Source organism: Pholcus phalangioides, unplaced genomic scaffold (assembly GCF_987345545.1).
Source record: "Pholcus phalangioides strain wild (caught in Gottingen) unplaced genomic scaffold, Ppha-v1.0 ptg000004l_1, whole genome shotgun sequence".
NCBI lineage: Eukaryota > Metazoa > Arthropoda > Arachnida > Araneae > Pholcidae > Pholcus > Pholcus phalangioides.
This window is the reverse complement of record NW_028301597.1, coordinates 33,434,938-33,877,652: the sequence shown is the minus strand read 5'-3', so window position 1 is coordinate 33,877,652 and position 442,715 is coordinate 33,434,938. Positions and strand designations below refer to the sequence as shown.

Here is a 442,715-nt window from a genome sequence, read left to right as displayed (position 1 = left end):
TCATGGTATTCATGCCACACTTCCCGCTTTCTGGCGGGATTTCCATTTCTCGCAGCGAGGGGCGTTGGGCGAACACACCAAGATGATAAATTACGATAAAATAAATTTTCAAAATTAAATTTTCACCGTATAAGCCGCACTCCCGCTTTCTGGCGGGATCTCCATTTCTTGCAGCGAGGGGTGTTGCGGGAACACACCAAGATGATAAATTAGGATCAATGCCCACCCCAAAGCACAATTTGCCTAAGGGGTCATTCAAGTATTACGTCAGGATCGGGGAGGGAGTTTCGGATTTGTTGACTTTTGATGGCGGGGGGGGGGGGGGGTTGAAGGTCGCTTACGTCATCAACCACCCCTTTTTGAAGATATGAAATATTCTAAGCTGCTGGTGAAATTTTGCTGACGGGGGAGGGGATGGGGGTCAGTGTTTTGCTGATTTTTGCTGACAAGGGGGAGGGGGTCAAAAATGGCTGAAAATCTGCTTACGTAATACTTGAATGGCCCTAATTCACTATTGAATATGTATCTGCCATGTAGGGAATACATCTTTGAGGAATTTTTTACCGACAATATATCTAAGGCTAGCATTACACTATGAAAGTGTTCTAAAAGTCCTTTTATAAAACTTGAAAAATTCAACCAATAAGATTATTGGTTGCATTTGCTCGAATGTAACCTATGAACTTTATTGGTTGGATTTTTTGAGTTTTTAACTTGAGCAACTTATCCGGTGCAAATTAAATTTTGGAAATGTATGTGATCGCAATTTATCATCTCGGTGTGCGCCCCAACTCCCCTCGCTACGAGTAATGGAAATCTCGAGAGAAAGCGACAAGTGTGGCTTATCCGGTGGAAATGAAATATTAATCAAATTAAATTATTAATTATTTCAGGTTCTTGTGGAGATACTGTAGTGGTTAATGTTGGTGGGAGTCTCGATTCCACATGGGACAGATACAAGTTTACACTTAAAGAGAGCCTCCGCTGTACTGTAATTTGGGGAATATCATAAACACCGACATTTTTTTACAGAATTTTAAAATTTTATCATAGAAAAAATGATTTTTTTAACATTTACAATAATTGAATAATAAAACATTCATATCAATTGTAATTTTAATTTCGATGATTTTTTTCGAAATGACAAAAAAAAGAAAAATTTAGTAAACTGTGTGCATTTCTTGATGGAAAAAAACTTTTCTTCATGTTTATTTTTTCACGTATGAGACAAAAAACCTACATACAGATCGCGTGACGAGTTGACTCTGCGATAAATTGACGTCCCGACGAATTGGTTACACGACAAATTGTCACTGCGACGAATTTGTACCGCGACGAATTGGCTCTGCGACGAATTTGTACCGCGACGAATTGGCACTGCGACAAATTGATGCGCGACGAGTTGAGCGCGACAAGTTGAGTGCGACAAATTGACCGGCTACGCATTTTCAGTGTGAAAATTTCATTTAAGATATTTGCTCAGAACATGAAGATAATTTAAAAATTTCGTTATCTAGGCTGGTCTGAACGATAGGCGATATGCCAACTGATAACAATTGGTTTAAACTGAAGCCGGAAGAGGCTCTGGGCATTCCTCTGCTGGAAGTGGATCCAAATACCACTGAGAAGGTAAGACTTGCTTCAGTTCCTTTAAATAAAAATGATGTTTTTATACATCATGATCTATAATGTGTGGATGTGTAATTTATTTTGCTTTCGTATGATGTATGCCTCGTACAATGATTGTTGAATTATGAAGCCATGTTAGAGTTGGATTACGATGTGACCATATTTTTATCGTTGGACTAGGGAATATTAACTTGAGGGGACATCCATCCCAAAAAAAACTAAGGACCTTGTATTTCCACTAGCATAAAGACATTTTTCCAGGCCATGGCCGTAGTTGGTGACCCCAGGGCCGCAACTAGGGGGAACCAGGCGGGTCTCGTGCCCCGGGTGCTGGAACCGAGGGGGCGCAAATTTCATTCTGAAACCTGTCTTTCAACATTACAAGGGCATGTCGAAATGCGGAGTTGCGGCCCTGGGTGACCCTCCCACGTGGGATCAATTGGGTACGCATATGCGTTGTTATTCTTGATATCCTTATGAGTATCCTCATACGTTTTATACATTTTTTCTCCATTTTCAGGGTTCTCGATTTTTTTTCTTTTTAGCCACGGTCCTAATATGAGAAGAGACAGGCAGTGTTTTTTAACATCATCATGCCCCCCCCCCCTCTCGTCTCGGGCAAAGTGATATTCCGAGGATCCTGCTACCTGACTGGAAGTGACGACCTAAAAATATGTATACTTTTCAAAATCGTAGCAATAGATCTCATTATCATAGATTTCCCCCTTATGCTTTGGGAGGAGGGTGTTCTTTGACTATTCTGGGAGAGTAGCGGATGAACGTTAAGAAGCCGCAGTTGACAGAAGCTTGAGAAGCACTGCCTTATACAGTACACCTGAATTTATGCTCGAGTGGGTGCAACTCTGTTTACGTTTAGCATCATTTTTTGTGACATTTCCCGGTTTCACATGTTTGGGACTCCAATTTCCCGTATTTTTCTTCGGGGAAATATGCCGCAACCCCGCAGCTACATGGTTGGTCATGCGTGCTTGCAGGGGAAGCACACTTTTTGACGTGACCCTTTCAATGTTGAAGGTGAGCTTAAAGGGTGGAATTTGCACCTTCCACCCTGGTCCAGATCCAACTACCCCTCCCCTATCTCTAGTCAAGTGTGTTTTGCACCGATAGATGCAATAAATAATTAAAATCCACAAAACTGTGCAACGAATGAATTTCCACTAGCCCCCCCCCCCACTCCCCTGCAGTTTTGTACTGAGTAATTTGCTTACATGAGGGATGCTCAACACATTTTGGGGATTGCGGCCCACTTCATTGGTTTCCCGAGTCACTCAGGTGATCTGAAAACGTACCACGGGCTGCTTGACTAGTCTGGAAATTTACTGCAGGCAATTTAAGTGATCTGGATATGTGTCAAGAGCCACTTGAGTGATCTATAAAAATGCCTCTTAAGGGAGCTGTAAATGTGCTACGAGCCACTCCAGTGATCTTGAAGCGCGCCGCTGGCCACTTGAGTGATTCGGAAATGTCCCGGCCAGCCACTTGGTTCTCTGCAAATAAACCACCTACTACACAAATGAACTGGAGAAGTGTTACGCGTCGCTCAAGTGAGTCGAAAATGTGCTTGTAGTCGCTCAAGTGATTTGGAAATGTGTGCTTGTAAGTCGCTCAAGTGATCTGGATAAGCACTGTTGGCAGCTTAAATGATATGGAAATGCAGCGTGAGCCACGTAAGTGATTCGATAATCTTCCGTGGGCCATTTGAGTGGTTTGGTTTATTTATCGTGATCACGGATGACTTCAAGGGCACAGTTGGTCCGCGAGCCATGAGTAGAGCATGTATATGTTGTACATATATTTCATTTTTTCCTTAAAAAAAAAAAAGAATAAAAAACACAAATATATACGAACGGAATGTAAATGAGATTTTTTTTTTCTTTCGACGTTTTCAATCTATTAATAAAGAGTGAAAAGTTTTTCTTTATCAAAATTGAATGCAAACATCAGGAAAAGGTTTATCGGGACACTTGGACACTCATAAAAAATATGGGATGAGCCCGTACATAGTCAATATGGCAACCACATCAATCACAAGCACCTCCACACTTGTCCGACTCTTTTCTAGTGTCGGATTTGATTGGATAGTTAGTATCAAGTGATCAATGACGTCTGATTAAGGATTTCCTCTCTAGTTTTGGCTGTTCTTCGTAGTTATGACGATTTTATTTATATTTTTGACATTATCAGCCAATCAGAATAAGGCTACTGTGACGTTATAGAAACATCACCGTATGTGTAAAGTGTACCTCCTGCTGTTACGTTTGGCAACTTATCGCCAAACACCAGCGTCTATTAACGATTTCGCTTTTATTTTGTCATTACGTCTCGTTTGCTCACACGATAATAAATTACAATGATATAATTTAACTATAATACTATAACGATCATAATAATAATGATATATATTATATAATAATAATTATATTGACATGCAATAAATACAGTGGCTTGCCGAAACACAATTTCTATGTTTCGTTTTCTAATGAATCTATTAGCATTATGAATCAATAAATGATAGCAGGGCCCAGCTTCGCTGGGCGCTCGCTTCGCGAGGCGTTACTATTGTCAACTTGATGCAACTGAACCACATTTTGATTAAATCAGAAAAAAAAAAAAAACATTTTTTAGTGATTCAATAAACGATAACTTCTTATTATACAGGGGTGGCCCCCCCATTCCCCCTGTATCGCCAAGTTCGCTGTTTGGGAGACCCCCCCCCCTCCCCCATTCCCGTGCATCTGACAACTTGTGGTGAATTATAATATAATAAATCATGTTTATCCCGTGCAACGGTTAAAAGAAAAAAATTAAATGTGATAAGAAAGTAAACTTTTCAAACGAAGATGCTAGAAAAAAAAGAAATTGGATTTTTACGAAAGGACTCGAACTCATAACCTTCGTTTTAAGCGTCCCGTAAACTTCCCACTGCATCAATTCTGGTTGCCGAACTGAAGTTAAATTTAGAATATCCATTATTAAATGTCGCTAGGAAATATGGTGGCGCCAAATGGATCAAAAGTTACGGTAGCCTCGCGGTCTACTGTGACGTTTCTATGACGTCACAGTTGCTTGAAAAAAAAAAATAGCGCCAAAGCCACATGCAAAAGGTTACAAGGAAGAAAATCCTGATTTTACGTCTATGATCACGCACGTCCAATCAAATTCGACACTAGAACAGAGTCGGACAAGGATTGAGGCGCTTTTCATCAATCTGCATTTTTTGTTTTTAAGTTTTGTATAGCTGTTTGGCAACATCATCTGCATTGCAGACGAGATTGTCTCCAATTGGTGCTTCTTTTCAAATCAAATAAATTGGAGTTTCAAATCCGATTTCTGAACTCGAGAAACGCATGCGAATGAAAACAAGGCGTGAACCACGGAATTGGACATCATAGCCGGGTTTTCCTAGGAATAGGTTTTTTGCGCAGCGTGAACCGAATTAGACCATTTCGCGCGGGCAGACACATGTTACATGATCACGCTACGCGTTTGTGTTTTCCTAGCGTGGCGCATCAGATCAGGGCGGCTATACTATAGTATGTAGCCTTGGCATCAGCTACTCTGTCGTCTGCATGCTCTGTTTGGAAGAGAAGGGAAAGAGAAAACACACAAGAGTGAAGAGAACATGGGCAAAACGCGCGGCGCACGACGTATTTGACTCCTCCCGAAGCAGTCGGCCAATCACGCCCGACGTAAAGCGCTGTCGTGAGGCGTATTGTGCTCTGTAGGAAAACAGTCATGCTGCTTTTCTTATTGGTAAGTGGACGGCGTGTCGCGCTGGGCGAATCACGTTGCGCGCGGCACAGGAAACCTGCTCCTAGGAAAACCCGGCAGGTCCTGCGAAGGAAAAAAGATATGTGAATGGTGGGAAATAATGCAGCACCGATGAGCTTACTGTACGCAGCGTCTAGTATGCGTGCATGCTACAGGTGCGTAGTAGGAAAACAGTCACGCGTAGTAGTAGATGTGAAAGGAATAGAATCAATCGCGTTGATTCAGGGAAACGGGGGGGGGGGGAAGAGTGATCGCCTATCCCAAGAACTTTTTTTTTAACCGAGCACAACTCAGGTCTATCGCCATAGGCAGTTTACTACCCAGTGAGTTGTGCCGGAATTGTCAGTGTGTGTACCTAACAGTCTGAGTGCGTATCTAGTGTTGTGTATGATTTTTCAGTGCTGCCATCTATATCTCAGAAGTGAAGTGAGTGATGTGTAGTGACTGAATATTTGTACTGCTTGTAGGCCTGTTGCTCTCTGTGGCGAGACTTTTTAACGGGGAAGATCGGCTCGCATTTGCACTTCAAAGTTGGGAACCACAGAAAACCAACTTCAGCCGACCACCACTGTGGTGACGGTGGGGCTCGAACCCGGGTCCCCGCGATGCGAGTCCATCACTGTGACCACTCGACCACCACAGCGGCCTTTTGGCTAAGATCAAAGTGTAGAATCCCAAGAGCTGAACAATACGTGGAAAATTTGTCTATCCCGTAAAGTACGCAATGATCTGATACATCTACGCAACAATTTGCTTCTCAAACACATGGCCCTGCCTACCTCCACTCCATTTGCAGCAAAAGATGCCTGTCTCCACTCCACAGGAAGCTGAAGATATCTCTCAGAACAGCTTTGGTATAAGGGACACGCCAAATTTCTATCTCCCTCGCCTTCGTTCACAACAGAAGATATCTGCCTCGTTCACAGCTGAATGTGTCTACCTTTGCTTCATTTGAATCTGAAAATGTGTCTTCACTCCATTTGCAGCTGAAGATGTCTCCCTCTGCTTCATTCACAGCCAAAGCCGCTTGAAAGATAACTCTTAATGCAGCTTTGTTCACAGCTGAAGATCTCTGCTTCAAGGCTCGTCTACACGCGTTAAGTGATTAAGTAAATTAAATTTTAAGTTACCGATTGCTCAGAAAAAAGTGTCCACACGATAAGTGATTAAGTAGATGCTCGTTGGATCATTTTTATGGAGGCAAGCGCAACTGGCGCACTATATTCTACTCAAATCAACAGAGGAAGAGAGATGCACGGAAAATATATAATTTTTAATACTTGGCATTCAGAGATGTTTCTTTATAACAGCTCGTAGCTTTGACCGCAATGTATGAAAATAATCTGGTAGAACTTGTGGAAATTGTGATCAGATACATATTGTATGACATTAACCAAAGTTAAATTATGAATTATGCAAGATTATGGGAAAGGACATGGTTGTCTAGCAGAGAAATTTCACACATTCGCGGGAAAAATTGGTCTACGCTGGGAAATTTTTTGGCATTTATAGGAAATTCTCTAGGTTCATTAAAAATTATTTGCAATTTTATTTCTTTTCATTTAATGCAGATGTTTTTCTTGATGTTAAATACTTGATTATATATTTTTACCAATAGGTGGCAGCAGATTCTTTTTGGAGAAGGGAAATATTCCAAACCCGTCTACTCAGTTTTTAATATATAATAAATCTCCCACCAGCACCTGATATTTTTGAATCTTTAATTTTTTTTAACTCCTAGGAGCATGTTGACCAAATACTTCATAGCTTCCACCATTTCCAACATAGATTGATTTTCAGCTCGTTTTTTAAGGTAGTTTTCATTTCTATCAGTCAACAAACACTCATGGCATAGAGATATTCTTCAACAAACTTAAAGGTTGTGTCCTCTAGCCATTTTGCCATCTCATATTTTCGAGGAATTCTAGCTAAACAGAAAGAGACAATTGAGCATAAACAGGTTGACGCCTAAGATCAAAATAAACCCTCAGAGAAAGAGTAAATAGACCCTCCAAAGAGTGCATACTTAATGGCAAAAAAATAAGACCGTCTTTATTTTAAACTTAATTATTTAATCACTTACTACTTAAAAACTAAACCCATGTAAATGGCCCTTATCATCCACATGTATTTTAAAGCACTTCATAACTTAAAATTTAGTTAACTACTTATAATCACTTAACGCCTGTGAACAGGCCTTCATTCGCAGCTGAAGTTGGTCTGGCCTGCCTCATTCGCATATCATTTTTTATGGAATTTACCCTGAATATTGGTACTGTGTGTAGGCCTGTTGCTCTCGGTGGGGAGACATTTTAACTGGGAGATCGTCTCGCACTTGCTCCTCAAAGTTTGGAACCACAGAAAACCAACTTCAGCAGACCACCACTCTGGTGACGGTGAGGCTCAAACCCGGCTCCCTGCGATGCAAGTCTGTCACTATGACCACTCGACTGCCACAGTGGCCCTCCTAACAGTTGAATAATGTGGGAAAATTTGTCCAGTAAATTACGACACAATCAAATGAGCTCGCACAATTCCCATCACATCATCCTGGATCCTCGCCTGAACAGAATCTATGCCAAGATTAGATAATCTCAGTAGTTTTCCTGTAGAAAAACATTCAAGAGCAATGCTTGTGGAATGAAGCTGTCAGAATTTCAAGCAGTTATCAGAATTTGAAAAGTAGTCAACTGATGTCTGATTTTTTTTGCGTTGCAGTTGGTTGTTGGATCAAGGAGGAATCTTAGTTAGTGATGGTAATTGCTGCCAAAATTTTTTTTGAAATAGCTATAGTATGTAATCCCTTTTGGCGATTTGTTGGTAATTTTTCAATTGTTGGCGAGAAAAGTCCAAAAGCATGATGGGAAGTTGCAGAGAGTAAAACAGAATCATGTTTTCGGATGTCTTTCTTGCCAAGTAAAAAAATTGTTTAAAAAGGGATAACGCTATGGCTGTTAGAAACAATAAAATAACATTCCTAGTTAAGGGATTGAGATTTAAAATAAAATATTCTTGTCCAGATACAGATTATAAAATAGTAAATGGTATTGCTCTCTTTTAAATAATACAACCGTCAGGGTGAAAAAAAAAGCTCTCTGTGTTTGGTCATAAACAATCTCTTGGTTCAATCAAGACATGATTGTAGGATTAAAATTATAATGGCTAGCCCAAAGCCGAATGTGTCAAAATCTGATATATGTTGCAGAACAATCAGTGCACCAATTGCAGACAATTTGTAAGAATTTTAAAAGTACTGAAAACACTGTTATGGGAATTTTTACCGCAGAACATTTCCAGTCAGCCAAGGGCTCATTGCAGAACAATGTAAAACATTCTACTTCGGAGATGGTTAGTACGTAAAAAATGAATTAAGATATATGAAACATGGTCAACCTGAAAGAATTCATATGTAACCCTGAGAAAAATTCAAAATGACATATTGTGAAAACGATGTGTACGATACAGTGTGTAATGAACCAAAAAATGCTGTGTTTATTATAATTGCTGGTGAACTTCTAGGGGTGATGTCACCTCAGAAGATAACCAATAGCAAAAAAAGAGATAGCAACATAGAAGCCAAAGGAATAATAATAGCCAGCAGAAAAAAAAAATGCCAACGGAAGAAAATGGCCGACCATCACTGACCAGGAAGAAAAGTGCCAAAGAAATAAGGGATTATGCTACAGCTATGCCAAATTTCCCACAAAATTTTATCTTTTAACCCCTAGAATGTTTATTTTATTTTTTCAGTGAAATACATTTTTTCTTCCTTATAAAAGACCTACCAAAAGTGAAAAATTCATGATCGTATCGAGAAATCAAGGGAAAAGAGATTATTGTAGTTATATAGATTTTTTTTCAAGTATATTCTTGGCTTCAGAACAGGTTTTTGAGACAGTTCACTAAATGAATATGATGGGGAGATGTGTGTTTATGAGTGTATATTCGTCATTACAGTAGGTAGTGATTTTCAACCGAAGAATGAGTGGATTTGTTCTCATTCATTCTAAAATATGTTTCGTGTTTTTTTGCATCAGTATAATTAAATATTCATTATTTCTTATGTGTAATAAAGACTATATTTCTTTGTAGGTATAACTGGGGCATTGGTGTTCGGGGTGCTAGCAACCATAGTATTTTGCAGCACCATACCAAGCATAACTAGAAAGTGCACGCTGTTTGCACATTTCCTTGATTTTTATAATTTGATAACACACTAGTTAGTTTTAGATCTGCTCTCTATGACATCATTCTAATGTACGAACCCTCAAGCAAAGACATAAAAAAAAAAGGGAAAAGAAGATTTCGAGTGTAAAACTTATTTTTATCTACTCAAACAAAAAATTCTCAAGGTTACCTTCTTGTCTCAAATTGACGCACACACCTTGCCAAGCGAAAGAATGGTGTTTGTGTTTCTTCCATAGAACTTCTGATGTAATAATACATCAGAGACATTGAATAAGTTAATTAAAAAATTTATTTAGATAATTTATCATCCACAATGGAAACAATAAGTATACCTACCAAAACAAACCTTTATCAAGACTGTAGCATGTAACCAATAAGCTCTGTAAGCAAAGTTCTTTAATGGTTTCGTGAAACCTTAAAATACAGGTTATGATAAAAGTAGGCAGGGGGAAAAGCCTGGACAATCATGATAGATTTGTATATAATTTTTAACCAAAACAACTTCAATTTTCAAGCAGCAATGTCAAGATATCTTGTCTCCATAACAGCCTGTTATTCTAGCCTTGACGTGCCCAAATATTTTGTAAGGTTGATTTCTAAATGAAAAACTTTCCCCCATACTCCCTTAGTTTGCACCCCTGCTGAAAATCTGAAGCCAAGTTCATTTAAAAAGATTTGATTGGCAATTTGAAGAGAGATTTGGTGATTTCTAATTCTTCCACTTTAAGGTTAAGTTATATTGATTTTATACAAATGTATTTTTTGCATTCAAAAAATTTCTTTGATGGTATTTTTTTCTCCACAGACATTCTGCTATGCAACTAAAAAATGTGGTCAAACTCACATTTACCGATATGATAGTAGGGACACACTTTTCCTGTTTGGTCCTTATCATCCTCTTCGGAGGTTTGTAATTGCTGTAACGACTCATCCGTATCCTTTAAAATTGTTTTTATTTATTGTATTTACTTTTTGCGGAGTATCATATTCTAGCGTGGTCCCCAGTGACCTGAAAAGTCAAAGGAAAATTTTAGTTATTTGGCAAAAGTAAAAAAAAATATGCCAATACAGTACACGCCACTTCATGTGATCACATCAGGAGTTTCTGATAGTGATAAATGATTGATAACTATATCTGAAACAAATCTTGAAGCAAATACAATAACTATATATATATATATAGGTGATTTTCTGTGATTCCCAACTTCGAGGCGCAAATGCGAGCCGATCTCCCCGTTAAAAAGTCTCGCCACAGAGAGCAACAGACCTACAAACAGTACAAATATTCTGTCACTACACATCACTCACTTCTGAGATATAGATGGCAGCACTGAAAAATCATACCATACACAACACTAGATACGCACTCAGACTGTTAGGTACACACACTTACAATTCCGGCACAACTCACTAGGTAGTAAATTGCCTATGGCGATAGACCTGAGTTGTGCTCGGTTTAAAAAAAAAGCTATATATATATCCTGTTAGGTTGAAATAGGATGTATGGAAAAATAGGAAGCTCTGTTTCCTTTCTCACAACTGGTTTCAAAATGTTCAATCTGGTTGTTTTTGTTTTTCTTTTTTCACATATTGTACCAAAATGTGATATTTTTCTCTATCTAAAATCTTTTTTCTCCTATTTTAAGAGTTAGAATAGTCTAATGCAGGGATTCTCAAACTGTGCGCTGCTGCGAATATTTTAAAAAATATTCTTCGTTAAAGAATGCTCTGGGTAGCCGGCGGAGCTCATGGATAAGCACTAAATAGGTAAAAGGGGCCACCGCGGGTGGAAAAGGTTTGAGAGCCCCTGGTCTAATGTGTGATAACAGTACCTGAATAGTATTAACCATGATTCTAATAAGTGGCATCTACTGTATTTAATAAAAGTTGGGGCAAAAACAAGATTTTTAATTATATTTCTTCGAGAGTTTGGTTCAGGGAAATGATCAAGCAGGTTTTGCTGGAAACCTGTCTAGAATTGAACCCTCATATTTTTGATAGTCATTGCTATTTAATATGCAGTAGTACCTTACGTTAAGAGTGTCTACTTGGGAATAATTCAAGTTACTTGGCAAAATAATATTTAGTGAAAATGCTTACATTTATCACAAATATTCAACTTATGAGCTTTATACATGGAGGTTTCTCATGAAATTGACCTAAATTGTGTCCCCAGAAATTTTTTGAAATATAAATTTGGCACAAATTTTTTTTTTGTCACATTTTATTTATATTGTTTCTGACAAGTTGCCACTATAATTTTTTTGTCAGATTTTTTAAAATTTACTTGAACAAATTTTCATTTCTTAAGGATATGTCTTTCTCCTGGCTTATACTCCAGCCCATTTTTCAGTTTTTAAAATAACTTTCTATCTTAAAAAAAATATACTAATAACCCCCTTATATATCAATAATATATAGTAACCATTTCATTACATCGACCGGTAGGATAAGTCTCAAATATTTTCATAGTATGAATATCATATATGTTTCACTTTCAATATAACAACCCTCCCAATATAACTGTTTTCAATAGAACAAAGTAGGGTTGTTATATCGAGCGTTAACTGAATACATTTTTAGGATCGTATAATTTTTCATATTTCATCTTTTTTATAATTTTAAATACTTTTTGCTAATAGTTTATAGCCAAATGAAAAATTTCCAAAGCTTTTTCCCCCCATTGTAGCATTTTGAAAACATTGTTTCGAATCCTATGGCATCGATTGCCACCTATCAAATTTTGTGTTGAGAGTGAGAGTGTGTGTGTGAATGAATGAATGAATGAAGTCATCAATTAAACTTTTAAATCTATTTGCATTGTAAATTACTCAAATTAGATTTATTCAGGAAAAAAAGTGGCAGGTGTCTTTATTATAGGTCCTCCTCCTGGCTACTTTTTTTATGAGAAATATGTAATTTAAATATTTTTACAATTTTCCTCATGTTTAAATTTAAAGACACCTATTATTTCTGATAATAGAAGATAATAAATCTTCTTTATAAGTGGGGTTGGTGGTAAAAAAATCCAGATTTCTTAATTGCAACATCAAGCTGCAGTAATGTTTCATGTAAAGGCTTTGCTGTGAGAAAGCAACTCGTGCTCTAGTGAAATAAAGACAAATTATAAATCTGTTGTCCCCCGTAAAATTTATGAAAAAAGGAACAAGAAACAAATAAAAAAAAGAATAGAAATGCAATTGACAAAAAATTATGCAGAATAACACTGCTTGTCCAAGTTGAAAATAAACTACCAAAATATATAGAACATGCTGTGAGTGTCCAGTATAAATATCAAGTTAAGTGCCGAAATAGACAAATCCAACGTGGCAGTTTGCTTAATATCTCATCTTCATTTCGTGAGAATGAACAAATCAAAGTTAATCCTCATACTGTCATTAATTGTACTTTATTGCTTTAATTTCTTGCAAATGAGCCATGCCTAGATGATGAAAGTAACATTTTTGTAGAAATGTTATACTTTCTGTATATTGCACGTTTTGTGATGAAAGAGTTTGGTGGTTGATGTAACTATAAATTAAGCTTCACCTCCCCCCACTTCAATTTCTGTGTTATAATCATATAAGGTCGTTTATCTCTGTATAACTGTATGTTGTACTGCAGATTTGGTAAAAGAATTGCTTTCATTTTTTTTTAATTCAAACTACACTGCTAAAAAAATTCAAGTTGCCAAGGAAGTTTTAATGGTTTTTTGGGGCTGCTGATTCTAAAGCTGGTGTTGGTTTTGCCAAATTGTAACTTTGTAACGCTCCAGAGGATATGAATAAAAGTTTCCCGTCGAGACGATGGAAATATAAAATTCTTGGTTTAGCGCTTTAGTAGGAGTCTCGCATATAGTGCTTGTAACTGCTTTTTAGGAATTGCCACTCTGACTTTTGAGCGTTTTGCAAGTTAGCTTCAATAAATTTTTGCCGTACTTTAGTGTGAGCTGCCCTAGTGGTCTGTTTGGTGCAAGTTGCACTTTGATGTGGTAAAGTTCTTGATTAAAAGAAATATAGATCTGCTAAATATTAGTTTCACACTTTCTTTGAACATAAGAGCAGGATTACCTTTGTACGTCAAGATCTACATAGATACTGTGTATCCCCAACTGCAGGATGAGGTAAAACAATCATGTACATGCTAATTGAGTACAGTCAATATGTGCTTCAAGATATAAATTAGTTTCAGTAACGAAAGCTAAACTCAGAACCTGAGGTATCACCATGTAATATCCATTAGCAAAGTGTGCTATCACATCAAGACATATTAGTCTATACCCGTTAAAAAGCTTTGTTACACTATGCCATATTGATATATTTAAAAACTAAAAACATTCACTGCAATAAATGATGTATGTAATGAAGAACAGAGAATCTTACGCTATGTGTGGGCATTACGCTGGACTCTCATCATGAGGATCCAGATTTGAACCAATTTTCCAAATTTGAGGCACAAATACGAGCAGTTCTTTCATTTCAAAAAGTCTCTCTGAAGAGAACGGGTGAACTTCAACATGATACTTAGGGGCCATTCAAGTATTACGTAAGCAAATTTTCAGCCATTTTTGACACCCCCCCCCCTGTCAGCAAAACACTGAACCCCCCCCCCCCATCAGCAGAATTTCGTCAGCAGCTTAGAATATCTCATATTTTCAAAAAGGGGTGGTTGATGACTGACGTAAGCAACCTTCAAACCCCCTTCCCCCCTTGTCATCAAAAGTCAGCAAATCCAAAACCCCCTCCCCTCTCTCAATGCTGACGTAATACTTAAATGACCCCTTAATATGACCAGGGTATGAAAACATCATGATTTCTTTTTTTTTAATTAAAAAAAATTAATTTAAATTAGAATATCTTCATTTGAATTAACTGACTGCTTATTAATTTAAACAAATTTTGTTGATCATTAAGAATGCATATTTTTTCACCTTATTTCTCAAATTTAATTTAGCATTAATGAATAAACTAACAAACACAAACAAATGAACTACAAGCAAGAAAAACAAAAATCTGTGTTTATGTAGTGTTGAACCAGAATTAACTTCATGAATTCAGAAGCGTATTAGTGTCGGTTGAGACGCAGAAGAAAATATTGGGCTGCCTTAAATTAGAAAGTGAAATTTTTTGGAGCCCTTTCAGACATCGGGTGCATGCACTGCACACCCGCTGTTAAATCTGCCTCTGCGTGGATTAGCATTTTTCTTGTAGTGGGCTTTTGTTCATATATGAGGGCTTTCCTCCCCTAAAGTAAATGCTCCATGGTGACTCAGTATCAAATATGGTACCAGTTTCTTGATTCATTCTATGTACAACCAAAGGGTTATTCAGCTTCAACCAAATGAAAAACATTCTATTGACCGGATTGTTTCCTTCCCATCCCAATTGCTAAGTGCATTTATTATGATGTGTTTCAGGCTTGATAATGCTGCTTAATAACTTACATATTCTTATTCTTCCACAGATTTAGTAAAAAAAACTCAACCTCTAGACTTCTACTTTTCGTATAAAAATTGCAAGTCTAACTTTATGATAAACATATGACATCTATTATTATTTTAAATAATTAATTATGGCAAAGAATTTAAAGCTTTATACAAAAACTAAATTTCTGTTTTTTCATCAGGGGAACTCTAGTGCCCCATTGTAATGCATTGCAAAAACTTAGTAAAGTTATTTATATATAAGTTTAGTTCCATGCACAAAATCTGTAAATAGAAAAGCCACCTTTCTGCAGTGCACCTAGGGATTAGTTTCAAGTCAATATGTATCAGATCATCTATATTTCTTTTAATCAAGAAAGTTACCACATTTCAATAACACGCATACTAGGTTACTTTTACTTCATTATCATTGAAGTTAATACAAAGGAAAAATGAAATATAAAATTTTTGATTAAAATCAGTGATTATTTAAAAAAAAAATCAAGTGAAATGGGTGTACCCTGAACATGGCAGTTCAAGCATTTACCATCTTCACTTCAAACTATGGAAGACAAATGGTGGCATCAAATAAGGAACACAATTATTAGGAAAAATGTGTTTATGTTCAAACATTATTTGAATTTTATTGTGTAAAATAATGAATAATCGTTGAAGTCATGCTAAATTCGTCAAGACATGTTACTCCAGAGAAACTTTGTGTGGTATTTATTTAACATTTTTTATAGGGGAGGGAAAGTGAAATAATATCACTTACAATTATAAGAGCGAAGCTTGATAAATCCCAGGTGCCAGATTGCTATGACAACTATAAAATCAGTGTTTTTGCTTAAAATTTTCTGTAGATGATTGCTAAATCAGTCTTCCACCATGAAAAGGGGTCATTAAATCTTAAAAGCTGAGGAAAAAACATTATTGAGGACTTTTTCCAGGGAAAAGTCACTCGTGGCTCCGAAAAAATGTCTGGCACCTAGTTTTTTTCCATTTGCCAAGCCTTGTATAAAAGTATTATAGATTGTAAAAGATAGATGTGAGCTAACTTGAAAAGACAGAGCTTCATTTCTTTTGGAAAAAAAACCCATGAATATTTTGACATTTTGCCTAACACTTCTGAGAGATTTCCATCTATAGGCCTGTGTATAATTCCTTATAGTTAATCAGATTTTTTGATGCCTGTTTACTCTTCATTGTTTTTATGAATGCTGCGGCTATAATTTTGATGCACCAATATCAAGACATATTTGGGTAAGATAAAATGTTCTCAATAAAACTATGAATTTCACCTTTGTTTACATACGTGTGATTTACAAGCTTCCGATTTTTGACTAATAATTAACGAATTATCCTTTTAAATTAGGTATCAAAGCTAAAGGTAGGAAAAATAATGAGTATATTGTCATAAAATGTGTTAAAACAGCTAATTATGGTATTTCTAAAATAGAAAAATAAGCATTGAAAATACATAAACAAAGCAACGTGATTGCAAGCATCTATGTGGTGCATGTGCTGCCATCTATAAACTGCATATCAAACTAAGAACTCTACCTTTATTTCGGTGATTTTTCTATTTTGAATTTTCTCTACCAGGAAAATTATTATTTATTTTTATCTTCTCCGTTCTTTAAAATGGGAGATTTGAAGTGTAGTACCTGCGGGGACGAAGTGATTGACAAAAACGAATTTTTCTGCTGCAAACAATGTGAATTATATATACATCCAGTTTGCGCAGGTTTTAAGGAAGCTACATTCAGAAAAATGTCAAAAGCAAAAAAAACAGATTATACTTGCCCCAAATGTGTCGCAGCAAATCAAGGACTAGAGAAAAAAACCAGCAAAGACAGTTAATTGGATGGCAATTTCAAAAATTTTGACAATATGATAAGAGAGCTGAAACAAGAAATGAGAATTGCCATCAAGCAAGCAACACAGGAAATTATCGAGAGACAAAAACATCTGGAGAACGAGATAAAAAATGTGATAAAGGCAATCGAATTCAATTCAGGGCGTATGGATGACATTGGTAAAAAATTAGAGAACATGAAAGAAATAGTGGCACATCTAACAGAGGAAAACGAGGAAATGAAATTAGAGAACAAAAATTTGAAGACTGAACTTAAAGAACTGAAACAACGAATGAATGATATTGAAACGAGAAGCAGAAAAAACAACATGGAGATCAATGGAATTCCTGAAATTGAGAATGAAAATGTTGATGAAATACTTCAAAAACTGAAAATAAACTTGGATATTCAACAAGAAACTGTAATAGAAAGTGCACACAGAGTTCCAACGCAGAACAACAAGAAACCTAGGCCGATTATTGTAAGATTTCAAAGTGAAAGATCAAAAACCATCTGGATCCAGCAAGCGAGAGGACAGAACACGCTAACAGCTGACCAAATCAATACTAATTCTAAAGACAACAGAATTTATGTAAATGAACATTTAACAATAGAAAACAAGAAGCTTTTTTTATGGTAAGACAATTTTAAAATGCAAACGACTACAAATTTGCATGTGTTAAAGAAGGTAAAATTTTCCTCCGAAAAGATGAAAAGTCAAAAATATTGCGAATAACAGAACAAGAGCAATTACACAAACTAGACACAAACATAAATGGAAACTGATATTGATCAAATATCTACACTAAACCAAAAACCATTGGAGGATATTGAAGAGGTTCAAAATTTTTTCAAAAGACCCGCTAACACAAATAAAACACTAACATTTTTAATACTTAATATACAAAGCTTAAGAGCAAATTTTGACAACTTTACAGCATTTTTAAAGTCTTTGAATGTATCAATAGATATTATTTGTCTAAATGAAATATGGATAGAAACAGATGAATTGTTTAATTATTATATTTCAGATAATATAAATGACTATTATAGTTACGCAAACTGTAGAACCTATAATAGGTCAGGAGGAGTTATTATGTATATAAACAAGTCAATTAGATCAATACAAAAAAAAAGCTATAAATTCCGAACAGCAGAAGAACTTTGCATATTTCTCCCTGATTATGAACTAAAAATATTACAAATCTACAGATCACATTGTTATACCATATCACAATTTAATGATGAATTGGAGTTTTACATGTTAAATTCGAAAGTACTACATTAATAGTGGGAGACATAAATATTAATCTTTATGGAGAAGACATAGAAACATCAAAATATCTTGATATAATGGCGTTATATGGATTTCATCCATTACATGAAAACGTAACTAGAGAAGGAAATGGAACTAAAACATGTATTGACCATGCTTTCCATAGAACCAAACAAACAACCACACAAGAATTCACTGTTTACAAAACACAAGTCACTGACCATTACCCAATTATAGGTTACATCAATTTTTTGGAAAGGAATATAAAAATCAATAGAACAAATGAGCAAATAACGATAATAAACTACGAAAATTTTGAAAAATTCATTTTGAATTTGAATTTAACGACTATTATTGAAGAGAGTAATACTCAAGATAAATACAAACGGTTCATGGATGTGATAACATTAAACTCGAACTTATGGTCTAAAACAATTAAAAAAAATCCAAAAAAACCCAAGAAAATATGGATCACCAAGGAAATTATAGATAGAATAAACTACAAAGAAAAGTTGTACAAAAAATACCAAAAATATCCAAATATAGTATCCTTTGAAATAGAATACAAGAACTACGACAAAGAATTAAAAAAACTCATAAAAACCACAAAACTGAAATACATTAAGAACAATTTCAACACTTGTGAAAATAATAAAAGGCTGCAATGGAAATGTATAAATGAAACCATTTTGAACAAAAATATAAAGAACAACATATTACCAGAATTCCAATGTGCTTCAGATATGGCTGAAAGATTCAATGTCGATTTCATAAACGGAAATTTGGAGGGTGTAGAAGAAAATGAACATCATTTTTGCACAGCACAAACAAATAATAACTCAAGTAATTCTATGTTTTATTTTGAAACCACTGATGCAATAATAAAGGATGTAATTAAAGAAATAAAAGAAAACAAATCAAGTGGATACGATAAAATTACCCCTAAAATGATTAAAATTATTTCAACATAACATTTAGACGTAGTAAGAAATCTCATAAATTCATCAATATCAAATGGACTTTTTTATCCGGAACTCAAATATTCCCTGGTGCACCCAATTTACAAAAAAGGAGATGCAACCGACTTAATAAATTACAGACCAATCTCTATTCTACCTGTTTTTTTCAAAGGTTATGGAAAAATGTATAAAAAAACAACTTCTAAATTTCTTAAATCATCAAAAATTTTTTGCCACCAACCAATACGGATTCCAAAAGAAAAAAAATACAGAAATGGCTATAATTGATTTATGTAATCGTTTAAACAATGGATATAACTTAAACAAATACTCAATAACCGTAGATCTTAAACAAGCCTTTGATTACGTTGACCTTAATATCCTAACTAAGAAACTTTACTCAGCTGGCATACGTGGCAATATATTGAAATGGTTTGAAACATATTATTACAATAGACAACAAGCAGTTAAAATAAATGAAAAAATTAGTACATTCTTGGAAGTAAAAAAAAGGTGTACCTCAGGGATCAGTTCTGGGACCTGTACTTTTCCTCATATATATATAAACGAATTTTGTAAACTAGAACTAAATGGAAACTTAATATCTTTTGCCGATGATACAGTACTGTATGTAGAAGAGATGGAAATGGAAAATTTATTAAAAAAAGTGGAAGACCACCTTTTCAAAATAAATAGTTGGCTAAGTAAAAACAAACTGCAGATAAATATTCAAAAAACTAAATATTTTTGCTTAAAGACAAAAAACATAAATAATTTTAATAATATACATATAAAAATTCATAACCATTCCCCTAGTCATAGTATATCATACTGTAACTGCCAAGAAATAAACAGAGTTTTCGACTACAATTATCTGGGCATAATAATACAGGACGACCTAAAATGGAATTTGCATTGTGGAAAAATAACTAAAAGAATTCGAACTTTTGCAGCGGTATTATATAGACTAAAAATTTTTTCATCTATTGCATTTTTAAAAGATATATTTTACGCATGGATATATTGAATTGTAACGTATGGAATCTGTGCCTGGGGAGGTGCATATTATACTAACATAAATAAACTAGATAATATATATAATAAAATCAGATTCACAATAAAAACTAATCCCACTAACCAAAACAAAACTGAGTGCCATGCATTATCCATAAGACAAAACTATATATACAGAATAATAAAATTTGTTTTAGCAAATGAAGAATGGTTAATAAGGAATCTAAACAGATCTTCAAGTAGATTAAGTATGGAATATCAAGTGCCAAAAACAAATAAAACTCTATTCAAAAAAAGTTTTAGTTACACTGCTCCAAAGGTATTAAATAAATACCAAACTGCTAATCATACTAATAAAAGATTGAATTATAATATTTTTGATTTTGCAAAGAGCATTGTGTTTGAAACGCTAATACAATAGAAATATTTACTAATACAAAAAAATATATATTTTTCTAACTTTTACAATACGGGTGTTTAATTTTTGTGCATAGAGATATCTATCATAAATATCTATATTTTCAACAATTTTCATGAACACTAATAAAAATTTGAAGAGATAATACTATGAACAAGATGTATTTTTTGTTTTAATTTTAAATATTTTCAACATGCTTTTGTGATGTTATAAAAATCAAATCATTGTGCGTGCACACGATCATAAATTATTAATGTTTTTTTTTTGTTTATGATAATAGAGCAATAATGAAGGTTGCTTGAAAAATAGAAATATAGTATTACAAATTATTTGACCTTCTGGAAGAACATGTAGTCCCTTGAGGGTCACAGAGTGGGTGTATATGTATGTCCATTTTTGTTTATTTATTATGTATTTTGTTTTGTCATCTGTATTTCTTATGTATTTTGTTTTGTCATCTGTATTTCTTATGTATTTTGTAACGTGTTCTGTTTTAATAAAAAAAAAAAAAAATTACTGCTACTTTATTGAAATACTAGCTGTAATATCCGGCACTGCCCAGGTTTTCTTCAATTACTGGGAGAAAAGAAAAATTGAAATTAAAATTGAACCAATAAACCATTATAAAGAAATAGATTATTATACATAATACTAGCAGCATTGAAGAACTGAAAAACCATTGTAAAGGCATGCATGCCTGAAACATATTTTTGGGAGCCACAGTTACCTAAGTAAACATTCCGTAAATGATTGTTGAGGCCCAATAACCATTGCTGCCCAAAAGTTTTTCACCTATTTCGGGTATTTGCCTAGCTCTGATAAACTTTTGAAGTACCCTGTCATTCACAAGTCGGGTCCTGCTTAGTATATGTGCAAAATTTGGCGATGATCAATTTAAAATGATGATTGATTTGTGTAGAGAACACAGACAGAAAAGCAATTTTTACATACATAGACTAACAAAAAATCTTAGTGCTACTCATGTTTACTCTATATCATAGTTTTTCAAACTTTTTGTGCCATTGCCACCTTCCTCAAAAGAGTTTCTCATCGCCCCCTCTTCCCCCCCCCCCCCAAATCAAGTTAACTATAGGATCCTATATTAAATTCATCGCTGCTACCCCCCAAAACCATTCCATCGTCCCACAGGGGGCGATATTTCCCACTTTGGGAAGCACTGCTCTATATAATGGTAGCATTATAAAGAAATGACAATGAACTGTTTTAAAGGGATAAACATGTCTGAAAGGCATAGTTTATAAACCCAGATAACCAAAGTAAATAATCCAAAATTTAATATATGTACAGAACAACTTGAAGTGACAAAAAACTCAGGGGTGACATTAGGTACCAAGAGGAACAAAGATTTGCCATGGAACATGATATTGTAAACCATGTTTAGGCAGTGAAAATCACAAAAATACTTATGAAGGATGTGATATCGAGTAGGACAAAAGGCCAACAATAAGTGGAAAAACTTTTATTATTATGTTAACAATGACCTTCATGGCCGCAACTTCAAACAACAACTGTAATAATTTCTCTTCGTCTACTTTCTGACATTGAACTATGCTGCACAGGCTGTATTGTAATCATGCTATGAAGTAAATGGTTTTTGGTACTTATTTATTTTTTTGTACTTATTATTGTACTTTATTTTGTACACCACAGACTGTGTATTAATCATTCAAAAAATGTTTTTCTACTTATTATTGGCCTTGTTGCCCCACTCAACGTCATATCCTTCATAAGTATTTTGGCAATTTTCACAGACCAAACGTGGTTTACAATACCATGTTCTATGGCAAATTTTGTTTCTTTTGATGCCTAATATAACTCCTCTGAGTTTGTTGTCACTTCAAGGAAACACCCTGTATATATAAATAATTGATTTCCTGTGTGTGTCTGTTCTCTCTATAAATTTACAATTTCAGACCCATTGTCACCAAATTTTGCATATACACCAAACAGGACCCAACTTAAACAAAAAGCCACTTTAAAAGTTTGTCAGAGCCAGTCAAATGCTTGAAATTTGCAAAAACCTGTCTAGCAACAAAAGTTCATAAGCTTCAACAATGACTTTCGGAATTTCGAGTTTGGTTACCTTGGTTTCCCAGCAATGCATCTTAGACATGTTTATTCCTTTACAATGGTTTGTCCTTTTTTTGATGCTCCCAATATATGGGAAGAACCCTGGCAGTGTCGGAAGTATTATAGCTAATTATTTATAATCATAAATAATTGATCTTAGCTACTACAACATTATTTCACTGTTCTGGAATGATCATCGCTACAGAATTTCTTGACCATGCTGAAAGCCTGATTTACAGAAACAGATATTCCACTGATTCTGAAAAATTTCTGTAAACCAGGGGCATCAGAAGTATTTCAGACCTGTGGGTGCTGCGCTTTAGCTCTAAAAAAGGAAATTTAGATTTTTGAATTAATTCTTGGGGTGGGGGAGTTGCTCAGCCCACGCTATACACTAATTTTATAATTCCAATGCTTTGTGCACTGGAGCACTATTAGAATTTTTGGCTATAACCCCCATTATTAATGATCAGCAGGGCTGAACGAATCCCAGGTACCAAGTAACCATGGCGACTAAAAAAATTTTTATTGGCGCTCAAAATTTTCTTTGTTACTAAATTGCAGGGTGAGAGCAGCAAGAAATTTTGGAATTTATTGCAGCATATTTTCCAACATGAAAGAGGATCATGAAAAGTTTGAAGAGAAGCATTATTTTGGACCCTTTTCTTTGAGTAATACTTTTTCTGTGCCTAAAAAATTGTTTTTTCACCTAGATTTTTTTGTGATTTGTCCAGCCCTCAAGGTTGGTGTTTGCTGAGAATGTCTACTGTTTAAGGAATTATAGAAGAAATTATTTGTTTGGTGAAAGTGCCCTGGGTCTAGTAAGGGTGATTCTGCGTTATTTATCTGTGCAGATAACAAAAATTTTTTGAATTTTTTTTTAGAAATATTTTTTCCAGTTTTGTCATATTTCTTAAGAATGTATTTTTGTGGCTTTTCTTAAATTTTCCAGGAAGATTGTGATGAGCTTTTATTGCATTGAGTCTCTTTTACAAATTATCGGCAAAGGTTTAATGTTCAGCAAGTATTCATACTTGGCAAGTCCGTGGGAAGCACTAGACTTCACTGTTACATTTATCAAGTATGTAATTGCATTGTTTCAAAATTTATGTGCAGTATCATATCTGTGCTTTGTTTTTAACACTTGGTTTTTGATCTATTTCTCAATATGAGGTGAGTCTTTACTTATGAACATTAAATTTACATTGTTCTCAAGAGAATAATTGAATTTTCATTGGCATTTAAGTTACTGCCACAAAAGTGTAAAAGAGCAGTTCAAATATTGTGGATTACAGTATATTATATGGAACCGGTCACACATGGTGTGAAGTCTTTCCCCTCTTCTCTGCTATGGTGAATGTGCATCCTTGTGAATGGATTGGGGTTCATTTGTTTGTACTGCTAGTTCGTGTGTGGTCACACAGGAGATAAAACATGTCACGATTATCTCTTTGTTTTGCCCATTTAGAAATAGAACATCTAGATATTGGAATGATAATTTTGGATGTTCAAAAATACCTGCGCGCATGTGATATGAAAAGTTTTTTCTTTTTACAAATAATTAAATGAAAATAATTATTCTAGCATAAACATTGTTGAAATTTTGTAGGACTGTTCGTTTGACTTGAAATTAAACTGCTTTGATCCTTGATTGTGTGAATGCCTGACTTTTTTTAAAGATTTTATAAATTTAGGAATTTAAAAAAAGGCTAAAATTCTAAAGTTTAAATTTAAAATTTTTTTGATGAAATCTTCTCATTTGGCAATTGCTGCATTATAGGTTCATTTGAGCAAAGCACACCGTTTTCTAAATTTAATTTATTTATGTTGTAAAGTTAATTTTGCTTGCTTTTATGATTATTTGCTTGCAGAAGATGCAAAAACAAGTCATAATATTTAATTTTTTCTCAAAAAATCATGTAAACAAAAATTTTAAGAATTTAACTATGAGGGAATATATATATTTATTTATTTATATCTATCAATAAGATGTGTAGTTTTTAATTGGAGTAGATTTACTTTGTAAACGAAAATTTCAAAATATGAGTATTTTACTTTTATTAACTGCTGCCTTCAGAGCAATGAGACCATTTAATTCTTTATATCCAACCTGTGAAAAGTGGAATAAGAAGGAAATTATGATAAATTAAGATAAAATATAAGTAATGATAATAATTAGTTATCGTATCATTTGGTAGGTCGTTTTAGTTCTAATCAAATACAGAGAAAAAAAAATGTTTTTGAAATAGTTAGTTCGAAATAAATTATCTAACCTGGTACTTTAAAGTACTCTCAGGATATAGAGTTAAAACAGAATAACTAAAGTTATTATAACCAGTGCTGTCTCAATGCATGGATCTACCCGGGCACCTCAAGTGCTGAAGGGACCTCGGGAAAATGAGATCTTGTTAAGATTTTCGAGATTAAGCACTTGAATTGGCAAGCAACTATTTCTAGTCAGGTATGGGGACTTTGAAAAATCAATTTTCCTAGGCAGACATGATGTTCTTAATATGACCCTGACTATAACCTAATGATGCTCAACCTCTTCATAAGTGTGAGTCCCTTGGATGGCTTTGTAACTGGTCGGCAGACACAATGGAAGTTAATGTATCAAAATCACATTGACCAAATCCAATTAATCCCTGGTTGCTCAGTGGAAAAACACATCTGTATAAGTCGGGTGTCATGCTCAGAATGAAGCCAAGTGCCTGTATTTAATTTGAAAGCGATGTTCTGATTGGTTGCTTGTTTTGGTCTGTTCAAATTTTCTTAAAATTCCTGCTCATAATGAATCTAAGTTAGGGCACTGCGATCGTACATGTCTGTTTATTTTCATTGCCAACATGTTTTTGACAACCTGAATGTACAGGATGATTACTTTATTCATGCCTTACATATTACAGGCAAATCATTGATTCTAGATAAATCGGGTATAGAAGCATTGTCTGCTAATTTATGCTGTTTTTCCCCCAACTTTTCTCAGACTTTTGAATTCAAATATCTGTGTGAATATTGCACTTATAAATGCAGATTTCTTTTTTTGTTCACCTCAGGAGAGACTGGGCAACAATCTTCTAATTAGGTTTTTGAGGACAGGGTGCCCGTATAAAGCTTTTTTTTTTTTTTTTTTATTACTATACAACCCCTTATAACATGAGTAAAATATCTGAGTTGTATGTTATGTGAATACTTTTTCTAATTGGAATTATACCTCTAGAATCAAGTTTGCTAGTAAAATGTGGCATGAGGAAATTAAGTAATCACCCCTGTATGTGCCTTCGAAGAAATCTAAATATGCTGTGCACTTAAATTTTATGAAAAACTCTTGCCTCTTGAAATTTGGATGTTTTTTTAAAAAGGGTTGCAAAACTCTTCAGGTTTGGAACCCCCTGAACTTAAGGTACTCCTAATTATCACAATTTTTTCATTGGAAGTTTCACCACCCGCAATAGATTTTGACTAACAGAGAATCCATAATTGTTTATCCTTCACCAGTTTGAATAATCATATTTTTCATCAACAAATTCATGAAAATCTTATATTCGTTTGGACATTGCTGTCCATGTCAGATGTGAGGTTTCAAGGGCCCCATTTTTTCCACTGACTATAATTCAATTCGCCGACGATAGCCCCAGCAAATCATCTAAAGATAATTTACTGCAGAATCTGTTTCGAGGGGGGAGGGTTGATCCGGGTTTTTTTTGTTGTATATAAAGAATATTTATAGAAAAATACAAAAAATATATACGTGACACATACAAAAAGATACGATTCAGCTATGTAAACAAACAGTATCTATACATATCATTCAAAGTCAGTGTCACTGTTTGTCCCGAGGGTCTCTTGGACCGACTACAGGTGCATGCATGCTGTAATTTAAAGTTTGCCTAAAGTTGAAAACTTGACATATTCTATAATTGTGTTTTTCTTTGAGATAACATTTCAAATGACCTTACATATATTTGATGACATTTAAAAATATTTTCGGAATACTCTTATACTATACTCTTAGTATTATCTATGCTGTCGACCTTGTTACCAATGAACAAGTATTGTGGTACATACAATAACTGAATTACTATTGATGTAAATTGTGTTGATCATTATATGTTGTATACAAGACATTTAACTAAAGTTAAATACAGAGTTCAGTAGAAAATAAGTCAAGTAAGTTAAGTATTCAAGCTCTGCATACATCCCAAGTTACTATTGTAATAGCACAGCCAATAGAATGACATCAATGTAAGGTTTGCGCCACCGAGAAGAGGCATTTTGTGATTAGAGAGAAAGGCTCTTGAGACGGAGAAGAGGAAAGCATCCTTATGTTTTTCTTTTAGTTAGAGAGTGGCTGAGGAAGTGATTTAAAAGGTTCGCTGTAAACAAGAAGGATATGTTAACATTTACTTTTAAAAGTTATCATTTTGTAGTTGAAGGCAATCATCGAAAACAAACCTGACAATCAACGAGGCTTGTTCGAACATGGAATACCGCCTTAATACAAACATTTAGCGAGGAGTTATAAGCTGCATGAAAACAGGCTTGATGTCTAGCTTGAAACATCACTCATATAGCTAGACCACAGTTTCCCTAACTTTTTGTTACATTGTCCCTCAACTGAGTCCAACCCATAGGATCCTATATTGAATCCATGGCTTCTACAGCCCCACCATTCCATTACCCCCTAACGGGCGATATTGCCCATTTTGTGAACAGTACTATAGACTTACAATGTTGTGCTAATTACTCATAGAAAATTGAGTAGTTTTAGGGTTTCCTCACACGGGGATACTGATATCAAACTCAAGTAGCCTCAACTGGAGAGTTGAGCTGACTTGGACGAATCGAGTTGCCCTTTCTTCCTCACATGGCGCTACTAAAAAGAAAAAATGTTCAGGAAAATTAGTAAAAAGTGATGCAGTGTTTGGTTCAACTCCTTATCTCTGTGCATAAAGAACCGGGGTAGGGAAAAAATCAAATTTTTACTGATTCTAGCAGCAATGAAGTTGATATTTTATAATTATAAATAATTATCATCCTACTAAATATAACTGTTTATCTTGGATGGAGAATGGAGTTTTCTATATATCCTCCCACATGCACTTGTGACCTATATTTATGTTACAGACATTCCAGTCAAGGAAGATTATTGGGGGGAGCTGCACATCTGAGCATTTTTTTAAAATACAAGCTAAATCCAACGTGTGGTCACCTCATCCTACAAACTAGACGCAAACACAAAGAAATACTAACTAGAAAGTCACTCTATAAATATTTCTTTTGACTAGCACGCCAAGTCACCAGTGACTCCATCGTATCTTACATTTCACTGTTAATACGCTGATATCCTTGTGTGAGGATCTCCATAAAGATATATGTGTTTGATTCTCTGAATATGGAGTCTCCTATCGATCACCAGACTTTAGTATCCCCATGTGAGGAGGCCCTAAAGGTTAAATGTGATTTTTATTTTATAAAAAGGTCTCTTCTGAATGTAAATTTCAACTGTAGACTACTTTTTATTTGCATTATCTTATTTATAATACTCTTTGATTTGCAGTCTTGTATTGAGCGTAATCAGACATTTTGACAAAAACTTTCCAAACCCTCACGAGTTGAATGTTTTGTACGCCTTCCGTGTTCTTAAAGTAATCGCAAGGTTTCCAGGTAATTCTTTAATTTAAAATTTTGTTGGCAGTTTTACTATTGTTTACTTAGTTAGTTTCTTATCTCTCTGAAATTTAATAATTGTGAAAACTAGCTAACAAAGAAATTAATTGACAAAATGACTAGTTAACTAGTCATTTTGTCAATTAATTTCTTCTTTTCTCTTTATTAGAAGTTTAAAAGCTAATAAAATTCTTATACTTTATGAACCATTTATGATCATGTTCTTTGTTGATTTTTCTTTGATTTTGAAAAACAGCAAAGAAAAAATTTAATAATTGAAGTAATTAATTATTAGTTTTCTAAATTGAACTAGACTGAAAATCAGCATGATGTGGTGTTCTGCATTAAAAATATGACCGTGGTTAAAACTGCTCCCATCATCTATAAATGATGAGCATAGTATCCTGCTCAATCATCCTCTCATGATTTAAATTGGTTTTTTTTTCTTTTTTTGGGATGAAATTCTTAAAATGACATATAAGATGATGTACAGTTTCATTACAATTATTTCCCTACTCTCTAACAAGTCTCCTTGTATTGTTTAAGATCATAGGCGTACGCAGAATTTTCTCAAGGGGATTTTCAGATTTTTTTTTCTTTCTGAGAGAGTTTTTTTAAAGTTTTTTCCTGCAAAAATAACACTATAATCTTGTTTGAAAACCATTTTCCAGTCACCTTGCTGGGGAAATTGCCTATTGTGGTTTCAAATTTTGTGTTTATATCCACATTTTTTTTATTGCATTGAATTGCAAAGTCTGAGTCTGATTGCCATCTGTCTTCCATGAAAATAAAATTATGAAAGGATTTTTTTCGCTTGTGCAGAGAGAAAAGCAAATCTCTGACTATTTGTGCAGCCAAAGGGTTGGCTGCACAAATAGTCAAAAGGTTAGAAAGTTGGCCCCTAACCTTAGGGTTCTATCATTTCATAGAATTGCTTGTTGCAGTTGTATTGGTTGTGAAACAATAAACATAAAAACAGTAAATAATAAATCATATTTATGTTCTGCAGTAATTAACTGAAACTGAAATTTTAAAAGCAAGTTTTAAGAAATTTTTGGTTTTCAATTTAAAATTTTTACATTTCATCTGCATGTTTCAAATAACTCATGATTTAGAATGTTTTAAATCATTATTTCCATGGAATTCAGCCACTTAAAACTGAACCCCACAGTCACCATAGTGGTGGTTGGCTGAAGTTGATTTTCTGTGGTTCCCAACTTTGAGGTGCGAACGTGAGCTGATCTCACCGTTAAAAAATCTTGCCACAAAGAGCAACAGACCTGAAACAATACAATTATTCAATCATTACACTTCACCCATAGTTAGAAAAAAATTGATGGCGGATAGCAACACTGCACATAACAAGCATTACACGAACAAACTTCATGCCAGTTTCACTGTACATACACACATTCCAACATGTACCAATTCGTTAGAAGTTCCACAGAGGAATATGGATGAAGTGCGTGTCTGGTTCATTGCTAGTAGCCACTTAAAACTGTTGCTGAATATTTTCTACAATGAAAGCCAAAATGTCTGTGCAGTCTGCAAGGAAAAGTATATACAGTGGAACTTCGGTCAACAAGCTTAATTCCTTCCACCAACATACTCGTTATCTGAATCGCTTGTATATTGAATCAAACTTCCCCATAGGAAATAATGGAAACTCTGATAATTTGTTCTACAATTATTCATGCACATAAAGATGACTAACAAAAACGACATCCAATCAATAATGCAACACAATAATAATATAGTAAATAATACAATAAAATATATACAGTAATACCTGTCAACGGAATTGCAAGGGACCCAGATATTTTCCGTTTAACACAGGTTTCCACTTAATAGAAGTTCAATTGACATAATGTGTAAAATTATGTAACAATCTCCTATGTAATTGAAGTACAGTATAATAAAAAATAAATCACTTGAAAATAAACTAATTAATTTAAATGTACATAAAATAATGTACGTTATTCACTCTTTAAGTACTGAATATATTTAGGTTTTCACAGCATTTGTATGAAACCTCACCCCACATTGTTCTTCATCTGAAATAACTACATTTACATTCTTTTTGTTTTTCTCGGAAATTGTCAATGAGGGTGTCAATATCTGTCATGTCAGGTTCAGTTTGTACATTGTTGTCTATGTTTATGTAATCTTCAGCACTAGGACCGTAACTAGGATTTTTATTTGGAGGGGAAGGGCAACATGATTTTGCTGTCCCAACCGCTGTGAAAAATTTGATTTTCCCACATAAAATCATACAGATCGTAATGATCTCTTGGGAGTACGTGAAAAAAAAATAGAAAATGTAAAAAAATTTTGCCACCTCATAAATTTGGCTGCCTGAGCAATTTTCCCCCTCTAATTTCGCCGGCTCATCATTTGCAATCAGGGAAAGCAGCTTGCATACAATTTTTTTAGGTTTAGTATATAATTTGCAAATCTAACCATTACACTGATTTCTTCCACAGAAAAGCCTGCTTTACTGAAAAAATAATTTTGTTACAATTTCAGAAAGTAACTGCTTCACTACATGTGGTTTTTCAAAAAACCACAACATCAAGTACAGTAATAGTTTTTACAAATGTAAGGATGGATGAAGTAGAACTTGCATTGTGGCAAGCAGTCATTGCATTAAAAATTTCGACAGAAGCACTAATATTTTGTATGATCCTTTGGTCAATTGGTAGTGAAACAATTGAAGTGTTTGTGTGAAATTTCCCCTTAAAGGATAAAATTTACCTTTCCATTTCAGACAGGTTCCATTTAATACAGGTTTTTCGTTGAGTGTTTTGGCATTGAAATCACAGGACCACAATTTTTTTCTGTTAAAGACAGGTTTCTGCTTAATACAAGTTCTGTTGAAAACAGGTTTTACTGTATAATATAAATAACACTATGAATATACATATAATACAAATAGACTGCTTTTTTTTCTCATCCCACTATATCAAGGGAACACATGTTTTCTGGATATTATGCTGAGGTGAACTCCTAAAGAAGAATAAGAATAAGGAAGGCAGGGTCGTGTCTCCAGTGGTATAGATGGTAGCATATTTTCCCAGTTTTGCAAAAGGGCCTGGGCTCAAGTCCTGGCAAAGACCAGATAACTTTTCTTTCCAAGTTCACTTGAGCATAATATCTAGAAAATGTTTCCTTGATACAATATGAATGTTTACAAATTGACTTTAAACTAGGGCTGGACAAATAGCAAAATAATCTAGGTGCAAGAGAAAAAATTTTGACGCCAACAAATTTTTTACCTAAAGAAAAAGGTTAACATAATGCTTCTTTTCAGGGCATAGTGAACCTCTTTCATGTCGGCAGTTATGCTGCTATAAATTCCAAACATTTTGTGCTGCTCTCAGCCTGCAATTGAGTAACTACACAAAGAAAATTTTTTTAGGTGTCAATACCAATTTTTTAGTTCCCGGGGACTAAATAAAAGCCAGTCCAGCCCTACTATAAAAGACGAGAGAGAGGAGGACTACCATTTCAGACTGTTGTTGCAGCAGCTTGCTCTTTCTCTTTTTGTGTGACCTTGAAGAAAAAAAACCTATCCAATGGCACGGTTGCCACCTTTTTAGAATTTCTCAGAAATGGGAAATTGTATTGGCATTGGACAGTTTTATTGCTCACTTTGTTACAGCTTTATTTGATTAATTCTTTCCTAAAATTTTTTGCATAGATTCCCACATTTTATACATCTCTCTAATCTCATTTGAGGTGAGGGACTTCTCACTTCTGTTTTCCTCAGACGAGATACCATTCATAGCTCTTGCAAAGGAGATACATCAACAATTTAAATGTCATCCTTATGCACCTTCAGTCCCATGGTCTTCCCTAAGGACACAATCTCGTCGAGAACTGGTGGCTCCTGTTCATGAGCTAGCTCCTCGGTCAAGTTCAATAATGCAATCAGCCCAGTTTTCTCCAAGTAGAATTTAAAAAAAACCATCAAGCACACATACTGTCTGATTACAATGCTGCATCTAGTTTCTTATCGTGAACAGTGTGATAGTTTTTTGATTTAGGCACGCTGATTGAAGTATGAAGGGGAGAATATTACCACAATTCCACAGTACATGTGTAGATGAAAGCGAAAAACTCAAAAAAAGGTCAATTGTGATAACGTGGAAATAAACAAAGCGCAACATTTTTGCTCCTAATGCAAACACCAGGACACTGCTAATCCACTTATTTCACCACTGAGATCTCTTCTGATCGTAGGGCTGTTACACTGCTCCCTAACTAATGGGAAAAAAAATTTACTTACTTACAGGTAAAGTATAATACCGGTCCTCTTCATCTTCCTTCTCCTCCAAATAGAATGCTCAATTTAATTCTTTAAAATGTATCTTTATATTCTCCTAGAGTCACCCTTCTGCTTTTCGAAGGTTTAGTTTGTCCTTAGTATGCATTTAGTTTTGGAGACCATATCTTCAGAGAGATATATAGACTTGATTAAAGGAATGCAGAGTCACTAGAAAATTGGTGGGTGTGCAGGGCTGGAGCTATGAAGAGAGACTTGAGTCACTGTGAATGTTTTTCTTGAAGAAATGTAAGCGTCATGAGATATGGTTGAAGCATTTAATATTTTCTGTAGAATTGATGTGATGGATCATGAAATACAGTTACACATAATTGAAATACTTTGATTCAGGGACACCAGTTTCAGTTGGTCATGAACAATTGCAAGCTGTTTTGTCAAAGGGTGTTTTTTTCCCTACAGGGTTGTAAATTCATTTAATAGCATACCTTCTGTTGTGAATTCCCCCATGATAGACACCTTTAAAAGGAAATTTGATAAGCTTGGTGAGAGTAACCAAGAAACTTTCCAAGATACTTGAATGGCAACCATATTTTTATCAGTATTGGGGGGGGGGGGGTTGTTATTTTGATTCATTTTTCTGAATTAGGTTAATAACTTTGGGACTGCTGGGGTAGCCCATATTTTTATGGGCTTTTCTCCTACATCATTCCTTTATTTTATTATCTATGTATATATCTTTTCCTAATATTTTTACTTTTTTTCCAGCCTTCTTGTTGGGCAATTTGCATGTCGTGGCTTCAGATTTTGTATTTGTATTTCTCCTCATAGGGCCTAGGGTAGGCCTGTGTACAGAAAATCAATTTTATCAAGGACAGAACCAATGGAACACAAAACACACAATCCTTAAAACACACAATAAATGGCTTAGAGCCCCACATACAACTCAGAACACATATTCCAACTTGTACCAATTCATTAGAAATTCTGCAGAGGAATGTGTACAAGGTGCATATAAGGTTTACTAATAGCAGTTTATCAAGAAAGATTAAAACCAGTGGAGAATTATTTCTTTTTATTTTTTATTTAATCTGTTGGGTGCAAGGTATCATTATGTATCATCATCATGTATTACCTTAATATTATTAAAAAATTAGACTTCAGTTTATCTTTGAAAATACAAAATCTCTTATTATTTATCAAAACATATAGGTGTTCAAGTCGTGGCTCAAGGAATGTTGCATGCCATACAGAAAACAATAAGTACAGTTTTCTTGATGACTATTGTAGTTCTGGTTAGTTCTCTTGTGGCAAAAGAGGTATGTATTATTATAATTTTTTCATTGTTAGTTTAACCGTTTGAAGGCCAATGTTCCATAAATGGAACATAGTTTTTATTTACAAAAATATCAGATAAAAATTTATTTAAACATTCCTGGTTTTTTAACGTCTATAGAGAGTTCAAAGTATTTTTTGAAATAAATTCTGAAACATTTTAAACTGATGTCTTCATGTCTTATTTCGTTTAACAATATTGCATACAGCACCATTTCCTTCTGGTGGTGAGTTGTTGAACTTTTTTTGTGAAAATTTGAATCCTATGACCTCCTGTAAACTATTACCAAGAAATTACAGTATGGTTGCAGGATTTTTGTGAGAAAATTACAGGACTTTAGAGTTTTCATGGTTGGCAGGTCTGCATTTGACGTATTTCAAAAAATAAAGAATAGGGAAAGGGCGCAGAGAAAGTAATGGAGGAGTTGGAGATGGGATTTTGGTGGTGAAAGATGAAGAAATGCGAATAGCTTTCAACTTCTTTTCCAATGATTTTTTCTACTATTATGAAGGAAACAATCGAACCTGCTCTTTTTCTCAGCAACCCCTCCAAAAGTTAAATGGTCTATGTTCATTCAAGGGAGTCTAATATTTTAATACATCAGTTACTCATTATAGGGCTGAGAGCTGCCTAGTCCCTTTCAAACTGAAATTGCTGTACAATGCTTGCATATTATGTATTATTCCTAGAAAGAAAAAAAAGTTGGGTTCTTGGAGGGGAAAAAAAGTCTCAAAAAGAAAATTCGAAAACCCTCAATGCCTCAGATTATTTGAAAACTCGAACTTTCGGGGCTTAAATTTTTAAGACTACTGTATTATGTATAAGTACATGTACATGGCATAAATGATGTTTAAAAATTGAGAGGGAGAGATCCAATCAAACCTCGCCAATTTGACAAACGCGTAAGTTAACATGCTCATATATACTTTTGGAGTGATGCGTTAGAGTTTCTACTGCATAGCTTACAAGTAGAATCAGTTTCTGTTTCCACCTCTCTTCAAGTGTCAAAGAAAAAACTCTTTCTTTTTTTTTTTCTTAAAATTATGAATCAGATATATGAATAGACATGTATATAGAAAGTCCCAGAATCCCAAATTTCAGAACAAAAAGTAACTATTGATAGTTCAGCATTTAAATAGTTAATAGGGAATTTTTATTGAAGCAAAAATTAATGAAAAAGTAATCTGTCAATAAGAAAATTTACTTATAATAAATTACCACCATGTGTATTTTTGAATGTCTGACCAAAAACGTGGATCTAAGACCGAGCTCTTTCAGTCACTCATTCACTCTGTCATTTACTCAATTGCTCATTCTTTTGGTCACTTACTCAAAAATATGTGGGGTGAAACAAACTGGTGTTGGTTAATTTTTCTGTCGTATAAGTTGTCGCTAAATTTTCCCCTATGAATTTCCTATCTGTAAATTGTTTGACTGGGTTTTTCAAGCATAATTCAAGCAGAAATGCTAAAAAGTTCATTTGCAATTGATTTCTTATATCTTCGAGTTGTATCTGACAAGGAGACAAAAGAAAGAGTGAATGCTATAGCATTCTGTTTGGCAAATCTTAAAAAGCTTGGTTTATGATTTAGACCAGTGCTACTTAATATTTTTTTCCTGTGGCCCCTTCCAAAAAATTTTTTCTTTTCATGTCCCTCATCTTATTCAGGGCCCCAGGACCTCATCTAGAAGCAAGATCATTTCAAGTTGCTGCATTTGGTTTATTTATAGTGAAAATTTCATAAATATGGCCAGTCTTTCTCTGGACCCCAGCCCTTACAACTGAGGGCTCTCTTGTGGGGTGTTCTATTCTAATCATGCAGTCTTAATATCATGGAGCCTGCCTCACGCAGAGTGTTCTGGGGCCCAGAATTTTCTGGAAACCAATTAGCTAGTAGCAACAGCTTAAACTCAAAAATCATAGCCCTAGATGCTATTATATACCTCCTCTATAGTCATGAGGGCACTCCCATCTATGAGAGACTGTCTTAACTGCAACGTGGACCTCTGGGCAAAATGATAGTCAGGAGCCTCTCCTGTGCTGGAAATATCAGTCCATCAATTTAGATTCATTAAAAAATAATAGTATCAGTTAAAGATGAGACTAATGTTCTGCTGCTATTCGGTATTCAGCCTAATTCTTAGGTATTCTGAGGAGTATCTGTGTAAATCTAACAAACTAATTTTGAAATTTTTTTATTTTAATTGTATTTTTTTTTGCATAAATTAAAAATTTGCTGATTATATTTTATTGTGTGTATCCCTTTCTGTGCAAGAGGATGTATTAGACAAGAAATGTATTAAACTACTGAAAGGGGCAAAGCATATCTAGAGTGGAAAAATAAATTGTAAATTTTATGATGCATTCTCTTAATTAGATGGAAAGTTTTTATAAGTTTTTTAAGAAAAATTGATTCTGTAAATGCAGTGATACCTACCGAACGCCTCGGCTTATGAATATTTTGTTTTTCTGCCTCTGTGAATGCGAATACAGATGCAGCTAACAAGCATTTCCTATGATGTGAATGCACGCACTATCATAAAATAATTGCATTATGAGCTGAATTTTCGCACCGATCAGAATTACTGTCGCAAGCCCGATTAACTCATGTCCACCTGAGAATCTTTCTTCAGATGTACCTACACTTCTCTTTTTGAAATTTTTTGAACCATTGCATGTAAAATAAAAGATTCAGGTAATAAAAAATTTATTTTTAAAAGAAAGTAACCTATGTTTTTTCAGAGCACACATTCTTTCAGTGCGAAACTCTTAGTATCAAGCTAAACAGAGTCTGAACATTCTAGGAGATTATCTTGTCCATCTGCGTGTATAAGCCGTCGGAAATGAGCTGACCAAATCACAAATGGATGAGGACACTAATAAACTCGATTGGGTTGTGTCAACATGACCTTTATTAGATTAAAGCTGGTGTTGGTTGTGTGTACATACTGGAAAATGCGAAGATCTTCTACATATACTCATTTATCAAGTTTTGAAGCTGTTTATTGTAGTCTTCAATAAGGTTTTGTCTTTTTTATAACATTCCTTGGTGTTTAAAAAAAAGTCTTCAAATTTTGTGTATAAGCTGGAACAAATCAAATGATTTTCCATAGATGCTATGCGAAATTATGTTTCAGCTAACGAACATGATTCCAAACAAATCTTCATTAGGCAAGGTATCACCGAGATATTGAAATGCAGGGTGGGCAAAAAGTCTGTAGAAACTTTAAAAATGCATAAAATCCTAAAAATAAATGAAATAAAAAAAGGTTTGCAGGGTTAGCATCGCTAGGTCATGGGAATTTTTTTAAGACGGGGAAAAAAACTTAAAAAAACAGCCAATAGATGGCGCTGGTACAAACAACTTCGGTGGAAATATGCAAATGAGACTGTTATAAGAACTTTCGCTCCTAATCCGCATGCTTTGGGGGCACATGGTCCCAATTTGAGAGACTAATTTTTACTGTGTGGAAAAAGTGTAAAGAGGGGAAAAAAATTTAATAACAGCTCTTGCAAAATTTTTGGAAGGAAAAATTTCTATCACACATCACTTCATTTCTTTTATTTATTTATATATTCACTAAAGTTTTCTTCTTTTTTTTTTACATGTTTAGTCTTTTAGGGGAAAACTAAATAGCAGATGTGTTCGGATTTACACTTCTTCTGTGATACCATATTTAAATTGGACAAATGATATTAATAACCAGTTAGATTCTCCCTCTCTCTGTGGTAATGCATCTGGATCTGCGTAAGTTCAAAGTTATTTTCTTTATTTATTTATTTTTTTTTATTTATATACTTTATTTTAAACAATTATTTTTTCTAATAAAATAGTTTTGATGAATGTCATGTCATTTCAGAAAAAATTGTTTAAATTATAGTGAATGTCGAAGGTATGAGGACATAGCCATATAACTTGCTATTGAACATTTTTCCAAATGTGCTTGATGGCTCTCACAATATCATGTTTGTTTTTTATACTGAGTATTATATACGCCATGTATCACACTACCCCCCCCACCCCCCAATAAGTTCCCTGCAGGATTTAGAAAGATGTAATATTTAAAATCAACTGGTCTCACTAAATTAATTTTTTTTCTGATCAAAGAAAACATCATTCCACTTGGCACCGAAAATTACATGTTGTGCAACGAATTCAACTTGCTTTTGTTCTGTGCTGTTTTGTAAGGGAAAGTTTGTAAAAGTTTGTAAGGGAAAGTCAGTTAGACATTTGAATTGCTCTAAACACATTATGTACTGTTCAGTGATTCCAGTTGTATTTCTTCTAAATTACACCAGGCAGTTTTTGTTTTTTTTCAAGCATTAATTGTAAATAATTGTTTTTTTTCTGAAGAAATACAGGATAGTAAGAGGAGGAACTGAAACCCCTACCTGTGCAAGCTTACAATCCATAATTCTCAGGATTCTTAATGAAATTCTGAACAACAGTTTTTCATCTTTTATGTATTTTTGCAACTTCATGTGTTGACCAAGGATTCCATTTTCTCTGAAAGTATTTTTCTTTTTTTCAGTTTCCAATGTATGTGCTGTATGATACATCATGTTGTCTTTGGCATCTTCTCAACTATTAAAGAAAACCTAATTTCATAGTGCAGGACTCGTTTAAAAAATCTTGTCTGTCACTCCCACATGTTAAAAGTGCAAATTTCTTTCCCAAATGTCAGAAAGCATGTGTGCCTGCATACCCTTTCCCAAATCTGACATTCACAATAGTTTAATTTTTTTTTTCTGAAACAATGAAGCATTCACACCAAAGTTATTTTCCCTGAAAAATGTTGAGACGCACTTGTAATTATCACTCTGATGTATGCATATATTTGCATCCATAAGTTTTCAAGATAAGACAGTTTTTCACCTGTTTTTAAGCTTGTTCTATCACCGTACACAAGATGAACTTTTATTGAAACATATACATGATTTGTATTATGATAGCCAAATTTACAATTCAAATATAAGATTTTCTTTCTGAAAAAGTAAGAAATATATATGCATACATACATACCCTGTATATATACAGGGTGCATGACATTTTACTGGCAAACTGTTTATCCTAGAGGCATACTTCCAGTTGAAAAAAATTCCAGTTAGTAATTAAAATAAAAATGCTAACTTTTTTTCTATATGGACACCTTGTTCCCAAAAAACCCAATCTGAAAGTGGTTGCCCCGTCTTTCCTGATGCCAAAAAACAATTCCATTTTTCTAAGTGCAATATTCACGCAAATATTTGAATTCGAAATATGAAGGAAAGTTGGGAAAAAGCATCAACAGTGAGTAAAATGGCTTACCCGCCCTGTTACCCATGCCCCTATATATACATATTGACAACAAAGCAGCATGACTTAGTTTTGTTACCTTTGGTAAATTTTATTCTTACCTTTTGGTAAATTTTATTCTTACCTTTTGGTAAATTTTATTCTTACCTTTTGGTAAATTTTATTCTTACCTTTTGGTAAATTTTATTCTTACCTTTTGGTAAATTTTATTCTTACCTTTTGGTAAATTACCTTCATATATTTATGTATATATACTACGCTACATATATTTTAGCTGCCTATGGTGCTGGTATTAGTGTGTTGTTCTCCCCAGCGCGACCCAACCCGCATGGGTAAAAGGCTTATATCCCGGGAGGGTCAGAGCCTGGGTCATGTCTGGTCTGTCGGTATTAGTGTGTTTTGAATGCATTACTTAATTTTGCAACTACAAACTTTTGGTGCATTTCACTTGCATATGTTTGTGTGTTACCTACCTCTACCTTACCTACCTCTACTTCTCGCTACCTCTTCATTTTTTATCTTCATTTCTCTTGTATTTTTATCCTACTATATGTATATACATATATTTTTATTATTATTTAATAACAATAAAAATTAAAAATAGGTCTGTTACTATTTTTTTAATGCCTTTCATACAAGACTTGCCTTCAATGTAAGAACAAATTTCTGATCAAAAATAAATCTGCTTATGCTTGAGTATATACTGTAGTTTAACAAATTTATTTACTCATATGCTATAACAAAACTTAAATGATAACATTATCCGTGATTCCAAAAGTGTCATTTACTGTATTATATAAGCAAAAAATATATACACAGTGTTTTTTTCCTTGAAGCAAAAAACGTTTTGAAACATTTAAATGCCAAATAATATTTTAAGACCATACATACCCAGCATTAATGTCAATATAATTATCTAGAGCATTAATGGGTAAACTTTTTTAGCAGCGGGCCAAAAAGAAAAAAAAATAATTTTTTTTTTGATGGGCTGGACATGTTTAGACATTGACTCATAATTGGAATTTTTATACTTAGAAATGAAGTGAAAGAATGTGTTGTGTATTTTGAAGACTGCCACGGTGTCATTGCAAATGAGAGATAATAGTTCATCTTTTATAGCTGTTCTATTTTTTTGCATATACAAAAATTTTTGAATCTGTTTCTATTTTTTTCTTACTACTACATTCTGCATATGCAAAAAAAAACTCTCTTTAATAATTTTTTTAATACTGAAATTGAAAATTTCTATACTATCATTTCGATATCTGCAGCAGGCCAGATAGAGCAAACTACCGCCCACTTAGAGGTTTTAACTAATCTAGATCATTCAAATGTTTAACAGCAGTTTTTCTTTGAAGAGAAAAAAAGTATGTATTTTTTTTTACAGATAATTACAGTAGGGCCTCAATTAACCAAGTTCTGGGATGTCTTAGGTACTTTTCCAAAAACTGAATTAAAAATTAGGTGCAATAAAACAATGACACAAACATCATGCATTGAAACAAACTGGTTTGCAGAATGCTGTAACATATAACATGTGATCTATGATTTGTAAAGGTAAACTACACCAGTGCTGCTTTAAGTGGGTAATATATCTTAAGAGGGATGATTGAACTAATAAGAGAAGAGACATGTACAACATAAAAATTCTTTGGTTGGCTTAGCTTGGGGGGAAAGGAACTTACTTTTTCTGGAGGGAGAGGATGAGAAAGGTTTAAAAGACTCTGGACTGAATAAATATCATAAACCTGTTGCTTTCGAGCACCATTGTACCCCCGTTCCCAAAGCATAAGGAGAGTTCGTGACACAGATGACATTGAACAACTATTTTCAAAGTATGCAATAGATCTTATCACACTGTCTGGTTCATTTTATTTTCAAGCTCCGGACAATTGAAGACAACATTGATTTGATATACACAAAAGAGACAGTACAATACAGACAACTTTTTTTCATCCCAAGATATCAAGGAAACATATTTTCTGGATATTATGCTGAGGTGAACTTGGAAGGAAAAGTCATCTTGTCTCCACTAGGACTTGACCCCAGGCCCTCTTGCATACTGGGCAAGCATGCTACCATCTACAACACTGGAGACACGACCCTGCTTTCCCCTTATTTCACGCACTGTGGCATGAGGCGCTGAAGTAGAGGCATTAGTAGCCTCTCTTAACTTCAGGAAATGGCCCCCAGGTGAGACGGTAGAGAGAGTTATAGATGGCTTTTTCTCAACCCAAGATATCAAGGAAACTGATATTTTCTGGATATTATACAGAGTTGTAGATGGTAGCATGTTTGCCCGATGTGCAAGAAGGCGAGTTACAGTGGAGACAAGATAACTTTTCTTTCTGAGTTCACCTCAGCATAATGTCCAGGAAATATGTTTCCTTGATACACAAAAGAGTTTCATGAGGAAATTTATGTTTAATTTTATACATATATATAATATATAACAAGCATTATACAAGAGCAACTGACAGAAACCAGATTTATTTGAAGAACTTCAAAAGCTAGAGTATAACTCTAAAAAGGCAGCTTTATACACATAACTCGAAATTATAAAATTAGAGTTAAAATGAGAAGTCGAAAATAAAAATAAATGAGAAGAAATTGAGAGAAAAAATTGGAAAAATATGGATCAGTGAGGGGAGGTCGTTCTCAAGGGGGGACCCCACATTACTCCAAACTGCAAAAATGTTTCTAATGATGGTAGGCCTAATAGGCAAATTTACCATCAGTAATATATACATAATTTCAAATTAAAATTTAGTTAATAACTATAATCTACAAGACATTGCCAATTACCTGTATAATTATGATTCAATTAATTTTGACTATAAAACATCACACTTGCTTCTCAAGCAATTTGCCAAAAAAATTAAAGTGACTTTGACAGGTTCACCTGACTTACAGTCCACAACAGTTCACGAATGAACTGTTAAGGACAAGTCAGGAATGTGCACCATATAATAAATGAGTGTACAAGTCTTTCTGATTTTTATTTTAGAAATGCAGACCTGTTTCTAATGTGCACAGAATGGTAAACTGTCATATCTATCTGGTGTTATTTCGTGATTTTGTGTGCAAGGAAGGAAGTTTACCATTTGCAGCCGTGCACCCATTCAACATAGAGCAAAAAAGTTGTAAATTTATTTAGGCTAATCTTTTTATTGCATTGTAGAGGAATTAACATAGTTTTTGTGAAAATGTAATTGCCATCTCTAGCTACATTTCATTTAACCTTGAAATTATGTAAGGTCCATATTTTTTATGTGTGGGCATTATTATATTTTATCATGTATATATATATATATAGCCTTTAGTTTTTATAATTGCATTTGCTGTATTTTAGAAATATATGACATCCATTTGTTGTTGGTATCTTTTTCTTGGCCACCTTGTTGAGTGTTTTGCCTGTTTTGGCCTTGTATTTGTATATACAATAATCTGGATAGATAATCCTATTTTATTTCATTTTGATAAAATAATAAAAATTGCTAATAGTATTTAAATGTTTCAGTTTAAAAAATGTATAGCAATGACATTTTTTGATAGGTAGTCTTTAATAGCTTGGTAATATCCAGTTTTTGTTGTTTTTTTAACTGCGGTTGTATTAAAGTATACCTATGTAATTCATAGGAGATGTCCTGGTGGTTACGTTTGTGTACGTGTTTCAAGACTTCATCAGTTCTATCAAACTTTTGACAGTTTCCATTGGTCATTTTTTAACACATTCGTGGTTATGACCCTTGACGAATGGGAAGGAGTTTTCTTTGCGGTAAGTTCTTTTCCATATTTCTCTATGGTTTAATTCAAAAATTGCAGTTATTTTTTTTATGAGTGTTGACGTAAAGATGGGTGCAGCGTAGTGTGCACCCATCAGGACTTTGCTTAGGACTTTAACTTGCTGGGGTACAGGTATAGCTTTTGCTTTTTTTTTTCTTGTTCACTGTAATATGATCTAGTCATAACGCAATACTACAGCTCTGCATCACACACATGTAAGAGGTGTGACACAACCCTCTTTGATGTTCGTGCATCAGGTGGATCCTCATGATTCAATGACTTTTTGGCTTTTAACGTGTCACCCTGTCCACTTGATGTGCAAGTTCTGCAAATCATACAAAGACAAGCTTGAGCACATGTACTGGGGGACTTGGAATATACATTCCATCTCAAAAGTTTTGACACTATAGATTTTTGACTACATTGATACCATTTCAATTTTTTTTTTTTTTAATCAAAATGCAAAAACCTACTTTAAACTTTGGTCATTGTTAAAGAAAATAAGTTTTGGATTTTTTACTCAAAATTATTCGAAATAACTGGTTCAAAAGTTTAGAAAAATTTCAGATTATATGCAAATTATGAAGATCACGTTTATATGGTGTATCAGAGACATGATAGTATAAAAATGGAGAGCTATTGGATTGGTTTTCATTAAAAAAAAAATAGCTGAAGTTCCATATTTTGTATGATGAAATCTTTTGAGTACTTAATTTAAAAGCAAAAAGAAAAGCTGTAAAAGCCATTGCTATAGCTTCAAGTAGGTCGAAATTAAGTGTCTGTCATGTATTGACCCAATGTGTGTGTGTGTCTCAAAAGCCAAAACCTGGTTGTGGTAGACAGCGCAGTACAAGTTTGCACGAAAACAAAACTGTTAGAAGATTTGCTTCAACGCAAAAAAAAATGGCCTTACATTAAATTATGAAAAATTCTAGAGTGAAAATTTTCACAGATACAGTTCATAGACAGATCAGAGAAGCTTGTATTCAATCGCCTGTCTCAAGGAGAGGTGTGGGAAAGAGACTGAAATGGGCATGAAATTACATGTTTTATGCAGACAAATAGCTTATTTATCATAATTAGTGGTTATCATATTGGTAGGTACAATGCCATAATTAGGCAGGTGAAACAGTTCACCCGCACAGGGCCCATTTGGAAGGGGGCCCAGAATGGCCCATTTAGGTCCACGAATGGGGCCTAAATGCAGATTCTTGCACGGGGCACAGGAATGGCTAGTTACGGCACTGGGTAGGCATCACATTTAGTGATACCAGAAAAATGAAACTCGCGTATTGCAGGTGAATGTTTTCAGCAGACGGTAAGGTAGAGCATTGATAATGTACAAACAGCATTTGCTTCTAATGGTCAAGTTCTTTAACTTTTGAAATTTGGTCGTCAAAATTCTGATGCTTAAAGGAGATGCTCGAGCACAATTTGCTACTTATTGGGGAAGATTTAGGAGGACCAAACTTGACATTTCAACATTATAATGTATCTATTCAAAGATCTGTTTGCTACCACAACAGAGATCTTTAATTGCAAAAATGTATCTGTTTTAGACTGGCCGTCGATGAGTCCTGATTTGAATCCTATTAGTGGGGATACATACAATAAATATGTTTGCAAATCAAATGCAGCATTCAATGATTTATGACTTGTAGAGCTCTATCATGGAAGCATGATACAGTTTTGATGTTCAAACCCTACAAAATTTAATTTGATCCATGTAGGATAGTGTGTTTGAAGTTTTTAGGAAAAAAGGAAAAGTCAATTAGCCATTAAAAGCCTGTAATTTTTGTAAATCTGAACTTTCTCTTTAGAGAGAACCATTTTTCATATTTTCAGCACTATAAATATTTTAAATGTTCTTATGTAGAAATTTTTTTTCTATAAATATAAGAATGCTTCAGGGATTATCCATTAAAACGTGATAATTTTACTTCTTTTTTTTTTTTTTTTTTTTTGAAATTGAAATTTAATTAAGACAAAAACAGAACACAAATACACAAACACATATTGCATTCCAATATTAACCCAATGGATTGTAGGATCCGTCCAGGGTTCATTAATAATGAACTGATAATGAACTGTCACGGGTGAGATAACAACAATTTGACTGAACTAAATCTTGAATGGAGATCTCAGTGAAATATTTTGTCTTGAATGAAAATTAACTAAAAGTTTAAGTTGTGAAAGTAATGTGATAACATATAAATACTCTCTGTATTTTTCTTGTTATTTAAGAAAAGTGCATTATCTAAACTTTTGAGACTGGCCATATATAGGGCCTACATTCTACCGAAAGAAAATATATTGACACCCCCCCCCCCTACATACTGGTCATAGACTGTTATGATTGCTTTTTCTCCACAACTACTTCTACTACTATTACTCACTCTGCCACTTAGGTAGTTTTACCATTCTCTGCTTAGGTTGCTAAGCTAATACCTAAAAAATGTTGTGAATTAGATTATTGATTAGATTGTAATAGATCTTATTGTTCCTTGGCATTTCCGGTTGAAATGCTTTTAACCAAGTCTCAATTTTTCCAAGAAAAATCAAAGTTTTGCAGATCAGCTATGACAAGCAGTTACCGCTCTTGATCGATTTTTGAAGGGTGAAAACCCCAAGTGGTTTCAGGATTTATACTGACTGCTGATGGTGATGCCAAGTTCTTCTCCACCTTCCAAAATTTGTGTGATGAGATCATCATACTGTTCATCCAACTTTTGGAGACCTCTGGTGGATGCTGACTGCCGTTGACCTGAACTACAAGGCTTTGTTTCTTGCTTCGTTCCTTCATCTTGGTTGGACTTGTGCCATGCCTACTACCTGAACTTAGAGTTCCTGGGTTCTCAAGAAGAGCTTGGATTCTCAGCTGATAATGAACTGTCACGGGTGAGATAACAACAATTTGACTGAACTAAATCTTGAATGGAGATCTCAGTGAAATATTTTGTCTTGAATGAAAATTAACTAAAAGTTTAAGTTGTGAAAGTAATGTGATAACATATTTAACAAAATAAAGTAATTGAAGTGAAAAAAAATTAGTTTGTATTCAAATTTTATTGCTCTGGTCTTAAAACCAATTGCAAAGGTGACAGCAACATGAAAGGTACAACTAACAATAATACAATTAAATATAAAGTGAAAATACACTTGAAGGCCTGGGTGACAAACAGTAAGACCATTATATGCATCCTATACAACAAAATGTACACGTCTATTCGCAATACTACATAGAGGAAGCAAACCATTAAATTCTAAATTAGTTTGTATTTCCTTCTTGTTGTCTGCTTTAACTAAGGATATTTCTAACCGGGCATGTAACCCATTAAGGGAAGTTACTCTACCAATGACACCCATTCACTGTCGCCTCTGTTTAGAGTGGTATCAAGCTCGACCAGATTGGACTGCAATCGAATGGAACCAGGTCATCTTCAACTACGAATCAAGTTTCAATTCAGGCAGTGATGACAATTGTGTACATGGGTGGAGGCCCTGTGGTGAACACCTCAATCCTGCCTTCACTATACAGGGCACACACCGCTCGCACATTTGGTATGGTATGAGATGCCATTGCATATGATACCTGGTCACCTCTAATATTCATCCATGACAGCCCAGTGTACGTTTGAGACATCCTTCAGCTACATGTGTTGCCACTCATGGCAGGGTTCCCAGGAAGCATTTTTAAACAAGACAATGCTCAACCACTTAGAGCAAGGGTGTCGTAGGAACGCCTCCGCCCTGTTAACACCCTTCCTTGGTTGGTTTGATCCCCAGATTTGTCACCAATCAAGCACATTTGGGATGGCAAGCTGGGCAGTCTAGGAATTTAATTGAACTAGAGACGCGCTTACAGCAACTGAGGAATGATATGACACAGGACACCATATGGGACCTGTATGCCTCAATGCCCACCCATATCACATCGTGTATTCGAACTAGAGGTGGCCCAACAGGGTACTAGAACCTCCACTCATTTGTGGTTTTTCCTGTAACAAATGATTATTGTGCTTTAATTACACAATCACTTATAATATCAACATTGTACTCACATACATATAATTTTGTTCCATTCGGTCAACTCTTTCTTGGTGCATAAATTTTTATGGCGATGAGTGTATTTTGATTATGAAGGAGGAGGAGTGGAGGATACATGCAAGAGGGGGGAGAAAAGGAAAAAAACAAACAAATAGAACAAGAACCAAAGTTATATCAGAAATTTACATAAATTGTTTATATTAACTCATATAATATTAAAACATTAGATCATGGTGTCAGGCAGGCATATTTTGATACAAACATATAAAAACAGGTAAAAATGCATAATACGTATAATGTTACCCCAAGGGACTTGAGTGTCCTTCCAGTCAGTCTAAAGGGGGTTGAATCGGTTATCTTGGTGACCTTGTTGTTAGATGGTTGGTTACGTGTCTGAAACGCACTGTTTGGAAATTACTATATAACTGCAGTAAACGTCCAGAATTGATTAAGGACGTCAAACCATTATTGCCCAACAGTTTTTTCTTTTGCCCATTTCGGGATTCTGAACTAGTGTATATTGAAAATATAAAGATACTAGCTATATAAAAAATACCCGGTGCTGCCTGGGTTTTCTTCAATTACTGGGAGGATTGAAAAAGTGGCAAAAACCATTATAAAGGCATATAAACTATTATACATAAACTGACAGGCGTTTTTTTAATGGTTTTTTTTTTTTTTTTTTTTTTTTTTTTTTTGGTTTTCCGTATTTTATATACCCCACCATCACCACAGTAGTGGTTGGCTGAAGTTGGTTTTCTGTGGTTTTTCAGTTTCGAGGCATTAATGTGAGCCTTTCTACCATTTGAAAAAGTCTCTCCACAAAGAGCCTACAACATGCTACTGACTTAACATGAAGTAACAAACCATTGTAAAGGCATATACATGTCTGGAGCGCATTGGTAGGGAACCACAGAAACCAAAGTAAACATTCCGAAAGTGATTGTTAAGGCCGAGAAACCATTGTTGCCTTACAGTTTTTTACCCAGCTCTGACGAACTTTTAAAGTATCCTATCATTCAAGTTGGGTCCCATTTGGTATATGTTCAGAATTTGACAATGATCGATCTAAAATTTTAGATTTCTATGGAGAACATACACAGAAAATCAATTATATATATATATATATAGATTGTGATTTGTGTGTAACTTGTGTTATCATTTGTGTGATTGATCACATATATTTTTGGAGCAGTATATCTATACTCTTTTGGAATGATGGTTTTTTTTTTTTTTTTTTTTTTGGTTTTCCGTATTTTATATACCCCACCATCACCACAGTAGTGGTTGGCTGAAGTTGGTTTTCTGTGGTTTTTCAGTTTCGAGGCATTAATGCGAGCCTTTCTACCATTTGAAAAAGTCTCTCCACAAAGAGCCAGTAGACTTACAACATGCTACTGACTTAACATGAAAATTCAAGCATTTCCATCTTTACTTCAGAAAGTGGAAAACAGATGGCAGCATGTATACAAAACTAGTGCAACTACACAACCTGCCACATATTCACTCAAACACATATTCTGTCATGTGCCAATTCGTTAGAAATTCCGTAGAGGAATGTGTACAAGGTGCATGTAATGTTAAGTTGTGTGTGTAGTAGTACTTCATATAAATTATTTAATCTAGTTGAATTTTTTGTTTCTTTTCTAACCATTTATTGTTTAAAAATGAATATTTTATTATTCTGTAAACATAGTTTTGCCTAGTTAGTTGATGAGATGTTGGTTAAATGTTTGTTAGTTGAGGTATCTTGTTACTGTATATATGTTACCTAGTTTTTGTATATTTATTTGATACTAGGGGGACTCTGCCCTCCTACTGCCTTTGGCGACCAACCCCCCTTCCCCCCCCCTACTTCTCTTCACAACATATCTTGTTTATTTCGTCCCACTTCATCAGCGTGCTATGGAAAGGGACGTGTGAAAGCACCAGATTACTGAAGAAGCAAATTTTAATAAAAATAATAATAAAGCAACAAAAAACAAATGAGATTCATCAAGTACCCCCAGAAAACTTCCCCCTGGGGGTCCCCAAATTCAATTCGCTGAATTTTAGTGCTGCCCCACACTGGATATATCTTGGGCTACCGATGTGTTGCAAATTTTACAATGTCAAACAACAAAAATCAGTGAGATACATCCAGGAGCAACGAATTAGAACTGTCAACATTTTCATGGAGCCCTGACCTGGAAGCTTGCCGGACCCCCCCCCCCCCACCTGTGAGTGGCCACAAAAATTTTTCATTTTTATCAATTTTGCAACTAATAAAATCCAGGGCCCTACATTCAGTAGCGAGGACACAATATGCAGATTTTTAGTGAGGAATCCAGACTGGATTTATCTCGGTCTTCCGCTGTTACAAATTCTACAATGTTAAACAACAAAAAAGAATCAGATTCATCCGTGACCCCATAATGAAACCTGTAAACATGGGGGCCCCCGACTTGGAAGCTTGTCTGTCATCCCTTGGTGCGAGTTCCATGAAAAATTTTCATTTGTATTCGTTTTACCAACGAATAAAATCCAGGGCCCTCAACCAATTACCCGGGACACCAATTCGCATACTTTTAGTGGGGCCCCAGACTGGCTTTATCTCGGGCTTCTGCTGTTGCAAATTCTACAACAGAAAAGAATGAGATTCATCCAGGGCCCCCAAAATGAAACCTGTAAACATGGGGCCCCCATCTGACTTGGAAGCTCGTTGGTCATCCTCCGGTGCGAGTGCCATGAAAAATTTTCATTTGTATTCGTTTCACCAACGAATAAAATCCAGGCCCACCCACGCAACTACCCGTGACCGAATTCACAAATTTTATGGGACTGGATATATCTTTTGCTTCCGCTATCACAAATTTTTCAATGCTAAAGCAGCAAGAAAACAATGAGATCCATCAAGGGCCCCTGGAAATGGAAACTTTTAACTTATACGTGCAATCCCGCCCCCCTGGGTACCCCGACCCTGTCTCGGCATGACCCCCCCCCCCCACACACACACAAAGGCAGGGCTGACAGGGGCCGCAACGATTCTTATCACTTTTTGATTTTTCACACTATATATTAACCACAGAGGGGGCCCCTGAAAAGCTGGTTTGGGGGCTCGCCATCTAAATTCCAACCTGAGGGCTCTGCTGTAGGATGTAGGAGCCTCTCGGTACATGCACATAACATGGTCCCGATGGGTCAAATGGGTCCTGATATGTGCTACAGTTAAATGAATATTTGACCCAAAATCGTAACCGACTTCCGTAACACAAAAACGTAACAGATTTCCGTCACCCATTTCCGTAACATAAAATCGTCACTAATTTTGGTTGCTTAGAAACAGGCCCTTTTCGAGTTTGTGATTTTATATTATAGAGTAGATTCATTTTCCCTAAGCAGTGATTCCATAAGTTACTATTGAGTGCATACATAAAATATGCTTGCACCCTGTGCATAAACATTTTGCACCATGTTTTCTGTTTTCTAAAACTGTTTTTGATATTTGATAAGTTGGTATATAAGTTGTGTACATGCAATTAAATATTACAATTTTTTCATTGTAATGCACTTTCACTGTAACTGATCACATTATAACAAAATGAGAAAAAAAAAATTCCTGTGCAAATATGAATTTTCTTATAAGAAAAAAAAAATTTTCAACTTTTGTTATACAATCTCCCAATGTTACATCTGTTTTCTATGGAACAATGGGGATCACTATAATGAATTCAACTGTATTCTTTGTATTACCCAAATATTTTTCTTCTTTTATTCAGGTTAAACAAGCATGTGGACCATTATCAATGCTATTCTTTGGCCCTGCCGTTATTTTTGGTTCTTTCTATTTGATGAATCTTATTTTGGCTGTTGTGGCAACATCCTTTCAAGAAGTTCTGAGTAAAAAAGTATTTTTTATTTTGTGATTTTCATTTCCATTATTCACATAGATGCTTCAATTTTGCTGAATTTCCAAAAAATTTCCACCCAGTATTTCCAAGTGAATAGTCGTGTCTGTGATGTCATATCTTTATTATTTTAATAGCTTTGCATCAAGATCGGCAGATGTTTGGTGCATAACAGTTTTCATGCAGTCTTATCTGCCATTCAAATTGTCACATCAGAAACCTTGAATACTGAATTTCAATATGAAAATTCTGATTGGAAATAACATTTGTTGATTGCATGTAATGTTTAAAATTCCAGTATTATGCCAGTAACCTTAGAATGCTAACTCTACTTCTCTAAGACATAGGCAGTTAACATGCAGTTTTATCAGCTTTTTTTTTAGTTGATATTGTAGGGTTGAGAAGAGCTTTATGCAAGGATGGAAAATCTGCTACAAGCTGTTATATACAATTTCCGACATCGGTTACATTTTGCTACAATTTCGGGCCATTTGCTACGTTTTGCTACAAAAATGCCAAAATTCTTCAATTCTGTGTCATCTTACGGCAAAAAAAAATTTTCCGTGAAGAAACTTTGAAGTGGCATCACAATAGAAGCTGACTTTTCAATAACATCATTTGTCCTTCCCGCAATTTGATTTCTTGGGGGCCACAAATGGAATTTACTTGAGGCCCCCTCCCCAGGATTCAGCACCTTAGCTTCTGATAATGTATAAAATAAGGTCAAATTGCGGGAATTGCCACTCATCCGCAGAACAATGAAAAACCCTTCAATCGCTGTTTCCAGCTATTTTTTTTTTATGAAAAAAAAGTTGACTTCTCTGATTTATGTGTTCTTTGGGACCGTTCAAGTATTACGTAAGCAAATTTTTAGCCATTTTAGACCCCTCCCCCCTTTGTCAACAAAAGTAAGCGAAACGCTGACCCTGTCCCCCCCCCCCACCCTTGTCAGCAAAATTTCGTCATCAGCTCTGCCCCCTCTGAAACCTAACGCATACTGGTGGGATCAGAGATGTACACAAGGCGGGGGGGGGGGGGCACAGGGGGGGTTCTCTTGTTGCCCCCTTTCCATGATCAAAAATTTATTTTTTTAATGCATAAAAAGTATTTTTTTTAATTGAAATTTCTGAAGAAAATACCTTTATATGTTATTATAATCAATTTCTGTTAATTTCAATGTTATTTGAAGACTATGAACTCAAAAAAAATTTATCTTTAATAAATTCATTGCGACCCACCCTCTTAGCCATATAATGATAAATCACATAAAGTGCCTTGGCCCACGGACCAAACATGGCCCGGAGGGGGGGGGGGTAACTTGATGCGGCCTGCCTCTTCAAACCTAATTTTGTAAAAATGAACTAAACTGCACATTTACAGATTGCTTAAGTGTCCCATGATACAATTCCAGAACATTTAGTGGCCCGTGGAATATTTTCAGATCACTTTAATGACCCGATACACAGTTCCAGAACACTTAAGCGATCCGTGACACATTTAGAGATCCCTTGAGTGACATGTGACGTAGTTTTAGAGCACGTAAGTGGCCCCCAGTGCGGTTCTACATCACTCAAATTACTCGCGGCACATTCTCAGATTATGTAAGTGATGCATGGCACATTTCCAGAGCACTTGGATCCGTGGTACATTTCCAGAGCACTTGGATCCGCGAAACATTTAGAGATCACTAAAGTGGCTCTGTAGGGCACTTATCAATAGAAGGGATGTTACTTCAATTGCTCACAACTATCGAAAGGTTTTTCTCGTTTTTGGTGCACAGAGTAAGGTGCCATTAAAAATATTTCATTTTTCATAAAAAGTGGTTGATGACATAAGCATTATCCCCCCCCCCTTCCCCCCCCCCCCATCGATGATGACATAATACTTGAACGGCTCCTTTACATTAATTATTTTTTAAATTGCACAGATTTTCCCAGACTGGCTGTATTTGAGGAAACATTTGTGTATCCTTTAACAGACTGGAAAAGTTCACAAAGGAACATATCGCACTGGAAAAACAGCAATGACTAATCTGTCTTCACGTCAGTTGTGATGCAAAAGCTGTGGTAAATTCAGGATGTCTCTGATCATGGAAAAGTGACAGAATCCCTAAGTAACAAAATGGGAGAAGGGTCACTAAATAAGTAAAAAATAGAGAGTGAAAACAGATGTACTCGGATTGAATTTTTTGTGAAAATAGAATCATTCTATTATAAATTTCTAATAGTTTAATCATTATTCTATAGTTTTAATTTTAATAGTTTAAGTCAAAAATAATTTAAGTCTATAGCTTTTAATCACTATTAAATTTCTTATAATTTCTAATAAATATTCTAAGAATGACCCACCAAAAGAAGTTAACTCATAGTATGTTGAATCAAACTAAGGGGCTGTTCAAGTATTATGTCATCATCGATGGGGGGCGGGGGGAAGGGGGTTTCCGATTTGCTGACTTTTGATGACAGGGGGGGGGGGGTTTGGATAATGCTTACGTCAGCAACCACCCTTTATGAAAATATGACTTAGGATTCAGAGGGGCAGAGCTGATGACAAAATTTTGCTGACAAGGGGGGGGGGAGGGGGGGGCCAAAAACGGCTAAAAATTTGCTTACATAATACTTGAACGGCCCCTAAGATAATGTTCAAGAGTGAAATAAAAAAAAACTCATCATTTTAAATATGAAATGGATAAAAGAAGCAAGATAAAACTTTCAAAAATGCTTGAAACTGGAGAACAAAAGCACAACTTAGACTTATATCAGTGGCAAAAACAATAAAAATAATTGCTTTCCTAATGATTGTTTCAAGTCTCTCCTGTAGTGATTTTATTTTTTAAATTAGTGATTACTAAAGTGTTTACTCACAGGGTGAATCTAAATACACTTATTTTCAAATTATTTTTTAAATCTAAAATACCTATATACATATATTAAAAGCCTCTCATTTGTTGATATCATAGAGAATGCAAAAAGATAAATATCAAGAAGTCTCTCAAAATTTTTTTGATTTAAAAAAATTTAAAAAAAAATTTCTTTCAGAGGAAATCTCTGTATTTTGTGCCTTAGGGGGGTAACCCTCTCTTCCAAGCTGAGATAACTGTTTTTTAAAGTAAAAAAGTAATCCTGTGTATGCTATTGCATATATGTATATAAAAACTTTATTTTATTTGCTTCCAAAATTTTAAAGTGCTACAGAACGGATAAACCCTGCTACAAAAATTTTTCCTGCTGCAGAAATCAAATTTCCATTTGCCACTCCTGCTTTATATGAAATACTTAAATAACTTTCTTCTTTCTACTGATTATTTCAAGTAATATAATCTAAACTGAAGCGCCAAAAAAACTGGTACAGACATGCGTATGCAAATAAAGAGATGTGGAACCAATCAGAGTACGGCGCTGCGGTCGGCAACACCTATATAACACAACACGTGTCTGCCATAGTTGTTAGATCGGTTACTGCTGCTACAATGGCAGGTTATCGAGATTTAAGTGAGTTTGAACGTGGTGTTATAGTCGGCGCACGAGAGATGGGACATAGCATCTCCGAGGTAGCGATGAAATTTGGATTTTCACGTGTGTACCGTGAATATCGGGAATCCGGTAAAAAATTAAATCTACAACATCGCTGTGGCCGGAAAAAGATTATGCAAGAATGACGACTGACAAGAATCATTAAACGTGACAGACGTGCAACCCTTCCGCAAATTGCTGCAGATTTCAATGCTGCTCCATCAACAAGTGTCAGCGTACGAACCATTCAACGAAACATTACGATATGGGCTTTCGAAGCCGAAGGCCCACTCGTGTACCCTTGATGACTGCACGACACAAAGCTTTACGCCTCGCCTGGGCCCGACAACACAGACATTGGACTGTTGAGGACTGGAAACACGTTGCCTGGTCTGACTCTTACTCCTACGGATTTATGGACAGCCCTGCAGGATTCATGGTGTCAATTAGCTCCAGCACTACTTCAGACATCAGTCGAGTCCATGCCACGTCGTGTTGCGGCACTTCTGCGGGCTCGCGGGGGCCCTACATGATATTAGGCAGGTGTACCAGTTCTTTTGGCTCTTCAGTGTATATACACACTCTTGAAAAAAATTATACTTGAAAAATTTTACATAAACATCTGTTGTCTCTTTTTGTAAAAATTATGTGTTTAAAAAATTTTATGTTAGGCAATTTCAGTTTTCCTTGTTATTAAACTACAGCCCACCCTCTGCATTCACGGGTTTGATAATCACGTTTTTTTTATTCATGGTCTGGTCACTGCCATGAATTCAAACACACACTATTTTTAAACTAAACATTTAATTCTGTAAGAAAGGGGATTCAATAATGCATCAGTGAAAACGCGGGAGAAATAAACATGCTCTAACATTGAGCATTGTCAACATACACTCACACATATTTCTCCAAAGAGATAGAGACAATAATAATGAGAAATGCACAAGAAAAGCAAAAGTTGGCATCAACTCCATCTAGAGCAAGAGATAAAAAGTTAATCATTTCCATGGTCTCTTTCTCAGTTTTTTCTTGGAAAATAAACAAGATACAAGAGATTGTTCCTCATAGTCATTGCCATCATATCGCTGGAGGGCAAAATCTAGCAGACTGTGTTATGAGAGGTATGACAGCATCTGAATTAGCAGAGTGAATTATAGTGGAAAGGGCATAGTTGGCTAAAGCCTTAGTAAGATAGTTAAAGTTAATAAAAGTCTAAAGATAATAAAAGTCTTTGTTGGACATAAACCGCAAAACCACAGCCGGCATGAAGTAATCCGTACTTGTTCGGTCATTCACAAAGGAACACTCTCGTTCTGCTGCCTTTGTGTTGAAAGCCATAAAAATTATTGCTTCCCTGAGGCCAGAGACAACCGCGAATCCTGACAAAGACTTTTATTATCTTTAACTTTAATTATCTTACCAAGGGTCCGCTAGCCCACTCTCGTGGGACTGATCCTTAAGTGACTCTGCTTTTGTTATTCCTAAAAAAGATTTGTGCTTTGAGTGAGAGAGACCTGAGAAGAGGCAAACCATAGTTTCAAAAACATACTATGTTAATGCCAAGGAATCATCATATCACATATCTGCTTTCAGATCATTATCATAAGACTTATCTCTATGCAGGCCCATAACTTCTATCTGTGGTTTGAGAAAGATTTTAGATTATTTCCATAGAGATGCAATAAGATTTGTCCTCAGGTTTGTTATTTGCTATAGGCTTAGAGCAAACACAGCAACTGAGCTTATGGGTGATCTTCCTGTTTCAAGAGTGCAACAAACCAGTCCATTCGCACAAGTTGGAGTTGACAGCAGTCTTTTTATTATTACACTTTGAAGAGGACAGAGAACAGTCAAATCATATGTTTCTCTCTTTATGTTTTGCAACACGAGCAATTCACTTAGAAAAGGCTGGTCTTCGCAGTCATCCATTGTTGCATTCAAGAGATTCGTAGTGAGACGTGGAAAGCTTAATGAGATGTTCAGTGACTGTGCCACAAACTTCACTTGGGACATACTAATAGTTGAAGGAACTAATGAATCAAGCGTTGAAACTGCATTGCAGTGATCAAATCGTAGATTAGTTACCTAGTAAAGGTATGAAGTGGATTTTGAATCCACTGCCTGCTCCACATTTTTCTGGATTGTGGGATCCATGAAAGATCATTGAAAAGAGTGATGGGAAACATCATTTTCACTCTAGAGGAATTTTCGACCTTGGTCACACAAGTTGAAGCATGTCTCAATTCAAGGCCACTATGTCTACTATCCAGTAAATATCAGACTTGACGGCATTAATATTTAATTATTTCATCTGCACTAACTCTGTTCCAGACCCAGAATTACTGGAGGTGAATATTCGTCTAGATCAGGGGTTCTCAAACCGTGCTCTGCAGTACCACGGTGCTTCTCCAACCTTTGTCAGAGCCACTGTGGAGCTGCGGCCTTGACCTGCAGCCCGGGGGACAATGCCCCCCCCCCCCTAAATAAATGACGGGCCTGGTGGAAGAGATAATAACGGCATAAGTTGAATTCACACAAGTTTGGTGTAATTTCTCAAAATGTACAGCCACAGAATATGTACAAATATTACCTAATCACAAACGAAATTCAGGAGAAACACCCTTTTCCTTCTTTATATGGATGTACAACTATGGTACTTTCCTATGATTTCACTAAACTTTACTTGCCTTGTCACTACAGTACGTTAGTTGCCATCTAATCCCAGTAGTAAGTTTCTAATCCCAAAAATCTTTACAAATGAAAGATAGGTGCTGAACACTGAATGTTTTGGTTTTTTTTTTTTTTTTTTTGGTGTGTCAAAAGAGATAAGAACTAGAGCTACTTTAGTTTGGAGACAAGAAAACAACTTTCACCCATAATTAAGGGCAAAACTAATTGAGAGTTTTTTAGAAGACACCAACGAATAAGGCAAATACACAAAAAATAATAAAAGTCCTAATGCATTTCAACACCAATGGGTGCCGTCTTCAGAGGAAAAATTTAACCACTAGTTTCGCTGACTGAGTTTCCCATTTGGGTTGAATACCAAATCTTCACGCTCGGTTGCTCAGCGGAAGAAGTACGTCTGTTCACTTCAAACGTCGTGGTCAGGCTGTACGACGTCGTCGTGGCTGACCAAATGGGAAACTCGGTCAGCGAAACTAGTGGTTAAATTTTTCCTCTGAAGACGCCACCCATTGGTGTTGAAATGCATTAGGACTTTTATTATTTTTTGTGTATTTGCCTTATTCGTTGGTGTCTTCTAAATATTCTTGGGCAAAGTGGATCAACTCTTCTATAATTGAGAGTTGCAGACCTAGTAGATTGTCATCAAAGAGCATCAAATTTAAAATAATTTTATTTTTAGGCCGGGCAGTAACATTGTAATTTAGTTATGAAATTGTGACCTCTGCTAAAATGGGAGATGCCATTCAAACCTTGGAATTACATTCCTAAATAAATGACAAAGTTTCATAACATAAGGTGTTCTGATAGAATAAAACAATTTTTCCTTTATTATCACTGTATAATCTCTATTATCTCAGCAATCATCTTTTGAATGTACTTGAATTTCAGAAATGAAATTTTTCACAGAAAATCACTCAAGTCTGAATATTACTGTATGTGCAAATTTTAAAGAAGATTGATAAAAACAGGTTAATTTGTATTCAGAACATGCCGACACTCTTCTTTTTTTTCAGAGGTTCTGTGAAAACTCTGAATAAACAAATCCTTCGGGGCAAATTCAATTCAGTTTGAATCATTCATTTGTTCCCGAATGAATGATTCAAATTGATTCAAAATAATATGTGAAATCAGTAAGATCCAACATGTTTTCTTCCCTTTTTGCTGCTGGTATCATTGAGACATTTCATTTCTTTCCTCCTAGACAGTAACTTTGTCAGAATGCCGGGGGAAAAGTATGTTTCCATTCGACCTCAACTGCCTTGATTTGTATCCTTTTCCAACAAACAGTGAGCTTTATAATATGGTATTGGAGCATAGATTTCTTGCTGCAAGCATGAGAAGCCATAAAATTTTGCCTTCTGGGAAAGCATACCGCTCCAGCTCACTTAAAGGATGGAATGCAGTAGTAGAAGACATAGGCAGAATTGCTTTTGCCATTAAACGAATGTCTATGGCTACATTTCCACAATTGCTTGAAACACAGGTAAGTTAAACTATAGTTAGAAATTTTTTTTCCCCTTTTATGTTTTTTAGTATGAAAATGTATGTCATCAAGTCTTGTTATCGCAAAACCAAATAAAATTCCTTTATGATGTAAAAGGATTTCTTGGTAGTCAGCAGAATTGCAGTACAATGTTAATCAAGTTAAATTTTTAAATGAATGATTGTTTAATGTAAAAGGATTTTTTAATTGCAAAGAGGTCATGGTTAAAGAAAGCATTCATCAGTGATAAAAATTCTCCAATGTTTATTTGATCAAAAAATCACCTTTACGTAACAGATTATCAGACTACTTTCAGCATCACATCATCCCGTCTTCGAGATAAACAAGATATGTAGAAACAGAAAGAAAAGTTATGATGTCATCTGATGAGTTCAATTTATTTGCATACGCTTGGGTATGCTCTCAATACCAGCATGAACATTTCATTGAAAAATTGATATAAAAGCAGAAAATAGATGGAAGGAAAGGTATGGAAAAATTGATATAAAAACAGATTCTGCTGGGAACCCTGAAGCATTATATAATTGGCATTTAAAAATTTTGTGTAATCCATGGATTATATGCAAAAAAATATAGCTACAACCCTGACTTGTTATCTCTCTCTCTCTCTCTGACAATGTCCATCTATATATATATATATATATAAAATAACATGTCCTTACTGATTTCAACATTGCCAAGCCGAAATTGCTGAAGCTATAAATATGAAATTAAGTCAGTAGTCAAGTTTTATTTTATGGTGTAGAAACTCACTATCTCACTATAAGAAGGGATTTTTCAAAATTAAAAAGGGGTCATAAGGGGCCGTTCAAGTATTACGTCATCATTGATGGGGGGGGGGGTTCCGATTTGCTGACTTTTGATGACGGGGGGGGGGGGGTTTGGATAATGCTTACGTCATCAACCACCTTTTATGAAAATATGAAATATTTTTAATGGCATCTTACTCGGTGCGCCAAAAACGAGAAAAACCTTTCGATTGTTTGTGGGCACACAATTAAAGTAACATCCCCCTATTGATAAGTGCCCTACAGAGCCACTTTAGTGATCTCAATGTTTCTCGGCTCCAAGTGATCTGGAAATGTGTCGGGTCGCTTAAGTGCTGTGGAACTGTGCCATGGATGGCTTAAGTGTTCTGGAACTGTGTATCGGGTCATTAAAGTGATCTGAAAATATTCCACGGGACACTTAAGCAATCTGTAAATGTGCAGTTTAGTTCATTTTTACAAAATTAGGTTTGAAGAGGGCAGGCCGCATCAAGTAACCCCCCCCCCCGGGCCAAGGAACTTTATGTGATTTATCATTATATGGTTAAGATAATTTGAGTGATGTAGAACCGCACTAGGGGCCAGTTAAGTGCTCTAAAATTATGTCACATAAGAGGGTGGGTTGCAATGAATTTATTAAATATAAATTTTTTTTGAGTTCATAGCCTTCAAATAACATTCAAATTAACAGAAATTGATTATAATAACATACAAAGGTATTTTCTTCCGAAATTTCAATTTAAAAAAAAATTAATTTTTATGCATTGAAGAAATAATTTTTGATCGTGTAAAGGGGGCACGAGAGAGCACCCCTATGCTAGCCTCAAGGAGTTCATATCCATCCAATTCAACGAATATACCAATAATTTGGACTATCATAACAAGATTGTTAGTGACCTAACTGAATCAATCACGCAACTAAAAACGATCATGCAACTGAAATTTTACTTGACCATAAAATCCGAAAACGAGATGCTTAAATCAGAGATCATGGACCTGAAATCTGAGGTATTAGAGATGCAGCAATATTCTAGATGCACAAACTTGGAAATTACTGGAATTCCAAAGTTGAAAATGAGAATAAAATTGAAACAGTGAATATCTTTTTTATATATATCTTAAAGTAAAAAAATATATATCTTTGATGAAAACTTTTTCCCATATTTTTAGCCCAAAAAATCAGGGGATTCCTTATAAATGTTGAAATATGGTAATTATAATAGTCATGAAATTTTTTTTACTAATCATTTTTAATTGCAGAATCTTACTGTATTGGTAATAATATCACATAACATTCAAGAAAAGAAAGAAAAAGGTTCTGGTTTATGTATATATAATTTAAATCCTTGATGGAAAAATTTTAAGCTGTTTGGTTTTCATCACTGAGTACATATAATGATCAAGCTCTTCAAAATACCCATCATTCACGCAGGTGAAATGTTGAGTTTCTGTATTCATTCATGACAGCCAAACATTTAAAAACTATGTGAACTTAAACAATACTTGTGCATAGCTTAATTTCCATTCAATTTTTCTTGCAGTTTTTCTTGTCAATACCTCTTCAAAAAAAATCCTCTTTTGTTAAGTTTGTTAACAAAATTTTTAAAATGTTTTTTTTTCTTCATTTGTAATACATTTTGTAATATAGAGAGAAGAAACAAAAGAAGGGGATGAAAGCACTCTGAAGAAATATTTCAGATTGGGTCTGTATTTGTGATATACTATGTATTACAATCAATTCTATATCTTACTAGCTATAATACCCGGTGCTGCCCGGGTTTTCTCCAATTACTGAGAGGATTTGGAAAGTGACAAACTATTATACATATACTGACAAGATTAAAGAAGTGACAAACCATTGTAAACGCATATAGCATGTCTGAAGCGCATTGCTAGGGAACCACTGTAACTAAAATAAACATTCAGAAAGTGATTGTTGAGGTCCAAAAACCATTGTTACCAAACAGTTTTTTGCCCATTTCAGGCATTTGCCCAAGTCTGATGAACTTCTAAAGTAGTCTATTCAAATTGGGTCCCATTTGGCATTTATGCAAAATTTGTCAATGATAGATGTAAACTTTCAGATTTGTATAGAGAAAATACACACACAGAAAATCAATTTCATATGTAGATTAAATCATTCACTTTCATTCCTTGATATATTTTACTGTAAAGTCATTGATGCATAATAACGAGAAAATGCAGCAATGGAGCTAACCTTTGTCAATATTTAGAATTTTCCTTGCAAGTTCTTCACTTTTAGAAATATTTTAACCGCAGCTTTTTTTTTGCAAAAACATTTTCAGAAGCACCAGAAAAACCTTTAGGAGGAATTTTTTTTCTAATGTTTATTTAATGTAACTTATATTTTTGTATTTTATATTGTTTCAATACACCACAACAGTGTTTTCCAGAAAACTGGGAAAAAGGGCATAAATATAAAAACCTATGAGTGTAATTCACAAATATGTATATGAAAACTCTTCCATTACCTATTTTCAGAAAATAGGAATGTTTATAAACGAAAAAGGTGACAAATGCAATTCAACTTTCTCTCCTACTATTCATTCAAAAATTTCTCTAGTTTAGTAGGATTTTTACATTTAAAGTAAATTGAATATAAGTTTGTGTTAAGCAAATGTTCTTATAATACAGTCGAATCTCATTATAACAAACTCCAAGAGACCGGAGAAATCTCTTCGTTACAACAAAATTTTATTATAAAGAAATTCCTTGTTTTCTGCATTGTTCTTATGTAAACTTACCTTGCAGGGATTAGAAAAGTGTTTGTTAAAACGAGATTTTCGCTACAACTGGATTCGCCTTCACAAAGACCACAACTCATATATTGTTATGGGCATGGCTGCCCATAACAATATGGTCATCGAATATATATCTAAACTATATCAATAATACAGCAAACTGATAATAGCAATAAAAACCAATAATTATGATAAAATATAAATATACATACAGCCCATAAAAAAATTATGGTTGTCTGTGTGGATAGCTTCTCGATTTATCCCAACATGTTTATCATATTTCTTTTTAAATGTATCAATCATGTTAGAATTTGCAACCCCCGGAAATAAGTTATTCCATTTATTCACAACCCTATTGGAGGAAAAATTCCCTATGATACCATTTCCAGAAGGTAAAGTTTTCAAAAGCTAAAAAATTTAAAAAAAAAATCATGCATTAATCAAATCTAGTAACAATTTTTTTTCTCATTGAAATCTTATTTTTTTTAGTCCGGCAAAATGTGAAGAAATTTACTGTGAATCCATGGTTCATCTTATTGATCTTCTTGAGTGTTTTAACAAATGAGGTGGCTCTTTCATCAGTGCATTACGGCATGTCACCCAAATTTAAAGAGATCTTGAAAATAACTTATTTGGTAAGAGAAAGTTTTGCACTTATTTAAAAAAATAATTTTTTAAGTTTTCTTTTCCAGATGTAATGCATAGATTATTTTTCCTACATTATAAGAGCAGAGATAAGACCACTTATTAAGTGTTACAACATTTTCAGAATTTCTTTATCATTTCATATTCTGAAAGTATTGAATTTTGATACTAGAAAATTGAGGGTAATCTGGTGGTAATGGCAAGGGGCATAACTTTCTGCCTGATTCTGAAACTAGCTAGCTTTGAAGAAGTGTTGACTAACCCTTTCCTCTCATCCCTTTCTCAAAATCAGAGGTTTTTATGAATCCAAATTAAGGAGAAAGTTCGTGAAAGATTTTGACCATGATTTAAGGGCATTTTATCTAATTGGTATTCATAAAAAATTACTTTTGTGTGTATATATATATACACACACACACACACACACACATATTCAGATAGAGGAAGATACATAAACAAGTGAACACTTTTCTTTTCATGCTAGAAATCAGCACTTTCTGGTTTATTTTAAAAAAATTCAACATAATTTCTTTAGAGCAGTGGTTCTCAACCTTTTCAATCCTGCTGCCTAGTTGCATTTATTTTTGAAAGTGGAAGGCGGTCGAACACATAACTAACAAAGTGAATGCGGAAGAAAAAAACCGGCAATCACTCACGGCCCGGTATGAATGATGTCCTGGCCCAGGGGTTAAGAAACACTGCTTTAGAGGACTAAATTGTAAACTGGCCAAAGTTGCAAGAAGTAGCCTATGCACATACATTTTGCAGTGTTAAATTTTTGCTAGAGCAGTGGCAAAAAGTGGTAAAAATGAGAAAATACAGCAAAAAATATAAAAAATAACTAAAGACATATGTCTGTGGTAGTTTTTTTTACCTTGCTTCTGGCCAAATTTCTTTCATTTGGCAAAGAACGAGAAAGATTTTTTTGCCATAAATTTCAAGCTTATTCATTGATATTGATCAGTACTTTAGAATGCAACAAGCACCAACTTCACTGACCCTTATCAAAACTAATGGAACGAGCAGAAATTTTCTATACTCTGACTTCTGGGATACAACTTCAAAAACTAGTTCTCCTTCCTACACCTCCTATATTAGTGGTTTTTGAAAGGTTGTTAGCGGAATGGGTTTTAGAATAAAGCATAAATTGCGAAGAAAAATATCAGCAGCTATGGCATAGAATCTGGGTTCTTGTTTCTCCCTCTGTATTTGACCAATGGGTACCTGGGTAAATATTTAAGTATTAGATAGAGAAAACATTGCTCTATATTCATTGCATGTTATTATCATGATGTTGAGCGTCATTGAGAAAATATGTGTTTCATTAAGAACTTGTTTACAAGCAACCTCGTTGGCAGAAATGGTTTTTATTGATATTCATCTCCAACCCTTTGTCTCATTGAAAGAAAAACAGCTGATTCCAGCAGTAAGAAAGTTTTAAATGTTTCACCTTTGTGTAAAGTTAAGATTCTCAGAACCCTTTTCATAGAAGTAAAATTTCAAATTCTAAATTTTTTTTAAATTTATACCACTGGTGAAAAATGACAAAAGCAATTTTTGCCTTAACAATTTTATTTTCAATTTTTGAACTGAGGTTTTCCAACATACATACCTAGGGAGGAAGAATCTGGGCCCTCGATTCTCAGTATAAGATATTTAAGTTTTCCTATTGCTTTCATTCCTTCTCTACAGGGGAAACTGTTTTAACTTCCTTGAATTCATTATTGTCGCAATTTCTTTCTTGGTCATTCATCCGATCTGTCATGGAAATTTTTGCTTATTTGGGTAGTAAAGAAAAATAGAAAATTTTTGTGGTCTAAATTCAATTTCGTTAATTTTCAACTTTTCCGCTTCTATTAAATTATGAAAATAAAACAAGTTTGAAACCAAATTGTTCAATAAAGTATAAATTAAAAAAAAAAAAAAATTTTTTTTTCCTTTTTCGTTGAGAAATTTTCTAAAAAATTTTTAAATCATGACATCAATTGACATGCAAGAATAAGAAAAATAAAAGAATATAGCTATGCACTAAAGTCTTACAGAGTTAGTAAAAAATGTTGCTTTCCCGATCTCCATCAAATTTGTCATGGCAATAAATATCATTTTCTGGCGGGGTGCGGTAGGCAGGACCATCATTTCGACTTTTTCCGGGGGGGGGGGGAAGCACATGTACTCATTGTATGTATATACAATATATACCATTTTTAGTGTATTTTCAAAAGCCAGGGGGAAGGCAACGCCCCCTAAATGACGGGCCTGGTGGTAGCCCAGGTCGATAAGATGCTCGTCTAAAGTACCAAAGGATGTTTAGAGGTATTGCGAGTTCGATACCCGATTCGTCCTTGTCAGAAAAGTTTAATGACGCAGGGGTGCAACAAAAAAAATGACATGACTTAGCCCTCGTGTGCAGAAAATGACAGTGGTGCGACAAAAATTATCAAATGATCAGAATCTCTGGCATCGATTTCCAAGTTCAATATTTCACCAAGTCTCTTGATGTCATCTCAAATCGCCCGATCTTCTACATCTAAAATATTTTCTGAGCATCCGGATACTGCATTATATAAGTTGATGGTTTGACCAGTTCAGAAATGTTTGATGTTTCTTCCATTCTAACTACAAGTTGTTGAAGGATGCGTTGTCTATATAACAATTTAAAAATGTGTATAACACCCTTGTCTAAAGGTTGTACCACTGATGGTGTGTTAGGAGATAGGAACTTCAGGGTTACATTAAAAAGCATAAAATTTCCATCCATCACAAAATTGAAACGTGCATTGTCAAGCACCAAGAAAACTTTTCTTTTCTTCAAAGCCGTCTTTTATTGAACTTTTCTAACCAAGCTTCAAAGATCCCAAGTCATCCAAGCCTTTTTGTTGAATCTATATAAGGCGTCTTTTCCCCAACTGCTTTTGCAAAAAACATTACAGTTATTCTTTCTTTCAAAAGTTTACCTCCTTTTTACAGTCTTCGACTTTAAAGAACAAAGACTTAGTTGGCAGAAATCTGAAAAAAGTCTGCTCTCATCTGAATTATATATGTCCTTAGGGTAGTAATTCTGGATTGCAGTTGAAACCTCACTTTTCAATCATTCACAACTCAAGTCCACATCTTCACTTTCACCATGTAGAGCACAAAATATGATGTTATTCCTTGCACAGAATTTATCTAACCATCAATTGCTGGCTAAAAAGTATTGAATGTCCTGCTTCTCTGCAATTTCAATCACTTTTTCTTACAACAATGTGCTACTAATAGGTAGCTGTTCTATTTGTGCAATCTTGGACCACTCTTATGCACAAGAATTAAGTTCTGGGAAGTTTTCTTCTCTTCCTTTTCATTCCATTCTTTTTTTCCCCCATGATTTCAGGAGCTCACTTTAGTTTTTCAATATGCAAATGATTTGTGTACATAAATATTTTTCTGCAAATTTTTGAGAAGAATATCCTTTCTTGTTATCAGAAATAATGTTCCCGTGATCCTCTAACTATAGCACTTTGACAGAAGTTTTTAACTTTTTATTCTTTGGATGCACTTGCTCTCGGACCGAGCAGCTAATTTAACAACTTCACATGTGCAACTGTCAAGTAGAGTAGTTATGCTTCAGAAAGATAAAGAAAGAAAAAACAGATATATTGAGCTAGTTTTATTTCTGTGGATCAATTGAATTACAATACTATATGTAGATCAGTTAATATTTTTAATCTGTGTCATCAGAGATTTTCACCTTATAGTAAGCATTGTACATCATGTTCTTTTACCTCACATTCTTTTACTCTCTCACTGTTGTTCTGCTGTATCTCTGCATTCTAAAAGTGGGAAAGCTCCCACAAAATTAAAATTTTGACTCCCTTTTTCTATTCAGCAAAGATCATAGGTCATTTGTCTGGTTTACCCTGTCCTCTCGGGGCAAATTTCTCTCTACACTCTCTCATTAGCTAGGATCAACTGTACAGTATTAGTTTTTGTCATCCTATTTACAAATGCTTCCAACCTGTATGCCACACGTGAACAAAAGATCTAATTGATCAGAAAAAATGTGTGTTTATGCTGTAGTTTAAAGATTATAAGGCTATACCAAAAGAACTATCAGGTCTTAATGCATTTTCAGGGGGGGGGGGAGATGCACAAAAACTTTTTTCCCCATATCTTATCTATATACAGATTGGCCGCTGACCAGGTTGTTTTTTATATTATGTCTATGGAGCCTATTGTCTGTTCCAAGGAAAATTTTCCATGAAAGGAAGTTAACCAGGGAATAGGGATGGTCGCCTATGGAAGTTTCAGTGTATTTTCAAACCCAATACATTTTCTTAAGCTGAATATTTCTTTTTTTTTAAACTTTAGATATAGTGACCACTCAATATAACATCTGTTTTTGTAGAACACAAGAGTCATCATGACAGTTGTCTGCTGTACGTGTATAGCACAATTAATTCACTTTCCAGATGAGTTACAATGTATGCCTTTTCATTTGTAAAAAAAGTTTGTTTATTTATAATTTATTAAATAGAAAATGTGGCCTAAATAAATAAATGTATGCTTAATATTGAATTGTTTACTTTGTAGGTTGTCACAATTATATTTTGTTTGGAAGAATGCTTATACATGATTGGATGTGGCAGAGATTACTTCAAAGACTGGTGGAATATTTTTGACTTCTTTGTAACTCTGCCATGTTTTATACTTCTTTTTATTGAAATAGATGCTCTGCGCATAATAACATCAGTAAGCTTTCCTATTTTCTTTCTGTTTAAGTGCTTGCCTTTAATTGAAAATTTAATTTTGTTTCACTGAAGGGAATGTTTTTTTAAAACATCATAAATTAGGATAAAGAATTTTATTTTTTTCATTATGAAGTTTTTCAGCAGTAGTGAGGTGAAACACCAGAGCTCATGGTGTAGTGAATTTTGTTTTCTGAGAAGGGAGGAACACCTAACTTTTTCTTATCTAGTTTACTAGCAGTGAAATTACAAACGAAAATGATCGCTGTCACTTGAAAAAAAATTGTTCACCACTGACATGTAATGTATAAGATTGTCAGTATTAGTGAGAAACAAATCTGGAAAACAAACTACTCTAGTAGTGGATTGCAATATCAGCTGCTTCAGAAACCATAAAATCCCTCTTATTATAGTCCCTAATGGATAAATTCTTCTAAGCAATGCCTGCATAGTTCATATTGCCTAACATTACAATCTGTTTATACTTACAGACAAGTAGGAAATTTTGTGATGTAATTCAAGAACAGTTTTGGTCTGTTTGTGGAAAGGTGTAATATTCTTATGATTTTCCTTAGTTCACATGAGATGGTATTAACAATTTTTGTAGTATATGGGAAAAACATGTGATCAAAGCCGGAAAAATGTGTGTATTTTGTAGTATATGTGAGAAATGTGGTCGAAGACAGAATAATGTGATTATGTTATTAATACTGCTGTGAGGGAAGCTGAGAAATGTCTCAGTGGGAGTATGTTCCCATGAGTAATATTGAGTTACGTTATCTGTATTGAAATTAATTGTTTTTTATCCAATCGCTTTGTTCTTGGTGCATGTAAGTCAATAATTAGTTGTTCATGCAGGTCTGGGAAAAATTTTTTTACTGAAAAAAGTTGGAAAATTATCCATTTTTGTCCTTCGGGAAGTTTCTGATTACTGAGTTGGAAAATCGCCACGATTATCGTCTAATCAAAAAAGGGAAATTGAGAATTTAAATTACGGTCCAAATCTGTATATACGAGCCGCGGTTCGAAATTAAAGGCGATCACATATAAAAAACTATTGGCAATACCGATTGGTTTGCTTATACGTAATAGCATTACTTGGTCTGTTGAGAATGTAACCACCATATTTATTGCCGTCATTTGATTGTCGCCTGCCTTTGCAAGAGAGTGTTAAAATGGGTGCAGTAGTAACAAATCTCACCAGTTGTGAAATTCGATCAGTGATTAGATTTCTGAAAGTAAAAGAACACTAATACTGCTCAAATTCACTGTCAATTGGGTGAAACATATGGGCCTATCGCAGTGAATGAAGAAAAAGTGAGGCAATGGTGGTGTGAGTTAAAGGAAGGTCATTCAAATGTTCATGATGAGCAGAGGAGTGGCAGACCTAGTATCCAGACTGATGATCTCGTTGAGTGTGTGAATGCATAAGTGAAAGAAAATTGTTGCTTTACTATAAACAATTTTTCTCTAGAATTTCCAGAAGTTTCTAGGACAACATTGTTGAGAATCGTGACTGAAACTCTTATGTTATCCGAAACTGTGTGCACGATGGGTACCGAAAATGCTCACAGATGCTTACAAAGATCACAAAATGGCATCTGTGCATGTGCTTTGCTCGACCGCTTTAACCACGATGAACACTAATTTCTTTCCCATAAGACAGGGGGACCTATATGAAAAATTAAATTTTTCATCTCAGTACATATATGGTCTTTTTCAAAATAAATGACATCTGAGATATACAGGTTATTTGAATAATTTTTCTCATTAAAATATGTCTCTATGGCCAACAGTTTACAAGTTATTTGAAACTGACTTAAGTTTTCACCCTGTATATTTAAAGAATGTTTTTATATTTTTCAGCTTCGTATCTTCAAGCTACTACATGCATGGCAAAGTCTTCGTAAAGTAATGAAAATTATATTGACATCACTAACTAATTTACTTACTCTTTGTGCCATCATAGCCATTATCATTTCAGTCTTAGCTTTGGTGTCTTTATGCTTTTTCATGGATGACAAACATTCTGATAGTCACCACCACCTATCAATGCATGCTCTCAATGATGATGATGGTGTATATTCTGTAGACATTTATTCTTCAAGGTATTCATGGCTATTCTGTAATTTTTTGTAGTAATTAATTTCACAATTTTTATTGGTGTTTAGTGAATCTTGAATTCAAGTACATTTGAGCACTTTATGTTAAAAAATTTTATCTCTCTGGGTCATTCCCTAAAAAAAGTGTACAAAACATGCCTGGCACTTCATGATTTTTGTTTATCAAATTTCAGAACATTCTAGTAGTGAAGTAACTGTAAGGTTTTTTTTTTTACTTCATTCAGTTCTCTGCTGTTTGATATTTCTTAATTTACGTCCGATGGCACTTGATAATTTAAAAAAAAAGAATTTTTAACTTCAAAATCGTGCCGCTCCAGCGGGAAGAACAACGTTACATAAAGATATTTTCAAAAAGTATTTCAGATTTACACCAAAAGATTCAGCCAGATTGAATATGTGCCACAGATGAATGACACTGACTATAGAATTTTCCAAGAAAAAAAATTTCTTATGAAAAACTATTTTCTTTTTATTCATGTCCCAATATTTTTCCTGTCTTAAAATGTCCACTCGCTTAGTCATTTGGGAAACATTTTTATCCCAGTCTAAATCTGACAACACTTCTGAGCTCATCAAATGGTTTGCTTTTCACTCTTGATCAACAATTTTTGATTTGAATTTCAAAAAATGAGCTAAGATTCATCTAGACCTATGTCTGTAGTACCCAATTTTTTTTTTCATTTTTGAATGTCCACTCTGTCGCATCATTATCATAGGTAATTGTTGTTGTATTTTTTTAAATCTATATCAAGATAAAGTTATAAACATTTGCTTTAAAATATAATTAAAAATTTTTGAAAATTTTCTTTAATAATAATAATTTGTCTACTCAGTTACATGTTTTAAAAACATGAGCAACATTACAGAATAGACAATTACTTCATGATTTTAAGTAAAATTTAATTAACTAAGAGATTTGAAGTTTTAAGTTAAATTTATATATAATCAGTTATCTGTTCGATTTAAGCTCCTTACGCCATTCTCTATCACATTATTTTTTCGGTTGAATTGTACAGATTGGCAAAATTACTGCCAAACACAGATCTAGGGAGTTGTGTCATGGGGAGGGACATTTTATTATGAGTAAAGGTCATTCTGGAACAATACATCCTGTATTTTATGTGACAACCATTATTTTCCTGGGCTTTTTTTTTGTTTGAAGGCTCTACTCTTCACCCCCATATCTCACCAATCCATTCTCGATCACTATTATAAGATCACAAGAAGAGATATACCAACATCAAATTACTATTCAAAAGCCAAAAAAAAATTTTGAAGTAAAAGAAAAATCCTAAAATGATATACAGGGTCATAGGCGTATGCATAATTTTCTCAAAGGGATGGGGGGGGGGGGGTTAAGCTTTTTCCCTTTTCCCGCAAAATAACACTATAATCTTGGCTTAAGTGGGGGATTAGAACCCCAAACACCCCCCTCCCTTTTGCATACGGCAATGTACAGGGTGCATAGGTAGCAGGACATATGGTACTTTACTGGCGAACCGTTGATCCTAGACGCATACTTCTAATTAGAAAAGGATCGAAATAACGTGTAATACTCAGACATATCATTCATATAGCATATGTGTTAAAATAAAAATGTTTATATATATATACAAACACCCTGTGCTCAAGAACCCAATTAAAAAGTTGTTGCCCTGTTTTTTCTGATGTCAACAACAAAAAAAAAAATTCCCCGCTTCTAAGTGCAATATTAACTGATACATTCAAATTTGAAAAACAGCCTTAAATGTGTTACGCCACACTGTGTGAATCGAGGTACCACAGTATGACTTGTTGGCCATTGGCGGCTTTCATGATATTTTCTTCCTTTTTTTTTTCCGGCCAGCATTGTCTCCAAGGTTGAAACTCCTGCTTTTGATCAAATTGATGGTCTTTTGAGCTTCCTCCAAGTGGATGAGTTCAGTTTCCAAAATAATAGGTACTATATGTCATGGAAAGGTGACAGGGATGTAAGGAGGATCTACTTTTTTTTGGGGGGAGCATAGGCTGATTTGTGGTTTGAAGGAGATACACAGAGAATATCTCTTACAAAATTTTGAGTTTTTCACCTTCAAAAAGCGTTTTAAAAATCACATTGAAGTAAAACTATTTTTTCAATATTTTAACTTTTTCACAATTTTTTCACAATGTTTAGAAATAATTGGCAAAAAAAAGCTCCAAATTAACAAAAAATCAAATCTTAATATTATAAAACTGAATTTTTTCTTCGTATGTATTTGCATATAAAAGGACCTTATTTTATTTGATTTTCAAGGGGGAAAAAGGTTGGAATTTTTATTTTAGCTTTTTATATGACAGTACTTCATTTCATAACAGAGTAAACATGAAAATCCTTATCTTTCAGTCATAAAACCAAAAAATAAAATATCGCAAAATGAAAGTGAATATTCATTGAATATTTAACTTCAAGTCATTGGCTATAGTTAGAGATCATTTTTTCCTCTTAAAATTGACTTTCGAAATTTTTCTCAAAAAACTTAAGCCATTCCTAAAAAGATGCATGTTTTATCTCCAAAAAAATCCTATATTTACTACAAAACAGTACATGCGCCTCAAAAACTGTTGTATGCAAAAAAGTGCGGTGCATGCATGTTAGCACAGATATACCAGTGATTATTATGGAGGGAGGCCAGCTTCAAGTTTTTTTTAATTGACTCACTTTCACTCAAAAGGACCCAGATTTTGCCGATAACCTGGGCTGGGTACAGATAGATATTGTTCGTTCAGCGTTTCCTTCGAAGTTAATACCCTGTGCTGTTATGCATTTAGATATTTTTCATACAAAGATGTAAATGTGGATTGCAAGCCTCCTTTTGTCACATCCTCCAGTGCTTTCGTTTCTACTTGCTGCACGTCTTAGAAACCTGAAAATAGTTGATCCCTAAGCAAATTTTTATGGGCAATGCAGTGCCCTTTCATGGGAGGAGATCAAGGGAATAAGCTGGTTGTGGAAGTATCGGAATATGATGTTTTGACAGATAACCTGACACTAGGAGGGGCTTGCGAGTCCTTAAATGTCTGCAGACACAAGCAACTTTTCTTTAAAACCGAGCAAAAGTTAGGTCTATCACCATCCATGGTGATAGACTGTGTGTGTCTGTACCTAACTGTGTGTGTACCTAAGAGTCGGAGTGCGTATGTAGTGTTGTTTGATTTTTCAGTGCTGTCATCTATGTTTCAGAAATGAAGTGAGTGATGTTATGATGAATTACATTTGTACTGTTTGTAGACCTGTTGCTCTCAGTGGCGAGACTTTTTTAAAGGGGAGATGGGCTCGCATTCGCATCTTGAATGTGTAAACCACAGAAAACCAACTTCAGCCGAGGAGCTCATGACACGAGTCCATCACTATGACCACTCGATTACCACAGTGGCAGACACAAGCAACTGGATCTTTGGAAGACCCAAGTCATGGGTGCTCCATCACAATAATGCACTATCTCACAGATTTCTCTTGGTGTCAAATTACCTGTCAAAACATCACATTCCAATATTTTTACCACCAGCTTATTCCCCTGATCTTGCCCCATGCGACTTTTTTCTTTCCTTTTTCCTTGGATAAAGAATCTTTATTAGTGGTAATTGATTGATTAGAAAATTTAGAAGAACAACTTGATTCAGGTTCTGAAGAAGTGTGGCAAGCAGCGACAAAGGCATTGGATGATGTGGCAAAAAAAAAGACTTGTAATCACAATCTGCATTTACATGTCTGTATGAACAATGGCAAAAATGTATAATAGCACAGCATAGTTACATTGAAGGAAACACTGAATAAACAGGTTATATTTATACTCATTGTTCCATAATAAAATAAGTTCTGGAACTTTCAAACATAGTAGCATAATGTTAAGAAATTTTGGAAGAAGATTTCTCTTGAAAAATATCAAATCATTCCAAAAGTTTTTCTCTTCAGCTTTTATGCTATGCTCTGTTCAAATTGTATGTATTACAAGTAGAAGTACACCTACCGAGAAACCTCGATACAATGACACTCTGTGGACAGGGAAAAAATATTGTTGTGGGCGGGGGGGTTATCATTATATTGAGAGGTAGCATTATCATCGGGTGTCACCAAATTCATGCTGTTATTTTCTTTGAGCTAGCACTGTATGTACCGTATGAAATGTATTTATGAGTATTTATTTGCAGCAAAAAGTTCTAAAAAACTAGTTGATGATTAAAATTTAGGTGTTTCATCCTAGCTTCATATTCATAGCAACAAATTTACCATTAGACTAGAGGCAATTCTAAACAAGATTTTAATAAATATCAGTTTAGAGGGATTTACAGTTATATCTAGTATTATCGTAGCAAGGTTTAATTGTACATATATATATTGTCCAAAATAATTCTATATCGAGTGGAAAATTATATTTTACCAACATATGAAATATTTATTCATTGAAGTCATATTATTCATAGTCACTTTGAACATTGCACGTATAATCAATGTATATTTTCTATGGGATTGTATATCTTCCAATGGGAATTATTATATTGAAAAGTAATATGTAAGGTTTTTTGCATTGCATTTTAAATGCAAATACAAATTTAACAACAGGCAAATTGCCCAATCACTGTTTAAATTGTCATGAATCAAAAACCTACCAACTATGCCCGTAGGTACTTGAAACAAATAAAATAGAGGGTATGCTAATCATATTGAAGTTGAGGAGGAGATATTTTGATGGAAAAATTTTTAGATTTAAGTCTTTTGATTTAACAGATACTCTTTTGCTCCTTATTAGCCTTTGAAAGACACCAGTAAGTTAACATTTTCAAATTATTTTGAATCAGAAGAATGTCATCTTGAACATACTAAATTGATCAAATTTGGATAATTAAACCTTATTCTGAGTAATTGTAAACTTGACATTAGTTAATGAAGTAAAAGGCACAACAAATTGCTTAGTTTAAAACAAATTTTACTCATTACTGTGACACTGCACTGACAGAAGCACAAGTGACTAGGTACAGAAAAAATTTGAGATAGGGCAAAAGGCAATCAAGTGATTACAGCTCAAGTATTTATACGCATTTGCAAAAACATTGATGTTCCCGCTAAAACTAAATATCTGTACAAATAATATAAAATCTGTTAAGCATATATGAATAGCAAATTGAGGTTGTCTGTATTGTTTTTCTCCACTTTCCCACCCTTACTATAGAAATAGTTTTGTTTCGGAATTTATCATTAATATAGCTTCTTGCTTTATTTGTTGTTGATATTTATTATATTTATTAAATTATTTATTTACATTATTATTTGCTTTTCCTTTCCAAGGTGGAACTTCCATACTATTGCTGGTGCGTTTTTTACAGTTTTCCGGATTTTCACTGGTGAATGGGTTGAACCGATGCAAGATTGTTTTGAAGATCAAATTAAAAGATCTCCTGGAAAGTGCTTTCTTATATTGAGCTTTTTTATTATTATGCACTTTATTGTGTATCAGCTTTTCATAGCTTTGCTTTTGAGTACTTTCCAGTCTGATGATTCTCAATTCACCGGTATAAGATATAAGGTATGTTGAGTGAGATAATGTTTTTTGGATTTCATTTTGTCGTTTTTTAAAATTAATATTTCATTTTGTCGTTTTTTTTAAATTAATATTTCATTTTGTCGTTTTTTAAAATTAATATTTCATTTTGTCGTTTTTTAAAATTAATATTTCATTTTGTCGTTTTTTAAAATTAATATTTCATTTTGTTTTTTAATTCCTATCCCCTTTTAAGATATAGCTAAAATTAATAATTATTTATATAAGGAGCTGTTCAAGTATTATGTGAGCACAAATGGGAGGAGTGGGGTTCACTTTTGATGACAAGGAGGGGGGGGGGGAGATGTTGAATGATGATTACTTAAACAATTTGGTGTGAAAATGGTAAATAATTTTTACAATCAAAATTGAAAAAAATTAAATTTAATCTCGGTGGTTAGGGAGTGCAGTAGAACCTCACTATAACTGATCCCACTATGATGGACTTCATTTATAACGGACTAAAAAAATGTTTAAATTGAAGCTCAAAAATTGCAAAATTTTTATCTGGCAAGTTCAAAACTCGTTTTAAGTACTTAAAAAAAGTATTAACTTGTTTAAAAATCATTTCCAAGCAAGTGATTAAACATTTTCGTTTTGTTGTACACCAACCTTGATGTGCGGTATGACTCATACTGTGTGCCAGCCACAGAAAAATTGTTAATGCAATATATACATACACATCTTTTTCAGTTTGACCTATGTTGAAGACTGCTTTTTATTTTTTGTAATCATGGTTGGGTTTTTGACATGACGAGCATCAAAAACTGGTCTAAACTGACAAAAACAGATTTAAAACCATCAAAAACTGGTCTAAACTGACAAAAACAGATTTAAAACCATCAAAAACCTAAATTAACGCTTTTTGATAATGCTTTGAACACAATAGATATACAACATGATTTTAAAACTTATTTTTTTGCATATTACAATGTTTTACTTTCAAACATTAATTTATTACAATAATTAAAACAGAAATATTATAATTTACAGTTGTGAAATTTTAAACATGAGTCTAGAACATATAAAATGCAGGGATCGACATGGGTCACTTTTCCCACTAAAAGTCACTTTTTTAGAAACTGATCACTTCTAACAACACTCTTCTGACTTTAGACACTTACGTTGGCCACCAAAATCCCCAGACATGAACATTATTGAACATATCTGGGATGCTTTGCAACGTGCTGTTCACGGTACAATTGGTACTACGGATTTATGGACAGCCCTGCAGTATTCATGGTGTCAATTAGCTCCAGCACTACTTCAGACATCAGTCGAGTCCATGCCACATTGTTTTGTGGCACTTCTGCGGGCTCGCGGGGGCCCTACACGATATTAGGCAGGTGTACCAGTTTTTTTTTGGCTCTTCAAGTGTATATATGTATATACAAGTTGCCGTGTGAAATTATTTTCATGTAAAGCTTTGCAATATTCAAATTAAATGACTGGAAATTAGTATGCCTAGACTTTTGTGCTACAGTGTATTGTCCCACTATGCTAACCATGTTGTAGCAACACTTTTTACTGGTACCGAAAGTTTCATGATTTGCATTTAAAATATGAGTTACCATAATTTTCTTCATATTATCTGCAGATCTGAATTTTACAACTTTGAGAATAAAATGCCATGGTACAATCCCTAAAACAGAATTTTTGGCATTATTCTGCAATTAGCCCTCAGCTGACTGGAAATGTTCTGCAATGAAAATTCCCAGGATAGTGTACACTACACATGATTTCTACACTTTTTTTTTTTATTCTTCTAGATTGTTCTGCAACATATGTTCAGTTTTTGGTATATTCTTCTTTGAGGGTACAATCTGCATATGCGATTTTAATTCACCAGTAATAAAATTTAAAGGAGTAGAATGGTTTGTTGGTCACACACACACACATTTTTTTGTTAAATAAAGGTAATTTTTTTAACAAAAAATAATTTAATTGCACCTAAACTTTTTTATAATTTTTTTTTTTTCAAATAGTTTGCCAAGATAGAACTTGAAAGTTCACGTTTCTGCTGGGAATCAAACCCCAGTCTTCTTGCTATCTGGGCAAGTGGCTAACCATGAACACCATGAGAAACACAACTTTGATTTTCTTATTTCATGCACAGTATTGTGATATGCTGAAGTAGATACTTTTCAGCTTTCCTATAACTTCAGCAAATGGGCCCTACGCTGCTACAGTACAGAGAGAAATATTTTTCTTGTCCCATGTTACATCAAGAAAAGATACTTTTCTGGACATTGCAATAATACCAACAATATTATTATTGTTGTAATAATAAGCTTGTTGATATTATTGTAATATCCAGAAAAGTCTTTTTCCTTGATGTAACTTCACTCTGTTAGGTTTTTTTTCCTTTTTGCTTGAAAATTATATTTGTTTCCATGTTTACCTTTGATATTAATATTGTTGTATTATATTATAAATTTTATTTTCTTTCAGCAAATACTTCGCTTCTTGCAAAAGCTTTTCAAGCCATGCATTGGAAGACAGGAAACACCAGAGGTTGAAATACTATGTTATATATTAGATTTTGATATGTAATTATTTGTTTTAAAAAGTTATTTCAAAATTCAGAAATAACTACATACACTAACAAAAAAAGTTATTGGAACAGTTTACTCATATGGTGAGAAAAAAAAATTAAAGTAAAAAGAAAGAAAACCTTTTTGGTTTTTTCCCCCAATTTAGAAGTTATATGGCAGCACCTGAACCACATAACATTCACAGCACTTACATTGTAATGTGCAGTTGGGTTGTATATAAACATGATTTGAACAAGTCCCTCATTTGGACTAAAATGGTAGTAAATTTCTCCTATAGCCATACATCAGATTTGATGACAGTAAGTACACAGTCATGGGTTGGAACCCAAGGGAGGTTATAAATAAAGATATTTTTCCTAAAGAACTTGAGGGGACCTCCAATAGACAGCTCCTTCATTTAACCCATCTCTCATTAATGGCAGTAAATTGCAATATAGTGATATGGCCAGAGTTTGTGTTTGGTGAAGTAGTAGTAGTCAGTAAGTACAAAGGCCACAACAAGCAAGCTGTCCAATAAGGTGGGTGAAAAAAAAATGCCCATAAAATATATGAATGCTAAATATAACTTAAATACTAGCAACCAAAAATAAATGCATTTGATATCCAACCTTTCGCTACTCATAAGTTATTTTCTAAGTTATTTTATAAGTACATTGGTACTTCTGATATTTTACTTGAACTTCATGTTTCTAACTTAATCTCCAAAACTTATATTTGCTTATTATTATGATCAAATCAAGGTAGCAAAACAGCAGCACATGTGCCATTAGTGACATGCCATGGTATAATAGTCCCATCAAAGGATTTCTTCAAAAGTTAAAGAAATTCTATTTAAATTCTGAGCAATTTTTCCTTTTATGAATAGGTGTGTTTGTAGATTACTAAACCTAAAATTGGTATAGTAGGTCTTCTTAACGCAATAATTAAGAAATAACTTCTAATTCTATGTAATTTTTGTATCATTTTTCGTCTTGAAAATGATGCAAAGTAAACATTTAAAGGGTTAACTAGATCTCTGTATGTACAACATTCAAGGATGTGTGCATTGCGGGGGGGGGGAGACTAAGCATCTGAAGCCTATTACCTCCAGGTTACGATAATAAAATTTGCAACTTGAAAATTAAAAAAAATCTTCAAAAAGTGACAAAATAAGCACTTTTATAAAAGTAAGAGGATGGCTGAATTATATTTGGGTGAGTCTATTTAAACTCACTCGTACTGACACCTGTTTGCCATGGTGCTCTCCGAGACCATCCATCCCTTTCGGAAAGAGCACGCCCATCCCAAGATGGGCGGCCCCTCTCTGGGCGGTCAGCAGTTATGTCTGTCTGTCTGTTTGCCATGGTTTTGCTTTGCAAATTTGGCGTACTCTTCCTTCTCTCATTTTCCTCAGACACAATTCAGTTCTAACTGCATTCTTTGCTATACAAAATAAAAGAGATGAAATGCATGCTCCTTTGTTAAATCCATTGTCAGTAAATCCTCCCAAGTTTGACATTCGTCTAGCGCACGCTGCTTGACTCGCAATGAAATATTTCATGACGCTATACACATCAATGGGAAATCCCAGCAAACCACTCAAGGACAATGTAAGCATGTAGACGCACCTTAAAGTGGAGGGAACAAATGAGCGTGTTCCATAAAAGTGGTATGGGACATATGGTCAACATGCAAAAATTTGTAGAGTATCTCGCACATAAAAAAATGATCTTATATTAACTGTGGCCTGGCTTTGAAAAAAGTTGGCCACACAGGTTTAAATGTTATGTATATACTCATGTATAAGCCGAGTTTTTTTTTGTGGAAAAATTTGTTCCCCAAGTGGGGGGGTCGGCTTATACTCGGGTCAGTTTTTGATGAGAAAATATCGACCCCGCAATCAGTAGTAATTTTTGTAGCAGTGTTCGAGAAACCGGCATTATTGGTACGTGATATGTTCAAACCCCACAGAACTGATAATGTCAAAGCCGAGGCAAAGAAATCGAAAACATCATTGGCTGATGGTGGCTACCATTGGTTGTACAGCCTTTAGATTGAGCATCAACAAGCCTCTCAAAGACTATTTGAGAAATTTGTAGACTGAATGAAAGAGTTCTGATGATAAAGAAACTACAAAAAGTGGTGCCTTGAAGAAACTTGACATTGACCTAGTATGCCAATGAAGTCCCAGTCTTAATATTCAATAGTTTTTTTTTATACTTTCACTGTTAAACCCAGTTAATCAAGGTTCTACTGTATAGTAGTAACAGATTTATGAAAAATAATCAGCTATATACAGGGTGATTATAATTTAAGTTTCGATGCCAAAACTATACAATAAGTTCTGGTCAGAATGATGAAAATTTTCATGGATATTCCTGAAGTTTCTTTCGCAAAAGGAAAAAAAGTGCAAAATGTGCAAGTAGGTGATGCTGTACTTGGCCAGCAGTATAATCTATTTTGTGCAACCACATCACTTTGGCACTTCCACATCATCAGTGTGTAGATAGAACATCTATCAAGATGCAAATTGGAATACCAGCAAAGCAGCTTCTGAAGACCCATTTTGACAGGATGCACCTTAACCCTTGCAACTTCTGGCTGTGGGGCATACCTCAAAATGTTATAAACAATGGTCACATTGCAAACTTTAGTGAATTGCAATCTCCAGCACATCCCCCTATATGTAGAAGTTCCTCAGGAATATTAACGTGGGGGCACGTTTGGTTTAATAAAGCTGAATTGCAAGCACATCCACATCGTGACCATGGCATACTCTGATCTGTTGTTGAACAAGAATTTTTGTGCTTTCAACCTCATAGCCATAACACGGTGGACAACATATTTAACATTTCTTAATTAAGTTGTAGTTATTTGTTCAATTACTTCATTTTTTGTGATGTTTCCATGAATTATGAAATCGTGCAATGCTATAATTAAGTTATCATTTTGCCATGACTGGCTATCGTTTCCATTCTGCGAACAAATTTCCCACATGTTGGATGATGTCATTAATTTTACATTTTTAAGTATTTTTTCCCCTTTACCAAATAAAATTCCATTTTTTCAGGAATATTCATGTCAATTTTCAAGTCATTCTGACAATCATTCTTTTTTTACAGTGTTCTGAAATCAGAACCTTAGTTATAATCACCCTGTATATCATAAATCATTGCTAATTAATCTGCATCATTTATGCTTCATTAAATATGCATTATATTCACCTAATTTTTATTAGTTTTTGCAAAATAGCTTCCTAATTAAGTATACTGAAAGTAACTGGAGAAAAAACCTTTATATATATTACTAGGGGGCAAAGCCCCCCTGACGCCTACGGCGTCCGACCCCCCTCCCCCAACTCCTCGTCACATCTTCTTTAATTATAAAGCAAAATATTCCTGAGGCACTGCAAATGCCTGCGAAATAGTTATTCATTGCCAGTTTTTCATTCTGATTTCGATAAACAATGCACTGCCATCATAAATACAACAGAATACTCGATGCACCGCAATACATACATGATAGGCCACGATAGGCAATACAGCACAATAAGTAATGCACCACTATATGCAATGCACCACCATATCAGCAATACAGCAATAGTGATTCACTACATACGGTGAATCACAACACGCAAAGCACCACTATCGGCAATGAAGCACAATACTCAATCCACCACTATATGCAGTGCACCACAATACAACACAAAAGGCAATGTACTACCATTGGCAATGCAGCAATATGCAATGCACCAACATCAGCAATACTGCAAAATAAGTAGTGTACCACGATAAGGAATGTACCACAATATGCAATACGCGATGCATCGCAATAGGCAAAGTACCATAATATGTACCACAATACACCGTAAGCACTGCATTACAATAAGCAATACAGCACAATATGCAATGCACCACAGTATGCAATGTATCGCATTGAACAACACACAATAATACGCAATGCACCCCAATACGCAATAAGCACTGTGTTGGAATAAGCAATACAGCACGCGATGCACTACAATATGGATTGCACCACTATTTGCAATATGCCGCAATAAGCAATACACCCCAATATGCACTCATGAAAATAAGCAATACAGCAGGCAACAAGCACGTGATGCACTACAATACACAATGCATTACAATCAGTAATGCACCCACCATTTGCAGTGCACCACAATAAGCAATCCACCACAATACGCAAACGCGATGTATTGCATCAAGCAAAGCAGAATAATACACAATAAGAACTGCATTACAATAAACAATGCAGCATGTTATGCACTACAGTACTACGTAATGCATAACAGTACAAATCAACAACCATCAGAATCAGCAATGCACTGCAATCAGCGAAACATCGCAATAAGCAATTTACCACAATACGCAATACAGACTGCATCGGATTGCATTATAATAAGCAATACAGCATGTGATGCACTAAAATCAGCATTGTATTGGCAGTGCACCACAGTAAGTAATACAGCACAATAGCAATACCCACTGCATTACAATAAGCAATACAGTGCACCACAATAAGCAATACAGCACAATAGCAATAACCACTGCATTAAATGAAGCAATACAGCACAATAGCAATAACCACTGCATTAGATTAATCAATACAGCACAATAGCAATAACCACTGCATTAGATTAATCAATACATCACAATAGCAATAACCACTGCATTAGATTAAGCAATACAGCACAATAGCAATAGCCACTGCATTAGATTAAGCAATACACAATGTATTACAATAAGCAATACAGCACAATACACAATGTACCACAATACGGAGTAGGCACTGCATTATAATAAGCAATACAGCACGTGATAATACGTGATGTAATAATAGTATAAGCACTACAATACTTGATGCACCACAATCAGCAATGCGCCATATTGCAGTGCACCACAATACGCAATGCAACACAATCAGCGATGCACCACAATACGTAATGTACCATACGATGCGCATACTGCTTTGATGCATAAGAATACACAATACACACCATAATAAGTAATACAGCTCAATATGCAATAAAGCACTATACATCGCAATAAGCCATAACCACTGAAACACAATAAGCAAGCGATACACTATAATCAGCAATACACTATAATCAACAATCTGGATTGGGATATAATCAGCGATGCACGACTGTTTGTAGTACACCGCAATAAGCAATGCAGCCCAATACGCAATAAGCACTGCATTGCAATGAGAAATCCAGTACACGATACACTATAATGCATAACAATTAGCAACGCACCACAGTACATATAACTATATGCAATACAGTACAATATGCGATGCATTAAAATACGCAATGTACCACTATTTACAGTGCGCCGCAATACAGCATAAAACATAATGTGTAACATGACGACCTGGGATCTCTTACAATCCTGTTGTTCAATTAATCTTGTTTAGGCCCCAGGGTTCGGAAACCACCCGAGGCTTCCGCTGACAATCCGGTTCGGGTCAGTTAGTTCGCTTAGTCTGACGGTCTGGAGGTGGGGTCTCCTAGCCGTTGGGCGAGAACGGGGCCAGAGGTCGGGCTACCAACGTTCCATATAAATTCCGCTTTACATCCATGTCAGAGATCCCAATAGCTCGTCTGGTTACCTTCTCTTTCCCTCTGGGGGTTCCCGTGGTTCGTCGGTGGAGGCCACGTCGAGTCGTCATCGTCAAACTCTATTTTAATTGTGTAATATATTAGGGCAATATAATATAAATGTTCAGCAAAGTGTTATATAAATGTGTAATATATTTTACCTCCATGCCGTCGGTGGTTCCTAGTTCCGAGTTTTTACAATGTGCAATAGGCCTAAAAGTTGTGGATCCTGGCCAGATCTCCAATTTGTTATGTTTGGATGCCAGATTTAATATTATAATGTTTACAGTATTTCCTTTTCTCATGAAGTTATGTAAATCAGATACAAGCTAATACCGCACCTTCTATGTTGTGATTGGTTCTTCAGTAAGGCATTGTGGGAATGCTGCTATATAAAAGCCAGCTAGAGATGTGCTGACGCACTACTTACTTACTTCCTACCTACTTCCTCACCTACGACTTACGACCGACTTAATCAGTAAGGCGTCACGCCCTGTCATGGTGTGAGCTAGATCGTCTCATAAATAACGATGAAGTTACAATAGTAGAAGTGTGCCTTGGCACTTATCCCGTCTCATCGCACGTAAGGTTTCAACGGCGTCGTGATCCAGTGATCGGTTAGTGGCCAGACCGGCCACCCGTGGACTTTCATCTCCAGTTCCATGTGCAGTGGCTGAGCTTTCATCTCAACGTGTGTGTTTACACCAAAGTCGTCTGAAGCTGGTGACGACGAGTCTTTGGCTGTGTGGCAGACACCTGGGAGTATCTACCGGACGATGTGATCAGACGTGAAAACCTGGATAACGGCGGTGAGATCGATTCATATTTTTGTTCCATTGTGACAATGAGAGAAAAGCCTGTGATAATTGTGATAAAACGTTAATTAATAGTTTAACATATAAAGGGCCTGTGATAATTGTGATTACGCTGATTAATGGCTTAACAATATAATTGAATAAATGTTATAGTTCTATCTAAACTTTGTCTATTCCATTGTTGTCATCCACTCAATGTTTACTGGGGGTAAAAATATTAAAGAACCGGGAGGTAACGATCAAGAACGTTACAAATGCGCCACAATACGCGATGTATCGCAATAAGCGAAGCACCATAATATACACAAAAAGTATTGTATTACGGTAAGCAATATATTATGCAATGCACACAATAAGCAATATGGGATAATACGCAATGCTACACCATCGGCGATTCAGTGCAATAAGCAATGCACCATTTTAAGTAATGCAGCACAATATTAAGGGCACCACAAAAAACAATGCACCTAGTGGTGCATTGTTTTTTGTGGTGCCCTTAATATTGTATTATATATATCAGGGAACCACAGCACAATACTTAATGCACCTTCATCGGCAATACAGCACAGTGCTTATTGCACCACCACAGGCAATACAGCACAATAACAAATACACCACCACCACCGTAGGCAATACAGCACAATAAGCAATGCACCACAATACACCATAAGCACTGCATTAGAATTAACAATACGTGATATACTAAAATACGTAATGCATAACAATGCACAATTGGTCAATATTTACAGTGCACCACAATAAGCAATGCAGCACAATACCCCATGCACCATAATACTGCATAATATGTGATGCATCGCACTAAACAAAGCACCATAATCCGCAATGAGTCACAAGCAATGCAGCACTCAGGGCACAACAACTCCTAAAGCATCACAATCAGTAATGTATTAATGTGTGTAGTAATATAAATCAGTAATATTATGCACCACAAATAAGCCATGCAGCATAGTATGCGATGCATCGCAATAAGCAAAGCACTATAAAAAGCACTATAGTACGCAATACGCCACAATACACATTAAACGCAGCATTACAATGCGATGCACCGCAATCAGTAATGCACCATTATTTTTGCAGTGCCATAATAAGCAATGCAGCACGATGATGCGCAATGAGAAGCAGTGGCGGATTACCGCACAGGCGCATGAGGCGCGCGCCTGGGGCCTCGGCAGAGCGGGGGACCTCCAAATAGTTGTATGCTTCATCCTACATATGAATTTACATGCGCATCAACAAATCTCTTGAACTAAGTACAGTATCTGCTCTCCCTTTTTTTTTTAACCGCAATTTTTTTTTTTTTATGTATACTGTACGTAAGAATTATGGAAGAAAAACGGGAACTGAAAGAAAAGAACAATTTACAAGACGCAGCTCTCATGGGCCAGTTCTTCCCCGACAAAGAAAGAAGAGAAAGCGATCATTCAGGGAGGGTCATTTTCAAACAGTATTTCCCTAAGGGCACAAGCAGGAGGAGGGGTGAGAACAGCAGGTCCTAAGGCAGCCTTCTGTCTGTCCGAAATGAAAATTGGAGTGAAGGCATAAACAGATGTCTCATTCCACAGTATTAAATGCTTTTATGGGCGCCGATAATACGACAGCTTTGGTGTAAGCTTTTGTATACAGTATAATGGATGACAAGATGGCTATCGGCAAGCGGCGACATCGACAGGAAGAGACAGTCGTACTAATTAAAATGAATGTAGTAGAGCTCTTATTGTGATTTTGTCCCCCACTTGTTTGAATGAAATACTATAAGCTGGTTCAAACAACATATACATTTGCGATCTATGACTGGAACCATACGACCATATGACAAAAAAAGTGGGGTTTGAAATGAATGCTGAATGACATGCATTCTGAATCACGTGATTTTTCTGTTTCTCTTTTAACACTCCCTCCCCGGCTGAAAAAAATCAAGGGGGTTTCTTTTCCTTCTTTCTAAAAAAAAGAGCTACATTTTTGGATTGGTCAAGGAGGCTTGGGTAGACAACATCTTTGTGTCAGACCGAAAAGTGTTTATTGTTAATGTAATTGTAATGTGTGTTATTGTAATGGAAAAAATTTTCATGCCGATCCTCAAGATTTCCTTTAGGATTTAGATTGCAAAATCTCCAAAAATAACGGTAAGCAAAACTAAAAATATATAAATTATCTGATAAATTTTTATTTGAGCATTTCAATTCAACTACAGTAGTCTCTCGAGAATTCGGTCGTGCTCTAATCCAGCACGTCCAGTAGTCCAGGATATTTAGGTGGTGTGGTGTCACTTTTCTCCTGATGCCCTAACCCCTTAACACGTTCTAATATTTCTTAATTGCTGATCGAGTCCTGACTATGTCTTTGCACGAAATTTCATATATTATTTCAATGGGTTTCTTCAAAGTTAATCCAGCAATTTCGGTAAAATCTGGCACACCGTGGTCTAGTATGTACCGGATTAGCGAGAGTCTACTGCAGGGGTCTTCAACCTTTGAGGCATAGCAGACCATATTGAAACATTTTATAAAGTACGCGGGCCACAATGTTATACTGTGGCATTTTTCGTTATTAAACGAAAGGGGGGGGGGCATAATATAGAAGATTTTTATTCACTCTGAATACAAATAATACAAAGGCAAAGGCCACAACAGGCAGAGTGCCCAACGAGGTGGCTGAAAGAGAAAATAATAATAATTAATATAATAATAGTAAAAATAAAATAGAATAAACAAATAAAAAATAATAATTTCTAAAAAAAAATTTTTAAATAATTTCTTTCATTGACAATAATTTTAATTCATTCTGAAATAATTTCTTTCATTAAATTGAATTCATTCTGTAATAATTTCTTTCATTAAAAATATAATTCTTATATTTACTCTGATATAATTTCTTCCCTCTATTCCCTCTACTGAAGAAATGTTTTTCTATTAAATATGATCAGTATCTTTATATCAAATCAAATATATTATATTTGAGATATTATCAAATCTTTATTAATCAGTAATATTAAATTACTAAAACTATGACGGATCTCCATTTTTGCCGTGTGGCTGAAGGCACCAGGACGGACATCTTAGATTACTAAAAATATGATGCAGAATTTTACTGTGATTTTTTTTTTAATGGGAGTGTGATTATTTTTCATCTAGTACCAGAGAATATCATTATATTTCCTTACCTTATTTTTGTGTTTATGGTTTTGGTGATGCAAAAATAAAAAAAAAGTTATGATTTTCATAATATTGTTCATTTTAGTGAACCATCTCGTTCTTATTAGGGCCAAAAGGGTGCAGTGGTGGATAAACGCAAATTTGTGGGTGGGGGCGGTGGTTGTGACCATGTCTTCAATTTTTCAGGACGGTTCTGATTTTTTTTGGAAAAAATTCTGAATTTTCCCCCTTTTTTAATTTTTTAAGCAAATTTATTTTCTTGGTTTGTTATTCAGTCAAAAACGTAGAAAACATTTTTTTTCCATTTAATTTTTCTGCTCTCGGGGGGGGGGGGGGGGGGGTGACAGCCCCTACCTTTAATTCGCCCCTGATAGGGGGCCTCCAGATCAGGTTGCGCCTGGGGCCTCCCGAAATCATGATCCGCCACTGATGAGAAGCAAGTATTTATTCATCCTTGAGTCAAAATGAAACCTGTCAATTTCCCCATAAAGAGATCTGTCCAATGCCCCGCCCTGGGTACCCAGACCCTGTGTGTTGGGAGCACTGGTGATGTATACATACCTCTGGGTACATGCACAAAACTTGATCCGTACAGGTCAAGCGGTTCCCGATGTCCTCAGGGGTTAAATGAAAACTTGACCCAAAATCGTAACCGACTTCCGTAACACAAAAACATAACAGATTTCCGTCACTCAAAAAATTCACCCACTTCCGTCACTCGGTTGCTTAGCAACAGGCCCTTTTCGAGTTTGTGATTTCATATTATAGAGTAGATATGATTAATAATAACATTAAAAGAATTTTCAAACACACAGTAATCCAGTTGATAAGGTTTTCGCGGCCATCATTTGATAAAAATTGTTTTTTCGGGTTCGAAGAACGTCGTTCGTTTGGGTTGGTTCTCAACGTTTCCCCAACACTAGTGGTTGGCATCATCAGGAGAATTGATAAACTGGATCAAAGTCAAGTTTTCCGGAGTCTCAGGTTGTATTTATGCACATAAGTGGCTTGAACTACACTATTGTTTTGCGATTGGTCAGTTGATTCTATGGCTGGCAGCGTATTGTAAACAGTTGTTATGCTGGTAGAACCCGATTGGCCGAGAGATGTGGAGTTATCTGATTGGCTGTTGTCGTCATTCTGCTGCTGGACCTTGAAGGGGAAGGTTCTTGTTCTTCTGAGAGCTGGTGTCCAGGATCTGCTCAATTTCAAAGTTTCTTCTCTTCTATTATAGCTGTTTTTGTGCTTGTATATTTCAATAGCCTCTCTGTAGATTCGTGGGAAGAAATGGTCAACATTAGCTATTACCTGTGTTTTGCTGAACTGTACACTGTGGTTGTCGTAAAGCGCATGCTCTGCCACCGCCGACTTTTCTGTTTGACCCATTCTGCAGCATCGTTCGTGCTCTTTTATTCTCGTGGCACAGATGAAAAAACATCATATAAAGACTATTTTCAAACCAACCAGAAAAATATGTGAAATGCTGCGATCAGCAAAAGACCACCGTGACCCTCTATCAACACCGGGGATCTACCGAATACCGTGCACCTGTGGTCAGGTATATATTGGAACCACAAAAAGATCTGTGGCCACGAGAATAAAAGAGCACGAACGATGCTGCAGAATGGGCCAAACAGAAAAGTCGGCGGTGGCAGAGCATGCGCTTTACGACAACCACAGTGTACAGTTCAGCAAAACACAGGTAATAGCTAATGTTGACCATTTCTTCCCACGAATCTACAGAGAGGCTATTGAAATATACAAGCACAAAAACAGCTATAATAGAAGAGAAGAAACTTTGAAATTGAGCAGATCCTGGACACCAGCTCTCAGAAGAACAAGAACCTTCCCCTTCAAGGTCCAGCAGCAGAATGACGACAACAGCCAATCAGATAACTCCACATCTCTCGGCCAATCGGGTTCTACCAGCATAACAACTGTTTACAATACGCTGCCAGCCATAGAATCAACTGACCAACCGCAAAACAATAGTGTAGTTCAAGCCACTTATGTGCATAAATACAACCTGAGACTCCGGAAAACTTGACTTTGATCCAGTTTATCAATTCCCCTGATGATGCCAACCACTAGTGTTGGGGAAACGTTGAGAACCAACTCAAACGAACGACGGTCTTCGAACCCGAAAAAACAATTTTTATCACACAGTAATCCATTGAGTTAAGCAAAAAGTAATTAAATTGCAAAAGTTGGTTTTTGTTAAAATGTAAGAAATATTTATTGATTAATTAATGTGTTAATTACATCAATAAACATTTTATTTTAATTAATTTTTAGAAGTTTGAATGATTTTTCAGAAATTTTATTGTTTTTAATGTTAATACTATTTAAAACAAAAAAACTGGTTCAAACCAAAAAAAACCAACCAGTTTTTGGTTTTTTAAAAAAAAAAAAGTTTTTTTACCAACCCTGAATTTAACACAATATTTATATTAATGCTAACCCAAAGCAAAAAATATTATGTATAAATGAATTTCAAAATTTATTTTTAGTTTCATTATTCACTTTTCCAATAATTTTGAGTATATTTTCATTAGCTATAATAAATATAATTTAACATCCACGCCCGAACCTGGATTCGAACCCAGACCTGCACAGTGAGAAGCTAGTTCCCTAACCACTCGACTGCCAGGCGGCAATTTCATATCTTTCTATAATATACTTGTTATGCAGACTAACGGGTAAACTTATGGATTAAAATCTTCTTAACTCCTTAAAACGTGGTGGTTACACACACGTGGTGGACTCTTTTTTTTTTTTTTTACTGATCCTATGTTTAAAGGGGGTGGAAAAAAGGACAACTGAAAATCATATCTTGAAAACTTGTGAACGATAATTAGAAGTAAAATCATTTTCCAGAGGAAAATAACTGAGTACTGCACTGCTCCAGAAAAGAATTTTTTTTAATTATAGTTAAGGGAAGAACTTGTATAAGGAGTAAATAAAAGTAAAAAAAGTATAAGGAGGCACATGTTTTCTGACGTCTGGGAAAGAAACTTGCATTTTTCTCATGTTTGTGCAACAGAGGAGACTGTTTTGAACAGTCATGCACTGTGGAATCAAATTTTTTTCTGAAAGTGGGAGGATGGCCAAAGACAACACATTTATTGGACATAAATGACATATTTAAGTCATCTAAAATTCAAACAAAACTATTTTCCTCCATGCTTCTGGTAAAAAAAAGCATTCCAAAATGATTTATCAAAAAGGTGAAAGAATATTTTTTTGTTATAAAAAAAGACAAAAAGCTGGACAAATCAGAGGATTGACGTATAAAAATATTCTGCCCGAGCGGCATTCAGGCAAATCAGAAAAAGACCCTTTCACATCACCCGAACAGAGTTTGGGCAAAACTATTAAGTAGTTAAAAAGCATGCAAAATAATAAAGGTTAGCTTCAGATATCTGGGTAAAAGATATTGTGGACTGATTTATTTCACACATGGGGGAGGGGAATGGTATGTCTGCTTTTAAGATCAAATTATAAAATATGTTGATGATAATATGTGATACATTATAACCTAATCAAAAACTGAGTGCAATGACAATGTTATTGATAGGACCACGTAACTATATTTACAGGTGAAATGTTGATATTGAGTTGTGTGTGAGTAGTGGAAAAAGAGTTTACTTTTTTTACATTAAGTTTTTAAAGCTTTCTTTTTAGTCATATTGTATTTATCATGATGTGCTACACTTAAATTGAAATCTGTATACTGATTTTTTTCCTTCTTCCAGAAAATTTCATCGGACAAACCAGTAAAAATGCAAGTATTTTTCTCTTTCACTTTTGCATTTTTAAAGAATTAATCATTTTGAAAATCAGTGGGAAATTCAATTTTCATAACATCAAAACAGATCAATAAAAATACATATACATATTACTTGAAAAATACATATTACTTGAAACAAAATTATATAAATTTTCTAACTATGATTATGGGCATGTATGTCATTTCTAAAAGAAGCTTTAGATACATCTATAAAACTGGACAGTTTAAAGAAAGTTGTTAAAATTCAATGGAGGTACAATAAACCCCCTTTCAACAGTCACCCCCGCATTTCAATATGCGGTCACCTCTCACAACTAAAAAAAAAAGTCAAGATTTGTTTTTCAAAAATCTTCAATAACAACTCTAGCCTAGATGCAGCCACCCCTTATTTTGGGGACTTTTATTTTATCCCAAAAAAAAATTTTGCCAATCGTCGTTATATTGGCATTGAAGATTTCTTTATTTAACCAATTTTTGGCATTAAAACTGATTTTAACATTTTCAAGACCTTTTAAATATGAAAAATATAATGTAATTAAATGTTATATATGAAGTTGTCATTTCACTATGATTAGGGTAACCATATTTTATTGAGAAAAATATGGGAGAAATACATATTATATTGGAATCACAAAAAAACATGAAATTGCTAATTCTGGCTGAAAATGCTACCAATTGACTGAATGAATGAACGCCAGAACTTTGTCACTGGACTTATCCCGTTGTCGAGATCTCTTCCAGCCCAGCTTCGTGGACACTTTATTTTGTCTGGACACTATAAAGTCTGGAACACTTTATTTTGTGTCAAAAAAAAACAAAAAAAATATACAAACTTTTTTTACAACATATTTTCCCCGGACAATTGGGTACTGTCGCAATTAAAAAATTTTGTGGTGATTACAGACGAGATTGGATTAGGAGTTGGAGAAGTTTCGGGGTTTAGTTAAGATGAATGTACACATATTAGGATGGAGGTATGTTTTAAAAGCAATTGAGCGCCCCCCCCCCCCCATGCCACCTCATCTGTTATCTTACACTTGCCATATTATATACACAGGATACAAAAAGAAAAAGAAATGAGAATCTTATTGTGAAATAATATATACCGTATATACTCGTGTATAAGTCGACCCCCCTACTTCAGGACCACCAAAACCGCAATAAATTGAAAACCCGTGTATAAGCCGACCCCAAAAAATCCGTGCATTTCAGAGAAAAAAAAATTCTTTTACAATACGCAAATTTACAACAGAAAATGATTCAAACTTTTTAAGCCGTTTCTTCTGAGTCTCCAAGCTCATCGTAATCCATCAGATCATCATAGGGTGCGGCATCTTCGTTTTTATCTTCATCTGGGCTGTCATCGCCATTGTCATTTTCAAACAGGATATCATCTTCAGTTCTGTCCATCACATTGCTGATGCAACACTTTTTGAAGGAAAGGATAATAATTTCGGTGGAAACAGAATTCCTCGCCTCATGTACCCATTGGCACACTAGACCAATGTCAGGTTTCTTCAAGGCACCACTTTTTGTAGTTTCTTTATCATTGGAACTCATCCATTCGATCCACAAATGCCTCAAATAGTCTTTGAAAGGCTTGTTAATGCTCACATCTAAAGGCTGTAAAATCGACGTTAGCCTACCTGGTATTAAAGCCAATGATGTTTTCGATTTCTTTGCCTCGGCTTTGACATTATCGGTTCTGTGGGGTTTGAACATATCCCATACCAATAATGTCGGTTTCTCGAACACTGCTCCGGGCCTTTTGTTCCATATTTCCTGGATCCATTGTAGAATGCCTTTTTCATCCATCCAGCCCTTTTCCTGGGCTTTCACGATCATTCTTGGTGGGAACTTCATGTTCGGAGGAATTTTCTTCCTTTTGAAAATCACAACTGGAGGCAATTTCTTTCCATCGGCCATGCAGGATAGCACGACCGTAAATTGTGTTTTTTCATGCCCAGTTGTTCTAACAAAGATGGTTTTTTTCCCGAATTCATCAACAGTTCTATTGCTTGGAAAATCGAAAGTAACCGGGGTTTCGTCCATGTTACCAATTTGTGACAGTTCAAATCCATGCCTTTTTCGCAGTTCAATTATGAACTTCTGGAAAGATTCAATTCTGCTTTCCAATTCTTCTGGGAGTTTTTGTACGATCTTTGTTCACTGGCGTAAGCACAGGTCGAAATGGTTCATGAAACGAGTACACCAACCTGTGGATGCATAGAACTTTTCTGGATTTGTGTCTTTGAATTTAACACACTCAGCTAGTTTCGATGCTTTCAGACGTATGGCTGTCCTTGTCACGATTGTACCTTTGATTCTGAGATGTAGCACCCATTCATTCAATTCCTTCTCAAGTTCAGGGAACACCGATACTTTTTCTCGAAGAGCCTTTTTTGTCTTCCGCATGGCTGCAATTTTCTCTTTCATTTTCCGCCATTCTCTCACTTGTTTTTCATTGACGTTATATGTCCGAGCTGCAGCACAGTTATTGTTTTCTTCGGCGAATTTGATAACTTTCAGTTTGAAAGATGCATCATATGCAAATCTTTTAGCTTTCTCCATTTTTGATCATTGATACTTACTGATACAACACTAGATCAATGATTTTTCTGTGGGTAATCACGACACACACTTGTACTGCCTGGGAAAAAAATTACCACGTGGATTTAACCCGAAAAGTACTAACACTACCAACACAACCGCCATCTATCTATAGCTACAAAAATCACTCTGATGATTTGCAATGCCATCTATCACTACTAATTATTAGCGCCATCTATAGTTACAAAAATAACTATTGATTGCGAGGGTCGATATTTTTTCGTCAAAAACTGACCCGAGTATAAGCTGACCCCCCCCCCCCACTTTAGGAACGAATTTTCCCACAAAAAACTCAGCTTATACACGAGTATATACGGATATATATCCATCGGAGCGAGTCATCTCGCTTAACACCTTATTGGTGAGCAAATGTGTTTGATAACTTGCGACTAGAAGCCAGCATCAGTTTTATTGGGTTGAGTTCACTCGCTCCAGCGGATTTAATGAAAATACACAAAATAGAAATATTGTGTGGGGGAATATATACAATTAGGGAGCACCCGTGGCATCTCGCTTAGCACCTTATTCGGTGAGCAACATGAATATGATAATATGAGTACGCACGTGTGTTGTGGACATGAAATGCATGAACAACTTGAATAGAGGAAAGAGAAATACACACATTTATATACATACTAGGGGGGCTCTGCCCCCCTGCCGCCTTTGGCGGCCAACCCCCCCACCCCACTTCTCTCCCGGACATATCTTGTTTATTTCGTCCCACTTCATCAGCGTGCTATGGAAAAGGGGAAAGGGACGTGTGAAAGCACCAGCCTACTGAAGAAGCGAATTTTAATGAAAATAATAATAAAGCAACAAAAAACAAATGAGATTCATCAAGTATCCCCAGAAAACTTCCCCATGGGGGGTCCCCAGATTCAATTCGCTGAATTTCAGTGGGGCCCCACACTGGATATATCTTGGGCTACCGATGTGTTGCAAATTTTACAATGTTAAACCACAAAAATCAATGAGATACATTCAGGGGCACCGAATTACAACCTGCCAACATTTCCATGAAGCCCTGACCTGCAAGCTTGTCGGACACCCCCCTGTGAGAATTTTTCATTTTTATCAATTTTACAACGAATAAAATCCAGGGCCCCACATACAGTAGCGGGGACACAATACGCAGATTTTTAGTGGGGCCCCAGACTGGCTATATCTCGGGTTTCGGCTGTGGCAAATTCTACAACAGAAAAGAATGAGATTCATCCAGGGCCCCCAAAATCAAACCTGTAAACATGGGCCCCGACTTGGAAGCTTGTCGGTCATCCCCCGGAGCGAGTGCCATGAAAAATTTTCATTTGTATTCGTTTTACCAACGAATAAAATCCAGGGCCCCCAACAAATTACCCGGGACACCAATTCGCATACTTTTGGTGGGGCCCCAGACTGGCTTTATCTCGGGCTTCGGCTGTTGCAAATTCTACAACAGAAAAGAATGAGATTCATCCAGGGCCCCCAAAATCAAACCTGTAAACATGGGGCCCCCCGACTTGGAAGCTTGTCGGTCATCCCCCGGAGCGAGTGCCATGAAAAATTCCATTTGTATTCGTTTTACCAACGAATAAAATCCAGGGCCCCCAAAATGAAACCTGTAAACATAGGGCCCCCGACTTGGAAACTTGTCGGTCATCCCCCGGAGCGAGTGCCATGAAAAATTTTCATTTGTATTCGTTTTACCAACGAATAAAATCCAGGGCCCCCAAAATGAAACCTGTAAACATGGGCCCCCGACTTGGAAGCTTGTCGGTCATCCCCCGGAGCGAGTGCCATGAAAAATTTTCATTTGCATTCGTTTTACGAACGAATAAAATCCAGGGCCCCCAAACAATTACCCGGGGCACCAATTCGCATACTTTTGGTGGGGCCCCAGACTGGCTTTATCTCGGGCTTCCGCTGTTGCAAATTCTACAACAGAAAAGAATGAGATTCATCCAGGGCCCCCAAAATGAAACCTGTAAACATGGGCCCCGACTTGGAAGCTTGTCGGTCATCCCCCGGAGCGAGTGCCATGAAAAATTTTCATTTGTATTCGTTTTACCAACGAATAAAATCCAGGGCCCCCATCAAATTACCCGGGACACCAATTCGCATACTTTTGGTGGGGCCGCAGACTGGCTTTATCTCGGGCTTCCGCTGTTGCAAATTCTACAACAGAAAAGAATGAGATTCATCCAGGGCCCCCAAAATGAAACCTGTAAACATAGGGCCCCGACTTGGAAGCTTGTCGGTCATCCCCCGGAGCGAGTGCCATGAAAAATTTTCATTTGTATTCGTTTTACCAACGAATAAAATCCAGGGCCCCAAAATGAAACCTGTAAACATGGGGCTCCCGACTTGGAAGCTTGTCGGTCATCCCCCGGTGCGAGTGCCATGAAAAATTTTCATTTGTATTCGTTTTACCAACGAATAAAATCCAGGGCCCCCAACAAATTACCCGGGACACCAATTCGCATACTTTTGGTGGGGCCCCAGACTGGCTTTATCTCGGGCTTCCGCTGTTGCAAATTCTACAACAGAAAAGAATGAGATTCATCCAGGGCCCCCAAAATGAAACCTGTAAACATAGGGCCCCCGACTTGGAAGCTTGTCGGTCATCCCCCGGAGCGAGTGCCATGAAAAATTTTCATTTCTATTCGTTTTACCAACGAATAAAATCCAGGGCCCCAAAATGAAACCTGTAAACATGGGGCCCCCGACTTGGAAGCTTGTCGGTCATCCCCCGGTGCGAGTGCCATGAAAAATTTTCATTTGTATTCGTTTTACGAACAAATAGAATCCAGGGCCCCCAAACAATTACCCGGGACACCAATTCGCATACTTTTGGTGGGGCCCAGACTGGCTTTATCTCGGGCTTCCGCTGTTGCAAATTCTACAACAGAAAAGATTGAGATTCATCCAGGGCCCCCAAAATGAAACCTGTAAACATGGGCCCCGACTTGGAAGCTTGTCGGTCATCCCCCGGAGCGAGTGCCATGAAAAATTTTCATTTGTATTCGTTTTACCAACGAATAAAATCCAGGGCCCCCAACAAATTACCCGGGACACCAATTCGCATACTTTTGGTGGGGCCCCAGACTGGCTTTATCTCGGGCTTCGGCTGTTGCAAATTCTACAACAGAAAAGAATGAGATTCATCCAGGGCCCCCAAAATGAAACCTGTAAACATAGGGCCCCCGACTTGGAAGCTTGTCGGTCATCCCCCGGAGCGAGTGGTATGAAAAATTCCATTTGTATTCGTTTTACCAACGAATAAAATCCAGGGCCCCCAACCAATTACCCGGGACACCAATTCGCATACTTTTGGTGGGGCCCCAGACTGGCTTTATCTCGGGCTTCGGCTGTTGCAAATTCTACAAAAGAAAAGAATGAGATTCATCCAGGGCCCCCAAAACGAAACCTGTAAACATAGGGCCCCCGACTTGGAAGCTTGTCGGTCATCCCCCGGAGCGAGTGCCATGAAAAATTTTCATTTGTATTCGTTTTACCAACGAATAAAATCCAGGGCCCCAAAATGAAACCTGTAAACATGGGGCCCCCGACTTGGAAGCTTGTCGGTCACCCCCCGGAGCGAGTGCCATGAAAAATTTCCATTTGTATTCGTTTTACCAACGAATAAAATCCAGGGCCCCCAAAATGAAACCTGTAAACATGGGGCCCCCGACTTGGAAGCTTATCGGTCATCCCCCGGAGCGAGTGCCATGAAAAATTTCCATTTGTATTCGTTTTACCAACGAATAAAATCCAGGGCCCCCAACCAATTACCCGGGACACCAATTCGCATACTTTTGGTGGGGCCCCAGACTGGCTTTATCTCGGGCTTCGGCTGTTGCGAATTCTACAACAGAAAAGAATGAGATTCGTCCAGGGCCCCAAAATGAAACCTGTAAACATGGGGCCCCCGACTTGGAAGCTTGTCGGTCATCCCCCGGTGCGAGTGCTATGAAAAATTTTCATTTGTATTCGTTTTACCAACAAATAAAATCCAGGGCACCCAAAATGAAACCTGTAAACATGGGCCCCGACTTGGAAGCTTGTCGGCCATCCCACGGAGCGAGTACCATGAAAAATTTTCATTTGTATTCGTTTTACCAACGAATAAAATCCAGGACCCCCCAACCAATTACCCGGGACACCAATTCGCATACTTTTGGTGGGGCCCCAGACTGGATATATCTTTTGCTTCCGCTATCGAAATTTTTCAACGTTAAAGCAGCAAGAAAACAATGAGATCCATCAAGGGCCCCTGGAAATGAAAACTTTTTACTTATACGTGAAATCTTCCCCGGGTACCCCGACCCTGTGTTGGGAGCACTGCTGTTGTGTGTGTATATTATACATATATATACCTCTCCCCCCCCCCACCCCCACAAAGGAAGGGCTGACAGGGGCCACAACGATTCTTATCACTTTTTAATTTTTCACACTATAAATTAATCACAGAGGGGCCCCTGAAAAGCTGGTTTGGGGGCTCGAAATCTAAATTCCAGCCTAAGGGCTCTGCTGTAGGATGTAGGAGCCTCTTGGTACATGCACATAACATGGTCCCGATGGGTCAAATGGGTCCCGATATGTGAATATCGACCCAATATCGATATATGATATCATATCGATATATGAATGTGAATATCGATATATCAATCGAACCCACTTCCGTAACAGAGTTTCCGTCACTCAAAAATTTCACCCACTTCCGTCACTCGGTTGCTTAGCAACAGGCCCTTTTCGAGTTTGTTTGTGATTTTATATTATAGAATAGATATATATATATAACTGCCAGGTCGAGTCGTCTCGCCCTAAACCTATTTTGGTGAGCAATGTGGGCTTGGTTTAAATGGAGGATTGTCTGGAGAGAGCCTTAGCTAAGGATCAGCTTTGGTCTTGGTGTTTTGACTGCAAAATTGCTAATTATTGCTTAAAAATAACCCTTGGCAGGAAATAAAGTGCTACAGCAAGTCTGCAGTGCATTGAAATGTATTTAAAAAAAAAAAGGGAGGGAAAAAATATACATCTGAGAGATAAATATGTTATGGTTATATTTCAGGTAATTTACAAATTATGTTTTGTATTTTGTTTTTTCTATCATACTGGATATTTTCTTTCTTGCACCACTTTCTTCCCTCCCGTATTGTGTCCACAGAGATTTTTGCTCGTCTCTGAAAATAAAAACAAATGGTATCACCAGCGTAATTCAATGTGATTGATCAGAAAGTTAGCTTTGATCACAAGAACTTTTTCTTTGTTTCAGTCTCCATGCTATGTACTTAACCTCAGTATTTTAGAACTTGTTCTGCGGTGTGATTATCTGAATGAATTTCCAAACATGCCTTAGACTTCAAGGGATGTGACAGGTACATGCTGCAAATAGAAGCATAACACACTAAGTATATGTAAGAAAGTTTAACTTTTGAAAAACCTAGAATGTGGAATTACTACAAATGTTGTATGAAGATTATGAAATCAAGAAAACCTACTGTTTACAATCTTCGAAATGAAAAATATTTTTTCCAGTTTTTTTTTTCCGACAGCGACTCACCAAAAAAAAGACGAAGAAAAGAAAAATAATGCGCTTGGTTAAAAACAAGGGCTTTGATAAGGTTATGATAGAATGATTCTGGCAATGTGAAATGAAAATGGGCCTTCAACTGAACCAATAGTGATGCAGCAAGCAAAGAATTATCACAAAAAAAATGAACTTGTCCTCCTATTGTGAATATTCTTGAGGAGGGTTGAGAAAATTTTAAATAAGACACTATTTGTCAATTAAGTGTGTGTGAAAGAGCATATGCATATATGAAAAGTCACTTTGTAGTTATTGTGCTGCACCCTCATCGTGTTCGTTCCTCCCACGGGCCACTCATTTCTTCTTTTATCCCAGCACGACCCAACCCACATGGGTAAAAGGCTTATATCCCGGGAGGGACAGAGCCTGGGTCGTGTCTGGTCTGTCGGACCCTCATCGTGAGGATCGAGGTTCGTATCTCATTGATGCACAGTGAATTATTTTTTTGCAGTTTTCCAACTTCAAGGTGTGAATGCGCATGAGCTGGACTCCCATTTGAAAAAGTCTGTCCACAGAAAGCAGGTGGACCTTCAATATGATTACTTACATAACATAAAAATTCAAGCATTCAGGTTGTTGATAAACATTTTGTTTAACATAGAGTTGCTTTTTTAGTAGCATTAAATATAATTGCAATTCTCTTATTGCTACAGGAGTGTGCTTAAAGAATATAGAGATTCTATGTCTACAATGGTTCATAGATTAGTCACATGCAGTTATTTTGAATCAGTTGTGATAGTCCTTATTCTTGGTAATTTCTTGCTCTTGGTAAGTGTTTTTCAATAGTGTTATTGTGTGAACATTGTAAATTAATGAAATGCATGACAATTTATTTTTTAGTAAATTTTTTAGTTTTTAAGTTTTTCCATTATTTACTTTTTTTCTTTTAAAGAATATCACATTTTAACACTCATGCTCATTATTACTTGTACAAGTCACAATATTGTGAGTTTAAATTGCTAGCTAATCTACTTATGATGGCATTCGGAAGTTTTTGATGCTTCACATAAACATGATTCTTTTGAGCCATTAAATTTTTGCAATACAACCAGGGCAGACGCCAGGTATGACGCAATGAGGCAACTTCCTATGGTGGCATGATTATAGGGGACAGCATATTTTATGACAGATTTGTTATGACTGTTTTCACTCTCACAAATTTTTACACATCAGTGTAAGTGTTGTGAAGGAAAAGTGAGAGTGGATAAATAAGCGCAGGTGAATACAGTACTTTTCAGTGTTGAAATGCTGTTCAATACGCAATTCATCTCAACACATCTTTTCTGCACCTCCAAAAAGTGCCACCTTCTTTAGGGAAGCTGATTTCTAAGGCTGAAAATTTACTTAGGCAGAGAGCAAAGCAACAAAAGATCCGAGCAGTGAAATCAAACACATGGATTCTAGTGCGCCTGCATATAGTGGTGTGCACCTCAGTAGGGCAGGAACTCTGCAATAAACGATAATAACAAAAAAATCTAGATATTTTGTTTCCGCTGCTCTGCTCGCTTGTGTGTAGCTTCAAGATGGCTGCCGAAGGGCTTGTTTTCGCTGTTAAAAAGCGATAGTGAGGTCAAAAATGTCACAAGAATCATTGATAAGTTCTCAATGTATTTCACAATGGTGTGGACGATCAAATGAAAACAGCATGTACCGAATATAATTTTTATTCATTTCCCGTCAAACTTTTTCATGTACATGTGCTTAGCCAAACCGAAAATGATTTGTATTTTGAAGTAATAATGTTTATATTTTGAGTTTTAAGCTAATTTATCATGCACCGTGTGTGGGTAAATTATTTGAGTAGTCTGAATTAAAAATCATTTATGTTTCTGTGGAAATCTTGGCAATTTTCATTTGTTTGTTTATTTTCTGTGTACCATCAATATTTCCATACTGGAAGCATACCGAATGTTTCTGGTTTTTTGTGTGTTACATTTCTTGTGTAAAAAAATGAAACCATCAAATATTCATACAAATAAAGCTATTCAAGTGCGCGGGGGGGGGGAGGAGAATTGCCCACTTCTACACTCCCGCCTAAGCTAATAATACAAATTCAAACAGTGGGGGGGGGGGGGTTGATAAACTTGATATTTTTCTCAAATTTTTACTCGTGAATTTAGTAGAAAGTATTATTGATTTTTCGGGAAGTGATCACGCTCAAGTGCCGAGGGAAAAGATGTAGGGAGGAAAGTGACCAAAATATGAGGAATATTTCCGCAATTATATTTAAAAATAGTGATATTTACACAACACTATTATTTCTAAACTGTTGTCTGAGCAATGGTTTTTATAATTATGAAATTTTTTGAAAATTTTAAAACATTCTTTAATTTAAAAACCAAGCTGATTCCGAGTTTCTATTCGATACTATCTGCTATATCGTGGAGTCAATAGATCTCATGTATATGCGCTTATATGAATTGACATCATCGTGCCCCGCAGACTTCCAAGTCTATCTCCGCCTATGTGCTATATCAAACGCCCCCACTATGGTGCTATGTTCCTTGCTCACAGTTATATTCTCATCTCGCTTCTCTTCCTTGACATTCATCGCTTTGCTCACCTCTTCCACTATGTTCCTAGCCTAAAAAAAAAAAATAAGCCTGTTATTTCAATTTGTGTCATTCCCATTTCATTAAGGGTCATATATGTACTGAAATACAAATTTTTTGATTTTCTATATAGTCCTCGTGTCCTCAAACTTTTAATTAGAAAGTTCTTACCCCATCTTTACGGAGCCCAACAAGAGAAAAAACTGTGTTGTTAAGTAGAATATCAACCGAGATGATATTTGGTTATGAAAATTTTATTCTGAAAAGTGGGAAGGGGGGACAGCAACAAACTTAACATTTTCTCTTGCAGTTCATTAGAATTTCTCTAATGTCTGAGATGTATCTTTAACTTTCAATCAGTAATACAACAGTTCCGCAACCAATAATATCTCGGTGAATGTTGTACTCTTAAAAACCATGCAATTTTTTTGTTGGCTCAAAAAAGACAGGCCATAAGCTTTTAAGTTAGAGAAGTAGGGGGGGGGGGGGGTCCTCCATAAAAACACAATCCCTAGTAAAATGAATGGCATATCTTAAATAGGCGCTTTATTTGGTACTTTTTCTAATTGAAAGTATGTTTCTGTAACCAACCATGAGTTATTGATTGTTGTCAATTGATTATTCAAGCTGAAACGGATTTAAGTTTTCACCCTGTATTCATATTATTAGTAAGGGCTAGTTTATGACCAAAAAATTGATGGAAAATGTTGCACAAAAAATCTATTTATGCCCAAAAAAAATCAAAAATATACCTTGAAAAAACCAAATTTGCCTTATAAAGTCAAAAAATAACAGAAATTTTACTTTTCCAGAATTTTTTTACGTTCCCAGTAACAGTAAATTTGAAAATACTATGAGAATGAGTAAATGTAATTAATATTATATTAAAAAATTAGCTATTGCTTGGATTTAAAATTGGTAATGTCTACATATGTATCACAAAATCAGTAAATAACACAAGCAGACTCAAGAAGGGGGGATTTTTAGGATGGGCCTTCAGATCCCCCCTCCCCCATGCACTCTCTATTGCCTTGTCTAAAAACTGAGAAGGATGTGAACATATTGAGGCCTTGTTATCGATGTGACCTGCCCAGAAACCGTAGGATGATGAATGAATTTGCAGCCACATTATTGTTCAGGGTTAGAGGACAGTTGGAAGGAATCTTGAGGACAAGATTATCCTGCAGCAAGTTTTTCTTGAACATTTTATCTCCAGCTTGGAAAAAAAAGGAAGGAGAAATCTCTGAAATGTCAATAGGATGAATTTACAGAATGTAGAGATGTGGATGTTGATCCACACCATTTTATTTCATCCTGTATAAGTCTTTCAGTATTGTTACAAATATTATGTGTAATGGGATTTGTTAAAAACCCCTTAAGTTAACAAAGCTATTGGTGTGGAACATTCTGAATGGCTTCTTTGACCGGAAAGGGGCACCACCAATTAGGAAACTATGAAATGGAGTTTTCTCGAATTTTGCTTTTACTCAAAAATTCCCAGTGTCTATAAAACGATGCCACGGACAGAAAGAAGTCAGTCGTTGTTGGAGTTTATCCTCAATGCGAGAACTTTATTTCATGAAATCACTGTCTGTAAATACATGTAAAATAGCTGTTCTGTCTGAATAAATCTGTGACGTCCTGCAAATTGTTTCATCCTCTGCTCATTTCAAGGACTTGCGAGACATTATCTGGAACAGTATAAAATAGAGATGATTGGTAAAAAAAAAAAAAGGATTTTCAATAAAAAAATATGCAAAAACCATGCGAGAAAAAAAAATTAAAATATGCCTCAATAACTAAAAATCATTTAAAAATGGCTTAAAATGAAGATAATCATGAAGAATAGCAAAATATGCAAAATCATAGAAAAGTATGCATTCACAGGAATCCTAGCTCTAATCATTACGTTATACATATTTCATAAAATTGAAAAAGTGGAAGTTGATCAATGTATCACTTTGTTTTGTCATAAAATAAGACATAAAAAAGAGGGGGGGGGGTTAGGCTGTGTCTCCACAAGAAAGATTTGAGGAAAGACTAGGATTTCTGTCAGGATCCAACACTTAAAATGCACCTGGAATCTTGCTGTCTTTCCCTGGATCCCGTAACAAGCATTCACCCCCAACGGGACAAAGCCTGGGCCACGTCTCATTTTACAAGGGTGAAAACATAAGTAGAGTAGTCGCTAGCTGAATCCAGTTTTTATAAACCTTCCGAAAATAACTTTCAGGTGTCTATAAGGCAGGGGATTCTCTTTTGCCACTCGCTGCTCCTCAGAGCTGATTAACAAAGAACCTCTTCTAAAAACTCTTAAGATTGTTAAGACTAAAGATTCGATGAATAATTGGCTGCTATTCGGCCCTTTTGCTGAATATTTGGTGTTCAGCCGAATATCTGTGTAAATCTTACAAACTGATTTTAAAAATTATATTAATTGGAATTTTTCACATAAATTAACAATTTACTGATCATATTTTATTGTGTGAAGCATACCTATCTCTTTCTGTGCAAGAGGTTAGGTCAGGTGAATTTCTAAGAAAGTGAAACATGAAGCTGAAAATAGAATTCTACCGCAATAATGTGGAAGTGAGCATAAATTACACAAGTTCACTAACTGAAAAATGTACCTAGACAAGAAATGTATTGAGCTACTGAAAGGGGCAAAGAACATCTAGATAGGAAAAATAAGTCGTAAATTTTATGATGCATTAATACTGGAGAGTAAATAATGGTTGACATTTTCTTAATTAGATGTAAAATTGTAACTAGTGTTGGAAAAAGATTCTGTAAGCACAGTGATACCTTGGCTAATGAATGCTTTGGCTTACGAATTTTCTGACTAATGAAGATTTTTTTTCTAGATTTTTCTGCTTCAGCTAACGAATACAGATTCAGCTAATGAACATTTTTGATGATATGTGTGCATGCTCTACCATAAAATATCTGTGTCATGAGCTGAATTTTCACTCCAATCATCATCAGAATTACTGTCACTAGGGCCCGGTTTATTCATGTCCACCTCGGAATCTCTTTTCAGATGCACCTACACTTCTCTTTCTGAAATTCTTTGAATTATTTCATATAAAATGAAAGTTCAGCCAAAATAGAAAATGCATTGAAAGAAAAAAAGGTCGCCTATGTTTTCAGAGCATGCATTCTTCCAGTGTGAGACTCGTCAAGCTGAACAGTCTGAGAGAGAACAAAGGTTGGAGGTACACGGTTTGAGAACCTCTGCAGTAGGGTGTAAAAGTAATCTGTGGACAATTTTAAAGATGTCTATTTATTTGTTGCTACTCACGCATTTTTTTTAGAGGACGGATTACAAGCCGATGGTTAAACGAGTGGCGTTAATCGAAGCTTTACTGTACTTTTATATGTTTTTTTTAAGAGCAAAAATGTGATACGAAATAATTTCTTGGAATCACAAACATACTTTTTTATAATTCTTCTGACAGCTTTTTTTATGTAAGCATTTAGATGTGAGGTTCACATATTAAAATATGTTGAAAGAAACCACAACAGAAAATGTAACCATGGACCTTAGTTTAACAAATATATCTGATATGTAATATGTGATAAGCATATCCACAGAAATTATTGCTTATTCATAATACAGAATTTTTCACAAACACAAATCCTTGCATAAATAAATTGAAGTCTCTGTGAAAAAATAAACCAATGTATGTACACTGAATTTTTATTCAAAAAATATTTATACACACACATCTTTGCATTACTTTTTTATAAAATCACTTTGTGGGATCTTGAATTGAACATTGGTAACAAACACCTTTCTTCAAGTGAAACAGAACAAAAAGTATAGTTTTTCTTCCAAGCTAAGACCTAACCTTCATTCCAATTCGCGAGATATGAGAGATTATATGAAAATGACCACTTTTATGGGCCATATACTAGATTTGCAACTCATTGAAAAATTTCTCATGACAAATTATGAGAAAATGTTTAAATATAGAGCTCATAACTTTACTGAAATGGGCAATTGTTGTTTTAAGTATACGGCGATACGATAAATAAGTCATCCATCCAGTTTTTCAAACATTTTTTTAAGTATTCGAGTAAAAAAATAAACAACAAAATTTTGAAATTTTTCACTATTTTGGTAATTTGTTTCATTCCTTAGACAACATTCATGAGCTGAAATGGTAATTATAATAATGTGCAAAGAATTCACAAATTAATACCATACAATTAGATTGATGTTAATATTTATGGAGATAATATTCAATAAATAAAGGTTTCCCCCATTAGCGTAAATCATCTTAGTGTGCCCCAAGTTTAGAGTAGTGGATATTGGTGGAATCGTCTCTGCTAAAACCACAACATTTTGTTTCATCTGTATTTTTTTTAGCATTATTTAAAATTGGGGAATTGCAAAATGAAACAAAATTATAATATAAAATAGTGCGATGTTCGACAGAAAATTTGTATATATTTTTTTATGACATGAATGTCGCTCTCCACTTGTTAATACAAGATATATAGAAGACTGGATGTTGTGAAGATATTTATTATTTGAGATGTTAATTTTTTAAGGAAGGAAAAAACTCATCTCTGCCTCTACCGGGAGTCGAACCCGGGTCCCTCGATTGCCGGACGAGTGGTCAGAGCACTCGTCCGGCAATCGAGGGACCCGGGTTCGACTCCCGGTAGAGGCAGAGATGAGTTTTTTCCTTCCTTAAAAAATTAACATCTCAAATAATAAATATCTTCACAACATCCAGTCTTCTATATATCTTATATATTTTTTTCTAAATTGATGAAATTGTCATCACAAACAATTGCTTTGTGACACATAGTTTGAAATAATTATGGTGCAAATATTCGTTCAGTGTCACTGATATAATGTCACTAAAATGAAGAGCAATCAAAAAAGTTTGTTTTTTTCACCTCATAAAATACAAACTAGTTATTTTTTAACAGCACTAAAACTAAATCCAAACACTCGCGTAGCATATGGAGTATTTATCGTTCAAAACTTGTGTGGTGTGTGTGTTCCCCCTCCCCCATCCCCGCAATCAACCTGAGAGCATCCCCAAACACATTTTCATTCATATCTCTGATTTTTATACTTACAGCGATGAAATTTTTATCTTTAGGGCAAATGCAATGCGATAAATCAGATAAGATGGGAGAAAATTAGGGTTTATTCTGAAGATTTTGAAGTTTGAACAATAATAAATATGTAGATGACCCCTCATCAAGACAAATTGCATGTAGTCGGGTAGAATATCACAAACCATAATTTTTGGTGAAAACCTCTTCATTCTACAATTTTTTAGAACCCAAGATATCGCCAGCATTCGGTTAAAAGCTGTGGGTACTGTACATACATGTTTAAGTTAGATATTTTGAGGTTGTGGAAAAAGTAAATTCAATTTTGCCCAAAAAACTTGAATTTTTTGGAAAAACCTGCTAGGGCTGGGTTTTTTATTTAAAAAAAACGCTTTTTACAACCCTGGCCTGAAGGTACTCAAACATAGTGAAAGAGTATAACCTACAGCAGTCAGGTCAAGAAATTTTGAGAATTAAAAAATGTTTACTTTTGCTGTTGTGACCTTGTTGTATTATTGCTATAATTCTAGCTTGACATTAGCTTAGCAATTTTAACAATCACACATGTACATGTTTATCATAGATTTTAATATTTATGAATCTAATGATCCCGAATTTGGATCATCAGTAGAACACAAGGGGGGAATATTTTTTTAATGAACCTGCCGCAACATTTTTAAATCTGATTTCCTTATTTCTACTCTTATTGAAAACAATATCTCATAAAATATGAAAAAAATTCTGTATTGAAATTGTTATTGATTTATTCATTTATTTTTCACACATTTATTACAGTTTCTTCATTTCTCTCGCATAGTATTTTAGGACTGAAGATATGCAGTCTGATCAGAGATGGAATCATATTTTTTGGATTTTGGATGAAATATTCACTGTGATATTTCTCATAGAAACCATTCTAAGGATGATTGCAATGGGTCTTAATGGTTACTTCACTGACTCATGGAATGTGATGGATTTCCTCATAGTCACTGTGAGTTGTTTTTCCATTGTATTTCTTTGCTGAAAATCATTTAAATTTATTCCTCTTTTCATTTTACCTGTCTGAAAACTACAAGGATTCATTGTGACCAATATAATTTGTTTTCATTTCAAATGTTACTTGAATATAATTTTGGTGTTTTTTTTCTTACAGTTCTGTGCTTTTTTTTAACTTTGCGATGTCCTAAAATTTAAGTTGATGACTATTTTTAAAACAGTGCTGCACTTTCCTTCCGCTGTTTTCAATGTAACCTAATATGGTGGGGAGAAGTTGTTCAAGTACAGGCGAAACAGCCATATCTTTAACTTATGGGTGCAAATACAGTCATATTTGCTTATAATTGTTCCTAATGTGTGGTTATGTGTGAGTACAGACAAAAATAATGATTGGCAAATTAACGGATTTATTTAACGAAAGCATATTGATCTCTGCTAGAAATCATTGAGAAATTAAAGTCCAAGAAATTGAAATTTTCATGTCTAAGATATAGTGACAAAAACAACGCAAACATTATACTGACACTCATAATGCTAATAAAGAAGAATGCAGGATCCCAACAGTAGACATTAAATAATGTCTATATGATTTGTCCTGTGGATCTCTAATGGAGAGTTTGAGAAATCGATTGCAGCCTGATTATTGCATGATAAATTTCATTGTCATTTTTAACCCTATTGGTCTACATTCTTTGACTATTTTTATCCAAATTACTTCTTTAGCAGATTCAGTAAGTGAAATATATTCTGCCTCCATTGTTGACAGGCTTACAGATTTATGCTTGAAGGTACGCCAAAAAATGGGAGATCTGTCAATTAAAATCAGTGTACCTCCCATAGAGATGTTGTCAATCTCTACTGGCTGCGAAATCAGGAAAACAATTTATGTTAATACTTCTGACTTTTGACAAGTTTAATTTATAATCCTTTGTATATTGTACATATTCTAATAATTTTAATAAACAGTTACAATGTCTAATTCGTGGGTTTTCTTGAAATTGGGATAAAATATTTACTGCATAACAGATGTCCGGTCTGGTTCTAACTACAATAAATGAAAGGCAACCCAAAATATTTCTGTATGGAAATTTTGACATTTCTTTTATCTGGTTGGTATTCATTTGATGGAGAATCAAGTTAGATAGGATTTGACTTTTGGCAATTGATAATGTTGACAATTTGAAATTATACTTAGGAAACATTTTACATATTTTATCAATATATGAACTCTCTGATGGATAGATAAGAAACCATCAGTTTCTTCAAATTCAATACCTAACATTTTTTTGTTTTTACCCAACACAGGGATTCTACCATCACGGGAAAGTCACGAAATTTGAGTGAAGGTCACAGACTTTTTTTTATTCTCCTTTTTTTCGATTTTTTCCCTAAAATCTAGGCTTTGGAGACGCTGTGGTATAGCATTTCTTACAGTACAAAAGTATTTCTTTCTTTCCTCAGGTTTTTTTTTTTTTTGCCCGGAGGGATGGATGGGTGAGTAGCAACAGAAAAGAGCAATGCCAATATGTAGTCACCCTACATTGGGACAGACATTAGATGGGGTGGGGCAAAAGATATTTAGACTGGATGAACAAAAAATAACTTTTCTTTCTTTCTTTGTCTGAACCTTTCACGTCTGTAATATTCCCCCCCCCCTTAAAGCAGTATTCTCATGATCGTGTGATAATTCCTAGAGGAGGGGGAGACTGTAATAGACCCAAAAATAGGCAGTCCTCTTGGGAGCAATATTGGTTTTCTGTAGAAACGAATTATCTTCCTCCACATTGTGGAGCAGGACTGTTGGATCTTTGGCAGGTCCGCAAGCCAGAGTTTTCACTGTGGGGTGCTCTGTAGTAAATTTTGAAAAAATAATGATGGCAATTGTCCCGGGCCTTAGGGTTGCAGCCCTGTTAGCCCCATCCTTGTGGGGGAGAGGTAAAAGGGTACCGATTTTTTCTCCCATGAAAGAATTTTTTTTAAATTTACCATCCATTTTTTTATTTTTATTGCGTCTATCTTTACCAACTAGCTATAGCTAATGACAAAATCGTACAGTATATACATGCAAGAGAGTTAAAGAGAGGATCAACATCGGACTCATTCACCATTAATTGTGTTGCGACATATCTTTCAGGCCGAATTTAAAGGAGTACTACAGTGCTTCCGAAAGTGTGCATAGGGGCTCCTAGGAACTTTGTGGCAAGCTCAAAATATGGATTTGTGTTCACAAAACCTATGCTTTAAAGTGGTTGTTTTATATGGTGAAAAACTGCTAAACTTCTTGGGAAGCCATGAACCATGAATTATGCAAGGGAGGCACCTGCAAAAGACAACCATTGGAATACGGTAACAAGATCGATATCTATACCAGAGGTCTTTAACATTTTTCCAGTTGTGAGCACTTCCTGTACCCATCATCAAAAGAAGAGCACTCTTACGTCATGTTTGACATACGAATGCATGAAATCCGGATGATTTTAATAATTGAATGTAATTTGCACAAGGTGTTTAAATGAAACGTTGATCAAGTGTTTGCAAGCACAGAATCGGACACGAATATTAAGCACTCTGGGTGCTCGTGAGCAACGAATCGAAGATGCCTAATCTAGACGACACCTAAGCATGACGATAGATAGAGCACGTAACAAGCGTCTAATATTGGACTTCGAAAAATGTGAATAGGAAAAGAAATATGTGAAATCCGTCCTTCAAAAGGGCTCTTCGTTGGTCTAGACAGTGTTCCTCAACTGCTGGGCCCTGGCATCCGCCAAACTGGGCCGTGAGTGGTTTATCGCTTCATTTTTATCCATTTATTTCCCATTAATCATGTGTATGGCTGGGCCTTCCAATCAGGAAAAAGTCGTCAACCATGCCAGGATTCCAAAAATTGTGAACCATATCCTCCAATAAAGCCCATAAGCTGAGATCTTTGACGGGCTCCCGTATAGTGAATTGATAGTGTGAAAAAAAAATTGAGAATTATCTTGGGTCCCTGGACTGAAACCCATGTCAGCCCCCTACTCTGCTTCCCTGCATGAGTGAATGGGGCATTGACTGTCAGAATTAAAAAATCGGCCTGATTATGTTTGCACCCTTACACAATGGCTTCTGTATATAAGAAACGTTTCTTTTCATTTTTTTATTTTACCTGTGGCAGTGTTTTGTCTGTGCCCAGTAATGCAATCAGTAAAGAAATTGGCCCATTTCTATTGCACATTTTCTATTTAGATGGTGTTTTCTTCTGATGCACATCCCTTTCTGGCAATGCGCGTGAATTCTGACAGCAAACTGCCGATTTTGACAGTCGGCGCCGATTGTTCAACCAATCGAACAAACTGCTCGATCACTTAAATTTCGCTCCATTCAACATTGTTCGTCTCTTTTGCTCTGTTTTGAGCCCACTATTGCTAAGCATCACAGCACGTTGCATTGTGACATGGCTGTTGTGTACACGGTTTAATATCGATCAATAGTTTTGCGTCCGCAGGACGTGTATTCAAGTTGCGCTGTAGTGCCCATGGAACTTGTTTTGGGAAGTTTCGTCATAGGTGCCGAAGGAACTGATACGAGAAAAAATGGGGGGATTTTAGGGTTTGCAGACATACATATATACTACTCAAGACTGCATGCTGTGATGGCAACCTCGCAATATGGAAGGCATGGATGGGGATAGAGAGAGGGAGAGTGATAGGAACAATTGCACCCCCCCCCCCCCATTGAAAAAATATATATATATTGGCATAAGCAGAAGAGCAGAAGATGTTGATTTGCTCCCTCCCTCCCTGTTGGCGAAACAACCTGTAGCAGCATATGCTTTTGTGGGGATGGCTTATGTGGCTTTAGCCCTTAGGGTCCAGTTCCTATGGGGTGTTGTACCTAAATCTTTAAACTTAAAAGTTTTTTTAGGAATTTAAAAAGAGTGAGTTTTTTTTCTCCCACTGTATTGTGGTTGGAGGCTTTGTTTCCCCCCCCCCTCCATCGTGTTAAAGCTCAACATTCAGCACTATTGAGAGGCTTCATTCCAATGTTGGCATGTCTGTATGTGCAGGGATGGGCTTAAGTATTTTGCGGCCAGGTGCGAAAAAAAATTGCGGCCCCTCTGAACAGAGGTTTTTTAATACCCCAGGGTGTTCATGGATACTCTGGTGCCCGAGAATGACTGTAAAACTCCTTCGTAGTCATATAAAAATTCCATTTGGCAATAAATATGGACAAAAGTGTCCGCTTTCCAGTGGAAAAATTGCAAGTGCTTCCCCAGGCACTCAAAAATTTGGGGCTCTCCGGACTAGAAAACCGATTATCTCTTAAAACCTTAGAGGTTCTCTATCTTGGACTGAATTTTAAGCTAATTGCTTTGCTAAGAAGTTGAAGTCAAAATGTAATAAAAGCATTTTTATCCCTTTTTATTTTATCCCCCCTAACAATGCCCAAATGTTTCAATTACTAATTAGTATCTACAATTAGGCTTTTTTACATGCAACAGTGGCAAGTGTATGGTGAGAGTAGATTAAACAAGTGGGAAAACCATGGAGCAGCACAGTTAAAGGCCACTACACACTACCCTACCATGATTTTGTCTGACATGAGGAATTCTGCTTCATGAGAATTATGTGATTTGGAAGTATTATTTCTATGTCATGCACAAGAATCTGATCTAATTTAAACATTCATAAGTTTGATTTATTAATAAAAGTTTTTTTATTTTAATTATTTACAGCTTTCGTTAATAGATATATTATTTGTTTTAAATCACCATGATGCTAATGAACTGGGAAGTTTGAAGGTCGTGAGAATATTACGTCCTTTGCGATTTGTTTCGCAATGGCAAGGTGTTCAGGTATATTCTTTACATAATACGTTTAAATGATGTGATGTAATGTTTTTAAATTTAATAATAGAGGAAATTGTTAGGTACAGTGAAATTTTTTCTGCATTGGCGAAGCTTTCATGTCGTACACCATTTTGAAAATGTTTTCAATCATATATGCTCGTTTTGAGTAAAAATCATTTGTGCTCATTCTTTGTCAGTAGGTGTTAACCCATGTTATTAAAATACATATGTATAATAACACATCAGTACATACAATATCTCTATTTATTTTGTAATTTGGGAATCACAATATTCATATATTCAGATGAATTTTTTTTTTACTTTTAAAATGCAATAGAACTCAAAATTTTTTCTATAGCCGCATGAAATTGAAGGTGGTGGAATGTTGTCATTTTAAATTAAGTTAGTATAGATGAGAAAGTCGTAAAACAGAGTTTTAACATGGTCCCGTGAACATTGTATAAATGCAACTCTACTATATTTGCAGTAGAAGAAAAATGTTATTCATGTGATTTTCCCTTACCCTTCTTAATATTACCCCATGCAATATATTCTACTATATTTATAACTCTACTAAGTTTCTTCTTCTCTCTTCTCTTTTAACTCTACTATATTTGCAGTAGAAGAAAAATGTTATTCGTGTGATTTTCCCTTCCCCTTCTTAATATTACCCCATGCAATATATTTTTCCCCTGACAAAGTTTATAGAAAATTCAATGTGTTCTATGAAGAATTTTTCTCATATTCAGGATACAGTACAACTTCGGTCAACAAGCAATTTGCAAAATGAGCAAAAATTCTGCTTTTTTTTTTTTTTTTTTCATTTCACATTATCACAACTAAACTGATGATTTATCGTTTTGTCCTCGCTTGTACTGGGGCCTTGTCAGTAATATTCTTCCCTACAGTCTCCGATCAGCGTATCTCACTCAAAAAATTGACACGCATACGAGTATGACTGTTGTTGTAAGCGCACTCAACACCTCTCCCCCCCCCCCCGAAACCACAAACCACACATAAATACATAGAAGCAACACATGTGTTCTCTTTTCCCTCGCCAGGGAATTCCACAGCGCACTTGTGTACTGAATAAGTACTTGTTATGCAACACAATCACAATTTTTTCTGTCACCTGAGACAGACAATGTGTCCCTGAGCCAATGAAAACCCCTTACAGATATCAGGCGATTGCCTTTGACCAATAGCAGGCTTTTCACCGACTTGGTGTGTGAACACGAGGCTTTTCGCCAGAGAGATTCTGGGAGTTGGTCGGCCAACGTGTCTCAGTTGAGTATGCTGTAACTTCTCCCTAACCCCAGGTCGAGAGCCCCCTAATGTAAGGGTGGGGTTAAGACCTCTCGCAGAGATGACAGTGAGTGATTCAAACTTTAATATTGATTATCATGTGATCCTTTTTTGTATAAATCATAATTGAATGTGAGTGCCCTTGTTCGATTATATTCTATATTGCGTTTAGTGTAATGCACCACGACTAATGGTTACCACAAATGAATAAAATTAACTTCTACTTCTCTATTTGAAAGTGAAGTAGTATTATTTTCGCAATGTCCTTTTCATAAATTTTTTCATCACATTAAACCGCTTTTCGACACTGTCAGTCGACTGCTTTTACAAGGGGACACCAGTATCGATTGGTAAGGGACAATTCTAGGTTATAGTGTCAGGAAGTTTTCTGTAATTGGGTTGTTAAGAAATGGAATCGCTTACCCCTGGAGGTAGTAAAGTCTAATACAATTGACACGTTTAAAAAGAAATATGATAAACATGTTGGGTAAATCCAGAAGCTATCCATACTTAGAATTAGACAACCATAAGTATTCTTTATGGGCATTGTATAATATTTTATCATGTGTATTTATGGTTTTTAATTGCATGTTTAATTGGGTTGTTGTATTTTTTAATTATATGACACCCATATTTGTTATGGGCATCTTTTTCTCAGCCACCTCGTTGAGCATTTTGCCCGTTGTGGCATTGTATTTGTATTTAAAACTAGATGCATCATTCTAACATTGCATATGTGTGCTTGAAGCTTTTTTCAAGTTCTGTTTGGAGAAAACTGGGCTGATTGTAAATTGAATGTGACTTTGAGGTGCTAGCTCATGAACAGGAATCACAATTTGTCCAAGAGATTGTGACCTTGTGGGAAGGCCATGGGACAAAAGGTGAATGAGGATGACATTCAAGAACTAGTGGAAGAACATGGCCAGTAGTTGACTGTAGATGAACTGATGGATTTCCTTTGCGCACAACAGCAAGGGTTTATGGATGGTATCTCATCTGAGGAAGAGAGAAGTGAGAGAAGTCCCTCACTTCATATGAGATTAGAGAGATTTATTTATAAAATGTGGGAATCTCTGTGTAAAATTTTGAAGGAAAAACATTTGAAATAAAAGGCATATACAGTTAATTCAGGATAAGTTGAATTCCCATAAAATACTCGTATCTGTTGGAGTTGAAGTTTTCTCTCAGCTCTAGAACTTATTCCTGTAAGTCATACTTTCCAAAACTTTTGTCATGTGAATACATCTTTCAAATCATCTGACAATACTGGGAGCATTAGTAAAGAGTTGTGTAACAAAATCCTTTTAACACTCATTTGTCAAAAAGTAGTCAGAATATATGTTTTTTTTTATGTCTGTGGGTAGATCTTGTTGAAACAAATCCAATGATGCTACTCTGGTTTTAATATTTCTTCCAGTCTGGGCACCAGGCTCATGGCCCGCTTTCACAATGAAATTGTTTTGCGCTGGATTTTGAGAGGTTCACAATGCAAATAGAAGCCTGTAGTGTCATGATAGGCATTTTTGAGACAAATCTAATGACACTCTTGTTTTAATACCTCTTTTGGTCTGTGCACCAGGCTCGTGGCCCGCTTTGTGACATACCTGCCACATTTCTGCTTTGTCTGTCATCTTATAAAACTTTAAAGTTCAGAAATAGGCTTCACTCACCTTAAAAAATGGCTCAGCTTGTAACATGACAGTAACCAGCAACAGCGTGTAAACAGAAAAAATAATCGACACAATAGCACATATTTCTTATAGAGTTTCCCTCCATATATGGCAACCATGGCAGTCACGGCGCAACTGGTCTGGCAGCCGGGGAAATAGAGGGAAATGTCATGGGAAAATAGAGGGAACGACCTCTTGCGCCATGGTCAAGGTTGTCAGGACCAACTCATGAGTTCACACAGGAATAGAAATAATCATGTTGTTAGGATCAACTACATTATCAATGGAGTTGTTAACTGAAAACAGGAATGAAAAATAAAACACTGCAAAAGTATGGGCATCTGTAGCCACCCACGCCTTAATACAATTACAACCAGATAGCTTATTTCCTTACAGCTTACCCAACAAAATTGTTTTACGCTATATCTTGGGATGTTCACAATGCAAATAAAAGAGAATGATATCTTCTGTTAAATATTCCAAAGAGGAATCCGATGATACGGGATTCACAGCATACTCCAATTTTTGTTCCATTACCCCTTCTTCAAAATTTTGGTCTACGTCAAAACATCGCAAACTAAAACATTGCCCATCAAAACACTGCTGTGACAAAAACATCACTTGTCAAACCATCACTGTGTCAAAAACATCACGGTCAATAAATACATCAAAACATTGCACACAGCAAAACATCGCAGGACAAAACATTGTTGACAAAACATTGCACGTCAAAGCATCGTACATCAAAACATCGCCTGAACTTGGCCCAGGAAAAAAGATTGCCACATGGAAAATTTTTTAATTGCAAATTTAATGGAAATTACCTCACCTCTTTTTTTTGTTCAACTGGTAACCAAAGGGTTGTGTCCAAAGCTGCATTAAGAGAGTGTATTAAACTTTCAAGCGGCTTTGGTTGTGACAAAGCCAAACTGTCTTGTGTGTGTTCGGCTGTTTCCACACCTATTCGTTTTCCCTCAATCCTTCGAATACAGCCTTTTTTGAATAATGGGCAATTAACAGGGTTCTTATCGATTCTGTATTATACAAAGGTTTTTTAAAAGTTGGCTGATGCGAATATTTATTTTGGAAAGAGAGAAAATTAAATTGCCTTCGGGGAATCAAACCCACGTCCTTTCACTTTCTGGGTGAAAGAACATGTTCAGTGCACACAAGCTCCAAGGAAAGATTGGGATATTCGTTGCCTCCGTAGTCCAGTGCGTTCATCCGGAAATTAAAAGGGTGTGGGTTTGTTTAAAGTGAAGCCCTATTTATATGATTCTCCCCCATTTATACAATTTTTTTTTTTTGCCTCGATAGCTTTATATACTTTTTAGAGTTAAAAACATTTCATTTATGATATTTTTGACGATGTTTTGACACAATACTCCAGACATCTTGAACCTGTTGCTCACGAGCACCATGGTGCTCCCTGAAGCACCCAGAGTGCTCGATTTTGTGCTTGCGAGCACTTAATCAACGTCCAGATTAAACACGTTTTACAAATTTAAGCCAAGGATAAAAATCATCCTAATTTTTCATGCATTCGTATATCAAACTTGCCGTAAGGGTGTTCTTCTCTTGATGATGAGGTACAGAGAGTGCTTACGACTAGAAAAAGTTTGAAGAACTCTGCAACTCTTACTCTTTGGGTTTGTAAGGGAAGGGGAGAGACGTGGAATTTTTTCCTGAGAAAGTTACCAACCTTCAAAAAGCATTAATTAACAGAAATAAATGAAAATAGTATGCAAAGGATATTTCAATTCAATATTTTAATTTTTTTTACGAGAATGTCTAAAAAAAAAAAATCGATGTTCAAGCCTCCCCCCCCCCTTCCTGCGCATGCCTCTGGAGAACACTAGCTACACACTCAGACTGTTAGTGCTGGAATAGATCTCTGCAACAGGATAAGTTCATTGGCAGAACCCCTGGCGTTCATTCGCATGCTTCTGGATGATATAATACATAAATATAGTTGAACTTGGTGAATTCGAATTTCAAGGGGACGACAGAAAAGTTCTAATTCATGTCATCAACATGGGATGACTATACTTTTATAAAAAAATGCTTTTACACTGTGTTCCAAAAGTTTATGGAATCTCAAAAAAGTCATTTTTCAGACGCTCCCCAAAACAAATGCATGAATGTTTGAAAAATATTGTATTACAGACCAGATGCTATTGGAAAAACCATAAGTTCTCTGCCCCCTTAAAATTTAACCAAAAAGAGGAATGATTTCCTAGTGAGCCTCTATATATATGTATTTTTGTGCGCCTTGGCTCCTATCTAGGATTGTTAAAGATGTGTGTCCACATTAAGTTTGGAGGCCGCCCATACCATCACTGAATCTCCACTGTGATGTTTGCTGAAGTATGGGCATAGCTTTTCCTTCAAATGGAAAAATAACTTGTATATGCATTGGGGCCATCTAAGTTACATTTTTTTCCATCACTGAAAATAACATTAATCCATTTGTCTCCATCAGCTACGTGATTTCGAGCTCACTCTAACCTCTCGAAATGTGGTGTGTTGTGTGTTTGTGAATATGGTGCTTTGAGAGTTACTAGTTCACGAACAATTTTTATATGAACCATAAAACAAGTTTTTGTAATTCTTTTTAAGACTTAACTGATGATATGTTCCAACCAGAAACCTAAGCAGTTCCACAAACAAACATCACATTTGTAAACACCATTCTTTTTATCATCCTATCACAGTGTGAAGTTGTATATTGAGGCAGTGGCGTAGCCAGGTTTTGGTCCATGGGGGAGCGAAATTGTGAAAGGCGCCATTTTTTTGTTCTTGCTTAAGGCGCAAACTTAAAATTATGCATTAGTGGAAAGAACTTTAAATTTCCCAATTTAAACAAATCAAATTTTGTTTTCAGTTGATGTTATTTTTCAAATTAAATTAATTACCTTTCAATTGTGTGATTATTATATTTTAATTTTTTAATTAATTTTAAATTCCATTTTACGTTTCATGTACTTAAACAAATGCAAACACCAAAACAACTGGAAAGTCACCCTAAAAGATAGTTGTAAAAAAATTTAGATTAAAATATAAAAAATGGTAGGAGAAAAAATAAAAAGGAAAAAATATTTATTTATTTTCTCTTTCTCTAAAATTATTCCAAGGTATGAAAGTACAGAGAAATCTTCATGCTTCCATTTAATCAATTTTATCATGTTACACTCTTATTGTAAGCACGTATCACATGTACACTACTTCTACTCAATCGTACATGTACTTCCAAGACATTTCTCTTATGGAATTTCTAACAAATTAATGAATGCCGGACAGTTCTTTCTTATATTATGCTTGAGCACATAACATATATATGATGTCATAGTTATGCATGGGTTTCAGTTCAAGAAGTTTTGCCATCTGTCTTCCGTATTAGAAGTAAAACTGGCGGATGCCTGAAGTTTCGTGTTATGCAAATACCACGGTGAAAGCATGTCTGTTCTCTACGGAAAGGCTTTCTAAACTAAATAACGGTTAGCATTCGTATCTAGAAATTGGAAAGAAAAATACTCGCTTCAGTCAACCGCCACTGTGCAACTAGTGGGGTTCAAACCGGGATGAATCCACCATGATGCCCACACGATCACAGTGCTTATCACATACTACTAGATTGCAGACGCACAAGCATAGGGTGGCCTGAATCCAAAAAGGTTTAGGAGCCACTGCTTTAAAGGAATTAGTGTGCGCCAGAAATTGTCGCATGTGTCCGTAATCTATTTAAGTATCTCTGAAGCGTGTTTGTAATGCCACTGCTCATCTTCCGAATCAAAGTGAAAGTGGCAGGTGTATGAATCGATTGAAATATTTTTTTATGTTTTATTATCTACCAGCTTCCTTTGGAGATACTATTTAAAGGGAAGTTTGGCTCGAAGTTGAAAAACTTAGAAAGGAATTGTGCATAGTATATGTATATTTATTTCTAGTGACCTAAATTCATGCGATGTGTTTTATAACAAATCAGAGAAGAATGGAAATATGTCGAGTGATGAGTGGTACAGCCTAGCGCAGGGGTTCTCATACTTTTCCCATCCGCGGTGCTCTGTTACTTTTATCAATGCCCATTAATGGCTCCCCAGAGCAGTTTAACAAAGAATCTCTTTGAAAAACCTTTGGGATACTCCATGTTGAATTTTGGCCCCTCGTAATTTGACCAGAGGGCCTTAGGGAAAGTGCTGAGAAATCTCGCGATGCCATAGTTCATATTAGAAAGTACCGTAAGCCCTCGGATAAGTGCTAATTGAAAAACAGTAGATAATATTTTGAGAGTAGACTTAACGTTTCGTGGCCACTTCTTGTTTTTCTGAAATAGTATATATATGTATCTTCACACACAGTTACTTTTAAACTTTCCTCGTAATACATAGACAATTCCAGGCCTGGTCCAGGTGTCTCAAGTGCAAAAAAGACTCATTATAAAGATGAGATCCAGTTAAAATTTTTGAGAGTGAACTGAACAGGTAGAGGGCCTTAGAAAAGTCCCTTTGATGCTCGTAAGACGGCCATGCGTAGACCATCAATGTGTTTTTGTGTGAAATAAAGAAACATATAACGCCCGAAAAATTCTGCGTTAAAAAAGCGATGAGTATATATAGTATATAGTGCATTTATATTATTTTATTTCGGAAATACTCAACGGATTCTCAAAGTGTGTGTGCTCGTGGCTTATCACCACTCTCTTTTGAGAGACGTCTTAACGCGTTGGTGTATTGATGCGTGCTCATTCAGTTCTTTGTAGTGAGGGGTTTTTTTACATTAGGCCAGGGGGTTCTCAAACTGTGCTCAGCAACACACTAGTGCGCCTCCAATCTTTGTCAGGTGCACCACAAAGCGGTGACCCTGACAAAGGTTTTTCGAAAATATTTTTTGTTAAACAGCTCTAGGGAGCAGGCGGAGCTCGTTGATAAGCATTAAATAGGGGGAAAGGGGCACTTCGGGTGGAAAAAGTTCAAGAACTCCCTGCGTCAGGCTATTCTAGGCAGTCACAGATAAATGATAAGTCGGGGGGGAGCCACGGGTGCCAAAAGTTTAAGAAACACTGGGTTAATTGAAGGGGAGATATACGCGTCATGAGTTAACAAACACACCGGCCATAACTTTTTCCAGGGAATAATTTCTCTAATTCGGCACACTGCTGTATATGCATAATGATGAAACTAACAGTGATTCATAGAAAAGAGAAATTACATCGTGAAAAAAGACAATGTTTCGGAAAAAGTCACATTTTGACATAAAACTATGCACTATCACCGTATAATATACACTATCTACCAATAAGTATTTGGACACCTATGACGATATCTGCGGTCCTGAGATACGTCACGCCCTCCGCCGGTATATATTGTGTAGGAAACAACATCAGCATTAGTCGCAAGCAAGATGCCGCGCAGTTGGGAGCTCTCTGATTTCGAGAAAGGTATAATTATCGGGTATCACAAAAATGACCGATCCTTAAGGGACATATCTAGCGAGCTGAAGTACCCAAAATCGACAGTGGGCTATGTGATTGTCGGAATTTGCCCCGAGTCGGCAGACCAACGAAACTGGGAGATAGAGACCGATGGGTGCTGTCCAGAGAAATTCGGAAGAACCGCACCCAACCGATGGCCCTAATCCGCGAGGAGTTTCAACAGGCATCCGGGAGTATTGTTTCAATGAATACCATCCGTAAGGAAGCACATCTGATTGGTTTTCATGGTCGTGCTGCTGCCCATAAGCCTTTGATCACAAAGTCCAACCGCGTTGCTCGGTTAATGTGGTGCAAAGCACATCGAAATTGCTCCGTAGATCAGTGGAAACGGGTTCTTTGGAGCGACGAATCAAGGTTTACCCTCTACCGTTCGGATGGCAGGGTCTGGGTCTGGCATCTGCCTGGGGAACGTCTCCTGCCAGAATGCATTGTGCCAACAGTCAAGTTCGGCTGAGGTGGAATTATGGTCTGGGGGTGTTTCTCCTGGTATGGACTGGGACCCTTGGTCCCCATTCATGGTAAGCTCAACGCCGATGCCTACTGCACTATTTTGGATGACAATGTGCTTCCTACGTTGTGGCAGTTTTATGGGATGGACCCCTGTTACTTCCAGGACAACAATGCCAGCTGTCATACTGCGAGGCTTGGTATGGTGCCAATGGGGTTCATCGAATGGACTGGCCTGCCCAGAGCCCAGACCTGAACCCTATCGAGAACCTCTGAGACGAGTTGGATTGCCGAATTAAGGGGTGCCCTACCCGTCCAAAATCGGTGAAGGAACTGACATGTCTTCTCCAAGCCGAGTGGAAGAAAATACCACTAGCCGTCACACAAGGACTTGTGGAAAGTATGCCCCGGAGGGTTCACGCTGTAATTGCCTCTCCTGGAGGCTCTACCAACTATTGATTTTGAATAAAGTTAGTTTTTCTTTTCTATCACAGGTGTCCAAATACTTATTGGTAGATAGTGTAGTACAATATATTGTTGTACAAATATAGAAGACTATAATTTCCTCTCCCATTCTCTACATATCAGAGCGCTATTCACCCAAGATTATAGGTTTTTATTTACCCACCTTTAAGAAAAACTCTTCCAGAACCCCCTGTTGTGCTCCAAAATCTTGGGTTTTTAGGGCTCAATAGCTCATAGTTGTTTTCCAACTGATCCTAGTCTTTGACATTACCCTATACACAAGCTAGTAGCTCTTGCCAAGGCACCTGCAGATAACATGGTATTTCTTGGCATATGAATCTAGTCTACTCCCCCATATAAAAAGTGGTATTTCTAGGAGCTCAAGCTCTACCTAAGGCACCCAAAGAAAAGGCAATACTTCTTGGAGCTTGAATCCTAGCCATTACTTCATAAGTTCAGTGATCTGTCCACAATAGGTTCCCGTGCCTAATTTCTTCAAAAGGCACCTTAGTCAATGCTCTTGGTGGCCCTTCAGAACAGAATGAACATTTCGTGAACGCCATGTAGTACCTATGAATGGTATTTGTAGGAGCTCTACCGAGAACGACCAATAGCAAGAGAAAAAAGTTAGAGCTAGAAGCGGGCAAGAGTCTGCCTTTTAATAAAGGTGGGGAACAGAGGCTGAGATCTGAACATGCTTCCAGATGAAGACCTTGAGAGCAATTGCCAAAAATGGTATAATAAAAACCCCCACTATCTTTTTTTCCTTCTTCTCTCAAGGATTAGTACAAACCCAATCACTATGAAACTGCAGGAGGCGCAAATATAAATGTAGATTTTTTTTTTCCTTTACTCATCATTTTAGTCAATGAAGGTAGAAAATGAAAAGCCAATATTTTTCAAGTTTTTTTAAAGATCAAAAGTCATTTACAAAAATAGGCGCCAATGTAGGCAAAATTTCGACTGGGAGAGCAATCGCTCCCTCTGCTTCCACCCCCCACCCCCCCACCCACCCCCCGGCTACGCCACTGTATTGAGGTCCAAAACGAAATTTTGGATGGTAAAGCGTCTTATTGGCTAAAACACAATGAAATATGCTTTTGTGACAATTTAGAGCCTTTGAAAAATATAGACTTAAAAAAATAGGCTTACTTTGCAACTTCAATCTCAAAATTTTGTTAATCTCAACCACAGAAAGCTATGTTACTTTTGCTGTCCAGCAAACAAAAGATTCTTCCACACCTTATTCCGTCTTACTGCATTTATATGTTTCAAACCTTGCATCACTACTATGAGTCTCAAATTTGCATATATTCAATAGTTCCCATAAACTTTTTGGACACAGAATTTTAAAAAAGTAACGATTATTAATACAATTTTTATTATTTTGGGATAAAAGCTGTTCATATTATTTTAAAAATGCTCTTCCTTTTCTGTGAAAAAATTGCATTTCATTACACTGCGCTTTACAAAAGTTATGCAGGGAAAAACAATATTCCGTAAACTTTTGAGACATGGTGTAGTTTTGCTATCACTATGCTAACTTTCTTTTGTTTACAACTAGTGTTTGTAGAAAACTTAAACGATCTTGAAAACTATTTCATTTGTAAATTTGTAATTTTCTTCAGGATGTTCCTAAACATTGACAAAATCTTCAAGTTGATTTAAAAAATTTAAAAGACACGATTTCAACATTATTTTTTCTAACATGTCTGTAGCGTCTACAAGTGTTGGAATAGGGAACTCTGTTGTTTTCTTAGGTTAGTTTTCGTCCTATTTGTTAAAAGATTCAGTGTGACTTTATTCTTCACGTTTCCACACATACGTAAGTTAACCAAAAAATAATTCAGAATCAAACAATCGTAAGAACCTCGTTTGAACGTGGCGGAAAATTTTACATTGATATTCCAAAAACAAACAATGTCTGACAATGAAACACGTTTTGCTAGAAAAATCATGTACTTTCTCAGTAGCAGCATTTGCATCTGCCATTGGCAATTGCTAATGAAGTAACCCAAGATTCAGTAAAACAACAGCTACATTGAGAAGATAAAAGCCAGTATGTGAAACTGGTAAAAAAACAAAAAAACAGATAGGAATTCTGAGAAGAGAGATATTTTGTGAATGACACATCTGAATCAAACTTCGAATTAAAAAGTAATTTCAACATTAAATTGAATAGAAAACTCAAACTCTTCATAATCAAATCATCCAACAATTTGAATTAACCAAGTTCACCTGTACCTTCATTTCTTTTCCAAAATCTCAAAAACAATACAGTAGTCTATATCCTAAGAAATAAATAAAACAGTAATAAAACAATAAAGCGCATTAAGAAAATCCAATGTCTTTACACATAATCCACTGATTACACATGCAGGGAAATATGCCATATCTTTATTTTATTTTCAGTGATGTTTTGACTTTAAATGCTTTGACATGCTATGTTTTTGTTGCTGATGTTTTGACTTGCATTGTTTTTGTTGGTGACAAGCCCGTAGCAAGAAAGTTTGCTCCGGGGAGACCCCTTTCATTTCGGGGGGGGGGGGGCAAAGTGATAGAACAATAGATTTGGCCATCTTTTTCCTGTCATTTTCTCACATTTCGGGGGGGGGGACCAGACCCTTAAGTCCCTCCCCTTGCTACAGCCTTATTGGCAATGTTTTTGTTAGCAATGTTTTGGCACGATACCGTTTTCACCCCCCTCCCCTGCAGCATTCCATCTTCTTCCCGTGGGTCAATATTATCCACTTCGGAAAACACTGCTTCAAATCAAATCACATACATTATCCAAGACTTTTATAGGTCTGTGGTCTTGCTTTCTCTTTATTTTTTAATTATTAATACAAATATTGTCTATAAATGTACTATTTTAATCATATTTAATTTTTTTGGTTTGTTTTTTTTCAATATCTATGTACTGTATATAAAATTGATTTTCTCTAAGTCTGTGCGCATGTTCTATATACAAATCTACAATTTTAGCTCTATCGTCGCCAGATTTTGCATATACATCAAACGGGACCCAACTTGAATGATAGGATATTTTAAAAGTTTATCAGAGCTGAGCAAATGCCTGAAATAGGCAAAAACTGTCGGGCAACAATGATTTCTGGGCCTCAATTAATTTCAGAATGTTTATTTTGGTTACCGTGGTTTCTTAGCAATGTGTTTAAGGCATGCATATGCTTTTACAGTGGTTTGTCACTTCATTAATGCTGCCAGTATTATGTATAATAGTTTATTCCTTTATGATGGTTTATCACTTTTTGAATCCTCCCATCAATTGAAGAAAACCTTGGCATTGCCGGTTATTATAGCTAGTTGTTATTTAGTGACCAGGCAGAATAATTCATCATTGAAAATTTCTTCATGTCCAGTAGTTTGGTATTTTTTAATAATGCAATATTCATAAATGACCCAAAATCTGCATTTCCAATGAGTCAAACTAGCAACACCTCTACGTTTTTTGTTTGCAGCTGCATATTTGACTAATTGAGTTTTAATTATAGTTCTTAGATTTTTGAATGTTTTTCATTTTTCTCGAAACTCTGTAAACGAAATTAGGACTCAGCACTTGGTATAAATTATTATATATATATTATGTGTGTGAGTTAGTGTAGATAAAGGATATGGAAAATTCAGTAGCTTAAAAGTGGAATCTGTAATCACCCTTCAAAATATGTAAGGTCATTTAACGATTATAACTTCCATTTTATTTATTTATTTTTTTTTTTTTGTGCACAACGATGATTCAAATGTGCATGTTTTTTTTTCTTACAGATCATCACCATTGCGATATCTATGTCTATTCCAGCACTCATACAAGTGCTGCTTGTTTGTTTGCTGATTTGGCTAAGTTTTGCAATCATAGGTGTACACTTATTTTCTGGACGTTTATTTTACTGTGACATTGGGTTAGCAAACAATAAGCGTGAATGTCTTGAGTATGGAGGAAACTGGGAGCAGCCATTTGCCAATTTTGATCACATTGGAAACAGTTACCTAACTCTTTTTCAAATGGTATATATGTCTAACTGATATGCATGTTTACATTATGTATATCTATGTTGATTCTATTTCAAGATATTTTTATTTTCTTATTTATCTTCAACTCCACTTCTTTTCAATGTGTTTTCTTCCTGTAATCCGCAGATTATACACTGAAAAATATCGGAATTTCTTGATGTGGGTTATATACTTCTGCGTATTAACTTTTTTTTTTGAGAGCTGGAAATAAATAAATTTTTTACCCTTTATTTGTCAGTGTTGCTCTCACAAGCAACATGGTTTTCTTTTACTTTTCAAGTAAAGCAATTTATATTTTGAGCTAGTTTTTTTTGGCATTGATACATGTTAAAAGTCTCACCACAGAGAGCACAATAGGCCTACAATTATTCAATCATTGCACATCACTCGTAGTTGAAAAAATTTATGGCAGCACTACACTTAACAAGCATTACACAGAAGCAACTTCACGTCAGGTTCACTGTACGCACATTCCCACACGCACCAATTCGTTAGAAGTTCCATTGAAGAAAATGGAGGAGGTGCATGTTTGGTTTAGTAGTAGTGCCATTGATGCTTCTGAACAACTCCTAAACATTCAATTTTAATTTGTGAGCTGTTCATGAAGTTTTTTGAATTATAAACGAAATGGCTCAAAGGTACATGTTTTCTATTTCTTGAAAAGCCAAGCAAAATCAATTTTTGAATCTTGGAGTGAAATACCATGTGTGGAGGATATATATTGTTATGCATTCGTCAAAAATGGTAGAAAAGTAAGTTTTCAAAAAATGAATGACATTTTTATGCTATTTTAATCTGTGTAAATCATATAAATGCAGTGCTTTTCCTGAAGTGCCATATCCCAGATTTTTTTTTATATTAACAGAAAATTTTTACTAAGTTAAAATTTAATGGCATTCAGGATATTTCATTTGCTTAATTTAATCCCTTAAAATTTTTCTCCTTTGGATATTTCTATTCTTGCCTATCTAAGAGTTTAAAAAAAATTTCAAGATTTACAGATAGCTTATTAGATGTGAGTTGTAAAATCAAAATTTTTTCTAGAAATATGACAAATAACCCCTCAACTTCCTTATTTCGTTATTGGTAAATGAAATTTTCACATGTTCTCAAATCAGAGCAAAATTCACATCTGCAGATCTTATAGTACCGGACTCGTGATGCGAGAATCCGGGTTCGAACCCCACAGTGGTGGTCGGCTGAAGTTGGTTTTCTGTGGTTCCCAACTTCAAGGCGCAAATGCGAGCCGATCTCCCCGTTAAAAAGTCTCGCCACAGAGAGCAACAGTCCTACAACGGTAAATCATTCAACCATAACACTTCACTCATAGTTAGTAAAACTGGGGGCAGATGACAGCACTACACATAACAAGCATTACACAGAAACAAACTTTACGTCAGGTTGCACTACACGTACACGCACATTCCCGCATGTACCGATTCGTTGGGGGGTTTCGCGGGGGGAGGGGGTGCATGTGTGGTGTAGCAGTAGTAGGTAGGGGCTCGGGGATCCATGATGTTCTTAAGTCAGCCACCTCGTTGGGCAATTTGCCTGTTGTGGCGTTGTATTTGTATTTGTATTTGTATTTGTATACACAGGGAATTACAGTGATCGAAAAGTGTGGAAATTGGTATACTTTGAATATCATTTGAAAAATGATTGTTAAATATAAACTTGCAACCACATTCCCCACTTCTTTTCAATTATAAATAAAATACTTGTAAACTTCGATTGACCTTCATAATGTTGGGCAAAAGGTTTTCATTCACCTAATAAGACATGCTTAGTGATAAAATATTTCGTGTAGAGTTCAAATTAACATTAAAAATGTAATGATGTTATTCACATACAGGGTGTCCCATAACTCTACCACTAAAATGGGAGTGGTTGTTCACGATAAGTTTAGCAATAAAATCCAGGATGGCAACCCACTTTTTCAGGAGATATGTAAATTACTCAAAAAATCATCAATGAATAAGGCAATTACTAGGACACACTAAGAAATTCCTAATGCATTTCGACACACTATGGGTGTTGTCTTCAAAGGATAAGAGAGTCACGCTGACTGAGTTTTCCACTTGGATTGAGTACCAAATCTTCAATCTCAGTTGTTCAGTGGAACGAAAAACAATACGTCTGTTCCAATTAAACATCATGGCAAGAATGAAGTGCCTGTGTGTAAGTCTTTTGCAACAACCTGATTGGCTGCTTGCGGAATGGAGCTATTCGATTGGCCTATTCAAATTTTCTTTAAATGCCTGCTCATAATGAATTTAAGTCATGCCGATGCGATCGGTGGTGTTGATTTACTGTCGTTTACTAATTTATTTTTGAAGACCCCGATGTCTGTGCATTCGTATAAGTCTAAATCGGCCATGGATTTCACTTTATGAAAAAGTTGGTACTCAATCCAAGTGGGGAAACTCGGTCAGCGTGATACTCTTATCCTCTGAAGACGTTACTCATAGTGTGTCGAAATGCATTAAGAATTTTTTAGTATGTCCTGGTATTTGCTTTATTCGTTGATGATTTTGTGAGTATTATTAGGCAAAGTCATCTGCTCTTCCATATATACATTACCCTACTTGAGAAGTTACCAAAATATTGCAACCATGCCACACACCAACAGTGACAGTAAAATGTCATAAGCAGTGTGATTAAAGAAAATAAAATCATTCTTCCAGCAATTCATTCTAAAGGCAATTATAGAGGAAAATGATATTGCTATTTTTTCCTTTTAATAGTATTATGTGTTTTTTTTTCCTCTCTTATTTCCATTATTAAAAAGGGCTCTCCTCCATTGAAGTTATATACTCTAAAGGGAGTTTCCGTGAGTCAGAAAAGGTTGAGAATTGCTGCACTCTAAATGTTTTCTTCAGTGTTTTTCAAAATGTTTGATTATGATATTATTTTGCGAAAATGATAAAAACTGCGTAAAAGCAGAAAATATATTTGATGTTGTGAACCCAAGGGTGCTTATATGGACTCGAAACATATTTTAATCAAGGCTGAGAGTATTAAGTGATTTTTAGATGAAATAAAAGAACAGAAGGAGAGAGATGGATGTTTGAAATATATCCTTTCTTCCCCCCCCCCACCCCGTTTTCTTTAACACAGTATGGAAGAATGCATATAGAATAAATATTAGAAAAAGAGGGGTATTTCTCTCTTCCTTGATTTCATTTTTCTTTGAGGGGAGGGAGAAGAACTGTCACTTGCACAAATCGGAAAAAGGTAATCATCTTGAAAAATGTGGCATTTTACAGGTGGTTTGGTTATTTCCGCTGTGTAAGTTATAATGCAAATCAGTGAAATTCATAAAACCATAAAGGGTTAATACCGAAATAGTTTATTTAGAGAAAGATGTACTCTCCACACTTGTTAATACAAGATATATACAAAAACACTGGCCAATTTTATAGATATTGATTTTTGAAAAGTTTCATCTCTGTTCCTACTGCGACTTGAACACGGCCATCTGGTCGCCTGATGTCATTTATGACCCATAGCTGATTGCTGTCACCGACCATGCAAGGTACCATTCAGCACATATATGTGCTCCATTGGTTGAATATTCTGTCACTGTAGCTTAGTTGGCAAACACTTTACCGTCATTCGAGGGACCCGGGTTCGAGTCCCAGTAGGAAAGAAATGAAATTTTTCCAAAAATCAGTATCTGCACATAAAATTAGCGTTTTTCTGTATATCTTATAACAAAATGGTTAAAACCAAATAACCCTGCTAGGTCCCATTGCAAAAGTTATTTGTTGTGAAACGGACTCTCAGCCCTCTCAATTCAGTAACAGAGTTCCAGGACACTGCATGTAGAATTATTACAGGGATCTGCAACATGAAAAACAGCTCACATCTTGAATAAATTGTATCTCATAAATTGAAAGGTTCAACCAAATAATAGTCTGTTACATTTTTTCAGAAATTGGGTTTTTGACTGAACAATGTGGCTTCTGTTGCATGTTTCTTAAGCATGTTCCTGCAGAAACTAACAAATATCATTGCTATGCTACTTTACATAGCAGCAATCGTTAGTTCTATAGTTGGAACAACTCTCTATGTTGCGATTGTGTGCATTGTTTTCTCTTGAAGAAAAACTGACTATGCTCCTTTCAGGTAAAAGTGTTCCCAGATTCATTGATGACTTTTATTCTCATTCATCATTTTTGTCGCACCACGGTCATTTTCTGCACATGAGGGCCAATTAGACCGGGACCTACAATTTATTGCCGATTCCGAACGGCAGGGTTGTTTTTTTTAATACTCATCGAGAAGTTGGTGCGCTAACCCCTCAGTGGGGGACTCTCTGCGGTAGTAATTTTTGCTGCGGTCAAGTCACAGTTTTTTTGTAACACAACGCACATCATTTCTGATAATCATTTGCCAATAAAAATATCCTCTTTTTCTAAGTATTATTTTTCCTTAATAAAAGCTGACCATATGTTCCATTTTGAACTAGGTCCCTCTGTATTTTTATCCTGTATCAACTAACTTTCACTTCTCATGATTTCTCTAGTACTGGATTATTACTGTTACCACACATGTACCTCACCCATATTCCTCTGTTGAATATTTAATGAAGATTACATGTTTTTATTGTACATGTAATAAAAATATCAAAAACAGAATATCATCTGCCGTGATCTTTTTTTTTTTTTTTGCTAAGAATAGGTTTTTTTTATTCGAAAAATGAAATCCCTTTTTTTTTTAAATAGTATTGACTGCTTTTCTTTTATGTAAAGAATCCATACACTTGTAATTGAATGATTGATGTTTTAATTTTGTCAACTAATTTATTCTTTCTTAAATAAGGATGAGATATTATAGTTAAGATATGACCTTTGTGATGCTACAGGCAGGAGATACCTTGTCTATGATACAGTCAGACCTCTGTAGAATGTTGCCCCTGGGGATGGAATAAAAATGACTTTATAACAAAGAAGACCAATGTACTAATTGTGCTAGGTGGAACCTTTAAAAATTGACATTGTAGATCTAACAATGTTAAAAGTGATTGACATTGTACCAAGGTCGTAATGAATTAATAGTAAAAATAAAACTTTTTCAAATCCTTCGATTTTTTTTTTGTGCTATAGCTGTAGTGTTGTACAACAATTGCTTTTAATTTCAAATGCAACAACTTTACAGTGTTGACAATTACATAGATCACCAGCCATTAGTGTATTGGAGAGAAAATTAAGATTCATAGTCTAATTATCACTTTGCCATTTGAATTATTTCTAATGTTTTTATGTTAAATGTATTCTCAGGTATTCCTGTCAGGGTGGACCCCGATTGTTCACTCAATTGTTGATATTCCACAACAAAATACACCACCTACTCAAGACAGCAGTGCCATATATTACATCTATGTATTTGCCTTTATCTTATTTGGGAATTTTATCTGCAAAAATCTGTTCATTGGAGTAATAGTCACCACTTATCAGCAGTGCAGGAAATCGGTAAAATTTGAATTTCTTTGTAAAGTTGTGTGTCATGTAGAGAGTGTGAAATGAATGTATTTGAAAAAAATTGATCATTAGTAATAAAAAGTAATTTCTAAGATTTGTTCTATTATTCATAGTTCAAATAGTTTATAAAGCAAGTAAACAAATAATTTTTTTTAATTAAATTTGTATACCAGTTAGGAAATTCAGTTGGCATTCCTTATGATGATTCCCATTGTTCTGTGAAAAACGGAAATTATATGAAAAGGAATACATATAGGATAGTTTTTATATGAAAACATTTGGGTGTTATCATGTTAGCCATTTTAAGGGAAAAAGCTTTGACCTATATATATCGGTATGTAATAAATAGTGCTTATTTGTATTTTTTCCCTGTATCTATCAATAAAGTGACATTTTTTTATTATTCTAATATTTATAAGATTAAATTTAATTTTAAAATTTTTTTTAAAAAAATGAATTTTTTCAATATAATGATTAGTGGATATTTTTTTGTAAAAACACCTTGATTGTTAAATACATGAAAACTAGACATGCCTCCACGTTAATCTTCCTGGGGAACTTCTAAAGTATAGGAGGCGTACTGGACGATTATAAAATACCAGTAATGTTTGGCTAAATGTCTCTAAAATTAAAATGCAGTCAAACTCTGTTACATCACTCCCTGTCATAGTGCCAACCCTCATGGTGCCACAAATTTTCCATATAGGAATTACAATGTAAAACAAAACACATTTTAGTGCCAACTATTGTTTGTATGCATACAAAGTCAGTGTGTCATTTCCCAATAACTTCCACAACATTTCTTCTTCTATCATTTTACTTTTTTCCCCCCACAAAAGGAGTTGAGGATTTATCCTTTTTTCCATCTCACTATTATTATCAGTCGGCATAACAATAGTTTAAAGCAAATAGCTCATGAGGAACATAGAATGGTGTGGTGAGGGGGGTCTTTTAGAAAACACTTTGAATCAGGGTGGGTTCTGGACGTTTTTCTAGTGTAAGCAAATAATATTTTAATGGTGATAAAATCTCTCCATCCCCTACTTCAGTTGGCACCCTAAAATATCGCTCCTCCCTTTAGTTCTTGCCCTAAAAAATCTGCCTCTTCTGTGGCCGCATAGTTTGTAGGATTCAAGATGCAGTCCTGCTTCTAATACCTGAATGTGTAAAGACCAAAAAAAAACCTATGTATTCAAAGGAACGGATTCATTGACAAGAGAAAGTGTGCAGAACATACTGCACCAGTCTGTTTAAGGTTGCTAAGAAAAGTTTTTCAGCAGTGGATTTTTTTACTCACTGGTCATTACATTTCGAGTGCTATCATCTCTCTTGATTTGCTCCATTCAAATCATGTCAAAAGTTCTTTCAATATCTGAAAAACAGAAAATTTGTGATTATAAAACTAATGTGGACTAAAAGCAATGCTGCCATTTGTTTTGTTTTTTTTGTACTAATAAAATGTGTCCCTAAATTTATGCAGAACTAAAATAATTTGAAAGGTAAGTATGTTTTTTTTTCTTTTAATTGTGCAGTGTTTGCAGTTTCATGAATTTTCTCATAATAAAATTGAATGTTTATAAAATAGTTTTTTTTTTATTTATGGGACTACTTAACACTGATTAGACACTGTGAGGAGTTCACAATAAACGCGTGAAGTTATGTAATGGAGCTTCTCTCTGAAGTGGTATTCCGACCATGATCCGATATAACGCCAAACTTGTTATAGTGCCAAAATTCTTTGTTACGTATGATGGCATTACAACAGGGTTTGGCCAGGGCCGTAATTTCAACTTTTTCCGGGGGGGGGGGGGCAAAGCACATGCACTAAATGTATGTATATATATATATACATACCATTTTTAATGTATTTTCAAAAGCCAGGGGGACAATGCCCCCCCCCCTAAATGACAGGCCTGGGTTTGACTGTATTTGATTGCATTCTATTGATTTCTACCATAAGATATGTAACTACGGTGAATCACATGAAAAACTACTGAAGTCTGGTTTTTTTAGAAACTTTTTTTGTTCACAGATTTTTTTGAATTCCATTATCCTTTTGAGTACAAAATGATGTCACACAAAGATCACATTGCCAAAGAATAAATATCAAGCCAAGAGTAAATATCAAATTAATAACAAATCGCAACAATTGAAATAAGAAAGTGAGGTTTGCGCCAATAACGTATTGTTGAGTTCTTTTTGATGAATAAAAGAAAGTTCAAATTTCACTCTCAGATGGCACTATAAAACAAAAAGCTCGACACCTATGTGTATAAAATTGATTTTCTATGTGCATGCACTTTATACAAATCAATTCCATACCATTATTTGCCAAATTTCGTATGTGTACCGAACAGGCTCCAACTTAAACGATAGGCTACTTTAAAAGTTCGTCCAGGTCGGGCAAATGCTCTATAGGGTAAAAAACTGTCCAACAACAATGGTTTGTTGCTTTTTTTAATCTTCCTAGTGCCCCCATTTTTTTTCCTTCTAACACGGAAAGAAAAAAGATGAAATCTGTACAGATGATAGCTTTTTTCCCAAAAACTTCTCTTTCAATTGAAAACGGCTACAAAAACCGTATCAACTTTTTTCTTTCTCTCATTAAAACGGTTGTAAAAAAACCCAGCCCGGTTGGGTTTTTCTAAAAAAAAAAACTATGGTTTTTTGGGCAAAATGGGGAAAATTGAATTTCTTTTTGCCACAACCTCAAAATATCTAATTTAAACATATATGTACATCATTTACGTGTAGCCTACATCTTATATTATGTCTAAATATACATTTTAGGTCATGCTAAACTATGTATTTGATTAATAAAATTGACCCTACAACAAAGGAGTAATTTTTCACACACAAACACACCCACTTCTGCGTAATTATATCTGAACCTTCAGTTATATGCAGAACTGTAGCAAAAAGATTGGTTGTGGTAAAACAAATGAATTTGGATAATGAAAATTCTGAGAAATCACAGGATGGTGCCTGAATTATATATTTTTTTCTCCAATTTTTTCAAACCCTGCAGAAAATGCATCTAAAATTTTCCTGATCCGTCAAAAGTAAAACCTTTTGCTACCTAACCAGAACCATAAAGTTCTTTGTTTTTTTTTTAATCGAACCCAAACTTTCAGGAGCTGAAGTCACGTTATTCTATTGTTCTTGAATTCTTCACTGTTGAAAAATATCCCTGCTTCATTAAATTAAACTGTGAAATATTTTTAAAAGAGCAGTAATAATAAAAAAATGATCTGGTTAAGAGGAGGAGATAGCAGTCATTCTAAGGATTCATTACTCTGGAGGTGTTTCCCACTTGTCCAAATTAGCCATTTTTGGAAACTTAAAACTACTACAGAATAACTTGAATTATCATTAAATACAAATGTCAATAACATTGTATATTAATATCACTTTATACAAGACAATCTGTCATGTATAGCAACAAACCTACAGAATGCCTTTGCCTTCATCTGGCTGACGATTTTAACGCAGGACAATTTTCGGTGTCAGACTTATATTATGAGCAGCTTGAAAAATCAAGCTAATGCTTATTTTCTTGTCAGGTCTTAGTTTGGAAGAAAACTATTCACACACTTTTTGTTCTGTTTCACTTGAAGAAAGGTGTTTGTTACCAGTGTTCAATTCAAGAATCCCACAAAGTTTTTTTTTTTTTGTTATGAGATAATGTTATTTTTGTCTCTGGATCTTTCAATTATGAAAGTCTCATGTACTTGTATGAAATTTATAAAAAAGTAATGCAATTAAATGAAAATTCAGTTCACATACATTAGTTTACTTCTTCGTAGAGGCTTCAATTTATTTGTACAAGGGTTTGTGTGTGGGTGTGAAAAATCATTGTGTATTATATAAGTAAGCAATAATTTCTTTGTATATGTTTATTACATATTAGATATAATAATATAATTCTTGGCTATAGAAGATATATTACATATCTAAGTTTGTGGTTACATTTTCTGTTTGCAGTTTCTTGTAAAATTTTAATATGTGAATCTCGCACCTAAATGCTTACATAAAAAAAGGTAGTCAGAAGAATTATAAAAAAGTGTCTGTGATTCCAAGAAATTGTTTATCACATTTTTGCTTCCAAAAAATCTTTTAAAAATACTTCAAAATATACATAATCTAAACACTGCACTGTGCAGTAATTTCTGGAATACATAAACTAACCTGAAAGCAACATTTTCTTCGAAAGCAAACAATTTTCCCCAAAGAACCCAGGTTTTAAAAAACCTAGCCCTGGGGGGTGGGGAGAAAATGGGTATCTACCTAGGGAGCAAATTTGACAACCCTTCATTAAAAAGAAGGGATAAAAACAAATGTGAATGTAAAATTAAAATAATGACTTGGCAACTTATTAATTTGTTTAAAAAATCAGAAGTCTCCATGATATTGTTTGTTTATTTTTTGTTAAAATTTTATTATATTTGTTTATTGATGCAACTTATATTGCATCTTTATTTCCGTAAAGCTAAATGAAAGCTGTTGTATGGGTGCTGTTGGTAAGCTTCTTTCAAGCAATCAAAGAAAGTACTACAGTACCATGCAGAAGTTGGCAACCAAGCTCCCTGTTCAAGTTATAGAACCTTCACCGAATAGGTTTTTGAAAATCTTCTATAAGATAGTTATAAGTAAAGGGTTAGTTTTTTTATTTTATATTTCCATTTTGCTTTTTTTTTTACATTTATATTTAGTTTTTTTGCATCTTATTGGTATCTAAGCTTGTACGACTACATAATGTTTTTTCTGGATCATGGTGTTTTCATATAGTAAATATCATGTCATAAAATCAAACATACACAGATGTTTAATCTGCAATTGTTGCATTGAAATGTTATAAATGGGAACGTTGGAATCATAATGTTCATGTAGCTTAAGTCCAATTTGAATCAAATTTCTCATTTGTTAAATAAATAAAAGATGAAAGTCACTAAATAATAAGTTGTCTATCTGTCAATGTCGCCAAACAAAGTGTCAGTTTGGGTATAAATATTTTTATCTGATTAGACACATTTCTAAAATTAGTATAAAACCAGCAGGAATATTGTAAATATATTATCCCTGATCTGACTATACTAGGAAACCTTGAATGGTACACCCAGAAAGTGAAAGGACGTGGGTTCGATTCCCTGCAAGGGCAGTTGAATTTTCTCTTTCCAAAATATATCTTTGCATCAGCCAGCTGTTAGAAACCTTTGTATGTATAGCAGAGAGTGACATCATCCTTCGACTGGGGTGTTTATACCAAGTGTTTTTTTTTTAAATCACATAAAAGTTGCCTAAATATAATTTTTTCCCTTGAAAAATATCATATTGGTTCATTATTAACCAATATGTTTTATTCTTATTACATTTTTATATTATTGGGGTATATTCTGATGGTACATCTTTAAATGGGGCAAAATGATATAATGGGTTTTTCAAAAAAATCTCATAAAAGTGGCCTGAATATATAAATTTTTTATATTAAGTGTTTTGGTTACTCAAAGTTATATATAGAAGCCAAAATTTCTCATTCTTGCCACATTTTCAAACTATTATCTACATTCTGATGCTCTATCTTTAGCAAATTCATGAATAAGGATTGCATTACGCATCTTGATGTAGTGGTGTATTATCTCACAGGTTTTTTTTGTTTTTTCACAAAGAAGCAGCAACAGTAGACATCATTATGCTAGGGACCATAGGTGTACGCAGAATTTTCTGGAGGGGTTGTTCAGATTTTTTCCTTCTGGGGGTTTATGTTTTTCCTGCAAAATAACACTACAATTTTGGCTCGGGGGGGGGGGGTTTATGGTCCCTAGCATAATGATGTCACTACTGTTGCTGCTTCTTTGTGAATGAAGAAAACAAAAAGAAACCCTGTGCGATAATACACCACAGACCCCCGTCCCCCCTTGCATACCCAATGCTAGGTAGGGATAAGTAGTCTTATAAAAGACACCAGCTGCCCCTAAGGGACACAGACTAGTGTACTGGTAGTTACATTATCTCACAGACATTTTCATTTTTTCCCCCATAAAAAGTAACACATCTCATACCCCTATATCACCCAGTCTTAAGATTCAATATCTTTTTTTTATACTTTCACCATTAAACCCAGTTAATCGAGGTTCAGTAGTAACAGCTTAATGAAAAATAATCAGCTATATACAGGATGATTTTAATTATAATTAGTTTTAATAATGATTATAATTAGTTTTTATTCCAAAACAGTACAATAAGAGGTACTTATCAGAATGACTTGAAAATTTTCATTTGTGCTCTGGCAATTTCTTTGGAAAAAAAAATGTGCAAAATGTGCAAGTAGATGATGCTGTACTTGGCCTTTTTTTAATATGGCAACTTTTGTTCTCTAATGCCAGGGCCGTCTTAAGACTATCAGGGGGTCCCGGGCGAAGTGGTTTTCCGGAGGCCCAACCTAGTAAATCCTAGAATATTTCAACCGGATCTCATTTTTGTGAGGCCTCTCTTCTCTTGAGGCCCCCGGGCCATGCGTTAAGACGGCACTGTCTAATGCTGACTTTTGTTCTGCCTTCTTCTCTCGGCTCTCAGTCCGCTTAATTATAAGTATATCCGTGTTTAATTTTTGGTTTCTCCGGCTGTCTTGGCTCAGCGTGGAGTTATTTGATCATAAGACGACTTGTGAAGAACTCTACAAATCTCTTAACGATCCTACCACAGGTTACCTACAGCAACCTTGTTACAGCTTTTACTTCCTCTAAACAAACAAGTTCTGTCATCTTTCTGGCAGGTCCCCCGGACGGATGCCAAAAGAGAACGCCAGTCCAAAGACCTCGCTAATTCGTTCAATTGGTAGTAGCGACGGGCAGTATGTACAAAGGGCAGGGACCTAGTTGCCGCAGACTGATGATCCACGACTACTAGGAATTCCTCATTTGAGGGGAAAAGTTACAATCCTCTATCCTTATCACGAAGGAGGTTCAACGGATTACCCAGTCCCGTCAGACCGGGAGAACACACGTTGCTTCCTTCAGTGTGGCGCTTGTGCTGCCTCGGACATCTAAGGGCATCACAGACCTGTTATTGTACTTGGCCAGCAGAATAATCTATTTTGTGCTACCACATCATTTTGACAGTTCAACAGCATCAGTCTGTGGATAGTACAACTTTTATCAAATGCACATCCCAATACCAGCAAAGCAGTTGCTGAAGAACCATTTTGACAATAGCAGGATGGCACGACACCTGGCCGGCCATCAGTTCACCTGACCTTAATCCATAAACGACGACTATGATTTTTTAAAAACAAAAAATAATGAGTGGAACCACTTCCACCATTTATTGGCTAAGAAAAACTTAAAATTTGGAATGGCAAATTTTTTTACCAACCGGCGTTAATGGGTTAACCCTTGCAACTTCTGGCTGGGGGGGATACCTCTAAATCTCATGAACAGAGGTCGGATTGCAAGAACCCCCTGATTAATGGTCACTCCTCTTTTTCAGAATGTCTTCCAATGTCTGCAAAAGAGGTTTTAATGTATCTGATTTTCAATAAAGGAGATGAGCATCTTGTTTTGAGAATAGAAAACTGAATTCATACTTTTATCATATTTTGTATATAAAATTTTTGTATTGTTGAGTATTTTTAATTGTAAGTATTTTTTTAACCAACATGCAAACATTAAAAAAAATTACTTACTTTTGCTTCCCCCTCTCAGATTCAAGATCTATCAGGTGGTCATCATATATTCAAGCATCATTGTCATAGCATTAGAGTTTGATAATGATCCTGAAGAAAAAACTATGATCCTACAGACGGCACAGCATGTTCTTCATGGTCTCTTTACTCTTGAATTGCTGGTGAAGACTTTGGGACTGAGGCATTATTACTTCATGAATATATGGGACAATTGTGAAGTAGCAGTGTGGCTGTGTAATACTATTGGTAAGTTTTAAAGGCCAAGTGCCAGGGCTGAGCGGATCTCAAAAATTTACATGCCCAGTCGAGCATGTAACTTAGAATAATGTATGCTCAGTCAAAGTTTCTTAGAACCCCAAGTATGTCAAGCAATAGATTTGTCCAGTCTTGTTAATTGTTCCATATCAATACTGCATATGACTGCACTAAGAGCTCATACACTAAACCATTGATCTGTTCTTTGAGTTTCTTTTCCTGTTGGAAATAAGTACAGTAAAAGTATGTAGAGAAAGATGTCCTCTCCACTTGTTAATGCAAGGTATACGAAAAACTGGCTATAGTAGAGATGCTGATTTTTAGGAAAGAAAAATTCATTTCTGCCTCCACAGGGACTTGAGCTCTGGTCTCTTGTATGCTGGATGAGCGAGCCACCACTAAGCTATGGAACATATAGCAAGTTTTTCATACATCTTGTATTAACAAGTGCAGAGGATATATTTCTCTATATGGGGCCGTTCGAGTATTACATCAGCAAATTTTTATCCATTTTTGACTCCTTCCCCTTGTCAGCGAAATTCTGACTCCCCTCCTGAGCCTTGCCAGCAAAATTTCGTCAGCTCTGCTTCCTACCTCCTAAGACATATTGGTGGGATCAGAGACACACTTGGGGGCACACTTTCCCCCAGATGATCAAAAAATTTATTTTCTAATTCAAAAACTATTTTGAAAAAAATTAAAATTTTGAAAAAATCTTTGTATTTTTAATCAATTTCTGTTCATTTCAATGTTATTTGAAGGTTAAAAACTTAATTTATTTTTAATAAATTTGTATATGACAAACAATTGGCCTGCAGACCAAATGTGGCCTGTACCCTCAAACATAATTTTGTAAAAATGAACTAAGTGACACATTTACAGATCACTTAAGTCACCAGTGGCACATTTTCGGAGTACTGAAGTAGGCCCGTGGAACATTCACCAATCACTTAAGTGACCTGCGACACTTCCAGAATACTTAAGCAATCCTTGGCACATTTAAAGATCCTTTGAGTGACATGTGGCACAGTTTTAGAGCACTGGTGCGGTCCTCAGCGTGGTTCTACATTACTCAAGGTTACCCGCAGCACATTCCCAGGTTACTTAAGTGATCCGCGACATATCTCGGGTCAATTGTATGATGCGCAGCACAGGTGCAGAGCACTTAAGTCACCTGACTACATTCAAATTATGATTTTTCCAAAAATGGTTTTATCACTTGAAGGATCCGCAAAACATTTAGAGATCACTAAATTGGCTGTAGGCGACATCAATAGGGGGAAATGGTAGTTCAGGTGCCCACAAACTAGCAAACTAGCAAAAGGTTTTACTCGTTTTTGGCGCGCCGAGTAAGATGCCATAAGGAATATTTTTATAAATGGTGGCTGATGATGAAAGCATCATCCAAACACCCCCCCCCCCCTCGTCATCAAAAGTGATCAAATCGGAACTCGCCCCTCCTATCAATGCTGATGTAATAATTGAATATAAAACCAAAATATGTTACTGGCAAAGCCCAAGTAGAAGCTACAAAGGCAACAAATATCTCAATCTTTTCTTGGAGCTCGTGTGGACTGAAAGGAACCGTCTTATTCAGAGATATTCATTGCCTTTGTAGTCTAGGGCGTTAACCTGGAAAGTCAAAGGATGTGGGTTAGATTCCTTGCAGGGGCAGTTGAATTTTCTCTTTCCTAAATATACAAGTATATATTTGCATTAGCCAGCTGTTAAAAAACTTCGTACAGGGGACTATTTCTCATTCTTCATTCTTGAAGCGTTTACACGAGATTGGGGAGGGGGCAACTTGTCTAATTAGATAGAATCATGGTTAAGAGATGGGTCACAACGAGTTATGGTACACAGGGAATTATCTGGTTGGACAGGCGTCACAAGGGGAGTTCCTCAAGAAAGTGTCCTTGGCCCCATACTTTTTCACTTTTTATCGATAAACTCGATCAGGGTATTGATGGGATTGCTAGCAAATTCGCAGATGACATGAAGCTAATGGGGGTAATCAGGAATCAAAGTGATAGGGAGTTGCTTGAGTTATGAAAAGAGACTTCATTTTTTCCATATGTTTACATTGAATGAACACAGGTGTTGGGGAGATATGATCGAAGTGTTCAAAATTTTTCAACGGGATGGATAGGATGGACCACCGTCAATCGACTGCTTTTACAAGGGGACATCAGTATCGATTAATAAGGGACAATGCGAGGTTTTGGTGTCGCAGGGAATTTTTCTCTAATAGGTTTGTTAATAAATGGAATAGCTTACCCCCGGAAGTAGTGAATTCTAACACAATTGGCACGTTTAAAAAGAAATATGATGAACATGTTGGTGTAAATCGAGAAGCTATCTATACTTAGAATAAGACAACCATAACTATTCTTTATGGGCATTGTATAATATTTTATCATGTATATATGTATATTGTTTTTAATTGCATTTTTCATTGGGTTGCTGTATTTTTTAAATATATGATATCCATATCTGTTATGAGCATCTTTTTCTCAGCCACCTCGTTGGGCATTTTGCCTGTTGCAGTGTTGTATTTGTATTTAATTTGTTCCTGAAGGACAAACAGTGAATGCAGCATTCTATACGGGTGTAATGAAGTGTTTTTCACATTTCTGTCACTTGCGCTGTGACTCCCCAGCCTAGTTTAATAGATACTGTGCATTCATAAAAGAACCACTTCAAAACACATAAATAGGCTCACACACATCAGTACTGCCAGCTGATTGTGGGATGCCCTCAGTCAGATTTGCATGCAAACAAAAATTGGTTGCTGCTGCTTGCCCATGCTTCATCCCAATTAGCAGCTGTTATTCATCAGTTTTAGACAAAAATGTAACTACCACACCCTTGATACTGACTTGTACAGGTCCTGCAGTTGAGATTTGGTAACTAATCCAAGTGGAATATTTTTCCTGTGTTTACAATATCTGTAGATATGAGTTGAACCATATAAGGAATTTTTTTTAATTTACTCAGGGCTCCCACTTCTACTTCATGGTTAAATGTCCTACTTTTCCTATTAAACCCTCTCAACAAAATTTGACTTTTTTTAAATGAGGGAATCATCGAAATATTTGACAAATAATAAAAATGTAGTTGGTTGCAATTAATGATTCTGCCAAAGCAGAAATTGTATATTTTTTTAGGTCATTTGGGGAGGGTTGCATATGGTCTAATTGGTTTATTAATTTTTCTTTTGCTTAGCTTGACGACTCTAAAACTCATTTTGCATCAATGTTTTGAGTAATCGTTAAAACTTCTGCCTGGATGGAAAAAATAACTTTGTATTCACTACTTCATTTGCACAATAACTATAGTCTGTTCCAGGTTAACTTTGCAGTGAAGGGAAAGGTAGAGAGTGTATTCCTTTTTGCCACAGAATATAGTTCTTATATATCAGGTTTTATAATGATCATTTATGCACAGAAACTTTCAATTTTTTATATGATTTTCAAAAAAATACTGAAAAAATATCGTTTTGATTCAATGTTTATTCATTTAAAATATTTAAATTAGAAAAAAATATTGCTTACCATTATCAAAAATCCATAGCAACCGCAACAGCATTTTGGCATGATATCCTAGAAGCTTTCCCTGCCAATATCACTGTCATGTTTTTTTGTTACAAAATTACATGTGTATATATCATCATCAATCATTTTCAGTCCACTTGTGGATGAAGGTCTCCTTTAAATTTTTCCATTCTGCTCTGTCTGATGCTTTAGCCATCCAGTTGACTCCTGCCACTTTCCTGATCTCTTCAATTCATCTTGCATGGGGATGCCTTCTCGGACGTTTAACACCACGGGGGTACCAATCTAGAATACTTGTGGTCCATCTGTTGTCCTTTCTTCTTGCAATATTTCCAGCCCATTTCCATTTCATACATTTCAATTCTTTCCATGATATCATATGCCTTTGTGTGGTTCCTTATCCAGGTGATTCGTTTTCTGTCTCTCCTTGTGATGCCTAGCATACATCTTTCCATGCTCCTTTGTGTTGTCTGTAGCCTTTGTATCGTCTTGCTTGTAAGTGTCCATGTTTCAGCTTGATAAGTCAGTGCTGGTAGCACACACTGGTTAAAAAAAATTTCTTTTCAGGCATAATGGCATGTGACTCTTCAGAATTACACAGTTTTTGCTAAAAGTGCTCCATCCAATCCTGATCCTTCGGTTTATTTCATTAATGATTCCATTGCCCATGGTAATTTCTTGTCCCAGGTATACATAGCTTTCTACTTCTATCTCTGTGTTGTTGAGCAAGATTGTCCTCTTCAACACAAAGGGGTTGAACATAACTTTAGTCTTTTGCAGATTCATTTTCAAGCCCACCTGAATACTTGCCTTCGCCAATTCTTGTATCATTTCTTCTAGTTCATCTGGATTACTGCTGATGATAACAATGTCATCTGCAAAACGCAAATGGTTGAGAAATTCTCCATTTATTTTAATTTTTTTTTATTCCAATCCAGTTTTCTGAATACTACTAAAACAGCTGTAAAGAGTTTTGGTGAGATAGTATCACAATGTCTGACTCCTTTTCCGTGTTTAATCTTTGCTTTTCCTTTATCCAAACGAATTGTTGCAGTTGCTTTGTCATAAATTTTCTTGATGATATTGATGATTTTTCTACCCCAATTACATCTAGAGCTTCAACAACAACAGATGTGAAGGCAGAGTCAAACGCTTTCTCAAAATCAATGAAAGCCATGCACAATGGTAATTCATATTCCTTGTCTCTCTCTATAAGTTCCCTGAAATAAATAAATATATTTATTTATTTATTTATTTAAATAAATAAATATATTTATTTGTTTGAATTTAAAAAATAATACCATAATGACACAATTTTTCACTCAGTTTTGCATGTAGCTATAGGCCTACATCCAGATCAATATTCAAATCAAATTTTGTTTCTCCCGAAAATAGGCTTCAATGAATTCAGATATTCACTCATAGATTACAGGAAATGTTCCTCTTTAATAAGAATGCTGATACCATTGTGAGAGGCTCTTTATGGGTGTAGGTTGTGGTTTCAAGTCCTCCTTTTTTAAAAAATTACTTATTTCTTCCCATGTTCATGGGATAGGGATGGTTTCTGAATTCCCATAGCTCATCACAGAGAGTGTTGCCATGAGTAATGCATCTTCCACTCACATGGACATCATCTTCCACCCACAGCAGGGGCCACCTTTTTCTTCAGATGCCCTCTCTTCAGATAAAATAAGCGAGAGGGACCCACAGTCGTTTAAGCTTGCTGGGCAATTTTTTCTTCTTTTATGTGACAGTTGTTCTTTCACTGGAGATAACCATGCTGAAAAGTTCTCTGCTCTCTTCATTCCTCAATACTATATTTTTGGTTTTTGAATACCTGCTGTAAATAAAACTTGATAAGAATCATCCAAAATAGCCATGAGCAGCCGCGCATCAATAAGTGAAGCTGTAGTGAAAACAAATGGCATCAACGTATACTGTTCACATGAGTGAGTAACATATTCTTCTCAGTGAAATTGGCGAGAATTGGCCATACCTTACCGAGACTGCGAATGGATGCCTTGGTTAAGAGGCTTTTGTTGCCATAGCAATGAGTGGTATGGTTTACCCGTAGCTTCCCCTTCATTGCAAAGTTAAAACACGGAATAGACTATCATCATTCAAAATCATGGTGTATATTTTGTGTATAGGTGAAACAATCATTTTCATAACAAAGCAGTTGGATACGTAGTCCTATTCCTGGTTTTGTGACTGATGCTACCCAATAGCATTCAGTTATCTTCTGTATGTTTAGGCCATACAGAGGCATAAACAATGTTTACAAAGCTCTGTAATGAGCTACAAATAAAATTGCTTCATTTGTCAAAAACTATGATGGCGGCATTGAACAGTGAAATGTAAACAAATACCTTTAAAAAAGAATGGTCAATGCAGTAAAACCATCCGGTTCACTTTGACTGGTTTAATATTGGACCCTGTAATTTACACATTTTGCACTGTGTTTTTTGGAGTGGTCTCGAATCGTCATCTTTAAAAACTTCCATTTTTTCTTCATAATTTGCTGTGCATCAAGGAAGAGTTGACATACTGGACTATCTGTGATAAAAAGAATGTAATATATTGTGAGGAGATACAGAAAAAAATTATCTGTGGTTGATACTACGCTGTTTTAGCACAAAATTGCTTTTGTTACCTTTCTTTCTTTCTTTTTCTTTCAAACAGCATTAAATTCGGGTGGACCATTACCTGCATCTAATGCTTTTTTTTTCCCAACTTTCCTCCATTTTTAGAATCTGAATGTCTCTGTGAATATTGCACTTGAAAATATGGATTTTTTTTTGGCATCAGGAGTCAGTGGCAACAGCTTTCTAATTGGAAGTTGGAGGACAAGGGGGCCATATAAAAAATTGATTTTTTTTTAAATCTTAATAACCAACCCCTTGCAACATGAATTATATATCTGTGTTACGTGCGTTATTTGGATACTTTTTCTAATTGAAAGATTGCCTCTAGGATCAATGGTTCACTAGTAATATACCATACCCCTGTTTGTTGAGCACTCTGCATATATACTATATCGATTGTTATCAGAAAACCAGAGTTCCCTGATCACATTAAGCAATGTCTCTTGTTATATTTCTGATTGGTGCTCTATACTATGAACATTTCTGCCACAGTTGAAGATGATTTATCTTATGTTATATTCAGCTCAAAATCCCAAAATTGTTTCTCTATCACAAGTTCTATAGGCATGACAAGTTAATGTGACCATGAACATATTATTTCCATTAGTATGTATGTATATTTTTGATGCGAAAAATTTTTGACAATTTTTTCCCTCACTTAGGTATTGTATTGAAATTATTCGTTCATAATCTGACTTGGGTTCCTACATTTGTTTTCTACTCATTCCGAATATTCCAGACTCTAAAGTATTTTCCATTTTTGAGTATCGATAAGAATTTGATGACTGCATTCTTGACGTCTGTGTCATCTCTGCTAAGTCTTCTGGTTGTTCTCATTGTACTGATATTCATTTATGCTGTCATAGGAATGAATATTTTTGGAAGAGTAAAGGACATGAATGAGTATAATTTCAAATCTCCATTAAACGCTACTATCATACTGTTTTGTTTAACAACTGCAGCTTATTACGAGAATGTGATAGAAGACCTTAGCAAAAGGCCTCCTTTTTGCAATGTAACTTCAGCAGAGTATAAAGGGGATTGTGGTAATAAGTGGATTGCTGCTTTTTACGTCATAAGTTTTCTTATGCTCACTCATATTCTTCTTGTAAATATATTCATTGCTATCGTGTTAGAAAGTTATGAATATAGTGTTAAATGGTGGAATTCTGTGTTCTCTGAAGAAGACATAGAAAATTTCTACCTGACATGGAACTGTTATGACACTCAATGTACGCAGTTTTTGGATCTAAAATTACTCCCTGAACTCTTGGAACAGTTACCTGGTTCTACACGAGTAGCCAGACCAAATGCTTTGGCTATTGCATTTATGAATTTGTATGTATATGAGGGAAATAAAGTTCACTGTTTGGATGTTCTACTTGGATTGACTCGTTTGAACATGGGATGTGTAGAAGATTCTATCATTTTTCAAAACATGTGTGAAGGAATGAGGATGGAATTCATAAAAATGTTTCCCAAGCTTGTTAGTGAGCGCATAGTCACTACTACAAAGCTCTTGAGACAGAGGGAAGTTTCTGCAGTCAAAATACAGAGAAATTATAGAGTGTTCAAAACCATGAAGCGCTTGAAGGTTCATTTGCATCTGTCTTGAATGTTTATTTTTTTTAAGTAAAAAATAATGAGAGATATGCATTTTTTTTAAATGTTTTGGTTCATTAATGTTTTTTGTTTTTTCATTCATCATATAAAACACATTGAGGGGCTTAATTGAAGTTTTTGATACATTTATTCCGAGTTGTTTGTTTTATTTTTTTGTTGGTATTTTTAATAAAAAGAAACTATATCTGAAATAAATTTTATTGCTCTGTTAAAATAAAAGTTTGCACTGTACAAGCATATTAAAAGAAATAAAATGAATTGAAAAACAAATATTCATGGAATTCACATTATTGTTTGCAATTGTCTTTACTAGATTTAGTTGAACAGAGCAAGACAAAAGTTTTTATTTCCAGGGAACATCTCTAGATGATAAATGAAATTGTGCTGGAAATAATGCATCGATAACCTCCCATATGAAGAGTGGGGATGCTATTTCCGGTTGGAAAGTTTTTGTAAATGTTTGTAAATAGTAAATATTTTTAAAAGTGATTTGTAAAAAAAAAATTAAAGATGTGTGGTGTATAGATGAAAATAGGAAAACTGATATAGAAACTTGACTAACTCCATTCATTTAAATTATATTATTGGGGAATGAAATATGCATATGCTGATTATACACCACTACTGCTATTAAACCAGGCATGCACTTCATTCATATCCCTCTGCTGAACCTCTAACGAATTGGTACATGTTGGAATGTGTGTGTATATATAGTGAACCTTCTGTGAAGTTTGTTTCAGTGTAATGTCTGTTATTTGTAGTGCTGCCATCAATTTTTCTAACTATGCATTAAGTGTAATAATTGAATAGTACCATTGTAGGCCTGTTGCTCATTAAACACCACTGCAGATGATATATCATTGTTATCTCAAAATGACAAAATTCGCATTACTGGATTATACACCAGAAAATATTAATATAGTTCACTGACAACTATACTAATATTTTCTTACGCACGGTGATTATTGTAATTTTTTTGGGTCAGTATTGATTGGAAAACCATATTCTACAAGTTAATTTCTCTTGTAAGTGCATATGATGTGAAATAAATTCAAATAAAAACACTTTATAATAATGCAAGATATTGTATAGCGGAGACTGCTGTACCTATAAGGACAGTTTTTGCTAGGGTCTTAAAATTTGAAAATAGGTGGGAATGTGGGGTGGGGTTCCTAGTCGATGTAAACTAGTGATGGGCAGTTGCTCACAAAAAGCTGGCTTGTGGAAGGCTCGGGGTAAGTAAATATAAAATTTTAACCTTTTTTTGCAGGGCAAAATAAAAAAAATTGCATATCTTTTTTTTCCTTTCCCTCATATTTTTTTTAAGATTATTTGTCATAGTTATAGTTTATTATCAGGGTTTTATTAATTTATTTTTGACTTTAAAGTCATCAAAATCTTAACCTATGTAAAGTTATAAAAAAATTATAGGACCTGCAAGAGAGTTTTTAAATTGATTTTTTTCTTTTAGATACAAAATTGGTCAGCAATTATGTGCTTGTGATTGTTAGAGGAAAGGAATTGATTAACCATTTTGTGACATTATGTCTGCAGGTAAATCTGGATGTGTATGTATGTACATCAGGTTGTTGTACCTTTTAGTTTAGAATTTTTAAAAATTCAATATTCAAAATTTTAGATATTAAAAAATGTGACTTCATTCACAAAGGTTTAGAGCATAACTTGAGTATTTTACTAAGTGATAATATGTTTCCCAGCATCTGAGAAAAATTAAAATGTGAATTTTGTTTATAGGTACAACAGACCCCTCTAATTTTTAATAGATTAACAACCAATTCAAACTTCACATCTGAAAAAATAATTCACAGTAACATAAACAGCACAACTGATAATAATTTATGATAGGATTGTTCAAAACTCAACAATAATGCTATCTTATTTTTGTTTTTTATTTTTTTGTCCAAAACAAAAGCACAATTTATCTGAAGAAACTTTTAAATTTTTATGGAAAAGAGCACTATAATTACCTAAACGTAAACAATGAGAACCAGATTCAAGTTGATGCAATTTGCAGTGGTGAAGAGGTATGCTCAGAGCTAAAACTAGAAAAAGAATATTTTTTAAATAAGGCTGTTCACATTCAATGGTATCAAAAACACTCAGACATAAATTTTAATGTTCTGCTATTCAATATATCATCATAACAAAAGTTTCTATGTCAATATAATGTGGTACAAAACTTAAACATAATTATTCACATTGTTAATATTAACATAATAGAGGAAAACATGCCTATAAAATCACACCCATTCTGAATTTTTTGTTCTCAAGTTGCTGAATTGCGTGAAACGGGAAAATGATTGATGGAATATGTTCATAGATGAATGCAGTTATGTTTTTTTTCTTGATAATGATATTGATATATAAACCACAAGATTTTTTTTGCAAAAATAAAGACCTACCCCAAAATTGTCATCTTTCTAACAGTTTTCCTAACATCACACACATTGGGAATATAAAAATGTCAGGTTTGAAGTTCATGGTGAGAAATAGCTAGCTGTTATGTGGTCACGTGGGCATTATGCTGGACTCTCATAGTATTGATCCGGGCTCACACCCTGTTGGTGGCACAGTGGTGGTTAGCTAAAGTTGGTTTTCTGCAGTTTTTCAACTTTGAGGCGTGAATGCTAGCCTGTCTATCATTTGGAAAAGTATTTCCACAGAGCAGGCAGACCTTCAACATGGTAAAACATTACTGTACTTATGATATATGGAAAATCAAACATTTATCCATTTTCACTTCAAAACATGGCTGCACCTGTGAGAATACGTAACAAGCAAAACTCTGACAACATAAATACCTTAGTCACACATATACAGTAAAACTCTCTTATCGGAACACCCCTTAGATGCGGTCATCCCTCTTTTACAGATTAATTTTTTTTGTTCCGCCGTTGACCGGAAAAGAGAGGTTTTACTGTGCATACCCACACAACATATACCATTTCGTTGTAGCTAGAAATTCTGCAGATTATTTTTAATGTGTGCAAGGCGGTTTGTGTACAGTTAAGTAGTGGTACATTAAGTAATTGTGAGAAATAGCTGCACACCTGGAATTTGAAAGTGTTGCTTATTAGCTGATGAAGTACTTTTATAACTTACCAGAAATTCAAATTATAATGAGCATCTTTCTTTCCTAATCCTTACAACAATCCTGAGACATCTCGTTAGACTTGATCTGCTTTATTTCAAATCAATCCGAAATATCTCGGGTTCTTTAAGGCTTTTATTTCCAATATGACAGTTATAATGTGGATCAAGAAAATTTTAAAAACTGCTTAAAGGGTTAATAAAACATTCGAAAAATGGCTAAAATTTTTAGGGCTAAAAATTTTAGAGCTAGGCTCAAAGTTTCACAAACTGAACAATTTATAAACATGGAACTGACTCAGATTTTTAGATATCAAGAAGGCTTGATATCTAAAAAAATATATAAAAAAGTAAATGTTAAAGAATAATGAAAGCCATTCAAATCTCAAAGCCATAATTAGTCTATGAGGTACATCTGTGCCATATTATGGCACAATATAACCTCTTCGTCATTGCTCTGCTCATGGGTGGAGATATGTCTCGATTGATCTGATGATCAATAATGCATATGCTCATTTATGTTTTGTTTCAAAAAATTACAACACTCCAAAAATGAGCAGGTCATGAAATATGTGGTGTTTTTATTTTCCACCTGCCCTCCTGCAGTTACGGATCTGCCAAAAATTACAATCAAGAGCGTAAGGAGTTTTTGAGTTCAATATTTTTGTCTGCTCATCGACTCTGCTCCACCCTGCCATGAGTAAAGCTGTGGAAATTTTTAGTGCTACCATCCATATTTCAAATTGTGAGTGAAGTGTGATGATTGAATATTTGTACTGTTTTGCAGTAGGGAGACATTTCAACTGAGATCAAGCTCGCTTTCGCACCTTGAATTTGGAAATCCCTGAAAACCAACTTCTGCCACGATCTGGGAGCACGCGGGTCTGGGGTTCTGAACCAGAGGGAGATGCCAAAATGCACGCTTGGGGCTCATCAGGTGTCTAGTTGGGCCCTGGCCGCGATGCAAGTCCACCAGGATGACTGCACATTGCTGGGGCTGCTACTGCAATAGAACCCCAACTATAGGGGCTAATAGTGGGAGGGGGGAACAGATAAACCACCAGGAACTGGGCGATAATGGCACAGTCCCATGCTGTTTGAAAGCTGAGTAGCTAACTCGCCAGCCAGTAGCACTAATGTTTTGAAATCTTCCCCTAGTCAGGGCACTGTGGCCAGACATTTTTTTTTCTGCTTTTCCCCCTTGTTTTTCTTTTCTTTATTCTAATGTGTGGTTAGGATAGGACAAGGTTACCATATTTATCGCTGATTCATCAAATAGAGTTCATTCATCGACCTTATATTACTGGAGGGAGCATCCAGCTGCCGCGACGGCATAGACATCAAATACAAGGAAATCACATGACTCAGTGAAAACAAAGTTCCCAACATACAGAGATTTAGATTAGTTTAAAAAAACATATTTATTATCCAGAGGCTGTGATGCCTGTACGGATGATACATTTGCCCATAGAAATGTACAGTTCGGTCTCTAAATAGTGGGTTTTAAAGATTAAAAAAAGGATAGCGAACTCATGTAAAGATGAACAAGATTAAATTACTCATTTCATTAATACTGGAATCATTTATTTCATTACTGCTGGAACTAATTTTTGTCAATGCTGAAAATTTGTTCTCATCAATTCTTTGAATCTCTCTTAATTGAATTTTCCTTCATTAATTCCTTTATTATCATTTCTTTCATTAATTCTGGAATAATTGCTTTCATCAATTCTGGATTTGTTTCTTTCATTAATACTGAATTCAGTATTTGTTGTACACATTGTTGTTATCTTAGTTGAACCATTTTTGAAAGAAATAATTTCGAAATTATTTCTTTCATTCATTCTAGAATTTTTTCTTCCATTAATTTTATTATCTCCTTCGCTAATGCTGAAATTCTCTTTAATTTTGGAATTATCACTTTTTATCAATGATGAAATTATCTCTATTAATTCTACAATATTTTCTTTCATTAATTCTGGAATTATATCTCATTAATTTTGGAATTATCTCATCGATGCTAAAAATATTGCTTTCATTTTATATTCATTATTTGTTTTAAATTCCTGTGGATGCCACAAAAAAATAACGGGGCATTGTGTTTGTTTTCGCCGAGTCATGTGATCTTCCGACGAAAGATGTAGGGGACACCATTCTCAGCACTGCCGAGACCCCTATATGTATATGAAGGCGTCTTAGCACTACCTAAGGCGACTTGATAAGGTGCAACCTTAATCGACAGTGCTATAGCCACTAGAATAAGGGTCACTAATAATAATAATATAGCCACTAATAATCCTTATCAAATCGCCTTAGCACTGCCTAGAACCCCTTAATACAGTACAATACGGTATATGAAGGCGTCTTAGCACTGCTGCCAATGCGGAGACCTCTGACGTCATGCTCTCTCCAGTAATATTAAGACGCCTTCATATACTATGTCTTAGTGTATTAAGGAGTTCTAAGTAATATAAGCTCGATGAGTCATCGGCATTTGTTACCAATAGCTTGTAAACGAAGTGGTTAAATCGAAAATCATTTATCAACACACAAATTATATTCTTGTAATTATATGACAGAATATTCATCCCACGTATTTATCATGTTAAGTATTGTTTCATAGAATTCGTTTCCGTCCACTGCAATTTGAAGTGGCGATTCATTTTCTGCCATTCAATTTTTCATTTATTTCAGCCTATAGACTTGAAAGGCTGAGGATCGGCTTCACCATTGACGCTGGGGGCCTTTTCCCCTCCCCACATCTCCGCTCATGATAGCTAAAAACTTCTTACTCACTTTCGGCGATATCTAGGGTGACCATATGTCCCGTATTTCCCGGGACAGTCCCGGTATTTTCTGTTTTTTTGGCCGTCCCGACTTTTTGGCAAAAGTGTCCCGTATTTCCCGGGACAGTCCCGGTATTTTCTGTTTTTTTGGCCGTCCCGACTTTTTGGCAAAAGTGTCCCGGTTTTTCCCGCATTTTACACGAAGCCAACTTGAATTTTTATTCTTTATTGAAGTCAAAGATTGATATTATTTTTCAACTCATAAATTATTTTACGATAATTACAACTATATATGAGAATATTAATCTCCCACATTTGCCTTGAACGTTTCTCTTTCGTGGAATACATTTTAATTCACTGCAATTGGCATCATTTCCCACCATTGTGATTTTTCCGTAATTTCAACAATATTTGGCAACCTTGTTTGCTTTTGGCGTTGTTTTTAGCGAAAATTGGCGATGTCCTGTATTTTCCCGTATTTGGAAACGCAATGTCCCATATTTCTCTCGAAAAAATATGGTCAGCATAGCAATATCCCATATTTTTCTCGATAATATATAGTCAGCTTATGTCTGAACTGATGGTATTTTTCGGAAACTGATATATGGTCAACTAAAGCTGAATACATTTTTGTTCGTTTAAGTTGACAACATAAATGTTTGTTTATCAACAATGCTGGAGATCTCTATGTAACCAAACTTCTCATAATCCGTAAGTATTTTCGAATGAAACCAAAAGTTTTCAATATCAGAAATACAGAATCCAGGGAATGTTTGCATTGGTGATATTAGAACTTTCGCCAATTGGCGTTCTTTCTTGATTATTGAATTTCAAGCATAGCTGCTTAAAGAGTAGCCAGCTTTGATTTCAAGTGCCTGAGTAAGAACTCAAAATTTCTCATTCATTACGACCCGCCCTTTAAGCCATATATTGTAAACCCTTGACCCCCGGATCAAATGTAGCCCTGAAGTTTATCCGATGTAGCTTGCCCCCCCCCCCCTCTCTCAAACCCAATTTTGTAAAAATGAACTAAGCAGCGCATTTACAGATCGCTTAAATGACCAGTGGCACAATTTCAGAACATTTAAGTGACCCGTGGCACATTTTCAGGTCACTGAAGTGGGCCTGTGGCACATTCAAAGATCACTTATTAAGTAACTTGCGACCCGGTTCCAGAACACTTACACAATCTGTAGCACATTTAGAGATCCAGTGAGTGGCGTGGCACAATTTTAGAGTATTTAAGCAGCCCTCAGTGTGGTTCTACATCACTCAAGTTACCCGCGGAACATTACTAGATCACGTAAGTGATCTGTGGCATAATTACGGATCACTTGAGTGATTTCCAGAGCACTTGAGTGGCCCGGACACATTTCCTGACCACTTGAAGAATCCATGAAACATTTAGAAATCACTGAAGAGGCTCTGTAAGGGATTTATCATTAGGAAGAATGTTAGTTCAGGTGCCTACAAACTAATGAAAAATTTCTCTCTTGTTTTTGGCACACCGAGTAAGATGCCATTAATAATATTTCATATTTTCATAACCCCCTTATCATCAAGTCATCAAATCGGAACCCCCATCGATGCTGACGTAATACTTGAATGACCCCTCCCCTGGTGATTTTTTCTTTATCGAGAAACTCAATTGGCGTGTATGCTCTTCCCTTCTTCTAATCAGACTGTTCATATTGAGATGGCAGCGTAAATAGCTGGTGTCGAAATGACGCAATTCCAGATATCTTACCACGCTTCGAAGGGGGACCCAGAATGCGCCTAAATGCAAATTTGTGTACAGAAATAGCTAGTTACTGCACTGAGTGTTAGTAAACATCCATGCCCGAACCGAGACACTTTCGTACCGATCATTGTTCATGTATAAGAAAAAACATGTTATGTATTCACACATGTTATGTATCAGCAATATTTTATTTGAAAATTTTTCAACATGTGCATTTTCATATAATCAAGGCTCTAATTGTTATTTATTTTCATTCGTTCCAGAAGTAAATGAATTCTGAAAATGAATGAATCAGTTAATCCCAGTTCCTCATTGTTCCCAGCTTATGCCACAGCAGTGAATGAAAATGATTCTGAAGGTAAACGTTCCTTATCCACTTGTTTGTGGACCTTTTATTTTAAAAGCAATTCAAAAATTGAGAACAAAGGTTTGTAAGATTTACTGTGAAATAAGGAGAGAATATACCGCTTGGAGTGAGAATGTACCATCCTTGGATTCAGCTAACAAGTGTTCTTTAGTGTTTTGTTATTGAAGCAATTAGTTTTTTCTGATTAGCAGGACGTAGCAGTATGTTAGTAAAACTAATAGCTTTGATAACAAGCCACTAGGGAGCACTTGTTTGGTGAATTCCAGGATGGCACACTCTCACCCCCAAGTGCTATAATCTCTCCCTATTTTATGGTATTGTTAAATGAGAAAGAGAAATGAGCAAAATGAATGTAGCGAAACTTCTAGAAAATGATAATCAAGGGACCAAAGAAACTTTTTGTTAGAAAGAAGTTATCATAAAAAGATGGAATATATATATCAACCCATCTAGACCAGTGTTTCCCAAAGTGGGCAATATCGCTCCCTGGTGGGAGATGGAATAGTCCAAGAGGGCGATAGAACCTACTGATTTAACATAGGATCCTATGGGTTTACTTCAGTTGGGGGGCGATGAGAGGAAAAAATTTCTGATGAAGGGGGTGATGGAACAAAAAGTTTGGGAGACTATGATCTAGACCATGAGTTGATGATAACAATATAACTGATTAATAACTGTATCGTAAAAAAATCCTGGTCATAACTATGATGATCATATGTTCCGTCTGATTAAACAAGACATATTGGAATAGGACAACTGTTTTCTTCCCAACATAACAGGTTTCAAAATGTTGAATCATAAATTTTTTTGTAATTATTGTTGAACATTATTTTTTCCGATAATAACCATAACTTATGGGGAAAACAGTCAAAATTGATAACATAAACCGAAGCCCTGATAACTATGAACAAATTTTTTCCCATGTTATGATATTGGTCAGCTTCATGCTACGTGAAAGTGATAACAATATCCGAATAATAACATTGTCCATGATTGTAATAAGCAGCATCTATACTGTATTAGCATTATGAAAAGTGCACAGAAAGTAATATCGTTTTATGGGTGATTGTCTTTATGGAGGACATGGGTTCATGCAATTTTCACTGTTATCGAACCGTGGATCCTGCACTTATTGTTTATTATTTTTGTTAAAAATTTTGCTTTCAGAAAAAGACAAGGAATGGTTACAGAATCCCAGTTTTTCTGCCGAAGCATATGAGTTTTTCTTGCAAACGTGAGTGGTGTACTTCCATTGCATTTTCAGAATTTTAAATTTTTTAAAATCTAATTTTTGTTTGATTTAATAGTATTATGTAGTGGTTTTTTTTTCAAATAACAAAATTGAACATTAACCACTTCCCACACAAAAAGCTGGTGATAAATTTGAATGATCTGTATTAGATGTACAAGCGATAAATGTGTGGCCTGGTTCGCATGTTAAAAAATAAATAAAGGAAAAAAAAGGAATCCAATGGTGGGGAAGAACAGTACGGAAAGTAGATGATTAGATACGGTAGTATTAGTACAGTTCCTCTTGCTTTTTCACCCTCATCTGCAAACTTATTCTGTAGGTCTTTCCTTGTAGGTCTTTACTTGTTCTTTTTCTTACTTTCATGCACAATATATAATAGAAGGATTAGTTCTGAGAAAGACGTGTGTGTGTTGGGGGGGGGGATCACTAAACACAGGAGTATAGAAAGATTAAAAACTTTTTGAAGGGCAAAAGAGTGCTGCTCACTTGTTCATACATCTCTACAGAGATGGTAAATTGGGGGAGGGGGGGAGTTGAATTCCACGGAGAACAAGGAGGAGGAAAAGGCTGAGGAGAACAGAGGGGGAGGGAAACACACACCACGCAACTTTGTTTCGTAAGTTTGCAATAAGTTTTGCATTGATAAAAAAAAAGAGATTGAAGAAATAGTCAGCTTGAATGTATTCATTCCTCTCACATTTGGATGCAATATTACATCCCTGTTCGTAAAGAGGTTAAACATTAAAGCAATAAAACTTTGAAATGAGAGGTTTTATTGGCACTTGATATTAAACACGAGGCTGTAATGCTCGGTGCTGCCCAGGTTTCCTCTATACACTGAAAGCATTGGAGAATTGAGAAACCATCAAAAATGAATGAATATGTCTGAAACACATTGTTAGGGAACCACTGTAACCAAAGTAATCATTCCAAAACTCATCGTTGAGGCTTACAAACCATTGTTTGCCTAACAGTTTTTCCACCATTTAGGGCATTTGCTCAGCCCTAACTAACTTTTAAAGTAACCTTTCCAAGTCGCTTCCTGTTTGGTATATAAACAAAATTCTGCAACAATCGGTCTAAAATTGTAGATATGTGCACCAAGAACATACGTACAGAAAATCAATTTTATATAAAGGGTTGTCATGAAATAACTTTGCCAATATAGGAGTCCCTAGCAGCCATAAAAATCAACTGATACAAATGAAATTTGATCATGAATGAAATACAAAATCATGTTTGCCCGTCGTGGCAAAAATCCTAGTTACAGCCCTGCTTTACAGTAGAGCCTCAATTAACCAGGAGGATTTTATCCAGAGTCACCTGGGTTGTTGAGAACTTAGTTGTTAGTGAAGATAATTTTCTAAAAATTTAAAAATATAAAAGTCTTCCTGTCATGGGTAAATATATTTTTCTGATAGCAGCTTATTTTCTGATGTATCCATATGTCTGCATCCCATGTTGCTTCTGAAATTCGTTGAGCTAACCTCAGTATGCAGTTAATGGCTGACTTGGTCACCACCCAGTCTTTTGTTAAAGATAATTAATTTTTAAAGATGCCATCAGAAGGTCCTTAAGCACACTGCTGGCTAAACCAACTGATTTGTGAAGCTTGTCAAACCTTTATTTTTTGATGTGCATCTTTTTTTTCTAAACCTTTTTTTTTTTAACCCATCTTGGAATAAAACCTTTCAATTTATTCCCATTTTAGACTGCTGTGTCTCAAACACCATATTTCATCGTAATTCTTTTGATAGACTCAACATTTTTGAGTCTTCCAATTACTTTTCTTTTTTCCTATAAACACAGCATTTCTCTTGGGTTTGTTACCAGAACTTACTGAGCTGGAATTATGTGTAGATAACCGACTTTGTTCTGGTACCATACTTTGGTTGATAGCAGAGTGTGGCGGTTCATCACAGATAATTCTTGAGAGCACCAAGATTGTTTTCCATTTTATTGTGATAAGAACATGGACCGATTTCCACATGCACTAATGTGGTAAATGGCCAAGGCCTCATGATTTTGGTGACTTGAAAATATAATATATATTTACTGACTAACCAAACATTAATGTTTGGTTAGTCAGGCAACTATGGTGGTTTAACCACCATAGTTGCAGGGGGGGGGGGTGTCCTCACATCAACATCGGGTTCTGTACATTTCTATAGGTATTATTGTAGCAAATATTGAGGGGGGGGGGTTTGGGCCATATAAGTTTACGCCTATGGTCCTAGATATGGGTAATCCACTATTTTGTTAGTCAAATTATTTTTGCATTACATGTAGATCTATGTTGTATGAAAATAATGAATCTCTATCAATGCAGTATTGACGTGAATAATTCATGAAGTGAGTCTGATATCAAAAATCATTTTTTAACTTCAGCTGTTGCCATACAATTGTTTATTGCAAATTGTAAATATTCATACTCTTCTTTCAGTGTCATATTCTAATTTAACAGATGCATGACAGAATCAGTATCCACAGAAGTGTATATGACTATGTCTTTTTCACTTTCTAACTATTGAGGCTCTCTTTTGGCGTGCACAATTCTGTGTATGGGAGGTGACCATATGACCCATATTTTTACAGAACACATTTTTTTAAATAATTAGTGCTTTCGAAAATATATCTTTTTTAATTTTTTTAAGTTCATTTGAAATTTTTTTTTTTCATTTTCATGAGGTGGCTAACAAATCCATTTGAAGGATTAAATTAATGATTTAAAATTTTCTAAAAAGGTAAAAGGTGCATGTGCATCTTCAAACCCTGTTTAAAGACCGCCTTGGTTGATAGAGGCTCGGTTGTTAACTGAGGTTTTACTGTATTATTGTGTGTAACATTCGGCTTCATAGAAAAAGAACTCTTATTTAAGTTTCAAAAAAATTATTCATTTCATTTTTTTCAGATTTTGATTCATTGTTTTTTTTTCTCCTATCATTTATATTTTTTAAATAAAAATTTTTTTCTTTTTCCATCTATAGTTCTTCACATGTTGTTGAAGATGAAAGCAGCAGCCAATCCAGTTCTGAATCAGACAATGATGTACCGCATCCAAATATTGTTGAAAAACCTAGAAAACAGAAGCTTGTCAAAACACCAGAACCAACGCTCATTCAGGAAAGGTGAAGCTATTAAATTTCACATTAACCTTTTCCTTTCATATCCTGATTAATTTTACAAGTCTGCATTATAATGTCACTGTAAGAACCACTATAAACTTCCTTCAATTTACTATATCTTCCTTTTTTTCCCTTGTAAAATAAGCTTTCTTCAGCAGATGTAAGGTTAGGGGCAGTCGGAAAAATATTCTATTGAGAAAATATCTTTTCAAAATATCAGGGTTGATCATTGCTGGAATAATAATTTCTTAAAATTGAGACGATAAAGATATTTTCAGTGTCTGATATAGAACTAATGCTGGTGTGAAAAAGTTTACATCAGAGCTGCATGCGCAACCTGTAGCCTGCCAAGAGGTTTCATCCAGCTCACGAAAAGTTTTCCAGTAGAAACAACCAGAGTGGCGTGGTGGTAAAATGCTCGTCTACTACAGTGAAGGTAAATTGCATGTAGAAATATTGCCAGAGTTGTTGTGTGGTGAAGTAGTAGTAGAAACAACCAATAGTAAAAGGCTTACCACATTTTCTTTATAAAAAATAAAAATAGAGATCTTTACGGTACATCACTAGTTATCACCAATAAAATTGTTAATCACAGAGATAAGTAAAGTTGCCAATTATGGCTGAAATTGATGAAAAATCCTCTAATGGCAGGAAATAGAGGGCTTCTGCAAGTTGCAATGGATTAAAATGTAATTTACCGAAACACAAAAATTTTCGAGAAAATGTGAGAGGGTTGTATTGATATGACTATAGTTAATTATGATAATTAAGAGTCATAATTATATCATAATATAATATTTTATAAAAGAAAAGTCAGGACAGAAAAAAATGGGAATGCCTCATAAAATACAGGTCACAGAGTCACTCTATATTTGTGTCTTTGAATTTGAATAATTTTTTCTTTTTCTCATATCTGTTTACTTTTATTCCTCTGTTATTATTTTAGTGGGTTTTTTTGAAGATGTTTAATAATTATTATTTTTTAATAACATCTGTTCACTTGGGTTTTTTTCAGTACTTTCCTCAAGCATCACTTAAAAAAAGCTATCTTCTTGGAAGACACTGGTTTATCGGATGAAAGGGCTTTCAAAATAGACAAGAAATATGATGCACAAAACCTTGCCTTTGGTTCAGTGGATCCAAAAATTGTCCCACTATATCGATGTCTGCCCACCTATCCTCTTGGATCTTCAAAGAAAGAGATAGAGATATATTATGAGTCAAAGAAAAAGAAGAAACAAAAAAGGACTCCTAGATATTTCGGAAAAAAGTTTCTCAGAAGCTTAGAAGCATTTGGGGAAGTATGTGTTCCTGTTAAAGAAAATACTGAGTTACGTTTACTGCCAGAGTATTTATCTCTGTCTTCTTCAACAAAAGACGTTGCTGAAACAAGTGGAATGCCCAGTTTTTGTGGCGTCTCTACAAGCTGGAAATTGCATGGCACAAAATCAACCCTTCCTTCATTTTCTGATATATCTGAAACACCTGGAAGTAGCAGTGAAGGAATTGAGAGAGAACTTCAAGAAAAGGTGATATACTTTAATAGAGCTGTCACAGAATCGGTCCATGATGAAAAACTGTGGTTAGATTTTGTCAATTTTCAGCGTGAGTTATTTCAGTCATCTCGGTTCCGCTCTGGTGGTTCATTCAACGAAAAGCTACTAACTGAGAAACAAGTTGCCATTTTGGAGAGAGCTTTGAAGCACAATCCAAACTCTGTAAAACTGAGTGTTGCAAAATTGAAGCTTCTTAGGACTTTGACTGAGAAAGAGGAACTATTTTCCAAGTGGGAAAAATTTTTGTTCTATTTTCCTCATGATAGCAGTGTCTGGCAGCAGTATTTAGATTTTGTTTTGACTGATGTGACATATTTCTGTGTTTCCCTTATTTCGAAGCTCTACAAGAAGTGTTTGAACACACTCAGAAGAGTCCTGGATGGTGAATTGAAGTCCCATTCTCCACCTCCCAGACTATCATTCAATATCTTAGGTATCATTATCTTTTCTTTTTTTTTGTAAATAATTATGGTGGTGATAAAGCCAATTTCGCATTTTGTTTTCCTCTAAAACCCTTTTTTTATGAATTTTGACAAAAATATGCAATTATAAATCAGATACTGTTTCTCTATTTCATGTGTAATTTCAAAGTCATTCATCTAGATACAAACATTTGATATGTGCACAGAAGAAATAAATCATACATTTACATCATATTAAGAAAAAAAAAATATCTACAAATATGTGACTGAAGTAAAAAAATGGTAATTATACAAAAAATCAACAAGCAAACAAAGTAGAACCAAATATTCAGGTGCTAGAATATTTGCAAAACATTTCACTCATTTCTTGTAGTTACTGCTTAGTTTTGGATTTAGTAAAGGAAATACCATCTCTATGTTTGTATTTATTTGCCTCAGCCTTGAGCAGCTCTGTGAGTTAAGCAATCGTGCTTTCCGACAGGATAAATACTGTCTCATATTTATCCCGTTTCGACTGGTCTGTGAAATTATTCAAACATTTTTACTGGTCTGCGGGTGTAAAAAAGGGTTGAAGAACACTGCCATATATCATGTATCAGATGTTTCTTAATTTTTAGACTTGTAGCTTGCCATGGTCAAAGCTATGACATCTTTGATATGTATTGCTGTCACATATTGACAAAAAAATGCTATGTTTCCAAGTTATTGGCATAATATGAATTTTTTTTTTCTAAAAACAAAGTTCATTTTTATTTGAATTTTTTTCGTAGTTTGAATTTTTCAGAATATTCATTATTGATAGTATGAAAAAAATATAGTGGTATCTTGGTTTGCTGGTATAATTTATTCCATGAATGTGCCCGTAATCTGAAGCACTTGTTCATCAAAACTGAATTTTCCAGAAGAATAATGAAAACTGAAATTATATTCATTGCCGAACAGTCCCTTTTACGCCAGTCATAATTCGTTCACTTTGAAATCCCTACTTGCTATAACTCACAATAAGAAGGAAGAGACAATCTTTCAAAGGCTTGTGTTAAAACTGGTAATTCATGCAGTCAGATGGTAGCCGAGTTGGTCCCCCATTTCTTACATCTAAATACATCCAAATAATTTTCATTTAGATATTCCCAGATATTTAATGTGATACACATTTTTCTTTTCTCTCAGATGTTTTCAGCAATATTTGTGGAATTCTTCTATGCTGTGGTCATCAGGAGATCTCTTTCAGTATTTTTCAAGCTACACTTGAATTCACATTGAATCCTCCAACGTTCATCTCTAGTATAGAAGCTGTTGCTGACCAGCGAGATCTTTTCGAACCATTTTGGGACAGTGGTGCTCCTCGCATCGGTGAAAATAATTCACTTGGCTGGTCGAAAACTGTTACGGAGAAAAGAATCATGATGAACTCTGAAGTTTCCGTTGTTGGTAATATTTTTTTATGCACGGTTTTTCATATGTAAAAATGTGTTTTGACCATGTGATTTTTTGAAGCCCACACTGTCTCTATCAATTATTTCTAAGTAATCTTTTTGCTAACTATGTGTTGAAATTATGTGTTGTGCTCTGGGAGAACCTGCATTGTAATTTTATTAACCTGTTAATGGCCAGTTTTCCAATTGGAAACACAGGTTTTATTAATTAGAAAAAAATATTTTTCACACATGGAAGCACTTCAGATTTTTTTTCGTGAAGGTGTGAAATTCCAAAGTTCATTTGCAAAACAAAAATTTTATTCACCTTGGCATAAGTGCTAAAAAAATATAAGTTTATAAAAATTAATTTTTAAATAAAGTTTAAGTAAAGTTATAAGTTTAATAAAATTAATTAGTGCTATAAATTTAATTTGTTTAAATCACTCATTTTTAAGACATTTTTTTTTCTGATTTTAATGTTTGTATGACATGGGTCCAGAAAACATTCTAGAAAAAAGTTTTTCATAAATTTTTTGGTATATGTCTTTAAACCAGCGTTTCTCAACCTTTATAACTCCAAGGAATAAAAATAAGGCTTAAAAATTTTTCATTTGTGAAACATTATTTCATTTTGGGGGATTAAAAAGAATCTAGACGTTTAAATTTCATAATTTTGAAATATTGTTGCTATGTGAGAAAAAACTTATGTTATGTGGAAACCATTTCATGACAAATTATTAAATGATATGCGTTCAGACAGCCTTTTAAGACACACTTACACATAATAGGAAAAATAGACAATAATCATAAAGCTTAAAAAGTTTGTAGTGATCTCCACATTTATTGACAAAACTCAAAATACAAGGGCCGTTCAGAAAGTAATGATACATAACATATATATAAGCAGAAGAGTAATATTGCTCATCTGCAATGGTGCCATACATATGCACTGAATCATACTTAGCAGGTACACAGTACATGCTATGTACTGTGATATGTACTATTGATCATTAAAGACCAGGTTTTGCCGGTATCAAGCTATTGCCAAAAATATAATTTTTGGCGATAGCTTAATTTTATTGAGAAATTGTATTTGACTCTGGTTTGCATGATGCAGAAAACTATTGAAAAAATCAATGGATTTTCTACTAATTCACTCAATATAAGGGTGCTTTGGCTGGAGATGCAGCAAAATCTGTATCGTCATTGTGACGTGGAACAAGTGATATGTATCTTATCATGAAGCACCAGTAGATCACGGTCTTCTGAGGAAGGAAGTAATATTAAAAGAATTTAAGAAAAATGTTCAATTTTGTCAATTTTCATAAACTTCAAGTACGATGCATACCGAAAGATGTCAATCGATTTTAAATTTTTTTACGTCATTTTTCTTTTTATTAAAGGAGGCTACTTTTCCGCACTATAGCGATTTGCAAATAAAATATTTTTTTTTCAATCCACCCTAATGCACATCCTTTATGTGTAAGCCTACATCTTATATTATTATGTCTAAATATACATTTTTGGTGAATGTTAAACTATGTATTTGATCAATAAAATTGACCATGATTATAAGTAAGGGAATAATTGTTCACACACAAAAAACACACACTTCTGTGTAATTATATCTGCACCTTCAGTTGTATGCAGAACTGCAGCAAGAAAATTGTGTGTGGTAAAATAAATGAATTTGGAGATAATGAAAATTCTGAGAAATCAGAATGGTGCCTGAATTTTTTTTTCTCCAAATTTTTCAGACCCCGCAAAAAATGTAACCGAAAGTGTCCTGATAAGTCAAAAATAAAACCTTTCAGCTATGTAACCAGAACCAGGTTTTTTTTTATAATTGAACCCAAACTTTCAGGAGCTAAAGTCTCATGCTTCTCTTTTTCTTAAATTCCTCACTGTTAAAGAATATCTCTACTTCATTAAATTAAATTCTGAAATATTTTTAAAGGAGCAGTGATAATTAAAAGATGATCTGGCTAAGAGGAGATAAGTCATTCACAAGTCTGATGTACCTGTATAAAACTTATAAAAAATTATTGCAAAAACATGTAAATATTTTTTGAATGAAAATTCAGTTTACATATAGTCCTCCGACCACGAGATGAATTTTCGCTGCATCATGTCACGTCACGTCGGATGATTTTATTCAATTTTTTTTTTGGTAAAACGATTGCACATCGAAAAAAGTTCATCAGTGACTGAGCTTTCACGATTAGCATGTCCTTCTAGGATAAAATAGAATTGTTTGACGTGACATGACGTGCCGTAGCCAAATCTCATCTCGTGGTAGGAGGACTATACATTGGTTTACTTCTTCACAGATGCTTCAATTTATTTATACAAGGATTTGTGTGTGTGTGTGAAAAATTATTGTGTATTATAAATAAATTTCTGTAGGTATGCTTATCACATATATCAGGTATATTTTTTAAACTAAGGTCCATGGTTACAATTTTCTGTTTGCGATTTCTTGTAAAATATTTTAATATGTGGATCTCATACCTAAATGCTTACATAAAAAAGGTAGAAGAATTATAAAAAAGGGTGTTTGTGATTCCAAGAAATTATTTATTATCACATTTTTGTTCCTAAAAAGTCATTAAAAATTATTTCAAAATATACATATTCTAAACACTGCACTATGCAGCAATTTTTGGAATACATAAACTAAGCTCAAACTAAAATTTTAACCTGAAAATAACACATTTTCTTCGAAAACAAACAATATTCTCTGCAAAAACCCATTTTCCCCAAAAAACCCGGGTTTTTTAGGCTAAAAAACCCAGCCCGGGGGGGGGGGGGGGAATGGGTATCTACCCGGGGAGCAAATTTGACAACCCTGTCAGTAACCCTTTCAAAAATTCAGCAAATGGCCCTCTGGTGCTGTGGCAGAAAGAGACAGCTTTTTCTCATACCAATACATCAAGGAAATAGACCTTTTCTGAATATTATGCTCAGTTTGCAAGAGGACCTGAGCTCAATTTCTAGCTGATACCAGATGACTTTTCTTTCCGAGTTGGCCTTGGCATAATATCCAGGAAAGGTCTATTTCTTTGATGTATTGGGCTGAGAAAAAGCTCTCTCTCTCTCTTTATTAGTTATTGGAAATGTGCCTATTAATTTCAAAAAGCCGTCTCAGATTGGATTGGATTTTGTTTTATTTTTTATTTTTTGGACCAGTCAGGTCAGACCACTCCAAAACGAATGAAAAGCTGTTTTACTGTCTCTATAGCATAACAGCTCTAAATGTTTGAGTAATTTTATTTTAGCACTTCATAAACATATATCTTTTTTCAAATGCACAAGTATAAACTTGGCAAAGAAGACTACAAATCCTAACCAGTGGCTTGAAATATATTTTGTTGATTTCATATTAGTTTTTTTTATTCTTTGAATACAAAATTCTTTTCAAATGCATTTATAGTTGTATTCGTTTTTATTTTTATTGAAAATTTATGAATCAGTATATTTGAAATTATTATATATGTTATTGTGTGTACAATATTTTCAGATCTGAGTAATGCTGAGGACCAGATACTTCTTAAGAAACTATCAAAATCAAAGACGTGGCTGGAGTTTGAAATTCTACGAGAATCAAACCATTTTTTGCCATGGCGACCTGATCTTGAAAGTGGCCAAACAAATGAAGACTTAGATGATCCAGACAGAATGGTTACTTTTGACCAGATTTCTGGCTTTCTTATCAAAGTTAGAGAAGAGAACGAACAGTTCTATCTTTTGTGCCGGTTTCTGAAGTTTTTAGGAGTCCACATTCATTACTGTGGCTGCCCTGAATATGCAGAATCGCAAATACTTGAGTTCTGCAGGGTCGATTCTTTCAATTCAGTACTTGAGTTAATTTCAAATAATTTTCCGGGTAATGAAGTGCCAGAAGCAATCAGACCAAAAACTTATGTGAATGGTGAAACATACTCTAAATTTATTGATAATCTTCTTCAACAGGTTATAGACAAATACAGTGATGAGTGTAAGACGTATGCATCATTCATATGGCTCAGACATAAAATAGAGGAAGCATGTAAACATTCAAGTCATAATAAGAGGCCGAGCTTGTTTCCTAATCTTAAGAAGTTTGCTAAAAACATGCTTAAAAGACCGGAAAATAGGAACTGTCTATTTTTGTGGAGTGAGTACATTCGCATCGAATGGCTAAGCTCCGGAAAAGAAAAAGCCACGCAAACGTTTGAAACTCTGTTGGTCTCAAGTACAGCTGCTGCATCTTGTAATGACAGTGACTGGTGGCCGTTGTGGTATTTTGCAAGGAGATTTGTTGAGCTTGTAATATCTTGTAAAGAAAATATGAATAACATTTCTTCAAGCATAATAATTTGGTTTTTATCACATGTTTTAGGAAGGCAAAAATATGTCATTTTCAAGAATAATGAAAATGTTTATCCTTCCATGTTAGTGAAAGCGTTTTCTGAATGTAAGAAGAGTCTTAAAACCGTGCAAGATTTAGAAAATGATGCCACCTGCAACTGTATTCATCCTCTTTCGAAACCGCTCCTGGATTGTGTTTTTTGTGTGTGCTACCTGAATTATTTTGTAAAAGGCTTTGATACTGCTATGGCGCAATTGAATGATGTTCTGAAGGAGCTTAATCAAAAAGTTGATAGCAACCAGCCTTCAAAAGACATCAGGTATTGTTGAAGTTATTAGTTAGATTTCAGGGGTGGGTCCAGAGAGAGAAAGCTGAAGAGATTTCAGCTTCATTTTAATTTTTGGCTTTTTTTTTCAAGTCTGCAAACTATTCCTCCTATTCAGTTTTTCTCCTGATCAAATCTCACACGATAATTTCATTTATGGATTTCCTGAATAAAAAAAAGCCAAAAATTAAATAGGTGTGTTGTACGGGCAAAAACTAAATACTGTATCCCGGCATGGCACCAAACTCAAGGGACACCAGATTTTTAAATGTTGGAGTGTGTTCTGTTCCCGGCATGCTGGAAAAGGCTAGGTTTAATAAGTATCACAGTATGCACTCAGTCAATTCAATGGATTTTAATAATAAAATACATTTAAGAATTTTTCAGAATCTTTGAGTCTAATTTATTTCCCGGCATACCCAAAAATATGTGTATTTCCAGCATGTTAGTCTTCCTCAAAGTTTCCCGGCATGCCAGCTAATGCAGGTAATACAGTTGATGGGATAAATAATTGACAGACTTGCTGAAAGCTAAGACAGAAATAAAAACCAATATAGAGATATAATATTTAATTAAATTCAGAATTATGAGGTAGTTATATGAATTGGGCAAAATGTTTTGCTGACCAGTAAGGAATTGCCACAGTCCAGTCATCAAAAAGTACTGATTTAGTGAACTAAAATGAACCTAATGACTGAAATTTTTAATTATTGTATGACTTCTCAGCTGTAGAGTCATTAACATTTCTCTGCTGGAGAAGGAAAACCTTGAGGGGAAAAACCCTCGGATAAATGGAATGTTTTAGTACGATTTCTTCAGTTATTCGGAAAAAACTGTTCTGGTCAAATGGCAGTAGCCATAGTGTTTAAGTCAAAATTGTCACATATCCCATGTATCAAAATAAAATCACTCAATATAGCGAGATTCTCATTATAATAGACTTTTACTGTAAATATAGATTTTAATCACCCCTATGATCTATCAATCAGTTAACCTGCCTTACTGTATGTACAATTTTATTTGAAAATATAAATTTGTAAATGTTCTAATGAGTTTTTTTTTCATGTGTACTCCGCCCCCCCCCCTCTATTTCTGTTCAGATGTATGCAAGAACAGATAACGGTTTATCAGGCAGAACTTCTGGATTTCCATTTATCGATCACCAATAAACCTTTGAAACCGCTGCAATCATTCCTGTATGGCGCAATTGAGGAATATCCGTCCAATGTTCAACTTTTATACATGATGCTGAAAATAAAGAGCTCTGTGGCTGTTGTTGGTCCCACACGTAGGTTGGTGGTTTTTTCTTCTTTATTTCCCTTCTCCCCCCCACCTACAGTGGAACTTGGATATAATGATACTTTGCTGACCAAGAAAAAATATTGTTGTAGAGGTAGTATTGTTATAAATTATCATCGGGCGCCATCAAATTTATACTGCTGTTGGCATCTCTCTTCTGAATTGGCATGGTTAGTGCTATGATAAAATGTATTATAAGCATTTGCCTCAAAAAATTCTGATTGAATAGCTGTTGATGAATAAAATTCAATTACCATATATAATAGTGTATAAGCTGACCCCCTTCCCTCCAAAAAAAGAATCAACTCATTTAAGAGGGGAAAAATGTATATTTTTCATGCAATAAAAGTTGCAATAAGAAATGATTCAAACTTTCTAGTCCGTTTCTTCTGATTCCCCAAGCTCTACATCGAAGCCAAGTCATCATACAGTGGGCATCTTTTTGTTTTCATCTTCAACAGTGCTGTCATCACAGTCGTCACTTTTGGAGAGAATGTCGTCTTCAGTTCCATCCATTTTGTTACTGATGCAACACTTTTTAAAGGATTTGATGATGATTTCTGTGGAAACAGAATTCCATGCCACTTAAACTCAATGCTACACTAGACCAGTCCTGGGTTTCTTTAATGCACTGAATTTTTTTTTTTGTTTCTTAAGCTTTGGAACTCATTCATTCTGTCCATAAATTCCTTAAATAATCTTTAAAGGGTTTGTTGATACTCAACATGTAAAGGCTGGAAAATCAATGCAAGTCCACCAGATATCAAAGCCAATGACGTTTTTGATTTTTTTTACTTTTGATTTAACATCAGGTGTGTGGGCTTGAACATAGCTATAAAAATCACTCCACTGATTAGTAATGTCATCTAAAGTAGCCCAATAATGCCACCAATCTTTAAGCTAGCTATGCGGAGCCATGTAGCTATATGATTTGGTGAAGTGGGGAGAGGTTCTATATTTTCCCCACAAAAACTAACCCATACATAAGCCATAACACCAAACATGGCCCCCTTGCGGGATATAAGCGGGATTCCATACATAAGTCGACCCCCCCCCCCAAATTAGGGAACAAATTTTTTAACATAAAAACTCAGCTTATGTACACAAGTATATACAGTAGTTGTTTCACCCTGTAAAGTAGTTTCCTCGGACAAAACTTATGTGTGTTTCATAAAAAGTAGCTTCACAGCAACTTCATTTACACTATTTGAGGGTAGATAGTGCAAAATACTGATGTTATTATAAAAATATCCTTGAAAGAAAAGAAACTGGTGGGGAAATTAAAAATACAGGGTGTTTCAAAAAGAATCATTGAGTTTAAAAAAAAATCATAACTATTCAGCTTTTAATTTGTTTTGATCGAATAATGTATAGGTAAAAAGAGGGAAATCTCGAGTTTCACGCAGTTGCCAACAGGTAGTGCACTCTAGTAGTAACACTCTTCCTTTGGCCGCCACTTCAGTGTTTATCAAGATTGGCTTTTCCTACAGTTAGAAACCAATTCAGATTACTTCATTTTCCAGCAGGGCGGGGCACCACCACACTGGAGCTTGGACGTTTGAGAATTTTTGAACAATCGCATTCCTAAATGATGGATCGGCCGTACGGGACCTGACGATTCAGTTGAACATCACTGGCCTCCAAGATCAGTGGATCAGTGTGCGATTTCTTCTTGTGGGGGTTTATAAAAGACTATGTTTATGTGCCTCCCCCTTCCAGATACATTAGCCAAACTGAAAATACGCATAACAGCAGCCGTGGAAGCAGTGGGTGCAAACATGCTCGCAAAAGTTTGGGGCGAATTAGACTATGTCATGTGCATCCCAAAGTGGACATATTGAGCGCCTTTAATTTGGTTTGTAAATAAACTTTGATTAGTAATATAAAATTAATCTTAAGTGTCTATGTTCAATATGTTTCGTAATATACACATTTCAAATCGGGTGATTCTTTTTGAAACATCCTGTATATTGAATCTAATTTTTAGTGAAATAAAAAAAAAATAGCATTATAGAAGTTTCGAAATATCCTAAAACATAGAGATGGATTCATCATAGTAAAGGATGTCATAGCATCGAGAGGAATATAACATTAGACTATAAGCAATTCCTACCAAGTTTCGGAAAAAAATTTGTTGAGGGATTTATTGGTATATTGAGTATCGTTGTAGCAAAGTTTCACTATGCCTATTTCCCTGGCAAAGAAGAATATTAGCCAGTTAAATTCAAAAAGGAAAATTATATGTAGCCTATATAGTTTAGTGCCTATATATGTCTCTGATGTAGTAGTATGTATCTCTGAAATTCACATGCTTGCAATAAATTTTCTTTCCATTGATCACATCGAAATTTTTAATTGTGGGCACTGCCATTTTCTTTCAGGTTTTTCTACCAGCTCATGAAAAGTGGTAAAAAGTTGTCTGTCATCACCTGGCTATTTGCTGTTATTTCAGAGCTGATGATCTGTTGCCGTCATATGGAGCCATTGGCTTTATCAGTTTCTCAAAGTAACTATTTGAATACACTGAAAATCTTATACGACCAATATCCTCCATAACAATAATATCCTATATAATGATATTACTCTCTAGTCCTGATGCACTTTTCATGCTGTAAATATACTCCACATATAACGATAACTCTTATAGAACAATATGTTTCTCTGGTCCCTTGAATATTTTTATACAGGCATTTCACTGTATTTGCTACCTATATTGTACATATCTAAATTATTGAACATTTGTGTGTGTTAATTATTTTTTTATTTGCATGTTAAAATTTTTTGAACATTGTTTTTGTTCATATTTTATTTTTTAAAAAGTACTTGTGTGTGGTTGCTACACTCATAAGAAACATTACTTATCAATGTACGTTTTAGTTGATGTGTACTTCAAAATATACATACTACAGTGATATCTTGACTAATAAAGCTAGTTCGTTCTGGAATAATGTCGTTAGCCGAATTTTTGACTACCCCAAACATGATTTCCCGTAGGTTTCTAAGGAAAATCATTCAATTGTTCCATATACTGCCCTAAATTTAAAGATATGTTTTTTAAAACACTATAAAAATTATTATAAAAAAGACAAAAACTGTCCTAAGGCTAAAACTAACAACTTCAAAATTGGATAAATTACAATTTACAGAAAGATCTTTTTTATTTTATACTATGTTCACAATTCAGTCCGGTTTGTAGATGTGCTCATCCATTCATGATTCGATCAGCTCATTTTTGTGTTTCATACATGCAAATGGATAAGCTCTTAGAAAGTTCTTACTGTTTAGTTTGATACTGAGTCTTGCACTGAAAATATTCAAGTTTAGGCTCCTTCTTTTCCCTAATGTATTTTCTCGTAGCTTTTATTTTACATGAAATAGTTAGAAAACTTTGTGGATGAGAAGCAGAGGTACATCTGGAAGATGATTCCTAGATGGATGTGAATTAACTCCTTAACGACCAGGGACGAGATATCTTGGCCGTGTGTAAATAGAAAAGTTACATTTGAGCTCTCTCTTCCTACTTTTAGGACTCTTCATTGGTGATGCTAAGAACCATCACTGTGTCTTTTTTTCTCTTTTTCCTTTTTACTCCAGCGTTACCTTTTATCCCTCACTATGATTTGAGGATTAAAAAAAATACAGTATAACCATACATAGGAAAAGGGTAGCTGGGAAAAGAGATAAAGAATGGCAACATAGTCTTCACTATAATCTTTTTCCTTCATCACCTTGTGTAAACTATGATGCCTTTTTTTCAAGATTTTTCTCTGCTAGTTTAACTGCATGTCATCCAAATTTCTTGCCGGAAGCCTTTACGGAAAGAGGTTAATTGAGCTTGAGTGAAGTAATTCTGGCGATGATTGGCATTGAAATTCAGCTTAGAATATGACTGTGTCATGTTAGCCCCATGTGCAAATATATAAAAAAAACCTTTGTTACCCAAATCCATATTTGTTAGCTGAGGTTAAGAAATCATGAAAAAAATCTTTAGCTGAAAATTTCGTAAGTTAAGATGTTTCTTTGCGGAGCTATTCATTGCAGTCTTATACATTAAAACTTATTGCGAGCATTGTCAGAAACACGCGAAGATTTATCAACATGAATTATTGTTTATTAACTAAAATTCTAATTTCCTTAATTTTTTTTTCAAAGGCACTCTCCCAAAAAATCATGGTCTTCTGTGGAAGATTCGGGCGCTATTTGAGTCTGCTTTGAAACATCCCGATTGTGAATACCATATTGCATTGTGGAGGACATACTTGAAGTTTGAAGTAAGAAATCAGATTTCTAATCACTATTCTTAGGAAATTTTAAATTTTTGGTTGCATTAATTTCATGCTGGGTGATTAGATCTGTTTTGCCAAAACTCTTTTTTTCATGAATTTATATAGTTAATTGGGAAGATTTGTGGAAACTGAACAGAAAAAAATTATCTTACTAAATGAATGGTGCACTAAATCACCAAATTTTATTTTTCATAATATTTGTTATTTGAATTTTGCATCACATCTATAGATTGAAGCAGATCTTTACGTAGAGAGATGTCACACTCCACCATTCATACTGGGAACAGACACCTGGATAAGATGTGGAGATGAATTTTGAAAGGAATTTTCCTTCAAAAATTCATCTCTTCAGTATATCCTGTTGTCTTTACCTTGTAGATCTTCAAGTGTTTTTATCTCTGATTCTCTCTCTCTATGAACAATTTATTCGTATGTTGATGTATCAGAGTTAACGTTTGTATACAATCTAACTTTTAAAATATGTTTATAACATTGGAAAAAAAAAGCAAGCAGCAGTGGGTTTTCTTTTATCGAAACTTGATAAAATACTCAATAATTGATTGATATTATTTTCAGGTTGAAAATGGTGAGAACTCGAAGGCAAAGTCTGTTCTTTATCAAGCCTTGCAGGTTTGCCCATGGTCGAAGGTTAGTGTCTAATACTTGAATCTGAAGCTTTTTATGAATGTAAAAAGTTTTGAAGTGAAAGTTTTCATGTTATAAAGGTTGCATTTCATCAATAAAAACACATGATAAAAAAGAGGCATATAAAATCAGTTATCACAATAGTGAACATATTTTTTTCAGATGATAAACAATTTGGTTAGCAATGGCAAATTTATGATTATGTAATATCAAAGTTGGCTTCCTCTTAAAACTTGACAAAATAAGCATTTTTATCAAAAGAAATGAGGTGGGCAAATGTTATGAAAGTAAAAAATATTCTATCCCAGAAAATATGAGATGTATGGCTGGTTATAGTCAGGTGGTTCAATTTTTTAATATATTCAAAATTAAATACAACCACCAATGATCAATCACAGCCCTGGTAGTTCATCGGGTGATGCTTTAAGTATCTCTTGCCGTGATGAACCACTAAGAAGAATAGTCACTACAAAATTAAAAAAACAATAAAAAAATGAGAAAATTAGAGCTGATGGAAAATTTCTGAATAAGTTATAGTTGGTATTAAAGTACGATATTATGAAAATTTTCAGTTTACCCCTTTAAAGCCCAAAGATATCTCAGATAGGAAATATAGATATGTTTCGGAGGCTTTTGTGAATGACAGGGAAGATCATGAAAGCTCTCAACAGAAGTTAGAACGGGAAAGACAAGAGTAAGTCCCACTGAGGATGAGTAGGAAAAAAGTAAAAAATACTATATTATAATATATTCGACTATATTATACTATCTGAGGATGATGTCACTCTCCGCTATCCATACAAAGGTTTTCAATAGCTGGCTGATGCGAAGATATATTTTGGAAAGAGAAAATTCAACTGTGTGTGAGTGCCCCTGTGCAGGGAATCGAACCCACTTCCTTTCACTTTCCTGGTGTTCACCCGGATGACCAGGTGGTAGCCCAAAATTGCAATAAAGGATACTTCACAGATGATACATTAGAATTTAAATGAACTTTTAACTACCCAAAAAACTGTATTAAACAGGCTTTTCGCAATTATACAGTCGATGCTCAAGGGAGATCAGAGGTGCCAACAAGACTTTCTTCTCACAGCTTCCACCCATTGTTTAAGAACTTCAGGGTTTCGAAGAAGAGACCTTTATTTAAAATCAAAAAGTGTATTTTTTACCAGGCTTCAATCAAAAATGCAATAGAATCAATCAACTATCATTCGTAATAGCAGCTATTATGGTACATTGATTGCAGTATGATTTTTCATATTTAAGACGAAACTGATGATGTAAATAGTATTAATTTTATTACTCCTCCCCCCCATGTTTAGGTCATTTCTTTGATTTATATGGCATAATTACATAATTATAGCTATTTAAGGCATTTTCAGTTTTTTTAAGACAAATGAATTTTTTATGGTTTGAAAGTTTTTTATTTTGGCAGTTTGTCGGTCATAAAACTCTAACCCAAATAGTAATAAGCAAGTGAAAGGACGTGGGTTTGATTTCCCACAGAGGCACACAGTTGAATTTTCTCTTTCCAAAATATATATTCGTATCAGCCAGACGCTAAAAGCCTTTGTATATTATACTATTCGTCAAAACTTGAACGAATTCACTTTGAAAAGAAATATCTGAGCATTAAAGAGTTAACTGAAAAACTAAAGGGGTTGGGGAAAAATTATAAACACTCTCATTGCCTATACAGTCTAAAAGAAGTCAAGTTTACAATTTACCCACCAGTTATTAGGGTTAGATAAATCTCAGGTGATATAAAACATTTGTATGGCGCCTAAAATTTTTATATATGGTTGCTAAATTGGAGTCTAAGGATGGAACAAAATTTTCAGATTTTATTACAGTGATGCTTTCAATATGGAAACAGGTTATTTAATCTCGAGAAAATAAAAAAAAATTATTAAAAACATTATATTCAGGACTTTTTTTTTTCAAGCAAAAACCATTCTTGGCTCTCCCAAGAAATTTGACTGGTGCCTAAATATTTTTTTGATTTTTCAAGCGCTGTCAAAACAAGGTTTGTTGAGAAGATTTGTAAAAACCTTGATAGGAAAAAAATTTGTTCGAAAAATTGGAATTTCTTTTATTGAAAAAATTGAATGGAATTTAATTAGTTCAAGTCATGGTGCCATGACGTCTGGTTGGCCACCCCTGGTGTAAAAGATTGTTTCAAACTTTTTTTTTCACTGTGTTTATATTATTCAGACATCGGAATATTTATTTCACCATTTGTTGCTGAAATGTTAAAATTCATTGATAATGTAGCGCTTTTATTTTTTACACCTGCTTGTCATTTGTAAGACTAGAACATTGTTCTCAACACTGATTGTATGGAAACAATATCTTTTTTTTTAAATTGATTTAGCTTTCTTCCAAGTTTTCTCATGAGAAATATTCCTTTTGTGGAAATATTGTTTTAAACATTAGTTTGAAGGGGGAAATTAATAAAATGAGATATATCTCTAACTTTTTCTCCCTTTAGGCATTATACCTTGACGGCATTGAGTATTTCCCAGAAGAATTCGACCACCTCATATCAGTTATGAATGAGAAGGAATTACGCATTCATACTCCTCCAGAAGAGATAGACTTGCTTATGGAACACGCTCTAAATGTCGAAGAACATGATGTCACAACTATATCTGATTAATTCATTATTCATCGTCTTGAAATGGTTTCTATGAAAATGTATATAAAAAGAAATTATATTTTTAAATGTTATTGTTACATAATCAGTATTCATATTTTTTTCTTGAATTTCATGCTACATAATGTAGGTATAGCAAACTATATATGTGCATAGATTTTAGTTTTTTTAATTGCATTTTTATTTGGTTGCTGTATTTTTAAAACATGACATCCATATTTGTTATGGGCATCTTCTTCTCAGCCATCTCGTTGGGCATTTTGCCTGATGTGGCCTTGCATTTGTACAAGGTCATGGCGTTTGACATGTTTAAAAATATCTTGACTAAAGTATAATCATCTCTGGGTTCATAAACCATTTAATTTTTGTAGAAGCTATGTGTTCTACCCACATTATTATAGATGCCAACATCAATTTTTTAGTAGCCATGGTGGCCTGAAACCTGGGATTTGTCAAGCCCTGGCCATAGCTAATGTTTCAAACTTTTTTTTTAGTTATTTTTGCATATTCCTGGATGGTCCACAATCAGGTCCGGAAAAATCTACATAAATACAGTGCATGAACAGTGTCATGGATTCCTGTGCAATTCTTAGTTCGCTTTTGATGTTCTCTAAGTTTGTACCTATAGTCATGAGACTCTGTAGAAAGCCAAAGAAAAAAAAATATTCATATCTTGATGATATATTAACGTTTTCATCATAGATATCTGTTTGTAAAAAACAAAAACTCCACTCAGTTCCTGTGCCTTTTTTTGTATTTTAAATCAAAATTTATCTCAACTGTTCTATTTTTATTGAGCATTCTTATATAATTGTAATTATTACAAATTCGCACTTCAGTAACTACATATGTTCATAGCAGTGATTAGACTTGAAAAGCTGGGGTGGGGGGAGTGTAATGATGTCAATTCATTATGAGTATAAGCATATATACAGTGGATCTCACTAATGAAGTTTTTCAAAGACCATACCATTGTGAAAAAAAAAATATGAGTGGGAAAAATGCTTCAAACAGGAAATCTGGACAAGTATTAGTGAAAGTTATTAATTTACATGTAAATTAGAGGGGGAAGAATTTCGAGCACTTCACCTACTATGTACGGACGGAACATATTGCTTTGCTTTCTTCAACAATGATATAAAAGTAAGTTGACAAACAGTAAATGATATTTTTATACTATTCAAGTCTACCTAAATCATATAAATACTACAGATGGGACAAATAGTGATTTGGCTGAATGTCAATTTTCATAAATTAATATAATTACAATTAAAATTGAATTTTGATTATGTAATTTATTACTCAAATATTACAAAAACTGGTAAATGATTTTTATTGCCATTATTCTGACAATCAAATTCAATGATGTTATACTGTATTTTAATATTACTTACAGAATTTTTTTTCAACACTTGTTACAATTTTACTGGTAATATCAACCGTTATTGTAATGTCAGAAAATTTACGACATATTTTACTTTTCCCTCTTCAGATGTCTCTTTCAGTAGCTCAATATGTATTGTGTTTAGGTAAATCCTTCTAAAAGTGAACTTTTATATGATTTATGCTCACTTTCACCTTATTGTAGAGGGTTTCTATTTTCAGTTTCGTTTTCCTTGTCCTAGAAATTCACCCTCTTTCACTGAAAGGTACGTACACCATGCAATAAAATCAGTAATTTTTCGTTTATGGGAAAAATAATTTTTTTTTTTTTTTTTTTTTCAAATTGTAGTGCTTAGATTTACAGATAATTGGCAAAAGGGTCGAATACCCAATACTTGGCAGCGAAATATTCATCCCATCTCTAATAAATGCAATGTTCTATATCTCTTTAAATATTGATAATTTTTTTTTTTTTTGGCACATATTAGCAATAAGGGGTATCTCATTTTACCCCTCAAAAGTTTTCTTTCCATACTCGTAAAATCATTAATTTTGTATCTTCAGATTTTAAGTATAACTTGATAAAAGTTTCTTTGTTTCCGAAGATGCCACTCTATGTCCACTACTAGGAAAGTTTCGACAGCAAGGATTTATCTTTGCATTAGGCAGGTGACAAAACATTTGTATAATGGTTTTCACACAGAAAAAATGATTGCTTCAGTTTGCATTATTGCTGGTATATCATTGCTGGCAGTTTTATCTCCCTGGCATGGATAACACATAAGTAACATTGCTTCATAAACAAGATATTTTCATATCAAAAAATTATTTTTATTATATCGAAACATATTTGAAAAACTAACACGAACTCTGAGTATTTTCAAATTAATTGTTAAGCAAAGTATATATCTGATTACACAGTTCACTTTTTGAACCTGTCCTTTTCATGACGAAGAAACTCCATAACCTTCACTGGATCAGAGCATTGGGCATGTTGCTGAACTTCGGCTTCGTGCACCCTCATGAATGGATTGTAAGTCTTTTCCTCGGCTATCGTCGATGGTACTGTCATCTCGTCATTCGCGCGTTTCTCTTGAGCCCAGGCGTATTTCTGGGCGACAGCCTTGTTGTTGGGCTGAACGTGGCTGGCATATTTGAGATTATTGATGGCGTACTCGTGACCGCAGTAGACTCTGGTGTCGCCAGGCAAGTTGCCGAGTATCTCCACGAGCGCCGCGTACATCTGCTGGGCGCTGCCTTCGAAGAACTTGCCGCACCCGGACAGGAACAGGGTATCGCCGGTGAAGACGGCGGCTGGCGAACTGGGCATCGAGGTATCCTGGACGAAATAGCATATGTGGCCGCTGGTATGGCAAGGCGTGAACAGACATCTGACGTGCAGCGAGCCGACCGAAACCTCGTCCCCGTGTTTGGCGATGTTCTTCACGCCGTATATGCGATCATCTCCTCCGAAGACGGTCAGCTTGCTCTTGCATTTCTCCAGGAGTTCGCGGTTACCTCCGGCGTGATCCCAGTGGTGGTGAGTCGTGAGCACGGTGCTCAGTCGTAATCCGGCCCGCTCCGTTTCCCGCAGCACCTTATCCGGCTCGACGGGATCCACGACGGCAGCTTCTTTCGTCTTTTCGTCGTAAATCAGGTACATGTAATTATCGTCGAGAGCTCTGAGCACTTCAATACGCATGATGGCGATAATAAACAAAACCGCAGAGAGAGAGGTAAACAAGATTCGCTTTTATTTAAGTTTTAGGGCCCAAAGAAACGCTTTGGTCTAACCACCTATCAAAAAAAAACGCAAAGCCTGTTCAGTTTCTAGCAGCTTCTACTGCCATCTATCAACTAATTAAAAAACTACACTAATGAATCAAAGAGGAAAATAAGACTTGCGCTGCTATTAATTGTTTAAAAAGCAAACGAGAAACTCAACTAGTACTATTTATAAATTATAGATGACAGGAGTTCTTGGATACAGAATATTTTTATTTAAAGCCGTCACAATTCTCTTTTGACAACAAATATGGTGGCCCGCATGCTGCTGAATTTATATCCCGAACGTAAAGTTCCTGATGATATTGCTGATACAGGCTATCATCAATGTAACAAACTGCCCCTCAAATCACGACAGTTGGAAAAAAAAACGTGCCAGTAGTCACTCACATAACTGACAAGTGCAAAATAATTTGCATTTTATTTATATACGTCACTGACGTAAACATGGGCGGCGATACGGGGGGGGGGCCATTGCCCCCCCCCCCCCCAGCGTCACAGGTGGAGTCGACTGATCTAAGACGCCTTCATATACATCATGTATTGAGGAGTTCTAGACTGATCTAATGTATATATGTGTATATGAGCTGACATCATCATCGTGCCCCCCCAGCAATAATGACCTTGCCCCCCCCCCCCAGACTTCCAAGTCAATGTCCACTTATGGACGTAAATATAGTCGGTTTTGATCTACTATAATTTCTCTTTAAAGCAGCCACTGTAGCTTTGACCAATAAAAATTCATATTCTGAAAAATCTTTATTTGGTGAGGTTTATAGCCCATGGAGGAATGAATAATTATTCTTTCTTCCATGTTTACTGCCATCTAGTATTCAAGGATGACTTCCATCGAGCTTATATTACTGGAGGGTGGGACTAACGATAAAGGCATAGAACTGTGAAAATTTAGAAATGTTTTCCGCCACATCAATAATTTTAAAAATTGAATTGAATTTTGAGTTCGCTTAGAAATACGAAGCCCATAAAAATAAATATAAAATAATGAGCCAGACCCCCAGGCCCGGACTTAAGCAGGTGCGAAAGGTGCGGTCGCACCGGGCCGCAAAAATTTATGGGGCCGCAATTTTCCTGGAAGAAAAGAACCCCTTTTCTTCTGAAATGGGAACCATTTGTGAAAAATTTAAATTTTTCCTCTGAAACTTACATTTTTGGTGGGAAGAGAAGCAGCTTTCAGTTCAACCCCAATAACATCAAAGCGCTGATAGCCATTTCAATTAGTGGAGGAACCCCGATGTGCATATGCGTGAACTTGTATTGGGATGAACCCCCCCCCCCCCCAATATTTGTAATACTAATGGAAAAATTGGGTTTTATAGCTCCCTTCCTCGCAAATATTTTTTAGCCCTTACAATATTTCCAATGAGGGCCGCAGCCAGATGTTTGGTCAGCTGTAGGAAAGCATACATTTTGGCTATCCTCTCTAACATTGAAGAGGCTAAAGTATGAAATTTGTGGTCTCAGGTCTGGCACCCCCGGGACATCAGATCCGCCTACTCCCCCCCCCCCCCAGTTGCGGCCCTGTTTCCAGTATACAATAAATAATATAATCAGAGGTGGATTATATTCTTTTATCGACAGACGCACTGGACACTGCCCCCGACTTCTAAAGAGCCCGAAAAACCTAAACTTCACACTTTTTTCTAATTTAAGGGGCCCATTATTTTTTTTTTGCTCCCGGGACCAACACCCCCACAGATAAGATCTATAAGGGTGTTGCCTTGACCGACTTTAATCCACCACTGAATATAATAGTAATAAAAAAAGACTTTTATTAACATTACTTTCCCTTCAGCGCACATTCTGATTTTGATCTCCATCACACTGCCTGTAAAATTTTCGTTGCACGCTGTAAAACCAAGACTACAAAAAAAAATAGTTCGGTACGCAACTTGGGAAGTTCGTAAATCGGGGAGTAGTTACATAAATTTTTTTAGAGGGGGGCCGCAAAATTCCGGCCCTGCAGACCCCCCACTTTTGAGGTGGATATCCATGCAGGGCCGTCTTCAGAGTACCACGGGTCCTCGGACCAGGTGGTTTTTCGGAGGCCCTACCTGGTAAATTTCAGAAAATTTCAACCGAGTCTCATATTTGTGACGCCTCTCTTCTCTTGCCCGGGCATAGGCGGTGATAGACTTTGAAGTCTGGGGAGGGGATGGTCATTATTGCTGGGGGAGGGCAGGATGATGATGATGATGTCAATTCATATATACACTCATGTCCATAAATTAAGGATAATGCCAGCTCTGGCAAATAAAGGTTCAGAAACAAAACAAACGTTACTTATTCATAAAGCCCATTTATTGAACAAAAAAAGATAAAGAACAAAAACGATGGGGTATGTATGATACCATTCATAAAAACTGCGATTTTTGCTCCCTGGAGCAATTGTAAAAAATATCTCCTTTACAAAAACTTACTGTTACATGGTTGGTATGATGGTTAATACATTGTATGTCTCCCATGCGATGAAATACAGTCCGTACAACGCCTAGGTATGCTGAGTATCAAATTATCGATCTCATCTTGGGGAAGCAATGCTCTCCGAAGTTCCGGTACACATGTAGGAGATGGTTGACGGGCTGCAACTCGTTGGCCAAGCATGTCCCACACATGCTCTATCGGATTCAAGTCAGGTGAGAATGCTGGCCATTCCATACGGGTTATATCCTCAGATTCAAGGCATTCGTGTATGATGTTTGCTCGGTGAGGACGGGCGTTGTCATCCATAAACACCAATTCTGCGCCCATGGCACCCCTAAACAAACGTACATGTTGTTCCAGAATGATGTCCCGATAAATTTGGGCTTTCATAGTTCCGGTTTGAACATTCAGATCTGTTCTGGAACCCAGTATAATTCCACCCCAAACGAGCAATGCTGCACCACCGTAACGGTGTCGTTCAATGATGTTGTCTTGGTGGTAACGGGTACCTGGCGTTCCCCATATGAAAGTCCGACGTGAATCAGACTGCCAGCTAAACCTGGACTCGTCGGAAAACATCACACAAGCCCACTGTGACGATGTCAACATTGCATGTTCTCTACTCTAGGCTAATCGCTGCCGACAGTGAGTTGCCGTGAGCGGAACACATCTGACAGGCCTGCGAGCATATAGACCAATATCTCCCAAACGTCTGTACACGGTTTGCCTTGAAACTGTGGTACCCGTGGCTGCAGATAGCTATGACGAGACAGGTCGGATGCTCCGTCTGCTTCTTTTGGCAGTTACTGCCAAATACCGGTCTTCATTCGGCGTTGTAACTCGAGGGGTGACCTGTGCTGTAACGTCTACTGACATTTCCGTTATCTTGGAATCGTTGCCAAAGCCTAGAGATGACACTTTGGGCAATTCCAAGTTCCTCGGATACTTCCATCTGAGTACGCCCACATTTCAGGCGACCGATAATTCTACCACGTAAAAAATCATCCACATGCGTCCTCTGTGTCATAACTATTCGCTTATGGCACTGAGCGCCTTACAGAACTCTTGTGAACAATTTTACTTCTTGGCCACCATTCCTTATATACCCTCCTCTTACACTCTCGTCATTGTGATGTACTATCGGTATCATCTGGTGGCTTCTTGAAATTTGCATATCATTCTTTCAGATTCTTTAGATGGCAGCGGCTGTTCCATAATTGGTTTCGTTTTATGGATGTTTTCCTCTGTCTATAAAGGGCCTAATGTTTAGGCGTTAAATTTATATTATAATAATATATATTTAACTGAACGAAAAGAAATTGATGCAGCCCCCCCCCCCATAATTTAGTAAATTTAAACAACATATATTCAAGAGTGATGACAAAACATCTTGGACCAAATAGGATGAGGGAAGGGTTCTTAGGGATCTCTTTGGGTGAGAAAGATTTTCCACGAGCCCCTTAAGCTCCATTTCCTTCGTAAGGATAGAAATAGGGAGCAGTCATTGGTGAAAATTCTTGAAGCGAATTTTAAACATGCTTTTTCTATTTCCTATGTAAACAGGGCTTTAAAGGCCTACACCGGGGGTTCTCAAACTGTGAGCCATGGCGTGCCTCTAACCTTTGTCAGGAGCGCTGTGGTGACCATCACAAAGGTTTTTCTAAAATAGCTCTGGGGAGCCGGCAAAGCTCATGGATAAGAAATAAATAGAGAAAAGGGGCATCACGGATGGGAAAATTTGAGAACCCTAGCCACTTGAGAAGCTGGTCTACACAATTGAGTCAAACCGGGCCTCAAAATTATTTTGAATCTTAACCTCTTTCTGAAAGATCTTCATTTGTATCCAATAAATTATATATGCTGTATTAATGATACCAATTATCTGTGCTCTGATGGCGAAATGTCATATTACTTTTCCGAAGTAATGGAGTTGTTCCCATTCCAGAGCCATGTTCATGAAATTTTTGGAAGGTGGTAAAATTTTGTCATTCTCTTTCGGTTTATGAGGAAGTTACATTAGATCAGTCGACTCCATCTTTGACGCTCCCTCCCCCTCTCCTGAACCACAGTATCACATTTTGACAAAATATTGTTTATAAATTTGCCATCATAAAATTTTGAAAATAATGGCATTTCGCCATCTGAGCGCAGATTTCTTTATGCCTTTTTTTCTTGGGGTTCAAACCCCCTCCAACATCAAAGATATGTGTGGACAATCCAGTAAATATGTACTGATATCATTGTACCCCCCCCCCCCCTCCCCCAGACCAAGATTACCGACAATTTTTCCATACAAACCTAGCGTACCAGATTCAGGATCAAACCTCTGCTTACAACAGATGAAGCAACTTGTACTAAAAAAAGCTTTTTACGTGTATTTTTCCCCTGACCACCACACTTACTCATAAGCTTATGCAAGATTTTCTGGGGGAGGAAGTGAGTTAATTTTTTTCCCAGGAAAAAGAGGGGGGGGGGGTTTACTGCAAAAAGCAACTAAAATTCTCAAGAGGGCAAAAATCTCTATAGCTTTTGGTCAGGCTCATCTTGAAAGCATCATGGGGCTCCTGGGCAAAGAGATTTCTCGGAGGTGTTCCCCCCACCCGACTAGAAATGTCTGCCTACCAATTAACATGCTTACCCTTAAAAATTTGAACCAGATCTCATTTTAATTAGGCCCCTCTGCATTTGGGTCTAGGTCAATTCGTCGCGCTCAACTTGTCGCGGGACAATTCGTCGCAGTCAATTTGTCGCAGCGTCAATTCGTCGTGCTACAAACTCGTCGCGGTACAAATTTGTCGCAGGCTCATTTCGTCGCGGTACAAATTTGTCGCACGCTCATTTCGTCGAGGTACAAATTTGTCGCAGGCTTATTTCGTCGCGGTACAAATTTGTCGCAAGCTCATTTCATCGCGACAAATTTGAATTGCTTTAAAATTCATATGTTTGTTGTGATCTTATAAATAGGGTAGGTGCTTTAGGCGTAAAAAATTGAACTAATTTTTTTCTCATTTATTGGAAATGTTCCCCCTGCCCATCTGTTTTAATTTTTAACAAATGAATTAAAGTATTCATTGAAGTTATTAAATTTTTAAAATTTAATTTTTACCATATAAGTCGCATCTCTGTCGGGATTTCCATTTCTCGCAGTGAGGGATGTTGAAGAGCTCACCCAAATAAAAAATTGAGATCAAATAAATTTTTAAATTTTAATTTCCACCGTATAGGCCGCATTTCCCACTTTTTTTCGGGATTTGAGTCCCTGAGTACGGGTTTGAGTCCCTTATAAACGGAATGAATGGCGATTTTCAGCCCCCCCCCCCCCCAGCTCCTCAATGTTTCCTTCATGTCGGCACCTTTGACTGGCCAAGCATGCCGGGAGTGTTTGGAACTTGTGGGTTCTTGTCTTGATGTAGGAAATTTTGATTTCTGAATCATTTCTCTGGGTGCTCATACCCATTCCATAAAGTACCCTGGGCACCAACAGCATGTCTGTCTCTGACACCACTGCAAATGTCAATCGATTTTTGATTTTTTTTCAACTCTAAAGTAACAACTCTCAAGTAAAAAGAATGAAATCAGACTTTTAATTAGATCATTATTCTTCATGTACATGACACTCGAAATTAAAATCACAATATCAATTACATTTAAAAATTTAACTGCATATAAAAGTTTAATTATATTTGAAAATTCGGTTATAAAAATTTGAAATGTTAAATAATTGATTTTTGCTGTGATAAAATTTCAATATCATGTGGAAAAATTTCGGTCTGTATGATATTGCCCAAATTACAGTGAGCCTTTCTTTAATGGTAAATTTCTATCTGCCCCATTACAGTATCTCCATAAGAACCTGAAATATTTAATTAATTAATAATTCAATTAAATTAATATTTAATTTTCACCGTATAAGCCGCACTTCCCGCTTTTGTTGGGATTTCTCACAGCGAAGGGAGTTGGGCGCAGATCAAGGATGGAAATGTACAGTGCTTATGAATGACAATTCGATGAAGTTTTCATTATGCCCACAGGATGAGCACCGACAAAGGCAATGTAATCACCAATAAGAAAGATGACTATGGGTCAGTCGCATAGATACAATATAACTATTAATCTTATGTTTATAATCAGTCGCATATCTTTGGCTGGCTTGTTTGAATATTTTCACATAGTTTTCATTAGCATCTAAGCTTTTGATACAAGGCTGGTGTGCTTGGTCTACGGCTCCAGTCAACGATTAGTAAAAATTTCTTCTTATAATACAAGTGAATTAACATTAACAGACAATGTAAGATTATTATATTCAGAGGTATATTTCCTAGGTGGGGAGGGGGTATGCGGGCTTTATCCCAAGATGACAAGTTCAAGTGAAAGGGCGTGACCAAAATTAAGTAATTGGTGATCAAGAACATGAATTAGAAAGGAAGAAGAAAGGCAAGGTTTGAATAGCCCACAGGTGGGAAAACTATAAATCCGCCTCTGATTATAGCCTACATTTATTAGGATAATTTTAATTTTAAAAACAATTCGTATCGTACATATAAACACTCCACAATATCTAAACCTTTATTTATTTTCAGTGCTTTGAGAGTATCATTTTATTTACACTTATATACGTGAATATCGCAGTAAAAACCCGATGATGATTTATAGAATAATACGTGATGGTATTTTGAACTACCATAATTTTTTTCTTTTGTTTTAAAGATACGTAGAAGATTTCAATTTATTGCAATTTAAATTGAATTCAAACAATTTAATTTTAAAAAGTACTACATTATTTTTTGTCATCCGTATAACCTGTATCTCTCTTTAAGATACAACAAAAAACCCAAATAAAGAAAATTAATAATAGTCTAATTCATTTTGAATTGCATTAAAAGTTTTTATAATTTCGGAACATGAATTATGGGGGAAAAAACTTTTAAACACACACGACGAATTTGTATCGCGACGAAGTGGAGCTGCGACAAATTTGTACCGCGACGAATTGACACTGCGACAAATTTGTATTGCGACGAATTGACACTGCGACAAATTTGTATCGCGACAAATTTGTACCACGACAAATTGAGGCGCGACGAGTTGAGCGCGACAAGTTGAGTGCGACAAATTGACCGGCTACGTCTGCATTTGAGTCCTCGGGCAGCTAAGACCGCACTGCTTTTGATATAGAATCAGTGTCTGTGTAGAAGGAATTTAATCAGCAAAGCACACCTTAAGTAAACATAATGTCATGCTCTAGTGAAGAAATTAGAATGGATATAGCTCTACGGGAGACATCTAGATACCTTGCCATGAAGCTTCAGCCGTTTAGTCACATGCTTACAAAAATTTGCTTGTGTACTTTTTATTTTGTATTGTGCATCCCATAGTGATCAATGTTGGAACTGAGTTTTTCCTTCTCAATTTTTTTCCTACCCCTTCCTGCTGGTAAGTGTTTTCAGATAAATATTTATGGTTATAGACACGTTTAAATAGGTGAACTTCAATTATGTACACACACTACATAAATTATTCAGGAGGGGGATATCAGGTAATCACTATATCAGCGAAGGGGGAACAGATACGGTCGGAGGTGGTACTGGCATCAGAATGGAGCTCGTTGAGCACCCGCAGCAACTTTCAGCAAGGGTTGGAGCACTCTCAGAATCGATTCAGAAATCAAAATCTTACATTAAGCTTAACAGAGCATCCCTGGGTCCCAAACACTTCTGACTGATATGTCCAATTTTTTCTGCCTCTGACCACTGAACTGAATCGTAATTGCATTACAGCAAAAATGGTTCTCAAAGTGTGCATAGCCAACTTTGGCAGATGCATCATGGTGAGTTGGCGATATTGCCTGTTTAGTGTTTCAGAAGGTTTTCAGTTAGATTATCCTAAGTAGCTATGAACGAACGTTGACCAAGGCAAGAGAGCTGTAGGTGGCAAAAGTTTGAAAACCGCTGCACTGCCACAAATATTCATCTTCTATGTCTGGTAATTATAAATCAACCTTTATCTGTTACAACTAATTAATTTTAGGTATTAAAAAAAGCAGATGGAAATTTTTTGGACATAAAAGGAAGAAAACATCCAAAAATTTTCCAGAGAATTACAATATTTCACGTCAGTGGATGAATTTTCCAAAAGATAAAAAAAGTTGCTTTTTTTCTTTGCATTGTATTCAGATACAAATGAAATAAATGCTTGGATTCAACATGTATTTGGTTGTAAATTAGCTGAATGTTAAAGGGATATAAGGTAAGAACATTAAACACAGAAATAACTGATCTCAATGAAGTAACATGAATTAGAAATTTTCTGAAGAACCAATATAATAAATGAATAGAGTATAAAGGAAATTTGAGTATTTGTAAAATAAATTTATTCTGAAAACAAAATGATGATGGCTTGAAAAGATGGTAAAAACATGATTATAGGGATTTTTTTTTTACTCCATTTCAATGGCAAATATGAATGGTATCATAACACCAAAGTAAAAAAAATCTCTTTTTTCATTATGTTCTTATGACATTTTATAGACATTTAATATACACACATACAGGGTAAAACTAAATGAATTGTACAAAAAAAGAAAACATTTTTTCGTGATGCAATTTATTTCACACATATTAACATAATGTGAAAGGTTAACTTCTCGAAGTCTATTAGCAACACTGAAAAGCTAGTATCTCCTTGGCGTTCGGTAGAAATGCTGCTAGTTTTTGCCAACATAGCCTGATCTAAAGCTTCTTGCGATACCAGATTGATCTGGCAATTGAATAAATGCATCACCTATGCTTTGCTTCAACAAGTCCTGTAGTAGTGACCTTTTTCATACATTCCCAAATTAGTCTAAAAATCTCAAGGTTTTGGTTTTACTGTATTTCAACACACTAACTTTTTTATTTTGCTCATGCTTCCATTTCGAATAACAGTGCTTCTAGTTAGATGGTAGATTTCCGGATTGCCAAATGAAACTTGCAAAGATAAACTTTCATGCTATGTTGATATGTGTGAAATAAATAAATTACAGCAGCCATAGGATTTTTTTTTGTAACATTTTGTATTACCCTGTATATCAGTGTTCTTCAACCACCAGTCTGCCTAACATTTCGCCTAATTCATGTAGCCACTACATAATTGTGGATTTAATAAAAATACAGCTTATATATTGGTTTTTATTTCCATTTTAGCCATCAGCTAGTCTGCAAATATTTCTCTTATTTTTTGCTGGTCTGCAAATTTCCTTTTAATTTTTCTGCCAGTTCCAAAATCATATTTCTTCTGTTCATATATTTTTTACCAGTCTGCAAACTATTTTTTCTGTATTAGGCCAGGAATACCGTGTAAAATTTTGATAAAAGTTCTTTTATAAAACTTAGAAAATGTAACCAACAAGACTATCGGTTGCATTTGCGTGAATATAACAGACACAATTATTGGTTATATTTTAAAGTTTTATAAAAGAACTTTTATCAAACTTTTATAGTGTAATCCCGGCCGTAGATCTAGACTTTTTTTCCTTCGGTTCACAAATTATTTATTTTTTGCAGGTTCCCAAATTATCTCTCATCTATTTATATTTTGTGAGTCCCTCTTATTTATGCCATTTTCCCCAGTGTCTGCAAATTTTCTTTTATTTATTTTCTGCCAGTCGGTCGTCAAATTATTTTTGCTGTTCATAAATTTGTTGCCAGTCCACAAATTATTTCTCTCATTTATTATATATTTGCTGGTTAAAACAACTTACTGCTCGAGAAGTTTTTTTTTTTTTTTTTTTTTTGCCAGTTCACAAATTATATGCCCTATTTATTTTTTACCAGCCCTCAAATTATTTAAGGATAAATTAATTTCTTCCACAAGATTTTTCAACTGTATTCACCGGTCAACAAGTGTAAAAAGGTTGAAGAACACTGCTGTATATTATCATTAATTATGTCTTTATTGAATGTTTAAGCATACCTTTTCTTTGTTGGATAATAAAAAATATATACAGTAGAACTCGGTTAATTCGAACTTGGTTAGTTTGAATTTTGGATATTTCAAACTTTAATGAACTCCCCTTTATACATTGTTTTCTATCTAATTTAATGTTAAAATTTATTGTTTAATTACAGTTTTTTTGTTTTGGATAATTTGAAGTTAGAGGAAAAAAAATTATGATTTTTTTGTATATATATGAGGAAATTTAGTTTGGAAAAATTCTACAAGAAACCAGACTTGGATTTTCTCGATCAAGTTGTTAAGCAACAAATTTTAAAAGACAAAAATTCTGTTTCACTTCTACTCTTTTTTATAACCGTTTTCACATTATTCAAATGAAGTGCATTGAGAATGTGTACCTCTTAATACCGATTATGTTTTTTCATCTTATAGATCAAGGTGTATATCAATCATCAAAATTCATAAAGTATAATAATTATTATCCTTTATGAATGTTGATTTTGAGTCACAATTTGTAGTCACTTCATGGATCCCAGTAAATAACTGAATAATTCAAACTTTCTCCCAGTGACTTTGGACTTCGAATTAACCAAGTTCGACTGTTTTACACATTTTAATAGAGATTATTTTTCAATATTACAGAGGTGTTAGAATGCTAAAAAAAATATTTGTGCTATTGATTCATGATTTTTGTGAGAGATGACTTTGAAAAAAAAAATAAAAAAATACAAGATTCAATATATTTACCACAAAATGAGCATCATTCATATCAAATTCTTATTACTTACAAAAATAGATTTCATTTCATCAAAGAACACAAATTATCAAGTACTTCTGCAACATGAGCTGATGCTTTTTGCCTGTTATCTATCAAAAAATGAACAATATTGTCCCACTTCAAGGAATCATTTCCTGGTCTGTAACAAGCTTTTTTCGAATTCACTTCCCACTGAACCAAGACCAGTTCAAGACAAGACAAAGAATTGTTTCCTTCTGACATAAGGAATAACTGTACTAGACCTTTTCTCGAATCATTCTTTAGACATGAAAATAACCACTCTGAACACCTTCCAAGCAACTCGTGGTTGTTTTGGCAATTTTCAAGAACTAAATAAGTGACATTCACACAGAGTTCTATTACATTTCTATAAAATCCCTCAGGAGCACTCAATTCGGGACACCAGTACATCACAACCTTTCCAAAAAGTTCATGAACCATTTTTTTAATTAACTGTACAGAATTTTTGTTTGACCCAGATCCTTCCAAAGGATTGTTTTCAGAACTAGTGTAAGAACTAATCATAGTCCACTTCCGGATAATACACAAGACTTGACAAATAGATAGATTCAGATTTGTTCTAAGCGTTTCTTCTGCTTTCCCTGTCAATGAATTGACATTAACATGCTCCAAAATGTTGTTCAGAGCTTGAAGGTACTTGTAGAGAGTTTTAGACTCCATCAACCTAGGGGGAAAAAAAAAATCTAAAAAATCATAGACTAAACAAAACAAGTTCTGTCACAAAGTTTTCACAACGCTAACACATAAACAGATTTAATACACTAATCAAGCAATAACTCAGATCGACAGCTCTATCTCAATTTGTATTGAATAGTCTGCAAATTGAAAGATAGCTCAATTTGGATGTTTCGAGAAAACCCCATTTTATCTTTGAAGAAAGCATGCATTTTGTATTACCTACCACTACAACTCACAACAATTACTCAATCTGAAGAAAGGTTACAAGTTATCTAATGGTAGCAGATGTGGATTAGAATCTTAGAGCAATTAGGTGTTTACAGGATAAAAACATAACTCTAAATTCTGGTTTTATTAGTCTTTGTTAGAATGCAATAAAAAAATATTAAAAGGCAAAGCAAAAGAAACGAAAACATGCGATTAGAATGACACTATTTCCACAATATTAAGTGTTAAACTATTCTTAGTCTTACATATACGCATTTGAACTCTCACTCATTTTTTTTAATTGAACGTGATTAACAGAAACCGATATTGTATGATAGTTACTCACTCTATTTTTTTCAGTGTCTCAAAACAAACCAGCAAAAAATCATCCACAAATGATGAATGGAATCGCCTCTTTTCTACTGATGTATCCAGGGATGGCTTTGATTCAACAGCATTGTCTTGTGTGCCACCACCCAGTTCCATGGAAGTAGTAGACACATTCAATTCTGTATTCTGCTTTGCAGTTGATGACATTTCTGTAGGTTCTGACGAGAGAGAAGTCTCCCATAATGTACACATTATGTTAACTACTCCTCTCAATACTGTGCTGTCATTGCTATATTTATTGAATAAAAACATATATCAACATATATAAGGTTTCATCATCATTAGGGATGCAATTAATTTTTGTATTTGAAAAAATAGACTCATTAATATGAAATTTGCCAATTTTGATGCATAAATGACATTTTTACCACTTTTCTACAATCTTTTCCGTATCTTAATCATTTATACTTCTTAAAGCAAAATAGATCATAATTTTGCTGAGACTAATTATTTAAATTCATGAAATATGAGTGAGTTCGAATAGCTCACTCTAACTTATTTTATACATGACATTGAAAGCAATAAATCACTACCTCAAGCATTTAGTTGAAGCTTTAGTCCATTTGAAAAAGCAAAAACACTTACATCATCTTGAGAACCCAAATTTACTATGGGAAAGCTTTTCTAAAAATTTTTTTTTCAACAATAGGACACAGGATGGATACACATTGTATCCATCGATAGAAAAATCAGAGGTAAATTTAAAGGCGGGCGCACCAGGTGACAGACCTCAGCTCTGACTTCTAAAGAGAACCAAATTTTAAATTTTTTTATAATTTAGAGGGCCCAATATTTTCTTCTGCACCAGGGGCCTAAACCGACCTTAATCTGACTCTGGATACAATTATACAACCACTTTCAGAAGTCAACCAAGCGACTTCTGTTGATATCATCCAGATTTTAAATGCAATAAAATGTTACTACTTGAACTTCAACAAAGACTGCCTTAGTAGTCTTTCTAATAGCACGTACATTGAAACATTTCGTAAGGAATAATAGAATGTCATAATTATTGACAGGTAAAGGCTTAAGGAAGAGACTATGGAGATTGCTAAAAACTATCAGCTTTTCACTAGGTAGTTTGATACTTAGCCTGATAACTAAATTTTAAAACAAAATTGTGTTATTAGGTGGAGAATAAGTTCTTGCCTGATGAGCTGCAGTAGTCATGTTCAGTATAATTTGTATAATCGTGATCGTACAGGAAGTGTTAAAGTGTGTTCTAGTAGAAAGTAAAATTTTTTTTCATTGTTTGCAACTTTTAGTTTTAATATGGGACGTGTAATATGCCTGTTGAAAAATTTAAAATTTGTCACATCATTTGTTTCAAGAGAGTCCACTGTAAGTGCCAGAGCAGTAGGATACTGTTTCTACTATGGACATTCCACTCGACAATCCAGTTGGAAATTGCCTGGTGCGAACAAAAAAGATTATCAGACGCACACAAGGTCATATTGTCGGTCTGGTGGGATCACTGTGAAATGATCTTCTATGGCTTTCTTCCAAAAAGATATTTCTTACTTTTTTTTCCTGTATCAATTTTTTTTCCAACAATAAGTTTCTGGTGAGAACTTTGTTCTCCACTAATAATTAAACGAGTTTTGCTCATTTTTGTGAATAAATGTGATAATTATTGATTTGGGAATTTTTTTATTTGTGAAACTTAAGTGTTTCTAATCACTTATTCATATCACTTGTTCTCCACTAATAATTAAACGAGTTTTGCTCATTTTTGTGAATAAATGTGATAATTATTGATTTGGGAATTTTTTTATTTGTGAAACTTAAGTGTTTCTAATCACTATAAATATGTGATGCAATAAATATCACATCAAAAAAATGTGAGAAACAGTGAAAGAAATACCCAAGTAGTATGTGCCATAGTTTTAATTATTTTAATATGTAACATGTGTTTTGCATTGTGAAAAATTCTGTGATGTAGAAGTCGTAGAAACATCTGGATGATGCTACTCAAAAATTTCAGCAAGTGCAAAAAATTCTCTATAACTTGCATCAAAAATGCCTGTGAATACTTTTCATTCCCCCAAAATATTGGTCGTAGTTTTAAATGAAAGATGTAAAATAAATCAAGAAAATTATGTTATCAGAATTCATGAGTTTAAAAATTCAATCAATTGTTATTCTGTATCACTCACCTTGTACTCACTGCATTATGGAGCCATGGAAGCAAACCAGTTTGAAAAAGCGTTCTGGCAGATGAATACGTACAAACAGCTGCTTCTAATATCCTCAAAATTTGAATCTGTAATTTTTAAGAGAGCAAAATCAAGAGCGACAACTTGGCATTATTTTGCATAGGTATCCCTCATTTTAAATGATTAATTAGTTTTACAAAATTATTGCGTAAAGATAAAAATCATTCAAAGTGAATGGAATCTCACACGGGTGAGACAAGAATAAAGACTCTTCAGCCGAAAATGTTCTGCTGTGGAAATTTGTACATAATTCCTACCATAGTGTTGTATTTAATTCATAATTACTTTCGGCATAATTTATATATCTCCTATGACATGAGTGCACAACCTTTTCAGTCTTCAGGCCAGATATATGGTATTTCTGCCCCTCGCTGGCCAGAAACTAGAATATATGCAGTGATCATATGACCATACTTTACAGCACATTCCAGTAATTTTGGTCATCTCAAACTTACCTACAAAAAATGTCCAGTTTTTTTTTCTAATTTTCAAAGAATCTTACATGAATTTTTTTTTTATAAATTATATGATAACAATTATCATAATTAATTATAGTCTGATTCCACATATTTGACAAACAAATTTTTTAGTCAATGACGTTTTAATGAATCATAAGTTTTATAATAGACCTCCAGCCATTGGTGGTTTCACAATTTTAGCAATATTTGGCAACTTGAATCGCCTTCGACAATTTTTTTGGCAATAATGCGCAACTCTAGTTACCTTTTCTTTCTGATGATAATTAGCGATGGCCCATATGGATTGATTTCCTATATTTTTATGTAGGAAATATGGTCAGCCTTTTACTACTGATATTTCTTTATTGGAACACTTTTCGTGAGCCGGATGAAAACCTGTGACGGGTTGCATTTGGCCCATGGGCCAGAAGTTGTGCACCACCTTTTCTATGAGGTCTCTACAATATTTCACAACAGTCACAAAGAGTCTCCCTCCCTCCCAACATTCTTTTTCGTAAAATACCATTTTTGATAAAATTCTATTTTTTTACTATGGCAATTTCCAAGAACTAAAATTTTTGCGTCTTTGGCACCCCCCCCCCCCACAAAAAAACAACAACAACAACAAAATAGTAACACTTTTTTTTTTCCAAAAAATTGCACAAAGGACTTACCTTTTCATTCTCTTCACAGATAGAAGATGAATAGTATGGTAGTAAAATAGTGAACAAGTGCCGTTTTTGGCATAAGTGAAAATCCAAGCTGCCTCTGATACCATCTTCCAGAAGGGATAAAATCCATCTCCTTTGCACACGATGCTAAATAAATACAACAAAAGAAGCAAAGGTGGTTTTATCTATTAGAGATCGGGGTAAGTGATAGTACAATAAAAAAAAAAATTGAAAATGCATGGCATAAGTATTGAGAGGCAGGGTTGTAAAATTTGCCCCCCGGATAATCATCCCCCCCCCCCCCAAAGCTGGGTTTTAAGGCTAAAAAACTCGGGGGTTTTTTGGGGAAAATGTTTTTTTTTGTGGAAAATTGTTTGTTTTTGAAGAAAATGTGTTGCTTTCAGGTTAAAATTTTACTTTGAGGTTGGTTTATGTATTTCAAATATGGCTGCATAGTGCAGTGTTTAAAATATGTATATTTTAAAGTACTTTTAAATGTTTTTTAGGAGCACAAAATGTAATAAATTTCTTGGAATCACAAACACATTTTTTTATAATTCTTCTACCATTTTTATGTAAGCATTCAGGTACGAGATTCACATATTAAAATGTTACAAGAAACCGCAAACAAAAAATGCAACCACGGACCTTAGTTTGACAAATATATAATTAAGATATATATTAAGCATATCCACAGATATTATTGCTTACTCATAATACAGAGTAATTTTTCACCACACGCAAATCCTCTTGTATAATTAAATTGAAGCCTCTGTGAAGAAGTAAACTAATGTATGTAAACTGAATTTTTATTCAAAAAATGCTTTATAAAGGTACATCAGACTTTCATAATTGAAATATCAAGAGACAAAAAATAACATCATCTCGTAACGAAAAGAAAATAACTCTGTGGGATTTTTGAACATTGGTAACAAACACCTTTCTTCAAGTGAAACAGAATAAAAAGTATAGTTTTTCTCCAAAAATAAGACACAGCTTTATTTTTCAGGATGATTATAATATGAACCCGACCCAGAAAATTGGCCTGTTAAAATCTTCAGCCAGATGAAGGCATTCTGTAGGTCTGTTGCTATACATGACAAGTTTTATTGTATAAAGTGATATTAATGTATAATAATGTTATTGACATTTGTATTTAATGATAATTAAAGTTATTTTGTAGTAGTTTTAAGTTCCCAAAAGTGGCTAATTTGGACAAGTGGAAAACACTTCCAGAGTAATGAATTCTTAGAATGGCTGCTATCTCCTCCTCTTAACCCGATCATTTTTTAATTATTACTGCTCCTTTCGAAATATTTCTAAATTTTTTAATTTAATGAAGCAGGGATATTCTTCAACAGTAAGGAATTCAAGAAAAATAGAAGCACATGACTTTAGCTCCTGAAAGTTTGAGTTCGATTAAAAAAAAATACTTGATGCTTAATTAATTATTCCATACTGAAAAATAGTTTTGGTTTCATAACTAAAGGTTTTATGTTCGACAGATGAGGACACTTTTCGATATTTTCATTTTCTGCGGGGGTTTGAAAAATTTGGAGGAAAAAAAATTCAGGCACCACCCTGATTTTTCAGAACTTTCATTATCTAAATTCATTTATTTTACCACAACCAATCTTCTTGCTACAGTTCTGCATATAACTCAAGGTTCAGATACAATTACGCAGAAGTGGCTGTGTTTGTGTGTGAAAAATTATTCCCTTATTGTATGGCCAATTTTATTAATCTAATATATAGTTTAACCTGCACCACAAAAATGTATATTTGGATATAATATAAGATGTGCATATAAAGGATGTTCATACATGTTTACATTTTTCGTCATGTTTAAGATATTTCTAGGTTGTGGAAAAGGGAAATTCATTTTCCACATTTTGCCCAAAAACTTGCCTTGGCTGGATTTTTTTCAACTCTGTTGAGAGGACTATCTACTTAATGTGTTTGCCAGTAAGAGTGACCATCATTGTTCTAGACTTGGCAATACCAGACATGAAACTCGCTCTCAATCAAAGCTCAGAAATTTTTCTTTATCCAGGCATAACATGAAGATGCTGACAGAGAGCATTCTGCCTTCCTTTTTTAACCAAGTCAGTCACTCGACTCCCTTTCCTTCTTTTCTTTATTCCCTAATTCTGGGAATATAGAATACACCCCTCGGAAATTTTTTGCCTCTTGGGGCCACCATTGTCCATGAGCATCAAATGATTTTTCGCAGGATTCATCCAATAATGCAAAAATATAGTCGAGCTCAATTTCAATTCCTGAACTGCACATTTTTACGAACGAATCTTCTGGTCCCAAACAATACACAGTGAAACCTGTCTAAGACGGACACTGCATGAGACGGAAACCTGTCTCAGACAAAATTAAAATATAGTTTGTTCAATGATTAGTGCTTTCATTTGCACCTTTACAAAACAGAAATTAATTTAAAATGGAATATTATTTCAGTCTATTGACATTCCATTTCACACAGGTTTCACTGTACATAATTACTTTAAACATCTTCCTTTTTTACAAATGCCTGATTTCATTAACTATTTTCCACATCTGCTCAAGTTTGCAAAAGGAAAACTGGTCCATAAAATTTCTGGTATAAATAAGCTTCTCCTGGTGAGATCCTAGAGGAAGTTTTAATAGAAACATTGCAATTTTGTGTATGCCATGCGTAATTTTGTGTCAAAAGTTATGGGAAACCATATATAGCTTGTCTTTAAAACTCTCACCCTGAGTACAATGATATGATATTCAATTGACTGGAGAAATGTATTGTTATTAAGAAGTTATTGTTAAAGATGAAATGTATTAACACAATGAAAAACACACTAGGATCAGAGAGCAATATTGTATTATAGGCAATTATCATAGAGGGCATTCATTATATAGCTATACCTCAGCCAACAAATATATTTCCCTTAATAATAATTAACAATTCTCTTTATTTTATCTGTCTTTCAAATCATCTTATATTTAGAAGTTATTTTCCCTATAACTGAGGAATTACTACTACTACTACTATTTAACCGTACATGCACCTCATACACATTTCTTAAAGAAATTTATAATGAATCGGGACATCCACAGAATGTTTGTTCTGAAATAGGTTGGGTGCCACACATACACTATGTAGCCAGAATGGTGACTGTTTCGTATTTTTGATGATGCTGCAATCGGTCTTCCATATTTTGAAGTAAAGATGGTAAATGCTTGAATTTTTCTCATGTTATGTAAGTATTATGTTTAAAGTATAAACATGTCGTAAGTATACATTTTTTTTAAAATCTTTGCTGTATTACTAACTAAAACAAAAAAATGTATAGTTCGATTATATGAACAATCAAAACTTACTTCAATTTCTATGCTGTTGAAAAACACATAAAAGTCAGGAACTTGGTCAAAGGCTAGGATAGGCTTCAACGTAAGAAACTTATACAGAGACACATATAACTGGCTCCCTGCATAGATATAAAAAGCATGATTTGAAACAGTCAGTTCTTAATGTGATAGATATGAAATACAGAAACAAATATTCCCCACTAATGAATCTTACATTATGATTTCTACGTATTATGTATTTTATATTACTTTCTTTCTTAAAACACATTTTGTATAGAATAAATTATAAGTATATAGTGGTATTATACCTGGCTGTGAGAGAACTTCTACAGACTTGGTTAAGAAAACAGATATAATGCTGGGAAGTTTCTGGTTTGGATTTCGAATAGAATTACGAATCATTTCAAACAAAGAAACCCAAATCTTCCTTTGTCCATGCATGGATCCCACCAAGTGAGAGAAAAATTGTGAAAGACAATGATATCCAACAGCTCGCATCTGTGAATCGCTACTACTCAGGGAGGCAAAAACTATTCCTACCACCTTTGAGTCAATAAACAACTTGCTGTGGACGAATGAACCTAAATGATAAGATTACCACAGAATAAATTGTGATGGTGTGAAAAGAGAAAAAAATACTTTGTTCTAATATTAATCACAACACAAATTTATAATGTCAAATGAATATGCAGGGTGTTTCAAAAAGAATCATCTAATTTAAAAATATCATAACAGTTCAGCTTTTAATCTGTTTCGATCGAATAATGTATAGGTAGAAAGAGGGAAATCTAGAGTTTCACGCAGTTGCCAACAGGTAGCGCTAACGCTCTTCCTTCAGTCACCACTTCAGTGTTCGTCAAGATGGTAACTGCACAACAGAAATTGTTTTGTGTTCTAAGCTTCGTAAAGTGTGAGTCCATAACAACTGTTCATCATGTTTTTCGTCGACAATACCCTGGTATAACTTCCTACTGCTCAGAGCATTAGGCGATGGTACAAACAGTTCCGGGGCACGGGTTGTCTGTGTAAAGGGAAATCTCCTGGCCATCCCCGCATGTCAGACGAAAATGTGGAGCGCATCTGACAGAGTTTCACACGTAGTCCATAGAAATCCACTCGCAGTGGATGCAAACATGCTCGCAAAAGTTTAGGGTGAATTTGACTACCATATAGACATATGCCGTACATACCAAGGTGGACATATTGAGCACCTTTAATTTGGTGTGTAAAAAACTTTATGATTAGCCATGCAATATAAAATTAATCTTAAGTGTCTGTTCAATATTTTTCGCATTCAATATGTTCAACATACGTATTTCAAATTGGGTGATTCTTTTTGAAACACCCTGTATTTTTACAGTTTTATATTTTTTATAGTTTAAAATCATATAAAAAATAGCTGGATATATAAAAAATATATGGATATTTTATTGCACCAAACAGTAATGCATTATTGGTCATTATAGAAAACAAAAAAAATGTGTATTCTATGTTATTTTCTGGTTTTACTCGAAATCTCCACTTTTCTTTCAATCACAAAATGTTTAATGTAGAAGAGCAATAAAATAAAATGGATTGATAATAACATTTAGCTAACAGTATGAAATAAAATTCAACAGTTCTAGTTAAATACACCTTTTAATTAATTTGCATCATCTAATGAGCTAGGGCCATAAAATAATTTTAGACCCATAAATCAAACCACTAGCTCTGCTAACGATACTATTACTAAAACGCATATGCACCTCATAAACACTCCTCTGAGGAATTTCTAATGAATTGGTGCATGCCAGAATGTGTTGTGTATCTAACATAAATATTATTGTTGAATGTATTGTTATCAAAAAAGTAATATGGTTAATCTAAGAAAAAAAAACTGAAAAAAAGTATGATTTAGTATGATTTTTGGCAGAGTAAGATGATGCGATGCTCTTCATTTGAAAGAATGTCTTGGAATCTAACACACTCAACAGAGTTATTTGTGAGGATCGTCACTGATGCATGCAAAGTTTCTACAATAAATGTCAAGTGATTTTTGTACTATTCTAATACCATCCACCATAAATGTTAAGGTATCTAAATCCAACCTAGCCAAAGGACGATGCATTCAAATATAACACATATATTACCACAAAAAATGAGTAACTTTGCCTGGTTTTAATTTATACAAAAATTGCCACGTTTTTAAGACAAATAAATTCAATTGGTCGAATGGTCGACGCGTTTCGGCTCTTCAATGGAGAGCCGTCATCAGGACTTCGTGGTAAGAATGTTCTGGTAAGAATTCTTCTGTCTTCGTGGTAAGAATTCTTACCACGAAGTCCTGATGACGGCTCTCCATTGAAGAGCCGAAACACGTCGACCATTCGACCAATTGAATTTATTTGTCTTAAAAACGTGGCAATTTTTGTATAAAAATAACACATATAGTTTAATAAAATTGTAAGAATCCTTATATTAAATTCAGGCCCGTCATTTGTACCTGATTTGAGAAAATTCCCCCCCCCCCCCGGTTTTAGAAAATACACTAAAAATGGTGTGTGTATATATATATAATTATAAATACATTGAGTACATGTTCTTTGCCCCCTCCCGTGGAAAAAGTTGAAGTGACGGCTCTGATTAAATTCCTGAAAGACAAAAACTGATTGAAATAACTGCAATTATTGGGGGGAAAACCATCTCACCTGGTCCTAAAAGAACACATAAAAGTGGTAGCACGAATCGTGGATCATACATTTCATTCAACTTCATTATCTCTTGAGAACTACTTGGAGAAAATGTTGCTATTTCACGATTAGGCTATGAGAAACAAAACAAAAGAGATGCATTTTCACATCCTACATAATAATACATTCAGTAAAAATTAAACTAAACTCTATAATTTTTTTTTAGACTAAAATGGGGGGGGGGGGAAGGGGGAGTAATTATACATTATAAGAATTTTTTTTAATTGAAATGCAAACCCATAATTTTCAGAAATGGCACATTTAAAAAAAACTTTTTATGGAGTGTATTTTGTTACACTGATGTTCAAACTTTAACCAACAGCCAATATTTCATAAATGGAAGTTTTTATTTGCAAAAGTATCAGATAAAAATTATTTCCAACATTTCAGGTTTCTTTTTATTATACATAGAAGAGAATTCAAAGTATTTTTTGACATAAATTTGGAAAGTTTAAGTTAATATGAACTTTTTGTGACAATATTGAAATTTAACATTTTTAGGCTTTTTTTCAGCATTTTTATTAAAATTTGCCAAAATTTCAATTTTGAAGTGAATTGAAAATTATTTTGTGAGCCTTTACTACTGAATATATCTATCGAAGTAAATCAATGAATTTCTTTGTACAGTTACACATGAAGAAAATTCAAAGTATTTTTTGACATATGCGTTTTTCATGCATTCAAAAATTCATATTCCATTTATGGTACATTGGCCTTTCACTAGCGTAGAATTTGCAACCAATACCATATCTGATGTATGTTGGGCTTCTTAAATGTTTTTGTAGAATTGTCATTTATTTATTTGAAGTCATTACATGCACAGGGTGAATTTTAGGTAAGATTAGATTCTAGACAGAAGAATGAGCTGTTTAGGTTGGATTGTTTATATTAGGTGAGTTTTTGTGTTTCTTTCTTTCTCACGCTCTTTTGAATGGCACACTAGTTAGACAAACTGAAATACATGTCATTTATCCACTGCTGAACCTGTGTCATGAATGAATGCAATATTTTCAAAAAATGATTTAGTGACAACAGCTCATGCGGAATACTGGATAAATTTTGTGATGAAGATAAATTATTAAAACCTTCTGAAGCTTGTTCTTCAACATGATTCAAAGGAGATTACAAATCCAATGATTTGGTGTGTAAAATAAACTTTTTTGGACTGAGGTGGCAGTTGTGTTGTTTCAAACTATTACACTCATGAACCATTGGCCTACGTGAAAAGATAGTCACATGCTCACAAAAGCAAACTAAAAGTATCAGTGTCTCAAATCCTGAAAAATATAATGAAGGGATGGGTAGTGTTGATGTAATAGGCAAACAGCTCGGAAGTTATAGACACAACTAAAAATCAATAAATAGTGGTAAAAGTTGTTCAGCAATGCTTTGAACATGTTATTCATGTCATGTTGGATTATACATAATGAATTACGAGAAACGGGTTGGGCATGCATTTTTACAATTTGGAATTCCAAATAGAAGTTTTAGGTCTTCTACAAATAAAGGGGAATTTAAATATTCACCTAAAGCCTTGCTGTAACTGGAATAGATGTCAGATCACCTGATAGAATTATTATGTGACTAAAATGTAAGGACTGTGTGCTATGCACAAAAAAATCATTAAATATGTTAGCTAAGTGAAAAATGAGTTCAACAAGAGTTTTTATATGATCACAAACATTAGAAATAAATCGTGAATTATCTATAAATATTTCTTTTTAGAATAAATAAAACAGGTATACGTCATGAATTGGTGACATAAAGTAGAAAATTGCTTATTATAAGGATATTCTCGAAGTATTGTCATACAGGTATAACTTACAGTTAACACCAGTTTTCACTTTCACCTCACTTCAAGTGCCAATGTTCTATTTACGGGACATCATAGAAAACAAAAATTTTACATTAGATCAATTAATAGTAATGTAAAAAGACCCAGAATCCCAAATTTCAGAGCAAAAAGTAACTCTGTTGATAGATCTGTGTTTAAGCGGTTAAAGCTGAACTGCAAATTTGCCTATAAGTATTTCATATGGTCAGAGAAAAATGCACAACATCATTTTGCCAATAGAAAGAAAGATGAAATGTATTAACTAAAAATTAACTGTAATTAACTAAAAATCATATAAATTTGATTTCATAGTTTTTTTAGGTGCAATCTGATGATTATTGAAAATGTTAAACAAAAAAGGAAAACATGGAAAATGCAAAAAAAAAAAAAGATGAAAATATTCAGTACACTACTACTTAACTGTACATGCACCTAGCAAACATTTCTCTGACGAATTTCTAATGAATTGTTTACATGCAGGAACATGTTGTGCATGTATATATGATATATACAAATGCCCCCTAATGTATTTATGTTTGTTTTGTGTTATAATAGTGCTGTCACCTGTCTTTCATGTTTTGAATATGTTTAAATATGCTGTAATGCAGGTCTCGCAACACTGAAACATATTTTCCAAAGAAGTGCATTGATCTGCTTAATAGTTCATTTGCATACATACAAAGTTGTGATATTGTTTTTGATATTGGTAATATACAAGTAACAGTGAACATAAGGGAAAAACAATGTTTTTCTTTTTTTTGCTGGAAAATTAATGTACAATATCACAGCTTACATCAGTAATTGATTCAAAGACAAACAATGCAAGTCAGGTGTATTTTTTTCAATGATAATTCCCTTTCTTCTTTAGGCAGAGGAGGAAGAGAAGAGAGGGAAATATGTGTAGATTTGTTTTATACTTTTCTATCATTTCATATCTATACTTTTATATCTATTCAAATATCTAAAAAAAGGAGTTTTAATGATAGGAATACATAAATATGGGGTGGCTTGAGTCAAAGAATGCAAGTCCGGCTATTAGTGTATTATGAGAGGATTTTTGGGTTATATACTCTACATATAATTTTGACCTTTGTTATGTATATGAGCTATTGATCATTCATATGAAGAAGACAGTTTCAATTTATTAAAAGACTATTTCTTTTAAATATTTTTCCCCACTCATATAGTTGCTTATCCTATATGTTTTTACTGGGAAGTTTTGAGTTTGTCAGTTTGATTTTTCCTATTTAGGCATATTATCTGTTACAGGAAATTTATTAAAATAAATTTAATGCTTTCTTGAATGTATGTATTTCAGCACGACAGTGTGGGGTGAAAAAATCACACGTTTACTATAAAAAAAGAAAAAGAAAAGTAGAACTTTACAATACCTCCAATTTTAAATTCAGAGGGAAATTAACAGCACTGTATGTCAAAACATCTCGTCGGAAAAGTCCCAATATATCTTGCATCCTTGGTTGCTTCCATAAAAACAGCTTCAGATTTTTGTGAACAGAATAATGTGAAATTGCCGGCTTTCCCCACAAGAATGGACTGAAAAATTAGAATGCAATTATGAATTAATAAAAACATTTGAATATAGTAACAGAAATGCTATCTGCCTTTGTAACACAACTAGAAATTTTAGTAAAATTGGTTACAAGGTTTGATGCAATCAAGCTTTTCCCTTAAAATACTTTATTAATTAAAATACAGTAAAATTCTTGTATAACGATATTCAAGGGATGCGAAAGAAAATTTGTTATACTGGGTTTATAATTATATAGTAACGTTTATTAAAACTATAGGGAGAGTGTGTAGGGACTAAAGAATATATATATATCATTATACAGACAATTATCATTATAGGGGAGCATCATCATTACACAGGAGTTCAATTACGAAGAAAAAACTTATGATAGTGTGTTTTATTGCATCCAGTAACAGCAAGGAGTGCAAATTTTTTATACACTATATATTGCACATCAATGAAGAACAGACTTAAATTTTTTACCACCAAAATCAGATGATTTTTTTTGTGTGTAGAATATTGATGACACATAAAGAAAGCAAAACGAAAAAAAAACCATTGAATAATTCTCTGGTGTTAAAAAAATCTATGTATCAAGTACTAATAAAAAAAACCCAATAAATATTGATGATTACATAAATCATATATATATGACATGAATGTCGCTCTCCACTTGTTAATACAAGATATACAGAAGACTGGATGTTGTGAAGATATTTATTATTTCAGATGTTAATTTTTTTAAGGAAGGAAAAAAACTCATCTCTGCCTCTCCCGGTAGAGGCAGAGATGAGTTTTTTAACTCATATCATATAAACTGAAGAGCAAAAAAACTGGTAAAGGCATGCATATGCAAATAAAGAGATATGGAACCAATCAGAGTACGGCGCTGCGGTCGGCAACGCCTATATAACACAACAAGTGTCTGGCACAGTTGCTAGATCGGTTACTGCTGCTACATGGCAGGTTATCGAGATTTAAGTGAGTTTGAACGTGGTGTTATCGTCGGCGCACGAGAGATGTGACATAGCACCTCCGAGGTAGCCATGAAATTTGGATTTTCACGTACGACCATTTCACGAGTGTACCGTGAATATCGGGAATCCGGTAAAAAATTAAATCAACGACATCGCTGCGGCCGGAAAAAGATCATGCAAGAACGGGACCAACGACGACTGACGAGAATCATTAAGCGTGACAGACGTGCAACCCTTCCGCAAATTGCTGCAGATTTCAATGCTGGACCATCAACAAGTGTCAGTGTGTGAACCATTCAACGAAACATCATCGATATGGGCTTTCGGAGCCGAAGGCCCACTCGTGCACCCTTGATGACTGCATGACACGAAGCTTTACGCCTCGCCTGAGCCCGACAACACAGACATTGGACTGTTGAGGACTGGAAACACGTTGCCTGGTCTGATGAGTCTCAGTTCCAATTGCTTCGAGCTCATGGACGTGTACGGATATGGAGACAACCTCATGAATCCCTGGACCCTACATGTCAACAGGGGACTGTTCAAGCTGGTGGAGGCGCTGTGATGGTATGGGGCGTGTGCAGTTGGCGTGATATGGGACCCCTCATACGTCTAGATACGACTCTGACAGGTGACAGGTACGTAAGCATCCTGTCTGATCACCTGCACCCATTCATGTCCATTGTGCATTCCGACGGACTAGGACAATTTCAGCAGGACAATGTGACACCCCACACGTCCAGAATTGCTACAAAGTGGCTCCAGGAACACTCTTCTGACTTTAGACACTTCTGCTGGCCACCTAAATCCCCAGACATGAACATTATTGAACATATCTGGGATGCCTTGCAACATTTGCAACATACTGTTCAGAAGAGATCTCCACCCCCTCTTACTCCTACGGATTTATGGACAACCCTGCAGGATTCATGGTGTCAATTACTTCCAGCACTACTTCAGACATTAGTCGAGTCCATGCCACGTTGTGTTGCAGCACTTCTGCGGGCTCGCTGGGGGCCTACATGATATTAGGCAGGTGTACCAGTTTTTTTGGCTCTTCAGTGTATATAAGCTTTGTAAGCTATTGAAATGCAATAGCTTACAAAAATGATTTATTAAAAACCCATGGATTATTATTATAAAGTTTTAGAATGAAATAAAAAAAGTGCTAACAAATTTCACAGAATAGACTCCCCCCGAAGATACTGATATGCTAACAGGTCAAAACACCTTAAATATTCTTACTTCAGGTGAATATCTTATTGACCACTACTTGCGCCTATATTTGCAGGTTATAAGAATTAACTTTATACAGTAGAGTGTATACTTTATATGAATAGAAAACAAAGAATAGAGAAAGAACATGCTGATCAGAATCATTGAATTTTTTTTTCTCATAAAATCTCTATAATGCAAATTATACAGAAAGTAAATTAGTAACTAAAATATACAAAATATGAATGCTTCCCAAAGCATACATTATTTTTAGAAAATTTCATATAATATTTATGTGAAATCTTAAAAAAAAATTTCCTCACCTAAATCGAGACATATCCACATTCCTTGTTTCATATAATTTCAACAAATACAGGAGCTTCTGGTCTGTAAATAAATAAAAACAAAAAAACACAGGAAAAGAACTTGATTAGTCTAATAACATTTTTTTTTCAAACTTGAAAGAAAAAAAATTTTGACTATATAGAAAAAATATTTGCCTAAGTCATTTTTATTTGTAACACAATCCAAATAACATTTTGAAAAGAAGTGCTTTATTCATGATCATCAAAATATACTTACCAGATGGTGTTAAAGTAGCTGTGTACGATGCAAGCAATAAAGGTATATGGGTATCTTGGCAAATATTATCCAACTCAGTCAAAGTAATCAAGATATCAATAACAATTTCTATAGGAATAAAAAATTTAAAACGAGATATGCATAGGTAAGAGAGATAGGTTAGGGGAAAAACTTCATCAACACAATATTATAAATATTATTAAACGCTGAAAATTATAAAAGAAAATTTAAGAAGTTGATATATTCTTAGAAATAAATTGAATCGAATAATACAACCATAAGTATTCTTTATGGGCATTGTATAATATTTTATCATGTGTATATATTGTTTATAATTTTTGTTAATTGCATTTTTAATTGGGTTGCTGTATTTTTGAAATATATAACATCCATATTTTTATGGGCATCTTTTTTTCAGCCACCTCGTTGGGCATTTTGCCTGTTGTGGTGTTGTATTTGTATTTGAAATCATAAGTAATATACAGTTGACCTCCAATAAAACAAACTCTGATTTAACAAATTTTTTTAGAGGTTCCCGTGTGTAAGCTTGCGAAGCTGAGCTGCAAGAGATTTCTGCAACAAGATATGTCTGGTGGCAGAGTTATGGTGTTCATTCATTCATTGTGTGTATACTTGTGCTGACTGATATAATGATTTTCATTGATTTAACAAATAAAAATTTGGGTTTTATCCGATTTGTTAAATTTTGCCGGTTCAACTTTCCTTCCAACCAATTGGTCTATTGCCATGGGGTAATTTACTACTGAATAAGTTATGCCAGCATTATGCTTGAGTACCTAACAACGTACCTAACAATTTGAGTGTGTATCTAGTGGTGTACATGAATTTTTCAGTACTACCATCTATTTTTAAAACTATGAGTGAAGTATAATGATTCAATATATTTGTACCATTGCAGGCCTGTTGCTCTCTATGGCAAGACTTTTTGACAGGGATATTGGTGGTAGTTTGACTGCATTTGGTTAGATAATTTAATGACATATGTAATCAATAGACAGAACCACACAATATGTTTGAGTAATCCGTGTGAAATAAATATACTGGTGTGCATTTCACTTTTTTCTAAAACCCAAATAACAATAACAGGCAGCTAATAACAAAAAAAGATAATTAGCTTATAATACGAATAACACTACGGCTCAAAAAACCTATCCAAAAATAAAAACTCTGATCTGTTCCATATCAAGGTAATCAATTTTAATAAAAATAATGAAAAATATTGATTAAACTATAGTTAATTACAATACTGTAACTAAGTTTCTTAAGAGAAAAAAATTTACATGCCATACATTTCAAGAATTCAAATTTTATACAAATTAAATAGTAGTAAAATCTTTACCTTTCAATTTCCCAAGTTCATCAGTTTCATTTAGCATTATACTGAAGAAATTGGAATGCGATATTAGTAACGCATGTATTTTCTTTATGTCACTCTTCTTTAAATGTTTACTTGAATCAGGTGAATATAGCTTATTGCATATGATATTCAATGTGGACAATAAATCTTTTCCAACTGCACATCTAATTGAGTGAGTAAAAAGGAAGTGAACTTTATTTTTTATGAATTTGGTAGTTTTAGTTTTGTCACTGAAAATATATGCAAATGGAATCGGAATGTAATAAATGAATTACTAAAAAAATTAGCTTTTAATTACTTGCCTATTTTGATCAAAAGCTTGAAAAAAAATTATTATTTTTTCAACACACACAGAAAGCATCTATTTCATTGCATAGGCAGGTATGGTAGCCAATCAATACAACATGCATTCTGATATTTTTCACTTTTTATTTGAAGCATTGTTGAAAATTTAATTAACATTAGAACCTTGGTAAAGACATTAGTTATACCATGCTTTCTTTTCTTTGTCTCTTGACATGCACGATATAACGAAGGGGGGGGGGGGGGAGATTACTGTACAATACTTTCCAGCATGTATTAGTATTATGTAATCATTTCATTTTTCATGAAAATGAAATGAATGAATAAATTTCATCCAAATTTATTGAAAGTTCTGGATCGATTATACAACTGAATCAATACTGAAAGTGATTAATAAAAATAGTTTATTTTTTTTTATTATTTTACTTTACTTTTTTTTTTGCTTTTCAGTACAGATATACAAAAATTATTATTCTTTTATTATTCAAAAAATATTATCACAAAAAATGAGAAACTTTGCCTGGTTTTAATTTATACAAAAATTGCCACGTTTTTAAGACAAATAAATTCAACTGGTCGAATGATCGACGCGTTTCGGCTCTTCAATGGAGAGCCGTCATCAGGACCTCGTGGTAAGAAATTCACACGAATGACTCTTCGGACGACCAGACGTAAACATCACTCCTCCACGACTCATTCGTGTGAATTTCTTACCACGAGGTCCTGATGACGGCTCTCCATTGAAGAGCCGAAACGCGTCGACCATTCGACCAATTGAATTTATTTGTCTTAAAAACGTGGCAATTTTTGTATAAATTCAAAAAATAATTTATAAGGATGTGATCACATAAGTCCAAATTTAAATTTCACAAATGAACTACATTTATTCCTCTATTTTGTTCATTTCTTGTAAAGTTCATTGTCATGAAATTTGCAACCCACCTTAAAGAAACCTTAAATATCTGCTGCACATGGGATAACCACATGGAATCATCAGCAAAAAGCTCTTCAAGTAGAACTGTTTCTGCATTCTGTAGAAATAAATTAAAAACATAGACAATAATAATCATCAGATTTTCATCAGCACATAATTTTGTTTACTAATACAACAAATGTTTTACTGGGATACACATTTTCAGTTATATACTCTGTGCAGCCCAATTTTAATGCATGGGCACCGCCAAGGCCTCATGAAAATAAGATCTGTTTTAAATTTTTGAGAGTAAGCGTGTTAATTGGTAGGCAGTAATTTCTAGCCGGGAAGGGGGGGACCTCAGAAAAAAAACCTTTCCTGAGGACCCATGATGCTCTTAAGATGGCCCTGACTGTGTTGAAAATTTTTCATTATCCTATAGCAAATGATGTAAGGGTAAGGTTTTGGAGACCATACCCACAGAGGGACATAGACTTAGTTGAAGGGGTGCAGAGAAGAGTTACACATGTCCTTGTTGGCACAAGGGGCTTGAGTTATGAAGTGAGACTTCATTTTCTGAATATGTTTACATTGGATGAATGCAGGTGTCGGGAGGATATGAACAAAGTGTTCAAAATTTTTAACAGGATGGACCATGAATTATTAATACGCCCTAAATCAACTGCTTTGACAAGGAGGCACCATTATCAATTGGTAAAGAACGATTCTAGGTTATGGTGTGGCAGGGAATATTCCTCTAATAGAGTTGTTAAGAAATGAAATAGCTTACCCCCATGAGTAGTAAATTCTATCACAATTGACACGTTTAAAAAGAAATATGATAAACATATTGGGATAAATCAAAAAACTATCCATAATTAGAATAAGATAACTATAAGTATTCTTTATGGCCATTGTATAATATTTTATCATATATATACATTGGTTCTAGTTTTTGTAATTGCAATTTTGATTAGGAGTTGCATTTTTTAGAAATATATGACATCCATATTTGTTTATGGGCATCTTTTTCTCAGCCACCTCGTAAGGAATTTTGCCTGTTGTGGCCTTGTATTTGTATAAATTTTTTGATGAAAGAACCAACTTGGTTACATGTAGACTACACTGCATACTTTATTTATTCCAAGAATAATATACATTTTTCTTAAATTGGAATGAATTCTAACCTCATGTTAATAAATGTCACTTATTTAGAAGATTAATTCCTTTCTGTACATGGTATAAAAACATGAGGTAGAACTGAAATTCTTTAAAAAACTTGGGGGGGGGGGGAATTAAATTCATATTGAAGTAAGTATATTTAGTAATATCATCCATATTTAGTAAGTACATACATTGATTGCAAACCAAGGTGTCAGCATATCACAGAGCTGTTAAAATGCCTGAAGACCAAAAGGATGCTGCAATATATTTTGAATTAAAATTTCATTCCTAAGGTGGCAGAAAAACACAATTTTTTTTTCATTTTTAAATGATTGAAAAGTGTGAAATCTCTAATCTGTAAAACCCAAACACAATACGTAAAGAGTGTGATTCATAACACAGTTTGTAGATGTCTATAAATAGAGTGAGAATTTAAAACATTAAGTGACAGTTATGTATATACATAAAAACTGAAAGTTCCTTCATATTATGAACATATTTGTCTCATTGCTGAAACACTGTAACCTAATGACCTACAAGGTGCTGTCTTTATTTAGTGTTTAATGAACTCATTATTTGCTCATCCATAAATTTATTTAATGCACTACAATGAAAGCTAAAAATTAAAACAATGAAATTATGTTACTAAAATGCATTACCTGAAAAGATGAAGAATACAAATCTAATAAAGGTTGGAGTTTAGGAAGCTCATCTATAGATACATTCTTAATAATCATGGAGATCCAATTCAATGAAATTCGCATCAGTGTCAAACAAGGTTTAACAGAAGTCACAGAGGAACAACCTTTGCAAGAGCAAATCAAATTAACCAGAAACAAAGCTCGACTAGGATGAGGAATATTTTCTTCAGATTTTGCAAGCAACTTTTCTATCAGTTTTTTAATTTTCTTTTGACCTAAAAAAAATAGAAAGCACATTCAGAACTGAAACTATGCATCCATGAATCTAAATCATATCTCTGCAAACACAGATCTATTTTAATACAAATTATAAAAGAATATTGATTATCCAAAACAAAGGTGGAGATAGACTTAAAAAAGTCTGGGGGGGGGGGCAGGATGATGTCAATTCATAATATTAACAGCAAATGCAGTCGAGAGCTCTTTCTTGCATGAAGATAAAAAAAGTGTTTCTAACACACTAATGGAGTAATGATAATAGACAAACTTTAATTATGAAATATTTTCAAAACCTGCCAACCCCCCTGTACAACCACGTATTCAGATGTTTCCATAAAAATGTTTCAGAAAAACCCTAGTTCTTGTCTGTGAAAAAAGCATTCTTTACTGCTTTTGATGTTCTGATTGAACTCCAGGGCATGAAAGAATCATAATTAAAAAAAATAATAGATTTTTTCATTTAAATTAACTGACTGCTTATTAATTAAAACAAATGTAGTTAATCATTAAGAATGCATATTTTTTTCACTTAATCTCTCAAATTTAATTCAGCATTAATGAATAAACTAACAAACATGAGAAATGAACAAACAAACTACAAGCAAGAAATATGAAGACCAAAAAATCTGTCTTTATGTAACACAGGTCTTTGAGCCTGAATTAACTTCTCATGAATTAAATTTTTTTCGCAGGGTGCTTTTACTCATAACCACCCCCCCCCCCCAAAGTAAATGACCGGTGACGACTCAGTATCAAATATGGTGCTAGATACGACTTATCAGGGTTGTCATTCGATGTACAACCAAAGGATTTATTCAGTATGAACTAAATGAAATATATATTGTATTGACAATATTGTTTCTTACACAATTCATGGATGCATTTATTATGATGTGTTTCCGACACGCATGATATTGGTTAATATAATTTACACACATTTATTCTTTCACAGATTTGATAAAAAAACAAGCAAACTCTAGACTTATTCACTTTTTGTATTAAAATTTCAAGTCCAATGGTATTTATATTGGTGTACAACAACTATTATTATTTTAAATCAGCAATTAGGGCACAGAAAATTGAAGGCTTTATACAAAAACTAAATTTTCTTTTTTTAAATCTCAGGCTAACCCTAGTGCCCCATTGCCATGCATTACAAATACTTAGTGCAATTGTATCTAAGTTTAGCTCCCTATATTTTTCTGCAATTATTTTCCATGCACAAATTCCAGAAATAGAACAGCTATCTTCCTGCACTATATCTAGGGATTCTAGTCTATATCTACCAGATCTTTTCTGTATCTTTTTTTAATCAAGAACTTTAACATAAATAGTATTTTTACTATACTAGGTTACTTATACTTCAATATCATTGATGTTAATATAAAGAAATGAAATTTAAATTTCATGATTCAAATCAATGTTTTTTTTAATCAAGTGATTTAAATCAGTGTATCCTGTGGAACTCTGATATTCTGCTGCAAAAATAAAATGAAATTTGTTTGTGTGTATTCCTCTTTTCCATCAAAATTTGAACCAACAATTTTGAATTGACCAGAAGTTACAAAAATAATAGTTAAAGTTGCAAAATTCTCTTTTGAATAAATAGAATTGGTTCATATAATCAAGTGACACAGAGCATAAAACTACTTGCATAATACGAATCATGTACATTTTCAGTTCATTTGTTTAGAAAACTATCTCTCAAAAAATTATTTTAAAGTATGATTTTGGTAGAATGTGTGTGCAACTGATATTTTATCTGGAGAAAAAAAAAATCAATCAGTCCATTACTCAAAACTAAGATGAACCAAACTAAGAAACACATCTGAGACTTTGTGATTTCAGATAAATCATTACGGAATACAAATATTTGAGGAAGTCATTTCTCATTGATATAAACATTAACTTACAATGATACACAGACTTACATCAGTAATTTGTTCCAAGACTGACAACGTAAATCAAGGTAAACTTTCCGCAACTGTAACACCCCACTCTCCTTGGGAAGAGAAGGGAAGTGAATTTGCATATTTTCTTCATTCTTTCCTACACATTTGTCTTTTACCACAAAATTATAGAATAATCTATATTCAGCTTATGCAAAGTTCTTGAGGGAAGTAGTAAATTTTTCTTCAAATAATATTGGATAAATGAAAAAAAATCCATAACTATATACACAAAAAAAAAAAAAAAACAGTTGGTCTACATAAAATCAGATTAACTTTAGTTTTCAACTGCAAAAACAGTTTACTTAAGAACAACTTACTGAATATCTTCTTTTCTTGTAAAAAATTCATTATACAACTGACAGTATGTATTGGATGCTTCAAATCTGATTCAGCATGTTCTATAACATTGTTCAAGTATTTCCAGATGAACTTTGACATTGTACTTAAAAATTGCAAGTCATTTTCATTCATTCTTCCAGTATTGAAACAATATACAATAAGATGCATGAAGAAATCTAAATCATGCTCATCCAGGTTTATCAGAACTGATACTTCTTGTTGGATACATGAGTGAATACTATCACTGTTATGGATCAAAATTTCAAATAACTTCAGACTTGAATTAGACTCTTGTTTCATTAAAGTAAGGATGCTACCTGAAAAATAAAAAAATTAAATAGATTAAAAAATAATAATTGAAAGATGAACTATTATTTAATGCTTATAATCAGTGGATGATTATGCATTATATAAAATCATCTACATTTCTCAGTGTGTCATAGACTGCTTCACATTATGTGCAGTTTTTCTTCCTCTGAGAGCTTGAATAAAATTGAATACAGTGGATTCCACTCATTCCTATAATGTTTTTGAAAAAACTGTCATGGAAAAACATTGTAAATGGGAAAATGCTTCAAACAGGAAATCTCAATGAGTATTAGTAAAATTTGGGGCCATGAAAATAAGTCGCACTTAAGCAAGAAAATATTCAAAGTGGGAATGTTATAATGGGATCTATACCACTACTAAACCCCACATGTACCTAGTCCATATTTCTCTGCAGAATTTCTAACGAATTGGTACATGTTGGGATGTGCGTGTCCTTGTTGTGAACCTAACGTGAAGCTTGTTTCTGTGTAATGCTTGTTATAGTGCTGCAATCTACCACATATTTTTTGAATTATGAGTAAATTGTAATGTTTGAAGATTTTATCATTGTAGACCTGTTGTTATTGTTGGGATCTATACTGTATTTGAAAACACAATCCCAACAAAAATTAATTTTTTTTTGGAGATAATAGATGCAGTATAGATGTAATTATAAGTATAGATATTTATAAAAAAAGGCATGACAGACAATACGTTACAATTCTTATGATTAAGATAACTAACAGAAATTGGCATGCGCAGAGTAGTCTATAGGCAGGAAATTTTAATATTTTAAATATTGAAATAAGGCAGCATAATAGAATCATTTAATAAATTAACCTGATGGTCCAAATTTACCTTCATCAATGCTCAAAGCATAAATTGGATGCTTTTCTATAATCTTCCATATACTTTCCCTCATAATACTCTTTTGCTTGGATTTTTTCATCAGAACAAATCTTGAAAACAAATCTTTTACCACTCCAGATGGCAGCAAGGAGTACCTTCTTTCCTGAATGCAAATTTCAAGCAGTCTGAAAAACACTGAACATTTTGGATCTAACTCACTCAACAGCATTTCATCCACAGATAAAATGCACTGTAAAAGTGCTGTACTGTCAGATGGGTCAAACAAGAACGAGAAAACTTCAATCACATTTTTGAATGCAGATAGCTTGTAATATTTTTTTTCATCTTCATTTAAACAAGTACCAATATTAGTTTTGCAAAATTGTACAGCTTTATTTTTTAGCGGCAATAATGCATCAGAAAATTTGATAGATTCAGTAAGGACTTGGCGAGACTGCAGAATACTGAAGATAAAGTTTGTCACTGCTTCATTACATTGATTATTTTCTTCCTTCGAATCAATGAACATGAAAAAGCACTTGAGAATTGAAGGATGGCAGAGAATGTCTTTGAGTATCGCATCACTCAAATTATAACTTGGAACATTCATGGTTTCTTTGGCTTCATCATCAGCCATTATTTCATTTTCACTTGATTTATTTGATTTCAACACAAAAGTTTCAAGCAGTTCAATATAAAAAGGAACAGCTGTCTGAAATGTTGCATCCACCTGTGATGCAAATGAAAAAAAAAAAAAATCAATAAAACAACATTTTTATTATTAATAATTATGGGGGGAAAAGAATATATGTAGAAATGTCCTCTCCACTTGTCAATACAAGTTTCCTCGAAAGACTGGTTATATTTCTTGTTGACAAGTGGAGAGGACATTTCAACATGCATGTCGCCATCTGGTGGCCTATCTCATTCAAGAGCCAGCTGATTGCTGGGCCATCCATGTACGGAGCCTTTCAGGTCCTGTGGGAGCTTCAGTATATTTGAAGATAAACAAATATCAATAAATTAGATTAAAACCACTGTGCACACTGAAAGAGAAAAGAATGCTAGTGCATTTCTATAAACGTTTTTAAAATCAATTTTGTAAATGAAAACAAATAATGTAAAATAAGGGCCAATTTGGATATTCAATAGTCTTAGACCGTATTCTAAAAATGAATAAATAAATGATGGCAAACAAATCAACAACTACTTGCAAATAAAATGACACTACAAATGGCTTACAAGTATCCTGTCTGCTTCTACGTTGATATACAGTAACAGCTGCCACATGAGCCAAGTTATATCATCTTGATTCAAATCTCTAAACCTTTTTTTCAATTTCTTGAAACATTTTTTAAACTGATGCTGCATATCAGGTTGGTGAAATAAAACAAATGCTTCTTGGAGAGATTCATAATTTTCCAACTTTATATGCTCTTCATATTTAACACTTCCAGACTTTTCAACCTAGAGTAATTTAAAAAGATATGTAGTAAAATAACAGATTATAAAATCGAAGAACATTATGCTTTCAATGCACAATAAAAACTCTTTTAGAGATAGATGGCTTTTTTTGCAGCTCAAGATATCACGGAAACAGATATTTTCTGGATATTATGCTGAAACAAACTCAATTCAGCATAATATCCAGAAAATATCTGTTTCCATGAAAAACTCCTTTGTTTCCTCCAATTTAATAACTAAAAAATAACATGTTTGCAATCTGTTACAATATGCAGTGATATCCAGACTACCTTCAGTAATTCGTTTCAAGACCTATGTTGGGAGTAAAAAAAGATGAAAGTCAAGGTACATTTTTCTAATGATAATGCCCCTTCTCTGAGGAGGGTAAGGGAGGTAAATGTACCTATTATATTTATTCTTTCTTATTTGTCTTTTCAATATGACTCTCACAAAGAAAATTTCCATTAGAACAGGGTGACAAAAGATTTGCTCAAAGGGTGTCTAATTAAAAAAAAGCAAAAAAAACCACAATTTTGAGGATGAGATAATGTAAATGCAGTGTGTTGCAAGTCAGGGTATGACCATATTCTGAAAACATTTTAAGACCAAAATTAGTCTCAAGGCTGTAATTACTACTGGTCTTGTATGGGTCTTCATTAAAACATCTGCCAACCAATTATATCCCTATGAAATATTAAACACATGAGTTTTTTCATGATCTTAAAAACCAACAATTAAGTTTCTTACTTCATATTTTCCGAGATGACACAGTGATTTCCAGTATGAAAAAAGTTGCATGTTGAATAAACTTTTGTGTTTCTTCAAAACACTATAGAGCTTCTTGGGTTCTTTCTGATAATTCATGATAAGTTTGAGGCAAGTCTCAAGATAACACCTACAAACTGAGAAAGTTAAAACATGTAAACATGTGAGAACTTTTAGAGTAGAAATGGTTGTGAATCATAAGAATTATTCTAATATAATAAATATGCAAGAAAATCAACTTAATACACATATATTTATTTACATTCATAATAAGGTAGTCAAGTTCACTTACACTGAACAGAGGCATAGGCAGAAATAGAATTCAAAGGCTGGGGGAAGGGGCACGATGATGATGTCAATTGATAGATGTGCATATATGTTTATTAGATCAGTCGGCTCAGTCACTAATGCGAGGGAAAAGCAATGCCCCTCGCAAACACAAGTACAATATAGTTTAACAGTAAAGGTTTTTTTTTAGTTTTGTCAGGACAACAATATTGTGTAATTTAAGCTGAGCACAACCCTTTTTAAGCCACTATGGATATTAAATAGTTTGCACGTAACAATATATTTTTCTCACTTTGACTTCTTTAGGCAGGTCTGAACATTTTTCTGTAATAAACATATTGGAATGCTAAAAACAAGTGACTACTTGTTGCTGCTTGTTCAAGCAAATTTAAAGCAAATAAAAAAAAGTGAAGACACCATACAAAAACTACATAAAAACTCCACATTACACTCTAAAAAAAAAAAAAAAATATATATATATATATATATATATATATATATATATATATATATATATATATATATATATATATATATATATATATATATATGTTACTGGAAAAGTATAAAATCTGGCATTTGATGGAATGCCCAATGGTTTTAGGCAAAGAATGAAATACTGCTTTTCAACATTACATAGTTGATGTATAAACAGATAACCTATTATACAAACACTCTTTTATTTGTTTGTTAATATATGCATGATATGTATACAGATAACCGGATACAGTGCAGAGACAAACTTTTTTTTAAAGAAAATTCACTGGTCTGTGAGGAGAGAGAATCAAATCACTGTCCTTCTCCAATTCTGAGCTAGTGCGCTATACCAGTGCTTCTTAACCTTTTTCGGCTCATGGCCCCTCCTATGGATCACATTTTTTTCTCGTGGCCTCCCCTACCCTCATCCAAGAGTGAGATATTTTCTATTTTTCTGTTATGAATGAAATTTTAATAAATCAGATCAATGTCTGGAATCCTTGCTAGGCACGGATTCAAATGGTGGATCATCTCTTCCAGGAGTCAAAATACAAATACAAATACAAATACAACGCCACAACAGGCAAAATGCCAACGAGGTGGCTGATAAAAAGATGCCCATAAAAATATGGTTGTCATATGTTTCAAAAATACAGCAACCCAATTAAAAATGCAATTAACACAAATTATAAACAATATATACACATGATAAAATATTATACAATGCCCATAAAGAATACTTATGGTTGTCTTATTCTAAGAATGGATAGCTTCTCGATTTACCCCAACATGTTTATCGTATTTCTTTTTAAACGTGTCAATTGTGTTACAATTTACTACCTCCGGGGGTAAGCTATTCCATTTATTAACAACCCTATTGGAGAAAAATTCCCTGCGACACCATAACCTTGCATTGTCCCTCACCAATCGATACTGGTGTCCCCTTGTAAAAGCAGTCGATTGGCGGTGTACTAAAAGTTCATGGTCCATCCTATCCATCCCATTGAAAATTTTGAACACTTCGATCATATCTCCTCGACACCTGCGTTCATCCAATGTAAACATATTCAAAAAATGAAGTCTTTCTTCATAACTCAAGCCCTGTGTGCCAATAAGGACACGCGTAGCTCTTCTCTGCACCCCTTCAACCAAGTCTATGTCCCTCTGTAGGTATGGTCTCCAAAACCTTACAGCATACTCCAGTCCAGGACGAACTAAGCCTCGAAAAAGCGGAAGAATGACTTTAGGAGAACGCGAAGAGACCTTTTTGAAAATGAGACCAAGCATTCTATTCGATTTTTTGACAACCGCTGAACAATGTTCAGAAAACTTAAGTCGCTCGTCAATGAGAATTCCCAAATCGGTGACTCTAGTTGCATCCGGGATAGTGACACCATTCAACTCGTAAGAGAACCGTGGGTTGTTCGAACCAAAATGAGCGACCATGCACTTATCTACGCTAAACGTCATGCTCCATTCATTTGCCCATGCTGCAATCTTGTTTAAGTTGGTCTGGAGCAACTCCCTATCGCTTTAATTTCCGATTACCCCCATTAGCTTCATATCATCTGCAAATTTGCTAGTAATTCCATCGATACCCTGATCGAGTTTGTCGATAAAAAGTGAAAAAAGTATGGGGCCAAGGACACTTCCCTGAGGAACTCCACTTGTGACGTCTGTCCAACCAGAGAATTCCCCGTTCACCATAACTCGTTGCGACCTATCTCTTAACCACGATTCTATCCAATTCAGCAAGTTTCCCTCTATTCCAATCTCGTGTAAACGCTTCAAGAGTTTGCCATGTTGGACCCGATCGAATGCCTTCTGGAAATCAAGGTAAACAACGTCGACATTTTTGCTCTTACCCAAAGCCTTAGTCACGTAATCATAGAAGCAAAGGAGGTTAGTTACACATGACTTCCCCTTCCTGAACCCATGCTGATTATCCGACAATACATTATTCTCGTCTATCCACTTCACAAACTGCCTTTTGATGATAATTTCCAAAATTTTCGAGAGGGAGCTCGTCAAACTCACTGGACGATAATTAGACACCACTTCTCTACTACCCTTCTTAAATATCGGAACAACGTTAGCCAGTTTCCAATCTCTCGGGACGATACCCTCAGCAACACTACTCCTGTATATCTGTGCGACTGGCCCCAACAATTCATTAGCACCTTCCCTGAGAACCCTGGGATAGATATCATCTGGTCCTGGTGCTTTGCTTGCACATACATTTCTTAGAAGATTTAGGACCTCCACGTCTTCCACTTGAATATCGTTGAGCGTTTTATTACCCCATGCAACACCCGTATATCGAATATCATTATCTCCATTAAAAATCGACGCGAAAAAGTCATTGAAAGCACTACACATGCCTACATTGCTCTCTACTTTTGAGCCTCCTATCGAGAGGGGGCCAACTGTCCCCTTACATCCATTATTGACGTATCGAAAAAATGATTTTGGGTCAGAGCCAATGTTATCTGCCAACCTAGATTCAACTTGCTTTTTACTATCCCTTATCGCTTTCTTCAACAGTCTTCTTTTATCAGTAAACAATGATAGGTCACCTCGTCCACTTTTATACTCTCTGAATGCTCTTTTCTTTTCAAGATAAAGGTTCCGCACGCTATCCGTGAACCATAGAGGGTGTGATGTACAAACACGCTTTTTTCGAACAAAGGGTATGACGTCGTGCAAAACAGAGGACAGCTTCGTACTAAATTCTTCCCATTGACTTACCACCCCTACTGATTCCAACCGGTCTTTGAAAACTTCCGCTAACCTTCTTCGCAAAACATCAAAGTTAGTTCTCCGAAAACAAGGAACCAGTTTTTTGTTATCAACCTTACCCGAGGAAAAGTTACAGTGAAATCTGACGATACGATGATCACTGGAAGAAAACTCTTCCCCCACCGAAACATGTTCAACTAGATCCTCAGAACTAGTAAGAACTAAATCCAAAATAGCAGTACCCCTAGTGGCTTCTGATACATGCTGATACAAAAAATTTTCGAGCACCAACTTAAGAAAGTCTCTTTCATACTGATTTCCAGATGAAAGGTTCTCCCAATCAATACCCGGGTAATTGAAATCCCCTAGTATGAGAACCCTCTTTCGCTTACACATGTAGGAAATTTCATCATGCATTTTGGCGATATAGTTTTGATCCCTATTCGGTGGATTGTAACAAACCCCAACAATAAGCTTATGACGTCTTTTGTTCTCAAGTTCAACCCATATGGTTTCAATATCACTTCTCTGCACGTTACACTCTCTAGCCTTCAAACATGATTTCACGTATATCAACACTCCACCCCCTTTCCTATCAGATCTATTTCTCAAAAAAGTATCGTATCCGGAGATGTGTAAGAAAGATTCATCCCCATCGTTTGCTCAAGATTCTGTAATGGCTATAAGATCCAAGTCCTCCACAACTATCATAGTTTCTAAAAAATCTTTCTTATTACCCAAGCTCCTGGCATTTATTAACACACATTTTAATTTGCCCGGTGGTTTGTTGTCAATCGAGAAGCCATCCAAGTCAGAGGTGGGTAATTCCCCGTCAGTACTGTTGTGATTATCATTAACTAACCCGCATTCCCGACTACGTGGTCTGGGAGTAAAAAACCTGACCTAAGACTATCGTAAACCTCCCAGACCCCTCTCTTATTTAGATGGATCCCATCCGAACGAAGCCACCTATCGGTAAATGCGGGAAGCTCCAAGAACGTGACCCCAAGTGAGGAGCAAATGTCCTTCAGGCCTATATTGAATTGGTGGATCCTACTCCTATATCCCCTACTACCCCTTGGCAGCACTGGAATCACTGCCACATCTGAACCCCCCTCCCTAGCGGATAAATGGTTTTAAAAATGGTACGTGTAAAACTGCATGATCCAACGAACCTGCACAATAAACTGATCCTCGCAACACATCAACCATTGCTCTGGCGGCCCTCCATACTTAGCTGGAACTAACAGCTTACATATGAAAATCATAGTACCAGATCCCATATAGTGCAGTCCCATCCCTCCATTATAGACACGAAGATCCGGGTCATGCCCATATAGACCCAAGAGTTAAGATGCCTTTGGTTCTATGGACGGACCTGATGGATTCTGAAAGAAATATTTGTCAACCATGTTTCACTTTTAAAGCTTTTCGCTTCACAGCTCTCTAGGACTCCCTTCACCACCTGTCGTGGATCACCTTTCTTCTGATTTTCTCCTGTGCCCCCTCCCCCTCCAGAATATCCCAGGACTGCAAGGCCCAACTACAGTAATTTGGAGAAAGTTTTTTCTTTGCAAATTGATTTTATTTTTTCTAAAAATGATGCCCAGAAGAAGTCAATGGCTCTTCAGTTCTCAATAAAATTGAAATACCTGTATTTCAAACATAATTTAAACTAATAACACTAAGTTTGAGTAAAATATAAATATAAAAACTTTCAACACTTACTGTCAAATTTCTCTTCATTGTTTTCATTTTGAAAGCTAATTAATTTCAAAGCAGCAGATATCATATTGCTGTATGAGCTACTGAAGAAAGAATAATCAATGATTCAGGTATGGAATACAAATAGATGGGTTCTCTATCATTTACATTAAGCTCTATCTATGCATGAATTGATATTAAACATAACATATAAATTTAATTTTTAAAAAATGCAACAGAAAAGTAAAAAAAAATAATAATTTTTTCCCCTTTAAACTAACAAACTTGATATGCAGTCAAATCTTGATATAAGAACCTATGAGACTGGAGAAATCACTTCGTAATAACAAAATTTTGTTATAAAGGAATTCCAGATTCTTACATTGTTAATATGTAAACTTATCTGGGGAATTAGAAAAGTTTTTGCTTAATGAATTTTTGCTATAATGTTATTTGTTAAAATGGGAATCAACTGAACATCAACTACTATACATTAAATGCAAAATTTCAGAGGACTTTGGAACTTACTCATAGCAAATAAAATCAACCAAAAAAAATTGTCTAGTCAAAATCATCATTTTTATGGGAATACTTGCTCATTAATATAAACATTTTTCAAGTTAGATAGTAACAATGTCAAATAGTTTTATTTAGAATGTTTTTTTCCCCTCCTCGACTTCCATTATGCCGAAATACTATTCATTAGATATTTGATTTGTAAAAAGCATGCACAGCTTAGTTAACCATTCAATTGAAAAATTTTGGACTCAAGATTTAAATTGGCTTTATGTTTTAAAAATTAAGCTAACTGAAATTTATGCATGAATCACAAATATTCAGTGAAAAAATTCATTATTAAATATAAAAAAAATAATTACCAATCATCCTTGTCAACTACATCAATAGTTTCTTCTGAAGCATCACCTAATCAGAAAAAAAATTATTCATATAATATGAAATTATTTAAATTTTATTCATTTTCATCCAAACAGAAAAGTATGCAAGTAATTTAAGATGAAACTGACCAAGATTGCTGATCACTTCATTTAAGAAATCCTTCAGCACAGTTTGATGCTCTTCACTACACATCTTCAACACTTTCATCCATATTTCTACCTCTCTCAGCTCACCTTTAAATTTTGGCAAACTCTTTAGCAACTGAAAGAAAAGAAAGTAATATTAAGGCCTTTTAAAATATGTATAATGTTGTTTCATGAAAGAGTAAAGCAGTGGCACCCCACCCCCGAATGGAAACGACTCAGCACACATAATCTTTAGAATGAATCACAATAGTGATTATTCAAAATAAACACCAACATGAGAAAACTAGAGATTCCACCAAAAAATGTAGGTTTAATATCCCAAATAAAAAGTTTTTGTTTAACCACTTTAAAAGTGTGTTCACATTTTGATATGAATGGTAAAAATCAAATGGTAATAGACAATTAAATTATTATTACCAGAACTGTAAACCAGACTCAAATGGTAGTTAACCAAAAACTATGAATTTTGAATATCTGAAGCCTTTCTGCTTTTTTCAATCTTTGCCTTTCGTTCTCTATTTGCATTTTCGTTCTACCTTCTCCTCTCGGCTCTCAGGCCATTTCTCATTTTCCAGTGTTTCATTCTGCTTCTCCAGCTGTCTTGGCTCAGCTCAGAGTGATCGATGAAGGATTTTCGTGAAGAACGCAATCATATCTAAAGCCTCATACTCAATATCTAAAGCTTAGTTTCCCAAACTTTTTGTTTCACACATCAACACTCCCTTCAAAAAAAAATTTCTCATCTCCAAACTCAAGAAAACCATAAGATCCTATATTATGCCCATAGATTCTACTGCACACTATTGTCCACTTTGAAAAACTGTGACCTAAGAGGATTCCACTTTGGCGTCAATATGATCTTTCTTGTTCCTGGAGGCATTTTAAATAGGATCAGGACACATTGATGCATTAATCTGATCTCAAAAACATAGTTTATAGTACACTTCCCATCTTCAAATAATAGGTCAGTATGATAAATATATTAATGTGAGAATAGCACTTCAACTCATATTTCAACATCTTTGTTTTTCTAAATCATCTTCCAACATGATAATAATTCATTTGAATTTTCTATAAGATTAGTTACAAGAGCAGTCTGATGTGTAGTATACTCTTGATAATATGACTGCGCTAGTCTGGCCCATATTGTAATCTGGTGTTTGTAGATTTTTGGAAGGGTTTTCTTTAAGCTTAGACAAGGAAAACGTCTATGAAAGATTAGTGAGAGTCTGCTGTATTTGTAACGTTTACATGGCCTCCTTAGCCATCAGATCTCAATAAAATTCAGTTAAACTTCGAAGCTTAATCTTCTCGTTAGATAAAAATTGTGTATGACTATGATTGTCACCACCCAACTTTTAACTGCTAAATCAACATAAAAACAACTTAGCACCATATCAGATTTTCAAGAGTTCAAAAATTCAACATGCTTTTTAAAAAAACTTGAAATCTAGGTTATAGCTAAATCAAATGCACTGGATTACCTGGTAGATTAATTTGAGAACCTGGGAAGCAATATCAGGATCTTCAACCATCAGGAGCAGATCAATCACAAAAGCTAACGGTGGCTTTCCTAAACTCTTAAGTAAAAAATTTTTAAAAGATTAAAATAAAATTAAAACTATTCCTGGAACTGATGTTAATCTCTAGAAAGGTTCACATTTTGTGATAAGAAAAAACTATATCCACATACTCAGATTAATAAAATAAATTAACAATAAAATAGGATGATAACTTTTAGTCAAATTATTGTCTTAGCAGAAAATCTTGTAAATCTCTACATGATTTATAGAAATGGAGAAGGAACGATTAATTTTATACACATTCAAAAATTTATTTTGGATGTAGAAATGGGAAAAAACTCAAATTTTTCTTTATGAATGACAGACAAAAAACCATGTGTTAAATAAAGTGGGAAAAACAATGGCACATTAAATGTACTTTTGACACAAATAAAACATCATTCAAATAAAGCAGTTTACAAGCTAAAATGGAGAAATATTTCGAAAAAGACATACATCAGACCATTCAGATGTTTGGATGAAATCTTTACATGAGAAAATGTCAATCAACTTGAGATGCAAAGAGCACATTTCTTCTTTTGATAATTGAGATATACATGATTTGAGACCACAAAAGAGGTAGTAGAATGTGGCATCTACATTACCAGATGAGGTTTGATGTAAATAAGAGAAGAGCTTCAAGGTTTCAAGAACTTGGCATAAACATTCAAAATAAGTTCGCTTTTCAATACCTAAAAAGTAGAAAAAAAAACTTCTTTGAACCATCATAATTTCTTGCCAATAATCCACACATGCTTAAGAAAAAAAGTCATATATTCAGTGCAGGCAAATTTCTGCACAAAAGTTACTTAGTGATAAACTATTACAATATATGCTGGAGACTGATATCATTCGAAAAAATTTGCACAAAGCTTTGGAATTTCCTTATTTTTGTGTAATGTGAATTAACAGGAAATATTTTTCTGTATCATGTCTCAAGTATGATAACAAAACTGTTGTGAATTTAAAGGTAAGTAGAAAAAAGTAGAAAGCAATGATAATAAATTTTAATACGTTCAAAATAGCCTTAAAAAAACACTTGTTAAAATGTGATACGCAAGTAAATATGGCTTTTACTTTTGTTTCAGAATTTTTTATAGAAACTTGAGCAGAAATAAATCTTAAAAATTGAAAGAATAAAAATGCCCATCTAAAAATAAATGTTTTACCTTGACAAGTATCATCATCTTGTGTATTAGCATCAGTATTTCCTGAAGTGATTTGGAACCAATAATTCTGGAAACATTTGACATCTGGTAAAGTCTAAAAGACAAAAAAATGAACCAACAAAAATTTTCAACCAAAAAATTTGAATTTGATCAAAAATTGACTTCAAAACTTTTACAATATAATTTCTGAAGATAACCAAATTAGAGTATACTTTTATCAATGTCCAAAATATATTTAAAAATACACAAAATATAATATTGAACTGCCACAGAGAATAAACTTTTAATATCAATAACCACTTAAGCAATTTCAAAACAATGATTAAAAAAAAAACACATACAGATTTGATAAAGTCGATGAAAGACTTGCAAAACTCCTTTGATTCAGACTCAGCTAATATAGTTTTTCCTTCAATTGAATCACAGAAATCAAGTACTGATTTGACTTGTTCCAAAATCACTGATACATATTGCAGCAGTTCGTGAACAACAGATCGAGGACTTTCCTAAGGAAATAAAATGTAAATAGGTTAAAACATAACATAGTTGTTTACTTTTTGCATTTTCTTTCAGAAAATTACTCTAGAACATAGCCAACTTCTCAGTGTTTGAGGGCAAATATGATGGTCAGTTGGAGCATTGCAAGCCTCACCAGGGACAACACTCTGGTGTGTAAGTGTACCAGTAAAATCACCCAGAAAACTCTACTAATTAAGTATAATTATGATCCAGCATAAGTAATATTGTTAAAAACGAGGAATTTAGTCATTAAAATTTTAACCTAGGCACCACTTTTCTCAGCTAGTAGATGAAATGCTTAAAAAATTAGTCCATTCAATTACATCCATAGTTAAAATTTTACAGACGAAAAAATTTTCTTAATTTTTTTTATCCCTTGCTCCTGATTTGGCAACTGGTGGGGGCCACACAGGCCGGGGAATAGATGTCCAAGGAATTGATTCATGTACCGGTATACTTCGAGAGTTCTATTTTTGGGATAGAAAGTGTGTCAAAAGCCAGTTCTGTGTATAGCATTGCTTACCACCTCATTGCTTATCACATTGTCTTAATGATGTAAAAAGTGGAAAAAAAGCCGGGAAAAATACTTATTTAAAACTTGATGACATTATTTGATAGCAAAAATAATAAACTACAATGACTTACTTTTAAGCAGTTAACCATATCACTAGATGAAATCACAGGTGGAACAGAAATAGCTTTAGCAATTGCTATCATTTTTGCCACTGGCTTTTTCTCCCCCGCCTTGAAAAAGCACCAGACATAGTCTTGGGATTTTATAACCTGATGGGTTATAAAAAAAAATGTATTGCATGGACAAAGCAATTGACTTTAAAATCAAAACAAATTGTATGCAAAAATAAATAAAAATAATACCAAAACAGACACTAGCTATAACCACAGCTTATGTTATTATTCAGTTATTGCAATCACTTTTGCAGAGTAGGGATCAAATGTACACCACAACATAGCAAGAACTTTTAAAGAAAACAGATCAGGTGAATTTTGTTAGTCTATTGCCACAACTACACTACAGATGTACTTTGTAAACATTCCAGCGAGAGATTTCTGTTGAATTGATGCATGCTGGAATGTGTTGCATGAATAACATGATATTTATTTCTGAGGAATGCATATTATGCATTCATGAAGTGCTTCCATCTGGTCTTCAAATTTTGAAATAGCAACACAGTAGATTATTTTTATATCGAACCTGAATCCTCAGGACGAGAGTCCAGCATGACGACCGCACAGCTGCTAGGAGGTTCCACTGTAGAATGATATCATGTTCCTTACGTTAATGACGAGAAGACAGTAAGGGCACCTTCTTCAGTGAGTTAAAACCTTCTGGAATCAACAGGTGATGTAGAAATTAAAAAAAATTTCAGACTTGACCAGCTTGACCAAAAGAAAATACACTGCTGGCCACCCAAATTGCAACACCAAGAAAGACAAGAGATATCGCAACAATATTTATTTTGTAGATAACATGTTGACCAAGCATCAAATGATTAAATTTATAGACTTCTGTGAAGTGTGGTTCCTGCCAAAATCAGTAGCCAGAGTAGCCGCCATTGTTGGAGATCACCGCTGCCACACGCCTCGCCATTGATTCAAAGAGACTTTTGATGTGTTCTTGGGGTACAGCAGACCAAGCAGCTTCCACGCGTTGCCAAAGTTGATCTGGTGTGGCAGCTGGGGATGTAATCTGGGTCAATCATTGAGCAACCATGGACCACATGTTTTCTATCGGCGAAAGATCCGGAGAGCGAGCTGGCCAGGGAAGCAATTCAATCTGGCGATTGACGAAGAACCTTTGCACAATGCGTGCCACGTGTGGTCGCGCATTATCCTGTTGAAATATGGCTGTGGGCAAGCCCTGAAGGTAAGGAAGGACAACTGGCTCCAACACCTCGGAGATGTAGCGTTGGCTTTTTAAAGTACCGGCAATGCGTACTAGAGGAGTGCGAGAGTGATATCCAATACCGCCCCATACCATAATACCCGGTGCAGGACCAGTGTGGCGGTGCATAACGCAGCTGTTCAGCATCCTCTCTCCACGGTGTCTCCAGACTCGAATCCGACCATCGTGGTGTTGCAGACAGAAGCGTGACTCGACATTAAAGACAATTTCATTCCATTGTGCCGTCCACATCCTTCTTTCATCGCACCATTGGTGGCGGAGACGTCTGTGGTTCTGCGTCAAGGGTAGACGAAGCAATGGACGTCTTGCGGACAGACCACTCTGCTGTAAACGGCGTCGAATGGTACGCGCAGACACTGGATGATGCGATACAGACTGAATGTGCTGTGCTATGGTTCGTGATGTGGCTGAGCGATCCGTCACTGCCATACGCAAAATACGCCTGTCATCACGTGAAGTGGTGCACTGAGGTGGATGCGATTTGAACACGTCGGTCCGTCGTACCCTCCTGCATCCAACGATCACATATCCGCATTACAGTTGTTTGGTTTCGTCCAACACGACTACCGATTTCCCTGAAAGATAATCCACAATCTCGGTAGGCCACTATCCTTCCTCTGTCGAACTCGGACACTTGATCAAAAGATGATCGCTGTTTTCTAGGAGGCATAATTGATCGTTTTTTTGAAAAAACCACAAGAAAAACACAATTGCCGTACTTCAAATCGTCGAAATCTCCAAGCCTTAAATAGCGCTTTGAAGTGGCGCCACAGGCACGCGTGATGTGCGTCTGCGCTGAAATTCTAATCATTTGCATATCTCACCTCCGCTAATGCATGTTGTAAATTTCATATTATTTGCATGCTTCCTTCAGGGTGTTGCATTTACGGTGGCCAGCAGTGTATTTCCACTGAATTTCTTTCAAAATGGAACATTTCTAAAATTCTAATGTGGATAATTCTCTAAAATGTTAATCAAGAAACATAGTACATAACCTTGTTTATCCAAAAATCAATTTTCCAAACAATTCGGTCAATTGAACACCTTTTCAACCTAACTCATTTTCAGTTTTCTATAGTCAATGGTGCTCAATAGTTGGTATTTCCTTGGAACTTGAATCCTCTTTTCTCCAAACTCGATAGCTTTTCTCTATTGTACAATAATTCACTTATAAACAAGTGCACGTACTGTACCTGTGAGTTATATACATGTAAGTACGGGCAGATCCGGGTACAGTGTATGTAATTATAAATGATTGACAAGCAAACAAACTTGTGAATAGGAGCAGATTTAGCTGTCACCTTTTTTTTTCATCTGACGAATTCATCTTAAATTTAATTTATTCCCTTGCTTCATCGAATTGGTTTCGTAATCAATTTTCCGAACTTTTCACTTTTCTGAACACTCCCAGTTCCGATGTGTTAGGATAATCGAGGTTCTACTGTATTTAAATATTCTTCTACCATTCCAACATGCTACCTGTTGGGCTAATTTTTACTTTTGCAAAGCAAATGTATTCCAGAGGAATACGTTTTTTACTTCTACTGTAAATTTAGCAAAAGTGGAAAGTGTTCTCTTTAGAAAGTAAGCCCCTCAATTGTCCTCCTTGTGACCCAAGCCAAGCATGATACACACACACATCACAGCACTGCATTTGTCACTTTGGGTGCCATAAAAAAGTCCTAATCAGACAAATTCATTGCAGGCAATGATCTAATGAAGGAGTTGCTACCTGTTTGGAGGACTGCTGGAGAATAACTTTCTTCAAATTTCTTACACCTGGCAAAACAATTAAGCTTGTAAAACATTGGGAGACAATTGTAAAAAATGGTGGTGACTATGTTGTTATCACATAACGCATGCACACAAAAAAATCATTTTTAAAATCTGAGTGCACTCAGGCTTTCCATTTCTCTGTAATATTTTATGTGTCAAGCAGTACCAAACCAGAGATGTGTTTATGACAAAGAAAAAACAGTCACAATAAAAAAATTCATTACACATACATATCAGAATATATTCGGATTAACATCACATAATCACAAAAAAGGAAGAAAAGAAATATGAATACTATATTAATACAGAAAACAATATAAACACCTTTTTAACAAGGTTGATAGCTTGCATCCATGGCTTTGAGGGACGAGGAACCAGACTATCTTTCATAGATGGAAGAAAATACTTTATTTGGTCAGGGCAAGTTTTCACAACTTCAACTAGTAATTCAGACATAAACTCATTGAAATATGGATTGGAAAATGATGCTAAGATATTAGTCAGGATGTGGTTGGGATTCCTAAAAAACAAACAATTTCAATCAGATTTCAAACATACTTCAAAAATATTAAGAAAATTGTTGTGTACAATAAGAGTCGGGCAATAAGAACATAGCACATAATGCAGTGATCTCTCACTTATGCATTGGTGCAAGGTAACAAGGAAAAAAGACGAAAGTGTGAGAGAGGCATACAAGTGTACAGCATTATTATGCTACAGTAAAATCCCTATTAACAGACACCCCTTAGATGCGGTCACCCCTCTTTTACGGTCAAATAACAATTTCCCCTTGTCTAATGAAAGCATGCATTTCAAACCCTTGATTAACGGTCACCCATCTTTTACAGACAAATTTTTTGTCCCCTCAGTGTCTGCAAAAGAGAGGTTTTACTGTATATCTTTGACTGGGAGTGTAGAAAATAGTCTTTTAACTGAGAGAAACATACAAGTGAAAGATCACTGTATGTGAAAGGAAAAGAAATTGCAGAGAAATCACATTCCTAAAATTGAATGATTTTATATTGTACAAGACATCCATATAGAAATTGAAAAGTATAGAAATGAAATTTCAGAAATGTGTAAAGAAAATATTTAAAAAAATTACGATGAAAGTTTCTCATTCTGAAAACACATATGGTGGATTCTCTCAAAACCAGACACACAAGACCAAAAATGTTGTAACAATTTTTTTAATGAGTGACTCATTTTGTCAGCATTCATAGTAAAAATGAGTTATGTCAATTATAAAAATGATACCATACTTTACAGAATTAAAAAAAACACTCCTAGCAATTCACGGAAGTCATGCAAAAGCAAAACAATCTTCCAAGAAATACTTACTTCCCTGATGAACCATATGTTGAATCATGGAATATTATTCCTGTCTTGAAAGAACAACATAGTGCTTTCATGAACTTATGAGCCATTTCTTGAACAGCTTTGATATCTGATTCATCAGCTTTCTACATATATTACAAATAGAGAGAAAAAAGAAAATAAGTTTTGTTCAGGTATTCAGTTATATTACTTGTGTCATGCAGAATTTTTTTTAAATAAAAAATATCTATGAATATCTCAATATTTCTTTAATAAATAAAAAAAGAATCAGATTAGGCAAAAAAAATTGTTTTAAGCAAAACAAAGATATACACATTCCCACAGTCCAAAAATTTTTTCACACATCTGGCTCATTTATTTAATCCTTAACTTTTTTTGCAGTCCAAATATATTAAATAGTAAAATTTAGAAAGAAACCATGAAATGCACAAAAACTGATGGAAGAAGTAAAAAAGGACATGAGAAAACAAGAGTTTTTAATATAATTAACATGATGATTAAGCATGAGTTATTTTGTGATTAAGCTGAACAATTAATTAGCTGAATAGTTACTTCATCATGTGTCATAAAATGATACCTCGGCTAACGAGCACCTTGTCTTACAAATATTTTGGTTAACGATTTTTTTGTGATTTTTCTGTCTCAGATAATAAATACAGATTCAGATAACAAACATTTTTGTTGATGTAGATGAATGTGCTAACTTAAACCAGCAATGTCGTGAGCTGAATTTTCGCACATCCATCGTCAGAATTAGTCACTCGTGCTGATAAACTGATAGACTTCAGAATTAATTTTTAAATATATCTCCATTTCTCTTTCTGAAAGTTTCCAACCATTTCATGAAATGAAATGCATGAAAGATTCAGCTAAAAAAATTCATTTAAAAAACCCCATAATTTCAGAGCACACACTCTTTCGATGCAAGTCTCTTGTGAGGAAGACTTTTTTATTCCCTTTTGAGGAGAGCCCAGCATCAAACTGAACAGCTTCAAGATTTTAGGAGCTCAACTTTTTCCATCGGCATGTATCACACACAGTAATGAACTGACTAAATCAGAAATGGATGGGGACACCTAGGACTTGGACTGGGTTGTGTCAACAACTAGCTTTAGTCTACTACAGTTGATGTTGGTTGCATACATAGTGTAAAATAAAATGATCTTCAGTATCTCATCTTCCTGTAAATTACCATTTATCTAATTTTAAAGCTGTTCATTTTACTCTTCAATCAATTTGTCTTTCTTATAGTGATCTTTGGTGTTTAAAAAACTTATTTTTAAATTTTGGGCTATTTCTGGAACAAATTAAACAATTTTCCATAGAAATATATGGGAAATCATGTTTTGGCTGACGAAAATTTCAGAATGAATTATCTTTGTTAGCTGAGGTATCACTGTATTGCTAATTAATTTGCGCATGCCAAAATATTCTGTGCCCTGAAAGCTATGCTAATGATAATAATTTATACCTCTATACACATGGCAAAAAAAAAAAAAAACCAATTAAATTACTAAGGATTGTGGCTCTCCATCATTTTCTAACTTCCTTTTGACACCTTTACGTGGCACTTTAGGGCCATGCCATGCATAAAGCTGTATTACATACTTCAGCGTAAAATCATTGAAAACTCTGATTTTCATAGTTTTACTGATGACACTATTATTTATCACCTATAAAGAAATAAATAAAAAACCATCATAAATTAATATGCAAAACATACATGACAATGACACAAAAAAAAAAAAATTAACAAATTAACACATGGTTTCCAAAACAGGTGGCAGATTGCTATGACACTGGGGTAAAGAAACTAATAAACAGATTTAATAAATTTTGCAAAAATGATGGCCATTTAGGTAGAAAAATAACTCTTGAACCAGTGAATAATTTTTAGTAGACATTTTTCCAAACAAAAATGTTTTGAAGAAATACCAGTACAGTTGTGTCTTTATTTTCTGAACACACCTCACATATAAATTTTTGAACTTTTTTGTAGCATTTATCTAGATCGCATAGTTTTATTTTTAAAACAGTGTGATCATATATTTGTTTTATACACACTTATCTGCAATTTTTTTGAGAAATCTTACAATACAGTGATACCAAATACAAATACAACGCCACAACAGGCAACAAGGTGGCTGAGAAAAAGATGCTCATAACAAATATGGATGTCATATATTTCAAAATTACAGCAACCCAATCATAAACTAAAATTATAAACAATATATACACATGATAAAACAATGCCCATAATGTATTTATGGTTTTCTTATTCTAAGTATGGATAGCTTCTTGATTTTACCAGTTAAGAAAGAAAATTTAATGTGGTAACTCACTTTAGCGTATAAAGTTTCAAGGAAGAACATTATCATAGATGCTCTGTCTGAAGGTAATCCAGGAAACATAGCATTCAAGAAGCCTGAGAAATGTAAACAATGTTGATATTCACAAAATAAGCATTCAATAATATTCAGAATTAATGAAATATACAAATACATATCTGGAATCAATATAATGTTTAAGGACTAGACCTACTTTTTTTTTTGGGGGGGGGGGGGCACTACCAACACAACTAAACAACACATGAAAATTAATTATAATTGTAATTATTACTTGGAGAAAGAACCTCTAACACACTGGTACATGCCAGAATGTGCCGTGTATGTGTTGGGCATCCAACATAAAGTTTGTTTCTTAGTTCTGTTTATGTGTAAGTGATGATATCTGTCTTCCAAATTCAGAAGTGACGACATGGCAGGTTATATTTCCTGGGGAAGGGAGGGGGGGGGCACTGACAGATCGGAGAAGAGCAGTGATTTGAGTTACTAACTTTCAATCAATTGTAATTGATAAAACATATAAAGCAGACATGCCAACATTGGCTTAAAGTTTGTCAGTAGAGATGAATGTTCAACTTTGCCATGGAGGGGGGGGGGGACCCTCCACGACAACTTAATCATAGCACAATAAAAAAAAATATCACTGAAATTTTTTTAAAATTTTAATTAAAAGTTTGTTAAATATACTGGCACCTAGACGGCTCAGGCCATAGGAGGCCCCCCCCCCCCCGAAGCAACTTGTCAAGTCGCCAGCTTTAATAATTCATGAACATTCAATGCTATCCAACATGCATATGCCCTTGTGGGTTGTATATACAGATATCTAGCAATTTTAGATTCCCCATTTTCTTTGTATCACAGAACTCACTGCCCCGCACCTACGAAAACATTCTTTCCAACACCAGTTCTGTGAGCTCGATAATGCAAATGAAGCCAGGTGAATCACTCAAAAACCTGTTTTTAGCCCACTGTGGGACGGCTTTACAGATTGCCTTGCACCCACAGACAAAAAAGATCAGCTCAGAGATTTGCAAGCAGTTTCTGGGCTATTAGGACATGGTCCAAGAGATTTTCTTCCTTAGCCGAGATGTGCCCCGATGAGTGCCAGAGAGGAAATGACACACCCGAGTGGCGTGGTGGTAAAATGCTCATCTACCACTGTGAAGGTTGCTACCACGGTCCCGGGTTTGAACCAGAGAGAGGATATAGATAAGATATTTTCCCCTAACAAACTTGAGGCGACCACCCAATAGACAGAGCCTTCATTTCCAACCCATCTCATTAATGGCACTAAAGTGCAATATAATGATATGGCCCGAGTTGATGTTTAGTGAAGCAGAGAGGAAATGACCTTGACAGCCAATTGCACGACACCACATGCAGCCAATCAAAGCACGACACATCTACACAAGCCAACCAATGAGGTTCTTCTCTGCGGCTGAGCAAGAAGTGCTCTCAGAAGTGCGTGTAGAGAACAAGTCGATGACAGTAGATGTACGAAGCATTTCTTGCTTGCTGGGGAAGACTTACGTCTGATTAACCTCAGATGATGGATGCCACAGATGCGGACGAAACGTCAGGAAGAAAATCTGTTAGACCATGGCCTAATAGCCCAGAAACCACTAGCAAGTCATTGAATGACTCAGACAATATTTATGAATCAGCTCAGAGTTTGTCTTCTCTCGAATCCACTCATTCATCATTATAGTAAAGATCGGCGAAGTTTTAAAAAATAATAAAAATAAGTAAAACACTGAAAGAAATTCAAAGACCAGATTTTTTTTCAACTGATTTCTATAATATTGTGTCTCCCGTAGCTCAGTAGTTTATTGTAGCCGTCCATAGAAACTACAGACAATCCGTAACAGTTCGTAAGTCTGTATAAAGGTATTTTCTTTCAATACAGTAATACCTTGGTTTTTGTCTATAATCTGTTCGAAAACAATCGGCAAAATCTGAAACCAACAAAAACCAAGGTAATTATATCCATATGAATCAATGTAAATCCAATTAATTCGTTCTAGAAACTCCAAAATGATACCAAAAACACATTTATAGACAATAAATGTAGTGTTTAATACCAAAAACAATAAGATATTAATATAAAATAAATATAAAAGACTACTGTAAAGAAATGAGCATTTAATATTATATTTGAATTTTTATACTTTCCTGAAAATTCTTCTTGGCATATGGAAGACAGCGAGGAGAGGAGAGAGAAGGGTGCAGATATTATTGTTTGGAACGGGAATCCCCCACCAAGGACCTTAGTTATCCAGACACTATCTGGGGTCACTTCCCTTCTTGGTCTTTTGACACTAGGACCAGCTTCACAGTCAGTGAACCGACGTCACACAAGAAAGCTGTCCAAAGGGGTCTGTTTCTACGGCCTCTTTAAGACTTCACTAAAATAGGGCAAAACATTATCATTAAACAAAACAAGTTGCAGCCTTCTTTGAAGGGCTGCTGGCTCTGGAAAATTTCTTTAGTTCCATGGAATTGTTCGGTTAGATGTGCAGGGTGATGCTCAGACGAGAAATAATGCCACAGAAGAACGAAAATTAACAATGATGTCATGTGAGCACGGCAACCAATGAAAACGAGACAATTTTTTACGGAAAAAATCAACAAAAACCAAAATGACAATAACTGAAATCAATGAAAACCGAGGTATTACTGTATTTTATTTTGTAGCAAAAATTTCTAATTTTTTATCAGCTTTAATCCTACCCCCTTTCCCCGACATACACCTCAGGATAAAACAATAGTTACATCAATGTGAATAAATCAGATTTCAGCATAATTATGATAGGAAAATCAATGACAAAAATCATTACAAAAAGAAGTGGATAATTACCTTTTACTTCCATGATTCGTCTAATTAGACCATTGTCTCCAAACACGAATAACAAAAGCACAACATTCATGTAAGATGCTCTGATATTTTCTTCTTGCTGAAATAATTGTGAGTTTGATTAAAGGAAATAAATGCTATACAAATCTATGAGTTCATATATTAAATAAAAGTTTTTTTACAATAATATTGTTTTTTAAATTTATTTTAACGTGAATCATAAATAATCAGGGATCATGTGCAGCCAAAATTTGAGGGTCTGTTTTTTAAACCTTCCACAAAATTCTGAATCTGAAAAACTGACCTTCACAAAATACAAATTAACAAAAGCATAAATTTGAAATTTTTTGTATAAAATTAATTAGCAGAAAATTTTGCTTTCTAAAAATTCATTTTCATAGAGTTATGGATCATTTTCACAAATGAAATGAAAATAAAGAAAATTTTTTCAAAAACAGAACTCCATAGAAAAAGTCTGGACAGACCCAAAAATTTCCTGTGTGTATCATACATAAAAAAAAAAAAAAAATCTGAATTTCTTGGTAAAAATTATAGACTGCAGCACCAGCTTTTCCTGAGTGGTTGAAATTAAAATATTTTTAAAAATAATTTTTTTATAGATAAGAAATGGAGTATAGTGAGTACAAGAATTAACATTGTTTTGTTTTCCTTAAAAAAAACCCCTTTTTTATTATATTGGTGAATTATATTTCATAAATTGGTTGTATAAAGGTAACAACTAGACGGTTGCATATGAGGATTATATGTTAATGATATATAGGATGTTAGAGGTGTGAATGTGAGCCAATCTCCAGATTAAAAAGTCTTGCTACACAGAACAACAGGTCTACAACAGTATAGATATTTAATCATCACACTTTACTCATAGTTTGAAAAATAGATGGCAGCATTAAAAGTTCACAAACAACACTGGATACACATTCAGACTGTTGGGTTAGGGTATAGTTTCTCAAACTTTTTGTTCCATCAGCCCTCCCCCCCCCCTTCTTCAAAATTCATTTTCTCTCATCACCCCTAACTAAAGTGAGCCCATAGGATCCTATGTTGTACCCGTAGCTTCTATCGCCACCCCTGGACCATTCCATTGCCCATCAGGGATGATATTTCCCACTTTGGGAAATACTGGGTTAAGGTTTCCAGATTTGAAAACTACTTGTACTACTACTACTTCACTAAACACCAACTCTGGCCATATCACTATATTGCAATTTACTGCCATTAATGAGATGGGTTGGAAACGAAGACGTAGTCTATCAGTGGTCGCCTCCACCTCATTAGGGAAAATATCTTATCTATATCCTCCCTCAAGTTTGAATCAGGGACCATGACAGCAACCTTCACAGTGGCAGATGATCATCTTGCCAGCACGGAACTTGGGCGTTCAGATTTGAAAACTAAAAAAAAGATGACCACGTGACGGAAAGGATGGCTAAAACAGAACCACTAAGAAGCAAAAACAGAAAAAAATAACCAATACTTATTCTTTTTTTTTTGCTTAAAATGAATTATTCTTACAGTCTGGTCAATGTTTTATGTCCTTTGCCTGGAGCATAGCGAGGTTTTCTTTGGCCAAGATATTTGTTTTTCATTACATTTGTTAGCATTTTTACAGGCCTTCATAGCCTTGTTGTGGGGGGGGGGGGCTGTTACACGAAGCATGGGTGTGCTACTTTGATGCTGACTGCTGAAGCTCGCAGTACTGCCAGCTGGCTTGTGGTAGTTACCAGATGCACTTCGCAGTGTGTGTCAAACACAAAGACACTTTATTACATTTCTCTGAATTGTGTCAGCCTAATCCAAACCGTGGAACAGACCCTTCAACTCTCTTCCAACACACAAAAACTCTCATGCCACTAAAGAGATATACAATAAGTTTCAGAGTAAAAAAAAATTCCGGGGGGGGGGGGAATTTTGGAAACCTGAAAAGGAGGACAAAAGAGTAAATTTTCTGAAACATAGGAGGACACTTAAAATAACTTCAAAAACGAGGATGGCTGACAATTTTATGTTAGGTACACACACACATGTGCACAGTTCAGATACAATTCATTTAGTAATAAATTGCCCATGGTGATAGACCGGAGCTGTGCTCAGTTTCAAAGAAATACAGATATACAGGATGAATTTTTTTTCAAAGCATCAAAATTTGCATGCACAGATTATATACAGAAAATTATGGTATACGTAATGAAGATATCTTTCAGTGTCTGTTACTCTACATCTATATGTCAACTGATAACTAAGACTGCACTTAAAAGACTAAATAGTATCATATAACAAATGTAAATCTGTTCAATTAAATTCCTATGAATCTTACCCAAGGGTTACTTTTATTGAGCAAGTGCATGAAGTAAGGGCCAGATAGATTCATTTTAGAGAAAATGCTGCTGGCAGCTTGAGAACCTTGAGCAACCATACTGGCAAGCAAATTAAGAACACACTTGACTTTAGCTGTTTTTTGCCCCAACTTCACAAATCCAAACATTGATTTAGCACCATTGTTTAGAATCTCAGTAACTAATGAAGTACCGAGCATTGAGTATACGTTCAAGTCACTTGCGATTCGAGCCAAGATACAGGTCAGAGCTTTCAGTAAAATTAGGCCCTAAAAATAGAAATAAAAAAAATTATATACATATAAATGCTTTCGATTGCAGTTTCTAAATACAGTTGGCCCTGCTTAAATGGATATCAATGATTACATGAATGAACACCAGGGGCTCTGCCAAAAAATTTCTAAGGTTTCTTTTTCAATTCAATCATCAATATTACACTTGTAGAACAGCAATATGATACTGAGTCTGTTGACCACAAAAAAATGAAAATAAAAAAACATAATTATCACGTACATCTTTTGCTGATGAATCTGAAAGTATTTTGGTCAACTCTTTGAGCTCTTCACAACCGCCTGAAAATTTGATGTACTCCTTGACAACATCTTGCTTGCTCTGATCAGCTACATATTCTTCAGCACGTGAAACAAAGTCTTTGAGACCTTCCGAACAGAATAAAATATATATATACATATAAAAAAAATAAGAAATAAACACTTACACACACATATACAATTTAGTTATTTTTTTCATTAAACTGAACCAAGATGTGCATAAAGCTTGATTAATTAGATAATGCTAATAAAATTGCTGTAATTTTCTGTGTTTAGTCAGTGGATTATAGGCCTATGTTGAAAGAAAACCCTAATTTTCTGGTTTGGATTATATACTATTTGCAGCTTCTTTTTTTTCCTGAGATATTAGAATAAAAATAAATATTTTTAAAAATGATTCATAAAATATATTTTGTTAAAGATAACAGATGGCGTTTATATGGAGAGAGAGAGAAGTAGAATAATAAACATTTCATGTGAAAAAAGCATGACCAACAACTGCTTTCGTTATCTGTGAACGAAATTTGCAAATGTATATAGGAGGACATTTTTTCTCAGACTAGCAAATTTAGTAAATATACAGTAAAACCTCCCAACAACGGCTACTAACGGGATAGTGAAAATGTAGCCGCTGTTATTAGGAATGGGAATTTTATTTCTGAAAAAAAACTAAAATTTGAGGTATATGTAACATTTAAAATGATAATCTGTTCTGTAATTGACTACGACTATTATATAATTTAGATTATATTAGAATTTATTATGTTGATACTGTAATCTATGTACATAAAATTGATTTTCTGTCCGTGTGTGTATGTATGTTCTCTATACAAATCTACAATTTTAGATTGATCATTGCCAAATTTTGCATATATACCAAATGGGACCCGACTTGAACGATAGGCTACTTTAAAATTTAGTCAGAGCAGGGCAAATGCCCCAAATGGGCAAAAAACTGTCCGGCAACAATGGTTTTTGGGCCTCAACAATCACTTTCTGAACGTTTACTTTGGTTACTGTGGTTCCCTAGCAATGCGTTTAAAACGTGTTTTATGCCTTTACAATGGTTTATCATTTCTTCAACGCTGTCAGTATATGTATGATATTTATGCTTTTATAATGGTTTGCCACTTTATTCAATCCTCCCAGTTATGAGAGCTTTTTGAATAGACACCATCATCAGCATCACTTTGAGGGTAAGGCAAAGGATGATCCCCATAGAAATCAGTGTTAAAATGCCAATTTTAATGTAGAAATGCGGAAATTTGGTGGGGTTTTTTCTGTCACATCAATAATTTTGAAAATTGTATTAAATACTCGATTTTTGAAATATTGAATTCGCTTAGAGATAGATATACGATTAAATATGAAGTAATTAGCCCCGGACCTACTTTCAAGCTGGATATTCATGCAATAACATTGATTTCAACTTTTTATTTATATCTTCTCAAGCATGAAAATTAATGTCTCCGCGAATTGTCTTTTGATATTCAACTGCATAAATTCATATAGTTTAGGTTGTTTTAAAATTAATTATGGGCCCATAAAAGTGCATCGAAGAAATTCCACAGCTTTAATTAAGCATTTTTTGAAGCAGAAACAGGCAGAGATGAATAACTTGAAGTTCAAATGGGGGAATCGAAATACCTAGCACCCTTTAAAAAAAGAAAAAAATATATATATTTATTTTTCAACGTTTCTTTAAATCTAGATTTGTTTTTTTCATGAGTCGCGTAGCATGTCGCCATATTGGTGAACTTGGACAGGGTTTGCAATTCCCTCAAAGAAAGAGGGAGGTATCACGTGATCCAAAAAAGCCTCATTGAAAAAAACCCAGGCAACGCCGGGTATTATAGCTAGTACTATAATAAAATGAATTAATCGACAGGGTTGCAACTAGAGGGCAACAGGCTGGTCTCATTCCTTGGGCAAAGGATAAGAGGGAGCGACAATTTATATCCCTTTAAACTCTTTTTCAACATTACAAGGGGGCGCCAAAATAAGACAACCATAAGTATTCTTTATGAGCATTGTATAATATTTTGTCATGTGTATATATTGTTTATAATTTGTGTTAATTGCATTTTTAATTGGGTTGCTGTATTTTGGAAATATATGATATCCATATTTTTATGGGCATCTTTTTATCAGCCACCTCGTTGGGCATTTTGCCTGTTGTGGCGTTGTATTTGTATAAAATATGTGCTTGCCCCCGGCTGACCAAGCATCTGGTTGCGGCCTTGTAAACTGATCTACATCACTATTTTGGCATCATAAAATTTAGGCTTGCAGTGCTGAGATAAGACACAACAGAAACGAATTGGCGAGAAAAATTGACATGGATCAACACAGTGTACTATCAACTAGATAGTTGAATCATAGTTCAAATTGTAATCAAATCAGGTTTTTTAAAAGATAACTTAGTTTTTTAGTAGTAAATGTCAAAACACTAAATCACTTTTTTTTACATTAATTTTGTAGACTGATCGATTAGCCATTTTTAACTTGAAGAGAGAGAACTTTTTTTCTTAAATATTATCACACAAATCTAAGTATAAAATGAAAATTTAGTAACTCAGCATACTTTCATTAAAATTTTCTTTTTTGGCGAGGCTTTTGTAAAATGTTTTAACACAAAACGAGTTTTCACTGTTCGTCATTTTCGATGTTATTGTTTACATCTAGGAAAATTTTAACTTCACTACCACGTGGAAAAACAAACTTGACTTGACTTGACTAACTATTATTCTTCTGACTCATGAAAAACGAAGATTTTGGTAATATTAATTCACTTTGCTCTTCTCATCACGAATACTTTTACCAGTAAAGGTGAACATTTCGATAGATGCAAATAACTGTAATTTTCAAAATAAAAGTTTCTATTTTTTTCCATTTTCATTTTTATTAAATTTATTGGAAAAAATACAATTCCTTGATTTATTAAAACTTTTTTTTTTTTATTTGCAGCTCAAGCCGTCCGTTTCCGATCTATACTCTGAAACATGGAGGAATGAATAACAGGAGGTGACGCGACCAGCGCCTCCGTTGAGAAAGCATGGGGAATCTGGGTTGCCAGATGAAGCCAGTGATCGCTCTATTAAAGGGACCAAGTAAGCCCAAACAAACCGTGGCTTCCCATGCTTTCCTATGAGAAACATCCCCATTTTTAAAAATCATTTAAAAATTTACTATTCACTTTAGGAACTCGATTTTTTTTTCTCAAATTCTTTGGATATATTTATACAATTGAACGAGAGCTTTTACAATTTTAGTTGTTATTTGTTTTCGAATATCAACTTCTACAACATGGAACCTTTTGCAAAAATAACCAAAATTTACCCATATCTTGTGCCACAAAATTTCTTCTTGGCATTTTAATTTTAAAAATATTATGCCAAAACATGTAATACCTCAGTGCTGAGAGAAATACAATGTTTAAAGACACTTGAACAAGCGGTGTTTGAAAAAAAATCTGCCTTTTTTTGCGAAAAACATATTATATATGCAAAACATTAGCATATATAACGCTTTTCAGCTGTTTATATTAAAATATTGTAGAAATATTTCTCCATTCCAGGCAAAAACTCGACGAACACAGACACAATTTTAGATTTCAATTTAGAATTCAATTCGAAACTTTTTTGTCAAATTTTCGTACACGTACCACTTTAAAAGCAAAGTAATTGGTACAAAATGAAGAGGGAAAAAAAAAGCCCAGATTATTTTTATAAACACTATAGGCCAGAGAGAGATGACTTATCGCGGCTCGTAAAAAAAGTTTATTTTTTAATATTTTTTTCTCAATACTACATCTACATAGCGGAAAGTTCGGATGGGTGGCATATATTTCCAGTAATACGTATTCAAGAATATGAGACTGGAACGGAAGAAGGGTGGCGAAATTCGTTCAGCCTACAGGCAGCAAAACCATAAATACACAGTGGCGGAGGGCGCTCGAGCACTTCCAGTACTTTGAGGCCATAGGCGGAGATTGACTTGAAAGTCTGGGGGGGGCAAGGTCATTATTGCTGGGGGGGGGCACGATGATGATGATGTCAGCTCATATATACATTAGATCAGTCGACTCCACCTTTGCCCCCCCCCCCGTATCTCCGCCCATGTTTGAGGCACGGGGGCCAAAAAGCCTAGCTACGGCCCTGTCAGAAGGTGCTCGAGCACCTCAGGATTGATTCAGAAATCAAAATTCTTCATGTAAAGCTTAAGACGAGCGCCCACGGGCCTCAAACACTTTCGAAATGTCCCGGATCTATGATAATGATGAACGAAACAAAAAGGCAAAACAAACAGTTAAAAGAAAAAAATTATGAAATTGCATTTTATTGCAGCTTCATATTATTTTAATTAATCATATTTCCATAGATATTAATGTCATACATCGAATTTTTAAAATAAATTGAAGCACTGAACTAAAAACTTATGACGAGTTGAGAGTGAAAAATGATCTTCCCCTTTCAAAAATAAATTAAAAATATAAATACCCCTTATACAAGGATAAAGTTTTATCTCTCTCCTTTATGGGATCATGTAGATTACCTGAAGACGCATTAAATGGTCATGGTGCTTAAATTTATTTAGTTATTAATATTTTAAGAGAATTCGATCCGGCAAAACACATGTTAAGTATAGGGAAAAGAGCGGTTTGTTTGGGCTTACTCGTCAGCCCATAGGGTTGCCACAACGGCTTCAATTTTCGTTCCTGATGTCACCTCCTGTTATTCATTCCTCCATGACTCTGAAAAGACACAAGAAAAATATAAATAATAATTTTATTGTGTAAAATTTGAGCATATTGGGAGGGTAGTTCAGCGCTCGTGTTATCGAATCGCTGTGAGTGTCTGAAGTATTAGTAGTTGCGATAATTATAAGTTTTTTTCTTCAAATCTTTATATTTATAAGTGGATGTTTACGCTCTTGTTTTGCAGATACAATTATGGGAAATATATTTGGTGGGTGGGAGAACTCTCTTATGAATCCAACATTTCTTTAGGTATTGTTCGTTAGGTATTTGAGAATAATAGGGACTCAGAGCTATGACCCCAATACAAGTTAAGGCTTATGGACACAATTTTGTTGGCCCATGTACATGGCTCCCACTAGGACAGTGCTCTAGCCGGTTCTTATGATTTTTTGGTTTACCCGCTATAAATTAACTATTGAAGGGCCTGTGAAATGTCTACTCCTGGAGGGGGGGGGGGGTTCCTAACGTAGAGGCCCTGCTCCATTATGTTGCGACCATAGTCAGGAATTAATTTTTTTTGTATGCCATAAATTACCATAAAACCAATTAGAAGAATAAGTAGAGATAGACTCAAAGGTCTGGAGGGGGCACGCACATGATGATATAAGTACATATATGTTACTGCCAAAGCCCGAAATCGGCCGTTGTAAATTGATCCTGCCAATGTTTGAATTTCGAGTTTTGCTAGCTAGTTCACAAAGTGAACCCCTGGCTAAAATCCGAAAAAAAAGGCATGGTTCTGGGTCATCATCATTTGGCATATTTTTTCACTAGAATTATATCCACATTAGCTAAATAATCCATCATATTACAATCGTGATGCTGTAATCATCCCCTCCCCAAATTTGTCAGAAAAACTATGTCTATATTATTACATAGTTTTTCTTACATATAGCTATGTATTTCACATTCGCGACAAAAAAAATGGATTTGGGGCCTACCGGATCATTATACATCAGCATATTGAACATTGGCCAGTGATCTCTAGCCACTTTGTATACTGGCCGGTGAAAGTGCAAATTATTTCTGACAATCAGACTAACTAAAACTCTTGGCCGATTCGCGAATTGCACGAACTTCAGGCTTTGGAAGTAACATATATATATAAATATATTAGATCTGTTGTCTTCATCATTGATGCTGTGCAAGTGGGACATTGTCTCTCTTGCTGTCATAACTTGCTGTACCTTTTCCAGTGATTAACCTTCTTAAACAGCATTGAGAGGCCCCTCCATATTAGATACGATTCAATCTTGTATGAGCTATTCTTGTGTTTTGAGAAGTGCTACTACTATTTAATCACGCATGCATCTCATAAACATTCTTTGGGATTAAGAGTATTTCTCAGTATCAGGAGTGCGTGTGTTGTGATGTGTGTGTGTTTATGGTGCCAGAGTTATGTGTAGAGAAAGATGTTGCTTTTCCGCCTTACAAGATATCAAACAAGTATCATTTGGCACTAATGCCCAAAAAATATCTTTATTTGAGAGCTATGTGTGTTTTGTATTATAGGTGGTGCTGGCATCTCCTTGCTATATTCCGAAACGAAAGTCATATATTTGAAAAGTGTTGCCATATAACTTCTACATTGGAAGTGCTAAATACATGCATTTTCGTGTTTATGTGAGTATTGTATTGCCTGCTCTCTTTGCAAAGGGACTTTTTTAAATGGGAGGTTGGCTCCCATCCGTATCTTGAAGTTTTCACCATTCTGTAAAATTGTACATGTAAATTGAGATGGGACTTATTTTTAATATGTATACTGCCTGTCAGGAAAAAAAAAACTTTTGAAACACTTGCTTATAATGAATACTATTATTATATTTATTTATTTATTTATTTATTTATACAATATTGTTGGCCCTTGGGCCTATACAAGAGGATGCGATTGAGAATGACAAAGATATTGTTTGATGTTGGATAAAAAACTAGTGATAGAGGGAGATTCAACAATAGAGCTTGGGAGTTTGTTCCATTCACCAATGGTATGAGGAAAGAAGCTGTATTTAAAGCAGTCAGTGGAAGCAAAAATAGGTTTTATTTTAAGGGAATGGTCGAGTCTTCTAGAGATGTAGGATGGTTTGGCTAAGATACCAGAAGTATCCATGTTGAACTGACCATGGAAAATTTTATAAAGCAATGTTAATCGAGAGATGAGACGAAGAGTAGAGAGAGGGAGGAGATGAAGTTCATTTTTAAGTTCGGACACAGAAATGAAAGATGACCAGCAGTCGTGAACAAATCGGGCGGATTTATTTTGAATAGATTCGAGTTTGTCTATATTACTGGAGGTGTAAGGGTCCCAGATTTCAGCGGCGTAGGAGAGGACGGGGGATATATAAGTTTGGTAACAGAGAAGTCTGATATCCCGAGTAGAGTGTTTAAGATTGCGGCGGAGGAAGAAAAGTTTGTTAAGACACTTCTGGTAAATGTAGTCGATGTGTTTGTTCCAACGTAGGTCGGCTGAAATAATGACACCAAGGTATTTGATATGTGAAACTTGGGATAACGGTAAATGATTGATGGAGTAGGAGTATTCAAGAGGAAGAAGTTTACGGGTAACTTTCATGTGAACCGTTTTTGAGATATTCATTGGCATTTGCCATAGGGAACACCAGTCGGCGATGGAAGCCAGGTTATGTTGGAGAAGTTCTTGATCAGATTGATGGTGAATGATACAGTAAATTACACAGTCATCAGCAAAAAGTCTAGTGGTGCAGTTGAGGGATTGAGGAAGGTCGTTGATATAAATTAGGAAAAGTAACGGGGAGAGGACCGATCCTTGAGGGGTCCCAGACTTTACGGAGGCGGATGACGAGTTATGATCATTAAAATGAACAAACTGTTTACGGTGTTTTAGGAAAGCCTCCACCCAATTAAGTAATTGAACGTTAAGGCCAAGGCGGGAGAGTTTGAGAAGAAGTTTATCGTGGGGAACTTTATCAAAGGCTTTAGAGAAATCTAGGAATACGATATCAGTTTGTAGGTTTTTATCAATGGCTTCAGAGAGGTCGTGGATGAAGAGGGCCAGTTGAGAGGTAGTAGAGAGAGATTGTCTAAAGCCGTGTTGGTTGGGGAAAAAGAAGCTGATGGAGTCTAAGTGGATACGGATTTCTTTTGCTACAATATGCTCGAAGATTTTACAGCAGGAGGAAGTGATTGCTATTGGCCTGAAGTTAAGGGGATTGGAAAGTGAACCCGTTTTGTGGATAGGAATAATTTTATTGATTTTCCAGTCGTTCGGGAGGGTAGCAGAATTTAGTGAAACATTGAACAGGATTAAAAGATAGTCGGCGACTTCATCAGCACAGAATTTAAGAATAGAATTTGGGATGTCATCAGGGCCAACGGAATGGGGTTTCAGTTTTTTCAAAAGTTTTAGGATACCTTGTTTGGAGAAGGATATAGGGGGTGAGTTGTGGATAGAATCAAAAAAAGAGTATTGGGGAGGAGAGGGGTCTATTGAGAAAACCGAGCAGAAAGCTAAATTGAATTCGGTAGCCATCTCTGAAGGAGAAAATGTATATTTATTTGAACTTCTCAGGGAAGTGGGACCAATAGATTTAGGTCTAAGGTAACTCCAGAATTTTGTTGGATTGGTTTTTAAGTAATGGGGTAGAGAATGAGAGAGGTATCTGGACTTTTGGACGGAAATGAGGTTTCTGAGGTCTCGGGTGGAGGCTGAAATTATGGATTTGAGTGAATTGGATTTGTTAGTTTTATATTTGAAGGCGATTCGGCGGATTTTCCTCTTTAAATGAATAATATCTCTGGTGATCCATGGATTAAAAAAAGACTTAGGAGAAACATTTTTAATTGGAACTGTAGTTAAGCATTTGTCTATAATACATTTAAAAGAGGTCCAGAGGGTGTGGATATTGTTAGAAGAGGATATGGATAAGAAATCATTGAAGTGAGAGCGAAAAATATTTTGCATAAGTGGATAATTTGCCTTGTTGAAATTACGTTTAGGGGCGAGTTTGTAGGATGGGATAGAGTGGCGGAGGGAAAAGTTAATGACTGGGATATTATGGTCGGAGCAACCCTCAAAGATGGAGGTGGAAAGGACTGAAATTCGATTGGAGGTAGCAATGAGATCTAAGGTAGAGCTGGAGTAGAGGGTGGTTCTTGTGGGTTCAAAAATGGATTGGACCAAGTTAAATTTAAGGAAGATATCTAGGACTTTGTTATTAATTCCGTGATTGCCGGACAGGGATTCCATATTTTTCCAGTCAATGCCGGGAAGATTCCAGTCTCCGGAGATAAGAATAGAATGTGTGTTATAAAATTTTTCAAGAATAATTTCCAGTTGTTCAAAAAGGTGGAAATCAGGAGAGGGAGGGAAATAGACAGAAAAGATGGCAAGTGGGGGACAGTTGGGTTGAAGCCATTCGGCTCCAACAATTTCGAGTTCGGAGTCTAATAGAATTTCAGTTAAAGGGATAGATTTTTTGAAAATAAGTAAGACCCCGCCCCCCCGAGAGTTTCTATCCTTTCGAAAAGCATTGTAATCGGGTGGCAAAATTTCGGAATTAGAGATTGTATTATTTAGCCATGACTCTGTAACACCAAGAAAATGGGGATTATGGATGAGTAAGAATGATTCTAGAAAATCAGTTTTGTTTTTCAGGCTGCGAGTGTTAATAGTTCCCAACTGGTAGGTATTTTTTAATTTGGAGGTTGTGTAGACGGAAGGGTTGCTCGGGGGGAGTAGCCTAAAGGGGGTACCGAGGAAATATGGGAGGAGAGGGAGGGCATAGAAAGGTTCGAAGCAGTATGAGTGGGGAAGATGGGGCGGATATCATTAATATCGGGATCCCAGACATATTTGGTATTATTTATGAGTGCAAAATTGTGGATATATGCGCTCGATGGATATTCAAACATATATTTTCTCTAAGTGGTAAGTGTAGAATTATTTACTTCTAAGCCAGGGTCGTCTTAAAAGCCCCTGGGCCAAGTGGTTTTTCTGAGGGAAAACCTGGTAAATTTTTTTCTGTAAATTTCAACCGGATCATATTTTTATAAGGCCCCCGGGTGGGCCCATGAGTTAAGACTGCACTGTTCTAAGCTGCTTCCTGGTTGCTCATAAGATAAATCCATTAACAGGGATGTTGAAAAAATAAGTTTACATAATTTTTGATGGTAAAGTTTGATTCAAATTGCTAATGATGAGACAAGAGTGAATCGATCTTATAAAACAGACGGGTGGACAAATCGCAAAAACATCTAAGCCCCAGAAAAAATTTTTAGGTGAAAAAAAAATTTTCACCTAGAAGAAAAAGGTCCAAAATAATGCTTCTTTTGACTTTTTTCAAGGCATAGTGACCCTCTTTCATGCTGGCAGATATGTTACTATAAATTTGAAACATTTTGTGCTGCCCTCAGCCTGCAATTTCATAAAGCTATGCAAAGAAAAGTTTAAGTGCCAATACCAATCTTTTAGTTGCCATGGCAACTTGGTGCCTGGAATTTTTCCAATCCTGTACATAGAGACTGCATTATAATATAATGGCTTACAAATGAGAGGCTGTACATTAAAAGCAAATTATTTTATAAACACGAATTTGTGAGGAACTTCATATTTAAATAAGTGTGGTTTCCTCTTTTTCAGTATAATTTGATCCAGCACCCATGGAAATATATTTTGTATTTTATCATGCTTAGGGTTATGTAACATCCGTAATTTTGCTAATAATGCAATTCCTTCACTTTGGAGAGGGGAAGCAATGATCTCCCTCCTTCGCTCTCTCCCTGTATCTACCTATGGCGAGATCTATATTTTTATTTTTGTACGTTGCTCATTTCATCTTTGTTGCTCTATTATGTTACTCATTGATGTGCCCTGACTATACTTTTTATGGTTTTAGGAGCTGTTTTGAATCATGCAAGTGATAGTAGCTCGTTACTCAATGTGGAGATCTGCTTTTTGGTCTAAATTAAATATTTTAGTCTCAGCTGAAAGACATGTTTCAAAAGTCTCAGCTGAAAGACATGTTTCAAGATCATTGTCCAGCAAAGCTGAAAATACCTATAGTTCCACAGTGAATCAGGAAGAAGTGGAAAAATTTAATGCTTTGTCGACTGAGTGGTGGTTAGCCAAAGGCGATTTTTCTGCACTTCGTGCAATGAATGCACTGCGTGTGCCTTACATCAGAGATGGTATTTTATCATCAATGACAGTATCCCAACAAAAATCCCCTATGCCTCTCAAAGGTTATAGCATTCTGGATGTAGGATGCGGTGGTGGCCTTTTGTCAGAACCCTTAGCAAGGTTGGGTGCTTCAGTTGTCGGATTGGATCCCAGTTCTGAAAACATTAAAATAGCAACTGACCATGCTGCTGGTGAAGAAAGCTTGAAAGAAAACCTTACATACATATGCAGTGATGTGGAAAAACTATGTCAAAACAAAGGCAAGTCTTTTGATGCTGTTGTGTGTAGCGAAGTAATTGAGCATGTAGACAATCCAGAATTGTTTGTTCATTCTTGTGTAGATCTGGTAAAAAGTGGGGGCTCTCTATTTTTCACTACAATTAATCGAACAACGTTATCTTATTACCTTGCCATTATTGCAGCTGAATATGTATTAAACATCGTTCCACGAGGCACTCACAGTTGGGAAAAGTTTGTCAAACCAGAAGAATTGGAGCATATGCTGAAGAATGAAGGATGTGATGTGCGTTCAGTGCAGGGTATGGTGTATAACCCTTTAACGTATAAATGGTCTTGGTCTCCAGTCAGTGCTGTTAATTATGCTATGCATGTATTGAAAACTTCTTAAGAATCATTTCGATAAAACAGTACAGCATTTTTACTCTGTTGATGCAATAGCAAAATTTGTATGTTGTATATCGCCTTTGACTATAGCATGATTAAAATAAATTTTCTGTCATCTTTTCAATGGTTGTCTTTTTGGATTGTAATTGTTACCTCTATTTATTGTTGAAGCAGTGATAGTATCCTTTAGAACAGGGATTCCTGATGGGTTTTTTTGTTTGCAACAAAAATTGCAATTTTTAATGTTTTGTGTTATTTCTGCTGCAGCACATTAAAGTGACACTACACACTCGTTGGGAATCAAATTATTATCATAGCTTTCAATGTCCCAATTTTGAAACAAAATATCTCATGGCATCCAAGGGTTTATTTTGACCACATATATATACAGGGAGGGTCATCCCCCCCAAGACAATTACAAATAAAAATATCTACAGAAGATACCTTCATGTTATTTTAATCAATTTATGATGGTTTAAAATGTTTTTTTAAGTTAGTGACTCAAAATTCCTGTGGGGGAGATTCTTTGAACCCTCTCCACTGGTTGATCATGTACACTAAGCTTCAAAGTTTTAGGAAAAGTTATCATAGCCAGAAATGTCTTTTAGAGGAGGGGAAAAACTGGTTTTTTGAGGTGGGGGACTATGCTAGAATGATAGACTTAACTATGGACTAACAGTGAAAGTCCTATATAACGATACCCTTTGAAACAGGGATTGACAAATCAAAAATTTAGGTGCCAGCAGAATTTCTTAGGTGCAATGCATGGTTTTTCCTCAAGAAAATCTCTATTTTTCCTAGACTTTTCAGAACTCAAAGACCCTTCTATCATGTACGAAGAGACAATTATGAAATCTGAAAATTTTATGTTATCTTTACCCCTGATTTAGGCATCAGGACATTTTAGGCACCGATAAAATTTTTCTTGTCGACCTGGTAACTGAGTTTGCCAAACCCTACTTGAAAACAATCATCTATATAGTGACACCTCGGCTAATAAAAAAAAGACAAAAATTGATCAAAAGCTAAAATAACCAGCTTCGAAATTGAAAAAAAAAAAAATTTACAGGAAGATGAGAGTTACTTGATCTTTTTATTTTACACACCAATGTACTTAACACAAGCTTTAGTCTACTCAAGCTCGTGTTGACAAGTTAGTCATTTGTAGGTGTCCCCATCAATTTGTGATTGTATCAGCTCATTTCGGCATCTGATACATGAAGACTAGCTAGATTTCTATTAGCTGGATGAAATGGCTCAAAAATTTTCAAAAAGAGAAGTGTAAGTACATCTGGGAAAAGATTCTGAGGTGGACAAGACTTAATCGAACTCGAGTAATAGTAATTCTGTTTGGCACTAAAATTTAGCTTGTGAAGCGGCTGTTTTATATTGGCACATGAATTCATATCAACGAAAATTTCTGTTAGTCGAGGCAGAGAAATTATGAAGTCTTTGTTAGCCAAGGTATCACTACTACTACTAAACCAGACATGCACCTCGTCCATATTCCTCTATGGAACCTCTAACGAATTGGTACATGTTGTTGGAGTGTACGCGTAGTAAAACCTGGCAGCCAAGGTATCATTGTATAACGATATTACTCTCTGGTCCCAATGCACTTTTAATAAAACTAATATATTCCATTTATAGCAATGTGTTTCTACGGTCTCTTAAGTGTCATTATACATGTATAGGAATTTCACTATACATCTATCATTTTCTCATATTTCAGGATGGGGCTAAAATCTCACTATGGCCCTGATAACAGTGCATGTATTAAATATGCATTATTCCACATATGATTCGTTGGAAATTCTGCAGAGGGATGTGTACGAGGTGCATTTATGGTAGAGTAGTAATATCCCATTATAAAAACACAATTTTTGATTTGATTAGTGTTTCTCAAATTGTACAATATCATTTCTAGGGGGTAGACAGAAACTACAGGTAGTATTGGGAATTTTTTTTTGGGGGGGGGGGGTGAGCTAAAGAGGACATAATTCAATAGACTGAGTGAAAGAATCTCTGAAAAAATACAAATTTGAATGCTAAAAGAGCCTTTAACGGCTCAAATAAGGAAATTTAGGGGCTGTATGCTGATGTTTGTAGTTGAATAATCTGTATCTCAATAATAGTTTTTTTTTATTTTTTATATAGCTCAAGAAAACCTATAGACTAGTAACTTCCTTTCATAGCTATGGGCAAACGATATTATTGCGATTATTGTGATAGATCATTTGCTGATGGAGCTGAAAACAGAAAAAAACATCTTATCAGTGCCAATCATCAGAAACTAAGGAAAGTACACTATGCTATGTGTAAAGGTAATATTTTTTTTTCTTTTAAACAAATAATTTAAGCTTTTATTATTTGTTTAAATTTTATTGAATACACAATAAATCAGATTGTAAACATGATTTGCAGAATGAAGTTTTACTATTAAATTTGTTTTTCTTGAATTCTTAAGATGTTACTACAATTCTACGGGAAAACGCATCAAAGAATCCTTGCCGAAGATACCATTCAACAGGTATAAATAAGTGGTTAATTTTTATTATCAATCAATTTTTCTCGTTTTTTTTTTCATTGCAGCACAATAACTATATTTTCTGTAGTTAAGCCATCAATAAATTGGTAGAATCAAATGAAATGATTGAATCTGCAATAATTTATGTGAGGGAATTTGCTTAGAAATATTTTCAGTATGCAAGCAACTTTATGGCCAAATGTAGCTCTCAGATTCTTTTAATGTGACCTGCAATCTCAAATCTGATTTTGTAAAAATGAACTGAATCATTGCTTATACAAGTATAGTTTGATAAAACAGTGGTTATCCCATTTTCAGCCTTTTCGTTGTGAAGGCCAACATGTGATTGAATTTACACTCATGTCCATAAATTAAGGATAATTCAGAATCCCACGGAAATCGAAATCTAAAGTAAAAATTTCACCTGTAGAATTATCACACACATCTGCAAGAATGATATGCAAATTTCAGGAAGCCACCAGATGATGCCGATAGTATGTCACAATGACGAGAGTGTAAGAGGAGGGTATATAAGGAATGGTGGCAAAGAAGTGAAATTGTTCACAAGAGTTCTGTAAGGCGCTCAGTGCCATAAGCGAATAGTTATGACACAGAGGACGCATGTGGATGATTTTTTATGTGGTAGAATTAACGGCGGCTTGGAATGTGGGCGTACTCAGATGGAAGTATCTGAGGAACTTGGAATTGCCCAAAGTGTTATCTCTAGGCTTTGGCAACAATTCCAAGATAATGGAAATGTCAGTAGACGTTACAGCACAGGTCACCCCCGAGTTACAACGCTGAATGAAGATCGGTATTTGGCAGTAACTGCCAAAAGAAGCAGACGGAGCACAGCATCCGACCTGTCTCGTCAGCTATCTGCAGCCACGGGTACCAAAGTTTCAAGGCAAACCGTGTCCAGACGTTTGGAAGATATTGGTCTATATGCTCGCATGCCTGTCAGATGTGTTCCACTCACTGCAACTCACTGTCGGCAGCGATTAGCCTGGAGTAGAGAACATGCAATGTGGACATCGCCACAGTGGGCTTGTGTGATGTTTTCCGACGAGTCCAAGTTTAGCTTGCAGTCTGATTCACGTCGGACTTTCATATGGAGAACACCAGGTACCCTTTACCACCAAGACAACATCATTGAACGACACCGTTACGGTGGTGCAGCATTGCTCGTTTGGGGTGGAATTATACTGGGTTCCAGAACAGATCTGAATGTTCAAACCGGAACCATGAAAGCCCAAATTTATCGGGACATCATTCTGGAACAACATGTACGTTTGTTTAGGGGTGCCATGGGCGCAGAATTTGTGTTTATGGATGACAACGCCCGTCCTCACCGAGCAAACATCATACACGAATGCCTTGAATCTGAGGATATAACCCGTATGGAATGGCCAGCATTCTCACCTGACTTGAATCCGATAGAGCATGTGTGGGACATGCTTGGCCGACGAGTTGCAGCCCGTCAACCACCTCCTACATGTGTACCGGAACTTCGGAGAGCATTGCTTGCTGAGTGGAGTGATCTTCCCAAGATCAGATCGATAATTTTATACTCAGCATGCCTAGGCGTTGTACGTACTGTATTTCATCGCATGGGAGACATACAATGTATTAACCATCATACCAACCATGTAATAGTAAGTTTTTGTAAAGGAGATATTTTTTACAATTGCTCCTGGGAGCAAAAATCATAGTTTTTATGGATGTTATCATACATACCAGGGTTGGGTTTTTGACATGACAAGCATCAAAAACTGGTTTAAACCGTCAAAAACCTAAATGAATGCTTTTTGATAATGTGTTGAACATAATAGGTATACAACATGATGAAAAACTTACTTTTTGGCATATTACAATGTTTTATTTTTGAACATTAATTTATTACAATAATTAAAACAATATATTAATTATAATTTGCAATTTTGAATTCTTCAACATAAGTGTCTAGAACATATAAAATATAATTTTATGGTTTATTTATCTAAGCTACTCATTACCTGTGTTCAATTTGTTAAGTGGATTAGAGCTGCTTATTCAAAATATGTATGATAGGTCATCAGGGTTAGGTTTTTGATCCCAGAAACTAACTCGGTATTAAAACTATCAAAATCTTACTGTCAATGATGTCAAATAGTTTTTGTTAACTTGATAGATATGTTAAATAACAAAATACTTACTTTTATTTAGATTAAAGGGTTTTATATTCAGAATTATAATTACTGAGGAAAAATACCAATTTTGATATTTTAAATTTTCTGATCTGCCCAAAATTTTATTCCATATAAAATTTCTAACGCAGCATCTATTAATGCACTAACTAAACTCATTTATTTTCTCCTAAAAATTTCTTAGATCAGGGTGTATAAATTCACACAGCTTTTAAGAGTATTTTCAACCAAAGCAGAGCTGACAAGACTTGATACCCAAAGCATTTGTTTTGCATGTTTGAATACAGCTTCAATTGGAAAACCATTGCATTATAAATACTAGTAAATGTACCATATCATAGTGCAAAAGTAAGAATAAACCAAGTTTGACATATACAAGCTAGCATTGCCAAATTAAATGACATTTTAGTCCTACAATTTAGTATTTTGATCGCTAGATATATTTCAATGTTATGTGCAATAAGAGTATTGTTTTAAGTATCAGTGGTTATCTAGATAATTTAATAATAACAGAAATCAACATTACATACATGATGTAATAAACTTTTTTAAACACTTATCTGTTGTAAAAAGAGTACAGCAGATAGTTTATATCAATGCATATATATAAGCAGTTGAAGAAATTTTGGAAGGTCAAGAATCATCTTGAATCAAAGAATGTCAAATCGTTCCACAGTTTTCCCTTCAATGTTCATGTTATGCTTTATTCAAATTTTATAAGAAAAAAAAACCATATATTGTCCAAAATAATTCAGTCGGGAGTAGAAAATTATTTTAGAATCTTATTAAATATTTATTCTTTGTATAACATAGTCACTTTAAACATTACTTGCAATTAACGTGTGCATTTTCATTGGGAATTTTTATATCGAAAAGCAATATTTGAGGTTTTTGACAGTTTTTGACAAGGGTTTTGATGGAGGGTTTTTGACATGACAGTTTAAACTGCGGTTTAAACCGTCAAAAACTGCCAACCCTGATACATACACCATCGTTTTTGTTCTTTATCTTTTGTTTAATAAATGGGCTTTATGAATAAGTAACGTTTGTTTTGTTTCGGAACCTTTATTTGCCGGAGCTGGCATTATCCTCAATTTATGGACATGAGTGTATATTATATTCCAGGTAAAAATAGCTTCCATATAAAAAGATGATCCTCCTTTTTTGTTCTATAACTTCTCATACCAATGTATAAAAATTGATAATAAATTGAAAATCATGAAACATTGTTTGAATGTGATCTGCGACTGATTACCAAACAACTGAAGTGGCTCATGAAAGATGACCAAATTGTTTGAGTCACCACAGCACATTTCCAGATTTTCATTGAATAAATAAATTTTCATCAATTCTGGAATTATTTCTTTTATTAATTCTAAGTTTTCATCAATTTGTTGCGGCATTATATCTTTCATTTATTCCAGAAATGCTTTCATTTATTCCAGAAATGCTTTCATTTATTCCAGAAATGCTTTCATTTATTCTAGAATTATTTCTTTCATTAATTCCAAAATTATTTCTTTCATTAATTCCAAAATTATTTCTTTAATTAATTCCAAAATTATTTCTTTAATTAATTCCAAAATTATTTCTCTCATTAATTCTAGAATAATCGTTTTTCAATATTTTCAACCATTTTCTGAAAGTGATTGGCAGGCCACAAAAAAAAAAAAAAAAGCTTTGAGGGCCATGCATTGAAAACCCTAGTCTAGAGCTTACCTTTTTAACTGCATGTACGAGACAGAGAAATAAGCTAATAACATCGCAGGGGGATACCTGTGAACCCTAACAGTGCTTCAAGATTTTCCATAGAAACTTTAGGTAAATCACTTTTTCAACTAATGGATGTGATTTTGAACAATCTTTGTTAAGTGAGGTGTCCCTGTGTATATGTTACAAAACAACTTGTATAACAATAGATTAAGCATTCATAATCTAATTCATTTATAGGTCAATGTGAGTATGGCCTTGGATGCAAATACTCCCACTTGACTCATAGAGATGTTGAAATTCTTCAAGAACAAGGTAGTGTGTCTTTATTATGTTATTTTATATTATACAATCATCACTCGTTATAACCACCCTCTATTGTTCCATCGAAAACATATGTTGTATCAGGTGGTTGTTATATCGAAAGAAAAACATATAGGATACTCTTAATATGAAAACGTTTCAAACTTATCTTACTGGTAATGAAATGGTCTCTATAATGTGGGATTGTTATAAGAAGCTCAACTGTATTAATTATTCTAACACCGTTCTTCATTTTCATGAAAATGTGTACACAAGTACAAGAATTAAGATTTAGGTCAATATATATTTTTAAAATACCAGCTGCATTGGCTAAGCATGGGTTGAAAATATCTGATAAAACCCAGCAATAAATCCCTCATGCCCCGAAAAACATAATTAACTATCAATAAATCTGGTCATTCTCCCCCCCCCCCCCAATCAGTCAAAGCTCCAGCTTGAGAGCTAGGAATGAATATAATTATTTTCTTTGGGTTGTTTTTTTTCGCTTCAAGTTTGCCCATGAAGAATCCTGGCCAAAGATTCACACATGCACAGGCTTCAGAAATTGGGGGCAAAGATTTTCATTCATAGTTACAGTACTCGCAAATAAATACTTTGTAAAAGAATTTAATTGCTATAGTTGTATATGCACATGTTCATAGATATATAAACATGCAAATAAGAAAATTTTTTGTATGCAGAAAATATTTATATATCATGCTAGCTTTAATAAGAAAAAATTTTAAATGATTTTTACAGCAAAATTGGAACAAGAAGCGAGCGCAAGAAAACATGTCCTACCAGATCCCGATATCAAAGTTTGGTTGGAAAGTGTTAAGAAGAAAGTTGATAAAACTCTCTCTGATCAGATACCCTCCAGCATGAAATCTAAGGAGTATGTTGTTTCCCTTCCAGAAGTTTTGCGAAATGTTTCAAGTTTACCCCCATCATTAATACCTTCAACTCCTTCAGATGTTATGGTGCAAAAAATTTCTGGATGGGGATGATCAGATTTATGCATATTTTTGTCATTCTATTCATTTTTTTATGACATGTAACACGCTTATGTGGTCTAGTGCTTCACACCTGAATTACATATGTGAAGATTTATACACAGTAGTATTTTGATTTATGAGCAAAGTATTCAGTGAAGCCTTGCTACAACAATATTCAATAAATCCCTTTACAATATTTTTTGACTTGTTTGGAAATGGCTATATAGTCTAACATTAAATATCTCTCGATATAACAATAAGATCCCTCTACAACGATCATTTTTCTTGGTTCCCAGAGTATCGTTATATCAAGATTTCACTGTATTAGTTAAATATGCTTCAACCTGTGAGACAATATTCTATGTACAGGCTTAAAACTTATGATTGACAAAATTTTACAGGTTTAAAATCTCATTTGATGTACTAAAACCAGGTACAGATTTAGAGAGAAGTGATTGCCCAAAACAATATGAAAAAAATGATTCTATCTTTGTAAGATACAGGACATATATTGTGATTGGTGTGAACAACACTCCCATTAAGTTCCCTTCGGTGAAATATTATCCTGCATCCGCACCCGATGGAAGCTTTGGTATCTGAAACAAGTAAAAGCTGACAGAAATGATACAAGTAAAATTCTTTACAACAAATTAATATTAGTAACTCGAGATACCTTTGTATGATGAAATAAAATTACCTATTTCATTTTGAAACAATATACTTAAATCATTACATTCACTGAGAAAGATGTTACTTTTCTCGCATACAACATATCAAATGAATATTTTCTGGATATTAGTACTGAGATGAACTTCAGAAAGAAAAGTTATATTACTGCTATAATAACTTTTAATCTCAACCAAGTCCTTTTGCATACTGGGCAAGCATACCTATACACCAGACACAGACAACTCTTACCAAGTAAACATGCATAGTAGCACAATGTGCTGAGTGGAGATGTTGCAGCTTCACTTTAACTTCAGCAAGTGAGGGAGGCTGCAATATCTCCACAGCCAACCACTAGAGTGCTGCTGGTGAGATTCAAACCCAGTTCTTTGCAATGCGAGTCTGTCACTATGCACACACGACCGTAAAGCAGCTAGTTAACAGAGTCGGTTAAAAATTTCAGTTTGAACATCACGATAATCATTACTCAAACATCTTAAGAGAACAATAGTTTTGGCTGGGTTGTATATGGATGGCCACAGCAGAAATATAATGTGTTGCTGTAAAAAAAGAAAGCATCTATATATATATATAATGACATGTTCTCACTGATTCATCATCGCTGAGCCAAAACCACTGGAGTTATGAATATGAAATTCAGTCAGTAGTTTTATTCTATGAAGTAAAGACCCACTAAGAAAGGGTTTTTCGAAATTGACTGCTAAGGGGGTTCCAAAGGTTATACAGAGAAATCGTGCTGAGCTGAAACTACTGGAGCAATATTTATGAAATTTGGTCGGTAGTTTTATTTTATGACATACAGACTCACTAAGAAGGGATTTTTTTCAAAATTCTACACTTGAGGGGGTCATAAGAGGGTTCAATGGTTACAGAGAGAAATCATGCCTAACCGAAACTAGTGAAGCTATATTTATGAAATTTGGTCAGTTTTACTTCATGACATAAAAACCCACTCTTAAGTGGTTTTTCAAAATTCAACCCTTAAGGGGGTCAAAATGCTATGTAGAGAAATCATGACGAGTGAAACCGCTGAAACTATAAATTTTAAATTTGGTGAGTATCTTCATTTTATGATGCAAAGACATGCTAAGAAGGAATTTCTTAAAATTCACTCCCTAAAGGGGTCTCAAGGAAGAATTTTGGATTACCAAATTTTCACACACACATGTAAGTGAAGCCGCGGGTAACAGCTAGCAACTTATAAAAGCATCAAAACACTACAGCTGTCTTGGGAAGGGGGCAATCACCCCTGGCCGCGATGTGTTGATGGGTAAAAAATTTACTCGCCCACCTCCCAGTTATCACCCTGCTCTGCAGCATCACTCCATTACAAAAAGTTTATACATATTTGGTCTTAGTTTTTATCAACCACCAACAAACCTTCTTTCTGTGGGGAGGGGGAAGAGAAAGAAATCACCCTCTTCACCACCCCACTCTTCTTATACATGGTTTTCTCTCGGATAGGTTGGCTGTAAAAGGTTCAAAACAAACCAACTTCAATCATGTATTTCATACCTTAATAACTTTAATTACCAATTAGTAATAAAAAAGGGAGCTCTGATGGTTTTAGATTAAGTTACATTAATTCCGCATATTTTACTACTTGCATAGTCAAATCAAATGCAAAGTATTCTCATTGCAATTAGCCATATGAAGAGGTCTACAATAATCTCTTGAGTAACTAAAAGGCTGGTATAGGAAATTCTTGAATCCCCCATATGCAGTAATGTTCACATTATATATATATGCTTGTCAAACACATTCTTAATTGAAAATGAGTAGTCCAAAAAGCTGTATACATACAAAGATATCAAAGTGAATTAGAAAAAAATTTACTTTGTATATTTATGTATTGTATATTTGTGTGTTTCAATAAATTTCAACATATGTAGTATTTTAAACTTGGTGAGGTATGTTTTGTATGTAAATGCATAGCAGTACAAGTAAACACTTGACTACACACAAATTAATGTACAACAAGTGCTGTCTTAACACATGCACCAACCTGGGCACAGCCTGGAAGTGAAGAGAAACCCTAATGAAAATGAAATCTGGTAAAAAAATTTTGAAAGCAAGTATGTGAATTAGTAGGCAGAACTTCAGAAAATCACTTTGCTCTGGGGCCCACAAGTCTCTTAAGATGGCCCTGCTACAACTACTTTTAGAAAACTGCATGAGCTGTTTGATTTTTGGAATGATGGCAATGAAAGCCATGAAGTAAGATTACATTTGTAATAACAAAACTCACTATTGGAATCTAAAAACATAGAATCTGGCTACAGATTTCGCTCACTCTCACCATATGCAACATAACATACAAATAAATTATGTTATATGCAACTACATCCACTACTGTTCATATCATCTTAATGTTCTCAAAATGTTAATTTGTTCAACATTAACATGATAAATTTAATATTCCTCGAGATATCTTCAGTTATCTTTATCCTTTTCAATTTGATGCTGCTCAATGAATTCCTACATTTCTGGGATCAGAAACCTGGAGGAGATGCCCAATTTTTTTCCCCACCCAATCTCTCTCTGTTCAGCCTTATATAATTGAAGTTTTTATTATAAACTAATAAGCATTTTCAAAAAAAAAAAATTATCATTTGGGGATAACTAGTACAGGAATCAGCTGTTATCTGTCTATGAAAGATTCAAACTGTATGAAATATTCTACACCATACACAAATTCACAGATTCATATGTATTTGTTCAAGGAATTTTAATATTCACACTGATTCCTAGATAACGTGTTTTTGTTTTACATTGTAGAAATTACACATGTGCCAGCATAAAATACAATAATATAATAGCATTGATAAATTCTACACATGATCAAATGACCGGTATCTGAAAATGAATGATATTAGACAATAATATGATTCAAACTATGTATAAAATTTTATGTCTGTATACATGCAAGGAGAAATGGCCAGAGAGAGGAAAAAAAATATTTCTCATTTTCCAATTCATAAAATTTTGTCATTTCAATTAAATTAATTTATCTTTAGATATGCAACACTCATAGTGCTGCATTACAAGCAGGTTCACAAAAAATTATGAATTGCTAAAGAAAGAGGAAAAAAAACCAATGAAATCACGAATTCAATGTAAAAAGTCTACCTTAAAAAAGTTTTTGCACTAAGTACATATGCAGTTTTTTAACCGAAATTTAAATAAATAAGCAACCAATCAAATATAAGCCTAGCTGCAAATTTTGAAGGAATACAATATTTGATTTTGATCTGCACATAATATGTCCACAGATAAGATAAAATTTTGAAATAAAAAGAAAGAAAAAAAAAACATTGTGCATATGAATTAAGTATGCAAATAAGATATAAAATAGGGCTCCAAATTGTTTGAGCTAATGGGGACCGGACCTACCTTAAATATCCGAAAATGCAAATATAGATCTAATTATATTTTATGGTTAAATTAAATAAAAGTATAAATGGTAGAGATAATGTTTGCACATATTTTATTTTAAATTACTATACAGCACAATAAAAATATCAAACACTGCACTTACAATTGCAGCATTTTAAAGATATTTACTTTGAAAAATAGTCTTTCATTGTCTTCTGATTCGCCCTGTACTAATGTGTAAAGCTTGCCCTACATGCTTTCGTTGAAGTTGAACCAGCTTGTTACTATTAGTTACTTGAACAAAGCATTTTATTCATTGTTTTCTTCTACTATATTTACTTATTATTATGTGAGCCAGTCTCCCACTTGAAAAAGTTTCTCTTTAGAGAGCAGGCAGACTCTTAACATGATACTTACAGTACTCCTGCTTATAATTGAGCCAGGAAAATAGAGAGAACAATTTTTCCAATTCAGATAAGTTGGTCATTTTCAGTATGCTGGAAAAAGCTGGGTTTGTTTTTTAATGGATATTCCTGGCAAGTGATTTTTTACAAAAAAATAAAAAATTATTTGTAATAGGAGTCATCAAAACAGTTACGGAAAGTTTTTTGTCGTTAGCACAAAGAAAAAAATGTTTCTTCTTTGTGTCACATGCCTGCATGAAAATATTGGAACTCAACAAAGGAAAGCCAAGTTGCAATAAAAAGTTTATCTGGCATGCTGGATTATGTGTGGAAATGCGGTACATTACATGCAAATTCAAGCATCTACAATTCAAAATGTGTAAGATGAATGGCAGCATTACCAAGAACACAATACAAGCACAAATCTGACAAAATGAATTTGTTAGGGCCACATATACACTCAGAACACACATTCTGGTATGTTATCGATTCGTTAGAAATTTCTCTGAGGAGTGTATATGAGGTGTATGTACGGTTAAGTAGTATTAAGAACAACACAATTGATTAACAGTATTTAAGGAGATATGTGACAGAAATAGAAAACAAAATGCCCCACTTTTATGGAGGGCATGAGGATGGTACTCCTACACAAATAGCTAGTTGTGGTATTAACTGGCATGGTGGGATCATCTTGCCACCCCTTGAGAGAGAAATGTAACTGGACCATCTTATTTCCAGTACCTTTCAAGCTAATAGTTTCCACGTGCTTGACAAATTTATCATGTTTTTCTACTTTTTCCTCCCTCTAAATCATTGATCAAAGTTTCCATCAAGTTTTCAAGATCAAAGTTTTCCCTGCTGCAACATCAATGATAGCAGGCGTGTTCAGATCAAAATGGTGTTTTGGAAGAGAGGCAGTTTTCTGGATAATGGTTTCAAATTAATCATGAAACATTGGATATCCGAGGTTGAGCATGACGATAATGCTGTTAGTGAATTGTATGAAAGATTTGTGTGATCAACATGTTGTGTTGTTGTTTGCAAGGACAGTGTTTCAGACTTTGAATAAGACAAATTTTGGTGCTTATGAAAATATAATAAATATTATTTTAGTTTGTAAATTTTATTTTCTGAGTATATTTCAATCGTATATGTTCATTTTTCAATCATGAAAATTGAGTTGAAAAAATTTAATATATTATTAAAAAAAAAACTCAACAAAAGTCACGCATCCCTCCATTTTTTTTCAGATGCGTGTCTTAGTAAAAGTTCATTTTGAGAAAATAAAGAATTTTTTTTTTTTTTTTTTAATTTTAGTGACTTGATTGATAGATGAATGGAGTCATGTGAAAAACCCATTGCTTTCATGAAAACTTTTTGTTGATTTTTTAAATGCATTAATACTTGCTGGGGTTGAAATGGCACCACGATGCCAGTTATGCACAGAATTTTCAGGGGTTAAACAGCTGCTCAGAAGCAATTTTTCAGGGAACAAAGAAAGTGGGGGGGGGGGGAACTACATCATCAGCTCTTACTTCCTGATGTTTTGCCTATTTGTTTTGTAGATGCAAATCCACATGATTTTAAGCTATGGGACATTCTGAAAGACTTAGTCTGACATGACATTTTTGTTAGATCTGGAATATGGCATATTATGCTCCATGCTGACATTTCAAAGCACACACTGTCCATGGATATTGAAAAAAAGCTATTTCAAGATATCAGATGGTAACCAGTTTGTGGGATGTTCCGCTTTTTTGTGTCCTTATTACAAAAACCAATGCTATTTTAATGTCAATTCTGGATAAAACAGCAATCCACTCTTTAGTGCTTACTGCATTTTAGAACTATTTTTTTCTGAAAAATATCTCTCGCCACTTTTTTCATTGGGATAGATGCATTCAAAGTTTTGTAATTTATATATACTGATGAATAGTTATGGCTGCAGAGACCGTCCAGGGTAGGGGTGGGAAGGAACTTCAATTATAGAGACCTTGTACAACATTGATTTGAATATATTATGTAAGAACAGGTTAGTTTCATCTAAGTTATTTTCTCTTTGGTGGTTGCTAGCTTCACAATAAAACAATGCCATATAAAATATGAGACTGACAGATACATGCAAAAAAAAAAATTAAAATTAAACATATTCCAAGGTGATAAACATTTATATAAATGATGAATGGAGGGGGAAAAACTAAAAACTTATAAAGATGAATAAATACATATACACAACATATTCATTACTGAGCTGATTATATTCATTATTGAGCTACTAATAGATGATTTGTAAAAAGGTATTGCTGCATAATCATTGTACACTTTCTTGGATCGTATACTTTTGCATTTTAGCTTGTATTCATGTATCAATAACTACACACATGGGGGGGGGGGGAGGAAACACTCAAACTATATAATATGAATGAATAACCTCTAAACTAAAATAAAGTATTTGTAGAATTATTAGACAGAATTTGAAAATTTTCAAACTCTAAAGAGACTATAGGTCCCTTTTTTTGAAAGCTATTGATCAATTTTAAAGCAAACATGACTGTAACCTTTATCTCAAGCATATAAAAAAGATATTAACCATCCCATATTATCTACACTGGACTAATAAAATAAAATTATATACATAGTTCCTTTTTGTTTTTCATGATACTTATTCACAAAAAAGGAAAATTATATTATACATCAACACTCCTAACTGTACAAATCAGCACATATTTTCAACATTTTTTTTTCTCCTTAATTAAGAAATAGCTGTACAACATTCAAAAAACAAACTTGATTTTAAACATATCATTTGCTATTTGATATTGGGAATATTTTGTCATACAGAAAAATATCCCTGTCATGGCAAAGGCACAAAATCTTAAATGTTCATTCACACATGATATTAACTGATCAGATTCCACATCAGCTTCAGTTGGAAATGTAAGTAAAACCAAACAGGAAATTCAAATAAAACCGAACAGAAAATGTTACCATTTTCACTTGTTTAATTGCACATTAATGAAATTTACATTTAGATAAGAAGCAGAAATTTCTGTCAATATGTGAAGATTCTACAGTCAATCCTAGTTTATACGGAACCACCATATAGAAATAAGATTTTTGGTCATGTCTCATAGAATGTTCTATTTTCAGGTCATATGTAGTCCCCCAAAGCAGAATATCCTACAAAAAACTGCAACATGCCTTGCAGAACAATCTTGAGAAGAATTTTAACCTGCACTGATGTGATATCTCATCTCCTTAACCAGTCATCTGCTTAATTAATTTTTCCTTTTTCCTTTGTTTTTTTTTAAAGTTTGAAGTTAATAAAACATATTTCCCCAATTCTTCCCATGTCCTTCATGAATACATTGAAACTAACTTCATGTTCTTAACTGTGTTTTTAAATCAAAATAATAATAATTGAAATAATTACAAATTAGTTTTCAAAAATTTGAAATAATTAGACAGAAAATCGGCATGATACCCTATGCCATTGCAGCCAGATGACTGGTTAGAAGCCTCTTATTTTAGCTACAGTCCGGAGCCCAGATATTGTGTAAAGTTGATTTCTAAATGAAACACTTTTCCTTATACCCCTAAATTTGCACCTGCTGAAAATCGGGAAAAAGCCTAACTCATTAAGAAAGACATGACACTTTGAAAGGGGTTCAGTGATTTCTGTTGTGTCCCTTATAAGTTTAAGAAAAGTCTACAAAGCATCATGGGAACTTTCACAACAGAACATTTTCAGTCAGCTGAGGGCACGTTGCAGAAGAATGCAAAACATTATGCTTTGGTGTATATACGGAAAAAAAATTTCGGTTCCAAAAAGTTTATTATGACAGGGTTTGACTTACAGCTATATTTAAGATACTGTATCAAGTAGTTTCATAATACTTATGCTTTAAGAAATCCCAGCCAGAATTTGAATATTTACTTGCTTTTCACATCAAACAGATCAGACAAAAATAAAAAGTTTTTGTCAGATTCAAATTATTTATTATTGCCACTAACATTTCTTTGGATGAAATCAAGCCTCATAATTGTCTATTTTTCAGTATGGAACTTAACGCATGCCTGTCAGGACCATACAATATAAACATATTAAGTGGGAAAACTTCTAGGGATCCTAAGCAAAGACTTGAATGGATGTCTCAACCAAGTAGACACACAGTGGGATCTACTGCATTATAAAAGAGATTTAAAAAAAACCAATTATCAAGGAGTTGTGAAAAAAGATAAATAGAAGATATTTGATCATTTTTTTCTTTGCATCATGGTAATTTTTACACACACAAGGTGCTGATTGACCGGAACCTACAGTTTAAAGCCAAATTTTAATGGCTTCTAACCCCTTTTATGTCCAAACCAGATTCAGTTGTTTCAGAGGTTGGTGAGTAAACCTGGTTGTCGAACAGCAAACATAAGATGTGATTAAACTATTCCTAACATCAATTACAATGGTCAAAATTCATATGAGAGTGATCAGCAATTCACAATAACTCAGACCAAAAAAAAAAAGCATCTATATACACAGCAACTGTTACATAAAAATAAAAGAGCAAAGCAATAAACTAAGCATGACACATTTCTTAACCAGAAGCTCACATCATTAAATTTTCATACACACTCAAATATTTTTTAAAATGTATTTAAAATAAAAAAATTATACCGATAAAAGATAGTACAGCAATAAAACTTGAACAAAAAATTTATAGTTAAAATAAGACTAGATCTAAGAGATACGAACTGAATGATTTAGGAAGAATAAATAAATAAATAAATGGCAGTCATGTTCCATCCTTAATCAACATCAAAGTTAGTTTTTGTTAGATATTATGTAAATTAAATATTCAAGATTCATTTCAAATATTTATGTAAAATAATAAGAAGAAAAAAAATTAAATTGCTAGCAATTTTATTATCACAATTAGTATTTTTTATATTTTGAATTAGTATTTTTTTAAATTTGAAAAAAAGTACAATGAAACTGGTAGCAAAAGAATGCACCAACAGATTAACAATTATTTTTCATTTGTTTTTAAAATGGAACAAAATACTCTGGAGAATTTTTTGTTTACCATTTAGCAAACAGCTACAAATAAATTTTGCATGTGCGTGTATGGCTTATTTAAACATGGAAGCTATGAAGGGAATAAATTCAGTCTTATGCATTCTTTCATTTCTAGCCACTTGTTTAGTTCATTGGAGGTCTGCCTCCACGGGCAGCTTCTTCTAAAGTACGAAGTTTCAGTTCTCTTTCTCGTTGCTGTTGCTGCCTGAAAATTATTTGAAACAAATAGAAGATAAGATAAGAATGTCAGAAATGAATGATTTTAATGCACACGGATAATAACAGAAAATTATACAATTAAAATCAGGGAAACAGTATGAATTTGAAAGAACAATAAAGGAATATTCTACAGTTAAAATTATTACAGGCATACAGCCTCACAAAAATGCTATAAATTTAAAACAGTTGAAACTTGTTATAATGACTATTTGATTACAATGACCAGTGTGATAAGTCCTAAATATTTCCATGTAATGACTATCCTATATGTTTTTCTTTCAACATAATGACCCATACATTATCCGTTTTTGATGGAACAAAATGTGTCATTATAACGAACATTAACTCTGTGTTCAGATGGCACAAATGTTACTTTTCCAAAAAAATGTAGGTTTTTCCGCATTCCAGTCTCATTTGTTAATTTTTTGAAGGTGGAAAAAAGTTTATGAGAAAACAGCAGAGGCAAATTATAATAAGTTCAAAAAGCCACAGATTAAAAATTTAATTTAAATTTGTTATCGTGAAATTTTTCAAAAAAATTAAACAACATTTTGCCATCTATGCACAGACCTGTACTAACATTTTAATACATCATCCAAAAGCCTACTGTAGATCAATAGGATTTTGCATACTAATCATGGATTTGATATTTAACTTGACATCTTGGTGGTTGGTTCCTTGCATATTAGAACATACTAACTCGCACATTAGGGAGCCTTAATGTACTATAAACCATAAGCCGATAGATTCCTTAAAAAATAGAGGGAATCATCCCCTTCTGTATCTGCTTATGCTGTACACCAGTGATTCCCAACGTGGGTGTTAACGCCCCCTTGGGGGCGATGGAATGTTTCAGGGGGGGGGGCGATAGAAGCTACGGGTATAACATAGGTTCCTATGGGTTAGATTGCGTTGGGAGCGATGGGAGAAAAAAATTTCTGAAGAAGGGGGCGATGGGACAAAAAAGGTTGGGAAACTATGCTGTACACTGTATGCTGGTAAATGAATCAATCTTCAGTTCCCACACATTTTTGGTTATATGATAGAACCGTAATATCTCAGAATCAGATATATCACATCTACCATCATAGTTAATTTTATGGAATTAATAAAAACTATTTTTATACATTTGATTTCATTGGAATGGTTGTGCAATATGCAGGTAAACATATCTCTACTCATGTTCACTGTCTTTTAGGCTTAACACGGAAGAACTCGCTGCGTGAGATTTTCTCTCATGCCATGAAATATTTTAATTCCAGCTCAAAACTAAGAAAGGACTGAGTTTCCACTCTTGTCTAGCTGGTAGTGGGGAGTAGTGAGAAGAGCTGGCACAGCCGGTTAGGAAACACTTTAATATTGGCAAAAGTTATAAATGTGAGAGAAAATCTCACCCGTGATTTCCAGTGCACTAGCAAACCTAACAAGTTCTCCTAGGTTAAGAAATGGGAAATGTCCTTCCCCATCAACGTGTTTTGTTGAAATGGTTTCAGCAATAAACATCTAATGATAAAGTAACAAACAAGGGGAAATAAACAGAAATATATGTAGCACAAACATTTTTTATATACTGCATAAAATATTAACACTTAAATAATTTTTGCATTTATTCCTTAAATATACACACACACACTGCAGTCACTGTTAGTGTTATATAAAGCATCCTGCGTATTGCAGCCAATAAATTCAGTAAACATATGATATAAGATGATAGCGAGCTATTTTTTTATTTTGCCACTTTACAGTCTTTAATCATTCTATCTAAAATATATGCATGGATTTGTTAATGAATCTGAAAGTGAAGCAACAGTTTAATCATATTTTAACCAAGTAAATTCAAACAACTTTTGCCAAATATCACTAAGGTCAATTTAGAATTTTTCACACACAAGCATTATCATAATACCTTTGTTAGTAGACACTAGCATCTGTAAGTTTAACTTAAAAATAGGAAGGCTAAAGGTAGCACTCAATACATATTAACCCACACCTTACACACTTATAACTGAAGAGCTTATTTTCAAAAGGAAACATTTGCACATTTACCAAATTTAGGGTAAAAGTAAAATATTCAGGAATGGACAGCTTTACAAAAGTGGAAATAGCCCAGCAGGAAGCATATAGGAATAGGAAGAGAATAAATACTATGTCCAAAAGTGAAAATTAAATTAATAAGGAAAATGGAAACAGTTCTTTTTGAAAATGAGCTCCTTAATTGCATTACAGATACAGGGTGCATAGCTAGCACCTCACACCGCAAATTACTGGCGACCCGTTGATCTTAGAGGCATACTTCCAATTTAAAGAAGTATCCAAATCACATGTAGATCTCAAATACATCATTCATTGCAAGGGGTTGTACAGTTATCTAAATAAGAAAAAAGCTTTATATAGCTTGTGCTCAAAAACCCAAGAGAAAGTTGTTGCCCTGTCTCTCCTGTCAAATAAAAAACTCTGAGTTTTTAAGTGCAATATTAGTTGAGATATCTGAATTAAAAAATCAGAGAAAAGTTGGGAAAAACAGCATAAACCAATCTAAAATGCCCCCCCCCCCCGTCCTCTTTATGCTGTTTCCCAACTTTTCTCCAATTTTAGAATTCAAATATTTCAGTGAATGCTATACTTAGAAACACAGCATTTTTTTTGGCCTCAGGAGAGACAGGGCAACAATTTTCTAATTAGGTTTTCGAGCACAAGATGTTCGTATAAAAAGTTAATTTTTTCATTTTGACTAATTCAGTGGAAATGACAAAGATTTCTGTCATGGCGGATCTGCTCTTTCCCCCTTGACCTATAGCATTTTGATTGACACCTTCAATGCCTCCTAATTCCCCTGTTGTGAAAGCTCATTCAAATGAATGAAGCACTTGGTTGAACAGTTACAATGAATTGGTTCTAGACTATCACAATAAAGCCCATCTATATAGAACAAAGTGTGGCTTTTTTGACTACTTCAGCAAACACCAACTCTGCCATATCGCTATATTGCAATTTACTGCCATTAATGAGATGTGTTAGAAATTAAAGTGCTGTCTATTGTGGTCGCTTCAAGTTCTTCATGATACTCTGTGGACCAGGAAAAAATATTGTTACAGAGGGATTATCGTTATATCGAGAGGCAGCAGTTTGATATTAAGCTATAGGCATTTCCAAATAAGACGAAAAAATTATCATTGTAAAGGGATTTATCGTTGCAGCAAGATTTCACTGTATAATTGCTCCGGATAATAAAATTACATATTGTAATTTTTTTATATACAGTGAAACCTCACTACAACGATTCTTGATATTATGATAAATTCTTCTACATCTATATTTTTTTCAAGTCTTGCTTGGAAATGTCTATATTCTAATGTTAAATTGCTGCCTCTTGATATAACGATAATCCCCCTACAATGACATTTCTTTTTTGGTTCGCAGAGTATTGTTCATCAAGGTTTTGCTGTAGATATATTACTGCCGAAGCCCAAAATTGGTCAGGTCACCCGGCCATTGTCCGAATTTCAGGCTTTTGTCTGCCCCTATATATCGATTCCTATGTTTTGGGATCGATTTCAAAAATACCAGCCTTGAAATGGGTACTGAGAGTGTCCTGCACTTGTGTGATGGAGAACTTGTTAAATAAAGGGCATTGTCTAATAGTGGAAATTTTTACTCTTCTCAACTAGCAGAAATTCTTATTTCATAGAAAATCGATGGTTTCGGCACTTTGCAGCCTGACAAAACAGTTACACTTAGAAAAAGGGAAAAAAGGTGGAATGATTGTCTTTCAAAGAAGTAAGGTCTGTTTCGAGATGACAAGACAAGAAAAGTGCATGCATTTTAAGCACAGTCCACAATTGTGCAATGGTGGATGCGCGAAATAAGAGGAGAACTGTGGTAAAGAAACCTGTTGACCATAATGATACGAATGCATGGGTGGTGTTGAGAGAGCAGACCAGTGCTTTTCATACTACCCTGCATATCATAAAAGACAGACGAAATATTATAAAAATTTTTTGCACCATCTTCTAAATCAAGTAGTGTGGAACTCCTTTGTTTTGTACCAAAAGTGCAGAGGTGAGAAGTATCAGCAGTTCAGACTGGAACTAATTGGTAGCATAGTGGAAGGAAACTGTTTGATTTCCCCAACAATTTCAAATGAGCCATCACTTCAACTATCCAAGTTAACTGAGAGACACTTCCCGGACATTTTGCCTGATAGCGAAGGCAGGAAAAGTTTGAACAAAAGGCGATATATAGTTTGTTATGCACAAACTTCCGAAACCGGTAAGAGGATGAGGAGGGAAACAAGGTACTTTTGTAAAGACTGCAGTGTTCTATTATGCGAATGAACACTGCACACATGCCACCATGCTTTAGAATATACCACTTTGAATGATATTAAAGAAAGTAGCATTAATTTTGTACTAATTTGTTGATTATTATTATTTGCTTAATATTATTTTGTAAATTACATGCATGAATTTTTTTTAAAATGTGAGTACAGAATCCTTATAATATATAATTTATGCGTGCGAAGTGTAAAAATTCAATTATACATCAATAACTGCATGCGACATTACTGAGATAACCCCTAAAAAGTAGTTAGCGTAAATTCAATTAAAACTCTGACAAATATTCTATTTCTTTTGTTAGCTTTCATTTTTTATTTGGCCAATAAATAATCTAAGAAAGTAAACTTCATAAAATAAAAAAATTCTATGAAATGCATCGTGATGTGGAACATGGCATGCAGCGAAACGAGACACAAATACTGAAATGTTTGTATTTGTAAATGAAACATATTGTAAATTATTATTTATCGCATGGCTAAAATTCATCATAATGTTGCTTCCTTCTATATACATATTTTAAAATATTGAATAGTCATTTTATAAGCAGTTGGTTTTTATATGTGAAGTTATAAATCAATTCATGTTGTATAAATAGATTATTTCATGAATAAAAATGAAGATATTTTCCAATCATTGCATATTTTAAATTTATTCATAATATAATATCGATATTTATGTAATTAAAATAATCAACTACTGTTATTTCACCTTTCTATGAAAATCAAGGTACACCATTCATAAATATTTTTGTGTGCATTTTCATAATGTGTGTGGCTTTCACAGGGGCAGGCTTGAAAATTTTGCGGTGCGAAAACAGCTTTGCGGCCCTTTAAGTTTCGCAACTCCCCAGTAACCACGAACCCCCTGGTGCACGCCAGGCTCACATTTGCACCCAAATAATGAATATCAAACTACTACATTTTTCAGGGTCATGAAAAACATTTGAGAAAGCCATTCAACAATAAATTTGAACAATAGTTCCCGCTCGACTGTCGGGATAGAGAATTGATTATCTACACAGGGCCACAACTAGACAGTTGTGGGTATTAGATCTATCTGCATCCTTCCCTTGGCTTGGCGGAGAAGAGGGGATTCTGTGGAAACCCTAGACCAGAGGGCTCGATGTCTGAATTTTAGAGAAGTCCTTGGACAGAATTTTGAGCCATTTGCTTTGTTAAAAACATTAAGTCAAAATGTAATCAAAGTATTTTCCTCCAGTTTTGCGGGCCCTAAAAGTTAGTAGCCTGGTGCGCCCGCACCCTTCGCACCTGCCTATGTCTGGCCCTGGGCTTTCATAGATTCCCTATAGTTATTCTAAAAATTTTTCACGTAGAAAAAACTATTCGATTAAATTGAAAAGAATGCATTGGATAACTGCATCAAACTGCTTGGATAAAGTGTGCTAAGATCCTTTAGTGATAACGTTGAGTCGTGTGCAACGTCTGCGAAAGAGTGATGTAAAACTTGGAGTGAAGTGCGATTATCAAGTTGCATAATGTCATGAAACTCTACGTAAACTGAATGTTGTTCGGAAAAAAAACTTCATATCAAATAATTAAAATCCTGTAGAGAAATGCTGAAACAGTTAAATCCATTAATAAGAAAGAAAATTAAATTTCAGATGATCTAGCCACCAAATATTTAAAAAATAAAAACACTGTTGCATTATCCTTAATACAGTGCTACTATGCATTCATGCCAATAAACACTTCTTTTCACCAATAAATGAGTGAGAAAAGTACAGTATATATACAGTGAAACCTTGATATAATGATAGTCTGTGGACAAAGAAATAATATCACTACAGAGGGGTAATCGTTATATCGAGAGGCAGCAGTTTAACATCAGAGTATAGACATTTCCAAACAATACATAGAAAAATGTCATTTTAGAAGGATTTATCATTGTATCGAGTGTCATTTTAGCAAGGTTTCACTGTAATAAGAAAAATTTACTTCTAAATGTGTTCTGTGAGAACGACAGAGAGAAGAAAAAAATAGCCAATACAAAAAAACAGGTACTGAAATTGAGTGGGTATTAGTAAAGAATAGAGAATCACTTAATGGGTGTAGCCAATCTGTCACTCGAATGGACCCATCCAACCATGCCTCCTCTGTTGTTCTGCATATTAGATGAAGGGGATAGCACTACTTGGGATAAAGCAGCTTCTCCACACTACAAGTATTTTTTCATAGAACCCGACACTTTTTTCAAATAGAAATTGAAAAAACTTCCCCCACTCAACCGGTTAATAACTGTACAACTCTTTTCAATATGAATGACATATTTGACGTTCATGTGCTATGTAGATAATTTATCTAACTGGAAGTCTACCTCTATGATCAATGGTTGGCCAGTAATTTGCAGAGCGAGGTGTTAGCTATCCACTCTGCTTATATATATATACACACCAGGGGCGAACGCAAGATCGACTTTTGCAGGGGGCACAAAAGGCTTGGGGGCGGGGCATGAAAATTTTTCTTTCCAAGAAATTTAGAGTTATAATCCTTCAAAAAGCATTTAAAAGGCAATTTCTTACAATATATAATTTTTTTTACCGAAATATGATTTTTTTTCTTATTATTTTTGGTCGGTTTGGGGGAAGGGCACGTACCCTGAGTCCCTCCCTGAGCACACCTCTGATGTACACATATAACACTTTCTTGTTATTTTTTAAAATAACAAGAAAAAAATAATAACAAAAAAAAATTTATAATTCCAATTAATATAAATTCCTCAGAATTTTTACATGGTGCACAAGTGGTGTAGCTTAAGTGGTTATGTTAATTCTCAAGTCTAAATAAACAAAGCCTATAGTACAGTGTTTTCTAATGTGGGCAATAGAAGCCACGGGTATAATATAGGATCCTATGGGTTTGCTTGAGTTGGGGGTGTGACGAGAGAAAAAATTTCTGAAGGGGGGGGGGCGATGGAACGAAAAATTCTGGAAACTATGTATGCTATAGTAGAATATGTGATGCAATAGATACCAGCTTTGGTTAAGTAGTGTTAGTACGTGGTACAGCATGAAATATTTCTTTGTGCTTTAGAATGTTAAAGTTGCAAAAAAAAAAATCTATTTGACAAATAAATTACTATCATTTACCTCATGAACTCATCCTGCTGAGAAAGCAGCTGTGATGGATGTGGTATTGGACCTCCCATATGAGCATATCTTTCACGTTCCAACAGAAGTTGACGTTGCATTTGCTCATGAGCAAGCTGTGCGGACAACTTTGGGGAAAGAAAAAGTAAAAAATTATTATTTAAAAAAAAATTAAATGAACAATAAAGTTTTTAATGTTATTAAAGGAATTTTGAGAACTCTTAAACAGATTTGTGATAATCGGAAAAAAAATGATTGACCTGATGAGCCAATTGATCATCATATGGTGGTCTCAACATGCCTGCAGCTGGATGCAAGAGTTCAGTTCGTGGCACAATGCTTGGCCTAGGACCACCTGAAGCATACCCAGTAGGAGGAAGCAATGGGTGAGAACTGGATGAAGGATGAACAGGAGGCTCATTCAAAGAATGTGGTGGAACACCCATCGCAGCAGCAGCAGCCGCTGCTGCTGAGACAGCATCATGAGGATGTAAATGTAGGTGTGTGTGGGCATGTGCATGAGTATGTGCATGCGTATGAAGCTCTGGAGCCAAACCAGCCATTTGTAAACGCAGAAGAGGATCTGTACTCAACATAAGTCTTTCAGAATGAACTCTTTCTGCATTTATCCTCTCCATGGTGGCAGCCTCACTTACGGGAACATTTTGGGGAATACCCATTCTCTCACGCTCAGCGGGTGAGTATAAACCAAAGGGACCATGAGCAACACCAGGGTGCCCAGGTGATAGTCCTACAGATGGTCCTGCTTGCAATGCACCATAACGCCTTTGCAATTCAATCCAGTGAGGGTCATAAGCTCCTGGTGGAAGACGAGATTTCATTTCATATTCAGCTTTCAGCTTGTCATGGAGATCTCTTTCCCTTTTTTCCCGTTCCATTTCCATCTCCAAAGTATATCTGGAAGCAAGAAATACCTTTATAGTATTATCATCATTACGTAAAAAATTCTTTCATAGATAAATAGATGACGTTTACCAAGCTAGTCCAACAAATTGTTGGACTAGGGAGTAATTACATAAATAGATAAAATATTATCTTGTTTGCATTATTTGCTTAATTGAATTGGGAAATTCAATTAAGCAAACATAAATAACACAAATTAATTAAAAGTATTATTTACCTTTCTCGTGCAGCTGCGCCATACATCCCAGAAGATAACTGGTAATGTAAGATTGGATCAATGCCATGAGGTAGTACACCCAGTGGTATGTTGCCAGCAGCTACAGTTCCAGGCGGCCGTGCATAACCCGGAGCAAATGATGCAGCATGTGGTCTGGCATATTCACCTAACTGTCTCAGAGCCGGCGTATCTGGTCCACCCCTAGCCATGTGCCTATCAAATGGACTGAGGTGGTGACCATCTCCTTGTGAACTAGAGCCAGGCTTGTTGTCAGGCGTTGATCCAAGTCTCTGGAAATGTCAACAATCAATAAAATTCCTGTGCTAGTATAATGTGGAATATGAATATTTAAAATATTAAAAACCCATATTCTATCTATTTAATGTTTAAAGATGACACAAAAGCTAAAATTCTATATAGGCCAAGGGTGTGAAACTGGCAGCTCGGGGGCTGCATGGAATTAGTGGTGGCCTTTGATGTTCCCAACAAGATCAAAACATATTTGTTTTCCTTTTAAAGTAAAACATATAAACAAAAAGAATTTTTATTAAAAAGTAGGAAAAAATTTGTTGGTTGTCTTGTCATAAAATCCACAGAAAAACACTTTCAAACAAGGTAAAACTGTTCCTTGAAATGAAAGATAGAGAGATTTAATTTCTTAACGATAAGATTGAGGTTGAGGTGTGGTATTTTAACATTCTTAATTGATATTGCAGGATATTCGAGACAGTCACTTAAATACCGAACTTCAAGGGAAAGGACAGCTAACAACATATATTTTTCATGCATGGGAAAGTTTTAAGTATAAATTATATTTGCGCAAAAGCCATATATAGGAGAGAATATTCTTAATAATCTTTCTATGTGGCAACAGTTGATAAAAAAAGATAAAAAATCTTGGTAGGTAAATTTTATTATTTTTTTTGAATTAAAGTAAACAATAAATTACAAGATACAAATACAAACATAAATTACACAAAGACAACAACACAAAATACACACATATATTACACGCACTATGTAGCCCCAAGGGATGGTAAGGTCCTTCCAGCAGGCCTATATGATTTTTTTTTCTTTCAGCAACAGAGCTTTTATGTATTAGATGTGCAGGGTTATTAAAAATAATGTACGGTATTTTAAAAGACTAATAAATTCATTTTGAAACAGATACGAACCAGAACGGGTTTAAAAGGAAAGACGACTCAAATATTTTTACTTTATGACATTATAAGTGTGTGATATGACTTCCTCGAGTCGTGGACAGCATCCAGGCAATAATCCATTTCTTTCCACACTCGTTTCAGCATATCTAGTGTTAATAAGTTCAGAGCATTGCATATGCATGTTTGTAGGTCCTCCAAGTTGCATGGCAGTGGTGGCATGTACACTTTGTCTTTCACAAAGTCCCACAAGAAAAAGTCACATGGGGTAATGTCTGGTGACCTGGGGGCCAACAAAACATCAGTTTGCTGTTCTTTCCGGCACGGCCAATCCAAAGATTAGGAATCACATTGTTGAAGGATTCATGCACTTCCAGCTTCTAGTGTGGAGGCGCACCATAATGCTGAAAGACAAAATTATTTGAGTCTTCCTGCAATTGCGGGAAAAGCCAGATCTGTAACAGATCAAGATATATGTTGCCATCCACTGTCTTTTCCACGAAAAGAATGGCCCATACAATTTTTGTCTCCTAAATTGCACACAACACATTCAGTTTAGCAGAATCTCATTCATGCTCCACCATACAGTGAGGGTTTTCGGTTCCCTGAATACGAGGTGGGGAAAAAAACAATTCTCATCTTTACATTTGTACTGCATGTTCAGGCAAAACTCCATTCGTTGGTCCTTGTCTCTAGGAAGTAAAGCTGGAGTCATCTGCAATCTGTAAGAGGTTTCATTTGCAATAATTTTCTGAAAATGCACCAAACCGTTATTTGCAGCAGTTCCAGTTCATAACTCGCTTCGTTAGTTGATTTCTTTGGGTTGCATAAAAATGCCACTCTTACCTTTTTTTACATTCTCGCTACTAACACGTGGCCTCCCTGTGGTTTTACCTTTACAAAGACAGCCTGTTTCTTCAAATTGGTGATACCACTTTCGAATGCTTTTGTCAGTCGGACTATCTTTTCCAAATCGTCTATGAAATGCACATTAGATCAAAATGAGATTCCGATTTCGCATACTGCAAGATGCAAAACACCATCTCTTCCTGAGACGCCATTTTTTGTTCTAGCGATCGCAGCGCCACCACACATTCTGTACTCAATACAGGCTGCAGGGGAAAAAAACATTTGAGTCGTCTTTCTTTTAAACCCATTATGGTACCCATTATCATGCAATGGATAATAATTGATTTCAAATCACTGCATTAATATGTGTTTTTGATCATATTAAAGATATTATATTCTGTATTTCTATTACTATTTGTGTGATTATTAGTGTAGATAAAGTTCATTATTTTTTGAGAGATGTAACAAAAACATTTTTGAAATAATGTTTTTGATAAATATTTCTATATCTACTCAAGGTTCTATTTTATTTTTTTACTAACCATTCTTCATTTCTGATGAATTTAAAAATTTCGTACATGTTGTTCTGTCACAGTGTCAATATGTGGCACTGTATTTTTTGTTATCTATTGGAACATTTATTAATTCTCTTAATTTATTATAAAGATTGTTTATAAATTCCATATGTTTTCATAATATGCTCCTCCCCAGACACATATTCCATATAATTTATATTTGAATAAACCTACGCATAGAAGATAGCTTTTAAAAAAAGTTATTATCAACTATGTAAAGTTTATAAAGGACTCCTGAATACATTCTGAGTTTTTTAATCATCTTTTCACCATGTATATTCCATTTTAAGTTATCTCATATAACTATTCCTAAGTATTCATAATTAGACACTATACTTATTTCTTCACAATCACATTCTAATATACTTTGAGATTCGCAGCGGGTATACAACTTTATGTGGATTTCTGCACTGCCATTTATATTTCTTGTTTTCGTGCACATGAATGTAGTTTTTTTTGTGTATTTATTTTTAACTAGCCAGTGATTTATTTTTGGTAGATCTTTTTCTGTTTTTTTTATCAGACTGTCTATTTCTGTATCCTCAACATATAAAACTGTGTCATCTGGAAAAGCTATAATGCTACCATTGAGATTTAATTTACTTAGTTCATTTATGTAAATTAAAAACAGTATCAGCCCCAACACTGACCCCTGTGGGACTCCTTTCTTTACTTCCTGAAATTCGCTAATTTCTTTCTCTATTACGACAGCTTGTTGTCTATTGTAGTAAAGATTTAAACCATTCTAATATATTTCCTCTTACACCGGCTGAATAAAGTTTCTCTATTAGGATATTTAGATCACATAGTCAAATGCTCGTTTTAGATCCAAAAATACTATTATATCAAATATTCATTTTTATTTATTCCATTATTTATCAAGCCCATTAATTTTATAATTGCCATTTCTGTATTTTTGTTTTTTTGGAAGCCATATTGATTGGTTGCAAAGAATTTTTGATGATTTAGGAAATTGATCAGTTGGTATTTCATGTTTTTCTAAAATTTGTGAAAACTTTGAAGAATCGAGATAGGTCTATAGTTATTTGTATCATTGGAATCTCCTGTTTTATATAAATAGGATATATGAGGTAATTTTTTAGTTCAGAATAAAATACTCTATTTGTTATTAAGGAATCCACACTAAATCCTTTAACACATCTACGTGGTAGTAGGAAATTATTTTCATCATTTTCGGCGTATTTTGATCATAATCACTACCTTTATTTTCTTTAATATCTTCCACAATGTGTCTGTATATGACTCAGTTTCAAGGTAGAGCATGGAATTTATACAGGTGCCTGAAAGGCCTTCTTGTTCTATACGAGTACAAAAATCTGCATTTCCCTCATCATTATTTATATTTCTTGTGATAAATTCATGATTAAATTTATCTGCAAGTCCTGTTGCATTTTGAAAAACTGCTAAAATCTTTTTTATCTTTATTTAATACATTTTTTCTAATACGTTGCCATTGTAATCTTTTAGTGTTTTCGTAAGCTCCCCTGGAAGTATTCTTGTTTTACCTTTGTTATGTATATTTCAAATTTTTGTTATAATTGTACGCATTTTCATATAAGATTAAATGTGTGGATTTTTTTGTGTTTTTTGCGTAATTTTTCCTTGTGGTTTATTCTGTCAAGTATTTCTTTAGTTATCCATTGTTTCTAATTTTTCTTAGGATATTTTTTTGTAGATTTAGTCCAGAAATTAGTATTCATTGTTATAACATCCATGAGGTGTTTGTATTCATTCTGTACCAAATAATTTTCTCGTATGCAATTGAAATTTCTTTCTGATATGAACTGTTCAAATTTTTTAATAATTTTTCATTATTTCCTCATTTTCATGATTTAAATCATAGTTTCCCAACCTTTTTTGTCCCATCGCCCCCTTCTTCAGAAATTTTTTCCTCTCATCGCCCCCCAACGAAATCTAACCCATAGGATTGTATGTTAAACCCGTAGCTTCTACCGCCCCCCTGGAACATTCCATCCCCCCCAGGGGGCGTTAATGCCCACGTTGGGAATAACTGATTTAAATTCTCTTCTCATTTAACGAAAAAGGTTAATTGATTAATTAATTTTATACTTCATTTATAATTTTTTTACTTCCCTTCAATCCCAATTGGAGTTTCTTTAAAATGTTTTTCAAGTAATTAATTGTTGTAATTGCATTACTTGTAACTTGTACTTGTTTATTTGTTGTTTTGTATTTAATGATTTAATTGCTGATAAACACATTTTCAGTTACCAAGTAAGAAATTTCTAATTCTAGTTAACAAAATTTCTATAATTACTCAGCATATTTTTATTACTCATTAACAGAATTTTTGATTATTAATTTTTAACAATTAGTGGCTCACTTAGGAGATGATTTTGCAGCAAATGGCAAAAGATCCAATTGAGTTGGACACCCCTGGTACAGGCTATGCTTGCTTTGTTGTCGGGGAGAACTGAAGGGGGGGGGGGGGTGAAAGAATAAATAAATATGCACCAGTTTTACTTTACTTCTGTTCCCACTCAAGCAAAAAACTGGGTTTGACCACACAGCAACAGTATCATACAGATCGCACAGGATCAAACAATATTTTGGAGGCACGATGCTAGTCTCTTTGATGTACTCATAAAAAACCGATCCTCAAGAGCACAATTTTTTGTTGCTTGTCTCTCAAATCATTACAACTTGTCGTTCCAATCACATTATATGAAAGCTCAGCAAATTCAGGGTACATACTCATTTTTGTAAAAAAATTTCCCTTACTTTTCCAGGTTTTCCAGTCAAATTTTCAAAAAATTCCAAGTTTTTTAAATCAAAAAATTTATGTAAATTAGTAAAAATTAAAAAAATTAATTATATTAGAAAATTATTTATATTAATTATAAAACTAATAATTTTAATTACAATATCATAATTGTAGATTTTTTTTACACTGCATTTATGCTTTTCAAATGCGCCTGATATAGAAGAAAAATGGAACACAATACAGTAGGCTTGCACTCGCGTAAGCGCTAGAAACGAGAAGTTTAGCAATCAGCGGTTGTTCCTTGAACTCCTCTGATTTCACATACTTGGCATGGTTCTGGATAACTTATCTGCCCATGTTGCGAGTTTTGCCACAAAGCTGCCACCATGCTTTACATGGGTAATTTTTGACTGCTTCGATCCAATCAGCCTATTGAAGATTCAGGTTTTTATCAGCCCACACAAGTTTTCTTATAACTCATTGTTTTCAAATAAAAATACCCACGTGGAAATCAAAATATACACGTGCATCAACCGATGTTCCTAACTGAAGTCAACTTATGAAATTATCGCAACTGAGCTTTGTACCCATGGCTTTCTACAATGCGTAGTTATGATGTTTCTGGAAGCATTAGAAAGAGTTACGATAAGGTCGTAGCAATACGCTTTTCCAAGTGGACTTATGAAATCCTCGTTCCTCCTCTATAGTTTTTTGCGATATATTGTGATATTTAATGGATTATCAATATTTACGATGTTATCTGAATTCTTTTTTTTATCCCGACAGAGTTTTTTCTCTCTCTTTATTATTATTTTTTGATCGATCTTTTTTTCCCGATCAGACGAGAATCATGACAATTTTCCAGGTTGTCAGAAATTTCCAGGTTTTAAAACAAAAATGGACCATTTTCCCTGACCCGTACAAACCCTGAAATTGCTTAAGGAAAACACTTGTAGATTTACCTTTATAAGGGTGCTGCAAATTGCATTGTATAAATTTTCAAGGGTGCAGCGAATGTAAAAAAATTATAAATCTTTGTTCTAGCAGCATGATAAAGAAATGAAAAAAATCCATCAAATAAAATGAAAGTTTTGATAGCTTTGTATAGCTGATGTGTGATGTCACAATCAGGATACATCACTAAAGCTCAGGTTTAATCTTTATATGGTGGTGGTGGTCTGCTGACAGTAATTATTTTTTTAAAGGGGCAAAATACAAATTTCTTATTTTTAAAAAGTCTTATCACTGTGCACAAACCAGGGCTGGTAAAAAAAAACCAAAAAACCAGGGGTTTTTGGTTTAAACCAGTTTTTTGTTTTAAATAGTATTAACATTAAAAACAATGAAATTTCTGAAAAAATCATTCAAACTTCCAATAATTAACTAAAATAAAATGTTTATTAATGTAATTAACACTATTGCCATGCTAATTAATCAATAAATATTTATTACATTTTTAACAAAAACCAACTTTTGCAATTTAATTACTTTTTGCTTAACTCAATGGATTACTGTGTTTGAAAATTCTTTTGTTATTATTAATCATATAATATATAAAGGTTTTTCTCCAGTTACTTTCAGTATACTTAATTAGGAAGCTATTTTGCAAAAGTAATAAAAATTAGGTGAATATAATGTATTTAATGAAGCATAAATAATTCAGATTAATTAGCAATGATCTACGATATACAGGGTGATTATAACTAAGGTTCTGATTTCAAAACACTGTAAAAAAAGAACGATTGTCAGAATGACTTGAAAATTGACATGAATATTCCTGAAAAAATGCAATTTTATTTGATAAAGGGGAAAAAATACTTAAAAAAGTAAAATTAATCACATCATCCAACATGTGGGCAATTTGCTCGCAGAATGGAAATGATAGCCAATCATGGCAGAATGATACCTTATTTATAGCATTTCACAATTTCATAATTCATGGAAACATCACAAAAAGCGAAGTAATTGAACAAATAACTACAACTTACTTAAGAAATGTTAAATATGTTGTCCGACGTGTGTTCTGGCTATAAGGTTGAAAGCACAAAAATTCTTGTTCAACAACAGAATCGGAGTATGCCATGGTCATAATGTGGATGTGCTTGCAATTCAGCTTTATTAAATCAAACGTTGTTTGGTTTAACCCCCCGTTGGAACTTCTAACATATAGGGAATGTGCTGGAGATTGCAATTCACCAAAGTTTGCAATCTGACCACTGTTTATAACATTTTGAGGTACCCCCCCACAGCCAGAAGTTGCAAGGGTTAAGGCATCCTGTCGAAATGGGTCTTCAGCAGCTGCTTTGCTGGTATTGCAATGTGCATCTTGATAGAAGTTCTATCCACACACTGATGCTGTGGAAGTGCCGAAATGATGTGGTTGCACAAAATAGATTATACTGCTGGCCAAGTACAGCATCATCTACATGCATATTTTGCACTTTTTTCTTTTGCGAAAGACACTTCCACTGCTTCAGGAGTATCTATGCAAATTTTAAAGTCATTCTGACCAGTACTTATTGTATAGTTTTAGAATCAAAACTTAAACTATAATCACCCTGTATATAGCTGATTATTTTTCATAAATCTGTTACTACTACATGAATTTGCTAAAGATAGAGCATCGGAATGTAGTCAAAGGTTAGAAAATGTTGTAAGAATGAGAAATTTTGGCTTTTATATATAACTTTAAATGACTAAGATACTTCATATGAAAAATATATATATAGTCTGGCCACTTTTATGAGACTTTTTGAAAAAAACCACTTATAAAATCTTATGTCATTTAAAGATATACCATCAGAATGTACCCCAAGGATATAAAATGTGGTAAAAATGAAACATTTTGGCTAATAATGAACCAATATGATATTTTTCAAGGAAAAAAAATGATATTTAGGCAACTTTTATTTGATCTTTCGAAAAAAACCAAGGTTTAAACCAAACAACCCTGGCACAAACAGATACACCAAATTCAAAAAATTCATTTGCAGATTTCTCCCCTCCAAAATGGTAGCAGCACTTCTTGAATACAAGTGTAAGTATCTCATAACACAATATCTATACTTGAAACATTCCGTTAGGAATTTGACAAAAAAGCAGGGCTCCCACTCAAAAAATGAGAAAAAGTAGGAAAACGCAGAACTGAAAAGTAGGATGGGGGAGGGTAACCCCCTTAGACAACATAATCATAGCATAATGGAAAAAAAATCCCTAAAAAAAATTCTTTTTGCAAAAAAAAAAAAATTAATTTTGTGTGTGTAAATTAACTTTTTTTTTTCAAAGCACTATTTCAGCTTCCTATAAGATTGACTCAAGCCAAAGCAAAATGACAAATGGCTTGGTTAAAAAACCAATTTTCGGCCAAAACAGTGCACTAGCAACCACAGATAATTCTTTGCTGTCTCTCCTCATATATATTACATTCTTTTTTGGAGTCTTCCAAAGTGCAGAGCTTGTCAACTCTCTTCGACAATGCACAGCAAATTTTGAAAACGTATGTTTTTTAAGAATGACGCTCCTTCGAGACCACTTTCAAAATGTGTAGATTACAAGATCTGATGTAAATAAGGCAAGGTGAACCAGATAGTTTTACTGCATTGTCCATTATTTTTTAAAGGAATTTGTTCACATTTTACTGTTCAATATGCCAGTGTAATCATTTTTGACAAATGAAGCACTTCCATTTCTAGCTCTTTGCTGAGCATTGTAAATATTGTTTATGCCTCTTCCTGCCTTAAAAATACAGAAGACAACTGAGAGAAGACTTTTGGGAGCATCAGAATCACGAAACCTAGAATAGGCCTACGTATCCAACTTCTTTGAAATGCAAACTGTTATTTCACCTATATGCACCATAATTTTGAATGGTGAATGTTAATTAATGTCCAAGACCATGAAGTAATAAATACAAAATTATTTTTCCATCCAGACAGAAGTTTTTAATGACTACTATACTTGTTGAACCCTCAAACTAAGGCAAATGAAAAATTAATCAACCAAATGGTCCCCTCTCCATAAATAACCTTAAAAATGATAAAATTTCTGCTTTGGCAGAATCATTAATTGCATTCTCAAACATTTGTAATATTTGGCAATATATCAATGATTTCCTGCTCAATTGAAATCAATTACACAAATTTTGTCGATAGGATTTGGTAAAAAAGTAGGAAAAGTAGGACAAAAACTAGAAAGTAGGACAAAAGTAGGACATTTTACCAAAAAGTAGGACGAGTGGGAGCCCTGAAAAAGTGTTATAAAAAATGTTCCTACGCATGTGCTGTCACAGTAGCTTTAATTAATTGTGCAGGAGACATTTTGATAGTTAACATATTTTGATTATGTCTTGTATAAGAACCAGATGGATGAAAAAATTCTATTGGAAAACATGCTTTTCCATTTTAATGAAGCGTTAGAAGATCGCCAATGGAAAAAAATTAAAATTTCATTGATTGATAAGGTAATTGAAAAAGGTAATTAAAGTAATTAAAATTGAAAAACCTTTTGTGAATTTAGTAATTAGCACAATCATTCAAAGCAAATCAATGAAAAAAAAGCTGTACCGCTTTTGATTCTTCTCGTTCACGCTCTGCAGCTTTGCGAGCTCTTTCTTCCCTTTTCCTAGCAAGCTTGGAGTCTGGTACAGGCTTGAAAGTAAGATCAGTCCTGGCACAAGAGCTGCATTCTCCACGGTTCCAATGTCTCAAAAATCTGATAATTCAGAGTCATAAAAAAATATAAATATTTAAATAAACTTTAAAAACTTCAGATACATAACATTTTTCATACAAAGAACTACATAATCACTAAAATAACTACAAAAATAAATTTTCATTTCAAAACACACTTAATTCATAAGTAATTTTATTAATTACACTTAATTTTAATAATCAATTGATTAGCTCATATGAAAGTCTAAAGTCCAGTCAGTTTACGAATAGGCCAAAGTCTGATTTTCAGAAACTAGTGTTTTTTTCTGGCATTGACTGGCAAATTTGTGAAGCTGGAGATCCCTGGCCAAAGTTTGATTTGCTGATGTGGAACAGTTCCGGTAGGTGGTACATACATTTTTTTATGGCTACATATATATAGTAGCTGTATTGGATTAACTCCATGTGATATCATCAACTCAGAAACGAATCTATCACAAATAAAATATAGTTAGACTGCTGCTTTTGGGAAGAATCCGTGGGCACAGAAAACGAATCACTATAAACCATCGCGTCTTCCCAATCACTGACAGGCGGTGAAGGCTACACTCAATGAATTGCACTAATACAGGGTGGCCCAGCAGTAAGAAATTAAAAACAAATAAGAGTGATGAAAATATTTGAATGATGCATATTGAAATTACATAGTGGGCAATTACTGATGTTGTAGAGCATAGTGCCAAATGGCTGTTGGTGCCAAGGGACCTTCGCCAAGACAAGCCAAGCTCGCTGAGGAGAGAAGGGAAAAGCCTGTTTGTGGGGTTGTCTTGGGGCAACGCTAGTTTTTTCTTGTGTCTTCTGGTTCCGGCTGCAAATGAGCGAAGTCTGCTTCACCTCTGCTCTTAAAAATCATGCTTAAGGGTTAAGTGCTAAGAAAAGAAAAAATAATACCATGAATTAATTCCAGTCCCATGTGTTAGGTCATCCGTTCTGGGATGAAGAATATTGGTTTGAAGGGCTGGAGGATGCGAATGGATCTACAAGCCTGAGAAACAAGATGGTTATCTGAATCACTGTGCTCCCAGACCTGAGGAGACAACAATGGCGGCGTCCTCCCTGGCTTATGGACATGAAATCTGAACTCGACTCCTACACGAATAAACTTGGCACCTCCACCATGGTCTTCCAAGAGCCCACACAGTTCATCTGGACTTAACCAAGATCGACCTTACCACTGGTATAATGACGGAACCATTGCCATGTCACATATATATGTCAGAATATAATGTGTTAGAACTAACTTTCGTTCTCTCGACTCTCCTTAAATGTGTCTGTGTGTCAATGAATTAGTGCGATTTTAATTTATACGATCACGCCTTCGACCCCCCCTACGAGGGAGGCCTAACCTCCCCTCCCCCCAACACTGATAAAGAGGTTTGAAGGGACTGCCTTCTTTAACAAGAACAGCAGTGAGGTGATTCTGGAATCCATCCATTAGGCTATAGACACACGGCATGAAGCGGGAGGGGAAATATCTGCAGAGCAATGGACAATACAGGATTGTATAGGAACGGTCACACTCAACATGCATTCCTACAGACAAAAGGTGTGTCTTCAAGGTCACACGCAAAAAAATGCAACTCTTTCCGTTTTTCGCTACTTGCCGTGGTCACATGAAGAATTTAATAATGCTGTGGTTATTTCTCTTTTTTCTCCCCCCTTCGATATTTTCTTTCTTTGCTATTTAGGAACGGATTAATTTGGATTATTTTTTTGTTGATTTTTCTAATTTTTTCTCTATTTCTCCACCCACCTTGTTGGGAAATTTGCCTATTGTGGCTTCTGATTTTGCATTTATATTTGCATAAAGCAAGGGTTCTTAACTTATGAATCCTGACCCAAACCGTGTTTGCAGGGGATTTTGAGATAGGTCATCTTGTAAGATGCCTTAATATGCATTAGTAAAGGCTTACTTTATTATAGGGCTCTAGGTCATACAAATCCACATACAATCTGGTTAAAAATCCATTTATTGCTGCGTCACTAGTTTCAGGGCATCTTAAGGCCCTCCTCACACGGGGAAACTAAAATCGAGCTCGAGTTGCTTCAACTTGAGAGTTGAGTTGACTAGAACGAGTCGAGTTGCCCGTTCTCCCTCACACGGCGCTACTAAAAAATATTCAAAGCCCGGGAAACTGAGTAAAAACAGCACAGTCTATTAGTTTTCCTTCTTATCTTCCAGTACTATCTTGTTAACCGGGTTAGGAAAAATCGAAACAAAGAAATAAGAAAAATAATTTCTATTATATGTGAAATTGCTACAGAATTTCAGCTCACAGGTAAATACAAAATTTCATTATTTAAATTGATATCATTTTGAAATGACAATAAAATGGTAAAAATTAGATAATTCTTTGGTATAATTTCATGTTTCATTCGGAAAAAAAATTCTCAATAAAATGTCTATTTTTCCTCTTAAATGTGCCTTTCAGTACCTATATATATGTTGGATTTAATATATTTTTATTGTTTATTAGTTAAAATATTGTCACGCAGAATTTTAAGTAGTTTCATGAGATGAAACGACGAAAACTGGTACCCAGAGGCAAAAAATAAACTATAGGCAAAACTAGAGACAAACAACACATGAATGGTTGTTTATGTTTCAGGGAATGATTTTCCCCGAATACTCCCACGCACAGATGTGCGTGTACGTGACCTAGATTACAGACATTCCAAGCAAGGGGGAAAATCAGGGACCATCCCTATGGAACACGTGCTTGTTTAGGTACATGTAAAAGTAGACAGTATTTCGAAATTTTCTGCAGGTTCTTATCCAGGCCCCCTTACATGGGGCTCCCAGTCATGTATTTTTTTTCTGAGATCCTACTTGGCAAATTCATTTGGTTATTCCTGAAATTTTTTACCAAATATAATTTTTGTGACACTCCATCTTCTTTTGAAATCGCCCCAGCGGGGGAGTGGCCGGGTGGGCCCATGTGTTTACCACAGACCCGTCATCTAGGGGGATCAGGGGGCTATTCCCCCCCCCCCGGCTTTCAAAAATACACTATAAATAGTACATATACGTACATACTGTGAGTATATGTTCTTTGCCCCCGCCCCCCGAAAAAAGTTGAAATGACAGTCCTGGTTTACCATTTCATTCAGTGGCGTCAGAGCCAGGGGTGCAAGCTCAAGCACCCACGGTAATTTGTGGCATGGATCCAAGCACCCCAGAATTGATTCAGAAATTAAAATTTCCCATATATAACTAAAGACGAGCACCCACAGTTTCGAAACAATTCCGACGCCCCTGATTTCATTATAATTTCAAAATAATATCAATTTAAATAAAGAAATTGTGTATTTACCTGTGAGCTGAAATTCTGTCAAAGTTTCATTATATCCTTTCTCAACTGATAATTTATTATATATGTACTCTCTGGATTGATTTTCAATTCACTCGCATGATGAAAATATGAAGGAATGCTAGAGGTGGTTTCTCTAGTTTCTTCAACAAAAGTTGGCGGCGACTAGCATGCCAGTCGCCAAGTGACTGAGTCGCGTTCGATATTTCGTCGCCAAGACGCTAATTTCCTCGTGTGAGGGCGTCTAGAGCGATATACGTACTGGTCTTCGGGAGACGGTTTCTCTTATCAGTTGCCGAACTTTAGTTTCCCCGTGTGAGGAGGGCCTAACAACATGGGCAGATTGGGCTGGGACCCAGATATTTTTTGGGGCTCTCTTGAGCCAGCCATAATTCTATATATTTTTGGGAAGTCTATTCAAAAATTTATAACATTATTACTGAATGCACAGTAAATACATAGAAAATGTTTTAGACCTGTGTACGCTCAACTTATCTTGAGGTTTGTTTCTGAATTAATCATAGGGGATAGGTACTTAGACCGGTACTACAAAATGCTGCACCCTGTACTGGCTCTGATGCCGTTTATACAAGAGAATACTGAAAAACATCTATAGAAGAGTATGAACCCCCAAACGAAAATTTAGAAATTACAAGAATTTGAAATTAATGAAAGAAAGAAATAATTCCAGAATAAGTGAAAGCATTTTCTTAGTTAAAGATAATGTGAGAATTAATGAAAATAATGATAATGATAAATAATAATAATCAATAAAAATATTGCAAGAATAAATGAAAACAACGTAAGAATCAGTAAAAATTTTACAAAAATCAGTGAAAATAATGTAAAAATGATGTAAAAATGAATAAAAGAATTAGAAAAAAATTGAAAATAAATGAGAGAAATAAGTCTAGAATTAAAAATTCAGACTTTATGAAAAATAAAACCCCAGTTGAGAGTTTCCAATAATTTGGAGGCCCCTATGTTTCATTCAGGGCCCTGGCTGAGGTCCCGTTGGCTCACCCATTAAGATACCCATCAAACCGAAAGATACCCAGGCTACATCGCCTGGCACTGTGACGTCACAAAACTTGTGTTTACGTGCGAGATATACTCTTGTGTGGCCAGGGGATGGAAGCTTCTGGGAAACAGGTTTGACATCCAGCTTGAAAACTTTCCCATGTGTCTGTCGCCTTACTCTTAAACAGACCTTGAAGCTCGAAATTCAGGCATTGGCTGTAGCATATATACTTTATAAGAAATTCACATTTTAAAATTAGTTCTGGCTGTATATTTTTGTTGGCATTTACTTAACACTAGAAAAACCATGCCAGTCATTGTGACTGTTTTGGATCTTCTCGTTCGATTTTCATGATGAACCAGATCATTTAGAATGCTGCAATTTCATGACTTTTCCTAAAAATGCTGAACTATTACACTGTCCAACTATCATAAATTTAAGAAAAAAATAGGCAGAGATATTACAACAAAACAAAGTATATTGTTGATCAGATGGCTCAAAAGCATTTTATGCTTATATCATTCATTTGCCAGTGTGTGTTTTCTGTAGCATATAGCTTCAAGAAATGCTTGGTCGATTCGTAGGAAAAAAATAAAACTGAAAAAATGAATTTCCTTCTCTTGTTGAAATTAGTCACTATTATACTCTCCCGTACCTCTTGATTGCCGCACTATGTGCAAGGTTTTTATATTCTATTGCTTACCTATGCTAATATCAACATTTCAACACAAAAAACTTAAAAAAATCAAGATTGATGAAAATCAATCTCCGGTCATTTTGACTGTATTGGTCTTTCTAGGTAGAACGAAATGTCATCCTTCTAATGCTAAACACATAATAAAGTTTATGTTTGTTATAATTACCATTTCATTACAATGAATGGTAGGATAAGTCCCAAATGCTTTTTGTGTAAAAATATCCGAAATGTTCACTTTTCAATATAACAACCACCTAATATAACGTTTGTTTTCAATGGAACGATGGGGGGGTCGTTATCACAAGAGTCAACTGTATTACCAATGAATAAATACAAATTCATGCCAATCAAAATCAGAGCAAAGATAAGTTTTTGAAATAAAATTATATTCTTAAATATGAGAACTTTAGTCGTAAATGAACAAGAATCATGTTAACCATAAAGCATGCATTGAGAAGAAAATGAACATTCTTAAAATAATATAAAGTAGCTCTCACATAGCAGATTGACTTCTATGGCATTCTGAGTCATCAACTCTTGGTTCTGGACTTGGTCCTCGTGAAACAAAATGCGGCTCTTGTTCTTCCTCTTCTTCCAAATTCACCTGCTCAGGCACAACAACACATTTATCTGCATCTGGATTTCTATCTGGATGACCATGCAACTGGCTTTGTGAGAAAGGGAGCTGAGGGGGCAAGTTTGCCACATAAGATGTCGGTGGTAGATGTTGTGCTGGCGTTGGAAGCACTTGACCTTGTCCGTGTAAAGGAGGCATCATATGTGGCATCCTCTGCATAGGATGATGACCGGGTATTATCCTTTGTGATACTGGCTGATTACCAATAGCACTCTGAGGATAATATGAGCTCTGATGAGCAGGCTGGGGAAGTTGCTTTTGAGACATGCCATGGTTTGGCCCAGAATGTTGAGACAATGGTTGAATGTGTGAAGATTGCTTATTTGAGGTAGAAAGGGTATGGCTGGAAGAACCTGTAGCCTGAGTAGAAACAGGAGGGGATATAACTGATGCTGCATTGTGCTGTGAAACCTGTACAGGGCAAGAACTTGCCGCATCACTTTGTAATGGGGGTTTAGGAGACATGGTAGAACTGCCATAAGGAGGGACTGGAAGCCCAGTCCCATATGGGGATGATGTAGGTGGCGGTGACTGAGAAGGTGCGGGTGAATGTGGTGGTGAGTATTTCATTTTTGTCTGTTGAGAAATCTGTTGTTGTTGTTGTTGTTGATGTTGCTGTTGCGAGGGCAAATGGGGGAATGGTGGAAGTCCTGGAGAATATGGATAGTGGGGCGAGAAGGGACGATAGTTGAAAGCAGACAAAGAAGATTGTGAAGAAGCTATCAAAGATGAATGATTTGGGTAAGGCATTTTACTGTGGCCATGATAAGACACAGATATTGAAGATGAAGCAGAAATTGACCCAGTAGAACCAAGTGAGCTGTTAGACATTGCAATAGAGATATTGTTAGAGAAATGGGCAGTAGATGATGTATGAGAATAAGATGCATGCCTTATCGTTTCATGAACAGGTAAAGGTGGTGGAGGAGGTGAAGCCTGCATGTCAACTGGTTCCATTTTAATGCTCTGTGGCAAAGGACCAGGGTACTGAAGAGACAATGGCAACATACTCTCTTCTTTTGCAGGTGGTTGTTCAGGAGGAATCGGACCTGGTGAGGGGCTAACAGGGTTATCTGTGCTAGCAGAAGTAGGTTCCTCAGACACCACTGGTAAATACTGAGTAGCTGGAGGTGGTTCATACATAGTTGGGGGAACGGCAACTGGAGAGGGAGTTCTAGGAACTGAAGGCATCTCTTCCTTGACTTTCTCAATCGGGGGTAGAACTGGCTCCTCCATGGCAGTTGTTTCCATTGGAACACTCGAATCTACAGATTCTTTTTCATCAGTAGACATAACTTCCTGTTTCACTTGTATTGCATTTTCCATAATCAAAGGAGGGGGAATGAACTCCTCTTTAACAGTAACTGGTGCTTGCACTTCACTGTTTTCGAATGGAATGCTTGATACAGGTGGTGGTTCTTCTTCTTCCGGTCTAACAACACTTGGGAAAAAAATTATGCATAAATATTATTTTTTATATATATAAATGCAGATTTATATAATTTTATACAGTATATATATATATATATGTGTGTGTGTCAGGGTTGGAAGGTATTTGACACATGACAGTTTTTGACGGTTTAAACAGCGGTTTAAACTGTCACATCAAAAACCTTTGTCAAAAACCTCAAATATTGCTTTTCAATATAAAAATTCCCATTGGAAATTCACACGTTAATTGCATGTAATGTTTAAAGTGCCTATGTTATACAAAGAATAAATATTTAACATGATTCTAAAATAATTTTCTACTCTCTACAGAATTATTGTGGACAAAATATATATGGTTTATGGTTTTTTTCTTATAAAATATACAATTTGAATAAAACATAGCATAAACACTGAAGGGAAAACTATGGAATGATTTGGCATTCTTTGATTCAAGATGGTTCTTGACCTTCCGAAATTTCTTCAACTGCTTATATATGTGCTTTGATATAAACCATCTGCTGTACTATTTTTACAACACATAAGTGTTTAAAAAGTTTATTACATCATATATGTAATGTTATGATTTCTGTTATTATTAAATTATCTAGATAATCACTGAGATAGTCTTATTCTGCATAACATTGAAATATATCTGGTGATCAAAATACTAAATTGTAGAACTAAAATGTCATTTAATTTGGCAATGTTAGCTTGTACATGAAACTTAAGAAACTCCTGTAACTTATCCTTAGTCAAACCTTAGTTATCCTTAGTTATTTTTACTTCTGCACTATGATATGGTATATTTACTAGCATTTATAATGCAATAGTTTTCCCAATTGAAGCTGTATTTAATTTTAAATGCGCAAAACAAATGCTTTGGGTATCAAGTCCTGTAGGCTCTGCTTTGGTTAAAAATACTCTTTAAAACTCTGTGAATTTATACACCCTGAGCTCTAAGAAATTTTTAGATGAAAATAAATGAGTTTAGTGTATCAACAGATTCTGTGTGAGAATTTTTACACGGAATAAAATTTTGGGCAGATCAGAAAATTTAAAATATCAAAATAGATTCTCAGTAATTATAATTCCGAATATAAAACCCTTTAATCTACGTTAAAAGTAAGGGTTTTTTTTTATTTAGCATATCTATCAGGTTAAAAAAACTATTTGACAACACTGACAATAAGTTTTTTACTGTTTTAATACTGATTTATAGTTTCTGTAGTCTAAAACCTAACTCTGTGATGTCCCTATCATACATATTTTGAATAAGCTCTATTCCACTTAGCAAAATTGAACACAGGTAATCAGTAGCTTATATAAAATGAACCACAAAACTATATTTTATATGTTCTAGACTCTGTTGAAAAATTCAAAATTGCAAATTACAATTAATGTTTTGTTTTAATTATTGTAATAAATTAATGTTTAAAAATAAAACATTGTAATATATAAAAAAGTTTTTCATCATGTTATATGCCTATTGTGTTCAAAACATTATCAAAAAGCATTCATTTAGGTTTTCGACAATTTTTGACAGTTTAAACCTGTTTTGATGTCAAAAACCCAACCCTGATATGTGTGTATCAAAATAGAGCAATACCACAAGACAAAAGATTAAATTTCTCCTGAATACTTTTATCATGAAAATGTTGTATTTCAAATTGAAAATTTTAGATTTTTGTACATAAAAATACAGTAGTCTCTAAAACAAATTTTTACAGGAATACTAACAGTTCAGTTAATCTGATCTACATTGAAAATTACTCTTCTGAAACATTTTCTTATTCTTAAAAACATTTATAAATTTTTTTATAAACATTATAAACTTAACTATTTATAAACAATTACCATCAAACAAATTCTTTGATGGAAAGAAGTCATTATTACAGACTCAACGGTAATGGAGATTCCTTTGATTTGTTCCACAACTTTATTTTTTGAGAAACCATCAGTAACTAAAGTTATCTGCAAATGTTAAGCATCTGGTTTATTCCAGATCCAGGTATTGCGAGATATAGAATAAAATTGTCACGGATGATCATTCTGAGCTCCAAAAACAAAACATGTCTTCAGGACTGTCAAAGGCAGGTTTGAGTCAGTAATTTCCTGTTTCTTTTATACTGCATGTCTTACTCAGAATTCCTCAGCATTTATTTTAAAAACATGTGTGATAACATGATCTTTTATTTAAAATGAATTTTTTTTTTCATATTTTTTTTCCTTCCTCTTACCATAGTGAATTACAATCTCAAATAAATAAACAAAATATAGTTTTGACTTGTGCATAAAAACCTACCTTTCAGTTTCACCTTCTTTCACAGTTATTTGAGGAAGGCATGGACTAGGACTGAGAGCTGGACTTGGTCCTAAGCTAGGAGAACTCATACCATCTGCATCTGGTACATTTTCCTCATTTGAAGCACTACTTTCAGTACAAACAGACTCAGAAGGACTTTCAGATCGATTAATCTTTTTCTTTAGAACAGCAGACTTATCATCATCCACTTCTGCTTCTTCAGTCTTGATTTCCTCCTTGATCTTCTTTTTGACTTTAGAGTTTTCCTGTGGCAATTTCTAATGATTGGAGGAGGGAAAAGATTGATAGCTCTTGATCACTTTAAACAACTAATTTTTCTGTAATCTGATTTCATTGTTAGTCTTAAATCTATATTATACATGATTGGAGTTCATCATTCAAATATACGATATAAATAAATTTCAAGCTAATTCCTATTCTAATAAGACGTCAAATTCATAGTAAAGGATACAAAATTCAAATTTAAAGCAATTTTTTTTTTCAAATCCAAAAAATTCTAATAAATAAAAACTTTCTTCTCATCACAATATAGTCTTTGCAATTAGAATGAGGATTATCAAAATCAGACTTCAAATGGCTGCAAAAAATGTTCCAATGACCTGTATCAGACTTTATACCAGAGGTTGGTGCAACTGAATTTCTATTTGGAATTTTCTCAGGTATAAACCTATTTCGTATAAGTTTCCCGCATTGTTCTAATATTGTTCTATTAGAATTTATTGAGAAGAATTTTCAGCAAAACTTATGAAGTGTTAAATTTAAGCTTGATTTTGGATTTTTCAGCTTAAAATTAACAAAATAATAAGTTATAATTATAACAGTAAAACATTTGGCATTTTCCATATGATGTTCACCATGATAGGAAGAAGTTTGATAGAAAATAGTAAATACATTACCTTCTTTTTCTCACCCCTGTCAGTACTGCTAGTGCTACAGTTGCTAGCAGCACCAGGAGACTTCCTTCCACCTTTGGGAGTATTTGCTCCAGATTCTCCAATAACTGTTTTTGGACTTTGTCGCTGGGAAAAAGCCAATTTAAAAATAAGGTATTTTTATTTAATACTTGTACAACTGATGTTAGAAATAATATTTAAAGAAAACCAATAAATAATAATTTATACCTCTTTACTTCGCCTTGTTTTCATGACATGTTTGCCATTAACACCATCTTCTTCCTTGACTGGTTGAAATAAATAAGGCAAACTTTCTTTAGTGTCTGTCACTGGAGGCATTTCTCCATGTTTTTTGTAATAAAGTCTGCATTCTGTGCAGGTGACAGCCAAATCTTTCCCCACTGGGAGCCAATCTTTGGAAGCTGTAAGAAAAATAAAAATGCATGAGTAAAATACTTGTTTTAATAAAATAGAAAACTGCAATTATTTTTCCTTTCCTCTAATTGTTTTACATTCCCAATCTTTGAAAGATTTTATAAAAACAATTATTGATTTTGATGAAGGCATTAGATAAACTACTTGAAATTTAAAATTTGATTTTTCTAAAATTTCACATTTGTTAGCACAAGTGAAAATACTAATCTATCTTTTGGCGCATACAGGGGGAAAAAGTATAACCACATATGCTGATTACAGAAGTAATAAAAATTGTTATCCTGCTTTATTCTCGAAGAAATTGACATTTTCTTAATATGGGATTCAGTTTAGACCAGACTTGAAATTTTGATATCTTGAAATGATATCAATGTCTAGGAAGCACTTAGAGATGTTAAAATTTGACAAACTGCATCTAATTATCTATACTATGTAATTCAACATTCATGTCAATGCCATTAATGCTAATGAATAATGGCTAATACTATTTCTGATTATTTGTGCTAATTTATGCTTTAGTGTTGGAAATGCATCTATAACATCATGATATTATTGAAAATAATAGAATTAGAAAACAGCCTTTTCAGCCATGAAGGAGGAGCACTAACAAATGACATACTTGTAGTAAAACAATTCTGGCACGTATAGCCAGCTATCTCTCCACCTCTTGAATCTGAATCTTCTGAGTCTTCACCCTCATCACCACTTCCTGAACTGGCATCCACTATTAAATAAAAATTATTATTATATTATATTCATGAAAATTTACAAAGCTCCCCAACAGATGAGCTGGATGGCTTGAAAAACATTATTAGAACCCTATATAGAATAATATATGCAATTTAATTTGCAAGTTACATCATTACTTTTTACTTATCAACAACACGCACTTAGCAATGAAAAAAAGAAAGAACTTACTGTAATCATTTGATGCAGGTCTGTTGGGTCGAGGACTAGGCTTTATGCGTCTCAGTGTAGTTTGACGTCGATTCCTCCTATGAGTACGTGAAGTCACAGCACCAGGTGACTTTTTCCACAGGTAGTAAAATTCAACAAGATCAGCCTAATTTTAGAGAAAAAAATAATAAAAACCCAGAAAGTTAAACAAAACTTCATTAAAAAATACAAAGAGAAAAAATATTACATTGAACAAATACACAGTTGACTCAGAATATGAGCAATGCTGGGGTTTTCATCAGTGGCACACCTTGAATTAGGTTGATGTAGAAACGTATTTTTAATTCTTTGCCCACTCTTTGTATGTATAAAAACATATTTTGTACAATTTATAGACCTATGAATAAACAGATACTATATAATTTTTCAATTATTATTTTTATTTGTAATTTAATTATTTTTTTTACACCATGGTCATTTTCTGCACACAAGGACTAACCAGTCCAGAACCTGCAGTTTATTGATGAATTTGAATGACATTCGCCCCAGGTTCGATTACTTACACATGCAGTCAAATTTTGTTCCTGAATTAATCTTTACATTAATCGACTTCGATGCCAATATGAACATATTGATCCAAAATTGAGGAATAAAAGTGGTAAAATGCAATTAAGTGCTGAAAGCAAAAATGTTGGGAAATTGCAAAAAACTGTTTGTGCAGCCCGCATGAATGAGCGTTCAGACTAGCAATCTCTCTACATGCCGTTTTGAACTACTTACAGTTCTACTAAACACCACATTATAAAGCATTGCTCATTTGACACTTTAACGTGAAAAAAAGTGTGAATTTTTTTGGCACTTACGTTGTTTACCACTTTTTCACATCCAATTATAAAAACATATTTTCAATGTAATATATTCAATATTCAATACATTCAATAAATGTAACTTAATCCACATTTACATTCTTTCTCTAAATTTGCTATCTGCTATGTATTACAGTGCATCAATAAGGAAAAACATTTTTACACAATATCTAATGGGATAGATTATTCTGCATCTGGTGATAAGCAGCACTTATGAATTTGCAGGTTATTCAGCTTCCAGATGCAAAAGGGTGAATCATTCATATCATCTTTTTAATAGTAAAAAATTATGTAATTTAGCACACTCACAGTTTCCTTGTGTGGAAGAAGTTCCTTTCGAATTTTGAAAAAATTCTTCCCATATTGTCGAAGGCCTTTCACAAATCTTTTCTAAAGGATGGGAATTAAAAAAACATTCCATCAGAGAGCATGCCAAACTAATTAATCTGAATCAATATCATGTAACAGAGGACTGGAAAAATCCCTAGTGTTTGATCAAAATGACAGATTATAAAAGCAACTGAAACTTTTGGTCCGAAAACACATTATTATTGCGCTGAAAGCAATAATTTTTTATTTCTCCATCTTTTCATTTTCTTCTAAGAACTGAATTCCATTTTCTTACAGAAACATAATTTCAGTGCACATTCAACAGGGCTTGACAAATCCAGGCATCAAGTAGCTATGGTTACTAAAAAATTGGTATTAGCGTCTTAAGTTTTCTATGCGTGTTTATCAACTCAGGCAAAAAAAACACCCTTAGCTCCAAAAATATTTAGTTGGTGACTAGATTTTTGTTTGGTTTGTTAAGCCCTGATGTATAGAGATAGCTATGGCATAATAAACATGTTTTAATTACAGATTGCCCATGCAAAGGTTTCATCAGGATCATTCTCAATGAACATGCTTGATAATTTTTTCTCTTGCAGGGGCAAAAAGAGGATGCAAAAATACTTGGGAACATATAGGGGGGGGGGGGGTTCACGAAAATGTAGAAAAAATCTGTCAAACATTTTAGTGAAATGTAAATAGGTTTCAGAAATTTTCTGATAAAATACTAGTTTTAAAAAAAAAAAATTCCCTTTGTAAACAAGGCTATAAATGATGAGTTTTCAATATCCCTCACAGCAAAAATACTGAATATACTTGTATATAAAAATGTTTCCAGTCATCATGCACAAGTTACAATGATCCAAAAATACTTAAAGAAATAAATTGCTATTTTATCACTGGATTTTGTATTAATTAAAAAAATAAAAAAAATATTCACAAACAAATAATTCAAAAAGCTACTTAAGTTTCAAAACAATATACCTGTTCATCTTCCACCCACTTCTTTTCTATCCCTGGAGGAATTGGATTTTTAACCAGAGCTTGAAGAGCTTTTCCAGTGTCATAGTAGCTTTCATGCAACTATAGACAAAACAAAAAGTGCCAATGAAAATTTGAAGCAAAATAGTTACTACTGAGTAAAATGAAACATTGGTGGACAGAGGAAGAAGAAAAAGTAAGAATTTCTCCAATAGATAAAAGGTTTATGGACTCCCTGAATGTAATGCGCATACTCCTACTTCTAAAAGTTTTTTTTTTAAATTAAATTCAAGCAGAAAGCCAGAAAAGTAAAGAAAATTCAATGAACATAAAGAATCGCATAAACCAGCAGTTAATCTTTTGTGACTCAGAGCCCTTTTTGAACATAATTTTTATGGCAGAACCCTGTAGGCCTCTTTTTTCATTTATTCTTAAAATTTGCTGATTTATTTCATTTTCCTCGAGCAGCCACATATTTCCTGGGAAATGAACACAGAGCCACTTTCAGCCAAGTTTGTCACTCAAAAGTCAATCAATCAAATCAACATATGTGTGAGGTTTCATAAGCATGAACTTTGAAAGGAAAATAATGATACAGCGCCTTGCCATATTGTGAACTGTTATGATTCATAGTTGAATATTTCACATTTTTTATTAGAACGAGGTAAAAAATTTAACATACGAACCTAGATAAAGTTGTTGGTTGTTTTACACTTTCGGTAGGCTATATCTTGCACTTTTTTTTGCCATGATATAAAAAGGAGTTACTGTATTATTATTATTTTGCAAATTTTAAATCATTAACCATAAGAAAATAATTTATTTTTAAATATAGCAAAATGAAAAATTCAAATTTTTTTCTTCAATTGTGTGCATATTCAGAGCAGATCAGATGAAAGAAAAAACTTATAACGACAAAGTAAGTTAAAGAAAACTTTCGAAAAAATCGAAGTAATATATTTACCGTGTCCATAGCATTTATAGTAGTATCATCTCTTGAAGCTGCGACGCAACCATCTTCAGCGCAGCCACCATCACACATACCAGCAAAAGCAGCCATGCTCCTGTAACATAAATAAATATCAGGGTTTCCAAAACAGAAATTAGTAAATGAAGAACTGATAACAATATAAATAGGCCTACTACTTACAAAATAAATTTTCATACAAATGCAACACATAAAAATATGGATGTCAAATATATATCCAAACTATATCAAAAATACAGCAACCTAATGAGAGCAATAAAAAAAATAGATAATTATGATAAAATATAAATATACTGCCCATAAAAATTATGGTTGTCTCCATATAAGTATGGAAATACAGTCAATAGAAATTGACACAAGCAGATATAAACGAGATGCCTAAAAATAAATTCATGGTTTGGGTTATTTGCGGATAGGATATTTCGTATTTGCAATCAGTCAAACAAATAGATATATTTGTACACTAGACAGCATTGAAAACAGATTTCACTTATCTAAATGAAATGCTAATAGAGATCTCACACAATTAATTCCAGATATTGTAAATGCTTGATAGTAAATCGTTTACGCTTATCTGTGGACAACTAATTTTAGGCTGTTTTACAGTTGAAAATGGGTGTAAGAAACATAAAATTCAAAGTTTCGGACTGAGGAATATAAGTAGGAATTACAGTATTTTTGTTAATCCGGCACATATCAGACCAGCGTGTGTCAGATAACTGGGAATAAGTTGAGAAAGTCCACTTAGGCCTAATTAATATTAACACTATATATGCATAGACATACAGTAACATATTTTTCATGCTAGGCTCAAAGAAAACCCGTCTAAAAACGCTGGATTACTGGAAAGGCTGAATTATTGAGAGCCTACTGTTGATTCGAAAAATAAATAAATAAAATAAAGGAAAATTAGTTATTAACCCTAGAATACTAACTCTATGTCTAAGAGACTTAGCAGTTTAGGCAGTTATCATGCAGTTTTTATCAGCTTTTTTTTTTAAATTAGTATTCTAGGGTTAATCAGAAAAACTTTTACTAAAAATAGCTAAATTTATAATTCAAAAAAATTATTCAAGAGAATGACAGAGCCAAAATCATGAGGTTAACTTCACTAAAGACAATAATCAAATTTACATGGATACATACCTAGCTGCTCGTAAGTACATTAACAGGTCACAATCTGAGACGCCAGGTGACCACCTTAAATCTTCTAGTGCTTCACACTTTTCAGGCATCTCTGCAGGCTTCATGTTGGGCTTATATTCTGGTAGGCGAGCCTGGTGGCTAGGACCCACCCGAATCTCTCCTTGTATTGTCGCCAGCCTGCAGCGAGTGTAGGCTTAGTTCTTTTTTAAAGTATCTTCCAGCGTTCCACTTGAGAGATGAAAGTGAAGCACTATCCAAGTACTTACTACGGAGATGAAATTTTCTCACATAGAAAACAATGCTTTAAAAAGAAAAGAAAAAAATTGAATTATGTGAACTCACTAATACATATTTATAAATTACATTGCAGAGCAGGCCTCAAAGCATGGTTTTTTTTTTGTTTCACATTGTGAATTCACTCCACTGTACTAAAGTCCTGACTGAAAATGAGTTTTTTGCACAGTAACAATTCTCATATACTATTGTTTTTTATTTCCATATAGAAGAGTTTTTCCCTTAAGATGCAGCAGTACTGGTTGTTCTGATGCTCAATGCTTAAGCCAAATTTAGTATTTGCAAGGTATTGATTGCCAACCCAATTTAACATCTTCAAGAATCAGTATTAAAATTATTTAAGTTTGAATTAATAAAATGGTGTTCTTCCACCATCGGTCAACTAAAAATTTAACATATTCAACTTTTATGGTAAAGTAGGCAGCAAAATCCCATCTCTCCTCCCTCCCTTCCCCCACAGACAAAAAGTATTCTTCCAATACTTTTTATACGTTAATGCCAACTGTTCACCATGAAATTGAACATCTTGCACAAAAACTTTGTGATGACAATAAAAGTCTTGGTGTGAAAATACTTCAACAAAAAGGTATCAAATGAAAATCTACTTATAAACCATAATGAGCAAAGTTGACTATGATTCCATAAGAAAGGTTGCTGCTAAATTAACAGGGTTTTTTCCATCACAAATTTACCTAGGCACTTCGGCTCTTTTAAAAATTTTCATTGGTGACTGGAATGTTCTCAAGCCAACATGCTACCCTTATCTTTTCAGCGCCATTGTAATTTTTTATATTAGCAGCATCTTTTTCCTCTTGTGTCATCAGGTTCGTTACTACTTAAATATTTATCCTAGTTTTTTTTTCTCTCTCTCTCCGTTCGCTAATTTTTTAGTTCTTTTCATGGAGGAATAATTGTAATCTGATGAAAAAACATTTTTTTTACAGAGGTTAGTCAGCAAATACAAAGCCTAGTTTCTGGCTCAGAATGTGGCATTAAAACCATTTCGAACAGTGATCGACACAAAAAATTTGGTTGATGTTGATTGATTTTTGGTGTAAACTCCTTTGTATTTTGGATTATTGTGTTTATTTAAGAAACATTGTACTTTTTATCGGTAAGCACCTTCAATTTCTATGATGTTGAAGATGTCGCCAAGTGGTGAGAAGAATAAGGTTAACAGATCTAAAAACTGAGAAAGGAGGAGGATGCTTGCACACGTACTGTTGGTTACATTACTTTTCCCGATTTTCACAACAGATTAACACCACTATACTAACAAAAAAACATCATCACAATAATTTTTCTTCACCAGAACTGCTACGAAAATAAAACAAATAACAATTTGTATTCCCTCGTTTTTAATAAATTGTTCAGTCTCTGGTGAGTTTTATTAATTTTCCTAGAGCAAAGTTAAGGTTTTCTTTCTCTACCCTGCTGAAAAGGCGATTTCATCATAATAATCAAGCATTGAGCATCGTTCAAATTTTCTTCATTTCTTTATGGTAATACATCTTCCTCCCCAATTCAGTATAAGGCATTGGCTGCTGGAAAGCAAACAATGGTTATTATAAAAGAAAGAAGTGAGAGAGCTGTTCTTCACAGACGGTCTTTCTCATATTTAGGCCTGTTTATAGCATTAGTCTCAATTGCTAAGTGTTAAAAAAAATGTTCACACATTTAAGTGATTTAGTAAATGCTCATTGGATAATACAAGGCTATGCCTACTAGCGCATGCGCATCATGCCTACTCAATCAAAAAAAAATAGACTGGACTCAATTCTATTAAACTACTAAATAATTAAACCACTTACCAACTAAACTTATGTAAATAGCACTTATAGGCCTAGTCTGTATACATTAAAAAGTACTTGAAAACTTAAAATCTTGTTTTATTTAACCATTTAACACATGTAAACTTTCCATTTGATCATTTTTGTCGCATCACGATAATTTTCTGCACACAAGGGCCAATTAGATCCCAGGACCTACAATTTATTGCCGATTCCGAACAGCAGACTTGTTTTTTTTTATACTCATCAAGAGGTTAGTACGCTAACCTCTCGATGTGAGACTCCCTGCGATAGCAATTTTTCCTGTGGTCACGTTGCCATTTGTTGTACCCATGTAAGGAAAATTTTCTTCTAACAAGGACGAACCAGGTATCGAACTCGCGACACCTCTAAACATCTTTCGGTACTTTAGGCGAGTATCTTATTGACCTGGGTTACTGCACCCGTGTAAACTTTCCTTTATCTTGGACCAAGCTGGGCCGTAGTTAAAATAGCATCTGCCCTGCTTGGAAGAAACTTAGATTATTGTATGGGAATTTTGACAGCGATTGGTCAAAAGGTGTAAAAATGTGTGAAAAAAAAAATGAGATAAATGTTTCAGAGGACAAAAAAAATTCCGGAAATGACAGAAATACTCTAAACGTGAGAGGACGCTTTAAACATAAAAAAACAGGGCATATCTTCCTAAAGAAGCAAGTCTGCTAACCCTCGGTAAGAACCTTGGCACAATGAGAAATTGCCGATTTGGTATATATGGAATCTTAGCAAGCAAAGTCAATATTTAGTGCAAAAATTTCCAATGGGCTCCCACATTGATTTTTACTACTTACTAAGTTTCAGGTTGTGCATTCAATGCATTTCATTGAAACCCAAGGCAGACCCCCCCCCCCCCCATCCAAAAATACCCTCTCAACATACCCCCTTATAGAGAGCCCCCGATTAAGCTAATAGGTCTCAAAGAAAATCAAACACGTATTGTGACAACAACCATAATATAAAATCGAAACAATATTTAAATACCTTAACAGCATTTGTATTGTTGTTTACATTACAATGTCATTACACAATCAATCACTCTGTATCCTGGTATACACTGTACTTTATAGTGTGTTGAAAACTTTACCAAGTTATTGATCTCTTTATTGTTTTATTCGAAAATAACGATAAATTTCTATAATGTCTGAATTAAGATCTTAAAACAAAAATTTTAATTCAATATCAGGACTTTTTTCTCTCCCCCCTCACTGAGTAAAGCAAGAGGCGGTCATGCCAGAGTATTGCAATTCATCGAAAAAAACTAGTAAGTTACCTATTTAAATGCACATTTATATTGCTTCATTTCTTATATTGCGGTACTTGAAATGAAAATGTCAATGTTCAAGTGTGTACATATCTTAATTTTTCATAAGGCAAAAGTAACCCACGTAAACCGCCGCCATTTTGTTAACTGCTCTTGCAAATGTAGTTGTAGTCGTATTTTATCAATTTTTTTTTTAATTTATTTTCATAGCGTAAAATTCGTCTAACCGAAAATTTATTGACTTTATAATCATTAGTATTAATATGAAAGACTTCTTTTGGGTTTTTTTTGAGGTGTCAAAATTAAATATATTTCTTCCCCCCCCCCCCGTGAGGAAAGGCGATTAGCCCCGTCATGCTAGTCGTCCTAAATAGGAAAAAAAAAACCGTTGTTTACATACATGACAGTGTAGCGTGTGTATTTCAATTGCATGCCGTCTCCATTTAGTATATCCGTATGTATATTGCCATGTTTTCGAAAATTTTAGATTAAAGCCGGGTTTTCCTAGGAGCAGGTTTCCTGTGCCGCGCGCAACGTGATTCGCCCAGCGCGACACGCGTCCACTAACCAGTAAGAAAAGCAGCCCTGACTGTTTTCCTACAGAGCGCAATGCGCCCGACGACAGCGCTTTATGTAGGGCGTGATTGGCTGACTGCTTCTGGAGGAGTCAAATACGTCGTGCGCAGCGCGTTTTGCCGATGTTCTCTTCAATCTTGTGTGTTTTCTTTTCCTTCCCTTTACACTGGAGTATGCAGACGACAGAGTAGCTGATGCCAAAGCCATATACGTCATATAGACGCCCTGATCTGATGCGCCTCGCTAGGAAAACACAAACGCGTAGCGTGATTATGTAACTCGTTTCTGTCTGCGCGAAATAGTCTAATTCGGTTCGCGCTGCGCAACAAACCTATCCCTAGGAAAACCCGGCTTTAACTATCATAATCAAGATTTTTCAATGTATCTGTTCACGTGTATTTTCTTCTTAGCGTTTTTTAGTCTATGCTATTAACAACCCCCCCCCCCCCCCACAGGTTGAAATCTTTGGTGGGACTCTCTAAAGCAGTGTTTCCCAATTTGGGCAATATCCCCCTCTGGTGGGCGATGGAATGGTCCGGGGGGGGGGCCCATAATGCTACGAGTATAACATAGGATCCTATGGGTTTGCTTGAGTTAGGGGGCGATGAGAGAAAAAAATTTCTGAAGAAGGGGGCGATGAAACAAAAAGTTTGGGAAACGATGCTCTAAAGCAGTGTTTCTTAACCTTTTTTTGCCCGTGGTCCCCCTTGTATCATATTTTTTTCTCGTGGCGCCCCTGTCTTGCCCAGAGCTTTTGACCCTCATCTAGAAGCAAGATCTTTTATACGTATTGAATTTATTTTTTTCAGTGAATTTATACTGAATGAAAATTTTGCAAATAAGATTGGCCTCTAGACCACTGACCTAGAATTTATTGAGCTCCTTGCTAGTTCGAGTTCTATTCAGGGCCGTCTCACCATCATGGGCGCCCTAGGCAGTGATGCTATGGTAGTCCCATACTTAGCTGGAAATAAACAGCCTACATATTTCTTACTTATTTTTAAAATTTATTGTATTATACAAAATATCATAAGGTGGGGGTCACTTATGGACATGACACCCCCGGGCACGACCCCTCACAAGAGTGGGACTGAAAGAGCTGCAGCCCAGGGCCTGATATGGTTTTCATCATTTTTTGTATTTCACACTATACATTTTATATAGGGGACGCGGGTCTGTGAAAAATCTAGCCGGGAGCCTGTGAAAAGCTCCATCCTAGGGAACCTGCTGCAAAATGTAGGCGGTGAAGCCCGGATGGGTCCATGCCCTAAGACGGCCCTGGTTTTATGGGCGGTTTTGTTTGATTTTGTATGTGTATAGTCACTAAATAAAAGCTTTATTTCTTCACACCTTAATTTTTTTCTCAGCTCTCTGCAGCCCTCCAAACCCCCTGTCACGGCCCCTTTCTCAATTTTCTTCCGTGGCCCCCTTGAAGTACCCCAGTACCACTAGGGGGCCATATCGCCCCCGGTTGAGAACCACTGCTCTAAAGTGAATTGAAAGTGTGAAAAAAAAAACAAATGTAATATTTTTTTCCGGATGGGAGCCCCTTACATACATGATAATATTGTAGCGTGTGTTTTCAATTGCATGTACCATCCTTATTTATTTTATTATGTCCGTACGTACACACACGTTTTTGTAATTTTAATGTAGGGGTATGAGACTGGATGTCATTTCACATGTTCTCTTCCCTCTTTTCAGGCTCGCTAGCCCTTTTCTTTTCACACATTTTTACACCTTTTGACCAATCGCTGTCAAAATTCCCATATAATAATCTAAGTTTCTTCCAAGCAGGGCAGATGCTATTGTAACCATGGCTCAGCTTGGTCCAGGATAAAGGAAAGTTTACACGGGTGTGGTAGCCCAGGTCGATAAGATACTCGTCTAAAGTACTAAAGGATGTTTAGAGGTGTCGTGAGTTCGATACCCGACTCATCAGAAAAGAAAAGTTTCCTGACACAAGGAATGCAACAGAAACGACGACATGACGGCAGAAAAAATTGCTACCACAGGGAGTCCCCCATCGAAGGGTTAGCGCACCAACTTCAACGATGAGTATAAAAAAATACAAGCCTGCCGTTTGGAATCGGCAATAAATTGTAGGTCCAGATCTAATTAACCCTCTTGTGCAGAAAATGACTGTGGTGCGACAAAAATTATCAAATGATCAGAAAATTCGCCCTTTTGTCCTCAGGTTTCCGAAATTATTTTTCTGTGGGGGGGATTTTTTTTTTCCCACGTCGAAACCAATATACTATAGTGTTTATGAGTTCACATACATTGGTGAAATTCTCGAAATTTTTTCTGTTTTCGCTTTTTGTAGCGGTTAGCTAAGAAAATTTATTGTTGTGGCCGGTTTTATTGATCAGAATAGTAGTGCCACCTGTTGTGAAAATTTGACATTACTAAAGGTGCGCGCCCGCGTCCTCCTTTCTCAGTTTTCAGTAACCCTACCTTCAAATGCAGTAACCCTACTACCCCCTTTCCCCCCCCCCCTCCACACACACACACATCCTGGAGCCGGGCGCTTAGCCTGAAATCTTTGACGGACCCCTTCTCTCTATTGTGAATAAAAAAAAATTTTCAGTCCCATTTTGAGCTGGGCCATGCCCATGGGTATAAAGAAATCATGTATCTTGAATATAAAGTTGGTTGTCAAACACATTAATGCACGGCATCCTTCCGTAGTCGGAGAAAGATTTGAAGGTCTGGGGAGAGTTTGACATGTTACCCTTGAATATTGCTGTTTAAATTTGATGTCTCTAGGGGGGGGGGCTGAACCAATTTCGCTCAGTTCTTAAGTATTAATTTAATGTCTTAACCAGGGTCGCAATCAGATACTTTGGCACACAGGGCTTTCCGGTTTGCCTGCCCCCTTGCCATGTAGAAGATGCAGTTAAAGGGTGAATTCAGCGCCCCTTCTGGTACAGCGCCCGGGGCACCAGACCCGCCTGCTTCCCCCTAGTTGCTGCCCTGGCTTTAACCAAAAGGTTCTCAAATTTTTTAGTTCCGCGGCTCCCCGAGAAAGTCCAAGGATTACAATGGAAAAGTTTGATAAAATATCTTTTACAAAACTTGAAAAAGAAGCTTATAACTGATACGCTTATTGGTTGAATTTTTCAAGTTTTATGAAAAACTTTTATGGAAAGACAGTTAAGCGAATAACCACTTAATTGTATTGAATAAGCTCACATTAATAAGGACAGCTCACCACGGTGCCCCTTACAATGTTCGGGGTATGAAATTATGTAGGTCAAAGCCGTACGGCTTTCGGAAATAAGTACAGTAAGTCAAGACTGATCGTATTTACATCCATATCGATAAATTAGAAAAAGATCCTGAAGTCACATCGACAGGTGCGGATGTTTAATGCCAATTGGTTATAGGTTTTTTGTACTTGCTGGTTATGTGTGTGTGAACTACCATTAATGCCTTTTAAGAAGAGTTTGTTGCATCGATGATAGGATGATGGACCTTTTTGGGGAGCCGTGGAACTCCAAAATTTGAGAACCTTTTGTTTAAAACTGGGGGGGAGGGGGAGCTGGTGGGTCTGATGCCCCGGGCGCTGAATTCACCCTCTGCAACATCGTCAGAAACATTTCATCAGAGTCTGGCTGCAAATTCAAAAAGTGGTACGTCAAATTTGTTGACATATTAAAATTTGGACGGATTTGACTGGTAGTAAGTAAAGATGTATAATGCTTTCACTGTCATCTATGGTTTAAAAATGGAACTAGATTGAAGATTTTTTAGTTTGCATTTAGAATAATAGTTAACAGCACAAGTACTATTTTACCTGTTTGTAATCCATCAATGTAGTACTCATATCTCTGGATAGATGGCATTAAAAGCGATAATATTTAGACATGGACTCCAAATTGCATACTAGACTGACCATATTTTCCTGGAAAACATACTTGAATTTGGGATCTGGCAATTGTCAAAAATGATGCCAAAGCAAAACTGCCAATTATCACAGAAATCCCTGAATAAATGCCAAATGGCTGGAAATGAAGCCATTATGGGGGGGGGGGGGGATATGGACTGAACTTTAAGGTCTTGGGGGTTGGTCAGGATAATGTCAATGCATAAATGCACACTTGTACAGGGTGGTCAGAAAATAGCTTTCCCTACACAGGAGCCCCCCCCCCCCCCCCCCCCAGTGGCTGAAAAAATCAACTAATATAAATGAAATTTGAGATATATATGTTTCCAAGTATGGGCTTTATAACAAAACCCTATCTCTTGCAGTTTTGGTTTTAACATGAAAGTTTTGAAAAATTCAAATATCAACATTTTTACGCATTGCGAAATGATTTGGGGCAGTTAAAAACCATGAGAAGCATAGAAGTGGTGCCTGTGGTATCATAAATGTTTGCTCAGGAATCAGACAAAGAAAGAAGATCTCACCAAGGATTGATGCACTAACTACTTGGTCCAGGACTCTCAGAAAATTTTCTCAGGACTCTTTGAAAAATTTCCCAACTCAGTAGTAGAAGTTATGCCATTCCCCCACCCCCCCAAGTAGCACACTCTATTTGACCAGTACGATATACTAACGATATAATGTGCTATTGAAGTTTTCATATGCTCCCCTTTCCCTGAAGAGGGCTGTCAAAGTTTTGGCCTGGGACCAAATGTGCTTTGGAAATATGTTCAATCAAGCCTGCAATAGGTGTTCCTAAAAAAATTATCACATATACCGGTGATTATGTATTGTCCCCACTAGTATCAATAAATACTATATATTGTCAATAAATTACTTAATTTAAATATTGTTAATTATTTTAATTAATAAAGTATTCAAAAATTGATGAATGAAGTAATCAAACTAACGAGAGAAATAATTCCAGTATTAATGAAAGACATAACGTCTGAATTTTGAAAGTTTTGAATAATTTTGTCCCCCCCCCCCCCGTTTGATTTAGAGTCTTGGGGCAGGCACAGGAATCCCTACAGTGTTGTCATAGCTGTGGGTGCAATAGGTGCTCAAGCATGCACAGTATTTCATAACATTCTGTATTTACGTATTATCAGAAACCAGAGCCAAACTCTGATTTTTCGCCAAAAAAAAAGATGTCATTCCATTAACCTTGTGATCGCTATGTTCGAGATATGCCGGTAACCCAACAGGATCGATCTCACGATACACTGAACAGCAATACTTGTTACACCCCTAGTAACAACCAGAACCATGGCATCGATTGCAAATTGCCTTTATAATAATCAAGAATTTCTATCTCTTTATTTTTGATTTTTATTGATTACTATAATTGACTATTAGGCCACGACATCATATTTGTTGATATCCTTTGTCAAGCCAGGTTTGACTTCCAAAACACAGATGAATGTGGGGGGCAGACAATTGTTGTGAGAATTATTTTATCGTTCTTTAGAAATCCCCCCCACCCCATTTTTGTGACCCAATTTAATCTGGGCCACAAGTTATTTTATAGAATAGCCATTTACCCCCTAGTATAAAGAGAAACATTTATCTTCCAGCCCTACTGAGCGCCCCGTCTCGCCACGTTACCAGTAAATAATTTATATATTAATTATATAATTATCAATATTTATATAAATGTATCATATATTTGGTAGAGTAGAGCAACTTTGCCCATAAGAATATTAAGTCACCTACGAATAAGGCAAATACACAAAAAATACAAAAACTCCTAATGCATTTCGGGACACAGTGGGTGCTGTCTTCAGAGGAAAAAACATTTGACAAAAGTGCCATAGATTTAAATTTTAGAAAGTGGGAGTTTTTTCCTATTAAGTCAAGTCCGCAGTTGATTTAGATTTCTACAAAGGCACATATATTCAGGCCTTCAAAAATATATTAGCAAACGATAATAAATCTACATCACCGATCACAATGAAATGGCTTAAATTCATTACGAGCTGGAATTCTAACAAAATTCTAATAGACAAATTGGGTAGCTCCATTCTGCCTTAGTATCATATGCAGGGCTCTCAGCTTCATTCTGACCATGACGTTTGAAGTGAACAGACATACTTTTTTTCCACTGAGCAACCGAGAGTTAAGATTTTGTATTTAACCCAAGTGGGATCCCGTGTCAGCGTGATTAGTGGTTAAATATTTTTCCTCTGAAGACGACACCCACTGTGTGTTGAAATGCATTAGGTGTTTTTTGTATTTTTCATGTATTTGCCTTATTTGTTGGTGACTACTTATTGTATATTTATCATTAAATAAAACAAATTATAACTCAGTCCTACCAGTGTCTGCAAAAGAGGAGTTTTACTGTAGTAAGTAATTCAGGATAAAAGTGTATGAAAAATAGTTCGGATAAATTATAGTCGTGAATAAAATATTCATGTTTTTCTTCCTTTTAATTAAAATATTTTTTTTTAATCACCACAGTTTACAATGAGCTTCAAACAGACGTCATACATAGCTGATGGCTTCGAATGGGACACCAAAAATAGTTTTGGTGAGAACAAAGCTGGTTCCGAAACTGAACCTGGCAAGGTAGAAAATATCAGGAAACGAAAATCCAAAAGAAAATTAGAAGATCCTGTGGATGAGGAACAACATCTATCAGTGGTGAGACATTTGGAAGTGAATTTTTTTTTTTTTGATAATTTAAAAACACAGTTAAGAACGTGATGAAGTTGATTTCAATGCATTTATAAAGAATTTTAATCAGGAATATATATTTTATTAGTTTCAAATTTTTGAAAAAGAAAAAAAAGAGAAATTAATTGGCCAGGTGACTGGTTAAAAAGTAGTTTTCCATGCCTTCTGTCATCGAGCACTCTTAAATACTTCAGGGAGCACCAGAGTGCTCGTGAGTGATACACTTAAAATGTTGTGCCTAGTCAAGAGTGTTCTAAATCAATTCTACTAATCCAACCCATAACATCTGATGTATTTGTTCTTTCTACCCTACCCAGTGCCGTCTTAACGCATTGGCATGGCCCGGGGGGGGGGGGGGCTCAGAAAAATAAGTAGTCAAGTTTTGCTGAAAATTGGCCAGGTAAGTTCCTGAGAAAAATCACTTGGCTTGGGAAGGGGCATGTGGTGCTTTTAAGACGCCTTGCTTCTACCACCTCCCAGTTACTCCAGTGTCTTTCCCAAATGGCAATCTCTTTACACGCTCTTTCACACGCTACATCAATCTCTGAAAGAGTGTCACAATGCTAGGTGTTTAGCTTGTCATTTCACTCTATCTGATTTTTAAAATGAATTTGTGAAAGTACCACAGATAACTCGAAACTTGGTTAATCATGGCTCAGATAATTGTGGTCTTACTGTATAGGAACACTGGATGCTTTCATATTGTACTCTCCCCCCCCAGAATTATGATTGCACCAAGGTCATTGCCAAGCTTGTGATGTACAAGCATGTAATAGAGACATAAAAATATGGCAAGATTTTACAACCAATTTTGGCAATACATCTTGGCTACTATATTAAATAGGTGCCAGACACTGTGTAACAGATAAATCCCAGGTAGCAAGTCTTTGTGGCTGGTAAAAAAACTTGAATTAGCACCTAAAATTTTCTATGTGTGACTGCTAAGTTAGAATTTGAGGACAATGTGTGTATGAGAACTTAAAAAAGTCACGACATCTCTGAGAGAAGTTGAGAAAGTCATATTCTCCCCCAAATTAAAATTAGCCTGGCTCCTGAAAAATTTGGCTGAGGCCAGAGTTCGTTGACGTGGCAAATATAAAATGGCACACATAAAAATGTAATATGTGTGATTAAACTAATTTGAAGTTTCAAGGCAGCACAAAAGTTCCAGAAATTATGTCAGCATGTTTACCAACATGTAAAATGTGTAACCCCGGAAAAGTAAGAAATTTTTATTTTGTAGGTTTTTTAGAAAAAAATACGGTCAGACTCTTAAAAAAACTTGGCTGGCTCCCAAATTATTTTTGCATTTGTCAAGCACCGGTATAAGATGGCAAACCATTTAATTCTTGGTAACATTTTCTAATTGAATCTGATTTGGTTTCTGAATAAAAATTTTGGTTTTACGGTGTGTATAAAAGTGCAACATTGATTTCGAAATATTTCATTCTTTTTGAACGTTTTTAGGTGCAGCTTGTACAATCTTCTAGTAACTAGACTAAATTTATGTTTAGAATATTATAAATTATATTTGTCACATTTCGTAATTTTTTTTTTTGTATGCCATCTCGTGAAGTATGGAATATTTTTTCTATTTCAGGCCAAATCTTTTGATTCCACCAGTCTGCATTTTTTGAATCTGGAGACTCTTGATGAGTGCGAACGTTTAGTTCTTGCTTATCCAAACAGCTCTAAAGCATGGATACTTTACATGGTGTTTCATTTAAAACAAGCTGAAATCGATAAAGCAAGAACTGTTGTTAAAAAATCACTTAAAGCAATTAATTTTAGGTGATGTATAATTTTTGTAATCCGAAAATTTAATAATAATTCCTATCTTTGATTAAATTAGAATTGTGTTAACATTGTTATATGCAATGAATACCGTTTTGCACTTGGACATTCTCAAAATTAATTTACACACAATGAAAACTGTGCAACCAACGTCGTCCAAAACTGGCTTTAGAATGGCAAATGTGCAGTAAAGGTGGTTTGGAGGTTAGATTCTTGGGACCTCAATTCTTTCTTACTAATGAGGTTTTCTGCAAACAAAATACGATTTAGCAGAGAAAAATACAAAAATTTTTTAAAGGATTCTTTAGTGCCCCAGAACAGCCCTACTATAATGTCTTTCAAGGAAAGAAAGGAGACATTATCAGTCAAAGAATGGTAAATGTACGGGTAAACAGATTTAGATAAGATCACAAAGAAATTCCAGACAATGCCATGTTCGAAAATCGGTTACAGGCATACTTTGCTGAAGTCTGTGTTCGTTATAAGCAATATGAAATTCATGACACAAAAATTTTGGTATGCGTAAAAATTTGTAATATCCATGTTCATCATAAGTGAGCCTGACTGTGTAAATAAATGATTATGGTGAACTGATATTTCATTGAATGAAATTTGGTCAAAATTACTTGTAACGAATGCCATACATTCCCATGTACAAGATGGCCAAAAAGTCTATAGAAACTTTAAAAATTCATAAAATCCGGAAAAATAACCGAAATAAAAAACAGTTTGCAGATTTGTATCGCTAAGTCATGGGAATGTTTTAAGACGGGAAAAAAAACTAAAAAAACAGCCAATAGGTGGCATACACAGGTCAAAGAAAAGATACGCAAATAACGAACAGGATGCCTCCAAATCGTTTATTACAGCAGTATGTGTTCCACATGACCACCACCACAAGTTCACGTAAAACAACTTCACCAACAAAGCTGTATTTTTCACACTCAGCATCCTTGTTTACATACACAGTTTACAACGGTGAACTGGTTGTGGATTAGGAGCGCAAGTTATAACCATCTCATTTGCATATTTACACTGAAGTCGCTCGTACCAGTCGGTCTATCAGCTGTTTTTTGATTTATTTTTTTACTGTGTTAAAAAAAATTCCCATGACCTAGCAATGTTAACCCTGCAACCCGTTTTTTTATTTTGGTCATTTTCTGGTTTTTATGAATTTTTAAAGTTTCTATAGACTTTTTATCCACCCTGTATTACGCTTTCTATAACCACCATGCATTATGTTGCAACAGTTCCATTTTAACGATCAGTATGATTGGTCCCAAATTTTTTTCTACTCATCCCATGTAATTTTTCATCCTATATAATGGCAAAGAATATTCAATCCAATGCAACATCCGGACTCAGCTCTGTCCCACCTCTTTTTATGGAAGAAATGCACAAAATAGTGTTTGACCTCGATATTGAAGAAATGTGTATAAATGAGTGCTTATATGTAATTATTACAATTTCATCATTAGTTTTTAACCTGATGTATTTTCATTTCAACTGCTTGCATATTACAACAAAATGAATAATATAATTTTTTTTTTCTGTCCAAATAAGAATTATCTTAAGTCAATTTTTTCTTCAAATGTAACACCTTTTTTACGTGGAATGGAGGGGGGAAATTTTTTTTTGAAAGCCAAATATTTTTTTTGCGGGGGGGGGGGGGAGAGAGGAAGAAAAGGGTATAAAATAACGTTTCGTTTGGCTTTTCTAGGATATAGTAACCTCCTTTCACATTTGTAGTTATGCCAATATAAATGTCAAAAATTTAGTATTGTTCTCTGATTATTTAGTAACCACAAATAGAAAATTTTAAACTCCAATACTCATTTTGTTTTAGTTGCCGTCATTTGTCAAGTCATCAATAAAAATCTATATTTCTTAATTGGTATTTTTTCCAGCATGATCAGCATTTTGCATCATTAATGCTTACTTCTAATAAAATAGCATTTACCTATAGATAAATTTGTTCCAAAAAGGGTTATGCTCATTTTATTTTCCATATAGAGAAGAACAAGAGAAATTGAATATGTGGATCGCCTACCTGAATATTGAGAGCTTGTACGGAACCGAACAGTCATTGAAAGAAGTTTTCAAGGAAGCTTTATGCTATAATGACTCAAAGAAAATATATAACCATATGGTTGAGGTTTTACTCAAGTACAACAGGCTTCAGGTATGGTATTATATAAATTATAAATGAGTAAATAGTGTGTGTATGCTGCAAGTCCTGCCAGTGCATGTACGTTTATAATCAACACATGTAAATTTTGCGACTGTAAAAAATTCTATCCTGTTATCTACAGTCATAAGCGGAAATAGACTTGAATGTCTGTGGTGGGGGGCACAATGATGCTGCTAATGCATGTACAGGGTTGTTCTAAATTCGCGGGACTAACTTTAAGAAGTGATGTAAGACACCTAAAAAAACATCTTTGGTCTCAGAGTGTGTGGTGAAATCACAATAGCAAAACCCGAAGAGGGTGTTTTTTAGGGAATGCACCATTATGTGTGTGGAAAGTCTCTTTTGTATTTATTAGGGAGTGGTTTTTAGCATAAAATATGGGTCCGCGTGAAAATCTCCCGAATTTTCATTTTCAAAAGTTGGCAGCTATGCTATGTTAGCAGGGGCATATAATCTACACATGAAAATTTCTGGTTGCTAGCCTTATAACTGAAAATAAATTGTTAAGGTGTGGAAGGAGTTAGCCACATGTTTTGTGGAAAGAAAGAATGTTGATTCTTAAATTTCTGAACTTTTTAATGTTTAAAAATCTGAACTTTAATCTTAAGAAAATTCTTTCTTCATGAACTGTTTTTTTTTTTAAATATTTATATTCTAACCATTTGAAAACATAAGCTGTAGATAATCTGCACTACAAAATTTAATTTTTTTTATTAACAGATTCTGTGGATTATACACAAAAAATTACAGTAAATAATGTGTCCATTGTTTTCATGCAAAATAAATAAAGACTAAAATGCTGCCAGTAATATATAGGGTGGTCATGAAATAACTTTGCTGATACATGAGCCTCTAGCGGCTGCAAAAATCAACTGCATGCAAATGAAATTCGAGGTATGGGTATTTCAAAGTACTCACTCCAGAATGAAGGGGAAAAACAAAACCCTAGTTCTCGCAGTTATTGTCACGGCAAAAAAAAATTCAAAAGCCAATACTCACATTTATGGATTGCTAAGTGATTGGTGCTGTGAAAAGTGCATGAATAGTGTCAAAACGTTACCTGTAGCATCATAAATGCTGGTGCAGGACGCAGAAAAAGGAAGAAGATCTTGCCAAGAGGGGGTTTACTAACTCCTTCAGAAGGTAACTTCTGGTGGTAGAAATGTAGTCTGCATTGGGTATTCTATGTGGTTCTTTGCTCTTTGCCTGCATTTAGGGTGCTGCATGTGTCATTCCAATGCCATTTATGATTTTTTGTTGCAGTAATTACTTTGCAATGGATAAAAGTGAGTGCTGCTATCAGGCCCGTCATTTAGGGTCGTCGTCGTCCCCTCTATATAAACTGAAGAGCCAAAAAAACTGGTACAGACATGTGTATGCAAATAAATAGATATGGAACCAATCAGAGTACGGCACTGCGGTCTGGCATAATTGTTAGATCGGTTACTGCTGCTACAATGGCAGTTTATCAAGATTTAAGTGAGTTTGAACGTGGTGTTATAGTTGGTGCACGAGAGATGGGACATAGCATCTCCGAGGTAGCGTTGAAATTTGAATTTTCACGTATGACCATTTTACGAGTGTACCGTGAATATCGGGAATCCGGTAAAAAATTAAATCTACGACATCCCTGCGGCCGGAAAAAGATCATGCAAGAACGGGACCAACGATGACTGGCGAGAATCATTAGACATGACAGACTTGCAACCCTTCCGCAAATTGCTGCAGATTTCAATGCTGGGCCATCAACAAGAGTCAGCGTGCGAACCATTCAACGAAACATTATCGATATGGGCTTTCGGAGCCGAAGGCCCACTCGTGTACCCTTGATGACTGCACGACACAAAGCTTTACGCCTTGCCTGGGCCCAACAACACAGACATTGGACTGTTGAAGACTGGAAACACGTTGCCTGGTCTGACGAGTCTCGGTTCCAATTGCTTTGAGCTGATGGACGTGTACGGGTATGGAGACAACCTCATGAATCCATGGACCCTACATGTCAACAGGAGACTGTTCAAGCTAGTGGAGGCTCTGTGATGGTATGGGGCGTGTGCAGTTGACATGATATGGGACCCCTGATACGTCTAGATACGACTCTGACAGGTGACAGGTACGTAAGCATCCTGTCTGATCACCTGCACCCATTCATGTCCATTGTGCATTCCGACGGATTTGGACAATTTCAGCAGGACAATGCGACACCCCACACGTCCAGAATTGCTACAAAGTGGCTCCAGGAACACTCTTCTGAATTTAGACACTTCCGCTGGCCACCTAAATCCCCAGACATGAACATTATTGAACATATCTGGGATGCCTTGCAACGTGCTGTTCAGAAGAGATCTCCACCCCCTCTTACTCCTACGGATTTATGGACAGCCCTGCAGGCAGGGTTGTTTGGTTTAAACCACGGTTTTAACCAAGTGGTTTTTTTCAAAAAATCGAATAAAAGTTGCCTAAATATCATTTTTTTCCTTGAAAAATATCATATTGGTTCATTATTAGTCAAAATGTTTCATTTTTACCACATTTTATATCCTTGGGGTACATTCTGATGGTATATCTTTAAATGACATAAGATTTTATAAGTGGTTTTTTTCAAAAAGTCTCATAAAAGTGGCCAGACTATATATATATTTTTCATATGAAGTATCTTAGTCATTTAAAGTTATATATAAAAGCCAAAATTTTTCATTCTTACAACATTTTTTAACCTTTGGCTACATTCCGATGCTCTATCTTAAGCAAATTCATGAATAAGGAGTGCATCACACATCTAAATGTAGTGGTGTATTTTATCTCACAGGGTTTCTTTTTCTCTTCACAAAGAAGCAGCTACAGTAGTGACACCATCATGCTAGGGGCAGGTGGTCCTATAATCCAATAAAGACACCAGCTGTCCTTAAAGGACAAAGACTAGTGTACTAGTAGTTACATTACCTCACTTACATTTTCATTTTCTTTCCCATAAGAAGTAGCACATCTCCTACTGTATATCTCCCAGTCTTAATATTCAATAGTTGTTTTTTTTATACTTTCACACACACACACTGTTAAGCCCAGTTAATCAAGGTTCTACTGTATAGTAGTAACATATTTATGAAAAATAATCAGCTATATACAGGGTGATTATAATTTAAGTTTTGATTCCAAAACTATACAATAAGTACTGATCGGAATGACTTGAAAATTTGCATAGATACTCCTGAAGCAATGGAAGTTTCTTTCGCAAAAGAAAAACGTGCAAAATGTGCAAGTAGATGATGCTGTACTTGGCCAGCAGTATAATCTATTTTGTGCAACCACATCATTTCGGCACTTCCACAGCATCAGTGTGTGGATAGAACTTCTATCAAGATGCACATTGCAATACCAGCAAAGGAGCTGCTGAAGACCTATTTTGACAGGATGCACCTTAACCCTTGCAACTTCTGGCTGTGGGAGGTACCTCAAAATGTTATAAACAGTGGTCAGATTGCAAACTTTGGTGAATTGCAATCTCCAGCACATTCCCTATATGTTAGAAGTTCCAACGGGGGGTTAAACCAAACAACGTTTGATTTAATAAAGCTGAATTGCAAGCACATCCACATTATGACCATGGCATACTCCGATTCTGTTGTTGAACAAGAATTTTTGTGCTTTCAACCTTATAGCCAGAACACACGTCGGACAACATATTTAACATTTCTTAAGTAAGTTGTAGTTATTTGTTCAATTACTTCGCTTTTTGTGATGTTTCCATGAATTATGAAATTGTGAAATGCTATAAATAAGGTATCATTCTGCCATGATTGGCTATCATTTCCATTCTGCGAGCAAATTGCCCACATGTTGGATGATGTGATTAATTTTACTTTTTTAAGTATTTTTTCCCCTTTATCAAATAAAATTGCATTTTTTCAGGAATACTCATGCCAATTTTCAAGTCATCCTGAGAATCATTCTTTTTTTACAGTGTTTTGAAATCAGAACCTTAGTTATAATCACCTTGTATATCGTAAATCATTGCTAATTAATCTGAATTATTTATGCTTCATTAAAGACATTATATTCACCTAATTTTTATTACTTTTTGCAAAATAGCTTCCTAATTAAGTATACTGAAAGTAATTGGTGAAAAACCTTTATATATTATATGATTAATAATAACATTAAAAGAATTTTCAAACACACAGTAATCCATTGAGTTGAACAAAAAATAATTAAATTGCAAAAGTTGGTTTTTGTTAAAATGTAAGAAATATTTTTTGATTAATTAGTATGGGAATAGTGTTAATTACATTAATAACCATTTTATTTCAGTTAATTATTAGAAGTTTGAATGATTTTTCAGAAATTTCATTGTTTTTAATGTTAATACTATTTAAAACAAAAAACCGGTTTAAACCAAAAAAACCTGGTTTAAACCAAAAAAAACCTGGTTTTTTGGTTTTTTTTACCAACCCTGCCTGCAGGATTCATGGTGTCAATTACCTCCAGCACTAATTCAGACATTAGTCGAGTCCATGCCACGTCGTGTTGCGGCACTTCTGCGGGCTCCCTACACGATATTAGGCAGGTGTGCCAGTTTTTTTGGCCCTTCAGTGTATATATATATATATATATATATACATACCTTTAGTACATGCTCTTTGCCCCCCCCCCCTCGGAAAAAGTTGAAATGACGGCCCTGGCTGCCATTTGAATTTTTCAAAATTTTGTTGCTGTAGGTAACCACGAGAGAGAGAGAGCTTGTGTGTTTCTCTACTCATTCTCAAGCACATTCTCTGAAACAGCTATATCTCAAATGCTCAAATTTCATTCGCATTCATTGATTGTGACCACCAGGGACTAGCATATTGACGAAGTTATTTTATAACCACCCTGTATAATAGAGAAAGGTTTCAAATGGTAGAACTCATACTTATTTTTCCTTATGAAGAATTTCTATATTCAAATAAGGCTTAGTTGTAGTTTCATCAAGTATGATTGACAAGACATGGCTTCATTTTGCAGGAGGCAGAAGAAACGCTATCTGCAATGATCAAGAAATTCAAAGAGGACCCCAATGTTTGGACCAAATTCATGTCAGTCTATATTGATGCAGATAAACCTGAACTGGCACAGAGTCTACTTGATCGAAGCCTGGGCAACTTGCACAAAAAGCACCGTGTGTATAAATTTTATTTTGTGAATTTTTTCTATTCATGTTCTTTTATTGTTTAAGTGTAGTGAGTTTGGCAGCAAAATTTTGTACAGTAGATGCCACTTATTAGAATCACTTACAAAATCATTTGGGTGTTGCTGTCATTCTTGCAAAAAACAGAATGAACCACATGGGGAAAAAATTAATTTATAGTTATAGGGATTTCAGTTTATGTTATACATTTTTTTTCTGTAATTTTTTTTTTTTTTTTTTGTGCAATTTGAAGCTAAGGTGGAATCAGACTTATTTTTTTCCCCATAAGTCATCATAATCAACTTGCTAGGTGATGTAGAAAGTACAAGATTCATCGAAAGACTGGTTATTTGTGGAGATGAATCTTGTATTGACAGGTGGAGAGGACATTTCTATATGTATGTAAAAAGATGTACCCTTCCATTTTTTACAAACATTTCTCAGAAGATCTGTGTGGAATGTTCCATATATACATTAAAAAAATCATAATTTGTAAAACACATTAGACAGTTCCATTCAAACTTCTCATAATGGCTGAATAATAATAAAGACAGAATCTCAGCTTAAAACAAAAATATCCTGCTTAACAATATCAAAAAAAAAACAAAAAAAAAACATCACGATAGAACATTTTCCACCTAGTTATGTGGATAAGAAAAACTGAGTTGTCCTGTTTTATCAGATATACAGAGTCCCAATGTGATAATATTAAGCGGCATGACTGTATTTATAATATTTCTGTATTGAATTGCTTTTAAATCGGTTACTTGTATCAAGCCAGTTCTCATAGAACATCTGGATATTAGTTAGAAATATGGTATGGAGTACCGTATAGCATAATGCACCAGCAGGTCAATGAAAAGATTTCAAGTGTTGCTGGAAATAGCCTCACTTATTTTTACCTTGTAACAGTTATAAAATGAGCTGTTTATTCCATCATTTAGCTGATCCTCATTAATATTCTATTTTAATATCATCCCTAATTGCATATATTGCAAGTACCATTACAGTAATACCCTGACTTGTGCTATTCTGAGTTGTATTTTCCGTGAAAAATTCACATTTCTCAAAATTCAAATTCAAGCATAATCACAGGGTAATTTCTGAATCGGTAGTGATCTTTAAGTTATAATCAAGTAAGAATTGTTTTTGGTTTATCAGAACATCATACTGTCTGTGCTGAATTACGCTAATTTTTGTGAGGCTGCACTATAAGCTGAGAAAGTTTTTAAAGATGAAAACTTTGCCATGATTTCTTTGTTTTTCCAGGGATTGGCATCTGTCATTTTTGCAGACTGTTTACAATTTCATACCTGAAGTCCAATGTTATTACCAGTCTTAGAAAAATCTTGTTGAATGCAATGCTCACAATGATAATTCGCCTTGTCTCTGCAACTCAATTTCAATTCGTTTTTTTTTCTTATCTCCTAAACCAAGGTTTTATGAAAACATTTGAAGCATACCACACATGAAATTTGTTTGCACAGATTTCAGGAAATATGGACTTTGGACTTTTTTAAGGACCTGATTGCAGCCACAAGACAACTTAAATTTTATGAAGCTATCATTATTAAAAAAATAAATGTTTACTTTCCATTTAGTGTGCTGTGCAGGATTAACTGTAATTGTGATTATAATTTTTATCCAAAGACTGTTTTCCCCTAAGAATTAATTCCCAATTAATTAATATTTATAGGCTTATGTCTTTGTATGCAAAAAATCCTTACTTAGCAAATTTGACTTAAGCTGTTACCATCTATTCCATAACTTTGGGGATGACTGTATTTTATAAAATTAAGAAAATCCACTCCTACATTGCCTATTATGCTGCTGAGGGAAGCCATGCTTCTCCTAAACCCAACTGTGATATAACAGAGAGAGCCTCTGTAATTAGCTTGTCAATTCTTAATGCCAGCTTATTCAGCAACATCCAATGTATAATAAAGTGTTAAGTTATAAGGGTGTCCCCACACTGTACATGTTTAGGTTCTCTCCGGGATAATTTATATGGATAGGCTATGCCTGGCTTTTGTTTATTATTCAATCAAAAAAATTATAATTAACAAAATTGAATCATACATGTCCATTTACTATATTCTGTTATTAAATTCTTTTGTTTAGATGCGGATGTGATGGTCAAGTTTGCCAGGGTGCACTACGAAAAGGGTAACATTGAAAGATGCCAAGCAGTTTTTGAAAAACTGATTCATACTTATCCAAAGCGGAAAGACATACTTAGCCAGTATATTAGCATACTGAATAAAATAGGAAATCAGGAAGAAGCTACACGATTATCGGAATGTCTCAAACCTAGGTGATATTATGTGTGATAATAAATAGACTTAAAATTGTTTCATCTGAGTCTTTTGCTCTGACCAGTGTTATTTGAAAAAATAATTTTATAGAATAATTTCACTCCTCTTCAAAATTATAATCAGTATTTTTTGCAAATAGAGAGGCATTTTTTCGCTGTCAGTAAGAAATAACTATTAAAAAAATTACCTAAAATTTAAGAGGATTATTTTCACTCTGTCTATGACTGAAAAAGCATCAAATATGCTGACAGACTGAAAAACAGTATTAAAAAATGAAACCGATTATGGAACAGCTACTGCCATCTTACTATATTTCCCCAGGAAACATACAGGAATTTGGGATATCAAATATGGTAAAATAGGGCAGTAATCGTCGAAACAATGCCAAAGGTGAACAAAACCGCCAGTTACAAAAGAAATCTCTGAAAAATAACCAAATGGTAGGAGATGAAGTGCACAGACCTCCAACATGGTACTTACATAACAATGAACATTTGTCATCGTTACTTCAAAATATGAAAGGCAGATGGCAGCACCAGCAAGAACACGAAATAATGCTGACAACATAAATATGTTAGGGCCACACATGTGCTGATTCATTTGAAGTTCTGTAGAGGAATGTGTATGAGATGTATGTACAGTTGAGTAGCAGTATAAGTCATCTCCATGTACCTCGGAGGACATGGGTGCCTAAAGGGACACCCAAACACATCAATGTAATTTGGACATCATTATGCTGTCAGATTATTTTGTTTGCTTCAAACTCTTTAGCAGGATCGGATTCAGAGCCTGCATGAATAGCAAAGTGAGCTTGTTTATGTATCAGTTTTTAATCATTCTCCAGTAGTACCGGTGTATAGATGTCTGATTATATAATAATTCTGATTTAAGCCTGTTTTTCCAATCCATTCCATTTTAGGCAGTTGGCTAGCAACATGTTTCTTTATATAGTAGCCACTATATGGTCATAGCGCTGGACTACCATTGTGAGCATCTAGATTCAAAGTTTGTTGATCTGAAATTTTTATCAACTTCAAGGTGTGAATGCGAGCCCCAATCTCCCATTTAAAAAATTCTCTCCACAAAGAGCAGGCAGACTTTTTAACATGATACTAACATAATGTAAAAATTTAAGCTTCAGATATTTTCACTTCAAAATATGGAGGTCAAATGGCAGCATGAGTACCATTAATACAATAACTTTATACAACATAAATAAGTTTAGGCCACACATACACACACTGTTTCAGCATGTTCAATTTATTATAAATTCTGGAGAGGAATGTCTATGAGGTGCAGTTAACTACTGTATATGTGGTTAAGTGATAGCAGCAGCAGTGGTTGGTCATTGAAAAATGTTAAAAGCTCTCGCAGATAGTACTGTAATATTTAAAAAAAATTATATTGAAATACCTTATTTTTTTTAACGTGTGTAATGAACCCCTATATGCAAAAAATAAGTGGGGAGGGGGTTCTTATAAATGGGTAGTATTATGGATATTAATAACTTAATTTCTCGAAACTCAAATCTTCATAACTTGCAAGCTACACATTTCTCATGCAACAAAGCATACATAAAGTGAATAAAGTGACTGCTGTGCTTTGAAAACTTTATGCTGCTGCTTATACGTGTTAAAATATGGTTAGTTAGAATGATTTGTTTCGTATTCACATTAAACTGCACTGCATATTTCTTGAGAATGCAATACATAAATAAACTTGTGGAGCTATAAATTTTTTCAGTTGGAAGAAGAAAATCATTAGAAGCATTTTGATAGCACTGGCACAAATGCATGTTTGACTACTGCTTTTTTCCAAATCAAATAGTGATGAAATTTTCAAAAACTATATCTTTATCACAATAGATGTTTCACAAACGAAAAAAAAAAAAAAAATCTCTGAAGCATATAATATTTGAATTACTCGATAAAGTTTATTAACCAGTATATAAAATAAATGCAAATTTTTTGTTAATGTTATAAAAACAAACATTTAATAACTTAACCATTTGGCTATTTTGACAGACATCTCCAAAGTTAGCTTTAAAAAAAAATCCTATTGTGCAAGTAATAGAATGAAAAATACCTTTATACACACATTGAGATGGAAATAAGCCATTATTAAACATCTATATCACCACCGGGATATGTTAAAATCAGATGTATTCTGTTTAAATAAAGAAGGAAAAAAATTCTACACTGATTTATAGTCATTTGTATTGATCTTGACTGGTTATATACATATTATCAGTCTGACTGTATGAATTGTTGAACTTCTTCATTCTGCTTTTGGATCTGAGAAATTATATCAACATAGAATGAGCCAAATACAGAGCGATTATGATTGGCTAAGCTTAAAAATTGCCCGGCGAGTCCTGAAAGTTCTGCATGAAATGCTGAAAGACCTGGTGGAAATTTAACAGATGCTGCATTTGATGTTTTCAATAACTGTTCCACGAACTCTAAAACTCTTGTGCCTGAAATTTTAGATTAAAAAAAAAATAACCAAGATAAATCCAAATATACAAGAAATTAAACTCAACTGAAAATGTTACAAGTAATTATCATCCAATCCTTCTACTAGAACAATCTGACATAAATAAATTTTGAAACAAATAAAGTACCCAGTACTATTAAAATTACTGATTTAAAATCAAATTGCTGAGGAAAATTCAATAAAATGTTTGCTTAATCCTTTGGCTCTCTATTAGTAGAGAAATGGTTCTCTCTGTACAAACGAAAAAGTCTTTTTTTTTTTCTTTGCAAAAGATGAATGGCAATCAAACTCAGACATTGCAAATTCAATAAAATCAAAAAGGGGGTACAAACACTAAGTCTGAAGCTACAAACAGGAAAATTGTCGAACAAGGTGTGATGGGAAAAGGTTCGAACCCACTGCCACACTAATGATGTAAGGTAGACAATCTACCACTACACCATCCCATGTACATCCATCCTGTACAGTACAAGCAAACCTGTCAGAGAATTGGGAAATCTATTTATATAAAATTGATTGTATCTGTGTGTGTATGTTCTTTATAAATCTACAATTTTAGATCGATTGCCATCAAATTTTGCATATATACCAAACGGAACTCGAATGATGGGCTGCTTTAAAAGTTTTTCAGACCTGGGAAAATGCTCGAAATAGGCAAAAAACTGTCTGGCAACAATGGTTTCTAAGCCTCAAAAATAACTTTCGGAATGTTTACTTTGGTTACTGTGGTTCCCTACCAATGCGTTTCAGACATGTATATGCCTTTACAATAGTTTGTCACTTCTTTAATCCTGCCAGTATATGTATAATAGTTCATATGCCTTTATAATGGTTTGTCACTTTTTCAATCCTCCCAGCAATTGAAGACAACCCGGGCAGCGCAAGGTATTATAGCTAGTATTATAATAAAACTATAATACATGTGTATGCCATCTATAAGTCATTTTAAGAGTTTCATCTAAAAACAACAGCAATTCAAATCATCAAAGGATGATTGAACATGTTACTATGCTCATCATCTATAAATGACAGGATCTCTCTGAGGATTAATAACACTGATGTCGCCTGTTCTAAAATTGTTGTGTTGTTTCCAGCATCTGGAGATCATTTACTGAATTTGGTTATTTCAAAGAATTCTGCTTGACCATCGAGAGCAAAACAGCTGCATGTGCTGAAGAACATGAAATAGACAAAGCACTCTTATGACATGCCTCTGTTGACAATCTCCAAGTCAACAGAAAAAAAAACACTCGCAAATCATGGAATTAAAAGAGAAAAATATGGCCGCTCTCTGCTATTCTTGCAAAACATAGACAATTACAAGACAGGATACAAGTTACTTACCCCAATCCGGCCTCAGTAGAGTAATAGCAAAGGGTGACATAATCTTTCTCTGTACATCCCCTCCCCCTTCTGCCAGCTATTGCCATCATGAGCTATTAGCCGAGTTAGAGGGCTACCAATTTTCCATTGTTAGGTGTATACATACACTCTGAAAATATCACTGCTCTTGTAGCATAATGGTTAGCACATTTGCTTAGATATTTGAATTCGGAAATTGCTGAAAATGAAGGAAAGAATCACATAAACTAACGGACAAGCTCATTCTATGCTTCATATGATGTTCTTTCTCTCATTTTTAGTGATTTTCAAATTCAAATGCCTCAGCGAATATTGCACTTAAAAACATGGAGTTTTTTGTTGGACTAAGGAGAGGCAGGGCAACAACTTTACAATTGGGTTTTTTAGGACGATGACCAAATAAAAAGTTTTTTATTTCAGTGACTATACAACCCCTTGCAATATGAATGACATATCTGAGGTCACCAAATTATTTGGAAACCTTTTCCAACTGGAAGTATGTGTGTAGGACCAATGATTAGCAAATTGTTTCAGGATAAAGGAACTTTCCTATGCATCTTGTATGCAAGAATACTCAGTTGTACAAGGTGGGCAAAATGTCCACACACACATAGAAACTTTAAAAATTCATAAATACCAGAAAAATAACCAAAATAAAAAACTTTTTGCAGGCTTAGCATAGATAGGTCACTGGAATTTTTTTAAGACAGAAAAAAAAACAGCCGATAGGTGGCACTGAAGTACACAAGTAAAAAAAAAAGATATGCAAATAACGAACAAAATGCCTCCAAATCGTTTATAACAGCAGTATGTGTTCTACATGACCACCACCACAGGGGATAACACATTGCAGGCGAGTCATAAATCCAGCAACAGCAGGTCCAAATGACACCTCTCGGCGGATCGCATCTTTCAGTTCCGATAGATTGGATGGACCGGATCGATACACCCGGGATTTCAAATATTCCCATAACCAGAAGTCTGCCGGTGTCAAATCTGGAGATGGAGGAGGCCATGGGAACCTGCAACGCCTGCTAATGATTTTGTCTTCCCTGAACGTCTGTATCAGGAATGCCTTGACCGGAGTAGCAGTGTTGCTCCATCTTGCATAAACATGACGGTAGAAAGCGCACCTCTTTCACACAAATATGGCACAACCTTTAAATAACACTGCACATTCACCGTAGCCGTTTCCACTTATTTATTTGGCAGTGCGTTTCAAAGAAGGGTCCTATGAAGAACAAACCTATGAACCCACACCACACTGTCACTTTTGGTTTCTGCGTGTACTCACCTGGATTAGACGTCGCCCATATGGGATAGTTATGGGTATTAACGTTGCCATGAAGCAGAAAATGAGCTTCATCTGTACACAAGATGTTAAAGACCCAGGTGGGATTCTGTTTGATTTTAGAGAAAGCCCACCTCACAAATGCTTCCCTCTGTATGGTATCCGCTGGTAAAAGTTCACGGCACGACTTCAATCTGTATGGATACAGATCAAGGATTCCATGAAGAATATTGTGTACCGAGGATGGTGGTAAGCCCGAGCGTCTGACAGCTTCACGAGCAATGCTGGTCCCTGCTGCTGATTCGGCCAGTAACACCTTCATTTCGGCTGCAACACATGGTGAATGTTGCCATCCTTAAACATGGTGTCCAGCTCTTACATGATCCTCCAGCATTCCAGTTTCCTCAAACCGCTAAACAAGCTTTATGAGGCCTGTTACTGTTACAGGTCCTTTTCCAGTCCTCACATTCTTCTGAACTCGGAATTTATAAAGGCAATGGTCGCTGACTCCTGGTTCACGTAAAATAACTTCACCAGCAAAGCTTTATCCTTCGCTCTCAGCATCCTTGTTCACATACACGGTTTACAATGTTGAACTGATTGTTGATTAGGAGCGTAAGTTCTTATAATCGTCTCATTTGCATATTTCCACCAAAGTCACTTATATCAACACCATCTATTGGCTGTTTTTTAAGTTTTTTCCTGTCTTAAAAAAATTCCAGTGGTCTAGCAATGCTAACCCTGCAAACAGTTTTTTACTTTGGTAATTTTCCCGGTTTTTATGAATTTTTAAAATTTCTACACTTTTTGCCCACCCTGTATATATGTTTTGATAAAAGCCCAAAGACCGGTAAAACCTAGATTCAAGGCTAGTTGGTAAAAGCCTGAAATATATGTGTGTGTGATTGTGTAAATGTTTTCATTTCAAACATTTACCCAGTCTAAGGCCGTTTTTAATGATTAATTCAGTCATCACAAACTTATCAATTCCTAATTAATAATTATTTAATAATTATGATTGTTTAATAATTATAAGTAATTAATATTAAATATTATAATTTGTTCTTGACACTAATTAAACAATTGTTAAAATTATTTACTCCTGACACTGAAGCAACTATTAGTTATTAATTACCTAATTAATCCACTCTGACCACCAATCATCAATTGGTTAATTGAAAACAGGTTTTAACTCTTGAAATTAGTTAATTTTCTCCAAACAGTATGAAGTTTAAATCAATCAATTAATTAATTAATGATAATTGGTCATTATTTTGCTACCGTCAGGAAGTATTCTGAAGTAATTTGAGTTATAGGCAGTTGATTAATTCAATAGCTAATAATCAAGTTATTATAATTATTACATTTTTATAATATTATCAAATAATTACAATAATTAATTAATGAGAGTCAGGAACTAATATGTTCATAATGGTTAATTTATCCATAAAACGTACTTTGACTTGATAAAAGTCAGAAATGAAAATATTTTTCTTTTATAAGTGTCTTTCAGGCTTTTACCAACTTGTCTTGCCAGTAAAACCCAAGTTTCATCTGTCTTCTGGCTTTTATCATAACATGTAAAATAATGGTGTTTAGTCTCCGATTACTTACATATAAGTTTCCTGACACTGTGGTTCTCTGAGCTTATCTCTTCCAATTGTGCTGATAATAAACTTGTTTTGCTTGCATCAAGTTCTGGGTAACCAATTTCTTTCAAACACTCATTGACTTCTTTGATAATTTGCAGTGCAATTGGCTCGAATAACTCTTTATTGTTCTGCATATTTCTAAAAAGCAATTATAGTTTTATATTTAATTTAGAAACATAATTACTTTTTTTAATCAGAAAAAATTAAAAGAGAAATCAATTTAACACTTACTGCACTGAGTAAAAACACATAGGGGCTACATATTTGTAGCCAAAGTTCTGTGAATAAATGGCAAACATACTTGGTCATACGTTCTTTCAGCAGGACAAAAAGCTGATCCTTTAAGCGTTTCTTCAAACTTGCTACTCCTTGAATCGACTCACCCACAATCGAATATGTTACAAGCAAAAGGCTAGCTGTGATTATCACAGTTGTTAGCTGATCTCTCAAAGCAAGAAATCTCGTCTGGTCCATCTGCAGAGTCTAGTATACATTTAAAAAAAAAGAAAATTAATTTAAACACAATATAGGTAATAATTTTCAAAACTGTAATCAAGTATGAGAATAACATACAAAAAATAAAACTTTGCAACAAGGATAACAAAATTATGTATTGTAAATACAGTCAATGCTCAGTATAATGACCATTCCATTACAACGACTGGTAAGATAAATCCCAAACATTTTCATAGAATGACTATCATATATGTCTTACTTTTGATATAACAACCCTCCCAATATAATGTCCATTTTGACGAAACGAGGAAGGTTGTTATATCGAGCACTGACTGTATAACAACAAAAAATCACACTATCTCTCTAATATAAGAATTATATTTAGTTTGTTACAGGCATTACTAATTTTATAACAAAATAAATATATAATTATAAATAACATTAAATATAAATCATAAAGTTGAATGGAGCTTGTTTCCAGCCAAAATGCTTGTTAAATCCATATTCAAGTGAAAAAAAATGAAATTTCACAAATTAAGTGCTTATAGCAAGTATGCAGTAGATCCTGCTTACAACGTTCCCACTTAGAACATTTTTCTGCTTAGTATGACTTGTTCATGGTCCCAACTCTTATCAAGATTTCCTTTTCAAAGCGTTTTCCTACATACAATGTTTTTTCATGATGATTTTCAGAGAAACGTTATAAGAGAGATTCACTGTATATAGTATATAACATAGCATGGATATGTTATAAAATATTTGTTCCACCTTTTTTCTAGCAACTTTATGATTTTCACTTCCTCTTTGAAAGTGAAAATTTGCTTTTGGGCATTCCCCCCCCCCACCACCACCACCCCCAAAAAATAAAGAACAAAATAAAAGAAAGGACAAATTAAGGTGATAATCCTCACACTCAAACAGATGGAGTCTGTATTGGAGGTAAAGCAAGGGATGGAAAATTAGCCATTTTTTAAAATTCTGTGATTTATCAGTTTTTTATCCTCATTTCCTATTCCTCCCTCCCTTCAGGATAAAGCATTACTTTTCCTGCACATTGAAAACATACCTTAGGTGGGTGATAAGCCTTTTGTGGAATTATTTTATTGACATTTATCCCTTGTCAAGGGTATTATATTCGTATCATGAGAGAGGGAAAAAAACTCAGTTTTATTGTTCTTCTTGCATTTACTTTTCATTTCCTCTTCATTTTTGTATTTATTTTTCCAAGTTTTCCTTTCAAATCACTCGTTAAATCTGAGCTACAGTAAAAACCTACTCACTAAAAGTGACAGAATTGCCAAACAATTAGTATTGTACCAAACAAATGCATTAATTTGCTTGTTGAACCCAGACTCTAGCTAAAAGCCGGTCCAACTACCAGATATTATAATGCATTTTCGGCGGATGGAAAAAGATGAGCATTTCTTTAAAAAAAGTGTTTCTTTACAAAACAAAGAGAAGAGAAATTTATATATGAAAGTATATAAGTGTAATATGAAAGGATATGTGCATGAACATAAAAACGAAGGTAGGGATCAGCAACTTGAATATTTACAAACTTACATGAAATGAATATTTTGAATTTAAAGAATAAATTCTAGATTTTAAAAATTTTTTTTACTTACTTCAGGGAATATTGAATCATTATCCCATAGTAAAGTTTTTAAGTAGGCTTTGACTATGACATCTCCATCAGAAACTTTTTGAGGAGGAGACGATGCTGGTGATGAATCTAAAAACTTTTCATCTTTCATGACATTCTCAAACCACCGTTTTGTCAATTCAAGCCCATCAACAGGTGGTGTCAGAGCTGAAACAGCACCATATCACATTTAGAAGATACAGTAGCTCAAAACCTTGCTGTATGAACATCATATTTTTTATCAAAATTCAAACTTTGTAAATTGATTGCATGACCGATCAATGCCTAAAATCTTTCTAACACAAGTATCATATAAATATGAAATGCATATTAATTTTATAATTAAATTATTTGTAACATACGTGTTCAGTTTTTAATTTTTAACTAGAGTGAATTAAGAAATTGTTGAATTGTGGGGAATCTTAAGTTTTATATTATTTTACATTCATTCACCTCTTTATATTACATAGAGGTGAATGAACAGAAACTAAAAATCAATAAATATATATGTATAACTTGAAATGCTCAACCTGCTAAGGCTTCAAGAAATTTTTGAAATTTTTCCCTTTCATATTCAATCAAGTGTTGCTGTATATGAGGCCTTATTTGCTGGATAGCAAAATTTGCCATATCTAATTTCATAAGCTCTAATGTTTCCAGAATTCCCCTATAATGAAACCAAAAGCATGTTATAAATTTACAAACACATGAAGAATACGATATAGAATAAAAGAATCAAATAATTATCAACAATATAAAATAAAATAAGAATAATCAAATTAATAAGCTTTAGAAGGTTAAATTACAAATATATATTGGATTACAGAATATGGAAATTCACAGTTTAAGCAGCACAGCAGAAATTACTAAACCTCCATAACGCCATATATTTTTTTTAATTAAATAGACTTTCTTCCAATTTGCTTGGGATGTAAGAAAAAGTCTTCCATTGAGAAATCAACTTGACAAAATATCCGGGCTTGACAATGCTGAAATAAGACACTTATAAGGAGGCAGATTTCTCTCGTCAATGCCGCTTAAAATTTTTTGATCTTGAAATTTCTATTATAATTCATAATTTTTAATGCAGAAAAAAAATCCTGATGCAGGCCATGGTAAATATAATAAATGAGGCCTCCACATCCTACAATGGGGGTTACTGTAATATTTTATATTTACGTACTGCTAAACCACACATGCAGAACTTCTAACGAATTGGTATACATAGTCCGAGTTGTGAACCTAACGTGAAGCTTGTTTCTGTGTAATGCTTGTTATATTACTGCCATCTGCTATCTATTTTTCAAACTATGAGTGAAATTTCATGATCTATTTACTTACTACATGTTAAAATTTTACAGAAAATCTCAAATAGTTTAACACTGTATTATTTAACTGTATTAAGCACATCAAAAAAAAAACTGCCAATATAATGCTACACAATAAATATTTGCTATAAGAACTTTTTGCAATTTCATAACAGGGTCTCAGAAAAATCAACTTGATCACACCAAAAATCAACTCCCAGACCAAAACTCTAGAAAATAGAAATATAATTTAAAATATTAACCTTTCAAATTTTTGTTTGTTTTTGTGTGTGTGTGTGTGTGATTTTTTTTTCCCTTCACATAACATTTCCTCGACGTTTATCAATTATTTTACATTTCCTGACTTTTGCTTAATATTTACATTTTCCCTGACCATTTCCCTGATTTCCCTACATTTCCCTGACTTTCCAGGTTGTGAGAACCATTGACAAGAAATTCAAACTGGCAGGCAACTTTGGGGAAAGGACATTCAGCCGTGTTGTGGACATCATAATCACTGGGGAAATGCCAAGTTTCATGAGAGAGTGGAAATTTTTCTATGTTTACTGGTAGGATGAAATCCCCACTATTATTTTAAAAAAGCATGTTAAAAAATTTAAGCACTTAATTTCTGAAATTTTATTTATCTTTACTCGAAAATGGATTCAGTGAGTGACTAGATTTAAAGAGCATTTTCATTGGTAATATAGTCTTTGCTAAATGCGTGACCTACTGTACTTAAAAAAATGTTATGAAATTTTAAATCTACGTGTAATTGGAACTTGATAAATTGCAGGGAATATACTATTTCACTGATATTTTGATAACTAACAGAAGACAGAAAATAAAATTGAACAATTACTTGTACAAAGGAACAATATCTGAGATGGTCATCAGTTCTCGAATTTTCTCATCACGAATAGGTGAACACAATCTTGACATTGTGGACACTATGAAGTTTGCATAGTATTGGAAATCCAGGGAGTCATTCTCCACCTGTTGTCGAATAAGGTCCAAATCTATAACTTCATCAATCTGATTCTTCAAACGCGTGTGTTGAGGCAAGAGTATTTCTGTAAGAGCCTATAAAAGAGAGAAAATATTTAACTGAGAAAGCGCTAATACCTAATTAAGATTCAAATACAAATACAACGCCACAACAGGCAAATTGCCCAACGAGATGGCTGACTTAAGAACATCATGGATCCCCGAGCCATTTTTTGGAGGCCCTACCTACTACTACTACACCACACATGCACCCCCCCCCACCCGCGAAACCCCCCAACGAATCAGTACATGCGGGAATGTGCGTGTACGTATAGTGAAACATGACGTGAAGTTTTTGTTGTTTCTCTGTAATGCTTGTTATGTGTAATGCTGCCATCTGCCACCAGTTTTTCTAACTATGAGTGAAGTGTTATGATTGAATGATTTATCGTTGTAGGACTGTTGCTTTCTGTGGCGAGACTTTTTAACGGGGAGATCGGCTCGCATTTGCGCCTTGAAGTTGGGAACCACAGAAAACCAACTTCAGCCGACCACCACTGTGGGGTTCGAACCCGGATCCTCGCATCGCGAGTCCGTCACTATAACCACTCGACCACCACAGCGGTTCATTCACACCTGAAGGCAGTGCCATCTGAGCCAGGGTCCTGTGGGTGGTCCAGCACCCACTATAATTTATTGCATGAGTCAGAGCACCCATAGCATTGATTTAGAAATCAAAGTTTCCTACATTGAAATCAAAATGAGCACCCACAAGTTCCTAACATTTTCAACACCCCTGCCTGAAGGAGAAAAAAAAAAAAGAGTTGAAAAAATATTTTTTTACATGATGCATTGATACTAACCGTTTTGATGTCGCCTAGGAGCACCATTGCATGTGAAAAATCTGGTGGCGTTTGTTGAAGTTTTGCTTCAAATGCATCCCAAAAAGCTTTGTGAACAACTTGTTTCACCTGTTTCTCAATACTGAAATTTAAATTCATAAACCATGTCAAGCAAATAAAATAGAGTACTTTCATAATGACTAAACCAATGTTTTATCTGGACTGTTATGGTTCAGAGTCTGTAATGAACCAGACATTTTGTTTACAATCATGGTAGATATCAAAAGTGGGTAAGCGCTTAATAGCAATTGCACTCATAGCAATATATTTTTTTGCCATAGGCATTTAACATTCAATGAATTGACAACTGAACAATAAATACGTACAGGGCTGGCTGTCTTAACACAAATACTCATGAAAGCACACTTTCTTGGTGAATAGAGAACTTTTGACAAGACGTTGAATAGCAATCAAAATTGATTGCATCAGACTTGTAGAGAGCCTCAGTGCTCAGCCCAGGTGGGGTGGGGGGGGGGGCGTATATGGTGGCCTGGATATGTAATCTTCAGGCTATACACATACTACCTTTAACTAATTATTTAAGAATCAGACATTTGCAAGTTGTGGATGTGCCAGGTGGGGTGGGGGTATATGGTGGCCTGGATATGTATTCTTCAGGCTATACACATACTACCTTTAACTAATTCTTTAAGAATCAGACATATGCAAGTTGTGGATGTGCCATGATTGCACTCTCTCTCTCCCAGCAAAACCACAAACCACCTGCTTCGTACATAGATACATTGGAAGCAACACGTTTTGAGTTTTTTTCCTGGCTCAGGAATTTTACGACACATTATTCCTGTATAAAGATACGTATAAGATTTCACAACATGATCACACATTTCTGTCTCACATGAGACAGACAATTGAAAAGTCACGTTTTTCAAAACATGCCTCTGAGCCAATCAGGGCCCCTTGTCGGATATCAGGCGATAGCGTTTGACCAATAGGAAGAGTTTCCACTGACTTGGTGTGAACACACATGAAGCTTTTTGGCAGAGAATAATAGGTTTTACATGGGGTAAGTCACGTTTCAAACTCACTCTCTCTGTATGGGGAAGGGTAAAGATGATCTGACGATAACATCAAGCATCAATGGAGGTAAAAATGGGTGAGTGACCAACCAAGTTTATTCTGTTTTGTTGTGACAGTGCCGGTATTGTCTAAGTTAACGCATTAATAATTGAATTATTCAGTTATTAGTAGTGCCATAATAGAAGTAGTATGATATAACATGCTTGTCAAGAAAACATAAAATAAACTCAGCATGTTCATTGTAAACAAAATTGAGTATCATGATTTAGCAATAACTTTTAATTTGAATATATATATATGTTCACATATCATGGTGTGTGGCAGATGCAATAATGTAGATTATGTATGATATGTATGATTTAAATGTCAAAAATTTTTAGTAAAATTTCATATACGAAACACCTTATGAAGTTATATTTTACTGGTAGCCTTAATAAGATGCAGATTGTGAAAAATTCATTTTTTTACCTTATAGAAACAGTTGAGATGTTTCCAAAGATAAAAACATAAGCAATATAAAAACCATAACAAATTTTTAATTTTAACGCAGGGCTCCTACCAACTCAACTAGAGAAAGTAGAACAATTTAAATCAAAAAAATTTAAATGAAAAAAAAAAGGCAAGTATAATTGCCCTTGCGATTATATATAGTTATGATAAGGTAGCTATGAAGATTGATCCTGCAATGCTATGGTAAATATTATAAAAAAAAAATAATTGCTAAAACCACAATTAACCAGCATACATAATTTCTGAGTAACATGCAATAAAATGGAATTCCTGATTTCACAAACATTTTCTTGATTTCCATATATATATATATATATAGTCCTCCGACCACGAGATGAATTTTCGCTGCGTCATGTCACGTCACGTCGGATAATTTTATTCAATTTTTTTTGGTAAAACGATTGCACATCGAGAAAAGTTCATCAGTGACTGAGCTTTCACGATTGGCATGTCCTTCTAGGATAAAATAGAATCGTTTGACATGACGTGCTGTAGCCAAATCTCATCTCGTGGTAGGAGGACTATATATGTTATGGGCCAAAGCCAGAAATCGGGTCTGTTGACTTGACCAACGTCCAAATTTTGGGCTTTGGCAGGCCATATATATCCATCCCTATGATTTGGGGTCATCGTCAAGCTGGCATATTTTTTTGAGATGATTATTGACATATATATAATTCTAGTTAGCTATGGTAACCCTAACGATCAAAGGAATCAGAATATTGATACTTTAGAGATGTAGGGGATCATATATAGCAGCCAGTTAAAGCCTGACCAAAGTGCCTGAAATTTGGACATTGGCTGGGTCAATTGGCTTTGGTTGTAACATATACATAAAAATATATAGTATTCTGTCTCACACTGGGGTTGGCATTAATCAAAACTACAAAGCGGCTACTACCAGTATTTTACTAGCAATCACAATCCACCTTTTTTTCGTATCCAAGTTTTCTCTGATTTTTAAAAAAAAAAATTTCAGAAATTTTGGTAGGTATATCTAATGTTCGTAAATACGCATCTAGATACATGATTGATGAACTATAATTCAATTTTACGCCTCAAAATTTTGTTGAGGAGTGAAAATATTCTTTCAAATTTAGGTAATTTTTTATTGAGTTATTTCTCACTGATAAAATAAGAGTAGCCCTCTTTTTGCAAGAATACCCCTTAAAATTTTGAAGAGGAGTGAAATTACTCTTCAAAACTATATTTTTGGATAACACTGGGTATATCAGTCATATCAGATGCTTAGAGGTCACTAATATATTCACTTTTTCTGCACTACAAGCAAATTTTGACTCCCTTTTACAAAAAAAGTAATTTAGCCTGAAGTGGATTAATCCTGCATACTTGTACCTGACAATAATTATACTGTGATATTTAACTTGGTGATTCTATGTCCCTTAGTGTCGTTATCAACCTGTCAAGATTTTAATACATCTGAAATTTTATGACTATCGCTGTCATTCCTAACATGGTATACACAAGTTATTAAGCATTCAAACGATTTGTAGCTCTCTTCCTTAGTGGATTTGGTTAAAAATAGCATTAAAAAAGTAAATGAACCATTTCCCCAAAAAGTGGAAGCCTTGGTAACAGTGCGACTGATACAATGAGAAAAAAATATATTTTCGCAAAACCATATACCTTGATTCCGGTTCAATTTTTTCGAGCACAAACTCCTTGTTGACTGCTATCTCATGTGCCAAGGCCATATTTGAAACCCCATTTGCTGCTTCCATAATTTGTTCGAGTGACACAAATTGTGGTGGTGATGCTAAAATAATGAAACTCAAAATACTCACACACTGACACTAAAAAGAATTATTTTTATACTTCCCCTCATTTTAAGTAAGTGGAAGTTCAGTAATAAATAAAATAAGTATTGCCAGAATAAAATAATACTGAAAATATGGAGACAAACCCTGTTACAGCCACTTTCAAGAGACGAAACATTTGGTTTGCTGTATTTGATTTAATAAAAGAATGTCCTATGAGGACCGGAAAGGAAATTTATTTACTATATCTACATGGTTTACATGAGCTGGGTTCACCATAATGTGAACCCATTTGACTGTAATACGGAAGATTTTTAATCCTTTTTTCCACTGATCGTGACCTAAGCCTTTGTGAATGACATTCACTACAGATACTATATGTACCCTCCGGTCATATCGCTATATTGCAATTTGCTGCCATTAAAACTATATACACAGAAGATTGATATCTAAGGCCCTCAGAGCACTTTAAGGGGGGGGGGGGGGTATGGTCTTGACAGAGTCACAAGCTATCTGGAAAACAGACTCTCTGGATCTGCCACCATTTCAGATTTGAAGTACCAGTCATCCGATTCAGAACCGAGTGACACAGTGATAAAATGCTTGTCTTCCACTCTGAAGGTTACCATCAAGTCCATGGGTTTGAATCCGGGAAAAGAACATCAGAAACAAGTTCTTAATTTACTGAGCCTGGGGCCTACCAATAGATGGCACTTTCATTTCCCACCCAACTCCACTGGTTGGAAATTGCTGTATGGCGATATATGACCAGAGCTGGTGTGCGGTAAAGTAGTAGTCATCCCGATTCTCAAAATTTTATTGAATGATAGACATTATTTCTTTTGCATAGGCCTCATTAATGTAGAGCTCCCTATCCACCTGCACCACACAGACAGACAGACATGACCGCTGACTGCCCACAGTATGTCTATACGTTAAGACGGCCCTGCTTTCTGGAACCTCCTCGGAAATGTTCTTTTGGCGGATCGGAATTCCAAGACTTTCATCAATCCTTCCCCCCCCCAACAAATTGAACTTCGGTGCATGTATAGAGCAAAAATGAGCTAACCTGTGGGGCCTAACCTCTATCACATCTCTCTCATAATATTGAAGTCCAGATCTGTGTATATTATGAGTACTTATGATACTCGTTGGTGCTGTGGGCCTGTTTTAAACACAAAACTGGTTAGCATTTGTATCTCAAATTTGAAAACCACAGAAAATCAACCTTAGCCAACCACCACCGCGCCGTAAATAGGGTTCGACCAAAGAAACACTGCAACACATCACTGAGAATGTGAAATATTGAGTGGCTGCATGCTTTCACGAGAACAGCACCAACTTTCAACACCCGCTCAATGAAGGGCACTTGAATGTACAATATGCAATCCAAGGACATTTATATATCAAGCACATAATTATACAGTCAAACATGGTTAATTGAAAGTCTGAAGTCACTAGAAAAAATTTCGAATTATCAGCCTTTTTATGAAATTATATCATGGAGTTATGCCAATTTACGATCAACCACAGCAATTTTTTTTTTTTTTTTGAACTGAGTTGCAATAAGTTCAAAGCAGAAAGCAAATTATATTCTGACATACACATTTAGCATACTGTTTAGGTGCCATTTTCAAAAAAAGAAATACTTGTTTTTACCAAAATTCTATCATAAAACCTGAGTTTATCTTCAGGACTTGCTCCACGTTTTTCTAAACTAAATCTACTCATACAATTATCAGGATTTTTTTTCTCCTCCAAATTCAAATTATCCAAAAAAATTCGAATTAAACAAGAAATTTTAACATTAAATTAGATAGAAAACTTTTAAGGGGAGTTCTTAAAAGTTCAAATTATCCAAAATTCAAATCAACCACATTTGAATTAACCAGGTTCCACTGTGCATATGTTTATCTCTTGTTATATAACTCATTTTATGTGGCAGACTGGTTCTATATGAGTTAGCCTGTAAATAAGAATGCCCGACATTTGTAAATCTCCTTCGTTTTCCAACCATGCACAAACTAGTTCAGAGGCATCGCCAAAGCTTTCTAATATATAACAAGATTTGATATACTGACCAACATGCAACATAACATTTTTTGTGGGAGTGGGAGAGAAAGTCTTCAAAGACTTTTACACGATGTAGCAAAAATGTTACATTGAGTCTAATTGAGTGATTCCATAAAGTGTTCTCAAGGTATTTTTTGACAGCACACACAAGTGAATATTAACTATTATTTTTTCCTGTTTCATAAAATGAAACAAAAAATACTGATCATGGGGCAGATCAATATTTTTTGCTTTAAGAACGAAAGATCACAAATCAGATATCATGTTGGGTATATATTTTGTATGTATGTAAACAGACAAAAATTAATGATAATAATTTGCCAAAATAATGCTAAAGACACCAAATGGGAATCTTGAATGGCATAGGTGTGTTGAAAACTGGTTTCTTAAAATCATTTTCAACTACAGTGGAAAGAACCGAACCTCCTTTTTGAATCACATGACAATGACATATGCAGCCACTATCTCTCATTGATTATACCGCGATAATTTGAATAATAAATTTTTACAAGATATTTCTATCTCGGGTAACAAACATTTTTGGTTATATGGATACACATACTCACATAACTTAGCAGTATTTTGAGCTGAATTTTCACACCAATCATCAGAGTTACTATCACTCGAGCCCGATTGATTTATATGCTGCTTTAGAATCACTTACCTTTACTATGTGCCTCTATTTTTTTTCTAGAAAGATTTTGAGTCATTTTATGTAAAATGAACTGAGGCACCCCAGTGAATATTACTGAAGCAGCATTGGGGAGAAACAGGAATTAAAGAAGTAAATATCAAACCCTTTTTTGAGTATGCTGCATGCAAAACTGTGCTGTGACGTGCATAAAAATGTGAAAAAAACAATAAACTGTGTCGTGGCAGTATGCAGGTGTGTTGCCATGACATGAGAACTATCTCCAAACTAACTTCATCTAAATTTCTCTCTCTCATTTAACTTTCATTTTCAAATAATATATTGCAATTGTCAATAATATTAATGTTATAATTATGTGTAATTCATGTAAACTAATAAATAGAATATGGTGATTAATGACCATCCATTTTTTTTCTCTTCAGAACTATTAAGTGAAGTGAAAAAATGCATTAAAAAAATCTGTACTTGGGATGTTTTCAGTGCACAAGTTCTTTGGTGAGAGACTTTTAGCACTATAAACTGAATAGTCTTGATATTCTGGGTGATAATCTTTTCTATCTGCATATGTATAAGACACAGTAATGATCTGACCACATCACATGAGAGAACACTTGCAAACTTGACTAGGTTCTGTACATATTGTAAAATGAAAAGGTCTTCAGAGTATCTCATCTTCCTTTAAATTTTTCTTCGTCTAATTTTAAACTTGTTCACTTGTGCCTTTGTTCACATTTTGTCTTTTTTAATATTGTTTCTTGGTGTTTTATAAAACATATCATTGGTGTTTTGGGACATATCTGGAACAAATTACACAATTTTTCTATAGAAACCTGTGGAAAATTGCATTTCAGCAACGAATGTGATTCCAGAACAAATTATATTCATTAGCCGAGATACTCAGAGGCAGATTTATGGTTTTGCTGCCTGTGGGGACTACCCAAATTTTGTCACCCGTACTCCATTCTGATTTTTGTGACCACTCATTCCTCGAATCTGTTTCTCAGTATAACACATTTGGTCTCAACCCCTATAAATATGCCTGTGTCTCTAAATCACTATTTTGTTACGCCCATGCTCACTGACTCTCTAGGTCATTCGTTTGCCCACTGTTTTAGGCACTCACATGCTTTTGTTCTATTTAGGTAACTCACATGCTTTCACACTGTTTAGGTCTCTAACATGTTTTTATACTGTTTTAGTCATTCACATGCTTTCACATTGTTTAGGCCACTTACATGTTTTCATACTGTTTAGGTCCCTCACATGCTTGCACACCGTTTTTGGTACTCACATGCTTGGACACGCTCTAGGTGACTCTTTCGGTCATTCATATTCTTTCGCATTGTTTAAGTCATTCACATGCTTGTACATGCTCTAGACCACTTTTTTGCTCATTCACGTTCTTGCATATGCTCTGGGCCACTCTTGGAACTCTAGGTTATGCTATACCGCCTGCGGAATGAGCAAATTTTGCGACTACTCATTCCTCAGATTCGCTGTCCTGAGCTATAGACCGCTAAGCTTCTCTGTAAATATGCCTCCCAGTGAGGGTATTATAAAAACAAGAATGTTATAATATGTGTGTGTATGTGTTTAGCCGATATGTAAGAAGTTATCAATGCTTAGAAAAATTGTTATCTTAGATTTGTTTTTTCTGTGGGTATTCCGATATACATCAAATATATATTGGGTGCATAGGTAACACAGCCTATGTTATTTTACTACCGAGCCATTGATCCTAGAGGCATACTTCCAATTAGGAAGAAGTATCCAAATGACGTGTAGAATTCAGATATGTCATTCATGTTGCAAGGGGTTGTGTAGTTATTAAAATAAAAACTTAACTTTTTATACTACTTCAAAAACCCAATCACTTGCCCTGTCTCTTCTGATGCCAACTAAAAAACTTTCCACGTTTCTAAGTGCAATATTTAGCGAGATATTCTAATTCGGAAATCAGAGGAAATTTTGAGAAAAACATCATTGAATGTGGGTAGAAGAGATTTCCCTCATACGATGCTGTTTTTTCCTCAACTTTCCTCCATTTTTGAAATTTGAATAACTCGGTAAATATTACACTTTTTTTTTGTTGGCATCAAGAGAGGGCAAGTAATTAGGTTTTTGAGCACACGGGGTGGTATAAAAAGTTGTTTTTTATTTTAATAACCATACAACACCTTGCAACATGAATGACATACTACACGTTATTTGTATACTTTTTCTAATTGGAAGTATGCCTCTAGCATAAATGGTTCGCTAGTGAAATGTCATACGCCCCATATATATATCCAATGAAAATTGATTAAAAACAGAAATACTACCTGGTACGCCAGGAAATGAGAAGCCATTGTGTTCTACAAGTGAAGGCACACTTATGCTTTGCTGCTTCTCTCTGCCATTTCTTGCATCGGAGCCTTCACTAACAGCACCCATTTGAGATGTTGACTGTGGTTGTTCTTCCCGCAAATCCTGATCTGGCAGAGTAGTTTTACCATCGTCCGTCTTCCTATGACTGTTGTTATCATCCATACCAACCAGAATCAGTCCCAGAGCTGTATAATGATGTAAATATGCAAATCAGTTTCAATAGTGCCAATAATACAGAAAATTATTTCTTAATATACAGTGAAACCAGGTATAGCAAACATGGCTCTCAACAAACCAGTGGATAAAATAAAATTTTTTTATGGCTTCTTGAAGTTTGTTATAGCAAGATTCCACTGCATTGTAAAAATTTGATAATTTTATAACAGTGTTCTTTGTTCCCACCTAAAACTGCCACCAGGGGTAACTGTCCCTCCCTCTAGTTGCGGCTCTGATGCAAAAGGCCAGATATTACCAAATTTCGGACACCTATCACACAGATAGATATATTCAGCTTCGAATTGAGTGGAGGCGGACATTATCATCAGTTGTAAACGAAGCTGAGACGAACACCAACTGCAAATATAATGGGAGGCAGACCAGACACCATTAGGTTCATTGAATTTGAATCGCCTTGTATTTTACGGGATGAATCAAATTTTTTGGCTCTTGGGAGAAAAGCAATCACCCCACCCCCTCTGGATCTGCACATGGTTTGAACCCGTTCTAAAAATGTGCAGGAGTGCTCGAGCACTCCCTGCCTCTTATGCACTGTACAGTATTACTTTTTGTAGCCAAGTTTTCTGCCAAGACACATCTGTGGCACATTTTTAAATGTCATTGGGTTGTTCCTATCATTCCGTCAATAATCCCAGTAAATAGCACCAAATTGGGCCTGACAATAAAAAATATAGTCGTCAAGCAGAGGTATAGGCCTACCACAAATTGGGAATTTACTCGATTGTTACTTAAGTGATCTGTAAACATGCAATGAATAGCTTAAGTGATCTTTAAATGTATCACTAGTCACTTAAGTGTTCTGAGACTGTGACACACTGATCCATAAATATGTTGTGGGTCACTTAAGTGATCCAGGAATGTGCATCTGGTCACTAAATTTATCTGTAAATATGCCACATGCCTCTCAAATGATCTGGAACTATATCACGCGTCACTATAGTGATCTGTGAATGTGCCGCGGTTCACTTAAGTGATTAGTAAATAGGCCGCCAGCGTCTTGCATGATTTGCCGCTGGTCACTTAAGTAAGCGATTTTTAAATGGGCCGTGGACCTCTTGAATAATCTGGAACTGTGCCACGGGTCACTCAATGAGATATATGAAGATGCTACGAGTCACTTCAGTGATCTGAGAATGTGAAAATTTTGAAAGGATGACAATAGTGATAACGCTTTACATGTCAACAACATGAGGCAAATTTAAACGTGTATAAACATGTTGCGAAAACCCAGATTTAAAATAATGGTAATAATAATAATGTATTTAATACCTATCACACAGGAAATGTTCAATCACAAACAGTTTTCTATTGTTCTTTGTGAATCAACGAATCAAAAGCCACGATATATCACTCTGTTCCAACAATGACTAATAGCATTTTAAAAACATTTATTACTATTACTTTTGATGTTTATTTACAGATAACCAGACGACCGTGACAAGTACATTATCAAATCAGAAAAGTACTTTTCTAAAAACTTTTGACCATATTTCATAGGAAAAAATACAGGAAATGGATTGATTAGATACAGGACATAATGCCATTTCTCGTCAAAAAAAAAAAGTGCTGAGCTTAAAAGAATACTGCTGAACTACTGCTATTAGCATAAAATAAAGGTGTAATTAAGGGTAAATTCATCGGGCTTATATCACTGAGGGAGTATGACGTCAGCGGTCTTCGCCTTGGCAGTGTTGAGAACGGTGTCGCCAACATCATTCCTTGGAAGATCACGTGACTCGATGAATATCGGCGGAATCTCCGTTATTTTCCAATGCCATAAGCCATAACTATTAAAAAAATTTTAACTACTATTTTAAACTCCTATTTTTTAATAGGAGTTTGAAACAATAAATGAAAGAAATAATTTCATCACCGATGAGATAATTCCAAAATCAATGAAAGATATAATTTCAGCATTCATGAAAGACAATGCCGAAATTAATGAAAGTGATAATTCCAAAATTAATGAAAGTGATAATTCCAAAATTAATGAAAGAAAAAGTTCTAGAATTAATGAAAGAGATAATTTCAGCATTGATGAAGTGATAATTTCAAAATAAATAAAAGCAATAATTCCAGAATTAATGAGATATAATTCACCAGAATTAATGAAAGAAACAATTTCAGCATTAATGAAAGAATTAATAATTAGTAAACTAAATAATTCCAGAACTAATGAAGGAAATTTTTCAGCATTAACGAAAGAAATTATTCCAGTATTAATAAAATGAATAATTTAATCTAATTTTATCTTTATACATAGCCATCGAGAAGAAATATAAGATAAAAAAGTCTTTATTTCTCCTCTAAGTATATAGTCCGTTTTAGGTTTACTTTGCAGTGAAGGGGAAGCTACGAGCGAACCGCATCACTCGTTGCTATGGGAACAAAAGCCTCTTAACCACGAGCTTATATTAGCACTCCTAGGGTGACCATACGTCCCGTATTTCCCGGGACAGTCCCGGTATTTCCTGTTTTTTTGGCCGTCCCGGCTTTTTGGCAAAAGTGTCCCGGTTTTTCCCGTATTTTACACGAAGCCTACTTGAATTTTTATTCTTTATTGAAGTCAAAGATTGACATTATTTTTCAACTCATAAATTATTTTATGATAATTACAACTATATATGAGAATATTAATCTCCCACATTTGCCTTGGTGAACGTTTTTTTTTTTCGTGGAATACATTTTGATCCACTGCAATTTGCAGTAATGCATCATTTCCCGCTATTGTGATTTTCCCGTAATTTCAGCAATATTTGGCAACTTTGTTTGATTTTGGCGTCGTGTTTGGTGATAATTGGCGATGTCCCGTATTTTCCCGTATTTGGAATCCCAATGTCCCGTATTTCTCTCAAGGAAATATGGTCAGCCTAAGCACTCCATAATACATATGAATAGGCTGACCATATTTCTTCGAGAGAAATACGGGACATTGGGATTCCAAATACGGGAAAATACGGGACATCGCCAATTATCGCCAAAACCAAACAAAGTTGCCAAATATTGTTGAGATTACGGAAAATCACAATGGCGGGAAATGATGCATTACCACAAGTAGCAGTGGATTAAAATGTATTCCACGAAAAAAAAAACGTTCACCGTTCACCATGGCAAATGTGGGAGATTAATATTCTCATATATAGTAGTAATTATCATAAAATAATTTCTGAGTTGAAAAATAATGTCAATCTTTGACTTCAATAGAGAATAAAAATTCAAGTAGGCTTCGTGTAAAATACGGGAAAAACCGGGACACTTTTGCCAAAAAGTCGGGACGGCCAAAAAAACAGAAAATACCGGGACTGTCCCGGGAAATACGGGACGTATGGTCACCCTACATATGAAGATATTAGTCATATGAAAGCCTCTTAGCTTATATTACTGGAGGGAGCATGACGTCTGCGGTCTCCGCCTTGGCAGTGCTGAGAAAGGTGTCCCCAACATCTTTCGTCGGAAGACCACGTGATCCGATGAAAACAACGATCTTCCCATAGAGATCAATGTTAAAATTGCCAATTTTAACATAGAATTGCGGAAATTTAGTAAGGTTTTCCGCCGCATCAATAATTTTAAAAATTGAATTGAATTTTCGATTTTCGAAATATTGAGTTCGCTTAGAGATGCGAAGCCCAGAAAATTAAATATAAATGAATTAGCCAGACCCACTTTTGAGGTTGATATCCATGCAATGACATTAATTTCAGCTTTTTATTTATATCTCAAGCACGAAAATGAAAATTAATGTCTCCGTATTGTCTTATATTTATCCAATTGCATCAATCCGTATAGTTTAGGATGTTTTGAAATTAATTATGGAATTATTTCTTTATTAATTATTATTTCTTTCATCACTTCTGGAGTAATATGATAATGAGATATCTCATTAATACTAATGAGATATCTCATTAATTTTGGAAGTATCACTTTTTCATTAATGCTAGAATTATTTCTTTCATTAATTTTGGAATTATCCCTTTTTCTTAATTCTGGAATTATTTCTTTCATTATTAATGCTGAAATTATCGCTTTAATTTATTTTGGAACTGAAATTAAATGTTTCATTAAAATGAATTTTTCTTTTATTTATTCTGGACTCATCTTTCATTAATTCCGAATTATCTTTCATTAATGCTGGAATTATCACTTTCATTTATTTGGAGCTGAAATTATCTCTTTCATTAATTTGGAACTGAAATTATCACTTTCATTAATTTTGAAATTATCAATTTCCTCAATGTTGAAAGTATTTCTTTCATTAATTCTGGAATTATCTTTAATTACTCTCATGAAAGAAATACCACATGCGACTCATGAAAGGAACAAATCTAAATGAAAGAAACAGAAATGAATCGATCTGCCTGTTTTTGCTTCAAAAAATGCTTGATTAAAGCTGCGGAATTTAATTTATATGGGCCCATAATTAATTTCAAAACATCCTAAACTATATGGATTGATGCAATTGGATAATATAAGACAATACGGAGACATTAATTTTCATTTTCATGCTTGAGAAGATATAAATAAAAAGCTGAAATATTAATGTTATAATTCCAGAATTAATGAAAGTGATAATCAATTCCAAATTAATGAAAGTGATAATCAATTCCAAATTAATGAAAGTGATAATCAATTCCAAATTAATGAAAGTGATAATCAATTCCAAATTAATGAAAGTGATAATTTCAGTTCCAAATTAATGAAAGAGATAATTTCAGCTCCAAATAAATGAAAGTGATAATTCCAGCATTAATGAAAGATAATTCGGAATTAATGAAAGATGAGTCCAGAATAAATAAAAGAAAAATTCATTTTAATGAAACATTTAATTTCAGTTCCAAAATAAATTAAAGCGATAATTTCAGCATTAATAATGAAAGAAATAATTCCAGAATTAAGAAAAAGGGATAATTCCAAAATTAATGAAAGAAATAATTCCAGCATTAATGAAAAAGTGATACTTCCAAAATTAATGAGATATAATTCCAAAATTAATGAAAGATATAATGCCAGAATTAATGAAAGATATAATGCCAGAATTAATGAGATATAATTTCAGAATCAATGAAAGAAATAATTCCAGCATTAGTAAAAGAAATAATATCAGCGTTAATGAAATATAATTTCAGAAATAATAATTAATAAAGAAATAATAATTAATAAAGAAATAATAATTAATAAAGAAATAATAATTAATAAAGAAATAATAATTAATAAAGAAATAATTCCATAATTAATTTCAAAACATCCTAAACTATATGGATTGATGCAATTGGATAATATAAGACAATACGGAGACATTAATTTTCATTTTCGTGCTTGAGATATAAATAAAAAACTGAAATTAATGTCATTGCATGGATATCAACCTCAAAAGTGGATCTGGCGAATTAATTTATATTTAATTTTCTGGGCTTCGTATCTCTAAGCGAACTCAATATTTCGAAAATCGAGAATTCAATTCAATTTTTAAAATTATTGATGCGGCGGAAAACCTTACTAAATTTCCGCAATTCTATGTTAAAATCGGCAATTTTAACATTGATCTCTATGGGAGATCGTGTTTGTTTTCACCGGATCACGTGGTATCCTCGCATTAGATGTAGACCACGCGGCGGCTGGATGCTCCCTCCAATAATATAAGCTCGATGCTCTTAACTAATGTATTGATGAGCGGCCGGCCTTGGTAAGGTATAGCAACACCACACTAGAAATATATTTAGCAAAAAGGGCGTAGCGGGGGGGAAGGCCCGAAATGTGAGAAAATGACCGAAGAAAGGGAAAAAGATTTCCAAATCTATTGCTCTATCACTTTGGTTCCCCCCCCCCCCGAAATAAAAGTGGTACACCCATAGACTAAAGATATAATTATTCTTACTCTGTGGGTACACTCGAACGAAATTTCTGGCTATTTTGTTTAATTAACGATATCACTTTTATTGTCATAACTAATTAATGATTAGCATTAACAATAATTAGTCGTCATAAAAAATCCGTTAGATATTTGCTATGATCATTGATTAACTTAACGATTTCGCTTATATTATGTCATAACTAGTTAAACACATTAGTATATGTGCCGCTGTGGTGGTCGAGTGGTCATAGTGACGGACTCGCATCACGGGGACCCGGATTCACGCCTCACCGTCACCACAGTGGTGGTCGGCTGAAGTTGGTTTTCTGTGGTTCACAACTTCGAGGCGCAAATGCGAGCCGATCTCCCCGTTAAAAAGTCTTGCCACAGAAAGCAAACAGTAAAAATATTCAGTCACTACACATCACTCACTTCACTTCTGAGATATAGATGGCAGCACTGAAAAATCATACACAACACTAGGCACGCACTCAAACTGTTAGGTACACACACTTACACTTCCGGCACAACTCACTAGGTAGTAAATTGCCTATGGCGATAGACCTGAGTTGCGTTTACTGTCATAACTAATTAACGATTAGTATTAACATTTAACCATCACAAAAACTCCGTTGGATTCAGTATAGTCATTAATTATCGTTAATAAATTATTAAATAAAGATTTCGCTTTTATTAAGTCATAATTAATTAACGGTTAGTAATAACGATAATTAATCGTTAAAAAACTGTCGATTTACTATTCCACTATAAAACGAATACTTAGAGGAAAGTATCTGTTTTAAAGTGCAAGCAATTAGCCTGTCTCAAAAGCGAGAAAAATAAATAATAATTCATTCCGGTTAAAGTGGATAACAGCAGTTAGAGCCGGTAAAAGCAGGTAGGCGGGCGCACTGTGTCCGCCCACGACCTCCTATATAACCTAGTTATCTAGGTGGTCGTGGGCCGCCCCAAAGAGTTTTCACGATCTTTTTTCAGCCGCGAGAAACGGCTCATTATGGATGCACCCTTATGAAGGGGGGGGGGGGTATCGGTAAAATTCATTGGCGTCGGAACCGGAGGTTCTGTAGTTGCTCGAACGCCTACGGAAATTTGTAGAACGGGTCCAAGCACGCTCTGAATGGATTCAGAAATCAAAATTTCTTACATGAAACTCAAGGCGAGCACCCACAGGGTCGAAACACTTCCGCTAAATTAGGGGTTCTCAAATTTTTTACCCTCGCGGCACCCCTCGCCAGCGCTTATCCGTAGCTCCCCAGAGCAGTGTAACAAAGAATCTCTTCGAAAAACTTTTCTCAAGGCCGGCGCTCCTGGAAGAGTTTGGCGGTGCACATTTGCGCTAAACTGATTTTTTCCACACCGCGCATCTCATGCGTTGTCCTTGAGTGATTTGCTTTACTCTCCTACAATAATTTCATTAAATAAAAAGGAATCACTGTATTCCAAATTATTCAAATGGTTGTTTTCAAGCAAAATCATTTTGCCATTGATTGATTAACATCTCTGGAATTCAGAGAAACCATGATGAGGAATACGAGAGCTTTCCTCATTATTTCCGAATGCTCGGTACTTCGCACCAACTAGCAACAGCAATGTATGCCACTCCACTAACTAATGCTTAAACCATTAATTAATACACTCAAAACACAAGCTAAAAATATCATGTGTTCAGTCTATAATCATGGCCGCTGTGGTGGTCGAGTGGTCATAGTGACGGACTCGTATCGTGAGGATCCTGGTTCGAACCCCACTGTCGCCGCAAGTGGTCGGCTGAAGTTGGTTTCCTGTGGTTCCCAACTTCGAAGCGAAATGCGAGCTGATCTCTCCATTGAAAAGTCTCGCCACAGACAGCAACAGTCCTACAACGATACAATTATTCAATCATTACACTCCACTCATAGTTATAAAAAAAACTGGTGGCAGATGGCAGCACTACACATAACAAGCATTACACAGAAACAAACTTCACGTCAGGTTTCACTACACGTACACGCGCATTTCCAATATATACCAATTCGTTAGACGTTCCGCAGAGGAATATGAACGAGGTGCATGTATGGTTTAGTAATAGTAGTCTATAATCATGTGAACAATGATCCCGTGCAAACATAGCAAAATTCACTACTGCAGTGTCAGACTGTGGTGTTTGGACTCACAATGTATATTATCGAAGGGCCCCCCCAATCAGGGGCACACGCAGAATAGGCCTTTGGAGGAAGTACAAAAAGGTTATGTGAGGGGTACAATGAATTTCTTAAGAGAAATTTTGATTTATTAGCCTTCAAATATAGCATTGAAAGGCAAGATATATAGCACAGAAATTGACTAGAACATATAAAAAAAGTGTTTTCTTCCGATATTTTGAATTTTTTTTTTTTACAAAAATATTTTTTGCATCAAAATAAAGTTTTGATCATATGGGGGGGGACGGACAGGACGACCCCCCCGCCGTACGCCTCTGCTGTCAATGTGCGTTAAGAGGTTGGGGGCAAAGCTGCTGAAGAAGTTTTGCTAACGGGGGGAGGGGGCAGTGTTTTGCTGACTGCGCACTTGCTGACAGGGAGAGAGAGTCAAAAACGGCTAAAAATCTGCTGACGTAATACTTGATGGCCCCTAATGACTCTGGAACCACCGATGATGGTTCTGGAAACCATTTATATTGATTCTGGAATCACCTATAATGGTTCTGGAATTAGGGCCGTCTTAAGAGCATCATGGGGGCCCCCAGGCCAAGTGATTTTTCTGAGACTCTATTTGGAAAATTCTCGAAAAATTCTACTCCCTTTTTCTGAAGCATCTCTTCACCCGAGAGCCCCGGGTCCATGCGTTAAGAGACGACACTATCTGGAATCACTTACAACGACTCTGACATGACTTCAAACGATTTTAAAGTCACTTATAATAATATAATCACTTATAATAATTTAATCACTTATAATAATTTAATCACTTATAATAATTTAACCACTTATAATAATTTAATCACTTATAATAGTTCTGGAATCAGATATAATGCAGATATATCAGAATAATTTATGATATTTATAGCCCCTTCAAATAATTCTGTAATAATTTATACTGATTCGAGAATCAGTTATATTCATTATGGAATCACTTATAATGATTCTGGAATCACTTCAAATGATTTTGGAGTCACTTGAATCAGTTATAATGACACTGAAATGACTTATAATGATTCTGGAATCACTTCAAATGATTTTAGAGTCACTTGAATCAGTTATAATGACACTGAAATGACTTATAATGACGTTAGAATCACTTTCAATGATCCTGGAATCACCTATATTGATTATAGAGTCCCATTTAATGGTTCTGGAATTGTTTATAGTGACTTTGGAATCAGTTATAATAACACCGGAATCAGTTATAATAACACCGGAATCAGTTATAATAACACCGGAATCAGTTATAATGACTTTGGAATTACTACAAATTATTTTTAAATCACTTATATTGATTCTGCAATCACTTATATTGATTCTGCAATCACTTATTTTTTTGGAATCACCTGTAATGAGTCGGGAATCAGCGATGGTGTTTCTGGAATCACTTATAATTATTCTCGAATCACTCTTATACTGATTCTGAAATTACTTGTAATGCTGCTGGAATCACTTAGTTATTATGGAATCAGCTATGATTCCATAATAATAATCATAGCTGATTCAATAATTCAATATTCCAATCTTCCAATGATTTCGGAGTCACTTCAAATGATTCTGGAATCAGTTATAATATAATGCTGGAATAACTTCAAATATTTCTAGAGAATCACTTATAATGATTTAAAAATCACTTATAATCATTCTGGAACCACTTATAATGACTCTGGAATCACTTCAATTGATTTTAGAGTCACTTCAATTGATTTTAGAGTCACTTCAATTGATTTTAGAGTCACTTCAATTGATTTTAGGGTCACTTCAAATGATTCTGAAAGCAGTTATAATGCCACTGGAATGGCTTATAATGACTCTGAAATCATTTCAAATTTCATTTCATATCATTCTGAAATCAATTAGGCATTCTGTTTTATGTACCTAGGGCAGGGGCTCTTAACATTTTCATCCGCGACCCAAAATCCCCAACACAACCATTGGCGCAACCCATGCATCTTCAAATATGAAAATGCAAAAACCTTACTTATTAACAAAATGTTTGGTTTGATATACGTCCCATCGCTGAAGCCCTTATCACCCAAGTTTCTTGAGTCTCAACCTATAGTTTAAGAGCCTCTATCCTAAAGTGCCCTCGTCAGCGGACCCCGTTTCGGTCCTGTGCTAGGGACAGAAATTCTTTTCCGTCAACGGGAGTGTTCGTTGAGAGACATAGAAAATAATTATCCCCGCCCCGTTCACTTTATACACCCTCAGTGTGATACACCTCCACCTTCCCCCCCCCCCCCCCCATCGTTCGACTAGACTGTATCCAGTTGTGATTTGATATGGGACATTAAGAAATTCACTCATTTTTGGTCATAGACCGAGAATTTATCATATTCAACTAAGATTAGGGTAAACAGATTCGAAAACCAGGGGCGGCTTAAGCGAGGGTGCAAGGGGTGTGGGGCACTCAGGCGGCAGGTTTTAAGGGGTAGCAGAGTAGACTTAAGTTAAGACCCCAAAATTTAACACAGTGAAAATTCACATGACATTACGCTTTTGAGTCATACCTCGACAACGGAAACGTTGAGAAAATAGACAGGGCCTATAATACCAGAACCAAGAATGTAAGCTATCGGTGTGGCTCGGGACAAAATCTGTATCCGTGCGGGACTTATTTTTTGCGCCTCCCGCCTATTCCTCCCATAGCCCCTACATCTTGAGTCGGGACCCCCCCCCCCCCCCCCCGCAGGCTAGAATCTTTCGCGGGACCCAAGACAGATTTTCCGCAAGGCCCCCTTCTACAGTTAATTTACAGTATAAAAAAAAAGAATAATTATAAAGATTTCGTCCTGGGGCCCCAAGCTGGAGCCCTGTCAGCCCTACCCTTGGGGGTCATGCCCCTTCCGCTCAACTAATCCAAACAATTCCTAACAAAAAAAATTCGCCCTTTCATCTCAGATTTTGCGTCTCTCCAGTGCAGACAGCAATCATTTGCTTTGATTTTTTTTGGCCAATGAAACTTTTTTTTTATCCATTTACCTCGGATTTAGTACCTCTCTTGAGCGGCGCTCCGTGCAGCCGCAATGGGTCGAAAAGACAGGAGTCACCCCTGTACTCTATCACATAGGGCAAGTGTGCATTTTGGTTCCCTCACCCAGCATTTGTTCCAGAATAGTCGAATGAAAGCAAAGGGAAAATTCTGCTTCTCACTTATCCTGGGCCCTGGAGCAGTGCTGTCTTAAGAGCATCATGGGCCCTCGGGCCAAGTGGTTTTTCTGAGGCTCTACCTTGTAAATTCTAAAAAAAAAAAATCTGATTTCAGTTTTGTGAGGCCCCTCTTCTCTTGAGGCGTTAAGACGGCACTGCCCTGGAGTACCAGAAACATCTTTCAAAAAATTTCTCTTAAGGGGCCACTCGTATTAACGAGCGTTCCACCATATAGTGGTTTTATGAGTGTTTCCGTGTATACTGAACCCTCACTATGTGAGTATAAAATACTTGAAGAGTGATTCCATCACTATATATATATTGAATCTCAAATGTTTCTAAAAATTAGAGAGGTGGGGGAAGGGGATAATGGTATGGCATCTGTCTTTGGGGGATATGTTGGTGACAGTATCTCTGTGATGAAGCTAGCCAATGATCTCAAGCGGGGCCATACAGTAATAACAAACCATAAAAAAATACCAATCAAGACCTGGGGTATATATGTCATCGCCTTTTTAGGAGAAGCTGTGTTACGTAAGATGAAATTTGAGATGAATATAACCGGGAATTTCATGTTGAGAATTTATTATTCGCAAATGCGGACTTGTGTAAAACTACTTTTCGTTCAGATTTTTTTAAACTGAGTTTTTCATCTCTTGTTATGTTATTTTTGGATTATTTTCTTGTTATCGTTGAAAAGGATAGAAATCAACATCTGCATTTTAACATCGGAAAAAAGGTAGAATTTTTTCTTGTTTTATTTTTCCATTCTAAAGTTAGTGTTTGCATGTGTTTCAAGCTAGAACAGTGTTGACAACTTTATATGACATGAATGTCGCTCTCCACTTGTTAATACAAGATATACGGAAGACTGGATGTTGTGAAGATATTTATTATTTGAGATGTTAATTTTTTAAGGAAGGAAAAAACTCATCTCTGCCTCTACCGGGAGTCGAACCCGGGTCCCTCGATTGCCGGACGAGTGCTCTGACCACTAAGCTACAGAGGAGATAGAGATTTTCCTTCGCTAGAGCGTATATATGCCGAACGGAACCGTGCAATGGACGGTGAAACCGATCAGCTAATAGCTCATGGACGACGAGCCACCAGAGGGCTATATATATGACATGAATGTCGGTCACAGCACTCGTCCGGCAATCGAGGGACCCGGGTTCGACTCCCGGTAGAGACAGAGATGAGTTTTTTCCTTCCTTAAAAAATAAACATCTGAAATAATAAATATCTTCACAACATCCAGTCTTCCGTATATCTTGTATTGACAACTTAGTTATTTTCCAACTAGATCAGGCCTTTTTCTTGGCCATTTGAATGGAAAAAATACCCATCTAGTTGCTTGTCTTTTTTAAAAAAATTTCCTGTGTACTAGTAGTCTATTATTAAATCATGTGAAAATACAGGAACGTTACGGGAAATACGAGATGTATGGTCATCCAAATAATGATTAAAATTAATTCTGGTTGTGTACGGTTGGTTACGGTAGTCTGATTTCTATTTATTTTCGATAAAGAGATGAACCTCTTTTTCGAAAAACGTTATAATTTCATAACGCTATACAATGTCATCTCGCTTCCTTTTGTACTTGCAATAATTTTCTACATCCCATATGTTTTTTGTGTTTGTTTTAAATCAATGCCAGCACTACGCAACCCTCTCCGATCATGCCGCGCACACTCTTGTTTTTGCCTATTTAGTGAATTTTTTGTGTACCTTCATTTATTTATTTTTGCAAATGTTACACACACCTGTTCTGCATGTGCTATACAATTTCACCTTGCATCCTTTTGTACATGCAATAATTTTCTACATGGCATATGTTTTTTTATATTGTTTTAAATCAATGCCAACACAATGTGTCGTTATCAACATTGTGCATAATTTTTGATTGCAGCTCGCTCTGTAAACTGATAGATCTTCTTTCTCGTGATTGAAGGACGTACGCCATGAAGAGGGCGGGCGGGTGCTCTAAATACATCAGAGAGAAATATTGTTGTGGTGCAAAATTGTTGAGTACTATTTAAGTTTACAGTACTCCAAGAAAGAAAACTTTTGGCCTGGTGATCATATTAGTGGGGTACCATTTTTGAGTTGTTACCGTGTCCGCAATAACCCTTTGTGTGTCGGTGAGTAATTCTCCTGAATAAATATGTACTAGAGCATTTTAACCGAAACAATAAAGTCACAAAGAAAAAAAAATATGTCAACACACAGAGGTCTAAATTACTTTAAGTTCTTTAATTCTTAATTCATATAACCAAAAACAAAATACCAAAAAGAAAAAAACAACGATGAAATACCTTACTTTACCTATCAAAATTTATTAATTATTTGGGTGCAAAACACAAAAAAACTAAATATTGCTGCAGTTTGGTTTTTCCTGACCACTCAACAAAATTTGTAAGAGAAAATTTACTCACATCTCCCATATTATGGTCACTTCATTCTTGACAACCGGATTTCGATGAACAGTTCCCTTTTACTTGAACACTTAGTACGGACAGTTCGTTTTCTCATAAGTCATCCTTTGACTGGCGAATCTGCTTGGCGAATTGAACGATTAATGTCCTCTGTATCTGCTGAAGCAACGGTCCGTGTACATACTTTACGATGTCGGAGCATCAAAGTTCTCCATCGGTACTACCACTCGGGGTAGTGTGGTCGAAGTACCATCCTTGGACTGGACTGCAAGAGACAGCTGCTGGGCTTCATCTTTCTGGCATGACAGTAAACCTTCCTTTCTGGATCAGTTTGGAGCAACTGATATGACGAGTCTCGTCAGACGAGACGATGCTTCATACTGTTTTTCTTGAGCTTACATCTTCAAGTAAAATGTTACGACTTTTGGCAGTTCAGACCTACATAGGGGTCTTGAGTGACTTGACTTGGGATTTGAGTTTCAGGGGCTCTTCAAGTTACGTGGGGGGGGGGGGGGATTCTTCTACGGCGGGACCACGCTTTCTCGTGCAACTGGTCCCGATGAACTGTACGCCTCCAAAGTTTTTCAGTGATAATATGTAAATTGAGTGATGGGCGGGGCTTGAGAAAGCGCACCCTCTAATTCGTCGCGCAAACTGCGTCATCCAAAATTTTACCCAATTGTATCCCGAGGCGCGAACACAAACATGAAACCAAAAGAAAAACATCTTCTCTCAATACGGGGTCGATTTAAGAAAATGAACGGCTTTCAGCAAAGTTTATAATGACAACAACAATTTTCAATATAAGATTTCCGGATTAAATACACAAATATTCATCAAAATCAAAAAACATTAACATCATTGTGTGGGGAAAAAAATTAGCTTTCCAACGATATGCGACATCATATATAAATATTCTTGTTTCGCGACATGCCAAAATATTTAAATCCAAACAAAGGAAATTCTTAAAAAAATTCAAATTCAACACTTTCTCGATGACAGAGAATAATTTCAAGCATATATAACATTATAGTTTCTCTCCCTCAAAATATTTTACAACACAAGCCTTTTTTTTTTTCTTCAAAGCATTGGAAACAGTGGAGAGAAAAAGGGAAAAAAAATATAAATTTTTAAAATTGAAATACTCACATGGTGTCAAAATTATTTAACTCGATCTCTTGATTAACAAAAATGTTTGTTTCTCTTATTTAAAAAAAAAACATCGACTTGGAATATGTAAAAAGCGAAAAATCGGCTTTTCAAGTATAAAAAAAAATATACAACAGATTACGAACAAGTGAGAGAGAAAGAGAAAAAAAGAAAAGGAATCTTATCTTCCTTTTACATGTACAGGAAGCATTCGCGCGGGAACAAGAAAAACTGACTCATCAAGATGGCGATAACATCTTTGATTATCAGTGGATCATTAGGTGTGTCTCTCTCACAAAAGAAAGAATATATTATTCAAAAGAACACGCATTTTCTTGTTCAATTTAACTCGGAATTTCTCAAAATTTCACAGGAAGAATCAGAAAAATTCAAGGAATTTGTTGTTGAGCTCAAATGATTGAGATTTCAAAGCAAAGCATTTAATATTTAGGATTTTCCGACAAACACATACAGTGTGATGCATAAAGAGTGTGTGTCCACTCTATACAAACGATCTGTGGTTCAGATCTCGGGCATTTTATGAATATCAGACGGAATGATAACACAAGAGGAAAGGAACTAGACAACCACGAGATTCGGTTCAGCTTTCCACAATAATACACTTATTTGACATGACAATTCTAGGTTAAAATTATGTCAGGCATATTTGTCAAAGGGGGGAAAAGTGTCCTACTTTTCCCACCGTGACATCACCGACGATTTCGGAAAAAAAATTTTACCGCAGGGAAAATTTTTAGAGAACACACTCCACAAAAAAAAACAGATGTCAAGATCTACTCTCAATGATGTTACACAGTACTTGATGAAAAGAAAGAAAATGATTGAGTGATTTAGTTGCCTGGCAGTTCAAAGTGTTTCAAAAGAAAGAACAATCGCAAACGTTACCATGACTCATTTGACATTTGGGGACAAGGAATGAAGACAATGTCTACATAGACGAACAAAATACAAAGTGTGTCACCTGAGTTATTCCAATGTGTTTTACCTCTATACTGCTTCTCATACGATCAAAATATGACTTCGATTCAACGAATTTGTCCATGCTTCGGACTCTACACGCATCATGAAAACGAGACCAACACACCATGAAAATGAAACTAACGTAAAAGAAAGGACAACATCAATGAAAACGAAACTACTACTTCTCAACGTACAAATACTGAAATCATCAATACACAACAGTGATCTGGTGTTTCACAGATACAACAAACAAGATCTGGTGTTTCACAGATACAACAAACAAGATCTGGTGTTTCACAGATACAACAAAGAGATCTGGTGTTTCACAGATACAACAAAAGGGATCTGGTGTTTCACAGATACAACAAAAGAGATCTGGTGTTTCACAGATACAACAAAAAAGATCTGGTGTTTCACAGATACAACAAAAAAGATCTGGTGTTTCACAGATACAACAAACGAACAAAATTTAAAGTCTACAAACCGACTTCTTCTGAGATTCTTTTGATTGTCCTCAATCATACTCAGACATACTTGCTTATGTTTACGTGTCATCACAAAATTCTCTCTTTTTTTTTTCTGGAATACTCAAGCAACAACACATGATTAATATTCAATTGCTGACATTATAAACAAATGATATTTGTTATGCAAACAAAATAAACATGTTTTTCAATGTTACATTGTGACAAATTATACATTTGTGAGTCAATTTCCCCTTCGATTTTGTCTCAGTGGTCAGGCAAATGCAAATTGTTACATTGACAATTTTATGATATGATACACACAGAATGTAAAAAAAAATTTTTACAATGTCAGTCTTTAGGGGATGCTGTGATTCGGTGAACTGGTTGGAATTGATTATGGTTACCATGGTCGCAGCATCAGCTTATGATACAACAGAGCAAATAGCAAATTAGAGTTGAAACAAACATTTCATTCTTATACAACACTTCAATGATTTGTATTCTCATTACGACATTTGTCATGTCTAGACATGCCGTTTCATGATATACAAACGATCAATGAATGTTCACGTTACATGAAAGTTTGTACTAGAGAGTGAGAGTTCTGATTGACCACACGTCCATTTGACAGGACAAGGGAAAAAATTTTACTTCGTCTATCCTTATGAAGGATTTGACTCAAATTTTTTTTTTGTTTTCATTTTATACACAGACTTTATGGTCTTTTTCCATTTTGAAAAGGAATTTTTAGGCAACTTATCAATCAATATTTCCCAAAGAGACACAGCACTTACATTGCTTTTTGTGTATGAAAGAAAAAGAATACTGAGCGAATATTCATGAGATCAACCCTGAGCATACATTGTCAAATTCTGTTTTTCGATTATACACACACACAAAAGAGAAAAAAAATTGCATGGAATTCTTACAATCACACATCATGCCTAGTGTGAACATGAAAACTACGAAGAACATAGAGGTGTTCACTCTTCTGGTAACCGATTTTTTTTTTTTTTTTTTTTTTTTGCGAAGCCACCTTCCTTGCACACTTCTGTAGTACAATGTTTTTTCTGTGGTGCATTCCACCCTGCCAATTGCAGTTGCATGGCCAATGCAACGAAATAACTCACGAGCTGAGGGTTCAGCTGTGCCTGAAAATATGGGCAAATTGTTATATGCACCCATCAAAATAGGCCACAGGGTTTGTGGATCCTGTGCTTGTGCCATAGTCACTGTGTGTGTACGTCTGTTTACCCAAGGAAAAATAACTAGCAGTAGAACCAAAACAATTATTTGTGCATCAAATGAGAGGTCACCCCTAAAGAATTCGATCAACATAACCTGTCCAAATGTGTATATACACCACTATGTACTTAAATTGTATACACTCTATACCAACATGAAATTTTTCAATCGTAGGCACACCAAATATTCACATATTTCATAGCTAACCTCCAAAATAAAATTTGTGTGTGTGTGTGACATTTAATTAGTATTTTACTTGACAAGAGAGCAGAATATTTTATATTTTCATGCAACACAAATGCATATCTTAGAATAGCTTCAGGAGAAAAGATAATTACTCAGATTCGAGTTTGTCACGGCACCATTTATGTTGTGGTGCAACACAAATTGTCGAGTACTATTTAAGCTGACAGTACTCCAAGAAAGAAAACTTTTGGCCTGGTGATCATATTAGTGGGGTACCATTTTTGAGTTGTTACCGTGTCCGCAATAACCCTTTGTGTGTCGGTGAGTAATTCTCCTGAATAAATATGTACTAGAGCATTTTAACCGAAACAATAAAGTCACAAAGAAAAAAAAATATGTCAACACACAGAGGTCTAAATTACTTTAAGTTCTTTAATTCTTAATTCATATAACCAAAAACAAAATACCAAAAAGAAAAAAACAACGATGAAATACCTTACTTTACCTATCAAAATTTATTAATTATTTGGGTGCAAAACACAAAAAAACTAAATATTGCTGCAGTTTGGTTTTTCCTGACCACTCAACAAAATTTGTAAGAGAAAATTTACTCACATCTCCCATATTATGGTCACTTCATTCTTGACAACCGGATTTCGATGAACAGTTCCCTTTTACTTGAACACTTAGTACGGACAGTTCGTTTTCTCATAAGTCATCCTTTGACTGGCGAATCTGCTTGGCGAATTGAACGATTAATGTCCTCTGTATCTGCTGAAGCAACGGTCCGTGTACATACTTTACGATGTCGGAGCATCAAAGTTCTCCATCTGTACTACCACTCGGGGTAGTGTGGTCGAAGTACCATCCTTGGACTGGACTGCAAGAGACAGCTGCTGGGCTTCATCTTTCTGGCATGACAGTAAACCTTCCTTTCTGGATCAGTTTGGAGCAACTGATATGACGAGTCTCGTCAGACGAGACGATGCTTCATACTGTTTTTCTTGAGCTTACATCTTCAAGTAAAATGTTACGACTTTTGGCAGTTCAGACCTACATAGGGGTCTTGAGTGACTTGACTTGGGATTTGAGTTTCAGGGGCTCTTCAAGTTACGTGGGGGGGGGGGGATTCTTCTACGGCGGGACCACGCTTTCTCGTGCAACTGGTCCCGATGAACTGTACGCCTCCAAAGTTTTTCAGTGATAATATGTAAATTGAGTGATGGGCGGGGCTTGAGAAAGCGCACCCTCTAATTCGTCGCGCAAACTGCGTCATCCAAAATTTTACCCAATTGTATCCCGAGGCGCGAACACAAACATGAAACCAAAAGAAAAACATCTTCTCTCAATACGGGGTCGATTTAAGAAAATGAACGGCTTTCAGCAAAGTTTATAATGACAACAACAATTTTCAATATAAGATTTCCGGATTAAATACACAAATATTCATCAAAATCAAAAAACATTAACATCATTGTGTGGGGAAAAAAATTAGCTTTCCAACGATATGCGACATCATATATAAATATTCTTGTTTCGCGACATGCCAAAATATTTAAATCCAAACAAAGGAAATTCTTAAAAAAATTCAAATTCAACACTTTCTCGATGACAGAGAATAATTTCAAGCATATATAACATTATAGTTTCTCTCCCTCAAAATATTTTACAACACAAGCCTTTTTTTTTTTCTTCAAAGCATTGGAAACAGTGGAGAGAAAAAGGGAAAAAAAATATAAATTTTTAAAATTGAAATACTCACATGGTGTCAAAATTATTTAACTCGATCTCTTGATTAACAAAAATGTTTGTTTCTCTTATTTAAAAAAAAAACATCGACTTGGAATATGTAAAAAGCGAAAAATCGGCTTTTCAAGTATAAAAAAAAATATACAACAGATTACGAACAAGTGAGAGAGAAAGAGAAAAAAAGAAAAGGAATCTTATCTTCCTTTTACATGTACAGGAAGCATTCGCGCGGGAACAAGAAAAACTGACTCATCAAGATGGCGATAACATCTTTGATTATCAGTGGATCATTAGGTGTGTCTCTCTCACAAAAGAAAGAATATATTATTCAAAAGAACACGCATTTTCTTGTTCAATTTAACTCGGAATTTCTCAAAATTTCACAGGAAGAATCAGAAAAATTCAAGGAATTTGTTGTTGAGCTCAAATGATTGAGATTTCAAAGCAAAGCATTTAATATTTAGGATTTTCCGACAAACACATACAGTGTGATGCATAAAGAGTGTGTGTCCACTCTATACAAACGATCTGTGGTTCAGATCTCGGGCATTTTATGAATATCAGACGGAATGATAACACAAGAGGAAAGGAACTAGACAACCACGAGATTCGGTTCAGCTTTCCACAATAATACACTTATTTGACATGACAATTCTAGGTTAAAATTATGTCAGGCATATTTGTCAAAGGGGGGAAAAGTGTCCTACTTTTCCCACCGTGACAATATCTCCAAACTTTTTCTTCTTACGGACCGGTAATTGAACAATTTCGTGTACTGGCAGAAATGGGGAATAATGGGAGGAAATTTTCCTAATTTTCCAACGTATTATATTTTATCGAGCGGGAAATATCGTTGAACTGGGACCCTTGCTGCCTCCTATCAAATAAAAACTTTCTAGAAGCCTCTAGCCTAGCCTCTTTCTAGAAAAAACCCTTTCTAGAAAGAGGCAGTGGCAGATTAAAGTCGGTCGAGGATTCGTGCACAAAAGAAAATATTGGACTCCTTAAATTAGAAAAAAGTATGAAGTTTGGGTTTTTCGGAGCCCCTGGGCACTCGCCCACCATTAAATTCGCCTGTGGCTGTTTGTTTTAAACCTTTGTGAAGCATGGAAATGAACAATATGTGATATGATACTATATATCGGCGTTTCTCAACCGCCGGGCCGTGAATAGCTGACTGATTATCCATTTATACCCATTAGGCGTGCGTATGATCGAGGCCTTCCACTCACACAAAAGAAATCAACCGGGCCGCGGGCTTCCAAAGGGTGAGAACCACTGCTATATATTATCCATCATTTGTCGTAATACAACGTACGTTACTATATTTACCAAAAAAAAAAAAATCTATTTTGCGGTAAATATAATCATATATAGTAACTGACATTATAGTGCAAAAATTTTCACTGGCATGCAGCATACGAGTAAAAAAATTAATACTTTTATTTCACGTGTCGATCATTTTCATGCTGCACACCGGTATAAAACCAACAGTCAATTTTTAATTGGAGAATTTATAACAAATACACTGCTGGCCACTGTAAATGCAACACCCTGAAGGAAGCATGCAAATAATATGAAATTTACAACATGCATTAGCGGAGGTGAGATATGCAAATGATTAGAATTTCAGCGCAGACGCACATCACGCGCGCCTGTGGCGCCACTTCAAAGCGCTATTTAAGGCTTGGAGATTTCGACGATTTGAATTACGGCAATTGTGTTTTTCTTGTGGTTTTTTCAAAAAAACGATCAATTATGCCTGGTAGAAAACAGCGATCATCTTTTGATCAAGTATCCGAGTTCGACAGAGGAAGGATAGTGGCCTACCGAGATTGTTGATTATCTTTCAGGGAAATCGGTAGTCGTGTTGGACGAAACCAAACAACTGTAATGCGGATATGTGATCGTTGGATGCAGGAGGGTACGACGGACCGACGTGTTCGATCGCATCCACCTCAGTGCACCACTTCACGTGATGACAGGCGTATTGTGCGTATGGCAGTGACTGATCGCTCAGCCACATCACGAACCATAGCACAGCACATTCAGTCTGTACCGCATCATCCAGTGTCTGCGTGTACCATTCGACGCCGTTTACAGCAGAGTGGTATGTCCGCAAGACGTCCATTGCTTCGTCTACCCTTGACGCAGAACCACAGACGTCTCCGCCGCCAATGGTGCGATGAAAGAAGGATGTGGACGGCACAATGGAATGAAATTGTCTTTACTGACGAGTCACGCTTCTATCTGCAACACCACGATGGTCGGATTCCAAGGGCGTAGCGAGGGGGTGGGACTTGGGGGTCTGGTCCCCCCCCCCCCGAAATGTGAGAAAATGACCGAAAAAAGGGAAAAAGATGGCCAAATCCATTGTTCTGTCACTTTGGTCCCCCCCCCCCCCGAACGAAATTTCTGGCTACGCCCCTGTCGGATTCGAGTCTGGAGACACCGTGGAGAGAGGATGCTGAACAGCTGCGTTATGCACCGCCACACTGGTCCTGCACCGGGTATTATGGTATGGGGCGGTATTGGATATCACTCTCGCACTCCTCTAGTACGCATTGCCGGTACTTTAAAAAGCCAGCGCTACATCTCCGAGGTGTTTGGAGCCAGTTGTCCTTCCTTACCTTCAGGGCTTGCCCACAGCCATATTTCAACAGGATAATGCGCGACCACACGTGGAACGCATTGTCCAAAGGTTCTTCGTGAATCGCCAGATTGAATTGCTTCCCTGGCCAGCTCGCTCTCCGGATCTTTCGCCGATAGAAAACGTGTGGTCCATGGTTGCTCAACGATTGACCCAGATTACATCCCCAGCTGCCACACCAGATCAACTTTGGCAACGCGTGGAAGCTGCTTGGTCTGCTGTACCCCAAGAACACATCCAAAGTCTCTTTGAATCAATGCCGAGGCGTGTGGCAGCGGTAATCCCCAACAATGGCGGCTACTCTGGCTACTGATTTTGGCAGGAACCACACTTCACAGAAGTCTATAAATTTAATCATTTGATGCTTGGTCAACATGTTATCTAGAAAATAAATATTGTTGCGATATCTCTTGTCTTTCTTGGTGTTGCAATTTGGGCGGCTAGCAGTGTAGTATATTATCATCATAGTAGGCTATATATTGTAATATTATTTATAATAAAAGAAATATTGTGGTGGCAACTATCGAGTTTTGCTAAGCTGTTCCCACTAACATCCAGTGGCGTTGGAAACGGGGCTGCTGGAGCACCCACGGTAATTTATATCATGGGTATGAGCACCTTAGAATAGATTCAGAAATCACTATTTCCTACATATAGATCAAGACGAGCACCCTCAAGTTCAAAACACTTCCGACGCCCCTGACAACATCTACACATTTTTCGGGCTTACACTCTCACATTGCCCATTTTTACTTCATGAAAGTCCCCTCCGCATCTGCAACTTCGAATGAAAAATATTCTAACTTTTTATATAAGAAAGAAAAGGCATACCGTATCAAACATTACTTCAAATAATAAAAACTTGGGATAAATAATCAAACAAGTACAGGCTATCAGAGTTGAAAGAATAAAATAACTATAAGAATGAAATATTTCTATTTCGTAAGATCTTTTATTGAGCAAGAAAAAACTGGGACAAACAGGCATCCCGAACGGGTTAGCGAATTTGATAACGAAGAACTGGGTCACCAGCTTAGAAAAGTTTGAAACAAAGCTGCATTAAGAGTGCAAGCGGCATCTTTCGAGCGGCTTTGCTTTGAAAGGAGCACACGCGCTCATGCAACGACCAGCTTCTCGATGCTTGTAATAGATGACGCCACTATAATGAAAACAATAGTTTTCCATCAATACACACAGAATTTTTTTGAACACCGCTATTTGTATTTTCTTTTTTCGATCTTTGACTATCGGACCTACTACATTGCATTTTTGATATTTAATCTCTTAATATACCTGGAAATTACGAATTAATCTTCATCTTTTTCACCTAATCAATCTCGAGTTTAAGCAAATGTCAAGGTAGCATTGGTCATAAACTAAACATTATTATTGTGAGAATTGCTATAGATGACGTTGGTAGGACTTCAGCCCAGGATGATTCTTGCTCAAGGTTTCCGGAACATATATTCTTGCCATTTCTTTTTTAATACTAAAAATCCACTATAGGATTGTGAGAGATCCCCAGCCTAGGGGTCCTGCTGCGGGGGATGTGGTTGAGCGAAAATAAACAAACTTTAACATTCTGACAGGAGATTTTTCTATGGAACAATAACAATCTTTATTGCATAAAAGTATGAGAATATATGGGTACAAAATATCTTTGGTACAAAAACACTGAATAAAAATATGCATCTATAAAAATTCTTCCAAAAAATATAAATGGAGCATGAGCTCTAACACCAAAGAAACACCCTTCTCGTCTAGACATAAACAAAATTCCTGTGTCTAGTTTTTTCACGTACTCTTCACAACAAATACAAAAGACTATTCAGGTGACAAAACTAATCAACAATTAAAGATCTTGATAATAACAGACAATCCAACTGTAATAACACCATTCAAAAACTAAAACAACCCAAAAATAAAAGGTAGCCCATTGATGAAGTGTCACATTGGAATTGATAGCCTGAACACCAAATGTGGATAAGCAGTAAACAGCTACAGATCATAAATAAGAATCAGATTAAGTAAATGTTAACGCTGAAAATGAAATAACCATTAAAGGCAAGAAAGTAAAATATGATACAAAATATATAAAAATTTCAGTTTTTAAAGTATTTGCCATGTCTTTTGTTAGAAAGAAATGTTAATCATCCTTAATCTCAATAATGAGAAGACTGTCAGACCAGACACAACCCGGGCTCTGTCTCTTCCGGGATGTAAGCCCTTTACCCGTGTGGGTTGGATCGTGCTAAATAATAAGACTGCAAGTGAAAACAAAATGCGTGCTGAAAAATAAATCTCTTCAAAGAGCGACCTTAAATCTTTTTTTTCTTCAGAGAAAAAAAAAATTAAATGTAATATTTTCGTAACCTAAACCATTTCTTCATTGGGTTTCGACTTTAAAAAGGAAGTAGATGATTATTTCGCATGGAAGAGTAAATAATCCTTCTGCCTCATGCAACCATATAATTACAAAAAGAAAAGAACGAAAAAGACAAACACCCGGAAAAACACAAAATTCATAATACATTTCAACACACTATGGGTGCCGTGTTCAGGGAACAAATGGTAACATTATCATGCTGACCAGGGATCCCACTTTGGTTGGTTACCAAATCTTGACTCTGGGTTTATCAGCTGGAAAAAATATGTTCAAGTAAAACGTTGTGATCAGAATGAAGCTGAGAGTCCGCACTTAAGTCTAATGCAATGTTCTGATTGGTTGCTTGCAAAATGCAGCTATTTGATTGCTCTATACGAAATTTATTACAATTCTTGCCGATAACGAACCCAAACCATGGTGCTGTGATCAGTGTTGTTGATTTATTCATTGTTTACTAATATATTTTTGAAATCATGAATATATGTGCCTTCGTAAACATCTAAATCAGCTGTAGACTTTGCGCAAAAAACTCTAGCTATGTGAAATTTGAATATGTGGCCCTTCTTGCCAGCAGCGAGAAGCTATGGTCGATTTCTTGCATTCATGATTCTTAACACAACGAGCGTGCTTGCTTGATGTTTTCAGGGGTCTTCCTCATCTGTCATCCTATGTAACCCTGAGGGTTGTTAACCTAACATCCATAGAAGTCCCTCCCCCTAAAAATGTTATAAAAATGTGGCATTTACTATATTCCATATAGTAATTGCCTTCTGAGTTACATAGGACAGACGAGGAGACCCATAAAAACAAGGTTAAATGAGCACGCTTATTGTGTTAAGGATCAAGAATGTGCAAAATCGACCATCGCCACTCACTGATGGCAAGTGGGACACAGATTAAAATTTCATGTCGAGAGCTTTTTACAAAGTAAAATCCAGATTTAAACTTCCATGAAGGCACGTATATTAGTACCTTCAAAAATATATTAGAAATGATAATAAATTAACACAGCCAATCGCAGCACCATGGCTTGGGTTCATTAAGAGCGAGAATTATAATAAAATTGTAATAAATAGACAAATCAAATAGCTCCATTTCAAAAGTAACCAATCACAATATTGAATTAGATTCATGTGCAAGCTCTCAGCTTCATTCTGACCACAATTTTTGATTTGAACAGAGGTTCCCCCCCCCCTCTAAACAACTGGGAGTTGAGATTTGATAACCAACCCAAATGGGATCTCTGGCCAGTGTGATACAGTGGTTACATTTATCCTCTAAAGACGGCATCCATAAATATGTAAGAATGCATTAGGAATTTTTAATTTTTCAGTGTATTCATCTCTTCCGTTCTTTTCCTTTTCACATTTCAATGTACACAAGCAAACAAAACAAATAATATTTTCTATTATCATTTGAACAAGTCATGCAGTATGATAAATAATTAGGGGAGAAAATTAACATCAGTAACACTAACAAGTGTATAATTTGCATACATCACAGCCCATTATCATCTTCCCCTCTCCCCCATATTGACATTCAATGTGATATCCTGCACAGGGCCGTCATTTCAACTTTTCCAGGGGGGGGGGGGGCGGGGAACGGTTCCCCCTCCCTCCCTAAATGATGGGCCCATAGGCGGAGATATGGGGGGGCCATTGCCCCCCCCCCCAGCGTCAAAGGTGGAGTCGACTGATCGAATGTATATATGCATATATGAATTGCCATCATCATCATCTTGCGCCCCCAGACTTCCAAGTCTATCTCCGCCTATGGACGGGCCTGATCCTGCGTGTAATCTGCAAATGCGAATCACACATATGTGAATTTTAATCCCAGAAGAAAAAAAATCATCCCATAACAGTGTTAGAATTGAAAAATACGAAAACCTACTGGTCCACACAGACATCGTGTTTGGTCCGCTAAACGAAATCTGATCGAAATAATAATTAATTTTCCAAATTATATTAGCATTAAGAAAAGTGATATTCCACCAAAGAGATGCAAAAATCCACTGCGATCGGCGATTCTCCCGTAGAAGATGCTTCCGCAGATTATCGCCCCCACGAGGGGAGCACAAAGTTTTCTGCTACTGGTTACGCGGACCACCACAATTTTTTTTCAGTGGTCTGATTGTTTAATCCAGTTTCCCACTGCGATCGGCGATTCTCCCATAGAAGATGCTTCCGCAGATTATCGCCCCCACGAGGGGAGCACAAAGTTTTCTGCTACTGGTTACGCGGACCACCACAATTTTTTTTCAGTGGTCTGATTGTTTAATCCAGTTTCCCAAACTTTTCATTCCACACACACACACATCGCCCCCTTCTGCAGAATTTTTTTTCTCTCGCCTTTTTTCTCTCCGTAGCTTCTATCACCCCCCCCCGGAACATTCCATCGCCCACCAGGGGGCGATATTGCCCACTTCGGGAAACACTGGTTTAATCAGTGGTCGCGGACCACCAATGATTTCGAACGCGGCATAACCTGTTGTAGTACCATGAATCTATGTATGGAAATTTCTGGTTTTGAATAACGAAATCTTAAAGAATGGAATGCTGGTCATGTTTTTTAGAAGCTTTTGTAATTCAGAAACAAAGGCCACAAAGGAGAATTTTCCTATGAGGTGGCTGAAAAAAAATTATGCCCATAATAAATATGGATGCCAAATATAACCTAATTCATGCTGCCCCATCTGTTTGCACAATGGATATCTCTATCTCTGCAACCGTTGACTTCAGAAACATACTTTCAATTATAAAAAGTTTTCAAATGATGTGCGGTTATGTAAAATGTCTTTAATTTCCACAGGGGTCATACACATAAAAAATTAGAAAAACTAACTTTTTATCTAGACCCTTTGTGTGCTAAAACTTCAAATTAGTAAAATGTGGATGCATTAAGTCATTACAAAAAAATGAGAAGTCATTTACAAAAAATTGAATATTTTAAAATGCAATATTAACTGAGATATTTTCGACTTTGAAGTTTTCAGCATTTGTTGCCAATGACTGGGGGTGTGGTTCACAAATTGCGAAACACAAACTAAATTCAAAGTTGTAAAAATTCTATAATTGTCAAAAAATTTAATTACTATTTATTGTGAATTAAAAAAAAAATAAAATGGTTGAGTACATCCTATCTGTCTAGTCCCTAAAACTGGCAACGTTTGAGTCAATGAAAACTTGCCAGCACAGTGATAAGTTGCCAAAAACATAGTGATTTCTCATATTTAATATATAGATAAATATTGCATTCAAAAATATGAAATTTTTGCCAATGACTCTCCAAAGCTGCACTCACATTTCACTAATTGGAACTCTTAACACACGGGTACTGTATAAAAAGTTAATTAATTTATTTTTTTTATGTATATGGACCCTCAAACAAATTTTACGATTTTAGGTTAGTGCAAGTGATTTGGGAAATTTTTGTAATTGAAAGTATGTTTCTAAAGTCAACAGTTGCAGGGATATTTGCTGTGCAAACAATTTAGAACTGGCTGTATGGAGTATAGGTGTACAACCTCTAGCTAACCAAAGGGTTTTATCCGACCTGCAGATAATGCCCTAAACAAAAACATCATTACGCACACCACAATAGGTACACTTATAGGCCCACAGACTTGAAAGTTTGCACACACTCCTGAAATAGAGTATCAAGTTCTAAAAGCATTGAAGCTGTTGCATAAGGTTCCATCTGATTCACGAAAGGTGCTCCGGTAGAAAAGTTTCAATACATACAACACCATAAATGCTCAAGATGACCATATTTCCTTCATGAATGAAGAGGATATTTCCAATATCACAAAACATTGTCGAAGGCAAGTAAAGTAACCAATAACAGCAAAAAAAAGTTGTCAAATGCAAGTAAAGTAAGTAAAGTTGCAACCATTTACAGCCAAAAAAATTGTCAGAAGCAAGTAAAGTTGCCATTTATTGCTAAAATTGCTAATGGTGGGAAATAGAGGGCTACTGCAAGTCGCAGTGGATCAAAATGTAGTTCATTAAAAAACACATATTTGCAAATATGTGAAATGAATATATTTACATCACTATATAATTATGATAAGTCATAATTATCATAATATAATTTCTGTCATGAAAATTATCTCAATTTTTGATTTCGAAAATTTAAGTATGCTTTGTTGGGAGGGAAAAAAACCTGGACATTTATAAAAAAGTTGGGGGAGAAAATTACAGGAATGTCTGTAAAATAGAAGTCAGCCCTTATTTATACGGTTTCACCACTATCGATAAAGTCTGTGAAGTTCAATCAGGTGTGCTAAAGGTAAGGTAGACCAATTTTGCTATTATGAAGTTTTAAAAAAATTAATGGGGGGAGAAAGCGGACTTACTTTTTGACTGCGGAAAAATTTTTGATGTCTTCACAAGAACGTCTGTAAGTTTTTAAATTGAAGAGTAATTAACTGGTCTGTTAGCAGCAGAAATACCACATGTGTAGCTTGTGGAATGAAAAGGTTGTTTTTATATCCCTGGTCTATATAGGTTATAGCAGGGGTTCTCCACTGGTGCTCTGCGGAGCTCCAAGGACTTCGTGTGCACCTCCCAGGGGCTCCGCGGCGACTCAAGGAAAATACATAATATAAATCAGTAAATTTGACAGATAAATAAAAGAGGCCTACAGGTTCTCTCTGCCATAAAAAGTATGTACAAAAAAGGGCTCCGCCATAAAAATTATATACTGGATAGGGCTCCGCAAGTCAAACAAGGTTGAGGACCTCTGGGTTATATGGATCATGAAAGAAAAGAAGTCTGCAAATAAAAAAATGATAGTTCAAATTTCAACCACTAAGCAAAAAAGTAATGCTCAAAGAACAAGAAACACAAATTAGAAACATATAACTTTATTTAATCACAGCATTTGTTCAATATGTATGCCATTTGAATAAATAATATGTTCAAAGCCTGTTATAACATGTGCAACAGTAGCGCAAAGAACTTTTTGAAGAATTGTAGCAACATGCCATATTTAGTTTACTTTTGATTCAGGCAGAGTCTGTATGCTATCTTCATAGATTTAGAGCCATGAGGAGCACTCACCTCAAGGTCCTAAAAGGTGGCAGACAAGGGAAAACACTGCTGTGTGCTCGCTTTAGAGAAGTATTTAGGCAATTCTGACAGTTTTTCTGAATGCCAAGCCTTCTTGCCGTTCTAACACGTATCACTGTGACTTCTGGTTGTGGGGACTGTTGAAAGATCATGTCCACTGAGGTAGTGGGACAACTCTGCTCGGGCAGACTCTGCATAAATCGAAGGCAGACAAAGCACGGCATAATGCTGCAACCTTCAAGAAATTATTGAAGAACTAATAAACAAATTCTTGCGCTACTAATGAGCATGCTATACCAGGCTTTGAACATATCGTTTATTCAAATGGGATGAATATTGAACAAATGATGTGATTAAATAGTTTCATGTTTCCAATTTGTGTTTCTTGTTCTTTAAGCATTAATTTTTTACTTAATGGTTGAAATTCGAACTATAATTTTTTAATAATTTTCTCTTCCCTATGGTTCATATAGCATATATACCAAGTTTCAACGAAATATATCAACCAGAACAGGTTCTACATAGGTCTGAGTAGGGTCAGTTTAATTATAACTACCCTGTACACAGTAAAAAAAACAGAAGAATATATATATATATTTTAAACTTGACTACCCGACCCTCTAATAGCTCTGCAAAAATCTTTTGAAGTTAAATTTCAAAATCTCCAGTATTCATAGCTTCCATTAAGGTTTTGATCTCTTTTCCCAAGGCTCTCCTCAACATGTTGATTGCTTGCTGGGTTCCATGTGCGGTGACGATAACTTTTTTAGTGGTGGCATTCACCCTAAGAGTAACACTCTCGACTTCAGAATAAGATTGAAGCAGTTTTTCAGCTTTGCGTAGGTTGTCTTCCTGTAAGTCATGAATGTATAAACCACAATCCATATACTCAGGCTTCATTTCAACCAGACCACTTTGTTCTACAAAATCAGTATTGATATATGCACCAGATATGGCAATTTGGTGGTAAGTCTGCATTGCAATTTTCCCAAAACGCTTGCTCTTAAAGATCTCAAAACCTAGAATTTTCAATGCATCTTTCTTTCCACAAAAGCTGAATTTTGCACATTGTCTCAGAATAGCTAAAAAAAGTGAAGCAGCTGTTTTCTCACCACTTCGTTTTTTTGTTGAGTTCTCCCCAACATAACCCTCTCTTTCAGCGATGCACAAAAACATATCTAAAAGAATCTTAACAGGCCTCTTAATTTTATTATCTGTTGCCCAAAGCAAAATAAAGCGAAATGCTAACTCTAAATCTATCCTTTTACAAACAATGTGCAATGGTGGTGTAAAAGCTTGTATAGCTAATGTAGGAAGCTCAGGAAGATGATTCTTCATCATGCAAACCATCAGGCTTTTATCTAATTTTGCAACCAAAGGCGAAAATTTTGTGATAACAGACTTTGAATGGACTCTTACTTTAATGTTAGACAAAATATTGGACACCAGCCAAGGAAAACTAAGAAATTCTGGATTTGGGTCGCTGTAAGTAACCATATACCAAGCTGAAGCTTTCATAAACATTTCTTGCAGCAACTTATTCTTAACAAATACACCAAGGTTCTCATTTGGCGCATCAGCAATAAGTTGATCTGAAACATCTGAAGACACTTTGAATTCCTTGTAGAACTCTTTCCTCATGTTGGTACACAATGACTTGAGTTTAGCAACAACAACTTTTTCGATTTCAGCTCTGTCCTTTGTTTCAAAATATCGACAATGAAGCTTTGTAAAAGCACCAGAAAATGCCTCAGCTTCGTGTTGTACCCCATGATTCTGGAGAATATATGACAACAGGCCATTATATTTATTTCTATTTTTGATGGCATCATCTCTGTACTTTAGCCAGCCAGGAACAACCAGAGCCGGATCAGCCTAAAAAGAAAATTACAAACAAAATTTACTTGTTAAAAAATAAAAGCCAATAAAAAGATAGCAATAAGAAAAAATACACAAAACTCTTAAGAAATAGTAAAAGTTTTTCTGAAAATTAAAAACTTCTGTTATTTAATACAGTTAATGTCGCTTATTAAGCTCTCGGATAATGTTACCATTCTGGTATTGTTATCACTAGGCCTCAGATTTGTATGACATCATTTTTTAAATGAAAATTTATATATTTTGGGCATTTTTAGGCGATCTGTCATATTTTAAGAATTTTCAAGCAATAGATAATTTTTTTTGTCTTTTTTTATTACCGAAAATTTTAATTTGTATTTCCTTCAGAGATATGGTTTTGCACTTTTTCTTCTTTTTACAAAGAAAAAAAAGGTTCACATTCCCAGTACTCACTTTTTTGTTCCCGGAGTTTTTTTTTGTTTCTGAACGGCACATCAAGCACTTGTGAAAGATGTTATTTATTCAGACGCTCGAAATCTTCACATTCAATGCATTTTCATCATGCCTAAACACAGGGATTTTTGTCACGAGCGGCACACTTGGTTTTGCCACCAGCACCCAGTGCCATCTCAAAGCATGGGCCTACCCGGGCACAGCCCAGGGGCTTCACAAAAATACAATCTAGTCGAACTTTTCAAGAATTTGCCAGGTTGGGCCTCAGAAAAACCTCTTGGCCCGGGGGCCCATGATGCTCTTGAGACAACCCAGCCCACACTCTGTCACTGTGAAAATATAAATCTCTATAACAATGTTTTTTGCATCATGTTTCGAAGAAAAAAATAATTTTTCCATTTTTTACCCCTAAAAACTGTCACTTCCTCAAGTTTGGTAGTTCCTTTCCGTCCTTCTCTTTAATTCTGGTGTTGCCTAAAATTGAGCATTCAGAGTAAAAAGTGACAGATTTTTTTCCAGGACTTTGACTAGTTCTAATTCTAATATCTAGTAATATGGTTTTAATCATTGTGTGATTTAATTTTTTTTTCAAAATTTTTATTGATGTCATAGCGCTTTAACTTAATTATACCAGTAGCACTGGTGAGTAGAAACATTGAAGTAATTAATTGAAAAATATATATACTAGTAATTCTTAATAGTTCATAAAATGCCATTATAGAGGACACTTCCACATCTAATATTAATAGTAGCAATGGATCACGCATACAAACCAGTACCATTTCGAGTTATGCAGCCTTGTCGCCCACCTTTGATTCTGATTCTTCTTCGGCGTCATATTTCATATACCAATTGGAGGATGTAGCAAAAACAACCAAATGGACTATTATGGCATATGGCATGAAACTTTTTTTTAAATTTTTGCTTGCCCCCTTCAAAGTGGGATCAAACTTTCCTTCAAGAACAAAAATATCTCTCCCTAGGTGTTTGTCGGTCTTTGCCTACTACTAAACCACACATGCACTTCATTCATATTCCTCTGCGGAATCTCTAACGAATGATGGTCTTTGCCTACAAAAAGCAAAGCTATTTTTAGCATTCGCCCATTCAAAAAATTCAACACCTCCGGAAAAGAATACCAAACGCGACTTTGTGACGCCGATCGTCAAACATGTACGCACTGGTGAAATATACCTCTGAAAAATACCTTTGAAATATACCTCTTGTTATATGTTGCCCATTTGTTTTGGAGAATGTATAAAACAGAGAATTTTTGCAACTGATCAATCCTGGGAAGCGATTATGAAGCCATTTCGGGCTACAATTGTTTACAAAAGGATGAATTTAAGCTAGATACCAAGGAAGGACTTTTGTGTAACTCATGTTAAAACTCCATTGTATATGAGCTCAGAAAAAGACAAACCTATTGTACAATACAAAACGTTACCTAAGAAACTTAGATTGCCAGCTCGTACACAAAAGGTTACAATGGTCTCAACTATTGGATTTTTGGAGGGTACGGACGTAATTATTTGTCAAAAATAAAAACAAAGCTCAAGGGATACTGGTCGCTCACTCTAAGCAAAGTTCATAGTGGAGGTAATGTAAAAGTTTCGAGTGCTATGTCAGATACTACTAGGTACTTGAATAAAAGGACTAAGCTAGGGATGTAGAAAGATACACGGAAGATAGTCTGCAAGAACCAGTGCTTTTAACAAAAAATAATTTGGCCCCACTATCCACTGCTGATTTAAATTAGATGGGCTACCAGACTAATTGTGTCCAGAATTAATTCCTCCTACTCAATTATTGTGACATCTTTGCTAGAGACATAATGGAGCTGGGTCACACATCTTTAGCAACCCATAAAATTCCTTGAAACGGTCAACCTATTCAGGCTTCACCCAGATATTCTACGCCCTATGTGCTTAGAGGGAAGAACTTAAACACCAGATAAATGGCATGTTAGAAGCAGATATTATATCAGAATGCGTAAGCTCTTGTCCAGCACCAACTTTGATGGTTAAAAAAAAACCAGGAGGTTTTAGGATGTGTGTGTGGACTTGAAACGCACGAACATTCCGATCGAAAATGATAGTTGTTTACCTTTACTTCAGGACATATTAGCTCAACTCGATAGGGTAGCACAATTTTTTAGTAGTTTAGATCTGACGTCTTTGTATTATCAGTTAGAAGTAGCTCCAGAAGATAGACCAAAGTTGGTGTTTCAGAACTAGGAGGGCATATTCCAATTAAACACGGTGCCTATGGGATTGAAAACTGCACCATCTGCATTCCAGCGATTGGCTGATGCATTTATTTCAGAACTTCATGACAATAAAATATTTTGTTTCATCGACGATGTGCTATAGTATCAAAAACTGCTGATGAGCACTTACATTAACTCCAAAAGGTTTTTGAAATGTTCAAAAAATGTAACTTATGGTTAGATTATGGTCACAGGGCATTCGACAACACGATGTAAAAGCCATTGTTGATTTCCCCCAGCCCCCTAAAACAGTTAAAGTTTTTTCAGATGATATAACCCACCTTACGCACTGATCGCTAAGCCTTTAACAGATTTAACAATGAAACCAGTGTTGAGATCAGTGCTTTCCAGCATTTGAAAGCTTCTCTAATTAATCCTCCGGTTCTAGCGTTGTAACGGATCAGGATAACATCCTTCTCCGTTACTTTTACGTTTAATCATTATTTTGGTTGGGGATTCTCCCGGGGGAGATATCACATGGTCTCGTTATATTGTCATTACATTTTTACTTACCTGTTTCGGCGGTTGGCTGCAGACTTTTGCGGGAATAATTATTTTGTTTTTGTGTTTTCAGTGTTTGATGTGAAAAGCGTGATCGGAGAGCCTGACCAGCTCGCCCAATTACGTTTAGCGTTGCCACTGAAAATTTTGAAATAATTTTGACTTTGTTTTGTATGCAAATTATGTTTTGTGACTTTTTGAATTTTTAGTGAGAGACAGAGTGTTTCCGGTGGATGAATGGTCCTAAATTAAAACCAGTTTAAGATGTATAAAAGAGCAGCTCTCGTTCCCACTAACCACATTCATTCAAGTATTCACTTCTTGCCTTTGCTACTTTAGTAGCTAATTCTCATTATTCTCGGCTTCGGTCGTGAAAGTTTAAAATAATGTTATGATTTGAATAACTAACTTTTTCTTGTTCCCGGCGGGTCTGGTGAAGATATTGTTTTTATGAAAACTAAATAACTACTTAACGAGTCTTGCAGTTCAACCCGTGACTGGTTGCCCTCTCTAGCACATGAAACCTTGAATGGTTTGGTTCCTGATGAAATTTCTAGTCTAATGCTATAGAATCGTCCAGTACTTCTATCTTCGACGTTCAACTGGCTGGGCTCCGGTGGACTTTCAAAGATGATTGCTGGGAGATCTATCTGGAAATTAGTTGCTGGTGACTTGCTCTGAAACTTGAAACACTGTTCTTCAGTTGATTTCAACGACGTAAATGGATTTACATCGCTATCGTGTCTAATGCACCCTCTTGGTCTGCAAGAAGAAAGGTGATATCCGGCTAAATGGACATGGACTTCTGTGGTGAGATCCACGCTTTTTTATAACTAAAATTGATGTTTGAATAATTGACTTTAATGCAAAAAGGTTTTGTTTCAATGAACGAGTCTAACTTCATGTAAAATAACTATTAATGTAATAAAGCTTTTGAAGTGATACAAAACAAACTTGTTTATTCCCTGCTTGTTATATGCTTAACTGGATAACTCAATATCCGGATAAACCAGGGGCCTGGGAGCAATGCCCCTCCCCCCATATCTCCGCCCATGATTCATATCTTATAGGCAGAAACTTCACGGTGGAATCGGTTCACATTGAGTACTTGTCTTTGAAGACTCAGGGCCGTCTTAATGCATGGTGGGCTTTGAGTCTAGATGAATACAGCTTCGATGTCATTCACAAGGTGGGTAATCAAAATCTTGTAGCAGACGCCCTTCCTTGACAAGTAGCGCACATAATAGTCGTAGACACCAGAGAGCAGAAGGAAAGGCATATTCAAGATAGAAAAATTGGAGATATGGTCTATGTTCAATTCCCTAATGTTCAGAAAGGACAATCTTGTTACCTTGTCTGGAAATCAAAGGGACCTTATCGGATTGAAGATCAGAAATCTCCTGTTTCATTTAATGTTAAGAATATTAATAACCTGGCGGATACCCAATTGATACATGTTGATAGGTTAACTAAAGTTTCGTTGTACAGAGATAATCCTACAAAAGTAGGAGGATTCAGCTGGTATAAATGATTCTGTTTGTTCTAGACCTACATCACTACAGCCAGATTTGATGTCCTTTATTGATGACAACAACTTAAACTTTGTGTCCCAACCATAGTCTTCACGTTTTTAATGATTCGAATTCCATCGCGGACGATGAGCAGATAGATGAGTTATTACCTTTTCCCCTCCCCCTGCTTATCTGCAACCCCAAATTATAATTGACGGCACAAATCATGATTCTCAAGGGACGTCTCAAGCATTACAATCACCGCCTTTACAGCCACAAGTTTTACATTCATCTGACACGCCTTTGAATGCAAACACTAATACTACTCCAAAACATAGGCACAACTTTAACGAAAACAAAATATTTCGGGGAGAGCATCACATCAAATCAATATATCCTTTTTTTGAAGAACAATCAAGGGACAAGACAACTGACATGCAGTCGGTAAGTTCCTCCAATGATGTAGTAACTCAGAACTCTTCTGATATATCTAACCCAAGTTCATCTACATATTCTGATTTGGGATTAGCTCGATCATTTTTGTCTTGGATTTCACAACCTTCAAACATATCAGAAGACAAAAATTTTGTTGATCGTCTAGCTCAGAGGTGGCCAGCTTCTCTTGGTAGCAGACCAACATGATGATCAGCTGCACTTCGTGGGCCACACCAATTGCAAAACTCGGGTATATAAGCCGCATCAGTAAAACAATTGCAAATGACACTGCAGGCCACTCTTTTAAACGGGATTTATTGATTAATTTGTTATTTAATTACTGTGAGATGATTACTATGTCGTTATACTCACTGGAATCAAACAAACATTCTCAGGGGCCTCAGAATGTGTTTTGAAACAACAATGTTCAACGGTGAAGTCCCTTCCCGCAGCGGTGGCAGACGATCCCTAGACACAATATTGGAGGGATCTCCAATTAACTCACAAAACTACGGAACCTTAAGAAAAAGACTTAATTTCACAGAACACTCAAACAGCTTTTTTTCAAAAATTGCTGCCCTGGGCTATAGCCCACTTAGCCCCCCGTGTAAATACACTACTGGCAATATTTCAATATGATTCTCCCTTCATTAAAAAAAAAAATTACACTTTTTGTGAACAAGATTTGTGTGGTAAAAAAGTAAGAAAAATAGAAAAAAACCCCAGAAAGTAAGATGAAACCTAGTAAGTAAGACAAATGTCGGACATTTTACCAAAAAGTACGAGAAGTAGGAAAAGTGACAGCCCTGAGGCTGTCCATTTCTGCACGATTTCCCCTATATATAGAAATGACGCCTAGCCATAAGGATATGCAAATAAGATAAGGGTCGCTAGAGAAGGCGGGAGAAATGACCTTATGGTTTTTCTGACCTGCATTACAATGATAATCAAAATAAAAAATATTTACTGAAATAGTATTGCCAATTTTTAAATGAGTTTTTAAGATATGATTTTTCATCATGATCAACATCTCTGAAAAGTTTTTTTTGAAAAACTCTCTCTGACTATTTTGTATTTTTAATCACGATTATATACCTGGTCTCAGTTTTTTTCCACAACTGTAACATTGTGCCATTCTAAGAACACTTAGCCCTGATGCCCTTGTGAAGGTGTTAAAATTTTGAGTTATTGCTATCCAACTGCTTCGACTTGTGCAAAAACTTAAACCTGTTTTTCTTTTTTGTGAAGAGAGACTTTTGAGTGCTCTAACTAGCATTCAATTCATTTTCTTTAGAAAAAATTTCAAAAACAGTGAAAAAAATATTTTGGAGGGAGTGAAGCATTAAAGGATAAAACACTGGTTGCCAAATTTTTTTGGCTCACTGCACTTTTTATGTATCAAAAAAATTTCTAAGTCAGAAAATAAGTCTATCTAACAGTTTTAGAATGGTTGGACTGGTGAAGTAAGAAAACACAAGAATTTGAATTTCCAAAAAAATTATGTAATCAGTACATTTTTTTTCAAATAAACTGCAATACCATTGAATTAGTAAATCTACTTAATGGGAACATGTCGTCATGATGCCCCCAGTAACTGATCAAGGCACCCCGGAGTGGGCCACAGCTTATCTTTCAGAAACCATTGGATGAGATTAAATTATTTTTACATGAATTGTACAAAGTCTACATTTAAAAACATACAATTACCTCTATGTGGCTATACTTGAGACAAGCATGCAGATTTTCACTTTCAAAGTCTTTGCATATCCTGAAAAGCTTTCCCAGTGCTCGTTTTGACCGATATGAATTTTTCCAATATTTCTGCATAAAATCGGGAAATATTTTAGGTCTTTCATGCCATGTCAAGCAAAAGTTTGATGAACTTACACCGGTTTTGGGAAAATCGACTGCTATTGAGAACTTTTTTGCAATTGATATGCATCTGTGTGATTCTATACCAAGTTTGTCAGCCAATGCAAGATGTGCAGAAGCAATCATTCCTACTTGGTCATTCTTGATATAGTCTACAAGAAAGTTAATGATGTCTGTATCCTGAAATGAAAATAAAAGGTGAAAAAGGAAATCTTTGAGTTTCTCCAAAAAGAAAAAAAACACATCAACTAAAAACTTATAATGTGTAAGTAAATACAGTTTAAGGAGGATAGAAAACTATCATGATGTTGCAGTAAAACTAAAATGCTCTACAAAATGTATTATGGATTCAAATAAAAGTGCAAAATCAATAGTTTCCTAATCTCATGTTGGGTTTTCAAAAATTCAATTTATTTATACAGCTGGTGGAGAACAGCAGGAGAAACTAATGAACTTGATTTTTGTTACTTTCAAGTGATAAAGAAACAGTGTTAAAAAGGATACAGAGATAGTTGTAAAAATCAGACTTGTAGTCTGGCATAGTGTGGTTTCCCAATTTAAAGAGGCAAATGCGAGCATTTGAAAAGTCTTTCTGCAGACAGCAGGCAGACTTTCAACAGGATATTTATGCAACATGAAAATTCAGGCATCTGCCATCTTTACTTCAAAAAATATAGAAAACAGATGGCAGCAGAAACACAACATGAAACAACATAAATACGTTAGGGCCATGCATACATACACACACAACATGTTCCTACATCAGTCTATCAAACACCAAAAGCAAAATTCTGTGACTTTTAGGCAACTTTTCTGTGACCTTTTCACTCTTGACCATTGTCACTCTTCTAAGAAGCAGAAAAGTAAGGAAACCGCATACAGCCAACCTCCTGACACACAACGCTCATCATATGCTTCGCCATCTACGCATGACACAAACCAGCATGCAAAAAATTCTCCTTATACTACAGCTATGACATCAATTCAAGATACACCGAAGTCTTCCAAGGCGAAAGGCCTTCTGGCCCAGATCTTCATGAAATATCCTCAGACGCACTCGCCAAAACATACTAAAGATGCTCACACGCATTCGACAGTTACCGCCTCATCACCAATACTCTCCGCCTCGTCGATGCCTCATGGTCTCTCTGTACCTAAATCCAAGACCAAGTGCCTCCACAAGCATAAATTCAAGGAACATACTGTCAACACGACGCAAGAAAAGACTAAAACCAATAAAGCTAAGAAGAAAACCATCAAACAGACTATAGATCGTCCAACAGCTGATTCTGCAACGGACTATTCATTACCGACCTACTATGAAGATAGTTTAAATGAATGTCCGGGCCTAAAATATGCCATTGATTGCTCCAACGAATCGTCTGCAGTCACCAACGTAGTCGCTCCTCTCACCCAGCTAGCTACACCGACACCACAGGTTTATATCAACAAAAGAAGTTCCCTCTCTGGAAAAAGAATTACAAGATCGGCTTCAAAACTTCTACAGAAATGCTCTCATCATGTTCCAGCTTTATCGCCCGTCACCAATTTACCAACCTTGTCTCCTACGAAAGCCCTCCCTTCCTCCCTACTTAGCCCTGAAATCTATTCCTCGGATAATGACAATAGTGAACAGATCTTCACCTTCCATATTTTCGAACGCAACCGAAAATACTTGAACATCATGCACATGGCTACAGACATAAAAGAAATTCTTAACTCTTTTACTGGTGTTAGAGGAACCCCATCGTTCGAATACAACATACCTCTTAAACCCAGGAAAAGAGCCAACAAACTTCTAGACATAATCCTTAATTGGATTGAAGGACTCGGAGAACGAACGGACAGATTCATATACACAAACCAGTGGCATAGAACAATATGTGGGTAAACCTCAATGGGAAAATCGCACACGATCGACATCTTCTTCTTCTGCTGAACCGTCATCTATCCTTCCCGCTACTACTACTGCCAATAATTCTACATCTTCAGCGGCTTTGTCTCTCAGCTCTTCTACAACATCTTTTGCTACGCAAACAACAGACTCACTTATAGAAGAGACAAAGCCGCTACTTCAAGATTGTCCTTCATCCCATAAATCAACGGAGGAAGGCCATGGTTCTTCCTCGCTTGACAGCCCTCCGTCCGACATGTCTGCCTACGAAACAGTTGATGAGGTGATGCTGGACTCTGACTCCGACTTCTTCACAGTCACCAGGCGAAAAGCCAAAAAGAAGAAGGAAATATCTTCCCGCAGAAATATTTTCCCAGAAAATATCTTCACGGAAATATCTTCCTCGCTTGACAGTCCTCCGTCCGACATGTCTGCCTACGAAACAGTTGATGAGGCGACGCTGGACTCTGACTCCGACTTCATCACAGTTACCAAGCGAAAAGCCAAAAAGAAGAAGGAAATATCTTCCCGCAGAGTTCGATTCGTTCTATCTCCTATACATGCCCTTCCAACGGGTCCAAAGCAAGCTCTTGATCATCCCAACCGCAATCTCCAATCTTCATCTCGACATACACATCGACATACTCTACAGGAGGACCCGGACGGGAGGAACACCACCAGTGGAGCCCTGCCCCATCGATGGGACCCTGGAAGTACGAAGAGAATCACTTGGAGCCCACGGGTTGGAACGAGGATTCTTGAGCGCACAGCCAACGAGAAAGTACCCAACATCAACGAAAGACTCAGGGTAATGGCTGGCATCTCCGATGTCACACAACACGAAAGAACATATGCCGCGGTCATATCCAACGGGGAGAAGATAAATACAATACTGGTATACCCAAAGTACCCGGAAGATCTTGGTCTTTTGGCACCCGCCATCACTTGGCACCTGAGGAGCAAGGGAATAGGTGAATCACAGGCCGGGATCCGGTCGATACAGAAGGGAATTGCAGTGGACTTCAGAAGCATAAAAAACGCACAATCGTTCAAGGTGGAATTGTCCACAGACAGAAACCTCCGCGAAGTCATGACGGCACAGCCTCCCAGGACCAAGAGGACTGCAATTCTTCTGAGAGACATTCCAGCCGCTACACGCAAGGAAAATATAGTGACGGCTCTCAAAAAAGCGCTAGACTTGGCAGGAAAGGACATTGTGATCAAGTCGCAGCTCAAAGCGAGAATTGCGGGGGGAGTGCATCAAATTGTGGAAGTGACAAAGAACAGGACACTAGAGGCAGCGCTGAAAAAAGGGGTGGTCACTACTAATAAGTGGCACTCGAAAATTCGGAGCTTCATCCCGTCGCCACGCTGTTTGAGGTGCCAAGCCATGGGCCACCGGGCCATGCAATTCACAAGCCCGGCGAGATGCGCCGATAGGCACGGAGCGAAGGACTGCCCAGGCGGAAGAGAATTACAATTGTCCAGATCAATCACGACAGTGGAAGATGTCAGGGACAGTACTGGAACCTACCCATCGATTAGAACTATCACGTTCAGAAGAAAGGTGAGGCCCCAGTGAGGAGCACCTGACAAAAATTAGGCGCCCAAGACACCCTAAAGTTAGTACAAAGATATGGAAACGGATGGCAGCACAACGGTGCCTACAGCAGATAGGTGTCAGGAAACTTCACGTCCAGTTGACATCCAGACACCAGTAGCCCAGCCTCAAGGACTCAAGTTTCTGCAATTCAATGCAGATAGGGCCAGACGAACCACATACCTACTAGAGCAACAAGTAGCGGCTAATCAAGTAGATGTCCTCCTCATCCTGCATGCCGCAGGCGTGGAGAAAGTGGAAATCCCAGAACAACAAAGCAGCCGTAATTCTCTGCAATAAGAATATAGAAGCGGCCACGCTGAAGCTGGGTCAGCACACAGCAGCGATCAATGGCAAGGAGGTAGTCATTATGAGCGGCTACTCCTCACCGACAGCCGAAATCCAGGAAACCCTTGCCGAGATCAGAGAGGTAGTTCTCAGCCAATGGGGAGAACCAACGATAATCGGTACCGATTTGAACGGCCACCACTCAGACTGGAATTACAGGGAGGATGACGAGAGAGGTAGGTCGATCCGTAATCTGACGATGGAGCTCCAACTCCAAGTGGCCAGCAGGGGCAATGTAGTACCGACCTACGAGCACAATGAGAAGAGGGGGTGGCCGGACCAGACGTTCTGGAAGGACACCGGAGAACTGGAAAGATGGCATGTCGGAGATGAAGTCACCTATGGTTCTCACAAATACATCCACTTCCAGTGGCGTACGGAAGGTCTTGTACCCCCAAAACCCAGGTATAGCTCGTCCATCAGGAGACTGGAAAAATTTGTCAAGAGGGTGGCGGCCCAGATCCCTAAGCTCCTGCGAAGGATCATGAGAGCGGACAACGGAGAAACTCTCGACGAAGCCGCTGAAAAGGTCCTAGACTGCCTCAGAGAAATGGCGGACAAGATTCATGGCAAGGAAAGAACCACCAACCAAGAAAGTGGCACCTTGGTGGACGCAGCAACTCGAAACAGAGAGGAAGCACCTGCGAGCCAGACACAGGCGATGGAAGAGGGCGAAAGAAGAAGAACTCAAGACAACCAGGTGCATCGAATTCAAGAAACACCAGGCACAGTACACAAAGATGCTCAGGAAAGCGAAGACTGAAGGATGGCGTCAGTACTGTGAAAAGGCCACGGATGCTTTCGGCAACGTCTACAGAGTGACGGCCAAGAGAAGAGAAAACACGGCCCAGATCATCATGAGAGAAGACCAGATGATGGAAGAGGCCATAGCCAGGCAACTCAGAACCCTGTACCCGACTGACGAGGCGGAGCTGGGAAGAGAAGCAGACAAGGAGGAAGAAAGGGGCCAGAACCACCAAAAGCCCCCCATTGGCCCGATGGAACCGAACATCACCCAGAAGGAAGTACAGCGGTCGCTGAGCAGGACAGGTAACAAGAAGGCTCCGGGCCCGGACGGGCTTACCGTGCCCATATTGAAGGCGATTAATGGCAAGCACCCGGAGCTCTTGACCGCGCTTTACAACAAGTGTCTGGAGCTGCGGAGATTTCCCAAGGTCTTCAAGAGGGGAAAGGTTATTCTGATCCTAAAGCAAGGAAAGCCAGTGGACGACATAAAGTCGTATCGTCCAATCACCCTGCTCCCACACGCCGGAAAGATTCTGGAAAGGATCCTAGTCCAGAGGGTGATGTACCATTTGGAGAGACACCAATACTTGCACCAGAATCAATATGGTTTTAGAATGGGAAGATCGGCGGACGAAGCACTCTGTGACGTTGTCGACAACATCAAGGAAGCCAGGACACAAGGAAAGCACGTGGCGCTGGTGTCCATCGACATCAAGGGCGCATTCGATGCACTTCGGTACACCAACTTGAGAAAGATCTTTGCCCAGATTCCCGCACCACAAGATCTAACACAGACTTTGATGCATCTCCTGAAAGACAGGAAAGTGGGCATGGAGCTGGGAGGTGAGCTTGTGGAACATGACCAAACGAGAGGTAGTCCGCAGGGCTCGTGCTCGGGCCCCCTTATGTGGAACGTCACGGTGGACGGCCTACTTAAACAGTCCTGGGAAGAGGGAGTACGAGTCCAGGCCTTTGCGGACGACGTACTCATAGTCATGGCCACAGAGAAATGGAAAGAGATGGAAGGAAAGGCCACCAGGACTCTGGATCAGATGGCCAATTGGCTACACAACAACGATCTGGAGCCGGCAATCGAAAAAAGTTCTTACCTGTGGTACAGTTCAAGAATCAAGAGACCCAAGATAAGGATGAAGGGAACCAGGATCCCATGGAAGAAGACGATGAAATATCTTGGGGTCACTCTGGACAAAGACCTGGACTGGATATCACACGTAAAAACCCAGGGAGCCAAGGCGAACGCTAACCTTTAAACATTGGCGAGCATGGCAGGCCCAAGATGGGGACTAACGCAGAAGCTCAGAAGGATATTGTACGACCAGGTGGCTATCAAGATAATAACATACGGAGCTGCTGCGTGGTACCAGGACCCATCAGAGAAGCTCAAGAGGCAGCTGGACAGCCTGCAGGGAGGTTTCCTGCACCTTCTCACAAGAGCCTACCACAAGACGTCAAAAGCAGCCATGCAGGCCATCGCAGGAGTTCCCCCACTGAGTCTTCAGACGGAGTATGTCGCCAAAGCAGCCATGGTGACAAGACTCAAGAGGAACATTAGTCTGGGGGAGGCCCAATACCAGTGGAGTGAGCTAGAGCAGAGAAGGATAGGCTGGGATGTGCACCCCGCCACCGACATCCAGGAGAGCCAGATCATCACCCTGGAAGAAACGGGCCCTATCTCATACGAAGGAACCACCATATTCACAGACGGTTCTAAAACCCAGGATGGAACGGGTGCTGCTTTCGTGAGATACGAGGATGACGTAGTAACCCAGAAGTGGAAGCAGAGGATATTGACAAGGTGCACGATTTTCCAGGCGGAGCTCTTCGCTCTAAGAGAAGCGGTAAGCAGCTTGGAAAACACAACGACCCAGTCCAAAGTATACACAGACAGCCGATCCAGCCTGGAAGCCATAAGAGACCCCCTCACGAGACACGAGGACGCCAGGACCGTCCGCAGGGCTCTATTAAAAAATCCAAACATCCAATTGAACTGGGTTCGTGGCCATGTCGGAGAAAAAGGGAACGAGGAGGCGGACCGATTGGCCAAGGCAGCAACCTTGAGCCGTACGATCCTCCTGGAAAAGAAGATTCCAGCAGCGACTGCAAAAAGGATAATAAAGATTCACATCCTTGGAGAGTGGCAGAAATTCTGGGACCACCCCGCCACACATGGGAAGTTAATCCATAGGGTCCTGCCCAAAATACAGTGGAGAGAGAGATCTTGGAGCAGAGAGAAGACGATATTCTTCTCGGGCCACGGGCCGTTCCCCACCCACTTCCTGCGCTTCGGGATCTCAAACAATGACAAGTGCCTGTGTGGAGGAGTCAGAAACCCATTGCATTACGCAACAGAGTGCGAAAAGACCTCAGATTTCCACCTGGTTAAGCCGCTCCCTCAGTTGGAGCATGAATGGTTCAAAAGGATGGAGAGAGATGGAAAAGCAATGGAAACCATCAAGGACCTGGTTAAATTCCTAGAGGCCAACCAGGAACATCTCCACACCAAGAGGGATGAGACCATCCAGACTCCACATGAAACACAACAACTGAGGAGGAGCGAAAGACTGAGAGCAAGGGCAGAAGCCGAAGACAGTGTCGATAGGGTACTCTCCCAGGAAATAGAAGAATTAGAAGACGAAGAATACGACACAGAGGGAGAGCAATCGGAGAGAGAAGAAGCGGTCGAAATATGGGAAGACTCTGACTCTGACTTCAAATAGAATGATCCAGTGAAAGAGTAATCAAGAAACAAAGTCCCAATGATCAGTGTTTAAACTGTGAAGCACCCAACCAAAAGCTGAGGAGCTTTTGAATAATCGAACAATCTGTAACGTATCGGGATCCGATCCCTCTACGTTAATGGTGATCTTGTCGTTATGTGGGAAATTCCTTCTTATTTTAGACCCCAGGGACCTCTCAGTTACCGGAAACCACCCGAGGACCCACTGGCGAACCGGTAAGGGCCAGAGTGTTCGATTAGTTCGGCAGTCGGCGGGTGGGGTCTTTCGGCTGTCGAACGAGAACGGGCCAGAGGTCGGGCTACTGATGTCCCACATAAATTAATTTCCCTCATGACGACGATGCCGCTATTTTCGTGGAGGGGTTTGATCCAATATATGTATAGTTGGGCGAGGCTTAGCCCAGTTTAAATTATTTTTATTGAAGAACCTCCCGGGGGAGTTGTTGCAAGTCTCGTTGTGCGGATACGAAAATAGTGTTGTACTCACTTATTTTCGGCGGGGGGCTGCAGACCTCCGTCGGAACAATTCATTTCATATTGTTATGTTGGTAATGTTTACATAATCGGGAGAGTCTGATCAGCTCTCCGGATTATGTCATGTTGCCAGATTCCAATGTAATTAAATTGTAATGTTTATAATAGTGACGCATGAATATGCAAATTCGATAATTTTGTTGAGGCGAAAAGGCCATACGAGGACATGTGGTCCCAAACTTCTTGTAAAAGGGGAGTATAAATTCCTCCCTCTTTGTGTCTCACATTGCGTTCGTCTAATCTTGTTCTGTTCAACTGAAGCCCTCTAGTAGGACGGTTCACCGTCTTACTACCGTATCTATTGGCCTTAGGCTGAATTGTTAAAATGCAATAATCTACATTATTTGAATCCGTTTTCCGGCAGGTCCGGAATCAAAATATAAAACAATCTTCACAGTCAAAGTTCTTCATTGCTGATCGAGGTGGTCCGGCCCTCAACCGAGAGGCCCCCGGAGCTGATCAAGGTGGTTCGGCCCTCAACCGAGAGGCCCCCGGAGCTGATCAAGGTGGTTCGGCCCTCAACCGAGAGGCCCCCTGGAGCTGGTCAAGGTGGTTCGGCCCTCAACCGAGAGGCCCCCTGGAGCTGATCAAGGTGGTCCGGCCCTCAACCGAGAGGTCCCCAGGAACTGATCAAGGTGTTCCGGTTCTCAACTGAGAAAACTCCTGTGGTATTTACGGAAAAGCTAACAACATCGGATGTCCGATCGCTGCACAGGTTGACTGTTGTTGATCATCAATTGGTGAGCCAGTATCTTTACTGCTAACGTCCAATAGAGGGCTCCAAGATATACTAATCCATTGTTAAAATTAACTAACCCATATAATTAATTGAATAAATAATAATATTTCATGCGAAAGTTTGTTTCTAATTATTTTCCACTTGTCGTTTGCCATTTTATTGCTGGATATTTCGAACCGGGCAAGCAACTCCCATAAGGGACGTTGCAATTTTGGGGGCTCGACCGGTTCTCAGTAAGTGTGGCAAACCGCGGGTGGAAAGTACTTTCGCTAAAAAAATTTTTTTTTTTTTTTTAATATTTAACATTGATTTTAGAGATGAATTCTAATAATCATAGTACGCCTAGAAATTTAGGTGATGATGTTCGTGTACAAATTGAACCGGAACCAAGTGGTTCACAATCGAATGGTTCACAAATGAACTTTACTTATCCAACAATGTCAAATCCTTATAACGAGACGCATGTAATACTTCCCCCGGCATTACCTTTTAAATCCCGCAAATGCCTTGGTTCCATTGACCCAACGCAGTGTTGGTAGTCTTATATTTTCAGGTAGTGGAGAAGACGTTAGAAGCTTTTTATTAAAATGTGAATCGTATTTTAATCTTTACAGTGTTCCTAATAAGATCGAGTTAGTTGTAAGCACGTTTGAAGGTCGTGCTCAGGCCTGGTGGCAAACGATAGGCAGGCACGAATGGGAAAAATGGGGCCCCCATAAATCGTGGGAAAGTTTCAAGGGCTTGTTATTACAAACCTTTTCAAGGTATCATACCAGGGTTGAATTAGCTCGTGCTTTATTCTCTGAAAAGTTTTCGACGGGCTCGTATCTTGATTTCGTATTACATAAGTTAGATCTTTTTCAGTCGTTCGATTTAACCGTTCCGGAGTCTGACAAAATTGAACTTATAATGTCACAATTACCCTATAATGTGAGAACATTTTTGGAAGTTAGGAAGCCTAATTCTTTGCAACAATTATTTGTAATGTTAGATCAATTTCTTGCAACGCGTGAAAATGTTCAAATTGAATCTCGTCAAAATTTTGAATCTTGTGAAAATTGTGTTGAGAGATTTCAACCTGAAGTTAGAAAAAATTGTGTGGGATCTACACAAAATGTAGTACAACCTTCAAGACGGCCTTTTAGGACAAATAAATTTTTTCGACAAGTTACCTGTTTTGGTTGTGGTCAAATCGGCCATATAGTAAAAAATTGTAAATCAAATGGGAATCAGGGAAACTAGACCTGGGGTACATGAGAAGGGGTAGTGTATCCATGGGTAAAAAGACCCCTAGTAAAAAATTTAGTTTTCTTAATCCAGTTGTGAGAGTTAACAACAAGATTTTGACAGCAAAAATTGATACCGGTGCCGATTGTTCAGCGATCAGTTTCGATCTGGCTCGGCAGGTTGGTTCACCCACTAATCAAGTTAGACCCTATCACGGTGATAGATTTCAGTTGGCATCCGGTGAGTACTGTCAGCCTGTGGGGATTCTTCGGGCCCAAGTGGAGATACGAAACAGTGTCGTGCACACAGATCTGATAGTGCTCGCCAGGGTCCCATTTGGGATCTTGATCGGCAGTGATATTTTGAGTAAAACTGAAATTATAGTTGACTTCAAAAACTTTGAACTTAAAGGAGGATTGTTGTCATATAAAGGAGATGTTGATCAGGAAAAAATGCAAAATTTAGTAAGTAAATCGGAATTTGATTCCGATCAGAAAAAAAGTTTGTTTGAATTGTTAAAACAATTTCCGAATTTGTTCAGAAACACTCCCGGTAGAACTCACGTTGCTGAGCATAAGATCGTGACTGACGGAAAACCGGTTTTTCGATCCCCTTTTTCTCTTCCGCGATGGAAAAAACAATTAGTAGAAGAGCAGGTGCAACAGATGCTCTGTGATGACGTCATTGAGCCTGCCTCCACAAACTGGGCTTCCCCGTGTTTTTTAATCAAAAAGAAAACTGGTGATTGGCGATTTGTCGTCGACTATAAAAAGGTGAATAAAATTACGGCACCCGATCGGTACCCTTTGCCTTTCATCGATCAAATTCTACAACGAGTGGGTGACGCACGATTCGTCTCTACGTTCGATCTGGCCTCAGGGTATTGGCAAGTTCCAGTGCGGCTAGAGGATCGGGACAAAACGGCATTCATAACCGATTCTGGAATGTACCGATTTAAGGTAATGCCCTTTGGACTCAACAATGCCCCGGCCACGTTCCAACGCATGATGACTACAATCCTGGGCCACTTAGTCGGTAAGTGTGCCGATTTTTATTTGGATGACATTGTCGTTTACAGTTCGAATTTTGAGGAACATTTACAAAACTTGAAAACAGTGTTTTCGTGTTTGGAAAAAGCAGGCTTAACTCTTAAACCAGACAAATGTAATCTCTATAAAAAAAATTTGGAATATCTAGGTCTTTGTTTGACCAAAGAAGGATGGCACGTAAAACAGGACCAAACCGACGCCATTTTGAGTTTTTCTAGGCCTAAAACAGTAAAACAGGTGCAACGTTTTCTGGGACTCTGCGGGTGGTACCGGCAATTTGTTCCCCATTTTGGTGATGTCGCTAACCCCCTTTACGGCCTTACAAAAAAAGGGCAAAGGTTCAAATGGGACAAAATACACCAACAGGCGTTCGAAAAATTGAAACATCTCTTGTCTTGTGCTCCCGTTCTAACCACAAGAAAAAAAGATTGTGCCTTAAAAATTTACACAGATGCCTCAGGAATTGGGCTTGGAGCCATTTTGCAGCAAGTTGAGCCTGACGGGGAAAAGCCGTTAGCCTATGCCAGTCGTACCTTGAATTCAGCAGAAAAAAATTATTCGGTAACAGAACAGGAGGGACTCGCTGTTATATGGGCGTGTAATAAATTTCGAGCCTGGTTTTCAGGAGAACCTGTTACTATAGTAACAGATCACAGGGCAGTCGCCTGGTATTTTGAGGCTAAACAATTGAAGGGGAGGTTAAGCCGATGGGCTCAATTACTACAGGAATATCCTTTAAAGTTTGAATATAGAAAAGGTTCGACCATGCAGGCCCCTGATGCCCTGTCCAGAATGCCCGCTGTTGTCACCGCCGAAACTGATTTCGAGGAAAAAATTGATAATAAATTATATTTGTTCTCGTTTTTGGATTTACCTGAGTTAATTGTTCAACAGAAAAAAAATTACCAAGATATTATACAGTATTTTAATGATAAATCTGTCGGAAGACAAAAAATTGATGAAAAAATTGAGAAGTATTACCTTTTCGAAAATCAAAAATTGTTTTTTAGATTCAGGAATAAAAAATTGCTAGTAATTCCTCCACCATGTAGAGAGAAATTTTTGACTGAAATGCACATGCATCCCATTTCAGGTCACATGGGAGTCAATAAAACTCTTCAGCGATGCCGACAACGCGCGTTCTGGCCCGGTATGCGTAAAGATATAAAAAAATTTGTCCTGTCCTGTAAAAAATGCCAAACATGCAAATTCGACAATACAAGGCGATGGGGAGGCATGGTGTCAACCTCTGTTGATCATCCAGGAGAAATGGTTGGGATTGACACCATGGGTCCCTTTCCCGTTTCTTCCAGAGGGAACGTGCATCTGTTAGTCGTCGTCGATTATTTCACAAAGTGGGTAGAGTTATTTCCACTAAGACGAATTACGACAAGTGCAGTTGCTAAAAAGTTTGTTCATGAGTACTGTATGAGATATGGCTTTCCAAAAAGATTAGTTTCCGATAATGGTTCTTGTTTTATATCAAACCTTATGAGGGAAACTTGTAAAGTTCTCCAGGTCAAGCAAAGGTTCACAACCCCCTATCATCCTCAATCAAACCTTACCGAGAGATTTAATAAGACAATTAAACAGATGATCTCCTGTTATGTTGGTGATAAACATAAAGACTGGGACAAAAATTTAACCTTTTTTGGTCTTGCTATTAGGTCGGTTCCCTCGGAAACTACGGGTCAGTCGCCAGCTAAATTGTTTCTTGGTAGAGAATTAGTTATACCATTTGACTGGGCTATGGACACACCGGTTTGGGAAAGGGTGAGTTTGCCCGAAAACTTACTTAAGCAAGTTAAGGAAAATGTCAAAAAACAACAAAGGAGACAAAAAAGATATTATGACAAAAAAAGATTATTGCACACCTTTAATCAGGATGATTTGGTATTAAGGAGAACGCATTTCCGTTCTAGTGCGCAAGGCAATGTTATGGCGAAGTTGAAACCACGATGGGACGGCCCGTGTAGAGTCCTGGAAAAAATTTCACCTATTGTCTACCTTATAGTGGATTTATCCAATGATAATGTCTATAAAGTCAATGCTTGTGACTTGAAAAAATTCGTTAGTAGTGACCAAATCATTCTTGAGGCTGTTCCGCAGTCACCTGAGAGTAGAGGTCCTTGTACAACACACTTCCAGTAATCCGAGTCGACATCATGTTTCACAAACGCCCTTAAATAGTGCTAATTGCACTAACTCTAGTACGTCCTTTAACCGGCAAAATCCCGAGGAGGACACCACTCCTAAGATGGTAAAAACGAATTTCATTAAATCTTCCGTAGGTTACTCTAAGTTTTTGGTTCCGATTCAGAGAGGGTGGCAGAGGGTTCTCGTTAAGAGGAAAAAAGAACCTCGTATTGACGTCTATTATTACTCTCCCGAAGGGACAAAATTCAGAAGCAGTGTTGAAATTTCGCGATACTTACAAAATCGGGATACTGATTTGGCTGTCGATAACTTTTCCTTTAGTGGGAAGTTTAATATACCAGGTGATATGTTAACATAGTTTTTGCATGTATTTCTGTAAATTAACTTTTTTTAACCTATAGAATTTTTTTTTTTGGGAAAAATTCTTCCGTGGTGAGGGGGAATGTAACGTATCGGGATCCGATCCCTCTACGTTAATGGTGATCTTGTCGTTATGTGGGAAATTCCTTCTTATTTTAGACCCCAGGGACCTCTCAGTTACCGGAAACCACCCGAGGACCCACTGGCGAACCGGTAAGGGCCAGAGTGTTCGATTAGTTCGGCAGTCGGCGGGTGGGGTCTTTCGGCTGTCGAACGAGAACGGGCCAGAGGTCGGGCTACTGATGTCCCACATAAATTAATTTCCCTCATGACGACGATGCCGCTATTTTCGTGGAGGGGTTTGATCCAATATATGTATAGTTGGGCGAGGCTTAGCCCAGTTTAAATTATTTTTATTGAAGAACCTCCCGGGGGAGTTGTTGCAAGTCTCGTTGTGCGGATACGAAAATAGTGTTGTACTCACTTATTTTCGGCGGGGGGCTGCAGACCTCCGTCGGAACAATTCATTTCATATTGTTATGTTGGTAATGTTTACATAATCGGGAGAGTCTGATCAGCTCTCCGGATTATGTCATGTTGCCAGATTCCAATGTAATTAAATTGTAATGTTTATAATAGTGACGCATGAATATGCAAATTCGATAATTTTGTTGAGGCGAAAAGGCCATACGAGGACATGTGGTCCCAAACTTCTTGTAAAAGGGGAGTATAAATTCCTCCCTCTTTGTGTCTCACATTGCGTTCGTCTAATCTTGTTCTGTTCAACTGAAGCCCTCTAGTAGGACGGTTCACCGTCTTACTACCGTATCTATTGGCCTTAGGCTGAATTGTTAAAATGCAATAATCTACATTATTTGAATCCGTTTTCCGGCAGGTCCGGAATCAAAATATAAAACAATCTTCACAGTCAAAGTTCTTCATTGCTGATCGAGGTGGTTCGGCCCTCAACCGAGAGGCCCCCGGAGCTGATCAAGGTGGTTCGGCCCTCAACCGAGAGGCCCCCTGGAGCTGGTCAAGGTGGTTCGGCCCTCAACCGAGAGGCCCCCTGGAGCTGATCAAGGTGGTCCGGCCCTCAACCGAGAGGTCCCCAGGAACTGATCAAGGTGTTCCGGTTCTCAACTGAGAACTCCTGTGGTATTTACGGAAAAGCTAACAACATCGGATGTCCGATCGCTGCACAGGTTGACTGTTGTTGATCATCAATTGGTGAGCCAGTATCTTTACTGCTAACGTCCAATAGAGGGCTCCAAGATATACTAATCCATTGTTAAAATTAACTAACCCATATAATTAATTGAATAAATAATAATATTTCATGCGAAAGTTTGTTTCTAATTATTTTCCACTTGTCGTTTGCCACTTTATTGCTGGATATTTCGAACCGGGCAAGCAACTCCCATAAGGGACGTTGCAATTTTGGGGGCTCGACCGGTTCTCAGTAAGTGTGGCAAACCGCGGGTGGAAAGTACTTTCGCTAAAAAAATTTTTTTTTTTTTTTTTTAATATTTAACATTGATTTTAGAGATGAATTCTAATAATCATAGTACGCCTAGAAATTTAGGTGATGATGTTCGTGTACAAATTGAACCGGAACCAAGTGGTTCACAATCGAATAATGGTTCACAAATGAACTTTACTTATCCAACAATGTCAAATCCTTATAACGAGACGCATGTAATACTTCCCCCGGCATTACCTTTTAAATCCCGCAAATGCCTTGGTTCCATTGACCCAACGCAGTGTTGGTAGTCTTATATTTTCAGGTAGTGGAGAAGACGTTAGAAGCTTTTTATTAAAATGTGAATCGTATTTTAATCTTTACAGTGTTCCTAATAAGATCGAGTTAGTTGTAAGCACGTTTGAAGGTCGTGCTCAGGCCTGGTGGCAAACGATAGGCAGGCACGAATGGGAAAAATGGGGCCCCCATAAATCGTGGGAAAGTTTCAAGGGCTTGTTATTACAAACCTTTTCAAGGTATCATACCAGGGTTGAATTAGCTCGTGCTTTATTCTCTGAAAAGTTTTCGACGGGCTCGTCCGTCGAACCGAGAGGTCCCCAGGAACTGATCAAGGTGTTCCGGTTCTCAACTGAGAAAACTCCTGTGGTATTTACGGAAAAGCTAACAACATCGGATGTCCGATCGCTGCACAGGTTGACTGTTGTTGATCATCAATTGGTGAGCCAGTATCTTTACTGCTAACGTCCAATAGAGGGCTCCAAGATATACTAATCCATTGTTAAAATTAACTAACCCATATAATTAATTGAATAAATAATAATATTTCATGCGAAAGTTTGTTTCTAATTATTTTCCACTTGTCGTTTGCCACTTTATTGCTGGATATTTCGAACCGGGCAAGCAACTCCCATAAGGGACGTTGCAAACCCCCTCCCCTCATGCTGAAGGACCTGGCACCTGGTTGGACCAATGTGACACGAAGGGCTCACACTAGCCAACAAGCCAACGAGGGAAGACATGGGTTCAGGACCTGGCGCTTGGCCACAGAGAGGAACAGGGGGCTCGGGCTCAATAAAGCTGGAAAGGACATCAGAACAGCTCATTGGAATAAATTATACAAATTTAAATATTTCTATTATACATACTTTTTTTTTTTTTTTTTTTAATAATGTGTTTTTATATTCAATGTTCATGTATTTTTATATTCAATGTTCATATATTTTATATGCATAATAAAGCACCCGACATCGCCCAGCCCCTCATCCGGGCAATGGCTAAAATTGACAATGGTCGATAGAGCCTGGGCGGTGCACGGAATGAAATGAAATGAAATGTGACCTTTTCTCTCAATGGTCGATAGAACCTGGGCGGTGCACGGAATGAAATGTGACCTTTTCTCTTCGCAGGGCCTACTCTAAAAATTAGAAAAAGTAGGATGGGGGAAGGGTACCCCCGTAGACAACATAATCATGGCATAATAAAAAAAAAAAAATCCTATACATTTTTTTTTGAAAATTTTTAAAATTAATTTTTTTTCATAGCACACTTTTTCAGTATCATGTAAGATTGACTCAAGCCAATGCAAAATGATAGAAATGTCTTGGTTACAAAAAAAATTTTGGATAAAATTCTACTTCTCTGTTCTCCATGTATGATGAATGGACTGTTTTTGGTGAGTGTTGTGGATCTTTTCTCTCCTGAAAAGCCTGATAACTTTTTTTAAACGAAATAGTCGAAATTAGGCAGAAAAGCAACATTCTTTGTCCCTATATGAAAACCAGAGAATTTTGAATGTCCCTAAATATGATAATTCTAGCCTCATTATGATCTTTTTCTTTTTATCACAATTCTGATTGCCCTGTCAATGTGCAACTAAAAGACGTTCACTAGTGAGATCTCCAGGTCAATTAAATTTCAATGCTTCATCAACATTTGTCTCACTTAACGTTCTCAAATCCAACGTATTATGTAATTTTAACTATATCACATTTTCTATGATTTTAATATTAAAGCCAGGTTTGCATGCAGAACAATGGTGCTCTGACCTGTGCAAAAACTGGTTTTGAGGTGTGACTAGAACAGTGTGGGTCCATACTCAAAAACCAGGTTTTTGTACTGCTCGGAATTACATAGTGCAGCAGGTGTGGACCCAGCTTAAAAATCAGCCTGCAAATGAACTCTTGGCTGAATTGTGCAGTTTGTGATTTATCAAACCAATTTTTCAAAATTGCATTGTAGAAAATTAGAAAAACTTGCCTTGATAGAAGAATTTGAAGGACCTACACAAGTTGGGAAGTGAGCAGGTTCAGCATTACATCCTCTGAATATAAGTTTTTCATCCCACAAAACTGCATATTCATCTCCGTCAAGGTCAGAGCCTTTTAACATTGAATGGATGAGAAAGTCAGAAATAAGTAAAAAAATGAAATAAATAGAACTTTTCTATCATACAGAGAATTCTTCGATTTTCACATTCATTGCATATGCAAGTCATATCTGCTTATGCAAAAGTGAAAGAAAATTGTGAATTTTCCAGTGTACAGATGGCAGCATGTACACTGAACATAGACACAATACGTGCATGAAACTTACATAAATGCTCAGTTAGGTTGCACCTCAATAATTATTTTGCCACAGCCACCTCTACAGAGGTAAAAGTGTAGTAAATTGTCTCTATTGTAACAAATAGAAGTGTATGGTTTTAAAGAAAAAAAGTAAAACCATAACAAGCTTGCATTTTAATGAGAGTCTGGATTTTAAGAGGAAATGAATTGATGTTTTCTAAATATTTTTTTTTATATACACACATACATACAATTATGAACTATTTTTTATTTATTTATTACAAAACAATGTGAAAAAAATTATTTCATAAACTATGTAGTGAACACTAACAACATAGTGATTGTAGTCATATTTTATACCTATGATGATGACATATATTTTATATCTATGATGACAACATATATTTTATATCTGAATCCAGTGACAGAAATTAAGATAGTGCAAATTATATGAATGGCAACAAGCTTTCGAGTTCATTTTATTTGGATTCTGTAAAATACAGTTTTTGAAGGAATTTTTGAAACCTGAATACAGTAATAGTGGAAAGTTATGATAAAGTAATAACAAGAAATCCCTCTCCCCCCCCCCCCCCATCACCACTTCTTTTCTCTTTATCCCTTTTTTCAGGGACCTCCTTTCAGCATCGAATACTACTCATTATCAACAATTCATCAACCTTAGCAGGAAGTATTTCAGGGTGAGGGAAAAGTAATGACTTTTTTAAGAAGAGCTGGGAGTATTTTATGGAGTTTTGCGGGCTCCTTAAAAAAGAGGATGAAAATTCAAGACTTTTTAAGGAGTTTTTAAGCAAAGTATGAACTCTGTGTGATTCGTCACTGAAGGCAACATTTCTCCATTGTTGGATGCTCCAGTTTTCATTAATTCCACACTAATGCAGACGATATCGTCTGTGGATTGATGTCAGAGGCAAATGTGCTGGAGGGTACTATTGACCAGGGCTGGACAAATCTACTGCCTGACATGCAAAAATTCTTACAGAGCAAATATTTTCTTCAACTACATGTCCACCATGGGCTGGTAAAAAACCAAAAAATTAAAACACTTTTCATGTTTTGATTAATCAGCGGTAAGGCAAGGTCAATCATTTTACGATTCACTACAATAACTGTATGGGTGTGTGATAAGTCAAATATGGGGTTTTTATGGCATATAAACAGAGTGTGTTCAGAAAGCTGACTGGGTGGATAATAATAAATGACATATGTAAAATGAGCATGCTATTGAATCCTTTTCAATTGAAGGTGTTTCAATAACCAGTTGAGAAGGAAAAAGGTTTGAATAAGGACTTCCTGGACATGCTGTATAATAATGTTTGTTGATGGTACTTCCTACATAATTGCTATTTAGGAGCTACTCGTTATTCTTATTTAATTTCCAGCAATGATTTTGGTCAGGCAGTTGCAGTGGATTATATAGTGAATGCATTTTTCAAAATCGATTTTATTTTTATGGCCCTTAATATTTTGTGGCCTGCTGCTACTTTTGTCCCTTGCACCTGTCCAAGTAAGGTCCTTGAATGTAAATTGGCTATGATTCCCTGAGCAAAATGAACAGTAACTCATTTACTTCTCTTTCAGACACCACCAACACAGAAAATTATAACTGACGGATTAGATTTGATAGACTTAGGTTTTCGATTGGTGATAGCACTAATTTTTATGAGGATCAGGATTGATAGTACAAAAATCAATAAATTTGCCCCTAAATTCTAAAAACTATTTCTGACAAAAGAGGCAGTGAGACAAATAAGATTGGGAAATGCTCTGTTGGTTTTCATCATATCAACAGCCACAGTAGTGATAAGGCAGATTCATATGATGATTTATACATTCGATGCTTGATATAACGAACCCCTTTGTCCCATCAAAAGTGGATGTTATATTGGGAGAGTCGGTATATAGAAAGCAAAACTTATATATATGATAGTCGTTCTATGAATAATTTTAGAATTTAGAATTTATTGTCACAAAACATACAAAACGGGAGGGGGGGGGGAAAAGAGGAATAGGGTAAAACAAACACAATCGGGGGAAGGGGACAAAATCAATGCATACATCCATATCAGACCCAAGAGATCTATATGACTGTCTAGGGTCTAACTACAAATAATTTCAACATTGGCAAACACATGCTATTGAAACACTATATACTCAGCATTATAAATATACATGAACTAGCTGATACCCGGCGACGTTGCCCGTCCCATATGTATAGCTTATTAATTATTTCTTAATAAAAAAAATTTCTGCATGAAGTAAGAAAAAATTATTTTTATTTTTAAATATTTTAATTAAAAACTTGAGGCAATCGCTTGTGAATACACAATATTTTTTGTTTTCCCATCTGGTGTGTAGATGTACAAATTTTTGGGATTACCAACACGCGAACAGGCGACGAAAAGCTGTCCGTGGGAAATACAGGGCTCAAGTAGGTTGATACCTGCCACTGCTAACGACTGGCCTTGCGCTTTGTTGATTGTCATGGCAAAAGTTAAACCAATCGGGAACTATAGAAGAGTTGATCCACTTTGCCCAAGAACATTTAGAAGACACCAACGAATAAGGTAAATACACAAAAAATAATAAAAGTCCTAATGCATTTCAACACCAATGGGTGCTGTCTTCAGAGGAAAAAGTAAGTTTCTTGTAATTTGAGCGGGAATTACAAAAAAATTCGAATGGACCAATCGGATAGCACTATTCTGCAAATGTCCAATCAGGACGCTGCATTAGTATCTTACGCAGGCTCACAGCTTCATTCTGACCACGACGTTTGAAGTGAACAGACGTACTTCTTCTGCTGAGCAACCGAGCGTGAAGATTTGGTATTCAACCCAAATGGGAAACTCGGACAGCGAAACTAGTGGTTAAATTTTTTCCTCTGAAGACTGCACCTATTGGTGTTGAAATGCATTAGGACTTTTATTTTTTGTGTATTTGCCTTATTCGTTGGTGTCTTCTAAATAATCGGGAACTGCAATCGCTTGAAAGTGAATGACATTTTTTCAGTGATAATTGGGATACGTGGAATGAAGACATCTTCTCCTTTGGCACATCCAGTTAGAATTGGTGTTCTATGATGTAACTGTGCAATTTCTTCACGCAGAGTCGGTTGCCATTGCAGAGTACCGGTGTCTCCAAATTTCTTAAAAGCATTATAGGTGCTCCGACTTTGAGGGTCAAATTGTGTGGTGGCACACCCGGAATATCCAAAGAGTTCAGAAATTCTGCAGAATAGAGAACTGTCAAAGCCTCCTAGAAGTACAAGCCGTAATGTATCACTCCGCCGAGGTTGTGACGTCACAATCCGGGTCCTTAGCGTGGCTATTTTGGATGTTTTTAACGAAGCACGCCACGTGCATTTATCATCATATTTAATTTAAATTCTTCAAGTTTTTAGTATTTATTTTACTATTTACTTATTGTTATTGCTTTTTTATTTGTTGTAACACATTAGCGGGAGAAATTTCGTTTAAATAATTGTAAAAAGGAGCCGAGAACTTTGATAATCATCAGACGACGGACAAAAAAAAGGTATGTAGCTATTTGTACACACATAATTCAGTCAATACATCTGAAATGTTTATTTTTTCTGACTTTATTTTGCGTAATTAATTTGAAAGTAGATATGTTCGCTGCTGTTTCATGTCAGAATTTTATTTCCTCCTGCATTGAGAGCAGTTTTTATCCACTTGTTTAATCATGGGAGCACATTTTTCAGATCTAATATATATAAACATTTTTTTTTAAATGTTGAGTTAATCACATTTCTCAGGTCTATAATTAATTAAAAATACAAATATTAATGTGCTGAGTGACGTGAAATTTAATGAAGGGATAGGCTACATTTTAAATAAATAATATAGTTTGCAAATTCAACTTGTATTTTAAACCATTAAATTTAAATGCGAGTCATTTCCCTGTGCAAGCATTCTTGCACTATTCAGAATATTTTATAATTCAATAATTTTGTTGCCTATATGCTGAATATTATAAATATTACACCTATAACATTTTGAATTTTCTTTTAGGTGTCTCGGTGCTGCTGTGTTTGCAGCGGTAGCTCAAACTGCAAGGGGAAGCGAAAGACCGAATGGAACCCTCGTCGTACTTAGAAAGGAACGACAAAGTTACTAATTAGAAGAAAGTCACCAGAGAAAAAATAGTGAAATCAATGAAAAACAATTCAAAGAGTGTCACTGCCTCGCTCGATAATCATCTTGTAGCTGAGTCTTCTTATGAGTGGTTCCTAGGAAAAAACTCAGAGTACTTCATAGTAAAATAAGTGAATTTATCCTTTCTGCATGAATAGTTGGAACTGAATTTTATGAAAGCTGCCCGCTATTACTCAGAAATGATATTATGGACATCAATATTTTATTTCACCAATCCAGCTTCATATCGCTTTGTGAGGAATTCAAATAAACTGATATTACCTCATGCATATTACTTCAAGTATTGCTACAAAAAGTAGGTGTCCTAGCGTATGGTACAGAATTCAAATGTGAAACATCTAAACACGAAAAGTGCTGAAGTTGTGAACTTCTTGAAATTGAGAAGTTAGTTGATTTGATAATGGCTAAAATTTATGTAATTATTTTATGCTTGGAACATTTTATAAGAAAGCTTCAATTAAAAGTTTGACATCAGTATAATATTCAAAGGTAAAATATTCAAGGTAAGTCTCTAATGATTGTATCAAAATAATATCTAAAGTATTCCTGAATAATTACATAAAAACTAAAAATGATAACTTTAACACAAAATCTTCAATTCACAAATCAATCTCGTACCTTTTAACATTGTGGAAAACTATGCTCTAATAGAAGTATCATTAAAAATACTATTTAACCATCGATTTATTCCAAATTTTTTACACATGTTTTTGATTGTATGCGATATCCTATGCTGGTATAAAATTTTACATATCTTAGATACTTAATTTTTTGTGAATTTTAAAAAAAAAAAGCATTAAAACAGTTTGCATGCGTGATAAAATACCATGACATCAATGCAATTGATTAAAAATAAAGGAAACTGTTCAATTCATGAAATAAAGCAAAATGTTGAGATTTTATTGACTCAATCTTATTTAAAATTAAATTTTAACTAAAAATTTTTGGAATTTGAAATTTAAGTTTTAAAATTTAATTTTAAATAAGATTGAGTCAATGAAATCTCAACTTTTTGCTTCATTTCATGAATTGAAAAGTTTCCTTTATTAACGGTTCCTTATTTTTAATCAATTTTTATTCAATTATATTGTTATATTTTATCATGCGCGCAAGCTGTTTTTAATGAATTTTTTTTTTGAAAATTTACAAAAAATTAAGTATCTAAAATACGTAAAACTTATGTGCTATCCTATTTCTGGTATAAAGTTTTACGTATTTTAGATACTTAATTTTTTGTAAATTTTCAAAAAAAAAATTCATTAAAAACAGCTTGCGCGCATGATAAAATATAACAATATAATTGAATAAAAATTGATTAAAAATAAGGAACCGTTAATAAAGGAAACTTTTCAATTCATGAAATGAAGCAAAAAGTTGAGATTTCATTGACTCAATTTTATTTAAAATTAAATTTTAAAACTTAAATTTCAAATTCCAAAAATTTTTAGTTAAAATTTAATTTTAAATAAGATTGAGTCAATAAAATCTCAACATTTTGCTTTATTTCATGAATTGAACAGTTTCCTTTATTTTTAATCAATTGCATTGATGTCATGGTATTTTATCACGCATGCAAGCTGTTTTAATGCTTTTTTTTTGAAAATTCACAAAAAATTAAGTATCTAAGATATGTAAAATTTTATACCAGCATAGGATATCGCATACAATCAAAAACATGTGTAAAAAATTTCGAATAAATCGATGGTTAAATAGTATTTTTAATATTTCTACTACGGAAGAGCCATGCTTAAAGTAATGATGCCTCATAAAAGAACTCTTCGATTAAAAGAAACTTGCTTCTATAAAACAATTGCGATATTGCATTGAATAGTTTATTTTTTAAATTTGGAGTATTTAAAAAAAAAAGTGTATGTGCATTTTGAGTAGACATGAAAAAAATGTTTTGCATTTTTCAGGAGATATCTTTTTAATTTTGTAACTAAACATTTAAAAAAAAACATTGATCCCATCTTAACATTTTATTTTCGGAATTTTAGTTGAATATTTATTTCTAAGTGTTCACATTTCACCATTTAAAATTAGAAACTAAAATTTATTTTATGGAAATTTTATAAATGAGTGCACACACACACACACACAACAAGAGACTTTTCATAATGTGAAATCTCATCAGGGTTTTGAAATGTGTTTTCGAAGTTCCCCTCATAGATTAATAAATTTGAGCATTTACAAAAATTTATGTTTAGAGCAGCAACTACTTTCCCTTTGAATTAGAATTGATAATATGAATGTAGCTCAGTGAATAAAAAATATTTTAATGACATTGTTGTTTTTATTTTTGTACATGGCCTGTATATCCTTTTATTTTAAATACAAATTCTAATGTCATATAAATAAAAAAATGAAAAGTCAAATATATATTGCCTGATTTTTCAAAAATATTTGCTTGGGAGCAAAAAAAAAACACACCTAGAAATACGTGTTGGCAGAGAATTTGTGAAACCCCTATTTTTTTAATAATTATTAAATTACCTCTTTTTATAATTTTATTATTCATTAATTTAACATTCAGTGTTTTCCGTATACCATACTAGGTAATAATTGCAATAAAAAAATCATAAATTTTTCTTTCTAATTGCCAAAAAATACATGTTGGTAGCGTGTTTTAAATGTGAAGCGTGTACGCGGTAGGACCCGGGTTGTGACGTCACGAAAACATGTTTCAGGCTTGTAGTATCTAGGAGGCTTTGGAACTGTCTGCTCTGCGTCTGTGACAGTGTCAACCGATTTGTAAGATGTGGAGTCTCCCGGAATAATTTTTAGGATTTTTTCATTGATCTTGTTCACACTGTCATTTTTCGATGCCAGAATCACTCTCTCACAAAGCCACTCATGGTTTTGGTGATTTTGTTCAATGTTTGGGAAGACTTTGTCTGCAAGTTCTTGAACACTGAGTTTAAGAACTGGCAAAATCCATTTGGAAAAGTAATGAGTCCAGTGCTTGGGTCTCTACGGGAATTCTTCCATTGCCAAGTTTGATCGACTGGCGTGAAAATGATAGCAGTGCTGAGTCATTTTTCAGTTGAACTCGCATGTTGGTGGATAATGATAATTTTTTAACTTCGTGCCACTGTTGATGATTTGAGGCAACATTGAGTTCATCACAGCTGGCGTTAAACATTTTTATTCCCAATTTTGTCGTTGTAGTTGTTGTTCTCTGTTGTTAGTGACGTCATATGTCCAGCTTGTGCAACGAATATTATTCAAACGCCTTTTAAGCATTTTTTAGTTTGAAACTATATCTCTATGATGGGCGGTTGATGAGATAAAGGCCACATTAGCACTTACAGGATACCCTGTATATAGGCTAGCAGAAATACCCGGCGCTCTTCCCAGGTTTTTTTCAATTACTGGGAGGATTGGAAAAGTTACAAACCGTTATAAAGGCATAAACTGTTATAATGGCAGAATTAAAGGTGTGACAAACTTTTGTAAAGGCATATATACACGTCTGAAACGCATTGTTGGAAACCAAGGTAACCAAAGTAAACGTTCCGAAAGTAATTGGTGAGGCCCCAAAACCATTGTTGCCTGACAGTTTTTCGCCCATTTCGGGCATTTGCCCAGTTCTGACGAACTTTTAAAGTAGCCTACGGTTCAATCCCGGTCCTGTTTGGTATATATGCAAAATCTGGCGAAGATCGGCCTAAAACTGTGGATTTGTATAAGGAACAGACATACATACTTTCACATTTATATATAAGATGATACAAGTTGATCAAACAATAGGTACAGTACATTTTTTTAAACAAAGAAGTGAAGCATAGAAGTATAAGAGAGACAAAACAAAACTTGGTTAAACATTTGCCATAGATTGGTGTTTCTTCAGAATTTTGAGTTTAGGTTAAATTTTTTTAAACTTAAACCCTTAAATAAATATATATTATGGAGTCCCAATGAATACATTTGGGACTTATCCTACTGGTCGTTGTAATGGAATGGTTGCTATAACATGGAGTCATTATAACAAGCATCAACTTTATTAAATATTTTGTGTCTATTATGATTTTTTTAAAAAAAAATTTATGCGAATAACTATTACATGAAGCTATTTTGTGCATTCTTTTTAACAATAAGAAATGATTTTTACAATGAAATAGATAAATACAGTAATATTTAGGAGTATTTTTTGGGCATTTAAAATACCCGGTTTTAAATTACCTTGGTTTCCAACATGCCCGACCGGGCAAGTAATTTTTTTGGAGATTTGTCCAGCCCTGATATCGACACCGAAAACAACAAAAACTAAAAAAAATGACTAACAAGTTATTAAAATACACATTTCTTTGAAATAATCTCCTAACACTGACAGAAAAAAGTACCACAGTAAAGTTTGTTCCAAAATTGAGGGGGAGGGCTTGACTACTCCCCCTCAATTTTGGAAGATAAATAATATTTTTTTAAAGGATCAACTTCAACTATTTGGCCACTCCCAAGTTGTTTTCCTTCTCCCGATTATACACAAAGCCTACTAATTCCATCACAGAGCCACCACCTTTGATTCTGGGGTGCCATTTTTGCCTAGTATTTAATTGGCGTAAACTTTATATATATAATTGCTCTTCCTAAACTAAAAGGTTTTTTTTTGGTGGGACCCACTTAAGAATATATTTAAAGCTTACCAGCCATTTCACTTGGATGAGGCCTTGATCCATTTTGTGGGAACACGATGCAATCTGTCATGTGATGAAGTTCTGGTATATCAACAGCTTCAAATTTTCTCACATCTCCAGGGTGCATACAAGGGTTTTTGGTTACAAGAACTGTTCCTGATTAAAAGTGGGGAGGGGGAAAATATTATAAAACAAAGTTTCCACAAAAACTATTGCACAAAAACATGATTTCAGAAAAACTAATAATGAATAAAATTTCAATAGCAGCCTACTTAACGTCGAGGCTATTAAAAAACTTGAATTTTAAAATCCATAAAAAAAAAAGTTTTATTTCTAGATTTCTCATGCCAGAGTCACAAGCAGGAGGAGAGAGACAGACAAGTCTAACATTCGCACCCCAACAGGCACCAGACCTGGAGAACTCACAATTCTTTTTTTTTCCCTATGCTGTAACAATTTGATATTAGTTCTCGAATAGATTAGTATCAAACTGTGGTACAATATTTTCTATATTAATTCATGACATTGATTAATTCATTGCAGGATGCCCTTCATTTTTGGTCCTCTTAACCAGTCATCTGTTATGTCAAGGCAAATTTTCGGTCTTTTTGACATGAATATGAAGGGATAATTTGTCATACAGCTATTGACACCCTCACAGTGACATTCTTTTTTACTTTATTATCTCATCAGTAAATGAGGTTCGATGTGTGAACGAGGTTATGCATTCATGTGTATTCCTTAGGAGCATTTTTAACAGCCATAGGACATTTTATGATCCTAACCCGCAGCATTTCTGGGGGTATTAAATGTCCCACAACATATATATACTGATACGTTCAGCTTTTTTTTTTTTTTTAGAAGGCTCCACTTCCTAGCAGTGCATTGCATAAGCTAATTTGATGCCTTCTAACACATTAAGAAAATTCTTGGCTGGTTTGTAGATTTTGGCACGAAACGTAAACAAGGTGCTGATGATGGCTATATACAAGAGACTTATCGTGGGTGGTTCCACAGAATCTAGCACTGCGACCAGAGGTCTATTGTACTATCCCCCCCCCCCCCGAAAAAAAATTAGAAGTCTTTAATAGAGACCTGTAGATAGAACCGCTCACAACCCCGGACTGATGCAAAGCACCTTACTTTCGTTATAGAGACCTGTAGCTGCAGCAAAGTTCAGCCGAGATCTAATAGGAATGTCTTGAAGCTCACTCATATCGTTCAATCAAATGATGACCCAAGTGCCCAAACCTGTGTGTAGAGTACATTTAAAATTCACAAAGACAGTGAGTAGCTATTTCTTCCTTATATAAACAACCTCTACAGGTTGAGTCACTACCAACTCCTATGGCATTAAGATGCCTTTTAAGTGGCCAGTAAGTTGTTGAGCTTCATCAGCTCCTTCTGCCTAAAACTAGGGCAGTCACAATTTATCTCTTTTGCCTGTCACTGACCATTAATGTTCACCCAATCTTGGCACTGTTTTCTCCTGAATGAGTTGAAAACAGTATTTCTGATCAATTTCCGTGAAATGCCCAAAGCTGGCTCAGGACCAATGAACAGTCAGAGAACGCCAGCTTGTCAGCCAATTCATTATATGAGATACCCGAATGCCACCTGGACCCTACTAGAATATACAATCTGCGGTCTCATCGCTGATGCCCATCAACTGGGAGCCAAGCGATGTTGCTTTTATCAGCATTTTGTATAGAAAAATTGGTTTGAAAAATGTTTAATCAACTTGTAAATTGATATTACATTTCAAACAATCAACCATAATCAACTTAGTGATTCTAAGATTTCTTCAAATCAACTCTACCTATAAGATAAGCGTGATCTAACATTTATAGCTTTCAGATCTGAATCAAAGATTAGTATGGAAGGACATTTAAATTAGCGTCAATTCATAGTGATAAATTTGGGATTCTACAATGTTCTTCACCATCAGTGGATGAACGATGTACGTCATGCACCTACACTTTCAGTTATATGGTCCGCCGTCATTGGATGCTTCAGTTATTGGTGTCCCAGTCTGTGCTACTTGTGTAGGACTATTAATGCACCTTATTCGGAGAAAAATCAGAAGTCTTCATATCATCCTGCATAGTACCATTAAATAATGTATAACAACAAAGACGGGCCTGCGTTGCTGTGAGACGTTTTATACCTATGTCCATACGACTTCCATTCGGTGTACTCCAGGATCATCCACTATCTCTGTGAGATTTCACATACCATTGGCCTCTTCAGAAATATACCTCAACAAGGATGACCACAGAGCAAAGAGACACTATTTAGTGAGCACAGATGCTAGAGTGTTAGTCTTCGAATGGAATCGAAAACTTCCGAAAGATTATCATGTTGATATTTATTTCATTTTGTCGTATCGCATATTATGATCTGCCCATTGGTGAGTATTGATTACGAGTGAATCTATACATAGGATGCTTATATGTAATAATTTTATTTTATTTTTTTAAATTTGACAATAACACTACAAGTACAATCGGATACAAAAACAGAAAATACTGGTACAAAAAGACAACAACAGAAACAAAACATGTCATTTTGAAGATATTTATTAAAATTTCTAGACACACCCTTCCTCCGGGAACGCTTTGATAACTCACTGAGATGGGAAGTGGGGTGTGTTTGGTCTTCAAAGGTCAAAGATTCCTCAAGTTGTCCTTAGTTTGCATTTATGTCATGCTATTGTTGTATTTGATAATGGATGCAATATTTATGTTTAAAAAAATGAATTGGCATTTGCTTCAATTATTATTATTTATGGATTTAAAATCAGTAAAAAACATTTGACTCACTTTTTTTAATAAATTCATAAAAAATAATAATCAAAATATATATTTGAGATTAGCTTTAAACCTTTATGAAACAATCAGTACAGGTAGTACACACAGGAAAATAATTGGCCAGATACCTGGTCAAGGAAAAAGAGGAGATAAACACTGTATATAGAGTAAAAAAAAATTGAATTGATAAATGAGCGATTTCTCAGACGAGCTAGAATTTAAAAAAAGTTGTAACAGATTTTGATGACTTGATAAACAAGATATTACTAGCAATACGAGTAGTATGTATGCAAAAGACTTCTAGATAAGTAATAATCTATACAATGCTTTGCGTATTTGCATTGCTAATCAAGCGCCATGTGATCACAACTAAAAAAGTTGATGGTTTACTTTCTCTCACTGCAGGCAAAGGCCACCCTATCGAGTTAAGTGGCTATACTGAGGAAGTTTTTTTGGGCTCCATTTTATTATTTTAAAGATGTGTTAGACCATATTGAAAAATATATTGTATGCATATATGCATTTAAAACCCGTTAAAGGTTTAAAAGCTCTTGTTTAGTTTGTGTCTATTTAAAAACACTTTACTGCATGGCTCCCACAAGAGATGGGCTGACTGGGCTAGAGTCTCAGGGCCAGGGACAATTCTTATTTTTTTTTTGTTTTTCACAGCACATACTTACTACAGAGGAGAACCCATTAAAAGTCTGATTTAGGGGTCCACTAAAGATCCCAGTCTAAGGGGCAGAGCATTTATAACACTAGCCCATAAAAAACTGCCTCACTCATTCTTTTTGGGTGCTAATGCAAGAGAAAATTCCGAAGTGAAATTCCTTGCTCTTCTGTAACATTTCAGAAAAAATCTAACCTTCTCGCTAAAAATGAATGAGAATATATAATAACTTAAAACAAATCAACCTGCACTTTTCCTTTGAAAAGAATTGTGGCAGATATGAAAAAGATTGTTGGGGAACAAATTGTCTGAGTTCAAAACATTGTATTTCATTGTATTTCTCTCAAATACCAAAGTACCCAATACAATGACTTGTAACAAATAACACCCAATAATTTCATGCATACCTATACATGCACATTTATATTTAACTTATAATGTTCAGTGTTGTACATATACATTATATAGCAGGGTTCTTTTACTTCATCCGCAGCATCCCCCCTCCCCTTTCCCTACTCAATGCTTATTTGCGGCTTCCTAAAACAGTTCAACAGGAAATCACTTCAAATAATCTTAGTCAGGGTTGATGGCATGGGCGGAGATACGGGGACCTCAGCATCAAAGGTAAAGCTGAATGTATTGCATGTGTATTGCATATGCAAGGTAATGCATTTGCATATATATGAATTAGCATATATATGAATTAGCATCATTATCATCATGCCCCAGACTTTCAAGTCTATGACTTCGTGGCGCACAGGTTGAATGCTTTTTGAATATTTGTGAATTTCATATTTGCAAACATTTTCCCTTCTAAGAGTGTGACGTCAAAAAAACCTTTAGGATTTGTCCAAAGTGCATCTAATTGAGAAAAAAAAATCACTTTTAGGAAAGATGACAAAAATGCTTATTGACTTAAGTTGGGGGCACATAAGTCAAAGTAATAGGTCCTCCCCACATGAGAAAAGTAAAGTCTGGTGACTGATACGCAAAACCGTATTCAGAAGACAAACATGTATATCGTATGAAAGCCCTCATATGAGGAAATTGGCGATGAAATATTCCACGTGACTCAGTCACTTGGCAACTGGTCACATACCAACTTTTGTTGCCAAACCACCTAGCATTCCATCATATTTTTATCATTCGCGCTTGGACAATGGGTGACCTAGCGTTAAATTTAAAATTTGTTTCATAAATTGAAAGGCATCCAGAGTAAAATTAATAACTATCAATTGAAAGGATATTAAAAAAAGAAAGATCACCAAAAAAGCATTCAATGAAATTATGACAGAATTCTGGAGGTGCATTATAAGTCAAGCGTGTGATGTTAATTCTGGGGGTGCTTGTAGATTAATGCCACGAATTACCGTATCCACAGCACCCCCGGCTCTGATGCCATTGAATGAAATGGTAAACCAGGCCCGCCATTTCAACTTTTTCGGGGGGGGGGGGGGCAAAGAACATATACTCACTATGTACACATATAAAATTTCTAGTGTATTTTTGAAAGCTATTGCGCCCATGACCCCCAAATGATGACCCCCTAAACACAGTGCCGTCTTAACACATGGGCTACCCGGCATGGCCCCCAGTGGGGGGGGGTTCAAAAGAAGATGGGTGTCCTGAAAATTAGATCTGGTCAAAATTTTCAGGAGTAACCAGGTGAATTTGCCAAGTAGGGCCTCGGAAAAAACATGGCTCGGGGCCCGTGATACTATTAAGACGGCCTTGGGTAAGCACCTCTAGGAATTTACAAAATACTATCTACTTTCACAACATGTGCCTAAACAAGTACATTTTCTATAGGGATGTTTCCCGATTCCCCCTGCTTGGAATGTCTGTAATTTAGGTCATATGCATGCACATTTGTGTGTGGGAGTATTTTGGAAAAATCATTCCCTGAAACAAACAACACAATTCAAATACAAATACAACGCCACAACAGGCGAAATGCCAAATGAGGTAGCTGAGAATGTTTTTTGTCTCTAGTTTTGCCTACAGCTTATTTTTTGCCTCTCGGACCCATAGCTTTTGCCATTTCATCTCATGAAAATACTGAAAATCTTACGTGGCAATACTTTAACTAAAAAATAAACTAATATAATAATAAATCCAACAACATATACGTACTGAGAGGCATATTTATTGAAGAAAAACAGACATTTTATTAAAATTTTCTTTTCCATTGAAATCACTCAAAACAAATGAAATTATACTAAAAATTATATAATTTTACCATTTTATAATCATTTCAGAATGATATCAATTTAAATAAAAAAATTGTGTATTTACCTGTTAGCTGAAATTCTGTAGCAATTTCACTTATATCAGTGGTTCTCAACCTTTTCGAGACCGTGGCCCGGTTTCACTCATTTTGGTGAGTCGAAGGCCTGGTCAAATACATGACCAACAGAAAATGAAATGCTAATCACTCGGGGCCCAGTATGAATGTGGTCAGGGCCTGGCAGTTGAGAAACACTGACTTATATAATAGAAATTATTTCACTTATTTCTTTGTAACAATTTTCATTTATTTTTGATAAATTTCAATTTTTCCTATCCCAGTTAACAAAATAGTACCAGAAGATAAGGAGAACTATATACGGTGCTGTTTTTATTCAGTTTCCCAGGCATTGAATATTTTTTTTAGTAGTGCAGTGTGAGGAAGAATGGGCAACTCGATTCGTTCAAGTCAACTCAACTCTTAAGTTGAGGCACACACAACTGGAGTTAGATTTTAGTTTCCCCCGTGTGAGGATGGACTTACTGTATCAGATCTTTTAAAAGAGACAAACTTTTCGTGAGAGAATAAACTGCTGTTTATATGTAAGATAAGAATTGATTTACAGACAATTGATTGGCTCAATTCTGAAAAAAAAAAAAAAAAAAAAATACACATATATATATATATATATGTTGTATTTCTACGTATACTACGTGTAAAGAAACGTTCCCTGTTGTACGAGGTGCTGGTGTACCCCCATGTTTTTGGATTTTTGGAATGTGCTTGAGAACGGTAATGTAAATATAGGTCATGCTGTCTGCGTGGGAGTGTATAGAAGAAGCCCATGTACTCGCATCAGTTGAGGTTTCTTTTGCAAAGGGTGGCAGCAGCTCTCATCTGCTCTCACCACTTTAAATAAATTCTTATTATTCTTGATGTTATGGAATTGCTGCTGAGTGTTTACGTGTCCATATCTTAATATAAATACACTACTCAATTGTTTTTTAAATACCATATATATATATATATTTAGTAAAATTGAAATTAGGAGTTGAGTAATGTAGTTTGAACAACCTATATGTTGTATATTTAGATATAGGAAATTCCTCTCTAACAAAAGCAATGCCATTCAAATATGCGAAAAATTTAAATTTTACTCATACCTTTAATGATAGTAGTTTCTTCTGTTGTTTCACCACTTGTTATATCTATGGTAAACTGAACAAAAACTTGACCATACTGCAATTTTCCGGTTTCATCCAAAACACCCAACATATTTCGTCCTTTACTAGGGTCAATGGCAATATTTGCTTTTGATTTAACTTTATCTAAATTGAAATGAAACCATGGAAGTAGAAATATAAATTAAAATTCAAACTAAATGGAAAATATTGTATATATTTAACATACTTATTGTGTTTCAGCTTTTGAACAAATTAACTCTGAATAATTACTAAATGATATATGAATAATTACTAAATGATATATGAATAATTACTAAATGATATATGAATAATTACTAAATGATATATGAATAATTACTAAATGATATATGAATAATTACTAAATGATATATGAATAATTACTAAATGATATATGAATAATTACTAAATGATATATGAATAATTACTAAATGATATATGAATAATTACTAAATGATATATGAATAATTACTAAATATTTCTTAGTAAATATTTATTCCATAAATGCAGAACATGAAGAAAAACATCAGGAAAATTTTTTTGTTCAAATTAAACTACTGCTTCAATTTTCAACTGCACCACCACATCTTCCATTGTAACATCTCAAATTTCACATGAATTGATTTTTTTTTACTCAAAGCAATTGATATTTTTCATGAAATCACATCCAAAAATTCAGTATCATTGCCCAAATTCATCATTGCTTGATTCAAGATCGAAGAATAGTTTAATTAATTAATTACAGGATATTTTTATTGTGAACGTGATGAAATTGAAAAAAAATTGAGCATATAAAATTTGGTAGAAGCTCAATAAAATGGAATTATAGTTGACAGCGCTTATTAGAATCACAGTTAATATCATCATTTGGGTATTGCTATCACTTTTGCAAGGAACGGACCAATACCATAACACAGAAAAAAATTTGTTTCTTGTTATCGGGACTTCGGCTAATGCTGTCAAAATTTTTAAATGTTTTTTTTGTGAATTAAGAAGCTAAAGTTTAACAAAAACTTAATTTTTTTCATGAAAGTTATCGTTATCAGGCTACAAGATGGAGGAGGCTGGATAGAAGGTGTTCTCTTCCCCTCTACCTTGTTGACTAACATTTCGTAACTTAATGCTGTGATCAGTCGTATAGTATTACCTGCTATACATACACGTGTGGACGTGTTTTTGCAATGACCTTCCCATAGTGAAGGCAAACACAATGAAAAAAAACAACAAAAAACCTTCCTTTCAGTTTCTTTTGGTTGACCAGATTCAAATTTCTTTTTCGAGACTTTCTCAAGGGATCTATGAAACATATTGAACACTTAAAAAAGTATCGTAATTTGTGATAAACAGTTTCATTTTAACACTGGCAATGGGTGATTAACAAAAATGAAAAATTTTATCTTAAAGGGGGGGGGGGGAAGGTCCCGTTTTAGAATATGAATTTTAAAAAATGGAATAAAATTGAACATTTTGCAACCAATTATGTGGGAGAGAAAAACAGTTGTCTGGTTTTTTCAAATACATTTACCATATTCATAAAAATTCCCTTTACCATACCAAATGGGATCCATGATCACTGCACTTGAGAATGAGTCTTTTTTTGGATATAGTTATCTTTCGATTATTATCATCAGAAACCTAACGTTTTGATGTGATCGAATTAAGCGACGTGGGCTGTATACCACCTAATACATTTTTAAAAAATATATCATAAAGTTATGAATAATAAACTTTTTTCTGCATTAAAACTATAACATAATTGATTCAAATTAGCATGGTCACTCTAAAATAAAAACGAAAGATATAAGTAACAATAGGTATAAATAATAACATAGAAGACTTACAATTATTAATTACACGAAATCGAAATTTACTGGGAGGTAATCTGTAACTTTTTTTGTTCAATATTATTTGAGTAGTTGAAATCAGGAAGGCTTCAATAGTATGGATAATACTATCATAAGGTGATAATAAGACATGAAATTTTCAAAATTGATGTCATCAGGTAAGTTATTCAAATTGATCTTTTCACCTTATCCATGTGGCAATTCCATTTTTTTAATTTTATTCCATCTTGTTTTTTAGAATTTTAAGAAATATTTGCACGTGGGCTCAATAATATCTGGCTTATTTTCAATTAATTTCATCATAAAAAATATAAGGAAAAACTGCTTTCACTTAAAACTTTCTTCCCACTTTCTCTATCATAATAATATTTTGGATCCATTATAACATGGTTTTTCATGCATTAAGTTTATGATAATCAAAAAGGAGAGGGAATATTGATTTTTTTGCACATACCGTATTTTCCTCCGTACAATTCACAGATTATGTTAAAAACGTGGTTAAACATTTAAAAATGCAGATTATTTACTGCTGCTGATGAGTATTCTGATGAGTCTGAATTTGAAGGTTTTTGATTGAACTGTAAAATATGTTTTGTGTGTAAATAATACTATTGTTTCGTAAATAAATTTCATTAATTAGGGTACCAATGAATTGATTATTGAAACACGAGATAAGTTTTTATTTTTAAATACCGAGGATAATACGACGCCACGGATTATACATGTTTTTTACTTCTTTCTTCAAATTTCGGCATGCAGATTATATGTCACCGGGGACTATACGCAGGAAAATACTGTAACAAAATTTCTTGTTATATTGATTGTAATGATATACTTTCCCACACAAATATAGATCAGAGGGAAATGTAATTATACTCACATACATAGTGACGATGCAGAGCAAGAAGTAGGGAATGAAAAAATGGATCAGTATTCAAGCCTATGCCACAGCCAACAATATCATTCACTTTCAAGGTCTGACCTGGAATTTTGGATGTCAAGTATTCTGCAGCTTTCTCCTCATAGATTAACATATCTGTTAGAGTTTGAAGCATCTCTGCCTGCAACTGTAGAAAAGTGTTAATTTCTACACCCCGTTGATCCAGAAGTGTCACAAAGGGCCTATTGAGGAACAGAGGGGCTAGAAAGAACAAAGAAAAATAAATTAGAACTTCTAGTTGTTCACATTAGCAGTTATAACTTAATATAAACCCTGATATTAAAACAAACAAATGTGTGCTTAATTCCTTTCTGCTTAGTTTGTCTCACTCTTTGTTTTCATTTGACAAAAGCAGAAAAAATTCATTATTTTTCAGCGATGGAAATCTATATATATAAAATTGATCTTCTGTGTGTCTGTGTATGTTCTCTATACAAATCTACAATTTTTGACCGATCGTCGCCAAATTTTGCATATATACCAAATGGGACCCGACTTGAACGATAGGCTACTTTAAAATTTCGTCAGGCCAGGGCAAATGCCCCAAATGGGCAAAAAACTGTCCGGCAACAATGGTTTTTGGGCCTCAACAATCACTTTCCGAACGTTTACTTTGGTTACCGTGGTTCCCTAGCGATGAGTTTCAGATGTGTTTATGTCTTTACAATGGTTTGTCACTTCTTTAATGCTGTCAGTATATGTATAGTATTTATGCCTTTATATAATGCTCCGCCACATTTTCAATGCTCTCAGTAATGAGGTTTTTTTTGGAATGACGTCATAATCATCAACAGCATCACTTTCAGGGTCAGGAAAAGGGTGATCCTCATAGAAATCAGTATTAAAATTGCCGATTTTATTGTACAAATGCGGAAATTTGGTTGGGTTTTCTGTCATATATAATCATGTATAATAGTTTATGCCTTTATAATGGTTTGCCACATTTTCAATACTCTCAGTAATGAGGCTTTTTGAATAGACGTCATAATCATCACCATCATCGCTTTGAGGGTCAGGAAAAGGGTGATCCTCATAGAAATCAGTATTAAAATTGCCGATTTAACTGCATAAATACGGAAATTTAGTTTGGGGTTTCCTGCTACATCAATAATTTTAAAAATTAAATTGAATTCTCGATTTTTGAAATATTGAATTCGCTTGGAGATACGAAGCCCAGAAAATTAAGTATGAAGTAATTAGCCGTATCTACTTTTGAGTTGGATATCCATGTAATAACATTGATTTCAACTTTTTATTTATATCTTCTCAATCATGAAAATTAATGTCTCCGTATTGTCTTTTGATATTTATTTGCATAAATTCATATAGTTTAGGATGTTTTTAAAATTAGTTATGGGCCTCGTAAAGTGCATCGAAAAAATTCCACAGCTTTAATTAAGCATTTTTGAAAGCTGAAACAGGCAGAAATAGATAACTTGAAGTTCAGGGGGAGGGAATTGAAATACCTAACACCCATAAAAAAAAAGGGGGGGGGAACTATTCATTTCTACGTTTCTTTAAATTTAGATTTGTTTATTTCATGAGTCGCGCAGGACGTCGCCATATTGGTTAACTTAGACACGGTTTGCATGTCCCTCAAAGAAAGAGGGAGATATCGCATGATCCAAAAAGCCTCATTGAAGAAAACCCGGGCAGCACCGGGTATTGTAACTAGTCATCAATAAAAGCAATCAAAATGGGTTACTGAGCTCATCGTTTATTAGCAATGGAAGCAGTTTAAGGGTCAATGGTGACCCTCAGAAACAGTCACAGATATCACTTTCATTATAACATAATTGGTTGTTTGCAGAGTAGGTAGGTCTGCATTGGTAGTTTGAGAACATGCAGTCAAAACTATAATGTTGTAATAGTTTTGTATATGTGTGTGCACACTACATGTGTATGAAATACATACATTTAGGTATGCATCTCAAAAAGGGCAGAGAAAATAACATCTCTCTTTCTCTATTCTCAGAGGAATGTTTATGAGGTGCATGTGTGGCCTAGTAATAGAAAAAACTAATAGCTAAAATGATCCCGGACATTGGCATAATGCAGGGGAAGGGGGATCTAAACCCCCACCCCACCTAAGATTATAGTGATACTTTTCAGGAAAAACGTAACCCTCCCATACAGAAGAAGAAAAAATTTTTGAACCTTCCCCCCAGGCAAATCCTGCATATGCCTATGACTACAGACACAATTTAATAGATTTTAATCTTGTCATGGGAAACAAAAAATTAGATCACAGGAGTGAAATGCATTGTGTTTTGGCCACACGATATATAGCATGCACACTGTGCCTTTTTTTGGAAACTGATTAGAACCAATAGTGATATCATTACTTGGAGCACTTGTCTTTGCAATTTCAAGGCATGTGTTATTTGGCGAATCAAATTTTTTCATACTGTTTCGGAAAACTATATCAGCATCTTTTAACGTTGGATCTGTCACAAGCATGCCCTTGTAACCACCATAACGTATCTGGAAGGCACTGCAACGTTTGTCATGACCAAGAGCCAACTGAACCTGATGAAAATAAAAGTTAGAATTGAAAATTGTGGGAAGTTTTGAATTTACAAAAGGATAAACTGAGAAAATATTGTTATAAATAATTTTATTAAATTAAAACAGGGGGGGGGGGGTAGAAATATTTTACAAAACAGTAGTATATGCTAATTTTTCTGCTTTTATTCTCAAGGTACCTTGATATCGTACTGTACATATCACACTACTTGTGATCAGGTTCCTTTGGGGAAGTAACGGCACACCACAAAGAACTTCAGCAATAAGGTGGGAGTGAGTTTTGGTTCCGTTCGTGCCATCATTACATCATCATCATTGTTTTGCACCTTGGTAAGATACTAGATGGAAGAGCGATGATAGGTCTCACCAAATAGATTTATTAATTAGTGTGCTTGTTAACAAGCTAAATATCCCATTCTAGGATGGAAGCTTTTCCGACTTCTTCATCCCTTTATATCCAACCAGGAGGGAGGGGGGCAGATTTGGGAGCGATCATACCCACCCAGAGCCTGATAATATGGGAGAAGAATCTGCTTTTTTAGTGACTAGCAATAAATCTCCTCCTTCGACACATCACTCTGGATCTTACCTGGGGGAGGGCTCTGACTACTGTTTTTGCACAGGGCACCACTTGGGTCTAAGACCGGCCCTGGTTATTAAGTACTATTAGTCAATTACAGTTACTTTATCATCATACATAGAGGTTCAAAGAATTTCAGAAAGGGAAGCATAGGTAAGTCTGAAAAAAAGATTCCAGGGTGGACATGAGTCAACTGGGCCCTAGTCACAGTAATTCTGATAATGGTTGGTGTGAAAATTCAGCTCGTAATGGAAATATTTTTTATTAGTGTATGCATTCGTATCATCGAAAATATTTGTTAGCTGAATTTATATTTGTTAGCCGAAGCAGAAAAATCATGAAAACAATCTTCATTAGCCGGAAAATTTGTAAGCCAAGGCATTCGTTAGCTGAAGTATCACTGTGCTTACAGAATCAAATTTTTTTTCCAACACTTGTTACAATCTTACATCTGATTAAGAACACGTCAACCATTATTTACTCTCAAGTATTAATGCATCATAAAATTTAAGATTTTTTCACTTTGGATGTTCTTTGCCCCTTTCAGTAGTTCAATATGTTTTTTGTCTAGGTACATCCTTCAGTTTGTGAACTTGTCGCCGCTGAGAGCAACAGGCCTACAACTGTAAAATTTTCAAACTTTACACTTCACTCATAGTTTGTAAAATATGTGGTAGATGGCAGCATTTTAACAAGAATTACATAGAAATAAGCTTCACGTTAGGTTCACAGGGGTGCAAGTGCCCCTCATCCATTTCGGAGCAGCAAATTTCATTTTTGGAGCAGAAATTTTGAAAATGGATTAGAACTAAACACGAACTATATCTGAAATATAAGGAGTAATTTTTCTGTGAAATGTGAAAAGTTTTGCCAAAAATGGTTGAAACAAATAATTCTAAATAAATTCCATTCACAAATTAAAATCCATTTAAATTTTTTCTGAATTATCTTATCTGTCATTAATAAAACGTGCATTACTGAAATGACGAATACAAATTATTACTCTTTTCAAATTAAGCAACATGCATACTGAAAACCTAGGCAGCAAGAATTTCTGCTGCTTGAACACCAAAATCTTATTCCTCCTGATATAGCAAAATAAGTGCGTGCAGAATATAATAAGAGTTTCCGTGAAAAAAAAAATTGGCTTCTCACAGAATTTAAAGGAATTATTAAATTTAAAAGCAAAATGCAAAAAATGAGAAAAATATAAATACCTTATTTACTTAAAGAATTTCTCAACCTAATAGCATGTTAATAGATTACAAATCACGATTCGCTTTCCGAAGTACAGCATCTCAATGACTATTTTTTCCAATTTTTTATGCCCTTGAACATAAGATTTTGTATGTCTTATTCCATTAAACATTAAAGCATTGCATGGACAGATTTTTCAATGTTCGAACAGACTTTTATTTATTTGTTAACAATGAACTCTTTTTCACTGTCTGTGTTACCATGTGCTGAAGATAAAAAAGTCTTCACCAAAACTGGCAAAATTTTGAACTTTGGGCAGCTTTCAAAGTTACAAAGTTTGAATATGTCTGCCCAATATCTATCTATCTATTCTCTGAACTGATTTCACTTCTTGTAATTGTTTGGATTGTAGTGCAACCCATTCATCACACATAATCAATAGTTCTGTTGGTGATACAATGTTAAACAACATCCCAGCAATACGTGAGGGAGTAATGTACCATCCCAGCAATGCACGAGAGGGAGTGCGAAAAACAAGAAAGGGTGAAAATATTTCATTCTCTCCAACAACATGTTTTGGAAAAGTAGGACATTAATATATATTAGGTATCTCACAAAAGTTATGTAAAATGAGCATGCCCTAGTACAAACTCCTTCCTCTGACTATTGTTAAGAGCATGCCCCTCCCCCACCAATGCAGTGGCGGACCGTGCGGCCATATTGGGCGCCGCTCAAGGAGGGGTGCCAAATGGAGTTGAAAGGGTGAAAAAGGTTTGTCGACCAAAAAAAAACGTGGTCAGTAGCGCCAAAAAAAAAGGTTCTGCATGGGTAGAGACTTTCCCTCGAGCCGGCCCCGTTCGCCAAATCCGGATTTTCGCGATGTGAAATTGTTACGATCGGCAACCGCCGACGATAACCACATGACCGCATAGTGGCTAGATGACAAAATTATGAATATTTTAGCTGGAGTTTTTACAGATTCTATTTTTTCCCAACGATATCCGAAAAATTTCGGTAATTTAAACGAGTAAACCAATCCTCTTTTCGATGCATGCCGTCTTAGAACGCAGGTTGGCAGCCGCGAAATTACCATTATTTTCAGTATATAACCTATAACCAGCAGGAGAAAAAACGGTCTCCGAAATCGGAAAATTCGGCATATTTATTCAGGGACTTTGATAGCCCGCCGGTTATACCAATAACAGTACAGGACTTTATACTTCAAGGTAGTATAACTACTTTCCAAGGTCACGAGATAACGCGATTGTGGTAGATGGTGGGAAGTGAAAAAAAAATTGAAGTTTCTCCCCCTCCCGTATCTTTTTCCGTGTCTCGGAAAGAACGCGTCCCGTGAACAACATTTTCATGCGAATTTTTGCTTAATTAAGGGTATTTGACGTACTACAGCGCATTAGCGGTACCTCCGCGAACCACAAATAAGAATTGGCGCAAATGCGCAGGGATTCGGCTCCTTGGCGCACCATGTAGCAAGAGAACCATTTCTGCGCAGTTTGGCGCAGCTCTTGCACCCCTGGGGTTCACAACACAGATACGCACATTCCAACATGTACCAATTCGTTAGAAGTTCCGCAGAGAAATATGGATGAGGTACATGTGTGGTTTAGTAGTAGTTTGTGAACTTGTGAACTTTAGTAGTAGTTCATGCTCACTTCCCCATCATTGCAGTAGAATTCCATTTTCACAGTTTAATGTTTTACTTATCCTAGAAATTCACCCTAACAGAACCTCTTGCACAGAAAGGGATAGGCATGCATCACCGAATACCTGAGCAATATTCGGCCGAACCGAATATTTAACAAAAGGGCTGAATAGCAGCTGAATATTCATCCTATAGTATTTACTATGTCTACTGGTAAAAACCTAACCCTGCATGGAGACATTTTAATGAATTCAAGTTTCCCAATCCATCCCCTGGCTGGTTTGACTGACATGTTGAGATGTTCCTGTTTCGAGTACGAGGGCCAATGAAAAAACATAAAATAATGATTTTTTTTCATTTTACCTTATCAGAAAGAGACTTTGATATCCTACCGATCCCATCAGAAAAACAATACGGCTTGGATGTCAATGGATCACAACCGTGTTCAATGTCATCTTCTGTTCTGATGCGATTTACATCAAGAGGCACAGACACTGTACTTTCCGTCTGTGAGAAAGCTTGTCCCATTCTAGACATGTACTTAGGGACACTGTGTATATGGGAAAAATCACCCATCCAATGCCTGATGGCACCAACGTCATTTCCCTTGTCGTCCGTAGCATACATCCACACCCCATGATCTCTGATTTGAGAGTTTGACCATGCAAGAAACTTGTAATGTCTCCCACAAATTTTCAAACCGTCCATCATAGGTTTTTTGATTGCACGATCATATATTATATCTTCCGTTTGAGAAGCATTACAAGTCAAGCGTGTGATGTCATCATCACGGAAAGACACTCTTAGAGCATGATCGGAGTCAAAATTCCTTATAATACGATTCTCAAACATGATTTCTGGTGGCCATAACATCATTCTGGTAGGAGTCAAAATAACTCTTCGAATTTTACGCGTCTTTGGTGGAGTGATGTACTGGAGGAAATCATCACTGCCATTATGATTTTCATAATAGGAATATAGAGCCAACAGAGCACCTAGAAAATTCACGAAATGACCATTGTCAATAGCAAAAAATATTTCTATCAGAGATTTCTCCAGTAGTTTTTCATTGCTGAGATGTGATATAATATTCATGGGTATCCTTGAATCAGGAAAGCATGCTCTTATTTGTTCACCAACATGGAAATTTCTGTTTACAATAGCATACACCATGTAACGACATGAAAAATGTTCAAAACATTCATACAACTGATCCGAAGGCAATGTTGCTTGCTTTTCAATAACTTTACCATACATAATTGGCAAATTGTTGCAACGGCGGTGCACACAACTGATAATTTCAGGAAACCATTCCCCTCGAATTTTCAAGCGTATCACATTTGCTCTGCCAATAATTTGGGGGGTTAGGGAGCCTTCAGTCTGAACCCGTTCTGTTTGTTCATAATGAAATCCATTTCTTGCATACTTGTCTTGAATACTGTAGAACAGAGGTGGATGTAGCATGACAAGATAGATTGAACAATAAGGAACTCCACATTCAACTATTATCTTGCTTATATTATTATATGAGATTAGAATTTTCATTTTATTATTTGATAAAAAACTTGTAATACGTCTTTTGACGAGCACTTCAAGTTTTTTTTCATCGTGAACAAAATCCAAAGTATACTTGAATTCAGAAACCAGATTTGAAGTGTTAAAGTACAAAGCAAATTCACCTGTAAATGGCAAAGAGCCGAATGCTAAGCCAGCGCATTCAATACCTGAATGATGGGTACCATAACACTTAATAAATGAATCTTTCTCTGTCAAAACCAGCAATGGTTTCGTCTTTGAATCAAAATGTTTTGACACATCATTCCAACAGCTGACCAACAGATGGTATGCGCTCTGGCTCTGAAACCTATCGTGGGAAATTTCTGCTTGAACAGACACTTCAGATCCCAAAATCTCTGGAAAAGATGATTCATTACGAATCATGAGAGGTTCACATTTCTTCACCTTGAATCCACAATTTTCCAATCCAAGAAGCACAATATCTGTTTTATATTTGATATCCTGATGCTTTGGACGACATGTCTCTGGTGGAACATCTGCATCTGGAGGAAAATACACTCTAAAGTAGATCAATGAAGACATATTTTCAGCAGCCTTGAACCTATAATAAAAGTAACAAAAGTTAACCCAAAGCCATAATGGTAAGAAAAGTAAGAATAAAAAAAAAACAAAAACAGGAAGTGTCGAGGAAATCATAAGAGAGAAAGAACATTCCAAGCCTTTTGCTCACTACAGATCAAACATATTTGCCCAACTCCCTTTAATAAGGAATTTAAAAATTCACAAGCCGAAAGAATGAACTTTTTGTTAAAGAATTAAATTTGAAAAAGTGTGTGGTGTAGCTACAGAATTTTCCCTACGTAGGCCTGATATCATAAGTGCAAACCTGTATTAAGCCTATTGGCACCAAACTTTCTTTAAAACCTTTAACTAGGTGATCAGCAGGGTTCAACCCGAGTGGGCCAGGCCGATTCAAGATTTAGGGACTCAATTTAGACAAGCATCAATGATGTTTAATTAGTGAATATGTTGTCTAAATTCTGGTGACTTGGGCAAATGCCCAATTCGCTCATGTGGAAATCAGACCCTGAAGATAAGTTTTGAGTACAAAAAAAACACAAGACATCTTACTAATACTTGTCTGCAGTGGAGTTTCAATAATGCATGGTGATTGAGATTGAGTGGGGTTCTAGGTAGAGATTTTCGGTGGGTCTCCGGGAGATGATTTTCCGAGTTAGTTGTCCCCCCCCCCATATTGATTTTATAGTGGACTAGCTATAATACCTGGTGTTGGCTGGGTTTCCTTCAATTACAGTCGTATCCTGTTATAACGAATACCGATATAGTGGAAATCTTGTTGTAATGAAAAAATTTTTCCAATCCTTCAAGTCTGTTTACATAGGAACAATGTATTGCGCAATTCCAGTGTAACAAAATGAAAAATTTGTTATAACAAACACAAAAACAAAGTGTCTAAAAAACAAGAGCAAATCTCCATCCACTCTTTCAATGTTTTTTAAAAATTGGACGAAATTGAAATTTCAAATTCAAACAGTAGTTATAGGAACCCATAGGAAAAAAATCTAACTTTTGAATTTTTAAGATGTGGATGCAGCATTCTTTACCTGGTTTCAGGAAATTTGTTCCGAGAAATGTGACAGTTATCAGTCCACTCATAGGAGAAAAGGTTTTGGAATCCGCAAATGCTTTTGGATGCAAAAACTTTTAAGCAAGTGCCGGCTGGCTGAATCGTTTCAAAGAACGGTATGAAATGGGAGAAAAACAGATTTGTGGGGAAAGCAAATTCAGTTGATAAGAAAAATATGAATGAATGGAAAGCTAATGTGCAAAAGTGATGAAATCATATGATCCTTCAGATGTATTCAATGCAGACAAAGCAATTATCTTTTTCCAACTGTTGCCTAATAAAACTTTGACATTTAAAAAAGACAAGTGCATTGGTGACAAAAACTCTGAGCAACCCTTAACTGCTTTGTTTTGCTGTAATGCGAACGGAACCAAAAAAAGAAAAGTTTTGGCGATTGACAAATTTTCAAATAAATGATACATAAAGAATGTAAAATCACTGCCTTGTAACTACAAATGAAGTATTAAAGTATTCAAGTATCAATTTTTAATGAGTAGCTAGTTAAGTTTAATGGAAAAATGAAACAAAAAAATAGAAAGGGAATTGCTCAAATCGGGTCCCATTTGGTATATATGCAAAATTTGGCGGCGCCAGATCTAAAATTGTAGACTTGTATACAGAACAGACAGACACACAGAAAATCAATTTTATATATATAGCAGGGCTCCCACTCAAAAATGATAAAAATACGGGACTAAAAGCAGTACCCCCTAGACAAATAATCATAGCATTAAAAAAAATTCCTAAAAAAAAGTTTTTTTATTTAAAAAAAAAACCAATTTTTTTTTTCACAGCACTATTTCAGTATCCTGCAAGATTGACTCAAGTCAAAGCAAAATGACAGATACGACTTGGTTACAAAAACAATTTTTGACCAAAGCTGTGCACTAGCAATCACAGTTAAATCTTTTCTGTTCTCCTCACAATATATACTACATTCTTTTTTTGAAATTTTCCACAGGACAATGCACAGCAAATTCTGGAGATGTAAGTTTTTTTAAGAATGGCACTCCTTCTAGACCACTTTCAAAAGCACAGTGCAAAATGTGTAAATTACAAGCTCCGGTGTAAATAAGTCAAGGTGAACAGGATGGTTTTATTGCGTTGCCATCCCTTTTTTAAAGGGATTTATTTACATTTTACTGTTCAATACCAGTGTAATCGTTTTTTAAAAATGAAACACTTTTATTTCTAGCTCTTTGCTGAATATTTTAAATATTGTTTATGCCTCTGCATGCCAAAAAAATACAGAAGACAACTGAATGCTATTGAGTAGCATCAGGATCACCAAAACCTAGAATAGGCCTATGTAGCCAACTGCTTTGTTAGGCAAATGCACCAGAATTTTGAACGATGAACGTTAATGCAAATTATTTTTTTCATCCAGACAGAAGTTTTTAATGACTACTCTACTTCTTGAACCCTTAAACTAAGCAAATGAAAAATTAATAAACAAAATGGTCCAGATACGTCCCCCAAATAATCTTGAAAACAATACAATTTCTGCTTTGGCAGAATCATTAATTGTGATCTACAACATTTGTACTATTTGGCAATATATCAATGAATCCCTGCTCGATTAAAACAATTACACGGATTTTGTAGATAGAATTTGGTAAAAAAAAAGGAGGACAAAACCGAGAAAGTAGGAAATTTTACCAAAAAGTAGGAAAAGTAGGAAGAGTGGGAGCAGGGCTCTCACTCAAAAAAATGTGAAAAAGTTGACAGGGAGGGACGTGTCCCCCAGACAATAACCATAGCACAATAAAAAAAACACATTGCTAATTAATCTGCATTAAAATTATGCTTCATTAAACACATTGTATTTGCCTAGTTTTTGCAAAATACTTGTACCAACATAATTAAGCATATTGAAAGTATAACTGGAGAAAACACATCTTTATTATAGGGTTGATAATAACATTAAGAATTCTCAAACACAAAATATTTCTTCGAGTTAAGCTATAAAATAACTAAATTGTAAAAGTTGGTTTTTATTAAAACGTAATAAATATTTATAGATTAATTAAATATGGGAAGTTGTATAATTACATTAATAAACATTTTATTTTAATTATTAGAAGTTTGAATGATTTTTCATCAGAAATTTTATTCTTTTTAATGTAAATGCTATTTAAAAAAAATAAGGTTTAAACCAAAAAAAACCCGGTTCTTTAGCAATCCTGGTTTGTGCAATCAGGGCACTACCTTTCATTCATGAGAAGAAGTGGTAGCTCCAGTCAAAATCAAGCCGCTTTTGGAAACTTAAAAGTGTGCTTTGGTGCAACGACCAGTGCTCAGGAGGTGCTACTTATGTTCCAAATCAGAAGTGAGAAAATTATGATGGATGAAATATTTAAGATTAATATTTTTTCCCTCATTTTGTGGGTATGATTCCTGCTGGAATCTTGCTAGTTTTTGCAATTTGGCTACTCAAGTTTTTCATTCAGGGAGAAAAAGTTAAGAAATAGCCACAATGATAGGTGATTTAAGCTGGCGGGATTAGCGATTTAACACTCGTTAGTTGGCAGCATTGGAAAAAAATCATTATTTGGTGGAATAGTTTATTAAAATAAAAAATAATATATATATATTGATAATATGAAACAATTTCAACCCCTCCATAATAACGGCACCGACTTTCAGAATAGAAAACCATCCACAACTATGTTCGTTTCTCAAAGCTGGAAAACTAATTTCCAACCCACCACCACCGATGCACGATCATGACTATCAAGAGGCCATGGGCAATTCCTTCTAGGATAAAAACAAGCACGGGAATTTGCCACGAAAATCTATTTTAAAAAATCTGTGACCTCTCTCATTTCGTGACTTTCTTATCATTTCCTTTCCGACCCTTTGTCACTTTTCCCCATGATCGTAGACACCCTGAATTTACCGACCGGCTTTTACGTCGCAACTCCTGATAGTGAAAAATACGACGGATTCATCTTATTCATAGGTGGAGATGGACTTGGAAGTCTGGGGGTGGGGCACGGTCATTATTTCTGGGGGGCACGATGATGATGTCGATTTATATATGCATATATACAGGACACATAATATAATTTTTTTGCTTTTTCATGCTGCACACTCACTATAGAAGGGACAGTGAAAGAATCACGCCTAAGGGCCCTCCCCCAGGATGTGGGAGGGGGCATGATGGCAACAGCTGATTTCAATGCACAAACAGGGCCGTCATTTCAACTTTTTCCAGGGGGGGGGGGCAAAGAGCATGTACTAAAGGTACGCATATATATATTTGTATATATATACATACCATTTGTAGTGTATTTTCAAAAGCCGAAAATACACTACACTGAATGGCGAGGCTGTGCACAAATTCATAATTCCTTGACTTGAAAATCAAAACAATTTCAATTTTTCACTTTTAAAGTCATGAAAGTAATGTATTTTTTTCCCCAATAAATTTGAAAGTACCATCAATACATATAAGTGAGCTCAAAAAGAAAAAATAAGTCATGATAATTAGCATTTTCTATAATTTCATGCTTTAAATACTTCCTCTTCGGTGATGAAATTAAATCAGAGTTCTACTTTCTAAAAAAAAAGACTTTCATTAAAATTTGTTACCTTTTCATTTTAGTTTCAGATGTGAAAAAAAAACAACACAAAGTAACTGTCAATATTCTTCCCTCAGTATCCTATCCTCGCCGATAACGGACCTTGTGACTTTCCGAAACTAAAACTAAAACTAAAAAACAAAACAAAAAACATCTTCCATTAGATAGGAATTTTTTAGAACTTCTAAATATGTTGGAAAATAAGACAGCATTATGACTGCGAAGGTGAAATTTAAACAAAACAAATTTTTCTCTACCCTTACTCTGAATTAAACAGTTTTTATACTAAGAAATTCAAATGATTCCCTAGAAGAAACAACGATGAACGTCATTCTCCCGCTTGATTTCTTTTTTTCAACTCACATTATAATGACGTCATACATTAAGTGACCATACATCCCGTATTTCCCGGGACAGTACCGGTATTTTCTTTTTTTTTTTTGGCCGTCCCGACTTTTTGGCAAAAGTGTCCCAGTTTTTCCACAAAGCCTACTTGAATTTTTATTCTTTATTGAAGAAAGAAATATTAAAAATAGTTTTTTTTCCTCTAATTTTTATTTTATTTCTTGCATTGAAAGTTCTTAATCCGCGGAATTCGCAGCTACGAACTTTCGAAGCGGAAGCCTTCACGAAAATGCAAAACATAATGTTAGAAATGTTTGTTGTTGTTTTTATAAAAAAAATAGTTCCTCTTAAGTTTTTGAAAAAAAGGTATTTTTCTTGTACAAAAGGAGGTATTCATTTTTATAAAAAAAATTTAAGATAAATAATGCATAATTATTGCCCGAAAAGTGAAAAAAAACTGAATATACAGGTCTCGTATTTGGAATTGCCCCATTGGATTAACACGTTCAGGAAATGTTTTGCCTATCTCGCTCAAAAAGGGTGATGCGGTCGCGTAGGGCGACGGCTCGCACAGTCTTCACTCCACTTTACTTGTAGCTCAGTGGCTATAAATAAACTGCTTTACTTATAGCTTTCATTAAGGCGATATCTTTCATTGACCATATTTGGGGGGGGGGGGGGAGAATGTGAAATGTTTTTAAATTCGAGGAAAACATGCGACCCGCCTCCGGCAGTGATATCGAATGCAAGGGAATCACGTGACTCGGTGAAAACAAAGTTCGTGCCTGGCAATTTCTCCAATGTACAGTTCGGTCTCTATGTTGCGTTTTAAAGATTAAAAAAAAGGATGGAGAACTCATCTAAAGATTAAAAAATATATTAAATTACTTCTTCCACCAATTCTGAAATTTTCCTTCATTAATACTGAGATTTTCATAAATTCCGGAATTATCTTTCATTAATACTGGAATTATCACTTTTATTAATTCTGGAATTATCTTTTATTAATTCTGGAATTATCTTTTATTAATTCTGGAATTATCTTTTATTAATTCTGGAATTATCTTTTATTATTTCTGGAATTAACACTTTCATTTATTTTAGAACTGAAATTATCACTTTCATTTATTTTAGAACTGAAATTATCACTTTCATTTATTTTTAGAACTGAAATTATCACTTTCATTTATTTTAGAACTGAAATTATCACTTTCATTTATTTTAGAACTGAAATTATCACTTTCATTTATTTTAGAACTGAAATTATCACTTTCATTTATTTTAGAACTGAAATTATCTCTATCATTAATTCTAGAATTTTCCTTTCATTAATTCTGGAATTATCACTTTCATCAATGCTGGAATTATCACTTTCATCAATGCTGGAATTATCACTTTCATCAATGCTGGAATTATCAGTTTCATCAATGCTGGAATTAGCACTTTCATCAATGCTGAAATTATTGCTTTAATTAATTCTGGAATTATCACTTTCATCAATGCGGAAGTTATCGCTTTAGTTAATTCTGGAATTATCTTTCATTAATGCTGCAATTATCACTTTCATCAATACTGAAATTATATCTCTTTCATTAATTCTGGAATCATCTTTCATTAATACTGGAATCATCTTTCATTAATGCTGCAATTATCACTTTCATCAATGCTGCAATTACCACTTTCATCAATGCTGCAATTATCACTTTCATCAATGCTGCAATTATCACTTTCATCAATACTGAAATTATATCTCTTTCATCAATACTGAAATTATATCTCTTTCATCAATACTGAAATTATATCTCTTTCATCAATACTGAAATTATATCTCTTTCATCAATACTGAAATTATATCTCTTTCATCAATACTGAAATCATCTTTTATTAATTTTGGAATTATCACTTTCATTAATTTTGGATCAATGCTGCAATTATTTTTTTCATTAATTATGGATCAATGCTGCAATTATTTTTTCATTAATTATGGATCAATGCTGCAATTATTTTTTCATTAATTATGGATCAATGCTGGAATTATCACTTTTATTAATTTTGGATCAATGCTGCAATTATTTCTTTCATTAATTCTGGAATTATCTTTCATTAATTCCGGAATTATCTTGCGCGTACGTGTAGTGAAACCTGACATGAAGTTTGTTTCTGTGTAATGCTTGTTAAGTGTAGTGTGCTGGCATCTGCCACCAGTTTTTTTCTAACTATGGATGAAGTGTAATGATTGAATAATTGTATCATTGTAGGCCTGTTGCTCTTTGTGGCGAGACTTTTCAATGGGGAGATCGGCTCGCATTTGCTCCTCGATGTTGGGAACCACAGGAAACCAACTTCAGACGACCAACACTGCGGTGACGGTGGGATCAGAAGCACCGCGTAACAAATGTTTTTTCGAAGAGATTGTTCTGGGGAGCCGAGGACAAGCAGTTTATTAGGGAAAGAAGTGCCGCGGATAGAAAAAGTTTGAGGACTTCTGTGTTAAAATATTAAGTCAATTCGTAATGAAGTCGACACGACTACGGGAACGATGATCAAAGAGTTATATTCTAGGAAATCCATTATGTTCCAGACAGTAGCGTCAGTGCCGGGGTGCTGTGAGGTGCCCGAACACCACGGTAATTTGTGGCATGGAACTGAGCACCCATTTAATTCATTCAGAAATCAAAATTGCCTACGTGAAGATCAAGACGAGCACCCGCAGGTTCCAAACATTTCCGATGCCCCTGACTGCATCTTCCCTCAAAATATTTCACTTATCTGTGAAGGAGAAAGCAAAATACCACATTTCGACGAAAAAGTGTTGATTTGGTTAAAAAATTTTCAAATACAGTAGATCTCATTTGGCCAACACTTTACAAATCCAGAAATAAATTTGCCAACATTGTGGACGAAGCTAACACGTAATTACACGTAATATCAAAGGTTTTAATATCACACTTGAAGAGGAAAAGCACCAATCATGAAAGAAGAAAGCCAAACTTGGCTTCTAACGGAATGGAATATTTCTGCTAATTTTGAAAAGGTGCATATACATTAGCGCGCGGATGATGCAATGAAAGCATTCGCAATTGGTTGTTCAGTAATTTGTCCGGTGTTGTGAACGATTCTTGAGCTGTTTTAATTGGACCCACCTGGAATCAGTTTTTTGAACGAATACAAAGGAAGTTCATGTACCCACGAGCGGATTAGAACAGCACCTCTGTTATGTATCTGGCAACACCAGAAAATAAGCAGTATTATGTTGTACGAAGGTGGCAACACTCGAAGGGAATGGCAACATGGCGGGAATGAGATGTAAATATTGTTCCGTAATAAAATAGTTAAGAATTATCGTTCATCTCATGATTCACTACCGAAACGGTTCATCAAAGCTGCATTAAGAGTTCCTTTCAAGTGGCTTTGCGGCTCATAAAGTACAATAAAGTTGGCGACGAGTGAAAAAAAAATCGGAAATGGCAGACATCGACGATCTAGTAACTGTTTTAAGTAATTTCGTCTCGAAATTACAACAACTACACTCAACTCATTGTGGAATAGTGAAGATGAAAGCACTTGCTCGAAATTACTGCTATTGGAAGAATATCGACTCTGACATAGAAAGTCTAGTGAAAAGTTTCAAGAACTGTTGTGACGTCAAGAAAAATCCCCAGAATGTTCCAGTGCACAATTGGGAAAGTCCAACAAGAAATTGGCAACGTGTTCACATGGACTATGCGGGACCCTTCATGGGACATTTTTTCTTACTTGTCATCGATGCAAAGTCTAAATGGCCAGAAATCTACTACATGAAGAAAGCTCCAGATTCTGCTATTACAATTCATTTCCTGCGAGAAATATTCAGTCGACATGGACTGCCAGAAATTCTCGTTAGTGATAATGCTTCAATTTTCAAATCACAAGAATTCATGAGCTTCTGCAAACGAAATGGTATTCGACAACGAATGATAGCTCCAGGTCATCCCTCAACAAATGGACAAGCAGAACGTTATTGCCAAACCCTGAAGACAAAACTGAAATGCATGGAATTCGAACGAGGAACACTTCACGAAAAATTATGTAAACTACTGTTTCGGTATAGAGCTACATCTCTTTCATGTGGAAAGACACCAGCAGAATTATTGTTGGGAGAGAATCTCAGAACAAAGCTAGATCTCCTCAAACCTACAACTCCTGAGCCATACAAGAACAATGCAACACAGCCAGTCTTTGACAAATTTTTCAAGGAAGGAGATAGAGTACAGTCAAGAAATTACACTCATTCAAGCCTATGGAAGTATGGAACTGTTGTTCAACGATTGGGTCGTGTTCATTACCTAGTTGAACCAGACGATGGATACATTATCAAGAGACATTTCGAACAGCTTCGACGGTGTGAAGTCAATCGACCATCTTCTCCAACTCCTATTCGACTATCTATTCCTATGAGACACTTCCCTCAAAAGAAATCTGTCACTTTTAGTGATCATGTAAGTCAACAAGAGATTCCTGCAATTTGCCAACACAATACTTCATCTGTGGTAGATGCTTCTACTGAAACAGTGCAAACTTCAAATGTAACTCCTCGATCAACAAGAACTATTTTTCCTCCAGCTCAGACTACTCAACTGAGACGCTCAACTCGCTCCAGAAAACCAGTTCAAAGATTGAACTTGTGACTGTTCAAATGTTGATTCTTGTGTATAACTTTTGATTGTATCATTAATCATCTCTTAATTTAGTGTGGGAGAATTGTTATGTATCTGGCAACACCAAAAAATAAGCAGTATTATGTTGTACGAAGGTGTCAACACTCGAAGGGAATGACAACATGGCGGGAATGAGATGTAAAGAAATGTTCCGTAATAAAATAGTTAAGAATTATCGTTCATCTCATGATTCACTACCGAAACGGCTCATAAAGTACAATAAAACCTCCTAGAGATAGAAGGCCTCAGCACGGGCTGCCAACTTCATCTGTAACGTCATTAAGACTACCTAGCAAGTTTACCACTTTTGAATCATAGTATCCTATTTCGTTTCTTCTTATTTTGGCGTAGAATCTTCCTGGTTGGCTCACAAATACCGCATGGTGATAGGATGTGAGACATAAAAATCGCCAATTCTGAGCCCGATCATTTCTTTTCGCACAACGATGATACTGGCACGAACAGGGAATCCCCCCCCCCCCCGAATATTCTGAATTAAGGTGACTTGATAAGGAATGTAGCCCTTATTCTAGTGGCTATATTCTGAGGGAAAATGGACTATTGCTGATGTCACGAGCAGCGAGCAGAGGCCTTCTATCTCTAGGAGGTGCTGATTACCACCGCTGCAGAGGGTGATATGCTACAAGATCGGCGCGCTAATATATACGCGCCTTTAGAAAAATGACACACCACAAAATTTCAAAACAATATAACTCACTCAATATTCGTCTGATCGAAAAACACTTTTCTGTATTAGTTTTTCACAAGGAATTATGTGTGTAATTATTGGGAGATCGATAGTTACCTCCCTGCATATTTCGTTCCGGATTTAGGCTGTTTTGTGTGTTCGTAAACCGAATAATTTTTGTGTTGTGCGTAAACCGAGGGTTGACTGTATTTATAATTTGAAAAAAAAGGAGATTAAAAAAAATTTTCTTTTAAGTTCAAAATCATTTAACGAATACCCTGCATCTTTTTCAATCATTGCCTGATTTCACGAATCCTCTGATCTTCGGTATAAAACATGATATGAATTCAATTATAATTTATACAATGTATTGATATTGTATATAAACAATTGTTCATCGAAAAGTTATGCATTTCAATTCAAACAAAGTTGCAATAAACGTACTTTCATTTGCCTTGCGACGACCAGTAACGAATAAGTGAACGATTTTGAAACTCTCAAAGCTCATTATTTTGTTTAACAAACATTTTGGATAATTTTAAATATTTTAATCCAGAACAGAATTTTCCAATTCGAAAGAAATTCGTGATTTTTATGACGTTAAATCATTCACGCTACTTAATAGCACGTCATTTTATTAAGGTCATCAAATATCACTTCATTTCATGACCTTCATCATTCCTGGTCATTAAATAAATTTGAAATGACGTGATTTTTTTAACTGACGTCATTTAGAGAAAATGGCCAAATTTTAGCGGCAGGCAACCAGTCGGGATGATACTGACCCTGAAAAAACTTTCCCCTACAGCCCCTACAGAGAAGCAACAGGCTTATATCTTATACCAGAGCAGAGCAGAACCCATGTCTAATCTCATTGATTTCAGTTATTAGATATTGCAGTGCCAAAGCCCCCGAAATTTCTGCCTGCAAAGCAATCTGGCTACAATGTCCTTTAAACCAAATTCATGGTTCTGTAAGCAGGGCCGCAACTAAATACTCTGCCAGCAGGAGGCAAAAGCGTATTTTGTGTCCCCGTATAATGTAGGAGGAGCAGTTAAAGAGTGAATTTGACGTTCTAAAGCACCCGGGGCACCAGATCCGACTGCACCCCTTCCCCCTAGTTGCGGTCCTGTCTGAAAGTCACTTGCTGCTAAGCTTTATCAATAAGCACTATGAGCAATGGAGGACATTAAAATGATGTTTCCACAAGTCAATGGATGTTAATTCTTTGTCAGAAATTATTGCCAAAAACATCTCTGAAAAAAGTTTTTGATGTAAATCTTCTGAAAGTTTGAAATAAGACATGTTGATCCATGTGGATCCAATCCCCCTTCATAAGGACCTTACCAAGGAACTATCTAAGGGTCACTACCTGGGGCACTATCTGAGTTCACTTGAATTTGGACACGAAATTTCCGGCACCAGACTTGTCGGAACTCGCACCTGCGCCGTGCCTAGTAATACTATGTATGCCATTACGCCTTTCGAATTTTTCGAACCAGCCATTGCCGGCCTTAAAATCAGTAAGTACACTAGCACTAGTCCGAAAATTTTAACCAGTTATTTTTTCCAGCTTGCATGATTACAAACCGAAAGCTCGTGAACCAAATCAATTTTTGTAGAGAAATTGAATTTTCTAGATGTTTTGCGGAAACTATTATTTGGAGAGAAAAGTGATTTGTCCCGTTGCATACTGGGCAAGTGCACTAACCAATACACCAGAGACACTTTTGAATTCCTTATAACACTCATTAGTAGCGTGAAGCACTGAGTGGAGATGTAGCAGCCTCCCTTAACTACAGCAATTTTCGCCCTAGTTGGCGTTTTTATATTAAGAGATGGTATGTTTTCATCCCGAAATATACTGAGAAATTGAATTTTCTGGATGTTATGCCGAAACTAATATATGGAAAGAAAAGTGATTTGTTTCTTACAGGGAATCCACAACAGTTCCCCCTGTATACCGGGCAAGGGCGCTAACTAATATGCCAGAGACACACTTTTCAATTACTTATAACTTTTCCAAACATTAGTTTCGGCATAACATCCAGAAAATTCAATTTCTTAGTATATTTCCCGAAAACACACCATCTCTTAATATAAAAACGCCAACTGGGACGAAAATTGCTGTAGTGAAGGGAGGCTGCTGTCTCCACTCAGCCCTTCCACGCTACTAAGGCACCGTTCAAGTATTACATCAGCAAATTTTTAGCCATTTTTAATCCCACTCCCCTACCTCCTAACGCATATGGGTGAGATCAGAAACGTACGCGGAAGGGGGGGGGCAGAGGGAACTCATGCGCCTCTCCCCCCCAGACGAAAAAAAATATTTTTTTCAGCCATATATGGTAAACCCGCAGATCAAATGTGGCCCTCAAGGTTATCTTATGTGGCTTGCCTCCCCCCACCTAATTTTGTAAAAATGAACTAAGCGGCACATTTACAAATCGCTTAAATGACCCGTGGCACAATTCCAGAGCATTTAAGTGGCCCGGGGCACGTTTTCAGATTACTGAAGTAGGCCTCAAAAATCAT

General features: G+C 35.4%; 9 protein-coding genes across 14 annotated transcripts; 4 read left to right on the top strand and 5 right to left on the bottom strand.

Annotated features, from left to right (window-relative positions):
• Window positions 1-1,564: 1,564 nt before the first annotated feature.
• Window positions 1,565-147,714, top strand: LOC149087121 (sodium channel protein 1 brain-like). The gene is made up of 25 exons (XM_089231369.1): window positions 1,565-1,629; window positions 10,415-10,542; window positions 16,211-16,294; window positions 23,601-23,729; window positions 28,209-28,315; window positions 33,813-33,919; window positions 37,552-37,685; window positions 42,873-43,011; window positions 50,825-50,953; window positions 58,355-58,636; window positions 61,073-61,127; window positions 62,676-62,821; window positions 67,401-67,559; window positions 69,422-69,663; window positions 74,984-75,221; window positions 77,688-77,750; window positions 91,137-91,165; window positions 100,004-100,118; window positions 107,796-107,969; window positions 112,692-112,811; window positions 125,967-126,206; window positions 131,495-131,686; window positions 136,185-136,351; window positions 139,396-139,622; window positions 146,493-147,714. The coding sequence occupies exons 3-25, from the start codon at window positions 16,245-16,247 to the stop codon at window positions 147,443-147,445; spliced, it is 4,197 nt and encodes a 1,398-aa protein (XP_089087495.1). The 5' UTR covers window positions 1,565-1,629; window positions 10,415-10,542; window positions 16,211-16,244; the 3' UTR covers window positions 147,446-147,714.
• A 6,290-nt stretch (window positions 147,715-154,004) lies between these two features.
• Window positions 154,005-176,867, top strand: LOC149087120 (nuclear exosome regulator NRDE2). Its single transcript, XM_089231368.1, has 12 exons — window positions 154,005-154,061; window positions 155,355-155,449; window positions 156,626-156,692; window positions 159,698-159,838; window positions 160,851-161,824; window positions 162,984-163,244; window positions 166,752-167,901; window positions 169,008-169,199; window positions 171,588-171,712; window positions 173,359-173,477; window positions 174,069-174,140; window positions 176,629-176,867. The coding sequence occupies exons 2-12, from the start codon at window positions 155,374-155,376 to the stop codon at window positions 176,794-176,796; spliced, it is 3,345 nt and encodes a 1,114-aa protein (XP_089087494.1). The 5' UTR covers window positions 154,005-154,061; window positions 155,355-155,373; the 3' UTR covers window positions 176,797-176,867.
• Window positions 176,868-178,102: 1,235 nt separating this feature from the next.
• Window positions 178,103-179,932, bottom strand: tzn (hydroxyacylglutathione hydrolase tenzing norgay). Its single transcript, XM_089231366.1, has one exon. The coding sequence runs from the start codon at window positions 179,876-179,878 to the stop codon at window positions 179,099-179,101; it is 780 nt and encodes a 259-aa protein (XP_089087492.1). The 5' UTR covers window positions 179,879-179,932; the 3' UTR covers window positions 178,103-179,098.
• A 10,999-nt stretch (window positions 179,933-190,931) lies between these two features.
• LOC149087118 (nucleolar pre-ribosomal-associated protein 1) lies at window positions 190,932-243,731 on the bottom strand. Of its 2 annotated transcripts, none has more exons than XM_089231364.1 (33): window positions 243,563-243,731; window positions 240,941-241,086; window positions 240,409-240,696; window positions 238,074-238,170; window positions 235,214-235,296; window positions 234,386-234,544; window positions 232,875-232,996; window positions 231,858-232,053; window positions 228,479-228,616; window positions 227,656-227,820; window positions 227,315-227,408; window positions 226,602-226,837; window positions 226,068-226,163; window positions 224,566-224,698; window positions 224,419-224,464; window positions 223,565-223,644; window positions 218,315-218,469; window positions 217,346-217,570; window positions 216,113-216,833; window positions 214,924-215,262; window positions 212,394-212,650; window positions 210,600-210,688; window positions 209,337-209,518; window positions 207,977-208,084; window positions 207,718-207,781; window positions 205,063-205,225; window positions 201,796-201,910; window positions 199,417-199,689; window positions 199,121-199,227; window positions 195,758-195,901; window positions 194,566-194,672; window positions 192,366-192,638; window positions 190,932-191,798 (listed from the first exon to the last, which is right to left on the bottom strand). In XM_089231364.1, the coding sequence occupies exons 1-33, from the start codon at window positions 243,636-243,638 to the stop codon at window positions 191,135-191,137; spliced, it is 6,141 nt and encodes a 2,046-aa protein (XP_089087490.1). In that variant the 5' UTR covers window positions 243,639-243,731; the 3' UTR covers window positions 190,932-191,134. The 2 variants fall into 2 exon arrangements, with proteins under 2 accessions (XP_089087490.1, XP_089087491.1); XM_089231365.1 differs by having other exon boundaries at window positions 191,004-191,798; window positions 223,565-223,641; window positions 243,563-243,694.
• Window positions 243,732-245,411: 1,680 nt separating this feature from the next.
• Window positions 245,412-260,433, top strand: LOC149087117 (ubiquinone biosynthesis O-methyltransferase, mitochondrial-like). 4 transcript variants are annotated; one of them, XM_089231363.1, is made up of 6 exons: window positions 245,697-245,826; window positions 247,250-247,360; window positions 254,673-254,839; window positions 254,983-255,045; window positions 259,179-259,253; window positions 260,001-260,433. In XM_089231363.1, the coding sequence occupies exons 3-6, from the start codon at window positions 254,713-254,715 to the stop codon at window positions 260,246-260,248; spliced, it is 513 nt and encodes a 170-aa protein (XP_089087489.1). In that variant the 5' UTR covers window positions 245,697-245,826; window positions 247,250-247,360; window positions 254,673-254,712; the 3' UTR covers window positions 260,249-260,433. The 4 variants fall into 4 exon arrangements, with proteins under 4 accessions (XP_089087486.1, XP_089087487.1, XP_089087488.1 ...); XM_089231362.1 differs by lacking the exon at window positions 247,250-247,360 and having other exon boundaries at window positions 245,677-245,826; XM_089231360.1 differs by lacking the exons at window positions 254,673-254,839; window positions 254,983-255,045; window positions 259,179-259,253; window positions 260,001-260,433 and adding an exon at window positions 251,608-252,639 and having other exon boundaries at window positions 245,412-245,826.
• A 2,686-nt stretch (window positions 260,434-263,119) lies between these two features.
• Window positions 263,120-308,091, bottom strand: Gug (arginine-glutamic acid dipeptide repeats grunge). 2 transcript variants are annotated; one of them, XM_089231359.1, is made up of 17 exons: window positions 307,968-308,091; window positions 304,575-304,875; window positions 303,405-303,504; window positions 302,444-302,542; window positions 301,439-301,519; window positions 300,285-300,429; window positions 299,986-300,090; window positions 299,160-299,353; window positions 298,935-299,057; window positions 298,018-298,295; window positions 294,145-295,725; window positions 288,472-288,619; window positions 278,580-278,869; window positions 277,699-278,356; window positions 277,439-277,566; window positions 271,390-271,498; window positions 269,893-269,981 (listed from the first exon to the last, which is right to left on the bottom strand). In XM_089231359.1, exons 2-16 carry the CDS (start codon window positions 304,676-304,678, stop codon window positions 271,429-271,431), a joined length of 4,104 nt encoding a protein of 1,367 aa, XP_089087485.1. In that variant the 5' UTR covers window positions 304,679-304,875; window positions 307,968-308,091; the 3' UTR covers window positions 269,893-269,981; window positions 271,390-271,428. The 2 variants fall into 2 exon arrangements, with proteins under 2 accessions (XP_089087484.1, XP_089087485.1); XM_089231358.1 differs by lacking the exon at window positions 271,390-271,498 and having other exon boundaries at window positions 263,120-269,981.
• A 241-nt stretch (window positions 308,092-308,332) lies between these two features.
• Window positions 308,333-326,646, top strand: Rrp5 (Ribosomal RNA Processing 5). Its single transcript, XM_089231357.1, has 6 exons — window positions 308,333-308,412; window positions 314,926-315,108; window positions 316,742-316,932; window positions 318,949-319,117; window positions 324,128-324,281; window positions 326,412-326,646. Exons 1-6 carry the CDS (start codon window positions 308,389-308,391, stop codon window positions 326,606-326,608), a joined length of 918 nt encoding a protein of 305 aa, XP_089087483.1. The 5' UTR covers window positions 308,333-308,388; the 3' UTR covers window positions 326,609-326,646.
• A 2,158-nt stretch (window positions 326,647-328,804) lies between these two features.
• LOC149087114 (T-complex protein 11-like protein 1) lies at window positions 328,805-348,819 on the bottom strand. Its single transcript, XM_089231356.1, has 10 exons — window positions 348,625-348,819; window positions 347,073-347,303; window positions 341,896-342,025; window positions 338,662-338,782; window positions 337,674-337,894; window positions 336,035-336,171; window positions 335,488-335,672; window positions 333,708-333,889; window positions 333,369-333,544; window positions 328,805-329,081 (listed from the first exon to the last, which is right to left on the bottom strand). Exons 2-10 carry the CDS (start codon window positions 347,278-347,280, stop codon window positions 328,852-328,854), a joined length of 1,590 nt encoding a protein of 529 aa, XP_089087482.1. The 5' UTR covers window positions 347,281-347,303; window positions 348,625-348,819; the 3' UTR covers window positions 328,805-328,851.
• A 22,202-nt stretch (window positions 348,820-371,021) lies between these two features.
• Window positions 371,022-434,560, bottom strand: LOC149087113 (uncharacterized). The gene is made up of 9 exons (XM_089231354.1): window positions 434,461-434,560; window positions 428,064-429,819; window positions 424,083-424,266; window positions 421,678-421,938; window positions 418,915-419,079; window positions 412,054-412,200; window positions 402,907-403,028; window positions 385,593-385,937; window positions 371,022-378,752 (listed from the first exon to the last, which is right to left on the bottom strand). Exons 1-9 carry the CDS (start codon window positions 434,466-434,468, stop codon window positions 377,526-377,528), a joined length of 4,215 nt encoding a protein of 1,404 aa, XP_089087480.1. The 5' UTR covers window positions 434,469-434,560; the 3' UTR covers window positions 371,022-377,525.
• Window positions 434,561-442,715: the final 8,155 nt, after the last annotated feature.

What these genes read in the sequence shown, in the direction of transcription:
- LOC149087121 (XM_089231369.1), top strand. Translation starts at nt 16,245, where the DNA reads ATGAATGCTGCGGCTATAATTTTGATGCACCAATATCAAGACATATTT. An exon ending in GAAGACAGGAAACACCAGAG is followed by an intron (nt 77,751 to 91,136) that starts GTTGAAATACTA and finishes TCCTTCTTCCAG; the next exon opens with AAAATTTCATCGGACAAACC. An exon ending in ACCTAACTCTTTTTCAAATG is followed by an intron (nt 126,207 to 131,494) that starts GTATATATGTCT and finishes ATGTATTCTCAG; the next exon opens with GTATTCCTGTCAGGGTGGAC.
- LOC149087120 (XM_089231368.1), top strand. Translation starts at nt 155,374, where the DNA reads ATGAATGAATCAGTTAATCCCAGTTCCTCATTGTTCCCAGCTTATGCC. An exon ending in CCAACGCTCATTCAGGAAAG is followed by an intron (nt 159,839 to 160,850) that starts GTGAAGCTATTA and finishes GGTTTTTTTCAG; the next exon opens with TACTTTCCTCAAGCATCACT. An exon ending in GGACATACTTGAAGTTTGAA is followed by an intron (nt 173,478 to 174,068) that starts GTAAGAAATCAG and finishes TATTATTTTCAG; the next exon opens with GTTGAAAATGGTGAGAACTC.
- tzn (XM_089231366.1), bottom strand. Translation starts at nt 179,878, where the DNA reads ATGCGTATTGAAGTGCTCAGAGCTCTCGACGATAATTACATGTACCTG.
- LOC149087118 (XM_089231364.1), bottom strand. Translation starts at nt 243,638, where the DNA reads ATGACGAACAGTGAAAACTCGTTTTGTGTTAAAACATTTTACAAAAGC. An exon ending in AAAAGAAAATTTTAATGAAA is followed by an intron (nt 241,087 to 243,562) that starts GTATGCTGAGTT and finishes TCTGTTCGGAAG; the next exon opens with GTCTCAAAGACTTTGTTTCA. An exon ending in CAATGAAGAGAAATTTGACA is followed by an intron (nt 218,470 to 223,564) that starts GTAAGTGTTGAA and finishes TAACTTTCTCAG; the next exon opens with TTTGTAGGTGTTATCTTGAG.
- LOC149087117 (XM_089231361.1), top strand. Translation starts at nt 251,623, where the DNA reads ATGCAAGTGATAGTAGCTCGTTACTCAATGTGGAGATCTGCTTTTTGG.
- Gug (XM_089231358.1), bottom strand. Translation starts at nt 304,678, where the DNA reads ATGAAGCCTGCAGAGATGCCTGAAAAGTGTGAAGCACTAGAAGATTTA. An exon ending in AAACAAGGCGAAGTAAAGAG is followed by an intron (nt 299,058 to 299,159) that starts GTATAAATTATT and finishes GCTTTTTCCCAG; the next exon opens with CGACAAAGTCCAAAAACAGT. An exon ending in AAAGAAGGTGAAACTGAAAG is followed by an intron (nt 295,726 to 298,017) that starts GTAGGTTTTTAT and finishes TTTTTTCCCAAG; the next exon opens with TGTTGTTAGACCGGAAGAAG.
- Rrp5 (XM_089231357.1), top strand. Translation starts at nt 308,389, where the DNA reads ATGCCGTCTCCATTTAGTATATCC. An exon ending in CTTAAAGCAATTAATTTTAG is followed by an intron (nt 316,933 to 318,948) that starts GTGATGTATAAT and finishes TTTTCCATATAG; the next exon opens with AGAAGAACAAGAGAAATTGA. An exon ending in TCAAGTACAACAGGCTTCAG is followed by an intron (nt 319,118 to 324,127) that starts GTATGGTATTAT and finishes TTCATTTTGCAG; the next exon opens with GAGGCAGAAGAAACGCTATC.
- LOC149087114 (XM_089231356.1), bottom strand. Translation starts at nt 347,280, where the DNA reads ATGGATGATAACAACAGTCATAGGAAGACGGACGATGGTAAAACTACT. An exon ending in TCCTAGGCGACATCAAAACG is followed by an intron (nt 337,895 to 338,661) that starts GTTAGTATCAAT and finishes TCTCTTTTATAG; the next exon opens with GCTCTTACAGAAATACTCTT. An exon ending in GATATTGTTCCTTTGTACAA is followed by an intron (nt 336,172 to 337,673) that starts GTAATTGTTCAA and finishes GTTTCATTATAG; the next exon opens with GGGAATTCTGGAAACATTAG.
- LOC149087113 (XM_089231354.1), bottom strand. An exon ending in TCTGCATCGTCACTATGTAT is followed by an intron (nt 419,080 to 421,677) that starts GTGAGTATAATT and finishes ATTTCAATTTAG; the next exon opens with ATAAAGTTAAATCAAAAGCA. An exon ending in TCATCCAAGTGAAATGGCTG is followed by an intron (nt 403,029 to 412,053) that starts GTAAGCTTTAAA and finishes CAATGTTAAAAG; the next exon opens with GCTCTGACCTTGACGGAGAT.